The sequence below is a fragment of the Molossus molossus genome, unplaced genomic scaffold (genome assembly GCF_014108415.1).
Source record: "Molossus molossus isolate mMolMol1 unplaced genomic scaffold, mMolMol1.p scaffold_m16_p_3, whole genome shotgun sequence".
Lineage (NCBI taxonomy): Eukaryota > Metazoa > Chordata > Mammalia > Chiroptera > Molossidae > Molossus > Molossus molossus.
Window position 1 is genome coordinate 51,384,038 of NW_023425366.1, and position 576,716 is coordinate 51,960,753.

General features: G+C 42.5%; 6 protein-coding genes, 1 non-coding gene and 2 pseudogenes across 9 annotated transcripts; 6 read left to right on the forward strand and 3 right to left on the reverse strand.

Annotated features, from left to right (window-relative positions):
* The first annotated feature begins 50,875 nt into the window (after window positions 1-50,875).
* IQGAP2 (IQ motif containing GTPase activating protein 2) lies at window positions 50,876-354,444 on the forward strand. Of its 2 annotated transcripts, none has more exons than XM_036278805.1 (36): window positions 50,876-50,945; window positions 103,726-103,825; window positions 201,437-201,593; window positions 209,563-209,640; window positions 213,210-213,286; window positions 225,514-225,581; window positions 225,988-226,101; window positions 227,016-227,194; window positions 228,309-228,396; window positions 232,536-232,699; window positions 235,836-235,996; window positions 241,752-241,876; window positions 257,055-257,218; window positions 272,858-272,942; window positions 278,023-278,190; window positions 283,420-283,562; window positions 285,351-285,521; window positions 299,403-299,486; window positions 300,609-300,680; window positions 301,326-301,395; window positions 305,184-305,392; window positions 312,458-312,607; window positions 315,940-316,103; window positions 316,912-317,136; window positions 319,081-319,221; window positions 319,570-319,654; window positions 320,064-320,296; window positions 322,485-322,617; window positions 329,893-329,995; window positions 331,124-331,265; window positions 338,961-339,048; window positions 341,935-342,147; window positions 343,791-343,951; window positions 345,783-345,920; window positions 347,179-347,287; window positions 353,601-354,444. In XM_036278805.1, the coding sequence occupies exons 1-36, from the start codon at window positions 50,900-50,902 to the stop codon at window positions 353,712-353,714; spliced, it is 4,722 nt and encodes a 1,573-aa protein (XP_036134698.1). In that variant the 5' UTR covers window positions 50,876-50,899; the 3' UTR covers window positions 353,715-354,444. The 2 variants fall into 2 exon arrangements, with proteins under 2 accessions (XP_036134698.1, XP_036134699.1); XM_036278806.1 differs by lacking the exon at window positions 50,876-50,945 and adding an exon at window positions 77,936-78,144.
* LOC118643038 lies at window positions 242,102-242,230 on the forward strand. Its single transcript, XR_004961926.1, has one exon. It is a non-coding gene; the product is annotated as a small nucleolar RNA SNORA11 (small nucleolar RNA).
* F2RL2 (coagulation factor II thrombin receptor like 2) lies at window positions 263,328-269,090 on the reverse strand. Its single transcript, XM_036278807.1, has 2 exons — window positions 268,929-269,090; window positions 263,328-264,422 (listed from the first exon to the last, which is right to left on the reverse strand). The coding sequence occupies exons 1-2, from the start codon at window positions 268,990-268,992 to the stop codon at window positions 263,356-263,358; spliced, it is 1,131 nt and encodes a 376-aa protein (XP_036134700.1). The 5' UTR covers window positions 268,993-269,090; the 3' UTR covers window positions 263,328-263,355.
* A 9,806-nt stretch (window positions 354,445-364,250) lies between the features above and the next one.
* On the forward strand, window positions 364,251-381,539 carry F2R (coagulation factor II thrombin receptor). The gene is made up of 2 exons (XM_036280722.1): window positions 364,251-364,435; window positions 379,095-381,539. The coding sequence occupies exons 1-2, from the start codon at window positions 364,348-364,350 to the stop codon at window positions 380,282-380,284; spliced, it is 1,278 nt and encodes a 425-aa protein (XP_036136615.1). The 5' UTR covers window positions 364,251-364,347; the 3' UTR covers window positions 380,285-381,539.
* Window positions 381,540-444,213: 62,674 nt separating this feature from the next.
* Window positions 444,214-465,162, forward strand: F2RL1 (F2R like trypsin receptor 1). 2 transcript variants are annotated; one of them, XM_036280421.1, is made up of 2 exons: window positions 444,214-444,368; window positions 464,014-465,162. In XM_036280421.1, exons 1-2 carry the CDS (start codon window positions 444,287-444,289, stop codon window positions 465,123-465,125), a joined length of 1,194 nt encoding a protein of 397 aa, XP_036136314.1. In that variant the 5' UTR covers window positions 444,214-444,286; the 3' UTR covers window positions 465,126-465,162. The 2 variants fall into 2 exon arrangements, with proteins under 2 accessions (XP_036136314.1, XP_036136315.1); XM_036280422.1 differs by having other exon boundaries at window positions 444,287-444,368; window positions 464,017-465,162.
* On the reverse strand, window positions 449,269-450,036 carry LOC118641484 (annotated as a pseudogene).
* Window positions 465,163-492,429: 27,267 nt separating the features above from the next.
* S100Z (S100 calcium binding protein Z) lies at window positions 492,430-495,329 on the forward strand. The gene is given in 5 exon segments (XM_036279680.1): window positions 492,430-492,488; window positions 492,797-492,900; window positions 492,903-492,982; window positions 495,167-495,174; window positions 495,176-495,329. Coding segments are annotated over 5 exon segments (405 nt in total).
* Window positions 495,330-531,876: 36,547 nt separating this feature from the next.
* LOC118642203 (corticotropin releasing hormone binding protein) lies at window positions 531,877-543,993 on the forward strand. Its single transcript, XM_036279801.1, has 7 exons — window positions 531,877-532,220; window positions 532,529-532,622; window positions 532,969-533,126; window positions 534,404-534,614; window positions 536,481-536,629; window positions 539,530-539,647; window positions 543,281-543,993. Exons 1-7 carry the CDS (start codon window positions 532,080-532,082, stop codon window positions 543,436-543,438), a joined length of 1,029 nt encoding a protein of 342 aa, XP_036135694.1. The 5' UTR covers window positions 531,877-532,079; the 3' UTR covers window positions 543,439-543,993.
* A 30,058-nt stretch (window positions 543,994-574,051) lies between these two features.
* LOC118642884 lies at window positions 574,052-575,566 on the reverse strand (annotated as a pseudogene).
* Window positions 575,567-576,716: the final 1,150 nt, after the last annotated feature.

Sequence of the window (576,716 nt, forward strand, 5' to 3'; positions counted from 1 at the left end):
TGACAAGAAAAATAAAGGCTCTGCAGTGAGCAGCCAAGGTCTGAGTGAGCTGCCTGCCGGAAGGCCCAAGTAAACGGCTGAAAAATACGAGGAAATAGTGTCTGTGATTGTGGCATGTGGTTCAGAATGTTAGAAAATCCGAGATCAGAGCGAGATCTTTGCCTTCCATTCACCACCCCACCCCCTACCCCCAGCTGCCATTGATCATGCCAGAGAGCAGATTCGGGAAAAGAAAGCCACTTTCTGAAAATTGGGTCTGCTTACCTGATTCTGCCATTCATCCCACTGTCTCTAGTCTAGAGATTGTCAGGCATCTAAGTTGTAAATTGCAAATCAGGGAGACAGTCACAACTAAAGCTATTTGGAAATGCAAAATGGTACTTTGAGGGACAGTGACCCCAGTGTTTGACATTGGACTTTATAGCTGGCATCCCCAAAGCAGGTCCCATTCTCCCATTTCCCCCTGGGCCGGGGCACTGGTTGGGGTGTTCTGTGTGGAATCACAGCCCACTGTGCTCCAAGGGGCCCTGGCAGACAAGGAGCCTCTCCTGGTTGCTTCTGACTGCTCCTTTTCTCAGTGGAAGCTGCCTGGGCCTGGAACAGAGAGGTCAGCAGGACATTCCCACGGGCTGTCAGCCACGTGACCTGCTCACCCCTCAGGCCTGCCCTCCCGCACGCTCCTGCTTTTTACTCATCTTCTTTGAAATCTGAAGCCTTCTTGTAAACTCGCAGCAATGACCAGTAGCCAGAAATAAATCTCATATTAAAACAATATTCCTTTTTTAACTCTGTCTTGTGAGAGGGTTACCTCTCGCTTATTATAGGCATTTCCAGCAGGCTTCAGCCCCGGGCCTGGCTGAGGAGAGCCTTTGTTTCCAATAGTCATTACATTCAAAGCTGTCTTAACCCCGGAGGCCCCTCTGCTTCCCTCTCCCCTCCCTAATGATCCTGCGGGAGCTCCAGACTGCAGAGTTCAGGCTCTGTGAAAAGCTTCTTTCATTAACATAAGCCATTAATCGACTCCCGCTTGAAGTGATTCAGGTCTGGGGTGGGGGTAGGAGGGGCGGCCAGCCTGGGGTTGGGGGCTGTCAGGAAGAGGGTGGTTCCCTAGGGACCCAGGCTCAGGGTCAGAACATCAGGAAAATGCAAACCAAAAACTGCCAAGGTGGCAGGCAGAGGGAAAATCAATGAAGACTGGACGAGATCTGTTAGGCTGATACCAACACAGCAGGGAGAGAGGCAGGATGCAGCTCACTTCTGCCTGTTGTGATGGAGGAGAACAAAGACAGTAGTCAAAAACCAAGAGGGACTTCTTCCAGATGGACTTATCTCTCCTCCTCTCTACCGCTTCGTTTCTCTTCTTAAAAAAGACGTATTTGGGGACCTGAGCAGGGTTTTTTCAGTCGAATGTAGCATGTGCAGTAATAACTGCAAAAGTAAGACGTGTATTTCCATTGACCCATTCAAAAGAAAGAATAGAAGTGTGCATGGATGTCGCTCTCCTCTTCTGTGGTCGCTAATTTTGCTTGCTGGACTATCTTTCCTTTTAGAAAGGTCTCTGATGTCTGCTGTAGCTCGGAATGCATAAACCATCTCCCAAGCTGCAGAGCTCGGTTTATGTGGAATTTTATTTGAACACTGGATTGGGTCAGAATAGGGTGAACCAGCAGAACCCGACGTTGTGAGATCGGCCACCGCACATCCCCTTCCAAAGGGCCTTTCTTGGCCTTCTTGCCACCTAATCCAAGCCTCCCAGGTGGCCCAAGAAGGATCTATTCTAATCTCCTGGACAGTCTGTGGTCACAAACCTTCTTGGTCACCACCTTTTGTGCAGTTTTCTCTGCCTCCCTCCTGTCGTTCCCACCACCTGGATTTTCTGAGAGCTCAGGTTCTTCCCCAAGTATGTGGTGTGGCCTGTCTGGCTCCTTCTGGGGTTAGCTGGATTAAGATATAGCCATTCGATTACACAGAAACTCAGTTCTATCAGTGTTGGGAGCTGCTGGCACAGGGACATGCACCCAGCGTCTCATTTCAGCTACAGGAGAAGGAAAATGAGGGCGTAAAAGCGAGAGCCTAGGAAACCGTCCCACTTGCTCCCATATTTATAACTTCTTTTCTATCTAAGATTTCCTCATAGCTATTTGGAATCAATCCAGAATGTGCCTGAATCCCATTATTATTGCCAGGTCCTCTCAGCAGGAAAGAAAACCCAGCGGCTCCAAACTGTAAATCCTGTACCACGTTACACCCCAAGTACTGGTTCTTACAGCCTCAGCCCCATGCAGTCCTGTGCCTTGGAAGCCAAACCCAGCAGCCGGGGGACGTCTTAGACCCATTGCGCTGGCCCTGGGAGATAAGATAGATGGGTCCGAGCCCAAGCTCCACCACTAACCAGCAGTGAGACCCAGCTCTTGCTGGGGACAATGTCAGCCATTGAGCATCCCTAGTCCTCAGTTTTCCTGTCTATAAAGTAAAGAATTGGGACTAGTTGGCAATTGGGACTAGTTCAGGATTCTAGAAAATCTTCATGAGAGTAGCTTTATCTGATTATCTACCTTTCGATGCTAAACTCATCTTTATAAGCACCAAGTAGGTTCAGTTTTGAAACTGAAAAATTAGGAAACAGGCACTCTCATAAAGCGCTCGGGAAGCGGTTTGGGGAGCCCCTATGGGATGGCCAGAGAACACGGTTCTCAGGTTGTTTGTGTCCAGCTTCCTGGGATCTAGAGCATGACCTTGATTCAGTGCTGCTTGGACAGTTCTGACTGCCTGCAGGAAAGGGACCCGCCTGCCAGACAGAAGACCCTCTGATCACTCTGCTATGACAAGTACCCTATAGTCAGCTCTCCTGACTCTCTACCCCAGCTTATTCTTGAAACGTGGTCGTAAGTAGATCTAGGTCTTCGGAAGCAGAGGGTTTAAGTGATTTCACCTAAGTGGGCAAATGTACCTTCATTTACCGATCTCACCAAGTCAGAATTCAGGTTTACACCAAAAACTACTGAGCTGCTTTTATGGATGTCTTGAGATGTCAAGGGAGAGGTGGGAAAAGAAATGTAGTGACAGGAGGGAGCGTCCAAGATATCACCGAGGAGGTCCCAGTGAAGAGATGGGGCAGAGTGGAGACTTTCTGAACCCTGGGGTCATTTCAAAAGCATTCTGTGGGAATACCTTCTGATTCCCTCTGCCAACCAAAATAGAATATGATATTCTCCAGGTTTTTTCTGTTCAACCAAAATGGTCTTTACCTAGTTCTTCAATAAAACAACTCACTTGTTCATGCATTAAAGGCTCTGAAGTCAGGAAAGTCTGAATTTGGCCTTTACCTAGTATCATAGACAGCTAATTGGTTGTTTAGGTGCATATTGGCTATGTATTTGGTTTTCCTTTAACCCCCCTGTCATACTGAACTTGGTCCAGTTACCAAACCTACAGAAACACCAGTCATGCTGCAACAGCAAAACACCATCCACACAGTGGGGCACCGTGAAATGGAAAATGTATTTCTTACAGTTTTTGTTTCTGCCAAGAAAGTATGTTTTGAGTAAAGCTTCTCTCGTAATCTGTGTAACGTAGACAAAAGAAAAGTGTCAGTATCTCCCAGGTATTTTGTGTGTCCCTTCATTGTTTCAAGGGTGGAGTGACAGTTCTCCATGGAATGTCCTCTTGCTCTAAGTATTGACAGTGCCTCCCCTTCAGTCTTTCGCAAACAATACCTAGATCTAGTTTAGTAATCCCAGGATTCTGAGTGACAAGGACACAGCTCATGGCTAGCAGGGCTAGGTGAGGGGAGGGCGGACAGAGCATCCACTGACCTTGTCATCTCATGTGATTATTCCATAAATATTTATTCAGCAACACCCATCCCCCACACCGTGTGCTAGGTTGAGGCACTGTGCTGGTGCAGGTATTTAACCCTTTGCGAGACTTAAATGAGGCCAGAGGGAAAAGGGGGAGTAAAGAAAACATCTGTAACGGGGTCTCATATTGACCCCATTACATATTGGAACCCCCTTCCCATAAACACAAAGTGTCGTGTTTCCCACATTTAAAAGAAGTGATTGCCTATGGTGGACAGTGCGAGGAGTCTTGGAAACTGGGAGCATCTCTGCCAGGAGGAAAAAGCCTCTCAACTGCCTGGACTTTGTTTAAGGGGCTACCAACTAGTACTTGTGCTATTTCTTTAAATGTCTCAGCAGGAAATCGCACTAAGGTTTTATCCAAGGAAAAGAATCAGCAGCAAAGATCGCCCCATCTGTGTAATGATGTTCATTTTTCAAGTCCCAGTGTCTCCCAAGGTATTCTTTTCCTGGCCTGAAACTAGAGGTGGGCGCAGGGGAGTCTGTCTGGAGAGCAGACCGTGCAGGACTTTTCCCTGGGGGCTGTCGGCAAATCCCTCCGCTGCTGCCGGGAGCCCTGCCCTCGGTGCCCAGGGGGTTTCCTCTCTGATTTGAGGAGCTGTGACCTGCGTCTTCACGCCTGTGGCTGATAGATAGATGGGCACCACTGGCATGACAACTTGGAGAAATGCACTGACCCACCTCCATGCCTACAGAGGGTCTTACTTGGTGCAGGAGGCTGGGTGCTTTTCATTCAGATTTAAATGCTGAAATTGCAGAGGTTGCCCCTTCTCTGCCTACCCTACCACATTCAGGCTCCCCTCAGAGCCAAGGGGGCCCAGAACTGGGAGGAGGAGAAAGCAGCCCTCAGCACTCTGCTCAGACTCAGACCGGGTTGAACGTCAAGCTAGGAGCCTACCCTACGAGCAGGGGTGCAGAGTCCTAAGCAGCCCTCAGGTACTTGGAGAGCGACTGGCTGGGCCTGTTCCCAGGGTCCCAAGTCATGTGTGGCCTCCCACTGCATGGATCCAGGCCACACCAAATTGAGCCCCATGGGTTTGCAGGTCAGCATCGCCCAGAAGCCAGAGGGTAGGAAAGGCCCAAGCTCAGTCTCTCGTCAGTACACACAGGGTGTCTTTCTGCATTTGTATTGACCGAGAATAGGACCCACAGTACAGAGAATCCACCGCTTTCTAGGGGTATTGTTCCTCCAGGGAACATATAGAAAAATTAGCTCTTTTATTATGTGCAAACAAAAATAAACTTGTTTGAAATCTCTGTGTATCTCCCCTCTCATGCCCAAGTAAGCGTCCAAGAAGGAAACTCCTCCCTGCTTTTGACGTTTACCAGGCCTGACTAGACAGAATAGGACAGACAAATGGTTTAATCTCATTCCCACCACTGTTACACATTCTTTTGTACAGAATCCCTGTCCTAAATCAAATGGAAGAAAGAAAGAAACGTTCTCTCTTGATATGTGCTTTTACACCATCCAAAATGTGGCTGTGTGTCCTCGCTCTGACCTAGGACACATTGAACGGATTCTGCGTCCTTCACTGATGTCTAGATGCTGTAAATAAAGTCCTGGGAGGGCCTCTTCTTCCAGGTGAATCTCCACTTCCATAGGCTAACCCTACAGTCCGCTCTCCTTGCAGTGAGAACTTGGCAGGAGTCCTGTCCTTGGTTTTGGCGTTTGGGCGTCTTGTCTTGTCTTGTCTGGTCTTGTTTTTCTTCTGTTTTTATTGCTCTGTAAGATCTCCTGCTATGAGTGTTCCAGTTACCCCGATTGTACTATATATATGTGTGCTGCATGTGTGAACCCCAATAAATTCTGTTTCGGGTTTCTGGAGTCTTCATCTTAAGTACAGCTGGTCCCGTGGTGAACTCATCATTCTGGTATGCTCCTCTGTGTCTGATTCCTGATTGCCAAAATGTTTGACCAAGTGTGTTTTGACAAATGTCCCGAGACAGCCATGTGTATCCTTGTGAAAGGGCATGCTCCGTGGGGGATGACTCGTGTACAGCATAAATCTATCAAATGTGGAAGTGTGTACACATTTATATGCCAGATACTTAACATTCATGTAGCAGCTGCAAAGATATTTAATGTACATCAGATTAATAAAAGAGCATTTTTTGCTCCATTATATTCAAATAAAGATTGCCGTGTGACTGGCTTCCCTTTCAAGCATGAATTGACCCTTAAAAGAGAAGTACGTTTGAAAATGTCCTTGGACATCCTGAAAACCTGTTTCTCTTGGCTTAGGCGTATTTAAATTGTTTCTGTGGGTCGGTGTCCTGGGTATTGATGTATTGTTGATTTTACAGGAACACTTTCTGATTGTTAGCCAGGACCACTGGGAAGAAAATGTCTGTGGGGGAGTTTGTGGCAAAGCAGATGCTTGTGTTCTCTTGCCCTAAAGCAGGAATAGCAAACAGATTTGTAACTAGCATATGGGCTGCAATTGATTGGTAGTGGCCGCTTGGAACCCGAGTTTGAGAGGAATGTTGCGAAAAAGTGCTGTTGTGTAGGATTGGCACTGGAGGCAGAAACACGGACTGCCTGCCATGGATTTGCTAATCCCAAAAGAATACTTTTGACTGCATTGAAAAGAAGACCCCGCATCAAATATCTTTACTAATAAAGGGAATTGTTATTTCACATAACAAAGAAGGTAGGACAATCCCAAGATTGGCTGTCATGTGGCTGGGCAACACCATCGCAGACCCAGGCTCCTTCTGTCTTTTAGATCAGCCACCCTCAGCACTCTGCCTTTGTCCCTCCTGGGCATGTGATGGCTCCAGCAATCCTACGAATCATATCATCACACAAAATCTAAGGGCTAGAAGAGGGACCGTCCTCTCTTTATGACTCTTTTATAAGATCAAGGGGATCATTCTTAGAATACTCCAGCAGACTCCCCCTCCATCTTATTGGCTGAATTTGCATCATTTGCCTATTCCTAAATCAGTCACTAGCAAGGGGAATATAATAATCCCCATAATTGGCTTAAACCAATCAAGATTTCCCTCCCCCCAGAGAACTTGGAAGGAGCTCACTCTCCCCTGAAGCACACAGCTCCGACTGCCTGAACAGAACTGTGGGTTAGTGGTTCGGCGAGCAAGGAAGAAGGAAGGTAGCTCTTGAGTCGGTGAGCAGCGGTGGGCCCTGGGCTCCAGGACTGGGCTATCGCATGCAGTAGCCACAAGTCGCTATTTATAGTTAAACTTAAAATGACTAAAATTAATTCAGTTCCTCCGTTACACTTAGCCACATTTCAGGTGCTCAATTACCACGTGAATTGTGGCTACCATAGAACACTTTGTCATCACCGAGAATTCTGCTGGAGAACCCTACCCTGGAAGCTGTGTATTCACACCCTGTGCAGGCTGTTCCCTCTCCTGGGGCTGCTCTCACTTCCTGCAAGTTCTCTCCCCCAGGCTCCAGCCCTTCTTTCTGCCATAGCAACTCTGCTTCCCACTTCTTCCTACAGCAGACTGAAAATGCCCAGCTCATCACCCCATACACGTCTTTCCCCTTTTTCCAGGCCCCAGCCCACCATATCTAGGATCACTCAATATTCAGGAAGAGTTACCATCCGCCTCCCTTTTCTGCCTTTCCTGTTCCATGATTGAGGGCCTTACATGAAGGAGAAAAGAAGTCTGCGGAGGCTCCAGTCCCAGGAGTATCCAGGATGGTGGCTCACACAGGAACGCACCAGGAGCTGGTGTGCTTGGCAAGGATCACTGTGAAGTCAGAAGGAAGTGTCCACAGGCCTGGTCTGGACCGGTGGCTGCAGAATCCCAAATGTGAAATTCCTAGCAACCATTGTGTTAAACCAAGGCAACGTCAGTCTCAAAGGGACAGCTTTTTCTCCTTATTGATATCCCATGCCGTGAAGTCACTAATACAACTTAGTTTGCTAGGGCTGCTTTAACAAAGCACCAGTGACAGCCACAGGCTAACACAGCAGAAATTACTTTTCTCATAATTCTGGTGGCGAAAAGTCCAAGATCAAGGTGTAGGCGGGGTGGGTGTCTTCTGAGTCCTCTCACCTTGGCTTTATTTTAATTTTTATCCTTACCTGAGGACATTTTTGCATTTATCTTCAGATACAGTGGGAGGGAGAGAGGGGCTAAGAGAGAGAGAGAGAAACATTGACGTAAGAGAGAGACATCGAGTGGTTGCCACCCACACGACCCCAACCGGGGCCTGGGGCAAACTACAACTGAGGTACATGCCTTTAGCAGGAACCGAACCTGGGCCTCTCTGGTCCGTGGGCCAACACTCAAGCGCTGAGCCACACTGTCCAGGGCTCTCTCCTTGGCTTTAGATGACCATCTTCTCCCTGTGTGCTCACATGTCTTCTCTCAGTGCATGTCTGTGTCCTAATCTCCTCTTCTTTTTTTTTTTTTTTCCTCACCCGAGGACATTTTTCTATTTTTTGTTCAGGTAGAGTGGGAGGGAGAGAGAGGAACAGAGAGAGAAAGAGAAACATCGATGTGAAAGGAACACATCGAGTGGCTGCCACCCGCACAACCGACCAGGGCCGGGGACAAACTGCAACCAAGGTACGCGCCCTTAGCGGGAACCGAACCCGGGTCTCTCAGGACCGCAGGCCGACGCTCTAACCGCTGAGCCAAACCGGCCAGGGCTAATCTCCTCTTCTTATGAGAGCACCAGTCATGTTGGATTGGGACCCACTCTAATAACCTCTAGTAACCTAGTTATCTTTTTTTTTTTTTTTTTTATCCTCACCCGAGGACATTTTTCCATTTTTTGTACAGATAGAGTGGGAGGGAGAGAGAGGAAGGAGAGAGAGAAAAACATCGACATGAAGGGACACATCGAGTGGCTGCCACCCGCACGACCAACCAGGGCCGGGGACAAACTGCAACCGAAGTACGTGCCCTTAGCGGGAACCGAACCCAGGTCTCTCCGGACCGCAGGCTGACGCTTTAACCGCTGAGCCAAACTGGCCAGGGACCTAGTTATCTTTTTAAAGACCCTGTCACCAAATGCAGTTGCAGTCTGAGGTACTGGGGCTTAGGAGTCGAACATATGAAGTTGGCGGGCGGACGGACCATGTAGCCTATCACGTTATCCCAAATGCTGTGTATTTAATTGTGCATGTTGTGTGTAGAGAGTGTTGTGTGTATATACGCTGTGCATAGCTGTGAATATGCCCATGGTCACATGGAAGAGAAGTGCAGGCTGTGTGTGTGGTCAGCGTCAGAATGTCCAAACCTGTAGAAAAATGTTATAAGGGTTTATTAGAGCCAAACAGAGGACAGTCCTGGAAGCAAGATTTCAACAGGCTGAGAAAAACGCGTCTGAGAATGAGTTTGCAGGGGTTTTTTACATTTAGAATCAGGGAGGGAATGGAAGAAAGATTACAGGAAGGTGGGAGAAAGCAAGGCAGGGAAATCTTTATGATTGAATTACAGGATTTTATGCTCTCCTGAGGGTGCTTACACTTCCAAGGGATCTGGGGGGGAAAGGCATTTCAAAGGTGTGTACAAGCACAGTGGACAGGGCTTGAGTGAGGCAGATAAACCCTCACTAGGGCATTTCCAGGCCTGAGGCAGGCTGCCTACCTGCCGTGAGGAAGTTATATCAGCTCACCCTGTGCAGTGACTTCCGGTTAGAGTTATTACAGAGCCCCTCTTTCATCCACAGCATGTGTTCGTTCATGTGTGTGCCATTCACCCAGAGAGGGGTGGGAAGGGAGAGTTGAGGAAGGACTCGAGGGCCCTGCTCGCACAAGCCAGGAGGCTGGAGGACACCCCAGGGCAGGCTGGCGGGCTGTGAGGTCGGCAGGCCTGTTCTTTTTTGTTGTTGTTCAGATAGAGTGGGAGGGTGAGAGAGGAAGAGACAGAGAGAGAAACATCGACGTGAAAGGGACACATCGAGTGGCTGCCACCCGCACGACCAGCCAGGGCCGGGAACAAACTGCAGCCGAGGTACATGCCCTTAGTGGGAACCGAACCCGGGTCTCTCCAGACCTCAGGCCAACGCTCTAACCACCGAACCAAACTGGCCAGGGCTGCAGGCCTGTTCTTAGACCAGACCGGCCACTCTGCCTCCTCCTGCCTCTCTGCTTATCAGAATTCCAAATGAGACCTTGCTCTCTCTGTACAATACTTTTCTTTTATCCTGGAGTTGGTGAGTTCAGGGTTCCCGACCCTGCACCACAGCCTGTGAGCCTGACCCTGGTGAGGCTTCCTCCAGGACCGACCAGCTTGTGCCCTGGTTGGCTGAGGGCAGAGCCAGGAGGAGGTGCATTCCTGGAGCTTGGGCAGACAGTGTCAGCCAGTGTCAGCCAGTTACTTCCACCATCCCTTTGTTGAGGGGGAAGAACAACTGAACCGTCTCCTGCAATTTGCAGTCCAGACACCAGGGGGAGAAGTGAAAGTCACAAAGGAGACAAGTTCCTGAAGCCAAGGCAGGTTCCAGCCCTGCAGCCCCCTCTGCTCCCTGGGACCAGAATGAACGAGGTGGCGTGGTCTGGGATCACAGAGGACACAGTAAGTGCCAGCTCAAGTGCACCACTGACCACCTGCATTCAAGCCTGTTTCTGGGTCTGCTGCCATAGGCCCACAGGAGGAAAAGCAGACCATGAATGCAACAAATGCCCTTTGAACTGAGATGTCCAAGGAAATCTCAGCAAATTCCATTTTGGATGGACCTATAAGGAATGCTACTATACAGCACAAAAGGCTAAGCAACTTACAAGTTTTCCCCACCCCTCTCTTAGGTGTTGAAAACATTGGATGTATCTAACCACAGGTCCAAACGTTGCTGTGATATCACATCCTCTTCGGTGTCCTGCCTCCAAGAGAGGATGCCATAGCCTCCCCTCTACTTTACAGGAAACCTGGGGCACTTTCTACAGTGCAGGGAGCGCAGGCTTCTCCGGAGCTCTGTCCACACTGAGCACAGGCGAACCTTCCAGTGCAGGGGCCCAACGTCACCACTGCTCAGAGCATGGCTGTGGGCAGTCAGTTCCAGGTTGGGAGGGAAGGGGCTCTCTTTCAGAAAAATGATACAAAAGTGTCTATTTGGAATGAGAATAGAAGTCACAATTTATAAACTTTTAAAAACTGGCAAGTATCATAGACCATAACAAAATCCCAAAGAACAATATACCATTTTTTACTAAAGAGCTGCCTGACACATCTCGGTGACTTCTTTCCGAATCACACTCTTCAATCGCCTCGTCCTGTGACGACAGTTTTGTGATGCCGGGGTCATAGAATAGGAATATAAAGTTAGTTTTTCTTACTAATAGTGTTTTTTGACAGTTTCTTGTTTCTTTACTTGCCACATCCTTCTCATTCTCATTCCAAATAGACACATTTCATATTTGCAGTCCGACCTCTGACTCACTGAGACACAAGGCCAGGGGAGCGGGCAGCAGAGTGTCCCAGCAAGCCGTCCCTCAGTGGGGCAGCCCGCAGTAACTTCGCCATCACAGGAGGGGTTGGAGACCACACTGAAATAGCCCACCAACACACACTGAATACACCCCCGGCTCGGATCCTTCTTAGCCAGAACCCAGGACACCCAGCTCCACCCCATACCAGGCTAACTTTGCAGGAAGGAAGACAGAGTGGAAAGAACCGACAGTTTTAACTGACTAAGGAACAATCTATTAATTTGTTTTGTTTTTGTTTTTTTTTGGTTTGCAAAATTTTAAAGAACATAGGATCACGGGAATACATTGCAGGCCCTCCCAGTGCCTTGGAAGGAACCCGTGCGAACAGGGGACCCTGACTCTTAAGCTTCATTAGTTTCATGGTGAACAGTCCTCTGGATTTGGGAATCACTCAGATGTGAATTTGAATCCTGACTCTGCCACTTAGCAGCTGTGAGGGCATGGGGGAAGCTAAAATCAGTCTTTCTGAGTGTTCATTTCCACAATGATACATTAGAAAAGATGACAGTTTGTATTTCACTGAGGTTTGTGAGAAAATGTAAAGAAAAGGCAGAGCAAAGTGCCGTAAGACGTAAATGGTAGCCACTGTGATGAGCGTCACTGGCTCAGAGCTGCTCCTTCGCGTGAGGGTGTGGAGAGGTGGTCATCCCGGGGGCCAGAGCCCCTCGGAGTGCTCAAGTGGGTGGACTCCTGGCATCGTCTAACTCTCACAAGACTTCGGACAGTACCATGGAACTTGAGCTTCTATTGCCATCAGCATGCCTAGCAGGGACCTTGGCCTGTGATGACCCTGGCGACAACTCTAAGTGACTCACCCACATTCCCCAAACCCAGCTGCAGTTCCTCTTCTCACAAAGGCAGCCTCACAGTGCCCCAGCCCAGCTCCACGGGCGGGCCTCTGGCAGCGGGGGGAGAAGGAAGAACAAGCCTTGGCTCACACCGATCCCAGTCATCCAGGAGTTGACGGTGCAGGGCTTGGCGGACCTAGAAATGCCCATCAAGAGCTGCCTCCACCCCTGCTGCCTGGGGCTTTGCAATTCATCCTGCGGATCAGAGATGCTCGACAGAATGGTAGTCCAAGTCGTTCCCAGGTGCAGCTGTTGTGAATACACCCAGAGGAGTCTTGCTTCCTTGGGACTAAGAAAAAGACCAAACAGCAACTGTTTGCAGTAGGCCAAGCTTTCAGAACACTGGTGGAAGAAATGAATAATTTATAAGGAAGAACAAGGGCTGTGTTAAGTGATCCCTGAACACAGAAGCCACCATGGAAAGCCAATGGCAACACATGTCTGGAGCCCAACACTGTGCCGGGCCCATCGGGGACACTTTGGAGATAATAAAGGAGACGCAATGCCACCAGGAGTTAGGAGCGTGGTCCCTAGATTCAGTCAGACCTTAGTTCAAAGTTCAGCTTCTGCACTAGTAAGCTGTGTGGTCCAAGGCAAGTTCATTAACTTCTCTGAGCCTCAGTCCCCCATCTGTAACACAAGGATACCTATATCCCACTTGGAAAGGACTGAATGAGACAATGCAAGTGCTTAGCACACTCTCCTAATGGTGTCTTTTGTTGCACAGAAGTTCCTGATTTTAAAATAGTCTAATTGTCAACCTTTCCATATTAGGTTAGTGGATCATATAAAAGAAATCTTTGTCTACCCCACGGCCATGAAGACATTCTCCTCGCCTAGCTGCTTCATCATTTCTCGTTTAGATCTGCATTCCGCTGGCATTCTGTTTTGTGTGTCCCTCGTGCCTGCCAGAAGACGCCACTGCAGGACTGAAAGGGCAGCCACAGAGCTGGAGGAGATGTTGGCAATCTGAATAACCAACTAAGCACTTTTATCCAGAATAGAGGAAGAACTCCTACAAATCAATGCAAAAAAGACAGATAGCCCAATAGAGAAGGAGCAAAGACGTAAGTAGAAACTTCACAAAAGATGTCCAGAAGAATATGGCTATTAATCATAGGAAAACAGTTTCACAAGTCATCAGGGAAATGCAAATAAAACCCTATGATGATATCACCAAGTATGGGCAAGGAGCTCTCCTCAAGGAGCTCCCACTGCTGGTGGGAAGGTAAATTGGTATGACCGCTTTGGGAAGTGTTTGGAAATATCTGCTAAAGCTGAAGGTATGCATATCTTATGGTACAGAATTCCTCTCTTTGGTGAACGCCCAGTAGAAATGTTTGCATATGTGCACCAATGACATGTACAAGGATGTGTGCAGCAACCGATGCCGAATATGGGACATGCTAGGGAAATACTGCCTTCCCCAGATCACCCTGGACTCACCGATTGGTACTCACACCACTGATTATGTTCTTTCCCAGTCCACTTGCTGGCATTCACACATCCTTCTGAACTCCCTATGTACATTCTGACTTCTCCCTATTTTCCAGCACTTTTATGATTCCTTCTAAAGTAGATTTCATACCAGTTTTCTAAATAAGTATGATTTTAATGCCAATGTCACTAAAGATAATTCAGAAAAAGCCACTTGCCCTTAGTTGGTTACAAAGTAATTAATTTCTGTGGGAGGGACATTTTCTTCTCCAATACTTCCTTGTAATACAATGACTACCGGTGGTTGAGGCCCATATATAGGACTTAGTGCTTTATATACAGGATTTTTATTAATTTATTTTAGAATTATTTTAAATTTCTTATATTTTAAGTAGTTTAATTTATTTAATTAAAAATAAGTTATTTGTAACTCATGATTTATTTTTGTACCTTAAGTAATTTATAATAAATTATTTTGTAAAAGTATTTTATAATCTAATAGGTATATCATTATCCTCATTTTCCAGATGAGGAAACTGAGGCTCAGGGAAGGTAACTAACCTGGCAAAGGACACATGGCTAGTAAGTGACCAGTGGAATTCCAACCTAGGTCCATCTGATTCTAAAGCCCACACTCTTAAGGACTAGGCTATCTGCAGAATTTGCATGTTTAGGACTGGCCTAGTATCCATGTAACTCATCCACTAGCCTCACATTTGTCCTTTAGGCAGCAGAGAGAAAGGCAAGCAGTAAAAGGAGAAGGGAGCCCAGCCGGTGTGGCTCAGTGGATTGAGCATCGTCCCATGGACTGAGAGGTCCTGGTTCGATTCCCGGTCAGGGCGCACGCCCGGGTTGCGGGTTCGATCCCTAGTAGGAGGCGTGCAGGAGGCAGCCAATCAATATGTCTCTCTCACATTGATGTTTCTATCTCTCTCTCCCTTCCTCTGTCTGTAAAAAAATCAATAAAAATATATTTTAAAATAAAATGAGAAGAGAGAGTGTCAGCATTCTGGCTTGAAAGTACTAATTCATTGAAGGGTAAGGGTGTTTTCCATGTGTCTGCTCCCACACCGGCGCCAGACAAGGACGGGTGTTTCAGGAAGACAGACAGCCCTGCCCTCACAGAGCTTTACCCAGGACGGTCTCCAGACAGGCAAATAAGCATCGGTTTAGACATTCATTCAACAGTATTTCTTGAACAGCTGCCCTGTGCCTGGTACTGTGCTGGCTGCTGGGGACATACAGGTTGGACATAGAGGACAGACCCAGTTCCTCTTCCCCAGCCTCCAGTCCAGCTGGGGAAGACAGACAAGGAAACAGGCCAGGGTCATATGATATGAATTATTGCGGCAGACGTCCGGGGCATATGGGAGCTTCCGGAAGCAGAACCAGGCCCTGGCAGGAGGGCTGGGGGAAGGTTTGCCATCCTGGCCTGGCCGTACCCTTGGAGGAAGGCCTAGAGACAGCTGAGCTGTCATGACTTGTCCAGGCTGCCAGGTGACTTCCGAAGTGCTCTTTTATTGTCAGCCAACTCAGAGATAATAGCTAAAAATTATAGCGTACTTAACACATGCCACACACTGCTTTCATGCCTCACACTCACCTTCTTTACTCCTCACAGCAACCTCGTCTGGGAGCGTTTCTGTTTACAGACACCTGAAGCACTGTGAGATTAAGCCACCCACCCAGTCACAGAGCTGGGAAAGGGAAGAGCCCAGATGGGCTCCCGGGCACGAGGCTCACTCGCTGCACCCTGCGCCACCCTGACGTGCCTCTCTGTCTAGAAATCCCCAAACACCAGTGCTTAACATCGCTGCTCAGAACTGCAGCCGCCCATTGCTCACGTTCCAGTGGGCCCGGGGGGCGGGGGGGGGGCGAGTGTTGGTAAATAGTTAACATCCATCTCTCCAGATCTGTAGTGTTGGCAGATTTCCTGGGTGTAAATATTCCAATATTCCCACCATGGTTGATTTCAAGCTACAGTGTGATATCTCTGAGTGTGGGTTTGGGAACAGAGGCCCAATTCCATTCTATTTTTTTGGTTAATCCTCATGTGAGGATATTTTTCCATTATTTTTTTTTACTAGAGTGGAAGGAGGGAGGGACAGAGAGAGAGAGAAACATTGATGTGAGAGAAACACATTGATAGAGCATTGCCCCACCTCCTCCCTGGCCCCACTGCCTTTCCCAACCTGTCCCAGTGATTGTCCCGATCCCTTCTCGGTTCCCTTCTCTTCCTCTGCCTGCCCTTTTATTCATTTATTTTTTAATCCTCACCTGAGGATTTTCTATTTATCTTCAGATAGAATATGAATATTCTATTTATATATTTAGGAGAGAGGGAGAGAAAGAGAAACATTGATGCGAGAGGGACAAATTGATGGGTTGCCTTTTGAACGACCCAAACCAGAGCCAAGGATGAACCTCAACCAAGGTATGTGCCCTTGACCAGAATCAAACCCAAGACTCATTGGTCTGTGGGCCGACACTCTGCCGCTGAACCAAAGTGGCCAGGGCCTGCTGCCTGCCGTTTAAAATTGGTGTTTTCTAGGGACATTTGTAATTCATAGGGTTTTATCCAGACCTTTTTCTGGTGGTTGCCTCCCACATGACCCCAACCAGTGCCAGAGAAGGAAACTGCAACCCAGATACGTGCCCTTCACTGGGAATTGAACCCGTGACCATTTGGTCCGCAGGCTGATGCTCTAACTGTTGAGCCAAACCGGCCAGGGCCCAATTCCATTCTCAAATAGTATTTCTACGATACAAGTGCAACAGATGTGAATGACCTCAAAAGCATTGAAAATGGAAAATGCAATAAAATAATTAAGAAGTGATATGTTCTCAGTATTTATAACCTTTGTTTTTAATAGAATTTATTTAATTTTATGTCCATGTAATTTAACTTTTCACAAGGACTATGCTTAACAACAGCATGCAAAATTTATGAAAATTTAGCAATAGGCTTTAGCAAGCCCGTACAACACCCCCCAGCATTTCTCTGGATAAAGCACAGGTACTCTGTTTGACTTGATTCCTAACTCTAGTTTCCTACCTCTGCCTTCTGTGCCACCTTCAGTCCCCTACCAAGCGACCGCCAGAGGGAGAAGGGAGAAGCCGGAGACGTCAGCAAGCACAAGGCACCTGCGGCCACGACAGTCACTGAGGCCAGGGCTTCACGGATGTTGCTAACTTCCCCTCCCATTAACCTCCTGGGAAAGAGGAATAAATGTCCTCATCCGTTTCACTTTTTGCCACGGTACCCCCAGGGCCTTGGACCATGCCTTACACCCAGTAGGCACACCCTTAATATTAGTTAAGTGAATGAACGAACAACCTGAGGGTGCAGTCCGACTCCTGAGCCCCACATACAAGCTCTCTGTGATCCGGGCCCTGCCTCCCTCTCCAGCACCTTCCTCACCACAGCCAAGTGCTTACAGCTCACTGGCGCGTGGCATGCTGGGAGACGCTGCCGAGCCTGCTCATGCTGCCCGCGACCCAGAAGGCCCTGCCGCCTTGCTTGTTTTTTCAGGTCAGGCTTCCCCAGAAAGATGCTCTGGGAGGCAGATTCAGGTGAAGGACGTGTTGGTGAGTGCTCGTAGGAAGAACGCCATGGCGGAGGAAGGAAGGCAGGACGGGCAGTGGAGGTTGAACTGTGATGCGATTGCAACAGAGGCCTCATCTGATCCCATGGGAGGCTCTGCTTTTGGGTTGGCTTTCAGAATTGTCCCGAAATGAGACAAGGGGGTGCGTCTTTGTACCTCCAGCAACTAGTTCTTGGATGAGGGCGGGGTTAACCTTGAGTGAAGCAGCTCCCTGTGACCAGAGGTAGGCCCTGGAGGGATTCGGCTGTGAGCCATCAGCTAGGACATGAGTGCCCCACTCCTAAAGCAGGATCCGGGCTCTGCGTCACAGCACACACTGCACCTCCTCCCTTCTTACAGGTAAGAAATGATCCAGCTGCAGCCTAGCCTGCTCTAGGAAGCCTACCCTGACTTTCCCCACCTGTCCTCTCAGTGGCTGAGCTCCCCTGGCATCCAGGGCTCACCTCATTGTGTTAAATGACTGTGTACCTGTTTCCTCCATTAAACTGTAAGAGCTGGCGGGAGGAACTACATTTTATTTACCTGTGTCTCCCAACACACTTAACTTGATGCCTGGCTCCACCAGAGGAGGCCATACATTAGTAATTTGACTCTGCAGTCATCCACTGCTTAGTGACAGAGATATGTTCTGAGAAATGTGGTGTTTGGCAGCTTCGTTGTGGGAGCATCATGAAGTGTCCCCGTGCGAACCTAGATGGTAAAGCCTACTACACCCGGGACATATGGTATACCACCATCATATATGCAGTCCGTCATTGACTGAAACGTTGTTATATGGCACATAACTATAAAATAAAACTCAATTACAGGTGTCTTTATTTGAAAATATAGACATGTAGCAGTAATGGTTAAGAGCATGGGTGCTGCAGCTAAATGTTCTGGATCCATTTCCTGGCTGTATCACTTCTAGCTGTGTAACTGCTCTGTGCCTTTGTTGGTTCATCAATAAGAAAGAAAAAATAGTAACTACCGTTTAGGATTGTTGAGTTCATGTAAAACACTTAGAACAGTGCCAGGTATAATAAGCTTCCAATAAATGTGAGCAATTATTACCAAAGACATGCACATATTCAGCAATTCTGTTTAAATGGTCAGAAAAATTACTGACTAGAAAAAAGATCCTTGACATTCTTGACTCTCAGCAAATACACATAGGAAGAGACAGCTATGTAGCCTTCATTTCAAGCACCACATTTTCATCTTCACGCGCTGGGAGAGTTGTTAGGTATTCCAGAGCAATCACGGCAGGTAGTCAGTTGAAGGCTCTTTAGCACGTGCTCCTAAGTCAGCACTTCCTCGCCGCCCAACAGAAATCAGCTTCCAAATGATAATGACATCACTTCCTGTTGACGTTCATATGCTAAACTCCAGTTTTGTGAAATGAAGGAAGGATGTGTGTTATCTTCTTTGTCTTGAGCTATTTTGTAAGCTGTTTGTTTAAAATGATGCAAGAATTAACCACAAATCTGAATGTCCTGAGTGACCACTTACCTCATCCTACCCTCCATGCATTCAATTCTCCTCTCTTAGAGTCCTGCCGCGGCTGGAGAAAAATATGCGGAGACATTTTCTCCCTGTCCACCATCACTTACCTTACTGTAGCCTTCATTCTCCAGAAGAAGTATAGGGAAGGAAAGGAAGAAGGAGTGGGGATATGGGAAGAGAGGGAATTCCCCAGGGAGGGGAGGTGAAACAGGTTCCCTTTCTTCCCCAGAGTAACCCTTTTCCTGTGGCCTGAAATACTCCTGTTGAGAGTCTAATCAACCCAGCAGCCAGGTTCTGCTGTCTCACTCTCCAGCGGGAAATCCTTCATTCACATCCAGATGAGCTGCGGAGGTCCAGAGCCCCTGAATTGCTGATTGTTTCAAGTTTATTAATTGACTAAAAATAAATAAATACCAAGGAACTATTATGCACAAGAAGACATTGTAGGCATAAGTAGGAAACAAGACAGACACAGTTGTTCCCATCCTCAGGGAACCTACATGATAAAGAGGAAAGACAGGCAATCAACTAGCAAACAAACAAACAAGATTCTGTAGGATGGTGTGCAGGACTCATACACAGAACACAAAACAGGGCGCTGGTCCTCCACCACCAGGAGTTACTTCAGGTCTACTGGCCAGGGAAGCCCTCTCTGAAGAGATGACCATTGACCTGAATGACAAGACTATGTCTCAAAGCTCATTCTGGACTAGACAGTGTTTTGCTTTGGACTCTATAAGCCGGGGCACCCCCTCTTCCCACAAGGAGACAAAAACAAAATTAGATGGGGCTGCATCAGGAAGGGTGCGGCAAGTGTCACAGCAAAGGGAACCTTCTGCCCTTCTACACCCTGCCACAGTTGAAACTGCAGCTTACAGTCCAGCTGCCTGCACGCGAGCTGCCCTTAGTGTCCTGTCCCAGTCAATAAATCTGTCTGTAGTGCAGATGCTAAAACCATGACAGAGCATCTCGCTGTTTCGAAGCTCCAGGTGGGCACAAGCCTGACCATGCCCCCGTGGACCCCACTTGCACATTTCTCACTGTCGCATGGTGAGCCCGGTGCCTGCAGAACAGCTCAGTCCCACTCAGCAGTGTCATGAAGGAGTGGTACTTCACAGGTGGTAAACCTCAGCTTTCAACAAATCTGACATGTCAAGAACCATATGACTTCACTCCTATGTGGGATGTAAAAGTGAAAAGCAACAAATGAACAAATAAGTGAAACAAACAAACAAAAACTCATAAACAGGGACAACAGCATGGTGGTTACCAGAAGGGAAAGGAGGTGGGGGGTGGTCAAGGGTAAAGAATATGGTCTCAGAAGGCAAATTTTATCTTGGGTGATAAACAGCGCAATATACAAGTGATGTATCATAGAATTGTATACTTGAAACCTTTATAATTCTATTTTATTAACCAGTATCACCCCAATAAATTTAATTTTAAAAGTTAAAAAAAAATCTGACATGTAACCCAATAACAGATTAAAAATTAAAAAGCCATTATACTTCCCGGAGTCAGGTTGCTTGGGAATGCAGCCCAAAGCTGGTGGTAGACCCCATCGAAGGCTAAATGCCGGCATGAGACCGAGAGTCAACAAGTATCATCAGGGAAAGTTGAAAAGAATTTTGAAGAGAGAGTTCAGAAAAAAATTTTTTTAAATCCATTATGAATGTAAGCAACTCCACCCAAAAAGAGAAGAGACTACACAAGATTTTTTTGTATCCCTTCAAATTCTCTTTCGGTCTTTGTTAATGTGCAGCAATACCTTTTCTATAATTTTTTTTTTTTAATCCTCACCCAAGGACATTTTTGCATTTATCTTCAGATAAAGCGGGAGGGAGAGAGGAAGAAAGAGAGAGAGAAACATCGATGTAAGAGAGACACATCAAGTGGCTGCCACCCACCCGACCGCAACCGGGGCTGGGGACAAACTGCAACTGAGTTACATGCCCTTAGCGGGAACTGAACCCCAAGACTCTCCAGTCTGCTGGCCAATACTCCAACGGCTGAGCCAAACCGGTCAGGGCCCTTTTCTATCATTTTGATCAGCATAAACACACAGGTCTATGTCTTGTTTTTTGTTTCTTTAAATTTTTCATATAATACATTTCTCCTCATTCGTATTGTCTCCGTGGGTCATTTGAACAGGTTTGTTTTTTTTTAAAGACCCTAAGCATGTTGAAATGTTTTGTTTGTTTTTTATTATTTTTGTTCCATTTTGAGAATTCAGATTATTAAAAACTTTTCGCATGTATACTGCAAAGCTGCAACACCCTGCTGAAAACATTTTGGTAGACTGTCTATTTCCCCCCTCTTTTGCCTTGTAGATATATTTCACAAAGTGAAGTGACCACATCAACGGGTGTGAACAGTTTTATAGCTCTTGTTAAATTTACTAGTCAGCTCTCAGGAAAGACGGAGCCAGTTTATGGCACCAGTCAGTATTGGGTGTAGGCCTCTTTTCTTAGATCTGCTTCTAAGCTGGGCATATCGATATAAAGAGATAAAGTCATTGCATACAATTTGGAGGAATTCTTTGTCTCATAAAAAAAATTCTCAAAGCCTTCCTTTAAGCCACTAGTAGGTTTGTAACAATAACCTTAGCCCTGCTACTATACAAACAGACCACTTGATGCACCTGTCTTGACTTCACCCTTCTTCGAAATGCTCTTTCCAAATAATTGCAAGGCTTGCTTTCTGACTTTGGTCTCTATGCTGGTAAAATTTTAACAAATAGGCCTTTCCTCTTCCTCCTACAGAAAATGCACCCCCACCCCAGCTGTCACTCTCTTTCCTCTACGCTCACCTTGCCCTCGTCACCGCCTGACGTCACATGCACCTTTTTTTCTTTAATAGATATGATCTGTGTCCCTTCACTAGAATGTACATTTCATGAGAACAAGTGCTTTGTCTCTGGGTCGCTTCCCTATTCCCAGCGCCTCAGACACAGTGAGCATTCAGTAACTATTGTTGAATGGAAGTGAGTGAATGCCAAGTGTCTGGCGACGTCACCATTCCCTGCTTGGCCATCTGAAAAGTCAGTGCTGGAGCCAGTGCTCAGCTAACTGGAGAATCTTAAAAGTCTGCTGGTGATGGTTCTTAACTCTCAGGAAATATGAGTCCTCTCACCCCAACATGTACACTCACAAAAGTTGGTGTGTGGTTTCTGGGGGTTTGGACCTGCTGATGCTTGTGGTGGGCCCAGAAATCTCAACTCTAGAACTGCTACTCCAGTGACTACAGTGTATCCAGGAAATCATAAATAGGTGCCCCTGGAAAGCAAACTTGTTACAGTTTGGCCTCTACCAGATTGATTGGTAGAGGGCTTGTAAAAAGTTTGAGTTGGTTGTCGCCAAGTGCGAAAATCAGAATGTTTCAGGAGGGAAAAAAAAATCCATATTTCTTAATCCTCCTGAAAATTCGGAAGACCCGGCAGCACTGAGCCCACATTCCTGACTGAAGATGAGCAAGTGCAGCCCCACCCGGAGGGGCCTGTCCTCTCCAGGCTACCCCAGTCCTCACTGCTCCCTGTGGCTACTCTGGATTAGAAGTTGAGTGTTGGTGATCATTGATCAGTGGGCTCACACGGTTATTTTTCTTAAACCTGAGTTAAGAGTAAAGCAATGGACTTCTGCCTGTTTTTCTTAAGCCAGGTCCATTTCACTTATTGATGTTATATGCCTGGCCACTTTAGGAATTTGACTTTGAGACCCCTTATCTAACTCAACCATAAATCATGCAGTGGAGGAAGCCAGGGCCCAAAGCGGTTAGAAGGCGTGGCCGAGATTACTTGGGGCTGACATGAACTCAGGCCTCCTCGCTCAGTGCTCTTTCTACCACTGCCTTCCTCGTTGAATAAAAAGCCGAGAAACTTAGAGTGTCACTAGAGACCGTGGTCACCTGCACATCTGTCAGAACTGAGCAAGCTTTTCAAAGTCATCTCGGCATACCTGCCAAGTGCTCAGAGACATCCAAGCAATACTTGACTTAGTGAATGAATCCGTTTTCAAATGATAGCTTAAGCTGGGGGAAGGAAGCTTCATTGAAAAGCCACTTCTCACTGATAACTGAAGATGTAATTTTATTCCGACCCCTCCTCTTCATTTTCAGTGGAGTCAACTCTACCACGTGGGATGCACAGCTCTTGTTCACCACGTGAAGTTGGCACACAGCAAACTGAGTAGGGATCAGCCACTCGGTCCTCCGGAGAACACAAATGCGCTTCGTGACCCTGACATGTCCATTTGATTTTAAATACTGCAGGCTCCTTTAAATTCCCCCACAGCTCAAGTTTCAAGTCATCAAAACTCATGATTTGTCCTGATTCCAAGAGATAAGAAGCAGGTGACTGGGCTGCTGGGGCTGGGAACTGCTGCAGAGGTGACTGTTTCTCCTGATCACTGACGATACCGGGCTGGATATGGGCCCCAGTTCTGTTCTGAGAACCCATCCTGTCTGTCTCCAGCTAAGCATCGCCTCTCCTTGGGAAACTGTTGTCATTCTGCCCAGTGGCACTGTTGTGCCCTGGAGTAATAAATGAGAGCCACTTGACCTTTTTAGGAAAGTCATTATCATTATTATAGCATAATTTTAAAAAGCATTTCCTCCTGAATATTTACATCATCTAACTCCCGAGGACACTAACTGCCACTTCTAGGGATCCCTGTTTCTGTTTTCTTCCTTCTTTTTTTTTTTTTTTTAGCAATGGATGCTCTGTTTTTAGCTAGCTAGATAGCCATAGAATAAATATCGCATTTCCCAACTTCCCTTGTAGACAGAGTAGCCACATGTCTAAGTTCTAGCCAAGGGGATGTAAGTAGAAGTATCATGTATAACTTTCAGAAAGGTCAGGCTGCCTGGAATGTGGGCATCATAGCTGGATCTCAAGCAGTCATCTCAGACCATGGGCTGGGAGCCAACCTGAGGGTGGCAGAGCAAGGGGGTAGAGGGAGCTCGACTTGCTAATGAAGGGGTTTTCTGCCATTCTCAGCTGAGTCCAGTGCTAATTAAAGCCATTAAAAGTTGGTCAAGAAGACTGAAAGCCATTTTTGGTAAGTAGGCAGTTAACTCTGTTTCGCTGGGAAGCAGGAACCTAGCTGAAACTTTCTTGCTAGGGAAGAAGAAGAAATGGATGTAAGGGGAGAATTAGCAAGTTTCCACACCTTCTAATGGGTTACCCGCCTCCTACCGGGCCCATTCCAATTTGTTCTCTGTATTTTTCTAAAACACAACACAAGTGTTTCGTGTTTCTGAACGGTACTGATGGCCTTCAGGGCCAAGTTCAAGTGCTTTGCTGAGAGCACAAGCTCCTCCATGGCGGGCCTCTGCCTGCTGTTCAGCTACTCTCTACATTGGGACTGCTCTAGTTAAAAAATGAAAACATAAACACGAATTACATGTGCAGATATTATTCTCAAAAGTTATTCATTGTTTATCTGAAATTCTAATTAACTGGGTGTCCTGTATTTTTATCTGGGAACCCTACCCAACATTCATGGTTACCGCAGCCACAGTGAAAAGCACATGTCTTCGATCCCCGAGCAGGTCATGCCATCCCGGCCCTCGGTTGTTCCCTTGGCCTAAAAAGCCTTTCCTCTGCTCCTTACTCTGCTTAATCCCAAGGTGTTCTTCAAACTCAGGTCAAGGGTAATGTTTTCTAAGAAACTGTCCTTGACCATCACTAGGCAGTCCCTGAAATCTGACTCAGCTGCCCCTCCTCCGAGCTCTTATAAGACACACCTCTAGAATGGCACTTGTCACTCAGTTTCTTCACCATTAATGCTCTTGTCTGGGTCCTCCCCCTCAACTGCAAACCTCACGAGAACAATGTCAACTTTAGAACTGTATACCCCCACAAAGTAGGCACTATGTAATATGTATTTCACGAATGAACGAGGCAGCAGAGGATAGCAAAAATTATCAGGGAAACAGAAGAATGGCCTGGGTTTAGATGTTGATTCTGTCTTCTACCAGCTGTAAATTGAGGTCAATTATACTTTCCTCTCAAGGGTATTCTAAAAACAACTGATATTTTGCCAGCACATAGTGGATACTAAGCAGCATAAGTATCTTTCCTCCCTCCGTCTAGTGCTGAGTGTTTTTAGAGGACACAGAGCTGGTACTCATGTGAAACAGCAAGGCTACATTCCAAATAAGCATCACGATGACCTTTCTCTCTCAGCAGTAGGAATGCTGATAAGACACCCAGCCAGGCAAAGAAGATCCTGCATCTCAACGAGTAAAGGAGCGAACACTCACTGGAATCTTTCAAACACAGCTTTCTTTTCTGATTACTGAGCACATTATACTTGTTTAACCAGTGAGTTATTTTTTTCATGGTACTATTTAACTTCTTAAAAATGGAAATATAATTGACATATAACATTAGTTATATTAGTTATTAGTTTATATGTCTTAGTTTCAGGTATACAACATGATTTGATATATGTATATGTTGTGAAATAATCATCACAATAAATCTAGTTAACATCCATCGCCACACACAGTTTCAGATTTTTTTCTTGTGATGAGAACTTTTAATAGCTACTCTCTTAGTGACGTTCAACTATGCAATATAGTATTATTAACTATGTTTGCTATGCTTTACATTACATTCTCATGACTTATTTATTTTATAATTGACCCCCTTCACCCACTTTTCCACCCCCTGCCTCTGGTAACCACCAACTATTCTGTCTGTGAGTTCAGTTTTCTTTTTTTATGATTCCATATATAATTGAGATTATACAGTATTTGCCTTTCTCTGTCTTCCTTATTTTGCTTAGCACAATGCCCTCAAGGTCCATCCATGTTATTGAAAATAACAAGATGTCCTTCTTTTTATGGCTGAATAATACTTGTGTGTGTGTGTTGTACATTTTCTTTATGCATTCATCTGTCAATGAGCACTTAGGTTGTTTTCATGTCTTGGCTATTATAAATAATGCTTCAGTGAACATGCGAGAGCACAATATTTTTTTGAGTTAATGTTTTTGTTTCCTGTGGTTAAATACCTAGAAGTGGAGTTGCCAGATCATATGGTAATTCTGTTTTAACATTTTTGAAGAACCTACATACTGTTCTCCCTAATGGTTGTACCGATTTACATTCCCACCACTAGTGCACAAGGATCCTCTTTTTTCCACGTCCTTACCAACACTTACTTCTTGTCTTTTTTTTTTTATCCTCACCCGAGGACATTTTTCCATTTTTTGTTCAGATAGAGAGGGAGGGAGAGAGAGGAAGAGAGAGAGAGAGAGAGAAACATCGATGTGAAGGGACACATCGAGTGGCTGCCACCCGCAAGACCAGCTGTAAATTGAGGACAAACTGCAACCAAGGTACGTGCCCTTAGCGGGAACCGAACCCGAGTCTCTCTGTACCTCAGGCCGACGCTCCAACCGCTGAGCCAAACCGGCCAGGGCCTTCTTGTCTTTTTTATAACAGCCATTCTAACAGGTATGAGGTGATATATCACTGTGATTTTGTTTCTGCATTTCCTTAGTGATCAGTGATTTCACTTAAGAGAACTGAGTGTATCCCAGGGTTCTCAGTGCGGAGCACCTTTCCATGTCCAGTTAGCCATCTGTATGTTTTCTTCGGAAAAATGTCCTTTCAGATCCTCTGTTCAGTTTTCAATCAGATTGTTTGTTTGTTTTTGCTATTGAGTTGTATGAGTTTTCAATACTAAAAAATCTGAGTAAAACATTTTTTTAGAAACTGGTAGGAAATGGGCAAAGCCAGAAAAACTGATTGTAAGGCTGTGGCTTAAATAACTGGTGTAAAAGTGAAAAATTAGCCAGCTGATTCTCCCACATAACACAGCCCTCTCTACGGAGTCTGGCTCTCCACTGGTAAGAAGCAGTGTCCAGTGGATGAGTGAGGTTGTTGTAGGGGTACATGGAGAGATAAGAAGACAGGATCCTTGACCACATGGCCAGGCCTCAGAAAGATGGAACCCTGCTTTGGGGACTGGAAGACACTCAGTGTAGGCTTTGGGGGCTTCCTACTGAAGGATTTCATCATTATGTTGTCTGGGCAACTCTCTGCCTGTTTCTCCTGCTACTGCTGCTATTGACTGACATTGCTTCCCCACTTTTAAATACCCCAAGAGAGGCATGCTTTTTGGTTCACCCATCACCATGCAGCATAGGCTCCCTCTGTTTCATAAAGCTTTGTAATAGGTCATTTCATAGGTCACTGAACAGCCTATAGACTGGCTTCTATGGGGTCAAGTGTCCACACTGGACCAATCGACCGGGCCAGGGTAACAAGCTGTATGGCCAACTTGTAAATGGACTGTGGATATGAAAGACACTCAGAGTATGATTGTTTATCTCTTTGCTTATGAAGTGCTAAAATGATTTGTTATGCAGAATGGGGGGGGGTGATATCATGTATCTGTCAAACGATGGATTTTGGAGAGTGTGAAAAGCAAAGCCATTTTCTTTTCCCTCCAAACGTATTCGATGTCTCTCAGAGGTTCCGCCTCCCTCTCTTCAGTTCAGCCACACTGGACTTCAGTCTTTTTCCCAAACACCTTGCTCTCTCTCCCCCTCCCCCTACTCTCTCTCTCTCTCTTTCTTTCTCCCCCAGACTGACAAATATGCAGTTTCCTCTGCGTGGAACACTTTCCCCCCCCTCTCAGCCAGCTCCCACACCGATGCCTTCCTCAGAGAAGGCTTCAGACCCCCAGCTAGCGTTTCCTGTTATAAGCTCCAGCAGCGCCTTGTACGTCTTCTTCCTAGTAACTTACACTTACGTGTTTAATATCTGTCTTTCCTATAGACTGAAGTTCAACGACGGCAGGATTTTTTCTGGTCAATGCTTTTCCCTCAAAATCTGGTCTAGTTCCTAATGTTCAGTGGAACATAATTATTCATGGAATGAATGACCTTTTGTTATCATGCTATATGGACAGAATGTTGTTCATTTAAGAAAACTATATGCAGCCCAGCAAACTCAATGTGAGCAGAACCAAAATGAAATGGCTTAGAATTGCAACACTCTAGAAAAATTAATCTTATACCTGGACAGGTGCAAAGTTTTCCAGGTCAGTCCTTGGAAAATGACTCAGGACGGTAAGTGGCTGGCAGGCCGGGAGGGGCTGAGCTCTGCGGTGGATCGGGTAACAAGCGAGTGGGGGCCAGGGAGGCCGGTCCTCCACCTGCACGCCATCCACCCCTGACTTCCACCTCACCCACAGCTGCCTCAGAGGAGCCGCTCCAGGGCCACACCGGAACAGCAAACATGGGATTTTGTTTGCTGGCTTGACTAAGCAACAAGTCCTCTCCCTGACCTTTCCCCACTCAGTCATAAAGGGAAAGGATACCTTTATGTGTAATTGCACCAGCTTCCCACAAGTAATGCCACGCTTCAAAGGGAACACCTCAGCCATGGCTGGTTTGGCTCAGCAGTTAGGGCATCGGCCCACAGACCAAAGAGTCATGGGTTCGATTCTAGTCAAGGGCACGTACCTCAGTTGTGGTTCGGTCCCCGGCCCGGGTCAGGGTTGTGCAGGAGGCAACTAATCAATGTGTCTTTCTCACATCGATGTTTCTCTCTCTCTCTTTCTCTCACTCTATCTGAAGATAAATGGAAAAATATCCTTAGGTGAAGATTAAAAAAATGAAAAAAGTAAATAAAGGGAACACCTCAGCTGAGCATTGCTGTCTGGCATGAGCCAGGACCTCTACGCCAGCACCACCCTTAGCATCTACACACACACACACACACACACACACACACACACCCGCCCGCCCTGCACAGGCCCCCTGAGGGGAGGCAGGGCCAGCCCAGGCCAGTCCCTGAGAGCCCCTGCAGGGACCAAGGGCTAGGCTGGCACTTGTCTTCTGTTGTCCAGCACCTTTGTTGACGGGGCCAGAGAACCCTGAGTTATCTTAGCTGATGACAAGCTAAGACATGCAAACAACTCGGGAGGCAGGACTCAGCCACACAGCGGGCTTCCTGCCGCCCAGAGCATCGTCCGAGAGAGGAGCAGCTCTGACGGCCCCAGAGGCTCTCACTTCAACTGCAGTGCCTGGGCCTTCTCTGGGGTTGTCAGACCGCAGTTTCTCCTCCGTAAGATGACTCAGCTTTTCCCTATCTCCAGTTCCACGACTTCCTTCTCTGCTGACTAATTCTCTCCCCTACTGTCCTCTCTGCCTCCACTGTGTCCCTTTTCTTTAATCTCATCTGACTGTCTCACAACCTCCCCCACAGTGGGCCCAGTGGGCTCAGCCTGTGGCCACGACAAAGGTCCCATGTCAGACCCCCTGTAGGCTACTCCCCAAGCAATGGGAGGCCACCACTGGGTTGGGGGCCAATGCTTGACTTAATCAATTGTCACTGAATCCACATGTGCAGAGTCACGTGGTGTAAACCCCATCCGCAGGGCTCCGTCCTCACGGAGACAGCAGTGAATTGAAACAACACAAGCTCTGCCTTCATGGACCGTGCGTTCTACTGGCGGCTGAGAGCACTGACGGGAGACACACCGAAAAGGAAAACGGGACAGATGATCACTGAGATGGAGAAAAGCAAAGCCCGGCGGGTGTGTAGAGTCCCTGGAGCAGGGATGTGCGTGTCAATTTCAAACAAGGTGGTCAGGAGAGTCCACAAGAGAGGGTGACGTTTGTGCCAAGAAGGACATAATGAAGGTGAGAGGGAGCCCTCGCAGGGCTCTGGCATGGTAGACACGACACAGCTTCTGGACACATGGCCTTGTCACTTGGTACTGGCATGGTCAGCACCCGGAGTCATGAGGAAGCCCCGCCCTCTGGGCCTCGCGGAGAAAGAGAGATGCCTCCATAAGGAACAAGGTGCAGTGTGTGATGCTTGGTTAGGTCCGAGAAGGACCAGAGCCCAGGAGGCGTTTCGGAAGGGGACCAGAGTGCAGGCACCCACTCTGTCTGCACCTGTCCCTGCTGTCCCCTCCTTACAAGCAAGGCTGTGATCAGATCAGGAGTGATCAGATTCAGTGGCTGTGGCACATCAGAACCCCCGGGAGCTGGTGGAGCAGATTGCAGGGCCCATCCTCACAGCTCTGATTCAGAACCTCTGGGGCGGGGCCCGACCACGAGCATTCCCAAGGCTTTCCCAGGGGCTGCTGGTCCCCGCCTGCTCTCCTCGAGTCCTGCCTCCCCGGCCCCCCCATTTTGCTGGCTCTGCGTCTCTCCGAAACAGCCTGCTCCCTCTGCCACTTTCCCTCCAGAAACCGGCACTGACTGTCCAAGGCAAAATCCTCGGTGCCCTGAGTGTTTCCCCCTCAGATTGCCATCGCGTCCGCGTACGGAGCTCAGTCTGCTTTCTGGACTGTAAGCCCTAAAGGACACTTTCTCCAGTTCCTGCTATCTGGTACGTGTTAAACAAAACTTTCTGAGACCCTCACATTTTCCCTGCCGGTGGTGAGAGGAAGGCCCTTCTGGGAAGGAGTCCAACCTGCTCCTCCACAGGTTTTCCTCACCATCCAGCCCCATCCCACCCTGAGCTCCCTGGTTCCCCTGAACTTCCTGGTTTCAGCAGGTCCAGGCCTACTGTTGTGATGACATCTGGCCATCAACAAAGTTCAAATTCTTTCTCTGATAAAGCAATATGCAGTTTGAAGTTTTAAAAAGGGCTGTTTTACTAGGAGGCTCAAATAAGCAAAATCAAGCACCTGAATGGCCATGCATGTGTGGCAGGTCAGAGGTCAGGAGGCCAGCACTTTGATCCTGCCTCTGCCACTAGCTGAGTGGCCTTGGGCAAGTCACTGGTTCCTTCATGTGTCAAGGGAGGGAACTGGACTACATGATTTCTAGGGTCCTTTCCAGCTCTCCGATTCCAAGCTTACAGAATTTAAGTTCATCTAGATGCTAAGCTGAGGTACCCAGACTTCTAGCATAAGACTGCCAGGTCTGCCCTGGCCGGTTTGGCTCAGCAGTTAGAGCGTCGGGCCGCAGACCAGAGAGTCCTGGGATTCGCTTCCCGCTAAGGGCATGTACCTCGGTTGTAGTTTGTCCCCAGCCCGGTTGGGGTCATGTGGGTGGCAACCAGTCAATGTGTCTCTCTCACATTGATGTTTCTCTCTCTCTCTCTCTCTCCCCCCCCCCTCTCCCTCCTGCTCTGTCTGAAGGTAAATGCAAGTGTCCTTGGGTGAGGATAAAAAAAATTTAAAAAAAGACTGCCAGGTCTGATAAGAAATTTGCTCTTCTTATGAGCTGTTTTCTAGTTTATCTCAGCATGTGGAGTAGGGCAACTCCTTTAATATTCCAGGTGAGTCAAGTGATTGAGGGAGCTGCAGAAGGAAGTGGCCGAACTCAACGGTGACACAGAGGAAGGTGCGTAGACAAGGGTTTGAATCAGCCTCACCACTGGGTGGCTTCCCCAAAATTATTTAACTTCTCTGAGCCTCAGTGTTTTCACCTGTAAAATGAGAGCAATAAACAGTATCTACCTCATAGGATTACCATGAGAATGAACAGAAAGTAATGACCAGTACGTATCCGGCACAGCTCAGATACCAAGCAAGTGTCAGCTCTCAGGGACTCCCTCTGGACCCTTTCAGCCCATCTCTGCTGCCAGGCTGGCCCCTAAGTGAAGAAGATATTTTGAACTCTGAACCCTAAAGTCCTTCTGAGGAGCTTCTGGTCACTCATATGACCTTGCTGGTCACTCATTCATTCAACCTATGTTTATTGAGCTTTTACTCAGTGCCAGATATGATGAAAATAAGTACAGATAATTAAGATACAGTCCCTGTCCTCAAGAAACAGGAATTATGCTTTGGTTAGGGCTATAGACAGATCAAGAACTATAATATGGGGGGGATACATGCTACCAGGGGTAAGCATGGGGTCTCAGCACTCTGGAGAGGTCAGAGGAGACTTCTTGAGCCAAGTTGATTTTGTAAGGGTGAGGAGGATTGGTCTAGCTGGGTGGTGACAGGGAAGAGAATTCTGGGAAGAGAGAAAATGCATCTGGAGAGGTGACCAGGATCATATAACCAAAGGTCTATGTTCTGAAATATGGAGTTCAGTCTTTAACTCAGGAGCAATGCAGAGGCACTACAAGGTTTTATGCAGGGGAGTGGCAGGATCAGCTTTGTATTTATAAAGGCCACTCTTGCTGATGTACAGAGAGCTGCTCAATGGCAAGTAGGGCAGGCTGATAAAACTAGAAGATCGAGAGTAGTCCAGACAGCACTCAGCTGATCCAAAATGATGACAGTTGAACGTGGTGACAGTAGAGAGAAGTGGGAGAATTAGAGAGGCATGTACAAGATACCATCTACAAGACTCAGCAATGAATTGGATGACAAAGTGACAGAGAGGGGGGAATCAAGAATGATGAGATTTCTGGCCTGGTCACACAATAGATACTGATATCATTAACTGAGATGGAGAACACAGGAGGGAAGGGACAGACTTGGCGTGGGACTGTTTTTGCATTGACAGTATCAATTGTAGCTCTCAGGTTCTCCCTCAGCAGAAGGTCCAGCCACTCTGTCTTGTGTCTGTGTCATTTGCTCTAAGCCAGCAGTTCTATTGGTGACTGTTGCACCCAGTGCCCAGCGAGGCCCATGGAGGGTGGGCAGTTGAGGATGGAGGGGTCCTGGGAGCTCCAGGCCCTCAGTCCCATTATGGGCCTTCAGGAGCCAGTGGGAGGCAGGAAGTAGAAGAATGTTCCATTGGGGTGGTAAGAGCTTTCCTCATTTAATATTAGACTCTAAATTTAATAACTTTTCAAGTACTCATTTGCTAAGAGCCCATATTTTATCCAAGGGCAGCCACTGTAAACCTGGATCTTTGGTGGGTGATGAAATTGAAAGGCTCTGACCTCTCTGCACCCCGGCAAGTGGGGCAACCAGATAACGTCTTTCCTGGCTTAAAATGCCCCGTGGCTTCCCGGCTCCTTTAGAGGGAAATCCGTGCCAACCTGCCCTGCCTCCAGTGCCAGACGCGCTGCTTCGCGGCCTCCGGCCACACCCGCCTGAGGCTTCTGCCTTCTCGGTGGCCGCTGCCTGGGAAACCTCCCTTCTTGGGGAAAGTGTGTGTGAAACGGGGCATCCGACTGGTTCTGTTTCTCTGGACAACCCCCCAAAATACATTTACCTTGCAGGATTTTATAAGATTCATTGTCACTGATAACCCCTGCTCTTTATTGATGCCACCCGCCTGGCTCAGGGTTTACCGTCCGTTCTTTCATTCAGTCCTCACGACTCAATGAGCTGGTCCTCTCAGTCATGCCCGTGTATGTGGCGAAGCAGACACTTAGACTGACATCACTCACAGTTAGCAAAGGTGGAACCACAATTTGAATTTTATCCACCACCTTCACTCACGCCCCACTGAGTGCCTAACTAAGGGATGTTTTTCTCCCAAGAAATATTCTGTTCCACCCACCCCCAAATAACTGAAGCATGTCCATTCATTTAATTTGGGTATTTGATTTTTAAGCAGTTTTTTTCTTTTTTATCATCTGGTTCCATGTCACCCAGGAGCTTCCAGGGGAGGGACTGGGGACAGGAGGGTGTGACTGCATTCCTCAGACCACCGCACACAGACTCCCCCAGACACAAGCCTGCCTGCCCTTGGCTCCTGCCCCCTCTGCAAGGCTATGAGGCAGCCCTGCCGCCCAGGCTGGTGGAGCTTCCTGCAAATCACACTCCCTCGGTCCCCTCACGGGAGCATTGTCACGTTTTTGTTGCTGCAGAGTCTCTAGGTCCCCCAGCTTCACGGGGAAACACACAGGCTTGATGGTAGAGTTCATGGAGGAGAGAGATGTGTGTATGACCAATTACCTAGACTTTCACGGTCCCATTTCTAACCTGTCCACTTAAATCTTTTTCCTGATAAGCTCAGACACTAAGACAAGCTGCCCTGATGGCCTGCTTCCAGCGAGGCAGAAGGTGGGGGAGAGTTGGGCTGCAGGGCACTGTGGCTGGGGCAGGTGCCAGAGAAATGCCGCTCACCACTTGCCACACAATTCACCCTACCTGCCCCGGTGTCGCAGCGCCGTGGGTGCACTCGGCCTGCTCAGGGGAGCAAAAGCCCTTCCGTGCTGTTGTCCTGGTTCCGTGCTAGTGCATGTGTCCCCAGGAAGGGTCCTATATCCATGAGCAAACTCTTTTTTTACGTTAGAAAGAGGAAGACCAAATAGAGTTTTGTTTTGTTTTGTTTTTTAATTAAAAAAGCCTTTTAGGGCAGATAACTGTGCAATTTTCTTATATGCAAATTAGAATGAATTGTACAAAAGGCAGGTTCCATTGGCACTTGGTTAAGAACTTTGCCTCCATTGTCTCCTTTGACATCCCACAGCCCTACGAAGCAAGTATAGTTTGACAGATGATGGCACAATGGCTTGAGAGATTCAGGGACTGGCACCGGCAAAGGAAGGAGCCTTCCCCAGAGTGATGTCTTGGCAAATATGGGGCAGGCTTGTGACTCTGATCATCATCAGCTTCTGCCAGGAAGTGTGCCTAAAAGGAATGCTAAAAACTGAAAACTGCTTTCTTTATCCGAAGTCATTCATTCACTCACTCATTCATTCATTCAACAAGCCCATGCACTCACTGTGTCAGCATGTTCTGGATGCTAGAAAAAAGATATGGTTCTTGTCTGACCAAATAGTGGGCTGTCATTGTGTGGAAGGTAAAACATTGTAAACGCCAAATTCAGCAAAGCCTTCCCTGATAGAGCTAACTTCTTTGTCCTAATAATTCATAGCACTGATTTTTGCTTTAAAAATGTCTTTATTGCCCTGGCCAGTTTGGCTCAGCGGTTAGAGCGCCCGCCTGCGGTCCGGAGAGACCCGGGTTCGGTTCCCGCTAAGGGCATGTACCTTGGTTGCAGTTTGTCCCCGGCCCTGGTTGGTCGTGCGGGTGGCAGCCACTCAATGTGTCCCTTTCACATCGATGTTTCTCACTCTCTCTCTTCCTCTCTCTCCCTCCCACTCTGTCTGTACAAAAAATGGAAAAATGTCCTCGGGTGAGGATAAAAAAAAAAAAAAAAAAAAATGTAAAAAATATCCTCAAGTGAGGATTAAAAAAAAAAAAAAATGTCTTTATTGCTCTGGCTGTCTTTATTGTCAGCCTTTGGACCAAAGAGTCACAGGTTCGATTCCAGTCAAGGGCATGTACCTCAGTTGCAGTTTATCCCTGTCCCTGGTTGGGGTCATGCGGGAGGCAACCAGTCAATGTGTGTCTCTCTCACATGGATGTTTCTCTCTCTTCCTCCCTCCCTCTATCTGATGATAAATGGAAAAATGTCCTTGGGTGAGGATTAAAAAAAAAGTCTCTATTCCTAAGGCCTTCTGACTTTGATTGGCAAACATTTATTTTGTTAATAATCCTTTCCAGGCCTCCTTAACCCATAGAGACTGCGAACTTCTTGAGAGTAGAGGTTCTGCACTTACCAGTCAGTAAATATGCTCTGATGTCATGCAAATCATGTCTGATACCTAATAATTTCCCTGTAGAATCAAAGTGTTCACTCTTCAGCAAGTCATCAATTTCATTTTAAGCATTGAGTTGCATGCTCTGTTTTTCTATCCCTTTTTTTTCTCTTGGGTCTAAATCCAGCCTGTGAGTTTGTGTGTGTAGAGTGATAATATATAAGATAACTTGAAATTAAGCTCTTTAAGTCTCTTGTTCCTGCAAACCTAGGGAAATTAGACATGTTTTTCAGAGACACATTAGCTTTAAGAACTTGTTTCCAAACTCTATGTGTGTTCTCTCTCTGCACACCTCCACCCACTTCTTTCTCTTGCAGTCTCTCAGATCACAGTACGATTTTTCTAAATTCACACAGTCCCTTCTGGTGTGTGAACAAAAGCTAGGGGGCTGTGAGGGAGATTATGCCTTCTACCTATTTATTGTTCCTTAGGCCCTTGTCATGCTCTTGTTTAAACCCAAGACCTGTTAGGTACTTTCTAAAACTAGAGGTTTGAGAAGGAGAAGGAAAAGCTGTAGGAACTAAACCAGCCGGTCTGATCATCACAGAACAGAATCAATATCAGGTCACACCTGGGGGCGAGGAACGGCAGAGCTGAAACTGTGAGTAAAAGAGCTGCCTTCGCCCTGGGCTCCGGGAGCCACACCCCTTGGCAGCCCTGCCACCAGGTGTGACCTTGGAGCCCTAGCTGCGCAGCAAGGGAGGAGCGTGTTTCCCTGAGCAGTGCCGCCTGGTACCTGGCCCAGAGGCCCAGCACCTCACTGGCATCACAGGTGGCTCTGATGGGCTCCTCACGCACTTGACTCCTGGGCAAGACTGGTGTGGCCCCAGAAAGAGGCCCTGGGAGCAGTTCCGTGGAGGGAAGCTCTGGAGGTGGCTGTGGGGGTGGGGAGGCCTTTGCTCCTTTCCCAGGACGGCTCTCAGGAGAGGTGTACCTGCTCCACCACCCTCCACCTATTGCAGTGCTTGGTCAGTCCCCCTCTCAAAAAGGGCCAGTGTACCCCCAGGCTGGTGCCATAGGCAGTGCACCTACACCCAAGTCTCCCGCCATCTGTCCTTCTGCCTGGTGTAAAATTCATACCCCCATCCTCTTTCCAGCCCAGACAGCCCCTGTGAGGAGGAGCACGTGTCCTCTGAGAGGGTAAGATGTAAGCCTGTGACCGGCCAGTGTGTGATGCCACCTAGAAGACAGCAGGGCTTTGAGAAACAGCAGGGCTGGTAGGGTCAGCCTCAGGGCACAGGGGCTAGAACCTGCAGCACCAGGTGCTCCCCAGGCATCCAGGCCGTCAAAGTAGGGGAGGAAAAGGCCTGTGAGGCTGGAACAGGGAACAGGCAGGGCAGTAGCCCAGGGCAGCAGAGCCTGTGGGCAGGGCGGGCGCTGGCTGAACGGGGTGGGGGTGGGGCTTGTGGCCCCCGCCCAGCCCATTGTTGCTGCATGGGAACATGGGCGCTATCAGCCAGGTTTTTGCTGTGTTTTTTTAAAAATTGTTTTAGGAATGAAACCAATCAGCTTTTTAACATGTTGGCAACTAATTTAGTTTTTTTTAAAACACTGTGTGGTCCTGCAGAGGATACGCTAAGTGAAATAGCTGTGGGTTACTAGAGTATACTGGAGAAAGGGTCCACCCAAGGCCAGAGCTGCTTCCGGGGCAGCTGAAACACCACCCTTCCCGGTTCTAACACAACATAAAATCACTTAACCAGCAGGAGGTCCTTCAATCAATCAAGCCAAGAGCCAAGTGCCATATTTTCAGCCTCTTTATAGCTCAGATCCATACCTTGACTCTGAATACAATTTAATCCATTCTTTTCTCTTTTTCTAGTTCAAAAAAAAAAAACCAAAAAAACCATTAAAACTGCAAAGCTTTCCCCAGAAAGTTTCTCTGGAGAGGCAGCACTTAAGGCTAGAGGAGACCTTTGCTTCCAGGTCATTAGTCAGGAATGTTCCAGGTGGATCCCCAAGCCAGCTCTGTTTTGAACTTGGACAAAAGCCCTGAATAACCTTGGGCAAGGTGCTTAGCCTATCTGATTTCCTTCTGTTGCTCACTAAGAAAAAACGATTGCGGTGGGGGAAAGCACACAACCAGGGGTGCCCGTCCTTCCTCTTTCAGACCCTTTGGGCCTCACTCTCCTCCTACCAAAATATTCGTGGAACAGGACTAAGGCCTAGGGCCAAGGGTCTCTAACAGCCCTGGCTCAGAGCACTCCCCTCTGTGGAACTGAGGAATGCCCCCTGGTGAAGTGTGAAGTGGGCACGTTTGAATTCTTTCAGCTTCATCCCACCTCCTGTTACCTGCTGTCCTAGCAGAACTCCTGATGCCCCAGGGACCCCTGGTTGAATAAAAAACCTGGTTATTTTATGAAATAGCAAGGTGCATGCATACACACATATAATGAGAATGTTATGTACATATGAATATCACTTGTACCAAAAACGACATGGTGAGTTTGTGCTGCTTTTTTTAAAGGTTCAGAATGTACTAACGACGGGTTTTAGAGATCACATCCAGGGCTTGAATGCCATGAAGCGTTCAGTGTTTGCAACTATCTGCTCATCCTGACTTGGAAGCAAGTTTATTTATTCAGCCTAAAAGGAAGTATTTGAACTCACAGAGTGTGATTCTCTGCAACTTTTAAAAGTAGCAAGACTGGACAGACAACTTTTAGGACAATAAGACATATTTCTCTGTTCCGAATACCACCCTGCTATTGAAGGGAACTGACGTTTTGCCACCTTGAGGCTGCCTTTTGGGATATTGATTTTAAGCTGTTTATTAAGAAACAAAAGACCCAGAAAAACCTTTGACCCTCTTTCCTTTCCTGCCCCAGAGATTGAAATAGAAATAGCTGCTTCAGGAAGGCAACCTTAGAGTGTTCACCATAGCCTACTTTGAATTCAGTGTGGGAAGTTGGGAGACTTCAGGAAACAGCCTGTTAGTTGGATACCCCCAGTGTCCCATTGCTTCTAAGCCGCCCAGGAATTTGCCTGCCATGTGTGTTCCCCTCTTCTGTAAATTATCCATTCTGACTTCTGAAATCCCCCCTTTTCTCCTTTGTCCAAATGTTATATATACCCAATGCTGCCTTCCTGCCTTTGGAATTTTCATGCTCATGTGAATTCCCCATGTGTATGTATTGAACATTTTATTTTTTTTTCTGTTAATCTGTCTCTATTAATTTGATTGTTAGCCCAGCTAGAACTTAGAAGGTGGGAGAAAAGTATTCATGTTTTTAGCCCCCACGCTATCTTTTTTTAAAGCTTTATTTATTTGTTTATTTTATCCTCTCCTGAGGACATTTTTGCATTTATCTTCAGATAGAGGAGGAGGGAGAGAGGGAGGAAGAGAAAGAGACATATCTACTGGTTGCCACCCACATGACCCCAACAGTGGCCAGGGACAAACTGCAACTGAGGTATATGCCCTTAGCGGAAACCGAACCTGGGACTCGCTGGTTCACGGCTGACGCTCTAACCACTGAGCCAAACCAGCCAGGGCTCCCCCACACTATCTTAATGAGGTAATTATAGCTCTATAGAGATCAACATTAAAAAAGAATGTAAATTTTAGTTAATATGATAGTATATGTAAATGATAAAATGAACATTTTTCCCTAAAATTACCTTCTATTGCCTTCTTCGTCAGCTATTTAGTTTTGAACTATTCTTTCATGAAACCAAACATGTAAACAATATTTCTGTGAATATCACAATATTGCCTGGGTGAATAGAATGATGTTTCCCATCCCACTCTTATTACTTTGCCTAAGTTACATAGACCCAGCTGGCCTTTTGTAATGACATTTGTACACACACAAACGTTTGCATGGGATCCCCCCTAAAGGGGGTGTCAGAGAAATTGTTGAATCTGCGGAAGAGCTGAACAGAGAAGTCTAGCAAATGCTTGAGTACAGGGCGCATGACAATTAGAATCAAACAGTAGGCAGGTGGAAAGGTTGTCTGCAAGCTGAACCCCGCAGCTATTCCAGCTCTGGGCAGAGGGCGCAGCAAGTCCTTCCCACATCTCACCCAAGGTCACCGTTGTACTGGGGCTCCCTTCACAGATGCTCTTTGGAGGGCACAGTTTCACCATGGTTCCCAAATCAGCCCCTCTCTAAGAAGCTGAAAGACGGTCTGGAAGCCTCTCCTAGCTTCTTTTTCCCAAGCAGGTAATCATTGATCACTTCCCTCTTGATTCTTCCCTAATATGGCCTTACTCACTTAGAAGCTGCTCACGGAAGAAGGACACGGCAGAGTGACTTCCACTCAAGCTCTCTTCTTTTTTTTTTTTTTTTTTATCCTCACCTGAGGACATTTTTCCATTTTTTGTTCAGGTAGAGTGGGAGGGAGAGAGAGGAACAGAGAGAGAAAGAGAAACATCGATGTGAAAGGAACACATCGAGTGGCTGCCACCCGCACAACCGACCAGGGCCGGGGACAAACTGCAACTGAGGTACATGCCCTTAGTGGGAACCAAACCCGGGTCTCTCAGGACCGCAGGCCGACGCTCTAACCGCTGAGCCAAACCGGCCAGGGCTCAAGCTCTCTTCTAAGCTAGTGAATAGAAACTAGCACCACACTGCCCCAGACAGTGTTGTGTGGATGCTCAATGCCTCCCGTGACCCCTAGATTTTTCATTTTTTATTCTTAAGCGTAACCCATCATTCATCTACCTTTATTTATGCAGCTTGGGTTTTTCCTGACCCCCTTTGACAGTGGAGCAACTAGAACATGGTGATGTAACTTTCATCCCTGTTGTTCCTGGAGCTGGAGCCAGTGCGACCCACTGTTACCACAGGGTTTTTCTCCAGCTGGATGCATTCTCGCCATGTGGTCCTGTCTACAATGGGCAGTTCTGAGAAAAGACAATCCATACTTGTGTTTTGTTTCATAGGACTATTTCTGGAAGTGGAACTAGTTGGCTGGCTGGAGTGAACGATCTTGCATTGAAGCATGTAAGAGACTTTCCTTCACACTGTTTTTTCATCTCAGAGATGACACAGTTGCCATTCTCTCTCTCTGAACTCCATGCTAATATCACACATATATAATTCTGCTGTGCTGCTGCTCTGTTCTTTTAGGGTGGGAGATACTGCAATGCAGGTTCTTGTTAAATTACATAGGTCATCTGCCAAGGTTCAGCTGTCTGCTGCGACCAGATGCTGTTTGCATGTATGGTGACCTCACTAAATTCGGGATTTTACTGAACTTCTCCTTCATAACAGGGTTGTCAGCATCAAAGACCCAGGGAGAGGCAAGACTTGATTTCAGGAGCCCAGTTTGAAGAAGGCAGGTGATGGAGATGCACCACAAAATTGATTTGGAGAGAACTGAGATTGAAGTTTATCACTCATTGGTATGACAGATATTCGCTGGGTTCCTCCTATATGCAAGACATGGGGTATATAAGCAATGAATCAAACCAGACAGTGGTTGCACTAGAACAACAGAGGATTTAGTAAGAGCTCCAAGTCACGGAGACCCAGGAACTCTCTGAGGAAGAAGTGAAAATAAACTGAAAACAGAAATTTTATATATCAACTCTTCTCTTTCCTCCTCTCCCCCTCTTTCCTTTTTATGTTCTAAAATAGGATTCTTTCAGCAGAAACATCAGTGAACCCTGGCTGAGGCATCTTGGGAGAAGAGTCTGTGCTCCCCAGGTGTAAGATTACAAAGGAGACCTTGAGGAAGAGAGTGGCCCCTCCCCTGTGTGGCCCCTGGCCCCTGGATCCTGTTTTGTTTCATTTTGTTTGTTTGTTTTTTAAGGGGCTAAGCAACTATATTAAGGAAAGTCAATAGGATTGTGTTCAAACAAAACCTTATGTTTGAAGTCAAATACTACAAAACTGACTAAAATCCTGCCACAGAGTGAATACCCCATATTAGCTAAATTCTATTAAAATTTGTATTATTACAGAGAAGCACTAACTTAGGGGAACTAGAAAAAAAATCTGATAGTGTTAAAATGGAATGAAGAATGAGCAAGTCACTTAAGATTTAAAAGTGTTATTTGTAAATTTGGTTACAAACAAATTAGTGTAGAAATCAGAAGTAAACTAAAAATGAGCTCAGATCTTCTGGCCATGGGTGGTTTAGAATCCTAGGTTTATCCTTGATAATCTTGAAAAAAAAAATTGCATGTGAGTTGGGCCAGATTTTCAAAATTTTGATTAAAAGTTTTATGGCTTATTGAAAAGGACTTCCCACTAAATGGACTAAATCCTTTCTATAGCATCTCCAACTAAATGCTTGCTTTTTTTTTTTTTTTTTTAAAAAGCATCACATACAATTTCAAGGAAGCATTATTTTAAGGCTCAAGTTTATACCAATTAACAGATTTTCTGAGAAGATATAAACTCCAGACATTCAGAAGAGCTTAATTTAACCACATTATAAAGGACACTTAAAGTTAACATTATAGTTTACAAAAGATAAATTCCTAATTCTGTCCTATTTTGTTTAATTTTACCTCCTAGAATGTTTTCAACTATTTCAAGAGATTGTAGAATTCACTCTCAAAGTAAAAACAATTTAAATTCATTTAAAAATTATTTATTTATTTTTTGTTATTCCTCACCCGAGAAATTTTTCCATTGAGTTTTTAGAGTGGAAGGGGGTGTGGGGAGAAAGAGAGAGAGAGAGAGAGAGAGAGAGAGAGAGATATTTCGATGTGAGAGGGACATGTTGATTGGTTGCCTCTTGAACAACCCCAACCTGAGCCAGGGATCAAACCTGCAACCCAGGTATGTGCCCTTGACCAGGACTCAAACCCACAACCCTTCGATCTGAAGGCTAACACTCTAACTGCTGAACCAAACTGGCCAGGGCCATTTAAAAATAATTTAAGTAAACACTACTAGACAATATGTAACACTTGGAATGGGAAGAAGGGCTGAGGGTTTTGTGAACCCTAACAATAAACATTAAGGGTTTAAAATGACAGAACATGAAGCAGTGTTTTCCTGGTGCCTGTCATGCTTCCCATCCCCCACTCAGCGTTGTGGCTGATCAGCGGGAGTTTCCTGCCTTACACATCAACACCACCATTCTTACTCTGCATATGTGGTCTTTGTTCATAGTAAATTCTCACAAAAATATAGAACATGTGATATGGTAAGATAATAACTCTGACACTCCAACGTGCTTAGAATATAGAAATTTTAGAAAAATGAAGCTGCTGTGGACTGAATGTGTCCCCCCAACTTTACCCCCCCATACCAAAATTTATATTTTGAAGCCCAAATCCCCAGTGTGATGGTATTTGGAGGTGGGGCCTTTGCAAAGAAATTAAAGTTAAATTAGGTCCTATAGGTGGGGCTCTCATGATGGAATTAATGCTTTTATAAAAGACACAGGGGATCTGTCTCCCTCCCTGTAGGCATGCAAACATCCAGGTAAGGCCATGTGAGGGCCCAGTGAGAAGGTGGCCATCGGCAAACCAGGAAGAGGACCTCATCAGGACCAATCAGCTGGAACCATGATCTTGGACTTCCCAGCCTCCAGAATTGTGCCAAACAAATGTCTATTGTTTAAGCTACTGGTCTATGATATTTTGTTATCAGCCAGAACTGACTGAGACAGAGGCCTTCACAAACCAGCTGATTTTATTGAGCTGGCTTAGAAATTGTAGAGAGGAAATAATCGTTATATGTAGTAGGCAGACCCTATCTGTTAATGTCATTACTTACCCAGACCCAAATAGATCTCTGCTAAGATTGTCAAATCTTTATTGATCACCTACTCATTCTGGGCAAAGGTCAAATTCCAACTGCATAGAAGCTCTCAATTTTTAGACTCAAAGGCTCTAGAAAGAAAATCCGAGCATGGAATTCTTCACATGGAAGATCAGTGGGCTTTCAACAGCTGTAACTTGCCACACTGCTGTCTTGGACCCTCTGGGTTATTTGTTTTGTTTACTATTTGGGAAGTAACGGTGAAATCTGGGTCTCCAAGTGCTAACTTTTTGTTAAATTAAGAGGACAATGTAAATAGCAACTAAATTAGCATTTGCCAAAGTCTCAAAGGAGGGTACCAATAAAAATATTTGATACAGAAATTCAGAGGAGGAAAGAATCAAGTTAAATTGCAAAAGGGATAAAAACAAACAAACAAAAAACAGTATAAGAACAGCCATCGGAACAGCCCAGGTAAGAGCTTGAACCAAAGTAGTAGTGGTAATGATGAGAATGTGAAAAGTAATATAAACGGAGCCACTTCAAAGTGGAGTTGGAGCTGCCATCCCTGCAGAACTGCCCGTACATCTTACTCCTGAAACCTTTGGAATGTTAAAACTGGACAAAATAACCTTTAGACTGGGCCCAAAGCAGCTGTTTGCAAAGCCGTCAGGAAAGCAGACATTACGACTGCCTAACTGAAAATAAAGACATACTTAGAATTAGCATCACTATGTTAGCTTATTTGCATCTATAGAAATGTTTTCCTTAGCTTAACACCCATAGAAGTTCCTTCTATTCATGTATTTGTTCTCCCTTCCTTTCTCATAAATACCTCTTGCCTTCACCTCCTAATCAGAATACTACTTGGGTCTCTACCTGAATCAGTGCTTCCCAAATTGCTATTTAAAAAAAGAAAAATCTCAAACTCTTTTTGCTTCTCACTTTGGCTTTTTATTTTTAGGTTAATAAGAGCAAAGAAGGAAGAAGAGACATTAACAAATGAGAGAGAGATTCAAACAACCGCTGGATCTTAGTGACTGGCTGGATGCTAAGGAATAGTCCTGAAGGAATCCAAAAAGATTGAGGTTTTGAATCTAAGAGACTGAAATGTGCATATTAATAGGTATGGCAATCAGAGGAAAGATGCATTGGTAGATTGAGGAGTAGTGTGGAATTGGATGATTCTGACTTTTTTACCTGTTGAGTTTGAGGTGACAATTGTGTTTATAGTATGACAAAAGGCAGACATTGGCGATACCTCCGTCCTTGCTGTGGTGTTCCTTGGTTCACTATAGCCTTTTACACTTAGGCTGAGCAGATCCAGATAGAGTTAACTCTTGACTAACTGAGTAACTGAACTTTAGCAGCTGTTGAACTATAGAGAGGAAGGAAGGAAGGAAGGAAGGAAGGAAGGAAGGAAGGAAGGAAGGAAGGAAGGAAGGAAGGAAGGAAGGAAGGAAGGAAGGGAGGAAGGGAGATTTTAAATTAAAGGGAGTCCACACCAGAGTGTTTAAGCAGTACTTTGTGAAAGTGTGGCAATTTCTGCTGAGAGAATAGACCAGTCCTGTGGTCAACCTTCCACCCATTCCTTAAGTGAAGTGCTAGGAGAGTCCGGAGCAAATCCCCAAATGAAGAAGCCAGTTATTAGAAGTAGGTCTCAGCAGCCCCTTCGGAAGCTGCTGAGTTGTGGGGTAGACACCACAATTCCTTTACCAGATAATAAGTACCTTCCTAGAGAGATATGTATTTTTGCATATACAAATTACTACCATCAATATGTGTATTTCAACGAGACTTTGTTTTAAAATAATACAGATTTGCTTTAATAAAAAAAATTAAATGAATCTGAACTTTAAAAACTAGAAACCAACAACCTAAGACATTACTTCTATTTTGACTATATTAACAGGACGCATGTTTCTTTCTTTCTTTCTTTTTTTAAAATATTTGAGCCCTGGCTGTGTGGCTCAGTTGGCTGGAATGTCATCCTGTGCACCAGGGCACATACCTGGATTGCAGGTTTGGTCCACAGTCAGGGCGAGTATGGGAGGCAACTGATCAGTGTTTCTCTCTCTCTCTCTCTCTCACCCTTTCCCTTCTTCCCCCTTTCTTCCCTCAAGGTGTGTACGTACTTTTGCTTTCTCTCCTAAGCACCAAGGGCCCTTTTGTTGTCTCTGTAACTCGCTCCCTGAGCCCTGGCAGCCCAGCTGGCTCACTTTTTCCACAGCTCACTTCTTCTACCTCTGCGACTTTCTAAATAAACCAATAAACTATTGCTTGTATTTGAGTCTTGACTGAATTCTTTCTTAGCCAAAACTCAAGGACCCAGGTTTAATATCTGGTGCTGTTCACCATTAACATTTGTACATGTTTTCCTCTATGTGGGTGCTTTTCTAGAGGATATTAGTAGATGTGGAATTGCTGGATTTCAGGAAATGTACACCTTTACCTTAACTAGAGATAGCCAACTTATTCCTCCAAATGACTGCTCAAAGTAGTCACCTCCTGTATAAGAGCTCCTGACTGCCCGCATTTGTTAAACATTTAAATTTTTGTGAACATAATGGGTGTTTTAATTTTTATTCCCTGATAAATGGTGAAGCTTCTTTCAAAATATCCAAACTTCCCTGGGTCAGCTAGAAGTTTGTTTGCTTCTCATTAACTAAGAGAGAGTATTCCAGGAGGGCAATGTAAGAGTCGAGCAGAGGAAATTAAGCTAGGTTCAAGAGCTCCTGCCAAAGATAGAGCAATCTGAGATGAAGATACAGCATACTTGAAGTTAAAGTTAATGGAAAAGAATGAATGCTTTTTTTTTCTTTATTGATTTTAGAGAGATAGGAAGTGAGAGGGAGACAGAAACATCGGTGAGAGGGAACATTGATTGGCTGCCTCCTGCATGCCCCACACTGGGGACGTGTGCCCTGACCAAGAATTGAACCAGTGATCTCTTGGTGCATGGGTTGACGCTCAACCACTGAGCCACACTGGCCAGACAAGAATGAATGATTTTTAAAAATTGATTCAGACCCTGGGCGATTTGGTTCAGCAGTTAGAGCGTTGGCCCGTGGACCAGAGAATCCTGGGTTCCGTTCCCGCAAAGGGCACGTACCTTGGTTGCAGTTTGTCCCCAGCCCTGGTTGGGGTTGTGTGGGTGGCAACCACTCGATGTGTCTCTCTCACATCGGTGTTTCTCTCTCTCTCTTCGCCCTCTCTCCCTCCTACTTTATCTGAAGATAAAAGAAAAAAAAAAAATGTCCTTGGGTGAGGATAAAAAAAAAATGGATTCAGAACAACTTTATAGGTATGTGGTAGAACTCTTCATTGTGCACCTTCCAGATCTTATTGCGTTAATACATATGAGACCTACAAGAAACTGCAAGGAATTACCAGTAGACCTGTCATCAGAGCTAGTGTCTGGACATGAACTGGATGTGTCCCTAGACTTTGTGATGACAAACAGATGATGGTAACCTGGGGTGGGACAGGGAAGGGGTCATATATAGTAGGTCCTTACCTGGGAAAAGAGAACATATTTAATAGCAGGTGAACGTGTTGAAATTTGTAGTTCAGTTTATCAGTCTAAAGAACAGGAGATTGGTTTCCGTGCTGAGGCAAAAGTTTGGACTCAGATAAACCCAGCACTTGCTTTTCCTACTTATGAGATTCTGAGTCTGTTTCTTCACTGTTAAATAAGGATGATATCTTCTTCACAGAGTTGTTACAGGGTTGAAAGTAACAACTGTTCCTAGTATCGTGTTTGGTATATTTAGTATTTAGTAAATTCATAATTGTAACAAAATAATTGAGCAGCTACTACGTTCCAGGCATTGCAGCAAGTCCTAGGCACACAGCAGTGAAGAATTAGACCAAGTCTCGGCTGTCAAGAAGCTCACATTCTAGAAGGAGGTGGCAAACAATAAACACATAAATGCAATTGAGAAAAGGCAGGGTAAAGGGGCTAAAATGTGAAGGGGGCCACCTCGAGTCAATGCTGCTTTCTCCTGTTCATTTCCAGGAGACCCTGAGGATCATTTTCTGAGTCACTGGAGTTCTAACTTTCTTAAGCTGTGACATGGGAAGAATAATAATGGAATTGTGCATGGTTTTACTTATTTGTGTGCTAAAAATGAAAGTTTAAACAGTCTTTCCAAATTTTGATTTTTTTAGAACGTTAAAGCAGAGAAAAAGGCAAGATTGCTGGAAGACTTGCTGATTTAACATTGACAAAATATTTGAAAGTTGTCCAAAATCATAGGCTTTAGTGAAGTGAAAAGGACTTCATTGGATACACACACACACACACACACACACACACACACACAAATATGTACAATAGAAAAAGCAAAGGACAGAGACTCTCAGGAGGTCTATTCATCCATAGCTGTGGAAATCATGCAATGTCTGTTTTCCCGTCCATCACATAATGTTAGGAGGCCATCAGTTCTACTTTTTGTCTCCCCAGACACTGCTACTCCCACTTTTGTTTTTGAGAATTGAAACACTGACTGTTGATTATATTTCTGTTCTGATTCTTCTTTTTTTTAAATCATCACTTGAGGATATGTTTCTTTATTAATTTTAGAGAGGGGGGAGGGAAAGAGACAGAGAAAACAAAAACACATCCATGTGAGAGAGAAACATTGATTATTTGCCTCCCGTATGGGCTCTGATTGGGGATCAAACCGGCAGCCTTTTGGTATATGGGATGATGCTCCAACCAACTGAACTACCTGGGCCAGGGCTCGCTCTTTCTTTCTTTCTTTCTTTCTTTCTTTCTTTCTTTCTTTCTTTCTTTCTTTCTTTCTTTCTTTCTTTCTTTCTTTCTTTTAATGATGTCGGACTGTAACAATTTCCTTTTTAGATATAGAAATCTCCTTTGCAATAAAGTGCAGTTCCTGCTCCTGCTCAGTGTCTCTCTAATCTGGGACAGGGAAAGAGAAAATCTTGACAACCCAAGGGCTCCCAGGACTTTTGAAAAAACTCTGCTTCATTTCTTTCCTGTCGTTTCTTCATGCCTCACTTCTGGCGATGCTTTGAAAGCACACTGGTCACTATTCTGGTAAATATGTTAAAATGATCAATAACGGGATATTATTGGAAAATCACCAAGTCATTTCAAAGGTAAATGGAATGTTCAAGTTGCATGCCAAGATTTTTATTCAAGCATACCTTTTTAATCCTGTTTGAACCTCTTGATATAAATAATCTGTTATTGTTATACAAACAAAACTGCATTTTTTCAAACACCTTCATGCTTATTTATAAAAAGGAGAGAGATGGGATTTAGAAAACAATCATTTAAAAAATATTAAAAATGTTTTACCATATCTAGTAGTTTTCCAATGTCATCTTTTATTTTACATTAAAAAATGTTTTATTTTATTAGAAAAACATTTTTTCAGTAGATGGCCTCAGTTTTTGTTTTTAATATTCTCGCAATCCCAGTGAGATGGCAAAGTAAACTGGCACATTGCCTCATATTTATTTGAATCACCCTCTAATATCAAACCTTAAGAGAAAATAGCCCAGAATTCTGCAGACAAGTTTCTTTTTTGAGATCCTGTGAAGAAGTGATCTGTTATGCAGTGAATGCAGACTGAATTCTGAAAGATTAATTTCAGCACTTGCAAAATGATCAGGAACATTTGCTTTTACTTACAATTTCTTCTTAGTGTTAATTTCTCCATAGAAACATTAGTCATGATAGAGCCTTGAACTCTCCCCAGAGCCTTCAGAGACGAGCTGATCAGCAATGAACTTAGAACTACTCTCCTGAAGATCACCTATTTATGCTTTAACCTTCATTTTCTACTATGAACAGATATTTGCTCTGTTTATTACAATTTTATACAATGCTTATTACAATGTGATATCTGTGTGTTGATGACACCAACTTATTTGTACTAAAACTCCCCTTCATCATTCTTTCTGGTGTCAACTTCACTGAAGCTCTCCTTTACTTTTCTCCTCTACCTCTGCTACAGCCCTTCACCAGGTATTCACACCTCCAAGCTGCCTCACTCTAATCCATCCTATAGCCTCCCACAAGACTCACCTTCCTTAAACTCCTTGCATCATGCCGTATCCATGCCCTAACCTGTAAGAACTCTCACACGATCCTCTGATAATGTCCAGTCTTCTTAGCCTGATGTTCGTGCCCTCCATGATCTGATACCAATTTCAAAGCCTCTACCCTCTTCCACCCTCATGCCCCACCCCATTGTCCCTTGTCCATGCCTGTCTTCCAGGAGTGGACATTCTCCATCCAACTCATCCATTTTTCAACGTCCACCTCAAGCCACACTTTCAAATTCTATCACCTTCCTTGACCATTCTAGTTCACAGTGATTTCCCCCTGTCTCTATAAAACATCGACTATCCATTGATTTGGGCCATAAATCATCCACCATACTGAAAATTGGTATGTATAAGTAAGAGTGTAATTGTTAGTACTTAATACATGGAATCGAATCATGGAGATGGAATGAACTTTAGGTATCATTCAAGTGAATTCAGCATCTCCTGAGACACAGGAAATTCTCCCCCTCTGGGTGAACACTGGCTGGCTAGGTGCTGTGCCTCAAAATGTGGACTTTTAACCTTTGATTTGCTCTTAAAATTAGAGGCAACTGCTTTTTAAGGAAGAGAAATCCCACTCATCTCATTCCAACCAAGTGAGAATCTAAGGCCTACAGAGGGGAAATGAGGGGGGAGTGAGAATCCGCTTACTATCCATCTGAATGAACTTTCCAAGTCCAACTCAAATCCCTTGTGCCTATTTTTAAATAACTACTCTAAACATGGTTTGCAGATCTTCGGTGTCAGCATCATATGACAGCTTATTAGAAATGTAAATTCATGGTCCCCAGACCCAGTGAACTGGAAACTCTGAGGGTGGAGCCCAAGAATCTGAGTTTAACAAGTTTGAGAAGGACTACATCTCCCATATGAAATGGAAAACAGCTGCCCACTTTCTGTATCTTTGCATACTTAAAAACCAAGCCACTATCTCATCTCTTCTTCAACTAAATCTTTTATAACTCTACGTCAATAATTTTATTTGGCCATGCGTCGGATCACCCACACATTGCACATTTGACAAGCAGCTGAGGACACAGGTATAGAAGAGTTCCACATTCCTCCAGATCTTATCACTATGAGGCACAAAGAGAAAAACAGCTCCAAGGGACCGCATGGAAACTCTCCTTGAAGCGGCCACATGTGGTTTAATTTCCTTAAAGCCTAGCCGGAAAAGGTTTTTGTGTGTGCGACCCCAGCTGGGCCATAGGCAGTTTTTACCGCGCGGGAGGGAGGCAGGGCGGGCCGAAGGTGAGCAGGACTCGTAGTTGTGTTTTGAATGGTTGCTTAAGTGTTTATCTCGCTCCACCAGCAAACACGCCTGCACACACTCTCAGTTTCTTGTCATGAAAGGGGAACCCTCTATTTGGTAGACAAGGAGGCACATCGAAGGGGGTAAAAAAGACAAGAGATCAACGCTCAATCTCCCCAGAGGAAAAGGAACCGCGCTGTTTGTCCTTCAGTAACTGAGCAACACCCTGGGCGACTGGGGCTGCCTGTGTCTTCTGCGGTTTTTCTCGCTCTTGCGCGCGTAGGTTCACTTCCACCCTCTAAACGCTCCAGAAGTGAAACATCAGGCAGGGTGGCCGCAGTCCCCGGGCCGCCAGCTTTGCGCGGGCCCCAGCTGCAGGGGGCCCGGCCCGGCGACTCGCTCAGCCCCTTTCTCCCACTCCTGGGCCGGTAGGGGCGGGTCCACGCGGCCCGGGCGCTGCGCCCCGCACGCGGTAGGGGTCGCTGCGCTGCGGCGCGCTCCCAGCGCGTTGGATAACGGGGCCCGGTTGGAAGAGAAAGGAAACCTGCCGAGGGAGGCGGCGGCGGCGGCGGCGGCCGGGAGGGAGCGAGGGAGGAGAGTTCACTTGGGCTCGGGTGTCAGCGCGGGACGGCTGCAGCGGGCGCTGACGAGGGAGACCCGAGGGAGCCGGTCGCCCATCCCGGGGCGACCAGGGGAGGGCAGCGAGCAGCCGGATACGAGCGCGCCGGTAGGGCGCGGAGCCGGCGAGCCTGGCCAGCGAGGGAAGCCGCGGGGGGCGCGCCCGGGGCGGGCCCCCGGAGCCGCGCAGGATGCCCCACGAGGAGCTGCCGTCCTTGCAGAGACCCCGCTATGGCTGTAAGTGCGCCGGACGTGCTGGGTCCCCCCCGCCGTTGGGGAGCCCTCTCCCCAGTGAACGCGTTGGAGAAGCCGAGGGAGCCGGGTGCGCGCCGCGGAGAGAACGGGAGGTCAGCAGCTGTGTGGCTGCTAAGTTGGGAGCTGGGGAGCTGGAGTTGCAAAGGGCTGTAGTGAGCGACGTCCCCCCGCCCTCCCCACAAATTTCTGATCCCCAGCTGGCAACACCTACTCTCTACCCCGCAAACCTCATCCCGGCGCGCCAGCCGCGCTGGGACGGACCAGGTTGGGGGTTTAGGGGTATCAGGTGAGGAGCCCGCGGAGCTCCAGGCCGCTGCCGGTTTGGGCCAGGGGGTGGCGTAAGGGGCTGGATTCGTCCAACTCTGAAGGAAGGAAAGTTTGTTTGCTGTGGCTACAGGTGGGCGCCGTAAGTTGTGTGCCCGCGCACTCGGTTAGTGGCCACGACGGTTTTCCTGGAAGGACAGGCATTTCCTCCTACCCCGCTCCCTCGGACTTCACCTGATCCGAAAAAACCAGTTTGGGCCCCAAAGATGTGAATCCTTTCCTGCTGCTGCCGAAGGGAACACCTCCGGCCCCAGCCTCTCCTCTCCGCCCCCCTCTAGCCCTGCCAGGACAGTGCCGCGCACGCGGGAGGGCTGCCGCGGGGAGAGGAGCCCGCGTGACCAGACCGAGATGGTGTCGATTACCCCAGGGACTGCCTTCGGAAAGAGTTTGCTTTAAAGGCAGATCGGTAGTGGATGGAGCCAGATTAGCACCAACCACGTGGCTTCGTGTGCAGAGTTCAGAGTCTTTGCTAAACATGTGCCAGGAAGTATTTCCTCTAAAACAAACAGAAAGTTGGCGCTCTCTCACCCTCTCTCTTTCTCTCTCTCTCCCCCTCCCGGACTGGTCCTGTTAGTGAGCCTTGGCCAAGGACCACAGGTTAATCTTTTGCGGAGGCTGCCCTTGGTGGCAAAGGTACCAGGTTTTGGTTATGGTGGTGATAACTGTTGCAGGGTTTGTTTTTGGTTGTGTGTGTGTGTGTGTGTGTGATTCTGGCTGGTTGGGAAGGCCAGACACTTGCCTAATAAAACAGGGAATATTCAGCTTGTGTCAGTTCACCCTCCACTTCCTCCCCTCCAGTCTTGGAATGGAGTGTCAGAGATAGCAAGTTAGTTTTCCAGTGTGACCCTGTTGTGAGGAGGAGGCCTGAGGAGTCAGCTGAAGCCTCTGTACTGCAGGGAAATGCATTCACCAGTTAACCAAGACTCAGCTCTTTGCAGCCTTAGTTTGCACTTTGGTAAACCACACAGACAGCAGAGCTCTTTGGGTGCAAGGAGGCATGCTGTGCTCATCCAGGGTGGTGAAAGTTCTTTATATATCTAACAAACTCCCAGAGAATGTAGTAGCATCACTGTGCAAATTATAAGACGTCCACAAAGCCTGGAAACTGGGAGAATATATTACTTTTTTTTTTTATCTTCACCCGAGGACATTTTTTGATATTTTGTTCAGACAGAGTGAGAGGGAGAGACAGAGAGAAACATCGATGTGAAAGGGACACATCCAGTGGTTGCCACCCGCACGACCCAACCAGGGCCAGGGACAAACTGCAACCGAGGTACGTGCCCTTAGCGGGAACCGAACCCCGGTCTCTCTGGACCGCAGGCCAACGCTCTAACCACTGACCCAAACCGGCCAGGGCACATTTTAAACCATGATCTGTTCTGTGTGCCATCACTAGTTCATTGTGCTGTGAAAAGTTGCAGTGAGTGTAGTGCATTAATGCAGCATTTCCATCTGTCTCTGTATGTGCATCTGTGACATTGCTTAATTTTCACTAACTGTACCACTCAGAAGCAGCAGTAGAAGTAGTCCAGATCCCGCAAGCATGAGGAACACGGCCACTTTCTTTGGAAATCACTGTCCAGTTTTTCTCACGATTCTGGTCTAATATGCCACCTTGTTGGAATCATACCCATTTACCTTCCCCCGGGTCATGAAGTGCTGGCATTCTTTGGTCACTGAATGTAGTAATAAATGGAAAACATTTGCCAGTTTCCAGACTTTATGACCTCCCTGAAATGTTAAGGCTTTAATACAATAGCCTGCTATGTCCTAAAATGAATATTTCCATCATTTTGATGCCAGTTGCATGAGTGGCATATGTTCGTAATTTATTTCTTAAATGTTATCTGGTGGTATATACCTTAGTGTTAATAAGTACTACCTAACACTGACTACTCATGCAGAAGGGGACGATATGACGTATTAGAATATGTAATTTCTGGTGGTTGTTGGCTTTCCGGGCTTCTGTCAAAGTGAGGATAATGCAGGATTCTCCTTGCTGTATTGCATGACAGGGCTTCACTCTTTATTGTTTTTGTGGGTTTGGTAAAACCTAAACTGTATCAAACGGTTTATCCCCGACATTTAAAAATAAGCAAAGTCCCAATACACTCCCTATACATTGTTGTAATTTCAGTTCCAGTGCTGTACAGTCTGACTAAAATGTGCTTGAGACTGGGCTTTAAAAACAGCGTTTTGGTAGTTTGAATTAAGCTGTTACACTTGTGTCAGGTCTGGTCTTCTGTTTGCCATCTCTCCTTCTCCCCTTGAAATGTCACTTAATTTAGTAATTCTTGTGCAGAGTAAATAAGCTCAGCTCAGGGCTGTTATAGTATCTTTCCTCTCCACCAGACTGTGTCTGTAAAATAACCATGGAGTAAGCTATACTTGAGTTCTCCATGAAGATGCCCATGTCAGATTTCTCTCTCTCATTTTCTCTCTTTCTCTCTCTCTCTCTCTCTCTCCCTCCCTCCCTCCCTCCCTCCCTCCCTCCCTCCCTCCCTCCCTCCCTCCCTCCCTTCCTTCCTTCCTTCCTTCCTTCCTTCCTTCCTTCCTTCCTTCCTTCTTTTTCTCACATGAGAGATTGCTGAAGTCTTCTTGATTTGCACATTGGTGCAGTGAATTAAAGTGAAAGAGACCGCTTTCTATTTAATCCCTGCTGCTTTCATGTTGGCCACATCCTCCTGCAACCTGTGAAGTTACTCTGTGTGATGTTACTACAGAACAAAATGGCAATATCAGCTTTTCACTAAATGCATTTCTGTAGGAGAAGGTGGAATCTGTTACACTAATGTAGACAAAATCAGAGTAGTAGATATTATAACCAGAATCTTCTTCTACACTCAAAACCAAAATTAAGTGACACTTACGCTTAAGTATATATGACTCAGAAATAACTTTTGTGCTGTTGTAATGAATTATGATGCATTTTTCAAAGTAATTCTGAAAACGCATTTCCACTATGATCTCTCAAAAGTTTTGTTCCAGTTAATTGGGAGTTAAAAAGACCACTAAGAACAAAAGAGGGGCTTTGTGACTAGACTTATCAGTGATAATTCAATCAACATTTAAGTACCTACTGTGGGTCTGTAATCTACGTTCATGAGACACTGTAAAACTAATAGTGATAAATGTTTCACTCTTGGTTTCTTTAAAAAAGTGCAACATAAACCCAGTGTGTGTGTGTGTGTGTGTGTGTGTGTGTGTGTGGCAGAGGAAGGTTCTGGCTGATGCTGTGAGCTTTTGAATAAATGCTTTTGCCTGAATGGTGGGGTTTCTAGATCATCTGGTAACTGGAATATTGGAGTGGGCAACATAAGTAAACTTCTTATCTCTTTCCCAACATCAGCCTGAGATGAAGAGATTTAAGTTCTGAACTAGTTAAACGTGAGTGTGTGAGGCAGGACTCAGTACATCTGTGCTCACCACAGCTTGTCTCCAGCATTCTGTCAGTGCCTTCATCTGAACCGCAGAAGGTTTGAGATGCAGCCCTGTTGCCATGTGCCGTCTTTGGTAGACAAAAAGTCAAGTCACTCCTTCACATGTTAACGTTTCGGTTGAGCATTGCCCGGGCGCTTTAAGGTCAACAGCTAAAGTGTTGTTTTAGTATGCTTTTAACTTTAATTACACATGTTGTTAGCCAAAATGACTTGTTTGGGAGAGTTTAAGCTTGTAATGCAGAGTTTGTCTTAGAATTTAGTGTTATTTAGGGCATTAGCTCCTCCACAACGTTTTGACAGCTTGCTTTATTTACAAGCTTAGTATCCACACATATCCAGTACATCAGACCTTCATGGAACCGGAAGAGAAGCAAAGGACATTCAACTTCTGATTTTTGTAAGTCAAGTAAGTCCTACAGGGTAGGCAGGCAGTTCGGCATGGTGTGTGAGCTTACTGAGAGCTGGGTGCTTTTCCTGTGCTGCTGTTATCAGGGCTCATCGTTATCCTTGAGAGGGCCACTGGCTTCCCCATTTCAGAAAGAAGCTGACGTCCGTGATGTTGTGTCAAGGCCACACAGCTGGCAGGTGACGCTGGGGACTTGAAAGCCAGTGTTGTCAGAACCTGAAGGCTTTTCTCACTGGCTTTTGCCAGTTCACCTCCCTGGTGTTTCATTCTTCTTTCTGTTTCAGGGGTTTGTCATGTTTGATCAAACTTCAGAAACCTATAGCCTATTTGGATAGTGTGTTCTTAAAAGGCGATGCATGGTATTCTCTAAAGTTGCTCTCCCCACCCCAAGGAAAAGCATAGAATACATGGGCTTTTTATAGAGCTCATCCAAAATTCATCAAAGGATTATATATATGTAGAGACATCCTGTCTCACTGGGGGGGCACTGAAATCAAAGAAAGGCTTTTCCGTAATATAGCGTCATGCTCCAATGATTCCAAATAGGATAATTTGTAAAACACACTTTATTACATATCCTGGCCACGGGTTAAAGTCTGAGGTTGATAGAAATCAGACAGAAGCTCGCTGTGAGCTGACTGACCGATAGTTTTTCACCATACTATTCTATTTTAGTTTTCTCCCTTGAAAGGCATGATGGTGTTGATGACATGGCCAAAGCTTTGGCATTGAGTAGATGTGAGTTTGAATTTAGACATGGCCACTGACTGCCCTTATAGCCTTGGGGGTTTTCCTTTACTTTGAAAGGTGGCGTTTTATGTTCCTATAACAGTAGCTGATGAGGGTTCTTGGCACATAGTGTGAAACAAATTGTAGTTACTTCAATTAATTGAGCACCTAATATGTACAACATACTGTAGCTGAAGGAAAAATGAGTAAGATGGTTACAGGTAATAAGAGAATCTGGAAGATGAAGAGTAGTGCTTACACTTCTATTTGTGCACATTCAAGATCTGGGGCAGTGACGACATGGGTGTAATTGATGGATTTGAATGGGGCAATGGGAAATTGCCACAAAGGTTGTGAGTTTGAACATGACCTTGGGGGAAGGTCAGAGTAAACACTGAAAGGCATTTCAGTGTCTTTGTTGTGTGGGTAGTTTGGTGGGGTTGACCTTGGGGTGTATGGATGACGCTGTGGAAGAGTTGTCGCTGGCATAGGTCTGTCATGGAACCCTTTATTTGTAGTCAACTAGGGCAAGTAGAGCTGTTTGAGGAGAGTAGCTTGATCCAGACTCTCACTGAAGCAAATTGTTCCTTTTTTTTTCCCTTTTTAAACTTTTAATTAGACTTCCATTGATGAGTGGCCCAGTGAAATGGGGAATGGTGGGAAGGTGAGGCGTGGTTGGAGGCGTGGTGTGGGGAATTGCGGGAGGATGGGTGAGGCTTGGGGATGGTGCCTTTGGTGCCTTTGCTGCCCTGTCTCCCCGCTGCTTCCTTTCACCCTGCGTCTGGTTTTGGGAATTCTTTTTTTTTTTTATCCTCACCCGAGGACATTTTTCCATTTTTGTTCAGGTAGAGTGGGAGGGAGAGAGAGGAACAGAGAGAGAGAGAGAAACATCGATGTGAAAGGAACACATCGAGTGGCTGCCACCCGCACGACCGACCAGGGCCGGGGACAAACTGCAACCGAGGTACGCGCCCTTAGCGGGAACCGAACCCGGGTCTCTCTGGACCACAGGCCGACACTCTAACCGCTGAGCCAAACCGGCCAGGGCTGTTTTGGGAATTCTTTTGGATGAGCTGGTTTGTCAGAAATTTTTGCTCAGAATAGACCAGCAGTTACTGAAGGATGATTATGCTTTTGGAACTGACGGCATTCAACAGTACGAAGAGAGGTAGGCGTGGACCCTCCCCGAGCCTAACAGACCCCAGCCTGGGAGACAGACAGCTAACTCTAAACTATGCCAGAGTCAATTCTCTAAGAACAGGTAAGAAAAAAAGGGGTACTTATAGCAGGGCAAGCATCTTGACAAATAAGTTATCTAGGGGGCAGGGTTTCTCTCTCCTTTTCTCCTGATTCTGTCCATTACTTGTGGCAATTTTGACATATCAGATTTCACTGGAGATTTAGTGCCCTCAAATGACCACCATCCTAGCTTTGTTGAAAAATGGCCGGTGCCACGATTCCAGGTCATTACAAGTTCCCAGATCTGACTAAACTCTAACTGCACTCTCATTTTACAATCCTGGGGTACGTGTGGCCCTTGCCAGTGTGCCTAAAGGAGCTGACGACCGTGTCTCCGGTCTTGCAGCAATTTTCAAGGAGCAGGTCCTGCAGCTCCAGCAGCAGAACATCACCTGAGAACTTGTTGGAAGGGTGAATGCCCAGCCCCACCCAGACCTCCTGAATCAGAAACTCTGGGGGTGGGGCAGGGCTCTCGTGCAAGAGGGAAAAGACACTTCTATATGATGACCTCTTCACTGTGCTTGCAGGTTTTTGTCAAGGAAGCATAAACACATGGGCATGTGCCTGCATGCTTATTTACCATGTTCATTGTGTTTTTTATTTGAGCACACACATGTACCACATACAGACCCAGGCATTGATTTCTATACGGCTTTGTGTTTATTTTATAAGATTTAATTTAGTATGGCCTTAAGATTGCTTTTCTCCCTTCCAGGAAACAAATGTGATTTGGAAGGTCAAGTCCAACATCTCCAGTGACTGAGGGATTAAGTGAGGTCAGCTCCCCAAGGATTTCTAGGTGGAGGTGGTGCTCTTAGGGACCCCTGGGAAGGCTGAGTGAACTGGAGAGACTTTGTGGAAAAGGGAGGTCCCAAGCCTGGCGATTCTGGGCTCTAATCCTTATAGGGGTGCCTGAACAGTAGGGTTGAATGATGTCCTCTTCCTCCATTTTTCCCTCCAGGACCATTTAAAGCATGTTTTTCATTCATTAGCTTATTCACAGTTTTTAGAACAGCTGAATGTGTTAGCAGAAATAATATTTGATTGGCATAAGTACACCCAGGTCTTCTCCACCTTGCAGGGAAACTACAGATCTGTTTATTTTGCTATTGATTAAAGATAGAAGGAAATTCCTCTGATATTTTTGCTTGGGATCCCCAAAGAAGATGACTTTTAATTATTCTCTTTTCCCCATTATCAAACCTCTATAGAGAGACATTTTTATATTATAATTTTTTAAAGTAAGGTATGCCCTGGCTGGTGTGGCTTGGTGGTTAGAGCATCAGCCTGCACACTGAGGGGTCATGGGTTTGATTCTTAGTCAAGGGTATGTACCTGGGTTGCAGGTTCAATCCCCAGCCCCAATCAGGTACTTGTGGGAGGCAATCAACCTATATGTCTCTCTCACATTGATGTTTCTCTCTCTTTCTCTGTTTTCTGTCTGTACCCTCCTTTCCTCCCTTCCACTCTCTCTAAAAAAAAATCAATGGAAAAAATATCCTCAGGTTAGGATTAATTAACTAACTAAATAAATACATAAATAAATAAAGTTAGATTAGTTTCTGATAATTTTGGCTCAATTCTCATATTTTACTGCCAATATGAATTCAATCTTTTTTTTTCTTTTTTTAAAATCTTTATTGTTGAATGTAGAATGTATTACAGATGTTCCACATTTTTCCCCCATTGACTCCCCCCCCCACTCCCGCCACCCCCCCCCCCCCCCGCCTTTTCCCACACTATTGTCTGTGTCCATTGGTTATGCATATAAGTTCTTTGGTTTATCTCTTCCCACCCACCCCCAACCCCTTTCCCTTTGAGGTTCGTCAGTCTAGCAATGAATTTGTACTTCTTAATCCCTTCACCTTTTTCACCCATTCCCCCAACCCCCATCCCATCTGGCAACCAACAAAATGTTCTCTGTATCTATGAGAATGTTTCTGTTCTACCTGTTCATTTTGTTTGTAGATTCCATTGTTGATAGATATGTAGTCATTGCCATTTTGTTTGTTCATATATTTTATCTTTTTCTTCAAAAAGACCCTTCATCATTTCATATAATAATGGTTTGGTGGTGATGAACTCCTTTAACTTTTTCTTGTCTGGGAAAGTCTTTATATGGCCATCGATTCTAAATGACAGCTTTGCAGGATAGAGTAATCTTGGTTGTAGGTTCTTGGTTTTCATCACTGTGAATATTTCTTGCCACTCCCTTCTGGCCTGCAAAGTTTCTTTTGAGAAATCAGCTGACAGCCTTATGGGAACTCCCTTGTAGGTAACTAGCTGCCTTTCTCTTGCTGCTTTTAAGATTCTCTCTTTGTCTTGAATCTTTTGCATTTTGATGATGATGTGTCTTGGTGTGGGCCTCTTGGGGTTCATCTTGTTTGGGACTCTCTGTGCTTCCTGGACTTGTATGTCTGTTTCCTTCACCAAGTTAGGAAAGTTTTCTGCCAATATTGTTTCAAACAGGTTTTCGATTTCTTGTTCTCGCTCTTCTCCTTCTGGTACCCCCAAGATGCGAATGTTGGCATGCTTGAAGTTGTCCCAGAGGCTCCTTACACTATCCTCATTTTTTTTTTTTATTCTTTTTTCTTTTTGCTGTTCTGATTGGGCATTTTTTGCTTCCTTATATTACAAATCGATGGTTTGCTCCTTGGATTTACGTACTCTATTATTGAAGCTGTGTAAATTATTTATTTCAGTTAATGCCTCCTTCAATTCTAACTGTGCATCTATGATTCTGACTGGTCCTTTTGTATGCTCTTGAGGTCCTCACTAAGTTCACTGAGGTTCTCACTAAGTTCTTTGAGCATCCTTATAAGCAGTATTTTGAACTCAGCATCTGCTAGGTTGCTTATCTCCCTTTCGCTTAGTTCTTTTCTTGGGGTTTTGTTCTGTTCTTTCATTTGGGACCTGTTTCTTTGTCTCCTCATTTTGGCTGCCTCCCTGTGTTTGTTTCAGTGTATTACTTAATGAGAGGTATGGGGCTCGCTGAGACCAGATGCTGCTCGTTTGAAAGAATTTAGGAAAAACCTGAAGCAGAGTCCAAGACAGGCCAATCCTATGGTTAAGCAAGTGGCAACAGCTTGGGTGGGCCTGAAAGTTGTGTGGGGCGGGGCGGAGCCTCAGGGAGTCAGCAGGGCGGGGCTACCAATGAGCGAGGTTGCTGGAGTCCCAGATATGGCTGCTGTCTGCCGCCCCAGGGAAGGGCTCTCCAAAGGAACAAAGGCCTCTGACAGCACGTTTGTCCTCAAGAAAGACCCCTCTCCAGCCCTCGCTCCAGTGCTAAACAGCTCAGTTCTTCCCTGTATGTCTCTGGTGCCCCTCGAGCTGCCTCCCCTCCAAGCTTAGAGGGAGAGAGTCCAATAAGTCCGTGCGCGGGCCCTTTAAGGAGCTGCCTGGGGCTCCAGCCACTTCAGCTTCCTTGAGCCTCAGTTCCCGCTGGTTTTTCCAGCCAGAAGTGATGGGGACTTCTCTTCCTGGCACTGGAACCCTGAGCGGGGCACCTGGTGTGGGACGGGGACCCCTCAGTCCTCAGGAAAAACCTTCCTAGCCGAGGTGTCCTCCTGATTTTTATCCGCCACACGTGGGTGTGGGACCAGCCGGTCTCGCCTCCGCCCCTCCTACCAGGCTGGATGTGGCTGCTGCTTTGATTCCGTAGTTGTAGGACTTCCATTCAGCTTAATTTCAGGTGGTTTTGAATGATGGTTGTTCTGTAGTTTAGTTGTAACTTTGATGTGGTTGTGGGAGGACGCGATACCGCATTTACCTACCCGCCATCTTGACCGGAAATCTTCTGAATTCAATCTTAAACAATGTTAACAAATTTCCTTAGCTCCATATAAAAAAGACTTGATTTGAATGTGATTGAAGCAACATTTTTTCAAATACTTAAGTAATGTTGTGCAAGTAGCTGGTAGCCTGATAACCAGGCACCTAGAAGAGGCTTGGGAGCTTAATAAATATTTACTGTTATTACAGGTTTTCCTTAAAATGTCTATACTATACTGTTTGTCTAAATGAGGAACTTCTTTTTATTTTCTGTCAAATAAAGATAATCTCAGTAGTTTTCAGGTGCCAGGCAAATATGTAATGTTGAGTTTAGGTTTACTTTCACTCTCTGTGGAACCTATACAAGTTATTTTGGTTTCTCTGTGTCTCAGTTGTTGGTTTTTAACCTTTAAAATGCAGGTGAGAAAAGCATGCTCAGAGGGTTAAATGATTTAATGCACGAAAACATTGAGATGTACAAATTGCCTGTTATAAAAACAGTCATGGGGATGTAAAGTACTGCATAGGGAATATAGTCAATAATATTGTAATAACTATATATGGTGTCAGATGGCTATTCTGCTTATCAGGACGATCACTTCATAAGTTATGTAAATGTTTAATCATTATGTTGTATACATGAAGCTAATATAATGTGTGTCAACTGTAATTGAAAAATTAAAGAATTATCTTTTTTTTATAGAAAAAACATTACTGTTGAGAATGTGACTCCATAGAGTCAGCACTTAGAGATAAGGGTGGTGATAGCAATACCATCCTTACCACTACAGCTTCTTACCTGTCTCCTCACTTCCTGGCTCTTTCTCACTTTAACAGAAAGTGATTTAAAATCCTAGCCCCGTCCAGCTGGTGTGCCTCAGTGGATGAGCGTCGACCCATGCATCAAGAGGTCGCCAGTTCGATTCCTGGTCAGGACACATGCACATGTTGTGGGCCTCATCCCCAGTGTTGGGCATGCAGGAGGCGGCCAATCGATGTTCTCTCTCATCGATGTTTCTATATCTCTCTCCTTCTCCCTTCCTCTCTAAAATCAATAAAGGAAAAAAATTAAAAAAACTAAAAATACAAATAAAATCCTGACCCCATGCTCCCTTGAAAACATATACGCATAGGAAAATTCTTTATCTATATGGAAATAGAGTCCATGTCAATTTGGGTGGAGATCAGATTCATTCTTGCTTATATATACTTAAAAAAATCCCTACTGTATCTATTGTTGACTGTTTCCAAATAAAACTGGAGGGGGCGGGGGATTGAGTTCCTAATACTTTTTTTTATCATCTTAGAAATGATGTGGTAGGTTGTGGGTTTGATCCCCAGTCGATGTTTCCCTCCCTCCCTCCCACCCTCCTCCCTCCCTCCCTCCCTCCCTCCCTCCCACCCTCCTCCCTCCCTCCCTCCCTCCCTCCCTTCCTCTCTTGCTGGAATCAATGAAAAATATATTCTTGGAGAGGATTAAAAAAGGAGAAATGATCCTGGTAGTTTTCACTACCTGAGTGAGGAATTGTCACTCTGCAGTTACTAGCCCTCTGGTTGCCTCCTTCAGGGTTAAGTTGGTCGTTGCTGCTACTGGTTTGAAAGCCCCAGGGTTCATGATGCTGTCAAAATGGGAAGGAGCTACTTGGATAAGTGCTAATCTTTGTGCCTGGTTCAGATTGTAGAGTTTGACTTGGCTACCAGGGTCAGCCAACCTTCCGGTCAGCCTGGTGGTGTGGATGTATAAAAGGGAGGCGAGGAAGAGGAGGATGAAGTACAGTGTTCATCAGACATCCCTTAGGCTTTACTGCCTCTAGAAAGTTAGTGAAGTTTTAGGTTCATGGACCCAGTGAAGCTCAACTACAGGAATAACTGGAATGTTGGAACCATGGGAAATAGGGAATCCGGACTGCTTTTGCTTGCCTACTTTCAGGTTACTCATTCATTCTGCCTCCCTCCCCTTTCTACCAAGTTGTGCCTGTTTGTTTTAATTCTGGCAGGTTTCATATAAATATTTTCTATTGACCTCTCTACTCCTCACTGCCCCCAGTTGAGAACATTGGGATCAGCCAAGCCAAGCCTGGTTCCTCCCTGGGTCCTCGGATACGTCCGTCACTTGGGAGTTCTTTGCACAAGCCCTGGGCTGATCAAGAGGGCTTCACAGTGTTGGGGTAAGAGCCTGGCGAGATGTCAGACAGACAGTCAGCCTCACGGAGCATGAGTTCGCCCTCTACCCACCCCCTACATTTTGTTCCCCCCACATACGATCCAGTAAGGTGTTTGTCCAGAGTCTTGCTCGTATTGAACTCCTAGGAAGTTTGTCTGAGAAATGGCCGAATGCAAACACGTTCTTACTTTGATTCTATATCTACTAATGAATTTTATTTTCCAAAAAAAGAAAATACTCATTAAAACAGATAGATAGACAATAGATAGACAGAGGATAGAGACAGCTCTCTCTCCATGAGAACCAGGGTCACCGGAGTCCGTTCCTTGCTCAGCCCTGGCCATGGATGTCTCAGAGCGCTCCCTCAGCTCCCCTTTGCTGGGATACTTGCTGCTGTCGGTTTGCATTACCAGCGGTTTGGAGGGTTGTGCTTGCATGTTCCTCTACAACGTGGGCTCTGCCTGTAACTTTTCACGTTCAATTAGGTGAACTCTGAGAAAGAAATGACACTTTTAGTGGGCTTCTGTGTAGTAGTTTTGAAATCTCTGAAAATCTTTGATCTGTTAAGTAGGACAAACAACATTTAGCAACCAAACAGGGAAGGTACACTTAATCTGTGTACCGGTGAATATCTCTAGAAGGTTATGCAAACAGCTTTTTAGAGGTTGCCTTTGGGTGGGGAGACTGAGGGCAAGGGTAGGAATACTATTTGAAATTGTTTTTCCCATCTGTTAGCTTTAAAAATAAAAATCAAATGTGTTTAGAAAAATGTGTTTTGATTACCCTGAGAAAAACATGGATAAAGTAGAGCAGCAGTAAAATCCCTGAGGGTTGGGGCCATGTCTTTGGGTCACTGCTGTACCCCACTGTCTGGTACATAAGTCAGTCAACATGTCAGTAGTGATTCTTCCTAGACCAGCGATCTTCAACCTTTTTCATCTTGTAGCACACATAAACTAATTACTAAAAGTTAAAACAGTTACCCTTTGCTGCTCAAGCTACAAACTGTGCCTTGGGAAAATTAGTGTTTGAAAACAGGTCTGTTATTATTGGAAAGAGATGTGTGTGTGTGTGTGTGTGTGTGTGTGCATGCACGTGAGAGAGACTGAGAAACAGATGGAAAGACTGAAGTGTTGAGTGTGCAGGACTCTAGTTGTTAAGCTGTATAGAGATGATGAGAGGTTGGATTGAAAACATGAGGGTCAACATAATGAAGTTACCAATGGTGACAGAAAAGGCTGTAGCTCTTCAAGGCTTTTAAAATTGTGGAGGAAAAGTCTGTAGGAAGCTGACCTGTAAAAGGCAACGAGGAATCAAGAAGTACAGTAGTGTCCACATGGAATTAAGATTGCTGACGTAAAAGGAGGAGTTTCTTCCCTGGACTTCAAAGGAGAACCTCAAGAGCCTGGCGAGACATAGAGCACTCATGGCTGTTCTTTCATTCAGCAGGAGGTGTGAGTGATGGAACTAACACAGGGTGTGCAGACCCAGTGCCTTCAGGGGTCGAGTGTGATTGGAGCTTTATAGAAACATGATAAGTAGCTTTGGAGTGTCTTTCCACTGGAGAGTGCCTTTGCTACCTTAGTCACTCAACCTGGGAGGAAAACATTTGTGAACAGTGCACAATCAAAACAAGATCAGTGTTTGGGTTTATTGGCTGCTTGGAAGCTGCCGTTGTCCCCTGCATCACTTTGTAAAACTTCGGTAGCTGTGATGAAGGGTTGTCACCCTAGAATGATGACAGACAGACATGAAGCACTGTGATGGCAAGGTCAGCATCTAGCACCTGAAGGCTTAGATTGAGGTGTCCCTTTGTGACATTGGGTATGCTTTTTCTGAGCTTCTGTCTACATCTGAAAAAAATGAGTTTATTTTTATCTCAAAAGGGTATGAGGTATGAGGGATTGGTCTGAAAACTAGTCAGTATGTCTGTGTGGTGGTGGTGGGTGGGTAATTTAGCCACTTATTTAAATAACCATTTGGTGTAGTCTTATTAGTGCTAAAAAGGGTTTATCACTTAATTGTCAATCTCAATCAAAGCAGTACCACTTCAGTTTTTGTGACATATGCTGTTTGAAATGAGACTTTTTCCCTCCTCCAGCATGAAAGGCAAATTCTTGGCTTTTGGTAGCCATATGTTTGATATATCAATTTTCTAAATCCTAATATATAAACATTTGTTTTGGGGTAGGACTCTGGCATAGGTATTTATTGTTTTGTGTTTCTGTTACACTTTTTTTTTATCCTCACCTGAGGACATTTTTTTCGATATTTTGTTCAGATAGAGTGGGAGGGGGAGAAAGAGCGAGAAACATCGACATGAGAGAGAGACACATCAAGTGGTTGCCACCCACACGACCCAACCAGGGCCGGGGACAAACTGCAACTGAGGTAAGTGTCCTTAGCGGGAACCGACCGGGTCTCTCCAGACTGCAGGCCAGTGCTCTAACCGCTGAGCCAAACCGGCCAGGGTTCTGTTACACTTTTTTTGAACTCTTAATACCTCAAAGAACAATACAGTGAACATCCATTCCTTTCCCTTAGCTTCACCAACTGTTAGCATCTCGTCACACCGTTCTACGTGCTCACCCCCAGACACGTCAGCACCTTCTCATGTGCTGACAAAGACAGTCTCCTTTAAAACCACATCCTCCGGAGGAGGGGAGTTGGGGGAGGGGAGATAAACCACAGAACTTACATGCATGTATGCATGACCAATGAACATAGACAACAAAGCTGGGGATGGGGCAGGGGGAAGGGCAGTAGGGTGCCAATGGTGGAAAAATGAGAAACATCTTCGACAAAAACAAATTAATAAATAAACAAACTAAAACCTACTGTACTTGATTTGGATCCAGGGTCCAGTCAACTTTCTCACATCGCCTTTGACTGTTAGGCCCCTTTGGTCTTCCCCCGGCTGGAACAGTGCTCCAGTGTCCCCTGTCCATTCAATGACATTGAATGTCCTGAGGGATCCAGGCCTGCTTCCCGGCATGAGTGGCTCTGGAGTGGTGCTGTCTCCTCCGGCTGCACCACGTCAGGGGACCACCAAGTCCATCCTCCCACTACTGGAGATAAATAAATATGTAAAAAAAATTCCCTAGGAGATTCTAATGTATAGACAAGGCTTGTAATCACTGAATCAATCCAAATCCCGCACTCTGTGTGTGTATTTACTGTCATAAAATATACAGCATAAAACTTGCCATCTTAACTCTTTTAAGTGTACAGTTCTGTGGCATTAAGTACATTCACACTGTTGTGCAACCATCACCATTTTTTCTTCTCGAACTGAGAGTCATAACTCATTAAACAATAACTCCCCATCCCCCTTCCTCCAGCCCCTGGCAGCCACCCTTCAACTTTCTGTTTCTATGATTTTGATTACTGGAGATCCCTTATATACGTGAAATCATACAGTGTTTGTCTTTTTGCAACTGGTTTCTTTCACTTAGTGTAATGTCCTCACAGTTTACCCAAGTTGCAGCACGTGTCAAAATTTCCTTCCTTTTCAAGACCCAAGAATGATCCATTGCATGTATATATCACATTTTGTTTATGTATTCATCTGACAGTGGACACTTGGATTGCTTCTTCCTTTTGGCTATTGTGAATAACACTGCTGTGAACACTGGTGTACAGATAAATATTTGAGTTTCTGCTTTCACTTCTTTTGGTATATACCCAGAAATGAGATTGCTGGATCATATAGTAATTCTATGTTTAATTTATGAGGAAGTGCCACACCCTCTTTTTTTTTTTTTTTTTTTTTACCGGTGAAAATGACAACTCTATCATTCTTATACACAGTGCACTCTAGGGCTAGATGGGTGGGTGTGGCCAGAGGCTGGCATCCTCACTAGTAGGGGCCTGGACGGGTGATGAGTGGGGCCCAGGGTGGGTGGGGGCAAAAGACACGGCCCTAGGCCACACACCTCTTATTTTTCAGTTGAGTGAATTGAAGCAGCCTCAGAAGGGTGAAATAAATTTGAGTTTGAGGAAGAGCTCAGTTAGAATGCAGGCCCCTAGGCTCCTGTTCATATTACCTCCCCAGGGGCATGTGTAGAGCCATTCTTCTTCATAAGGGACAACAGTCAAGGGTATAAAAGTCTAGCTATTGCAGGATTTACTTCTTTGCAACCTCAGGTGATATGTAGCACAAAGATTAGCGTATAGTAGTTCATTTACATTATGTACAACTTTTTATATTTTTACATATGTACAACTTTTAAAGATTTTAGTTTTAGGTTGATAATTTAAATAGTATTAGAACATGGACAATAAGTTGCCTTTGGTCTCTATAAATAGTGCAAAGGGAGGTAACAGGTTGCCTGTCTGGGGTGTATAGGATTTTAAAAATAGAATATTGTTTTAGTTGTACACCTAACTCCTTTAAATACTAGCTGTGTGACCTTGGGCAAAGCCTTAACTTCCCTGGTGTGTGTTGTTCAACTGTAAAATGGGGGTACTAATAGTAATCAGAATCAAATGAATTAGTCTACGTGAAGTCCTTGGTTCCTGGTACAGAGAAGGCACTCATTCAGTGCAAGGTATTAATATATTTCCCATCAATTTCAAAGATGTTCCTTAGATAATCCCAGTTGCCCTCAGAAGCATTATTTGGAATGCAGGTATTTTTAACTGAGTTATTACTGTTTTACTGGACTTGGCATCTCCATTGGACTGTCTTGTGACTGCCTGGAAGCCTGAGGCCTAGATGGGGATTGTTAACCAGAGCCGCGGCTCAAGAACGGCCATGGGCTGAAAGGAAGGGGAAACTCTGCTAGGGGTGAGTGTTGGTCATTTGTGTTCTGCTGAAGCCATGGAGTCCACATTAACAAAGTGTGTTTGGAGGATCCCGGCTTCAATGTGCCCAGCTAAGAGGGACTTGAGACTGGGCGGCCTGCTGTTTTAGAAGGTTGGTTATTCTTCCATTCTGGTTGGAAATGAGCCGAGAATTATTATAGTCTAACTCCGTGTAACCAAGTTGTTGTCTCTTAATGATTAGTTTGGGAGTGTGCTAAGTGTAGTTTATGGAGTTTCCAGGATTAACAAGAGAAAACGTTGTCTCTGCAGAATACCTAGGAATTACTAGAACTTGGACAACGTTATGTCAGTGGAAGATACTGACCTTGGGCCAGTCTCTGGTTACTTGTCCATCCCTGGGAGAGACATCTCAGAGTACTTTATGCCTGGGAGGAGGGGCCAGGACCCCGAGAGGTAGATGTTGTGTACACAGTTCTAAGAAGAGGGGACTGGTTTCTACCTTTTCTGTCAGTTTAACCTCTAATGCTGATAATAACAAATACATATAGTGTTTATATATGCCATATATATGTTCTAAGTACTTTACATGAATCGCTCGATTTAATCCTCACAATAACACTTGAGGCTGGTAATATTGTCCCCATTTGGTAGGTGAGAAAACTGACATACAGAGAAATTAAATAACTTGCCTAAGATGCCACAGCCAGTTAGTGGCAGATTTGAACCCAGGCAGTATGACTCCAGGCTTAGTGCCCACCATACTTGTTGGATACAAGTAGAAAGTCAGTTTTTGGTACTTGGTACTCTGTCTTCTGGGTAAAGCATTTAGCCATTATGTTAGTTTCCTGTTTGTAGCAAATTAACACAAACTGTGTGGCTTTACTACAATAGAAATTTATTCTCTCATAGTTCTGGAGGCTAGAAGTCCAAAATCCAGGTGGCTGGGCCGTGCTCCCTCTGAAGGCTCTGCTGGAGGATCCTTCTCGGCCTCTCCCCAGCTTCTGGTTGTTACAGGCAATCCTTAGAGTTCCTTGGCAAGCATACATGCATTCATTCATTCATTCAATCCTCACCCAAGGATATTTTTCCATTGATTTTTAGATAGAGTGACAGGGACGGAGGGAGGGAGGGAGGGGAGAGAGAAAGAGAGAGAAACATCGATGTGAGAGAGACACATCAATTGGTTGCCTATTGGACTGGGACAGGGATCGAACCTGCAATCCAGGTACATGCCCTTGAGTGGGAATCGAACCTGCTACCCTTCAGTCCTTGGGCTGATGCTCTAACCACTGAGCCAAATCTGCCAGGGCAATTCCTTGGCTTTTAGATGCATCATTCCAGTCTCTTCCTCCATGGTTCCATGGCATGCTCCTTAGATGTATAGTTCTTCTTCTAAAACTAATTGGATTAGGATCCACCTTAATGCAGTGTGACCTCATTTTAATTTATTGCATCTGCAAAGACCCCATGTCCAAATAAGTTCACATTCTGAATTCCCGGGCACACATGAATTTGGGGGAATAGTATTTAACTCATTATAGCCACTAAATTTGCAAAAAGGAAGAATTTTTTATCCAGTGACGTTGGCTGATCATGAGCAGTGATTTGTTGTATACTCATCAGCGAGTTAGTGAGTTAATGGAGTTGACTGGTGCCTGTTATTAAGTCAAGTGCTTGGCTATTGCCAAGGCTGAAACGTCATCACAAAAACAGATGAAAGAAGGAAGGGGGGTAGTGCAGAGCAGCAAATATCAAAGAGAGGCTTTGGAAGCATCAGGATAGTGTGAGCTGAGGCCCGAGTTGTGAATGTGCACGTGCCAGGCGTGCGGGGTTGGGAGCGGGGAGGACCGCAGAGTGCGTGGAGGACCCTGGCTGCAGCGAGGGCAGGCACTCAGACGCTGAGGAGCCTGGCCAGGCCTGCCTGCCTGCCTCGCTGTTTCTCCCTGTGTGGATTTGCTTGTTCCATCAGGAGCCAGCCCGGTTGAGGCAGGAGCTGCGCTCCGCAGCGATCCCAGCAGACTCACAACGCTGGTGACCAGGACTATTTTGGGAGATGGATTCTTCATTAACACTTTATTGCTTTCGTTTCCCTTTTCTTCCCCATCCTCCTTATTTACTGCCTTATGTTACACATAAACTTTTGAAGTTTGAATAGCAGACAGCTGCTAATGTTGCCATTGGAGAACCACAGACATGGCTTAAAATGAACCGATTGGTTTCTAATGATGTGGAGAAATGCTTATATAATAAAGTGAAAAGGCAGGATACCCGTGGGGAAGTTAGGACTTCAGTCCTATGGGGGAGACTGGAAAGAAATGCATCAGATTGTTAACAGTTGTTTTAGAGAGAACCATGCTTCCTGTTCTGTGTCTTCATCTTTCCTGAAGACACTCACCCACACTTGTTTTCATACTTTTCCTGCTGATTGTGAGGAGTCAAATGTTTCCCCATCTGGACTTGATCGACTTGGGCTAATATAATCTCAGGTAGAAGTTGTTGGTGTGAGTTGCAGTGACTCAGCTTGCCAGTTCTGCTTTTCTCCGGTCCTTTCCCTGAGCCTCTGAGCTCCATAAACCCTCCTGGGCCTCATGGGCCACACGGAAATAGGAGTTTTGTGTGTGTGTGCGCTGGTGTTCCAAGTTGGGGGATGGACTGAATTTGAATTGGAAATTGTTGTGTAACTAACTTCATGGGTCAGGTTGGGAGCAGGTTTTCCCATGGTCTGTGCCAATAACCTCTCTCTCGACACCCTCAAGTCACAAGATGAGAGTGCGAGCGCTCGGCTCTGGGTTTCCCTTCATCGGTGTCCGGTCGCTGGCAGTGATCAGAATTTTGGTCAGCTGGCACGTCCCCAGCAAGAGCCAAATTAGACATAATTGCACATGGGCTCAGCGTTCACGTCGTGGCTGACTGCTCGGCAGGAGCACGCCAGGCCTGGAGCTTTGTTCTCCTTGGGAATAGCATGTCCCAGAAGAAAGGCAGCTGTATAATCCATCGTGCAGACCTAGACACCTTGTGGAAACAGGGGGTGCTATGCCTTAGGTCAAGGCGACGGTGTCAGCTGGGCCATTTCTGGACAAACTGGGTTGTATGGTCTCTCCTCTTAGGATGGGTCTTTGTTCTGTGAAATGAGCGTCACTTTCCTAGACAGACTTGATAGCAAACTTTGGAGGGGAGGGGAAGCCAGAACTGTTGGGGAGGATACTGGGCATTGGGGAAAAGAGGAAGCAGGGTGCCTTTTCAGGAAAGTTGAGCTAAAAATAGAGCAGTGCCATTCAACAGCTGCTGGGCTGCTTGGAATGCTGGGGTTCGTGTGATCGTTCCTTTCTGTGCATTCCTGTGCGCCCCGCTCCCTTTGCTCTGTTATAAAGGAACCAGTCTGTGGGCCGAGTTGGCAGGCTGAGATGTAGCCCCTTCATACGCCTCCGAGGGAGCTGTACTGGGGGATCACTGAGGCCCCTTCCAGCCCCTGGTTTTATAACAGGTAACCTAAGGCCGGCGCTGCGTGGATGATGAGGACGGACAAGCGGGGGCCCTTCCTGCTGAAAGGACAGGGCCCTGGCTCCTCTGTCCCTGGCTGTCACACACCCAATAACAGGCTCTTTTCTGAGCCACGGTAGGAACCACTGAGCAACGGGAGTGCCGGCTCTTTACTGGAGGGTGGGTTTCTTGGTAGAGGGAGCGTAGGTGATGGGGGACACTGAGAGGGAAGAAGAGTAAATGACACTGTAGTTAATTCTGAAAGTCAAGGTTTCTCAGCCTCAGCACAAGTCACATTTTAGACTGGACAATTCTTGGTTGTGGGGGGCTGTGCATTGTAGGGTGTTCTGCAGCATCCCTGATACACCAAATGCCAGCCCCTCCCACCCCAGTTGTGACAACCCAGAATGTCTCTAGATGCTGCCAAGTGTCCCTGGTTAAGAATCATTACTATAGGTAAAGAAACAAAATCACTTTCTGGATATTTCTTTTTGTGTTGCTGTGTTTTGTTCTGGCCAAGCTCCCACCTTAAGCTTTTATAATACCATTTACTGGACCAATTAGTGTTTGTGATGGTGGGTGGTGATTTAAAATGAAATAGCCTCACTTTCATGCTCTTGGATTTGGCTCTGAAATCAAGTGAGCTGAGCACCGCCTCCTCCCCTTTCCAGAGTGCATGAATAATGAGGTCTTTCTGCTGGGAATGCGATTATGATGTTTCCCACCATTTTAAACTATTTTCTCAAAATTTCTACCGTGACAAGCGTAACAGGGTTTATGCTAACACACATTGCATTTTAGATGAGGGCTCCCTCGGCCAGTGCTTCTCACACTGTCACGTGCCCGTACATCATCTGAGGACCTGGGGAGTCTGCAGGTGCAGGAGCTCTGGGCTGGGCCTGAGACTGCGTGGTACAAGCTCCCAGGTGGTGTCCACGCTGCTGGTCCATACACCACACTTCCAGTCGTGAGACTCCAATAAGGACCAACTCTTGAAGTTAAAGAGAAACTGGCGAGTATGTCCAGGAGGATGCTGGAGCACCCTGAGTGGGGCAGCATAAGGCTTTGGCAATCTGGTGAGGGGCTGCCCACCGACTGTGTGTGGGAGGGATGTGAGGTTTGAGCCTTGCAGGCTGCAGTAGCAGCAGGACCAATGCTTGCAGCCACTCACCTGGCGCTGTGAGGAGCAGTTTAATAGGACATTCTGAGACAGATGGCTGCACCCCCTGAATGGGTATTGAAGGGGTAAACTGGCTCCAGAAAGGCAGCAGATTGGACCATTTTAGACTCTGAGCTGTTTGCTGGCTCTCTGGGTTCTGTTTGAGCAGAGAGAGTCACACAGGAGAACCAGCCCCTCAGAACGGCTTTGGCACAACTTTATAATCGCTCAGCTCTATAGGGATGCCAAGCAGCCAGGCCCTCGCTCTCCTGGCATGGGACGCTCTCCAGGGTATTGGGCAACATGAAGAGCAGTTGCTACCCCTCTGGTTGCCCTGAAGCCTTTGTGTCTGCAGGGCTGCTGGTACCAGGGAAGGGAGTGGGAGTGGGAGGTGGTATTGGGCACTGTGGGAAGTCAGTGTGTGAAACATGTCAAACTGGTGATGCAAAGGAAGTTACAGAGCCCAGGCCACCCACTGTTTTGTGCCAGCGTTCAGTTTGGATGTTAATCTGCAAGGATAGCCATATCTTTACATTGTTTATTAAGCTGACTTAGTGAAAACTTAAAATAATCTTTAATCTCATTACCCACTATAACCATTGTGAGCATTTAGGCATATTTCTTTCTTGTTTTTATTCCCTTCTGTATCTGTTCTTTTAATTTTTTTATCTATCTATATTAAAATTATTTAATATTCCTATCACCCTGATGAGGGTGTTAAAGTAAATTTTCACTGTTCATAACTTTTCAAAACTAGAAGAGTGCCCATCTATGAAAGTCTTTGTGGGAGAATTGAAATAAATGAAATTCTTATACTCTCCATCTAGAAGTCCAGAGATCCTGACTCAATCTTAAACCCCAAGTTCACTGGGGATTTGCATTTGAATAGCTTTGCTCCAGCTGAATGAAAAGTAACACACACACACACACACACAATTCTGTTTGTATAGGATTTTAGCACATTTTTTAGTTCCCTTACAGCATCCTTTTATTAGAGAAAGTAGATATCTCTAGTTGATAGGTAAGGACAAGAGAGTGTACAGTGGTTTAAAGACTACTTTGAAGTCCTGATCCAGACCTCAAAGTGTTTAGACTTGTCTTTACAGGAAGAAATAATATAAATTATAAGATTTGGGATGAGAAAAATGTCACCTGCTTGAGTTAGGCATGCCAGACCTATGTACTGCTGATTCTCTTATATAGTGTTATATAACAAATTACCCCAAAACTGAGTGAATAAAACCAGGCATTTTATTGTGTTTACAGATTCTCTGGGCTGGGAATTCAGACAGGGCAGAGTGGGAATGGCTTGTCTTTTCTCCATTTACTGCAACCAATTCATGAGCTGAAAAGACCCAAACTTCTGAGGGAGCTGGAATCATCTGGAAACTTCTTCATTCATTTGCCCAGTACCTGAAGTGGGATGGCTTGAAGGTTGGACTCACCTGGGGCTGTTTACCTGAGTACCCTCAGGTAGATGGTCCACATGGCCCTCCCAGCATGAGGACTGGCTTCCAAGAGACCAAGAGGGAACTGCATGGACTTTTATAATCTAGCCTCAGAAGTTAGATAAAGTTGTTTCTGCCACCCTCTGTTGGTTGAAGCCATTTGTGTTGTTTGCCCAGATTCATGGGGATGGGGCATAGATCCCACCTCTTTTTTATTTATTGAATTTGAGAGAGGGAGGGAGGGAGGGAGGGAGGAAAAAAGAGAGAGAGAGAGAGAGAGATGTGTTGGTTAGCTTATTTATGCATTTATTGGTTAATTCTTGTATGTGCTCTGACTGGGGATCAAACCCACAACCTTGGCATATTGAGATGACGCTCTAACCAACTGAGTGAGCTACCTGGCCAGGGTAGATCCCACCTCTTAATAGAAGGAATCAAAGAATTTGTAACCACTTAAGAAAAGTCAAACTATTTCGTCTATACTATACTACAACATGGATTCAATAGAAAATTAGTGTGAGTAGAAATCAGCAAAGCTATATCAAGAATGAGTTCATTCAGAAAGAATGTATGTACCCCTATGTTTATAGAAGCGCTATTTACAGTTGCTAAGATCTAGAAACAGCCCAAGTGTCCATCAATAGATGAGTGGATAAAAAAGCTATGGTACATATACACCACGGAATACTGTGCAGCTTTAAGAAAGATCTCTTATCCTTTGAGACGTCATGGAGGGACCTGGAGAGTATTAGCCTAAGCGAAACAAGCCAATCAGAGAAAAAGACAAATATCACATGATCTCACTTATTTGTAGAATATAACAAACAAACCAAGCTGATGAACAAAACAGACCTAGAGACATAGAAGTAGGGTACAGACTGACAAACCTCAGAAGAGCGGATCAGGGTGAGGGAAGAGGTAAAGCACAGAACTTATATTCATGTATGCGTAACCATGGACATAGACAACAATGCTGGGGACCGGGCGGGGGTGGGGGATTGGGAGGAGGATGTTAATGGGGGAGAAAGGAGAAACATCTGTAACAAAATAAATTAATAAAAAAAGTAAAAATTAAAACAGAATGAGTTTATTATAAACGGATAAATAAAAGATGAGCTGTGTACATTGTAAAAAATTAATGAAAGTAAGTAAGGTGAAGTTAACCTAAGTGCCTGGCAGTTGGGGAATGGTTTAAATAAATTGAATTATGTATGTTAGAAATACTATGCAGCCTTTAAACAGAATGACATAGCTCTATATGTACTGACATGGCAATATATTCTTGTATTAAGTGATAATATTATTTACAGTAAAACATGTACCCAATGATCCATTAATATTTTAATAATAAACATATATATATAAATTTGGGAAACAATTTGAAAGGAATCACACCAACCTGTTAATGGGGGCTCTTAGTGGGGATGAGAGTTGAATTTGGGTGGACATTAGGTATGAAGGAGAATTCACTTGTTACTCCTTATAGTTCTATGTTGTATAAGTTTTTTTAACGAATTAAGTACTCCTGTATTGCTCTTATGAGTTGCTATGTGAGATTTTAAGTTTTAAAATATGTTCAAGTTGGTTTGGCAAACATCTAAAAGTTGGGATGTTATTACACCTTCCTTGTATATTATTATATGAACAGTTTCCATCGGTGTAATATTTGCCCAAGTAGGCACTAGTCTGCTTAGCATGCACTGTAGTTGTCAGAGAGCTTTGAGAAAACTCGTCTTTTTGTTGGTTTGGTTTGGTTTCTCCTCTCTGCTTCACTGAGAGGTCTCCTTGGGCATCATGGCTCCTGAGGTGCGTGCTGATTCCAAGTGACCTTCGTACAATGGCTTCGCATTTACCAAGAGTAGACATACTCGTGTTGGGCTGAAACATTTAAGCGTGTATTATCTTCCAAATGGAATTAACTGTATTCATATAATCAAATTGGGGAAATTCTGCAGCATTAGAAAAGATTTATGGCTTTAATAAGATTTAACCTGGTTATTTCTGAGCTAATATTCTGGGGTGGGTTTTTTGAGCATCACGCACCCCTCAAACTAATAGAACAGGGTAGAAGCAAGAATGGAGATCTGGATCTGTGTTTTAAAGGCCTGAGCCCTTTGCTTATTTTCTGTGTTGTATAGCAAACCAATCATTTCTCAAACAATAATATTATTTCAAATAGTATCCTCATGAGAGCTCGTGAGAGTGACTTACTCTATGTCAGGGACTGAGCCGTGACCTGGCCGGGTGGTACATTAGGTTGATACTTCCTGCCCACATGGCATCTACCTTTGAGTAGAATAGACAGAGACATCAAATAAGTGATTATGAGAGGACTGGCTCACAACTTTGTGAGATGCCAGGCTGGATGTCCCCTGCTTGCCCCTTCAGTCCACCGTGCCATGTTCCAGGAGGCGGGCCGTGATACGTATGGGTTTCCTTGCCCTCCAGCTTTTGGGAGACAAGTTAGGGTGTTTATTTTCCTTGCTCCCTCCTTATGCAGGCGGGGGGTTGGAGGTGATGTGGGTTCTTCTGCTGGAAGTCATAACTCCTCTGGTGGCCCTCTCCTGCTAAATTCTTGCTGCAAATACACCCTCTTCTTGTCCCTTCAGAACTGGGGAGGTGATGGCTCTCTGCTGTTGCTAGCTTCTGGGTATGCCACAGTCCCTGCTCATTTTCCTGAACTTGTTTTTGCCTTTGTAAATAGTGCTTTCCTTAAACTCTTTTCAATTACTCTGTTTGAGTACATTTCTTTCCTGCCTGTACCCTAATTAGATCTTATCCTATTTTGCAAACAAAGAAATTGAGGTTTAAAAATCAGTGAATATTAGAACTGGGATTAGAATCCAGGCTATTTTACTTCAAACCGATTCTTTTAAAAAATATATATTTTTATTGACTTTTTAGAGAGCAAGGAAGTGGATAGAGATAGAAACATCAATGTCAATTGGCTGCCTCCTGCACAGCCCCTACTGGAGATCCAACTGGGGCATGTGCCCTGACAGAGAATTGAACCGGGACCTCTCAGTCCATGGGAGAAAGCTCAATCCACTGAGCCACACCGGCCGGGCTCAAACCTGATTCTTAAATCCAGTGCTTTATTGCTTGCCTAAAGTGACTAGGAGGTTCTCATTGTCCTCAAACTGAGGAGAAACTCGAGGGGAGAGTGTCTTACCTGTTAACTATGAAGTTATGAGGCTAAACAACAAACTAGCTCTTACACATTGAAATAAGCAGTATCTTTCAAATCAGCTTCTGTAGTTCAGATTTTGCTATTTTATCTTGAAATTGTCATCAGAATCATGTATCAGCCAGGATGGAAAAAATAATCTGAAGTAATGAGTCCTTTATTTTGCCACCTTATTTTCTAGGCTGGGTTCAAGTTGACTGCTGGTTGTTTGCAAACATCTGATCCATCTCTGAAAACCAAGTTTCGGTATATTTAAAAGAAATACATAATTGAGTTGAAAGACATTCCAAAAGAGGCATCTAAAAATGTGCTCAGTAGTGGCAGCCAAGTTGGAATGAACATAGAGCTTCTCAGATGGCTATTTTGAAGGCTAGAATACTTATTTCTCTGTGCAGTCTCTTGACTTATAAATACCAGACTCGGGTTACCTGAGTCTCATCTCACTGCCTCCAGGCTCTGTATTCATTTCCTTGACCTGCAGAGGAACCCGGGGCCAACTGGGATGGCAGTGAGGACATGCTGCCCATGGTTACCTTACAGGCAGAGCTGTCTCTGCAGCGACATAGCCTGTTGGTGACGAGCTGGGTCCTTGAGACAGAACACTGTTTCCAACCCAGGCTCACAAATGACCTCTCCTCATTTGATGGGTGAAATAATAATACCTGCCTCACACAGTTTTTGTGAGGATTAAAATAATTATGTCAAGGATTTAGGGTAACCAGCACAACTCTAAGTGCTCAGTAGGTTAGCATGTTGTTTTTTAAATCGCTGTCCATCATCATCGTCATCATTCATCGTCACGGTCTGACACTCCCATGGAGTCTTCCCCCCCTTGTGTGATCACATCCCTCCGTGCGTCACATTTCAGTGAACTCTGTTTTTCCTGGATAGAATACAGAAATGAACTCCCTAAAGTACCTACTTTTGCTGAGGTGTGTCTAAATGATGGAATATGAGAAAAAGAATCGAAGAAGCAGGGATTAAGAGCCTGCTGGGAAAGTCAGCTTCTTGGGAAGAGAAGGTGCGAGTCGAAGAATCCTTGCAGAACGAGTAGTGAGGGTCCGGTGAGTCTCAGCCACATGTTTGGGCTGGTTTCTAGTCTTCTGTTGTGAGTGTGACAGGTACCCTGGCAGTCTCTACCTTTTGTGCCTTTGTGTCTTCAGCTCATGAAGTATTAATCCTGTTACTTCCCTACCTTCTGGGGAATTTGGTAGACCAAACTGTTTCAGACAAGCATCCCTCTTACATCAGACTTGTAAAAGATATTAAAATGAAATAAATTATGCTTTACTTAAGGAAGCAACTCCTCATGGGCCCTAAAGAGGGCATTTGAAGCCGGAGTGATGGGCAGGAACCTCGGCTGGACAGCACACGTGGAACGCAGTCAGGTCTGTGGGGAGCAGGGATGTGGTGGTACCCAGCTCTCTCCACATCCGCTCCAGGAACCATGGAGAGTTATTCTACCCAATGTGGGGAGCAGAAAAATACCTACCCGGTGGCTAGGAAATGGCCATGGGAAAAAAGAAAGGAACTGGCAAAAAGCAAAACAAAACAAAACAAAAACCCGGGACCCAAAGCCCGCATCACTTGGACATGAGGTGTTTGACCTCTCATCTGCATGATCTGAGCTTCTCCAGCTGAGACATTAACACAGAGTTTTCTAAAGCCAGTGGAGAAGGTTAATGGAGCTATAAAAAGGGATTGGAGTACAAGGCACTCATATTATATCTACTCTATTTCTCAAATTTTCTGTAGGAGATGTTGTAATTCACTTCTTCCCACCCTTCCAATTAAAGTAAAACCCTATGGTATATTTATTACAAGAAACCTTTCTTAACTCCCAATAGTCTGATCTTATTTCCTTGAATGAAAATAGTATCAAGATCAACTGAGTTATAACATGTATAGTCTGTCATTATTAAGACCTACGGATTGACTTCACCCACTGAGTAGCTCTAGTGATGAGTAAGTAAGCTGTGTGTATTGTGTGTGTGTGTGTGTGTGTGTGTGTGTGTGTGTGTTTTGGGGAGAGGAAGGAATGGGAGTCCTTTCTGACAAATTAAACTGACCGCATGTAGATTTGTAGAGCCACAGGGCAGATATGAAAACACACCTGGCCACGTATGCCACCTTCTCTTGGGACAGAGAGTTTAATGTTGAGTGTGTAAACATTTCACCTTGTCTGAGTCACTACTCAGTTGTAGGCCCAATTCCTTCTCTTTTCTCTTAAGTTGAAAACTGTTTAACAATATAATACCAAAATAAATCTAAAATTCATTTTGTTTGAATCTAAAGAGATATGCAACAGAAGTTTAAATTACCACATTCTGGCTGAAAATAGTTTTCCGGAAGGAGCTGTTTAATGGGAGTGCTGTAATTCATAGTGAGAAAACATGTACGAGTTAATAATTTTCAGAGTTTTAAATCATCTCATTGTAAAACATTTTAATATAATAGTTATCTGACACATAAAGTGGATGGAAGCAAAGGGCATGGTAGATGTACAAACTTTAAAGTTCGACATTGTTCCATATTATATATACAAGGGGGCAGCCGTATGCGGAAAGCGTGGGTTCTAGAACCCGCCCACCTGAATCTGGCCTGCCTGACACTGAGGCCGTGGGCGAGTCCCTAGCTCTGTGAGCCATATTTTCCTCCTCTGTAAATTAGGGTTGTCTGTCAGCAGGGTTGTTGGGAAGATTAGTAGTTACATGTCAGGCTGCTAGCACAAAGCCTTGTAAATTAACGAATGGCAGCTGCTAAGGGACATGGCATTTTATGTCTGAAATACACCCAGGATTTGGTCATAGAGCATGTCTTCAGCTGCAGACTTTATGGCTGAAGATTAAGCACATTTATGGGCAAACTCTAGATTAGTTTAGTATACATTTTTTTAAAATATTTTTTTCTTTATTCATTTTATTTTATTATTTTATTTAGTTAATTTATTTATTTTTGTTACAGATGTTTCTCTTTTTCCCCCCACTGATTCCTCCCTCCGCCTCCCTCCCCGCCCTGTCCCCAGCTTTGTTGTCCATGTCCATTGTTCATGCACACATGCATATAAGTTCTGTGGTTTATCTCTCCCCCACCACTCCCGCTTCTGGGGATTGTCAATCTGTACCCCACTTCCACGTCTCTGGGACTACCCCATTCCTCAGACTATTATGTTCATTATATTCCACAAATAAGTGAGATCATATGATACATGTTTTTCTCTATTTGGCTTGTTTTGCTTAGGATAATACTTTCCAGGTTCCTCCATGTCATCTCAAAGGATAAGAGATCTTTCTTATAGCTGCATAGTGTTCCATTGTGTATATGTACCACTGCTTTTTTATCCATTCGTCTACTGATGGACATTTGGGCTGTTTCCAGATTATAGCTATTGTAAATAGTGCTGCTATGAACATGGGGGTACATATATTCTTTCTGATTGGTGTTTCAGGCTTCTTAGGGTATATTCCTAGAAGTGGGATCACTGGATTAAATGGAAGTTCAATTTTTAATTTTTTGAGGTAACACCATATTGTTTTCCATAGTGGCTGCACCAGTCTGCATTCCCACCAGCAGCGTACTAGAGTCCCATTTGCTCCACACCCTCGCCAACACTTGTTTGATGATTTGTTGATGGTGGCCATTCTGACAGGTGTGAGGTGATACCACATTGTTGTTTTAATTTGCATCTTTCTGATGATTAGTAATGTTGAGCATTTCTTTATATGTCTCTTAGCCATTTGTATGTCCTGTTTGGAGAGGTAGAGGTGTCTATTTAGTTCTTCTGCCCATTTTTCAATTGGGTTTTTTTGTCTTCCTTTTGTTGAGCTGTATGAGCACTCTCTCTATATTGGAAATTAACCCCTTATCTGATATATCATTGGCAATGATGCTCTCCCATACAGTGGGTTGCCTTTTCATTTTGATGATTGTATCTTTTTCTGTGCAGAAGCTTTTGAGTTTGATGTAGTCCATGTGTTCATTTTCTCCTTTGTTTGTGTTGCCTTAGTTGATGTATCAGTGAAAATTCTGCTGCGTAGCATGTCTGAAATTTTGTTGACTACATTTTCTTCTAGGATTTTTATGGATTTATGAGTCACATTTAAGTCTTTTATCCATTTTGAGTTTATTCTTGTGTATGGTGTAAGTTGATGGTCTAGTATCATTTTTTTACATGTAGCTGTCCAATTTTCCCAACACCATTTATTAAAGAGGCTGTCTTTACTCTACTGTATGCTCTTGCCACCTTTGTCAAATATTAATTAGCATATTGCCTTGGGTCCATTTCTGGGTTCTCTGTTCTGTTCCACTGGTCTATATACCTGTTCTTGTGCCAGTACCAGGCTGTTTTGATTACGGTGGCTTTGTAGTATAACCTGAAATCTGGTAATGTTATCCCTCCAACTTTGTTCTTTTTTTTCAAGATTGCTGTGGCTATTCGAGATCTTTTTCGGTTCCATATGAACTTTTGAAGTATTTGTTCTGGTTCTGTGAAGTATGTTGTTGGTATTTTGCTGGGGACTGCATTGAATCTATAGATTGCTTTGGGTAATATGGACATTTTAATGATGTTAATTCTTCCAATCCATGAACAGGGTTTGTGCTTCCACTTTTTTATATCTTCCTTTATTTCTTTTTTCAATGACCTGTAGTTTTCTGTGAATAGGTCCTTTATTTCTTTGGTTAAGTTTATTCCTAGGTATCTTAATTTTTTTGCCTCAGTGGTAAATGGGATTGTTTTCTTAGTTTCTCTTTCTGTGAGTTCATCATTGGTGTTTAAGAATGCCATCAATTTCTTGATATTAATTTTGTATCCTGCTACTTTGCCAAATTCATTTATTAAGTCTAGTAAATTTTTTGATGGAGTCTTAGGGTTTTCTGTGTATAGTATCATGTCATCTGTGAATAATGTCAGTTTTACTTCCTTCTTTGCAATTTGAATCCCTTTTATTTTTTCTTCCTGTCTGATTGCTGAGGCTAAGACTTCTAGTACTATGTTAAATAAGAGTGGCAAAAGTGGGCATCCTTGTCTTGTTCCTGTTCTGAAGGGAAATGTTTTTAATTTTTGCCCATTGAATGTGATGTTGGCTATAGGTCTTTCATATATGGCCTTTATTATGTCGAGATATGATCCCTCTATTCCCACATTGCTGAGCATTTTTATCAGAAATGGATGCTGGATTTTGTCGAAGGCTTTTTTGACATCTATTGATATGATCATGTGATTTTGATCTTTCATTTTGTTTATGTGGTGTATCACATTTATTGATTTGTGAATATTGTACCAGCCTTGCATCCCTGGGATGAATCCCACTTGGTCATGGTGAAAATTTTTTTGATGTATTGCTGGATCCAATTTGCTAGTTTTTTGTTCAGGATTTTGGTGTCTGTGTTCACCAGGGATATTGGCCTGTAGTTTTCTTTCTTTGTTGTGTTTTTTTCTGGTTTTGGAATTAGAATTATGCTGGCCTCATAAAACAAGTTTGGAAGTCTTCCTTCTTCTTGACTTTTTTGAAATAGTTTGAGGAGAATGGGTGTTAGTTCTTTTTTGAATGTTCGGTAAAACTCCCCCGTGAAGCCATCTGGGCCTGGGCTTTTGTTTGCTGGGAGAGTCTTGATTATATATTAAATTTCTTCTGTTGTTATTGGTCTGTTCAAGTTTTCTATCTCTTCCCGGTTCAGTTTTGGGAGACTATATGTTTCTAGGAGTTTGTCCATTTTGGTTAGATTGTCGAATTGGTTTCCATATAATTTTTCATAGTAGTTGTTAATGATCTTTTGTATTTCTGTGGTATCACTTGTTACTTCTCCTCTTTCATTTCTGATTTTGTGTATTTGGGTTCTCTGTCTTTGTTTCTTGGTGAGTCTAGCTAAACTCCATCAATCTTGTTTATCTTTTCGAAAAACCAGCTCTTTGTTTCATTGATCCTTTGAATTGTTTTTTTTTTTTTTGGACTCTATGTCATTTATTTCTGCTCTGATCTTTACAATTCCCTTCCTTATACTTGCTCTGGGGTTATCTTTTTGTTTGCTTACTGGTTCTTTAAGTTGTGAGGTTAGATAGTCTATTAAAGAGATTTTTTTTGTTTCTTGACGTAGGCCTGTAGTGCTATGAACTTCCCTCTCAGAACTGCTTTTGCTGCATCCCATAGATTTTGTGTTGTTGTGTGTTCATTTTCATTGGTTTCCAGGAATTTTTTCATTTCTTCCTTGATCTCCTCAGTAACCCATTCATTGTTTAATAACATGCTATTTAGCCTCCATTGTTCAAATGTCTTTGCATGTTCTTGTTGCAATTGATTTCTAGTTTCATGCCATTGTGATCTGAGAAGATGCTTGATATGATTTTAATCTTCTTGAACTTGTAGAGACTTAGTTTGTGTCCTAACATATGGTCTATCTTTGAGAATGTCCATGTGCACTTGAGAAGAATGTGAATTCTGTAGTTTGGGGGTGTAATTCTTTTAGATATCTTTTAAATCCATTTGGTCTAGTGCTTCATTTAGAGTCTCTGTTTCCTTGCTAATTTTTTGCCTAGAGGATCTATCCAGTGCTGTCAACGGGGTTTTGAAGTCCCCTGCTATGATTGTATTGTTGTTGATTTCTCCTTGGAAGTCCTCCAGAAGATTTTTAATATATTTTGGTGCTCCTATATTGGGTGCATATATGTTTATCAAGGTTATATTTTCCTGTTGGATAGATCCTTTCAATATTATGTAGTGGCCTTCTTTGTCTCTAGTTATGGCCTTCATTTTGAAATCTATTGTATCAGATATGAGTATTGCTATCCCAGGTTTATTTTCCTTTCTGTTTGCTTAGATTTTTTTCCATCCCTTCACTTGCAACCTATGTGAGTCTTTTGTTGTGAGTTGGGTCTCTTGTAAACAACATATAGATGAGTCATGCTTTCTTATCCAATCAGCTACTCTGTGTCTTTTTATGGGAGCATTCAATCCATTTACTTTTAAGGTGATTATTGATATGTACTTATTTATTGCCATTTTTGTTTAGTGTGGTTCTATTTTTCTTCCTATTTCTCCTACTAATTTCAGCAGTCCTCTTAACATTTCTTGCAGTGGTGGTTTGGTGCTAATTCCCTTAGCCTTTTTTTGTCTGGGAAGCTCTTTATTTGACCTTCTATTTTGAATGATAGCCTTGCTGGGTAGAGTAGTCTCGGATTCAGATTCTTGTTTTTCATGACCTTGATTACCTCATGCCATTCCCTTCTGGCCTGTAGTGTTTCTTGTGAGAAGTCAGCTGAGAGCCTTATGGGGTTTCCTTTGTAGGTGACCTGTTGCTTATCTCTTGCTGCTTTTAGGATTCTCTCTTTGTCTTTAATTTTTGGCATTTTGATTACCATGTGTCTTAGTGTGTGCCTGTTTGGGTTCTTCTTACTTGGGGCTCTCTGTGCTTCTTGAACTTGAATGCCTTCTTCCTTCGCCTAATTAGGGAAGTTTTCTGTCACTATTTCTTCAAATATATTCTCTAACCCTTGCTCATTTTCTTCTTCTTCTGGGACTCCTATGATGCGAATATTATTACATTTCCAGTTGTCCCACAGTTCTCTTAAGCTGTCTTCCTGTTTTTTAATTGTTTTTTCCTTTTGGTTTTCTGATTCGTTGATTTTTTTCTACCCTGTCTTCTAATTCACTGATCCAGTCCTTAGCTTCCTCTACTCTACTTTTTGGACCTTCCAATGTGTTCTTCATTTCTGATATGTCATTTTTTATCTCTTCTTGGCAGTTTTTAATTTCCAACTGGTTGATTTTCAGCATTTTTATGTTTTTACTCCTGGTGCTAATGTCCTTACACATACTATTGAGCTTCCTCCAGAACATGGCTCTGAATTCTAGTTCTGTTAACTTGCTTAACTGCACCTCAGTTAGCTCATCTTCGGTTGAGGTCTCTTGTTCTTTCATTTGGCTTTTGTTTCTTTGTTCACCATTTTGGCTATCACAGTGGGCTTTGGAGCCTGCCAAGTTTTCCCTGTGGGTGCTGGTGTTCTGCTGTTTGTGGCACCCTCTACTGGGTTTGGATGAGCGTGGGAGGATCTATGTTAAACACCACTGTCAAGTCTTACCTTCTTGGGCAGAGTTGCAAGCCCAGGAAAGGTTCAGTTATTCTCTAGCTTTTTGCATGGAGGCTATTAATTGCAGTTACTTGAAGAGCCTTGGCTTCTCAGTTGAATGAAAAACTCCCTCAGGTGTTCAGGGTAAGGGGATTTCCCAAGGGTGGGGCAGATGCTGGTTGTTAGTGAGCCTCAATTTGCATTTCAGTGGCCACAGGGTGAGGTTGAATCTCTGAGGGAGGGGCCCCCACCTCTTCCCAGAGCCTTGGGAAGGAGTAAGATGATCACTGTCCTGTGTGGCTGCAACTCAGCCAAAACTCTGAGTGCCCTCCAAATCTTGAGTATCCCCACACAGTTCCAGTCCAGTCTTCCCTCCCTCTGCCAGAGCCCAAGGTGAGTGGCTGTGGCTATTTTAGCATCTGTCCTGGCTTTGCCCTGTGGAGCCGCTTGGGAGTTTAACCCGAAGGTGTTGCTCATAGCTAAGGCCACTGCCCACCGTGGGCTCCCAGCACCCCCTTTCCCGCCTCCGCAATTCTACCAGAATTGAGTCAGTGTCCCTGCTTTTATGGTGCTCCAAGCTGCTTTTTTGTTGCTTTTTCCTGACGATTTGTCTTTATTTTTGTTGTAATTCCAGTTTGGTCCTGGGAGATGGTCTGTGTAGCTTCCATTCACTCCGTCGTCATCTTCTTTATTCATTTATTCATTTTAGAGAGAGAGGAAGGAAGAGAAAGAAACATCGATGAGAGAGGCACATCAATCAGCTGCCTCCTGCCCACCCACCCCCCTCCTCCCTGGGGATTTGACCCACAACTTGAGCATGTGCCCTGACCAGGAATCAAACTGGTGAGCCACACTGGCCAGGCTGTGTACCATTTTAACCCTTTCTTGACATCTAGAACTTTTTTTCTATCCAAAGTTCCTTGGGTGCATTTTTCCTTACATGTCAATTTTTCAAATATAGGTGTGGGATTGATTATAAAATCCACAAACTGATATAAATAAATAAATTAGGAGAAGGGAGGCTCTTCTTTATTGTAAATGGCCTTCCAAATGTAGAAAGAATAATGGGGTTAGAAAATCCTCAATAGATGCTAACATTAGTGGATGACAGTTTTACGAGGGCAAAGATATGTATATAGCCTCAAAGTGTCTCCCTGCTAATTATTTATTACAAAGAGAAAAATAGTAAATGTGGAGTGGAGAATCCCAGCACATCTCCCCTTAGCCAAGTGATTAAAGTTCAAGTTACATAATGTCACATGCTGAAACAAACCATCAGGTGCCTCCTGCTTGGAATTTGGGGTTGTGTTAAGTGCCAACAGTGCGTAAATAGCGTCGAATGATGAGGAAACATCAGATAAATCTAAACTGGTGGACATTCTACAGAATTAATGGTCTGTAATCTTCTAAATCATTAGCTCCACAAAGACAAGGGCTGATAACAGTTTGAGGTTAAAGGAGGCTGGAAAGACATGGCCACAAAAAGCGCAGGACGAAAGAAAGCTGCCAAGGAGATTATCAGGACAAGTGATGAGACTGGAACATGGATTGTGAATTGGATAATAGCATTGTATCCATTTTAAATTTCCTGATTTGGATAATTGTAGTGAGGTCATAACATAGAATGCCCTTATTCTTAAGAAAAACACACAATAAAGTAAAATATATTGGTAAATATAGGGAAATTGCAGCCTTGGGTTAGAGGGGCTCACATTTGTCGTCATGTCCTTAGCTACTGGTCTCCTTTACCCTTGTCCCAGCATGACCTTGGGAGGGGCGTGTAGAATGCTAACAATAGGGACAAGCATTTTCTTTTAGCAGAAGTGGAATGCTATGAATGAGTAACAATGCGTGAGGAAATGATGAGAATCCTGGAACAGTGTTTGAGACCTGAATTTGATGTTTCTTGACCTGTCTGTGGAGTATTTTATTCAGAGTATTATTTTCTAACAACCTCCAAGTGAATGGAATTATGAGAATAGCATTTTAATGTTTTGAAAGTATTTTTCTCTAATTAAGCTAATCTTAAGCCATTAATGTTGTTAAAGAGGAAATAGATTTAAAAGTATTCCCAGAGCCCTGGCCTCTTTGGCTCAGTGGTTGGAGTGTCAGCCTGCGGACAGAGAGTCCCGGGTTCAGTTCCTGCTAGGGTCATGTTACCCTCCCCCCCCCCAAAAAAAAGTATTCCCAGAGAGGGTGAGTGACTTGCTCTAGATGGTACCTCCCAGACCTAGAACATTCATCCCATGGCATTCTGGGGTTGGGTTCTTTCATAGACCATTCGTTCTATGTATTTTTTAAAGACACTTAAGAAAATATAAGAAAACAAACATACCTTCTCTAGTACAGATTAGCAGTAGCTCTTGTCATGAAAAGAGGATTAGACCAGAAAGATGCTTTTTTTAATTTGAAACTCTTTGGGTCTATGAAATTGGTTAACAAGGCTAATTGGTTAACAAGGTCTATGTAATGAGCCCTCTGGGTATTCCTAAATTCATCACTGTAAGGCTTGAGTGGTCTGGTGTCCTTAGGACCCACCCAATGGTATGTGAGCAACATGATCTGTTATTCTGTTTCTACGTGAGTTCATTGGTGAGACCCTCAGGCCGGCTGTCGCACTTGCAGGGAACAACTGTACAGGGTGGCGAAGGGCGAGGTGATAGGGCTGCAACACCAGCCTGTGCATCTTGGCTGTGCCACTTGTCAGCTCTGGGTGAGAATAATAATGAGGATGACCATAATAATAGTAGAACCTGCCTCGTAAGGTTGTAGCAAAGATTAAATGAGTAAATATTTGCAACAAAGCTAAAATAATACCTGGCATATAGAAAGTGCTGTATAAGCATTTTTTAAAATTGTGAAATATGCATAATTTTACTATTTTAACCTTCTTTAACTGTGCAGTTCTTTGGAATTAAGTACTCACATTGATGTTCAATCATCACCATCCATCTCCAGAATCTTCATCTTTCCAAACTAACACTTTGTGCCCATTGAACACAAACTCCCCATTTCGATCTCCCTGCAGCATCTGGCGACTACCCCTCTATTTTAGGTTTCTATGAACTTGAAATACTATTCCAGTCTGAGTACCTCATGTTAGTGGAGTCAGGTAATATTTGTTCTTTCATGACTGGCTTATTTCACTTAACACAATGTCCGCAAGGTTCATTCATGTTGTAGCATGTGTCAGCATTTCCTTCCTTTTAAAGGCTGAATAATAATCCATTGTATGTATTGTTAACTAATGGTCATTGGCATCAACAAGAACCCCCAATTTGGGGTACTGTGACAAAGGAAACTTCAGTGCAAACAGCTCAACAATGATACAGCATGGCTGTGAGGCGGCTGGGGGAGGCCCCTCTGGGGCCAGGCCCCTCCCAGGCTATGCAGCTGTGCTGTGCTCTGGTCTGGTTCGCTCCACTCTGCCCTGTGCTGGTCTGCTCTGCCTGGTGAGACATCTTTGTGCTTCAGCTGCAGCCAGGGAAACAGTCTTCACTCTTTGGTGGAAAGGAAAAGTGCACTCTCCAACCCAGAGGACAGAAGTCCCCTCTCCTGGTCCCTGATTGGTCCATCCTCATGCAGATGAGCACTCCAAATCCTCACAGTTTGGTTCAAAAGGCACTATCCTGATTGGCAGAACGGAGCTGCTCTGATTGGTCGATGAAGAAGCTGATGGGGATATAGCTGCACAGCTCCAATTGGCTGGGGAAAGCCTTAGTCCTATTGGTGGAAATGCTACTATTTCATTAATTTCTTTATGAGAACTGGCTCAGGGGCAGGCAGTTTGGTGTCTGAGGCAGCAGCTTAGTGCAGGCTTTCCCCTGAAGTATGGTTTGTGTGAGGCTCCTGTTTGGAGAAGGCTGCTGGGCTCTGCTTTCACATTTGAGCCCAGTTAATCACCAGGAGTCCTTCTTGATAAGTATCTTCTTTCTCAGGGTCCACGGTGTATTCCATATTTTATCTATTTATCTGTTGATGGGTACTTGGGTTACTTCCACCTTTTGACTATTATGAATAATGCTTCTATGAGCCTGGGTGGACAAATATCTGTTCAAGTCCCTGCTTTCGCTTCTTGTGGATATAGACCCAGAAGTGGAATTGTTGAATCATATGGTAATTCTGTTTTATTTTTTGAGGAATCACCATACTGTTTTCCACAGGGTTGCACCATTTTACATTTCTACCAGCAATTCACACAGGCTCCAGTTTTTCCACATTCTCACTGACACTTGTATTTTATTTTTTAGTATAAGCATTTTTATATATAAAAGTATTGGAATTTAGTTAACAATCAGTAGTCTGATATTCAGTGTCTGTTAAGTTGTCCTCATTTTTTTTAAAGAGAGAGAGGCATGAATAAATATTCTGACTAGAGAAGATTTGGGAAATTTGGTTTATCAGATACTAGTTCAAATGTTTACCAGCAAAACTACCAGAACCCTTCTTTTGTGTTTCTCGCCACTCCCCTCCAGCCCCTGCGTATGCGCACTGCACTGTACTTTTCAGGAGAAAGGCAATTCATAACAAATAAGCTCAAGCCAATAACTTATTTAGAACCAGAGAGCTTTTTGGTTTAGGTGCTGGAGTCTGTAGAGAGTGGATTTACTCAGCTTTATCTACAAGATTGGAATAAACAAACCTACCTTCCAAGAGTTTTGTACAACTTGAATGAAGAACAGATTTGGAGCATGCAGCATAAAAGCAGTCCATCCCTGAAAAAAGATGTGGGAAAACATGGGATAAACAAGTTTTCTCTTTGACCCACATTTCTTCCTCTTGACACGCTTCCCTACAGTGTGAACACAGTGTCAGTGGGTGCTGCGAGCACCATTGTGTTAAAAGGGTTGTGTCCATTCCCAGTTCCAGAGAGCCCGGTGGATCACAGTGAGGGTGGTTGATATGGGCATAGCCAGACCCTCGAGGGCTGCTGGAGTAAGTGGGTGGAGGGCCTCCGATGCGATGCTTCCAGAGTGACACCTCCCAGCTGCTTCACCAGGCGGCCTACACACACACACAGCCAACTGAGAGCTAAGCTGGCGTCGGAGCCGAGACCTCCGCACTGCTAAATTGGGCACTAGTGGTGCGCAGGCTGTGCAACCCGCAGGGTACCCATGGGCATCTGCTTAGAATGCCAATTCTACTAAGTTTGGAGGTGGGAACTCCTTATATTTTAAATATTCAGCCACAGCTCACTTGTGGAGTAGAGTGCAAACTGCATGATTTTTTTTTTTAAGTGTAAGACTGAAATTAGACACTTCATGCTTATTAGGCATTGAGTTATGTCCCTAGAGACTTCTCTTCACCCCCACTTCTTTCAGTGTGTTTACTCTCTTCTGCATTATTTTTCTCTGGAAAAATTCACTGATGCACAGCTTGGGAAGCCTGGTGGTGTGTGGAGATAAAGGGAGGGCCTAGAAAGGCTGGTTTGCATCTCCTGGAGGCAGAGTAGAGTGCTGGTTAGGAATTGGACCGATGCACGATCATGTTTTCTTCTTTTTTAATTTATTGATTTGTAAGTGTGTGTGTGAACGAGAGAGAGGGAGATTTGTTGTTCCATTTATTTATGCATTCACTGGTTGATGATTGTATGTGCCCTGACCGGGGGTTGAATCTGAAACCTTAGTGTATCAGGATGATGCTCTCACGAACTGAGCTACTTGGCCAAGGCCACAGGACCATGGTTTCTACGTGTGCTCTGTGACTTGGACAAATGATTTAGCTATCCCAACTCTGTTTCCACATCTCCAAAATGGGAATAATACTAGTGTCGCAGGATTGTTGTGAGTTAAACGTGGTCATACCAGTACTGGGCAAAGCTGTGTGGTGAAGATGCTCTGAGCTGTGCTGACTGTGTCTGGAAGTGTGGGGTGTTAAGGAGACAGTGCCTCCCCAGCCCTCTACTGGCTCCTCTCCTAACTCATTTGAGTAGCAAGCCTTCTTTCTCTTCTTTCTGGACCTCTTCTCTCAGCCCTCATCTCCCTCTAGGTAGCTCCGATTCCTCCCGACATGATGTTAAGAGGGAGGGAAGGCTGGGTTAAGGGAGGGTTTGGAGCAGCCCAGGACCATTCCTAAGGAATCCACCTAAGCGACACATTTGGTGTGCTGCTCAGGCTCTCGGGCGAGTGGTGGCATCGGATGGCAGTGGATGGAACCCTAGGAGAGAGGATCGAGAATTAAGGCCTTTGAGGAGCAGATCTAGGGCTGCTTCTTTAATCTTCATCCCCACTTCACGTGATGCAACTCTGAAGATGTTCTGAGGGGAAGCAACTCCTTGAGAACTCTGCAAACTGGTGACCTGGCAAAAGGAAGAACTTGATCTGAGTATTTAGATTAATAGTTATTACAGCAATTTATGGCACTGATTTAACAACTCATGTCCAATGAACTCTACTTGGTTCTGTAGCAATTATGTGTGTTATTAGATGTACCAGGTAACTTTGTTGAATGAGCTTTTAGTAATAAAAGGAACTCTGCCCAGCTTGGTGATTATGAGCTGTCATCTGGTCTGTGCATTGTCATCAGACGACCTATAGTCCTTGCAACTGGACTGCTGAGAAACAGCTGTGACCTGCATGGGCAGCCTGTCTGGTCCTCTCCTCAAAAGTTTAGAGACCTTTGGAAGGGTGTGGAGGGGAAGAGTGGAGACTTTGAGGGCTGAGGGATGGGACAGGAGACAAAGCACAAAATGCATCTTGATGTGAGTCTGCAGGTTCCACATTCCTGTCTCTGCTTCTTTTGGTGTGTTACCCAACTTTCTCTCCCTTCCTTCAACCCCCACTTCAAACTCTGTTAATCTAGAAAACTAGCTCTGATTAATCCCATCGTGGAATAATCTTTCTTCTCATTGGCTCTTCTGTTCTTTGTCCTATAATTAGTTTGTCTAAAAGGGGCTTTATAACCTTTCTCCAGTGCTGAATGTGTGTTGTGTTAGCTGGTAAACTAATAGGGGCACAGAGGCGCTTCTCCGACCCCATCTCATCCCTTCTCTCTACCCCTGACCTGCACTGCAACTATGTAGCCATCAATTAGAGACTTTGCCACATACCAAAAGAAACACATTCTGTTGTTGTTGTATCTATTGGTTTTAATTACAAGGCATTTGGAAGGCATTTTAGGACTCTGCATCTCCATAATTCTCTGCCAGCATTTTGCACCTAGTGGACCAATAATAAGAATACATTTCCTTCCTCACTTGGTTTTCTAATTGTGGATACTTTTGCTGCACAAATGCTAGCAGGGCCCACGTGGCTGGAGTAGAAACAATGACTTCATTCTGAGATTGTGTTCAAATCCTCTAAGGAACCAGTGGCTGATGTGCACATTGGCACCTCCTCTGACCTACAGCGCCAGGGGATTCACATGCAAACCTGTGGGCCAGGCCCGGCCAGAAAGGAAATGCCTCAAGGAGATCAGTTACTCGTTTAAATCCAAAGCAGAAGAAAATGAATTATATTTAAGGTGGTTGCTGTCCTGGCTGTTGTATAAAATTTGAGCTTCGGACTAAAGAAAACCTTGGCGTCTTCCATTGTGTGTACAAGAACATCCATTTTTCTAAACTTGGTACCATGTACTTTCTAAGAGCAGTGGTACTTTGTGTTAGAACAAAAAGCATACAACAAACTGGAACCAAATTGTGTCTGGCTCTGTTGCCCAGATGGGGTAAATTTTTCTCCACAATAGAGCGATTCCCAGGGAATTCTATACACTTTGCAAGCAGTTTACAAAATCATGGTTTGTGTACATTCTCTTCAGCTGCAGGCTTGATGTTAGCGTCACCCACTCTTGCCAACTCGACTCCCTTCCCACATCAGCCATTCCATTTCCTCCTACCGCTCCCTGTACTGTTGACATAAAAGAATAAAAGTATGTTTGCTCTAATGTAATAGGGGACCTCCAAAAGTTTGGTACAAACTAAACAAACACCAAGAGTTGGTTTTAAATACAAACCAGCTCTGTACCCTAGTTCTGGGCCCTTGAGCAAAGCACTTACCCTGTTTTAGCCTTAGTCGAGCGGCAGTAATAATACTTGTCCATCTATCTGATGGAGCTGTTGTACTCATATGAGATCATTTACATGGTAGCACTTTATAAATGTGTGTGTATGACTTCTATGAAACAGGAGATCCCAGCATTTTTGGTTCAAGTCCTGCTGCTTGATGTTGGCACCATATGTGGTGTTTTATGATTTCTTACAAGTCCCAGTTCTCGCAAACCCGAAACGTGTGAGCTGATGCCTGTCCTACTTAAAACCCGAGGAGCTTTTCTGCTCGTGAGAACCAGCCTGCACTGCTTGAGTCCAAAGTCAAGTTGAAATGTAGTCTTGATCCATGACTATTGTCAACATATCTCTATTTGCATAGCATGATCCACTTGAGAACTGAGTTTTTGGCATATTTTAAAAATTGACTGCCCTGAATCATGTGTTAATTCACATTCACTAACAAACAGCATATGCTCGCATTTGATAGTATCCTTCTGTTCTACATCACAGCCTTCTAATTGAGCCTGTTATATTAGTCGAACTTCTCTTCTAAATGTAAGTTTAATTTTAAATCAGCTCCCAAGTATATCCTTATAACATGGGATGCTTCCATGTGTTTTTCTCTTGAATTATATACACTTGTCTCCATGAAAATTGGCATATTGGAGTGACTTTCTGGTGCTGAACCATGTGCAGTTTCCACCTCTGACTTCTGAAGTCACAAAATGAGTTGGCTGCTATTTGTTGATTCCTTTTTCTTCCCCCGTACCATGCTTTTCATCATCCCGTTCAGTCTGTTGCCAGTCTGCCCTTGCAAAGCATCATCACGTTTTCTGTCTTCTCCCTAATTCAGACTGGTAAGGGTTCATGTCGTAAAGGCGTCTTGCAGCCTTCTCTTCTTTCTCCATTTCAGGTTCTGTACCTTCGTTCCATCTCAGTTATATCTTCCTCTACCTGCTGTCTCTCATTAGATTATCATACCCAAGCTCGGTACCCCGTGAAGGCCTTCCAACAGAGTATCATGGCATTAATCATATTTCTTGCCGCTGTCTTTGAACTTCTGTGTGTGTTTTGTTTTTTACATAGTAAAACTGACTAAATATGCATTGTAAATCCTGAATGATTGTGATCCTTTTCTTAGAAGTTCAACTGGATCTATTAAGTGTATGAAAGGCATAATTTGCAAACTAAGGTTTATTCCTTATCATACATATATATCTATATATGTTTAATGTCAGTTACAGAAAAATAAAATATTTTAATTTTTATTTATGTAACTGACATAAAACACATTTAATGTTCTGTTACTTCTGATATACGTATACCATGGTATAGAGTATTTAGAAAATGTGTGAGAATAAAAACTGCTAAGGGAAAAACCTCAGAGTCCTCCTTTTGGAAACAAGTGCTTAAATATTTTGCTCTTCTCTTTTAGGCTCCCCTCCCCCTGAATTATAGTGCACATAATAACAAGCCCTTATATAATTATAATTAATTCAATATGTGTATATGTGTGTGGAATTGAAATTGTGGTGCTTTTTTCAATTTATTTAATTCAGATACATTCAGTTTGCAAGTTACATGGAAGATAGGTGCTAAAGCCACTAAAATTGAGTATAATCAATTTTAGCTGATTATCTGTTGTCTTTATTATATATACATTTTATATTTTATAACATTTAATAATCGATTTAATTTAAGTAATTTTAAATATATATGATTTTGAAATACGGTTTTGAAAAATACACAACAGCTTCCTGGAGTGGGTAGCATTATTCCCATTTTACAGATGAGGAAATAATGTCTAGTTAACTCATCTGTGACCGTGACACTAATTACAGCCACTGCCCTTTCCACTCAGCCACAACTCTTTCTTATCAGGTATTTTTGTCAGTTTAGGCAGAAATTTGTCTTTTCGAGGGAAAGAGAAAGGTGAATCAGATAACAAATGTTAATTTTTCTCAGATGCGTTTGCAACATTTATGATGTACCATGTAAGTAGCAGCATTTAGTTTTGGGGTTTTTTTGTTTGTTTGTTTTGGTCTTGTTACAATCCTTGATATAATCTAACTTGTAATACTGACTATCACCTTAATATTTTTTCCTTTGTTGGACTATATTTGAGATTTCTACATCTCTGAGGAACAAGCCTATAATTTTACCTTTTTTTTAAAAACCTAACCTGAGGATACTTTTTCATTAATTTTTAGATAGAGTGGGAGGGACAGAGGGAGCGAAGGAGGGAGGGGAGACGAGAGAGAGAGAGAAACATTGATGTGAGAGAGACTCACTGTTTGGTCACCTCCCACATAACCCTAACCTAGGCCAGGGATCAGACCGCACCAAGGTACGTGCCCTTGACTGGAAATGAACCCACAACTCTTTGGTCCGCAGACCATCGCTATAACCACTGAGCCAAACTGACCAGGGCTAATTTTACTTTCTGTATTTCCTCAGGATAGTAGCATGAATTTATATGGTTTCCAGCAGGAAAAACCCAAGTCACATAAATCTGCCTGCTGATTACCGAGACATCAGTAATACCATTAATGTTGCCCTCAGAGGAGCCTGATTGTGGCGGGGCCGGTCATCCAACACTTACAAGCAGGGAGGCTGTGGCACTTTGGTAGAGTAGAAAGATCAGAACCATGAAATCAGAGTTGTTTCCTACCCCAGCTCTACCATGTAGGTTTAGTTTTTATGATCTTAGAATCACCTAAACCTAAACTAGCTAACCTCTCTGAAATTGTTTCCCACCAGAAAAGTGGACATTGAAATTCCTATCTTAAAGGGGTTATAGGTTGCATATAAACTATCTGGCCCATAGTAAGTGCTTATTAAATGTAAATCCCTTCTGTCTGCTGTTTTTCATGCATGCATCACAAGGAGTTTACATTAATTAGAGAAATACAATGTAAGTGCATGAAACATATACAGAAAAAAAGCCCTACTCATAACCAAGAGGTTGTTTTGTATTCTTGCACTTACCTTTGGACTATTTTGGATTATATATTGGTGATTTATTGTTTGGGTTTTTTTTGTTTTTTTTTTGTCCTCCTAATGGTCAATGAAGTATTAGTCCAAGACTCAACTCGCCTATTGTCTTTTATGGCTCCCAATTTTGTAGAAATAACCTTTGATATTCTGAGTTATTTGGGGTAGTTTTTGAGAGCTTAGGTACAGTGTTAGCAGTGACTTGCTGCTCCTTGAGCATAGCCCTGGGGACTGTCATTATATAAACCTGCTAAGTCTGTTTAACAGTTGTAAAATATCATCAATCCCATTGGGTGTTAAAGTTTAGGTAAACATCTCTGTGTCTTTAAAATATTTATTATCTATAGAGAGCAGGGAGAATCATTTTAGAAATGGTTCTAAATCATTTGAAGTCTTTTGCACTGAGCATCTTAAGCAAAAAGTTCATACCCAAGTAGAGGTGATTTGAATTGAGTTTCTTTCCTTCTTTTAAAAATAGTAGGAGCTCATCCTGACTACAGATTTTACAATTGCCTTCTGTAGTTTTAACTTTTGGAATTAATATTTTAAACTGGTCTTGGAAACTTGATGCTCCATTCTTCCTTACTGAGGCCTGGGTGGGGATGCCGAAGTGTGTAGGAGCAGGCAGTGAGCAAATGGAATTTCCCCGTGTCTATGTTAGCAAAGACATGAGTTTTATCCCTGAAGTGTTTTCTGAAATTATAATTGTCTAAAAAATCCCAAATCTAGAGAAATACCTTTAATTCTTCATTGCCTTTAATTCTTCTCCCAAATTGAGCAAAATCCTAGATAGACCCTTCTTCCCATTCTAGTCTACAGGCTGGCCCACCACTGTATATGGGCCTTAACATCTTATGGTCTGCTTTGAGTTTCTAGGGGAGGAAAAAAAAAATATATATATATGTGTGTGTGTGTGCACACATGCTAGACATTGTTCAAATTTGCACAGTAGACCAAAATTAATTTACTCTCATGTGTGCAATTAAGCAATGAAATCCTGTCCTGAAAAGGTGTCCTGGGTTTTCTAACAGCTTGGTAGAAACAGATGACATCTTAGGAGCTCAAGGATGATCACACTGAAGGAGATAGCCATAGTCTCTTACAACTGTGCATAACCTGAATATCCTCTGAGGTGTGCATTGATGTGTAACTTTGGAGAGTTCTTAGAAATGTGTGATGGGGAGAACTTCCAGGAAAGGTGTGGAGGGCAGGCTGCAAGTACAGTTCACTTTCCCCTAGGATCAGGACGGCATGGCCGTGTTACCATCAGGGCACTGGACTCGGTAGGACTCAACCCGTGAAAGACACATCTCTGCCTTTCAGGCACCAAGCTGAGCACACCATTCAGCTGCCTTTACTGAGTACCTGCCATGACCTGGCACTTGTTAAAGATGTAGATAGAGATGGATGGGATTGAGCCCCTGGACAGAGTGTCTCATCATTTTGGTGACTTGATGAAGCCTCCCCTATTTTTAACACGTGAAGGAGCAGTCTGTTGTTTCAGATTTTTTTCAGTGCCTGTGAATATTTATCTGGTTGCTAAAAAATTTCATGTTTGCCTATTTAAAAAGAAAAATGAGTTTAGAGAAGTTTGATCATGTGGTTCTTTAAAGCTTAAGTACCTGTGAAATGCTTTGGGAGGCTAGTGCAAAGCCAGAATTTGTCACGGGGCAAGTTTACTGAGTGTATCAGCTTACTGGAAATTTTGGAATTTGGATTCTCTCATCTTTATATTCCAATCCCATCTCCTGTCCCAGTTTTAGGGTCTTGGATATTTTTTTTTTTTTAGTGCCTTCCTTGGAGTATACGAGTACACATACCATCTCTGGTATCCATTCTTTAACTACTGAGCGTAGGGAGGTTTTCATTTAGATATTCTCTCCCAGGTAAAAGCTGGTCCCAACTCTTAGCTAGTTCAATACATGTTTGAATTGAATTACGTACCTGAGGATATTCAGGGTTCTTGACAGAAATTTTGAGTCGCACAAAATAACAATGTGTACATAAAATGCTAAATTGTGGCATGTTCCCATAAGTTAGTGATTCATATCCTATTCCTACTCTGCTTTTCCTTAAAGGGACATGCCTCAAATACTGTTTTATAAAACAGAGATTCCCACTCCTCGTTTTTGTGATTCTTGTCGACTCTTCCTCCAGTATACCCCCACCTACCTGAGCATCCTGTAATTATGTCAAACTTTCCATCGTTTATAATAAAAACTTCATGAGGGACCTTGCATTCCATACCTGTCTGTCAGTTTGTCTCAAGTCTCTAGGACAGGTTAGCCCAAAGCAGCCACTCAAATATTTGTTGAATGAACAAATGAGTTAGAATAAAAAGGATATGGTGGCCTTGGTGTCTCTGTGTGTGAAGGGAACAGGTAGAGTGGCTGAAATGAACAAGTAACCAAGCCAACTCCTTAATGAATGAGGCAGGTCTTAGGCTATTTTTACACTGGATTTTATGTGTGTTCTTTGGGAGATGGACTTCTTAATGTTTATTCTTCTCTAACTTATAGTTCTATTTCAATTCCTTCTCTGCCAACTTACTCTTATTCTGCTCCTTAAACCCTGCATAGTCCCTATATTGTGATTTCCATCGAAAGTTATTGCTTTAAAATACTGTCTTTTAGCCAACATTAGTTAACATTGCAAATGGAATTTTCTGAGTTGCTAATACTTCAGGCAGTTGTGTTCTTTACAATGTCCCCGTGTTTCTTAGGATTCAAAGCAGCCAATAAACATGAACTTTTAGAGGAAATTGCAGCTAATTAAGTTGCTTTAAAATAAAAGCAATTCTGAGGACACTAAATCATCTTGCCCTTAAGTTTGGCCTTGATGAACACGTTCCCCTGCTCACTCAGATCTGGTAGTAGCATGGCACTGGGCAAAGAGCCGGGCAGTGGTGCTGAGGGACCTCCATTCCAGCCCTGGCTCTGTCTCTGACCCAGCAGGGCGAATATCCGCAGGTGGTCCTTCTCCCTTGTATGGCCCCAGTTTCCTTGTTTGCAAGAAAGAGATAATGTCTGTCTCTCAGGGTGATTATGAGAACTACACAATAACATGAAAAAGTGCTTTATAGATACAGTAATGCTTAAGTGAATTCTCTTATCAGCTCCCTTGTGGCTCTTTAAATGGCAGGGTTATTATCCATCCCTTGGCTCTTATCAGAAGTTGCTACTTAGTAACTGTTGAGTAATGCAGAAATATTTGCAGGCAATCTCTGTGGCCCAGAAGGATCTGCTTTTGCTATGATGAAGACTTTATCAATTCATAACGTTGGCCTCCACTTTGAGAACAGGTCATGAATGAAGGAAGGCGAGGCTGAAGTGTATGTGGTTGGAAGGTCAGTGGGCCTAGTATGTGATCCAGTGGGCCAGGTCAGAAGGGAAGGGTGAGATGGGTAAAAGGAAGCCTCACGAGGGCAAACGTGTTTGGTTTGGTTGGTTCACTGCCCTGTCCCTCATGCCTGGCCCATGGAATCTATGGATTAAACATTGAGTGAAGTCTGTATAATGGTACGATATTTGCTCGGTCGGTATCAATGACCACACCCTTATTTTATTCAGTATAGATAGGCAAATAAAACTTCCCCGCATAGATATTTGAGAACCCTTTTATTACTCTTTTCTAATAAGGAGTTATTTGGTCATTAAATATTTTAATGGAGCATGTAGCTTGTGCTGGACATCATGAGGACACAAATTTGTTTTCTAGGAGTTTACTATTAAACAAGACAATAAAGGAGGTATCAGGAGAACGGCATTTTGAGCAGGGACGATCAGGAAGGAATTTGGGAAGGAATAGCCCTTGTGTTGAGCCATAAATATAGGTAGAATTCTATCAGCTGTGGCCAATAAGTTGCAAGTTAAAGCTTTGTGGGTGCTTTAATTCAAACATTAAATCAAGTCTTCTCCGTGGACAGGGTGCTATCAGAGTGTGAGAGCCTCCTCAGTGCTCTTGTGGGCTAGTAGAGTCTCGCATAGGTTTGTGGAATCTTTAGTCCAGGGCAGAGGCCTAGGGGCCGCTGGGGCTTCTGCCTGCTCCCGGGTGGGGTGGTTGAGGCTGGAAGGAAGCAGCAGCTAAGGGGAAGGTACTTGCGAAACTGCCTCCTTTTGCCCACATTTAACACTTGGGGAGAGTAGACTGATCATGTGGACTCCCACTTAGGGGTTTATATTGTTTTCAAACTGTGATGTGTCAGAAGGTACTGTAAAGTGAAAACATCCTGTTAAAAATGGGAGACAGCCCGGCCTGTGTGGCTCAGTAGATTGAGCATTGTCCCAATGAAAAAGAGGTTTCCATGTGATTCCCGGTCAGGGCACATGCCTGGCTTTTGAGCTCAATCCCCAGTAGGGGGTGTGCAGGAGGTGACCAATCGATGTTTCTCTCACATTGATGTTTCTATCTCTCTCTCTTCCTCTCTCTCTAAGAAAAATCAATGAAAACATATTTAAAAAATGGGAGACAGATTTGAGACTAAAATTAAAATGAGAAACTGGAAGTCATAGGGTATCCTGGGGTTAAGTGTCAGGAACAGTGGAGATGGAGGATTAGGTGATGCTGTGTGGGCATGCTGGGCATCTTCTGAGAAAACAGGATGAGAAAAATCATAATTTACCAAGTAGACTCATTAGCCGGTGATGTTAACTCACTCAGTGAGGATTCACTGGAACATGATATTTGAGTCCTCTCTCTGTGCAAGGAACCATGATTGGTGTGAGAAGGAGGTAAAGGTGAATCTAAGGATTCCCCACTTTGGAGAGGCAGACCTGATGGAGTTGTAATGGGGGCTTCCGTGATGAGTGAGGTAATAAAAATGCAAACCAAAGTGCTGAGGAGAGTGCACGGATTCTGACGTTGAGATCCTCTGAATTTTGCTTCAAAGATGTCACACACAGAAGGTGGGGCGCTGTCTGTCCAGGCAGAGAGAAGGTGGAGAGCGGGAGCACTCAAACCCAGCAGGTTGTGGTGTGCTGAAAGCTGGCACTGCCCGGAAGCCGTGGCTGAAATGTCACCTTCGGTGGGGGAGGGGGATAAGTGCGCTAGAACTTTGTTCTGTCGGAAATGGGGATCCATCGAAGGTTTGAGGCTGAGAATAACATCAGCTGGACCGTGTGTTAGAAAGATGTTTGTGGCAGCCCCGAGGAGAGTGGGCAGAGGAGACGGCTGGAATGCTACCCGACGGTGTAAGGGTCCAGGGGAGGAGGCTGCAGCCTTGGGGTGGGGTGGGGCTGCTGGAGAGCGAGTGTACTTTTCCAAAACCTGAGCGCTCTCTTCTAAAAATAAATCAGATTCCATTTATTAAGAAAAAGAAGATGCTTGTCCAGCCGGTGTGGCTCAGTGGTTGAGCATGGACCCATGCACCAAGAGGTCGCCAGTTTGATTCCCGGTTAGGACACATGCCCAGGTTGTGGGCCCGATCCCCAGTGGGGGGCATGCAGGAGGCGGCCATCGATGTCCTCTCTCATCGATGTTTCTTTTTTTTCTTTATTTATTTTTTTATCCTCACCCGAGGACAATTTTCCATTTTTTGTTCAGACAGAGTGGGAAGGAGAGAGAGGAAGTGGAGAGAGAGAGAGAGAGAGAGAAACATCGAGAGTTTCTATCTCTCTCTTCCTCTCACTTCCTCTCTCTCTAAAATCAATAAAGGAAAAAAAAAGTTTTTAAAAAAAGAAAGAAAAGGAAAAGGAAGTTGCTTTTGATAACTTCAAATTTTTGTACTGGTACCAGTGGTCTGGACGAGGGCTCCCTGTGTAAGGAGTGGAGCCGCCGTGGGCAGTGGGCTGGTAGGAACCATGCCTGGGTGGCGACACAGGGGAAGCTCCTGCTCTGGGGCCTGCCTGTGTTATCCACCAGCCCATCCTGCTGCTCTGCCAGAGCTCACCTCCCTCTCCTTCCACTGGTTTCTTTTCCTCCTCATCCGCAGACAGAGGCTTTCCCCAAGTTCTTCCATGCTTTTTTGTTTGTTTTCTTTCTCCCATCCAAATATTTCTAGCCCTGATGTTTCTGCCTTTCGCTTGGGCAGATGATCTCTCGACCTGTTGGCTCAAGGGTAGGGTCGGATGAATTACCTGCCTCACAGAATCATGAGGCTTAACTGAGGAACTGCATAGAAAACACTTTGCTTAAGGCCTTGAAACAAAGTACGTTCTCAACAAATAATCATCTAAGACATATATGAGTTATTTTAGGGTTTGGTATTATTTTTAGATCTTACGTGTTTAGCATTGTACTTGCTCCAGTTAGAGTTCAGAATTTGATCTAAATTTCTCTTGACTGCCAAGATCATGTTTCGGAGCCCCCATCAGTAGGGCATAGGATTGGCCTTTCTTAGAGATGGATGGGTGACCTTCATGTTCTTATCTCTTCTGCTTGGGGCCAGAGGTCCCGCTTGTAAAAATGGGTGACTGGAGCTAGCAGCTGGGGAACAAATAAAGCAAACACTGCCCTTCCTGCCCTGTGTGACCATCCCTGCTGTATGCGCACGTTGCCTTCATTAGATGAGTAATTGAACAAACAAGAAGCCAAATTTGTTTCATAGCCATCAGAATCCAAGCTCAGGGTTGAAGAGGGCAAAGGGGTCCTCTTTACGAGAAAGGAGTGCTGTCGTGTAAACGGAGAGCTGAGTTGGCTCTGTGGCAGTTGGCTGCTGTGGGTGCTGTGGGGACTGAGGCCAGAGGAAGTGCGGCCAGGAAGCGGGGAGGCCGTTTTCTCGACAGAAAAGCAAAGCCGAAGCATGGACGTTTGTAAACTGGGCTTGTGTTGGAATAAAGAGTGTGGGCTTAAAAACTCTGTCCATTGCTGTATCCACTGCTTTTTACTTCTGGATAGCTGTTGACCAGGAATATTAGTCTCATAAAGGTGAAGAAATAAGTGAGGGAGGAATTTTAGAGACTTTGGCATCTGTAAAATAGGATTTGGGTTGGATGAGAAGCCTTAATTGCCTCTAGGAATAAGAAAACACAGGTCTTTGGAGATTCTTTGTTCAACCCCAGAATTTCCAGGATGGTCCCAGCTGAGCCCCTGGACCAATTCCACAAGCTTGTGAATGGAAGTTGTTGCAAGGAGACCATGCTCTAATGGATTTGAGTCTGTCTAACTCCTATGACATCATGTTTGTGAAATCTGATTGCTGTTCTCATTCTACTATTTAGTAATTTCAACACATACTTTGCTATTGCATTTTTTTTGGTTAGAAATAATATTAAGTTATCCGGCCGGTATGGCTCAGTGGTTGAGCGTCGACCCATGCACCACGAGGTCGCCAGTTCAATTCCCGGTCAGGGCACATTGCCCAGGTTGTGGACCCAATCCCCAGTGGGGGCATGCAGGAGGCAGCCAGTCGATGTTCTCTTTCATCAGTGTTTCTGTCTCTCTCTTTCTCTCATTTCCTCTCTCTGTAAAATCAATAAAGAAAAAAAAGAAAGAAAAAATATAATGTAAAAATCAAAGCAAATCTCTTTCTGTGCTTGGAGTTTTAGTACCCTGTGTCTCAGCGCTCCATGTTGAACTGCATGTGAGTTTTCTAGTTGATCGTCTCAGGTGTTTAGTTGATGAACGCTGCCCGTAGAGTAATGTGATGTTATCCTCTGTTTCCAGCTATTGTGGATGATGAAAGGCTCTCTGCGGAGGAGATGGATGAGAGGCGGCGGCAGAACATCGCTTATGAATATTTATGCCACCTGGAGGAAGCCAAAAGGTGAGACTGAGGGCTATTTGCATACCTTCTCTTGGACATAAGCTTTGGGGCACTGTACTTTAAGAACTCATTTGCACTCTTGTGGATAGCAGGCAGGGTAAAGGGAGAAGAACCACCTGTGCTTTGTAAACGATCAAGCAGAATTGAGAAAAAGTTACTACCACAGCCAAGGTCAAGGCACTAGCTCCTTCTTCAGAGCCTCCCAGGAAATCTTTGGGCAAATTGCAGATTTTTTTCAAATTTTTCATCTCACTGGCTTGGATGGGGGGGAGCAGCAAAGACGTAAATCAACTTCCTTTTCTCCCAGAGCTTCCTCAGATCTTTCCCCCACACTCACCCCAATGACTATAAATGCCCAGTAGGACAATAGCATTTTGGACTGAAGTCCATTGGTCACTAAGCTAGAGGGTAGGTTTATGACAGCAATCTCCTTTTTAATTCATGGGTGTGACTACTTAGGATATGTTCTCTAAACTCACATTGACTTCTCAGATGATAAGTAAATGTTGGGCTTTCCAAGGAGAAAGTGAAGATAAAGAAGGTATTTGTACTTAGGCTTCTGTGCCAGAGGGATCCGAAGAACTTTGTCCTTTGCCCATGTGCCCTGAGTTAGGTTCTGGTTATTGCTTTGTGCTGTAATGGAGCGACAAGTCTTGTTCCACGGACAGATGGTATATTCCAGCTCTCTTAATCTATAGTGAAAATAAACATTTAGTTAATGGTCATTGGTGTTAATCACCTCTGATCACTAATATGTAGCTATCTACAAAGCTAGAAGAATGAGGGTTTTTAGTCAATGTTGTGTGGAACATTTAGTGACACATGCTGATTTGTCCTTAAAATTGCTTAAAAGCGCATTTCCCAGGGTTTTTTCATATTTAACACTGTCTTGTAACTCTAAGTTCTAAAGACTAAGTTTTAAAGGTTATTTAACATGTCTTTGAAGTCTACAGTTAGGTTGCAGGTCACTGAAGACTCATTATCAGTCTGAGATTATTAAAAACATGCTCTTAGTCAAGTTGCTAAAAAGTTAGATAAGGAGAGTGATTCATAGACATTTAAAATCAGCATGCTTTCAATGAAAAAGTTTAAGGAGAGTTAGTGGGAACTTCCTCCTGACACATGGTTTGCTTTCTAAGTTTGCCCCTTGTTTGTGGTGAGTGGAAAGCAGTGTCAGAGAAGGTGTGTGGGAGTCAGCAGACTGAATTTCCTGGTCCCAGCTTCGACATCAAGAGCTGTGAGACCTTGGGTGGGCTGTCTACTCTGTGGGAACTTCAGTTTTGTCTCTTCTGTGATGGGATGATAAAGATGATACCACCACCTGGCCTACTTACTTTATGGACCTTTTCCCTAAAAATCAAGTAAAATCAAGAAGGTATAAATATTCTGCAAACTGTAGTGCCGGTCAGCTGTATATAACAGAAGCATAATTTACTCCTGAATGTATCAAAGTTGTATCAGTACAGCTTGAAAGTTGCCATATTCTGTAGTGTTTTCAAAATTCTATAGTTGAATTTTGTTTTAGAAAAGTCAACAGAACAATTAGCCTAGGTTCTCTGAAGAAAGCTTCCTTAGGAATAGTTTCATTAAAAGAAAAGACTATACAATATACAGTTCTTCCTCTAAGATGGTTTTCATAAATGTGTTTTACAAGGATACTTTTGTTACATGTACTTATGAATCTTTTATTAAGACCTGAACACTTTTTGTGACTTTCGGGAAAGCTGATTTTTGGTCATGGAGTATGTGAAAATTAAGTGGCTATGAATAGATACATTAATATGTATGCCATGATTTCAGAAAGCATAGTATACAGAATTCTGACAAATGTTAATGCCTTTGGAATTTGTCATGCTGAGTTTATTACAGTGTATGCATGTATCTGTGTCCGTGTGAGTATAGCTGGCTTAGCCTATTGAGTTTGTACTAAATGATACACTTTGAATGTGCCAGTTTAGCCAGGAACTGTTTCTTGTTTCTTATTTCAGTTGAAGTGACTTAGGTGTATTTAACTAGAAATGTATTGGTTCTGTCTTTTCTTCCTTTCCATAAGTGAGAACTGGAAGAATTTATAGTTTGTATGTATTAAAAATTCAGAACTGTAATAGTTCAATATATCTTTAACTTTGATTTTATTGATTTCAAGGTTCTGTGATAATATCACACAATTTAAGAGCTCCTTCATTCAGGCAGGTATATCACTACCAACATTACAGAAATAAAGAGGACAATGAGGGAATACTATGAATAATTATATGCCAACAAGTTACAGAACCTAGGTGAAATGGACAAATTCCTAGAAAGACACAAACTACCAAAACTGACTCAAGAAGAAATAAAAACAAAACACTAAATAGACTTATAGCAAGTAGAAAGATTGAGTTAGTAATAAAAAAAAAAAACTTCCTATTCTTACAAATGTAACTCCAAAAAAATGAAAGAGGGAAGACTTTCCAACTCATTCTATTGAGACCAGATACCAATATCTTTGTCTAGTTTTTATATCTGATACCAAAACAAGACAAACATACCTCAGGAAAACTATAGATCAATATTCCCTATCAATATGAATACAACAATTCTCAACCAGACACTAGTAGACTGAGTTCAGTGGCATAAAAAAGGGATTGTACACCACCATATGGGATTTGTCCCAGGAATGAAAGCCTAGTTTAACCCCAAAGTCAATCGATCAGGATGATTCAATGAAGAAAAAAAATCTCTTCAAGAAATGATGCGGAGGCAACTGTATATACACAAGCATAAAAATGAATTTGGATTCCTACCTCACACCATATACAAATATTATCTTAAAATGAATTGTTAACCTAAATGTGAGAACCACAACTATACATTTCTTTCTAAGAAAACACAGGAGTAAATCTTTATGACCTTGGGTTAGGCAATGGTTTCTGAGACTTGACACCAGAAACATGAGCACAAAAAGAAAAGTAAATTAGACATTATAAAAAAATAAACCTTTTGATTCTAAGGATACCATCAAGAAAGTGAAAAGGCAACCCATGGAATGGGAGAAAATATTTACAAATCATATATTTGATAAGAGACTTTTTTCCAGAATATGAAAAGAGCTCTTACAGCTCAACATAAAAAGTGAATAGTCTAATTTTAAAATGGGCAAAAGTTCTGAATAGACATTTCTCCAAATAAGATATACAGATGGACAATAAGAATGGGACAGGGTGCTTAACACCAGTCTTTAGGGAAATGCAAATCAAAAGTACGATGATGGCCCAGCCGGTGTGGTTCAGCGGTTCAGCATTGACCTATGGACCAAGAGGTCACTGGTTTGATTTTCAGTCAGGGCACATGTCTGGGTTGTGGGCTCAATCCCCAGTAGGGGCATGTAAGAGGCAGCCAATAAATGTTTCTCTCTAATCAATGTTTCTATCTCTCCTTCTCCCTTTCTAAAAATTAATAAAAAAAATTTTTTTAAAAGTACAATGATGCCCTGGCCAGTTTGGCTCAGTGGTTAGTGTGTCAGCCCATTGACCAAAGGGTCTCGGGTTTGATTCTGACCAAGGGCATGTACCTGGGTTGCAAGTTCGAGTCAAGGCCTAGTCAGAGTTGTGTGGGAGGCAACCTTTCAATGTATGTCTCTCACATTGATATTTCTCTCTCTCTCTCCCTCTCCCTCTCTTTCTTCTTCCCTCCTCCCTCCCTCTCTTCTACTCTATCTAAAAATCAGTGGAAAAATATCCTCAAGTGAGGATTAACCAAAAGAAAAAAAGAAAAGTACAATGAAATACCACTTCAAACTAGGATAGCTATAATGAAAAAGGCTGACAATAACAAGTGATCACAAGGATGGAGAGAAATTGGAACTCTCATACATTGCTGGTTGGGTTGTAAAATGGGCTGTAAAACAGTCTAGCTGCTCCTTAAAAAAATTAAATATTGAGTTACCATATGATCCAGCAAATCCATCACCAGGTATATACCCCCCAAAATTGAAAATCTATGTCTATGTCCATACAAAAACTTGCACACAAATGCTCGTTGAAGCAATGAGCAAAAAGTAAACACAACTCAAAATGTCCATCTACTGATGAATGGATAAACAAAATGTGGTTTATTTATACAATGAAACATTATTCAGCTATAAAAAATAATGTTATCAAATAAAATCGATCAATGTATGAGAACTATATAAATCACAAGTGAGATTTATCCCAAGTATGCAAGGCTGATTCAGCATCTGAAAATCAATTAATGTGATTTATCACATCGACAGGCTAAATAAGAAAAACAATATAATCATATCAATAGATGAAGAAAAAGCATTTGAGAAAATCTAACATCTATTTTTGATAAAAATGCTTAGTAAACTAGGAATAGAGAGGAATAGCCTCAACTTGAGAAAGACTGTTTACAGGAGACGTACAGCTAACATCATACTTAATGTTGAGAAGCTCAAAGCTTCCCCACTAAGGTCAGGTACAAGGCAAAGATGTCTCCTCTCACCAGTTCTTTCCAACATTGTACTGAAAGTTTTAGCTAATTCAGTAAAATAAGAAAAGGCAACTAAAGGTATACTTATTGGAAAGAAATATAAAAAACTATTTGTGTTCACAAGTGACATGGTTAACTATGCAGGAAACCTGAAAGAATAAAAAACAAACAAAAATCTCCTAGAACTAATTAATTATAGCAAGGTTGCAGGATACAAGGTTAATATACCAGCAAAGAATAGGTGGGATTTGAAATTAAAAACACAGTGACATTTACATAGCACTCAAAAAATGAATTCCTTAAGCATAAATTTAATAAATTATGTACAAGATCTATATGAGGAAAACAACAGAACTCGGGTTAACTAAATCAAAGAAGAACAAAATAAAAGGAAAGATATTCCATGTTCATGGATAGGAAGACTCAATATTGTCAAGATGTCAATTCTTCCCAACTTGATCCATAGACCTAGCCTAATCAAAATACCAGCAAGTTATTTTGTGGATATTGACAACCTGATTGTAAAGTATATATGGAGAAGCAAAAGACCCAGAATAGCCAACACAATATTGAAGGAGAACAGAATTGGAGGACTGATACTGCCCAATTTCAAACGTATTATAAAACTACAGTAACCAAAAGAGTGTGACATTGGTGGAAGAATAGATAAATAGATCAATGGAACAGAATACAGAGTCCAAATATAGTCTCCCGTACATATAGTACTTTGATTTTTTTTAAAGGAGCAAAGCAGTACAATGGAGCAAAGATGGTTTTTTCAACAAATGGTACAGGAACAACTGGGCATCCACGTATGAAAAGTGAATCTAGACATTGACCTTATACCCTTCACAAAAGTTCACTCTAATAGATCAGACCTATGTGTAAAATACAAAACTATGAGACTCTTGAAAGGTAACAAAAAAGAAAACCCAAATGAACTTAACTATGGCAGTGGCTTTTAAGATATAGCACCAATGGCATGATTCATGAGAGAAAGAATTGATAAGTTGGGCTTCAACAAAACTAAAATTTTCTGTTCTACAAAAGACAGTGTCAAGAGAATAAAAAAACAAGGCACAGACTGGGAGAAAATATTTGCAAAAGATACACTGATAAAGGACTATTATCTCACACATATAAGAACTCTTAAAAGTCAACAATAAGAAAACAACCCAATTAAAAAATGGGCCAAAGACCTTAACAGACACCTCATCAAAAAAGACATATAGAGGGACAAATAAGCATAGTAAAAAGTCCTCCACAGCCTCTGTCATCAGGGAAATGCAAAATGAAATAACAATGAGATATCACTAAACACCTGTAAGAATAGCCAAAATCTGGAACACTGATAACATCAGCTGCTGGCAAGGATGTGGAGCAGCAAGAACTCTCATTCATGGCTCATGGAAATGCAAAATGGTGTAGCCACTTTGGAAGACAGTTTCACAGTTTTTTTACAAAACTAAACATACTCTTACCATATGATCAAGCAATTGTACTTCTTCTGTTTACTCAATAGAGCGAAGGCTTATGTTCATACAAAAAAACTACACATGGATGTTTATAGAAGCTTTTTTCATAGTAGCCAAAACTTGAAAGCAACCAAGATATACTCAGTAGGTGAATGGATAAATAAACTATGGTACATCTAGAAAATGAAATACTATTTAGCACTAAAAAAGAAATGAGCAAGCCATGCAAAAAGAAAAGACAAGGAGGAACCTTAAATGCATATTATAAAGTGAAAGAATCCCATCCTGAAAAGGCTACATATTATATAATTCCAACTATATGACAGTCTTGAAAGAGGCAAAACTATGGACACAGTAAAAATATCAGTGGTTGGGGGAAGGAAGCTGAATAATCAGAACACAGAGGTTTATTAGGGCAGTGAAAAAACTCTGTATGATACCATGATAGGTAAATATTATTATGTATTTGTCCAAACCCATATAATGTATAACACCAAGATAAACTGTATTGTAAACTGTGGACTTTGAGAGATTATGATATGTTAATATAGGTTCATCAGTTATAACAAATATTCCACTCTGGTGGAGGATGTTGATAATGGGAGAGACTATGCATATGTGGGGACAGGGGCATATGGGAAATCCATTTATATGAAATGTCCAGAATAGGCAAACCCACAGATATAAAAAGTAGACAGTTGCTACCTAGAGCTAGGCGATAGGTAGATTGGGGAGGGATTCCTAATGGGTATGCATTTCTTTTGCAGAGACAAAAATGTTCTAAAATTGACTGGATGATGGTTGCATGACTCTGAGTGTACTAAAAACTACTGAATTACACACTTTAAAAGGGTGAATTGTATAGTATATGTATTCTATCTGATTAAAGCTGTTATTAAAGTTCCTTTGACCAGACTGGCTTGGAGAGGTCCTTAGTAAAGCTGTGAAATAAGGTCAATGATATTTGGCAGATAAAATGTGTATAGATGGTACTCATAAGATATGTGAGGTATCTAAACACTATTTTATAGATTTTTTTGAGCATCCATTTTAGGGTCATCTTGGTAACTGAAGATCAAGCAACAACAAGCTCACTATTTGGTTAAAGCCTTTACTCACGAGTTTCAAATTCTTTCCTTCACCTTTGTTTGCTCTGTTAATCTCTCATGCATGAGTATCTCCCTGTTTCCAGCCCATCCTCCTCCCAATATCTCTCAGATGTTCACCTCTCCATCCTCCCCCCAGCTCACTGAAGGCTAGGTTGCTGCAGTGGTCTCTAAATGGTTTCTGCACTCCTCTGGTCCTCTTTGTTCTTTTATCTATATCATCTTCAGTTGAATCTTTTCAGAACCCTCATCTATTGTGGCCAATTCTGTTCAAAACTTCCAGTTGTTTCTTAATACTCTTAGGATAAAGACCAAGCGCCTTTTTAGGACCTCATAGGCTTTGGATAATCCAGTCCTTACAGTCTCTCCAGTTTCTTGTTGTGCCCTGTCCCCTGTTCTATATTCCAGCCACACTGACCCCTTTTCATTTCCCTGTTCCCTCCTACACAGGACCTTTTCCTGTTCTTTATCTAGTCAGACTCTACTCAGTGTTCAGATTGCAGCTCCCTTTTTCAGGGAGTCCTTTTCTCCCTGACATCCCCATCTGGGTCAAAGACCCTGTTATACGGTATCATGACATCAGATCCTTCCCATATTTGAATGACTTATTTAATGCTCAGCAATGACTTATCATTTGTTACTGATGAGAATTTATTGTACTCTGTTTCTCATGTTTTGGTTCTCCTGAAGGTAATAAATTAGATTCATAGTAAACAGGATTCTGGATGGTTTGACTACACTACCAGCCTAGAGGTAAAATTTAATCTTTGTCTCAATGGAAAATTCTATATTGCAGTTAGATGATATGAGTTCTTCCTGCCATATATGTAACAACGGATTATGAGGCTGAGAACTCTAGATAATTTAATGATACCACAGTGAATTGGAAGATATCCAGAGAAGGGCATAGAATATTTTCCAGTGAATGAATGAATGAATGAATAAAGAGAGGAAGAGATAACCTCTCTATTACTATCATTTATGGCTGAAATTATTGCTCACAGTTTATAAAATGATGAAGTCTGTGCATATCGATTAAGTATCAAAGTATTACTATTAGTGGCAAGGAAAGGGAAGTGAGAAAGGAATATTTTTAGGACCAAAAAAGAGAGAGAATTGGTTTTTAAAATGACTCTTCATCCTAGGGGCATGTTTCTCCACAGGCTAGAGGGTTCTAGATGATGTCATGAAGAGCTCGTCACACCAAGTTGAGAGGCAGAGGATGTCTGGCATATGTATTAATTATCCTTGTGTAACAAATTACTCTAATAAAACTTAGGGGCTTAAAACAATAAATATTTATCTCATGATTTTTGAGGGTCAGGAATCTGAGCTTAGCCAAGTGGGTCCTCTGGCTGTCAGGCTCACACAAAGCTGTGTCAACATAAGCTTCAGGCAGGGCAGATGGGCTTCCAAGCCCACTTATGGTGTTGGCAGGATTCAGTTCCTGATGGGCGTGTGGACCGGGGACTTCATTCCTCGCTGCTCTTGGCCAGAGGCTTCCCTCAGTTCCTCGACGTATGGGTCTCTGTAGGGCAGCTCCCAACATGGCAGCTGGCCTCCGTCAGAGTGAGTGAACGAGAGAGCGAGAAAGGGCAAGTGAGGCAGAAGCCAGAGTCCTTTTGTAACCTAGTCTCAGAAGTGGCATTCCATAGTTTGCTGAATTTTATTCATTGGAACCAAATGACTCAATCCAGTTTATGCTCAAGGGGAGATTACTCAGGCCATGAATTCAAGAAGGCTGGGGCCACGGGATATGTACATGGTCTGTACATATCCTTTAGAAATTGACCCTGGAAAAGGTACTTGAAGGGGGGAAATCATTTTGTTACTGTCAGAAACCAATCAGGAATTGAATGATGTCTTGGTCTAAATGATTGTGGTACTAAGGTTATTTATGCTGTGATGTTTTTGAATTGTGAATTTTTTGTTTTACTTATTTTTCTTTTTTTAAGGAATTTCTTTTTTTTTAATGTTTTTATTTCTTTTTAGAGAGAGAGGAAGGGAGAGGGAAAGAGAGAGAATGAGAAACATCAGTGTGAGATAGAAACATCAGTCAGTTGCCTCCCATGCCCACCCTGACTGGAGATGGAGCCCATGACCTGGACATGTGCCCTTACTGGTAATCGAACCAGTGACCTTTTAGTGCTTAGAATGATGCTCAACCAACTGAGCCACACTGGCCAGGGCTGAATGGTGCGTTTTTTAAACTAAGTTTTTCATTCCTCTAGCATTTTATTATTTGTTTGTTTATTCATTCATTCATTCATTCATTCATTCATTTTTTGTTCAGCTAGAGTGGGAGGGAGAGAGAGGGAGAGAGGAGAGAGAGAGAGAAACATCGATGTGAAAGGTATACATCGAGTGGTTGCCGCCCACATGACCCAACCAGGGCCGGGGACAAACTGCAACTGAGGTACATGCCCTTAGCGGGAACCGAACCCGGGTCACTCTGGACCGCAGGCTGATGCTCTAACCGCTGAACCAAACCGGCCAGGGCTCCTCTAGCATTTTAGATAACACTAAGCGGGCTTTTAAGTTCTCTGTTTGGGGAGGCCCTTAAAGCTAAGTTGATAGTTTCTTTGCTGTGGTAATTTTGCTGAAAGGAGGCTGTGTAGACAAGTTTGCAACTCATAAGGGCTTTGAAACTTTCTCTCTGATGCCAGAGATTCCTCTGTTTAAAATACAGGAGTTAATTTTCTAAAGGAATTAGTACTGCTGAGTAGATTTTATGTTAACTCTGCAAAATGTATTTGAATAATGAAAATGAATCTATTTTATGAACTTCCGTTCTTGAGATTTTTAGGACACGTGTGTAATTTTAAGATAGAGAGTCCTCTTTGGGAAAACTCTGGGTTGAGGAAGGAAATCCAACTGGAGCTATTACGAAGGTCAGGGAACGGGAGAGGGGATCTTGGCAAGAAACGGAGAGGGATTTGTAAATCACATTTGAGCGAATAGTTATGAATGAGGCTGCTATTGTGTTTCCCAAGGAAAGTTCCTGAAATATTATATTCCTTTTTTAAGGAAAGAGAAAATGCATACAAATCTTTTGCTGTGCTTACTTTTTCTGTCCTACCTCTGAAAATAAACAAAGTGAAAAAACCTTCCCTTGGTGATGGGCTTGTTTGGAAATATTATCTTCAAAGGGCCCTTTATGTGAGCCAAGCTGTTCTTTGTATTAGTGAGTCTGGGACAGCTTTGTATGTGCTCTGGAAAGGAAACAAAACATGGGTGTGATTCCTTTTGTTTCAGTGCTTATAACTCAGATACCAAAAGGACACCTCATTGATTAGATCAAACCTCAAGCTCTGGCCTTACCTAGTAAAGTCATGTGCCATGTAACAGCGTTTTGGTCAATGATGGACCTTACATACAGTGGTGGCCCCATAAGATTATGCATAGTGGAGCTGAAAGATTCCTATCACTGAGTGCGGAGTGGCATCATAGGCTTGGGGATATCTTAGAGCAATGAATCACTGTTGTGTGCAGGTCTCACTCTATCAGCAGCAATGCTATGAGCTAAACGTGCCTGGTGCGCTCACCTGTGCTGTTCCTACAGCTCCCCTTTCCAAACCAGTGTTAACACTGGACTGACCCTTGAGGTTTTGATTATGATTGCAAGATGCCCTTTAGTGATAACCATTAGGAAGCTCTGAAGAAAAACAGTAAGAGTTTACTACTTACAGGCCTTAGAGCTTACAAGGCACTCCAGGGTGGCACATGTCAAGGTCAAGGGCAAAGAGAGAGAGCGTGGAGGGGCCTGGAGTTCTGATTTTAATTCGGTTGGGGAGCGAGCTGGGAATTCATGGGCTCTTATTGGTGAATTTAAAACATAAGAGTGGAATTTAAAGCATGGGAAGAGATAAAAACTTAGTAGCCCAAATGGTCAGTTATCAAAATCAACCATGATCTTTTAAAACAAAGGTGGCTCAATGGGGGAGGGGACACATGACTACCACTGCCTGCTTCTTTATCTAGTCGTGTGGCTGGCAACGTGTTTATTCTAGATAGTCTGCCTTGAAGTGGATGTCTTGCCAATCAAGACTAAAGTCAAGCACTTGCTGTACAAAAAGAAAAGCCAGCTGTCAGGGCTGGTGTACCGAACCTAGCGCAGCCCGTCTGACAGAGTGCAGCGGATACAGTGACGGCAGCAGGCTGTACCTCCTAGGTAGTGTAAGGGTGCTCCTGATGTTCCCACAACAATGAGGTTTTTCTCAGGACATCTCCCCTCCTTAAGTGGGTCTGGGACTGTAATGAATTCGAGAATTAGATTTGAAAGAAATGCTTCAGGTGTTTAAGCAAGTGAGACCCATTGAGTGTGGATTTGCTGAACCCTGAATATTTGTGATTACGAAAAAGAATCTTATGAGTGGGAAATTCTTTAGAGAATCCACTAGATTTCCTCTGTGTACCGGGACTTCCTGTCCTTAGTTCTAAGTGTGCTGCCCATGGCTGTGCTCATAAGCTTAGAATTTGGAGGAAAATATCTTTCTTAGTAATCAACTCATGAAGACATGCCATTGCTCTATACAAAACATTAATGAAATTTTAAGGAATTCTTAACTGCATTTTCAAAGCTTAAATAGTTTTGCTGTTTCTATGGTGACTGCATTTTCTGCTGCTTCTCTCCCTGCTGCTGACCTCACCTCTGCTGTCCAGGGGAATAAGATGAAGTGTGGGGTTGATCTGTGCGGCGGCTGGCAGGCTGCTGGTGCAGGGAGCACAGCTGAGTTGAGAGCAGGGGCCCTTCTCAGGGTCTGGCTCCTGGGTGAGCTTGCCCTGGGAGCCCTATGCTAGGGAGGCCCAGGATGGCACTTCAGGGTGGCACTTTTTGGCAGGCCAGGGCCTATCACCACAGGGCACATCCCACTAGAAGGGAGAGGGAGTAACCTTCAAGGAGAATGGGGTCCTCAGGTATAGCCTGGGAGAGGGTGAGATGTGGCTTTCAGGGGTGTCTCCATGGCACAAAGGAGACATGGTGTTACTGGCCAGGCTGTGGTGCTTGCGGTCTGGGCCTTGGGAAACATCGGTGCTGAGGTCCAGCTGGGTAGTGACCGGGATTGTGCCATGGAGCTGGAGTAGAAGGGACAGACATCATGGAGGTCAAGGGAGAAGCCACAGGGTTTGGCAGGGGACGAGGTTGAAGAACAGACACTGGGAGGTCAGATGCTTTGGGGCAGATCCAGGCCTTGCTTGTCTGACTCAGTGGCACACATGATGTGGTCTCTACCAGCTGAGTCTGCGGTCGGGACACAGAGCTGGGGGACTCTTTGCTCTTAGTTTCACATGTTTTGTTCCTAGCCTTGGGTATGTGTGGGATACGTACCAGTCAGGTGTGATCTGACCGATAAAAGCTTAATTTCTCAGAATGCTGGTATTTTACAATAATTGATATTAATCATCTCCAGCCAAAAGAGTTTTTATTTGTTTCTCAGGCTCTTCGAAGTTGGAGAGCTGGGGGAGATTTGGAGTTTTCCGTGATTTCAAGTGTACTTTACTGCAAGGGTTATCACATGCCTGTCCATTCACCAGGCATGGTACCCAAGCACCAACCTACACGGGGTTGTCCCCATTGTACAGATGGAGAAACCAAGTTCTGGAAAAATCTATGTGTAATCCAAGGTCATAGCAAACGGGCAACTTAGACAGTATTCCAACCTGAGTGTGCCTGACGTCAAAGCCTGTGCGCTTCAGAACTGACAGTCTTTCAAGGTGTTCGGATCATGTCTGTATCGTTTAAGTTCAAAACTTTGGTTTTGGTGGTCTTGGTGTTTAGATTCTATATGGACTAGCTTCGTTGTGGCTCTTGATCAGTTCTCACTACTTGAATTTTGGTGGAATTAGCACAGTATAACCACCTATTGTCTTTCTGTTCTGTTTTCCTCTCTCTACCCCCTTTTCTGTTGCTTGCTTGTTTGTTTTAACTGGCACTATAACTGGTAGTTTGTTCTGGAAAGAATTTACCTTATGGTCTCCCTCCCTCCCTTTCTTCTCCATCTTTTTTCTATTAATCTTTTAATTTTCAGTAGAAATTTGCCCTTTTCAGTGATGTAGACTTTATTCTCTTCCCACTCAAATACTTTTGGTGCATCTTCTTGATGAGGTCTGATTTCTACCTTCAGTCGCTCCATTGTTGTTTTGGTTCTGCCACAAGTGTGACTAGTTTGAAAGAATGCTTTGCTTTTTGTTGAGACATCAAAAGGTATGAATAGCAAACACCACCGAGGTCTCTTCCTTCCTGTATGAACCTCACTACCAGATGCTGCTTCATGCTGAGATGCTTAAAAGTCATGAAACAGTGTCATTATTCAAGGCCTAGAGGGACTGGAAGGAGGGCTGGTGGGGGGAACATTTGCAGAAGGTTGCCACAGAATGATACATATATTTCTTATCTTCCATTTGTAGAATACGGAATGGTCTCCCACCGCTTTTTTGGTCTGGACACTTGTCTCCTCTAAGAGAGTGCAAATCCCCATTTCGTGTATGGGAACATTGAGGCTCAGAGTTCATCAGCGCATTCTCCGTGGCAGAGTGAGGGGCAGAGTTGGGATTAGAAGGAAGGTCTCCTGACGGAAATTGCTCTTTCCTCTAGTGATCCTCTCTAAGGCATGTTGATTAGAAAAAGTCTTAGAAACAAGATCAATGGTGAAAGTATACAAAAATAAAAATGAATATTAAACTTATGTTGTTTGGTACATTCAGTTTAAGTTTGCTTTTAGTTAAATTGAATTCATAGTGTGGGAGGAGTTATTCACTCCTTTTGTCATCCATCTTTTATTTTTTTGTTAAGAAACTTGAATCCATTTAGGTGCTAGAACAGGAATTCAAGAACGAACAGTTCTAGTAATCTTCATAGTCTCCTCATTCAGTCTCGCTCAACTTAAAAGTTTGGTATTTTTGCATCGGTAACTGTGACGTACATCCGTTTCTGCCCCTGGCGTTTCACAGGGCAGAGGTTGAGGCAGCTACATCATCCGAGCGAGAGAGTGACTTTGGACAGTGATTCTTAAATTAATTTACCACCTGCATTGGGGTCACAGAGGTGTTTGTGCAAATGCACGTTTCCTGTGTTCACGCCAGTTCCTACGGATCCATCTCTGTGAAGTGGGGCTCTGGGGTCCGCATTGCAGCAGATCACTCGGGTCAGCGTCGGCGCGCACTGAGGTTCATGCGTTCTGCTCTCAAGGGGGAAGAGACCAGTGTCTGACCGATGCTGTGTCAGCGCTCCAGCTTTTCCCCCTCAGCTCAGATGCAAAGGGCGTGAGGGGGGAGAGGAAGGGTCCTGAGGATTGTCCTCTGCTGATGTGAGGAGGATCGGAGGGTGGAGGAATGAAAACAGCTGCTGTAACGAAAGGGCTAGTGCCTCGGCCAGGGGTGGATAGAAAGCCTGGGCAGTTTTTTTGTTTGTTTTCATTTTTATTTCATTTTTTAGATTTCTCTTTTTAAGTATAGTTGGTATACAGTCCTATATTGGTTATATTACTTTCAGGCATACAATGTAGTTCTTATATTGGTTATATTACTTTCAGGCATACAATGTAGTTCCTATATTGGTTATATTACTTTCAGGCATACAATATAGTTTCGGCATTTTTATACCTTACTATGTGATCACCTCATTTGTTGTGTTAATCGTCTGTCACAGTGTAACCTTATCACAAGATTGTTGACTACATTTTCCCTTCTGTTTTCTACCCATCCCTTCACCCCCAAGCCTGGGCAATTTTGAAGATTTTCCTTGTGGAGCCAATCAGCATGTTCATGTGAATTTTTCCAAATAGATGAGACAAAGGAGGTGGGATAACTGAGCTAAGCAATTGGCTGTTGGCTCTGAGAAAGTCATGGAATCAGGGCGCCTGTGGTGTTCATGTGAACGTCACTCACATGTGGTGGCCTTGAGGTCCCACCTGGATAAGGACGCTTGTGAAGCCAGATGAGTAAGACGGAGTAGGGCAGTGGGTGGAGAGTCAGGGAACCTCCTATGATGAGGGTGAAGGGCAGAATCTATAAGAATAAGGAAGTAGAGAAGTGAGTAAATAGAAGGCAACAGAGATTTGGCAGCCTAGATCTTAAAGGTGGAGTGTTTCTGGGTAGTGATAAAGGTCCAAGGTGTGGCGGGGCTTGTGTGTGGCTGAAGTGGTAAAACCTTCAAATAGAGGAGGAGTTCTTTAAGCTGCACTTTTGGGTGTTCCCAAGGTCATCCACATTCTTGAAGCCTCCAAGCAGAGGTGGGTCTGGGTGGAACACAGTGATTATGGCAAGAAAGGAGAAACCTGGAGGTCAGAAAGAGAGGGACAAGGTTGGAGTGGGGCAGGACAGAGGTGAGGGGAGAGGTCTTGGGACAGAGGTGATAGGACGCGGCCTAGAAGAAAGTTAGTTCAACTGGAATGGTCATGACCCTCCCTTCTTCGGTCTGTGAGTCAAGAAAATGTGGGGAATGACCGCCCCTGGTTTATGAGAGGTGGTGTTCTGAAGGAAAAGGCAGATTCCCATGAAGACAACTAGGTGGGGAAAGTGTAAACAGAAAGGTGAGAATATAGGGGAATTACACTTTCACAGCAGGTCAGGAGCTCCAGAGGCGTGTCGGAAGGAACTGGAGGGTCTCTAAAGAGCAGTGGGACCGTGACCGGGTCTAAGCGTGTTCATGGGTCGGCACTTCTATCAGAGCTAAGTAGGGGGCTGAAACCACTGCAACAACAAGTTTAGATTTATTTGGCCAAGGTAGGGGCCCATTGGCGATCTTCTGCTACTCCTTTATTATAACCCATTAGCTGTGCTGTACACTGTAAGCCCTTGTGACCCAGAGTAAACAGTTTTCTAGCATGTTCCCAGCTATCTATGTGATGATATGTATAAATGTGCATGGGTGTCTTACTCAACAACAGAGATTCACTGTTACTGAAGGCAGTATGCTCTGATGTTGACTGCTTTGCTCTAATGCATTTTTTCAAAAAATGCTGGTCGTGATCCGGGCTATTGATTTCATGAAGCATGCAGGGTTCATGAACAAACGTGCTTACACTGTTTTGAGCCTGCCTTGGTGATACACTAGGTGCTGTTTCCTGGTCATCTGTTGGATGAAGAACATTCATTTCCTGTATCTAGATCATACTTAGGGGTTATTGTATGGCCAGGCAGAAGCTGGGAAGTCAAGTCTTTCCTGCTTAAAGATCCCGTTGACTGGCTCCACGTTGCCAGTAGGATCGAATGGCTCCCCCTGAGCCGGGAACAGCTGCCACACTTGTCTTATTCTTTGGAAGTCTTCCTGTGGTTCATCATTCCCTTCCCCATTGTGCCCCGGTCCTTGTCCTGCTCCCATTGCACTTAATCCCATTTGTGGTAACTTTTACTACACGTTGTCCTTTCCTAGCTATCGGGGAGCTCCTTGCGGGAGACGGCTGAGTCTCAGAACCCCCAGAGCCTGGCACGGAGTGGGAGTAGGTTGATTTTCCTGAGTGAGTGATGTAGAGATCTCAGAAGTCCTGCCTTAGGTTTCTTGTCCAGTGTGGATTGGCCTAGATGGGCCTTGTGAGGGGCACTGATTCTCTCCTTTGAATCACTCTTGCTGATAATTGATGATTTTTACTTCTGAATTGCATGGGTCCTTTTGGTGGGCACAGACCAGCTGACAGTATTTGGGCATTTCATTGTGGAAATGGTGGTCCCCAAATGGTGGACCTGCATTTCACAGATGTTCAGTGGGGCCCGTGCCACGCCCCTCAGTTTGCGATATCATGGATCTGGGGCTGTTCACCTTTCCAGTACAGTGGGGTGGTTCGCCTCGTGGCTTCTCCATGTGCATGGCATTATGAAATGGGAATTTTAAAGGACCTCTATGTAAATGGCGTGCCCCCACCCCAACGATATGTTCTGCACAAGTAGATTTAAATAGGCTTTTTGTGGGTCAGAATTGCCTGCAGTCTGAAACACACAACAAGACAGACTCAGGGATGAATTAGCAAAGTTTCAGCAAACTTCAGTGATAAATGGGAATGGTCAGAAGTCCAGCGGCTAAGCCAGACAGTAAAATGAATCCATTTATGTAGTGTAACCTATGTGTTCGCTTTGAGAAACTGAGAGACAGAAGAAGGAGCCATTATTTCTCGCTCCTGATGTGCCTCCCAGGCTGGATACCACCGAGAACAAAGAGGAAGCAGCCAGGCTCATCAGGGAGGGCAGGAGTGACGTGGTTTCCAGTAGCAACGTTAACAAATAGAAACAGGTGAAAGTAATTTCAGTATATTTTATTTAACCCAGTACAGTCATCCCTCGCCACTCGTTTTTCGACTTTCACGGCTTCACACTATCACGGTTTTTTCAAATATATTCATTAAAAAGTTGATCGAGACAGTGAAAATGATACAGCGCGTGCTCGGTTGTCTGAGTCAATTATACACCCCTGTATTACAATTAAAATGAAAATGACTGTATGTATGGACTGTAGACCTATGTATTCGAGCACCCCAGGTATCCTTCAACGTTAGGTGCAACCGCTAGAGTCTGGAATGGATTAACTGCGACAAACGAGAGATGATTGTATAGCCAAAATATCATTTCAGTATATAATCAACGCACAAAACTCAAATGAGATGCGCCACTGTCTTTTGACCCCCAGTACATCACTATTCAGAAGCTGAGGATCAAGCGTTCAGTAGCCACCTGGGACCAGGGGCTGCTGCACTGGACAGGACAGGCCTTCCACGCTTGATCCTTTAGTCTGTGGGGGCCTCCGAAGGAGCTTGTGACTGTGCCAGGCAACGACAAGAAAGCTCCAGGGATAGCTGTGTTTTGTGTCCACTGGAAGCAAAGAAACTTTAAGAGAGTCAAAGTGGGGAATTCATCATTGAGGTGAACTTGACATTTTCCTCCCTTGATTTCCTTCCCATATTCCCATTTGGAACAGAAATGAACTCGCTAAGATACTTAAAAGTGATATGCAACGTACTCTCCTTTTCTTCTGTTTTTGTTGTTGTTAATCTTTACCCAAGGATATTTTTTTCCATTGACTTTTAGAGAGAGTGGAAGAGGGGGAGAGAGAGAGAAACACTGATTTGTTGTTCCATGTATTTATGCATTCATTGGCTGCTTCTAACATGTGCCCTGACCAGGGATCGAACCACAACCTTGGCATGTCGGGAGGATGCTCTAACCACCGGAGCTTCTGCGCCAGGGCCGCCTCTGTTTTTAGCTGTGCACACCCGCCTCACCTTCTCTCAGCGTGAGTGGATCATACCACAGCATCTTTGCCAGGAGAGCTTGCAGAGGAGGAATGGGGATACCAGCCGTCATCCTCTGCCTCTGATCTCTTGCTTTGTCCGTGAAGTTAAGTAACCAGAAAGGATGCTGATAAAGTGTGATCAGAAAGTCACCTGTTGGTCAGCAGGCCTTTCTGTGGGCAGCAAATCCACTTTGCTTTTATGCTTTTCTCCTACTTAATAAAAGACTTAATGATGGACTGTGACAAAATTGGCTATCTTAATTTTAGACTCAATGGAGTTAAATTAAGACCTGTCCGCAATGCTTAATTTTACGAGGGTGGTGCTGAAGGGAGGAGGAGGTGGGTGGTACAAACAGAGAAGATGGAAGTAGGCCCAATATCGACATTTTCATACCCGGGACTAAAAACAATGTGTCTACTGTTACAAAGGCCAGGAAGGATGCTCTCTTTCTACCCAGGCAAGCATTTTCTAAATTTTATCCACAGGAAGATTCATTGTGGGCAGCTGCAGAAACAAGAGAAAATCCAGTGTCTTGGTTATCAGAGCAGCCTTATCTAAATAAAATGAGCAGGCTTGGTGTTTTGATTTGGCGTGGACTGAAAGTTAGCTGTGGAGGTGACATGCTGATTTTGTTCTTCTCGGTGTGTGAACCACAGTTGATTTTTTTTTTTTTTTAACTTGACCTGGCTCTACTAGTACCTGAGTGACCTTGAGCAAAACACAGTCTCAATGTCTTGGCCTCCGTATTTGTGAAACTGGTCCAGGAATACCTTTCACACCTACATCACAGCCTGATGATGTGAAAAGCAGGCAGAATCAAGCACTGTATTGGTGTAAATTATAAAGTGGTGAAACATGGAACCGAATACCTCTGAAACGCCATTGTTTATTACAAAAACATTTTCAGTAGTAGGAACAGCTGTGAATCGGGCACCCCAACTTAATTAGAGTCAAAGAATGTGTGCCTTCAGCAGCTTTGTATTGACACTGTTTGCGAATTTGCTTCCTTTCTGGCCTTGACAGAGGTGGAGTAGGTTTATGCAGGAACAATGAGTGCATGAACCTCTTCTGGGTACAAAGCATGATATTGCAACTGCTACATGAGGCCTGTGCTTTTACTCAGAGGTACAGATTTAGGTCCGTATTTGTTAAAAGGAAAACAAGTATTTTTATATTTGTCACACAATAAAAATATATACACTCCCAGCACCCCCCCCAAAAAGAATGGGTACATATGCACAACCTTCTTCTCTCTGGAAACAGTATTTTCAATTTCAAATACAGTCCCTCTTTTATAGCATAAGGAGAGTAGGAAATTGCTTTTTAAACCTGGATACACATGTTGGTTAGTTATACCTTTTTTTAGGGTATCCGTCGAGGAAATACTTTGACCACTGTTGGCTTAGCAAATCCAGGTTTTAAATATAATTCTTACTGGAAACCTCATCATCTCCTTCAGGAAGAAAAATGCAGTTAAAAAGTGTTGACCCTGCCCTGATTGGTTTGGCTCAGTGATTAGAGCATCGGCCTTTGAACCAAAGAGTCATGGGTTCGATTCTGGTCAAGGACATGTACCTCAGTTGGTGGTTTGGTCCCCAGTCCTGGTCGGGGTTGTGCGGGAGGCAGCCACTCAATGTGTCTCTCTCACATCAATATTTCTTTCTATCTCTCCCTCCCATTCTGGCTGAAAATAAATGAAAAAATATCCTTCCATTGGGTGAGGATTAAAAAAACAAAAACAAGTGTTGACCCTTTGACCTGCCACCTTGGGCAGGGCTAGACGTCGGTCACTGCTGTTAGAAGTGACTTGGGCGGTAGGTAAACTGGGCTTCCCTAGGTCAGCATAGAGCTGTAGGTTCTCCTGGCCACGTGGAGCACTGGAGCAGGACGGCACCTGTTCTAAATCAAGCTCCTTGAGGCTCACCTCAGCTCCCCCTCCCCCGTAGGTCGAGTGTAGGTGTGCGCCTGCTCTTAAAATCCTGTCTCCTTGTGTGAGTCCTGATGCCTCTTCTCTCCCCGACCCCCACGTCCATCCCCCCATGCCAGTCAAGCAGAATTGGGGTGGTTGGGAGATGACTGCAAATAACAACTTAGCCCCTGGAGGCTAGCCAGGAGGAGCTACAGCATGGGCAAGGGCCAAGGGAATAATAACAAAGCTTTTCTATCCTCCTGCGAATCCTTCTTGAATTAGGAGTTATGATTATTCTATTTAAGTAACAGGCCTGCAGTGTGGGTAGAAGGGAGAAGCCTGCCTGACTTCAAGGTGTCAGGAGTGCACGTTTTTTGAGGGCAGGGACTGTCTCATTAATTATAGTTTCTTCTGTTGTTTTACAGGACATGTTTTCTAACAGGTTCTTGTCAAAGGTGTGGTGGTTAAAATGGGTTCCAGCTTGGGCCCAGATGTTCCATTGGATGGGTCCTGGCTTTAAAAGTTTAAGTCCAGCCTCAAGAAAAGAGTAAAGTCAAACTTCAAAGAACCCAAAAGAGAGGATATGATTTCATGTGCTATAAAGGCTATGGGGGCTGCTTCCCCCAGGTGCCAACATTGTCTCTGGTTTACAGGAATAATCTAATCCAGCTGCTATTGCAAATGTGGGCAGGGCAGGTTGTGACAAGTGGCTCTGGAAAGCCCCTCAGGTAGGGTGCAGTGTCTAGAGTGCAGACTGGTCTCTCTCCACCTGCCTGATGCTCTTCCCACTGTGACACCGCGTGCTCATTCCTTTCTGGGTGTTCTCCCAGCTTATTGGTAGGCACCAGAATGTGGAGGGCGTTTTCTTCTGCTCCACCCATGAAGCAGTGGCTACATGCATCAGGCTTAATTTTTAAAAACTGTTTTCATCTCTTTAGCACTCTAATGTAAGATGCTGATGGGCAAAGAGGCAAGGAAACTGAAGTTATTTTTAGAGCCTAGGCCAGAATAGTTTTTCAGATGATAATGCTTCCCGTGTAAGTATCTTTTCATGGAATATTTTGAGCCTTTTTGATATGTAAAGATTTATTACACAGCACGCATGCACATAGACATGTACGACCAAACACTCTATAGCTCTGAAATATTTTTACATCAGTTCTAGGTTCTGAATCTCTATGGTGTAAGGAAAGAATTTTTCTATTGCTACATTTTAATTGCAATAGTGAGTAAACAATATCTTACATTTTATTTATTTATTTATTTATTTATTTTTAGTGAAAACTACCTAGTATTAACATTTGCATTGGTTAGCTTGTGAAGCCCTAAGTGTGGGATCCCTAGTGAGTGGTTTTTAATAGACAGGTGTCTGTGTAGTCATAGGAGAAATGGCCAGAGTAACGGGTCAGAGCATCTCTGGGCAGGTCTCTGAGCATCATTCTGTCTTCCGCCAGGTGCCCCTTCTCTTCGGTGCCCTCGAGGTGGCTCCAGCAAGGTAGCAGGGGTGTACCATCAGGACACCCTCTTCCCTGTGGCTTCTGGATTGGAAGTTGGGGGTGTGATCTTTTCCAATTGTATTTTAGACCTTGAGTCTTAATTTTGCGTTTCTTACAGCCTAGTAGGAGAATTTTCAAAGACTTCCCCAGGGCATAAACTTTTTCTGGTTTTAATCTTTGGTGGTATAATATTTTTGTCAAAACTTGGTTCTTAATGTTTAGATTTACCTTTCTCTTTCCTTAAAAATCCAGGCGAGGACAAATTTGTGGCAGTTGCTATGGTAACTTTGGAGAACTTGAGAGTGGATACTAATGCCAAGACCAAGATGCTTGAATAGTAGATTGCAGTTCATGTAGAGAAAGAATTAGCTTTGATATAAAAATATTCAGCTGAATCTTTATGGAAAAAGTTGACAAGGACAACAGTACAAAAGGTTTATAGCTTGAATAGTTTATCATGGGAATTTTTAGCCATCTTTTAAGTAAAATAAATCTCATTTGGTTACAAGTTCAGCCCCTTCTGGAATAGTATCAGTTTAGATTCTGCTCAGATTTACAAAACATGGATTTAAAATTCTACCCAATTTATCTTCTTCCCCTAACATGATTTTACCCATAGAAGATGAGCTTACAATGTGAATTGTATTTTAGGCTTATATTAATAATAGTGCTTTATGTTGAAATAAACTCACATTTTCTGCTGAAACATATATGTCATCACTTCATGGCCTGTGGAACAATTATCAGCACCTTAGATGATTCTCTTTGTCTTTGACTAAGTATTGCTGAACACCCATCAGTTAATTAGATGGAAATTTCCTAAATGAATATTTTACCAATTATCTGAAATCTTATTGGTCTTTGCAGCACAGAGGGATGTTTCAATTCAGTGATTATTTTTTTTAAGGCATTCTTAAGTAGAATGAATGTTATCACTCTCTCAAAAGTGACAAACACCAATTTGTCACCATCCAATTTGGCCTAGCGGTTAGAGTGTTGGCCTGTGGACCAAAGAGTCACAGGTTCAAGACCCAGTCAAGGGCATACACCTCAGTTGCGAGTTCAATTCCCAGTCCTGGTTGGGGTTGTATGGGAGGCAGCCAGTCAATGTGTCTCTCTCACAGTGATGTTTCTCTTCCCTCTCCCTCCCTCCCTCCCGCCCACTGTATCTGAAAAAAAAAAAAAAAATTGATGGAAAAATATCCTTGGGGAGGATTAAAAAAATAAAAAATAAAATAAAAGAAGCTGATGATATATTTGAGTATGATATAAAAGACTGAATTTAAACTTCCTTCAAAGTAATTTTCTATTTTAACACTGTAGTCACCATTATGAACTCAGTGGTAAGTAACAAGTTCTCTTCTGTTTATTGTTTTTCCTTCTTACATCTGTTCCAAGCACATTTGCTCACCCGTCAGGTTAGTAGAAATCATTTAACCTGGCAACTATCTGAAATACATGTGTTTAATTTTTGTTTAGTCTCCAGCATTTTTCCTAACTGAGGGCCCGCTCCTTGTCCAACACTGTTCTAGGCACCAAGAACACGTAGAGCCATTTTTACTTGCTGTGAGCTGCGGTGTGCCTGTGGCTGTCTTTGTTGGTATTTAGTATTGTCAGTTTGAAGGTGGGCAGTTAGTATCTCTCCAAGACAAAAGTTTAGCTTTTTAATGTCATGTATTAATTGAGGTTGGTTTTTACTTACACACAGGTATGTAAACTGGAATTGGAGGTGGTTGTGAACTGGTGGTAGAAGGATTCGAATGGCTGGGCTCCACTGCATGGCAGCTTCTGCCACATCGAGACACGACGCAAGCCCTCCCCACAGCTCCAAGTGGGGCACTTTCTGTGCCGAGGGGTTGGAGCGGGGTGGGCGGGGTCTTTTCCTCTATAGTGTCAGAAATCTCATATTCTTAAGCTGTACTCTATGTAAGACTGTGGACTAGTAGGAGGGAAATTAAGTGAAAAATACTCATTTCCTCCTCTTTGTGATTTTTGTTGAGGTACAAGCTGGGAGATAAGGAAGCAACTTAAAATGGACCTGGTGGTGAGGATATCTTTACAATAGTGGGCACTATGCAAATGTACAGTGCACTAACCTGTGATGGCTGGAAGGTTAACAGCTATTTTGCCTAGAAAATGTAGTCTTTATTCTGAGTGACATCATGATCATCTAAAAAATATAGTGCTGTTACTGAAGAAGGAGATCAATGGGTATTGGGTAGACAGGTAGCAGCCCTGCCTCAGCCACACTGTACCACCACCAGGTCAGATGCTGGGCTTCTGCTATGAACAGCCCACCCATGTGGATCTCTCAACAAACAGTTGACCAGATTACTCAAATGAAGGGAAGGTTGAGGGTGCTAAATTAGCATATAAGAGGGAGACCTACAGTAGCTTGAAGGCTAACAAGAACAGGAAGCTTTTATTAAAAAGTATGTGTTTTTAAAATCTGACTACTAGTTGGGGGTTTAAAAACTAGTTGGGCCTGGCTGGTGTGGTTCAGTGGTTGAGCATCCACCCATGCACCAAGAGGTCACCAGTTCAATTCCTGGTCAGGGCACATGTCCAGGTTGTGAGCCAGATCCCCAGTGGGGGCCATGCAGGAGGCAGCCAATCATTGTTCTCTCTCATCGATGTTTCTATCTCTCTTCCTCTTCCTTCCTCTCTCTCTAAAATCAATAAAGAAAAAAAAAATCAATGATTGGGAAAGGTGGGTTGCAAAGGATACAAGCCAGTGAGATACTTGTTAACCAGCTGACCTGCAAGGTTGCAGTCTCCCTCGCAGCTGATTTCTGAACATGGAAAAGCAGAGTGAGCCTGGTCATTGTATGTATGTATGTAATAACTGTATGTATGTATGTATGTATGTAATAGCTGTATGTATGTAATAACTGCTGGTTGTCAAGTGCCGATGGTTCCTTTATTCCTCAGAGAACCCTGTGAGGTGATACAACTGATTCTTCAGTTTATGTTTCTACAAGAAAAGAGAGATCTTCTCCCCAATGTTGGTTTATAGGCCTGATTTTGTTGTCTCTTGAAGTATTACCAATCCAGCTGTTTTGTATTTCAGTCAAATAATGTCAGTTGAAAAGTGGCCAGCTGAACGTATAGACATAAAGGCTGTCTTTTGCTCTCCCTGAGTCTTCAACATTCGCGCTGTGGCTGGTCCATGAAGTGAACATAAAATTTGCCTTCATAGAAATGTTGGGAAGAGAAAGTGAAGAATTTTGGGAAAATGTGTGTTTGATATGAGAATATGGTTTTAAACCAGTTCTTAATTTGTACTGTGTATCTTTTGGAAAAATTTTACTTTTAACTGTTAAAATATTTTTTGAATAGTTCTAAATCATTGATCAGTGTGCCTGTGCAGCCGGCTGAATAATGGCTCCCAGAGATACTGGGTCCTAATCCCTGGAACCTTATTCAGAAAAGAAATCTTTGCAAATGTGATTCAATTAAGGGTCTTGACTCCTAGATACAGAGAACAGATTGATGGTTGCCAGAGGGGAGGGGCATTGGGAGACTGGGGGGAAAAGGTGAAAGGATTAAGAAGTACATATTGGTAGTTACAGAATAGCCATGGGGACGTAAAGTTAAGCATAGGGAATATGCAATAATATTGTAATAACTGTGTATGGTGCCAGGTGGGTACTAGAAATATCGGGCTGGGGGGCGCTTTGTAAAGTATATCATTATCTACCAACTGTGCTGTACATTTGAAACTAATACAAAATAATATCAAATGTAAACTGTAATTGAAAAAAATTTAAATTAAAAAACATTTTAGTTAAGGGTGTTGAGATGGGAGATTTTCTTGAATTATCTGAGTGGGTCTGCCTACAGCCACAGGTATCCTATAAAAGGAGAAGGCAGCCATGCACAGAGGAAGGGACTCAAGTGATGTCTTAAGAATCTTAGTTAATCATAGTTCCCTACCTCCCAGAAATTAAATTTCTTGGCTTTCAGTTCTCAGAAAGCTCAGGATTATTCCTTGTGTACGAGGGCTGGGAATGGGAACACCTGGGTTGGAGTTGGGGACATATTTGCCAGGCACTGTGTGTGTCTGTTCTCCACTCTGTCCTGGTAGGAGGCTGTAGGGTGTGGCTCCCTTCGAGAGCCGAAAACCCAAAGCTACACTGAAGTAATGCTTTAGAAAACACATTCCAACACTCAAACACATGGGATGTGTCCATTGCTTTCAAAATTCAGAATTATGGTACCATACTGGGAAGTCCCAAGAGAAGAGGCAGGGAGGCTGTAGCAGGCCCAAGCTGGCAAGGAGGCCAGGGCTCTGTGGAGGTGCAAGCCGGTAGGAGCCTCGTCTCACCTCTGGGAGTCACCTTTTTCTAGCCGCGTGACCTTCAGTGATTACCAAACCTCTTAGCTCTGGTATCCTAGCAGAAGGGTGAATAATGCCTACATCATAGGACTGCTGTGGGGACTTGGAAGTGACAGTGGATATAAAAACGACCGCAGCAGTTTGCACACGGTTTCTTTAGGGACCGGGTGTCCCGTGTTTGTCAGTTTCTAATCCCGTTTAAAATCTTGTAAGTGTGAGGTGAAAGGAAGGAGAAATTCCTATAGTGAAGTAAATTACTTTATTCTTCAACATCAAACTATCCATGGCATTTGCTTCTTGTGTCTATTAATTACAGCTAAGGCCAAACCTTTATTCTTTTGTAGACTACGTGTTCTCTTTTTAAGAATTATCAATTGAGCCCGGCTGGTGTGGCTCAGTGACTGAGCATCGACCCATGCACCAGGAGGTCACCAGTTTGATTCCCGGTCAGGGCACATGCCCAGGTTGTGGACCCAATCCCCAGTGGGGGGCATGCAGGAGGCGGCCAATCGATGTTCTCTCTCATCGATGTTTCTCTCTCTCTCTCTCTCTCTCTCTCTCTCTCTCTCTTTCCTCCTTCATCTCTAAGAATTAATAAAGAAAATAATTAAAAACAAAAAAATTATCAATTGATAACCTTAGAGGGAAAAACAATCTATAATCATTGTAAGATTGGTGTAGATATTAGGGTAGGATCTAACTTAATAATTGCCCTATAAAGGTCTCTTTGGTTCTGGATGACAAATAAAATTATTCTGGTCTGCAAACTTCCCAATTTAGGAAAAGGGAAGAGAAACTGAGATTCAGTAATACATGTTTCTGGAATTTATCCTGCTTGCGTAAAAACTATTTCGGGGGACAGTTTAAAGTGTTGCTTCAATAGGGCAGCGTGAAGGTACAAAGTACGCATTGCCTCAGAGGAAGAGGTGGTAGGTTTGCCCTTTCCCGTAAGGCTGTTCAAACCCACCAGCCGGTGTTCCAAGATTAGCCATCTGTTAGCTTCAAAGTGAGAGGCAGAGTCTCTGTTCTAGACTCTCCTGGTGTGTGGGTCTGGGCAGGACCGACAGGCGGTAATAAATATCGCTTACCCTGAACGGCAAGCGCCCGGCGAGGTTTGTGTTTATCTGTTATATCCAGCCCCCAGCAGCCCTATGACGTAGGTGTTATTCCCGACCTGTTAGGAAACCAACGATGACAGGTTCAATACTCACTCCAGGTCATGTGGCTGGGAAAGTGTGACCCCCAGATGTGAGGCCAGGCTTCCATCCTTGAGCTCGTCTACCGTGTTCTACACTCCTTTCCAGCTGGGGCCTGATGCAGCTCCATTCCTCCCTCCCTCTTGGCTTCTTAGTGGCAGGCTGGCAGGAAACCCCATTTTCACAGTTTGGCCTGGGAATAAGCTGCTGCCGAGCTGGGGCGCCTGGTGGGCGCAGGAAGGGTGCTTTCCTGACACCGCACACAGGCATGGTGTCTGTTCTCTTTCCTGGTTTCAACCCAGCAGCTTTGTCTCCTAGGCCTCGCTGCTTCCTTTTCTGCCACTTCCCAGGGCAAGAAAGAACTTTTTGTAGGAAAACATCTTTTGCCAATTAAGATGTCCTTTTATCTTTCTCTCTGACCTCTTCCACATACACTTTTTGAAAATAATACTTGATCTTGATAAAATTCAGTTGAGCCCATTGGAGGTTGAATTAAGCTATTGTGTTCATGAGAATTATTTCTGACTCCTATTTCTAATGCCCCTTGTCACACCCACTCCCATTCACACACATTCCTACCACGCATGCACACCCCATGTACACATACTGCACACACCCACCACCCATCTTCAAGGTGACTCTTTTTTCATCCTCACCTGAGGACATTTTTCCATTTTTTTGTTCGGATAGAGTGGAAGAGAAAGAGAGGAAGAGAGAGAGAAACATCAATGTGAAAGGGACACAACGAGTGGCTGCCACCTGCACGACCCAACCAGGGCCAGGGACAAATTGTAACTGAGGTACATGCCCTAAGCAGGAACCGAACCTGGGTCTCTCTGGACCAAAGGCCAATGCTCTAACCGCTGAGCCAAACCAGCCAGGGCATGGGCGACTCTTTTTGAAATGAGACTCTGTTAACCTGGCCACAGGGAAATGTCTTAGCTCTTCACATGCCCTGTGAAGAGAGGGCTTTTGGCAGGCCACCCTGGTATTTCAAACGTATACCTCAGACTTGAGTGTGCTGGTTGGAAGTCACAATTCACTCTGAGCAGTATTTTTCATTGAAATGTAAATTGACTATACCCATTCTCATTCTTGTAGAATTCCCAAGAAGAAAACAAGTTTTAGGTTACAAGCCTTGAAGGGAAAAACATTATCCTCTCCTCTCTTTTTAAAATACAAGGTCGAAGGTGATTCATTTAGACAGCTTTGATCTACTATATAGATTTGTATATCTAACAACAGAAAATATTCACAGGAATTTTACTGTTATGGGATTGTTAGTATTTTAAGGGAGGAAGGATGACTGTACCTGGATTTAATTCCTGAATTAATAAGCTGCCATCACCCTAGAACGCCAATTTTCTTTTCAGTTTCTTTACCCACCTGTCAACTACATTAAGGTATTTGTCAAACAGTGGTTTAAATCTAAAAATAAAATAAATGCCGCAGGACTTCAATGTTCCATGTCTGGAGTGCTTTTAGAGTATATTAGGACTTGTAAGCAGTGAGGTGGTCATGAAGGGAATGAAAGATTCAACAATAATGCCGTAAGACCTCGAAGTACCACTCGAGTGGCCAAACCTGTGGCCTAAAGCATAAAAGACACTGTTGGAGAAAAGCTATTTGGTTATTGTTGTAATAGCCAGCAGGCACTGAATATATTGTAGGTCCTTTTGAAACTTTCCTACTGAATGCTACTTGATTCCTATTCTAACTTCCAAACATGACCATTCCATTTGTAAAATACTATGGAATCTGTGAGGCAGAATATATTTAAGATGCGCAGACTGTATTAAAAGGCTCTGGGACCAAAGGGCTGAACCACCTGAAATCATTTTTCTTTAAATATACATGCTTAGGAGTATATTCCTTAGCATCCCTGGAAGAAAAGCCTGGTAAAATGAATATGACATTTAGAATACATAGCATTTGAGATTTGTATACCTTATTATTATTTTTTTCTTTATTGATTTTAGAGAGAGAAAAGGAGAGGGAGAGAGAGATAGAAACGTCGGTGAGCAAGAACATCAATTGGCCACTTCCTGTATGCCCCACTCTGGGGATTGGGCCCACAACCTGGGCACGTGCCCTGACCAGGAATCGACCTGGCGACCTCTTGGTGCATGGGTTGACCCTCAACCACTGAGCCACACCGGCCAGGCTGTATCCCTTATTTTTTAAGACCTGGGTTTGTCAGTTGGAAACTTTAGTGGCATCACATGTTTATGTGGTAGTGAGTGTGGTGTAATTAGTATGCTCTTTGAGATGGCCTCACTTCCTCTACTTCTGCTAAGTTTGTGTTCTCTCTTGTGTGTTATCCTTGCTGTGTTTTATCTGATGCATGTATGGATATGAGGAGACCATTCATGTTAGTTAGTTTTCCCGATAGTCAGCACTGACTCTTTATGTGTGCTGTAATTATTTGCTGAACCTTGAAAATTTTCTTGGGTGGGATATAATGGGAGAGACTGGGAAGATGCATTTTTCCCCCTCATACTTCCTTTGTGAAAAAAATGGAAATAATCTAATGTGATAAGCATTTCCGTGATTTGTGCTAAATTGAGTTGCTAACATTGTTATAGTTCTATAGAGCTTTTCATCTGTTTGTGAAGATATTCAAGATCCTATCTTATAATGTTTCTTATCTTTCCATAACTTAGTTCTTCGTATTCTGACATGTACTTGGGTCTTGACAGTCCACAACAAGTACCTGGCCCCCATCGGTGGTTCCATCCCCCTGTTCTACTCCCCCACGTCCTTCCTGCCTTAAGGCAGAGTGAGCTCCTTGTGGTTCTCTGCCGACTCTGTGGGTCTCTGAACACACTGTCCCCTCTGCTTTCAATGTCCCTCCTCTTCTTGCATGACTAACTCTGACATGTCCCTTAGGATGTTTGAGTTGGGCTTTCGCCTCCAGAAGTTTACCCTGGTAAACTTCCTGCCTCCCACAGCTCCACACACACTATTTCGTCTTTGCTTCCTCTTAGATTCCTGTAACGCCTGATACAGCTTTCTTATCCCATTCTGCACTGGGCCTGCCACCTTCCCCACCTCTGTGGTCCCCTCGAACACCCACATAGTAAAGACCGCAGTAAGTCCTGTTTATTACCTTGAAATAACCTCGCAAGAGCAGGTCGTCAGTAAATACCACCAGCTGTGTGAATCTGTTGAGGCTGTGCAAAGGGATCCAGAGACATACGAGATGCCTGTGGCCCCAACAGTTCTTACTCGGATTGGGGAAAAGAAGGTGCATCCGCAAGGGAAGGTGCTGTGCTGGGGCCGAGGGACTAAAGGAGACAGCAGCATAGGCCTGTGGATGTGTTCAGGTCTGCTCTCACCGGAGAGGGCGGCGTGGGGTGGTTCATGCCTCCTGCTCCAGAGGGCAGGGTGGAAGCACTCACCTTAGTGGCGAGGCCAGAGAGATACAGTAGTCCCCCCTGACCCATGGGAAACACCTTTCGAGACCCCCAGTGGATGTCTGAAATTGAGGATAGTACCAAACTTGATATATACTATGTTTTCTCCTATTTACATATACCTTTGATAAAGTTTAATTTGTAAATTAGGTTGTTTCATGGATAGATTTATTTTTACCATAGATCTTAGCAACCTCAGCATATGATTTTTTTCCTTTTCTCATTAAGTCAAGAACGTCCACCTTTTCACTTAAAGAAAGTACTTCACTGATTCTCTTTGGCATATCCGAACAGCCAGCATCACTACTCTTATCCTTTGAGGATATTATTTATTAAAATAAGGTTATTTGAACACAAGCACTGTGATACCAAACAGTCCATCTGCTAACTGAGTGGGACCAACGGTCCAGGAGCGTGTACAAATGTACATCATGGAGACACTGGACAGAGGGATGGAGCATGTCCTGGGTGGATGGAGCAGGGTGGGTTCAGATCTCATCGTGATACTGACAATAGTGTGCAGTTTAAAACTTAATAATTGTTTATTTCTGACATTTTCCATTTAATATGTTTGGACCACAGTTGACCATGGAAACTGAGACCATGGAAAGCAAAATCGTGGATAAGGGGGGACTACTGTATTGCTTGGGATGAATAGGATTTCTACAAGCTGTGGGAGAGGAGAGGGAGGAGCACAGGGAAAAGACTCCCATTGAGAAAGGACAAAGTATTTGGGCAAAAGGTTGGGGCAGAGATTTCCTGTACTGGAATTGGCAGTGGGAGGGAAGGTGGCGAGATATTCGAGAAGCTGGTTCTACAGCACCTTGACGCTGGGCTAAGACCCCTGGGCGTTACCCTGAGATGCAGAGGAGCGTTCAAAGATTTCAGAGCAGCCTAGTGATGGAAGAAGAGTTCTAGTGATGAGAGGGGAGGGAGACTGTGCTCGGGGAACAAGGCTCTTGAATAGTCTAAGCAGGAAGCATCCAACCCAAGAAAACATGAGGCCACTATTTACTCAGCCAATAAAACTGAGTCCTGGGTTTCAGGCAACAGGGATTCAAAGGTGAGTAAAGTGGGGTCTCTTCACAACAAAGAGCTGTGAGAACAAAACCACCTCAGTTATGTCAGTTCTGAGAAAATTGCAGCCTAAAGGAAAATGCACGGCCAGTGAGGGTATTAGTTAACTGATAGGAGCCATGGCAGGGTTGCAGGATGCTAAGATCACAAATTGCAGATTTGGCCTTTGTTCACAATGAAATGAATAATAGCATCTGTAAACTACCGCAGTCGCTTCTGCCAGGAGTCTTCCTGATGTTATCAGCTTCGGTCCCTTTTAACTGGTCTTCCTGCTTCTTCCCTTGTCCCCCACCGTACTCTGTTCCCAACACGGCAGCCAGGATGATCCTTTTCAATCACAAGTCAGATAATATCACTTCTGTTCCCCCAACCCCACAATGGCTTCATCTCACCCAGGATAAAAGCCAGAGTCCTTCCAGTGGTCCATAGGCACCCCCACCATTGCCTCTCTGGTCTCATCTCCTCCTGCTCTGCTCTTACCACTCTGGACATGCTGGCCTCCTTGCTGGCTCTCAGATCTGCCTGGGATGCTCGCCCTCGAGTCTGACCTCTCACCTTCTCAAAGTCTACTCTCATGTCACCCACCACCCTATTTAAAATGGCAGCCTGTCTTCGGACCCCACCCTTGGCCTTCCTGTCCCTCTGATACTACTCTACCAGTTTTGTTCATGACAGTAATTGCCTTCAAACACGACGCATCATTTATTTTTATTACTCTTATTATTTTTTTCTTTTTGGACCCCTCCACATGCCACCACTGCCCCCATAAGTGGGCTCTCTAAAGGCAAGAATCTTCATATACCTTGTTCACTGATGCATCACAAATGCTTAGAATAGGGACTGGTATAAAATAGGAGCTTTTTGAAAGTATTTGATTTATGGATTGTGATTTATCTGCTATTAATAAGACCTAGTTAACTTTCTTCCCCTCTCTAAAAAAAATGGGTTTTGGCAAAGAACAGTTGATCCTGTCACATCTAAATCCTCTGTATTTTATCCAATTGTTGTTTGTTTGGTTCAAATGAACTATTTTCCCTCTGAGATTTTTAGAGCCAAGTTTTATGAAATATGTACAATAATTAGAGAAGAAAATTTGAAGGCAGCTTTTCAAATAAAAGAAACTTACTTGGCAAAAGGGCCCAACCACATTATATCATTGAGGATTTATGATTTGCAAGACTGCAATGGACTTCACTATAAAAATCCAGCAATGCTGGAGAATAGGGCCCTCTGCTTCTCTGGCGTCTCTCTCAGTGCCTTTCAGTTACTTCTGACAACAGTGATGAGTTCTCCCCCATAACTGTCTTGGGAACTACTTCAATTAGCCCTGCAATTATATATTCCCTTTTCTGTTTCATTACCGCTTAATTCCGGAACGTAACACACACACACCACCACCACCACCATCCAAAAGTCCTCAACTAAATAACAAACAAAGACTACAAGATGGAGAAAGAAAAACTGCAAAAAAGGACACAAGTTTGAAGGGTTTGTTTTTGTTCTTTTTGGATCACCTAACCTGTTTTTCTGCTATGCACACAAACATTGACACACTCACTTCTCTTCATCAAAAAAAGCTGTTGAAGAAAATTCAGGAAATCATAAAATAGAGAACTTGGAGATTTTCAAGCTATGAGGAACTTTTAATTAGGTAGCCTGTCCTCGTACAAAGTAACTTCCAGAGGTGAGTTGTCACCTCTCTGGATTCCCAGCTGGAAGGGTTCTATGTAGATACTTTTTTTTCTCTAAGTGGGAATTTTTTTTAAGAGCTATTTTTATTGCACAGCTAGCTCATTTTGCAATGAGAACGCTATCTCCCCAATGGGGGACAACCTTTTTATGTATAAAGCACATACATATACATACATGAATAAATAAATACACAATATCTATGGTACTAAAAATCTCATGGGAAGGCAATTAAGAAAAAAAGTCTCAAAAACTCCTAAGGGTGGGGGCAATACTAAAAAGATTGTTACACAGCCCTGGCCAGTTTGGCTCAGCAGTTGGATTATCGGCCCACAGACCGGAGAGACCCGGGTTCGGTTCCTGCTAAGGGCACATACCTCAGTTGCAGTTTGTCCCCGGCCCCGGTTGGGGTCATGTGGGTGGCAGCCACTCGATGTGTTTCTCTCTCTCTCTCCTTCCCACTCTATCTGAAGATAAATGCAAAAATGTCCTCAGGTGAGGATTAAAAAAAAAAAAAAGATGGTTGCACAGCCCTGGTCTAACCTCAGAGAGGCACCAGCCTCACGCAAACATGTTCTGTTCTGAACTTCTGTGCTTTTGTGTGGGGGAAAAGGTTATTTTCATAGTTTAGTAGTAAACTACGTCTAAGGGCATGAGTCCATTAGGAGCACAGACTCATCGCAATCCACTGGATCTGTCAGGCTCATTTTGGTGGGGAGGACAGCATGGCTGAGGTTGCCTTGGATCCTGGAGGGCTGAGTGAAGGACCAGCAGGCAGCAGCAGAGTTTGGGGGTGTGAGCGGCATTTGAAATGTCCAGCGTAAGTTTTCGTCCCTAGAAGCATGTCCGTTATTCTTGACACCTCTGCCGTTAATGCGATTCCCTTTGATACCTTGTGATTCTTTCTACTTTAGTCCCTTCTTGTAACTCACCCACCCAGCCTCTCCTCTTTTCTGTTACAAAGTCCTAGGAGAGGCCTGGCCAGCTCAGTCCTGCCGTCCTCATCTGAGCAGAGCTGAGTGTAGTGGCCAGTGTTGCAGACCTCTGGCCACCGAAGACGGGCCGCCCTGGCTCAGCGGCTGTGTCCGCCTCCTGAGCGTAGGCGCGGGCCACAGTGAGTGGCATGCAGCTGCCCGTGCCCGAGGGACTTTATGAGGCCACTTCCCTAGGTTTGTGGGAGGATTCCCTGTGACACAGCGTCTGGGGTGAGGTAGACGTCCAGAGGCTCCGCCCCTGCCTGCTCTGAGGCTTAAATTATGAGTGTGAGTGTTTGACATAGGAAAGCGCTGAAGATTTTGCACTGGAGTTTCCTGCAGCATCTACTTGCACAAACAATTTCAAGTGTTGTTCAGGCTTCTTCAAGCTTATCTAACGACTTACCATCAGGAAGGGGAAAGTTGGTGTAAACTTTCTGTGTATCTCGGAGATCCTCTTACAGCACGGATGTCTCCTGCTGAGACTGTGAGAAGCTTGAGGGTAGGACTCTATCATCCTCACCTCTGGTTCTTCAGCACCTAGTACTGTATCAGAACCATGGAACTACTTCAGCAGATTTTGTGACCCAATAGCGGTCCTGCGCATGGCGGGAGTGATTAGTAGTTCTGAAAATTTGAACATTATCAAAGGACAGTTGACACATCTCTAGTCAGGCTGTGGAAAGTCCTTACTTTATACTTTAGTTCTGCACCTTAATATTTATTAGGTTGCTTTTAAAGAAAATTTTCACTAAAAATTTTTGAGCATCAATTACAAAAAAAAAGATTCAAGGGGAAAAATGTACCGTGTAAGACAAAGATGAGTCTCCTTAACACATGAAGAGCCTCTTTCCAATGAGTAAATAAGGAAACGTTCAGTTTGGGGCCTACTTTAATAGACAATCCACATGAAAAAACGAAGTATGTGAAACATGTTTGAACTCACTAATCCAAGAAAGGCAAGTTCTAAAAGCATCCCATTCTACCTACCAAACTGACAAGGATGAAGATACGATCGCACCATTAGGGTTAAGAGAACAGGCATCCGTGCCTCTCATGTGGGAGTGTAAGTAACACGCAGTCTTTTGGGAGGATGATTGGGCAACAGATATATTTATGACACAGCAAATTCTTCCACAAGGGTGTTTATTGCCACATTATTTACAAAAGTGAGAAATCATAAGCCACCTGCATGTCTAGGGGTAAATGACTGGTTAATTAAATGTTGTAAATGCAAATGATAGATTTGGGCCATTTAAAATTAAATGTGTGAAGTCTAATGATATGGTAACTAAAACAGAATTAGACAAGGTAATATGTAAAGTATATGTTATATGAATAACAATGTATGAATTTTCTTCATGTTAGTTTTATTTATTGCTGGAACAAACATGGTTCTTTCTGATACTTTTCAAAATTTTTATCAGGAAAAAATATTTAATAAAACATAACACAGTATGTGGAAATGAGAGTACGTCTTAGCTATGTGTGTCATGTGCTGCTGCGTTGGCTCTGATTTCTGGCAACCGTATGAATGAGTGATTTCCACAGCATCTTTTCCTCAGCAGCCCTGCAGGCTCATGCTTCTGTTATATAGTCAGTCCAGCTCACATTTAATCTTCTCCTGTTCCTGCCGCCTTAATGTTTTTTTTCCCCAGCATTATTGTCTTTTCCAAAGACCGCTGCCTTCTCTTGATGTGCCCGGAGTAAGACAGCTTTGTTTTGTCATTGTTGCCTCCAGCAATGCTTTAGGCTTAATTTACTCTAGGACCACTTACTTGTCTTTCTGGAGGTCCACGGTATCCATAGAGCTCCCCTCCACCACATTCCAAACGATTCCATTGTTTTTCCTATCAGCCTTCTTCTCTGTCCAACTTTTGCCTCTGTACATAGTAATTGGGAATATGGGAGAGCTGATGACCTTGGTCGCTCATGACACATCTTTGCTCTTTACTTACTAAAATGCCATAATGATTACTTTTTTTCCCCCAAAGGTCCTTCCCCAGTGATTAAACAAGGAGAAGTAGTTTGATAAAAAGCCCTAAATGCTTATGGTACTATTCTAGAGGTTATTGAAAGAGAGAAACAAATAGAGGCAGCATGGAATAGCAGGAGTGAGGACTTCTCAGTTAGATGGTCCTAGGTTGGGATCATTGCTGTAGCTGTGAGAGCTTGGGCATTGGACCTGCAGTCTTCCCATCTATGAAATGGGTGTATTAACTGTCTCTATCTTCACAGGGCTGTTGGAGAGTAATGAGGTAGTGTGTGTGAAGCACTTTCGCACAGAGTGTGACTCACTGAGCAGGTGGCTTCTGTGAGGCAAAACCTCTCAGGAGGAGCATAGCATTTCCTTTAAGAAAATCGAACTTGAAAACCGTGAATGAGGAAGTGATTACTCACTCTACAGAGAATCACTATTGTAATGGTATAGTCATTTTCTATTACTTAAACTTAGCAGCTTAAAACAACACGCTTATCATCCAATGGTTTCTATGGGTCAGAAGTGCAGCCATAGCCTAACTGGGTCCCCTACTTGGGGTCTCTGGAGGCTGCCCTCAAGATGATGGCTGGTGCTGGGTTCTCATCTATAGGCTCAACTAGGGAAGCAGCTACTTCCCTGCTCATGTGCTTGTTGGCATCGTTCCGTTTCCTAGGGTTGTAGGTCTGGTCACAGTTTGCCGGTTCGTGGGCAGAAAGAAAAAGATAACCACAAATTTGCTAACAAGACGAAGTCTTCTATAACAGTGCAATCATGAGGGTGACGCTCTGTCACCTTCGCAAACCACAGATCCTGCTTGCACTCAAGGAGTTTATGCAAAGGTGTGAGCGCCACAATGGGGCTCGTGTCAGAGGGGTCTGTTTGCTACAAGTGGTGTTCACAGTCACAAGTTTCAAACACAGTAGTAGCCAGTGCACTATTTTAGAAAGTGGTTTGGTTTGGGAACATTTTGGCTTACGTATGAATAAAACTGATTGGAAAGCAAGATGAAGCCACACTGTGCTGGCCTAATCCAAACTGTTTAAGGCTGATAATGCTGCCTTCTGCAGTGTGGAGCTTGAGCACGTAGCACTCTTCCTTAAAGAAGGTGATGATCTGAGATCTTCCCACCCAGGCCGTGCTCTGGGGACTGAAGAGTTACTATTTTGCAAGTAATCGTAATATCACTTCAGAGGTTATTTTTTTTTTCATCTTCTCTAAAATGTGAGAGTATTTTCATTATGTGCAATCTTTTTAAGTATTGACTTCATTGAAAATAAACATTGCTTTGACTTACCCAGATTCACTATTTTAAAACTTTCATTTGTTCTCTAGATTTTTTTTTTTAAAAGCCATTTGTTTTGTTTGTTTTTCACTTGGCATTCTCAAATAAGAAGTATGGCACTCAGTGTTCTCTGTGGGGCTCCCCTTCCTTACACGAGTTGTTAGGGTTAATCAGCTGTCCTCTGGAGAGGAAGGTGTTGATGAATCTTGCTAAGAATTTTATGGTTATCATAAAAACCCAAATGAAATTGCTATATGAGACAAGTGCACTGAAATGCAAAACAATAATGGTTGTTTTTGTCCTCACCCGAGGACATTTTTCCATTTTTGTTCAGATAGAGTGGGAGGGAGAGAGGAGGGGAGAGAGAGAGAGAGAGAGAGAGAGAGACAGACAGACAGACAGACAGACAGACAGACATTGACCTGAAAGGGACACATTGAGTGTCTGCCTCCAGCACAACCCCAACCGAGGCCGGGGACAAACTGCAACTGAGGTATATGCCCTTAGCAGGAACCGAACCCAGGTTAGAGCGGGCCGACGCTCTAACCACTGAGCAAAACTGACCAGGGGCAAAACAATAATGTTTTTGAGGTGCATCTGTAATCCAGAAGACAAGGAAGGGTGGTTGATCACACACCCTTAGAGGCCCTGATTAACACTGGGACTTTTTTCCTGCTGGGAAGAGATGAGCTTGCCACCATGTTATGGCGCTTCCATGGCTGTAGGTTGGGGGATCCTGGTGATTCAGCTGTGCAATATTTTATCATTTCCACTCAGCATCTCCTAAGGTCTGGCTGAGAGATCAAACTCAGCAAGGTGGTGTTAAGTCATCTTACACGGTGGAACAAGAGTTTCACCAAACCTCCCAACTTTCTGACCAAAGCGCCTGTCTGGTCCTCACCATACACCTTCTGACTGTGTGTGGTGTGCCTATTAGAATGCAGAACGGAGAGATGCTTCAGCATTCTCTTGGGCCAATTGTTTGCCAGAATACAGTGCTTAACTTTCTGGAACACTTTTATGTCTCTTCTTGATAGGATGAATTCATCCAAAGTGTGGAGGTGTGGCAGATGGTATTTATCCATTTGACGGATGACGAAACTAAGGCTCAACCACTTGACTTGCTCAGGATCATGTCACACTTTTGTAGCAGAGACAGAAATAGAGCCAAGGCTTCCTCCTTATTCCAAACTTCAGACACCTTTGTTGTGCTGGTTTTCTACTTCTTTTCCCCATTAAACAATGAAGCATCTCTGAGAAGAGAGATTCCTCCGCCTTCCTACATGAGGTCTGTGCTTTCTGTGTCGTGTTTCAAAGCGTGGTATCATCACACACATGCCCAACAGCATTTGATGAAAGGCTACATTTTCAAGGTAACATAGTATCAAGGTATATAAACAAAACAGTCTGCTTTCTAACCTAACTTAACTCTTGGATAAGTTGCCTACACTATCTAAGTTACCTGTGAAATGAGAGTAAGAAGAGGTGCCTCACAGAATTGTTACTGAGCTCATAGTAAAAACCTCAGTGTTAATTTCCTTTTAAAAAGGAAAAAACCCAGAAGTACTTGTTTCACTTGCTTCAGTTGCATGACCCCACATCCTGAGTGTGGACACTTCCTGAGTGTGGACTTCTCCCCATTGACGAGAGGCAAACGCAGATGCCGGTCCCAGTGGCTGCATTTGCTCCCGGGGGTGGTGGCCTGCAAGTGGCGCCTTCTTCCCCTAGCAGGACTGTGTCTCTAGCTAAGGACTTGTCATGGGAGCACTGTCATCACTAAATTCTTTTTCTTATTGTAGAAAGCTTAGAAAATACAGACATGCATAAAAAATAAATTTTAGCCTGGCCGGTGTAGCTCAGTGGATTAAGCATTGTCCCATGGACTGAGAGAGGTCTCCATTCCATTCTGGGTCAGGGCACATGCCCGGTTGCAAGTTCGATCCCCAGTAGGGGGCGTGCAGGAGGCAGCCTATGGATGTTTCTATATGTCTCTCCCTTCCTCTCTCTCTAAAAAAGTCAATAAAAACATATTACAAATTTTTTTATTTACAACCTTACCTTACAGAAATAATGAAACATTCTGGTGTTTTTGTTCCCTCTTTCTTTTTCTAACTTGAAATATTTTTGGGTGAGAAATACACCATACCTATAGAAGTACATAGAGCATATATGCACAGTTTAAGGAATGCCACTACATATGTGGGTACCTGTCATCCAGCTGAAGACCTAGAACACCGCCAGTGTCTGTGAGCCCCTATGTGCCTGACTCATTTATTCTACTTTCTAAAACCCAACTTAAGTTTTATTTATGCAGTTTCATATTGTGTTCTTTTCCTTACTTTATCATGATTATTTTTCCTACATTGTCATCATTTGACGTTGCTTTCTTATCTTTGGGGCTTAAAGTAATCACAGATCACGGCCTAGCCTTATCCTAATGATAGTTGCTACTGGTAACCTAATGCATGCCAGAGACTCTGCCTTAAACATCTGTCTTATTTAAATTTACAGCACCCTATGAGACTGAGTTTCAGAAAGTTTAAATTGCCAAGGTGATATAATAAGCAACAGAACTGAAATTGGAGCCCAAACCAGTCTGTTTCCAAATTCCTTGCCCTTTCTACCCCCCGCAGGCTGCTTTATGCGTATGTGTTGAAAGCACAACATACATTTATGGAATTGGCCATTAAAAGTAGCATTTCTGCCGAATTCTAAGCAAGAGTAACACACATGACTATGCTCTAGTTTTTAGATGGTGCCGGTGCCAGAAAAATGCAAACAAGAAATGTGGGGGAAAATTAGGATAATTTCTTGATAATCGGAGAGTATTGCATGTAAACGGTCTGCTTTTATTTGAAGGGTCTATCTTGTGGGGTTGTCTGGTCCCCCCTCGCCCATCCCCAACCCCCAAAGATGTGGAGGGGAGCCTGAGCTCTTCTGTTCCAAGCAGCCCTCCTGCTGCGTTTTCTACAGTTGTGCATCTGTAATTACGGTGCAGCCTGGGAGGGAGCGTCTCCTTTGCTTTGCCCATGGAGACATTGCCCTGGCAGTGGAGTCTAGAAGAATGAGATGGTTGCTATGGTTGCTGCGGCAGCGACAATGTCAAGCTCTAAGTCGTACTGCTTCTGTGTGGAAAGAACAGGGAAATAGTTTGGCACAGATACAGTTGCTCATTATATTCTGCAGGTAGAATCACTGCAGCATCCCTGATTATATTCCATAAACTCTACAATGTGTATAGAAACAGAATGTGGATGAAAAGCTGTTTATTTAGGTAAAAAAGCATCTCTCCTGGAACAGTTTTTAGTTCTTGGATGGTGCTGTGTAGTTCTTATTAAATTTAGTGAGGCAGCGTGGTTCAGCCCATCAACGTGTTCATTTACATAAGCAACACCTTCAGCTTTCCTCCCGCTTCTTTTTGAGGTATGGAAATTCACTGCCTGGGATGGTGAATAGCGAAACACTGTTAGGCTTTTTTCAAATGGCCATTAAATGCCAACAGCCACCACCACTTGCTGAGGACAATGAAAGGAGGGGAGGAAGGCAGTCACCACTTGTATATGTGTTTGAATTCTTACACTGCAGGTGTCCGACCTAAGTAATGCTGGAATCAGTTTTAGTTCAGTTAATCATCCTTGAATTAAAATAGGTGTTTCAAAACTTTGTGGGAATAATGCAACATAAAAATAGTTTGTGCCCTGACATCTGAAGTATGAAATAATTTGTTTTATTTTTAAAAGTTGAACTTCAGAACATCTTATGAGAGGTCATGCCTAAATATAATAAACCTAATATGAAGTTTACATTGACTTTATTTTTTAATTATATTGTTCAATTTTTTATTTTCTTATTAAAATTTAAATTTGTTTTATTGTGGTATAGATTGACTTTTTTTTTTGGCTATTCACAAAAATGTCACTATCTTATTTTATAATTATCACTGTTATTATTTTTGTCTACAAATATACTTTAATTCTCCCTTAGTCAGGGGAAAATTGTTTTTCAAAGATTTATTGAGAGCTATTAACTCACATGCACATATATGAAATGAGATAAGAATACAATAATCAACTTATCGGATATTTATTTAAAATACTGGATAGACAGAGCTTTCTAATAGGCTATAATTCTTATTAAAAACACTCCAGAGCATTCACCATATCTGGTATTTGATGTCTACAATTGTTATGTTTTTTTCCCCACTTATGAGGCTGAAAAATCCTGATGACCACGGTTATCTTTGATGTTTTTGTAAAGCCGACAAAATCCAGAACAATGTTTTGTATATTCTAACCCTGTCTAGGGTCCACTTATGGAAAAAAGATAATAAACGAGGGCTCCAAAATAAGTATTAATTCAAATGCTTGTTTTGTAATGAGTTAATGTGAGGTCATATTTTGCTGCTCCAAAGGTTGATGTAATCACCTGTAATTTACTGCCTTTTTAAATTACTGCTTCTCAAAGTACTCAGTAACACTAACTGTTTGATTAGTGACAAGATAGGGAACTTGCCCAAAGATGTAAATTAAGTCACTTTCTCAGAAAAACAACCAAAAACCTTATGCCAGAGGGAGATCAACTGGACTAAACAGTGTGATGAATGATAGGTATTCTGGCATAGGTTCCATAACCCATTGTTGACCAGCAGTGAATAGTTTGCAGATGGCACAGGCACATGGACCATACTTGAAGTACCATTGCCCTCAGCTCTTTTTTCTTAAATTAAATTATTTTTTATTTTTATTTTTTGGTATGTGCCCCTAGTGGGAACCAAGCCCGAGACTCGCTGGTCTGCAGGCCGACGCTCCAACCGCTGAGCCAAACCGGCCAGGGCTAAATTAAATTTATTGAGGTGACATTGGTTAATAAGATCATATAGGTTTCCAGTGTACATTTCTGTGCTACGTGATCTATATATTGCCTATGTGTCCACCACCCAAGGTCAAACCATCTTCCATCACCATATATTTGGTCCCTTTTCCCCCCACCCCTTCCTTACCACCTTCCTTTTGGCAACCACCATCTGTTGTCTGTGTCAATGAGTTTCAGTTTTATATCCCACATAAGAGTGAAATCATATGGTTCTTAGCTTTTTCTGACTGATTTCCCTTTGCATAATATTCTCATGGTCCCATGTTGTTGCAGATGGCAGTATTTCATCTTTTCTTACGGCTTAGTAGTAGTCCATTGTGTATGTGTACCATGTCTTCTTTATATGGCTTTAAAGGGCCAGAGTGACTTTTGATGTCATGCCTTCCTATGTTGCTGTGGGGTCTTAGTAAGAAAGGAAGTCTCATCAGTGCTTTCCTTTCAAGCTAGACTGGTATTTTCCTGTTGGTCAGGCATTCTCCTGTTGGTTGGTGCTGTTTGGAGAGGTCTTCCTAGAATCTTGCATTTCATAAGACTTTATCCGATGGCTGGGTCCTTTCCAAATGCTCCCCTAAGGCCGCTGCATCCCTGAATGATCAGAGCTGACACTGACTTCAGCAGTGGCCCTGACTTTCAGAGCATCGTGTGCTGACACAGGAGCGTGCCTCACCAAAACAGGATCGTGTTCAGGCCTCAGGGCTGTGAGTGTGTTGCTCCCACCCAGTCCTCCCCACTTCGCCTTCCATCAGCCTTCTGCCACTGACTTCTGTTTGACAGTTCTTTTCCTGGTGATGGAGGCAGGCAAAATAGTTGGATACAGCTCTGCTGAGAGCCTTCCAAGTTGAGTGAGAGCAAGGGAACCTGATACTATCTCTCCACCACTTGGATTATCACCTGTCTCATTCATGTCATTGCAACTATTCTGCCTCTGTCCCCCAGTGTGTGCTACCTGTGTAATCAGCATTTAAGTGTGGCTGTTCCTCCAGACCCAGCCCCAGGCTCGCTTCTCTCCTCGGCCTGTACTTGCTCTTTGTGCCGTAGATGTGATGGAGGTAGGTGAGATTTCCTGATGACCCCCAGATGTGCATCTCCAGCCCAGGTCCCTTCTCGGAGCCCCAGATCTGTCATTGCAAACTCAACATCCTCCACCTGTGTCCTGTTTCACACTTTAAATGTTCAGATCTAAACTCATGACATTGTAAGCCCCACCACACTGTAATCCTTCCCCCAACAACAAAATCACAGATTTGGTCTCTTCTGAGTCCTCTTCATGTGAAAAGGACTATCATCCACTCAATTTTGCAGCCTGGGAGTCCACCCCCATCTCTCCCTCACCCTCTATACTCAAGAGTGCCCACATTATATCAGTTTTGACTCTTAAATCTCTCTCCTTAATATGGCTTTAAAGGCCCAGCGTAATCTGGTCCTGCCTCACTCTCCCATCTCCAGCCATGGCCGCCATCTGCCTAACCCCCAGACACGTGGTCACCTCGCTGCCTCTTAGGCGGACCCTTCCACATTAAAGCCCTCACCTAAGACCCAGTTACTAAGGTGCCCTCTTCCAGGCTACTGCCCACCATCCTTCTGATTTCATGTTAAGGCTCATGTCCGTAGAGGAGCTTTCCCACGATGTTCAGATGAGGTCAGTCTCCATGGTGTAAGCTTTTAGGGGCTACATGGCTCCCTCAGAAGAGCTTTAGTCCCATAAGAATAGGATTGTGGCCCAGACGGTGTGGCTCAGTGGTTGAGCGTCAACCCATGCACCAAGAGTCACTGGTTTGGTTCGGCCAGTCAATATTCTCTCTCATAGATGTTTCTGTCTCTCTCTCTCTCTCTCTAAAAATCAATAAAGAGAAAAAAAAAATAAGATTGTGTCTTTGCTTACAGCATGTGCTCAGGGCCAGGACAAGGTACACCCTTGATAATTATTTGTCTAGTGAATAAATGATACCCAGCACTGTGACAAGCAAATTACATAAATTATCTCATTTTATCCTCAAAACAGTCCTCAAATTGCTTAAGGAGCTTGCCACTCTGGAGGCAAGACACAGTGGGGAGTCACCCAACTTCCAAGCCTAGTGGAATGTCTGTTACATAAAAAGTGTTCAGTTAATGTTTAACTAAATAATAATAATCTCACCCAGCCAGTGTGCCTCAGTTGGTTGAGGGCCGATCCCCAGTAGGGGGCACGCAGGAGGCAGCCAATCGATGTGCTCTCTCATCAATGTTTCTCTCTCTCTCCCTTGCCCTTCCTTTCTCACTCAAACCAATAAAAACATATTAAAGAAAACAATAAGGGTCTGCACATTTGTGTAGTCAAGACCTCATTATGTAACTAATGATGGCTCCTGTTGAAAGTACTGGTGTTGCTGAGCAGAGGGGCAGTGATGGGGAAATGTTGACAAGAGGCAGGAAAATAGTTGGAGCCCCGCAAGGCTCTTTCTGCTCCCATCACTGGCTTTCTGGAGGAAGAAATGATTGCTGCCGTTTAGTTTTATTAATAATAAATTTGTGATGATAAAAAGAGAAAGACACAGGGCTTCTGCTCATAAGGGAGATTCACAGAGTGTTTGAAGAGACTTGCATTTTATGGGTGCTAATTTCCTTAGGGTGGTTTCTTTAAAAATAAATTATCATAAATAATAAGCTTGGGGAACTGTAGAATTGGATCAGCAGATTTTGCTGCCAAACCTCTAGGTGACATTCCAAGTTCACTTTCCACTGCTTCCTGAGATGGTCTGCCCTCCAGAGCCGCAGTAGTTTATTCTTGATCTTGGGGCTTGTAGCTTTTTAAAAACTTTTTTTTTTTCTTTATTGAGTTTTTAGAGAGAGAGAAAGGGAGAGGGAGAGAGAGAGAGAGAGAAAGAAACATCGATGAGAGAGAACATTGATTAGCCGTCTCCTGCATGTCCCACACTGGGGATCGGGCCCACATCCTGGGCATGTGCCCTGACCAGGAATCGAACTGGTGACCTCTTGTTGCATGAGTCATCACTCAACCACTGAGCCACACCAGCCGGGCAGGGCTGGTAGCTTTTAATCAAACCGCTTTCAGCTCCTTTTTAATCCTTATCTGTTTAGACCCCATTTAGTCACTCAAGAAACATTTATTGAGTACCCAGTATGTTCCAAGAAAACTTTACAATGTAGTATTGATAACAACAATAAAGAAATGTCTTCCTTATAGAGATGATTGACATATGTTCCTTTTATAGAAATATTTAGGGCAGGAACATACCAACATTTCAGATCGTCTCTAGGGGGCTTTGGAGAGATGGACTCTTCTCATTCTCATTTTCATTGTCTGTCAGAGTTAGAAAGATAAACTATTTGAAGACAAATTTTAGTAGAACTTGACCATTAGCCAAAAGATAGAATTTTCTATTACAGGAGAAGGTCCTGAATCCTATCCCAAGGTAGTTGCTGGATATCCAAGCACCGAGGGTGTAAGAAACGAGGAGCTGACTCATGCTAACCTTGCTGCTTTCGTAGCTAACTTTCCATTCCATGAAATCGAAACCTTTTAATTGCTTTCTTTATTGGTAACCTTTAAGAGATAACTTGGGCTTCTGGGTGTCAGTCTCTAAGGAAGCCAAACTCTAATATGTGATATCATCTATTGAGTTAGACAAGGAAAAGCTAATTAGAACTGCAGTGAGACTGGAGTGATTCTCAAATGTTACCTAGCCTTGAGTGGGGTGTGGATATTCAGATTATTAGACTCCGCAAGAATCTATATCATACTTTTCATTGAAAAAGTTTTGCCTAACAATGGCAGTATTTTGCCTCTACAAACTATTTGCTACACAGATGAGTCTTGTAAAATGTCACCTTGGAACAATGATAGCCTTGGCTAGTTGTAATGCTTCCTTGCTGGTAGAAAACTTGAGAGATCATGAAACAATTAATAGTTGCTACTTCCTGAGTGTGTTCTCTGCCAGGCACTGTTAAATACTTTAAGCATATTATCTTAGTTAGTCCTTAGAGCACTCTGTTGAGGAACATGGTATTGTTCTTGAAATGTATTTTTAAAAAACCTTTGAGTTTTCAGAGATTAATTTACTCAGGGTCAGGGCAGGAAGGGAAAACTCTGGACTTGAACCAGGTCTTTATTATTCTTTATAGGGATGATGGTCTGGAACAGTGGTAAAATCTTGCATATTAAAACACTCATATGGGTTTGTGAGTATGTTTAAAATGGCTAGAATTTCTTATAAAAACATATTTATGACACTGAAGTTCACTAACGTCTCATCTTTCAAATAAGCCGCATAAGTATTGATCTGACACAATCAAAGAGTTAGTGGAAACTGTTGGGCCAGCTGGCATCTAAAAGACTGAAGCCTGAAAAGGCTGCATATTCCAACTGTATGACATTCTGGAAAAGGCAGAACTATGGAGACAGCAAAGAGATCAGCGGTTGCCAGGGACTCGGGGGAGGGACAGAGAAATGAGTAGGTGGAACACGGGATTGTTAGGGCAGTGACACTATCTGTGTGATACTGACAATAGTGGACAGATGTCCTTATACACATGTCAAAACAAAACCATAGAATATACAACAGCAAGAGTGAATCCTAATGTCAACTATGGATTTCAGTTAATAATAATGCCTCAATATTGGCTCATCATTTATCACAGATGTACCACCCTAATCAAAGATGTTAATAATAGGGGAGACTGGGAAGTGGGAGTGGGGGATTTACAGGAAATATCTGTACTTTTCCCTTAATTTTTCTGTATACCTAAAACTGCTCCAAAAAAAAAAGTCTTTTTTTTTTTTTTAAGGCAATTCTCTTGCCTTCCCCTCCAATTTCAAGATTTCCTTCACTTTTAAAATTATCGATGCCAGGTCCGAAAACATCAATCACATTTAAAACTTCACCGTTCCTTCACTCCACACCTGACCTTTGCTATCTCTGTTGATGACCTTTTCCATGTCTACTTTTCTCTTTCCACCTGCCACCCGTGTGCCGGCTGCTCCCCTGTGGTCAGCCACCCCCAGCCTGTCCCCCGCTGCCATCCCCTTACTCGTATCACTCCCCCTGGCCAAAAACCTTTGTCTGCACCCCTGCCCCACCTCAGTTTCTCTGTCATATGCATCAGGGGCCTGTCCTTCATGAAACCTTATGAGAAGCAATTATTCCTTGAAATCAGGAGTGATCCCTGTCAGCACTGTTCATAACTCTGCTGGAATTTGTCCTAATGGCCTTGTGTTGCTGTCCTTGCCTCTCCCCTCTCCACCCAATTGGACTGTGTTATTTGATGGCAAAGACTGTATTTTTCCCTCCACCGCTGTGTGTGAGCCGCTGGAGTGCCCCGAAGTAGTAGACCCTCCGAGAATGCATTCAGCTGAACTCATTGTGTCTGTGTTCCCAGTCTCTTTATCTAGAGCTCTGCTGTTCGGTGAACTGAAAGAGAAACCCATTGCCCACAGGACGGGCATTGTGAGACACAGCACAATAGCTGAGATGGTGCTGACATAGAGTGTTATAATTTATTGGTGTTTGATTGCTGACACATTTATTGGGGGTCTGTAGCCACTACGTTAGCTGCCGTACTGTGTCTTGAATTAAGAGCTTCAATCAGCTTTTAGCAGTTTTAACCAGTGCATTTTGAGTCAGTCAAACATCTATCCACATGCCTTTCCAAAAGAAATCCTTGTTGCATAATAAATGGGTGCCTCTGCTACCTTTCCTGTGAGAAGATTTAAAAGGATATATAAATGATGCAGTTGCATTGATCACTGTTGACATTCTTTGAAGATAGAGGATCTTGTGATTGTTTTGTCAAGTAATTCTTCTGAAAAAATATATTTGTTTTACCTTTTGTGGCTTAATTCCAGTAAAAGATGTTCAACTGAATGAAAATGGATTGCGTATATCTCCTAGGTCTTTTTGTGGGATGAAAGAAACACTTAGTAGCTCAATCTATTGCCTCCAACATTTAAGAGTTCAGCTTGAAGAAAAGTAGTTGACTGGAAAGATTATAGCTTGAGGGAAGAGGTAAAGAAGTATGCATCTATAGAACCAAATTTGTTTCTTATTTTCTTTCAAAATTGTTTAAGCAAAGCATATTTCACCAAGTTGAATTTCAACTTGAGAGATGTCCAGATGTTAAATGGCAGGACTCCAAATATGTATGTGCTGTGCTTTGAGAAAAAGTCTTTTTGTGTTGTTTTGTTTTGTTTCTTTAAAAATTTAAAGATCAGCAGGAAAGTTAGCACAGAAGTAGATTTATAGATATAAATATTCTCATTGAGGAACGGGGGGTAATCATTTAAAAAGGAGAATTTAATAATAGTATGTAGGAAATGGGCTTAAGATTTTAGTTTAGTTGATTTTAGTTCAATATAAATCAATAATGCAATTTGGCTGCCAAAGAAGTTACTAAAATATAGGTTGTTTTAATGTTTTGAGGAAAGATAAACATCCTATTAGAGTTTTGGGAGCTACATATTTTTTAAGCTGTTATATTTGCTTGACTTACAAAAAGCTATAACAAAACTTAAGTTAACTCATAATATTTGTCTCATGAAATCTGATGTCTCTCATCAAATTGCAGGATTCTGTTTGAATTAAAACTATTTGTAAATTCTCCAGGATGATAGATATATTATTAATTGGTTGAAAAGCCCAAAATATATTGAGAATTGTGGACAAGGTGTTGCGGTGTGGAGAGGGAGGTGATATGTGAGATGCTAAGTTGCCCAAAGCTTCCTTAGTGCTTTAAAATAGAGCAGAAAGTAGCTATAGAAGATGTCGAGTGACTATTTGACGTCTGTGAATTAGCTCTCAGAACAGTTACAAATGGATTTCCTTTGCAAGTGGCAGTGCTCCATAGAGCAGAAAATTGTGTGGTCACCTTTGTTTGTCTGGTTGTTTTCCCAAGAAGAATTGCTGTCTTACCTTGAAATTTTATTTCCAGTGCCAATTAAAAAAAAAAAAATCTACTTCTGTTCTGACGTTCTTGCTGATCTCTCTCTTGACCTTTATTTTTAAAGAAAAAAGATGCTTCCATTTGTAAATGCTTGTTTGTTGTTTTTTTCTGATACACTCGGAAGGCAAGATAGTGACCCCCTTCTCTGTGAATGTGGCATTTCTAAGCAGCCGACGAGGGAACGCTTGGTAAGACGCCAGTGAGGAAAATGGTCTGTTTAATCTACCAAGCAAGATAAAATAAGTATTTCCCCTAAGGCAGATTAACACTGAAAGTATAAAGGAAATACGTTAGGGGTCTCATATGTCTTTAGTCCAGAACCCTTTTTGACCTTGTATATATCTCTGGGTGAATACACCAATATGTATCACCTGTGTGGTGGGATTTCAGGAGGTGAATACACATACTCACTGTTATCCCAGGTTTCCTTCCCTCTAGCTGGAGTCAATTCTTGATTACATAATTAGAAGCATAATTAGAAGATATAATATGCAAGACCAAAACAACAGGAATGTTTTTACTTGGATTTATATTTCAATCTGTTCTAGTTCTGGGACAATTTAAAATATCAGGCATATAAGAAAGACTACTTAAAGGAGAGATTTTTCTTGTTTTTTTTTACTTTAGTGGAGGAGTTGGGGATTGGGGAAAAGATTGGGTAGCAATCATTTGAAGTTAGATCTATCACTTACAGGATCCTGTGGTCATGGAATTGTTTCCTGAACTGGAAAATGAGCTATTGTAGGGTTAAATGAAAACCTATCTGAAGCATCTAGTTTATAGTGGGAACTCAGCAAAATAGTAATTAAGTGGAAGAAAAGATATCAGTAGGGAGAATGTAGGATTTCAGCTTTGACATACATTCACACGTGGTGGTTCTGCCTACTGATGCTTAGTAATAATCGGACAGAGGTTATTTGCCCAAAGTCACCTTGAATTTATCAGCTATCTACTAAAAACTATTGATGGGGTTTGTGGAACCACAGAAAAGATTCATTTAGAGTATTCATCTGATTCTCAATTTTTAAGAGAATAACAAACGTTTTGGGAGAGCTTTAAAATTGTCATTTAGATCTAGTGTTAATTTTTGTATATTAAAGAGGTTTAATTTCAAGTTTTTGGTTTATACATGTTGAAAAATTTGTGAGTCGGGAAATTCCTGCTAGAAATTTAGCATTTTAAAACGAAGGTCTACTCACACACAGAGGCCATAAGACAATGACTCTACTATTCCAAGAAATCCATTTTTATTATATTTTAAATTTATATACACTACAATTTTTGGTGTAAGTTCTACAAATTTTAACAGTTGTATATAACCACCACCATAGTAATGTTACAGACAGTTAATCACCCCAACAATCTCCCTTATGCTTCTCGTTTGTAATCAAATCCTCTCCTTACTCTAACCCTTGGCAAACAGCTCCTTTTAAAAAAATGTTTTTATTGATTTTTTAGAGAGAGAGATAGAAACAACAGTGTGAGAGAGAAACATCAATCGGCTGCCTCCTGCACGCCCCCTACTGGGAATCGAACCTGCAACCCAGGCATGGCCCTGACTGGGAATCGAATTGGGACCTCTCAGTCGGTGGGACGACACTCAATCCACGGAGCCACACCGGCTGGTCCAAGCACCATTTATTGAAAAGACTGCCCTTTCCCATCAAATGGCCTTTGTGCTTTTGTCAAAAATCAGTTGATTGTATTTGTGTGCTTCTGTTTCTAGATTATTCAGTTCATCTATCTGTGAGTCTGCCCTTTTGTCAATATTACAGTGAGTCTTAACATTGGGTAGTGTGAGCCCCCTAGCTTTCTTTTCTTATCACAATTGTTTTCAGTATTTAAACTACTTTCACTTTTTATATAAAACTTACATAAACGTGTCTGTACTTCAAAAAATCTGCTGAGATTTTAAAAAGATAATTCATTGTATTTTTCAATTATAGTTTAGATTTAATTTCATTTTGTATTCGTTTCGGATGTCCTGCATGGTGTTAGACAGTCATATCCTTTACACAGCGTTCCCCTCGCTATTTCCAGTGCCCACCTGGCACCACACGTAGTCGTTGCAATATTGTTGACTCTGCTTCTTATGTTGTACTTTACTCTGCTGGGATATTGATTGGGATCGTGTTAAATCAGTAGATCAGTTTGAGAATTGACATCTTAACTACAGTAAGCCTTCCAGTCCATGAACATCACAGGTCTCTCCATTGATCTAGGTTATCTTAGGGTTCGTTCATCAGTGTTTTGTAGTTCTTATTTAGTTTTAAAATAAAAGCATTCATTGATTCTGATGCTTTGGCATTTTTCACCTTTCTTCTTAACAAAAAATGTTTTAAAAGCCCGATTTAAGTTTCCTTTATTGCATTAGGAACACCAGGAAACTCAGCCGTTCGTCCAGCTTTCCATCTTATTCAGTGCTGGCCCCTGGCCCCTAATGATAGAATGTCCCCCTCGCGAGGGCAGTGACCGATTCCACGGATCAAGCCAACTTCTTGCACGTTACAACAGAGCAGAGTGGGTCCCCTTGTCACTATTTCCTATTTCTCTCCTCTTTGTTAAGTTAAAGTTTCTGTCTTTGGGGGAAAGCAGGCGAAATCTAATTTGTAATGGAGAACCAGTTGTCCATTAAACAATAGAAAACTGAGTCATAAAATCTGTCTTCATAAAACTCCTCCATACTTTTGGAAAATGACTCATTTTTAGGCAGCGTCTGCCGGAGAGAGTTGCCAGAAAGTGATCTAACTTGGATGAGCTTGACGCTTTGTACAGGTTTCAGGGCCCCCGTAGAGAGAGCATTGAGAACCAGAGACCATTATACGCATGTCTGTGTGCCAGGGTTATCAGTCCATCACCAGAAGTCAGTGTGGCCTTTGGAATGTTCTAGTTCAGCTTTTCTCAAACCTTTGCTTACGTCAGGATCACCTGGAGAGCTTGTTAAAACACAGGTTGCTGTGCCCCATCCCCAGAGTTTCTGATGCCGCGGGCCTCGGATGGGCCCAAGAATCTACATTTCTAACAAGTTCCAGGAGTTGTTAAGGCTGCTGGTTTGGACACAACTCTGAGATCCATTCCTCTGGTTTATCTGTCTGAGTAAATTGATAATTTTAAAATGCAGCCAACTGAATCTCCCTAAGATCTTACATGTTTCCAGTGAAATCATTCTCACAAGTGATGGCATGGGTTTATTCTCAGTAACCTTGAGGTATTGAATGGAAACAGGAGCTCCTGCACTCAGGAGCCCTGTTTATTACAAGCAGCAAGTGTGGTTAAAAAAAAAAAAAAGCTGTGTCGCATTGTTTTCGGCCCTCTTCTTTAGTCAAACCAGGATGGGCGGATCCCTAGAAATGTAACAGATTAATAGCTTAAGATTGGATCACAGGTGCTCTTACCTGTAGGAGCTGTAAGGTGTTTGAATGTCTTTCATTTAGTCAAAGATTTTCATGCTAAAATTTGTAGGTTGAATGCAGACTTAACCTGGATGGATGCAGATAGAGAAGTAATACGTATTCAAAAAGAATTTGCAAGGTGACTCAGCACTGACTGACTCTTGATAGAACATAGATAGAACGGTAGAGTGGAAATCATTAACTAGGGAGCTCTGTGTTATGTTCCTTAGACATTAATGCGGTGGCCTTGGGTAATTCATGTATTGAGTCTCGATTGGTCAAGAAACAAGAGTTTTTGGAATAATTGATCTTTTAAGTTTCTTACTGGCCTTGAGATTTTGTTTATGTTTCTATTTACTTCCAACTAAGTAAATGATGCCCTTTCTTCCCTCCCCCCTTCACCACTGTCCATCCTCATTCTAAATTGAATGCCTTTCCAAGATCTGATAGCAGGGGGAGAAAATGTAATTAGCAAACTCGTAAATTTCCTCTCAGGATTATTTTTCAAAAGAAGAGATATTTCAACCATACTCCTGTTCATTAAAGATCTTGCCAATCAAATTCTTGCTACCCGTGTTGAAACAGGGAATTTGCACATCTTCCTAAAAAGCACACACTTACTTTTGCCCACTGATGTCAAGTACACATGGCACAGCCGAGTAACATAAAAATGTAGCTTGTCGCAAGTATGACAGTGGGGGTGGGGTGCCTGCTCACAACTGCTCAGCTTTCCTCATCTAGCCCTGAACAGAATGGGAGAGTCATCAGCAGTCTGTTCTGGAGCCCACTTTTCTAAAGTGCTTCGAAGAGAAAGCTTTTTGTCTAGTAAGTAGTAATGAGTTCCTGATTAATAATCACATTTATTTATTTATTTTCAAACAGAGTAGGAGAGAGAGAGAGAGAGAAACATTGGTGTGAGAGAGATGCATCGATTGGTTGCCTCCTGCACGACTCCAACCAGGGCTGGGGACTGAACTGCAGCCAATGCCCTTGACTGGAATTGAACCTGAACCCATGACTCTTTGGTCTTCATGCTGACGCTCTAACAGCTGAGCCGCACCAGCCAGGGCTAACAATCACATTTATTTTAATTAGCTTAAATTGAGATGATTAGGAGAAAGCAAAGGTAGGGTGAACGTTCAAGATTTTAGAGACTTGTTACATCCTGATTCAGGTGGTTATTCACACCTTGGACTAAGGACACACTGTGAGCTTTATTTACCTGTTCTTTGAGGCAGACACAATTAGATCCCAAGTGCCCTTTGCCCAATGATCTTTTACTTATAGATTTAAGAAATCTTATACTCAAGCAGGGACCTGCACACAATATCTCTTTAGGCATCTGTAAATCTGAGGCATCTGCTCTGAGATGGGTCCCTTTGATGAGGCCCCCCTGTAAGGCATAGGTCAGACAGTCCACTCTCAAATTCACCTTGATGTCCAGCAGAATTCTGGTCTGGAGAATGTAGGAATCAAACGGCCTGTGGAGTTGAATGAAGTGCAATACCCTGGCTGAAAACCTGACTCCCAACCTGTGTCTGACTTCCTGTGTCCTGGGATTTTATTATCTATGCTATGTGCCCTAAACATTTTCTTTTTTTAACTCATGATAGCTGGACTAATTGTTGTACCTGGTAAAACCATTTGACAGTCTTTTAATAACAAAGCTAGAGGCCCTGCGAGGGCCTTCTGTGTTGCTGTTCTCCAAAGCCACCCTGTGTTTGAGAATCAGCTAATACTAATCCAGTGACGCACCAACCAACCCTCCGTGACGATGAAAAAACAGCGCTGAAGGCAGTGTGACCAGTCGAGCCTTGTGTCCGGGCATAATGGAGGCCACAATTTCTCACTTTGCTTTTCACATGGAACCACAAAGAATTTCTTTGTTAAGAATCAAAAAACAGAGCTGAGCAAGCCAGAGGAAGAAATGATATCATGGCCCAGTTTGAATCAACTAAAAGTTATTTGTATATTGAAGAAATTCTTTAACCTTGTAACCACGGCATTCACATTCTTGTGTGTATTGAATGGAAGATTCATTTGAAAAGAAAGTTAGCATCAATGGCCTCTTTAAAAGATTTAGGGAAAAAAAATTTTTTTTTTATCCTCACCCGAGGTCATTTTTCCATTTTTTATTCAGGTAGAGTAGGAGGGAGAGAAAGGAACAGAGAGACAGAGGGAGAAACATCGACCTGAAAGGGACACATTAAGTGGCTGCCACCCGCACGATCAACCAGGGCCAGGGACAAACTGCAACCAAGGTACGCACTCCTAGGGGGAACCGAACCCGCATCTCCCTAGACCTTAGTTTGACGCTCCAACCGCTGAGCCAAACCAGTCAGGGCCAGGGAAAATTTTTAATGGAAGACTCACTATTAAAAATCTGAAATATTCTTTTTCCCCTACTATACTTCTGGAAGCCCGTGGTAACATCAGGACAATGATACCTGCGATTGCACTATAACCCATCACAAATGTGTGCCTTGTACCAACATATTCAGCAAGGGAGCTCTTGTTTTCTGTCCTGTTTTGATTGAGGAAACCCATGCCTGTCCATTATGCAAGTGTGTCTGGTATGTTGTTTAAGTCACTCTCATGAGACTGCCCTTCAGTCTGGACAGGGGGAGAGCTATGTCTTTACATTTTCAAATATGAGAGAGAGAGGTTACCTGATACTCAGAGAATCTTGGCTGCAATTTAGCAGCCGTCTCTGGATTAGTTTACTGTTGTTTTAGAATACTCCTTTTTTGTTTTAACCAGTTGTGCCATTGTTTGCTGATGGAAATTATTCCATGCTGGCAGGCAATCGTTCGGCAGTCTAGAATTTCCCATAAATGGAATACCCATGTCTTTCCTTGCATCAGCAAAATAAGTTGGGGTTTTTGTTTTGTTTTTAATTCTCATCCCCCATCGCCTCCCCTTTGGCAACCATAAGTTTGTTCTCTGTATCTATGGTGTGTTACTGTTTTGTCTGTTCGTTTATGGTTTTTTGTTGATTTCACATATAAGTTAGATCAGACAGTATTTGTCTTTCTATGTCTGACTTATTTCACTTAGCATAATACCCCCCAGGTCCATCCATGTTGTCACAAATGGCAAGATTTCATTCTTTTTTATAGCTGTGTAATATTCCACTGCGGATATGTACACACCTCCTCTCATTTATCTGTTCATCCACTGATGGACATCTAGGCTGCTTCCATATCCTGGATGTTATTAGTAATGCAGCAGTGAACGTAGGGGTGCATATATCTTTTTGAATTAGTGTTTGGTTATTGGGTTTTTGACCAACATACTTAAAGGTAATTTGAGACTAAAAATCTAGAGCCATGCAAATTTATAAATATAAATACTACTTAATAGGAAATAGTGCATTTGTTGATTTAGCCATAGAAACTTCAATGATTGCTGCTGCTGCTTCTGCTTTGTGTTTTTTGTAAATTCTATGTGAGGAACCATTTCAAAATAGTTTGGGAAAGGACAGAAGCAGGGAGGACAAGAGTGTGAGAGCTGGGTAGGGAAATGTAGAGGTGCAGGTGTACTTTCCGCCTGCCGGGAGCTCCGTTAGCAGGCCGAGAAGTCCACGGAGCTCCTCTCAGCATTATGTTTTGAATGCACAGAATAAGATAAATAGGACTGCAAAGGAAGCCAGTTATATTGAGAAAGTTATCCAGATATCTAAAAAAACAAATTTATGATAGAGTAGTATATGTTTCTGTCCTAATGCACGAATACCAAGGTCTGGTGGTGGGTCTAAAAACTACTACGATTTCTAAGTAGTGATGAACACAAACAATATTTTGAAATCAACAGTAACTATAAAGTGATATGAAAAAATATATATTCCTATTAGCGACGTCTTAGGTACTGCTAATACCTACTGTGGTTGGTTGCCTGTATTCATAATTTAAAGAAAATGCTATATTTAAGGTACAGGTTATTAAAAAGTAAAATGTAATCATTTTCCTGCCCTCGTCCCCAGACCAAGAACCCATGGATCTCAGATTAAGATTCCCCTGGGTTGGAGGAATTTGGCTCAAACATTAATTTGGATATTTACTGGCTGTCTGAACTTGGCCAAGTTAACCTAGCCAAGTTAACCTCACATGCTCTGTTTTCTCATTTGTGAAAACTACTGTATAGAGTCCTTGGAAGGCTTGAGAAAAGCAAGACTAGCCTAACTCCTATGCAAAGACCGAGTTAGGCATGTTAGTTCCCCTACTGGCTTTCTTTTAGCAGTTACATTATAAAATGACACTTGCTATACTTGCTGACAGGCTGGGAAGACTTTCTAACAGGTAGGAAGCCAAAAACACCGTTTATACTGAGAGCAGAAAACTTTTACCTTCAGATTTTCTTAATGGCTATTGACTCTTAAGGGGTAGGGGTAGGGTATAATACGAAGGTGAGAAAGCATTATAAAACACGTGCAAAGGACTCTATTAGGAAATCTCCTTCTTGCCTTGTTGATCCAAAGCCTTCTTTTAAAATAGTTTTTTATTTTTTATTTACAGGTGACATACAATATCATATTAATTTCATGTGTACGACATAGTGATTAGACATTTATATCACTTATGAAGTGATCACCCCAATAAATATAGTACCCATCTGACACCATACATAGTTATTACAATATTATTGACTATATTCCCTATGCTGTACTGTACATCCTTGTGACTGTTTTAAAATGGACAGTTTGCCTATTTAATTCCCTCTGCCTTTTTCACCCATCCTCCCAACCCCCATTCCATTTGGCAACCATCAAAAGGTTCTCTGTCTCTATGAGTTTATTTCTGTTTTGTTTGTTCATTTATTTTGCTTCTTAGATTCTAAAAATAAGTGAAATCATACGATCATTGTCTTTCTCTGATTGACTTACCTCACTTGGCAGAATACCCTCTAGGTTCATCCATGTTGTCGCAAAGAGCAAGATTTCATTCTTTTTTTTTTTTATCCTCACCCGAGGACATTTTTCCATTTTTTTTTTGTTCAGGTAGAGTGGGAGGGAGAGAGAGGAAGGGAGAGAGAGAGAGAAACATCGACGTGAAAGGAACACATCGAGTGGCTGCCACCCGCACAACCGACCAGGGCCGGGGACAAACTGCAACCGAGGTACGCGCCCTTAGCGGGAACCGAACCCGGGTCTCTCAGGACCGCAGGTGGACGCTCTAACCGCTGAGCCAAACAGGCCAGGGCAAGATTTCATTCTTTTTATAACTGAGTAGTATTCCATTGTATGTAAGTACTACCTCTCCTTTATCCATTTGTTTATTGATGGACACTTAGGTTGCTTTCATGTCTTGGCTATTGTAAATAACACTGCAATGAACATAGGAATGCATATGTCTTTTCAAGTTAGTGTTTTGGATTTCTTTGGATAAATGCCCAGAATTAGAATTGCCATGTCCTTCTTTGTCTCATTATAGCCTTTGTTTTAAAGTCTATTTTTTCTGATATAAATATTGCTACCCGAGGTATTTTTTTCAATTTGCATGAAATATCTCTTTTCATCCATATATTTTCAGTCTGTGTGTGTCTTTCTATCTGAAGTGGATCTCTTGTAGACAGAATATGTATGAGTCTTGTTTTATTATCCATCTAGCCACCCTATGTCTTTTGATTGAAACATTTATTCCATTTATATTTAAAGTACTTATTTATAAATATATAGTTATTGCCATTTTATTATATATTTTTCTTTTCCCTCCCTCCCCCTTCCCTCCCCTTCCCCTCCCCCTTTCCTTCCTTCCTTCCTTCCTTCCTTCCTTCCTTCCTTCCTTCCTTCCTTCCTTCCTTCCTTCCTTCCTTCCTTCCTTCCTTCCTTCCTTCCTTCCTTTCCTCCTTCTTAAAGAAGACCCTTTTAGCCCTGGCCAGTTTGGCTCAGCGGTTAGAGCGTCGGCCTGCGGTCCGGAGAGACCCGGGTTCGGTTCCCGCTAAGGGCACGTTCTTCGGTTGTAGTTTGTCCCCGGCCCTGGTTGGTCGTGCGGGTGGCAGCCACTCGATGTGTCCCTTCATGTCGATATTTCTCTCTCTCTCTCCCTTCCTCTCTCTCACTCCCTCTCTATCTGTACAAAAAATGGAAAAATATCCTCGGGTGAGGATAAAAAAAAAAAAAAAAAAAGAAGACCCTTTTAGCCCTGGCCGGTTCAGTTCAGCAGTTAGAGCATCAGCCTGTGGTCCAGAGAGACAGACCTGGGTTCGATTCCTGCTAAGGGCATGTACCTCGGTTGCAGTTTGTCCCCAGCCCTGGTTGGGTTGTGTGGGTGGCGACCACTTGATGTGTCCCTTTCACATCGATGTTTCTCTCTCTATCTCTCTCTCTCCCTCCCTCCCTCCCTCCCACTCTATCTGAACAAAAATGGAAAAATGTCCTTGGGTGAGGATAAAAAAAGAAGAAGACCCTTTTACATTTCATCAAAGAACAAACTGGCAGAGAGCCTCCCCTCCAGCCCTCGCCCTGAAGGCAGACAATTCCAAGCTCCTCCCCATCTGCCTCAGGCACTTTTCCAGCTGCTGCCCTAGCGCTGGAGCCCAGAGTGAGTGAGCCCGTCAGCGGGTAACTCCCTGGGCAGGCCCTTTGAGGGGAACCCCTGGATGCCAGCGGCTCCATCTCACGCGGTCACAGTCCCCACTGGTTTTCACAGCCAGAAGTTATGGGGATTTTTCTTCCTGGCACTGAGCCCTGGCCTTGGAGACCTGGTGTGTGGGGTTGGGACCCCTTGATCCGCAGGGGGGGAACCTCCACAGCCAAGATATGCCTCCCAGTTTTTTGTTTTGTTTTTAGTCCTCACCTGAGGATATTTTTCTATTGATTTTTCAGAGAGTTGGAAAGGAGGGAGGGAAAGAGAGAGAGAGAAACAGCAGTGTGTGAGAGACGCATCAATTGGTTGCCCACATGACCCTGACCAGGGCTGGGGTTCGAACCTGCTGAGCTAAACCGGCAGGACTGTCTCCCAGTTTTTAACAGCCACATGTGGTGTGGGGCCTGCCCATTCCATAGCACCACCCCTCCTACCAGTCTTGAAGTGGCTTTTGTTCTGCTGTCTTCATGCAGTTCTCAGTGATGGCTGTTCTGTAGTTTAATTGTAATTTTGATGTGGTTGTGGGAGGAGGTGAGCACAGCGGATACCTACTCTGCCATCTTGACCAGAAGATCCAAAGCCTTTACTTGCAAAAAAATAGTCTTTTGCTTGTTATATGGGTTTTAACAGTAAGCAGGAGTGGCATTGTCCACTTGGGCATGAGCTTTTTCACTCGTCCAGTAGGTCTCCTGATAACTTATTTGCCTGCAGAGTGTGAGCATGTCTTGGCTCCTTCTAAAAGAGTCAGGACCACTGCCTTCTCGGATCACACCTTCCATACCTGCAATCACACTTTCCACACCTGTAGAGTACCTCAAAGTCTGGTTATTCTATTAGTTTCTGGTTTAACGTGTAAATTGTAGTCTAGGTTTATTACTCGATTTAGGAGAAACTCAGAAGGGTGCATACCCTGGTTTTGTATGCATGGATTTTTAAGCAAACGTACCTGTGGGGCACGAGGGTGTGCTGTCTTTCTGGCTGGCCACATGAGCAGGTCTGTGACAGTCCTGGACAATCCTTTCTTCTCTGCTGGCTTTGAAAAGCCTGATACTGGAGTGTTTGATCCATCCCTTTGGCGGGGGTGTGAAGTCTGTGAGGCAATGGAGTTTCAGAGTTTCTGTGTCCCCTGGGTAATACTAACACCCCATTTAATGTCTCCTTTTCATCAAAACCAGATTTGTCGTCTCACTTATTTCCCAGTGTCTGGCCAAGATAGTGATCTTTATGAAAACAAACTGGCAGTAACTCAAGCCAGATAACATGGGAGCCCTTCGCCTCGGCAGAAGGAAACTGTTAAGGGGAACAGATGGAGACAGTGTCTGAACATCTTGAAGAAGGTGTGTGCTTGCTCGATTCAGAGGTGCTTCCAAGGACTGTTTGAATCAGGAGAGCTGGTGGGGACCTGAAGGCCTTCCCGAACCCTGCCGGGGACCCTCGCTCAGCTCGGCTCTTCTGACCACACTTGATGCCCAAATCAAGTGACACTTCTGAATATAGAAACAGAAGTGGCTATAAAGGGCAAATATAATAAACTCTTACCTGGTATGATTAGAAAAGCAAGTGTCGACATGAGAATGTCCAAACCTGTGAAGAACATTTGTAGGAGTTTGAGCCAAAACTGATGACAAATGCTGGGAAGCAAGATCTCAGATGCTCTGGAGAGTGGCGGTTGTGCAGTTTCTTTTATGCATTTGAAATTAAGAAGGGAGCTAAGGAAGGCTACATGGAGGTGGGAGAAAGCAAGGTGGCAATTGGATTACCGGACGGTAAAGAAGATTATGTGCTCTCTTGAGGGTGGTTATGCTTTTTTCAAAGGTGTGTTCACCTTGATGCACAAACACAATGGACAGGGTTTTAACTGCTTAAAACCAAGTTAAGCCTTTTACTAATAAAACGTTACATGCCTGGGATGTGACTACCCATTATGACCTGCCCAGTTGGGAATTTATGATCAGATCACCCCGTGAGGTTAATTTCCATAGAGCGCCTCTTCTTCCACACAAGGTGTTGCATTTTATAGAGAATTGCCAAATACACTGTGTATAGATTACTAATATTCTATATGTAAAAATTTATTAAGTTATCAAGTGTGAAGACTATAATTGTCATATTAATCTTAGAAGGTATAAAAAGGACTTTAGGAGATTCCTGTGCATTGGCCATTATTGTGATTATTTATTATTGCAAACCGGTTTCCTGTGTATGGATGGTGCAAGGGAAGGGAAGAAACCACCTATTTGCCTTTACCAGAGCTCATGTCTTGGATGTTGGTGATTTCTTCTCCTTAATACAAACATTAGTGTATCTAAGCTTATGGTCTATCATGTAATAACTTGCTAACTCACCTCCTTGTCTCATGGTTTTCTTTCTTCTGATTCAACTTGTACAATCAGAAGAAAGATCGTATATTCTGCGGATGTTACTTTCTTGATGTCATCCTCGTCAGAGCCGTCCCTTTGCATCCCTCTCCAGGCTTAACTCTCTGGCCATCAAGCCCTCAGGTGATGTTCTTTGATCTTAGTCAGGGGTCACTTGGTTCTCTGATCACCACTATGGATCTTTTGCTCCTTAAGGTGGCTTGTTTATTGTCAGATACCCCTTGTTCCTTCATATCTTTTCATTTGTGGGATTTTCTCTCAGCCAAATTCTATTCATTCTCCCAGAATCAACTCTAATTTTTTTTTCTTACATCCTGGAGCTGTTATATCTTGGCCCACACTGCCCACCAGCATCCTTGTATCTCTCACTGTGCCTCACACATATTTTGGTCATTTGGTAGATTGGGTTTGTTTTTTATTTTAAATTTTTTATTAAAAAATTTTTTTTCTTTATTGATTTTTAAAGAGAGAGGAAGGGAGAGGGAGAGAGAGAACATCGATTGGCCGCCTCCTGCATGCCCCCCTCTGGGGATTTGGCCCACAACCTGGGCATGTGCCCTGACCGGGAGTCAAACTGGTGACCTCTTGGTACATAGGTCGACACTCAACCACTGAGCCACACCAGCCGGGCCTTAATTTTAATTTTTAATTTAATTTAATTTTTATGTTTTTTAGGGGGTAGATTTGGTTTTATATTGGTCTTTTGTTATTTCATATATAACTTGTTTATCCAGCAAGTTAAAGCTCGTCAGTAGAGTGGACTCTGCTCTATTTATTTTATAACATATTACAGTTCCTAGCCAGCACGCAATGTGTTCAGTAAATATTTAGAGGAAGCAGGTAAAATGTGCCACGAGTTAATTTTATAGAAGGAGATGGAGGCTTGTTGTGGTCGCCAGTATTAAGTGTGTCTGTTTTACAAAACCAGAAACTCCGGTTTCTTCTCCTGTATTCACAGTTGATCCAGGCTGAGGGACCTGATTCATAAAAACAGAGCTCGAGTTAGTGATTGCCTGTTTGCTCACAATGAGAAATCTAACTTCTGGGCAACCGGATGGTCTGTGTCAGCTGCTCAGGGCAAACTTTTCCTTTTGGCAGAGTTTCCAGAAGGTTGCTCTAGAGCCATGGATGGCCGAGATGACTTGTTTGAAGCAGCTCCAAAATCCTAGTGTGTGATCTCTGGACTCCAGGACACAGTGCCAAGTTCTTGCTCTTCAGTTTCAGATCTTCCTCATAGACGATTCTGCTTTTACAAAGTAAAGGGCTGATTTATGGACTTGGGAGTAAAAGCTGTTCAATGATGTTCTGAAGGCCAGATCTGATTTGCTTGAGAAGCAAAGGGAAAGTCATTTACATAAGAGCAAAAGCACAATCAAGAGGCTCTGGGACAGAATTGCCCAAGATATGTTGGGTATGTGACTAGCTGAGTTTTGTGGATCCAATAAACAGTGAGCTGAGAGAATGGGTGATTCTGAGTACAGGCATACCTCATTTTATTGCACTTCGCTTTATTGCGCTGCACAGATGTATTTGTTACAAATGGAGGGCGAGACCTTCCACCAGCAAAAAGGCTAGGACTCACTTTATTGCGGTGGTCTGGAACCAAACCCACAATACCTATCTCTGAGGTATGACTATACAGCTGTACAAGAGAGAGAAGTTTTGAAGGGGCAGGTGGGAGTGTTGAGTGATGCTCAGGGGCAATCAGAACAGTGAAAGAGAAGTAGGATTGATGTCTGGTTAGTTTCTTTATTTTGTTTTTCTGAAGTTGATTTGCTGATATTTTATATATGAATAAGGAATGTTATGAATAAGTTATCTTCTAACTAAATTAACTCAATAATTTTATATGGAACTTCAGACTATACAGAATAACCCATCAACCCATCTGTGGCCTTACTTTTCTCAGCTTCAGTTACTTATCTTAGCCATGCTCTAAAAATATTAAATGGAAAATTCTAGAATAAACATAAGTTTTAAATGTTACATGATTCTGAGTAGGATGATTAAATCTCGCACTTACCCATTCTGTCCTGCCCGGGACGTGAATTACCCCTCTGTCCAGGCAACCACACTGTACACGCTCCCCGCCTGTTAATCACTTAGTAAGCATCTTGGTTATCAGATCAACTGTCAAGGTACGGCAGTGCCTGTGTTCGAGTAGCCCTTATTTTACCTAACAGCAACCCCAAAGCACAAGAGCAATGATGCTGGCAATTCGGATATGCCAAGTAGGAGACGGGAGGTGCTTCCCTTAGCGAAAGGGTATGTATGTATGGGAAAAAACAGTGTATATAAGGCTCAGTAGTATCCACAGTTTGAGGCATCCATGGAGGTCTTAGAACATATCCCCTACAGGTAAGGGGGACTACTGTATACAGACATATTTTTAAAATATGGCTTAATGTGAGTCATAATGAGATTTCTTATACTCAAAAGGGGCAAAAACTGAATGGGTATGGGGATAATTCCTGGGCTACTTTCTTGTTTTGTACTTTTACAATCTTAGAGCTACATTTTATTAAGACCTTCTTTGTCCCATGGATAGTGGTTTTTTTTGTTTGTTTGTTTTTTTTTATCCTCACCTGAGGATATTTTTCCATTTTTTGTCCAGATAGAGTAGGAGGGAGAGAGAGGAAGAGAGGGAGAGAGAGAAACATCGACGTGAAAGGGACACATTGAGTGGTTGCCACCTGCATGACCCAACCAGGGCCAGGGACAAACTGCAACTGAGGTACATGCCCTTATTGGGAACCGAACCCAGGTCTCTCTGGACCGCAGGCCGATGCTCTAACCGCTAAGCTAAACTGACAAGGACCACGGATAGTGTTTTAAAGTGTCTTGAGCCCAGGAAGTCTGGTTGAATACACACGGATCAATGAGCTGAGGTAGGAGTTTACCATCTCTGAGCAACTGATAATCAGTCAAACGTATGTTAAGAAGCTGAATGATAGCGTTTTGCAACTATCAATAATGATGTTCGCCCAGTGCAAATGGGAGAAAAGAGGGTCCGTTGGTCTAAAACAGGGTTGGCTCATTTTATTTCTGTAAAGGGTTAGAAGATTTGGAGGTCCAAGGTGTCTTTGTTGTAGCTACTCAACTCTGCCTTTGTATCATCAAAGCAGCCGGAGACAATACAAAAACAAATTCATGTGGTAGAGTTCCAACACAACTTTATTTATGAACTTGAAATGTTTGTGTATTGAAATACTGTGTTTTCAGTGTTTTTCAACCATTAGAAAATACCCTTGACCCACGGGTTGTAATGCGCCGATTTCTGGCGATAACAGAACTGGGATGGGTTTCGGGGCAGAAATGGTGCAACGACCTTAGCAATAGTGCACGAGGGCACGTCAGGGTTTTCCTAGCAACTGATAGTTTTTACACCATCCATTTTCAAAGCTCATGATTATCTTGGCTCTTTTTTTTTTTTCCAGACTAATTATTAGCTCTTCTAAGATAATTGGTTTATGACCAAAGTAATGTTTTTGACTGGGAATTTTACAAACTAGTGTATTCCTAGATTTCTTCTGTTGCCAACCAAATTGTGTATGTACACAAATGTATGTACACACACACACACACACACACACGCACACAGGCTCTTTACCTTAACTTCAAGTTCTCCTAGCCTCCTTTTTTATTTACCACTCAGTGGTTCTTCGTTCTGCACATGTCAGTATTTCTGGATGGTCGTTTTCTTTTGATAGAGTCCTGTTCTTCCTACTCTCTCTGGTAGAGGAAACCACAAGAAGAACTTCTTAAAATTAAGAAAACAATGTAACTCCAGCTGTGAATCTTGTCTATTTGGAGGAGAACCAGTCTGGGGTTCATGGTTGATATCCAAGCCCCAGAAGCAGAATTTACTTGGGCAGGTGTTGTAGGGAAAGCCAAAAAATGTCAGGTGGACATTTATAAAACGGCCCAAAGGTGTGCCCATCTCCTGATAGTGAGAACCTTTGCTGAGCTGTGGTTAGTAGATTAAGACTGACAGATGAAATCTGTTCCTGGGAAAGTGTCTTTTTTTTTTTTAATGCATTTAATTATTTAAAGAATACAAAATATGTTCTTGTCTTTTTAAAATATGAGCAGATTAAATTTCCTGTTTGACACTGCCCCCCAGTAGTATTCCCTTTACAGAGACAACCATTCCTATAAGTTCTTGTGTCTTTCTAGACCATTTTATGTACATAAATGTTCATGAAGTGTATTTCTTAATATAAAGTGAATCATACCATATGGATTGTAATAAAAGTTGTTTTTTAAATTAATGCATCTTGGAAAACACAGGTTGGCATCATTCATTTGCAGTGCTTTCCTGAGGAGGGGAGAGGGAGGATGGCAGAGGGGACAGGAAAACCTCTGTGACCCATGCTGTTCTCTAGGCCCGGCAGAGTGTTAAAGCTGACCCTCACGGGGTGCTCTTCAAAGGCTCCAGCCCTTACTCCTCCTCAGCCCCTGAGAGCCCAGTGGTCCACCTCCCATTCTGCCTGCTGAGGTCATACTGCCCTCTGCAAACAGAGCCACAGGTCTAGACATAAGACCAGCCCAGGACGGGCTCATTTTTGCCTGCGGACCACGCCCAGCCCATGGAGACATCTTGAACTCTTTGCTCCACAGACTCTGTTCAGGATGAGCCAGTTCCAATGCAGCCACAACTTACCTGCACTCCCTGGTCACCAGGGCAGCCCGCCAGCCTGCCTGTGTTCTGGATTCCCCGGGGAAGAGTCGGACACCTGCTCTCTCTGCTTCCTTCGCAGTGGAGGACTTCTGTGAAACTCCCCACCGGTCTCACCAGAAACCTCTTGTGAGGCAGGAATGTCCAGTCCTACCCTTCACCCAAATGGGAGAGGGGGCTGTGTGGGGCCTCACAGCAGCTCTTTCCAGAGAAATCCTTCCTCAGATCTTTCTCTCGACTCTCACTGTGGGAGAGAGACTCAGGTCTGGTTTTTTGTTATCTCCCTTTGGCGGGTTTTCCAGAGTGGACTGTTTTAGAACTCACTTTGATATCTGATATTGCTAGTGTTATAACAAGAGTGTTACAGCCAGAACTTCCAGGGTAGCATCCTGAATACATGTGAGGGCAGGTTTTTCTCTTCTCTAGAGACAAACAGAATTGTTAGACTGGAGGGGTGTGTAATAGACACAGTCTGTCAAATTGTTCACCAGCAGGTCTCTGGTATCTGCCACATACTTGCAACACTTTATAAAATTGATCTTTAAATTAGTTGCCAATCTATTAAAGAAAATGTCTTACTACTTTCTTTTTTTTTTCCCTTTACTAGGCAACTCCTCATACGTTTGTTAGGCATTTTGATTCTCTTCTGTAAATTGTCTAGTACTATCCTTTGCTCAATTTTTTTTAAGTCTTTTCTTTATTGATTTATAGTTACTTTTTCTTTTTTTCTTTTAAGACTAATCCTTTATTCTGTGGCAAATATTTTCTCTAAGCCTGGCCTTGTCTTTTAACTTTGGGCAACTGGGCGACATCAAAGGCATCATACATAATTTTTCTCTGTGTGACTTTTCTGTTGTGTCTGACTTAAGAAAGCCTTCTTTCTCCAAGGCTATAAACATGTCCCCTATATATTTTTCTACTGCTCTCATAATTGACATTTTTAAATGTTTAGAGCCTTAATTCATCGGGAATGTTCTTGCGAACAGTGGGACTCGAACTCACTATCCTCCCCAGTGGAGAGCCAGCTCTCTCAACTATGAAAAGCCGGCAGCATGTTCTGTGGCCACTGGCACAGAATTGGTCAGAGTCTGTGAAAGAGGATGGCTGGGGAGAGACAGCCTTGCTGCGCTTCCTCAATGTCAGGATGAGGTGACCTCTCAGTGCAGAAGATACTACTCTTCTGGAAAAGCTCCCTGTGGCAGCGGACACCTGCCCCTTGCCTCGTGCTGTCCGAGCATTCGGCAGAGGCAGAACTAAACCTGTGAGTAAACCACTGAGAGCTCACGAGCAAACAGTCACAGGTGACTTGTTCATAATTGTCCATTTCTTTCCAAGCTAGAAAATGTTTACTTAAACATTTTCTGTATGAACATTTTATCAGCTCTAACAGTTAAATTCCTTGAAGGAATGTATGTGAGATAGTCTTTTTTTTTTTTTTTTTTTTAAGTGAACCCTTAATCCATCCCCTTAATTTTTAAAATTAAGAGCAGTTTATTTTATTTTTTTAAGAGCAGTTTAAGGTTCACAGCAAAATTAATCCAAAGACAGAGAGATTTCCCATAGATCCCTGCCCCCCACAAGCTCAGCTTCCCCTTTATCAACAGCCCCCACCAGCAATTGGTGAGCCCATGCTGATACATCATAATCTCCCCAAGTCCATAGTTTACATTAAGGTTCAGTCTTGGTATTGGACGTTCTCCGCATTTGGACAATCCCTATGGTGTTACGCAGAGTAGTTCCACTGCCTTGAACACCCTCTGTGCTCCATCGATTCGTACCCCACCCTCTTCCCCCCTGTCTTACCCAGTCCCTGGCAACCACTGATCTTTTTACCTTCTCTTTAGCTGTTTGCCTTTTCCAGACTGTCATAGGGGTGGAATCATACAGTATGTAGCCTTTTCAGATTGGCTTCTTTCACTTAGTAATATGCATTTAAGGTTCTTCCGTTTCTTTTTCATGGCTTGAGAGCTCATTTCTTCTTAGCGCTGAATAATATTCCATTGTCTGGATGTACCATAGTTTATTTATTCACCCACTTAAAGGACATCGTGGTTGCTTCTGAGTTTTGGCAATCATGAATAAAGTTGCTATGGGCATACCTAGGAGATAGTGGAGCTTGGGTTCCAGACCATTGTGGTAAAATGAATCATAATCTTTTTGCTGGTGGAGGGTCTTGCCTTTAATTTGTGAAAACAAAACAAAGCAAAACAAAAAAAAAAATCCACATCTGTGAAATGCAATAAAGCAAAGCGTACTAAAACGAGGTACGCCTGTATCAACTTCCATGTGCAGGTTTGTGTATGGACATGTTTTCAACACCTTTGGTAAATAACAAAGGGTACGATTGCTGGGTTGTATGGTAAAAGGATGTTTAGTTTTGTGTGAAACTACCCAGTTGTCTCCCAAAGTGCCTGTACTTTTGCACTCCTGGCAAAGAGAGTTCCTTTTGCTCCATGAACTCACTACAATTTGGCATTGTGGGTGTCCAAGATTTTGGGCATTGTAATAGCTGTGTAATGGTGTCTCAGTGTTGTTTTCATTTGGGTTTCCTTGATGGCCCAGGATGTGGAGCATCTTTGCACATGTTTATGTCCATCTGTGTACCTTCTTTGGTGAGAGGTCCCATTCATATTTTTCAGTTTGTTTTCCCAAAAGCCTTCCAAATTGTTTGAGAACATGGTGTTTAGGAGGCCAGGGATGATCATAAAGATGCTTTTAAGGACCAATATCCTGATCTGAAAAACTTTAAAAGGGACCTTTCTTAGATCTCCCATCATCATCTTGGGCTTCATAGTTGGATTGAGGCTCATTGTCTTCCCCATTGGGAACATAGCCCAGTGCAGGGTGTGAGCAAAAAACATGGACTAAAAAGTCTAAGCCTATGTAAACCCCTCTTGTGTTTCTTTCATGATAGTAAAGCCAGTAATGATTGTTGGTTTGAATCCGGGATTTTTGCTCGATTTTCTCTAAATCCTTGGGCATACATAGATTGAAATATTTGTCCGTAGGGCAGAGAGGACAGCAGGTGCAAAGGCTATGAGAAGGGATGGTGAGTGATACATTCTAGAAACTGAGGGAAGGCCCATGACGCAGGAGGCAAGGAACGGGTGAGGCCACACAGCAGGCAAGGGCTGCAGCTCAGGGCGGCAGGCAAAGACTTTGGGTCTGTGGATGCTGCTGAAGGATTTTAAGCAGAATGACAAGATCAGTTTTATACAAGACCAAACTTGGGCTGTATGAAGACAGATTGGTAGTGGCCAAAAGTGGATCCAAAAAAACCACAGTTTAGAAACCTTTTGCAGTGATCCAAGGGGAGGACTTTAGTACGTTACCTTTATTGGATTTGAAAATATAAAAATAATGGCATCTGTGTTTTTTTTTTTAAGTACAATAAAATCCCTGTTCGTGATAACTCTTGTATAAAATAAAACTTTTTTATAAAACCACAATGCCATTTTTTAGAAATTAGATCTGCAACTATTGATAAGATCATATGATCTTTATACTTTGTTTTGTCAGTGTGGAGTGTTGCATTGATTGATTTGCATATGTGGAATCATCCTTGTGCCCCTGGAATGAACCGCACTTGATCGTGATGTATTTTTTTTTTAATCTATTGTTGTATTCAATCGTGATGTATTTTTTTTTAATCTATTGTTGTATTCAATTTGCTTAGTATTTTGTTTAGAATTTTTGCATCTCTATTCATCAGAGATATCGGGCTGTAGTTTTATTTTCTTGTGTGATCTTTGCCAGGTTTTGGTATCAGGGTTATGTTGGCCTCATAAAATGTGTTAGAAAATATGATCTCTTCTTCAATTTTTGTGGAAGAGTTCGAGAAGGATAGGTATCAAATCTTTGAATGTTTGGTAGAATTCACTAGTGAAGCCATCTGGTCCTGGGCTTTCATTTTTTGGGAGATTTTTTAAATTTTTTTTTTATGGTTGTTTCAGTTTTCTCACTGCTGATCGGTATATTCAGATTTTCCAATTCTTCATGATTCAGTCTAAAAAGATTATATATTTTTAGGAACTGACCCGTTTCTTCTAGGTTACTGAATTTGGTGGAATATAGTATTTGATAGTATTTTTGTATGATCCTTTGTATATCTATGATATCTGTGGTAACTTCTCCTTTATTTCTGATTTTGTTTATATGAGTCTTTTCTCTTTTTTCCATAGTGAGTCTAGCCACTAATCATATTTTATTTTATTTTTTTAATCCTCATCTGAGGACATTTTTCCATATTTTGTTCAGATAGAGTGGGGGGGGTGGGGAAACATCGACGTGAAAGGGACACATCGAGTGGTTGCCACTCACACAACCCAACCAGTGCTGGGGACAAACTGCAACCAAGGTACGTGCCCTTTAGCGGGAGCCAAACCGGCCAGGGCTAGCCACTAATCTTTCAAAGAACCAGCTCTTTGTTGTATTAACTTTTTGTATAGTTTTTTTGTTCTCTCATTTATCCTGCTCTAATTTTTATTTTCTTTCTTCTGCTGGCTTTGAGTTGTTTTTGTTCTACTTTTTCTAGTTCTTTAAGATGTCATGTTAGGTTGTTTACTTGGGATTTCTCTTGTTTCTTGAGATAGGCCTGTAATGACATAAACTTCCCTCTTATTTCTGCTTTCACTGCATCCCAGAAGTTTGATATGTAGCATTGTCCTTCTTGTTTGTCTCTATATATCTTTGTTTTTTAAATATGTTTTTATTGATTGTTTTAGAGAGAGAGGAAGGTAAAGAGATAGAAACCTTGATGTGAGAGATAAACATTGTTCAGCCGCCTCCTGCACACCCCCACTGGGGTTCAAGCCTGAAACCCCTGGCATGTGCCCTGACGGGGAATCAAGCCAGGACCTCTCAGTCCACAGGACGATGCTCAATCCACTGAGCCACACCAGCCAGGCTCTCTATATCTTTTGATCTCACCTTTTATTTCTTCTTTGATCCAGTCATTTTTTTTAGTAGTATGTTATTTAATCACCACATATTTGTGGGTTTCTTTACTTCCTTTTTGCAGTTGGTCTTTAATTTCAAAGTATTGTGGTCAGAGAATATGCTTGGTATACTTTAAGTCTTCCTGAATTTGTTGAGGCTAGTTTTGTGACCCAACATGTGGTCTTTCCTTGAGAATGTTTAATGTGCACTGGAGAAGAATGGATAATCTGATATTCTGGGATGAAAGGCTCTGTAAATGACAATTATGTCCATTTGGTCTAATGTGTCATTTAAGACTGATATTTCTTGATTAATTTTCTGTTTGGATGATCTGTCTAGATCTGTCAATGGAGTAATAAGGTTCCCAACTATGATTGTTTTTGTCTGTTTCTCCCTTTAGTTCTGTTAGTATATCTGCTTTATATATTTTGGTTCTCCCTGATTGGGTGCATATATATTAGGAAGTGTTATGTCTTCTTGATGTAGTGTCCCCTTTATCATTGTTAAATGTTCATTGGGGGTATATGGTGACAGAAGATGACTTGGTTTTGGGTAATGTGCACACAATGCAATATACTAGATCATGTATTACAGAGATGTACACCTGAAACCTACCTGATCCTATTAACCAATATCACCTCAATAAATTTAATTTGAAAAAGAGAGACAAAAGAAATCAGATCTGTGCAGAACCAATCACAAAACTCACAGGGCCCGCTGCAAAATGGAAATGTGGGACCCCTTGTTCAAAAATTAAGAATTTCAAGATGGTGACAGCAGAGCATTAAACCAGATGTGGGGTCTGTGTGACTGTCATAAAGCTCGCCTGGGTCTGTGCGATGGAATGACTTGAGTCAGTTCCTAAGAAGCGTCTCTCTGCCTGTTCCAGAATAAGCTGGTGACTCCTCTGATGTGGGCAGCGGGGCAGAGACTAAAGCAAGCTCCTCCTGCTCTTAGCTCAAAGCCTCATTAGCCTTTCCGGTGGCGATTGATGAATTACAGAGATGCTCAGAAGTCAAATTGAAAACAAGTATTAAGACTAGGTGAGATAATATAAGGATGATGGTGGGAATTAAGGGAGAATCTCCGTTTTATTATTTCTTGTTTTTATTGGCTGTGGTTGAGGAAAATAAAAGAAAAGGGAATACTGTTAACTTGAAATATGTTCCTTAGAACTATTCTTTACCAATATGTACTCTTAGTACATGAATCCAGAGCAGATTCTTTTTATTTTTATTTTATTTTATTTTTTTATCCTCACCCGAGGATATTTTTTCTTTTTTTTTGTACAGATAGAGTGGGAGGGAGAGAAAGGAAGGGAGAGAGAGACAGAAACATCGACGTGAAGGGACACATCGAGTGGCTGCCACCCGCACGACCAACCAGGGCCAGGGACAAACTGCAACCGAAGTACGTGCCCTTAGCGGGAACCGAACCCGGGTCTCTCCGGACCACAGGCCAACGCAGAGCAGATTCTTTAATAGTTTTGGGGGAACACTGGTTTAGACAAAACATTTTCTGTCAAATTCTATGCTATTAATGTATGTATGTATGTATGTATGTATGTATTTAAGGAATTGGTGAGACACAGCTTCTCATCTCAATTTTAAATGTTAGGACTCTTCCCTTCTCCATTTATTTTGTGCCTCTAGAAAATGGCTCCAAAAACTTTCTGAGCTTTTCATAGGAGGTATCAAAAATTTAAAGGTCTTCTTCAGCTCTGAAAATTTAAAGCATTGTGTGTGTGTGTGTGTGTGTGTGTGTGTGTGTACACGCGCGCACATGTGTATTTTTATCTGCAGTAGGTTTATTTGGTGAGCTCTGTACTGGAGATATCTTGAGACCAATGTTTGAAAACACCTTTTAAAGGATAGCTTACTTTTCTAGGAAAAGATCTTGTGCTTTCTAAACCAAATCTCTTTCAACAATTTTCAGTGACCCAGAGCTCTGATATTTACATAGTGATTCAACCAGCAATGGACTGGCTGCTGAGATAGTTTGGTTAAGGTAAGTCTTCTGGTCAAAGTGTTTGAACGGGTAATAAAGGCCTTTCCCGAACAGCACACTGTGCAGTGGTTCTCAGGAACTTTTTGACTGTCTAAAATGCTACCTGTAGAGCTGGGTAGTAATGGTGGTATTAAAAGTATTTTTTCAGAGAGACCCGCAAGTCCAGTTCTGGACTGTTGACATTAAACACTGCAAAATTCCAAAGTGCAGACAGCTTGGCAAGTTTGAGTTCTGTTCAGAACTAGTGCATTCTGTTCAGAACTAGTTTTTGTTTTTTATTTTTCAATAGTGCTTTTGTCTTTCTGCTAAAGGTCAGACTGCAGTTGTCCAGTACTGGTGGTGTTCCTTTGTGAGAGTTACTAGGGAAGGGGCAGAACATATTATTGACTTAGTTTTTATGTTTATAATAACCTATCACAACATCGGATTTTATAGATTTGAAAATATAAATAAAATGGTGTGCATTTTTAAGCTGCTGGTGAGCAGCTGCCAATTTTAAATTCACTTTGGACCCGTGAGCTCTCCTTTGGACTCATTTCACCCTCCTCCCCACCTTTGCTCTGCAGCGTAGTGGGATGGAACCAGCGTGGATTTGGTTCAGATTTGGACTTAGTTGGAATGTCATCGTTCGGATCGTCGAAGTGACACTTAGATGAAGTAATCCCTGTAAGGTGGAGGTTCCACCGCTACCTAGCAGAGCTTTTAGGTAAAGCAGCCGGTGTATTGCCTGCTACAGAGTAGGGGTGACATACATGGTAATTTACCTGATACAACACCTGGGGAGAAGATGAAGTTCAAGTGCAGACCTCTGTCCCTTTGTTTTCTAGGAGCATGGGGGTTGGCAGAGGCCTTGAGCTAAAGCCTGTTCCTTGGAGAGTGACAGGAGGGGCCTGCAGCTGTCCCTGGCCTGCCTCAAGCTGGAGTACAGTCTGCTGGACTGTTCTTCAACCGCACACAGTTTATTTAGGGGGAGTTTGTAACTTATGTGTACTTAGCCCTACTGTTAGTGTGGCTGATTTCTTGAGGATCCTAACTCAGTTCGTTGGGGGTAACAGCATGAAATGACTTTAATATTCTCCAGGCACTGATTACAGCTGGGCTCTATCAAATCCCCCTTCCAGCCACTGGACATTGGGTACATTCTGTAATCCCTTTCCAAAACTCCTAAGCTTATATCCAACTCAAGCACCTCCCCTAGTCTCTCTCTGGGCTCCAGCTCCTCCCAGTATGACAGCAAACAGGAAGCACAGCTCCAGGAGTTATTGAATTTGGCAAGTCATAGTTGATGGTGAGAAGGTGCGTCCATCTGGTTCATTCTGGTGCTGGTGATCTCTTCCCAGATAGTGTGTGTGGTTCTCCTGGGGCTGTGTTAGCTTCATCACCGGGCGCAGTGTCTCTCCCTTTGGCACTGCTAGGTCTTCATGCCCCGTTCACACCCCTGACTCCTCCTTGGGCTCTCAAGTGGCCTGCTGCCTGGCCCAGCAGCTGCCTGGCAGCCCTGGGGCTCCTGCCCCACTAACCTCAACACTCCTGCAAAAGGAACTACATAACTACTGGGGTCCCCTCTCCATCTGTCCAGGGGTTGTAAAGACTGGCATGGAGCGGGAATGCTCCCATCTTCTCTCCTGGGGAACTACCTGGCTCACTTTAAGGTCTGCTTGCAGAGGGCCCTTTCAGGATCTTCCCACCTTCCAAATCTCTAGCGCAGAAATGGTGTCCCCCGAGTCCCACTGATGGATGCCAAGTTCTCCCAGCTCCCTAACGTGCTCCATTCTGCTACAGTGTCGGCCCAGGTGGGCCTGTGGGTTCTGCAGCTCAGCCAGCAGCCAGACAAGGAACAGGGTGCCCATCTCTACTTCTTGCAGGTGTGCCAGTCTCTCCTCGAGATTCTCTTAGAAACCCTCCCATGCTCTTCACTTGGGGAAGCAGGTAGTAACTGGCACTGGACAGCTGCCCTCCCCGAAAAGCCAACATCAACCATTCTCCCTTTCCTTGGGGGCTGGGTGGAGGGAGGAGCTGCGATCAGGTAGTAGGACTGGTCCTGTGATCTCTTGGCAGCAGTAAAGGGCAGTCGGCTCTTACGTGTATATGGTTTTTTAAGGAGGATCCTTGGCCCCATTGTCCTCATCAATGGGTCTTGGCTATAATTCTCAGAATAAGAAAAAAATCCCACTCAACTGTGGCTTCTTTATATTAGTAATGTTTTTTAAATCCTTACCTTGCAGTGCCTCAGATGTTCTTCCCATGCACCCTTTCCTGCTTGCTGAACCAGAGGGCAGGCCCAGGTGAATGCCTATTGGTACTTGTGTAGGATTTGAGCTGCAGGCTTAAAATATATCTCACTTTAGAAAGGTGCTGTTGGGGCCTCCACGGACAGTGCTGGATATTTGTGTCCCCTTAAAATTCATTCATATGTTGAAACCCTAATGCCTGATGTTATAGTATTAGGAGACAAATGTGGGAGACGATTAGTTCATGAGGGCTGGGATTAGTGTTCTTAGGAAGGAGACCCCAGAGAGATCACTAGCCCCTTCCACCACATGAGGATACGGCAAGAAGTTGCCAACTATGAAGCCAACAAGAGGGCTCCTTCCTGACCAGCCCTGATTTAGGAGTTTCCAGCCTCCAGAACTGTGAGTTATTTTAATTAGCTATAGGGATAGGAAGTTCAAGGTTCTCCAAGTTTTCTTCAATTTCCATCTACTGACTCCTTGCCAGCAACGTGGAACTATAAAGGTGTGTTCTGCTGGAAAGAGTGTTTGAATTGCTGCTGTTTCTTCACACTCACCTAAGAAAGGGACAATCAAAATAAATTGAGGATCAGCCCTGGCCAGTGTTGCTCAGTGGTTAGAGTGCTGGCCCTCGCACCAAAGGGTTGCACGTTTGATCCATGGCCCTGGTTGATGTGTCTCTCTCACATCAATGTTTCTCTCTCTCTCCCCGCCCCCCTCCCCCCCACTCTCTCTAAAAACCAATGGAAAAAATATCCTTGGATGAGAATTAACAAAAAAATAAAATAAACCAAGGGTTGTACTTTAGGTAGTAGAGTTGATAATTAAGTGTGAGTAAGCTATTTTATTGTTCTTTTTTTTTAACATACAAGAGAAGAAGGGAAATCACTGAAGGTATGCAAGTGAAATGGTGAGCTGGGTGGGGAAACTGAGCCATGTGGCAGGGGGCACTGGCTGGAATGGAGCACTAGGTCAGAGGTGAAAGGTCAGACTAGAGATCAGAGGGCCTCAACAGATAAGTGGCAGTGGGTGTGGACAAGAGGAATGAAGTACGACAGAAGCAGAGCTGATAAAAGCCAGTAGCTGACTGGAATGAGAACAGGAAGGGATGCTGCAGTTTCAGTCTGGGATCAAGGAGAAGAAAGGGTACCATGAACAGAAATAGGGAGTTAGAAGTAAAACCAATATGAGGGTAGGGAAGATCAGGGCCACCTCTCGTCTATAGGACCTTTGTGGCAAAGGCAAGGCGTCCGCTCCTCCAGACACACAGCCTGGCCAGTGGAACGCAGGCTGGTGCCTGGGCCTGGATGCTGTGCAGTGTGCCACCTGTGTGGCCACACACGATGGCCCTATGGAAGGTTTCTGTAGGGCAACAAGATCCCTATAGTCACAGCAGTTCATCTGGCCCATAGCCAGGCTGCAATCGCTAAGGGTTTGGGGTGGGAGGTCAGGAGCTCGTTGTCCCTGAATTAGTTCCTGAGAAAGCCAGCAAGTAATAAAGGTCCCTCCTCTCAACTACCTTCTCCATCTATATCCATATTGTTTCTTTCCTTTTGGTATTGTGGTGTGTGTGTGTGTGTGTGTGTGTGTGTGTGTGTGTATTACTGTTTTAGGCATTTTTAAATGTACTTAAATACATTTATAGTGTTGTACAACTATCAACACTATCTATCTCCAGAACTTTTTTTCCTGCAAAACTGAAACTGTACCCATTAAACACTAATACTTCATTCCTGTTCCCCCAGGCCCTGGAAACAACCATTGTACTTTCTGTCTCTATGAAATTGGCTATTTAAGGACCTCCTGTAAATGGAATCACACAGTGTTTGTCCTTTTATGTCTGGCTTATTTAACTTAGCATAAGGACTTCAAGGTTCACCCATGTTGTGGCATATATAAGAATTTTATTTTAAAGGCTGAATAGCAATCTGTTGTATAGATAACACCACATTTTGTTTATCTGTTGGACATTTGAGTTGTTGCTGTCTTTCGGCTGTTGTGAATAATGCCGCTGTGACTTCGGTGCACAAATATCTGAGTCCTCCTTTCAGTTCTTTGGGGTGTATACCCTAAAGTGAAATTGTTGAGTCATATGTAATTTTATGTTTAGCTTTTTTTCACAGTGGCTGCACCATTTTACATTCCACCTAATAATAAATACATGAGGGTTTCAGTTTATATCGTCCCCAACATTTGTTATTTTCTGTGTGTTTTGTTTAAAATAGCCATCCTAATAGGTGGAAAGATTTTTTTATTTGCTTTTCCCCAATTCCCCTATTTTATGCAGCTTCTCATGTATTTATTATCATACATTTAACAATTATGTAAATATAGTGCCTTGTATTTTTTTAAAGCTCTGCTTTTTGAGAATGTGCTGAGAAAGAGCAGCGGCTAACCCTGCAACTTCATGGCCAACTTTACCCATCTGAAAACATATTCACGGGGCATATTTTCACTTCCCTTTGAAATGTTATAAAAGTTTAAGATGTGTTTCATTCAACATGTAGAGTGTTTAACTATTTTTAAATTAGTTCTGAGCCTTTAAAAATCTCAAGTGCTCGTAAAAAAACTCTGGATTTCTCTCTTCTGAGGAAATTGTGAAGACAGGGCCCCAGTGGTCCATGTTCACACAAGACACAGTGGGGCTGGAACCGGACAGCACACGACCCCATCACAGCCAGCTTCGCCCTTTGCCAGTATCTGTTTGCAACCCCGGCTAGAGTACATTTTCTGAGGCTAAAGTTAGTCTGGATTTATTCCAATTCATATTAATAATTTAGGCGATTAGAAGTGACTAATACTTCTGCTCTGCCTAGCTACTTAATACCTCCACTCACACTCTCTCTACCGATAAAATCTGAAATCTCCTTGTTATCTACCCTTGCATGCCTCGAACCCCTTGGGGATGGGTCTTGCCAACAGATTGGTCTCTACTGGTTAAAAGTCCCTTTGAATTTGAGTTTCCTCTTAGCTGGAACCTTTTAAAATCGTTTTCCTAGGTGTGTCAGGCGCATGCGCGCTCTTCCAGCTCTCCTAGGCGGGCTCCGCGACGCTTCGGTGCGTTGCCACCCAGTCCCGAGTCCCTGCTGCTTGTTCTTGTCCAGCAGGGATCGATCATATCAATACATCTGCTTTTCACATAGGTCGCTTTATGTTTATGGACGTGACTGTGTGCCCATTTATTTAATATTCTGAGTATGTGCTACAATTATTAAAACTTTGTTGTGGTCTGGAAATACAGTTAGCAGCGTCCATAGATGTTTAGATTGTAGAGATGATAATGGGTCGGCTTCAGATCCTGTGTCTTACAGATAATCAGTCCTGGAAGGTGTTAGGTGAGGCCGCCTGGCAGCCCTGCAATGGAGGCACTGTGAAACCCAAGCCGGCCCAGAACCCCCGGCTGTATGATTTGTTATTGCACAGAGCTGGCTGCACTGTCGGTCAAGCCACATTTCCTGAAACCCAAGAACACCAGGGTGTAATAGTGTTCTCCTGTAACAGCTCCTGTTCCCTAAAACCTCCGTGTGACTCTCCTGTGGTTTGCAGCCTGTCTCTCTCTGTGTGGTCGCCAATGACTTCACAGAAGGTGAAACGTTTAGGTGATCGTGGTGGTGGCCGCAGAGGACGTGATGGTGCGCGTGGGTGCTTCGGGCCACTCGCCTCCCCTGCTTCCCGCCCCTCCAGCAGGTCTCCTCGCCGAAGCTCCCTCGGTGGTTCGTCCCGGCGGCAGGAAACCTTGTCAGTCACTAAGTCCGGATGATTTGTGCTTCCTGTCGTGGGGAAACGTAGAGTGTGCGTCTCAGCGGTGTGTTTTTGTCTCCTGCTTTTCAGCCAGTTTCTTTTTGTGTCCATCACTCTTTTCCTGTCTTCTCTTTCCAACTGGACGTAATCTTCAGCTCTGGAGTTTGAATTCTGATGTTCACACTACATAGAAGTTTAGTTTCTGGCTTCTCCTTGCACTTCCCCCCCTAAAAGCTCCACTTGTCAATTGCTTTTTCCCCAAGATGGGTGGGACAAGATGCTTTTTATTTGTGTGGACATTCACTTTTCCCCTCTGTAAGGGTTTGTCATGGAAAAAAGTTTTCTCTATTTCTGATGTCTATTTCAGTATAGAACAACGATGAAATTGTTAGACAAGTGAAATAATACTTAATTATCTGTCTGGAAATTCTTACTCATCCCAAAGGCTTTCTGAGTGAGAAATTACCGTGGATGACAGTTAGGGTTCCCAGTTCCCAAACATGCTCTGGGGCTCCGCAGGCACCACTCTCCCAAATGGGGGCCTCCCTCCTCCCTCCTCTTGCTTGGATGGCCACTCACCCCTGGTAGCTGCTGTTCTGGCCTAAGAGCTAGCAGATGGTTGAGAAACTGACTGCTAAGAAAAGGGCCTTATTTTTAAAAACGTCTTAGCTTGCCTTCTTTCCTAAGGTGTAAGGACTCTGAAGCACCCAGGGGCTCCTGCTTTCAGATAGATCACAGGGGCTCAGGCACACAGGGGCGGCTATGCTTCTCAGAGCCAGGAACTGTTGAGACTCACATGTGGGGACATTTGACAGAGACAGAAGTCCCCAGTTGCCTTTGATGCTGGGAAGATATTCTGGGTGGCAGGGCTCTAATTAATTATTAATCTACATATGAAATCAGGGAAGTACAAGTAAGCACAGCTGCAGATACTGCCCCCTGGTGGGATGCTTCTGGTTGAGCTGGGAGCCAAGGTGTCTAGCTAAGGGTATAGCTTTGAGTGGAGGGCTCGTTGGATTCCTACTGGTTCTGGTATAATTGGAACATTTTACTTTGTGTGCTTATTTTGTAATAATACGTGATTGCTTAATGAAGTGCCTTAACATTAGTATTTGGTCATATATGCACATGGTACAACATTTAAAGGAAGAGTATACTGGAATTTGTCTTCTTTCTACCCAGTCCTCCCCAGAGATAGCTACTTTTGCAAACTTCTTTTGTAGCTTTCAAAGGATGTCTGAATAGTTATATTCCTGTAACTATATAATATAACTGTACACACAAATATATACACATATTACTATATAGTTGTTTAATTGTGTAACACAATAGAATATATGATTAGCAACATAACTAAATGTTTTTCGGTAATGATAGTTTCCTGTAGTCTTTTAATCTTGTTTTAAACAGAGGAAAATTAGAACCTGGTACTGAAAAGAAGTCGTTCTTGTATGAAGCAACTACTGTTCGGGAGCATGGCACACGTGATGGAGAGGAAATGTCTAGCTGTCTGAAATTGTAGCATTCGACTCCAAATCTTAAAACCCCAACTTGCCCTATTTGAGGACCTCGGGTGCAAAAGTTGAGTCAATCACACTCCCAAGGGTATGACTCACGGTTTCACTGGTCCCATAGGGTGGTCACTGGTTTCAGCTGGGTCCCCTAAAAGTTACTTCATTTTATCTCTAGTCCACTCCCTCCCACAGGCAACCATTCAGATATATACAAAGTATATCATTTATGTCTGTATGTAGTCTTCCAGTGTTAGTATTTAAAATTTATGCAAGTGCTATGGTTATCTCATTCTGTTGCTTAGCTTTTTCACTAGGCTCTGACTGTTCCATCTTTGTTGTTAGGTGTGCATCTAATCTAGTTTGTTGCTACCTGTCCTTGTGTGGCAGAACGGAGATTTTAAAAATAGAAGCATTTCGGTGACCTTTACCCCAATTTTTCTTTTATCTTAATTTCTGCTTTTCACAAACAATACTTCAAAACAAATTTAGGAAACCCTAGAATTCCACCAACCTAATATATCAGTTTTCCTAATTTTTTCATGCATGGGCTCACCTGATGTCGTTATAACAGAAAATCATGGTCTTTTGTATTATTGTTTCATTCACTTTATTACATCAGTGTTACTATATTTTGCTAAGTTGTCTTCATAAATTTTAATGGTTGCATATTTCATCTATACTATGCACCCAGCTTAACAATTTTTTCTGTGAAACAACTTCTACATTGTTCTTTTTTTTATATATCACAATGATTTAATACCCTCATGCATATAGTTTTTTGTTGTTGTTTTCTCATATCATTTAGCCAGAATAGATGTGCATAGGGGAATCATGGAGTTAAAGATAGAAATAATTCTATGGCTTATGATGCAACTTGCCTCTCACTGTATTCCCAGAAACGAATGCAAGTGTTTTTCACTTAAAACATCCTTCTTTTATTTTTAGAATGCTATACTTAGCGCTGTTGCCATAGGAATTGATTTATCAGTTGTCGCAGTGGTCAGCAGAGAAACAGGAACTCCAGGTTCTCCGTCTTCAGAAGGAGTTGCAGAGCGCACCATCTGCTACCTGGATCGTGCCTCCTTTCTATGCCGCATCCCTCCTGGCACGAGCGCAGCGTTGGTTTAATCACCCGTCCTTCCGCGCTCTGGTCAGGATTTTCAGGAGCCAGTTGGTGTGCAGCCCTGCTTCGGTCTGACCCGGGGCGCATGTGAACTGTGAACCGTGAATGTGGACACGTATGGGAAAGAATGGTGCTTGGGCTGCCTCTCCTCTCTGCTCAGCATCCATGTCCACTGAAGGGCTATTGAAGAGTGCTCGCTGCGTGTGGAGACTGTGTGCTGGAGAGGAGGAGTGGGCGTGGAGCGGGGGAGGCGTTTGCAAGAACATATGTTGGGTCCTTTTCATTCTGCTCTTGGTGACGATGATTGATGGCATCTAGTGAGTCTCTGTCACTTTCTTGGTACAGCTGGTAGTAGGGGTGGGGGAAGTCTATAAGGGCTGGGCAGAGGACGTAGGTAGAGAAGGACGGGGCTCTTGATATGATACTGAAGTGACATTTCTCACAGTTCAACTTTTCAGTAGTGTCCGCTTGTGCTGTTACTTCACTACTACCTGCTGAGAGCTACTCTTCTTTGATCTTTTAGACTAGAAAAGTCCATCTTCATATCTCTTTGTTATTCCCATCTCCAGGAAAGGGTTACCTTCGAGCTCAAGATACCTGTGGTTTAAGGGGAGGAAAAGAAGGACTCCATCCTGGATGCAGCTTGTGCCAATTAGATTGTTATATTTTGAAATATGGCCTGGCTTAAGCTATCACATTCTCTTGCTGTTCTAGCATGTCCATTATTTAACAATTGCTTATTGGATGTTTGGTTAAAACGGAGGAAGGGGCTGTAAAAAGAGAGTTGAGAGCAGAAAGGAGTTGTTGGCAAATGGGGTAAGTTTACAATGGAATTATTAAGCTTGCTGTTTTTGTTCTCCTGCCTATGTTGGGGCAAATAAATGTGTAAAAGTGCAAGAACAGTGATTATTTTTTGGTTAGATCATGTGCACAATGCAGACAAACCCAGGAAGGAGAATCTGCTTCATCAAGCCTTCAGTTGTTATTTAGGTCAGAATTTATGCGGAAGCCTCAGATGAGGACTGATTTGCCAGGAAATTGCGGCCAACGACTTTCAGTTCATTCTTCTTTACTTTTTTTCTACACCCCAGCTCATGGTAACCTTGCAAAACAGAAAGTGCTTTGCACTGCAAGTGAACATTACAGCATCTTTCCGCCTGTGGCAAGTTCTAGGGAAGCAGGTAGACAGAGCTCAATTTTGAGTTCAGTTCTCCAAGGCACTTGGAACTGCTGGTTGTCCGGCACGGTGTCCTGTGCTCCACAGTCTCCACCCAGAGGACCTTGTCCATGTTCATGTCAGTGTGGCCCTGCTTCTTCGGGGCCTAGTGAAGATGGGGAAGACCGTTGAGGAGAACGTGCATTGTCTGATGGATCGATTGGAGCATTACTCTTTAAACTGAGGCTCCCTGCCTAATTCCTTTTTCTTCCTTTTTGTGAACAGTTGTTTCTTGGACACCTGTTGCATGTAGGGGACTTTTTAACCAGATGACTCCATATATGGTATCTGTCTTCATTCTCATGACATGGCATCTCTGTAAGGTAGCTGGTATTGTACTCAATTTTATTTCTTTTGTTTATTGATTGATTGATTGATTTTAGAGAGAAAGAGAGAGGGGGAAGAGAGATAGAGGAGAAAGAAAAACATCGATTTGTTGTTCCACTTATTTATGCATTCATCAGTTGATTCTTTTTTTTTTTTATCCTCACCCGAGGACATTTTTCCATTTTGTGTACAGATAGAATGGGAGGGAGAGAGAGGAAGGGAGCGAGAGTGAGAAACATCGACGTGAAAGGGACACATCGAGTGGCTGCCACCCGCACGACCAACCAGGGCCGGGGACAAACTGCAACCGAAGTACATGCCCTTAGTGGGAACCGAACCCGGGTCTCTCCGGGCCGCAGGCCGACGCTCTAACCGCTGAGCCAAACCGGCTAGGGCTATTGATTCTTGTATGTGGCCTAACTGGGGATAAACCTGCAACCTGGGCCTATAAGGACAACATTCTAACCAACTGAGCTACCTGGGCAAAGCCCCAGTTTTCTGAAAGGGGGAAATTGTGGCCCAGGTTGATGGTTGCATGCCACAATAATCACAACTAAAAAGCCACAGAACCAAGTTTGAAGCCAGGTGTTTGGGAACCTGCAGTCCAGTGCTCAGCTGCACCCCACAGACACTCTGAAAGGAACAGCAGCCTCTTCTGCCAGCCCCACGGAGGACGTTTGCCTCATCTTGCATTTAAAGTGCAGGCACACCTCGCTTTGGGAAAGCAGAGTCTAAGACCAGACTGGCTTATTCTAGTTTCAGAGACGGCTTCACTGTGAGTTTCTGCTTAAGAAGTGAACATCCCTAGGAAGCGAGCTTAGCCCTGTTCATCACCTTCACCTTGCAGTATTTGTCTGAGCACAGTGGCGTGTGGGGAACAGGTGTGCTGCGAAGGTGACAACCCGCATTGAAATCTCAGCTTACTAGCTGTGTAACCTTGAGATACTTACCTGACTCTCTGAGCCTCTTTCCTCCTCTGTTTAAGGGGAAAAATACCCATCTCATCAGGGTAGTGTGACAATATACTGTTCATGTAAGTGCCAGGTACCCGCTACGTGCTCAGCATGCGTGAGCTGCAGTGGTTTGTTGTTGGCATTGTCAATATCACGGGAGCCTCTCACAGTGGAAACCTGGTTCCTGGTCACATATACATATCTGTACAGCCCCTGCTAAATACCAGTGCAGTCTATAGACAGGCAAAGTCCTGGGTAGGGTGGGAGATGGGTGGAGGCGGGCAAATGGGGAGAAATGGGGGACATCTGTAATATTCACAACAATAAAATACATTTTAAAAACTCTATAACTTGTATAAGGCAATAGTGTGTATGTGTTTGTTGGCAGGAGGTGGGGGTGGGCACTGAGGATGGCTTGGCTGGGCTAAGGGGATGCTGCAGACTGTGGTGAGAGGAGAGGAGAAGGCATGTTTGACGTGGTAAAATGCTGGTTCCACTGCCACCCGATAGGAGTCACTGTGGCAGGCCGCACCGTGGTGCAGAAGGACTGGAGGCGAACAGTGAATTACGTTGGCAGTTGGGCAGAGAGCGGGCCCGGGGCGTGGTGGTGAGCCAGAAGAGCTACGCTGGCCGTCACTGAAGGTGCTTATGGTGTGCCAGGCACTGTTCCCGTGATTGTCCTCCGTTAACTCACAGCAGCTCTCTGAAGCAGGACTGGTATCATCCACCCCCAATTTACAGAGGAGGAAACCGAGACACAGCCGAGTTAAATCAGTTCCCAAAGGCACACAGCTGGCAAGAGGCAGAGCGTGGGTCCGACCTCGGACGGCTGGCTCTGGAGTTTGTGCCTTTAACTATTGTGCTGTGTGCCTCTGAAGACAGACAGGGTTCTTGCTCTTACAGTTTCCATTCTATGTAGGTGAATCGGTCAAACAAACAAATATGATATAATCTGCCAGGAAGTTGGAAATGCAGTGAAGAGAAATAAAATTGGGTAAGGGGTTGAAGAGAGAAGGATGGAGATTGAGGTTTTAGCTAGTGAATTACTTGCCTGAGCTGCCATAACAAAATACCACAGACCGAGTAGCTTAAACAGTACCATTGTATTTTCTCATGGTTCTGGAGGCTGGAAGTCCAAGATAAGGGTATCAGTGGGCTTCGTTTCTTTTGAGGCCTCTCTCCTTGACTAGCCAGATGGCTGCCTTCTCCCGGTGTCCTCAGCAGTTTTCCCTCCATGGATAGCCCCGGCGCCTCTTTCTGTCTGTCTGTCCTCATTTCCAGTACACCAGTCACTGGGTTAGGACCTACCCAAAAGGCCTCACTTTAACGTAATCACCTCTTTTTTTTTTTTTTTTATCCTCACCCGAGGACATTTTTCCATCTTTTGTTCAGGTAGAGTGGGAGGGAGAGAGAAGAACAGAGAGAGAAACATCGATGTGAAAGGGACACATCGAGTGGCTGCCACCCGCACAACCGACCAGGGCCGGGGACAAACTGCAACCGAGGTACATGCCCTTAGCGGGAACCGTACCCGGGTCTCTCAGGACCACAGGCCGATGCTCCAACCGCTGAGCCAAACCGGCCAGGACTGTAATCACCTCTTAAAGGCCCTTCTCCAAGTATAGCCACATTCTGAGGTACTGGGGTTAGGACTTCAACATATGAATTTGGAGGGGACACAATTATGCCCATGACACTCCACCCTCGGACCACCAAACTGTGTGTCCCTCTCATATACAAAATGTATTCCTCTACATCCCAGACGCCCCCAATCTTAACCCATTCTAGCGTCAACTCTAAGTCCCAATTCTCGCCTAAATATCATCGGGATTGAGTGTGGGTGAACCTTAAAGTATCATTCGTGCTGAGGCAAAAAGTCCTCTCTAGCTGTGAGCCTGTGAAACCAGGCAAGTTTCAAAACACACTGATGGGACAAGCATTGAGAGACATTCCCATACTAAAAGGGAGAAAGTGGGAAGAAGAAAGGGGCCATGGATCTACGCAAGTCCAAACATCTAGCAGGGCAGATTCCATTCGATCTTAAGTCTGGAGAGTGATCCCCTTGGATGCTCTGTCCCGTAGGCCTCCCAGGGTGGTGGACCTGCCTTCCTGATGCACTGGGGCTGCACCCTGGCCCACCAGCACCAAGGGGGGACAAAATCCAGGCCTGTGCTGGGAATGGCACCCCTTTTAACCTGTGAATCCCCTTCAGGGTCATTCTTCCCTTATCTTGATAGATAACCAGGTAGTTCAATTGACCCATCCCGTAGAATCCCAGAAATCGGAAGGCACACCTTCATTTTTCCCCCTGTCTCTGTTCCCTTTAGTCTAAGCTGGTAATATTTCTGCCGACATAACCCCACCTCCGTTCCTGGCTTTTGCCGAGATGGGTGATTAAATCGATGAGTCACATTCTTTATGCTGTGATTGTCCAGCTGTACCTTTTATGTTCTCCCCCTTTTTTATTTTTTTGCCATATTAGTAGGTTGAGAATTCTCCACATCTTCAAGTTCTGATTTCTTTTTGCATACAATTTCTTCTTCAATTTCTTTGTCTGCTCTTGCATTTACTATGAGCAGCAAAGATGATCCAGGTTTTGCTCTTGATTTGTTTCACTTACTTATTTGTTTTTATCCTCACCTGAGAACATTTTTCCATTTTTTGTTCAGATAAAGTAGGAGGGAGAGAGAGGAAGAGAGAAAGAGAGAGAAACATTGAGTGGCTGCCACCCACACAACCCAACCAGGGCTGGGGACAAACTGCAACCGAGGTACGTGCCCCTAGCAGGAACCGAACCTGGGTCTCTCTCCACCACAGGCTGATGCTCTAACTGCTGAGCCAAACTGGCCAGGGCTGTTTCACTTATTTTATGTATTCATCAGTGACATTCCTCCTTTACTTTCTAAGCCGTGAAACCAGGCTGTTGACATGGTTAGAGGTACATGAAAAGGTATATGTCCTTAATGTTTTCCTTAAGGGGGAGTTCTGTTGGGTAGGTGTCTCTACCAACATGCTTTAAAAACAAAAAGAAAAGTTTACAGTGTTTTCTTTTTGTCTTCTCCTTCTTCCATCCGTCATCACAAACTAGATTAATTCACAAACCGTCATTTTTCCCTCCACCACAACAAGGCTCCCTTTGGGCTCAGCAAACAAGCTCTTGCTTTTTATATGTTGGAAAGAGCCAGGAACTTTAGAATATGCTGTATTTTATTATTTTCTATTATTGAAAATAATATGTGCTTATGATAAAAAATTAAGAATACAGGACAAAATGAAGAATTTCACTGATAATATGATTGCACAGGGAAACCACTGTTGACATTGTGCTATGTGTTTTTCAGTCTGTGTATATGACGTTTTATCCAATGGATACACATGAGTGTTTTAGACACTCAGGTGGTTTTTAGTGTTTGTGTTACACAAAAATTTTGAGCCATAGCTGTGTTTATTAAGCTATATTCACAAAGTAAATGATCTGGCTTGTATTTTAATTTTTCTGATGTATTTGGGTTCAAATTATGTTGTTATTTTTTTTTGTTTTGTTTTGTTTTATCCTCACCCAAGGACATTTTTTCATTTTTTTGTTAAGATAGAGCGGAAGGGAGAGAGAGGAAGAGAGAGAGAGAGACATCGACGTGAAAGGGACACATCAAGTGGCTACCACCCGCACGACCCAACCTGGGCTAGGGACAAACTGCAACTAAGGTACATACCCTTAGCGTGAACCAAACTGGGTCTCTCTGGACTGCAGGCCGACACTTTAACCACTGAGCCAAACTGGCCAGGGCTATGTTGTTGTTTTTTTCATTTATATATGAGCTTGGACAAAATATATCATCTTTCTTTGTATCTGGCTCTGTATTTGTCTAAAGGAAGATGCTCACTCATTGGGTTATGGGAAGAGTAAATGGAACTTTATAGAATACCATGCCCTAAACTTAATAGGTGTACAGTAATTATTTACTATTATATCATCAGTTTCTTTTCCAGGAAGTTTGTACCAACAGTTTGTAACTGTTCAAATATACTGGGGATGCTGTGTTGCTGAGAACCTATAGACACATATATAATATGCCAGTAGAGGACAGAAAACAGTGGAGATTCCAGGGAGCTGTGGCTTGTGGCTCCTCTCATTCTCACCCCAGACCCCTGGATACCAAAGGCTCCAAGACTTTGTTTTTCTGTGTGAGCATTTCTCGTCAGGCGTATATATTTCCTTAATCATCACCTAGGTGTTGACTATCCTGTATACACTTAGCTTTTTGTTTTTTCCAGTATATGAGTATTATTTCGGAAAAAGTTTAGGTATTATTAAAGCACTATTAAATATTTAACACTTGAACCAAATTATCTAAGCTATCAGCCATGATATGGAACATATTGGGTATTGTCTCTCCTCTCCTCCCAACCAAATGTTGAGGCTTAAGACCAGCCTTTTGCTTAATTATGAACAGTAACATAAAAAAACAAGTATGTTTTAGGTTTTTTAAAAAATTCTACAGGCTCATTGCTTTATGCACATGTAAATGTCATTTTTTGTGTTTGCATATTTGTGTATATTAAGCCAGTCGTCTCTCCAAGCATGTTGAATAGTGTAATACATCCTATGTAGATGATTCCTTGGGCCAAACCTAATTAGAAGTATAGTACATATCTGATTGGTTCCTGGTGTTAGGAAGAATTATGAATAGAGTGTGTATTTGAGCAACAGTATATTCTGTGAAATAATTTTCAATTTTTTTCAAAACTTATTTCAAAATTTTCAAAAATTAATCAGCCCTATTACAAATTGGGCTACAAAGTTTGCAGGCTTTCTTATATTTTAGTGTCTCAGGCCATTCGGCTTATTTCTCTTTTTTTCCTCATCCCTTTGGCTAAGGGAACATAGAGAAAGAAGGGGAACATTAATGCACTAAATATCCTTCCCTAAGGAATTGTTCATCCAAAAAGATTCTTGGAAAAATTGTTCATTAAAGTTCTGATTTCTATTTGAGTGACAGCAGGGTGCGAGCTCTCTGCTGGGTTCTGCACTGGTGCCGGTTCATTGAATCATCAGAACCACTTTGAACTAGTAGGGCTCTAACACCGACGAGAATCCGAGACTTGCTGCTCAGGGAATGGGGGGCTCTGCCTGAGGCAGCACCTGGAACAGCGTCTGGAAAGTATGCGGTGCTCGAAAGTATGAATTGGATTAGCTGATGAGTGTCACGGTTGCACATCTGGTGAGGGAATAGGCCAGCTTCAGACTCGGGGACATGCTAATTAATAATCGTGGCTCGTGTTTACTGGGTTCTTACTTGGTGCCCGGGACAGTGCTAGATATTTTACACAGATTCTCATTTACTCCTTCCCAAAACCCTCTAAGGGTACATTCTTTAAATAACCTTATTTTACAGAGGAATCGCTGGTATTGTGCTCGACCTACAATTTGAACCCGGGAAGTGTAACCCCAGACACTGTGGTTTCAGCCACCAAATTGGACTACTTCTGTCATTTGCCTGCCATTTGGTTATACGAAACGTTACCAACCAGGTGTTCTAGGGGAATGGAGTTCTGTGGTCAAAAAACTGGGGAAACATTGGGTTAAAAGAACTTAAACTTGGTTCCCTGCTTCAGGAACTCCCTGAGCTTTTAGCATGCTAATACAACTTACGCATCCTCAGAGAGGACATAGAAGGCAACATTTTTTAAACTTATTTTGGCCTCCTTCCCCCCACCTTTCCCCAGGACACTATTAGCATCTCACGGAGCCAGCATTCTGTGAACACAGTTTGGGACATGCTTTGCAAACTCAACATATTCTGCTGTATCATCCCCTCCTAAAGAGGAGCATGAGAAACAAGGCTCCAGCAGCCTGCTCCGTTCCTGGGAGGTCTTAGAGTCCTATATTGATTCTTTTCATGGTATTATGTGTCCGTGTTTTAAAGAAAATAATCAGTATCATTTTAATATCTCGTGTCATTTTCTTATACTGAACCCAGTAAGTTTTGTGTGGGAGAAGGACGGGACCCAGGGCGCCCCCCTCGGCTGGGCAGCGCGCGTTCCCCTGAGCCGAGGAGGCCGACGCAATCGGGTGGCAGTTCCGGAGCAGCCTCCAGGGCACGAAAAGTTTTACCGTGAGAACCAACTCTAGTCCTCCTGGCTTTTGTCTGTTGGCACAGAAGGTGACCATGACATCGTACACGTAAAAATATCTGGTCTTTGTTTTTATTCTTTTGTAAAATATTTTATATGCTGATTTCAAAACATTTAGGGAGAGAAGTTGACTTGTAACACTCGAAAGTTCATGGAACAGGGCACTGCATTAAAACGGTTTTGTGCAGGAAAAAAACACACTTTCTGGGTTTTGGCCAACAGTTCTACTTTCGGGACATTTATTCCATACGGCGCTGTATGATAGAGCCCAAGATTTATAGCTGGCGATTTCCTGAATAACAACTCAGATAGCAAATGCCTCAGTGAGACAACTTTCATGTGCTCTGCGAGGCCAAAGTAGCATACTGGACTGGATTGCTTGTCTCGGGACTTGCATGAGTTTGTTTTTTTCATCTCTTGCAAGGCAAAATGACATTAATTATTTTTCTTTTTGGCCTAAAGCTAAAATTGGAAAAATGTCACCTTTCCCCTTCATCCTTCTCCCGGCATCTCCCCTCCCCCGCTCCCAGTCTCACTTGGATCACACCTTGGACTTTTGCACATCGGGCTGTTTACAGAAGCCACCTCAACTGAAAGAAAGGGAGGCAGGGATTGAAGACAGAGTGCTTGAATGATAAAAAGGACATTTCTTTTACTTCCATTGTATTTCTCTGTGCCTTGTAAGTGATCCAGTTATTTCATGCAGAAAGAAGAGAAAACAAGCAATACTAATAGGAAAAGAGCCCCTGTACATGGAAAGAAAGGTGTTCTACAGCAACCTTTAAGATGCTCATAAGAAATGGCTTTTACACCTTGGCCGGTTTGGCTCAGTGGTTAGAGTGTCAACCCACAGACCAATGAGATGCGGGTTCAATTCTGGTCAAGAGCATGTGCCTTGGTTGCGGTTTGTCCCGGCCCTGGTCAGGTCACACAGGAGGCAGCCAGTCGATGTGGCTCTATCACATTGCTGTTTCTGTCTCTTTCTCTCTCCTTTCCTCCCACCCTCGCTAATGATAAGTAGAAAATATCTTCAGGTGAGGAATAAAAAAAAGGAGGGGAAAAAAGAAGAAATGGCTTTTACTTCTGTTTGGGGCTGAGACAGTCATATGTTGGTGTCGTGGCTTAGTAGGAATAATCCACAAAAGGAACGGGGAAGAAGCAGCAACCGCAAGGTCAGCAGGAGGACACAGCCAATTCTGGTTTTCATTTGTGGATTTTTGGGTCAGATCTGAAGATAGGCTTTTGATGACATATGAAGTCTTTCTAGCTTGATTTTATGTATTCATACTTTATGTACTATCATATATAAATCATAGACATATAGATCATTGGAATAAAATTGGGGGTCTCGAAATATCTTTTCACATTTGCAGTCCATTGATTTGCAACAAGGGTGCCAAGACAATTTCGTGGGGTGAGGTATACTCTTGACAAATAGGGCTGTGCTGGGACAACTGGACATCCACATGCAGCCAAATGAATTTGCACTCTTACCTCTCACCACATACAAAACATAACTCAAAATGGATCAGAGGCTTAAATATAAGCATTAACACTAAAGCTCTTAGAAGAAAACAGGTAAATATGTGTGACCTTCAGTTATGCAATGGGTTCTTAATATGACACCAAAAGTACAAACAACAGAAGAACAAGTAAATCGGGCTTTGTCAGATTAAAACTTTTTTATAGTTCAAAAGAAAGTGATAAGCCAACACACATTAATGGAGAAATATTTTCAAATTATATATCTGATAAGGGGTTATATATCAAATATATAAAGAGCTCTCATAACTCAATTATAGGAATACAACCCAACTAAAACATGAGCAATGGATTTGAATAGACATTACTTTGTAGAAGATATTCAAAAGGGCCACAGCACATGAAAAGATACCCAGTATCATTAGCTGTCAGGGAAATGAACATCAACACCCTAATGAGATGCCACTTTGCATCTGCTAGGATGGCTATAATAAAAAAGACAGCTAAGTATTGGCAAGGAGGTGGGGGAATTAGAATCCTCATACACGACTGGTGAGAATAGAAAATATTGCAGCTGCTTTGGGAAACAGTCTGAAAGTTCCTAAAAAGATTACACATTCTACTTGTAGGTATATACCCAAGAGAAATTAGAACATATGTCCATGCAAAACTTCTATATTAATGTTTAAGCAGTATTATTCATAGCAGCCAAAAAGTGGGGAGGAAAAAAAAGATATTGATTTAAAAAATGGATAAATAAAATGGGATATACTCGTACAGTGAAATATTATTCAGCAGTAAAAAGGAATGCAGTACTAATACATCCTATTCCAAAAACAAACTTGAAAACATTATGTTAAGTAAAAGACACTAGTCACAAAAGGCCACATAGTGCCTGATTCCACTTATATGAAACACCCGGAACAGGCAATTCGCAGAGAGAAAGCAGATTTAGTGGATTGGGAATCTGGGTTAATGAGTGACTGCTAACAAGTAAAGGGTTTCTTTTTGCAGTGATGAAAAGGTTCTGAAATTGGTAACGGTGATTGTCTCCCAACCCTGTGAATATGCTAAAAATCATTGCATTGTATACCTTAAATGGGTGAGTGTGTGGTGTGTGGATTATTTCTCAATGAAAATGTTAATAAAATAAAATCATGTTACATAATTACAGTGTCATATTGAATTCCATTATAATTTTAGACTCATGGGCAGAAACTGTGAGTGCCCAGGGTTTGAAGTGACCCGTTCCAGTATCTCCAGCTGGTTACTACAGAGCCAGACTTCTGTAACGTCGGGCCAGTTGTTTCTACACTGTGATTGTTGTAGGAAGTTTGACCCCAACAGACCATAAAAGTCACACGGAAGAGGTTTTATTGGTTTGACCAGATAATGCTAGTTTGTGTGACCAGATAAGCTACTGAGGTTGAGACTGGCAGTAGTATAGTTCTTTCTTGTGTAACCTTATTGAGAAGACCCTTTGTGATCCTGTCTTGGTCCCTGGGAGTTCTTGAGCAGGTAACTTGAGTTGGATAGGCTGTACGCTTTCCATGTCTAACTACTGCTTGCAACAGCACCCACAGAGACAGCCCAGGCCATTTACTCTTGCAGGGTAGATGACAAAGAAGTGACGAGGAGGAAGTTCTGGAAAGAAAAGAAAAGAAACCACAGGAAATGTTCTAAACTCTGACAATGACTATTCTACCCTCTGACCTTCTACTCTGGAAGCAGCTTGGCGTGTTTTGTTATCACTTTTATTTTACATAGGGCTGTAGGACTGGGCTGGAGGATTCATTCTTCTGTTTTGTGAGTTTGGAGAAGTTAAAAATTGAACTAGAAGGAGCAGAAGCCCCTGGCAGTTTTTTGATGTTTTTCAATAATTAGGTGTGTGGCCTTGTGATTTTTCTGAGCCTCAGATGATCTGCAAATGGTGATCCTGATAACACCTCTTCCTTATGGGTTGATCTTGAAGATTAAATGATAACTCCCATAAAACATTAAATCTGGGTTCTAGCACAAAATAGTACTTAATAAATACTAGTTATCATTGATAATAATAGCATCATGTTTTGACTTTCAAGGCAGTGAAAAGGTGTCTCCATTGATGCCTCAAGTTGCAAAAATGTTACATTTACAAGTCTTTGGGCGCATCCTAAAAGATTTTAACTGCTGCTTGGAAATTTTTCTTAAGCAGGCAGAATCTTTCATTTAATAACAATTTATTGGATACCCGCTATATATAAACATGTTGGCAGGCACAAGGGATTATAAAGAGGAAAACAAGAAGGCTTTTGCCTTTGAGCAGTTCCTGTTGTCATAAACATTAGCAATGAATACATTTTAAATAGGCTGCAGCTAACCTAAGTTTTTGGTGTCATTAGTGTTTTAAGCCAACTGCAAATATATCCTAAGAAGCCTGAAATACCGATGAGAAAGAATGTATGTGCCCCTATGTTCATAGCAGCACTATTTACAGTTGCTAAGATCTGGAAACAGCCTAAATGCCCATCAATAGATGAGTGGATAAAAAAGCTGTGGTACATATACACAATGGAATACTATGCAGCTGTAAGAAAGGAAGATCTCTTATCCATTGAGACAACATGGAGGGACCTGGAGAGTATTATGCTAAGTGAAGTAAGCCAATCAGAGAAAGACAAATATCATATGATCTCACTCATTTGTGGAATATAATGAACAAAATAGGCCCAGAGACATAGAAGTAGGGTACAGACTGACAAACCTCAGAAGAGGGGGAGGATGGGAGGGAAGAGATAAATCACAGAACTTGTATGCATGTATGCATAGTCAGTGGACATAGACAACAGTGCTGGGGGTGGGGATCAGGAGGAGGGTGTCAATGGGGGAAAAAGGAGAAACATCTGTAACAAAAATAAATTAATAAAAATTGCAACAAAAAAAAGTTCTATATCACAACAATAAATGTGATTATTATTTTTTTTTTTTTGACAAACCCAGATCTAAAACACTGGACTTCAGAGTTATTGGTATTTTAGCTTCCAGCCCATCTCCCACCTGCTAGCTTACGTCCCCCTGCTGCTGCTATCATTGTCCACTTACCTCTCCCCGCTCCTCACACGTGCACCCCAGTCACAGGATTATTATGAAGCAATTACATACTGCTGTGTGCAAAGCAATTTCCTAACATTTTTAAGATAACTACTTGAAAATAGATTGTGTTTTAATGTGAAATAGCATAATTAATGCTGTAATCCGTAGTTGAGTTAGATTAGAAATTCGGTCTACTGCGATGGCTTTTAACTTGGCCAGATTTTTATTAAAAAGGCAACATTATTGATTTCTTAATTGCCTTTAAATTTTTCAAGTCTATGGTACTCTTCTTTCCGTTTATTTGAAACAAGGCTCAGATAAACCAAACATCCCTTATTTCCTCTGCATGTGATACGTGAAAGCCAAGTTCCTCATCTCCTTTGACCTGTCCCTGTTCTCCCAGTCTCGTGGTCCTGCTAGCATGTTAGCGCTGGGGTATCATCCCATCCCTCTCTCTCCCCCTTTAGCAGAGGAGAAAACTGAGGCCCCAAGAGGTTAGGGAACGTGCTTGGGTCTCCCGGTGGATGGAGACCCTGGTGCAGAGAGCTCCCTTCACACCAGGCCCCTTTCCCTGGCCGGTAATGTTTCTTTCCTTCTACCCCTTTCTAAGCTGCCACCAAGTCTTGTTACTGTTTTCTTGAAGTGTTTCCTCCCTTCCCATTCCTTCCTGTCTAACCTCGTCCCTCGGTTTCTCACAAAGGGAAAAGCCTGACAGAGCGCTTTGTCTCCGGGACATCCATCATACGAGATTAATTTTCTGCAATTACCATGTCATCACGTCGCTCCTCGATCGCTCCCTGCTTCCTGTGGCAGCAAATAGCAACCCTTCCCTCTGTGCTAGGTCAGCCGGAGCCCGGCTTCCCTGTGTATGCTCGGCTTCCTTTCCTTTCTCCTCTTGAACCCCAGCGGCCCAGGTCTTCTCTGGGTTCTCTCATGAGTTGGCCATGTGTCCTTTATGCCTTTGTCTGTCCTGCTACCTGGATCTGCTATTCCTTCTGCTTTTCCAAATATTTATTTTTCAAGACCAAATCCAGGTCCCACTACCTTTGCGATATTTTCCCTATTATTCCAGTGATAAACCCCCCCCCCCCACATTATGTTTCCCACCTTTTTCTTCTTATGCACCAGCCCATAGCATTGGGCATAGTTGCCTCTTGCATATGGTCTCGGGTTTTTCCTTGTAGCTGCATTGCCTTCTCAATTATATTTAATGCTCTTTGAAGGCAGGGCTTATGTTGATATTTTTCTCATATATTCCATGTTTTACAGTGCCTCATAACTGGTTAGTAAATACTCCTTGCTTATTAGGGGCTCTTTGAGCTTTTAAAAGATGTTGTCCAGAGCTACAAGCAGTTCAGACGTGTTACAGTGTCCGCTGCTTGGATCGGGATCAGTTGTTAGTATTGCAGAACAGTGCTCCAGTGTCCGCCAAATGTTGATAGGATCAGCCGCCGTTGTGTTAACGATCCTCTGGGGGCACTAGCTAGAAGGTATGGTGCTCACACTAACAGTTTATGATTTGTTTGTGGATCGGTTGCAGGGAAGTGGGGACTCCCCCACTGAGAGCCTGCACACCTGCCTCCTGGATCTTATAGTAGGGAATAGTTCCTTGGGCATGGACAGGAAGGGCATTATCCTCATAACTGGCAGATTCTCGGCACGCCAGTGTGAAATGGGAACTGGCCCGGCTCCCCTCCCTCTGTGTGTCCTTGAGCCAGTAATGACCTTGGTGCTCTCTTTTCTACAATACTGGCACAATGTTCTAAGATTTAATCTGATCTTGTTTTGAAATATTTTTTCAGAACCCAGTAAATACGTACCTTTCCAAAAAGGTAAGCATGTTGTAGTAAGTGCCTGGTGTCGGAAGAAGGAATGTGTATTATTTAAAGAAGACCACGTCTGCTTTCTGAGTTTTGATGTTCTTCATGCCTTCCTACCTTTCCGGGTAGTCGTGTGGCCTGAGGCAATGTGGGTTTTACCTTGAATTATGCTTTCCCAAGGGCACAGCCCTGACAAGAATCTCCTCTGGGTGCATACAGTGGAATTATTTTTTTCTGTAAAGTCAGCAGGCCTAATTCCACCCATACAAAATGGTTTGACCTTTTTCCTCTTTGGTACAAAAGAGAATCGGCAAAGACTCAGCTAAAGGTGAAGTTGACAAGCTCTGGCATGGGAGTGAGTTCAGTGCCTCTGGGCTTGTACCCCTTGTGCATCCTGTGTCCTGAATCCTTGTCCCACCCACAAGTCCTCACTTTCCATCTGTGACACCTAAAGGCGCTCCCAACCCCGCTCCTTCCTTCTGTCACCATCACACAGAGCAAGATGCCTTATCTCTTCATGTCTAGAAGGTCATCTGCTGGAGTCACTTAACACTGTTTGTTTGTTTAATCGCCTTAGGTGGATGGAAGTCTGCTTAGTTGAAGAGTTGCCACCAACCACTGAACTGGAAGAAGGGCTCCGGAATGGAGTTTACCTTGCAAAGTTAGCCAAGTTCTTTGCCCCGAAAATGGTATCGGAGAAAAAGATCTATGATGTGGAACAAACACGTTACAAGGTAACTGAGATCTAATTGGTTTTGGCTTCCAGCTAAAAGTGAAAGTACGGTATTTCATTTCCTTTCCCTTCGTTTAGTGTTTCTGCAAGAATTTCGAGGGAGGCAGGATGTCCTTGGTCTTTGAAGCCTGTTAATAATCATTCCTGAGGCAACAGCAATTTTAAAAGCAAAGTGTTTCTGTTTCTGGGCTGAGGCTGTGAGACCTCTGATTTGTGGAGCTCCCCTCATCATTCCTTCGTGGAGGTCATTTTTATTAGCGCCAGTAAATGTAAAAGTGGGGGCACTCTGCCCCTCCTCTTTTTCACTTCCACACAGTTTTATTACTCCCCTTATTCTCGTCAAGGAATAAAGTACCCAGCTGGGACTTGAACTTGTGGCCCCAAAGAGTTAGGGCCAGTGTGATAAATGAGTAGTAATGTTGACTACGAGGTAGGAATTCCTTTCCATTTGATGTTTAAAACAAAATAAGACTAACTTTTTCTTATGCAACTAATTTTAAGAATTATTTCACAGCTAATTTGAGAAGATACATGGAGGAGAATACAATACCAAAATAATCATCAATCTTGTGTCAATAAAAAAATTTGCATATTTTAGAGAACTTGTCTAAGTATTTATAGATACAGTAATATATCTAGGATTTGCTTCAAAATTATTGGGAGGAGCTTAGATAGATGATACAAGACTGGCCATGGGTTCATAACTGTTGAGGTTGGATGATGGGTGCATAGGAATTCATTACACTATTCTGTCTACATTTTTATGCTTGAACTTTTCCATTATAAGGTGAAGGAGGAAAAAGTAAACGCTGACCTAAAAGACCCCTTCATTAGATGTGTCTTCAAAAAGGAGTTTTAATTTTTTTCCCCTTTATTTATTTTAGAGAGAGAGGGAGAGAGAGATAGAAACATCAATGAGAGAGAAGATCGATTGGCTGCCTCCTGCATGCCCCCACTGTAGATTGAGCCCACAAGCTGGGCATGTGTCCTGACCAGGAATCGAACCAGCAACCTCGTGGTGCATGGATTGACACTCAACCACTGAGCGATACTGGCTGACACTGGCTGAGTGAAACTTGATTATTTTCTTAATAAGTTATTTCTATCAGTATTTTTTATTTTGCAGATTTTCAAGTATGCTTTAAAATTTATTTCTCTTACAGTTGCAAGGACAACATTAAATATAGTTGAAATTGGAATGAGTTCCCATTTATTACATGATTCACAGTAGCCTTCAGTTGTTACTGAGATAAAATTCATTTTAAAAATATGTATGTTGAATTCAGAGCAAATGTTTGAATAATCATATAGGCTAACAGTAGACAAGATGAATTGACATCTTTTTGGACAAGTCTGTTTTCATGGTGTAGTCTGAAAGGTAACTGAGCAAAATTTTCTGCCTTGAAGGATGTTATGAATAAGTATTTGTATTTGTTAAAATGAGTTTGAGTTTATTCAGTCATATGTCTCACCCTAGAGTTTTCAGCTCCTTCTAGCCTTTTACAAGACTTTAATGAAACAGTGACTTAGCCAGCCAAAATTAAAGTTGTTTTTTAATTGTGAAAAATATTTTTAAAAGTTCAGAAAAGCACAGAAAAAATGATTTATATACCCACATCACAAAGTAAATTCATATTTGTCCACATTTTAGAGCATGCATTTTTTTCTTTTTTTCATTGTTTCTACAATGGTCAAGGCCTATTAGTACTAGTTGTCATGTAGATTTGATGACAGAGTTAAGCTGTAGTTGGGCTGGGCTCCAGCCCATCCTGAAAGGGGATTGTGGATATTTTGTTTTGATGTTGTGGATGGTGAGAATCAGGGAAAGAAAGACAGGCCTTCAGTGGAGGCGAGCCCCAGAGAAGACAATAGGCTAGTTCTTCCTCCTCTTGGGACATTGCACACCTTGAATGTAGGGGTCTCTTCCAGTTCAGTCCCAACAACTGAACAGGGTTCTATTTCCTGCTGGCTTTAGAGACCCTACTATTTGAATAAGTAGTTACTTATCTTTGGGATGAAGATGGGAAATTTTTCCAATCTTTTGCTATAAAATAAAATCTCTCTTGAGCCTAGGCAGGTGAATACTCCCCAAGTTGAACATGGTGACAGAGGGGAGTGCTGTGTTGTGCCATCCCCTCCCCCTTCAGGCCTCTGGAAGGCTGGGGTGCCCAGAAGAAGAGATGCTAGGAGAAGGGCAGAAAGAAAGGAAGTGGCAGAAGGAGGGGGTTGATGCCAGCTGTGATGTAGAAGAAAACACATCCCTGGAGAAGAAAGGTGTTTCTCTTTTTCCTTTCATTAAATTCCTGAAGGTGCTTAATGTCCCTCAGTGGGAATGCTTCATGATTTGCCATGTAATCATAAAACGTTGTTTTAAGGCCATTTTATTTCTTTTACAAAAATGAAAGGAGACAAATATTAGTCAACAGGAGATTTAATAAACTTCCGGTTCCTGTGTTCTTCGGGACTGAAGCCCTTCACGTGGTCCTTTCCCAGGAACACTAAATCATGGGGCTGTGGCAAAGCTGTGGAAAGCTACGGGCCCAGCCCTTGATGTGCCGTCTGGAAGCCACGAGCTCAGCGAGCGTGGGCTCTCCCTGCAGGATCTGCCTCGACGGCAGCCAGAAAATACAGCCTGCCGGTCAGTGTGTCCCCAGGCACGGGCTTCATCCCCAAGCTCCAACGTCTTCAGCTTGGGCACTGACGCCCTTGAGGGGGGCTGATGAGCATTCATGCTGCCCCTGCCTCTCTCCCGGCTTATGTACCATGTTGGCTACTTTTAGTTTAGGGTTAGAAAGATGTCCTGGGTTTAGAGCTAAACCACCCAATGATGAGCATTATTTCCCTGTCCACCTCTACCCCCCACTCCAGGTCGCAGTTATATAACCATGCCATGTTTGCAGTGGCACCTGATACTGTCCCTCTTGGATACACCATGGTATACTGTAATGACTATCTTGTCACGAAGGCAAAAACCATGTGTGTCTTCTCTACCATATCCTTGGTGAATGGTGCAGGGTCTGGCCATGATCGTTGCTAGAGAGACAGCTGTTGGGTGAAAAAAATGAATGACAGTAGTTTCAGATAACCACAGGACTCCATTTCTTTTCTTGTCTTCTATGCTTTGTTTGATACTTAACCAAGTGTTTCGAGTTTGACACCCTTCCTTGAAGTGTGATGCTCATACCTCCTGCAGAACCATCCCATGGGTGTATTTAAAATTATGGATCTTGAACCCCAACCCAGCCTACTGAGTCAGGCAGAATCTCTTGAACAGAGACCCAGCAAATGCACTCTTAATAATCACCCCGGTTGGTTCTTTTCTTAAGTACTACTAAGGTTTGAGAACCCCTGCTCTCATGGCAGATAACATGCCTGTAATAAATTTTAATAAAGTAACAGGGAAAGAAGATAAAGTTGTACTGAGATAGACATGCATACAGCATAGAACGTATCCATCCATACAATACGTTTCAATACCTACCATGTGCCAGGCACTCAAGACAGAGTGAAGAGCAAGACAGAAATGGTTTCATGGTGCTTACAATTGGAAAGACAGACTGTGGGTGAATATACTTGGTAATGTGGTAAGTGCGTGGAGGAAGAACTTGACAGAGTGGACAGATGCGCTTCTCTGAGAAGCTGTTTCCTCGATCTGGAAGAACGAGAAGGAAATCATCACGGGCAGAGTTTGGGGTAGGGAGTAGGGAGAACAGTCCAAAGAGGGGGGACCCATTTGTGAAAGGCTTCTCAAGGGAGATTAGAGCTTGGCCAGACTGAGTGGCTGTGAGGCTGCAGTGATGGATCGTGGTGGGAAATGGACCAGGAGGGAAGCAAAGACAGATCAGGAAGTCACACGTGGAGGATCTATGATTTCATCCTAGGAACAGGATTGGGGGTGGGAGGAAGCCTTTGAAATATCAGAGGCATCATGGTACAGTGTGTGCTTTAGAAAGGCCTGCCTGCTACTCCGTGTGGTTCAGAATAAATAGGGAGGATACGGGTGGAGGCAGGAAGGGGATTATTCAGTCCAGGTGACAATGGCCTGCATAGCCAAGAAGTAAATGGATTCAAGACTGAAAACGAAGGGTGAATCCTGGAAAGAGATTGGAAGTGGGTGGAGGGCAGTGAAGACAGCTGGGTGGACAGTGGCAGACAACTGAAGAGAGTTGAGTTCTAAAGGGGGACGGGGTGGTGAAGAAGCCAGGTTTCTGTGGTGAAGGCCTGAAAAATGAGGATGATCCAGCAGACGAGGATGGGCGAGGGAAAGAAGAGGAGGAGGAAGGCGCTCCTTGGAGAGGACTCAGCCTGACAAAGCTCAAAGACCAAAAAAGGTGTTGTTCTGACACTGCACAGATCACTGCAGACTTCCAGTATGTGATTGGTGACTATTTTGGTGAGCCTTCGATAGGGAAAGCATATACCCAGCAGTTAGTAGTATGAGCTGTGAATCAAAATATTTTGTTGGCCCTCACCACTAAATTCGCCTCTGTGAGCCTCGGCTTCCTCTCCTGTAAAGTGAGAAGAAGAATCATAATAGCATCAACCTTTGTGGAGATACTTGAGGAACACATGTGATCGTCCATGCAAAGCACTCGGCACAGTGCCTGGTAGAGGTGAGCACACTAGGAATGTTTGAGGCGAATGTTTGAGGTTCTGAGGCTGTGAGCAGTTAACTGAACAGAATATTTGGACTTGGAGTCGGGAGTCTTGCAAACTAGTCTTGGCCCTGAGTTTAATAAGTTGGGTCAACCTGCATGTGTCTTAAACACCTGGGCCCTCAGTTTGCTCATCTGTAAGCACATTTAGAATGCTCGTTGGTTTCTAAGCTCCCTCATAGTTCTAAAATGCTTTGATTCTGCTATGTAAGAAGTTACCATCCAAAGAAGACTTACGTAATTCCTGATCTACTCGAGTTAAGCAAGAATAGCCCTGCCCTTTCAGCAGAAGACACAATCCCCGAATGAAGTATCTATTAATTATGTAATGAATATTTATGACCTCAGACATAATAAAACCTATTATTTTAAAAGATTTAAAAAATAATAGCCTTGCTTGCTGGTGTTGTAATAGCTCAGCCGTGGAAAAGCAGCATTTATTTTCTACTCCAGTACCTGAAAAATATTAGTTGGCTGGCCAGTAACAAACCTTGGCTTGCGTATGACCACAGACATGCCACCAAGACTAGTATTAATATGTAGGATGGGTGAAAAGAAATGGACAAGCTAAAAATGGTGATAATAGACTGAGATTATTTTGAGCCTGTTCAGGAGACCATTTTCGTTCTAATTAAAGTAAATCTGTAGATCAAAAGTGTGTAATGCAGCTGTTCCACTGAGGCTCACTTCTTAAGTACGCAGCCGCGGGTCAGAGGTTCTGAGGGCAGTGTTCCGGGCGTTCAGAGTGGATGAAGGAAAAGGTCTAACCACTGTGCTGTACACCTGAGACTAATAGAATATTGCATGTCAGCTGTAATGGAACATTTTTTAAAAAGAAGATAAAATGGGTGAAGGGTTTGAAATCTGCCATTTTATTTACTGTAGGACTATTACCAAGATAACTACCCTTTCTTTCAGAGCCTGTGACATGAAGGGCTAAACCTTTCTCTGACCTTAAAGGTGAATGAGTTTCAAGCCCAGTGTTGTAGAATAATAATGACAATAGCTAACATTTATTGCATTCTTAAGTGCACTTTGCAACAAAGTGCTTTGTAAATATTCTCATTTAATCTCTCTAACTCTTAGAAGCAATCCTACTTTCATATAATGGCTGAGGAACCAAGGGTCAGAGAAACTGATAACTTTTCTGAGGTTACCTAGCTAATAAGACCACTAAATGGATGGACTACCTTTGTTACATGGTTTGAAATTATTGAAGCCCGTCGGCCAAAGACTCCCAGAAATCCACCTGGGATCAAACAAAATTAGTTTTATTTCACTCATCGTAACAAGGAAAAATACATACCCGTGGAGTCAGGAGGAGGAGAAATGGGCTGAGTGTGGATCTGGGCTTGTGCTGGGTCGTGCTAATAAGGATTTAGGGAAGCAAGGACTCTCCTTATCTTTTGTGTGTTATCAGGAAGAGGGATCCTTATCTAGGATGCGAGAAGATTGACTAGAGACTAGACGAACATGAGACAAGAAGCAAGTTGTTCATCTTCATTGAAAGAAGGGGGATGTTTAATTATTTTTTGTGGTGCCAAAGGGCCTTTTCTCTGCCTTGACTGATTGTGGATTGTTTCCAAATTGTCCCTCCATGGCCACAGCGTACCCATGTGTGAGAATTGTTTGTGTTCTGCCCAAGTTGTGTATGCTGAGTTACAAACCCTCAGACACTGCAGCCCAGCTGGTAACTGGCTGCTCTCTCTTCCTCTCTGGTTGCTTTCTGCTCACCCTCCTTCTCCCTGCCTCGGGTATTTCATAGTAACTACCTAATTTCTTTCCTCTGAAGAATATTCCCGCCACCGTTAAGACCTGTGTTCTCTGGGGGTTTTAGCACAGGGCAGGTCTTCAGATCTGGAGAGACCTCATCTTGAATCCTAAATCAACCACATACTTGCTTTTTGACTTTAGGCAAATCACTTCATCTTTCTGGCCTATGTTTCTTCGTCTGTCAAATAAAGGAATGATAATTACCTTGCCATGTGTTTTGAAAATTAGACATAATTTGCATAAAGTGTTTGACACACACAGTTCAATCTCAGTAAATAGTGACCAGTATTAAAAAGGCATAAACATTTGACAAATGTTAATTTGCTGTATTTCTTAATTTCTAACAGCAACAAGTATATTTTTTGTTAAATAAACTATTAGATTGTAGGTCACAGAAGATGGAAAGGAGCAGACTTTCTGAATGTAATTGTTGTATGTTAGTCCTATGACACGGTGCTCACTTTACTTTTTTGTTTTCTTTTTTTTTTTTTATCCTCACCCGAGGACATTTTTCCATTTTTTTGTACAGATAGAGAGGGAAGGAGAGAGAGGAAGGGAGAGAGAGAGAAAAACATCGACGTGAAGGGACACATCGAGTGGCTGCCACCTGCACGACCAACCAGGGCCGGGGACAAACTGCAGCCAAGGTACGTGCCCTTAGCGGGAACCGAACCCGGGTCTCTCCGAACCGCAGGCCAACGCTCTAACCGCTGAGCCAAACCGGCCAGGGCTACTTTTTTGTTTTCTAATGGATAATATTGTGCTAATCCATTTAACTAATCATACAAGACCATTTTAAGCTCTCAATGGTTCATTACCTGATACAACTTGATGAGATAGAGGCAAGTATGCTATATTTATAGAATATGCAGAAAAATGCTGGCTGATTAGGACTGCAGAGAAGAATGGAAGATATAGAAAGACTGTTTTTAGTATATGGGTAGAACAGGTTTTATAGACATTTCCACCGAAGGTTTACTTACTGTATAAGGCCAAGGTTAGGGTTAAATTGCAGAAGGAATAGTTACTCAAATTAGCTCAGTGTTGTGGGTGTGGTTCTTCATCTTTGTATTTTTCTATGTTTTCCAGGTTTTCTACAGAACATTGCATTAACCATTAGAAAAAAATGATTTCGCAGAACCAGAAACCACACACGGGAAAAGCATTTTATTTAGTCTTCTAAAACCCTGTCTGTTTTTCCTGCAGTTACTAGGCTTCTCAGCTGTTGTTGCCAAAATCTTGACACCGTGTATGTGTACATATGTCTCATAAAATATCCTTAGGCATGTGCTAGACATTAAATGGTCTTTGAGATTCTACTTCAGAGTTATCCCAAATGTGTGAATAATGGAAACTAGAATGGTCTCTTACGGATGGTTGGCATGTTATTGAATAGTGTAGTTCCCTTACTGTGTCTTTAGTTATTTTATGTGGGCTCTGATAACTTTATTCTAGGAGAAATACAATTGAAAAGCATCCTACTAATGAAAAAAATTATTACAAAGGACTCATTTTGGTGTGTTTCCTCCTTCCCTCTATTAGAAGTCCGGCCTTCATTTTCGACACACAGATAATACTGTCCAGTGGTTAAGAGCCATGGAGTCTATTGGTCTACCCAAGGTAAGCCTTCAAATACTGTGGAAACTGAACTGGGAAGCCAAAAGGGGTAATGTATGAATCCTCGTTCTAAAAGGTGGTTTGGTAGACTGGGTATGTTAAGGCAGTAGGTTGCCTCGCTGCCCCCGGAAAGGCCTATGTGAAGTAACAAATGGCAAGAACTCAGAATGAAGTAGGTGTACAGATCAAGAGCAGTCATGCAGAAGTGTATATAATTAAACAAGGTCAGAACAAGCTGTAGCTGGTAGAGAGTTGATTGATTGATTTTTTATTTTATTTTTCTTTTACTGACTTGAGAGAGAGAGAAAGAGAAAGGGAGAGGGAGAGAGAAATATCAAGGGGAGAGAACATCAGTTGGCCACCTCCTGCACACCCCCCACTGGGGATTGGGCCCACAGCCTGGGCATGTGCCCTGAATGGGATGTTCAACCACTGAGCCATGCCAGCTGGGCTAGGAAGTTGATTTAAAATAGCTACCTCCCTTTTTTGTATGACTATTTATACTTAAGATTCCTAATCTCATTGTATCACTATAAATTATTATTATAAATTTATTTTTTATAAATTATTACTATAAAGCATTGTATTACTGTAAACTTTAAAGGCTAGGGAGGTTATAGCTCTTACTTCTGAAATAGATCTTCTAAATCTTTCAGCAAATATTCAGAGCTTGTTAAATTCAAAGACCCGGCACCCTTCAGCCTGTGCAACCCACAGGCAAGTAAGGGAAATGAGGAAACAATTACATTTGATAGAAATTGTAGAGCTATTTCTTAAACGTCTTATTTTGAAATAATTATAGAATTATGGGAAGTTGCAAAAATAGTACATCTACGTGTCCTCTTCATTCAGTTTCCTTCAGTGGTGACATCTCATAACTGTAGTACAATCATAGATTGACATTGATTTGTTAATGTTAACTTGACTATAGACTATATTCAGAGCACACCATTTTATACACATTCATTTGTATGTACGTGGGGGGTTTCGTTCAGTCCATGACAGATTTGTGTGACCATCACCACAACCAAGGTACAGACACTGCTAGTTTGTGATTTAGCAAGTACTAACCAGGGACTAGGTGGTAAACAGATTAATAAAGAAGGAAATTCCAATAGGATTTTTCTGTCTGGGGCAACATACTTTAGATTAGGGTAATCTTATTATGTTCTATAGATTTAAACCTTTTCCAGCGGTGTGTATGTAGGGCCAGGTTTCCCTTGACTTTAAGTTGAACAAGTGATCCACATAGCAGATTCTATTTTAACACTGAATTTTACTGTGAAGTCATTGATACATGACATTGCAGGATGAGTAACCAACAGTGTACTGAATTGGCTAATATATTTGCTACCAACAGTGTACTGAATTGGCTAATATATTTGCTATTAATTCTTCATTATCAGAATTAAGTGCTTACTCTGTGCTCAGCATCAGGCTGGGTGCCAGGGACACGGTGCTGAATAAAACATTCTGGTGAACCATAAATTGATCCCATCTCCTTGCTAAAAGAAGACCCATTCATAATGATTTTCCAGGAGAAATAGAAATAGAAAGGGTCTTTGTTTAAAGAAAAGGTAGGGGGTAGTGGTTGTCCTCTGCTTACTTCTAGAACTTTAAACCTGGTACGTGGCTCTGAATTGGGAGTCCTCTTCTACTGATGCTTTAACAGCAAATGTGTTAAAAGATAGTTGTAAAGACCTTTGAAGTTTCCTAGGCTACAGACATTTCTTTAAGTGCTCAGTGACTATACATTTGTATCTCAAGAAACTTTGCTTTCTTTTCTCAGCTTTTTTCTTTTCTTTTTTTTTTGTCATCCTCACCCAAGGACATTTTTCCATTCTTTGTTCAGGTAGAGTGGGAGGGAGAGAGGGGAACAAAGAGAGAGAGAAACATCGATGTAAAAGGGACACATCGAGTGGTCGCCACCCGCACAACCAACCAGGGCTGGGGACAAACTGCAACCGAGGTACGTGCCCTTAGCAGGAACCAAACCCCGGTCTCTCCGGACCGCAGGCCGATGCTCTAACCGCTGAGCCAAACCGGCCAGGGCTTCTCAGCTTTTTTCAATGTCCAACACAAAATTCCATTTCATTATCAAATGCCACCTTATGGTACATGATTTAATTTTTATTTCAAATTTTATAAAATGTTTACTGGAAGCAAGTAATACCAATATGCTTATCTTAGAAGCTTTGAGACTCATTATTCATTTTTTTGGTGCTTAGCAACAGGTAAGTTGGGTGCCCCATTCTGAAATGTTTCTTATTAGCCTTTTAATTTCAAGTTTAAGGAGAATATAAATAGATTTTAAAGGCCTTAATGTTCTGATGTTTCAATCTAGTAACTTTATATTTAGATATCTATCCCAAAGAACTAATCAGGTGTTCAGAAAATACAGGATGTTCACTGCAGTAACTTATAATAGAGGGGAAAATTGGGGACAAAAAATGTTCAACCATGGGGAACTGGTAAATTATGGTTTAAAAAAAATGAAAGAATTATGTATGCATTAGAAATAATATTCTTACAGAATAAAAAAAGGGATCATGTGCTATTAAGTGTTTTAAACAAGTTTACAATATGTACAGTTTTATTTTCAAATGCATACATGCAAAACATCAGATAATTAGAGACATATACAGAAAAAAGACTGGAAGAAAATATCCCAAAATGCTAATAGTGACAATCTGAAGGTGGGATTATAGGTATTTTTTCTTCGTACTTTGTCTATTTTCCACATTTTTTCAGTGAAATGTATTACTTTAAGCAGAAGAAAATATCCATGTATGGGTATACATACATGTTGACAGAACTTGTTAGCCAAGTTCTTAGTAATAAAATGCTGAAGAAGAACAGCCTTCTCAAGCCATTGGGCCTCTGGACAGTCACAGGAGTGACTCCGTTACAGAAAGCAGAGTCTGCACTGGCTCAAGCCTTGTGGAGTGAAACTGCTACCTACCTAACTAACCCTGTGGACACAGCCTTGGAGTGGTGGGCTGTGAACCCCACCCTCCAACAGACACACACACACACATTCATTCATTCATTCTCTCTCTCTGTCTCTCCCCCCTCTCCCCCTTCTCCTTCCCCTCCCCCTCCCTCTCTCTCTGTCTCTCTCTCTCTCTCCCCCTCCTCCATCCCCTCCCCCCTCCCTCTCTCTGTCTCTCCCTCTCTCCCCCTCCCTCTCTCACCACTAGGTGGCGCACTATCAAGCAGGGGACCAGATGCCTTGTGTTTATATCACTAGAAGTCATTTTCCTGGCAGAATCTTCTGCCTAGAGGTTTACATTAACTTCTTCCTGGCTCTTTCCCTCTCCAAAGGAAATGGTTTCTATAATAATTCATTGCAATTCTGGCCTACGAGAGAAGAAGTTTGATTATGTCATATAATTTGACTTTTCCCCGATCAATACTTATGTAGAGCAAGATGAAGCAGTAGCTGAGAGAGTCCTCAACCTTTAAATAAATACAGAACAGTAAGGACAATCAAAGTAGGATCATTTGGGAGACTTACAATAATTTTGTGAAAAGCAAAACATAATAAAAATATTGTTTCTTTTGTTTTCCAGATATTTTATCCAGAAACAACAGATGTCTATGACCGGAAAAACATACCAAGAATGATCTATTGTATTCACGCACTGAGGTGGGAAAATACAACTAAAAGTCTAGAAAGTAAACTTAAATAAAATAAAATTTTTAATTTTAAAAAAGATCTTAAATTATTTTAATAACTCGAGAACTTTTTATTAGATTGAGTTATTTTGAATTTGTTGGTACAAAATTAAAGTAATTGTCACATGAAAACAATCCTTGAACTTGAAAAATATCTTTCTGATTTTTTTCATCTAAATCAAAATAGAAAACCAGAAAATGAATGAAAGGCCTATAAATATAATAAGGAAAAAATTGAAGTTGAAACTTCTGGAGAATCTCATAGTGCTGTAATATTACTGAGATATAATGAAGTTTACATAGATAGCCAAAATATATCAAATGAGCAGTTTTACAGGGCATAATTTTGGTTTCGATACTCTTAAAATTATCAATTTGGTTCAATTCTTATCGTAGATTAATAACATTCAGTATAATTTTTGTTTGTTCAATAGAAGACACTTAGAAGTTGCTTTAAATTAGTCAAAACAAAATGCATTCATTGTTTAAAAGCAAGTATTTGATAAGTTAATTTTTTCAAATGTTGAAATTCTTATAGTTCACAGATCACGTTTTTATATTAATGACCTGGAAGAAATGTGATTTTTAGATGGTAAGAAAGATTATTTTAAAAATCCAGTTTCTGGCTGTTGCCTTGTGTGAACACAGGTAATGGCTGGAAGGCTTCATGTCTAATTAAGTTTTAAATTTCTTTTAGAACATCTGCCTTGTGTTTATATCACTAGAAGTCATTTTCCTGGCAGAATCTTCTGCCTAGAGGTTTATATTAACTTCTTCCTGGCTCTTTCCCTCTCCAAAGGAAACGGTTTCTATAATAATTCATTGCAATTCTGGCCTACGAGAGAAGAATTTTGATTATGTCTTATATTTTGACTTTTCCCCGATCAGTACTTATGAGATTTCTTTGGAAGATGACAGTTGCTAGAAATATAGACCAAATGTAGGTGCCTTTTCTATGATTTCTTTCTCTAATAATTTAGAACTGGGGGAAAAACACTTCTATGCCTGCCTCCTTGCATGTGGCCCGTGTATCAATAGGCCAGCAGGTTTTCTAAAAGCTGTTTGTGCAAAAGTGCTTATTTTGAGGAATATTTTCAAATGTGTTGTCCAACATTTTTTGTCAAATATTTTTCAGCGCTTAGAATGATTACTTGTCACCATGGTTAGTACTATTTTTGTGACCTTTTAGGCCAGCCGGCATCAGTTAATGTCATTATCATATCCATGCATCATAGTGCTAGTGTTCGAACCTGTAGCATGCGTGTGGGGTGTCTTGTAGAAGCTTACGTGGATGTCCTGAATGGACACCCAGGGCAGTACTGGTAAGCAGTTTGTAAAGAGATGTGTGCTAAGTTCCTGTCCCATGGTGCCACCGTTCAGAAGTCACGCAGACCTGCCCTGAGGTCGGCAGCGTGTTTGCCGTAGTCTCAACAATGGCTGGAACAGTTTGGGAAACAAAAACAGAAGAGCAGCTCCTCCTCCTTCTTACTGCCAGTGGTATGTGACATACCATTGTTCAATGTTCTAGGACAGTTTTTCTCAGTTCTTTGGTTACTGATCATGGAGTCTCCGTACCTTACTTACCCCGGGCGGATTTCGTTGAGCCTGTCATTCGCCAGATCTGACCTTCAGGAGGATCTTTTACAGCAGTATTTACTTGATCAACAGCATTCCCTGGGAGAATCTCCTTTGCTTTTCTCTGCTCTAAACTTAATGTATGGCTGCTTCTTGACACAGAACTCAGGAGTCTCAAGTATATCTAAAGTTTTTTCTATCAAAACTTTTTCCTGCGATGGTTGAGAATGCAGGCATTTGCTCAGATGAGGCTGACATTCTGCTCTGTTGGGCAAGACTCTTTTAGAGGCTGGACAGCAGAGCCCTTTAGTGAGGGCAGTGGTTTTGCCCTCACAGTATGATTAGAAGTGATGCTGAGAATAAACTGTTATGTCTTCAGCCTTTATACTCTGGTTGCAGATATAGCAACATTGCTGGTATAGAGCATTGTCATGACCTGATAGGGAATCAGGCAGGTCAGAGGTTCTGATTATAGATCAGGAGCCAGGCAGGAGGAGCCCCCCAGGTACCCACTGTCTTTCTCCTGCTCCAGCCTGTGGGCCTGTTGTGATCTGCAAAGTTAGCTCTTGCCCCTGCAGACTTGTCTTCTGTTCCCTGTCTTTTGGATTATTGAGGCCCCCTGGGTTCTTGTCCTAGCTTCCTGTTTGTATCTGCCTGCCCCTTACCTTTTTAATTTACTTCTGACCCCAGGCTCCTTGCCTGCCACTCATTGCTCCCTTCGTCTCTCAGCTTGGTGTTCTGAGTCCAGATACCGGTGATTCAGCACAGCCGCCCCAGAGGAAATCCTCAATCTTTGCCTAATCTAGAGACCTCAGGGATGTGTGGCTTCATTCTTTTTTCAAAGAAATGCTTATTATTATTTTCTTATTTAAAATAAAATCTGCTCATTGTGGAAAAATTAGAAAATTTAGAAAGAGCACCAAAGGAAAACCTTTAAAGTACCCACTGTTTCAACATCAAATGAAAACCAGGATTGTGATGGGGTATCTTTTGGACTTAAGAAGTGTATATGGGCATGTTTCTCTTGCAGGGTTTCATTTGGAATGCTTTAAAGTCTGTGCAATGAGAAGGAGCCAGTTCAAGAAGTGAGGCCTTGCTAAGGAGTTAATACTACTGATTTTTTAAAAATGTATTTCTTCTTTATTGATTCTAGAGAGAGGGAAAGGGAAAGGGAGAGAGAGATAGAAAGGTCGATGGGAGAGAACATTGATTGGCCGCCTCCTGCACACCCCCCCAGTGGGGTTCAGGCTGACATCCTGGGCATATGCCCTGTCCAGGAATCGAATAGGCAACCTCTTGATGCATGGGTCAACGCTCAACCACTGAGCCACATCGGTCAGGCAATACTACTGATTTTTTTTAACTGTCTGGAGGCTGTTTATACCTGGAGAAGAACACGTTTGCATGTTGTTTATTTCTCAGTATATTAAACAACTGTCAAATGTTTAAACACTAGTTTTAAAATTGAATTTCTTTAAACAATTAAATTTAGTAGGCCTGAGTTTTTGAACACTTCAGATATCTAAAAGTGCAGGAGAAATGGCCAGATACGTTATTACAGACTTACCACACTTAACCCTATTCTAAAAGATCCACTCTATAACTTTCATCCATTTCGTCATTTGTATACTACTTTCAACTCATCCTAGGACTATAATATTTTGATACCCACTCAGAGTTGGCATGATCTTATGAGCACCAGAAACAAGGAATACCCCTGCAGGTTACAGGTCTGCTTTCTGCCCAATCAGTTGTGGGTCAGAACATGGCACCAGTTTGAGTTCTCCCCCGGCGAGTCAGACCCTGGCTACCAGACATCAGGCTGAACTTGACTTGTGAAATCAGTCAGACCTTCTTCTTTACTTTTCAGTATATGGCTTTCAGGTAGGTTCTTGTTTCTAATCTGGTCCCCACCCCCACCCCGTCACCCAGAAATGATTTACTTCCAGGTCTCGTTTGGCCAGTGTTACACAACCCGTTGTCCTGTCATAATGATGCATTGGCCTGATCTGTTAACATTATTAAAAGCTTATGTATGCCTTTTGAATATTTTCTTGAAATTAGCTGGGCTTTCTAGAGGTTTCCCCCTGAGGAGATGAGGGATTGACTCTACCTAGTGCAGTTTGGGTCATTTGGCTGATTTATCATCTCAGGTCGTGTTTCTCTGCTAAACTATTGAGTGTGACTATCAATGCTAGACTTCTTTCCACCGGACTATTTTGTCACCACCTGTACTCCTCAGTCCTTTCTTATTTGGAGACACTTCTGTGGCTTTTTAGGACTATTTGGCTGCCCCAGAGTTCCTGGTGTTTATTCTTTTTGTAGCATATATGTAATGTATACAGTATGGAAACAAGTATGTATCTGTACTCCACAGACAGTTACAGAAAAAAAAACACTCATATTTTAATAACATTTTCCAACTTGTGAACATCAATACAAATAATTATGCATGTCTTATTTAATTTATTACAACTTCCTTTTTGTATGCTTTATACCATTCTCTGTTGATTGTTGTTTTCGAACCGGCCTTTCACAGACTTCACCGAGATGGTTCTTCTTTTCTGAGGGACCAGACTAATTCAGTTTGGCCACCCTTTGTCCTTGGAGCACTGTCCCTCACATTCCTTGCAATATCCTTGCGTTCTGGTCACGACAGGCTGTGTCTGTCCTATCCTAAGTGCTCCTGCTTTATGACATGGAAGCAACTACCCTGCAAGGAATCCTTTTCGATTCCTCTCTTCTCACTGCATGCAGTTGATTTGAGCGTTTAGATTCTACTCCACTGACAACGACAGGTGGTCAGTGTGCGCCCCCTGTGTGAGGAGGCTGCTCCTCTGCAGCCGGGAGCTGCTGTCCCAGCAGTCAGTCGTGTTTTCACATCAGCCAGAGGCCAAAGCAGCCCCTTCGTGCGGGCCTTGCATTTCTGAAAGGCTGCGCAGCCCCACTTCTGGCCGGCCAGCTCTTCTGAATCCGACTGCTCGGGGAAGGGCTCCTCTGCCTCCTCGCTCGCAGGCAGGTGCTGCCTTGATTCCCAGCTTCCTTTGGAAGCGGTTCCTCGGGAATGAATGCATGACTTGCCTGTCTCATCCTCCCTTCCCTCACCCACCCTTTTCCTGTTAAGAAACTGATGGTTGCCTTTTGCCAGACTGATTGTATCTCTGACAGAGAACACATTTGCTCTGATAAATAAGTGTCCTACAGGTAGTTCCTTAACCCAAAGAACAGACTGTAATCCTATGCTCTCGGGAGAGACACTGGAGATGGCAGTGTTTGGGATTCGGGTGAGGAGGCCAGTTGCACCTTCCATGTTCTCAAGTCACTCCTTGTTCATACTTCTCTTCGCATTTTGAACTGTCGTCTTGTCTCTTTCTGTCTGGAGTTAGACTGTCTCTCTGTCCTACTGAATTCTAGGCTCTGTGGGGCTGTGAACCAGGTCTCGACCCAACACAGCACATGCACCACTGGCTCCAACTTGAAGCCTCTGGTATTTGTACTTATAACTTGCCAGTTGGTTTAACTGCTTTCCCAATGATCAGACTGCCTCAGGGTTCCTTTGATTTTTTTTGACTAAAAATTGGGTACAGAACACTGGATTTGGACATGATACTGACAGCGATGTATGTGACTAAGATGGGAAAATAATTTGTTTCAGTAGATAAAACCATTTCGCCCATGGAGTCAGTGAGGGGAAATAGTACAAGGTTCTTAGTGTTGAAAGTGGGAAAACCACTGTGGTGGGTTATTAAATGTATAGGAAGGACACATGTATTGAACAGGGGATAGCAGTGGTAATAAAAACAAAGGCTAACGCTTACTGAGCTTTTAATTATATGCCTGACAGTGTTCAAAGTACTTGACAGGTATAATCTCATTTAATCCTTCTAACACACCTATGAGGTACATACTGTTATTAGTCCCGTTTTATAACCGTGGCAACCAAAGCACAGAGAGGCCACCCAAGGTCGCACAGCAGTGAAGGCCAGAGTCGAGCCCGCAGGCTGTGACCCGGGAACCTGCACTGCTCCTGACTCAGCCAGTCGTTGGCTTCAGAAGGGAGTCACATGTTTCCTTACTCAGAAGATGAAAAGAATAGTGGCACCAGACTGGAACTTCAGCAAGGCCTCTAAACTGTTATATTTAGGATAGTTTAAAATGAAGAGTCGTGGAACTTAGAACTGGGAAGACTTTAGGGAGCTATTTTAGCCCAGATCCTTCGTTTCCTAAATCGAAGGCTGAAAGCTTGGGTTATGGACTTGCTGAGAGTCACATCTAAATATTGCATCTTGGGGCCAGGATCCAGGACTCCTGATCCCAAGTCTGTGCTCTTTCTAGGCAACCATGAGGCTTTCATTTACGAAGTCATCTCACACAGTATAGCATTAAATGAACTGCACATGGTGTGATCCAGAAAAGCTGAAATAAATCCAGCTCTTGCCTTTTAACTTTGCATTTTATTACAATAGAACCTTTTAATGTATATATTGAAAGTACCAGGAAAAAAACCCTAATAGTACTTTATAAAAACATCCTTGCTTCCGGGACTTAAACTGATATTATCTGTGCCAATAGGAGCACATGGACCAGTGAGGCGTTAGTCGCCTTGGGCAGCCCCTCTGCCCCTGGCCTCTGTCGGAGGCAGCACAGGTGCACCGCACCTTGTCCTGTGATCGAAAATCTATTTCACACCACATGTTTTCTTATATGAGGCAAGCAATGGAGACATTCATTCCACAGCTTTCTTTGGAATGCCCTCAACCTGTTGTGTCAGCTATTAGGTCCTAACAGTGCTTAGTCAGTTCAGTGTTGAAGAGCTGTAAGAAATTGGTGTTTTTTATATTGGATGGGCTGGGTTTTCTTTAAGATTAAGACTCTGGATTTTCTATCTGCTTCAGGTAATGAAGGGCTCATTTGAATGTGAATGCTTGGGATGTAGCCAGCTGCCCTTGCTGATTCTTTTCAGCTTGGGAACAGTGGATAAGTACAAGCTTCGTAGTAAACCTTGGCCTCTTTGAGTAATCTGCTCGAAAGCCCTCCCACACAGAGATTTGGTATAAAACTCCCACGCTGTGAACAGCAATCTTTTTTAAAGAATAGTTTAAACCTCAACATCAGAGACAATGTTGAAAACTGAAGCCAAATAAAATAAATACCTTAACATTTTTAAAAAGTTTTAGTGGAAGTATGTACATGCAAATGAAATTTCTACCTTATCCAGTCTACTTTAAGAAAATCTGATTTAAAATAAATTTATTTATTTATTTTGCTTTTGTGCATACTTGAGTTTTTGTTTTTTTTTTATCCTCACCTGAGGATGCTTTTTTTTTTTTAATTTTATTTTTGTTACAGATGTTTCTCCTTTTTTACCCCATTGACACCCTTCTCCCCATCCCCCCCACCTCGTCCCCGGCTTTGTTGTCCATGTCCATTGATTATGCATACATGCTATAAGTTCTGTGGTTTATCTCTTTCCACCCCCCCACCAAGATTTAAAATAAATTTAAAAGCAAAGATTCTTTCATCCCAAAGTGGTAACTTCTCAGCACCACCTAGTGGTAACTTTTAAAATAAAGCCTAAATACCTTTGTTTTAGGACAGCGTGGTAGAGAACATTTTTTTTATATAGTAGATATTCCATAAATAGTAATTAAATGAATGACTGGATAAACGAAGGAGATAATGTGAAAACAGTTGTGTCAAGATCATTGAGCATAGTTGTGTTATTCTCTTTCCAAAACTGATATGAAATTATTAAAGTAGTAATTTAAAAAAATAATAATTTGCAATAAGAAAGAATGCCATCCATTGACCAGAAATTTAAACAACTCCCTACGAAAGCAAACAGATAGGATTGGATTGACGGAGAAACGAGACAGGGGAAGACCGCGGCCCAGAATCCACTGGGGGGGGGGGGGTGCAGCAGAGCTAGGAACTGTCATGGGGCTTGCTCCAAGCAGAGAGAAAGGAGGTCTCAAAGCCAGCACAGTCAGGCTAGAGCAGCTGAGCCTTCCCCAAGGCAGCAAGTGTAGATGGTGATGGCAGGGTAGCAAAGCAGTACCCAAGATAACCGATGACCCCAGTAAGGAACAGGGAGCCCCAATCTAGGAAGGCAAGATACTGGGCGCCCTCCTGGCATCAGCCCTGTGACTCTCTAAGGCGGGGTATTGTTGTGAGGAACTGTGATCAGCATTGACAAAGAACAAATCTGAAATTCCAAGATGAGCCAACATCCGGAAATGCCAAACATTTGAGGGAAACCAACACTATGAAAAAGCATGCAATTCAGTGAACAGAAACAACACCCAAGAAACAAATGAAAAGATTAAAAGATGTGCAATTAGTCCAACCCAAGTGACTCAGTTGGTTGAGCATTGTCCTGTGCACCAAAAGGTTGCCGGTTCAATTCCCAGTCAGGGCACATACCTGAGTGGTGGGTTCCATCCCTGGTCAGGGCACGTACAGAGGGCAACTGATCAATGTTTGTCTCTCACATCAATGTTTCTCTCTCTGTCTCCCTTCCCTGCTCTAAACATGTCCTTGGGTGAGGATAAATAAATGAATTATTTAAAAAAATAAAATAGCCCAGCTGGTGTGGCTCAGTGGTTGAGTGTCAACCCACGCACTAAGAGGTTGTCAGTTTGATTCCCAGTCAGGGCACATGCCCAGGTGTGGGCTCGATCCCTGGTGGGGGGCATGCAGGAGGCAGTCAATTGATGTTCTCTCTCATTGATATCTCTTATCTCTCTCCCTCTCCCTTCCTCTCTCTCTCTAAAATCGATAAAGAAAAATTACTTAAAATAATAATAAAAAATAAAATAAAATATGTGCAATTAGTGATTTGTTCAATGTATGCATTTAATTAATAGTGAGCATTTCTACACAACAAAACCAAAGGTAAAGCTAAGAAAGGAAAACTGGACATAGATGAAATTGGAAAAATAAATAAAATGTATGGTTATCTAAATTTTCAGTATACAATATGAAACTAAAGTCATGTATCTAAAATTCTAGGTGGTATCAACATTACATAGGTGGGGAGTAGAAGTGGAAATATATTAAGGATAATAGATATTCATTGGCTTAGGCTTTGATATAAGAATATAAGTTTAGCCCAGCTGGTGTGGCTCAGTGGTTGAGTGTTGACCCATGCAGCAAGAGGTCACCGGTTTGATTCCCGGTCAGGGCACATGCCCAGGTTGTTGACCAAATCCCCAGTGAGGGGCATGCAGGAGGCAACCAATCGATGTTCTCTCTTATTGATGTTTCTCTCTTTCTCTCTCTCTAAGATAATAAAAAAAGAATATAAGTTTAACATTTGTTAAAACATTAGCAGAATATTAATATAACACATTACTTGAGGCCCTGACTGGGTAGCTTAGTTGGTTAGAGCATTGTCCTGATTTGCCAAAGTTGTGTGTTCGATCCTGGGTCAGGGCACGTACAAGAATCCACCATGGCTATATGAATGGGTGGAGCAACAAATAGATGTTTCTCTCTCTCAAATCAATAAATTAAGAAAAAATAACACATTATTTTTTTTGTTAAAGACATTTTATGGGTGTCTGCTACTTAAATTTTACCGTCACATTTTCAACATTTCTCCCATTGAATTATTTTATAGTTCTCTGTAGATGAGTTCAGGTGTATTTTGTAATTTAGTTGTAAAAAGGGAAAAGGAAAATGCAAATCAGGTACTGTGAAATTGAAATGACACAGTAATACATTTTTTATTTATGGATCTGTTTTCATTTCTTAAGGTCTGTATGGCTTGATTTTATTTTCTTAGAATTCTTTTGCAGCTTTATCATACCTATCTGTTGAATCCCGTTGAAATTTTTAGTTTCCTTTACTAGAAAGGAAAAGTAAAGAGGTTGACATTTCATTTGTTCCACATGATATGAGCTCCCTTTTAACTGGAATATTTTCCCATGTAATAATGAGTTGAGAAGAGGCTCATGAAACACGATGGTTTCGGAACTGTCAGTATACTCACTTTAATTATAACTTGTTCAGCACTAACCTTGGATAGTAAAGTCTTTAGAGGCTGTGTAAATAGTTTTATATCCCTGATAATCTCTAAAGATACAGAATTTAAACTAAGGAATGTGTCCTGTCTTTCTAGCTTTGAATTTGAATATATAATGCCTATTTCACATTGAAGAATGTCCAGAGTCTAATATGTTTTTCCTCTGTGGGTAACACACGAATATCATGTTGGAATTTAATATTAAAATTACTATAGGGTTGAAATGTCATTTGTCTTTGTCCTTTGGTTGTGGTTTTGAAGGGAAAGTGGAAAAACCAGAGAAAAGTAAATACCCCAAAAACAATCTTTAAAATTCCAAAATTCATTAATAGGTATTTCCCGAATAAATGGAAATGGCCAATACAGTAGGTGCATGAAAAAAAAAAGTTTATCCTCACAACTAATAAAGGGAAATGGAGACTTAAATTACAGTTTTTGGCTATCAGATTGTCAAGGTTTTCATTGACAGTATCCTGTGGTGAGAAGGGGACAAAGAAATGGCATTCTCATGTATTGGTGCTAGAGGGAGGCCATGCCCCTCAGTGGGCTTAACTAAACTTCTAGGCTCTGATGACTGCCATATGCCACATCTGTGACCGGTTGCTTCGAAGGATAGAGACAGCCAGGAAGGCCAGCCTGCGGGCAGGGCAGCACCAGGTGTTTGCTCTCCGGTGGTGCCTTCGCAGCACTCCGTATAGCTGTCCGCTGAGCCTTCTGGAAGCTGTTCTCTCTAGTGCCCTCGGTGACAGCTTTGGGTGAGACTCGTATTGATGGGTACAGGAGCCGCCCTAGCTTAGAGCCTCAGCCCCCAGGAGCCAGTGTCTAATGTAACCACTTCACAGCACGGCTTTCTCGTTGCCTGCAAAGAGTGTGCAAGTTATAAGAGTCGCTGAACTCAGGAACACCTAAAAATACCGTGCCTATTAGGTATTTATCAGTCCTTTGAGTCAGGATGCAATTTATCAGTCAGGGGTTATTTTCCTCCTGAGCAATGATGCTTAGTAATAGGGTTGTCAGTATGACTAGGGGAACAGAGCTAGAAAGTTAACTCAATGTCAGATTCTCTCCTAAAAGGGACAGGGGTTTGGTTAACCCTTTACTCACCATAATTAAGAGCACAATCTCTTTTTAAGAATCAAATTTCATTATATAGTGAAAGCTTTGATTGTGTGTATACCTTTCAATCTGGCAGTTTTGTTTTTGGGGATTTATAGCAACAAATAAGATATGTGCACAAAGTTGTATCTGTATCTGTAGGTTCACTGCCATAGTGAATAATTAGTGACCATCTAAATGCTCAGCAACTGGTTAAGTAAGTACAGTAAGTTCATATTATAGAAGGCTATGTGAGTTTATGGAATAGATATTTACAGAAACAGCATTAAAAAGATTTATATCAAAATATTTAGTGTTTAACTCTGGGTAGTGATTTTCAATGTAATTTTTAAAAAATCATTTATTACTAGTCTTTAACTTTGACCATGTATTACTGTTCTAAATGATTATTTTTTTACAGAAGTGATAAAAAAAGTTAATTTCAATGCATGCTATTTAATTGATAGTCAGACATTTCAGAGTTTAATACCATTAAGAAAGCTTGATCTTGAGCTTTAATGCCATTTTATATATTTTATAAACTACTCAAATCCATCTCACAGCTACGTGGGAGGGGATAACATTGAAAGAGTTAAAGCCATCAAAATCATTCTCGGCTCCTTTTCCCATATGTGTTATTGTGTGATTTCCAACTTCTAATTACAATCTCATAAATTATAAACCCATCAAATTTGATAATAAAGTGAACACAGAATTTTTAGTTGATCTGTAGAATTAATCTTGGGGGCTGGGAAGGTTAAGAAAAATATGAAACAGGAACTACGGCTGGGTGATTGGGTGGGAAAAGCCACAGAACCATATATTTTCATCGTTGGTAGAATTTCGATACCAGCCCTCAGCTCCTTTTGTCAGGTTATGGGTAGGTTAGTGAGTGCCATCATTACTTCCTAAGAGATTTTTAAAGAAATATATAGTTTACTCTCCATCTTTCACTTGGTTAATTAAACTTAGTTAATTAAACTTAATATTATCTTTAACATTACCCCATCTATTGATAGTCTCGCCACTCTATCTGTAGGTTTAGAACATGTAAAACAAATACTCCCTCAAGGGGTGTATGGTACTTGGACAAATATTGGAAAGGAAATATATAATAATTTGAGCTATACTTTCAACAAAATAAGAATCATGTAGGGAAATATCCAAGGAAATGTTTATTGCATTTATTACCTGCCTTTTTTTTATTAGTTGTGTTTCTTATTCTGCCTACACACGGATGATAAAGAGTTAGTTGGCCCTTCACAAGTGCCGTGCCCTACAGAAGACCAGTCTTTGGGATTTAAATTGAGGTCTAGTCTCAGTCCCACAAGGGACTGTGTGACCTTGGGACTCAGTTTCCTCATCTATACAATGAATGGATTAGATGAGATAATCTCTTGGGACTTTCTCAACTAAAATAAAAACCCTTAAGATTTAAGCAATTTCTAGCTCTCAAATTTATAATAGTAATGTTTCTTATAGTTTTATGTTTTCTCTTTCAGTTTATATCTGTTCAAACTAGGAATAGCACCCCAGATCCAGGATTTGTTGGGCAAAGTAGACTTCACAGGTACTACTCTTTATAATTGTTACAATGTAATTACTAAGAAGATGAACCAGTACTTTTTTTTTTATTGTGATATCATTGCCTTCCTTTTTTCCACTATATTGGTCAGAGGGAGAAACTTATTATTTTGTACTTAACCAGGTTTCCTTTTCTCCACATTTGGAAAATGAGACACTGAGGCTGGCTTTTTCTTAAGGTTCCTGTTTGGAAATGACCCACCTTCTTGATAAAGACATTTCTTTTTCTTTTTTTTAATAATGGCATGCACTTTTAATTTTTTTTAATCATAAAACTAAGCCCTGCATATCTGGGAAGGGGACCTTCAGATGAAAACATTTTTTGATATAAATATACTCATTCCTGCCTCCATCTTCGTGGCTCTCTCTAATTTGTTTCCGTTCTTTTTCAGAGGAGGAAATCAGTAATATGAGAAAGGAACTCGAGAAATATGGAATCCAGATGCCATCTTTCAGCAAAATAGGTGGTATTCTGGCTAATGAACTGTCTGTGGATGAAGCTGCATGTAAGATTCTTTAAAATCCGAACTTGCCATTGACGTCAGACTGACCTATACCTTATTTGTTGATTTTGCTTACAGGAAACAGAATATTTAGAAGATACTTTAAACTACTCTGAAAGCTTTTATTGTATGTATTGTAGATAGTTAATTTGAACATATAGGAATATAACTAAGTAATCGTTTTGGGACTTTATTTACTTATTTTATCCACACATGAGGACATTTTTGCATTTATCTTCAGATAGAGCGGGAGGGGGCGAGGGGGAAAGTGAGAGAAACATCGACGTGAGAGAGACACATCGACTGGTTGCCACCCACACGACCCCAACCAGGGCCGTGGATAAACGGCAACCGAGGTACGTGCCCTTAGCGGGAACCGAACCCGGGACTCTCTGGTCCGCCGGCCGACACTCTAACTGCTGAGCCAAACTGGCCAGTGCTTGATTTGGTACTTTAAACAGCCACTCGTGCAATGTGAATTAGGGGGTTCTGGAGATATCTTCCTTCTTCAAAATATTACTGTTTTCTTTGTCCTTAGATTTTAGTGGTAGGGCACAGCGCTACATTGTCTTTTCGTTTTGCAAATTAAATTGCAGGCATCTCTTGGAATCAACCTGCTACTTTAAAAGTGTTCGTGTTACCCTTTGAAGGCCCAGGTGGTTGACATAGTGCTTGGTTCATTTTAGCCATTCAGTGCAGGTTGAATAAATGAATAGGGATTATGTAACAGGTGCTGAGACAGGCCCTGAGATAGATGGGCAGGTAGAGAGGTTTTCAGAGGGGTTGCTCTATGATGTGGCCAAGTCCATTTTTTTTTGTATGCTTGCTGGGAGCCGAAGAAGAAAGTAAACCTACTTAAATGTGTGCAGTGTCAGTGTTATCTTTTGCTAATAAAAATCTTTTTTCTCTCTTCTCAGTGCATGCTGCTGTCATAGCCATTAATGAAGCTATTGAAAAAGGAATAGCGGAGCAGACCATTGTAACACTAAGAAACCCAAATGCAGTTTTAACTTTAGTGGATGAGAACCTTGCACAGGAATATCAAAAGGAACTCTGGGAAGCCAAAAAGGGAAAAGAGGAAAATGCAAGACTGAAGGTATTTAATTAGGTCTTCAGTAATAAATAAGGTTATGAGAAGCTAGTTTGAAAAACAAGTTATGTTTTTAATTAACCTGGCTGCGGTCTCTATAGCCACAGGCAACTGGTTTGGATGAAATGTGAGGGTCAAAGAAGACCTTGCACTATGGAAGGAAATTAGGTTTTCTTTTATGATAAATATTATACGTTGCAAGGTGTTTCAGGTCATGCTGTAAATGTAATACTTACCTGAAAAGTATAAAAGTGGCAGCTAAAGATCTTTTCTCGTTAGGCACCACCAGCAAACCTTGTAAGGGCTAAGTTACCTTTAGATTTATTCGTAGAGGTTAGTAATTCACGTGGTGAAGTTTAGTGGGGTTGTTTTGAATCCGCTCTGCGTATTTTCCCAATATTCACCCTCATATGCGAGGAAGAGGTTTTCCTCCTCAGCCAGGCAGCCTGCTCCTGACCCTAACTCTGCACCCCTTGCCTGTCTTGTGTTATTGAAGACTTTGTCCGCACTCAGCTTCCAATTCCTCACTCTCCTCCCCTTATGCTCCTGCCTGTCAGCTTCAGCTCCATTACCAAACATGACCACTTTATCTTACAGCCTTTTCTCAACTGGTGGTTTCTGCCAGCAGCCGGCATGCTTGCCCCACCTGCGCCTGCCTTGGGATCGTCTGCTCCCCTACCTGTGTGCTTCTTTCTCCTCTGCATCAGTTAGTGTCTCTTCCTCCTCCTCCCTCTAAATATGGGGACTGACATTGGCACTGAGTCACTCCTGTCTCTGTTCTTCCTCAAGTAAGCTCATCCACTTGTTGAAGAAATTGCTCTCAGCTTCATAACTGGGTTTGATATTCGAAAAAATGGCATGATCGAGGGGTCCAAAGAATGTTTACATAAGAAAATTAGGCCTTTTCAGAAACGCACAGGGCCTGTTGTTCATCTTTGTGTTCATCTTTGCTGGACACATCTGACCCAGTGCCCTGCACAAAGCAAGTGCTCTTAGATGCTTATATCGTGTCCAGATGAGTGTTAGCGAATGGTTTTTATCGCTCCTTACATTTTTGCTTTTGAATATCAAGCATTGGACACATTTAACCTCAGGAATCAGTGAAGACTTTGTTTTGCAGAATAACTGTATTTCAGAAGAAGAAAGAGATGCATATGAAGAGCTGCTGACGCAAGCAGAAATCCAAGGCAATATCAATAAAGTCAACAGTAAGTAATGGATTCGATGAAGGAAATGGATACTTCTATAAGATATGAATTTTCCTCGTCAGAGTCTCAGCAAAACTCTCAGTGTGTACTTTACATGATGAAAAATCCACTAAATTTCAAAATTGCTCTTAATTATGGTGCATCATCTGACAGTTTCCTGTCGAGCAGTTTCTGGTGCTCCTGCTCCGTTCATGCAAAGTAGCGCGAGGCATCGCGAAGCTAGTGGGACTGTAACTCCCTGTTTCATCATAGGTACTGTGTGCGTCATATTTTTGAACCTATCCCTTATTTGGATAATATTGATAGTTATTTAGCAAAATATTATGACTTAAAGACTATCATTCCTTGCCCATGATTATGTGATGGCATTTGGTTGAAACTGTAAAAGGTATTCTTGACAGCTCTATTCTTTATTACTTGCCAAATATTAGTCTAATGTTTGTAAGAATTATATTCTTATGGCTTGTGTAGCTTTTGTGCAAGTGAATGAGACTTGACAGGACAATGAATTTAAACAGTGACAGTTAAAATCCTCGTCCCTGAGACTCTGTGGAGTTGTACTATTCCACTCTTCTTGGTACCCAGTTCAGTTGTATGACATAAAGAACAGAAAACTCAGGTAATTAAAATAAGCATATGTAGGTTTAGATTCATTAATCTCTTTGTTAGGCTTTTGCCCTTTCTAATAAAATTTTGTTTTACTTGAAGCAGTAAGGAATTCTATTTGAAATTTATTTCTCGTAGATCAACCTAAATAACCCATATATATCCCCAAAATGAATACATGAAAAGCCATTTAGAACATTTAATAAGTCATGTGAACTGTTTGCCAAATATAAACTAATTATAACAGTCCTAGACCTTGTCCTTGATTTAACACCCTCTATGAGCTTTGGATGTTCTTTATCACTCTTAACACCTTCAAAACAGTGCAGACCCGTAGGTGTAACTCAGAAGTTTACTCCTAAGTTGCTGGTAAAAACATATCTAAAAGGCTTTAAACAGTAATTCAAGAGGCCCAGAGAACACTGATGTAAATATCTAGGCTCGTAGATGCTTATATTAACAACTGAGTAGGTTTAAAAAATTATCTCACATAGTCTGGCCACTGTGGCTCAGTGGTTGAGCGTCGACCCTTGCAGCAAGAAGTCACTGGTTCGATTCCTGGTCAGGGCACATGCCCAGGGTGTGGGCCCAATCCCCAGTGGGGGGCATGCAGGAGGTGGCTATTCGATGTTCTCTTTCACCAATGTTTCTATCTCTCTCTCCCTCTCACTTCCTCTCTCTAAAATCAATAAAAGGGGGGAAAAGTTTTTTTTAAAAGAAATTATCTCTCACATACACTGCTAAGAGCTCTACAGTAACTTTTTTAAGGGAACACCTTAACCATTTGGGATGCGTATTCCTCTTCTTTTATTCTTATTAAATTGTGAAGATATTAGTGATGATACATGAAGCACAATTTCAAGTTTCTCTTTCTGCTCTGTTTAAAAGCTGAGGATTTCATTATGCCTGACAGAAATGAATTACAGGAAGAAATTAATATTGCCAGTAAGACATCTGAGGTCAATAAACTTAGCGAGGAAATAGTTTCATAACCGTTTGCCATCTTTTGTTTTGAAATGTTTTATCCACTAAAGCAGATTTCTTTTTCATGTTAAATAAAATGCCTTATGTAAATGTTTTACTACTTTACTCCATGACAAATTTAATGCCAAATTAGCTATACTTATTTTTCCCCATTTTTAAGTAAAAGGCCTGAGATAATTAGTACTGATGCATACCCAGGTGAAATTGTGAAGGACGTTCAATGTTTGATGGTTTTAACGGTGTAGAACATGGTTATTCTGAAGTTTTTGATCTCTCCCCGTCTGAAAATTTATAGTCCAGGAGAACTAAAAGGAGTCTTTAAAAACCCTCAAAGCATGTTTTAGTCAGTGGCATGACAATGAGACAGTTGTATGCTTTAAAATATGTACATATAGCTACTTGACAAGCTTTTCCCCAACCCTGTAGGTTGTTATATTAAAGTATCAAGGTGTCCATATTCGCAGCAGCCATCGCTATGGCATCAGTGACAGATGATAATGTCACCGGCTGTGTCGTCAGAGCCTTCGACTTTGTTATTTAACTTGGGGTTTGGCATGTGCGTTCTATTCATTACATGACCTATTCTGTTAAGGTCGGGGCTGGAAATTTTGTCGTATGCACAGTATAACAGTGGTTAAGCTTACTTTATTTTCTTTTTAGAAGAAATGGTGCATTAGGAGTGTTTTAAGGATGTGATTTTTCCTGGTAAGATTTTACCCTCCCCTAGTGTAAACTCACATAATAGAGTTTTCAGAGGTGATGCAGGATCCCATCCAAAGTAATCAGAGACACGGCAGAAAGGTCTCGGATAAGGTGAGCGGAACAGCATATACCACAGCCAACCGCTGCCGTTCCTTTCTGGAATTCTTTCGTTTGTCTTGTTAATTCTAAGAATAGCAAAAAGTGTTTGGGTTCTTAAGACACTTTAGAATACATGTATGTTTTCTGGGAGTGTGGCATGAAAGATTGCATTAGTTGTGAGTATTTCCTGCTATTGAATAATGTCTCTTAGTAGAAAGGTTATTGAGGGTAGCTCCTTGAAAATGTAGAAAAGATAAATTGTCGTGTTAGAAAGGGTTAGAATAATCATAGCTGCAATATCGTCATGTGTTAGGGAGACAGACTAACCCTTGAAAAGCTCTAGAAATCTGTGGGTCTGTGTTATTTCAACTACACTGAAGCCTTCTTTACAGGGCAAAATCCTACTGGTTCTGTCTGGTTTGCCGTTGCCTGGGGGCAGTTCATCACTCAGTCTTTCATTTGGTCAGCAATTTCATTTTTGTTTTCTGAAAACTGCTGAATCTACTGTTTTAAGCACCCTCTGTTTGGTCACTAAAATGCAGGTCTTGTAATCTGAACATTTCAGCTGGTAGTGACATCACAGAGCTTATGATTCAGTCAGATCATGTCAACCAAGGCACTTCTGTAATCAGGACTTTCTTTTTTAAAGCTAACTGGTACTAGCACAGACTTATTCAATCATATGGATTTTTATTGATTTTTTTAGAGAGAAAGGAAAGGAGAGAGAGAGGAATATTGATTGGCTGCCTCCTGCACACCCCCTACTGGGGATCAAGCCTGCAACCCCAGCATGTGCCCTGACCGGGAATCGAACCAGGACTTCTCAGTCCATGGGATGACGCTCAATCCACTGACCAGACTTGGTTGTAATATTTTTAAAAACATACCTGAGTTACTTTTTCTTAAAAAATCGCAATTCAGCTCAGCTCTGTGTGGCTCAGCTGGTTGAGCATCCTCCCATGCACCAAAAGGTCATTGATTCAATTCCTGGTCAGGGCGTGTACGTGGGCTTCAGGTTTGATCCCTGTTCGGGACACATATGGGAGGCAACCGATCGATGTTTCTCTCTCACATCGATGTTCCTCTCTCTCTCTCTCTCTCTCTCTACCTCTCTCCCTTCTTCTCTCTAAGCATGCCCTTGGGTGAAGATTTTTTAAAAAGAATCACAATTCCTAGAACACAGAGTTGGAGAAGAGAACGTGCTGAGAACCAGTGCCATCGATCTCCAGCAGCAGTGTGTCCTAGAGCCTGCTGTGGGTTCCGTGGCTCAGGTTCAGAGGGAGGATGCAGCAGTAGGCAAGGCTTCACAGAGCGTCCGTCTCCTTAGGGAGACAATACTCACACAGGGGCGTTAGAGAGCGGTGCCTGCAGGATCTGGATGGCCCGGCTCCAGATACTGGTGGATTCCCACGGTGTGAAATCCTCAGGGGCTGGAACCATGTGAAGGCTTCATCTAAGAATCGCGACCAGAGCTAGTCCTGAAAGGGAGGATTTTGTAAGGAAGTCCTGCTAGGCAGGAATGATCTCGTAACTCCAGCTCTGTCAATGCGGAGGTTCTTTTAGGGACTGCAAGGATTGGGCTGACTTCCAATCAACTACCTTCCAAGGTTCTGCCTGCCCTCCCACTGCAGCTCTTAGAGCTCACGGACAGTGACTCCTAGGTCTGACCCTTGGACAGCGGGGCTGGATGGGTCTGGCTGCAGTGGGGAAAGTGGACATTCTGACAGAGTGTGACTCCCCACCCTCAGGACTGACTGCAGTGGACCACATCAATGCTGTCATCCGGGAAGGCGACCCCGAGACCACACTGCTTGCACTAAAGAAACCGGAGGCCCAGCTGCCTGCTGTGTATCCTTTTGCTGCTGTGATGTATCAGAACGAACTTTTCAACCTCCAGAAACAGAGCGCCACGGTGAGTCAGAGGAGACTGCAGTTACGGAGATGAGGAAGGCTGTTTAGGAGGTGGAGGGCGGCGTTTAGTCTTCGACTTGTACCCATGCCCGGTCTCGTAGGCTTCCCTGTACCAATTTTCATGGCTGCCTCCTCCTCCTGCTCTTCATCTGTGTAAAGAATCTGAGAGCATAGTTAGGAAATGCAGACAGGGCTGTGCACCAAGCATGTCGAAAACAGGTAGTATTCTCTGCGCGATTTTTAAAAAACATGTTTTTGATATAGAAAAATAAGCTCTAAATCAGCGTTTCTAGAAATCTGCAAGCAAGAACATTAGCACCATGGCTTTAATTTTTGTAAATTTATGCTCCTTAGTATGCTAATAGTATTAAGCAGCAACATTCATGTAAGGTTGGAGTAATGAAGAGCATGTGTACTAGAAGTTAAGCCCAACAGTGGGACAGAATGAGAAGTACTGGAACTGTGCCAAGCATTGAATATATGAGAGAGCTTGTATTTCAGAAAGGAGTGAAATTCGTAACAAGTAGTTCACCAGTTGGGAAAGAAAACATTACCTCACTATACATATCAGAATAAATTTCCAATATAAAAGGTTAAATGTAAAAAAAAAAAAAAAAAAAAAAATTTAATCCAAGTTGTAAGGAAATATAGAAGGACTTTGGCTCTTAAAAATCAGAAACAATACTGATCCACCAAAAAAGGGGGGAGGGTAGGCAAAAGCATAAAAAGGAAGTTCACAAAATATCTAATATTCATAATGACAAACAAAAAAGGTTCAAGCTCAGTCGGAAGCTCAAACACAATTGCTTTTAGAAGTCAGATTGGTGCAGAGTTTCGAGCTCCGACCTAGCGTTGGCACAGGTTTGGGGTGGCAGGCGTCTCCTGCTCAGCTGATGGGACCACGAGCGCCGCAGCCTTTCTGGAGGGTGGTCGGGGTGGTATGTATCAAAGGCTGGTACCCATTTTCCTGATAGTTGTATTCCTAGGAAGACAAAATGAATCAAAAAGTTGTAGCCACGAGAATGTTTCACATCATCGTCTCTAATACTGAGAAACAGGAGACAAATCATATGTTTAAATAACAACAGATTGTTCACACTAATATTAAGTAGAAAAAATTAGATTAAAATATACAGCATTATCTATATAGCATAAAACAGTTTAAACTGTTTTAACAAGTCAGTTTAAAAACCTCTATAAATGTTTGCGAGAATTAACAATAAATAGAAGGATACATACTAAAAGGCTGGGGTGATAAGACATGTTTTCTTATTCTTGCTTATCAAGACTTCCTATGTTTTCTAAACAGAAAGATTGCTCTTTTATAATGAAAGAAAAATAGGTTATTCCCTTACATTGCATTTAGGTTCTCTCATTAATATTTCCTCCCACTCCTCTGGCTGTGAAGCCCAAGGCTACTGGAACTCTACCTCAGTCATCCATCCCTAGCTGGTCAGTAGTCAGCTGTGGCTGTCCAGACCTATTTCTTCTTTACTTTTCCTTATCATTTTTGCTGTATACCACTTTAGATAGTTGTGGACAGTTCACTGAAAGAGTAAAAGAGGTGACTCGCAAATGATACCATTTTTCCCTTTACTTGTAATTTTATAGTTTCCCTACATGTTAAACTTGTAGTTAATATATTTGGATAAAGTTTACTTACATGTTTCCTTCTTACTATTTGCTTTGGAGGGGGAAATTATGCTTATGTTACTCTAAAATCGTTTCGCTGCAAGGTTTCTGTGGAGATCCAGAAATCTATAATGCATTTTAGTATAAATATTACATTGTATATATTAAATACATATAATATCCTTGATGTAAAGATATGTAACAGCTTTTTAAAAAATTCATATTCATGCTCCCTTTGTGCTTCTTCAATATCTAGAAGAAATAACCTTTGGAAGTTAAGCCAAATTAGTATAAAATGGTTAAATAGCCTGGCCGGTGTGGCTTCGTGGTTGAGCATCGACCCATGCACCAAGAGGAGGTCACCAGTTCAACTCCCTGTCAGGACACATGCCCAGGTTGTGGACCGATCCCCAGTAGGGGGCACGCAGGAGGCAGCCACTCGATGTTCTCTCTCATCGATGTTTCCATTTCTCTCTCCCTCTCCCTTCCTCTCTCTCTAAAATCAATAAAGAGCCCTGGCCAGTTTGGCTCAGCGGTTAGAGCGTCCGCCTGCGGTCCGGAGAGACCCGGGTTCGGTTCCCGTAAGGGCATGTACCTCGGTTGCAGTTTGTCCCCGGCCCTGGTTGGTCGTGCGGGTGGCAGCCACTCGATGTGTCCCTTTCACATCGATGTTTCCCCCTCTCTCTCTTCCTCTCTCTCCCTCCCACTCTATCTGTACAAAAAATGGAAAAATGTCCTCGGGCGAGGATTAAAAAAATAAAAAAAATAAAAAATAAAAAAAAAATAAAATAAAATCAATAAAGAAAAAAATTTTTTTTTGAAGGTTAAATGAAGAGAACATTGAAAGAGGAAGGTGTTCTGAAATCTAAAATGCATGTTTTAAATAAGCCAAATTCACATTTATAAATCATATAAATCTGTAGATTCTTGCTTTATAAAAGATGTACTTCACATTTCTTCAAACATCTAGACCTTATAGTACATTTTAAAATTTCAACCCAATTATAAAAATTTGACTAATTTTTTTGAAACTAGAATCAATATTCTTGGCTTAAAGATTTTTATTTACTTTTCTGGGGCTATAACTTTTGGGTGAAATTCTTTCCTCTCTTACCCTTAATTCAAACTGAAAATTATTAGTTATGCTAAAATCTTATCTCACATTACCAGACAGTGACAATGTTATCTAATCCTTGGCTTAATTATTTGATAAGGCTGAGCCTGTGAACAGCTAATAGAGCTGGGAAGTAGGAATCAACTATAGAAATGCACATGTTTGTAGAATCATAAATATTGCTTGTAATTAACTCAGTCCCCAAAACCATCTAAGAAAATACCAGAAATCATTTATCCGTTCTTGAAAGCCAATGAAGAATAGATGGCCAAAAAGCCCCTTTCCTCCTGGGTTCTCAAAATCTTTGACTTCCTTTGTTCTTTGACATGTGCATTCTAAACCCCCATCACATCCCCGAGGTGTGTGAACTTACTGCCACGTTTCCCAACAGAACTACTTGGCCCACGAGGAGCTCTTGATTGCGGTGGAAATGCTGTCTGCTGTTGCTTTACTAAACCAGGCCTTGGACAGCAACGATCTCGTGTCTGTGCAGAATCAACTCAGAAGCCCCGCAATAGGCTTCAACAATCTGGACGAGACATATGTGGAACGGTAAGAGGTTTCCCAAACCTCTTTTCAATGCAGAAGTATGTGTTTGGCAGATCTCACCAATAAAGGATGTGCTGTTTACTGAAGAAATCCATATATCCATGCTCATTTTCTTGAAAGCTAGTCTACTTTGCTTTAAGAGTCTTTCTAATGTTACAGTTCCTTCTTTACAGTATTCCTTTTAGGGAAGCAAAGAGTGTAAAAATGATCATCCTGTGGCAACTACTGGCTGATTTTGTCATTAGCAAAAATTACTTGATAGGCTAAAAATAAAAGACGTGAAACCATACCTTCCCCTTATTTTCCTTTGCCTACTTTTGGAGACGACAAAATGTAGAAAAGCTAGAAGCAACTTTAGTAATCATCCAGTCTAATTCTCTTATATAACTGATAAGGAAACTGAATTCGGATTTATGGACTCAAAGTTTGGCAGTTGGGTCCAAAACCCCATTTTTCTGATTATTAAACAAAAGTAATCTTAAAACCACAGTGGATCATGGCAGTGGGTAACAATCTCAGTTTAGTATTTTTCATTTTGTGCTCCTTAAATATACTACTAGATGGTACAGTTGATAGTATTATAAAACACTAGAGCAGATCTAGAGAGAAAATCAAGGGGCTGGAAATAAGGAGCCCAATGAAAAATTCAGGAAGACAAAAGCCCAAGTCAAAAACTGAGTGATTTTCTGTCCTTGTGACCACCAGGGGGAGACGTCTGCTTAGATCTTGACAAAAACTTCAAATGATTCTAGAACTGCTCAAATAGGTAGGTTGAGTAATTCTCCAGAGTGACGTAAAGTGCATGAAAAAAAAAATTATTTTAACTTCTTAGAGGTTTAAAAATGGTGTTTGATCACTTGTGTATGTACAGAATGGCCCAAAAGTAGTAGGTCAGTGGATTTTCCTTGTTTTTAGTCTTTTTTGGAGAGAAATTGATGTTCGTCTACCATATAAATTTGGCCACCTCTTTTATGTTATGCTTCAGCGTCTCTTTTCAAGGTAATTTATTTCCACTACCACCTTCCCCTCCGCTTGAGGTTCCCTCTGCCCTCCGCCAGGCACCCCGGGCTGTACACAGCCAGCTCACTTCTCTCCTCAGGAGCTGATCTGTGTGCATATTTCTCTGCAAATGTTTCCACCTCCCAGCGACCACCTCCTTCAGACTCTTCACCTTTGCTTCTGTGATAACCTCCAGGCCGGTCCCCACATCTTTCCCGTCCTCGTTCTTACCTAACCAGGCTTTGCTCTGCTCTGGGCTGGAGTGGAAGACTGAGCTGGTCCCTCCCCGGCGAAACCTAGCCGTCTCCTGGGCACGCATGGGGAATCTTGATGAGACAGTTGTCAAGGTGGCTCCACAGATTGAGCACCCCTGGCCACTAACCTCTAAGTGACAGTACCCCCTCCCTCCAAATCACCCATTTTGATGATCAGAAGTCCTCTCCTTCCCCCATCTCAATTTACAAATAATCCATTAAGGAAATGGTCCCACATCCCCTGTGAGAACCACTTCTATACCTGGGGTCTACAGATGCCTCGGCCTCAGAGTTCAAATATTCTCTACGAGAAACTCAAAAGTTGTGTTTGTTTTAACCATCTTGCAAGGGCCCAGAGCCAACCCTGATGTGTGGCGTCACGTGACAGGTTGTACCCCCAGCTCACGCACTTTCGTATATCCCAGGAGGCCGCCCAGCCTGCGGTGGTGTGGAGCCTGCGGAGGGCCCCAGCAGGGCTGCGGGGTCCAGGAAGGGGAGGGCGGGGCTGCAGCCAGCACCTGGTCCAGTGGAGGATGCTCCGCCAAGGGCCGTGGCACGGCCCTCGTGGAACTCCTGGCAGGTGATGAGCAATCCGCACAGATGGCTGCAAGTTGGGAAGATGACAAAGTGACAGAAGCATCTTCCAGCACTTGTGTTGTTTTTAAAATGGATCCCCAAAGTGAAGCCTGCTGACAGTTTTCACAGATCTATCCTGTAGTGTGTGTTCTCCCAGTTTCTGTAATGAAGACAGTGGAATTCCCCTGGAAGTAATAGGAAGAAGTGTTTTTGCAGATGAGCTTATTACAATTCACTGCGCCCGGCAGACGCACTCAGAAAAGGTGAAACTTCAGTGGCGAATGGCAACAGGAGGAGAAAGATCAGGCCCTGCCGCTCATCTCAGGAGCCTCGAGGGTGTTCAAATCGGAGACCTGTGGAGGACCTCGCTGCCAGAGTGCAGTGACTGCCCAAAAACCTTGAAGAAAGGAGAGGAGAGAAAAGGAAAATCAGAGAGAAATTAAGAAGGAAAAGGGAAGGAGAAAAACTGGAAAAGAAGTGTTGGATTATAAAAGAAAGCAAGAAGAGGAATTAACGAAAAGAAACAGAAAAGGCAGGAGACAGAGCAGCTCGAGAGCGCGTAAAACAGCAGATTGCGCTGGACCGTGCAGAGGGAGCTCGTTTCTGCAAAGACAAGAGAAGAGATAGAAGCTGCTAAAGCTACTGCCTTGCTGGCTAGACAGGCAGAAATAGAGGGATGCTTCTGCAAGAGAAAAAAGCACAGTTGCAAGAATTCAGTTCCCTCTTCCTGATGGTTTTTTCTTTACCAATCAGTTCCCTTCCGATGCTCCTCTAGAAGAGGCAGGGCAGTTTGCTGCACAGACTGACGATAACACTTACGATCATTTTTCTTTAGCAACTGTGTTTCCCAGGAAAGAATTTACCAAAGAAGATTATAAAAACACATTATTGGATTTGTAACTCGCCTCAAATGCTTCAGTGGTACTGTTGGCAGCAGGAAGACCAGCTGCATCCATGGTACATTCTTCCAGTGCAGACTTTTGGACATTGTTGGGGACAGTACTTTACCATTCCTTGCCATCTGGAGCTCTATTAGCAGCTTCTTATTTAGTAGCCCTCCCGCACAGACCTCAGTGAGAGCAGCATCTTCGGAACCCTCAGGGCTGGCATCATGTAGTCTCAGAAAAAAAGGAGAACCCGTCAGAGGAAGAATGATGGAGAAATGGGGGGAAGAAGAGGAAAATATATAGATTGAGGACTCAAGGGGATGGTGAAGATGAAAACACTTGGAATGGAAATTCTACTCAACAGATGTAGTGTGACAAGTACATTGTGTGCAATAATCATTGTTTCTCTTATGATGTAACTCAGCTAAAATTCTCCTGGAGAGATGGGACTACTTTATGTTTTCTAACCTGTCGAGAAGGTGTCTCTTTATTCCTGCTTAGTGCGTTGAAGTTGTTTAACTCTGACAAGTCAAGAGATAAAAGAACTCACTGCTAGGTGCTTGCAGATGGTAACCAACTGCTGGAAGTCTAAAAGGATCAAAAGATCTGCCACAACCTCCCTTTATCAACTTTCTTAGTATTTCATATTCCCATTAGCCATGTGTTCTCAGATAGTACCTTTTGTTTAGAGCGATTTTGCTCCAGAACTCCTATGCCCACATAAAGTAACTGGTATGTCACTGAGTAATTTGACTCAGAGCATTTTAACTAGCCAATCAGATTATCTATGATTTATTTTCTCTACGCTCTTGAGCTGCAAGCAAAATCTTATAGTTTTTCCATCTTAAACACAGAATAAAAACTCCTTTCAAAAAACTGATTTAAGCATTTTCAGGGTCCCCTTTGGTTCCTGTGTTGATAGTTGGCCTTGAGTGATCTGTCATAGCCTCAGCATTTCACTTTTAGTGTCAGCTTTTAACCCAGGTTGTTGGAAGCCCAAGTTTACAGGTTTTCAAGTTTAAGAAACACTGCTGGATCTGGGCCACTCCCGACAGTTGTGCAAGTTCATAGCACAAGAGTGTGGCGTGGCCACCTTGATGAATTCTTACAAGTCTACTGTTTATCATGGTTTCCACCCTTGGGACTGTGTTTCCCCTGAAAGGTTCTTTTGTCTAATTCTCATGAAAGTGATGTAGGGTTGGCATTGGCTCTAGTTACGTGCTGTTCCCAGATAAATTGTTCTAAAATGTAGCTGTGTTTATAATGCTCCTCTATTTAAATGTTCCCGTCTGAATTAGACTCAATTTAAACGTGTTCCTCTGCCCTTAGCTGCAGCTGCATCTTCCCTGTAGTTTGCCCTTCTGCCAAGCTGAGTCCAAGCACACTGTGACTGTCTAGCCTGTCTGCTGCTCACTACCAGGACTGGGATACCTGTCACCCTCTCTGCCTGGCACAGTATCGGAGCTTCCAGGCCCTGCCTACCATGGATTACACTTACCTGGATTATGTCCATGCTTCTCTCCACCCCAGCTAATGTCATGTCTTCTTCGAATTATCATAGTGTAGTTAGAGGAACCCAGTCTTAGAACCAAAAATATCATTTTGATTCTAGTGAAGCCCTTTTCATCTGTAAAGCATGAAAACAAAACAAAAACATCTACTCAGCATTAGCAGGACATTTTGAGGATTAAGTGCTTGGGTCTGTGCCTGTCCCAGGCAAGGTGCTCCACCACTGGGGTCACCTGCCACTTCTTCCTGGGAACCCCGTTATTTCTGCTCCTGCAGCTTTTCCTGGGCTCCGCTGTTATACCTTTTTGGAGTATCTCCTAGACTGAAAACTCCTTAAAGTATAAAGTCTGCCTCTTGTTCATTTTAATATCTCTGTGGTACCTGCCGCAGGTTTTGTATATAGTAAGTGCTTAAACATCTGCTGAACTGAATTGGAAGTTTAATCTCAAACTTGCCAAGTCTGTTAGAAATATCATCTTACTAGTCTGCCCATAGCAGGTGGTGAAGAGAGCTCCGAGCGTCGGGGAGGAAGCGAATGTGGAGCTTTTGGGTGAACTACAGAGTACTTTCCAAAGTTGATGCCTTTAGTACTCAGATGGAAATGCCTGTGGAGCTCTGTGCGTTACCCCTAAAATCTGTTCCTTTTGACTAGTGTTTGTTCATGTCTAAAGAAATGATGGGTGATTGTGGGGGTTTTTTGTGTGTGTTTATCCTTAAGCTTTCTCTTTTTATTCCGTAAAATTTCTCCAGGCAAGTAAAATAATTGGAGTGATTGACCAAATTCTATTTTCCAGGGTGCTGTGCAGAATGAGGAGGGTCACAGGTGGGAATGAGGTGTGAGGGCGCTGTGGCAGGGAGGGCGCACAAGAGAGGTTTTTAAATAGCTGCTCTGTAGCCTTAAGAGAAATGGATAGGTGAAGCGGAATTATAAGGTACTCTGGTTCAACTCATGCACCACCTCTTCAAGAAACACACAGTGAAGATGTGTGTTCTTTAGCAAGGTTTCTGGAACTTCATTTGCATTTTATTTGATTCCTCATTGGGCATATTAGATCGCAGGGTAATCCAGCTATGTTAGGGGTACAGTAAAAAGGTCTCTTACAGCTCACATTCGGGGAGGAACCAGACTAATAAAAAGAGAATCCTTGATGGAAGGGTTGAGAGCCATGGTTATTCAGAGCCAAGACATGCAAAAGGGAGGAAAATTAGTAATTAGACAAAAAGCAAAATCACAAAGTTGAGAATGTCTAAGTTTGTTTTTGTTTTGTTTTGCTTGAGTTAGGTACGAAGTTGGATTTTGAGGAAGTTTCATTAAACCACATTTGTACATAAAGTATTTTTAAGAAAAAGAGACCATTAGTATAAGTGAGCTTGCTGTATGTTGACAAAGCTGCATGAGATAATTTTACTTGTCTTTCTACTCTTTGACCTCATAACAACTACTTTTGGCTACTTCTGTCGAATTTAAGATATGTGACATGAACAAAGAATGAATGTCTCTGATTGATGTCATGATTGTTTTCTCTTTCACAGTTATGCAAATGAACTACTCTCCATCAAACTGGAAGTTTTGTCCCAAGGGCAAGAGAACCTAAGCTGGAATGAAATTCAAAATTGTATCGATATGGTTAATATTCAGATTCAAGAAGAAAATGACCGTAAGTATGGAACACTTATTTTCTCTAGCATAATGGGAGACTAAGGTGTCTGGACAACGTCATTGTCTAGATTAGGGCTACAAATTGTTGCTCATGGAGCCCTGTGAAAACACTCCTAATATGTGTGTATGTATTTATATGTAATGCCTGTACTACTGTACCAACATATTATAAACCTCACAAAGCGCACATAAAAGACATGAAAGGACAGACTCAAACATGAATGGGGTGTGATGAGAGCAGGGCGCCTGAAGCATGGCTCCTCTGTGTATAACACATCCAACAGGAACTTGGGTTTCCTTCTCACAGGTGGCAGGATGCTGTGACCTTCCTGTGACATTGTACCCCATACATGGAGAAAAAGTACATAAGATTGTAATCATTTTTATTTATTGGTACTTGTGATATGACTACTCTATGTAACTCATTTTTTTAGGCACTCAACTTTATTTTGACCTTTCATTTGGGCATTTTAAATACGATACATGTTTCTGCTCTAGGAAGTAATTGGAATGTAATCCAACTGTCACTTTATAATAAGAAGTCAGAGTGATTTGTTGTGTTTCTAGAAATTAGGAACTACTAGCATGAAAGTGGACAATCCCAAGAAGATAAGCCCTGAAACACGCTTTCTTGAATGTCAACTTGCTTCCTTATCATTTGCCTCTTGCATATGAAAACAGTGAGGAATGAGGAGCTGTGTAACTTCAGCAATCAGTTTTTCACTGCTTTTCTATAGCATTACCAAATTCCAGCTTTAAGCTGGTTTTTTCCCATCATATAAACAAACAGCCTTGGCCAGTGTGGTTCAGTTGGTTGGGCGTCGTCCCATGCACCAAAAGGTTGCTGGTTCGATTCCTGGCCAGGGCACGTGCCTAGGTTTCGGGCTCAGTGGGCATGCAGGAGGCAGCCAATCAGTGTCTCACTCTCACATTGATGTTTCTCTCTCTCTCTTCTTCTCCCTTCCTCTCTCTCTAAAAATCAATAAAAGAAATAAAAATTTAAAATAAGAACAAACCAGTACCGTCATCTTTGGCTTTCTCCAAGCTCTTTGACTTGTCAGCAATATTGGATTAGGATTGCTAATGTTGTTGATCTCCCTTCTACCCTGTGGCTTTGATTTATTTTTCTAACTCATTATTCTAAGTCGGCTGCTAAAGTAGGCAGATACTTCTCTTACAGGTTTAGGGTGTTTTGTTGTAGTGTGTTTTGGTAAGGTCTTAGGTCTGGTCTTCCAATGCTTTAATTTTAGGATAGTAAAATTACTCAAGATAAAATGGATCACTTTGGCCCTGGCTGGTTTGGCTGAGCGGTTAGAGCATCAGCCTGTGGGCCAAAGGGTCATGGGTTTGATTTCTAGTCAAGGGCATGTGCCTGAGTTGCAGGTTCGATTCCTGGTCGGGAGTCAGGCAGGAGGCAACCAATCGATGTGTCTTTCTCATGTCAATGTTTCTCTCTCTCTCTCTCTCTGTCTCTCCCTCCCTTCCACTCTATCTAAAAAAAAAAAAATCAATAGAAAAATATCCTCAAGTGAGGATTAACAAAAAAGGGGGAGGGGTCACTTTCTTAATTGCATTTCCATAGTTTTCTTCTCTTTTTACTATTTCCTGTGAGCACTGTGCCCAACAGCAAGGCTGGGTTTGATTTTTTGTTAACCACCGCACTCTAAGTCCCAAATAGAAAACAGGGTCCGGGAATGCTGCCTTGACGTCATGTACCATGAATGTACCACTGTTACCCTGATCCCTGGACACTCTCTTCCTTTTATCCCCCTCACGTTGTGTACAAATCTAAATTTACTTTCACAATCACATAGTTTTCTGCTGCCTCCACATTTTCTTTCAGTGAGACATTTCGGAATCCCTCTAGTCATGTGGCTTATGTATGGCCCACTTAGCTCTTGCCCAATACATTGGCTTGGGAGTTGGCGGTTCTTGACAGATGGTAGTCGAGCGGGAAGCACTGGTTTGAGCAGATGTTCGACATCTACTGGTGGGGAAAGACAACACTGGTGTCTGTGTCCTGTTACAAAGCTCAGTGCTCCCGCCCACGGCCTTACTGCCTTCCTCCTCAACTGCCAGCTCCACACTTGGAGTCTCCTGCAGCGATGGTTTGGGTGCTTCGACTAGTGCCACCCAAGGGTAGGACTCCTCTCTTTGGGTAGGCAAAATGAAGAATCATGTCTCTTCTTTGTTTTCTAGCTTTTTCCCAATTTTTTTTCATTAAAAAGATTTTTATTGAATTTATTGGGGTGACATTGGTTAATAAAATTATAGGTTTCAAGTGTACAATTCTATAATACATCATCTCTATATTGTATTGTGTGTTTACCACCCAAAGTCAAGTCTTCTTCTGTTATAATTGATCTCCCTCTTAACCTCTTCTACCTCCCCTCACCCCCTTCGCTCTGGAAATCGCCATTCTATTGTCTATTTGAGGCTGTTGTTTCTTTGTTCTCTGTTTTTAGCTTAATCCCTTCACCTTTTTCACCTCCTCAACCCCCTCACCTCTGATAGCTATCAGTTTGCTCTGTATCTATGAGTCTGTTTCTGTTATGTTTGTTAGTTTATTTTGTTCATTATATTCTACATATAAGTGAAATCATATGCTATTTGTCTTTCTCTGGCTGGCTTATTTCGCTTAATATAATACTCTTCAGGTCCATCCATGCTGTCACAAAGGGTAAGATTTCCTTCTTTTTTACAGCCGAGTAGTAGTCCATGACTGTCCCCCAGTTTTTTCTGACAGGACCACAGTCCAGGACTGCTTTGGTGAGTTTGGTATGTGCTGCTTATGCAGGCGAAGGTGCCTGAGTTCTCAGTGCTGAACAATTGTACTTTTACCCTCATTCTTGACTTTGATTTTTAAAAGGGATGGGGGAGCACCATTTTTGTGCCGGACTATCTAATAGAGCCTTTGCTTTTACAAGAAAAGAAAAAGTAACATTTGTATAATTTAAAAAGAAAGTGGTTTTTGGTATGCGGTTATCATTTTTAAAGAAAAATCTCTTTAGATTGGCATGGCATTTATCTAGGTAACTGGGGTACTATTATTCTCCACAGGATGTATCACATGGCTACTATCACACTTATTTTAAAAATCTTGTCATGAAGGACATATGCAATAACCAGAAGAGTTATTTCAGATACTCTATATCATATTTCCCTTCTAATATTTGGGGAATTTAATATAATCTATTAAAGAATACATAATTTCTTTCTTTTGTTATTCTGTCAAAATGAGGCGTTTTTGTTTAAAGTTCTTCCTGTATTGAGTTTGATATCATATATTTAGGTGATTGCTAAAAAAGCTAAATGTTAGCCAGACCAGTAGATTGAGTGTCGTCACATGAACTGTGAGGTCCTGGTTTGATTCCTGGTCAGGGCACATGCCCGGGTTTCAGGCTCAATCCTCAGTGGGCAGCCGATCGATAGTTCTCACATCGATGATTCTATCTCTCCCTTCGTCTCTCTCTAAAAAAAAATCATTAAGAAAATTATTTTATTTTATTTTTTTAAATCCTCACCCGAGGATATTCTTCCTTTATCTTCAGATAGAGAGGGAGGGAAGGAGCGTGAGAGAAAGAGAGAGAGAGAGAGGGAGGGAGGAAGGGAGAGAGGGAGGGAGGGAGGGAGGGAGGGAGGGAAGGAGGGAGGGAGGGAGAAAGGAAGGAAGGAAGGAACGAACGAACGAATGAACGAACGAATGAACACATCAATTGGTTGCCTCCCACACGACCCCAACACGTGCTAGGGACCAAATTACAACTGAGGTATATGCCCTTAACTGGAATCAAACCTGAGATTCTTTGGTCCATGGGCCCATGCTCTAACTGCTGATCCAAACCGGCCAGGGCTAAAAAAAATATTTTTTAAAAAGCTAAATTTTAAAACTACAGTTTGTGAACAGGCATGAATTATACAATATGGTAATTAAATCATCTGAAAAGCACTGAAAATTTTTCGTGGACATCTTGAAAATGCATTACTCCCCCCACCCACCCCTGCCACGTGCTCCCAGGTCTGCTCCTCTGTCTGATTTGTGATGTGGATAAGGTATGCAGCTAATGGGAAGTAGTAAATGTAGAAGGCGAATTTAATGGAGAAGCTGCTAAATGCATTTTCTTGACTTGAATACCCTCTTGATTTCATACTGGAAATTTCACTTTTCCCAGTGCAGCCATAGAGGAGCATTATTTTAGCCATGTAGCCTAAACAAGGAAGTTTTCTTCCTTTGAATTTCTTTCTACATTTAGTAGGTACTATTCTTTGTAGGGTACCTCCTCTGCTTCCTCAAATACCCAGCCTCTAAGAGGATGCCCATTCTCTCATTGGACTATAACATTTTAGTGTTAGAGTCTCACATGATGACTTAAGGAAGTGGGCCATGAACTGAGGCTCAGCAATCTTTGTAAAAATGGGATTTCCTCTTGACTTATAAACAGAGGAAGTGTTGCAGATGTGCTCAGGGGGCTCCTGAGTAGGTCTTTCAGCTCCTGTGAGGTCATTTACTATGACCTCAGAAGCTTGTGTCTTAGAAACTCACCAGCAAAACTTAAACAAGTGATTTCAATCGAGTCAGCTGGAATGCACTCAGTCCCAGGTGAGCAGCCAACGGGAACACACATTTGTTATAGTTTTGTTAAGATTATTTTTGGATGGGGTGCTTAAAAGTGTTTAGAACAGTCTACCCAAGGTGGATAGAGAGTGAAATGAAGTATTCTGTGCTGTCCGTTTTATAACTACTACAGGATGAAATGATGATACCTTGCTCTGGCCAGGTGGCTTAGTTTGTTGGAGCATCGTCCCATACACCAAAAGGTGGGGGGTTCAATTCCTGGTCAGGGCGCATACCTAGGCTGTGGGTTTGATCCCCAGTCGGGGCACATAAGGAAGGCAATTGATTGATGTTTCTCTCTCATATTGATGTTTCTTTCTCTCTCCCCCGCTCCTCTTCCTCACTCTCTAAAATCAATTAAAACAAACACACACATATCTGCCCTGGCTGGCTTGGCTCAGCAGTTAGAGCATCAGCCCGAAGACCAAAGACTCATGGCTTCAATGGTTCATTTCCTGGTCAAGGGAACATACTTCAGTTGCGGTTTGATCCCCAGCCCCAGTCATCTTGACATTGGTTTTGGGAGGCAACCAATCAATGTCTCTCTCTGACATCAATGTTTCTCTCTTTCTCCCCCTCCCCCCCTCCCTCCCACTCTACCAATGGACAAATATCCTTAAGTAAGGATTAAATATATATATATATATCTCCATCCATCCATTCTCAGGTGAGGTTTGTCAGTCTGAACCATCCTCCTTTCTATGTCTCTGGGTCTATTTTGTTCATCAGCTTATTTGTTCATTATATTCTACAGGTAAGTGAGATCACGTGGTATTTTCTTTCTCTGATTGGCTTATTTCACTTAGCATAATACTTTCCTGGTCCCTCCATGTTATCTCAGAGGATAAAAGATATTTCTTTCTTATAGCTGCATAGTATTCCATTGTGTATATGTACCACAGCTTTTTTATCCACTCATCTATTGATGGACACTTGGGCTATTTCCAGATCTTAGCGATTATAAATAGTGCTACTATGAACATAGGCGTACATATATTCTTTCTTATTGGTGCTTCAGTCTTCTTAGGATATATGCCCAGAAGTGGGATCACAAGGTCAAATGGCAGATCAATTATAATTTTTTGAAGAAACACCATATTGTTTTCCATAGTGGCTGCACCAGTCTGCATTCCCATCAGCAGTGTACTAGAGTCCCCTTTTCTCCACACCCTCACCAGCACTTCTTGTTTGATGATTTGTTGATGGCGGCCATTCTGGCAGGTGTGAGGTGATACCTCATTGTTGTTTTAATTTGCATCTCTCTGATGATTAGTGATGTTGAGCATTTTTCACATGTCTCTTGGCCATTTGTATGTCCTGTTTGGAGAGGTGTCTATTTATGTCCTCTGCCCATTTTTTAATTGGGTTCTTTGTCTTTCTTTTGTTGAGCTGTATGAGTACTCTATGTATTTTGGATATTAACCCCTTATCTGATTTATTGTTGGCAATTATGCTTTCCTATATAATGGGTTCCCTTTCCATTTGGATGCTTGTTTCTTTTCCTGTGCAGAAGGTTTTTAGTTAGATAGTCCCATATATTTTTTCCTTTGTTTCTCTTGCCTTAGACATCGTATCAGTGAAAACTCTGCTGCATGTAATATCTGAAATTTTGTTGCCTATATTTTCCCTTTTTTTTGTATCCTCACCCGAGGACATTTTTTCTATTTTTTGTTCAGACAGAGTGGGAGGGAGAGGGAGAGGGAGAGAGCGAGAGAGCGAGAGAATGAGAGAGAGAGAGAGAGAGAGAGAGAGAGAAAGAGAAACACCAACGTGAAAGGGACATCAAGTGATTGCCACCCACACGACCCAACCAGGGCCAGGGACAAACTGCAACCAAGGTTCATGCCCCTAATGGGAACCAAACCCGGGTCTCTCTGGACCGCAGGCCGACGCTCTAACCACTGAACCAAATCGGCCAGGGCTGTTGCCTACATCTTCTTTTAGGATTTTTATGGATTCACGAGTCATGTTTAAGTCTTTTATCCATTTTGAGTTTATTCTTTTGTATGGTATAAGTTGGTAGTTGTTTCCTTTTTTTGCAATTTAGCTGACCAATTTTCCCAACACCATTTATTAAAGAGGCTGTTTTTATTCCATTGTAAGCTCTTGCCACTTTTGTCAAATATTAATTGAGCATAATATTTTGGTTCAATTTCTGGGTTCTCTGTTCTGTTCCATTGATTTATATGCCTGTTCTTGTGCCAGTACCAGGCTATTGTGATTACAATGGCTTTGTAGTATAACCTAATATCTGGTATTGGGATTCCTCCTACTTTGTTCTTCTTTTTCAAGATTGCTGTGGCTATTCGAGGTCTTTCTTGGTTTTGAAGTATTTGCTCTAGTTCTGTGATATATGTTGTTTGTATTTTAATGGGGATTGCATTGAATCTATAGATTGCTTTGGATAGTATGGACATTTTAATGATGTTAATTCTTCTAATCAATGAACAAGGTATATGCTTCCACTTTTTTATATATGCCTCTATTTCTTTTTTCAATGTCCTGAAGTTTTCTGTGAATAGGTCCTTTACTTCTTTGGTTAAGTTGATTCCTAGGTATCTTAATTTTTTGCCATGATGGTAAATGGGATTGTTTTTTAGTTTCTCTTTCTTTTAGTTCATTGTTGGTGTATAAGAATGCCTTTTATTTCTTGATGTTAATTTTGTATCCTGCTACTTTGCCAAATTCATTTATTAACTCTAGTAGATGTTTTATGAAGTCTTAAGGGTTTTCTTTGTACAATATCATATCATCTGCAAATAGTGTCAGTTTCACTTCCTCCTTTCCAGTTTGTATCCCTTTTATTTTTCTTCATGTCTAATTGCTGTGGTTAAGACTTCCAGTACTATGTTAAATAAGAGTGGCGAAAGTGGGCATCCCTGTCTTATTCCTGTTCTTAAGGGAAATGCTTTTAGGTTTTGCTCATTGAGTAGGATGGTGGCTGTCAGTTTTTCATATATGGCCTTTATTATGTTGAAATATGATCTCCCTATTCTCACATTGCTGAGTGTTTTTATCAGAAATGGGTGCTGGATTTTGTCGAATGTTTTCTCAGCATCTATTAATGTGATCATGTGGTTTTTATCTTTCATTTTGTTTATGTGGTGTATCACATTTATTGATTTGTAAATATTGTACCAGCCTTGCATCCCTGGGATGAATCCCACTTGGTCATGCTGAATAATTTTTTAATGTATTGCTGGATCCGATTTACTAATATTTTGCTAAAGATTTTGGCATCTATGTTCATCAGGGATATTGGTCTGTAGTTTTCTTTCTTTGTAGTGTCTTCATCTGGTTTTAAAATTAGAATCATGCTAGCCTCATAAAACAAGTTTGGAAGTCTTCCTTCCTCTTGAATTTTTTGGAATAGTTTGAGAATGGGTGTTCTTCTTTGAGTTTTTGGTAAAATTCCCCCGTGAAGCTGTGCAGGCCCGGGCTTTTGTTTACTGGGAGTGTCTTGATTACATCTTCAAGATCCTTAGTTGTTATTGGTCTGTCCAAGTTTTCTATCTCTTCCTGGTTCAGTGTTGGGAGACCATGTGATTCTAGAAATTTGTTCATTTTGCCAATCTGTTGGCATATAATTCTTTGTAGTATTTTGTAACAATCCTTTGTATTTCTGTGGTGTCAATTGTTACTTCTCCTCTTTCATTTCTGATTTTGTTTATTTCGGTCTTCTCTCTTTGTTTCTTGGTAAGTCTGGCTAAGGGTCTATCGATCTTGTTTATCTTTTCAAAGAACCGGCTCTTTGTTTCTTTGATCTTTTGAATTGTTATTTTAGTCTCCATGTCATTTATTTCTGCTCCGACTTAGTATTTCTTTCCTTCTACTTACTCTGGGTTTTTCTTTTTGTTTACTTTCTAGTTCTTTAAGTTGTGAGGTTAGATATTCAATTAGAGATTTATCTTGTTTCTTGTTTTCTTGTTTCTTGTTTCTACATTCAGGTAGGCCTGAAGTGCTATGTAGTGCTATGAACTTCCCTCTCAGGACTGCTTTCGCTGCATCCCACAGATTTTGTGTTGTTGTGTGTTCATTTTCATTGGTTTCCAGGAAGTACTTAATTTCTTCCTTGATCTCTTCGGTAACCCACTTATTGTTTAAGAACATGCTATTTAGCCCTGGCCGGTTTGGCTCAGCGGTGAGAGCGTCGGCCTGTGGTCCTGAGAGACCCGGGTTCGGTTCCCGCTAAGGGCGCGTACCTCGGTTGCAGTTTGTCCCCAGCCCTGGTCGGTTGTGCGGGTGGCAGCCACTCGATGTGTCCCTTCACGTCGATGTTTCTCTCTCTCTCTCTGTTCCTCTCTCTCCCTCCCACTCTACCTGAACAAAAAATGGAAAAATGTCCTCCGGTGAGGATAAAAAAAAAAAAAAAAAGAACATGCTATTTAGCCTCCATGTGTTTGACCATGTAATTGATTTCTGGTTTCATGCCATTGTGATCTGAGAAGATGCTTGACATAGTTTCAATCTTTTTGAACTTGTAGAGACTTTGTGTCCTAACATGTGGTCTATCTTTGAGAATGTCCCATGTGCACTTGAGAAGAATGTGGATTCTGCAGTTTTTGGATGTAAATCTCTGTAGATATCTATTAAATCCATTTGATCTAGTGTATCATTTAGGGTCTCTGTTTCTTTGCTAATTTTTTGTCTAGAGGATCTATCCCGTGATGTCAGCGGGGTGTTGAAGTCCCCTGCTATGATTGTATTGCTGTCAATTTCTCCTTTGAAGTCCCCCAGAAATTTTTAATGTATTTTGGTGCTCCTATATTGGATGTATATATGTTTACCAAGATTATATCTTCCTGTTGGATAGATCCTTTCAGTATTATGTATTGGCCTTCTTTGTCTCTAGTTATTTATGGCCTTCATTTTGAAGTCTATTTTATCAGATATGAATATTGCTACCCCAGCTTTTTTTTTTTCCTTTCTGTTTGCTTGGAAGATTTTTTTTATCCCTTCACCTTCAACCTATGTGAGTCTTTTGTGATGTGGGTCTCTTGTAAACAACATATATATGAGTCGTGCTTTCTTATCCAATCAACTGCTCTGTGTCTTTTGATCGGAGTGTTTAATCCATTTACATTTAAGGTGATTTTTTTTTTTAATCCTCACCCGAGGACATTTTTTATGTATCTTCAGATAGAGTGGGAAGGAGGGGGGCAGGGGGAGAGAAACATTGATGTGAGACAGACACATCGAGTGGTTGCCACCCACACGACCCAAACCGGATCCGGGGACAAACTGCAACCAAGGTACGTGCCCTTAGCGGGAACCGAACCCAGGACTCTTCCGGGACTCTTCGGTCCGTGGGCCTACGCTCTAACCACTGAGCCAAACCAACCAGGGCTTAAAATGATTATTGATACAAACTTATTTATTGCCACTTTTATGTATTATGGTTATATTTTCTTTCTATTTCTTCTGCTAATTAAAGTAGTCCTTTTAACATTACTTGCAGTGCTGGTTTGGTGCTTTTATATTCCTTTAGCCGCTTTTTGTTTGGGAAGCTCTTTATTTGACCTTCTATTTTGAATGATAGCCTTGCTGGATAGAGTAGTCTTGGATTCAGATTCTTGTTTTTCATGACCTTGATTACTTCATGCCAATCCCTTCTGGCCTGTAGTGTTTCTGTCGAGAAGTCAGTTGAGAACCTTATGGGGTTCCTTTTGTAGGTAACCTGTTGCTTATCTCTTGCTGCTGTTAGGATTCTCTCTTTGTCTTTAATTTTTGGCATTTTAATTATGATGTGTCTTGGTGTGGGCCTGTTTGGTTATTCTTACTTGGGGCTTTCTATGCTTCCTGAACTTGTATGGCTTTTTCCTTCACCAAGCTAGGGAAGTTTTCTGTCACTATTTCTTCAAATGTATTCTCTAACCCTTGCTCATATTCTTCTTCTTATGGCACTCCTGTGATGCAGATGTTGTTATGTCCCACAGTTGTCTTAAGCTGTCTTCCTGTTTTCTAATTGTTTTTTCTTTTTGGTTCTCTGATTGGGAACCAAATCTTATTTTCTAGCCTGTCTTCTAATTCACTGATCCAGGTCTCAGCTTTCTCTACTCTACTGGTTATTGCTTCCAATGTGTTCTTAATTTCTGCTATGTCATTCTTCATTTCTAATTGGTTGGTTTTCAATGTTTCTATATCTTTACTCATGCTGTTGAGCTTCCTCATTATTATTACTTTAAACTCTCCCTCTGATATGTTGTTCAATTCCCTTTCATGTATTTAATCTTCTATCGAATTATGTTGTTCTTTTGGGATTTCTTTGTTTCACTTTTTGGCTGTCTCAGTGGGTTTTGGAGCCTGCCAAAGTTTCCCTGTGGGTGTTGGTATTCCACTGATTGTGGCTCCTTGTACTAGATTTGAATGAGTGTGGGAGGACCCTCGTTCAACACCACTGTCAAGTCTTACTTTCTGGGTAGATTTGCAAGCCAATCAAATGTTCAGTTTTCCTATAGCTTTTGCCCGCTAGCTTTTAGTCTCAGTTACTTGATGAGCCTTGGATTGTAGCCCTCAACTGAATGAAAAACTCCCTAAGGTGTTCAGGGTAACAGGATCTCCAGTGAGCAGGGCAGATGCTTGCTGGCTGTTAATGAGCCTCAATGTGCATTTCTCCAGCCTGGCTTAGTGGTGTTAAGTTCCGGGGGGGGGGGGGGGGGGTGTGTGCTGTTGCTTCTTCCCAGGGTTTTGGGAAGAGGCTCTCTTTGAGTAAGATGGCTTCTGTCCTGTGAGGGGGTGATTCAGCACAAAACTCTCATTGCCCTCTCACCTCTCCAAGCTCCCAAGTCTCTGCACAGTTGAAATCCACTCTACCCTCCCTGTCCCAGAGCCTAAGGTTAGTGTCTGTAGCTAATTTAGTGCTGTGTCCCAGACCTCTGCACTGTGGAGCCAGCTTGGGATTTTAACCCTGAGGTAACTGCTCACAGCTAAAACAGCTGCTGTCTGTGGGATCCCAGCCTGCCCTCTCACACCTCTGCAGTTCCTACCAGGCTCAATTTAGTGTCCTTTTCATCCCTGGTTATATGGGTTCTCTCCAGCTGCTTTTCTGTTGGTCTTTCCTGACGATTTGTCTTTATTTTTGTTGTAATTCCAGTTTGGTCCTGTGAGATGGTCTGTGTAGCTTCCATTCGCTCCACGGCCATTTTAGAAATCTTTTCACTGGTATTTAGAGAGAGGGGATGAGAGAGGGAGATAGAAACATCAATGAGAGAGAAACATCTATCAGCTGCCTTCTGTGTGCCCCTATTGGGGATTGAGCCCTCAACCCAGGCATGTGCCCTGACCGGGAATTGAACTGGCAACCTCTTGGTGCATGGGCCAACACTCAACCACTGAACCACACTGGCCGGGCACATGTCACATTTTTAAAGTGACTTCTGATTGTTCTTGATGAAGTAGTAAGTTTGACTTTAAGAACGTTTGTTTTCTAAGCTTATTGCATATTTATGTTTAAGTTTTTTAGTAGTTCTTGTCCATCAACACCAAGCTGGAAATCAAAAGCCCCCTATTAGTATGTATGTATGTATGTGTGTGCAATGTTTTTATACATATATCTATGTGTATACACATACTTGTACATACACTATAGTTTTATGACTGGTTGATAGTTTATTTTTAAAATTAAGGTAGTATTGAGAAGTGACCTCCAAATGGATTCTTTTTGCTAGAGTTTTTTAAAAGTTTTCAGATCCCATAATTTGGTTTCTGTGCTTTCCATTCCTGGACCTAATAGTCTATGTCCTAAGATCCTGCAGTATGGTAGAGATGGTAGAAGGTTAAACTTGTGGATATGCTTATTTTTCCCTTGGTACCTCCATGATTTAGGGCTGCAGGTGTTATCAGATAGTATTACAGAAACAAGTAATGATATTAAAACCGTACTTGAACCTTAAAAATATTCCAAAACATGCATAACTATGTTCATTTCTATACTTCTTATACTTCTCAGAAACGTGGTTATTTTAAGTAAAATTAAATAAAATTTCAAATTGTTTTTTACTTATACTAGCCACATTTTAATTGCTCAGTAGTTACATGCAGCTAATGGCTACTGTATTGGAAAGCCCAGATACAGGACATTTCTATTATCACAGAACATTCCAATGGACATCGTTGAACTATATTGACCTGGAAATTCTAACACTGTAGGGAATTGTTTGGTTTTTGAGCTCGCTCTGTTTTGGCATTTTTTACAGAGTAGTGAAGTAGAGTAATCCAAAGAATAAAATGTATATCCAAATCTTTTTGCCTTTCACTGTTGTCGTTTTTTCCTGTATGTCTCTACATTAAATTTTTCCAACTCTGGTATTCTTTTGTTCCATCATTCAATATCTAAGTGAGGGTTTCATTAGAAATTCGCATCCCTGCTGCTACTTATATGTATAGTGATCCCCCTTTTTATAGCAGCTTCATTGAGATATAATTCATATACCATAAAAATTACTTTTTTATTGTTTTTTATGGTGTGTTTGTGTATTTAAAAGTTGTACCACAGTTATAAGACTTCTGTCCAGCTAGTCTTCAGATAGTTATTCAGGTTGATTTTTCTGTGCCTTAGCTGCAACTCTGATATGGTGCTGGGAGGAGGTGAGTGTGAACTTCCACCAACTTCGCCACCATCTTGCTGCCTCATCACTGTCTAAATTCATAGTATTTTCATCCTCCCAAAAAGAAACTTCATACCAATTAGTAGTCACTCCTATTTTTCCCTCCTCCCATCCCCTGTCAACCACCAATCTACTTTGTTTCTGTAGATTTTCCTGATCTTGACATTTCACAGAAATAGAATCATGTTATATGTGGCCTTCTGTGTCTGGCTTTATTCACTTAGCATAATGTTTTCAAGGTTCATCCATGTTGTATCACAATTCAGTATATTTCATATTCCTTTCTTGGTTAAGTAATATTTCCTTCTTGGGGTATACATTTTGTTTATTCATTTATCAGTTGATGGATAGTTGGGTTGTTTCTACTTTTAGCTATTATGAATATTCCTTCTGTAAACATTTGTGTGTAAGTTTTTGTTGGACATATGGTTTCAGTTCCCTTGAGTACAAACTGCTGAATCATATGGTAATCTGTGTTTAATGTTTTAAGGAACGGCCTGTTTACCGAGGTGAGTGTACCATTTTCCATTTCACCAGCAATGTATGTTTCCATTCCACCACATTTTCACACCACTTGTTATTGTTTGTCTTTTTTGTTATAGCCCTGCTAGTGGGTATGAAGTGGTATCTCATTGGGATTGGGATTTGCATTTCCTAATAACTAATAATACCGGGCACCTTTTTATGTGCTAATTAGCCATTTGTATACCTTCTTTAAAGAAATGCCCATTCAAGTCCTTTACACATTTTAAATTGGATTTTCTTTTTCACTTTTGAATAGTAAGAGTTACTCATGTACTTGACATACTTGCATACAAGGTATGCAAGTTCTTTATCAGATACAGGACTTGCAAGTATTTTCTCTACTTCTGTAGGTTGTCTTCATTACCTTGACAGTGTCCTTTACAGCACAAAAGGTTTAATTTTTGCAACATCCCATGTATTTAATTTTTTCTTCTGTTATTTGTGGTTTTGGTGTCATAGCTAAGAAGTAGCCTTATCCATGGCCACAAAGATTTATTCCTGTGTTTTCTTCCAAGAGTTTCATAGTTTGTGCTTTTACTTCTAGGTCTGTGATCCATGTGAGTTATTTTTTGTGCACGGAGTGATATAGGCAATTCAACTTTATTCTAATGCATGTGGATAGCCAGTTGTCCCCATGCCATTTGTTATAAAGACTATTATTTACCTGCTGAATTGTCTTGGCATCCTTGTCAAAAATCAATTGACCATAACTCTAAGGGTTTATTTCTGGATTTTAAATTATGTTCCATTGATGTCTATATCTATACTTATGCAAATACAATGCAGTATTAACTGTAACTTTGTAGTAAATTTCAAAATTGGGAAGAGTCCTTCAACTTTGTTCTTCTTTTTTCAACATTGCATTTTTTATTCTTGGTCTCTTGCATTTTCATATATGTTTTAGAATCAGCTTGGCAGTGTCTGTTAAATATATATATATATATATCTGGGATTTTATTGGGGGTTACCTTGAATCTGTAAATCCATGCCAAGAGTAGTTCCATCTGAACAATATTAAGTCTTTAGATCCATAAATGTGAGATCATTTTTCCATTTATTTAAGTCATCTTTAATTTTTTGCAATGGGATTTCATAATTCTTAGAGTATATACCTAAGCTTTTGTTAAATTTATTCCTACTTATTCTTTTTGTAATTATAATGTATTTATAATTGGAACCTACTATGTGTGGATTTTCTTTCCCTTTAATTTCATTTCAGACTGCACATTGCAAATGTGTAGAGGGATACAATTGATTTTTGTACATCGATCTTATCTCTTGCAGCCTTAGCTGTACTTGTTTATTACAGTTTTTTTTTGGTGCAGACCCGTTCCCCCCCCCCCCCATTCCTAAGTCAGTCTTTGCAGTCACTGATTCTAAAAAACGTATAAAGCACTGTGACTTAGAAGGAAACTTTCTTCCTTTTCCAGGAATTGTGGCAGTAGGGCGCATCAATGAAGCTATTGATGAAGGGGATCCTTCAAAGACACTAGCAAGTCTTCAGTTACCTACAGCTAAGATTAAAGAAGTGGACCCAGACTATGCCCAGCACTACCAGGATGTTTTATACTATGCTAAATCACAGAAACAGAAGGTAAGTCCTAGTAAGTTTGTTTCACATTTACAGACTAGGTGAGGGAAAAGATGGAAGGGAGGATTTTTTTTAACCCTGTTTTTCCTAAAGCTTATGAGCTTCTTGTTCCAGCAATTGCCTGTGAATCTGAATAGAAGTGATAGGGCTGTTTGGCCTTAGACATTAGGGGGAAGCTGGTTCCAGAGCTGATTACTGCTTCCAGTCTTTCACTAAAAACTCAGTTGTGAGTGAGTTTTTGTTCAGAGTCCAAGTTGTTGGCTATTTTCTGAGCACTGTGTGCACAGTGCACTGTATAGGATCAGTAGGGGGCAGGGGGCCCAAGGAACACGGGACACCATTTGAATGTTCTCTGTCCTTATCCTCAGTACTTAAAAATGTATCGAGGCAGTAGGCATTCTCCTACAGAACAGTTAAATAATAGTAGAGATAGAGGTATGTGGCAAGGCGTCAAAATGAAGAGTGCACAGAGTGATTCAGAGATGGTTGGATTGTTGCGGACTCAAATCCTGAGAGCAGTTGGAGTGGAGCTAGAGTAGGAGCTGTGCCTGAAAGGTAAGGAAGAGTTGGTTAGGTGGGTGGAAAGCAGGATGATGTAGGCACACACCAGCATGGTTTGTTCTGGACATGGGAGAAGACTGGCCTGGCCAGAGTTCCCATGAAGAGCAGAGGGTTTTGTCTGGCTGTGGAGCTTGTACAGATATTATGAGAAGTCCAACGGATACTGGCCACTATTGGAAGGGTACTGGGCTAAGTAGTCAGCCCTGTATGACCTGTCACCCAAGAGTGAGAGTAATGCTACCTGGATCTAATCACTCATAGCTTTCATGTCCCCACGTGCTAGCCAAACCCAAAAGAGGTGAGCATATCCTCTGTGTGGGTCCTTAGAACCCTTGAAGTGCCTCATCTGAGACAGAAAATACATCATTGGTTAGCGCAAACATTTATTGATCACCTGATATTGGCAGGGCTTAATATTAGGTACTTTGTGCATATTCTCATGTAATCCTCATAACAGCTCTATGAACTGTCGTTATCATCTTACAGATAATAAAGCTAAGGCCAAGTTGTCCAAACTTACCCAAAAAAAGTAATTATTTCTGGAACTATACCCCAGTCTGTGTGACTCAGAAACATATATTATTGTGCATTAAGGCAGATGGAAAAGAGTATGTATTACATACAGCATTGTTAGCAAAAGACCAAAAACAACTGAAATGCCCATCAAGAGTGGTTGGTTACATAGCAGTATGTCCATACAGTGAAATACATCAAAAAGAATGAATGGTTATATATTGGATGATATTTAATATGTATGTTAAGTGTATGTGTGCTTCCACATGCATACACAAATGGGGTACACATCCATATATATGTGTGCTTTTAGGTGCATAAAATATTTATGAAAAAGGACACTGTCTGGAAGTTGAACTAGGTAGAAAGTGTGAGACTTCTTTTTTTCTGTTTTTGTACCCTTTGGATTTTTAAATTTTTGCATAGTGCATATATTACTCAATGTTTCTAAACTTTCAAAAAACAAGATAACTCACAAAGGGCCAATTCCCCCAGTACTTAGTCTAGTTTCTAGAACAGGACTGCTCCAATTCAGGTGTTCCCTTCAAAGTAACTAACTTGATCTCAAATCATGAGAAATATTTTGCCATCATCTAGTCTCCAACAGCATGCAGAGTGGTTGCCCCTGGGGGAGAGCATTGAGTGGCTAGGGAGGAAGAAGAAATATTTCTTAATTTTGTGCCATGCATTACTTATGCAAAAAAAAATGTAATAAAGAAAAATTTACTAAAAGTAAAAAAAAGATGATGACGATGTAAATTCTGTTCACTCCACACGACTAAACTGCCTCATTCAGGGTGAAGACAGCTGTTCCCTGGAGTGGGGGCCTTCTGTGCTGTCAGCCTCTGCCTGGCATGGCCACAGCGTGGCTTCGCCCCTCCCTGCGCAGGCGCCCTCATGCAGATCTGCATTGGAGCCTCCCAGCAACTGTGGGGGATGGGTGCTCTCTTAGCTGATGTAAATGGACCTGAGGCTTGTGTTGAAGGCCAGTCCAGTGAGAGGGAGAATGAGACCCAAATCCAAGCCTTGGGTTCCCACATCTCAGGGGAAAGAGAGTAGATCCTGTCAACCAGAAAGTGTGGGCTGCCTCCTGCTGTTTCCACTGATGTAGCTGTGTCCCTGGCCCAGGGCACACTTACCCCCGTTTTAAGATAAAAGTTGTTCCCTTTGGAAACAGAAGGCACCATTCAAATGTTGGCTTTGCCAAAAATTAGCTAGGGATTTTAGTCAAGTCACCAAAATCCTCTCTGCTTCAGTTTACACATGTGTGAAATGAGAATAGTAGAACCTGCCTCTCAGGGTTAGAAGATAATCCCCTGCCCACAGCCCCGTGGGGTTTGTCCTTGTGAGCCTGACTCCGCAAACGTTTCATAGGTGGGCAGTGCGGTCCCCCCCGAACATTCCACTGAGATGGCTCTAAATCAAGACAGGACCCCACAGCCCCTCTCCAGGGCACCCAGAAGCCTCCCGCGAGTGATCATGAGGTGCCAGCTCTTTGGGGCATCCTTCCTAAGTGTGCAAGCAGTAGCTTTAATGGTGTAATTAGAGCGTTAAATGTGAGCCTGGGGAACCGGGTTCTAGCTCAGGCACTAGAGTACTTCTGGACAGTGAAAGTAGGGGTTTGAACTGGATTGACAACAGCTAACAGATTTAAAACAATTCCAAGCAGTGAATCCGATTTGGTTAAATTGCTATTTTTAAGCAGTTTTCTTTCTCTTTAGTTTTGAAACTTTCTTTTCTCAGCCTGTCACTTTCTGGGGAAGGAGGGAGATCAATTTCTGTTTATTTGGTGGGGTCTCTATATTTCTTTTTCAACCACTGTTGTTTTGGTAGCCAGAAGTTTCTAGTTGTGTTTTATGGTGGTGTTTCTGTGCCTTACCTTCCCGAGGTCCAACCATGGAAAAAAATAGAAGAAAATTATATTACTGCTATTGACAGTATAAAATAAAGCTTATAAAGTATATATTGTTAAAGGTCTCAATGATAACGTCTTCAAAGAATGGATGCTGAGTTTTATCAAAGATTGAGGACAGTGATGGAAGCTGGTGAGGACTCTTGGTCTTTGTTACCAGTATTTCAAGTACAATCTTGCATAGGCATCAGATTCCTGTGGTCTCTCGGGGGAAATCTGGGCAATGGGCATGTTGGCAAACACCTAGCAGAGGACACACTTTGTTCACTGGAGACAGTGAATTTTGAGCTATTTTAATATTTATTTTATTTTTTAAATATTTTTCTTTATTGATTTTAGAGAGAGAGGAAGGGAGAAGGAAAGAGAGAGAAAAACGTCGATGAGAGAGAACACTGATTGGCTGCCTCCTGCATGCCCCACACGGGATCGGGCCCACAACCTGGGCATGTGCCCTGACTGGAAATCGAACCAGTGACCTCTTTGTGCATGGGTCAATGCTCAACCACTGAGCCACACTGGACAGGCTTTTGAGCTATTTTTAAATTGAGGGCTTTGCTTGAGAACATATGAATTATACCCCCACCAAAAGTTGTTTTGCTACATGTAATTTACTGCATAAAAAGTAAGTGTGCTTTTAACAAGGGGATATTACTGCATGTTTTCCATAGATAAAACTGTATTACAGTTGATGACTTTATTTGCAAAACTCAGTTCCATCCATTTAAATTTTGTCATCTTGAAACTTATATTAGATTTGTTTTACTTGCTTGCTTGAAGTATTTACCTGATTTTTATTCTTCACATGACCACACATGCTGTAAAGGGTCTTCATGGGCATGTTTTGTTTGTTTTGATGGTTACTACAAAGTGTATAGGCCAGTGCACATTCTTACGGACATGAAAACTCATGTCAGCAATCTTTCATGCCCTTAAATACTAATATCCTACCTTCTGCCTAATTCCTAAAGTAAGGGAAATGTAGTCATTTACCTACAGGAAGATACTGGGCATTTATAACAAAATATCATTTTCCCATTAAAAATGCTGGCCAGGTTGACTGAGCGGTTAGAGCGTTGACCCTTGGATGGAAGGGTTTCAGGTTTGATTCCTGGTCAAGGGCACATACCTGGGTTGCAGGTTTGATTTCCCAGCTGCAGTCAGGGTTGTGCAGGAAGCAACCAGTCCATGTGTCTCTCACATCGATGTTGGTGTCTCTCTCTCCCCCTCCGTCCCTTCTACTCTAAGAAAAATCAATGGAAAAATATCCTCGGGTGAGGATTAACAACAACAACAAAAAAATCTGTGCTTAAGGAACAAAAATAATGGAGGCATTTGAAACTTCTAAATGACTGAGTATATTCATAGCTTAGCTTTCTTACTTTTTTTTTTAACATGTCCAGACCAAAATGGTGTTGTCCCATGTCATACAGAATACCTTGCTTTCTCAGTCAGAATTCAACGGGCTTTCATACTGTTAAGATACTTTGGGATTTTATTCTTTCATTCAGCCATTGATATGTAAAGCACGGAGCTGGGCCCCACAGACCCTGAAAATACCTGGGCCAGGATTGCCACAAAAAGCACAAAGAAGGGAGAGAACAATCCCTTCTCTACTATACATGGTGCCTAAGAGTTTATGGAATTACTACTTCTATATAAATGAACTATATAAGTACCATACTGAAGATACAATAAAATGCTTTGAAAGTTCAGATGAGAAAGATGAACTTCTAGCTGGAGAATCAGGGAAGAATGATCCTCTGAGAACTTCCGGAGATAGAAATAATTAAGGCACGTGTGTTAGAAAATGGCTCTCCAGTTACAAGACGGGGGCAAAAAGAGGAGAAATCACATCACATCTAAGCAGGAAGATTGACTAATGTCTACGTCACCAGCAAGGTTTATTGGGAAATAAAATTAAAAAGGTAGCCCTGAATGCCAAACTGAAGATTTATAATTTATTCCAAAGCATTGGAGAGGCTGTAGACTAGAGGCTTTTGAGCTATGTTGTTGTTGTTGTTGTTCTGGGTTTTTTTTTTTTATTGGTTTTGGATGTGTTGCTTACTGGTTAGACAATCACACTTTACAAAGTACTCCCCCTGATATTTCCAGTACCCCCTGGCACCATACATAGTTATTACAACATTATTGACTATATTCCCTATGCTGTACTTTACATTCCCGTGACTATTCTGTAACTACCAAAGTGTGGTTCTTAGTCCCTTCCCCTCTTTCATCTAGTGCCCCAATCTCCCCTTCCATCTGGCAACCACCAGTTCTTTCTCTGTATCTATGAGTCTGTTTCCATTTTATTTGTTCATTTATTTTATTCTTTAGATTCCACATATAAGAGAAATCATATGGTATTTATCTTTCTCTGACTTCTCTGAACATAATACCCTCTGGGTCCATGCTGTTGCAAACAGTAAGATTTTGTTCTTTTTCATAGCCAAGTAATATTCCATTGTATATATGTACCACAGCTTTTTCATCCACTCATTTATTGAGGGACACTTCAGTTACTTTCATAGCTTGACTGTTGCAAATAATGCTGCAGTGAGCTGGGGGTGGGGGTGGGGGGGTTGAGTGAGGTATTGAAACTGATATTTGAGGAAGAAAAATCTGGCAGTAGCCCTGTGAAGTGGAGGATAGGCTGGGAGTGAAGAGAATGGTTGGAAGGCAAAGATAATGGATCCTAGTAAGAGATATTTAGAAAGCTCGAATCAGCTAATGAGGCAGCCACCAGAATGAAAGTGGAAAGAGACAAAAGAATAAAAAATGACATCATGTACAAAAAACTGAGATAGTAGCTTCTCCCCATGCTGAGTTATTGTCCCTTGTCTTGTTCTCCTTCAAGTCATCTAGAGTGGAAAGCTCATAGAGTAGGGAAGATGGAGCGATAAAGAGCTTGAAGTGCCAGTCAGACAAATGTGTCCAGTTCCCATAAAGGGAGTGATGATAACTTTTCTCCTGCATTGATGTTCTTAAAATACGATAGCAGGGTTTTTTAGAGCTAGTATTTTTGTACTATTTTATTTTGAAGCACTATCTCTTAGGAGTTCCAAAAATGGAGCTAGAGAATCGGGCTCCTTGCACTTACGCACATGTATTCCCAAGAATGTATGTTTTCACAAATAGCTTTCCATGTTGTTCTCTACAATGATCTCACTATTGTAATATAAGCCTTGGAATGATCTGTGACTTTTGACATGAGAAAATAAAGGAATGGATCTAAGCAACTATTCAGACTACCAAGGCACAGAGCTATGAGATAGATAAAGTATAAGCCATCGGTGTTGTAGTAGTGATTGGCATTGTGAATAATGAGTATAATATTGCTTGGAGCAAAGCAAATGGTAAAAATCACCAGAATGAGGAGACTCATCTTCACATACCACAGCCACCTCTGATCGTATGCATTAAGTGTCCGAATGATGGCTGTGTAGCAGTAAATGATGACCACAAATGGAATTAGGAATCCAAAGAACGCCAAGGAAATGAAGTAGTAGAGTTGGAAAGGAGATGAAGACTCGCATGTGTTGTAGACATCGTGGCAGGTGGTGATGTCTCTGTGCACAAGGTAATACTCCTGCTTCAGGATGAACAATGGCAGCATGTATAGGAAAACCATTGCCCACACCAACCCACATGTTATCGAGGCATAGGTACGCTTGGGCAGCCTCCGATAAGTAAAAGGGTGGACAACGGCTAGGTAGCGGCTGATGCTGATGCAGGCAATAATCAGAATGGAGCAGTACATGTTGCCATAAAAGATGACTGTGGTGGCCCGGCACATGACCTCTCCAAATACCCAGTTGTTCCCATTGAGATGGTAAGCTATTTTAAAGGGCAGCGTGGCACAAAAAAGTAAGTCTGCAGTGGCCAGGTTGATATTGAAGATGGTCATACAGATGGATCTGGTCCCGAAGAAGAGTTTCCACAAGGTCACTGCGTTGGCTGGCACACCCACTGCAAACACCAGGATGTAGATGGCAGGTATAAATTTGGTACTTAAGGAGCTGCTCAGATACCCCATGGTAGCATTATTCACGAGGAGATTTGAACCACTTTCTTCAGGGCACTTAATTTTTACAGTTGTGGCTCCTGTCCAGCCTTCTATGGCAGAGACGGGGATCACTTCAAAAGAATTTGAAGGAGCTCCACGAAAGGTCTTAATAGTCATTGTTGGCCCTGCCAAGTTGTCTGCATCATTTCCCATGCCTGTAATTGAAAAGAAGTATTAACATATGATATTTTGTTGAGCCATAGCTATGGTTCAGAAAATAATAAAACTAAATGTATTATGCTACACAATTTCTGTGGTTGTAAAATTTAGGGTCATGTTTGTTTCCACAAAATCATTATAGAGCAGGCGATCAAAAGGCATATCAGACGCCCCAGCACCATTCTAGCCAATGCAGGAGCAAAAAGTAGATGACAACTTCTTGCATGTAAGGAATTTATAATACTGTTGGAGGAAACAAAATAGCACATTAGACCACTGTAGACCAATGTCATATTAACTATAAACTTTATAGGTATTCAGACAATAGTTGACAGATTTAGGTGTTTGAGCAAAATGTCAAGGAAAAGATGAAGGTAAGCAAAGATAAACAAGGTTCACAAAGAGATGGAATTTAACAGGAATAAAATTCTGATAGATGATGAATAGGAAGAGGCATGGTGTGGGCTATCATGGGATCTAGAAATGTCAGATAAGTTAATTCAACAAATGTTCATTACATAGTTTTAAATAAACTTTATTCCTATCTTCAACTCTCAGACAAGTGGGAAAGTTACACAAAAATGCATTGTTTTATGCTAATAAAGTTCATCTGAGAGATGAAGTTGAAAGAGTAGGTTACAGCCAGATCTTTGAAGGGCCCCTAAACTGTCCTAAGGAATCATGTGCCTATTGATTGATCCTGGAACTGTACACATACAAATTATGAACAGGGGGATGACTGTTGTGGTAGACATCATAGTAGCAGCACCCCAAAGATTCTGCCTCCTAATGCCTGGAGCCTGTGAGTGTGTTACCTCACATGGCAGAAGGGACTTTGCAGATGTGATTAAGGATCTTGAGATGGGGAGAGGATCCTGGATTGTCTGGGTGGCCCACTGTAGCCATTAGAGTCCTTATAATAGGGAGACAAGAGAGTCACAGTCAGAGAGAGAGAGCTTTGAAGATGCTGTGCTACTGGCTTTGAAGACGGAAGAAGGAGCCACAAACCAAAGAATATAAACAGCTTCTAGAAAAAGGCAAGAAAGCGGATTCTCCTCTAGAGCCTCCAGAATGAACACAGCCCTACTATCACCTTGACTTTAGGACTTGTGAGCTCCAGAAACATAAGATAATAAATGTTTTATTTTAAGCCACTAATTTCTGGTGACTTGTTATAGCAGCAATAGGAGACTAATATAACCATGATTTGTCTTCTGTTTAAGATGACCTTGGTGACACTAGAGAATAGACTGAAGAGGTAAGAAATTGGAGGCAAAGGGAGGCTGATTTGGAGTCTATTGTAATCATTTAAACTCAAGACGGCGAGTTACAGAACTAGAGCAGTGGCCGTGGAAAGGTGGAGGTGAACACGCGCCTGTGACGGAGGATCACAGGGACTTGGCATCTGGCTCTGGAGGCAGGCGGGAGAGGCAGGAGGTGAACATGACTTGTGTGTTTCTGCTCTAGATGACTGGGAGGAGGAGGACAGTGCAGCGGACCAGGGACAGCACAAAGAGAAGCTAAGCTCTGTTTTGAGTACTCCTGAGTTGGAGTTGCTGGTGGGATATCAGAGTGTAAAATGTCCCAGGACAGGCAGGAGGACTTAGTTGTGGAGTCCTAAATTTCAGGAATCCAGATGAGGGGAATGGATTTTTTAGTATGCATAGAGGCTGTAGTTTAATTTACTAGGAGTGGTTGAACAGCCTAGGGAGAGATGTGAGAAAAACAAACAAACATCCAAAGGCAGACTTTAGGGGAAATGCCAGATTTTAAGGGGGGAGGAGACAAAGGAAGAAACATCAGAAGATGAAATCAATATAGTGATCTGAGAAGTTCGAAATGGGGGGGAGTATAGAAACACAACTACATATTATAAATATTTGGCATTACATGTCATGTTGCTATTAATAATCCTAATTCTCAGAAGAGCATTTTCAAAAACAAAATAAACCTGTTTATTTATACTCAGACCTATTTATCATTATATAATTTTCCATAAATTAATCTTTGACATGTATAGGAAGTAGATTCTCTCAAATTTCTATTATCTTAAAGACAAACTTTTAGGCTGAATTTAAACTCCATACTTACCTATTTAAAATGCCGTTTCTCTGCCAGTTCCTTCTCACAAGACTCTCAATCCCTACATGTTGAGTATCTGAAGTTAGTGTTCAAATCCTGATTTGACCTGGTTCAAATCCAAAGCCAGATTCTCTTCCTGTTTTCATCTCTACCAGATCGCCCCAGGAGAAGCTGGAGCCTCCCTCATGACCCTGAGGTTGCACAAACCGAATTCAGTGTGTAACAAAAAGGGAGAGTTTTGCCTGACAAACGAGGGCAGGGAGGTGCTTGGGTGCTATTGAGGGGAAGATGGATTAAAGAAAAGGAAAGAAAAATCTGGAAGTAGTGATGGTTTGAGCCTGTGTTCAGATGTGAATCTGAGGCGTGTTGAAACATGTCGTGTGACACGGGTTTAGCCACGCAAATCCTTTTGCTCAGTTTTGCATTTTGGAAAATGCTGGGACCTGACGTCACCCAAACAGAAGTGCCTTTCTGCATCCGCACGGAGCTGGCGAATGGTGGCTGAAGAACAGGCCATACGAATTCTTTCCTTTCGGATCTGATAAGGGAGCTATTGAAACCAAGTGTTTGTCAGTTTTCAGAAAATTCCTGTGATTGAGCAAGACATCATGCGAAAAAAACATGCTTAACACTGACTCTGAAAAAGTCCTGATTCCATTTTCCATGAGAATTCCAGCAGATCTGATTCAGTTTGAATAAGTCTTTTAGTCTCTAGAGCCAGGCTTTTCTTAAGAATAGTACTATTAATTTTGTTTTTATTGATTGTAAAGAGAAGGAGGAAGAGGTGGGGTGGGGAGAGAGGGAGAAACATTTATTTGTCATTCTGCTTATTTATGCGTTCATTGGTTCATTCTTGCCTGTGCCCTGACCTGGCATCAAACCCGCAATCTTGGCATATCGGGATGACACGCCAACCAACAGAGCTACTGGACCAGGGCCAATATTTTTTAAATTTATTGAGTTCTTTATACAGGTTTCCATTTAGCATAATGAATCTAAAATGTTTTCCAGCCCAGGAAAATGCCTTAGGGAGGCACTGGTCCAAAGGAGGCGGACCTGCGCCACCCGATTGAAGAACGCAAATTCACTGCCTTTTACTTTGCCGCCTCTGAATCCTTCCCCTCTTCACATCCTCCGAACCCCACCAGCATCTGGAAGGAACCACCTCTACAAGCCTCATTTCTTTTACTATTCCACTGCATTTTGGTTCATCCACTCCCAGAAATAGCAGTTACTTAATCCTGTTCATAAGTCCCACCCGCTGGTTCTCAGTGCTCCCCACAACCACCTCAGTGCTCCCAGCTCTGAATTTTAGCACCGCTTCTTTACAGAGGCTTGGGGATTTTGTTTAATTTTGGATCCCTCCCACCCCTGTGTTGTTGTCCCTTTGCCCAGCCCTCCCACTCCTAACAATGAAATTTTAACTGGAGTGGGACCTAACGGTAAGAGTTGGAGATTGTAGATCGATCCCAAATTGGTTAATTTGGGAGCAAGCAGGAAGTTTCAGGCTAACGCTGTGTTGTGTAGAATAGGAAAACATTAAGAGCTGAGTAATTGTATTTGGGAGTATTTTCATTTCAGAAATTTAAAAATCATACATGAGGGTAGGGAAAACTAATTCTTTCGTACCATTGAAAGTAAAAAAAAAAAAAGGTATTCTATTAAGAATACCTTTTTATTAGTGTCAATGAATTAATACTAATTTATTAGCATCATTGATTATTGAAACAGACCTCTTGATCTCTCTGAGAATATTCTTGTTTTCTCCCTTTATGCCTCACCAGCAGATATAAACATAGGATTTTTTTTTTTTTTTTTTTATCCTCACCCGAGGACATTTTTCCATTTTTTGTTCAGGTAGAGTGGGGGGGAGAGAGAGGAAGAGAGAGAGAAACATCGATGTGAAAGGGACACATCGAGTGGCTGCCACCCGCACAACCGACCAGGGCCGGGGACAAACTGCAACCGAGGTACATGCCCTTAGCGGGAACCGAACCCGGGTCTCTCAGGACCGCAGGCCGACGCTCTAACCGCTGAGCCAAACCGGCCAGGGCTAAACATAGGATTTTTAAAAATCTCTTTAAAAAGTACTATCTTTGCTGAATCAGAAGAAATGCTTAGAAAATCAGAAACCTCTCACAAAAAAAAAATTGACTCTTGAATTAATTATAAAGATCTAAAAATCTTGACTATGCCACAGTTTGTTTAAACCCAAGTAGAGAACATGTAAGTCTTTGACAGGGTTTGAATAGAGAGAAGGAACTATTGCCTTTCCTTTCCAGGACGCCACCTTTTAATAGCTAAGATCAAACTCTGCCCTTTGGGATGCAGTCTGTATGAAATACAAAGAAAATTTAATTCTGTTGATTCTCATAACACTACCCAGCACCCCCATCCTGCCCCGTAAGAAAAGAACTTACCACTTTGACAAAAAGTGGGCGACAGAAGCATGACTCCAACAGCTGCAAAGATGAGAGCTTTCATGGTGATGACCGGAGTCCCGTTTCTCAAATGTTACCAAATATATAAATTTAGGGAGCCCGTTTTCACTGCCGCCCCATGTGTTAACAGCAGACAGAAGCCTCGTCCTCCATGGAGCTGTGCTCTGCAGGCAGGAAGCTGCCCAGGTCCTCTTCAGGGAAAGGGCGTGACGGCACTCGTGTTTCAGCGTGCATGACTCAGACGGGGCCTCTGAGCACATTGCATTATCCCCGGAAAAAGTCACTTAACTCTTACCCACCCCTGACAGTCCCTTCTGAATAGGAGCTATCAATCCCTCTCACATACTCATGTGCGTTGAAAGAATGCAGATAGTGTACAGTCCTTTACAGAAGTTAGCTGGAAATACATGCTGACCAGCAGTTAGTTTTGACTCCGTCCCATATCTCATTTTATCCAGTATAAGAATGGGGTCCCAGAGTGTGCTTTCTACTTAATAATTAGCTATCAGAAAGTATTCTTGTCTTCATCTTCCCACCTATTTCAAATCTTAATTCGTAAACTCATTACATAACTACAAATTAAATTAATTATGGAAAGCAAGCTTTTTTTTAAATCCTCACCAGTGGATATGTTTACATTTATCTTCAGACAGAGTGGGAGGGAGAGAGAGAGAGAAACATCGATGTGAGAGAGACACATCGATTGATTGCCACCCACATGACCTCAACTGGGGCTGGGGATGAACAACAATCGAGGTACATGCCCTTGGCTGGAATCGAACCCGGGACTCTTTGGTTTGCAGGCCGACACTCTAACCGCCACTCAGCCAGGGCGGAAAGCAAACATATTTTATGAAGTTAAAACTGATTAAGTGCTTGATTATTCTGAAATTTTTTTATCAATGTCACATTGGCCTGAATTTGTCATCAGTGCTTGGCCACAACTTTTGCCATAGCTCATCATGTTCTGAGCCATTCAATAGGGTTGAATAATGCAGAAGGGAGGCTGGGGGTCAAACAGCACTATTTGATTAAACTAAAATCATAATTCAACATTGAAATGCAGAGAACTCCCTTTATTCCATGGGTGTTGGTGAGCTAGTCTACAATAAGCTTTTTTTAAAATTGTAATAAAATATACATAACATAAAATTTACCATCTTAACCATTATTTAAGTGTCAACACACTATTAATACAACTCAGTAAAGTACATTCACATTGTTGTATAACATATACGCTTTTTTTAAAAATATGTTATATGTTTTATATATGGAGGATATGATTTAATATGTAGAAAAAATACTGCCTTATAACATTTTCCTATAATTAACAAAAATTAAGGTTAAATGCTAAGCCAGACAGCCCAACAGCTGTTGCCTATATAATATAGCAAGAATCCTAAAGTGCAAATTTCACATGAGACTTAAAGGCTTGAAGGATAAGCTAGAAAGAAATTGATCTGTACAAACTTTTCACATCTTTAAAGTTTTTTTAAAATTGATTTTGAGAGAGAGAGAAAGGGAAAGGGAGAGAGAGAGAAACATCAATGTGAGAGGGAAACATCAATCGGTTGCCTCCTGCATGCCCCCTACAATGGATTAAGCCCACAAATCAGGCATGTGCCCTGACCAGGAATTGAACCAGCAACCTTTCGGTGCATGACTAACTGAGCCACCAGGCTAGGACCAAACTTTTCACATCTTGATTAAATTTCACCACACCAAGTTTAACAATCAAAAGTCAGTCTTTAATACTTCAACTACATAGCATATGGTAACACATGCTGAGTGCTATTTTATTGTAGAAATAATAAACAAAAACCCCACAAAATACTGAAGAGAGAGTACTTTTTTGTTTAAAATTTTCTGGGAGTCACCTAAAGTCAGGAATTTATGACTTGATTTGCAAGTGGTCTAGTTTCCGTTCACTTAATTTATTTGTGACTCCTGTGTGGAACCTGGCTGTTTAGCTGGAGGTAGAGCCATGACCATCCTGTAATTATATTTCCAGTCTTCAAAAGAGCAATTGAAAAGGGGACGTTACATTGGTAGGATTTGGTTTTTACTCTTGGTTTTGCATTTAACTCTAGCAACCTTTACTTCAAGGAGTCCCGATTTCAACTGCTGACTTGAATTCACTTCACTTCCAAAGTCTCTCTTCTATATAGCTGTTTACAATAAATACCATCAGCTTTGAAGTGGGATTGTAATTTCCTTTTCATCTGGGTAAAAGTTTGTATGGTGCATCTGTTACAGTGATAACTTATGAAGGAATCTGGTAGATACCCACAAAGAGCTGAGACATACATCAGTGAATTTGTACCTAGCTTTGTTTTTAGTCTGTACCTTGTGGCTGTGGGTTCTCTTTGGTCTTGGAAACAGAAAAACAAAATTGTTCTTGTTCCCCTGTCTCTTTATTCCTCCTTTAGTCTTCACTTTCCAACCTTATTTCATGTTTGAATCTTCTCCATTCATTCTGCCAAGAAGGGGAAAATCTCACTGATAGCTGACAGTTGTCACATGGCAGATCTAGCTGGAGATGACGGGGTGAGCAGGCACCCTCCCTCCCGCAGTGGTCTCCGTTAGCCCAGATATTACAGGATTAGATTAAAATATTTTGTTTCGTTTTCAGAATCTCTCCCACATCCATTATCTATGTTAGTGTCTGGGGGAAGCAGGGTTGAAGTCTGCCAGAGGAGCTGGTGAATGTTATTTCTCCTTCCTCCTTCCCATCCATTTCGAGTCCTAATTGAAGAAGCTTGTTCTCCATGGCTCCAGTAAGCTACCGTCTCTTCATCAGTGTTGTTTTAGGATTTAGTACATGACGCCTGTTTCTACACATAGTCAAAGGTTCCCATTATTTTAAATGGAATATCTCATCCTCCCCAAAAATATTTCATTTCTATTGATCAAAAAAATTTACTTGTAATCCTGAACAAGTTTATATAAAATGCAGTTGCTGTCTACATTTGTAGCAAGATTATAAGAATCAACCCTACACATTAAAAAATACTGAAGATAATTCATACCTTTCATTGCTGCTATCACTTCCTTTTTGAAACTATTCTTAGTCTTTTCTCCCCGAGTAACTCAACCCCCCGACTGACTATAAGTTAATCCCATCTTGGTTATTTCTAGATTGTGTTACTACAGCTAATGCCCTAATCACATTGCATTATATATTTTTTTATATCTGTCTCTTCTACTAAACTTAGCTCCTTGAGGACAATCACTATGTTTTTTATTTTTTGTTTTTATTTTTGTCTTTATCTGATAAATGTTGGTGTCATTGAGTTTCCCTCAAATTTAAAGTATCTCAGGCACTCTGGGCCACCTTGGGAACCACAGTTACTGAGCAACTGGAAGAGAGAGTATTTGGCAAGGGTAGCCAGAGACGTCTTTTTTGGAGGAGGTGGCAGTTGAATTAAGGCCTGATGATCTACAGGGCGTAGAGCAGTGTGAGGGGAGGCCAGATCATTAGATCCCCACAGTCCATAGGAAGGGAGTTTTGTTTCTTCCCAACTTCAGGGGAAAGTCTTTGGAGATGTTTAAGCCAAAGAGTGGGGTAATGAGATGTCCATTTTGAAGAGATGATCTGGTTCTCTGAAAAGACACTGTGATAGACAGCAAACCTGAAAGCAACAAAAGCAAGTAGACCACCAGTGCAGCTGTTCCCCGAGAGTTGCTGGTGGGCTGGACTAAAGGGACGGCAGGGGAGAAGGGAGAAGTGGTTGTATGGGGGCGGGGGGGTCTATTTCATTAGTAGCTTTTGGAGGATACAGCAGAACTTGGTAGTTGGTAAATAAGAGCTTATGGAAATTATAATAAAATGGCTCCTTAAAAGCAGTTATTAATTCTATTTAATCATCATTCACTGTTCTTTCTTTTATCTCTGACAATATTCCCAGGACCCTGCTTCTAAAATTCTTTGGCTGGATGAGATACAGCAGGCTGTCTACGATGCCAACGTGGACGAGGACAAAGCAAAACAATGTAAGTCCTCACCTCCTTGTGCTGGCCCAGCTTGCCTTGATTGTATCTGCTTATGCTTATTTTAATTCATCATTTTTTAAAAAAATATGTAATTTTTAATTTCTGAAAAGATTTGGATTCGCCTACCAATTTGAGTTCTTACATGCATATTTATACAACATTAGGGTTCGTTGGTTGCACTATTTTCAACGACTAGGTGCTGTCTCCAGCAAAATCTGAGAATGTGGCTGAACAAAACCCAGGAAGCAAAAAAAAAAAAAAAAAAATGGTTTCTAAACTCTCAGATTTATAGTTTCATCAAGTCCTTTTTTATCTTAATTCTTAGAAAACTAGACCATTTTTGCTTAATAAATGTCCATCCTCCCTTCTATGCTTTTCTTGTATTAGGGTTTTCCAGAGAAGGAACTACATAAATATTTTCCTCTGGAGCAAACAGAACTATAAAGTTAGATAGATAGATAGATAGATAGATAGATAGATAGATAGATAGATAGATCTGTTTCTCTGGAAAGTGTATTATATATATCTATCTATGCTACATATACAGAGAGAGAAAGATGGAAATTTATTTTTAGGAATTGGCTTATGCAATTATGGAGAGGCTGGCGGATCCCAAATCTGTAGGGAGGCCAGCAGAGGCTGGGCGGCAGCACTTAATTACCATAAGGCACCGGATGTAATTAGTATAATGGACTGCAGAGTCAAAGCAGTAATCAGAATAGTCTGACCCACAGAGACCTGTGGAATTGGCGAATTGAACATGGTGCTCCTGGAAGTGCAATAGCCAGTCTACTAAGTTCTTACCTGTACAAGCAGAAAAAGAGTTCTAGGTCAAGTGAATAGAAGTGTAACTTGAATCATAAAAACAGAAAGTGGTGGCCCCTTAATCAGTTCCCAGACTTGAGCCACTTTAAAGACCCAGAGCCCCTTGAGAAAAGGGAAGGCAGGGTCCCCTTGAGAAAGGGCTCTGCTACACTAACAGATTTTTATAATGTCCATCTTTCTCCCAGGCTTTCCCCAAAGAGATCTATGGTCTTTTATTACGGTGACTGCACTGGGGGAAAGAGCATAATCAGACTTTTTGGGGATTGCTGAACCCTGGCTCTGAAATGACACTGATTCCAGGAGACCTAAAATGTCACAGTGGACCAAGCAGTCAGAGTATGGTGTGTGTGTGGGGGGGGGGGGGGAGCAGGTGTTCAGTGGTTTCTGCTCAGGTCTCACAGTGGGCCTAGTGGGTCCACAAACCCATCCTGGGATCCACGCCCCTCCGGTCCAGGATGTATAATTGGAATAGACATACTCAGCAACTGGCAGAATCCCCACATTGGTTCAAATGAAAACATTCTTTTTTAAAATTTTATTCTAAGCTCTTTTCATAGAGTAGTATGAAAATTCACATGGCAATCTTAAATAGCTTCAAGATTGATATACTAACACTCTACATGTATGAATAACCTACATAAATTAAAGTAAGATTTCTAAAAGTCTAGTTCATTAAGCTGTCCATTCATGGCATAACTAGAATCTATCCTGTTCTATCAGGTCTTAGATTGCTGCTGAGATGCTTTACTCTGCTCCAGACATATGCTTTTAAACTCGGGAAGCATCTAAGAGGAACATCTGGTTTTTATTTCCTTAGCCAGGAAAAATATGTGTATTTCTCCAACTTGAACTTTTATACCCTAAGGATCTTTGAAGTCTTTTCATTCTAGCACACTAATCCTTAAGAAAAATAAAATAAAATTGAGATGTGTACATAAGTGATTTAAATTTAAATATAAAACTGAAGACAATGCAGTTTGAAGAAAGACTTTCAAGAAATTAGATTATAATACAGGCACTCAAGTAGCCTGAAAGGGTTACAGTTTTTCTCTTTTATTCCTTTTATATTCTGTGTTCTTACATTTGGCCTGCAAATGTTGATTCTGTTTTTCACGTGAGATTCATGGTTCTATTTATTGACTATGAGAGGGAGAGTTTTCCTCAAATGTGTGATTTTGTACTCTGCGCATTTAAAATCCTGCCTTCTACTCTGTCCTCTCCCTCGGATGAGTTGATATAGTTTCTTCTATACTGTATAGCAACAAAGAAATGTTCTGAAGATAAAACCCATGTGTATTCTGACACTGAGATGAGAATTTACCAGCTTCTTAGCAGGAATTTAATCTTCCTTTTAAAAGCATTGCTCATCCTTTGTGTGAAGACTTGAAGCAGAGTCTGGTCACATGTTGTAAGCATCAAAGATCACTGCATCAAAGAACATGCGTTGACTCTTCTATTTTACCACAGGCAAGATTTGAAAGGGCAGAGGAACTCAAGTCTCCTTTTGGCCCAGTGTTCATTTTCACTGGAGCATCTTACTTTCTTAAAGTAGGCTTGTCTCTGCTCTTGACTCCTTGGGGCAGTGTTTCTCAACCTTTCTCATCGTTGCACCATGAGGAATCTTTCTAGACATTTTCTCTAAATGGTCCTCACCATGAAATTAATACCACAGATATATTGTGTATATACCATATGTAAATCTGTGCTGTATACATAAAAGTATTTTTTAACTCCCTTTCCCCAAAAAACAATTTTTGTCCTGCTGGGGGTTAAATCACATCTCTTTTGAGAATGCATGCCTGATAGAGAGCCTGCTGGTATATGGCTTAAGATGGGGAGCAGAACTGTTTTTGGATCTCTTAGGTGATTTGTGGGAGGTTTCTTAACTGTCTCTTAGCAGAAACATACCTGATTTAGTGGAGATCATTTACCTGGCATCCTCAGCTATCTGGAACTTAACCACAACCCACAGATTAAGCCAAAAAGCAATCAAAATAGATGTCAAGAAGCCTGTGCACTGAAACTGGTTTTCTCTACTCGTTGGGGGCCTCTTGGACAGACACTTTGAGCCCTTTCATTCTTATCTCAGGCACAATGCTAATGTGCTTGGTTGTTTCTCTTCCCAACTCAGAGCCCGTGGGAAGCCATGCCTTCGTTACCAAGCGGTGAGGTGTTGGGGCTGCCCTCTGCGCACAGGGCAGCGAGCAGGGACAGAAGGGAGGAGCTAAAAGCCTGGGAATTTGAGACCACTTAGTGCAGGAGCATAGGAGTCCCAAACCTCTGTAGTCCTTGAACGTGCCATTCACTGTTTTATAGTACAGTACAGTTTTAATGACATGAGGGACTCTTCTGGCAGTGCTCAGCAAACATTAAGCACCTTCTGTGTACCAGGGACTGAGGGTAAAATGATGAGCAGGGTAGAGACTGTTCTGTTAGGGTTTTCTCCAGGGCTTTAGATTTTCATGGAAAGTGGTTCTGTTACGATGAGAAGTAGGCTTCGGTTAGCTGGGAAGTTAACCTGCGGACCCACTCCTTGAACATGAACACTCAGTGATAAAGCACGTTACTAGACGCAAGAAACGTGTGGCTTTGACACCCATCTTTCAAGGTAAATGGCATTTTACTGGATTCGATGAAGCTCTTAGATGTAATATAAAAATTCTTTGTCATTGACTTGTTCCCTCTGCTCCTCTCTGACTACAAACTTCTCACACTTCTGCATCTTCCTCGGCCTTCAAGGATTTTCTGGGGGAGAGGCGAGGGTGCCAGTTCGCCCATTCCTGTTCATGTCAGCACTAGAACATACTGCTTTACCTTTCGTTTGGGAACAGCTGGAGTTGGCCACAGAAGCTCTCCTGTATTCCTTACAAGGCCCTCCAGATCGGCGTGGCTTTGACGCCAGGATGCCGGAAGTCAAACTGTTTTGCTTGCCCTTCAGCCTTTATAGTTCTGTGCACATATGGACATAATTTGATAACAATGTACCATTTAGCATTTGTATGGTAGAGTTTGACGTGTGTGTGTCTTTAAAAAATAAAACATATCCATCTCTCCCTTCTCTTTTTATCAGGATCACTTTTTTTTATCTAAAAAGTATTTTAAACCAGTTTCTTTCATTTTTCTTGTTCTCCATTTCTAACTCACTGCATTTATAGGTTGTAAAAACAATAGTCCATTTGAGGGGCAGAATATTCTTATCTGGAACTAACGTGGATAATAATGAATTCACCATGTTGCTCTGGCTGGGTTGCTCATTTGGTTACAGTGTTGTCCCGATATGCTAAGGTTGCAGGTTCGATCTCCGGTTAGGGCACATACAAGAAGCAACCAATGAATACATCAATAAGTGGAACAACAAATCAGTCTCTCTCCCTTCCTCTAAAATCAATAAATATTTTTAAAAAGAGAAGACTTCACCCTTTTAACTCTCTTCAGAGTTCAGTGTGGTTTTATTTAGGGGAGAGGCAGACATTTGAAATAGAACAAAATGCTTTATAGATCTAAATTGGTTCCAGAATTAAGTTTCTGGACTCCATTGCACATATTCACTAGTTGTGCCTCTTGCCTTACTAGAACATTCATTTTGGTTGCTAATGACAATCTTGGAAGTACACTTGCACTATGCAGGAGATTATCAGGATTTTCATAGCTTTTTAGCATTTTACTTGTTCTAAAATAATGTCTTGGTAGAGCTAGTTCTCAGCACTGATTGAGGCCCGTGTAGGGCGGCCTGTACATTGCTGGTGTGCATTCACCCACCGCACAGGTTGTCACCCTGAGCAAAATGAGGGTGTTGCTCCCCCCCAGGAAATACTATGATTTTTAATAAACCATGCTCCTGTGGGATCTTTTTTTTTTAATCCTCACCCAGGACATGTCCATTGATTTTTTTAGAGAGAGGGAAAGGAAATAGAGAGAAACATTAATGTGAGAGAAACATGGATCGATGGGAAGCGAATCCACAACCTAGGTATGTGCCCTGACCAGGATCAAACCCAAGACCTCTCTCGGTGTACGGGATGATGCTCCAGCCAACTGAACCAGCCGGTCAGGGCTGTGGGATCTATTCTTACAGCCTAAACTGGTAGGTGAGTTGGTGACTGTCGCTTGGGCATATGTGGTACATACTCTCAAAGGGGGGTAATACGTTTTGATACCAGTGCATTCCTAAAAGGTTGAATTATATCTTTACATGCCTCCAGGATAAGTAGAAGGTAACTGTTAACAGAAACATTTTTTTATTATTATTATCCAGGGGTTACACTTGTCGTTGATGTTAATCAGTGTTTGGAGAATAAAAAGTCAAGTGATATTTTGTCTGTTCTGAAGACTTCTGTTTGTAATACAAATGATGTAATCCCTGAATGTGCTGACAAGTACTACGATACCCTTTCGAAGGCAAAAGAGCAAAAATCTGACACTGGTAAGCATTTTTGTCAATTAGCACAAACTGAATATCATTTTGAATATGATAGTTTCTGTGGTATTGTATTTTCTTAATTTTAAGACAAATCCTGCTTTCAAATTAACATTTCTAAAATGATTTTCATCATGTACGGCAAAGGAAATTATTTAGATGTTTTTGAGTGTGCGCGTTTTAGAAAATGGTGATGAACGTGGTGGCTGTGTGTGGTGGCAGTATAGCCTGGAGAAAATGCAGTTCTTCAAGGTCTCGCTTGTCGATCCATGCCTCCAGTGATGAAACCGATTTTCACACTGATGTTTCTCTCTATCCTTTTTGAAACAACTACTACAAGATTGTACAATATTTAGTAGGTGTGAAGACTAGTTTTGAAAATATGGAATGAAGTGCAGGGAAATGGGCTCTCAGGGATTAGATCAATAACCTTGGCTAATATTTTTGCCTGTTCAATCCAGTGGCAGATCATGAAAGGTTAGCTGTGGAAAGTATGAGTTTAATACACATATTTCAGGTTTAGGCACTCATATTCATGACGTTTTGGACAGAAGGAGAAAATGACAAACCCCAGGAGATAAATTTCTGGCAGAGTTCACCTACCATTTTTCCGGTAGATTTTTACTGAGCCCCTTCTGAGGATCCAGGTGTCTCCTGACTCTGAGGTCAGTGTTCATTTGCACCACATCCTAGGTAATGCACATAGTACTTTTCACCTGTAGGAAACTTCTGTGACCATCTGTGGCCTTAGAAGTGGAACTTGAGGGGGAAACAATGTTTTTAGTTCAGTCGTACCCTATAGACTTACTTTTTAAAGTTTGATGCTGTTTCCAACTTGGAGATTATTCCCTCCAAGTCAGCAAGTTTCCTACTAATGAAACGTGAGGCGGGCTACTAGCCACTCTCAGGGCATCGAGTCACTTTGAGCCCCTCTCTGCCTTTCACATCGCTTCATCCGGAGCTACCCTGTGCCCCCTGCCTCATCCTTCCTGGGGAGGAATTGCCCACCAGTGCCAATTCAAGGACTGAGTTCCTAGAGATGACCCATCGTAATTTCAAATCCGTCCTGGCCCCAAATTAGTTTATCTTCTCCCTTAAACGTGCCTCCTCTTTCTGTGTGCTGTTTTGGTGAATGAAGTCAAAATATCCCCAGGAATCCAGTTCAAAAACTTAGGATGTACCTTGGATTTTTTTTTTTCCCCAAAAAAAATTTTTAAGAAAAGGACAGCGGGGACTTTATTAGGAATTGTGTTGAATCTGTGGATCAACTTGAGGAGCATTACCATCTTAACAATACGAAGTCTTCTGCTCCGTGTGCACACCCTATCTTTTCCTTAGGTCTTCTTTAATGTTTACTACAATGTTTTGTAGTTTTCAGTGTATAAAGCTTGCATTTCTTTTGTTAAATGTATTCCTATGCAGGCAAAAGTAGGTTTACAGTTGAGAGTATGCAAAACACAGTTCTTATATTATGTATTAATTATTGTATTATTTGTTTGTATTACAACTGTAAACTCACTTTTGCCCTTTCCTGTATATTTATTTATTTTTTATTATTATTATTTTTTTATCCTCACCCAAGGACATTTTTCCATTTTTTGTTCAGGTAGAGTGGGAGAGAGAGAGAGGAACAGAGAGAGAGAGAGAAACATCGATGTGAAAGGAACACATCGAGTGGCTGCCACCCGCACAACCGACCAGGGCCGGGGACAGACTGCAACCGAAATACGTGCCCTTAGCCGGAACCGAACCCGGGTCTCTCAGGACCACAGGCCGACGCTCTAACCACTGAGCCAAACCGGCCAGGGCTCCTGTATATTTATTTTGATGCTATTATAAATGTTTTCTTAATTTTATTTTGGGGTTGCTTATTGCTAATATATAGAAATACAGAGATTTTTTTATTGCCATATAATTTACATACTGTAAAATTCACTTTTTTAACATGTGCAGTTCAGAGGTTTTTATATTCACAGACTTGTATAGCCAACACCACTGGTTAATTCCAGAACATTTTCATTACACCAAACAAAACCCCTGTATCTGTTAGCCATTGACGCCTAACCCCCACCCTCAGCCCGACAACCACTAGACTACTTTTTGTCTCTCTGGTTTTGCCTGTCTGGAAATTTCATATAAATGGAATCATACTGTGTCTGGTTTCTTTCACTGAGCATAATGTTTTCAAAGTTTATCCATGTTGTAACATATATCAGTTCCTCATTTCTTTCTTGTGGCTGATAATATTCCATTTGTATGGATGTGCCACATTTTACATATTCATCCATCAATTAATGGAATTTGGATCCCCCCACATTTTTGGCTATTCTGAATAATGCTTCTGTGAACACTTGTGTACTAGTTTTTGCATGGACACATTTGTTTTTTTGTTTTTTTTTTTAATATGAATTTTTATTTATTTTTTTGTTACAGATATTTTACCTTTTTACCCCATTGGCACCCCCCACCCCACCCCCTCTCCACCCCGTCCCCAGCTTAGTTGTCCATGTCCATTGGTCATGCATACATGCATATAAGTTCTGTAGTTTATCTCTTCCCACCCCCCCACCCCCCATCCCCTCTTCTGAGGGATGTCAGTCTGTGCCCTACTTCCATGTTTCTGGGTCTACTGTATTCCTCAGACTGTTATGTTCATTATATTCCATATATAAGTGAGATCATGTGGTATTTGTCTTTTTCTGCTTGGCTTCTTTCACTTAGGATAATACTTTCCAGGTCCCTCCATGTTGTCTCAAAGAATAAGAGATCTTTCTTTCTTACCGCTGCATAGTACTGCATGGACACATTTGTATCAGAGACCTAAAACCCAGAAAGCTGAAAATATTTACTGTTTGGCCCTTCATAGAAAAAAACATGCCAACCTCTGTTCTGGAAAGAAGAGGAGATGCTTTCTAGGCAATTAAAGACTGACTTTCACCCTGACCGGTTTGGCTCAGTGGTTAAAGCATCAGCCCTGAGACCAAAGGATCACAGGTTCAATTCCCAGTCAAGGGCACATACCTAGGTTGCAGGTTCAATCCCTCAGGGCTATGCGGGAGGCAACCGGTTGATGTGTCTCTGTCACATCAATATCTCTCTCTCTCCCCCCCCCTTCCACTTTATCTAAAAATCAATGGAAAAATATCCATGAGTGAGGATTAAAAAAATAAAATAAAGAACTGACTTTCAACCCCAGATAAAGCCAAGAACATTGTTTTGGGAGGTGAACAGGATGCTTCTTCCTCTCTCACCTCTGGTTCTTTCCCAACCTGAAGTGTCCGCTCTTAGGCGGACCACTGACTCTAATAGCTCAGTTTAGCTCTTACATATAGGTATAATTTTGTCTAGAAGGCATCTAGAAAGTATGCCTCCTTTCAGAATGCTGACCACCTCTTAACTAACTGGAATCTTTCTCTTCTATAGTTTTCTCAAAGGTCCATAATTAGTCTTTTCTCTAAGTAACAAACCAACTACATCTCTTAGGTAAAAATTCTTGGACCCTGGGCTGGAGACATCTTCCCCAGCCTCTCTGACTGTAAATTCAAACTTGACTTGAAAATGATAACAATTATCTTTTCCTATTATCCACAGACATCATTTCAACCCAAGTAAAGCCTTCTAATGCCAACGAAGACCTTTTTATTTTTCAGTTTTCATGCAAATAAGAGAATATATTTGTGTGTGTTTTACCACTTTTGTTTGCCTTCTTTCCTTCCCAGTGAGAGAATTGCCTTAAAAAGGGTGTTTATTCTTCTGAAAGCATTTGTGAATCTGACAACTACTGGTAATTGAAACAATGATTACTTGTGATCATCCTATTTTGACTGTACAATATACTTTTGAGGATACCAGCACTTTTAAACAGATAACAGTTGTCTGACTGCCCATTTGAAAAGAGATACATCTCTCTTCAAATAGAAGAGCATTGGGCATTGGCAAATAGAACAGTTGAGGGCCACTTAAAGCCAAATAAAGAATCAATATATAATAAAGGGCTTAAGCCCAGGCCAGTGTGGCTCAGTTAGGTGGGCATTATCCAGTGTACCAAAAGGTTGTGGTTAGATGCCCAGCCAGGGCACATGTCCTGGTTGCTGTCTCGATCCACTCTCACTCACATTGATGTTTCTCTCTCTCTCTCTCTCTCTCTCTCTCTCTCTCTCCCCCCTCCCCTTCTCCCTCTCCCTCTCCCTCTCCCTCTCCTTCTCCTTCTCCCTTCCTCTCTCTTTAAAAATCTATTTTTAAATCTTTTAAAAATAAAGAAATAAATAAATGGCCTTAAAGATATCTCTGCTTAATTATTTGAATCCATGTAAATATCATATGTGAAAATTCACTTGAACTTTGATTTACCTTTAAAGGCAATTAGTCTAATGCTCACTTGGCAGCAGTTGGCTTAGCTTGGTCTAAGTCAAAGCCTTTTAATTTTAATTTTTATTGTTGTTTTTAGCTCTCTGGTCTGGGACAGGAAGCAAGACTATCCCATAAAATAAACAGATTTCTAAATAGGAAGTGTAGCCCATGAATTGGTGTAAGAGATATTCTTCTTGGCCAGTTTAAGCCATGACTGCCATAGGTTTTTTTTTTTTCTAGTATACTTCTACCCCCAAATTAAGTCCTTCCAACATTTTCCCCCTCATTTTGTGGGGTTGTGTAGAGGAAGAGGAGTCCAAGGAACCAGAGTTTTCCTTCTCCCCACTTGGTGACTTTAGTGTCTGCATAGGCCATTTTGTGCCTTGGATGAAGTTGTCAGCAAAGATGAGTCACTGCTGCTTGGGTTTAATGTGGATCACTGGCCCTCCTTAAATAGTGGGCTCCAGTCCCTGCAGCAGGCCACTTCTCAGAGAAGTTGCTGGAAGGCTTTCTAAACCAAGAGGATTCTTGCTCATGGGTCTCCTCTGTCTCCTATGGTGCTGTTCACATTTACCTGTGATGTGCATTCCTTGTTTGCTTGTCTTCTTGTTGGCCATCGGTGACTCCTGTCATCCTCATGAAAAGCATGGGATCCAAAGTTAAACATCAGTCTTTTCACCTTCATCTCTGGCTCAGCAGAGAGCTGCCATTGAATACACAGCATTCATTCTATTTTAGGGAGTTGTTTCTAATCACTTTAACTTAGGCTCTTTGAATGCTTGGTGAAAAGCATCTTCATTTGATTATTTTACACATTGAAGAAACCACATTCATGTCGAAGTGTTCAGTGTTCCTTTCTAGAATGTAACACTCTTTTTTCTTTAGTGTCTACTGAAGGTCCATGGCTCAAACTCACCCTGCAGGAGAAATATGATTACTACTACAATGTCGATTCAAAAGAGAATTCCTGGGTCACACCTGAATCTTTCTTGCGTAAAGAATCCTGGCTCATGGAAAAAGAAATCGAGGTAGGAGGTTGGCGTTTGAAGAACTACTATATTATAAAGATAAGTGTGATTGTTTTCCTATTTTTGAATCGTGGACATGATGGGAGGAACTAGTGCATTGTGTGAAGGCTGGATGTGGCGCAGTCTTCATAAGCTGCAGGTGGATTGGCTGCGTGGTTCTAGCTTTCAGAATTTTTCCCAAGAGGAAAAAGCGTTTGCAGCTTTGTAAGGAGTCATTCTTCAGGGGTTCCTGGACACAAGCTCAAGCAGTGATCATTCCTTGGTTGTCAGTATTCAGTCTTATTTCTTTCTCCCTCTCATCCTACAAACACAGATGTTAGAACCTTCAGAAAGCGAGTAGTGCGTCCCAGAGGGGAACGCTCTTGAAGGAATGTTTACCAAGATTACCTTGGACTTGAGACCAAAAGTTCGACCTCAAAGGTGTGAAAATTGCTGTTTGATCCAGGCATTGTAGTATATTTAAAGAGAAAATGCTGAGAGTCAGTGAGTTCCTTTTTTGAAAAATCATAACTGGAACTCACAAATGTAGATCTCACAGCCTTGTTCCAAGTCACCAGCATCAGAGGGGTTGCAGCAGAGCAGTGCTGTGGACAGAGCCACTGGTCCTGTACTCACTAAAACTCAGGAGGAACAGTGGCCCGGGACTGGCAAGGCCACCCGAAATCCTGCCTGACAAGAAGACAGTGAAGAACATAGTTTATTTACTAAGTTCAGATGTCCAGAATTCCCACAATTTACAGGAAAATGGCAACGAGGTACGAGTGCTACTTTGTTGGGAGGAAAATGTAATTGTGGGCAATATTTTAAAAACCATATGCTATCATTGAGAAGATGTTTCAAACCGTGAAGAAATAGAATCGAAGGGCTATAATCCAGAGCCCCAAACTACACATGGGAAACGGAGCATCAGTCTGTTAGGGTTACTGAAAAGGAGAGGGCCTACGCTATAAGCTGTATTTCTTCTAAACAATCTAAAATTACCAGTTTTATTCAGTAAATGTACATATGTCATCTCTTAAAGGTATTTATGCAGCTTTCATATGATTTCGCTTTTAATTTTTTTTTTAATTAACCACCCATTGATTTCAGTCACACTGAATGAGAGGCATTGGCCATAGAAGTGAGTTCAGTCTTTGCTTGCATCTCTCAAAGAACATAAAAGTACCGCCAGTCACAATCCACATTAAGACTTCTCACAGTTCTCTCCTTTCTTTTTTCCCATTCATCTAGGTTTTCCCTATCTGCCCGTGATAGGGTTTGTCTTTCCTCCCCCACTCCTTTTCCTTCTGCCCCCAGTCTTTTCTTTTCCCCCAAATTTGAGATTCCCTCGGGTCACTGCAGGGGTCTGCCTTCATTATCCTGGGAAAGAAAGGCAGCAGAGAAGCCTGAGGGCCTCACAGGCATTGCAGTCTTCTTGGCAGACCGAGGGAGAGAGGAGATGGTACATGTTACTGTAAGCATCATGGTCCCTCTTGTACTCTGGAGCTCAGGCCTCACACCTGGCTAGGGCCAGCATCGTCCGCACGTCTCCGCCTCCGCCTCCAAATCCTACGATCATTCGGCCTCGTTCTCATACCAACTCAACACAATGTTTAGAGGATTCCAAAATCATGTCTCTAGAAAGAAGCTAAGACAGTTCATTCCTCAGCTCTGGTCAAATCTGTTTGTAAACCAAGCCAGAAAGAGCTATCCGTATCATTTTCTGAAACATAAAATTTCCAGAAGCTATTCTATGTGCTTCTTTCATCTGATGTGTGAAGTGTAACCATAAGAAATGTCTCTTGCCAGGACATTGTTGAGGAAGTCACAGCAGGTTACATTCGTGAGAAGATATGGTCTGCTTCTGAAGATGTGCTTCTTCGCTTTGATTCCACAACCTCAGGACCCTTCATTAGGAAAGAGTATGAAGCTAGGAAATCATTTTTGTATGATCAAGAAGATAATGTGGTCAAAATACAGGTACGTGACTCACCTACCACTGTTACAACAAACTGTCATATCCCGAGAAAGGTTTTATTTGTTAATAGCACAGTCAGCTACCAGCAGTACCCTCGAGTCTGCTTTATTAAGGCTCCAAGATGAGAAGGATGTTGAGTGATTTTTCACCTGTGGTTTTCTAGAGAGTATTCAGGTCACTGTGGATCCCACAGGTCCACCTGCCACCAACCTAGTCGGAGCCAGCGGAACCTCAGATCAGGTTTGGAATCGTGTTTCTCTAAAGAGCTGATCTCCTTGTGTCACCTACTTTCTGGCTCGGATTTTTTATCAATTGTTTTTTTTAGTGGTTAGTGGATGTTGAGTGGCATCTGAAAGAACAGAAGAGCTAATGAAATAGATTTAGCATCTCCAAGCATGTCCTCTCTCTTATGCGATCCGTCACTCTTCATTTAGGTCTTCAAGAAAATCCTTAGTCCTGCCTTTTTGTTGTGAGTTGTTCTTAACACTTGCATGACTTCAGAACTTTCTGGTTGCCCGGTAAGACCTTGCCAGATTGAGATGTTTCTCCTCTGTGTTCCCTTAGCACCTTCTGCGGCCACCATGCTGGCTTCCAAAAGGCTGTGTGTGTGTCCTGTGCTGCTGCATCCAAAGTAATACTGTTACTGATGGCCAGAGTTTGATGAGTTTTTGTGTTGGCCAATAACAGATTTCCTAACTTGAAAGTTTTTAAGTTGAAGAGCTTCTCGTTTGTGATCACTGGTGTACTTCTCTGCCTCCCCCAGCTAACTGTAGTATCATTCAGGACAGAAAATGAGTTTTTAAAACTTTTGTATTCTGGTGTCTTGCATATGCTAGGTGCTCAAATGTGTGAATTTGTCAGAGCTTAAGATGTTAGGAGGCAGAAATGATTAATTTTTTCAAAGAAATTTCTCCTATAAAGCTGATACTTAAAAGGATTTTTCTTATTTTTCAATAAGTTCTCCAGTTCATTCCTTCTTTAAACAGATGGTAGGCAAAACACACAGGAAGTGAGCAAAAGCATAAAAACAGGATCATCTACACTGATGCTAAGGCTCTGGTTTTGTATAAACTTCAAAGAGTGTCAGCTGATGTGACACAATTTGGAGCAGCCCTAAGCTCTGCAGTCCTGGGACATGAGGCAGTGTTGCAGCTGGAAGAGATTCTGAAGAGCCCACTATGTAAAATCCATGTGCTATTAGGACCCAGCCTAAAGTCATGAGGGGACTAGGAACAATCCTTTGGAGCCTTTTTTCTCCACCTCAGCTGAGGCAGCAGGATTGAAGCAGAAGTCATCGAACTGTGACATCACCTACCATACCTTCTTTTCACCCTTCTGACAATGTTCTTACAAGAAAGAGATGAGGTCTAAAGGCAAGCTATAGACTGGAGATGAATAGGTAGTCAGTAGAAACCTGACTGACGCACAAAACCAAAGGACCATGAACCAAAGAGGATCGTGCTAATCTCATTTCTTGCCAAAGTGGCTGATTGACCCTGCATTGGGGAAAATTATCTGAAATCTGAATTCCAGCATTCCTAGCTGGCTGAATCAGCCCCAGACGCAGTAGTCTTAGCAAATTCAAGGAGAAAGCTCCCAGGCTGAGCTAAAGGATACTCCATCCAGCTCCACCACCCTCCCACCTCAGACTCCTTCCAAGGAACTGCTGATGGTACAGAGAATACATGTCTTAAGTGACGAATCCTTTATCTCAAGTGCCTGTGGAACTAATCAGAAGGTGTCCAAGTATAAACATGAAAAGTCAAGAAGAATCTATATAACCATTTTGGGTTTTTTTATTTTCTTCTTTTTTTATTTTTTAAATAATGGACATCCTTGTCTTGTTCTGATTTAAAGGGAATGATTCATTTCACTATTAGATATAATATTATGATTTGTGAGATCTTTTTCTAAAGATTAAGTTTAGGGTTCAGAGTATCCATTTATTTTAGTTTGCTGAATTTATTTTTAAGTTGAAAAAGGAATATGAATTGTATCAAAAATGTTTTACACCTATTGAGATGATTTGTTTTTTATTTTAATTGATTAATGTATGACTAGGCTTTTCATGTTAAATCTGTGTGCAAACACAGCTTTCTGTGTGTGTGTGTGTGTGTGTGTGTATACACATTCAAACCATGTGTGTATAAATAAAAGTACATAGAGCTTATATAATACTTTATAATGTTTTATTTAAGATTTCTGTTTCTATATACATTGGTAAGATTGGTTATGATTTTACTCTCGTGTCTTTTTGTCTTTGTCACTCTTATAAGAGGTTTGTCAAATTTATAGATATTTTAATTGATATTCCTTATTTTGCTGTTTTCAATGTCACTGATTTCTGCTATTGTTCTTATTCTTTTTATTTTATCTATTTGATTTGGGTTTATTTTGCTCCTGTTTCTAGTTCTTGAGGTAGAACCTGAGATTAGTGATTTGAAATTTCCCCCTTTTTCTAATGTATGCATTACTGTTCAGGCTTTTTTTTTCTGTTTTCTTTTTCCTGCCTTCCTGTGGGTTACCAAGTTTAAACTTTTTTTTTTTCTTTATTGATTTTTAGAGCGAGAGGAAGGGAGAGGGAGAAAGAGATAGAAACATTGTAAGAGAGAACATCAACTGGCCGCCTCCTGCATGCCCCCCACTGGGGATCGGGCCCACAACCTGGGCATGTGCCCTGACTGGGAATCAAGCCAGTAACCTCTTGGTGCATGGGTCAATGCTCAACCACTGAGCCACACCAGCCAGGCTAAACTTATTTTTTTTTGTTTGTTTGTTTGTTTTTTTTATCCTCACCCGAGGACATTTTTCCATTTTTTGTACAGATAGAGTGGGAGGGAGAGAGAGGAAGGGAGAGAGAGAGAGAAACATCGACGTGAAGGGACACATCGAGTGGCTGCCACCCGCACGACCAACCAGGGCCGGGGACAAACTGCAACCGAAGCACGTGCCCTTAGCGGGAACCGAACCCGGGTCTCTCTGAACCGCAGGCCGACGCTCTAACCGCTGAGCCAAACTGGCCAGGGCCTTATTTTTAAATTCCACTCTAAGTTAGTTATAATGTTTTTTAGTGTGTTTTTTACATAGCTTTCATAATGGTTGTTGTAGGTACTATGATAGAATATATATATATAAAATCCCAGTCTACTGGGGTCATTATTTTATCATCTTGAGTGAGTGCAGAAATCTTACCTTTCTTACTTATATCTCATTGCTCCTCTCTCCTCCCTTCTTTGTAATAGAATTGTGTTATATATTTCCTGTGTATTTATTTAGAACCACATCACACAATTTTATAATTTTTGCATCAGCAATCAAATATAACATAGAAAACCCAAGAGGAAAAGGAAAGTCTGTTGTGTTCACCAGTATATTTTGCTTCCTGTGTTTTCTTCTTCCTCCCTGATGTTCCAAAACTCCTTCCTTTATCATCTACTTTGCTTAGAGAACATTCTTTGAAGGTAAGTCTGCTGGGGACACATTCCGCTGGATTGTGAGTTGACAGGTCTTTTCTAGCATTTGAGAAATGTGCCACTTCTTGCGTCTTAAGGTGTCTAATGAGAAATGGTTTTTCCCTTATAGGTAAGGGGTCACTTCTCTCTCACTGCAGAGTATCTGGAGAGCAGTGAGAGAGAAATAACCATATATTTTTAAACATTAAGAAAACTCTGATAAAATTGCCTACATTTTAAGAATGAATAGACTCCATCAAAAATGTACTAGACTTAATAAATGAATTTGGCAAAGTAGCAGGATACAAAATTAACATCAAGAAATTGACAGCATTCTTATACACCAACAATGAACTCACAGAAGGAGAAACTAAAAAAAAAATCCCATTTACCATCACGTCAAAAATAATTAAGATACCTAGGAATCAACTTAACCAAAGAAGTAAAGGATCTCTTCACAGAAAACTACAGGCCATTGAAAAAAGAAATAGAGGAAGATATAAAAAAGTGGAAGCATATACCTTGTTCATGGATTGGAAGAATTAACATCATTAAAATGTCCATACTACCCAAAAGTATATATAGATTCAATGCAATCCCCATCAAAATACAAATAATATACTTCACAGAACTAGAACAAATACTCCAAAAGTATATATGGAACCAAAAAAAGCTTCAAATAGCCAGAGCAATCTTGAAAAAGAAGAACAAAGTAGGAGGGATCACATCACCAGACATCAGGTTATACTACAAAGTTACTGTAATCAAAACAGCCTGGTACTGGCATAAGAACAGGCACATAGATTAATGGGACAGAACAGAGAACCCAGAAATTGACCCAAGACAATATGCTCAATTAATATTTGACAAAGGTGGCAAGAACATACAGTGGAGTCAAGACAGCCTCTTCAATAAATGGTGTTGGGAAAATTGGACAGCTACATGCAAAAAAATGAAGCTAGACCACCAACTTACACCATACACAAGAATAAACTCAAAATGGATAAAATACTTAAATGTGACTAGTGATTCCATAAAAATCCTAGAAGAAAATCCAGGCAACAAAATTTCAGACATTATACGCGGCAGAATTTTCACTGATACATCACCTAAGGCAAGAGAAACAAAGGAAAAAGTGAACACATGGGACTACATCAAACTAAAAAGCTCTGTACAGCAAAAGAAACAAGCATCCAAATGGAAAGGGAACACACCATATAGGAGACCATAATTGCCAACAATACTTCAGATAAGGGGTTAATTTCCAAATGTATAGAGTACTCACACAACTCAACTAAAGGAAGACAAAGAACCCAATTACAAAATGGGCAGAGGACCTAAATAGACACCTCTCCAAAACAGGACAAACGGCTAAGAGACATATGAAGAAATGCTCAATGTCACTAATCATCACAGAGATGCAAATTAAAATGACTATGAGGTATCACTTCACACCTGTCAGAATGGCCGCCATCAACAAACCATCAAACAAGTGCTGGCGAGGATGTGGAGAAAAGGGGACCCTAGCACACTACTGGTGGGAATTCAGACTGGTGCAGCCATATGGAAAACACTATGATGTTACCTCAAAAAATTAGAAATTGAATTGCCATTTGACCCAGTGAACCCATGTCTAAGAATATACCCTAAGAAGCCTGAAACACCAATCAGAAAGAATATATGTACCCTTATGTTCATAGCAGCACTATTTACGATAGCTAAGATCTGGAAACAGCCCAAGTGTCCATCAGTAGATGAGTAAATAAAAAATAAAAACTGTGGTACATATACACAGTGGAGTACTATGCAGCTATAAGAAAGAAAGATCTCTTATCCTTTGAGACGACATGGAGGGACCTGGAAAGTATTATCCTAAGCAAAACAAGCCAAGCAGAAAAAGATAAATATCACATGATCTCACTTATTTCTGGAATATAATGAACTAAACAAACTGATGAACAAAATAGACCCAGAGTCATAGAAGTAGGGTACAGACTGACAATCCTCAGAAGGGGGGGCAGGAGGGAGGGAATAAACCACAGAACTTATATGCATGTACGCATAACCGATGGACATGGACAACAAAGCTGGGGATGGGATGGGGGGATGGGGAGGAGGGTGTCAATGGGGGGAAAAGGAGAAACATCTGTAACAAAAATAAATTTAAAAAAAAGAAGTGGAAAGTGAAAAAAAAGGATTAATAGCCCTGACCGGTTTGGTTCAGTGGTTAGAGCGTCGTCCCTAGGACCAATGAGTCCCAGGTTCAGTTCCAGTCAAGGGCATGTACCTTGGTTGTGATTCGTCCCTGGCCCTGGTCGGGGTCCTGCTGGGGGCAACCAGTCAATGTGTGTCTCTCACATTGATGTTTTTCTCTCTCTCTCTCCCCCTTCTTCCCACTCTGTCTGACAATAAATGGAAAAATATCCTCAGGTGAGGATTAATAAAAAAAAGAATGAATAAATCTGGAAAAAAATTTTTAAAAGAAAATTTTATGTCAAAAAAAGAAAAATTTATAAGTTGTAAAATATAAATGAAGTAAATATTTAAGAATATTCTTATTCCAAGAGACAGAAGAAATTTTTACACTGATACTGCTTTGTGCTTTCAACAAATATAATAGGACATGGACTTAGTGAAACAAGACTCCACAATAAAATGAAAAGACAACTGATAGCTACAGAGAGGAAGAGAAACAACCACCTCATAGACTGTAAGTGAGCTTATAACTGCAGGCGAAGACCTGACACTGGAAATGATGGAAACTCGTGGCGAACCTGAGTAAAATCACATAAAAAGCTGAGGAAAGAATATGTGATTTAAAATACATGTTCACAGCCCTGGCCGGTTTGCTCAGTGGTTAGAGCATTGGCCTGTGGACCGGAGAGTCCCTGGTTCAGTTCCCACTAAGGGCATGTACCTCGGTTGCAGTTTGTCCCCCGCCCCAGTTGGGGTCATGTGGGTGGCAGCCACTCAATGTGTCCCTCTCACATCAATGTTTCTCTCTCCCTCCCTCCCTTCTTCCCACTCTATCTGAAGATAAATACAAAAGTGTCCTCGGATGAGGATTTAAAAAAATAAAAAAATAAAGTACATTTTCACATCTGAAAATGATAACACCCATCATATTTGCAAGGTTGTGAGAAGTAAATGGGATAATTTGCATAACAGACTTGGCCCCATATGTCCTCTTAAGTGCTCAATAAGTGTTAGAAATGATGAGGTGACAGAGGTGATGACTCAGAACGACACCGGAGAGGCAGCGTTGCCATGGTTGGTCTGCCATTGGAAGGATCAGAAAACCCCAGATGGGCAAAATAGATAGCTACAGTTTGTGTGTGTGTTTTCTTGAACTGAAGAAAGCCAGAATACCACTCTTTAGCAGGGGGAAACCGTAATAGTGACAAATACCAAAACTTATTAAATTATTGAACTTCGGGTCAGAGAGTGCCACAAGCATCCAGGCAAAGAAAAAGAAACAAGCTTCCCTGAAGCATCTTTAGATTGCCAGGGGCAGTAGCAGAGTCCTCGGACTTGAAGGAAGAGGGTGACGTCCTTCACCACATCGTTTTAATGTAACTAACTACTCTCGTAGATTGCTGGATTTTAACCTTTAAGCTGAGAGGGGAAAAGGGGTGAATGTTTAGGGCTTTCTTGGCTAACAGAGAGATCACACAAGAATTTGTGCTTCAAAAGTCTGAGTTGGTAATTTGAATATTACTGTCCTATTACCAAGCAAGGTAGCCAGTTTTTAGCAAGCCAGATTTTCTGAAGGTTGACAATTACAGTCTATAAAACGAGTAACCTCTGAGGGATAGATATTTTGAAAAACTCCTTTGTTATGGATTCATTACACATAAAATATATTCATAGTAACTAAAAAAAGATTGCTATTATAAATTTTCCTACAAGTTCTCATACCCATCAAGAAAAGACAGATATTTTTGTAAATGCCTTCTGTCCCTAATTGTCTAGAAACAGTTGCTTCTAAATGGCTTTATGGTTGATAATTTTGTCTCCTTTTGCATTTTCATCAATAGTGCCTTCCTTCCAACTTTACACTCATAATTATTATTAGTAAACAGCCTGTAATTAGAAGAACCACAGTCTCATGGCCTTGCACAGAAATTTTGTTAGCACAGTTAAGCAAAGCCAGCCCTGACAGAATCAAAACTTAGAAACTGAAAAAGGAGACCAGAATTTTAACAAACCAGAGACATGTAGTGTTCTGCATGTATAGACCAAAAATTCTATATCCAGCCAAGTTGCTTTGGTTTGGAAAGGCAATAATAAAACATTCACAAATATAGAAGAATTTCATAAAAATATACGTAATCAATGAAGAGATGAAACCTCAAGGAAAATACTGTTGGCAAGCCTTGGATTCTTAGTAGGTTTTCAAATAGAACAGATGAACTTGGGTGCTCAACCCACCAGTGCAGGCTTGCTTTGCTATCAGCTCATCTGTCACTGTGACAGAGTGCTAATCCAGAGTGTTTGCGAGTCTGAGCTAGCAGAGATTAATAGTGTTGCTGAAGTTTGCACAGTTTTAGAAAGGCAGGGTAAGAACGTGAAATAATCCTAGTATCTTGTTTGCCTTTCAGTTTGGATCAAGGAACAGGATGTGTAATATATGTTTGCGCATTTGTACTTCTGTGCCTTTAAACATTGTTACCCACAAAAACATTTGAGTCACCCTTGAGACCCATCACAACAAATGTCACCAGGTTGCCATGGAATCCAGTGGCCCACAAATTGTTTGTAACATCAGAGAGCAGTTTCTCCTGTCATCTCGAGAATGCCACACTGACAGATCCCATGGTGGCATTTTCTAAATGAGTGATCAATGGAAACATTTCTGTTACTCAGTATGGAACACATACCAGCACCGTCACTGCCTGGAAGGCCCGCCCAGACCTACTAAATCTTAATCTGCATTTTAAAAAGATCCTCAGGTGATTTTGTAACACATTAAAGTTTGAGAAATACTGTGAACTTCAGCTCACTTCAGTTTTAAGCCCTTGGATAATGTATTTTCCTGTATAATTCTTTATTACCATAATAGCATAAAGAAGAAAAACCCTGTGCTCATTTCAATAGCTAGTGCAAAGGCATTTGATAAAGTTCTAAACCCATTTCTGAATTTTCTGTTATGATTGTGGTAAAATAATAGTTTATTTAAGGAGATATGCACCTTTTCAATAATGAATTTTTCAGATCAGACACCAATATATCTCTCCATTTATTAATCCGTCCTACACTATAGTATTAGAAATTTTTTTCCTTCATATTTCTTGTTAAGACTACTCCATGTACTTAAAATTTTTGGTTATTATGAATGCCATCTTCATTCTCTTATGTTGTTTAATTTTGTCATATAGAAAACATCATTTGTATATTCATTGTATAACTGGTCACCTTGAAGAACTCTAGTTTTAATAGTTTTTAAGGTGGACTTCTTGAATCATAACTACTTTTTACACTTCTGATCTTTTAAAATCTTGTAATCTGTCAAGGGATAAATGTATATGTCCTTATTCCATGGAAAACTATAAGATGGTAGGGACTTAAAAATAATTTGGGGCTTAATTTCTACTTCTGGGAAGACAAAATATAGGCACTTTCCCTCTTGCTCCAAGTACACCAAAAAGCCCTGGACATTTTATCTGAACAAACATAGAACTCTTAAGGGGAATGAAAAAAGGCAGACTGGCTGGGGAAGCTTGGTACCCAAAAATGACATACAATGACAGGTGGCCTGGTTTTCTTTTAGCCTTAGATATCTCAGACTTATTACAAAAGAGGCTGACAACTCAGAAATGCCAATATGTGCAGGCAGGGAAAAAAGTCTCCAACAAAACCTGCTCTCTAGCCAAAGGACCAGGAAAGGGACAGTCCATCCAACAAGAGAGAAAACTTTTAGATAGTAATCACTCTGCTCTAGCAAAACACCACACACACACGCACACACACACACACACACGCACGCACACGCGCACACACAGCTGTGGCTCCACACCACTCCTACCAACAAAGGCCGTGTAGGAAGAAGTCTGGGCTTGCATTCTTTAGATTATTGCAAGGTTTCTAGACATCTGCAGAGCCTAGATTTCCATGCCCCCAAACAGGCAACCCTCTCCCTGCTGGGTTGTGTTGAAGGAGGCATGGTAGAGAGTCAGGACTTTGATCACCATTCGGTAGTCATGAGGGGACACACATACCCCACCACTACCACTACCACCTCCTGGTGTCAGTTGCAGTGTGTGGGAAGTAATAAAGGGGCACTCCTACCCTCTCAGCCAGGGTCTAATGGGCAGTTGAAGCTCCCACTCCCCCACCTCAGGTATCAATAGAGATCAGATGAAAAAACTAGATTTTTTTTTTTTTTTGCCAGTATTGAGGCAGCACCCCCGCCCCTTCCCTTGCCCAAACAATGTCAAGAAAAGCCACCTAAAACAGAAAGATGAAATAAGATCCAGAGTCTCATCCCATAATATTCAAGTTATCTAAGTTTCAATCAACAATCAACATTTTAAGCACCAAGCAAATCACAACTTTAATTTACAAAGATAATCAATAGATGCCAACACAGTCATGAGAGAGATGTTACAATTATCTAAAAAGTATTTAAAGCAGCTATCATAAAGTGTTACAATAAGCAATTCCAAACACACTTGAAACAAAGGAAAAATTTTAAAGTCTCAGTTAAGAAAAAGAGATAAAGAAAAACCAAACAGATTTTAGAATCGAAAGAATGTGTCAAAATCTCAGTGGATGGGCTCAACAGCAAAATGGAGGGAACATAGGACTGAACCAGTGAACTGGAGAATAGAATACGAGGAATGACTAGATATGAATAACTAAGAGAAGAGACTGAAAAAACAATGAACAGAGCTTCAAGGGATCTGTGGGACTGACAAAAGATTAAACATTTGTGTCACCAGTTCCCAGAGGAGAAGAGAAAGGGGCAGCACAGAAAAAGCACTAGAAGAAATAATGGCTAAAGAATTCCAAAGTGTGGCCAAGCACATGAAACCACAGATTCAAAAAGCTGCACACATCCCAGTTAGGATAAACTCAAAGAAATGTACACAAAAACACATTTCAGTCAAAACTTCTGAAAACAAAAAACAAAAAAATTCTTGAAATCAATTAAATAGAAGTTGACAGCTTCTGTATTGGGGGAAACAGTTCTCATGACAGATTTTTTTAATAACAATCTATGGGGACCAGGAGGGAGAATCACAACACATTGCAAGTGCTGAAAGGAAAGAGCTGTCAACAGAGAATTCTTAATCCAGCAAAAATATGCTGTAGGAATGAAGGGGAAATCAAGGTTTTTTCAGATGAAGGAAATCCACGAGAACTTTTCCCTGGCATACCTGCTCTATGAGAATGTTCTATAAGAAAGTTCTCTGAACAAAAAAAGGAAATGATAAGCAATGAAGTTTTGGAACACCAGGAAGGAAAAAAGAACAACCAAAAGAGAAAAGTATGAGAAATACATTTTCCTTTTGTTCTTGAATTTTTAAATTATGTTTGACAATTGAAGCAAAAATTATACCACTGTCGAATATGATTCTAAATGAATGTGGAGGAAATATTTAAGGCAATGGTATTATAAATGGGGTCAAGTGGAGGTATGTGAAGGCAGGTAAGCTTTCCACACTTTGCTGGAGGTTGAGATATAAATAAAAAGGAGGCAGCAGTTTTCATCCATTTGTTTGGATATCATCAATCTCTCTTTAACCTGTTCAGTGAGACCTTTGAGAAAGAGGTCTCTGTCATACATTCTTTGTAGGGCAACCTGACAGTAACTATCGATTTTAAATATCAACGACCAGCCCAGTAATCCTCTATGTATTACTCTATCTTGATGGAAACATTTATAAAAAAAATACATAATAGTGTGTGTGCAAGGTTATTAACGACAAAAAATGATAACAACTTAATACCTACCAGCAGAGGGATTAAGTCATGATAAATCTACACTGCAGAATACTGTGTGATCATTAAAAAACAATGGGGAGGATCTGTGGTTTTTATATGAAATAATATCAATGCTATATATAATTTAATGGGAAAATAAAACCTTGGCATAAGGTTGGATCGCATGTTGTCAAAATAAAGGATACATAAACACATATACATATTTGTATGTTTTTATTTTTGTGTACAAAAATAGCGTGTATATTATATTCATATATATTTTACCTATTTCAACGGGTATGTAAAAACTTAAGAATTCTTTGGAGAATAGCTGGGTCAAAGTAAGGATAGGTCTATAGGCACATTTAATTTATATGCTTTCTCTATGTTGTATATCCTAAGAGATCTTCTCGGTACTGAGTACAGATTGTTTGCATGGAAATAGAAATATGTGTTATTGTTTTTGGTGTGTTTTGTTTGTCAATATGCTGTATAATAATATGTATGGTAAGATACAGCTTTCTCTTTCTCTTAGTATATTTTGGAGATTTTCCTATTCCTCAAGAGACAGAACATTTCCACAGTCAATATATTTGACTGTCCCTCATTCTTCTTAACTGTCACAGCATCCCTCAGTATGAGCGCATCACAGTTTATCTAACTGTTCCCCTATTTGTAAACATTCTGCTCTATACATACATGTGTTTTAACAGACAATGCAACAAAAATATTTACACTTTTTCTGCACAGGTGCTTGTATTTCCTTAGGCTAGATATATTGAAAATTAGAAAAACTAGCTAAAAGGCTAAATAACTTTAAATTTGGATTGTTCCATTCTTTCCAAAGAGGCTGTGTACGCTTTTGTACTTTTCCTAACTCCACCCTCCCACCTAGGCTTTCGTGTCCGCTGCTTGGCAAGCAGATATGGTGATGGCTTCCCCAAAATTACTCTGTCTGCTGGCCAACGCTCCCTCAAGCTTAGTACCATCCAACATTTTTGTAAATGTTTCCACGTTTTTGTAGAATTTTGTTCTGTGGTTTCTCCTTTCAGTCCGAGTCCAGTTGCCATCTGTGTTGCGGGATCCTCCATAGTTTTTGACCCACAGGCCTTCTCATTTTCTAGCACTGTAGAGTTCTCAAAAGGCTGTTTATGGGTGTTACCATTGAGGGGAGCTGGGTGAAGGGACTCACGGTACATAGAACTCACCGTATTATTTTTGCAGCTTCCCGTGAGTCCGTAATTATTTCAAAATTAAGGTGTTTATTTTAAAGGCATGTTTGTCATTTCTAGGGATTTGCATTGAGAGAAGTCTGGAGCTAGTGCTCAGTTGATCATTTTTATTCCATCCTATTTCATTTTGAATTATTACAAAAAGTATATTATTTTTAAAATGATAATAAAATTCCACATTTTTTTAAAGAATGAGATAGGTTGATATATGCAGAAATAAAAATAAATTTATAAAAATAATATAATTTTATTTTTTCCTGGCCAGTTTGGCTTAGCAGTTAGAGCATAGGCTCTTGGACCAGAGGGTTGTGGATTGGATTCCCAGTCAAGGGCACCTACCTGGGTTATAGGTTCAATCCCCAGCCCTGGTCAGAGTCGTGCAGGAGGCAACTAATTGATGTGTCTCTCTCATCAATGTCTCTCTCTCTCTCTCTCTCTCCCCCCCTCCCTCCCTCCCTTCCACTCTATCTAAAAATCAATAGAAAAATATCTTCGGGTGAGGATTAAAACAAATAATAATAATATAATTTTTCTATTTGTCATTTTTAAGAAGAAACTTGTATTTTATTTCTAATTTGGAAAATGAGAGAATTGGAGTGAGTTTCAAAGATATGTAAAAGATACTCATAAGTAAACTAAAATAACCTTATAAAGCTGTGGATTTAATCCTTCTAAAGATCCCAGTTTGTGTCCAGTTTTTGTAAATGTTTCCTATAGAAATTCTCTTTAATGATGACAACCTAGTAAAGCTCTACTGACAGGGGCATCATTAAACTCACTGTAGAAATAGGTGAAATAATAAATGTTCCATCACAGCACTCCTGCTTTCAAGGATCCAGAGTCACACGTTAGTAGAGCATCTTCCTTTCCAGTCGGGGCCACAGTGGTCTACTTGCTGGAGTCAAGATGTTACTTATTAGTCATTGTTTTGAAACATCTATGTTGTTACCAAAAAATACCAGCACCCAATTAATCTGTGTGAATGTTCTGGGGCAAGTCCATTTTATTATTACTTCTTGTCACCCAGGGCCTTGGTAAAATAAAGCTTTTGGATGGGAAACTGGGCTTCTCGAGCTTGGGACAAGCCTCCCTGTGAGCTGCCGCTCTCTGCTCGGTTTCGTGTCCATCTCCAGAGTGTCCAGATGAGAGTCGGGGGGAGCGTCCCTGGCACCACACCAGCTCAGCGTCTTGAGAAATCCTGTTCTTGTGCTTTCTGAAATAAACTGGAAAACTGTTGCACATAATTAATTCTGTAGCTCACTATTTTCCACAGGCTTTTTGGAAGGGACATAAACAACGGATGTCATATCTCGGCAGACGGCAAACATTCATTGATCATATCCCTTCTATTGTGAAGGTAAACATCCTTTCCCACCCATCAAGTACTTGACTTAAACTTTTCCCTCTGTTTAGTTTTGCTTCTGGAAAAGAGACTATGCAAAGAGTATGTGTGAGCCTTGACGTCAAAAGCAAGTCCTGGCCCCACCTCCACTGCTCACTTAGCTGATCATCTTACGAGCAAGTCCGTTAGACACTGTGGCTGGCTCGAGCCCTTTATATGGTCATGAGAATCAAATGCGAAGGTGCTTTGTAACCAGTAGACGCTCTTTCTCTAGAAAGTCCAAATTGATTATTTAAAACCTGGCAGAAATCCAACTTTATTATATTTGCTAATGATATTTAGAATACTCCAAGTTAATAATACAAAACCTTAATGGGAAGGCAAATGCAAAAGTTAGGATCTGAATTTGGGTGGTGAGATGGTCCCACCCAGCTTCCCACCAGCGTGGCTGCTCTGACCTCAGGGAAAGTAACAGTACCGTGATGACTGTTCTCAGAGCTGGAAAGCAGAGGGCTACGCAGAAGCGAACTGATCGACAGCGTGGGAATCCTGAGGAAAGTCAGGATGGCGGGGCTGGAGAGAGACTGCAATCAGAGGAGACTAATTTAAAAGACCTTTTAAACTGTGAAGACAGAATGATATTTGCTAGATCCACGATGCATTTGCTCCTTACCGTTGTCCTGTGCTTACCGTGGAGCACAGACCTTTTAAAGCTCTTGTTCACAGTTGGTCCCCCATTAAATGTTTTTCTGTAAAGACCTCAGGTATATTGGATACATTTAAGAAATGTTGGAAAAAAATCCTGGGCTTAGTTTAATTTGATTCCCTGACCCATTGCAACTTTGAGCAAAACGCTTTGCCCTTCTGGCTTTCATTTATGGGGATAAAAGCAAAATAGCACAAAGCTCCATTACCTTCCCCATTAGAAAGTGTAAAATGTTTTGAACCGCTTAAGAGAAAAAGCAGTGAAAGAAGTAGGAGATGCAGACCAGGCTTTAGATGTTTCTTATTTGGCAGGCTGCTAATTTTTACTCTTTTATCAAATAAAATATCAATATTATTTTTAGAAAGACTGCATAAAAAGATATTAAAGTTCCCTGGTAATACCTTGATTTCTCTATTTAACTTCTTTTTTAGATTCAGGCCTGGTTCCGGATGATACAGGCACGGAGGAATTACCTTGCACGACTACAGTTCTTCAGAGATCATGTAAGAGACGCATGTGTATTTTTATCCTGGCTGAGAATGAACTAAATATGCTTTGTGTAGTGTTAGCCTTGAATGATTTTTATTAAATGATGGAAAAACTAGGTCCTAGAATGCAGTGTGATAATATTTGGAGACTTTACGGTTTCTATTCAGAAGTCATGCTCAGAGTGAGATTTCACCCAGTCAGGACTGGCTGGGAAAATGGGTAAGAGCACACTGATGTGGGCCAGTCGTGCCGAAGGGAAGAGACCCCAAGGGAGTACTTTCCAACATTATTTGTACAGTTTTTCAAACCGGTAGCTGATTAGTTTAAATAGAAGCCCACAGGAAAAATTTTTTCAAGATCTTTAAAGAAGCGGTTTGTGAACATGGATGGGATCATTAAGTTTGGTGGTAACATTTTTTTCCCTTTTTAGATCTCTTTTGTTGAACAGTTCCCGTACAATCTTGTTGATACTTTTAGCTAACGTATCTGACCCTTTCTTCAAAAAATGGAAAAATAAACATTGAATCCACATCTAAATACTGTCATTTCTAAATAATGTTCATTCTTAAATACTACCAGCTCTTAAATAGTTTTAAATGCTAAAATAGTGGCGTACATGAAACTCTGGAAGGTCATGACTGGTCTCATTTCTTTTGCAGAAAAATGAAATTGTGAAAATACAGTCACTATTGAGAGCAAGCAAAGCTCGAGATGACTACAAAACACTGGGTGAGTGGGAGTATTTAGAAACAAAGTAGAGATCCCTTATAAACCAGGCAAGGACAAACTGTTTCCAACTTAGTCACGTCAGTGACTGCTCCAAGAACAGAGATGCCCACTGTGTCCAGTAGATTGGGTTCATCCCTGGCCTTAACTCTGAACTGGTACACAAGAGAACATGGGACGACAGGAAAAGGGGTTTCCTATTATAAGTGGAAGGGGTAAGTAGAGAGGATATCATTTCTTCTTCAAAAAGAATGGGTTTGGCATAAATGCTGATATTTTTATATTAAATTCTAGCTAGAATCCAGAATACAATGCAAAAGAGTTAGCCAGAAGATAAACTTACATTTCAACTGTTTAATTTATTAACTGGCCTATGATTTCCACCCCCTCACTATAAAACATGTTCCTATAAGAAATTTTAGAAATGTAAATAAGAAGGAAAGCCCAGCTGGTGTAACTCAGTGGATTGAGTATTGTCCCATGGACTGAGTGAGAGGTCCCGGTTCTATTCCCAGTCAGGGCACTTGCCCACATTCCCCAGTAGGGGGTGTGCAGGAGGCAGCTGATCAATGTTTCTCTCTCACATCGATGGTTCTCTCTCTCCCTCTCTCTCTAAAAAAATCAATAAAAATATTTTTAAAAGTGTAAATAGGAAGGAAAAAGACATGTACTCATCTCCCAAAGATAACTACAAATATCTTTCTGTAATTTTGTTCTGGTAGCTTTGGTTTTTAAAATATTTTTTCTTATAATATTATAAAGCATTTGTAGAAAATTTGAAAAAGCAAAATAAAATAAAAATCACCAGGAATAGCAATCACATTTTATGCTGCCTCTTTACAGTCCCAACTCTGTACATGTTTTTTACATAGTGAAAATCATTCTTTACATGCTGAATTTTTAACGGTCTAAGTATTGCAAGAACACATGATGGAATAAGGACACTAGAGTAAGTTGAGTAGACCTTGCTATAAATTTATGAAGACTGCCCAGATTCATTTTTACTTGAGTATCTTAGTAATAAAACTGGCCATTGTATTGTCTCTAGCTCTGAATTGTTTTTCATTTTTGATTTTTTGAGAAAATAACAAACTGTTTAGTAATTTTCCTAGCACCTAGTAGGTAGTTTAGCCAACACCCTTTATTGTCTAAAGTGTGTCTGAATTATGAGGTGAGTACATGGCTCAAGAAAGATCTTCCCTGGCACTTGTTGAGGAAAAGCCTTGGGAAGCGTCAGAGGCCAGGCTCCGCCCCCAGCATGTGAAATCTACTGGATAACTCCTCATCCCACCAGGTTCCAGAACTCAGCGTGCAAGTGGAGTCAGGGTAGGTCGGCCAGCCTTTGCAGGGCCACACTTCAGGTTGAATCCATGAGATTCAGCTCTCAGTTTGGTAGGTATCTAAGGGTTTTTTTTACAAGAAGTCTGAGTAGAGAGTGTTGGTTTTCCGAGCCCTTACACACTAAAATGGGCTTGCTTTTGCCTTTGCACATGAAAGATAATTTAATGATAAAGTCTCCAAATGAACACAGATTGATTTTCATTTCATTCTAGGTAACATGTTTTTGTAGGTATTTATGGTGATGCTTTTCATTTACTTAAATATTTTTTAATTACAAAGACAAAAGTAATTCCAATTTAAAAATCTAGGTAATTTTATGTTAATATGTAGAAGGTAGATAAAAACTATGTTAGTGAATAAGTTAGATCTGAGCTTCTCTGGACTTTGACAAATAGAATGGTAACTGAACTTTGACAAATAGGGTGGTTTTATGGTAACTGAAATGTGAATTGTCATTTCTTTCTCAATCATCTTAAAAAAAACTAAGGGATTGTATTAAACTGAAAAAGATCGCTTTTCTTAATCATTGTGTATGATTTTCTAAAATTAAAATACCACAGGGTGATATGAAGATGCCAGAAAACTATTGTTGATAGGAGAAATACTAAATTTGAATCATCATAATTAGTAAAGCTAAAATATTTGTTTCTAACTGGCATGTTCGAACATAGAAAGATACACAGTCCTTAGGAAGCAGGGAGAGGGAGTTCGAGGCACGAACGAGACCCACGTTCTCTAAATTTACCTACGTGAGTGAGCTCTGGTGATTCACTCTGCTTTTTCTGAAATGGTCATGTCATCAGCACCGTCTTTGCTAGAATGAGACAAAAATAAATTCACATCTGCTTCAGTGATCAGGAAACCAAGGTCACTTCTCCAGAAAAGACCATGCCATGTGGCATAATGGAAATCCAGATGTCTCTAGATGTGGTTGTTCATACTGTGCGTTGTTTGTGTTGCTGGTTGAACTCCTTATTTTTCTGAGTGTCAAAACACCACAGAACCAAACTGGAAGTAAACGAAAGACTGACTAGGGCCGCGGTTCTCAACCTGTGGGTTACGCCCCTTTGGGGGTCGAACGACCCTTTCACAGGGGTCGCCTAAGACATAACAGGAGCAAAATTACAGTTATGAAATAGCAACAAAAATAATTTTATGGTTGGGGGTCACCACAACATGAGGAACTGTATTAAAGGGTTGCAGCATTAGGACGGTTGAGAACCACTGGACTAGGATAAAAAAAAAAATCAATAAAAAAGCCCTGGCCGGTTTGGCTCAGCGGTTAGAGCATCAGCCTGCGGTCCTGAGAGATCCGGGTTCGGTTCCCGCTAAGGGCACGTACCTCGGTTGCAGTTTGTCCCCGGCCCTGGTTGGTCGTGCGGGTGGCAGCCACTCAATGTGTTCCTTTCACATCGATGTTTCTCTCTCTCTCTCTGTTTCTCTCTCTCCCTCCCACTCTACCTGAACAAAAAATGGAAAAATGTCCTCGGGTGAGGATAAAAAAAAAAAAAATCAATAAAAAATGAGAACCACTGGACTAGGACCTTAGATGTAAAGGACAGGGAGGCAATTGAGGTCGCCACAGTCAGGCTGGGCTCTTTGAATCATGCTTGTCTCTCTGTGGTAATCATTCATCATTGAAGGCCCAGGGTTTATTCTCACGGTTTACCCAGAATGGATCTTATTGAACACCTTAAAAAATACACTTTTTCAATAGTCGGTGCCAGAGAATTAAAGATAATTAATGTTCAAAGCATGAAGGGAAAGCCCCTTTCGAATTTATCTAGAGGCCTCTGTCAGCGAGAGGCTGGTCTCCTGGGCTCTGAACGTCCTCCCTTGGTCCTTGGGGAAAGAACAAGGCCCAGATTTCAACTGTTAAAACCTTGTTATTTCTGCCAAGTAGAACATGTATTCCATTTGCATTGCATTGGCCCCTGTTTGGCCTTACAGTTAGTTCTCCCTTCATCAGTCTTTTCTAATTCACCTATGACCTAGTTCTTGCTCCTTCCCAAAGGTCTTTTGGGCTGAGAGAAAGCACTTTCTGCTTCCTGTGGCAAGAACACAAATCTCTTATCTGGCTCGGCCGCAGGCTGTCAGAACCGAGGTAGCGTAAACATTAACGCTCTTTCCCAGGTTCCTCATCAGTAAGACACTATCTTCTCAGTCAGTGAATGAGTCCTGGGAACAGTGTGAGGAAGGGCTGATAAATGAGTGCTAGATAACTAGAAAATAGTGAGGCCAGACACTATCAGTGGTTGGCATTTATTTACGTGATAAGTTGTCTTGTCCAGATTTTACATGGGGAAGAATGATTCATTCCAAAGACCAAGAAATTCCATTGCTATATTTTTCCGGTGATGTTTTATTTAAAGACCTGGTTTCTTTCCTATTGATGATAATTCCAAGCATGCCTAATTGAAATATGTCTATGTCTGTTTCTTTCCCTGCAGTTGGCTCTGAAAACCCACCCTTATCAGTAATCCGCAAATTTGTGCACCTGTTGGACCAAAGTGACTTGGATTTCCAGGAGGAGCTGGAGGTCGCACGAATAAGGGGAGAAGTGGTGACCAAAATCAGGGGCAATCAACAGCTGGAGAAAGACCTGAACCTGATGGATATCAAGATTGGGCTCCTGGTGAAGAACAGGATCACACTGGAGGTCAGTGGGGGTTGTAGGACTGTTGGCATATGTATTTGTCCACAGCACTTTGGTCCAGCTAAGTTCATTTGGGATCCTGAGTGAGTAGTTCAATTTACTATTTACTATTTCATTTACTATTTTTTACAAAATAGTGGTTCTCAGACTGCAAGAGAGTCTGCCCCCCCCCCCTTTTATAACATTTTGTAAGTCTTCTTTACCAGTCGGCAATGAAATTTGTATGAAATAATACCTACTCACATAAGTACCTTCATAAGATTAATATAATATAATACTATATGTTATATATTATTACATATTATATCATATATACATATAATGTATCAGTGTATATATATATACACTTAATATATAAGTGTAAAAGAGAAATAAAAGGAAAGTAATTTATAATAAAACACATATTTCAAAATGAACATGCACAGGCCCAATGCTCTTAGAAGACGTGATCCAGTTGCCCGGAGGCTGGGCCTCTTCCCAGAGTAACCACAGACTGAGAGAGCTGTAGCTGAGACTCACCCAGGAGGCGACAGAGCTGTCAAACTTTCATTTTCCACAATGGACATCAACTCTGTTCAGAATAGGCAGAGTGTGGTCCCCCGCCCCCCTGTATACAAAGAATTGTGGTCCTAGAAAATTAAGGGTATATTAAAATTGTGGAGGATATGCCTTGTGCTTATATGAGACAAAGTTAGATTCTGGGCTCAAATAATTACACAAAGAATTGTCACCTATACGAATGGCCAGCAGGACAGCAGAGCACCTGTCCCTGACCCCACCCACCAGAAGCCGCCGTGCGCTCCAGTCCTGAGGATGCTAGAAGGAATGTTTGCACCCGAACGGCCCCTGCGCGGACTGCCCAGTCCCAGGCTCTCGCTAGAGAATGCTGTGCTTTGGGGTCTGTGTGAAATCTGACAAAGCCAGAGCTCCCTGGACACATGTGAAAAGTTAATTTTAACCAAGAAAGGAGACCTTCAGGGTAAGGCCTGTCTCTGTGTCCCTGCTTCGGAGCCACATCAGTTCTCAGAGCTGGTCGGGCAGGTGGAGGAGCGGGGCTTCTGGAAACTCGGAGGAGGGCCCATGGTCGCAGGTGGAGACCGGCCGCGGGGAGAACCTGTGGCTCTGGACACCGAGGCGACAGCCTCACAGACAGGACAGCAAGATGAGTCGCTGAGGAGAAAATAAAGCAGCTGGAGCAAGTCGTAATCCAGGAAAGGATTGTTTCTTTTCTTAAATATTAAGGAATAAAACTACAATTTTAATGTTCTTCATTGAACTCTATTTTCATCATTTTATCCAGAAAAACAATAGTACTTACTTTTTTTTATATATATAAAATAATTAGTATTGTTTGACACATATGAGAACTTTTCAAGCATAATGTGATCCAGAGGTCTGTCAGAGAATGCCTTTTACAGCCTTAGCCGCTGGTACCCAGTTCCCATAAAGCTGTAAACAGGAAATGCTTTGACTTACCAAGGTCTCAATTACAAAACAGTAAACAGTAGAAACAGTACGCAGCTTGTGGAAATCCAGTCATGGCAGATTTTCATATCTTTGTGAATGTTTAAGATGTTTTTTTAACTATTCCTAATTGATAAACAATGTTAATTTTTCAGCTTACATTTTCAAATGCTAAGTATTTATCAAACACTTATTAGAAGTTAAATAATGATTATTAAATATGTAGTCATTAGTCTTTTCACTGATAGTAACATTTTTAGTGTAATGATAAGGATAGTGCAGTTGGAACTTTATTTATAGTGGGGAAAACAGCCCAACAAAAGCCATAAACAGAGGACAATAGAATTAGTTTAACATGTACTAAAAATAATTTTTTTGAAGAACATTTAAGGGCAGGTGAAACATTTTGCAGTATAACAGGGAAAAATGGTACCTAAAACAGTACAATTTCATTGATCGTTTTATACACACACACACACACACACATATATATACACACACATAATGTATGTGTATATATTATTTTATATATAGAAATATACATAAATATTTATATATGTATATGTAGAAGAAAAACAAAGAATAAAAGTTAAGTTCTTTTTTTTGGCTGGTAGAACTAAATTTATCTTTATTTTTTTATAACTCTGAGCATGTGTTTAGTGAGAAGAAAAGATTTTAAAGGAAAGTAGGTTAGTTTTTTTTGTTTGTTTGTTTTTTTCTTTTTTTTTTTTATTTATCCTCACCCGAGGACATTTTTCCATTTTTTGTACAGATAGAGTGGGAGGGAGAGAGAGGAAGAGAGAGAGAGAGGGAAACATCGATGTGAAAGGGACACATCGAGTGGCTGCCACCCGCACGACCAACCAGGGCCGGGGACAAACTGCAACTGAGGTACATGCCCTTAGCGGGAACCGAACCCCGGTCTCTCCGGACCACAGGCGGACGCTCTAACCGCTGAGCCAAACTGGCCAGGGCAAGGAAAGTAGGTTAGTTTTTATAGAGCCGCTAGCTCTCTCTAGTAGCCATGTGTCTGACAATTCTTATAAATTTGCATTCCTCCTAGAAATCTGAGAAACAGTGGGCGAGTGAAGTGGTCAGTAGGCAAAAAGCAGAGTATGGAGCAAGGCAGCCGGGTGGGAGTTTCCTAGAGGCGCAGGGAGGAGGAAGAGTGTAGACTGCAGCTGCAGGAAAGTCTGACGAGAAACTAAAAGCAGTGAGAGTCACTGAAGTCCCGAGGCGTGCAGGCCAGGGCTGCCTGAAACCCAGGATGGACATTGATCTCATGGCTTAATTTTATCACTTCACTGAGCTTCGTTTTCCTCAGGAAAATATGACACATATGTAAATTATGTTTTATTTTCACAACAACTCAGTGAGATTGTCGTATTATTAAGCCCCCTGAATAATTTCATAATGGGCTTAATAAGTGAGGCTTAGAAGCTAACTAACCTGTGCAGAGTCACAACGCTAACCATGCTTCGCAGATACCCATATTTTTATGACTTTAAAGCCCACGCCCCTTGTGCTAGTCCACACCTTCTGCAAAAATGTGCATATTACCTGTATGCACATATCCTGTTATCTGGGGAAGGGAAAGATGGTGCCATTTGGGGCAACACGGAGATGTGGGAATATCGTGAGCAAGTTAAATACTGTTGCTCCTTTAAACCGATATCCCTCAAGTTTTCAATATTTAATGAGAATGGAGGAACTTAGGTGTCTGTTAATAAAAAGCATGTGCCTCTGTCTGTAATCCCTGTCTAGATTGGCCTTTGTCCCCTTCTTCAAGCTTCCCAAAGCAAACCTCCATGCACCCAAGAGCAGCTGTGAGCAAGGTGTACCTTCACAGGGAAGAAGAAAGGGCTCGTAGCCTCTCTTTGCCCTTGGGTCTCCACAGACAGACTCGGTCCCCTCTCTCTTCCCTCCAGGGCTCAGCATTCCACTCTACTGTTTCCTTTCCCACATTACTCTTCCTGTCCTGTCTTCACCAAATCCATTTCTATGGAAAGGAATTTAGTTCTGCCCCAGATTTGCTTACCACCCCCGCCCTCTCTTCTCTTCTGTATATGTCAGTAAATATTACTCCAAAGATGAAGTCCGGAAGAAAGCCAATGAAATGCCTGCAGTTTCCAAGCTACCTCCAATGAAAGTAATTGGGACAGGTTATAAGTACCAAGTTTTTCCTTCCACCATCTATATTTAACATCAGTATAATTGATGTATTCCACATATTTGAGGGACTTCAGTGATCTTCACATCACCTGTTACTTGAAGAGGACAGACCTGGGTTAAATGGAAATATAAGCCAGAGTTAGTCTACTGAAGTCTTAGGACTTCTGATAGATAAGGATAGGTATTGGCAGCCCCTGCCTAGACTTCCCAGTAACCTCCGCTTTCTCTCTTTATTTTAATGTATTTTATATATTTGTAAAATAAGGGGGGAAATGTTGCCTTTTTGAAAGTTTTATGGACATGCAAATCCAAGTCCCCTCTTTTTCCATAGAAGCAATTAGGGGGACAGGAGTAAGTGGTATGAGAGTGAGAGAGAGAGTGAAATCATAGACCTGGACGGCAGTGGACATAACCACATAGAACTCTTTTACCCCAGAGCTTCAACAGCTCTTGTCCACCTGTGGGCTAGGAGGTGTGCAGATTTAGAGCTTATCCCGTATGCAAAAGCTGACCTTGGTTCTTATCCCCAGAAATAGCTGGAAATAGGGACAGGCACGTTTGTGGTTGTCATAATGACTCTGGGTTTCCACTGGCATTTGGAGGACGAGCTGGGGGTGCCAGAACGCCGGCAGTGCTGGCACAGCCAAGTCGAATTGCCCCAAATGCCCAGAGTGCCCCCCTCAGGACTGGTGGCCAAGCATCCTGATAGTGGCTGCAAATAGTCCTCATGCAGAGGCTGGGTTGAGAGCTCAGGGAAGCAGATGGAGAGTTCTAGGACAGACAACTTGTTTGCCCCTGCTCTGTGGGACAGCAACCCAGTGTTGAGTGGCAGAGGAGTTCCAGATCAGTGGCTCTCCTGTGAGTTGTACCATTAGCGGGTCATGAAATAAATCAGTGTGTCACACTGGCAATCTTTAAAAATGGAATAGAGTAAATGCAAATTGAAAATGTCAGTGTGTCCCAGTAGTAAGAATAAGTAGTGTGTGTGTGTGTGTGTGTTTGTGCACGCGCCAACAAAAGATGTACGATATATTTTTTACTGTGAGTCTCTGTAAAATGTTTGGTAGAACCTTATCTAAAGGACCTACTCTTATTCATGGCCCTTTGAGCTCCTGAAGGGGACACAATGAATGGCCTGAGGTGACCACTTGGCAATGTCATCAGCCATACATTTTTCAAGATGGTTAAAGGAACATGATTGGGGGGAACCCTAATTTTGTTAGGTACTGAGAGGATTTCTTTTCCTTTCATCTTTTTTTTTTTTTTTTTTATCCTCACCCGAGGATATTTTTCCATTTTTTGTACAGATAGAGTGGGCGGGAGAGAGAGGAAGGGAGAGAGAGAGAGAAACATCGACGTGAAGGGACACATCGAGTGGCTGCCACCCGCAAGACCAACCAGGGCCGGGGACTGCAACCGAAGTACGTGCCCTTAGCGGGAACCGAACCCGGGTCTCTCCAGACCGCAGGCCGACGCTCTAACCGCTGAGCCAAACTGGCCAGGGCTCATCTTTACCTAATTTATAAGTTACATGTTTTTGCAAGTGCTATTATAGATTGAGAAGATATAATCCACTCTTTTAAAATGTACAATTCATTGATGTTTAATATTATCACAAAATTGTGTAATTGGTCACTTCTATCTAATGCTAGAACGTTTTTGTCACCCCACAAAGAAACCCCAAAGAAAATGTTCTGGAATTAGATAGTGGTGATGGTTCCACAACCTTGTGAGTGTACCAAACACCACTGAATTGTACACTTGGAAAGGATGAAGTTATAAGGTATTTGAATAATATTTCAATTAGAAAAATGAAAGAGAGTATACCCATATTCATTAACAGTCACTACCTCTTCTTCCCTACCCCCAGCCACAGTAACCATTAGTATGTTTTTTGTCTGTCTAAATTTGCCTGTCATGGATATTTCATATTAATGGAATCACAACATGTGGTCCATTGTGACCAGCTCTTTCACTTAGCACAGTGTTCTGAAAGTTCACCTCTGTTGGAGCATGAGTCAGTACTTCATTTCTCTTTCTTTATGAATAACATTCCATTGTGTGGATAGACCACATTTTGTTTATTCATTTGAGTTGTTTCCTCTTTTTGACTGTTATGAGTAATTCTGCCGCGAGCATTCATGTACATGTGGACACATGTTTTCAGTTCTTTTGCACATATACCAGTGATTTTCAACCTTTTTCAGATCATGGCACACATAAAATAATTACTAAAATTCTGCAGCACACACACACAAAAAATATTTTTTGCCCATCTGACAAAAAAATAAGTATGGAAAAAAAATAATAAGTATGATTTTGATTCATTCACACCAGATGACTATTGTTGTGTTGGCTGTTATCATTTTTTATTTGTCAATCTAAGGAAAAAGAGGTCAGTGCCCCTGACTAAATAGTCAGGTGCTGCATGTTTTAAAAATTCTTGTGGCGCACCAGGTGAAAATCACTGGTATATACCTAGAGTGGAATTTGTGGGTCATATAATCACTCTGTGTTTAACTTTGAGGAACTGCCAAAATGTTTTTCTAAGTGGCTGTACATTTTACAGTTTCCCCAGCAAGGTATGAAGTTTCCAACTGTATCCACATACTCACCAACATCTGTTACTATCTTTTTCATTATAGCCGTCCTCATTCGTATGAAGTGTATCATGTTGTAGTATTGATTTTGCATTTCCATAATAAGCATTAATATGGAGCATCTCCTCATATGTAGATATTTCTTGTGAAAATGTCTGTTCACATCCTTTGCCCAGTTTTGACTAGGTTATGCCTTTCTATTTTTGAGATATAAGAATTCTTTGTATATTATGGATCAAGTCCCTTATTCAATATATGATTTGCAAGTGTTTTCTCCCATTCTGTGCATTGTTTTTTACTTTCTTGATAGTGTCCTTTGAAAGAACAAAGGTTTTAGTTTTCATGAAATCTATTTTTTTTTCTTTTGTCACTAGTGCTTTTGGTGTTATATCTAAGAAACTATTGCCTAATCCAGAGTAACAAAGATCTATACCTAGGTTTTCTTTCAAGAGTTTTATAGTTTCATCTCTTACGCTCAGTTATTTATCTTTTTGGAGCTAGTTTTTACTTATGGTGTGAGGTAGGGGTCTGTCTTCTTTCTTTTGAATGTGGCAATCCAGTTGTCCTAGCATCATTTTTTCAAAAGACAGTTGTTTTTTCTTATAAAATTGTCTTGGTGCCTACATTACAACTTAAGAGCAAATAAGTGAAGCCTTGGAGAATAACTATTACAAAAGCCAAACTCACCTGCAAATTGGAAAGCCTTTGTTACTTCAGGAGCAAAATTTGGAAAATTAATCTTCTTAATTGTGCATGTCTCAGGGTGTATGTGACCGTAGGAGGTAAAGAATACCAAAGTAAAAAGTAGTAATTTCATAAACATTTTTTTCAGGATGTGATTTCACACAGAACGAAGCTGAATAAGAAAAAAGGTGGAGAAATGCAAATACTGAATAATACTGACAACCAAGGAATCAAAAGTTTGAGTAAGGAGAGGAGAAAAACACTAGAAACATATCAGCAGCTGTTTTATCTATTACAGGTGAGAATGATTGATTTCACATGAGTGTTGGGTAAACACTGTGTCCCATGTTTGTGGTTTACAATGGATCTTTCCCCATGCTAAAACTGTAATGGCTTACCTGTTTTGAACACCTACATACCAAGTACTATTCTACGTTCTAGGTCCTTTATATACATTATCTTATTTATTTCTTACTGCAACCCTGGAAACCATCAGAAAAAATTGTTATTGTTTTTTTCCATATGATGTATCAGAAAACTGAGACACAGCCAGTAAATGATGAAACAGTGGCATTGGGACCCAAGTAGTTTGACTTCTGAGCCTGTTAACTTCATGACTATACATATTATACTACAGTTATCTGCAGAAATTGAATAAATCTAATAATAACATAAGCAGTTGCTGTTAACCATGAAAAAGTTAAAGTAACTATGTGAAAAAGAGGTGTTTACCAGAATCAGCCTGCCCTTCTTTTGAGGAAAGAGACCGAGAGTTTGGAAAGGGGAGTCTCTTTATTTCATTGTTTTCATGCCTTCCTGTGACTTAGGTGAACAGTAAGTTTCCATTGCGTCCAGGGTGCAAGTGAGAACTGATAAGCTGAACTGGTTATGTTTGGGCTCTGGTGGACCAGTTACTGTTTTATTGAGCATTGATTCCGCTTATCTGCCCCACCACAAGGTCCTGAAGGAAACAGTAAGTGGTAGTGATAGATATAAACAAAGCCGCCTCTTCAGCAGGAAAACTTTCCCACAAGACTTGCATCAACAGTTCTTCCTGGAGAGCCAGGTGCCCTCTGTGTGGGGCAGCTGCTGTCAGTGGCGATGCTGAATCTACACGAGGAGGTCACTGGCATGAGGTGTACTAAGTATATATTAGCCAAACCATAATGAGGTGTAGCTAGGCCCATGGAGAGAAGAGACGGTAATTTTGGTAGAGTTGAGAATTCTCTATTTGGAGAAACGGATTGGAAAAGAGGTGTAGTGCCACAGAGGGCCACCATGTGGCAGCATAGAAGAAAAAAAGGTTAAAACAGAATTGTCCGTGGAATCCAGTGCTTAATACCAGCAGCCTTTACAGAAAGAAAGGGGCTCACACTAGGCAGGGAAGGCTTTTTGGCTGTCCAAATTAGATTAGTTGTTATCCACCAGATGGGAATTTAACCCTAGACATTTATCATTTTTGACATCTACAAACTTCTAAGTGTATGAAGCTGCTTTCGTAGAATGTGTGTCATAAGGAAAGTGAAAATTTAGTCATTGCCTAAGACTTGTATTGTTTACCCTGTTATGTAAGTGAAGGCTCATGAATAGAAAAGAGAAAAGGCACAGGAACATGAGGTTTAGAATAATTCCACCAAGTTTCATTCCCAAAAAATCCAAAACTGATCGTCCTAGGGTACAACCTTTCGGTTATACCAGGTGAAGTGTCTCTTCTAATCATGTATTTTCTTCACCTTTTATTTCTCTCTTTCGGAGACATTATCCCAGGATCAATGAAGAAATTATAGAATAGCAAATGGTCTGGATTCCTTTGGCCTTGGATTGATGCCTTGGCAAGAATTCTTCAAAGTAGCCAATCAGCTAGTATAGGTTGGGTTTGTCTCTGCAGTATGAGCCTAAATTTAAAATTTTTAGGGCATCTGAGAGCAATGAGGAGCTTCTTTAGTTTTAGGGTAACTTTTCTTTCTCATAATCCCATATGCTTTGTGTGGGAAAAGAATCACTATATAGCTATAAAGAAACAGTTGTCCTGAACTGCTTATTCATAAAGTTTTAGCCAATCACAGGCTTGAAAGTAAATCTAAGTAGTAAAGTAAACTAGAATTTGGATTTTCTTTAAAACACGAAAACCAAACTGCTTGAGTAGAGTTGTCCCTTGGTGTCTGTAGGGGATTGGTTCCAGGACCCCCAAGGGTACGGAAATTCACAGATGCTCAAGTCCCTTATATATGACCAATGCATATTCTCCCATATACTTTACATCATCCCTAGATTACTTATAATACCTAATACAGTGTAAATAGTTGTTATACTATAGTGTTTAGGGAATAATGACAAGAAAAGAAGTTTGCACATGTTCAGATACAGCCATTGTAGACCTAACTATAGAGTAACATCAACAACAATGTAACCTTTTTTCTGAATGTTTTTGATCTGTGCTTTATTGAATCCATTGATGCGGAACCCACAGCTATGGATGGCTGACTGTATATAAGATGAAAACTAGTTTCTGTGTATGTAAAATTTCCCTTTCTCATCAGAAGGAAGATGAAAAGTAGGAGTATTTCTCTATAACTTAAATACTATTTTTTTCTCTGCTAACCTCCATCTGGCTGGTGTAGCTACTGGACAAACACCATGTTACTGGTGCTACATCTCATGGACTCCATCCTCAGCCCAGCCCTCAGGGCTACATTTCAGTGTTTTTTTAAATTCTTGTCAATTTTTAAGTTTTTGTTTTTTGTTTTTCTTGTCAGCTTCTTCTGGCATCTCCCGCATCAACTGTGCTAACCTTCACCTCTCTCTGTAGCCTCCCGACTTCACTCCTAAGTTCTCACTCCTTGTAAAACATTATGGCCATCTCACTGTCTTCATGGGCAAGTGTATCCTTTTTTTTCTTTTTAGTCTCAAAATATGGGATGTTTTCTTCTATTCATTCATTACTTCTTCTAGGACAGTCTATTTAGTTGGGCCCTTGGTCCATGCTTACCTATCTCTTCAGATACCAACTTCTTTTGGCCACCCCTCTCTCTTCTGTCTGGAAAATAAACATTAACATGTGGCTTAAAATGGTTAACAGTGTAAAATATATGTAATACAATTAATTCATTAAATGTATCACATAGTATATAAAATTTAAATTCTATTGTAACTTTCTACTATAGTTTCCTATAATATTACTATAATTACTATTAAGATTGGCTAATACCTTTTTTTTAATCCTCAGCCAAGGATATTTTTTTATTTATCTTCAGATAGAGTGGCAGGGAGGGAGAGGGAGAGAAAGAGAGAAAGAGGGAGAAACATCCATGTGAGAAGGACACATCAACTGGCTGCCTCCCGCACGACCCCGACCCCAGCCAGGGACAAACTGCAACCAAGGTATGTGCCCTTGACCGGAATCAAACTTGAGACTCTTTGGTTCATGGGCTGACGTTCTAACTGCAGAGCCAACTGACGGGAGCTAGATTAGCTAATACCTTTTAAAGTCTTATTTTGTGCCAGACACTCTTCTGTTTGCTGTGTACATATTAAATCTATTGACAGGGAACTGGGTATTCTTCTCTGATTTCATAAGATACTAACAAAGAGTTTGAGGTTTGTTTTTTCTTCTTCCCTCTTTTGTTTTAGACCAATCCCTCATACCTCGCTAAGCTGATTTTCCAGATGCCACAGAACAAGTCTACTAAATTTATGGATACTGTTATTTTCACACTATACAATTATGCTTCCAATCAGCGAGAAGAATATCTACTTCTCAAGCTATTTAAAACTGCTCTGGAGGAAGAAGTAAAGTATGTATATAAATATATATGTAAGCATACCAATGAACAAATTCTTTTGCTAGTGGTGGCCTTCTCTGAGTTACTAAAATAATTTCAAATGATTCTTGTAGGTTATTTATATCTATTAAAATATGTCCAATTTCTTGAGAAATTGTTACATCAATAAAGATATACTCAGATACCACTCCCCCTCCCCCCCACCAGTGATACCTTTTCTAATGCTAAATTACCTTTGGATTTTGCAACTGTACAACAACTGAAAGTCAAAAGCTTTTTGAAAATCAGTAAGAAAATTTATCTTAATTAATATTTTGTGAGTAATAAAGTCGTAAATGGATGAGGATAAGGATCTCTGCTAAATAGTCTTTCCTTCTTACTTGAAATTAAGTTTATTTTTGCTTATTTGTTTTCTGACTCAGTTAATGTAAATAAATGTGTAGGTAGCTATAATGAATGAGGAAAAAAACAAACAAACAAACCCCCATGAGAATTGCCCTTAGCCAACTGGATGGACCTTAAGTGCCTTCCTGACTTCTTGACACCTGGAGCTGTACTAGTGCCTGTGTGTCCCTGAAGCATGTTAACCAGACACCTCTGCCCTCAGGGCATCTGTAAAGCAGCATGAGAAGAGTTCATGAGAAATAGTGACACTGTGGAGCAATAAGGTAAAAACTAATGAATGAAATGCACGGTGTGATAGATCTGAGGGATGGTAAATGGCCCCACAAAGCCTTCGCCTGCCACAGAGAATGAATATGCACTGTTTAAAACTATCCACAGAAGCAAACCATTTTGTTTTGGGTTGGGCTTTATTTAGATCAAAAGTGGACCAGGTACAGGATATCGTCACTGGGAACCCTACAGTCATCAAGATGGTCGTCAGCTTCAACAGAGGTGCCCGTGGACAGAACACACTGCGCCAGCTCCTGGCTCCAGTGGTGAGAGAGATCATCGAAGACAAGTCCCTGGTCATCAACACAAACCCTGTGGAGGTGTATAAGGCTTGGGTGAACCAGCTAGAAACACAGACTGGAGAAGCCAGGTAACAAAGCCGGGAAGATGTTGGTTTTCAGTCTTGTTTTGTGATCGTTTTTACATGTGTATTTACATATACTTAAACTCTGTGAAGCTCTGTTAAAAGAACAAAATTTGCCCTGGCCGGTTTGGCTCAGTGGTTAGAGCGTTGACCTGCAGTCTGGAGAGACCCGGGTTTGGTTCCCGCTAAGGACATGTACCTCGGTTGCGGTTTGTCCCCGGCCCTGGTTGGGGTCATGCGGGTGGCAGCCACTCGATGTGTCCCTTTCACGTCGATGTTTCTCTCTGTCTCTTCCTCTCTCTCCCTCCCACTCTATCTGAACGAAAAATGAAAAAATGTCCTCAGGTGAGGATCAAAAAAAAACAACAACAAAATTTACTATACAGATTCCATTCAATCCAAGATGTTACCTCCCTTTAACCTATCATGCAGGTCACATTCTTGGACTGCTGCTCATCTCCATAGGACATGATATTGTCAAATTTCAGTACCAGTTGATCCCCAAAGCTACAACTTCTGTAGTTCTCTTCCATTGGTTATTTTGTGTGTGTTTCTAAATGAGACCTAGAAATGGTACACATGTTCTCTTCACTTAACAAGGCATACTTTTTTAGATTTTCCAAGTAACTTTAACATGCAGGCATAACAAGTCAGGTGGGATTGGCTTGCTCTGGGTGGGGGTTTGCAATCCCAGTTTTTATTTCCTGCAGAAGGATGCTTTGTGAAATCATGAAGCTACGCACAGAGAACTATGGCTGTCGCAGCACTGTGCGTGACAGCAAAAGTTGGGCAAAGTCAAACTATTTAGCTTTGGGAATTTGTTAAATAAATGTTTGTGTAACATAATGGGGTGGTCAGTAACTATTTAGAATCATGGTATAGAAATATATTTATTTGCATGGGAAAATGTTCACAATTTAGTTTTCAGTTGCAGTTAAGTACCCATTTTCTTTTTTTTTTATCCTCACCCGAGGACACATTTTTTCATTTTTTGTTCAGGTAGAGTGGGAGGGAGAGAGAGGAACAGAGGGAGAGAGAGAGAAACATCAATGTGAAGGGACACATCGAGTGGCTGCCACCCGCACGACCGACCAGGGCCGTGGACAAACTGCAACCGAGGTACATGCCCTTAGCAGGAACCGAACCCGGGTCTCTCAGGACCACAGGCCAACGCTCTAACCGCTGAGCCAAACCGGCCAGGGCCCCATTTTCTTTCTAAAGAAATGCTTATACACACACACAAACACACACATACACGTAGGATCTCTATGGGGTGTGCATATACAGGAACTGCATTATACCCATGAGTATATGAGGCCCATATACACACATGCATAGAAAGAGGACCCAGAAAGCTATGGAGTAAGATAGGAAAAGTGGTTGTCTGCAAATTGGTATTTTTTCTTGTTGGCTTATATGCCATTTTTTCTGTAAAGAACATACTACTTTTTATAATTATTTTAAAAAGAGGAAAAAGAGTCCTGGCCAGTTCAATTTCTCGTTGAGGGCACGTGCCTATGTTACAAGTTTGGTCCCTGGCCCTGGTGGGTGTCATGTGGTAGGCAACCAAATGATGTGTCTCTCTTACATCACTGTCTGTCTCTCTGTCTCTCTCTCTCTCTCTCCTTCTCTCTCTCTCCTTCTCTCTCTCTCCTTCTCTCTCTCTCCTTCTCTCTCCTTCCCTCTCCTTTCCATTCTATCTAAAAAGCAATGGAAAAATATCTTCGGGTGAAGATTAAAAAAGAAAAAGAAAGTTAGGTGGGTCTGCCATTTACTTTGCCAGCAGAGCTCAGAGAGAGAGCCTGGAGTCCCCACACTTAGCAAACCTTCGGTCATTGGGGTCAGTGGGCCAAGTCCAGTTCACTGTACAAAGCTTGACTGTAGAACCAACTTGGCAAGGATACAGATATCTAAGCTCCGTGAAGTGGCAAGCCCTTGTTGTGTTTTCAGCAACCTGCCTTACGATGTGACCACAGAACAAGCTCTGACATACCCCGAAGTGAAGAGTAAGCTGGAGGCGTCCAGCGAGAGCCTGCAAAGGGTCACCGACAAAGTCCTGAATTCCATCATCTCCTCCCTTGATCTACTGCCGTAAGTTCTGTCCCTGGCAACTTGAACATTCTTTGCTGAAAGTTCTTGAAATAGTATGTAAAATAAACCTGGGTAGTGGAGATGGGAATTTTCTTTCATATTGTATTTATTATTTTAAACATTTGCCTACATTTGCATTTTAAATTCATAGCTATTCTCCAAAGAGGAAATTATACAAACTGGTACTCAGTTCTGGTCATCTGTGGAAGTCCTGGGATTTCGTTACTCTCTCATTTTATGTTTAATTTTAGGGAAATGCTCAGCTTTAGTTGACTGGAACAATGCTGGGTGTTTCTTTCTCACTTAAGTGTGTTTCCATTAATCTCTTGTCATCTGTTTTACATGTAGTTATGGATTGCGGTATATAGCCAAAGTACTGAAGAATTCGATCCATGAGAAATTTCCCGAAGCAGCAGAAGATGAGCTATTAAAGGTAGACTTTCGGGGGTGGTCTCACCATAGCTTCTCTTGGGGGCAGGAGCCAAAATTACCAACAAACTATTTTATAAGATTTTCTTTCACCTTCTATGACTATTTATAATAAGCTACAGGTTTATGTCTAATGGCTTTCAAGATTATTGATTATGCTGAGGTTAATTTGAAGGTTTTGCACATTATTGAGGTTCTTTATATTAGATAATTTGGGGAGCAATAGCATATTTTTCACCAAAAACAATTTTGTTAACTATATTAATGTGTGATTATATTCACTACCTTTATTTAACTGCTCGTATAAGAAAAGAATTTGCTTTCTTAGGAAATGTCAGTCAGTATTTACTTTAGAAAAAAAAACCAAAGCCTTGAGTTTTCTCTCTTAAAAATAGTCTTCTGCCTCACTCCAGATTGTTGGAAACCTCCTGTACTACCGGTACATGAACCCAGCCATTGTAGCCCCGGATGGCTTCGATATCATCGACATGACCGCCGGGGGTCAGATCAATTCCGACCAGAGGAGGAACTTGGGTACGGTGGCCAAGGTCCTTCAGCATGCGGCCTCCAACAAGCTGTTTGAAGGAGAAAATGAGCATCTCGCATCTACAAACAGTTATTTATCAGACACATATCAGAAGTTCAGGTGAGAGGAGTCATTTCGGAGAAACTTGCATAGTGGTAGAGGAAAACAATGTGTGTTCTGTGCTCAGAGCTGGAGTTGGGGGACAGGAACCTCAGGGTGCTGCGTGTATTTCTTCTATGAGTGGGCACGGGGGGAGAGAGGAAGGAGGGACATGCAGGCTGGGTCACTTCTATCCGGTGTTCCCCATCCCACCCCCAGAGTCCTTGTTACGTTGAATTGTCCCCATATGTATGATTTCTGCTGTTGATAAAATGCCATATTTGCTGTTGGTGGTATGCTACAGGCTTATAGTACTTAGAAATAAAAATCAAAATAGCTGATTTTTGCATTTTTGAACTTAAAAGGATTTTGTTTGTTTTTAAGAACTTGTCCAGTCAGGAAGAAGTTGCCTTGTCTGCATCAAACAATCGGTAGGAAACAGTAGTTGGTTTTGAAAGGGTGGGCAGATCTAGCTGTGACGTGTTGAGGATCGCGTGTGTGGATAGGTTCTGTTCTAGTCTCCAGCCTTCCTAACTCTACATGTAAGAGCTAAGTCTGTTGACTTCCAGAGCATTTCCAAAGTACATCACGAGTTACTCCACAGGGACAGGAAGGGGTGAGTCTAGCGGAGATTCGCCCCCTGGAGCTCTGAGGAGGCAGGTCCTCTAGGCCTTCGTTTTTCCCTTCGCAGCCGTCACAGAAGTGTAGCATTAATGTGGCCTCCCTCACTCCTCACTTGGAAAACAATGTCTCATTCCTCGGTTGTATTCTGAGTTAGTGATGTATCTTCTGACAAAGATCATCTGTGATTATTGATCTCTATTTGGAATTTATAGCCTCTTGTGAAAACAATTCCCCAAATCCTCTCACTGCAGTAAGTTTCGATTTCTCAGGCTGCTAATTTTAGGTCTTCTTGCTGACGAAAAAAGTAACATCCCTTTCCCTGCACACCCGGATCTGCGACCACAGCCTCCCTTTCTTCTTCTTTTCTCGGATTATTCTCATTCACTATCTGCGTTCCAGACTCTTCTTCATTTAAAAGAAACAAAACCAAAAGTCTCACCCCCTTATATTCATCTTTTTTTTCCTCTTCCACTAATATTTGTCCTTTGTGTACTTCAGCATCTTATGAAAAATTATAGGCAAAAAAGTACGGAAGCCCAGTTGTCACATGGGAGCATGCTCCTCCCCCACCCCGGCCTGGCTGCCAGCCATTGACCTCCCCAAGCCTTCGGGTGGGAAGGTAGAGGTCAGTTCCTTGTATAAAAGCCTTGGGTACCCTTAGGATATATACCAAGGATGGTTCGAGGCATATGAAACATTCACAACTTCATAGACTAGAGTACCTACTCTGCCTGTGCAGAGGGTCCCTTCTAAACTGTGATCCCAGCAGACCTGGCTTTCTTGAGCTCTGTGCCTAAACTTACTAGAGCTTAAAATAACAGACACTTCGGTCTGAGTTCTGGAGGAATGGGCATTGTACACAGTTGTGTGTATATCCTTAATAGCATTTCTATCGGCCACAGCTGTTGTTTGGATCAACTAAGAGTAGAGTAGGCTTAACTCAAATTTTGGTCAGATTGGTAACAGAAGGTCTGAAGGTTGTTGGGGTGCGGAAGGCCCAGGAGCTTGTGCCCTCTAAGGTAGCGGATTTGATGTTTTTTTTAAAATTGTTTTCTCTAAAGAGTCTTGATTCTTGGATCAAGTCTTGACATTTTTGTTTAAATTTCAGGGGCCATTTTGAAAATTTTTTTTTTCTTTTTTTAAATCCTCACCTGAGAGAGAGAGAGAGAAACATTGATTGGTTGCCTCCTGCATGCCCCCCACTGGGGATTTGGCCCACAACCTGGGCATGTGCCCTGACCGAGAATCGAACCTGTGACCCCTTGGTGCATGGGTTGATGCCCAACCACTGAGCAATACCAGCCCGGCTAAAAATAACATATTTTTTAAATGACCTGCCCATACTTGAATTATACTGAGTCGCTAACAGGGCCCTTACTGCTCTGCACTCCTGAGGAGCTGGGTCCCACATCCAGAAGCATGGACTCGGCTTCCGGTCAGGAGCCAGCCTGGCAGATGCTGTGACAACCCCCGCAAGGCTTGGGGTAGAGAACAAAGAATGAGCCATCCGTCAAGATTTTCTCATTATTTATGAAGCTGTTTAACTCACAGATTTGACTATCTTAAGACTTTTTTCCTCTTTCAGGAAATATTTCAAAGAAGCATGTGATGTCCCTGAGCCAGAAGAAAAGTTTAATATGGATAAATACACAGATGTGGTGACAGTCAGCAAACCAGTCATTTTTATTTCAATTGAAGAAATCATCAGCACACATTCAGTAAGTGGGGTCAGAAAGGCTCTGAAGGGTGGGCCAATAGTTCAGATGACTGTTTCTTGAAAACACTTAGTCTCTCTGCAGGACTTCCTGTAAGCGTGGTGCGAATACACATATTCTTTTTTTTTTTTTAAGTCAGAGTGGGAGGGAGGGAGAGAGAAACATCAACGTGAAAGAGACACATCTAGTGGCTGCCACCTGCATGACCCAACCAGGGCCAGGGACAAACTGCAACCGAGGTACATGCCCTTAGCGGGAACCGAAACGGGGTCTCTCTGGACTGACCGTAGGCCGACGCTCTAGCCACCGAGCCAAACGGGCCAGGGTGAATACACATATTCTTAATTCTAAGAAACCTTTGACTGTTTATTCCCTGACTCTTAGGAGTTATTAAAACTCCTTCTCCCAAACAAGAGAAGTTTACTTTCTTCACGATCCGTTTGCAAAGTCGCACTGTGATGGCGCAGTTTGAGCCCTGAGCAGGGCAGACTCTGGTCTTTTCCCACCCACCAGGGCCACACTGTCTCCCCCTTCCAGGAATCCTCCCAGCTTTTCCAGTAATTCCCTGGCAAAGTGAGAATGTTTTCTCTATTCTAATGTTTGGATGTAAAGAGAGAGGAGACAGACTGTTCAAGGTTAGGGAAGAGAAGACACACACTCACACCCACAATAGCCTCCTACAAAGAATCACTTCTACTGTTCTGGAAACCCTCATTTCTTAGACAGGGCGGTTTCAGTCTGTGCATGTCATAATGTCTTCATCTGGTTCTCATGCAAATGTCACCACCGTGGGCCATTAGCATGTATTAAGCGCCTGTTGGGGGCAGGGCAGTTTGCTTGGCATTGGGAAGCCTTAGATGGCTTTTCAAGTAAAAAGAGAGACTAAGCATTGCGAGGGTTTGGGGGAGGGGTTGTTTTGTCCTTTTAAAGACCAGTTGGAACTATTTTCTGAAAAATCTAGGTTCTTCAAAGGTAACCTTTTCGAGACTAGTTTTAGACCTTGCCACTCCGAGCTAAGTCCTGGAGATGTGTTTGAAATGTACCCCAGACCTTCCAAGTCAGAACCTGCATTCTAACAAGACCCCGGGTGATTCAGGTACACACTCCAGGTCAAGAAGCCCTGGTTAAGGACACATCCAACTTTGGGTGCTACACACAACTAGGAAGAAAGCATAATGAATACACTGTTCTCAGAGGTCCTGCCCCTCCCCCCATCAAACGAGCTATAACAACAAGTAGCAACATGGGCTGCTCAAAATTTTAGTCTTTATTGTTAAGTACTTCTAAGAAACTGAAGCTTGACTACAGGTTTGGAAGAAAGATCGGAACTACTTTTGATTCCCTCTTTTACGTTTAGAACAGGGAACCTCCTCAGCATTTTGACAAGCTCTCGGCAAGTATTGTGAGTGACACCAAATCAAGCCAGGTCTGAATGACCAGCTGCAGGAGTGAGTTGGTTAATTAAAGGAAGAAGCTGTACTTCTTTCCTCTATACACAAACACCCAAAAACACAAACATGTCCATATCCAGCAATGTATCATTTGCAAAAGTAACTTTCTAATGTGCAAGTGGACTCACTCATACTTGCGCCTTGTCCCATCTGTCTGTGTCTGTGGTTGATCATCCATCTCAAAGAAAAGGTCCACATGGTGGCTGCACTTTGCTGGGGGCAGTGCCCTCATGCAGGAAAAATGTCGGGAGGTCTCTTTTAGAAGGAGACATTCTTTCCCAAGGACAGCAGAGAGAAAATGTCATTGTATTAATTTAGACTGTTACTGTTTAAGGAGAAATAGTCTGTTCCTTATGTGACCAGAAATTGAAAACAGAGTCCGGCCCTGGGAAGCACAGCTTGTGACTGCTTTGGAGTCCCTCCATGTGTTCGGTTGGAAGCAGACATAATAACGTGGGAGTGATGCCGCTTCAGGGACTGACCTGTTTACGGTCTGTCTCAGTGAGGCGGTGTCCACATGCAGACAGGCACGCAGCAGGCCCTGTGCAAGCCCGTGGTCACAGGCCTGCCCCTTGTTCTCTAAGGAACATGTAGAACGTCAAAAGAAGCTCTTTAATGAGACATTTTCAGGCAGTTTTTATGTTCTGTAAATGTCAGAAGAGAGATAGAACTGGTCATCCCTTTTCAGAGACAGCAGCCAAAATACCTGTCCTGTCTCATCAGAGAACAAGAACACAAATTTCGCCATCTTATTTATTTTGTTCTTGTCTCTTAACTTATCCTCCCCCAAAACTATCCTATGTGCAACCCTTACGGATTTCACTGTGTCTTTATATTACCTTTATTATTTATATAATGTCTTTCTTTAAATCAACTCACCTTTAAAAAGGAATTACGTATCTTTGCTTTAAAACAAAATACCTCTAACAGTAGTGGAAAAACTAGCATGCCTTACAATAAACGGAAACTTTAAAAGTAAATAAGTACAGCCCTGGCCGGTTTGGCTCAGTGGTTAGAGCATCGGCCCACAGACCAAAGGAGTCCCGGGTTTGATTCCGGCCAAGGGCACGTGCCTTGGTTGCGGTTCATCCCTGGCCCTGGTTGGGGTCGTGTAGGAGTCAACCAATCAATGTGTCTCTCTCACGTCAGTGTTTCTCTCTCTCTCTCTCTCTCTCTCTCTCTTCCTCCCTCCCGCTCTATCTGAAAATAATTGGAAAAATATCCTCAATGAGGATTTAAAAAAAAGGAAATAAGTATAATGAAAATTGAAGGGTTGGATATAGTTGCTTCCTTGAAGCTCTGCATCCGGAGACTGCCTCTCCCTTTCTTAGAAACCCAGTTAGCACCTGACTGGTGTGGCTCAGTGGATTACGCATCATCCCATGGACTGAGAGGTCCCGGTTCGGTTCCTGGTCAGGGCACATGCCCGGTTGCAGGCTTGATCCCCAGTATGGGTCATGAGGAGGCAGCCGATCAATGTTTCTCTCTCATACCAATGTTTCTATCTCTCCCTTCCTCTGTCTCTAAAAAATCAATAAAAACATATTTTAAGAAAAAAACCCATCCCTGGTTTGGTCCCAAGTTTCAGCACCAAAAAGAAAGAAAGAAAACCCAATTAGCAAGTGTCCGGAAATGTTAAGGAAAACCTCAGCATTAAACAGGTCCTCTCTCCGTCATTCATCCTCAAGCTTAGAACAGATCAAGTGTTTCTCTCAAGGCGGTGTGGAACTGGCGTAAGGACAGACCTACCAGTCAGTGGGATAGAGCTGAGGGCCTAGAAATAAACCTTCAGATTTATAGTTAATTCTGTTTTCAACAAGAGACTAAAACAGTTTAGTGGGAAAATAATAGTCTCTTCAACAAATGGTGCTGGGGCAACTGGAAATCTACATACCAAGAATGAAGTCGAACCCCTTCCCTCAGCCCTGCTCAAAAATGAACCCAAAACGGATCAGAGACCTAAATATAAGAACTAAAAGTATAAAATTCTTACAAACGTTTTGTGACCTTGAATTAGACAGTGGTTTCTTAGCTATGACACCAAATGCACAAGCAGCAAAAGAAAACAAAAGAGGTAAATTGGACCTCATCAAAATTAAAAACTTTTGTGCTAAAAACAGTGCCAGCAAGAGATTGAAAAGAGAGCCAAGGAAGTAAGAAAATAATTGCAAATAATGTAGCTGAGAAAGGACTTGTATTCAGAATATACAAAGAAAACCTACAACTCAGTGATAAGCTAAAAACCCAATTTAAAAATGGACCATCGCGCATCAAAGGACAATCAATAGAATGAAAAGGCAACCTGCAGAATGGAGAAAATATCGGCAAATCATATATAAGAATATGTGTTTAAAAACTCATACCAGAGTTTTTAATATCCAGAATATATTTTTAAAAACAAACACCCAGAGACATAGAAAGGAATACAGTTCAGACTGACAAACCTCAGAGGAGGGGGCAGTGGGGATGGATGAGATGAGCCAAAAAACTTACATGCGTGTATGCAGAACCGGTGCACAAAGACCACAGTGCTGGGCGGGGAGGGACGGGGATTGGAGCAGGGTGTCTATGGGGGAGAAAGGAGAAATATTTGTAACAAAAACAATTCCTACCACTTAACAAAAAACAGCCTAGTTCAAGAATGAGCTAAGGCAGTGATGTTCAACCAGTGTGCTACAATGATTTTTAAAACATGCACTGACCTCTTTTCCCTTAAATTGTCAAATAAAAAATAATAATAACAACAGCCAACATAACAAAAGCCATCTGATGTGAATAAATGAAAATTATACCTGTTTTTTGGTTAGATCAGCAAAAATACATTTTTTTGGTGTGCCACAGAATTTTAGTAATTGGTTTATGTGTGCCATGAGATGAAAAAGGTTGAAAATTACTGAGCTAAAAACAGGAATAGACATTTCTCCAAAAAAGATATACAAATGGCTGATGAGCACGTAAAAGATGCTCAGTATCACTAATGACTAGGGAAATCCAATGAAAACCACAATGATTTTGCCTTTACTGTGTTCACAGAGAAAGCCAAAAAAATCTACCATTTGATTTGGGGGGGTAAGGGACTTACAATTAGATACCACCTCACACCCATTATGATGCCTACTATCAAAAAAATAGGAAATTAGTGTTGGCAAAAATGTGGAGAAATTGGAACCCTTTTACACTATTGGTGGGAACGTAAAATAGTACAGCTGCTATGGGAAACAGCATGGTAGTGCCTCCAAAAATTAAAAATAGAATTACCATATGACCCAGCAATTCCATTTCTTGGTATATACTCAAAAGAACAGAGTCGAAGAGATGTTTGTACACACAAATTCACAGTAGCATTACAGTAGCCAAAAAGTGGAAACATCCAAGTGTCCATCGATGGATGAAGAGATGAACAAAATATGATATATATATGCTGATACTTGCTACAACATGGAAGAACCTTGAGGACATTATGCTAAGTAAAATAAACCAGTCACAAAAAGACAAATGCTGTGTGATTCCAGTTACATGAGGCACCTAAAATAGTCAAATCCAGAGAGAGAGAAAAGAGAATGGTAGAATAGGGAGTTGTTTAATGTATATTGAGCTTCAATTTTGCAAGATGAAAGCATTAAGGAAATCCGTTGCACAACAATGTGAATGTTCTTAACACTACTGAACTGTACACTTAAAAATAGTTAAGATGAAAACGAAAAAAATAGTTAAGATGAGTTCAGCTGGTGATAGCTTAGTGGATTGAGTGTCGCCCCATGGACTGAGAGGTCCCAGTTTGATTCCTGGTCAGGGCACATGCCCAGGTTGCGGGCTCGATCCCTAGTAGGGGGCGTGCAGGAGGCAGCCAATTGATGTTTCTGTCTTTTAAAAAAAAAGTCAATAAAAATATATTTTTAAAAATAGTTAAGATATTAGATTTTATGTGTATTTTACTACAATTAAAAATAAAATTTTTAATTTGTATTTTACTACAATTAAAAATAAAAATTTTAATTTGAACAGATTTTTCCAAGAAAGCTATTACCTTGCATTATTGCACTTCACAGATATTGCTTTTTTTTTTTTTTTAATACAAATTGAAAGCAATGCCCTCCACCAGCAAAAGGATTATGATTCGCTTTATTATAACACTCTCTTTATTTCGGTGGTCTGGCACTGAACCAAAATAAATCTGAGGTATGCCTACAGTAATGGCTAATAAGCACCTAAAAAGATGCTCAACATCATTAGTCATCAGAGAATGTGAATCAAAACCACAGTGAGCTAGACATCACCTTCACAACCACTGGGTTGGCTAGAATAAAAACAAATGTTGGCAAGGATATGGAACAATTGGAATTCTCATGATTGGTAGAAATGTAAAACAGTATTGTCACTTTGGAATCAGATTGGCAATTCCCAAATGTTAAACATGGAGTCACTATATGATGCAGCAATTCCACTCATAGGTATGAACTCAAGAACACTGAAAACATATGTTCACACAAATACTTATACATGAATGCTCATAGAATCATTATTCATAATAGCCAAAAAGTGGAAACAAATGACAACAGGTGAACGCATAAAGTGTGATATTTCTGTATAATGGAATACTATTTATTCAGCAATAAAGAGGATGAAGTACTAATTTATGCTACAACATGGATGAACCTTGAAATCATCATGCTCAATGAAAAGAAGCCAATACGAAGAACTGCGGATTGTATGATTCCATTCTCATAAAGCATCCAGAACAGCCAAATCTATAGAGGCAGACAGTAGATTAAAGGTCTCCCGGGACTAAAAGGAAGAGAGTGACTGCCCCTGGGTACAGTTTCTTTTAGAGAGAGGAACTCAGATAGTGGTGATGGTTGCACAATTCTTTGAATATGCTAAAAGTCATTACATCAGACATTTGAAATGAGTGGAATTGATATTAATTATAAATAAAGCTTTAAAAAAAAGACATTGAAAATGGAAAAGATGATTTTATCATCATGATTCAGAGTTTTGTAAGATAGTTATGCAAAACTACTAAAATTATATTTTCTATCACCAGGGGTGTAAGTCCCACACTTTGGAAACATTGTTTTAATTTAATTCTAAATGCTAACAAAAACAGCTGTGCTGCTCTTCACAGCTTTCCCTCCAGTGCTGCTCCTCCAACTTAAGAACGTTTCCTCTATGACCTGGCAAAACACCCCGACAGTGTTACTCACCTTTGACCTTTTGGGGGGGCCTGGGGGAGTGATGAAAGGGAGAACCAGGTGGTACATCTAGGTCTCAGGCCAAAGAACCATATGGACATTTCTGCCATCCCTACCCATGAAAGATCTTCGGTGCCATTCAGATTAAAATAGCTAATAGTGATGATTTTTTTTTAATTAGCTATAGTGTTTGATTACATTATTTTTCTCTAAAGAAATATGGAAATGCCCTTCCAGTCGGCTACACTTGTTAACCAGCTTGGCTCGTTTTAGAATGTTTTCCCCAACTCTGCCTTTCCCTGTGAAGGTGGAGTGGAGCACGAGCATCAGGCGGAGGAAGGCTCGGCAGATCTTGCTGAAAGGGGGTTTCTGAGCACCTTTCACAAAGCTGCAGTTTCTTGACAAAAAGTAGGCACTTCCCTCGAAGATAAAGTAAAAACTGCATCTCTGTGGTCTCTAATTTTAATAAATGTCAGCCTTGTATTTAAGATTCAAACAATATCAGAATAAAAGTATCATGAAAAATTAGAAACTGTAAATATGGTATCAGTTGAGAATTTACCGGTGTGTGTGTGTGTGTGTGCGCGTGTGTGTGTGTGTGTGTGTGTGTTGTTGTTGTTGTTGTCTATATACAGCTCCTGCTGGAACACCAGGATGCCATTGCACCCGAAAAAAATGACTTACTGAATGAACTGTTGGAATTGCTGGGAGAAGTACCTAATGTGGAATCTTTCCTTGGTGAGAACTTATTCCTTCTACTTATACTCTGGCTTATATTTTAGTGGTTGATTGGTTGGTTGGTTGGTTGGTTGGTTGGTTGGTTTTCCTAACCTAGATCAAAAAAATTTTGGAATTGTCCGGCCAGTGTGTCTCAGTGGTTGAGCGTTCAACCATGCAGCAAGGGGTTGCTGGTTCGATTCCTGGTCAGGACACATCCCCAGGTTGTAGGCCTGATACCCAGTGGGGGGCATGCAGGAGGCGGCCAATCAATGTTCTCTCTCATCGATGTTTCTCTCTCTCTCCCTCTCACTTTCTCTCTCTCAAGTCAATAAAGGAAAAAAAAATTTTGGAATTTAATACCTAAGCTTATTTAAAGGATAATAAGTACACTAGCTGCTTTCTACATTAAAGGTTCTATAATTTGTAGTGTCCTGAATTATAAAATACTTTGATATTCTTGAAGGTAAGATCTAGATACATCATAAAAAGGATTTGTCAACTGATATCATAAAGAAAAGAGTCGAGTTTATTGGAAACTTCTTTCTGTGTTATCTAGGAATTTTATTAACAGTTATCCCTTTTAGTAATTTTTTTCTTATGTTGAATATCGATGTCCCGTGTTATTTTAACTTAAAATCAAAGATTAATTTTGTGTGTGTGTGTGTGGTACATGCCCCTAGCAGGAACCGAACCTGGGACTCTCTGGTCCACAGGCTAATGCTCAACCGCCGAGCCAAACTGGCTAGGGTTCAAAGATTAATTTTAATACTTACTCGAAGATATATTTAGAGAGGAAGGGAGAGAGAATGAGAGAAAAACATTAGTGTGAGAAACATCGATTGGTTACCTCCCGTCTGCACCCTGACCAGGGATCAAACCCCAAAACCTAGTTATGTGTCCTCACCGGGAATCAAACCCGCAACCTTTTGGTGCATGGGAGGATGCTCCAACCAACTGAGCCACCTAGCCAGGGCAAAAGTAAAAGATTTTTAACAGCCACTTGAAGTGTATTGGAATATGTTTTTTTATGAAGACCATGATCTCCTAACTACTGAGCCTACCTTTCCCATAGAACCTTTATCTTACATTGTTAATGTACCATCACAATGAGTGAACTGGGAAAATAACAGTGTTTTTTTCCTGCAGGGGAAGGAGCCGTTGACCCCAATGACCCTAACAAGGCAAATACACTAAATCAGCTCGCAAAGACTGAGATTTCCCTTTCCTTGACAAGCAAGTACAGCTTAGGGGATGGTGAAGGTATAGATGGCCAGAGCCTCATGATAAAGTAAGTTTTGGGCATAAAGGACACATGTCTGCAATTATGTATCGTAAAGCGTGCTAATTCAAATAAGGCTGAATCCCCAAATAACTCATTTTAAAATGTCTACATATTGAAATACATTATGTTTACCTGTCAAACAACTAACCAAACAAAGACAATAGACTCTATAATTTAAGAGGGAATTAAATATTAGTGTATAAAGCCTGTGATGTTTTTAGTTTTTCTTGTTGTAATGTGATTCCTTTTCTTGAAGAAATGATGTGATTAGCTCAGACTGTAAAAGTCTTTGGATAACCCAAGGGGAAAATAACTGTTTCAGAACGGTCAAAAGATTAGTAAGGAAATACCTTGAACCAAATTTAATTTGTGGTTTAAAATGGTAATGTAAAAGGCACACACATGATAAGACATAATGCTGTCATCTGATTTATTAGCCTTATTTCCTGTTAAACTAAGCCTGGACAAGTTTATCAGCTTTGAGTTTATTTATGCCTTATTTCCAACCCCCAAAGATTTCAAATGAAGCATTCACATTTGTAAGGAATAGGATATTCCACAGCAGTTCTTTATACACAGAGTAAGAAAGATCTGTGATAATAGCATAAATTCAAATAGTGTAAACCAAGAACACTTGTTCACCAAACAATATAATTTTTAAGAACTTCCATAAACAAAAGGATACATATTTGCACATTAGAACAGTTATGTATTGGAATGAGATGGAAAATGGAATTGGGAAATAGAGACAAAAGGAATAAATGTCTTTAAATAATACTTCCCACACTACTTCCAAGCTACATGTCCTGAGTTCTGAGGTTGTTTTCATTTGTGACAAGAGCCTCCGTTCTGCCGCTGACCTGCTTCAGACAGCGTTCATTTCCAGTTGACTTTTTTCCAGATACTCAGAACATGGCCAAAAAAAGAGTCCTCGGTGTGATATGTGCTGCTTCCATTAGGCTTACTTATCTTATCTTCATATCACCTGAGGCTCTATTCGTTCATGTAGCAAATATTCAAGTGCCTACTCTGAGTCCATGGCACTGGGCGTGGTGCAGAGGAACAGCAGTGAGCAAGCCAAGACCGGACCCTGCCTTCCAGAGGTCTGAAGTCTGGTGACCTCTCAGGACAGAGGACACGATGCAGGACCTGTACACAGCCTTGGCCTCACCGAGTTGAGGGCAGTTCCTTTTAAACGACTGATGAGCAGGTCAGATTAAGTGTGTGGAGCAAGAACACAGGGCAGGCAACAAAGCAAGGAGGGAATTTGTGCAGTCTGCTCCCTGACTTCCTCTGAGCAAGGCCAGTTATAAAGGGAACTGGAAGTACAGAGCGTGGGCTTCCGCCCTGCAAATTCAATCAGGTCAGATAGCCTGTGATCTCACAGCTTTGTGCTTAGAAGTAATGGGAAGACATGTTTTTTCATAATTGGTTTTGTGTGCTATTTAGCATCATTTTCTAAATGTGCTCACTCAAATGTCTGCTTTAATGAATGAAAATCACAATTTGGGCCCTGGCCAGTTTGGCTCAGCGGTTAGAGCGTCGGCCTGCGGTCTGGAGAGACCCGGGTTCGGTTCCCGCTAAGGGCACGTACTTCGGTTGCAGTTTGTCCCCGGCCCTGGTTGGTCGTGCGGGTGGCAGCCACTCGATGTGTCCCTTCACGTCGATGTTTCTGTCTGTCTCTCCCTTCCTCTCTCTCCCTCCCACTCTATCTGTACAAAAAATGGAAAAATATCCTCGGGTGAGGATAAAAAAAAAAAAAAAAGAAAATCACAATTTGGGTAAAGTAGTAAATAATTTGAACATCATAGGTACTTATGCTTATTTCTGAATGTGAGTCTCCATGGTCGTGCGGATTTTTGGAATTCACATTAAAAGGAAAACTAGAAAAATCAGGCACCTGGGGCAGGGATGTCTTAGCCAGGGAGGGATGTCTTAGCCAGGGAACCCTGGGCATTGTCCTGCTGGCCCAGCCTTGTGTGGTTCCCTCTCAGCTCCCCACTGTGTGCTGGAAACAGTCTACCCCTTCAATCTCCATACTAAGTAGAGCCAGCCAGTGGTTTTATTTCAAGATTCTTTGGGCTACTTATGGTTCCTTGCAATTCCATTTGAATTGTAGAATTTGTCCATTTATACACACACACACTCAAAAAGGCTGTTGGGCCATTGTCTTAATAGACTTGATAATTCACTGCTTTTATAGACCTCTGGGGGCCAACGAGCCTTCCTTTGGGCACACTTCAAGATCCTGCGGTTGGGCAGACTTCACTAAGTAGCCCAGTGATCAATGTGAATTGATCAGCTTGAAGTGAAGAGGAGCCATCCCTGAAAGTGGAATTTGGATATTTCCCAAAAGATTCAACAGAGTTAGCTCCTATGTTAGGCAAGCCTTACTTCCAAATACATTATGCTTTTAGTATATATTTTACAATCTTGAAACTAACATAATTATAAACTGTGTCATTGATAGGGAGCTTGGAGACTGTCTAGTCTGAGTCTTTATCTTTGAGGTGAGAAAATTAAAGTTTAAAATTAAAGAAGCGAGTAGCTCTAGTCACTGACGTGCTTTAAATTCATATCCTGTATCATCAATGTTCCATTAATATACACCTTGAAATGCTGATTTATGGGGATGACTGTTTTCCAAGCTAATAAACCAAATCCCTAACTCAAACATACAATGTAGTTTTTGAGACTCTTTGGTAGCGAACCAAATTTAACTAGAATCTGACAATGCCTTTCAGAAGTTACTATGAAGTAGATAATCATGTAATGCAGAGTAGTTGGAACATGAAAATACTTGGCTTTTCTCTATCAAAAAAACTATTTTGCTTCCTTGTTAAATAGGTTGTATTTTTAACTTTCAGAAATGCCTCCTTATGATTAATTACAAAATCACTAGCTTTTAGTGATGAGTAACTCATATTCTTGGGGTCTCTACAGTAGCAGAATGTAGGGCGTTGTTAATCCTCATGCTTGTAAATTTAATTCCACGCTAACTTCATAAATCTTACTAATTAGATGAGGATGAAAATGATAATGATAGCAAATACCTGTGTAGGGCTTATTATGTTCCAGGAACTGTCCTATAGATATACATGCACATACAGGTTTATAATATAGTAACAAATATAATGACATTTATGCCATGCAATACTCTCAACAACTCCAAGCAGCAGATGCTATTACCTGTATTTTATATATGAGGTAATTAGGCACAGAACAGACAAAAACCCTCTCTAGCTAGCGTGGCTAGTAAGTGGAACATAGATTCAAACTCAGATGATTTGAAATCTTCCAGGGCCCACACTCTTTTTTTTTTTTTTTTGGAAGTTCAATTTTTAATTTTTTGAGGTAGCACCATAGTGTTTTCCACAGTGGCTGCACCAGTCTGCATTCCCACCAGCAGTGTACTAGAGTCCCCTTTTCTCCACACCCTCACCAACATTTGTTTGATGATTTGTTGATGGCGGCCATTCTGACAGGTGTGAGGTGATACCTCATTGTTGTTTTAATTTGCATCTCTCTGATGATTAGTGATGTGGAGCATTTCTTCATATGTCTTTTGGCAGGGCCCACACTCTTTTTTTTTTTTTTTTTTTTTTTTTTTTTTATCCTCACCCGAGGATATTTTTCCATTTTTTGTACAGATAGAGTGGGAGGGAGAGAGAGGAAGAGAGAGAGAGGGAAACATCGATGTGAAAGGGACACATCGAGTGGCTGCCACCCGCACGACCAACCAGGGCCGGGGACAAACTGCAACCAAAGTACGTGCCCTTAGCGGGAACCGAACCCGGGTCTCTCCAGACCGCAGGCCGACGCTCTAACCGCTGAGCCAAACTGGCCAGGGCAGGGCCCACACTCTTGATCGTGAGGTTTTACAGCTTGCAGAGGGCAAGGTCACTCTCTTCGTACTCTCCGCAATCTTGGAATAAGTAATGAGAATGATAGCAGAGCAGTTATTGCACACCTGATGCTGGGCCATCCTTCCAGGCCAAGGGGAGGAGTGACTGACTGATGTGAGGGACATCAGGGCACATCATTGGAGTAGGAAGAAACGTTTTATGTCTGTTTTCCTTCTGTATGTCTACGGAGTAGGCAGCCTCAGTTTGGGTGATTGCCATTTTGTCAGTACTACCAAGCATGGTGATAGTAAAAGAATAAGGAAAAAAAAAAAAAAAAAGCCTGGTTGAGGAGTCCTAGGAAAACCTGAAATTACAGCCTCAATCTGTCACGTATTAGCACAGGACTCAGAGCAAGTCAGCTGACCATCAGTTTCCTCATCCATCCATCAGGAAGCGCTCCGATGAGCCAATGAAGTCATGCATTAACACATTATAAATTAGAGCTGTATAGTTGTAAATCTCATTATAACTTATGATTCAACTTAAAATATGTGATCCTTTTGGCCTTTATTAAGCTTATTTTTCTGCAAAAGTATGTGTGTTGAAATAGAAGGCAGTATTTGTGGTTTTTTAATCATACTTAGCTGCCTATGTACTTAAGTTGTCATCTCTTAAGAATTTTAAACTGGTATGAGAACTAAATAGCTAAAGTGATATTTGAGGTAGGGTGATTAAAATGTGTAATCATGTTACTAGAATTTTAAACAACTGGAAATATCCCTTAGCTCCCACAGACACAATTTCTTTTCAGCTGAGGGTACACAGTGAGGCAGACCATGGGGGCGCTCAGGAACGGCACCGATCAGAGTGTAGTAACAGATGCTGTATGAGTGGAACCCTAAGTGTGAGCCAACCCTAAGGGCGCACTTACCGTCAGTGGGATTTGAGCACAGCTATGAGGAGTTAACTCCCTGGTGTGTTCCTTTCTCTCCACCCTCTTTTTTACGTTTTTTCCTAATTCTTCGTCAGAGTGAGATACCTTTCCATGCAGAGAGGGCTGTGGAGCCCTCGGTTTTGTCAGCCTGTCTTACATGTTGTTTGAAGTTAAGGGGCCCAATACTCTAACCAGTTGATTTATGCTGGTCAGACCATATCTAGAAGATCTACATTGGGGTGGGGAGGGGGACATGTCTTCAGGTCACTGGCAAACTGAAATGTGAGCAAAACGATGAACTCTATTCCAATTCAATTGGGACAAGATTAAGGAACTGGGGATTCGACTTGGGAAAGAAAAGTGGTAGAAGAGGGCATGGGGACACCATCCTGGCACCTTCTGCAGGTTGGTGAGGCTGAAGACCTGGAAAGGGAGTTCAGCTAGTTTTCTGCAGCTCTAAAACACAGTGACCTTTGTAACCATCGATCCTCTTAGGTCTGAGTCACCTCGTTTGTCAAGTCAGGAATTAGAATGTTTCCCATATGTGTTCCCTCGGTGCTGACATCCTGCGGCTGACCAGGTCCATGTGAGTGGACATCACTGGAAGGCAGGCCTCTCAGTGAGCTTCCCATTTAAGAATGGAATGTTCCAATGCTGCACTTGCCAAAGAAATTTAATGTGAGCCACACGAAATTCTAAATTTTCTAGAAGCCATATTTTAGGGAAAAAAACAGGTAAAATTAACTCTACTTTATTTAACCCACCATATCCAAAATGTTAATAAGATATGGTGCGTTCTTTTTTCATACTGAGTCTTCAAAGCCCAGTGTGTTTCACACTTGTGCACGTCCCGGTGTGGACGGGCCACGGGTCAAGGGCTCAGTGGCCACCTGCGGCCGGTGGCTGCCGTTTTGGGCAGCCCAGTTTTCGTGCTTATGTGAGTGCTTGTCACATGTCAGACCCCAGTGAAAGGCTTTCCATACATCTTTTCATTCAATCCTTGCATCAGTTCTCAGGGAGATTCCCATTATATCAATTTTTAAAAACACAGGGATTATGTAATTTGCACAAGCACATACAACTCGTGAGCCACAGGAGCCCCAATTTGACCTCAGATCCATCCGATCCCAACGTTCTTAGCCATCAGGCGTACTGCAAGGGAGCAGTGAGTTCCCCGTCGGGAAGCCGATGGCTACTTACATGTAAGATGTCTGGGGTAGAACTTGGACAGTGGATTCCACAGGCCTGACGTAAAGCAGCATTCCCAGGAAAGAGAAGGCTGTATGGGCAGCTTATCTTCCAGCAACTCCTGACCAAATAAACATTGGTTGACTCTGGCGGGGCATGCTTGAGTGGCCCCAGTCATTTTGGGCATAGATAGCTTCTCTAAAGGGGTGAGCTGGGAGTTTCCTGGAAGCATGTATCATGAGCAGTTCCTAGAATATTATTTCAAATAAGAAATGTCACTGTTTGTGTTTTTAAAATCATCCAAAGCTTTTATTTTTAACTCGATGTTCCTGTTTAATACGTTTATGATGTGGGGAGGAAACGATCCTTGGCTCGCGAAGACACAGCAGCCTTAGGAACATCTCCCACGTGGCTGAGGTTAGCTGGGTGCCCACCTTTGACTCTTGCTGCGTTTATCTGCACGTTCCCAGACAGCACATACATCCCAGCAGGGAAGGGTCATGGGCCAGAGCAAACGGCTGTGATCATTCTTCTCCGACAGACTTACAATAAGTAAGAAAAGAGAAAAATGATGTTTACAGATGGTCTGTTGGATTCCATTCTATTTTCAAAAACAACATGTTTGGAATCAACTTGGAGGGTTTCCTCTCTCGCTTGGGAGCAGTTGCCCTGATGCTTCAGAACGTGCACATTGTTGTGTGTGCGTTTTCTAATTTCCACGCTTGTGAACGTTTCCTGCTGCAGTTGAAAAAGAAAGTCATCATCCAGTGAGACCATGTAATGCCTTTGGAAGAACCGAGGTTAAGTGCAACAACCGGACTTCGATAAAAGTGAAACTTCAGGCAGTGATTAGGCCGGTTTGTAACTTCAGGCAACTTCTGTTTGTTTCCTTTTTTGGGAAGGAAAGCTAAACCCAGTTATACTGTTTCCACTTACGTAAAACTGAGCAAACTTGACCATTTGCCTTGTATGTTAAAATCTCTTTACACAGCTACATAACCTGGTCTTGAATTAGGAAGAGGTGGCTGAGTACATGAAGAGCACATATGGAAAAATGCATGGTTTTAGCACTTCCAGAGGAATTTTCCAGCTCTTCACTTTTTACTGAGCAGTTCTTCCATTCTCTAGCACCTGAAGACAAGGGCCCAAGCCGGTCTGTTAGTTCCTCCACCAGACTGGAGGTTCTTAAACACCCAACTGCTGTGTGGACCAGCAGCCAGGCCTCCCCGGCCCACACAGGACGTCCGCTCACACCCGCCTTCACACGGTTTCAGAACTGCCTCAGAGCAGGAGATAACACTTGGCCTGTCCTCTAAAGTCTTGTGATGTATTAAACAAGCTCAGAAGTTTGAATGTTATTAAGTCAGGAAAGGGGGATATTAGATAGCATTCCTGCACCCTCTCTAGGCACCAAATCAGCAGCACTTTTTCCTCCTGCTCAACAAAAAGTAGTCTCAGTGTACAAAGTAGGAAAAGTATTTAGATAAGGAATCTCATGGCATTCTTGTACCCGTGTTGCTGATCAAGTATACCCAGACTTCCACTGCCAAGCATTCACGAACTTTCCGGAACCTTTGCGTAGATGCGGTGAATTTCTGCAAGACTGTGTTATTTTAAGGGATTATCCTCGAAGCTTTATTTCTGTATATGTTGTGCACTCCCTTAGGAGAAGCAGATTTCTGTACATTAGGAATGCTGTCTGAAAGTCTGTCTCTTCTTTCTCTCTTTTGAAAGGACAAAGAAACTGATCATCGATGTGATCCGGAACCAACCAGGCAACACGTTGACAGAAATCTTAGAGACGCCAGCAACTACACAACAGGTAATTGGCCTTTGAGTATAAAATAGTAAGTACCATAGATATGAGTTGATTTTATTAATCTTTGTGCAAATGTTTACTGTTAGAGCAACTATATCTGACATGGTTTGGAAATAAATAATTTTATCTATTACTCTGGCCAACTGAGTTCAGCTATATATAAAATCCATATAGAGTATCAATAGGAATGAAATAGGAAATGCCATGCTGAATTTAGGCTGAATGTGGCTTTGCCCTGGACTAGGAAGAGAGCTCTGGGTCTTTCAAAGCTTCTGAATGTTCATCATAAACTAGCAGTCCGTGGATGCCGTCTCTCTTGGCCTGCCGGGGGTCGGCGCAATGCAATGAACCACAAGCACACGCTGGTGGGAGTGAGGGGGGGTCATCGCAAGGGAGCAAAATGCTCCAGATCTCTGGATGCAGCCCAATTTATTTGCGAAGTGGTTCCCAGGTTATATGTTGATTTAGGTAATTATTTCCTTGAGATGGCACCTCTGCTGGCCATACAGCCAAGCCCAGTCTCTAGCTTTTTACAGCAAAGGGACATCAAAGATATAAAATGAAGAGAGATCAAAGATATAAAATAACAAACCATTCACCAACCACGCCTGGGCTTCCACAGCCCGTTATCCTCTCAGGGCCAGCTTCCAACCCTTTGACATGCAAATCTACAAACAAAACATTCAGTTCCAAACAGGGTGGTCTCCCTGCCCTCCAGGCAAACCTGTCTGTCCACGCACACTTTGATCCTAGGCTGGCCAGGTCGAGAATGCATATCACAAGGGTACATTTTGTTCATCCACCAAACCCCCATCCCTACAGTGGATGGGCAGATAAGTCAGTTAAGAGGTAGCTGTAGTCAACAGGGTGTAGAAAAATACCTTTCATATTTTATATTTGCTAACTTGAAGAAGTGTCTCACATTAAAACTTTTTCAAATGCTTCAGAAGCGAATGTCTTGAGTCTGTTGGGTCAGAGCACCATTATCCTGGTGTAAATAATGACGTGTCATAACAATCTTACATTGAACTCTTTATCGGCATCTTTTAAAATGCATTATTGTTTAGTTCTGAATTAATTACAGTGTTATTGCTTTAGTATCAATAATTGCCACTCCCTAAGCAAACGTTAACAAAATTATCTAATTAGTTACTTCTTAGAAGAACTACACATAATTTTCCTGAATCATTCTTAACTACATTGGTTGCCAAGAAATCATTCTGTCACGGTTTTTAATTTTTAAAATATAAAATAAAATTAAGTTATCCGATGTTTGTTAAAGTGTACATCTTTTTTTAAACAATGTAGGTAGAATATCCTACTAATTTGCTGTGAGAATTTTAGTCCTTATTGATATTTCATTTTTTCCCAAATGTAGCATAGTCGCTAAGAATACTAACTTTCAAGGTCAAGTATATCCCTGTACCCTCCTAACTATGTAACCCTTGGCACATGGAAATATTTCCGTGCCTCAGTTTCCTCAACTGTAAAATAGGAAGAAGAATAACTTTACCCAATTCACAGACAACAATAAATGACTTAAAACATGTTTAAATGCCCTGGCCGGTTTGGCTCAGCGGTTAGAGCGTCGGCCTGCGGTCTGGAGAGACCCGGGTTCGGTTCCCGCTAAGGGCACGTACTTCGGTTGCAGTTTGTCCCCGGCCCTGGTTGATCGTGCGGGTGGCAGCCACTCGATGTGTCCCTTCACATCAATGTTTTTCTCTCTCTCTCCCTTCCTCTCTCTCCCTCCCACTCTATCTGTACAAAAAATGGAAAAATATCCTCAGGTGAGGATAAAAAAAAAAAAAAACATGTTTAAAAGGGTAGAATAATATCTGGCACATATTAAGTGCTCAATTACATTGGTTGCCACTGCTCCTATTGTTGGTTACTGCTGACCTAGTAAACTGTTCCTGTGTCCATAAAGTTGACCTGTCCTTTGGGTGTCTAATACCATGTGTATCCTTTGGCTGTATCTATTATGTCAATCAGTTGTCTAGTACAATGAAATAGGAAGATCACCAGTCCCTTTTATTTATTTCTGTTTTTTTTAACAGACTATCCAAATTGCATTCATTCATTTACTTGTCATTTATTTGGGAACTTACTACGTGCTAGAATAATTTCATTCTCTTTAGTTCAAAGAAACCCTGTAGGTTTTTCAGAGATAGACGTTTGAGGTTGATTCTCTTTTTCTGATTGCCTTCTTGGCTTATGAATCTCCACAGATAGGGTGATATGTGAGAATTTAGCTTAATTCTGCACGTTCAGGGTTTTCCCAGCCATGTTTTGTTTGTTTGTTAAAATATTTTTTCTTTATTGATTTTAGAGAGAAAGGAAGGGGGAGAGAGAGACAGAAACATCAATGGGAGAGAACATTGATTAGCCACCTCCTGCATGCCCCCCACTGGGGGTCGGGCCCACAACCTGGGCATGTGCCCTGACCAGGAATCAAATTGGCGACCTCTTGGTGCATGGGTCGACCCTCAACCACTGAGCCATACCAGCCGGGCGGCCATGTTTTTTTAATGGATAATCTAGTTTTAATTTCCTCAACTGGACTATCCAGGAATTGAAATTCTTCCATCCAGGGAATTACAAATATCAGTCATCTGTTGTACAGTGTCCATTACTAGGGTGATCGGTCACCTTAGCAGTCAAGTAGTTATTGGAATTTTGCCCCCAGAAGGCCTGCCACCACTGCTGTTTCTCAAAAAGATGAGTCATTCCTTCCCAAAGACCGACTTCAAAACCCATGAAGAACACATTCTGGTCTTTGGACTTTGGCTTGAGAACTTCTTTCATTTTGATGTTCACTTGCCTTGTGCAGGTTCTAAATCTGTGAGATTAGGCTATCAGAGAAAAAACATCTTGATGCTCCCTTTTCAGGAAAGGGATCATGCCTCGGACATGGAGAGCCGGGCGATGAAAGATTCCAAGACTCCAGAAGAAATGAAGGAGAGTCAGGCTGTGGCCGAAGACGCTCAGCTGCCCCTGGAGCAGAAGAAGAGGAAAGTCCAGAGGAATCTTCGGACATTGGAACAGATGGGACACGTGTCATCCAAAAATAAATACCAAGACATTCTCAATGAGATCGCCAAGGTTTTTGGAAATAATATTCTTTCTTTACTTAGCAGACATTTGTTGATCATTGGTCACAATCTGTGAGGTGATGTGGCGTTAGGGATTCATATTTGTATATGCCATGGTCAGGACTACAGATTGTCAAAGGTTTCAGAGCAGTTGATGACTTTTAATAGAGAATGATCACAATTCCCCCAAGTCATTAGAGGAGGTGGCGCACACCAGAAATAAGTGATCAGGAAATATAATAGACAAGTTTCATCTATACCTTTAAGCAGTACCTACTGGTTTTACAAATGATACTTTTAGGTGAGTTCTTTCTTGAGTTGTTAGTTGTCCAATTGCCCACTTGCTCCCCAGACCTGCTGCTGAGATGGTAACTCTGTGTCACTGAGAATTTGCCTCTAAGTGCAGTTCTAACTTACAGGTTAGTTTCTGTCTTCCCCATATTTTTACAGTTGAGAAACTTCCTGAGAAAGGCTCTCAAATAATGCAAGGAAACGTCACAGGAACTGGCTGAGGTCTGTTTGCCAAGGATAAGGAGTATTTGGTTTCAAAGGATATTCGTGTTCAAGGAACACTTCATTCTTTTTATCCAAACACAATCATTAAAATGGGTCTGGAGGGTAAAGGCAGTTACGTGATCAGAAAAAAAAAATTAATTTTTTACCTCCGGGAGGGGAGTGCTGTCATGCTGTCATGGAACGTCATGGTCATTTCCAGAGGAGGCCATTCTCCCTCGCCCGAATGACTCGAGGGAAGCAGCATTTCTTTCTGCAGCGCTGGGCTGGAAAATACTTCTCTTTGGGAATATGTATTAGAGAAATTGAAATGTTTACCTTAAAAAAAAAGCTATCTTGAAGACAGCCACCAAAAGATTCTATTGAGTGAAGAATTCTTACTTAAGAAGGGTGTGTCTTTGGATTACTAGGAGAATGTTTTTCATTTGTCCACAACAGAAAAAAAAAGTATTAAACAGGCACCATTTTCTTAAATAAAGCATTTTCACTATTGACCAACTAGAATAACAAAAAAGCTTGAAGAAGCTTATGTCTGTAAATTTAAATGTAGCATAGCTCTCTGGGAGTTGTGAGTAGCTTGGACAACTTTATATTCTAGGAACTCGACTGAAATCCAAGTAAGAGTTCGGTAGTTATCAATGTTGAATGTTTTCAGTCTTGAGAGGCCAGTAGTTTTTGCAAACCTTGAGAGAAGTTCCCAAATTTAAAATTTTTACTTATTTCTAAAATGAATACAGTGATTACATATAAACCTTTCCCGCGTCAAGTATCCTTCCAAGTGGAATATTTGAAATATCCCGAAGAAATTGCTTGTCTCCTGCTAAAGTCCTACTTGTGCCCTTTTTACAACACTATTTTTCCTTAAATTAATTGTATGGTTATTCTGAAATTGCTTCTTTGCTTTTCCACCAAGAAAAAATAAATGAAGTTTAGCAACCCTCTTAAAGTGAAATGTGGGCACTTGCCAGTTCTGCAGTGAAGAGGAGAGGGGGTGAGGGATTAGAACAAGGTGACTGAGATGCACAAGTTAAGTCACAAATAGTGATCTGATACTTGATATTCTTCTTGTCTCAAATTGGCAAGATTGTAGATCACACGCCTGCTTCAGCCTCGGATCATAGCCTTGACTTGTTGTTTCAGGATATTCGGAATCAAAGAATCTATCGTAAGCTTCGAAAAGCTGAACTGGCAAAACTTCAGCAGACCTTGAAAGCACTGAACGAGAAGGCAGCGTTTTACGAAGAGCAAGTTAACTATTATGACACCTACATAAAGACTTGCTTAGACAACTTAAAAATAAAGTAAGTCAAAATAATCTATTCATATGCAATGTCATGATTTATATGGGGTATTAATTCTTTGACAATCCTGGGCTGTTGGGTTGGGTTTGGAAGCAACTCTTTGCTTTGCTTTATAACCAGAAACTAGAGTTTGAATTTTATGATTTGCCACTGTGAACTAAGAAGTCAGGGCTGCATTTAGAAACACTGTAATTCCCCATCAGCATAATTTCAAACCTGAAATTAAAGTAGCTTAGCTTTAACACTTGGGGAAGAACTTTCATCATTTCTTTTGTCTTTTTTAGTCAAAGATGTCTTTTAAGCTCTATTATTTAAAAAAAAAAACAGGCTAATCTAGTTTTTAGAATGTTTCCAATAAATAGTATTTTATATTCTTGATGATATTAGATAACGCCAGATATTTGCTAACTGAACAGCAACTTAATGATTTTAAATTGCTTAGTGATTTAAAAAATTATTATTGAGCACTGGCCAGTTTGGCTCAGAGGTTAGAGCGTCGGCCCCCATACCAAAGAGTCTCAGGCTTGATTCTGGTCAAGGGCACGTACTTTGGTTGCAGTTCAGTCCCTGGCCCTGGTCAGGGTCGTGTGGGAGGCAACAAATCCATATGTCTCTCTTATATCTATGTTTCTCTCCCTCTCCCTCTCTCTCTCCCTGTCCCTCTCTCCCTCACACTCTATCTGAAGATAAATGGAAAAATATCCTCGGATGAGGATTAAAAAAAAAATTTATTGACACAAAAGACAAAATTTGGCAGCTCTCTCTTACCCATTAGCATGCATAGTATAGATTTTTCGATATGCAGTCTAGCCACTTTTAATGAGTATTATTTGTTCATAATTATCTTATCATTAGACTGAGGTCAATACTAATCAAATTTTAATTACCCTTTTAAATAGGTAATACAATATTTTTATGTAATGCTTGTTGTCAGCTCGACAGAAGGAAATGGTGCTATAGGGGAAACTCTATTGCATTAATCTTAGATTTGATTAAGGGAAATAACCAAATATCAACATTTGTCTGGGCCCCACTAGTTCTGAATTTTAATTCATTTGCTTGTGGCCTCTAAATTACTTTTACTCTATTCCTGGAAGGAAAGAGTTGGTCAAACTGATATTCGGTGGAAACAATGAAGGTTTTGGAAATGTTAGAGGTTTTGTGTGTTCGTTGCACACTATTTGAGACTTCAGTTTGAATTACAGCCTAAACTACTCGAAGACATTTACAGGCTCCGCAGTCAAGTGAGCTGGCGTTGAGTCCTGGTTCTCTTCCGCTGTGACCCAGAGCCTGTCCCATGGGCTTCCGGAGCCTCAGTGTCACGTCGGAAGGCGAGCTAAGGAGTGCCAGCCGCCAGCACTGTGATGAGAGCAAAACGAAATAACACAAAGAAAGGAATCTTGTTTCAAAGCACTGTGGAAATGTTAATTTTGTAAATGTGAGGCCATATTTATAAAGTGCTGCGAACAGTGGCTACATAGAATTTGTTCAACGAACTAAAGCAGCCCTCGTGACCCCTGCACTCGGAGCACGCAGCCTGACTGCACCAGAGCTGCTTGCAAAGGACTTGCCATGGCACCGAGTTCGACGTGGCTGAAAAAATAGAGTGCACGTTTTACGAAAAATATTAGTCTGTAATTCAAACTTCAGTGACTTTGAAAACAGCTTTCCCTTAAGCAGTTCATAGCGAGGTTTCCTGCAGGGGGGAAATTGTCACCTACTGTCAGGGGGACCAGGTCTGCACAGTGGTGTACACCCTGCGCGTGGTTATTGCACTAACAGCAACATCTGAGTTTGCCATCGTGACGACAGTTTGTTCTTATTGTGCTAGAAATTGCCGGAGATCGATTAAATTAGACGGGAAAGGAGAAAGCAAGGGGATGAAGAGAGCGAAGCCGGTGAAGTACACCGCTGCAAAGCTGCATGAGAAGGGCGTGCTGCTGAGCATTGACGACCTGCAGACAAACCAGTGAGTGTGACCTGAAATCGGCACAGAATGCACGCCCTCTGATTGCTCCCACCGCATCTCACTCGCATGCCTGTTTCCCGTGGCCTTTGAAGAGAGCTTCGTTCGGCCTGTCAAGGCTTACCCTTGATTACAGATGCCGGGGACATACGTGTGTGTGGTCGTCTCTAGTGTTCCCATCAGGCCTTGAGCACCTGGTGGGTCGTATGAAGGGCTGATCGAGTGGTTGAGTTTCCCGTGGCCTGAACCAGTGCGTCTGGATTTGCCAGCCTCCCTGTTCCCTCCGAAAGAATGGAGTCATAGCAGTGAGAATAAGGCTGCCTTTTGGTCTTGATAGATGAGATTATTAACAACTGAAAAATAGTACATTTCTAATTTCAAAGCCTGGGTCGGGCGGTCCAGCCTGTGCTGTTAGGGTGTACATTTAGGGTGAAAACCACACCCTCCCCTGCAGCCCCAGGCCAGGTGCCATTGGGTTCTCCATTCTAAAGGGACCTGAAAAGCAACAAATGAACAAACAAGACAAACAAAAACTCACAGACACAGATAATAGTCACACTGTGTTTCAGAAGGGAAAGGGGGTGGGAGGGGTCAAACGTGGTGAGGGAAGGGGAGTTGACTTTGGGTGGTGAACACAATGCAATATGCAGATCATGTATTATAGACTAGTACACTTATAATTTCATTAACCAATGTCACCCCAATAAACTTAATTTAAAAATATAAATAAATAAAGGGACCACAAGCCCGGTGCCCCATCACTCCTTGTCCTTTGTCTGGGGGAAGCCAGATCCACTATTGTCTGACTCCTCCCACCGTCCTTCAGGACCTGCCTTCTGTTGTTTCTCCCATCAAACCTACTCCTGACTACACCAACTCAGAGAAAATGCTTCTTCCTCTTTCGAATTCCTATAAAACTTACCTGGCCTGTTGGTGGTAGAAATCAATATTTAATTTTCATATTCTGTGAATCTCACGTATTTACAACTATATTTTATCCTCTTTAAGAGCAAGGACCACATTTTGCACATCTTTTGTCATAAAGCACCTACTTCAGGGCTCTGTGAGTCACAGAACTCAACAGGCGCTATCAACTGTTGTTTTAGTGAGCAGAGTCGGGGAGAGGACGGGAGGTTTTGGGTGATGTTCCTTAGGGTTAGACCCTTCACTAAGGATGGCAACTTAGGATTCCATTCGTCTGTTTCGGCTTTAACGTGTATACTTGTGGTTCCACATGTGTGAATGTCCCTTTCTTCACTAGGTTTAAAAATGTTACATTTGATATCATATCTACTGAAGATGTGGGCATCTTTGATGTCAAATCCAAATTCCTGGGTGTGGAGATGGAGAAGGTGCAGCTCAATATTCAGGTAAGCAGGGATTTCTGCAAACAGGGTGAGTTTTATAGTGTGGGTCCTTTGTGGCTTCTTGGCTTGCACCCTCCGTGACGGCAAGTTCAACGAAGAAAGCCAATGTAAGTCTTATTTGCCAATAGTAGCTCTTGATGCATTGATTATTTTTTAAAAGCTATGATTTTTCAAATTATTGGAACTTACAATGCTTTTAGATGGAAAAGCTATAGCAGTTAGTTTTTCTTAGCCATGTTTCCATTTTGAAGCTTAGAGAAAAGAATAATATGAAATTATTCAGAGCTACTAGGTAGAGGCGGGGAATTTCCTTGTATTAGGAACTTGTATTTCTTTCTAAGACTGTGTATGCCCGAGATTGGAGCTTTCCCAATTGCATGTATCCTCTTTCCTCCTTCCTGGAGTGTTATTTACATGTTTCTCAAATCTATTTGTTAAGTGTTTAGGATCATATTATCGAAAGACATTGTGTAAAACAGATAACTGTAAATAGAAAAAAATGGAGTTTGCAGTCTGAATTATTGCTATTTTCTCATAAGAACTACATTTAAGCCAAATATACTTGAACAGAAACTGAGAAACCCACTTTTTGTGCCCCCCCATCAAAAAAAAAAAAAAAATGACAGGAGAGTACAATCAAATGTTTAAGTTCATTACTCCCAACTTCTTAATCCTTAGCACCCAATCAATTTAGAGAAGTAATTGAGTTTTTCTTCTTTTGTAAGAGTTTTTAAATGTCAGCAACAACTACTGCCTGGGTCCCAAACTACTTGTAAAATGGTTTCAGGTATTCTGCACAAAGCATCTCAACAAGCCACTGGGCATGACGTAAGTTCCAGCCTCGCCGCCCGCTCAGCCCGTCGCTGAGAGCCCAGAAATTATCTCCTCTCCCGGGAGCGGATGCAGGGCCCTTCTTTTCTATCTAGCCCTCCTTGTAACTTAAAACGAAAATGGCAGCTAAATGGGCATGATAAAAACATGGAGATAATGGAGTAAATTAGAATCTAGAGAGAAAAATCAAACATATTATGTAATTATGAAAAGTATACTTAAATAAACAGTATTGTTTCCTAACTGAATTTAAATATCACTACATGTATCCATCTAACAATTTAACTGAAAGCCTTGAGTTACTGTATGTAACACTTTGACAAATATAGGAAAAGAAAAGAACGTGCTTTTGGCGATGCACCTTGGTTAGTGATTCTTCTCCAGAGGTGGCAGACGTACCATGTGATTGCCAGGAAGGAAATGACCCAAGACCAGTCAATATCAACTGGACAGATGAATGCCACGTGAACAGGAGACACCTGTTTAGAGAGGCCTCAGAAATTCCATGCGACTTCCTTTCAATATTGGTGCAAATATCAAGCTTCACTTGCTCCTTTGTTAAGGATTTGGTATGCAGTGGGATTAGCTGTTCATACCATATGTTTATACACATAATTGATTGTGAAATGTTACTCCTTCACTGTATGCAGATGGCTAATAAGCCCAAGTTTCTTAACATCATTACCATGTCATCAAGACCAGCTACAGGATTTGCAGGGCTCAATGGCAAAATGAAAATGCAGAGCCCCTTATTCATTGAGATCATTGAGAATGTCAAGATGATGACAGCAGAGCATTAAACTAAGTGCAGGGCCCTTCTGATGATGAGACCTGCACAGGTTGAATGCCCAAGGAGCTGGCTTTGCATATAAAAACTGTCAGGCATAAAGTCAGACTTCAATTTATATATATCTTTCAGACAATTACATTATCAAGTGAATTACCAAAGAGCAACATGCAACATGATGGCCAGGTCTTTAGTGTGAGTCAAGGACTGGAAACAGGACAGAAGTTTCTAAGAGATCTAAGGAAGATGCCTTCTAGCATTGTATCTAGGTTTTCTTCAACCCACTCTTCCCTTAGTTCCTAAAGATTACATCCTAATTATATCCTGTAGCTGTAGGCCAAGTACATAACAGGAGGATACGACTGACTCACATGAAGATGTTCTGCTTGCACAAATAATGCCCTGTGCTTATTGAGGACTGCAGGGTTGACATTCTACCTTTCCCAGTTGAAGAACGAGGTTTGGAGAGCTGGTTATGGAAGGGGCAGCTGGAGTCCATGTCTTCATAGCTCTGCCCCACTGCCTCTGTCACAGGTTCCAGCCGGTCCTGACACGGCAAGGATGGCTTACAAAGGGTTTGCAGATACCTTGATCAGATGCCCAGCAATACTGCTGTGAGGTTAACAGTGTTATCCTCAATTTACACACAAGGAAACAGAACTTCGGAGAGGTTAGGTGATGCTGCAAGATCACAAGAGAGCAAATGTTGGAGCTAAGACTACAATCTGGCCTTCCAGTCGCAACTGTGGTTATATTTTCTCTATTCCCCACCTGGGGGCCCAGCTAATAATGCATATGCCATTCCTTCTCAACTTAACTATATTGGTTTCTTTTCTAAGAGACTTGGATTAACAGACATTGCCTTTCCTAAAGGAAAAGTGAATCTCCAGTACTCTTTAATAGATAAAAGCATTCTTGATGAAAGAACTTCAATTCCCTATGGCATTTCTGTCCCAGAAGCATGTCTAAATAATGTAAGGGTTTAGTTGAGTGCGGTTGTAGGTAATTGAGGAAGTAGAAGAAGAATTAGCAAGAGCCAGGTTCTCTCAAAAAATGATTTCGACTTCAGCAGATGGTCTTCCTTAATATAGATATAAGGCATTATCACTAAGAACCAAGAAATTTCCAGAGCTAGAAATAAGAAAACAAGACCTGGATATTAGTCTAGGGCAGTTCAGGAATGATATCTTCTATTTGGGAAAGGTCTCTTGTCCTGTGTTGTTGTGAAATGTTACTGCTTAGTCTCGTGCATATGGCTGGTGTGACTCAGTTATGAATTTTAGCAGATGAGTTTATTTTCTTTGTTATCTGGTGGCAAGAGAACACGGAAAGATGGACTGACTTGGGAATGAGGGCTGCTTCTCAGTATAGGAACAGAAGTAGGCTAGGTCAGAAGGAGTTGCTTTGTACAGTGGTTCCAAATTCAGCACACAACTTCACCCCATTTGTACATATTTTTTTATAAGGTATACTTGTTCCTATCACTATACTCAAAACATACTTTATAAAATATACAAAATTTAAATGTTTCAAAGGTGAGAAAAATTGCCCTGGCCGGTTTTGTTCAGTGGTTAGGGCATTGGCCCTCGGACCAGAGTTGCAGGTTTGATTTCAGTCAAGGGCATGTATCTCAGTTTTGGTTCGGTCCTCGGCCCTAGTCAGGGTCCTACGGGAGGCAACCAATCAATGTGTCTCTCTCACATTGATTCTCTCTCTCTCTCTCTCTCTCTCTCTTTCTCCCTCCCTCCCACCCTCCCACTGTATCTGAAAATCAATGGAAAAATATCCTCAGGTGAGGATTAAAAACAGGTGAGAAAAATAAAAATAAATAGTTATAATAGTCTTTTTGCTCCCCAACAGATTGTCTTGCTCATTTCACTTTTTTAATTAATTTATTTTTGTTACAGATGGTTCTCCTTTTTCCCCCATTGACACCCTCCTCCCGATCCTGCCCCCTGCACTTTTTTTAATTAATGAATTAATTAATTTATTTTGTTACAGATATCCCTCCTTTTTCCCCCATTGACAACCTCCTGCCCACTCCCATCCCGCCCCCACCTTCACAGTATTGTTGTCTGCGTCCATTGGTCGCACGAATGTGCATATAAGTTCTTTGGTTTGCCTCTTCCCACCGTCCCATGCCCCTAACCCCCGTCCCTCTGAGGTTTGTCAGTCTGTTCCCTACTTCCATGTCTCTTCTGGATCTATTTTGTTAATCAGCTTATTTTGTTCACTATATTCCACAAATAGGTGAAATCACGTGGTACTTGTCTTTCTCTGACTGGCTTATTTCGCTTAGCATAATGTTCTCCAGGTCCCTCCATGTTGTCCCAAAGGGTAAGAGATCTTTCTTACAGCTGCATAGTATTCTATTGTGTAAATGTACTACAGCTTTTTTTTAAATCCTCACTCGAGGATATTTTTTCATTCATCTTCAGATAGAGTGGGAGAGAGGGAAAGAGAGAGAAAGAAACATCAACCTGAGAGAGACACATGAATTGGCTGCCTACCGAACGACCCTGACCGAGGCCAGGGACTGAACCGCAATCGAGGTACGTGCCCTTGACCGGAGTCGAACCTGGGCTGACACTCTAATCACTGAGCCAAACTGGCCAGGGCTGTACTACAGCTATTTTATCTACTGATGGACACTTGGACTGTTTCTAGATTTTGGCTATTGTAAATATTACTGCTGTGAACATAGGGGTGCATATATTCTTTCTGATCAATGTTTCAGGCTTCTTAGGATATATTCTTAGCAATGGAATCACTGGGTCAAATGGTAGTTCCATTTTTAATTTTTTGAGGGAACTCCATAGTGTTTTCCATAATGGCTGCACCAGTCTGCATTCCCACCAGCAGTGTACTAGAGTCCCCTTTTCTCCACACCCTCGCCAACACTTGTTGTTTGATGATTTGTTGATGGCGGCCATTCTGACAGGTGTGATGTGATACCTCATTGTTGTTTTAATTTGCATCTCTCTGATGATTAGTGATGTTGAGCATTTCTTCATATGTCTCTTGGCCATTTGTATGTCCTGTTTGGAGAGGTGTCTATTTATGTCCTCTGCCCATTTTTTAATTGGATTTTTTGTCTTCCTTTTGTTGAGTTGTTTAAGTACTCTATATATTTTGGGTATTAACCCCTTATCTGATGTATCATTGGCAAATATGTTCTCCCAGGGAGTGGGTTCCCTTTTCATTTTGATGCTGGTTTCTTTGCTGTGCAGAAGCTTTTTAAGTTTGATGTAGTCCCATTTATTAATTTTTTTCTTTGTTTCTCTTGCCTGAGGCAATGTATTCGTGAAAATTCTGTCCACGTGTAATGTCTAAGATTTTGCTGCCTGCATTTTTTTCTAGATTTTTTATAGTTTCATGAGTGACATTTAAGTCTTTTTTCCATTTTGAGTTTATTCTTGTTTATGGTGTAAGTTGGTGGTCTAGCTCCATTTTTTTTTTACATGTAGCTATCCAATTTTCCCAACACCATTTATTAAAGAGGCTGTCTCTACTCCATTGTATGCTCTTGCCACCTTTGTCAAATATTAATTGAGCATAATGTCTTGGGTCAATTTCTGGGTTCTCTGTTCTGTTCCATTGATCTCTATGCCTGGTTTTGTGCTAGTACCTGGCTGTTTTGATTATAATGGCTTTGTAGTATAACCTGATAACCAGAATTGTGGTCCCTCTAACTTAGTTCTTTTTCAAGATTGCTGTGGCTATTCAAGGTCTTTTTTGGTTTCCATATAAACTCTTGGAGTGTTTGTTCTAGATCTGTGAAGTATGTCATTGGTATTTTAATGGGTATTGCATTGAATCTATAGATTGCTTTGGGTAGTATGGACATTTTAATGATGTTAATTCTTCCAGTCCATGAACATGGTATATGCTTTTACTTTCTAATATATTCCTCTAGTTCTTTTTTTGATGTCCTAAAGTTTTCTGACAATAGGTCTTTTACCTCCTTGGTTAAGTTTATTCCTAGGTAATTGGGATAATTGCAATGGTAAATGGGATTATTTTTTTTAGTTTCTCTTTCTATGTGTTCACTATTAGTGTATAAAAATGCCAATGATTTTTGGATGTTGATTTTTCTATCCCTGCTACTTTGCCAAATTCATTGATTAAATCTTGTAGTTTTTTAGTCGATTCTTTAGGGTTTTCTATGTACAATATCATATCATCTGCAAATAATGACAGTTTCACTTCTTTCCTATTTGGATGCCTTTTTCTTCTACTTGTCTGATTGCTGGCTTACTTCAGAAAATACTGCGTTCTAAAGGATATACCCAATCTTGCTGGAACATTTGTTTCAAATTTTGCAATTAAAAATTTAAAATGATAATGATATAGCTGAATTAACTTAATCATAATATTTTGTTTCAGTGGTCTTTATCTATTCTAAAAATCAATTTTATTTCATTTAGGTAAGTAATTCTCAAAGTATGGCACCCAGGCTAACAATATTATCATCATATAGGCACTTGTTAAAATGCAAATTTGGGGGACCCAACAATCTGTGTTCTAACTAGTCTCCATTTTTAACCAGATCATTCTGATACACATTAAAGTATATGAACCCCCACCTAGGTCATTAGGTCACTTGAGTCTCATTTTTGTCAATAAATTCTTCTAGAATGTTTTCTAAATGTGCTAAGTATCAAGTTTGAGATTTAATGGTGTTTCTTATAATTTCAGGATCTACTTGAGATGCAGTATGAAGGAGTAGCTGTAATGAAAATGTTTGATAAGGTTAAAGTGAATGTAAACCTTCTCATATACCTGCTGAATAAGAAATTCTATGGAAAGTGAAGTGCCTGCAGAAATTTCGTGGATTCTCTATCTCCTGGATTGGGAAAAGAATCTGTTTCATATTTTTGTTTTTAAACATGATTGAAATCACTGCTCATAAACGTGTGATTTTTTTTTAAGACCAAAACTGTTCCGAAGAATGTACCCATTGTGCCTTTTTGATAATTTGATACTATAGTAGAATGATACACAAAATGAATTAATGTAAACACTTCCACATGATACTGTGGAATAGGTACTCAGATTTAAAACTTTGAACATTCTGTGATTTGTTTTAAAGTAGGGAGAAAATGAATTTAGCTGACTAGGGACAAATGTATAAACCTATTTTCCTATGAAAAAATTTTAAGTGTCCCATTTGAATAATGTTATTCTTCATAGATTTTATTTAATCTGTGGAGAAATGGAAACCTAATTATTTGTAATGAATTATTTAGACAGGTGCTTAGTTCTAAGTTCTGTCTTCTGGGAGTTATCAATGTTAAAGAGAACTTTTGTGCAATTTAAAATGAAGTTTTTATAAGTAATTGAAAGTGACAGTACAATAATACTTTCTGTATAAAAGTATATATTTTATGTGATTTATTCCTACTAAATGAAGTGCACTAGTGCCTCATGGTAAAGACTCTTGTACCCAGAGCCTTTAAGTGACTAAGAACAACATGAATAGCTATTGTAGGCCCCCACCTCCACCCCTCACAATTTATTTGAATATTTCAATTGTGCCTCTCAATTTTTGTAATGCAATAAAATCAGTATCTAGATGGTTTTTAAATGTATTCTTTGAAAATTGTTTCATGTAAAATAAATGTTATGGAATTACATTAATTTAGCTTTTTAGTTGTCTCAATAAATCCAAACCATTTAGTGGAGAAGATTCTTGGTGTGGCTTATCAGGAAGAGAAATAATACGCCTGTAGATGTACGCATTAGGGTGCAGAGTAAGCTGCTGTGACCAGGAAATCCAAAACCCTGTGGCTGAGACAAGATAGACATTTTTCTCAAATTCAGTAGCTCCAAGGTAAGTGAGCAGGCCGCCAGATTATCCAGGGACCCAGCTCTGTCCTTGTCCCTGATTCCTGGCAGCAGGAAGAGGGAAGGAAGCCCAGCACTTTGTTTCAAGTTACACGTCACACTTCTGTTTACATCCCATTGACCAAATGAAACTTAGTCACGTGGCCACAGCTAGGAGAGGCTGGGAAATAGGGTCTTTACTTGGTAGCCATGTCCCCAATTAAAACCTGTTGTAGAGAGGGCAGTGGTTCTTTATTCAAAGGGAGAATGATTCCTGGGTTGGGGGGGTGGCAGGTCTGTTTGTTTGCTTTTTTTGCTTCTAAAACACTTAGCAATTGAAACAATAACTTGATTTTTATAGAGCTTACTCCTGTATTTTGATATATAGTTGATCATGTTTCCACTGTTACAAAAATGGTCTTTGGTCTGGAAGGTTTCGAGGGTCCATGCTCCCCTGAACTCCACTTTTTAGCAGCTGGAATGTAAAAAGGCAAAACAGACGTTGGGAGCACTCTAGCTACTATGAGGGAAGAAAAATAATTTTCCTTTGGAGGTTCCCTGAGAATATGGGACCACAGGGCAAATTGGGCAGTTGAGGCTTAGATGCTATTCTGGACTAAGGAGGCGGAGGCAGGAGTCTGGGACTTCAAAGGGAAAGTAGACAATTCACAGAGAGATGAGAAAGAGCAAATACTTGGGAAACAGATTCTTGCTGGGGCCACCAGAAACAGTGTGTGTGTGTGGGGGGGGGGCTTGTCACACAGTTGCTAGATTCCTTCACCATTTAGTTCATGTTATGCTAAGGGGATAGCTCCCCTCCTGTGAGGGGGTTTTTCCATCTGAATTCCTTTAGGCAGGTAAGAGGGAAGGTCAAAATGTCTTTTTGAGTCTTTTATTTCTTAAAAATAACCAGCTTAAAATAATCAATGTCATAAAAGGCATATTGCACCGGGTTGGCAGCGGAAACGGCACTGGTGTCTGGTGGAGTCAGGTTAGACCTCGGTCCAGCAACCTTAGTACTTGAGTTCTGGCTAAGAAATAATTCAGAGCCAAGACTCAAAATATAAGAGAAAACTTATTTAGAAAGTCACAGAGATAGAAGTGAGCTGTAGAAGAAATGGCCTCAGGAAACGTTACAGAGGCAAAAGGGCCTTGGAACTTAGGAAAGAGGCAAGGGAGACACCAGGGGGCAGGGGGCGGCCAAAGCCATAGGTGTGCTCCATAGAGACAGCCGCGCTGGGTCCTCAGTCTTGAGGGTGCTTATCTGGAGGTCTCAGGGAAAGGTTCCAATAGAGTAGTCATCAGTCTTCAGGTGTGTCCTTTCAGGGCTGTGGTCTCCACCGATTGGTGCGCCAGAGCAGAGAGTCATCAGTCTCTGCAGCTGGTCCTGAGGCCAGCCATGGTGTTGCTTCTCTGGTTTTGCTACTGGTAGGGCCTGGGAACCTGGCCTGTTGATGATAAAGGCCAGGGTTCAGGACATGACCCTGGAACACGCTACCGTCCCATAAGCATGACACAGCAAAAGCTTAGGCCACCTGCGCCGCGCACCCTGCACACGAGTCCATGGACGCCGCTAGCTGCACGGAATAGAGCTGCTGACCCCTCCTGGTGTCGGCTCCACGTGCTTTCTTGGTATCTCAAGGCCCAGAGCCCCGGTCTCTGACACTTGGCGTAGTCGGCAGGATGAGGTGAGTACCCAAACAACCCTCAGGAACAGCAGGTGGAGGCATGTGCCCCTCCGACCCCCGTCCCCCTGGTAGCCTGTGGCCGGCACCCGATGGCCTGGACGCCACGGAAGATTGGGACGCTGTACGTCCCGGCCTGGCCGAGTGTGGAAGGCTTCGGAGTCCTGGAGCCCAGTGTTCCCAGGCGCACCGCGAGGCTGCGGGGCGGGTCGCCTGGATGTTCCTGTCTGGCGACATGCCAGCCGACATGCCAGCCGAGACATCCAGGACCTTACAAACCCAGTGCAGCAGCTACAGCGGAAGGAGGAGGACTTGGAGCAGTGCCAGGAGGCAGCTGAACGCATGCTCCTTGGTCCACAGAGTCGGGAGAGACAGAGGAACTTTTAGCACCCGGAGGGGTTGGCGGGACCCCCCACACTAGATGTATTTGATGCAGGTCAGAACTTCATTGTCCCAGGGGCTTAGTGCTTAAGGGTTGTTCTCTGCCCCTCCCCTGTGTGTCCCCCTCTAAGAGGTCTAAACCACGTGACTATAAACATGCCACCAGAGGAAAAGTCGGGAGCGTCCTAACCGCATGACCAGTGAAATGCCAGGGAGGAAGGGTTACCTTGGGGGGCAGGTCCTTGTTTTCCCAGTTTTACCCAGTGTTAGGCACCTGGGGCTTTCTGCCCTGGTGACCTTCTGCACCGGGCCCATCATCCTTACTCTGCTCATGTCTGTCTGCCTCCCACACCCTCAGTACTCTCAAGGATATGCTCTAGTGATTTTCAAGAGAGGGAAAACCTGTGCATAGTGGAATAAGAGAACCACTCAGTGTGATTGTTTTCTGACATGACACTTCTCCCTTATGTCACTGAAAGACCAGAACCATAATGTATGTGTGGTTGGGTACTAATCAGAGATGCTATTCATGATGTGAGTTTTATGACTTGGACTGTGGTCAAGTAGGGATCTGTGGTACTCTTCAAACATTCTAAGTGGCAAACCACAGAACTCTGAATGGGGAAAGTTGTCTAGCCCAGCTGGTGTGGCTCAGTGGATTGAGCATCATCCCATGGACTGAGAGGTCCCAGTTTGATTCCCCGTCAGGGTACGTGCCAGGGTTTTGGGCTCAATCCCCGCCCAGTAGGGGATGTGCAGGAGGCAGCCTATAGATGTTTCTCTCTCTCCCTTCCTCTCTCTCTCTCAAAAAATCAATAAAAATATTTTTTAAAAAGAAAACTGTCTATATTTTGAAAGACCATAGTGAGCATTGGATGGTCTTACTGCTGACCAGCACTTTGAAAAATCGATTGCCTCTGTTACTGAAATCAGGACGTAGTAACAGGTTAAGATAGAGCCCTCTTAACTTGTCTCTAAGTTCCAGAGGACAGAAATTGTTTCAGTCACTTCTGTGAGTCCAGCGCCTTGGCAGTGCCTTGGAAATGGCAGAGGTGGGGTCCCAGAGGCAGGTTGAGAAGGAAACAGACCCCACCACCCCACCGCCACTCAGGAGTTCTAGAATTGCTTTAGGTTGGTCCTGATACAAATGGGGCAGTTACTGATTATCTCGATCTAACAGTGCATATGCTCTCAACTCAGTCTCCACATAGTATAGCTTATACAGACTTTCTAGGTGGTCTCTCTGTCATTTTCCTTAGCACACACAATCTCTTCGTTAAAATTCATTGGAAGATATGATGGTTAATCTGTGTTGACTTGGGCAGGCTAAGGGATGCCTGGCTAGTTGGGAAAACATTACTTCTGGGTGTGTGTGAGGGTGTTTCCAGAATAGATTACATTTGAGTCCGTAGACTGAGTAGAGAGATCGCCCTTACCAGTGTGGGCAGGCATCATCCAATCTACTGAGAGCCCAACTAGAATGAAAAGGTACAGGCAGGGCCAGTTCTCTCTCTGCTTGAGCTGGGACATTCATCTTTCTCCTGCCCCTGGACATCGGAGCTCCTGGTTCTCAGGCCTTCGGAGTCTGGGAGTTAAGACTATCAGCTGCCCTGGCTTTCAGGGCTTTGCACTCACACTGAAATACGTCACCAGCTTTCTATTCTCCTGCTTGCAGACAGCAGATGGTGGGACTTCTCAGCCTCCATAACCATGTGAGCCAATTCCTATCATCTTTTCACATACATCTACATATCCTATTGGTTCTGTTTCTCTGAAGAACCCTCACTAACACAGAAGGAACATGGCCCTGGCCAGTTTCGCTCAGCAATTGGAGCATCAGCCCATGGACCAGAGAGTCCCGGGTTCAGTCCCACTAAGGTCACGTATCTCGATTGCAGTTTGGCTCTGGCCCCGGTTGGCGTTGTGTGGGTGGCAACTGGTTGATGTGTCTCTCTCACATCGATGTTTCTCTCTCTCTCTCTCTTCCTTTCTCTCTCCCTCCCACTCTGTCTGAAGATGAATGCAAAAATGTCTTCAGGTGAGGATATACATACACACACACACATATATATATATACACACACACAGAAAGAAAATGAACAGAAGTGATAAGTAAAAGACACCAAGCTCACTTTATATAACTCAAAAGTTCTTGAATTTGACCTTTACTTTGTACCCTAACCATAGGGATAATTTACCTTTTTTTTTTTTTTCAGCCTCATCTGAAGACATTTTTCCATTTTTTTGGTTCAGATAGAGTGAGAGGAAAAGAGAGAGAAACATCGACGTGAACGGGACACATCGAATGGCTGCCTCCCGCATGACCCAACCAGGGCCGGGGACAAACTGCAACTGAGGTACGTGCCCTTAGTGGGAACCAAACCTGGTGTCTCTGGACCACAGGCCGACGCTCTAACCGCTGAGCCAAACCTGCCAGGGGCGATAGTTTACCATTCTATCCATAGTATGTTATTAGTAGAAATACTGTTATTGACCCATTATGAGATTAACTTGACTTCTTTTTTTTTTTTTATCCTCACCCGAGGACATTTTTGCATTTTTTGTTCAGACAGAGCGGGAGGGAGAGAGAGGAAGAGAGAGAGAGAGAAACATCGATGTGAAGGGACACATCGAGTGGCTGCCACGACCAACCAGGGCCGGGGACAAACTGCAACCGAGGTACGTGCCCTTAGCGGGAACCGAACCCGGGTCTCTCTGTACCACAGGCCGACGCTCTAACCGCTGAGCCAAACCGGCCAGGGCTTAACTTGACTTCTAATCCCAAAATACCACTGCAGGTTTGTAACAGCAAAAAGTCTCGTGCTGGGTAGCTTGTAATTTCATTACAGACTTACTGTTTGCTTGCACAACGAGTGTGAAAATAGCTGCACAGAATCTGGGGTCTCTCACAGCCACTTTGAACACAACTTGATTTCATTTTATTTGAGTCCTGGTATCACCACCATCAGCTTCCAAAAGGAAATCACTAGGCAAGTTCTTGGGATAGTCTGTTGTCTTTGCAGGGCACGGAATAGAGGGGTGGTAACCAGAATACCCTGGAGCAAGTAGATCATCAAAGCAAGGTTTAAAAGAAACTGCTTTCATGACATCTTGGGATTAGAACTTTCACAATTGTGATGTCATGTTCATTCAGAAACACTACTCGATGCCACAAACACTAAGAGAGGGTTAATGACATATTATTTAGTGCTAGGCAAGTTGAAACAGAAAAAAACAAAAACTGAGAACTGCTATCAAGTGGCTCCAATACAACGATGCTGCAATGCTGAGATTTTGTTTCTGAGGAGTGTCAACACGTGAGGAAACCGTCTCTGGCCAGGCAGATTGTCTACCCTGGGAAACTGTACAGATTTGCTCTAAAACTGGCAACAAAGAGGTTTTGGTGTGGATGACCTGGAACAAATGAGGTAGAGAGATTGAAAACTTTTTCAAGAAGCTCTAAAAACATACAAATATTTTAAGAACTTTGTAGAGCCTTAGGAAAAAACAGAAAACAGAAATCACCAACAGACCATAACAAAAAATTAGAAATCAGTCACAAAAAGGCCAGTCAAAACTTCCAATAATTTGTGGATTGAAGAAATTATAATAAAATCGACAAAATATTTAGACCTGAATTGCATATATGTACACATCAAAACAAGCAAAATGCAGCTGAAGTGGTCATTTGAGGTAGGAGTGAAAATTAATAAGCTAAGTTACCAGTGCAAAAAATTAGGAGATTAAAGGGTAAATCCAAAAGAAGAAAGAAGGAATAAAAAGCCTGTGTGAAAATTAGTGACATTGAAAAGCATAAAAAGAACAAAAGGACGAGCACTGGGAAATGGCCATTTTTCAACCTCTGGCCAGATTAGTCAAGGGAAAAAAGCCAACATATGCTATGTTAGGTACAAAATTGGGAACTAAACTGCGGATAAAATCGATAGCTTTAGAAGAATAAAATGTGGTATATAATACAAGAGAATACTATAAAGAGTTTAAAAAGAATTGAATATACATGTATCAAACAGATATATCTAGAAAATGCAAATAGCAGAAGTAGTCCTAGAGTATGTTACTCTTTGTGTAAATATTTAAAACATACTAAGCAATACTTGTTTGGGGGGTGGAGGAAATGTTCTAAAAGTACAAAATCATGGAGAGAAAGTTACTCTCCTGGACAAGAAAAATAATGGAATCAGAAAAGGGTACAAAGAAGCTTAACTGGTATAAGATGTATATGATATATTTACATGTATCTGTTAATGCTGGGTTAGGCCCCTGAGTGAGATACTAGGCCCTGTACTTTCCTGTGCTTGAAAATATTGTGTAATTTCAAGAAAGTCACACAAACTATATGAAATCCTACTCGGTTCCTTTTACCTCTCAAAGCAGTAGTTTTCAAAGTGTGTCCCTCCCACACATCACCAACCCCCTCTTCTTGCCCCCCAGATTCAGCATCTGCATCACCCAGGAACTTGTTTAACACAGAAATTTTCAAACCACAGCCTACACCTACTGAATCTGAAACTCTGGCCAGGGGGTCCAGCAGTACGGACTAACAAATTTTCCAAAGGATTCTGATCCATGCTTAAATCTGAGAGAACCACAGCTGGTTTAGAATAATGTTTCTTTAAACTTTGGTCTGGCATCAGACATCATCATGAGATGGCTTGGGGGGTGGGGGGTGGGGCTTGTCAAAAATGTAGAATTTGATTCCATAGGTACAGGATGGGGTCCAGGAATCTACACTTGTGCGTGACAGGGTTAAGGCCACTGATTTTGAAGGTAGTTTTAATTTTAATTTTTGGTGGCCGCTCAGTGAGTAAACCACCTCCTTCTGTACCACTCTCCCTCCTTGTTCACTGTATTGCAGCCCCAGTCTAAAGGATACTTTAATCTAGAAAAATGGTTAAAAGTATTTTCCACCAATGAAACATAAAATTTGTGTTGTAGACAGAGTATAATTCCATTCTTATTTTAAGGATATTCATACTTATATACCTACACCTGTATGTGATTACAATTTCTTGAATGATGGAAAGAAATTTTATTAACAGTGATCATCATGGATGATGTATGTGGTTCTTAGGAGGAAAGGTGAAAGGTGGAAATACTTTTTTTTTTTTTTTCTATTTATCATCAGATAAAGTGGGAGGGAAGGAGGGAGAGAGACAGACAGAAACATCAATGTGATAGAGCTATATTGACTGTCTGCCTCCCACCCGGCATGACCTGACCAGGGCCCGGAAGGAACTGCAATTGTACCTTTGATGGAATCGAACCCGCAACTCATTGCTCTGGGGACCTACGCTCTAACCACTTAGCAAACCAGCCAGGGTGGTGGAATTACTTTTGACTTTTCATTTTGTAACCTTGAGCTGTTAAAATCTCTTGCCACGTGTTTTGATTACTTTTATATTTTACACCGTGTTGCATTAATTCTGAGATGCCCTTTTTCCTGTTTAAACAATACTGAAATTGAGTCATTTACAATCCATTTATCACAGTTTAAGTGGCAGCAATTTTTTCTTGTTTGTGCTACATAAAAGAAAAGGGTGGGTCTTTAAATTAATGGCATATTTTTCTAAATTAATGGTGTCTTAAGACTGATGAACATAGTATCCATTAATAGGGACTGGAGAAATGTAACTTTTTAATGATTTAGATCTACTCGGTATGTTTTCCTCAGAGAGTTGAGTAAGGAACTTTTTTTTTATCCTCACCCCAGTATTTTCCATTTTTTGTTCAGATAGAGTGGGAGAGAGAGAGAAACATCAACGTGAAAGGGACACATCTAGTGGTTGCCACCTGAACGACCCAACCGGGGCCAGGGCCAAACTGCAACCGAGGTACATGCCCTGCGGAACCGAACCCGTGTCTCTCTGAACCGCAGGCTAACGCTCTAACCGCTGAGCCAAACCTGCCAGAGGGAGTAAAGAACATTTTGAAACAGTGTTATTTAATTACGTTATTCAGTCATTTATTGAGCTACTTCTATACACAACAAGTCTCTGTGCTCTGATGGGAGACATAGGAAAGAATGAGCAGTTTTTATCTTATTTTCGACCGGTTTCAGGGTTCGTGGGGAATGACACACCCAATGCGAAATTCTCTCTATAAAACGCTTAGAAGTCTATCCAGTGCCTCTGGGGCAGTGTTCCAGCCACGGGGTGCACAGCTCGCCGCGCTCACGAGAGGGCCGAGCTGCGGTGACCGCCCCTGGAACCGCGGGGAGGGCACGGCTTTGCGCCGCGCTCTGAGAGGGCGCCCCCGGGTGCGCTCTCCGAGCGAGACCAGCCGCGCGCTCCGGCCGGGACCTGGGCCGCGGCGTCCTCCGGGCCCCTTGCGGAGCGACGCGAGGGTCCCCGCCTGTAACCCGAATTTGACCCAACTCTATTAAACCCATGAAATATGGTTCAAGAAGGTGTAAGCACCCCGTCCCCGGGGCACTTCGCCCTCTGGCCGTCCGTCTCGCAGGCGGTGCCCAGTGCTGCCCGGGGCACCGGGTGCCCCGCCGGCTCTCCCCCCGAAAAGGCAGCGCAGACGATTCTAACGGGCGCTGTGGTTAGGGGACCAAAAGCCACGGCGGTGCGAGCGGGAGGCAGGAGAGGCTGCACCCGGAGTCACGGGGTCGCTGAAATAAGTGCCCCACGAATGAAACGTCACCTTCACGAAATAGAGAGAAACGACTACGAAATGTCAAGAATTCTGTCCAAACATGGGCCTTTTCTCTTGAGGGGGCAACCTTGTCATCACAGTATAAACGTCTAAATTCCCTACCCCAAATTACAAAATACGAGTCACTTTCAAACTTTCAGCCAACTCCCGCATTTCCAAGGGCCACGCGCTGGCCTGCGGTCCGCGCTGCACGGGCCGGGGAGGTCCCGGCTGGGCCGCGGGGCGCGCGCCTGTGTCGTGGGGTCCAGTGCACAGGTCTCGGCTCTCTGCGAGGATAATGAGAGAGCAGAGGGCAGCCGCCCAGGCCGAGGGCCGGGTTTCAAGACCCTCGCCAGACGGAGTCACAAATATTTCGTGAGTCAAAGCGCCCAAAGGAAAAAGTGTCTCGTTTGGTTTTCCCCGCCGGGCAGTAGCCCGCAGCCCGGGGAGGGGAGGGCGGGGGCCCGGCTCGCGGCACTGCGCGGCGGGGCGCGGGGAAGGGGTGGGGCAGGCCGGCGCGCGAGCGGGGCTCAGGGTCGCCCGGCCCCAGGGGCACTTAAGCCGCCGCAGAGGGGCCCGCGGGGAGCAGTCCGACGACGAGTCGAGGCGCACACTCGGCGCCGGGGGGCGCCCTTCCCCGCTGGCGCCGCTCCGCGCCCGCGCGCCCCGCCCCTCCGCGCCCGCGCCCTCTTAGTGCCACCAGACACGCTGACCGGCCGGCGGGGCAACGCCGAGCTCCTCCGTCTGCCCGCGGGCGGCGAGCGTTCTGAGGCCCCCGCTCCTCCGGGCGGCTGGGCCGGCGGGAGGAGGAAGAGAGTACGGGACCCGAGCCCCCGGGGGCGGAGACCGTCTCCCGGAGCAAAGCCGCGCGGTCCGCGCCGAGCCTCGGGACAATGGGGCCGCGGCAGCTGCTGCTCGTCGCCGCGGGCCTGAGTCTGTGCAACCCTTTGCTGTCGGCCCGCACTCGAGGCCGCAAGCCAGGTGAGAGCTGCCCCGGGTGTTTCCCCCTGCCCACCTCCGGCCTCGCAGCCGGGGGCCTCCTTGGCCTTGGAGAGGGCGGGAGGAGCAGGGACGCTGCTGAGGGACTAAGTGGGTACAAGTTGTGCCTTCTCCTAGAGGAGTGCATCCCCGAGCGCACCCTCTGCCTCAGTTTCCTTCAGAAGCCAAACAGGCGTTTGGGCTGGGGTCCAGATTCTCCCCCAGTCATATCCAGGCGGGGTGTGCCCTTCCACCCACCCCGCTTCTCGGGCTTTGCACTCGAGTTTGAAGGGTGCACCGGCCTGCGACCGGGGTGTTGGATATGGAGGAGGACGGAGTCTGATTTTCCTAGAGGAAACCTGTGGTGGTGCCTCATTGTAATTCTTGTCACCGTTTCTCCCAGGACCACAACCCCAAAAAGAGCCTCACATTGCTCCACCGATGAACTTTCTGGCCTTTTCAATATAAAGTGGAGACCTGGCCCTGCCGGTGTGGCTCAGTGGTTGGGCATTGACCCATCCACCAAGAGGTCACTGGTTCGATTCCCTGTCAGGGCACATGCCCAGGTTGTGGACCAAATCCCAAGTGGGGGGCATGCAGGAGACGGCCAGTTGATGATCTCTTTCATGGATGTTTCCATCTTTTTCATGGATTTTCCATCTCTCCCTCCCCCTTCCTCTCTCTCTCTCAAATCAATAAAGAAAAAAAAATTAAGTGGAGATCTGCTCCCGCTTAAGTTTTGTTTCGTTTGAATTGTTTTCTTAGCATTTTACAAGCGAGAAAAGTGATGTAGAGAAAATCTTAGTCCCTTCTCACGTGTAGTGGAAAATCAGTACCAGCAGTCTCTGGCACAGGCCTGTGTACTGGAGGAGCTTGAGGTGTGCATGTCCGGTGATGACAGGATAGCCACAGGGCTGTAGTGGTTGTTAGGAGGTTGGTTACCTAGAACCCAGTTTCAGGAGTGAGTTGAGGAAAGCGATCTCTCCCCAAAACCCAGCTGGATCAGACTCCGTGGAAGGTCAGTATTTCAGTGACTGATCTGCTACAAGGTGGGAGTTTGTTCACTAGAATACATTTACCACAAGTAGTGTATTTTTAAGTATCTGGCTACTTGACCAAATAAATGTATTTTCCAACGTCTCCTCCCTAAAAAAGCAGGGCAGAGAAGTTGTTTTTAGCCTGCAAAGACACTAGTTATAGAGTGAGAAGAAATATTGTAATGTCTTTATAGCAATAATTACTTTATAAGCTTTCAGAGACTTTATGCAGAAACAAATTCTAGCTGGTTTATTTGTTGTCTGTGAAAGATTGTGTTCTCTTATTGTTTCACACTGGAAATCATGTAGACGTGTCAAGATTAAGAGGTGACATCGTTTTCTCTGCTCTCCACCTCTGCTCAGGGTAGTTTTGAGGTGATGCTTTTAGGAAAAGTAAGAGTCACAGACAGGTCCCCAAAGTTTTGCAGCAACCAGCCGACCTGCCTGTATTGATAACATGAGCATAATTTCTTGGAGTGTTTGGGGAAATGGGGAGATCTGAAAAATTGTGTGTGGTGATATGTGATAGCACTCTGTAATTTTATTTTGGGACCAGGTCTTAAGAATACAAATTTTTGCTGGAGATTTGGATAGTGGGATGGAGAACAGATGTTTACAAACGCTGCATCCACCTTAGTCCCCTTTCCTCAAGTGGAAGGTGTTTGGCCTGTTAGGGAGTGAAGTTAAGGCTGGTGTTCCTGCCACACCTCATACTTTCTCATCAACTTAGATAGTGCATGCTAAGATGCGTGGTGCCGGTGTAGACAGAAAGATAGCAACAATCATTGGCTATGTTATCTACACTGGATTCTGGAACCACTTTGGGAGGGAAAGAAGAAAGGAAGACGAGAAAAGAAAAGGAACACGTGTTCAGTGCCATATTCTGTGTCAAACCCTGGACAGAAGGCATTTTTACTTCAAATTATCTCATTTCACCCTCTCAAAATACGCTGTTAGGTGGGAGCCTTTTGTCAATTCTGAAACTAAGGCTCAGAGACAGTGTACCAAAACCCCAAATGGAGGAGGGAGCCCTGGGTGCAGGCAGTAAGTGGGGCCCTGTCGATAGAGAGTTTGAAATCATGGAAGCTCTGTTTTTTGTTCTCTCTGGCAATCCTAAACCGTATCTGTCATAACCGGCTCCATGTGATTATGAGGGTCTGTGAGACCAGTCTGGGCCTTGCCGAAGCAGTGTCGTACTTTTTTGTCCCCACTCCCTTTGGCATTTCCTGCACCATCACTTTGTGGGTAAGTCATCTCCCTGGCTAAGATTATAAACTGCCATTTCTCCGCCTGGAGCTTATGACAGATGTTCACTCAGCAAATATTTACTAAGAAATCCTTAAGTTCATTAACCAGTTTACATTCCTTTTTCCAGGCAACTTAAGTGAGATGATTTGCCTTCATCATAGAGGACCAGTGTCCAAGAGATGATGTTTATAAATTTTATAAAGACCGGGAGGGTGAAAAGTTTCAAGAATAATGGATGGTCACTGTAGCGGAGGGATTGGGTGGGAGATTCCACGTGCTGTCCTCCTGCCCACAGGGTCAAACCCAATTTCTTAGCCCAGAATGAGGTCCCCGTGCCCTAGCAGGATGGGTCCCCAGGATCTGTCCAGCCTCTCTTACAGATCATCTCCTATTACATAACCTGTTATATTACCCACATTTCACCCAGCCCCCAAGAGCTATGCTTTCTCTGGCTTCTGTCCCCTGCCACTCCCTCTGGCCAGAATGCCCTCCTCATACACCACATGTTCATATTTAATTAAAAACAGCTACCTTATATCAAGAACCTATTACAGCCAACACTTGTTTCTTGTTTAGGTACATTACATATCCTATCTTGTTTATTCCTCGTAACAACCCTTTGAGTATGTGTCATTCCCATTCTACAGGTAAAGAAACAGACCCAGAATGGTTAAGTCACAAGTCTAGTTAGAAGCGGAACTGGGATTTGACTACAGGCCTGTCTTTCCTAAGTGCAAGCTTCTCTACCGTCCCCAATAGAGAGGAAGCCTTCTTGCAGTAGAGCAGTAACTTCACTGTGCTACCCAGTCTCCCTAGAAGGCAAAGTCTGTGCCCCATTGACTTGGTAGCTCAGCCCTAGCACATGGAGGTGTTTAGTAAACATTTATGCATGGATTGCAGTATCCTGCCATTTGTTTTAGATGATTAAACAGATGATTAAACATAGATATGCTGATTAATTGACTGTTACTGAGAGATTGTAGTCTTAAGCCCATACAAAAGACACACAACTGGGCCTTGCTGGTGTGGCTTGGTTGGGTGTTGTCCTCTGCACCAAAAGGTTGCACATGTCCAAGTTTTAGGCTGGATATCCAATAAGGGGGTGTGCAGGAGGCAGCAGATGCTCTCTCTCTCTCTTGTCCCCACCCCCTTCCTCTCTCTCAAAAACCAGATTTTTTAAAAAGACACAAAACTGGATAGTGATTCTGCTTTAAGTACACCAGAAACCTCTGAAAGTCAAATTTCTTGTTAACCAGCAAATAATTGTCTACTCTAATATCTATCTAAATTCTTCCTTCCCTCTCTCCCTTTTTTTCTTTCCTTCTCCCTCAATTCAATTAATTAATTCATTCATCCATTCCTTAGTGGTTTTGACTTTATTTTTATAGGGCATATTAAGATAATAGGTTCTGCCTAATTTGTCCATTCTTCCTTTGTGTGAGAGCATTTTTGAGGCTTTCTCATCCCTTTGTCAGGAATATTTTCATGTCATCTCAGCTGGACATCTTTCTACCCCTCCGTCTTTCTACTCCAGTATCTCTCAGTTCTTTATGTCTAAAAGGAGTGGTGTGCAGTGAACCCTGACTTGCAGTTTCTCAGCAGCTCTGAATTTGCTCCTTTTCCAACGTGCTTCTGGCCAGTATCCTTCCCTGTGCCCCTTCCCTCCTCTCTGGGTCAACTCACCTCTGTCCTTGTCACCCTCACAAGCTGGAACTCAGTCCAAGCCTTGAGCTGGAGTTCCACTGAGACAGTGGAGTCATCGGGACCCTGGATTCCTAATCTTCCTACTTTCTTCATTTTGGACACACATTCCTCTTTTCCTTTGAAATTCTACTCTATTTCTCTCTTTCTCGTTTTCTTTCTTTTTAAAATCAAAGTAAAATTTACATAGCATAAAATTAAACATTTTAAAGTATACAATTTAATGGTATTTAGTACATTTGCAGTGTTATCTCTGGGTTTTCCTCTGCTCTGTATTTCATATCAATAGAATCATACAATACGAGGCCTTCTGTGTCTGGGGAACTACCCTTTATCTAGTTTTCTTGAGTGCCTGGGCTCCCCCTCTGCTGCGGGATACTCACAAAAACTCCCCAAAAGTCATTAAGAACACGTCTTGGTTTATGTTTGACCATGATGCTAGTGTTGAGGACTCCACAATTTCAAAATTCAGAATTTTCTGTTTGTTTTTCTATTCTGTGGTTTCTTTCATTTTGCCTTTTGCCCTGTCTTCTTAGGCCTAGACTATCAGAGTACATTGTTCTCTCTATAGACTAAGATTATTATTTCTGGATTTGAGCTTCTACTTCCCCCAAATACCCTCTCCCATTACCTTCTCCCACATTGGCCTTGTGATGATACTTGGAGAAACCCGCTGAAGTTACCCTCCTTCCCCTCCATCCCCAGGAAGTTTACCCCTTTAGAGCTCATCACAAGCCTTTATACATTCTTTATTTGCTTTCAAAAGAATTTGCCTTTTGAAATAACAGGAAAAATCTGTAATTTGCACTTGAAAACAAATTTATTTAACTGTAGGAAAGGTCACAATATAATCTATTTATATTTCAAGTTTGTGATGAATTAGAGTCAGATATTAAATTATTGTAGAAAAGTGTTTTCCAGTACTTTCTTTTTTGCTAATCAAGAGTAAAACTGTAAGAAATACACTTTTTAATGTGACACAGTAAATATGCATGGACCATAGTGTATAAATAAATATGGAACAAATATTTTACCAAAAAATACTAAAATTTACCACATGCAATGCATTCCGATATTTTCTACACTATTCTGTTTTTCAGAAATGTCTGTTACAACCCTGTAAGTTGATTTTGTAACCACTGTGACATTTGTATCATCTTAAAACCTAGGAGGCCCGTACAGTGAATTGTCCCCGGTTGTTCGAATTAAAGTCCTTGTTTGCTTTGAGAGGAGAGTTCTGTTTTCTAGGGAGTGTCCTTAATGATTATTTCTATCATATCTAGCACCTAATTTGTTTGAGTTCAGGTTTACAAACTGCAATAGGACTTGGGCGGGCTTGGAGATGGAGACAGCTTGTGTCAGGAGGAAGTGGTGATTATGACCAGCCTTTACTGTGAATTCGTTTTTATTTGAGCCCCCAACATCGTGCAGAGTAAGAGCAGCGCTCCCAGGACCCTGAGCTCAGGCCTGTGACTTTGAGTGAACACAGGCTTGGAGGGATCAGAGTGGTTCCCAGAGAGGCCAGATAGTGTCGTGGTCCCACGTGTCAGGCCCTGGCCTTCAGGAGGCTCCAGACGAGGGCCCCACGCTTCCCTCTTCTTTGCGCCTGCTCTGGCCGTGGGTACACTGGCATTTACATTTGTTTTTATGTTGCACTCCCCTGTGACCTCCTCTGTCCCCGCTGAGTGAGGTGTGGGATGGGAAGGGTGCAGCCCCTGATAATGGCAGCCTCTTAACTCTGCAGTCAGCATTTGTTTACCCTCTTCTTCCTTCAATTCTGGCTTTTCCGCAGCAGAGATTTTTCATTCACTTACTGCTCTTGCTTCTGTTCCATCTTGAACAATATTTTATTTATTATTTTTTATTTTTGTGTAAATCCTCACCGGAGGATTTTTTTTTTCTTTTTAGAAAGAGTGGAAGGGAGGGAGAGAGAGAAGGAAAGAAAGAGAAACATAGATGTGAGAAACACTTCTTGTTCTTAGAGAAACACTCGTCGATTCGTTGGCTCCAGCGCGAGCCGGAACCAGAGCTAGGCATTGAACCTGCAATCCAGGTAGATGCCCTTGACCAGAATTGCACAGGACGACATTCTAACCACTGAGTCACACCGCCTGGGGCTTGAACATTTTGAAGATTTTTCTGTTTTGTTTTTTAATACCTCATTACTACATCTATCCTATCTGTGAGGGCCGGGCTGTTGGTATTTGGTTGGTGGGCAGCAAAGGTCAGCAGGACTCCTGAATTTCCAAGCAATAACTGTGGGCATCATCAACTTCAGTTATACGTTCACATGGCCATGTACTCCCTGCTGAGTTAAAAGGATGGGCTGGTTCATTTGTTTGGTGAAATGCTTAAAAACAATAGTACTCTTTTAGGAGGAAGTCCTGAATTCGAAAGTTTGTTTTTTCTTTTTTTTTTTTGGTATGTGCCCCTAGGGGCCTGGACTCTCTGGTCCCCAGGCCACTGCTCCAACCACCGAGCCAAACCAGCCAGAGTTGTTTTTTCTTTAAAGAGACAGGATAGTGTGATGTGCTTCAAAGAATATGACTTTGGAGCTAGGCAGATCTATGTTAAAATCCTGGCTTCTCCAGTTATTCGCTGTGTGACTTTGGATGAGTTACTTAGCCTCTCTGTGCCTCCATGTTGTCCATAGAATGGGGGTTATAATGCTTATGTAAAAATGTTAGTGCCTTGGCCGGTTAGGCTCAGCAGTTAGAGCATCAGTCTGCGGTCCACAGAGACCCGGGTTCGGTTGCCGCTAAGGGCATGTACCTTAGCTGCAGTTTGTCCCAAGCCCTGGTTGGGTCATGCGGGTGACAGCCACTCGATGTGTCCCTTTCATATCGATGTTTCTCTCTTTCTCTTCCTCTCTCTCCCTCCCGCTCTATCTGAATAAAAAATGGAAAAATGTCCTCAAGTGAGGATAAAAAAAAAAGTTAGTTACATGAGGTAAGGTAAGTGAAGTAACAGGCACATAGTAGGTGCTCAACAAATGTTAAGTGTTTTTCATACACAAATCCCTTCATATTCCAGAAAAGCCTTAGGATTTGGTATCAAATTCTCTAAATGTAAAACTGTGTTCATACATTAAGAACTTCTCCCCCTTCAAAACTAAGAAAAATGAAAGCAAAATTCCTTGTTCTTAGAGTCTACTGGTAAGTAAATATGCAAAAAAAAAAAAAAGTTTGGGTTTTATTTTTACTTTTTATTATGAAAATTTTCAGACATACCCAAAAATGAGCAGTATAATTACCCTCCATATCTTATTCTATCAATATTCTCTTTTCTCCTCCACAAACTGGACATCTTTTTAAGCAAATGCCAGACATTGTATAATTTCATGTATAAATATATCAGTATATATTCTTTTTTTATTTTTCTCCTCACTCAAGGACATTTTTGCATTTATCTTCAGATAGAGCGGGAGGGAGAGAGAGAGAAACATCGACGTGAGAGACACATTGACTGGTTGCCACCCACATGACCCCAACCGGGGTGGGAACAGACTGCAATCGAGGTACGTGCCCTTAGCAGGAACCAAATCCGGGTCTCTCTGGTCCACGGGTTGACGCTCTAACTGCTGAGCCAAACCTGCCAGGTCTCAGTATATATTCTTAAAGATACAACCTCCCTTTTTTATATAACCACAATACTATAATAACACCTACAAAACTGAACAGTTTCTTAATAGCATGTACTATTCAGTCAATGTTCAAATCTTGCTGATTGTTTCATAAATGATTTTTACTTTTGGTTTATTTGAATCAGGATCCAACAAGGCCCACCATTGCATTTGGTCGATAGGTTGCTTCAGATAGAGTGGGAAGGGGAGAAAGAGAGAGAAATATTGATGTAAGAGAGACACATCAATTGGTTGCCTCCCGCATAACTCTACCAGAGCCGAGTATGGACCGCAACCGAGGTACATGCCCTTGACCAGAATCGAACCCATGACTCATTGGTCCATGGGCTGACGTGCTAACCGCTGAGCCAAACTGGCCAGGGCGCTTAAATTTCTTTTAATCTGTGACTGCTTCCCCTCTCCTCCTTTTTTATTGCTGTTATCAAATAACTGGGTCATGTTTTATGTAGATTCTCCTACAAACTGGATCTGGCCAGCTGTATCTTGGAGGGTTGCTCAATAGGCTTGTATGTCTCCTGCATTTTTTGTAATTTGGTAGGTTTGGTTTATGCAAGCCTACCTACCTCAACAGTGGTGCTCTGTGCTTTCCATTGCATCACCTCCTATCCTCTCTCTTCTTGAGATATTAACATTACTCAGTGGATTCAGGTGTTGTCAGCTTGATCCAGCCAAAAGTTCCCCATCACCCTTTCGCGTACCAGTTTTAGCAACCACCGATGATCTTTGAACTAAATTCGTTATTTCACTAAGAGCTTCAAAATGATGCTTTTCAAAATGTTATTGCATCACCCTGGCCAGTTTGGCTCAGCAGTTAGAGCATGGGCCTTTGGACCAGAGAGTCCCAGGTTCGGTTCCCGCTAAGGTCACATACCTCAGTTGCAGTTCGTCCCCGGCCCCAGTTGGGGTAGTGTGGGTGACAGCCAGTCAATGTGTCTCTCTCACATAGATGTTTCTCTCTCTCTCTACCTCCCTCCCACTCTATCTGAAGGGAAATGCAAAAATGTCCTAGGGTGAGGACAAAAAATAATAATAAATGTTATTGCATTGCTGTTTATGAACTGGCATTATTATATACAGAACTTTCAGTGAGTATTTGGTTTCCCTGAAATATTATTTAGATAGAAAAGGCAGGATAAATGCTTGAATCTTGTCTTTATTTACCAGATTTAAGACTAGGTCCTCTAATTTTCTCCAGAGGTGACCAAAAAGACTTTATTTTCCTTTTAGTATCATTATGAACTCCTGAATCTCAACACATTTAACATGTTTTAAATGTTTCAATGCATTTCTGTTATTATTCTTTTGATAGTCAATTGTCACACCTTGGCCAGTGGGAGCCCTATCAGATTGACTCCAGAGTCTTTCTGACCTAATCCTAATATTCTTGTAGAATGTTCAAGGCTCATCCTGTGTATTTCCTACTCCAGATCTGGAGCCAACCATTTCTTTAAGGAGCACTGGCCCTGTTCATCGGAAAATGGTGTATATTTGCATTTGAGATAGTGGGGCATTCTAATAATGCTGCTGTTTTTCCCTGATGGAGCTAGTATGTTTTTTTTTTCTTTTCATCATCCTCTGTTTTATTCCTCTTTAGCTTGTAGTGTTGATTCACTTGTGGCGAAGCACAGGGTACAATTTTCCTGCTCAGTGTGAGAATGTGGGCAAGGTCCTGGAACTTCTGCTTTGTTAATTCCCAAAAAGCCTACCTGGCAGAACTCTGAGTCAGAACCAAGGCTGGCATGTCACGGGAGGCTGGCATGGTGTAAATCCACGGGCCCTGAACGAGCATTTCATCGCCACTCTGCTTCTAGGCCGAATCTCGTCCAAGGTGGAGAAGGCATTGCCGGGTCTGCTAATTTTCTCAATTCTCTAGAGTTAGAGAGTCCATCTTTCAGCTACTTAGCAATATGCTATATTCAATAACAAAACTACTTGAGAGTCGTTAGAGAAACCTAAATTTACCAAGAAGTATGAGAATTGATTCTAGGGCCTGAGCTGCTTTTTGTGAGAAACCGTAGCTTAACAACAAAGGCACAGATGAGTTACAGAGCTTTGGCTCACCGACAGGCACTTTCTTCTTGACCTGTAAGCTGTGCTGGGATTGGAGGAAAAGCGATACTCAAACTTGAATTTCAGCCTAAGGGCCTTAAGCTGGTTGGACATATCTAGTGACTTGCGATTGATTTTGTTCTTTTTTAAAGAGAAAGTTTATTTAGAAAGTCACAGAGGTCGGGAAAGTGAGCCAGCTGGGTGTGGGTTTAGGAAACAAGTTACAGCAGCCAAAGCAGGGCCCTTGGAGTTTAGGAAAGAGGGAGGTAAAGGTAGCGCCCTGGCGGGGAGAACAGGGGAAGGGAGAGCCACCTGGGTTATTTTTTATGCTGGTACATACTTAAGAAAAAAATTTTGCTGACATTCTTTAATTTCACAACAGCCTTCAGAATATCAAACCTATAGTGTCAAGAAAAGGTGACACCTTAGGCAATAATATTAATCAACAGATTATGTGTTCTCACGGGGCTGCGGCCCAGTGATTTTGTGTTTCAGTGGGGATTAATGATTTTCTCATAAACACCATAGTGCCCAAGATGGCCTAGCCAGGGAAGGAATTTTTGAAAACAAATACTTATTGCCAAAGTACTAGAGTAACCTAATGACAGTTTTATTTTCAGACCAAGTAATGGTATCTAAGAAGCTTAATTATGAGTATTCAGTACTTTTCAAATTTATCACTCCACTAGATGGTGTCTTGATTCATGTGTGCACACACGCACTTCTTTTTTTTATCTTCACCCAAGGACATTTCTCCATTTTTTGTTCAGGTAGAGTGGGAGGGAGAGAGAGAGAGAGAGAGAGAGAGAAACATCGATGCGAAAGGGACACATCGAGTGGCTGCCACCCACATGACCAACCAGGGCCGGGGACAAACTGCAACCGAGGTACGTGCCCTTAGCGGGAACCAAACCCGGGTCTCTCTGGACCTCAGGCCAATGCTCTAACCACTGAGAAAACCAGCCAGGGCCACACGCACTTCTTTAACCTGCACGTATGATGAAAGTCCTTAATCTGGCCAGGCTCCCAAAACTGCACAGGAGAACTGTGTTATTTTAAGGTTCCTCTGGGTTAGCATTTTTAAGAACACATATCTTTGTGGTACTAAAATGCTAGAACCCATTTATTCTTTTCTTTCAATTCCCACACATTCATCATGACCTTGAGGACAGCCTCCCATTCCATGGGGGCTGTCAGCACCAGTGTCCGACCTCCATGAGGGGTCAAGAATGAGTTAGTTACATCATGGAGGGAGAAGGTGATGCTTCTGGAAAAGGCTGTGAATTTGAAATTTGATGTATGTGTGACTTGACAACCTGTTCGTGTCCCTTATCATACCAAAAAACTGGACACTGTATATAGGAGAGAAGATGACCTAGATTCCATTGTCATTTAAAATATTTGAGAGTGAGCACATCATTGAGTCTAAAAGCAAACTACATTGAAGTGAGTGGGGCAAGATAATAATTTCTTACACTGATTAATTTTTATAGTTTACAAAGTGAACGCATGTCCCATTTCAGGTTTGTAGGCCGAACAATTCTTAGAATCATTTAATGTTTCTGAGACTGAATTCCGAAGGATTAGGTGACTCCTGAAAGAGCCGATATGAGAATGCAAATCTGTGATTAAAAGCTAATTTGAGGAGCACTTACCATGTACAGGGTGCTGGAGATTCAGAGATGAATAGGACTAGTTTCTTACCCTTGGGGAATAATCTGGATGTGTACTCAGAGGTTCTCACTAGAGACCTTTATCCTTTCCCTGTGATAAATCTGCCAGGCCACGCCTTCGCTCGCAGGGGCCCACTCCTGACCTTGCTGAGGTAGTTTAACCTCCGCCCCTCACTGCCAGGCCCGTTCTGCCTCTGTCTCTCAGTTGCTACTACTCTAGAGTTACTCTTTATTTTGGAAATAGATGCCAACTTATTGTATTTTATTTTCTGGTTCTAGAATTTTCATTGATTAGTTTCTTTCCTAGTTTTTTATTTATTTCAATGAAATATTTTTCTTTACTGTATTGAGCATCGTTGCAATACATCCTTTAAAATCCTTATCTGCCGATTTCAACATCTGGATCATCTTGGGATTGGTTTGCATTGATTATCTTTTTTAAATTTTTGTTTATTGATTTGAGAGAGGAAGGGAGAGGGAGAGAGAGAGAGAGAGACATCAATGAGAGAGAACATCGATTGGCTGCCTCCATGCCCCACACTGGGGATTGGGCCCACAACCTGGGCATATGTCCTGACCGGGAATTGAACCAGTGACCTCTTGGTGCACGGGTCGACATTCAACCACTGGATCATACTTGCTGATTTTTAAAAATATCAAATGAGCCCTGGCCGGTTTGGCTCAGCGGTTAGAGCGTCCACCTGCGGTCCAGAGAGACCCGGGTTCGGTTCCCGCTAAGGGCATGTACCTCGGTTGCAGTTTGTCCCCGGCCCTGGTTGGTCGTGCGGGTGGCAGCCACTCGATGTGTCCCTTTCATGTCGGTGTTTCCCTCTCTCTCTCTTCCTCTCTCTTCTTCCCACTCTGTCTGTACAAAAAATGGAAAAATGTCCTCGGGTGAGGATAAAAAACAAACAAACAAACAAACAAAAAATATCAAATGATTTTAGATTGTGTGCTGGACATTATCAAATTATAAAGACTCTGAATTTGTTTTATTCTCCCAAAAATTTGTGTTGTTTTTGCTTTTGCAGACGATTAAATTTTTTGGACTCAAACTACAGACTCTTCCTCAAAAACAAAAAGCACTTACTGTTTTCTTATCTTTAGCAGAGTTGCTTTGCATCTTTCCTACACATGCATGGTTCATTTAAGAATCACCCAAAGCCTAAGCAGAAATCACATTGGAATTTAAGGCTCCCCTCTCTGGGATTCTCTTTCTCACTTTTCAGTTTCTGTGCATGTCCTGAACTCTGTCCTTTGGTTCTTCAGGCCAGAAGGACTGTGGGCTTCCAATCTGAGCCTTAGCATCCTAGCCATCCTTCATGTCACTGACTTTAACCTTCTCTCAAGTTAAAAGCCAGTGAAAACAAGAAACCCACCTGGTATCATTCTTTCAATAAGATTCATTCCTCTCCTCCCCAACCACCACCCTATGAACCTAAATGCCTTCAAGTCATTGATTTGGGGGAGGAAGAGGTTTGTAACTTTATTCTAAGGGATGGTTGGGTCTAGTAGGACCTCACAGAGCGAGCAGAAGCAGAACTATCTGTTATAGCATTATGCCTCTGTGCAAGTTTCTGTTTGCAGGAATGTTCCAGTACTGAAAAACAAAACCAAAGGTTTCACAATCCACTGTATGTATTCCATTTCAAGTCGGTTTTTAAATTCTCTAACATCATTAATAAGTGACCCACATATTAGCCCTCAATGCAAACACTCCCAGTAATGAAGACCTCGCCCTTTTTCTTCTGTGGTTTCTCTCCCCACTCCTCAGCTTCCCAAGACCAACAAAGGCTCTTTGTCTGACTTTCCTTAATGGCAGAATTTTAGCAAAGCTCCTTGGAGAGAAAAGCTGGTTGAATTCCAGAAGCTAAGTGTTGCATTTCTTTGATGAACATTTCAAATGGATGATTTTGGTGGAAGAAAGTGATAAAAGGAATACGTATGCAACCAAGCCTTTATTTTGACTTCTGGTTGATGCTCAAAAGAGCCGGGTTGGCCTGGTATCAGCTTCAATGCATATAGCATTCCGGAACTAAGCTGAGGAAGGCCATCAGCCTAGACCATCTGCTACTCCACTAACCTACTGAGGAAGGAGACAGGAAGATAACTGGGGTACCTTGTGGTTGTATTAGAAGATAAGCCAAGGGACTGTGGTTTGGACCCAAATATGATGAGAGATTCGGGACATTTTACTGTGTAGTCAAACTAAAGATAGTAGAGGAAAACTACTGTCACATGGATAATGGTCATGGCAATTGGAGCCCTTGGTCCTGCTCTGAATTTGCCTGTCACTCCATAACCTTTAAGAAGTCTCAGTTTTCTATGCAGTTTTCCTTTGTTGATGGGTTTCAAGGAATGCTCCAAACTAAATGGAGAAAATGTACAAGTGAAGGCACGTGGAGGTAAGAGAAGCCATGGAGTCTGGAAGTGACTTGTTTAGATGGACAATGGCTAATATAGTAAGTATAGTCACTGTTTTTTCCTTTATGTCAGGTACTCAGCCATCCTGAGGTCTGCTGGCAGATCTTGAAGAGTGTATCATTCACCTCTGTTTTTCTGAGGAGTAGAGTTTTAAGTGTTTTCTTGGCCCAGCTGGTGTGGCTCAGTGGACTGAGCATCTTCATGTACTAAGAGGTCACTGGTTCGATTTCTGGTCAGGGCACATGCCCAGGTTACAGGATCGATTGATTCCCTGTAGGGGGCATGCAGGAGGCAGACAATCAGTGTCTCTCTCTCATTGATGTTTCTATCTCTCTCTCTCCCTCTCCCTTCCTCTCTAAAAATTAATTTTAAAAAACATATTAAAAAAATAAAAAGTAAATAAATGTGTCTGCTTATGTCAAAACATAATATATTGCCCTGACCATTGTGTCTCAGTGGTTGTAGAGTTGGCCCAAGGCCCGAAGGGTCACTGGTTTGATTCCTGGTCAAGGGCACATACCTGAGTTGCAGGTTTGAACCCCAACCCTGGTCAGGCACACGTGGAGGCAACCAATCAGTGTCTCTCTCTCACACCGATGTTTCTCTCCCTCCCTCTCTCCCTCCTGCTTTCCCTCCCCCCTTGCCACTCTCTCTGAAAATCAGTGGAAAGGATACCCTCTGGTGAGGATTAACCACAACAACAAAAAAACATAATATGTTTTGAATTAGCTAATTCTCTGATAAAGTCTGTACCCCACCTGGGCATCGCCTCCTTTTTACCACCACTCTCCTAGGAAGCAAAAGTAAAATGTGCTCTCTTTTTGTCTTTGGCTTTTTAATTCCTTCTCTTTTTAAATTTATTTTTTTATTTAAATTTTTTTTTTCAGAGTTAAAAGCAACAAACGCTTCTGTGGATCCCCGGTCATTTTTTCTCAGGAATTCCGATGATAAATTTGAACCCATCCCAGACATGGACTCTGAGGAGAAAAATGAAAGTGGGCTACCTGGAGACAGATTGAGCCCCATCAATGCCAGCCGTCCTCTTCAGAATCGGCCCCCTGTGTACATCTCGGAAGATGCCTCTGGATACCTGACCAGCGCCTGGTTGACTCTCTTTGTCCCCTCCGTCTACACTGGCGTGTGTGCAATAAGCCTCCCTCTGAATATCATGGCCATCGTTGTGTTCATCTTGAAGATGAAGATCAAGAAGCCGGCCGTGGTGTACATGCTACACCTGGCCTTGGCCGATGTGCTCTTCGTGTCCGTGCTCCCGTTTAAGATCAGCTATTACTTTTCTGGAAGCGACTGGAAATTTGGGTCTGAGATGTGTCGCTTTGTCACTGCGGCCTTTTACTGTAACATGTATGCTTCCATCATGCTCATGACAGCCATCAGCATTGACCGGTTTCTGGCTGTGGTGTATCCCATGCAGTCTCTCTCCTGGCGTACGATGAGGCGGGCGTCCTTCACCTGTATAGTCATCTGGGCTCTGGCCATCGCGGGGGTGGTGCCTCTTCTCCTCAAGGAGCAAACCACCCAGGTGCCGGGGCTCAACATAACCACCTGCCATGACGTGCTCAATGAAACCCTGCTCGAGGGCTATTACGCGTATTACTTCTCGGCCTTCTCTGCTGTCTTCTTTTTTGTGCCGTTGATCATTTCCACAATCTGTTATGTGTCTATCATTCAGTGTCTTAGCTCTTCCACAGTCGCCAACCGGAGCAAGAAATCCCGGGCTTTGTTCTTGTCCGCTGCTGTTTTCTGCATCTTCATCATTTGCTTTGGACCCACAAACATCCTCCTGATTCTGCATTACGCGTTCCTTTCTCCTGACCCCACCACAGAGGCCGCCTACTTTGCCTACCTCCTCTGTGTCTGTGTCAGCAGCATCAGCTGTTGCATTGATCCCCTGATTTACTATTATGCTTCCTCTGAGTGCCAGAGGTACCTCTACAGCATCTTATGCTGCAAAGAAAGTTCTGATCCCAGTAGCAGCAGCGGTCAGTTGATGGCAAGTAAAATGGATACCTGCTCTAGCAACCTGAATAACAGCATATACAAAAAGCTGTTAACTTAGGAAAGGGCTGCTGGAGGGTTACAAAGAAAAGTTTTAAAAAGCAAAGAACCTGAGGATGCTATTAGTCCTGCCCCAAAAGTATTTACTTTACCATCCTAAACGACGAATGTGTGATTTGCATGCCTCCTTCTTAAGAGGGCCATTAAGGACATATATTTGTTAGTTACAGAAAAAGATATCATGAATAGAAAACAGTGTTATTCCAAGGCAATATTGCCAGTGCTACAATAATAACTGAATGTTACTTGTCGATACATTTAGGTGACTTGCATACATATGTTGTATATATACTCACACACTTGTCTCAGTTGCCATGCAGTATGGAACAGGCACTTGGAAGCCCTCTTTTTACCCCAAGAGATTAGGAAAATAAACTCTGATTCTCTGATTTAATATGCAAATTTCCGGTTGGCAGAGTTTAGCCCTGAATATCTGAAGATGTCCATCAGTAGTGAGGGATTCTGTAGTTTGGACTTACACAGCTTTTGCAAATAAGTTTATTTTGAAATTGTTCAACAGCTTGAGGTTATTGAGAGATAAGAGTGCTATTTGTGTGTGAAAAAAACGTTCTACTGTTTTTCATTTTAAACATATCAAAGTTTGCATTCTTGATATGAGTAGCATGTTTGATGTTTTACACACTGTATATGTAAACCAGAAATGAGCATAGGTCCCACCAGTGACCTGAGGTTGCCTTTCAAAGTAACCTGCCCTGGATGGAGGACGCCAAGCAGTACTTACAAGGCAGGGTTGGTCCAGACACCCTCCAGCTGTGCCTCCCAGAGAGTGGAGGGATCGGGACACACTTGCTCTCTCTCCTGGGGTCCCTTTGGGGGTTTGCTCTGAGTGGATCATGTTTAGTAGAAACTGGCAGAGGAGGATGTGCTATCCCAGGAGATAATGACTATGAAAGACTTCTCTGCCCGTTCATTTTAAGAACAGAGAAAGCATGTTCACTTCCAGCAGTTATCCTGCAAGGTCCATTCTCAGACGGAAGCACCCATTCAGCAAGCATGAATACCCATTATGTGCTTCGGGCACTCTGATGGTGCTGGGCAATAGCGTTGGATAAGGCTAGGACCTGCCCTCAAGGCTTATTGATGAAAATATACTTCCTATATTATATTGTGATATATAGGACCTGTCCTCAAGAATAACAAAGTAGCCCTGGCTGGTTTGGCTCAGGGCTAGAGCATCAGCCTGCGGTCCAGAGAGACCCGGGTTTGGTTCCCGCTAAGGGCACGTACCTCGGTTGCAGTTTGCCCCCGGCCCCAGTTGGGGTCGGGTGGGTGGCATCCAGTCGATGTGTCTCTCTCACTTCGGTGTTTCTCTCTCTCTCCCTCTGACTCTCCCTCTCACTCGATGCAAAAATGTTTTCGGGTGAGGGGGAAAAAAAAGAATAACAAAGTAGACTAGACATAGAGTATGATATGTGCATAATAAATATGTCATTATATAAAGAAGTATTTTTAGCCAAATGTCACCAAACAAGTGTCTCATATCCTGTCAATTGAAAAACTTTGAACATTTGGATTATTGCTTCCTGTGGTTATCACTTGAGATGAAAACACAATATAATATAGGAAGTACATTTTTATAAATAAATCTTTCAGTCTACATTAATTGGATACTTTATTTACAAATGTTTTAAATAAAACCAGGTTTTATTTTTTTATTATTATTTTTTTTATCCTCACCCAAGGACATTTTTCCATTTTTTGTTCAGGTAGAGTGGGAGGAAGAGAGAGAGAGAGAGAGAGAGAGAGAAACATCGACATGAAAGGGACACATCAAGTGGCTGCCACCCGCACAACCAACCAGGGCCGGGGACAAACTGCAACTGAGGTACGTGCCCTTAGCAGGAACCAAACCCAGGTCTCTCTGGACCGCAGGGCTAAAACCAGGTTTTAAAGAAAGAATGAATTATGTTAGTCTGATTAGAAATAACAGAAGAAAATTAAATTGACTTTGAATTCTAGCAAAATTATTCTATATTTTCCATTCACTTTTCTTAATAGCTAATGAGATGGTTTTAAAAGCTTTTTTTTTTTTAACCCCAAGATAAGTATCAAGTGCAGAAAGTCCTTATGGATTTGACGAAATAGGTTGAAGTGTATCTTTTTTCCATATGAAAAAAAATATTGGCATCTTAAACCAAAAAAAAAGAAAGTTCCAAGCAAATGCTTACCTATTTAAAAGAACAAACTACTTCCAAATGCCATAGAATAATTTACATTAAAGTGTATATTGTAAGTAGAAGCTAACATTGATTGTATTAATTTAGTTGCTATACTCCTTTTCTCTAACTCAGTGGAGATTTACTGTCATTGTTTATTCAGTCTGTGTGTGTGTGTGTATTCATATACCTCTGACTTAATATGACCATCATTATTATATTATCAGCCTGTACTTATAAAATATCATGTCACTGTTTTTATGTTCTCTCTTTTTTAAAAATATGTGTAACCTATATTAATAAACATGAAAGTTTGCTTGCTATCTGTTTGGAACAGATTTGTATTGTACCTTTCAGGGCCCTCGCAGGAAGGCCAGTCGAAAGGTTTAGCTGAAGCACATTTAATGAAGAGGTGATCTGCAGAGGTGTGGACAGGGTTAAGGTAACCCGAGGGTTAGTGAAGCTGTTACCACCCCAGGACCACAGGAGGACGGAATACCCTGACCCCCAGTCTCTGGTTTTCCACTGATGCCTCCCATTGCTCCTGATCTTAACCCAAACCGAGAGGTCGAGAGAACCTTGGTGACGCAGTCCAGGAAGGTCAGCTCGGAGCATGGAGAAGGGCTGAGATCGGGGAGCACAACTGCTACCGAAGGCACCGGGTGATTAGCTCTCTGGCTCTTTTTGTTTTTTTAATCCCTTCTTAGGAAAATTCAAGGTTACATCATTGAAAATATGTTCAGATTCTTAGGTTACAGGCACAGAGGATAGAGTCTGCAGTTCCTTCCTAGAGAGATTAAATGTCAGAGCCAGGATGACGTGTTGAAACCCAAAGAAGGGCTGCCTTTGAGTGACAGTCCTTTGCCATCTAACACCCTCGGGTAGAAGGGAAATTTAAAGGAAAATGAGAGTTGAAAATCAATAAAAACTTCTGATAATGTATGTCTAGATTCATAGTCAACAGGAAAATTATTTCAACTACATAAGAATTCTGTTAACACCGAATTTTTAAGTTAACACACAAGCCTAGGTTTCTGGGGCCTGGGCCTTCGGAAGTGCTTCGGGAACAGACACACTGAGCGAGGTTGGCCCCGCTCCACCTGAAGTAGGAGCCCGCTCTGACCAGAACGGGACCTTTAAACCCCGATAGTGTTATTTTTAAAAATATGTTTGAATTCAAAAAACACACTCGGATTTTCTTAACAGGAAAATATTTGTTTTTCCCACCGAGTCAAAAATAGGATTTTTAAGGAAATGGAAGATTTGCTTGTTGAATCTACAAGTGGAACATTTTAGGTTATACTACTGAATTACTTAAAAAAAATGTTGTCATGTCCTTCAGGAAGTCTAAGTTCCGAGAGCAAGTGGCAGAAGTTAAGCAGTGTTTGTGACCAAGTTTTTTAACTTTCTGAGGCCTGGGCTCTCCACTAGTAGCTTATCTTCACCTGGAATCAGTACAAATTAAGGGGAAAACAGTCACCAGCAGTAAGTTCCCGGCAGAAATGGCAGAGCTGTGTGGCGATTCCTTTCCAAATGACCAGACCTGGGGATAGCCCAGACCGTGTTTTATGAAGGAGCTGCAGTTAGGTGAGCTGCGGTCTCGGCAGAGAGGAGAAATGTTCCCTCAATGACCGTGAGTCCTGGAGACCCTGTTAGAACATGTACAAGGTCAGAACTATCTTAAAACACTGAGGTAGCTTTGCCCCTTTTTGGTCGGATTCTCTCACAAGTATACTGGTGAGTTTTCCAGAGGCTACATGATAGGTGATAGTGTAACAGATTGAATGATGAAGCAGATAGGAAAATCCGACTCTCTTCTCTGCAGCCAGCCATTAAAGAGATGAGCAAAAAATACAAAACAGTGCAACCCTCCTCATTAATTATTATTTGGGGAAAAAAAGACTCTTGTGGAAAATATATTTTTGTTAACACATAATGAGTTTATTATTTGTTTTTTGGGGTTTTTTTTACATCTTTTTAAATTCAAATACCATTCCGATCTCTCATGGTCTAAGAACATTCAAATAATAAACTAAAAAGAAACAGATGTTAAAGATTGGTCTTTAAACATTAGAGCCAATGATGCCACACTTGCCTGTGATCTCGCAGACATAAAACCTCAGTGGCCACCAGACCACTCTGCAGAGCTTCCTTAACTGAGATTTTTGAAGCTACCAGTTTGAGCACTACAGACTCCCCCCACCCCCTCAAGCTCTGAATAGCTGTAGGGATCTCAGCAGGGGCTGGAAGAATCAGCTCAACCTTGGCTTAGTGCCAAAAAGTGGCCAATTGAGGCTTCAGATAAGTCATAGCAGAGTGGACCAGAGTACGGGTGGGCCTTCTTCCTGAGGTTACAGACAACTGGGCCATGGAGCAAGGACGGAAATCGGTTTTTTGGTATTTTTTTAAAAAATAGATATTTTCAAAAGTTCTTATTTTAATGTCTAATGTGGTAACTATTGGTAGATATAATCAGTGGTTTGCTGTTAAACCACATCTCCAGAAAAAGAAAAAGCCCCTAATTTGTAGCATGAGCCAATTTCCATGGTGTATATATATTCCCTCTATTGCCAATTTCAAGCTTCCAGTGATGTTGGCTTGAAAATTCCTTTACTTCTCAAGAGCTGGTACAACAACTGGATATAACCTACAGACACGAAAACTTTATGGGATTTTAAAGAATGTTTAAGTGTATTAAGGTGTCCTGTGAGAACCCTGCTGTTTTGGGAGATTTCCCAACTGTATCACCTTGAAGAAGACATAGAAACCGGTGGTGATTATGAAGCACAGAGGATGGGCAGCTGGCTCACAGCTGCAGGCCAGCGCGGTGGGTCGGGAACTTGCAGCAGTGGAAGCTGATTCAAGGCAGCAGGCCCCGCGTGGCCTGGGGTTGGAAAGCTTCGCGTGAGGCCTGTTTCCATCCCACGGCTGTGAGCACCGTGGGGCCGTCACCATCAAGTGAGCATGAGGCTGCACGCTTCTTGTGGTGGGCACTGTTGTGACTGCACGTCGCTCTTCGGGAAAACAGAAACCAGAGGTCACAGCCAGCAACATCTTGGGATCCAGATAACACGGTATGTTTCTACCCAGCTGTCTGTGTGTTCATCACTTCAGGAAATGACTCAAGCCCCAAGGAGGTTAGCTTTGAAAGCTGCATTTACAGTAGCCTGGAGACCGGGTGGCGGCAGGGCCGGTCTGGCTGTTTGGCTCTTAGTAACCCCTTTCGTGTGCTGCGGTGTGGCCCCTCCAGAGACGGAGGACATGACTAAAGCCGGATTGCCAATACTAAGATGCATTTAAGGGCAGGCCCTCAATTGTTTTTCGTTTGTTTTTGTTGTTCTGTTTCTTATCCTGAGATACCTAGTTGCTTTAGAAACTGGCGGACATATAAAAAAAAAATTTTTTTTAAATATCTCCCTGTCCTCCAGGAGCTGTTTTTTGGATTTAATCATAATATATCATACTTAGTTAAGAATCATGGAATTTGAACACCTTAGATTTTAGAGTTTTATCAACTCTGCCTTGTGAGAAGGAAGTTTTAGACACTTTGTAAGTCACTTCTCTTATCGGGCTGCAGGTGGACTCACTGGAGAGCTTCTAAACAATTCCGGTGCCCAGTCCTTCTAACCAATAGGAAGCTGAGTCTTTGGGGGCGGGGCCTGGGCATGTTTACAAGCCCCTCAGGGTCTAGACGTATAAGCCAGAGTTGATACCTACCACTGCTTTAAGAGAATGCTTCTCACATTTAACATGCATTCATATTATCTGAGGATCTTGTTCAACTGCAGACTGATAGAGAGGTATCTGGGGTGGGGTCTGCATGGCTAACAAATTCCCAGACGATGTTGACATTGCAGTTCCTTGGGTCACACTTTGCATAGCAGGGCCCTAAGATATGGATCTTAGGCAAAATTTGGCCAGGTTGGAGGTCCAAGCACTGAGAAAATTCAACTCTCCTTAAAGTCATTTTCTGGGACAGTTTTTTAAGTTATGGTAAAATTGGGGCAATATTAATGTAGCAGTATTATAGGTTCTTAATCAAAACATGTTTTAGGTGATATCTATTTTGTTGTATATTTCCTCCCCTCTTAGGTTCTTTTCTAGAGGGAAAGATAGCTTAAAAGGTTCTAATCTCACACATAAAACCTTTTCAAAAGAGGCTGGGGGTTTAGAATGGCGACTCCACTCCAGTTTGTGCAGATAGTGCCTGGCTACCAGAAAGCAGATGTGAATGTGTTTCTTGTCTCTGGGTTTAGCTGAAAGATGGTGACCTCAGGGACATGTTGGGGTGTAAGTCAGCATCAGGAGCTTCAATCTGGCTGGTGCTGGAATGAGTGGCTTTGGAAACCCAGTCACTTTGGAAAGTGAGTCAGCCCAGAGGTCATCCCGAGGGGCCCATGACTCCACTGTGCCGAGGGGAAAAGAAAGATTTAGGAAGTGCACTCTGGGAACACGTAGTAGCAGTGTGTACAATAAACCCAGGGTAAATTCTTCATTACAGAACCCCTCTTACAAACTGATTAAAAAACTACTAAATGGTGAATGAGGAACTAAAATGTACGGGGAAAACATGTTGCATCTCAGCAATAATCAAATAGCTGCTAGCACTCTCCTACCTAATTAGCAGTGCCATTTTTCTATGCTGGTTAGAAATGGTCTCTAAAGAAGGGAGGAAATAAACATACCAACAAGGGGAGGAGAATGCTGGCGGACATGCTTGAGGAAAGCAATTTGACAAAATGTCATCACCCTTAAAATGCTCATAACCTTGGACCCCTTGTATGACTCCCTGGGAATCTATCCTCAAGAAATAATTATAGCCCAGCAGAGCGACTCAGATGGTTGAACTTTGTCCCATGCACCAGGAGGTCGCCAGTTTGATTCCCCATCAGGACACATGCCCAGGTTGCAGGCTCCGTCCTCAGTAGGTGGTGCAGGAGGCAATTAATGTTTCTCTTTCATCGATGTTTCTCTCTCTCCCTCTCCCTTCCTCTCTCTGAAATCAATAGAATAATAATAATAATAAAGAAAAGAAATAATTATAAACTACAAAAAAAACCAACAGACTCCTAGTTTTTCTTTTTCTTTCTTTTTTTTTTTTTTTTTGATATTTTGTACAGATAGAGTGGGAGAGAGAGAGAGAGAAACATTGATGTGAAAGGGACACATCATGTGGTTTCCACCCCCATGACCCAACCAGGGCCAGGGACAAACCGCAACCAAGGTACGTGCCCTTAGCGGGAACCGAACCCGAGTCTCTCTGGACCACAGGCTGACGCTCTAACCGCTGGGCCAAACCGGCCAGGGCCAGACTCCTAGTTTTTAATAGCATCCTTATTTGTTTATTAGCAAAAGACTGGAAACCATGTAGATGTGCAAGCCTAGAGGACTGGTTCTCCAAACACTGTTACACCCATTTTAACTGATATGTATTAGTGTCTCTAACATCACTGAGAAGTGCTTGTAATTCTCAATTTTTTAAAGATGCAATGATGTTTACAAGGTATGGTATTAACAATATCAAAGAGAAAAAAAAATGGATCCCTGTGGGGTCTATTAGCAAAGGATAATGGGAAGTATACCAAAACATTTCAATGTGTTTGGAGAGTAGGGCTACTTTTTTCCTTTTATATATTTCCTTTCTCTTTTCCAAGGATGTACTACTTCTCTAATGAAAAAAGAATCCACATTAAAACCAAACAAAACTCATACTAACAGAAAAAAAGGGACAGGCTGTTACCACCTTCTTTTCTTCCCAAGATATAAAGGTATACATGTTACCTGTGCTATAATTTTTTTTTTTTTGATGGTACGTGCCCCTAACTGGAACCGAACCCGGGACTCTCTGGTCCACAGGCCGACACTCAACCACTGAGCCAAACTGGCCAGGGCATGTGCTATAATTTTTTAACAGATACTCTTGAGCATCTCCTGACCACAAGTAGCATTTCATACCTCAATGTGTTATTTAAGCAGGGGATAAAAGTCTTAGAAAATTCTGATTCTATGCCCACATTTGACATTTTCAAGACTTTTCCCAAATTATCTTGTGGAATACTGGAGTTTTCTAAAACTTGACAACATAAAAATGTCTTTAGCCAGACTCTGAAGCCAGAGATGTCTCTATTTGTCCCCTATAACTACCAGAACATTCAGCAGAATGTCCTGTCAACATACATGACCACAGCTGGGCCTCTTCCTTGTAGGCTTTATGCTTACACCAAAAGGGCTGCTCATTCATTTTCCTCTGGAATTCATTTTTCCTCATCAAGTAGCAAACATTATTTGCTCAAAACAAAAACTTGATCATGACTGATTTCATTCCATAATTACGTTAGTCCTCTTATTCTTAAAATTAATCTATATATGTAACCCACATATTATTTATCATCTAGTATTTAAACAATCTGATTAATTCTTTCATAAGCTCCTTTAAAAAATACTGGAGTTTCATTTCTTTAATTTCTGCCTTCCTTGGCCCATATTGTTGGGTCCTTAATTTAACTTACTCCTTTTTAAAAAATCATAATTAAATTAAATTATCTACTTGGTGTGAATAAATCAGGTACCCACGGCCCATTATTTCTGTTCAAAGAAGGCAGTGTGAGTACTTGATAGAACCATATTTTTTTTGTCAGCAAGAAGGAAACCATGCTTTATCTGAGATGCAAAAGTTTCTCAGGATGTTCTACAGATTATCATGTCTATCTGCAAAGTAATTAGGTATTTCCCTTAAATATTGGCCCTAAATATTGGACTGTATCCATTGAAAGGTTTAGCCTAACAAATAATTGCCTGTCATTTATTTTGCCTTGTATGTATAGAATTGGGGACTTTTTTTTCCCTAGAGATACAATTCAATGCTCTCTATTCATGTAGGATTTTAAATGTATTTTTAATAGGTAATACTCATATGATTCAAATTTCAAAACAACAAAAGAAAGTATAATGAAAACTTCCCCTCACACCCGTCATCCCTCAGCGGTAACCACGGTTAATGGCTTCTTTACGGTGTTGGATGTATTTAAAAAACAATCACTTTTAGGGGGCAATAGGAGAGTATAATAGGCCCTTTTATTGTTTAATTATGTTTGACTTTTTTTTTTAATTGATTTTTTTTTAAATCCTCAACCGGGGATATTTTTCCGTTTATCTTCAAATAGAGTGGGAAGGAGAGAGAGAGAGAGAAACATCGATGTGAGAGAAACACATCAACTGGTTGCCTCCCGCATGACCCTGACCAGAGCCAGGGACCAAACCACAACCGAGGTACATGCCCTTGACCGGAATCAAACCCACAACTCTATGGACCATGGGCCAAAGGTCTAACCATTGAGCCAGGGCTCTTTATTAATTTTAGAGAGAGAGAAAGGGAGAAGGAGAGAGAGAGAGAACATTGATTGGCTGCCTCCTGCATGCCCCTCACTGGGCATTTGGCCCACAACCGGGCACGTGCCCTGACTGGGAATCAAACCGACGACCTCTTGATGCATGAGTGGATGCTCAACCACTGAGCCACACCAGCCAGGCATATGTTTGACTTTTAAAAACTTCCGCTGGTGCCCTGGCCGGTTTGGCTCAGCGGTTAGAGCGTCCACCTGCGGTCCGGAGAGACCCGGGTTCGGTTCCCGCTAAGGGCATGTACCTCGGTTGCAGTTTGTCCCCGGCCCTGGTTGGTCGTGGGGGTGGCAGCCACTCGATGTGTCCCTTTCACATCGATGTTTCCCTCTCTCTCTCTCTTCCTCTCTCTCCCTCCCACTCTGTCTGTACAAAAAATGGAAAAATGTCCTCGGATGAGGATAAAATAAATAAATAAATAAAAATAAAAACTTCCACTGGCATGGAGATATCAGTCAGGTATTGCTACATAACAAACCACACAAAACCCAGAAGCATATAATAATAAACATTCATTGCTTGTGCTCTGGGGTTCTGCTGGCCTATCAGAATCATTTCACTGATTTAGAAAGCTCTCAACTGGGATGACGCGGTGACTTAGCTGTGCTCTGTAGGTCTCCCGTCTCAAGCTCGCTAACCTTGGCCCGGTCTCATGGCAACAGCAGAGGAGCAAGAGAGGAGAGGAAACACGAAGGACGTCCTGAGGTCTCAAACTGGAGTGGCACATCCTCACTACAGTCACATTCTCTTGGCCAAAGCAAGACCCAAGGCCCTCCCAGATTCAAGGGGATGGAGAACAGACACTGTCTCTTTAGTGAAAGGAATGTCAGTCACATGGCCAGGCGTGGCCACAGGAAGCCAAGAAGAAGCCAGGCCATCCTTGCAATCTACTGAACATAACGTCTGAAAGCATAGGAATCATCGTTAAAGGAGTGGCTTAGCACCCAAGAATTGTACTTGTGCAACACGTGGCCATGATTTCTGAGACTCTTTTAGTTGTTTAAATAGTTTTTAATATTAATGATTATAGAAACATCTCAAGGCCTGGGTCCTGACTCACTCAGGCAGCACATGCCTTACCATTGTCAGGTGGGAAGAGGGAAGATAACTGACCCAGGACCGTATTCGAGGAAACATGAAATATGATGCCCTACCAAAGAAGAGTGGCATTTTATTTTATTTTTAATCCTCACCCGAGGATATTTTTCCATTTATTTTCAGACAGAGTGGGAGGGAAAAATAGAGAGAGAGAGAGAAACATAGATGCGAGAGAAATACATCAACTGGTTGCCTCCTGCACAACCCCGACCAGGGCCAGGGACTGGAACTGCAACCAAGGTACGTGCTCTTGACCAGAAGTGAGCCCAAGACTCTTTGGTCTGAGAACTGACGCCTAACCGCTGCGCCAAATCAGCCAAGGCAGAAGCATGGTATTTTAATTAAAGATTTGTTCTTAGCCCTGGCTGGTGTGACTCAGTTATCTGGGCATTGTCCTGTGCACCACAATGCTGCCAGTTCAATTCCTGGTCAGCACACATGCCCCGATTTCGGGCTCATTCCCCAGTAGGGGACATGGAGGAGGCAGCCAATAGATGTGGGGCTCTCACATCCATGTTTCTCTCTCTCCCTCTAAAGAAAAAAAATCAATTAAAATATAATATTTAAAAAATAGATTTGCACCCTGTCTGGGTAGCTCAGTTGGTTAGAGCATCATCCCGTTGTGCCAAGGTTGCAGGTTCAGTTTCTGGTCATGGCACATACAAGAATCTACCAGTGAATGCACAAATACGTGGAGCAACAAATTGATATTTCTCTCCCTAAAATCAATTCATTAAAAAAATTTTTTTTATGATTTGCTCTTAAATATCTGACTTCCTTGGGGTACAGACTGACAATCCCCTGAAGTGGGGGTGGGGAAGAGAGATAAACCACAGAACTTACATGCATGTATGTATGAACAATGGACATGGACAACAAAGGTGGGGACAGGGTGGGGAGGGAGGGGGAGGGGGAATCAGTGGGGTAAAAAGGAGAAATATCTATAACAAAAATAAATTAATTTTTTTAAAAATGAAAAAAAAAGTATTAATAAAGCTAAGATCACTCAGCTTAAATACAGCAGGAGAAAAGAATATATCTATATCTATATATCTATATCTATATATATATATCTCTCTGATTTCCTCTGACAAGAGTGCTGACATACTGACAAGCCACTTGGGGAAAAGCAGTGTGATCAAGTCCAATTTTCACCCTTCTGTATCAACATGCTTTTTTGAGATTAATGTTTCAGCCCTGGCTGGTGTGACTTGGTTGGGCATCATCCAGTGCACCAAAAGGTTGCCAGTTCAATTCCCAGTCAGGGCACATGCCCCAGGTGGGGGCATGCAGGAGGTGGCCAATTGATGTTCTCTCTCATCAATGTTTCTCTCTCTCCCTCTCTCTTCCTCTCTGTCTCTCAAATCAATAAAGAAAAAAATTTTTAATAAATAAAAATAGTTAAGCTTGCAAAGTGACCCTTAAGAAGGGCTTATGAAACAAATGTCAGAAGTGATACTGGTTTCTGCTTCCTATTTAACTTAATTTTAATTCCTATTTTGCTTATTTTAACAGATAAATTTTGTTTCTTTTTTTTTTTAATTATTATTATTTTTATTTATTTTTTTTATCCTCACCCGAGGATATTTTTTCATTTTTTATACAGATAGAGTGGGAGGGAAAGAGAGGAAGGGAGAGAGAGAGAGAAACATCGACGTGAAGGGACACATCGAGTGGCTGCCACCCGCACGACCAACCAGGGCCGGGGACAAACTGCAACCGAAGTACGTGCCCTTAGCAGGAACCGAACCCGGGTCTCTCCGGACCGCAGGCCGACGCTCTAACCGCTGAGCCAAACTGGCCAAGGCTAAACTTTGTTTCTTGAGATAACACTGCCTCAGAAGCTATCAGTAGCCTTATCCAGATTTTTTTAAACTAACCTTTTTTTAAATCCTCACCCGAGGATATTTTTCTATTTATCATCAGATAGAGTGGGAGGGAGGAAGAGAGAAAAACCTCAATGTGAGAGAGACACTTGGATTGGCTGCCTCCTGCACGACCAAACCAGGGCCAGGGAGGAACCACAACTGAGGTACGTACCCTTGACCGGAGTTGAACCCAAGACTCAGTGGTCCACAGGCCAACGCTCTAACCACTGAGACAAATTGGCCAGGATTTAAAACTAACCTTTTTAACTAGAATTTATAAATACTTTCATATGACTGTGGAATAACTTAGACTAACATTTTCTGACCCAACCACATGTAGTCCTACTGACTGGTTTGAGGTAACTAGAATAACTAAGAACTCTCTGAAGGAGGTGAGAGGTAGGAATTTGACACTGAGTAATCAAGTCACAGTTCAGTAAGTCTAGAGATGAACTTAACAGGTTGAAAACTGTTTTCTAGGTTTGGAGGCAGGATTTGGACCTATCCTAGCACTTGATGGAACAGATACTTCCTTCATAAACTGTTGTCAGCTGACATCAGGTTGGGGTGACCAGCACTCTCCGTATTCTTAGATACATACCCACTATAGTATTATCTGTGTAAGGTCATGCTGTATAATTTTTTTTCTTCTCCACTTTGCCCTTCCCCTTTGTATTTGCCACTGGTGCCCACAGGCATAGTTTAGGACCCATCACTGGTGACCCTCTGAGCTCAGCCAGAGGAAGTCAGATTTACTGATGGGAGAATGCCCTGACCAGGATGTGAAGCAACTGACACTCTCCTACGTTGCTGATGGTACGTAGGTATAAAGTGGCACAACTTTGCCCAGCCAGTGTGGCTCAGTGGTTGAATGTCGACCCATGGACCAAGAGGTTGCTGGTTTGATTCCTGGTCAGCACACATGCGTGGGCTGCAAGCTTGATCCCCAGGGGGTGGGTGCAGGAAGCAGCCAATAGATGTTTCTATCTATCCCTCCCTCTCCTTTCCCCTCTCTAAAACTCAATAAAATAATATTACAATACAACAAAATAAAATGGCACGGCTTCTTTGGGGAAAAGCTTGGCAGTTTATTCTTATAAAGTTAAACATACACTTACCGTATGACCTTGCAATTCTACTCCTAGGTATTTGCTCAAGAAAAATAAAAACATATTTCACATAAAGAATTATTCAAGAATGTTTATAATAGCTTATATTCCTAATAGCCTTAATAAAGGAAACAACCCAAAGGTCTATCAATAGATAAACGGATAAGCAAATTGTGAAGTATCCATATAATGGACTTCTACTTGTCAATAAACAGGAGCAAACAAATTAAAAGGAGCAACACGGATGACCCTTAGACATATATCCAGTGCAGACAGCAAGGGGCAAGGAGCTGCGGTGGAGGCTGCGGCCGGGTCCCAGAGGGTGAGCTGCAGGAGGTCCCTGCTCTTCCAGAGCTTCCCCAGTCAATCTGACCGTACTTCTTGGTTCAACCCAGTCCACCTACAGACATTTTACACTTATAGCCCATTTTGAGAAACATTAAAACTTCACACTTAAAATGTTAAAATTTTTAACATTTCAGAAATTTCAAAATAAATTACCTTTGACTAAAAACAAATTAAAGCATTCCTAATGAAGAACATTTTTTTAACTCCACCCTTTCAGGCTGTAGGGTTGAGGGTTTGGTGGATGAACAAAATGTAACCTTGAGGTATGCATGCTCATGGCCTGGCCAGCCAAGGATCAAAGTATTCATGTGAATAGATAAGGTATGCACGATGGGCTGGACTGGCCCTGAAAGCGCCCAAGAGGCTTAGCACCCAATAGGCTTAGTGCCCATATGTGAATGTATTTGTTATGTATCTCCAGTGAAAACAGGGAGAGACAGGAAGTATGCTGGGTTCAGCTGTAAGGTCGAGACAGGAAGTATGCTGAGCTCAGCTGTAAGGTCAGCAGAGACTTGAGCTCAAGGACTTAATTACCTAAAACACCATGTAACTTACGGAACCACTTTGCAAATAAATTGGGCTGCATCCAGAGATCTGGAGCATTTGCTCTCTTCCAATGCTCCCCCTCACTCTAGGCAGTGTCTGCTTGTAGTTCATTGCATTGCAATGACCCCTGGCTGGCCGAGAGAGTCTCTTCGTCCTGTCTCCTACTCCCTAATCAGCTGGGATCGTTGTTCTACAGCAAACATAAAAAGTGCCACGTATAAGGTCAGCCTGGGCTATGAGGGACACGTTAAATAAGTCTTATTTGGAATAGAGTTTCCTTGAGTTCTCAGAACTGTCGCAGGCCCCAGTAGGCCCCTGTGCCAGGAATGACTTCCTTTCCTTGGATGTGAGGGGTATCAGCATGAGGGAGTATACCTCTGTCTGCTCTGTCTACTTTAAAGATGCTTCTGCCTCATCCTTTCCCTGGTGTTTCAGCTCCTAAGAATCACCTGGGCGCTGGTGAAACATCTCAGACCTCTCTCTGGAGATGCTGGTTCAGCAGTGTACCAAGTGATTCTGATAACCAGGCCAGTTTGAGAGACACCATGAAGATTGCCTGCTCTGCTGGTAGCTGTGGCTGCCACCCTAAGAGGGAGAAGGGGTTCCCAGTGCAGCAAATGCCAAACCTCCGTAAGAGACAGTGATGATGGTCCTCACTCAGCTGCTCGTCCCCAGACAGGACAAGTGGACTCACCGAGGCTTCCGCAGCGCCGCAGGGAGTGAACGCAAACAGTCCTCACCCACAGCAGCCTCCTGTTGCCCAACTTCCCTGAGGGGACTGGGCAGCGGGCAGCTCAGCCACCAGAGCCACGGGGCCTCCGACCTCCTCCGGCACCCCGCGGACACCTGAAAACCGAGATCCAAACAGCCAAGCGGAGGAAAGCCCGCCCTGGTAAGGTTTGCTCAGCCTTTCTTGTAAAAAGAGCTAAGGGTTTTAGGCCATTTTGCTAAGCCTTAGGAGACACTTAAATACTATGAACCTGGCTGTTTTTTAAGACAGTTCAATTCTGGGCCTGGGAGAAATCTATGAACTGTCCCTAAGAAATCTATGAACTGACTTGCTGGAAGACAGAGGGAGGAAGGGAGGGCAGGGGAATTTATATTTACATATAAATATATAAATTTATACATCTCCATAATTCATATATCTCAGAGTGGGGGAGAGAGACCACACCCGGGGAAAAGGTGGGCAGTAGGAAAAGTATTCTGTTTTGTTTTTTTTTATGAACACCTCATTTTTGTACAACACTGGAGAAAAAGTCTTGTTTTAAATACATGAACGTTTGCGTAACTGCAGCTTACTTTGCTACCGTAGTGTAGGTTTTTCCAGAGGCAGATCCTGAGACAGGATGTGAGTACAAATAGTTTATCTGGGAAGCACAGGGAAATGAGACAGGCTGAGACACCAGCCACCAAAGAGTACACTAACTTTGAGTTACCACAGAGGGTAACTGGAGATGAACCCAGGTGGGGAACTCTGGGAGACTGTGTCAGCCCCCCTCACCCCCCGAGACAGTGAGCTGATGTGTTTCTACACCAACACAGTCACTGGTAGACTGCCGCCCCCTGAGCAGGGGTCTTAGTTCCCTGGCGCTTGCATACCTCTGAGCAGGACCACATTTGAACGTGGCCTTCTGGTTTCAGAAACCTCAGTGCTGACGTGGACGGTCAGACATCAGCCAGAGGAGAGTGAATCCGAGAGGTCCAAGCACTGTGAACAGGGCACCGACAGCCTGTTGCCTTTTATCGATCCCCAGACGCACTTTGGCCCTCCTGAAATTGTTCCACGCAGCACACGAACATAACGTCATTCTCGCTTCAGGGTTCAGCAGCATCATAAAGAGCAGAGAGCATTCGCTATCCAACCTTCTCTGTTATCGCTGCTGCTGAGGTGGAGAGTGATTTGCTGTCAACAACGGGGTTGTCAGCCTCTTGAAACTTCTGAACTCTGTGTTTTTTAGTTCTTCTGTCTCTTCCTCCATCACCTGTGGTTGCGAGCAGGTTGCCTGCCGCCCCGGCTGCACCCCTCTCGCCGGCCGCCTGCGGGGGGAGGGTGCAGATAGAGCACCACGCTTGTTGGAACTGGGAACTAAGAGAAAGAAGATGGCAGGACAACCAGGAGCCCCCTGCAGGCTTTCTGGACAGGTTTTGTGTCACCTAGCTCCCATTTCTGTCTCCTTCTTGAAACTTGGCCGTTCACTGTGTTGAAGAGGTAACTTTGAGACAAGTATGGAGTCTAAACAGGTTTATGAAAAGAAAAGGAATGAAGACCTGGGAAGGGAGGGGACATTGAAAGTGGGAGAAAATCAGGAGGAGGAAAGAGAAACACGAAGAAAATCCAGAATGGACCTGAGGAGGGCTTCTGCCCGTATTTGGGGCTCCTGCCCTTAACTGAACCTGCCGGGGCCCTGGAATTCCCCACTCTGTTTCCAAGTTCCCCTGGGCCTCCACCACCTCACCCTTTCCTGTCCTCCTCACTTCGGCTCTTCTGGTGGTGTGACCTCTCCCAGGGCCCCATTTTGGCTCCGGGCCTCAGCCTTCACCATCGGCCCAGTCACAGATGTTGCTGACTTAATGTAGGAGTTGCTCTCCTGGTTTTTGGTTTTTGTTTTCATCTTCACCAGAGGACACTTGTCCATGATTTTTTATTTTTTATTTTTTATATAGAATGGAAGCAAGAGAGCTAGAGAGCAAGAGAAAGGAACATCAATGTGAGCGAGACACATCAATTGGTTGCCTCCTGCATGACCTCAACGTGGCCGGGGATTAAACCTGCAACTGAGGTATGTGCCTTTGACTGGGAATTGAACCCGTGACTCTTTGGTCCACGGGCCGATGCTCTAACCACTGAGCAAAATGGGCCTGGGCATTCTCCTGGTTTTCACTTTTGTCATTTCTCCTGGTTATTCCACCTCACTACACCTTAGAATCTGTTTGCCACCTTCCTAAGTGGGCAATACCCAGCATCGCATCAGGCCTCTCCTTAGTCAAGCCGGGCTCCTGCCTGGTGAGGTGGGGGCAGGGGGTGCATTGGCTCAGTGGTGAGTTCGCCCCTGAGGGACCCAGTTGTCATCGATGTGCTGGGAGGGACAGCAGTAGGGGTGAGGCTGGTGGAGAGCCTCATGGCCGGGGGCCATTGACAAAGAGCCCCAAGAACCAAGCCGGGGCTGAAAACAGTAATTGTCACTTTTCTCCCAATGCATTAAGAAACTCCAGGGCAGGAGCCTGGGGTAAGATGGATTCCGGAAGGGAATTGGCAAGGCCAGGGCCCTGTGGGGAACAGTGTGAGGACATGGAGGGGTCAACGAGAAAGTCAGTGAAATGGTAGCCATGGAGTCCAAGCAAGTTAGAGAAGGAAAAGGCTGAAAGGTTAGGATGGTGGGCAGGAGACAAGGAACATGGGGGTCAATGAAGAGTCTTGATGGAGAAGCAGGAAAGGAAAAAGCAAAATACCTGGAGGTGTGGACAAAGGAAGCAAAAGTGAGAGTTCCAAGTTTCAGAGGTGGAACTCTTCGAGAACCTGACAAGGTGTCCCTGTGGGTGCAGGACTGTGTCATTGAGGGGAGCTGAGGTAGCTCACTGAGCTCTGAGGCTCGGTCTGGGTGCTGGGTGCACAGGGGCAGCAGTACGGGTAGTGGCTAAACCTTCTTCATACCCACAGGGCCCACTCTTTGAATTTCATTTTCATCTTGATAGTCCTGTGTCCTTATACAAGTCCCCAAAGTCCACTGAGCCTTGGATTTCTAATTTATAAAATGGGGATCACAATACCTGCACTCACCACGCTATGTTAAAGATTTAAATGGAAAGATGTCTGTAAAACACAGCAGCTGGCAGACATTAACATACAACACATTCTTATTAGTGGTACTGTTAGTGCCCAATAGAAAAATAAACACCAGATAAAACTTTCTGAAAGGAATCTAAGAAAAGTACAACAGATATTTTTGGTCACCAGCCCAACATCCATTCAGTTCAAGCCAAGAGACAGGGTAAAGGGAGGGCCAATACTGGGTCTGGATTCAGCTCCGTGGGTGTCTAGAAGTGAGCACCACACCCTCCCTCTCTCTGCCTTCTCCAGCCCAGCCCAGAGCAGTAGAGGAATTACAGAGTCTCCACCAGATGGCAGACACTCAGCCTCTCCCAGAACCCCGCCCCTTACACTTACAGGACAGAGAGGAGTGGCCTGGGCCACTGCCAGGGGCAGAGTCCTCTTTCCCTGGGAGGTCAGACAACTCAAGGTGATCTGACGGCAGTGTCAGGTCTGCGGGCTCTGGGGCTAGTGTTCAGTCCTGTAAACAAAACTGGGCCTGTTCTCAAAGTAGCAGAGGTTTCCCACTCACCGCAGAAGCACCCCCAGAATTGCTTTTTCAAAGCCTTTCTAAAAAATGATATTTTAATAATAGACTTTCCATTTTTTTAAGTGAAAAGTAAACAATTTGAGCAAATAGAATAATCCTGGGGTTGCATGCTTTTATGTTTTCAGAGTACTTCTGAGTGATTTGACTTTGGGGGCGGGGCTCACTAATCAGAGGAGCATCCCTCTGCCTGGAGAACCAGAGACCACTCAGTGTGCACATGTGTGTGCATGCTAAATTAGGGTGTCTGCCTGAGGGTCTCGGGAAAGGCCCACGATTAGGTTGAGGTGACCTAGAGGTCAGCAGCATCTCATTCCAGTTCAGAGGCAAAAGATGAAGAGACAGACCAAGAATCACCCATTAAAGAATGTAATTTACTTAGCCATCCTTCTTCCTTCCTCTAAGACTTAGTAAAACCACTTGAAAGCAGGGAGGAAGAAGGGGGTGGGGGGAGGAGGCAGAGGATAGCAACTTTTGGTAGGTGAGGCTTGTAAACTCTTAACAGCTTAAGACCTGGGTCTGTGGGTTTGTTTCCTCTAACACGTCACAGGCTTCACAATTGGTAAACTCTCCAAGTATGTGTTCCCCTGCAAAACAAATGACAGCATCCAAAGGACCTGAGCTCAGATATACTCTGTGACATCCACGGAGACCTACATCCAGCTATTGTGAGCTATTACTGAAACTGATCACCTGCCTGGGCTCTTAGTCACTCTGCACCTGATCTGTGGCAGGATAAGGACAGTGCTTCAAGCCGCACATCAGACAGACACGGCCAAAGGGAAACAGTGCCAGCAAGAAGGTCTAGCGAGATTTGTTTTTAAGGCAAAGAGTTTCTACCCCACAAACCGCATGTTATTCCAAAGGTCATCCATTCAAGTTAGTTCACTTGGCTGTCTCTAAATTACTTTGCAGATTATTTAATTTAGGAAAGAATCTCATGTCTGGAGTCAATTTCTTTTAGGGAACATTTGCTAAACATTTGAACAAGCTGGCCTTTCTGGAGGGCTGGTGGTCTGACCTTGGCCCCTGGTCTGGCACGGACGTTCAGATTGTTCAGGGTGTCAGTCTAGCCTTTGCAGCCTTCTGTCGGTCTCAGGAGTGTGGGCGGAGCCCTGGGCCTCTATCTCCCTGCACACTCTGGCTGTCGAAAGCTACTCGGGTGCAGGCAGCATGCAAACACATTGCACCCCAACCCCCCCCACACACACACACCACCAGATGAAATGACAGGAAATGACATTTATGGTAAAAGACTCTGGACTGTGAAATTTGCAATCATTGGCAACTAGCCAAAACCTGGGTTTATTCGTTCTGTGGGTTGCAGTGGTTCTCAATCTTTCTGTGGGTTGCAGTGGTTCTCAACCTTCCTAATGTCGTGACCCTTTAATACAGTTCCTCATGTTGTGGTGACCCCCAACCATAAAATTATTTTCGTTGCTACTTCATAACTGTAATTTTGCTACTGTTATGTCTTAGGCGACCCCTGTGAAAGGGTTGTTTGACCCCCCAAAGGGATGGCGACTCACAGGTTGAGAACCGCTGGTCTGGGTGAGGGTGAGACTTATGTTCATGTACTTAGTTTTCATTCTACACACAAAGCACCTTCCCAGCGTTGGCCTGGAGCCAGACTGGGTGTTTGTAGAGGGATGAGTCTTGTTTGAGGGCTGCCGTAGGGAACATGGGTTTTAAAATATGCCACTCAAAGAAAAAAAATGCGCCCTGGTGGGTTTGGCTCGGTGGTTAGAGCTTTGGCCCGCGAACCAGAGGCCCAGTTCGGCTCCCGCTAAGGGCATGTACCTCGGTTGCAGTTTGTCCCCAGCTCTGGTTGGGGTTGTGTGGGTGGCAGCCACTCGATGCGTCTCTCTCACGTTGATGTTTCTCTCTCTCTCTAACTCTTCTTCCCTCTCCCTCAAGATAAAGGAAAAAAAAAAAATGCTACTCATTCCAGTATTAAGACCTAAGCAGTACCCCAAACTCCACACAAATGACCCAAATAGCAGAGTGACGAGCCTAGGAGCAGCTTTGCTGTTCCACAGAGCAGAATTCTCCAGGTGGAGGCGGAGCGAGCATCAGGGGTTCTGCCACCTGAGGAGCGGCAGGTCATTTTCAGGTTTTCGGTTTTCCCTGCGGAAGCTGACATCTATCTGACGGGCTTGTACCTTTCACTGATAAACAGGAGTCTTCCCACCAGACAATTCCAAGAATTTCCTCTTTGTGTAACCCTGTTTTGCTTTTCTCTCTGGACACTGCATAGTTCACATTCCTAAAGAAGTGACATGCTTTTCCACTCCGCCATCGCCTCCCTGTGGGTACCAGTCCCAATTTCTTCTTAATTTACGGGTGAGCTGACAAAGGTCAGGAGAGTCTGACGAGCAGAAGTGGGGCTCCCCCGCGGTTCCCAGGGGCAGGGCAGGGCGGAGTGCGCTGTGCGCGGGGTCCCAGCTGCAGCTGTGGTCGCCCACGTCAGCCTCCAGACAGCGCCCTTTCCTTTCTCCAACTCAGCTCTCTGGGGAAGGGAAGGAATCAACAGCCAAGTTAGGGGCCACATAGTTTCTGTCCCATTTCACTCTATTTGTTCAATATTTAAATTAATACGACCTGGTGACCACACCCTACTTGCAGTGAGAAAGTGTTTTTCCTCCCCAGATCCCTTTCCTGGATGGGTCCAGGAATCCCAGGGGCGCCGCGTGGTCTTAAGGGGTCAGCCCCAGACACCGTTGGTGCAGAGTCCGGTTTTCTACCCAGGGCCCCAGTCTTCTCTGCTCCCCCTGCTCCCCACTGTGTGCTCCCAGGGGCAGGATGGGAGGAGCTCCAAGCGCCAGCCACGGGCCATGCGCAGAACAGCGCTCCACTCTGGTTCCCCCTAAGCAAGCTCGCGGTTCGCTCCCTCCAAGAACAACCCTACAATGGCTAATTCCTTGCTAAAACATCTTGAAAGGAAAAGAGTAATAAAGTCGTTTCTCCTACAAAACATATTATAGAGACCAGGGTTTCGAGAAAATCTTGAGTAAGGCATGCACCTAAAACAATGACTGGGATTATTTTTATTATATTTGTCCTCTTACAAAAATAAGCGTAAATACCTTATGCTTGTCCAGCCCAGGCCAATGTGGTTCAGTTGGATGAGTGTCATCCCCTGCACCTCGAGGTTCGATTTCCAGTCAGGGCACATACCTAGGCTATGGGTTCTGTCCCTGGTCGGGGTGTGTGCAAGAGGCAACCAATCAATGTTTCTCACATTGATGTTTCTCTCTCTCTCCCTCTCTCTAAAATCAATGGAAAAAAATATAACATTTAAAAATAAATAAGTACCTTATGCTAGTCCAAATATAAAAACAAATGCAGAAATTAAACACAAACAAACCTCAATTAAATAACCAAATTAATTTAACAACATTGGTGTACCACATCAGATTATATTGAACTGAAGCTAATTTCCAATTCTAGCAGTAATTATAATAGCTAATATTTTTTGAGCAAGTACTATGTTCCTGGCCAAAGTACTTTATTATTTTTTTCTTTATTGATTTTAGAGAGAGAGAAAGGGAAAGGGAGAGAGAGAGAAACATCAATGAGAGAGAACATTGACTAGCTACCTCCTGCGTGCCCCTCACTGGGGATTTGGCCCACAACCTGGGCATGTGCCCTGACCAGGGATTGAACTGGCGACCTCTTGGTGCATGGGTCGATGCTCAACCACTGAGCCACACCAGCTGGGCTGGCCAAAGTACTTTAAATAACTTTATTCATTCAACCCACAAAACTACAGAATAAGTATGATTGTTATTTCCTTATTACTGAGAAAGAAAATGGGTCCAGAGAGAATAATTCTCAGAAGAGGTACATCTAAGAGGTGACAGAACCAGGCTTGGAGCCCAGGGAATCTGAGCCAGGGCCTCTACTCTTGACAAACTGTTGTGCTCTAAGTCATGGTGTGGGTTCTCGTTTGAATTTGGCATATCTGAACCACCGTGGGCCATGTAATGACTCGATTCTCTCACCTCTTTCCTCCGTTGGAACTACATCTAAGCCTTCATCCAGGCAACTTGCCCTGGCATTGGTTGGTATAAGTTCATCATTTACATATTAAGTTTCCCTTAGCTCTGCTCTCATTTACTCCAAGTGCGGTTTGGAGCCCAAGAAATCAAAACACAGAGAAATGTGGTTCCCAGTAGACTCTGGGCAGAGTCCAATTCAAATGTGGTCATTCCAACCATCCACATTATGCATATATTATTTTATTTTATTTTTCTTATCCTCACCCGAAGACATTTTTGCATTTATTTTCAGATACAGCAGAAGGGAAAAAAGGGTGAAGAGAGAGAGAAAAACATCGATGTGAGAGAGACACATCGACTGGCTGCCACCCACATGACCCCAACCGGGGCTGGGAACAAACTGCAACCGAGGTACGTGCCCTTAGCGGAAACCGAACCCGGGACTCTCCGGTCCACGGGCTGACGCTCTAACCGCTGAGCCAAACTGGCTAGGGCTGCATGTATTATTTTTAAAGATTGTTATCAACACGAAAACACAATATTCAGACATTCTTACAGAAAATTAGCAAACCTCTGCCAGTTACCTGTGGACCACTGCTATAATTAAGGAGATCAAAGTACAGTAGGTTCTTGAACAATGTTGTTTTGTTATAAGGTTGATGAGAGAAAAAAAACTGATTCCAGCTACGGCCACTGTCTGCGTGGAGTTTGCAGGTTCTCCCCATGTCTGTATGTTTTCTCCGGGGACTGCGGTTTCCTCCTACACCCCAAAGCTGTGCTCTCAGATGTACTGGTGTATCCACGGTGTCCCAGGCTGAGCAAGTGTGGGTGGGGGTGTGAGTGGCCCTGCAATGGAAGGGCGTTCTGTCCTTGAGAGAGGCTCTGGCCACCTGTGACCCTGAACCGGAATACGCAGGTTGGAAAATCATGATCTTACTTGCTGTTATTAATCTTTCTTAAGTGTGTATATATGTATTGCTCACATTTATGTCAATGTTTAATAGTAGATTAGAAATTTGGCAATGGTTTTGTGACCAGAGATATGCTATGAGAACTTAACTCTTATTTATATCAATTAGCTAGGGTAAAGTTGGTTTTATTATATGTCATTTCCCTAAAAGTTGTAGTTTCTAAGAACCTGAAAACATTAAGTGAAGACTTACTGTACTATTATTCTGTAGCTCTTATAATAATTCCAGTTCTTATACTATTATTTGTAGCTGTTATATGAAGGTCAACTATCATCTATTTCAAGTAAGATTCCAAGGCTGAATAATATGAAAATTCAGATTGATCCTCAGTCCTTGCAAGAAAGATAAGATCCATAAAATTTACACAGATGGCGTGGGAGACTAAACATTGCGATTCTTTTAGAGTCACGATTACCTTAAGACAGACTTTTGTTCAAACAAACAAATTATTAGAAATGACAACAAAAGGGTCCTGTGAATTATAATAACTTCTAATTGGAATGATTAATCCTCAGTGGGTTTTCCTTTTAGTTGATGGTATCAGTTTTGCTCTTGGAAGTTATAAACTTATTAGGAATGGAACAATGGTTTTTCTATATAGAGTACAGTTCCAGGAAGGAATTAACAAATGTTTTTCCTGGTAAATAATCAGGGCTGTATCCTCCAACTTACAGGAGGAACATACTCCTTGTGTACTTTTTCAGCCTTGACCATCAGTTATTATGTCAGTAATTCCTAAACATGCAAAGAACCTAGTCAAGTTTGCAAAACTGCTATGTAAACATGGTAGCAATAGCTTCTGTGTAATGAACAAATTAGAGTTAAACACAGCCCTCGTGTTTATAAAAACAAACAAGTAAACAGACAAGCAAGAAAAAATTACTTTAGCCCCGGCCAGTTTGGCTCAGCGGTTATAGCGTCAGCCCAAGGACCAAAGTGTCTTAGTTTCAGTCAAGGGCACGTACCTCCATTCCATTTCGGTCCCCGGCCCTGGTTGGGGTCATGCGGGAGGGAACTTGTTGATCTCCCCCGACCCCTACCCCAGTCTCTATCCCTCACACTCTATCTGAAGTAAAAAAAAAAAAAAGGAAGAAAGAAAAAACGAATTTATGTGAACCAGGCTCTGACTCCAGAGGTGAGATTGAGCATGTAGCTTTGTCTCTCCTCTTTCCCAAGATCGTAGTGAAGGGATAATGCGTTTAAAAGAGAATAAGCCCATAATCACACAGATGGCGAGGAATGGGCTGGGCACTGGCATTGGAGCCATTTCAGCACATTTCTGGGAGATGGAAGAGGACGTGAAGGTGTAACAGAGGGAGCAGAGAAGGGGTTTAACGCAGAGGGGCTCCAGGGCAGTGGAGCTTCTCTGCCTGACAGATGCCCAGACAGGGTTTGGACTGGAGTTTGCATGTAAGAAAGAAAAAAAGCCCTGGCCGGTTTGGCTCAGCGGTTAGAGCGCTGGCCTGCGGCCCAGAGAAACCTGGGTTCAGTTCCCGCTAAGGGCACGTACCTCGGTTGCAGTTTGTCCCCAGCCCTGGTTGGTCGTGCGGGTGGCAACCGCTCGATGTGTCCCTTTCACATCGATGTTTCTCTCTCTCTCTCTTCCTTTCTCTCCCTCCTACTCTACCTGAACAAAAAATGGAAAAATGTCCTCAGGTGAGGATTAAAAAAAAAATAAGAGGCTGAACACAGAATGCTAAAAGGTCAGATTTTTTTGTGTGTGTGTGTGTTTTTTTTTTATCCTCACCTGAGGACATTTTTCCATTTTTTGTTCAGATAGAGCGGGAGGGAGAGAGAGGAAGAGAGAGGGAGAGAAACATCGACGTGAAGGGACACATCGAGTGGCTGCCACCCGCACGACCAACCAGGGCCGGGGACAAACTGCAACCGAGGTACGTGCCCTTAGCGGGAACCGAACCCGGGTCTCTCTGTACCGCAGGCCCATGCTCCAACCGCTGAGCCAAACCAGCCAGGGCTAAAAGGTCAGATTTTTAAAATGCTGTGAGAAAATGATTTATGACCTAGAATTCTGTATCATCCAAAACATCTGTCAAAAATAAGGCAGATGAAGACATTTTCAGAAGGCAGGTAAAGTTTACTTGCTATACACCTTTTCTTAAGAGGTTACTTGAGGATGTACTTCAGTAAACAAGATATGAGGGAGAACTGGTGGCAAAGGTATATTTCTTCTACATCAAACTAAAAAGTTTTGCACAATAAAGGAAACCATGAAGAAAAGGAGAAAACAACATACCGAATGGGAGAACATATTCACCAATGATCCAATTCGAAGTTAATATTCAAAATGTATAAAGAATTCATACAACTCAACACCAGAAAAATAAACAATCCAGTTAAAAAATGAGCAGAGGACCTGAAGAGATACTTCTCCAAAGAGGACAGGCAGATGGCCAACGAACCTGTGAAAAGATGCTCAATGTCACTAATCATCAGAGCAATGCAAATTAAAATCACAATGGGCTATCACCTCACACCTGTCAGAATGGGTATCATCAATAAACAAATAAGTGTTGGCAAGAATGTGGAGAAGAGAACGCTCGTGCACTGCTGGTGGAAATACAGATTGCTGCAGCCACTGTGGCAAACAGTGTGGAGTTTCCTCAAAAAGTTAAAACTGGAACTGCCTTATGTCCCAGTAATTCCACTTCTGGGAATATAGCTGAAGAAACACAAATTCAGAAGAATATATGCACCCCTATGTTCATTGCAGTGTTATTTAGAGTAGCCAAGATATGGAAGCCAGCCAAGTGCCCATCAATAGATGAGTGGATTAAAAAGCCGTGGTACATATATACAATGAATAGTACTTGGCCATAAAAAAAGAATGGAATCATAGCATTGGTGGCAGTATGGGTGAACCTAAAGGGTATTATGCTAAGTGAAATAAGTCAGTCAGGCCCAGCGGGTGTGGCTTAGTGGTTGAGCATCGACCCATGCACCAAGAGGTCTCCGGTTAAACTCCCGGTCAGGGCACATGCCCAGGTTGTGGGCCAAATCCCCAGTGGGGGGCATACAGGAGGCGGCTAATCAATGTTCTCTCTTATCAGTGTTTCTCTCTCTCTCTCCCTCTCCCTTCCTCTCTCTCTAAAATCAAAAAAGAAAAATATATCATTAAAAAAGAAGTTGGATAAAGACAAATATTATATAATTTCACTTATATGTGGAATCTAAAGAACAAAATAAATAAGACTGAAACAGACTCATAGATACAGAGAACAGACTGATGACTGCCAGAGAGGAGGGGGTTTGTGGGACCAGAAGAAAAAGGTGAAGGGATTGAGAAGTACAAATTGGCAGTTACAAAAATAGTCCCCGGGATGTAAAGTACAGCATTGGGAATATAGTCAATAATATTGTAACAACTATGTATGGTGCCAGGTGGGTTCTGGAAATATTAGGGGAATACTTTGTAAAGTATATGATTATCTCTAACCACTATACCATACACCAGAAACTAAAACAAAATAATATTGAATGTAAGCTGTGATTGAAAAAAAGAAACGCAGTTAGATGTGCTCACTTTGGCAGCACATATACTAAAGAAAGGCTGTCTGTGCAAGAAATTCGTAATCCTAATATGAAACATATAAACTGTAGCATGATTGTGAGTAATTGATGAATTACGAGAAAAGAGCATCTTGATGCCTTAATGCTAGACAGATCCCCTCACAGTGGTGTAGGAAATATGGCATTGTGTCTAAGGAGAAGAAATCATAATCATTGCTCAAAGCAAAGAAAGTAGGCTTTTCTGTGAACAATATTTAACATTGTCATAATGATGTCATGCTTTACCGAATCTTGACTTTTAGATCCTATCCAACAGGGAGAACTTGATGATTACAGAACAGAAGGGAAATGTCAGCTTTGATCATTTAAGGCGAAGGAAGGAGGGAGGGTGGGAGAGGGAAGATGGAGATGCTAGTATCTCATTCTACACTGTGCGGAGGCTGCAGATTGTGTCTAAAGCAGACGGAATAACAAATAGACATCGAAGCATATTTTTTAGAATTATGAAGACTGCCAGTTAAAATAATTTTTGACAATCATATAGCTATCAACAAAATTGTGGGGCAAGGGAGAGGAAGGGTGAATTTTTGTGTTAGTGAATAAAATTGTAATCTCATTGGTAGAAGTCAATAGAGACTTTCAAAAGGTAAGAATCAGGAACTAGAACTAGACACTTTGTGGTGGTAACATCCAGAAGAACTAAGACCAGATACAGTATTGTTAAAAACTGATTTTGTCTGACAAGTAGGAAGAAATGGAAAAGAGAAAACAATTTTTATTTCTTAAAATCTAACTCATTGGGTTATTTTTTCTTTTAACCATGTCCATTCATACTTTGATATTTTAAATTTTTGTGTGTCATGTTTAAATTATGGCTACCTATAGGCAATAGTAAAACCATCTTTGAAATTGTTACAATTCTTTTTTTTTTTTATCCTCACCCGAGGACATTTTTTCATTTTTTGTTCAGGTAGAGTGGGAGGGAGAGAGAGGAACAGAGAGAGAGAGAAAAACATTGATGTGAAAGGAACACATCAAGTGTCTGCCACCCACACGACCAACCAGGGCCGGGGACAAACTGCAACCGAGGTACACGCCCTTAGCTGGAACCGAACCCTTAGCTGGAACCGAACCCGGGTCTCTCAGGACCGCAGGCCGACGCTCTAACTGCTGAGCCAAACCGGCCAGGGCACGTTTCTTGATTTTAAGTAGTTAGCTCAATGAATTATAGCTTTTTGTTTATTTGTTTTCACAGCACAATATGGAAAATTAACCAGAAAAAGTGATGCATGGCTTGAGCTGGTTTTTCAATGAAATAAAATTAAAAACTTCTTTGAAGTCTTTGTAACTTCCCATAAAGTTACTGTTGACATTGTGGGGTCCTGAGGGCACCCTGAAATCACAGGTGCACATTGAGACAGTGGGAATTACCCTAACACCTAGGGAAATCACCAGCTCTGGGGAACAGCAGAATGGACTTGTGGGGACCCCTACTGTACTGCTGGCAAACTGCATCTTCCTGGTCAGTATTCCAAGGTGAAATTGAAAAAAAAAAGGGTGGGGGAGCTCCTTTGAACTTGGAGAGAGACTGTATGAAGGTAGTGGCAGAAAAAAAATGGGATTCGACTTGGACCACCAGGTGGATTTATTTATTTATTATTTTGATTTTTTAAAATCTTTACCGGAGACTGTTTTTCAGTTGCTTTTTAGACAGTGGAAGGGAGGGAGGGAGGGAAGAAGAGGGAGAGAGAGAGAGAGAAACATTGATGTGAGAGAGACACATTGATCAGCTGCCTCAACACAAGCTCACTGGGGCGGGGGATCAACCCTGCAACCCAGGTATGTGCCCAAGACCCTTAGATCCATAGGTCGATGCTCTAACCACTGAGCAAACTGGCAAGGGTTACATTGTTTTTTTGCTTTGTTTTGTTTTTGTTTTTTTATTTATTGCTATTAGAGAGAGAGGAAGGGAGAGGGAGAAAGAGATAGAAACATCCACGAGAGAGAACATCGATTGGCCGCCTCCTGCATGCCCATCACTGGGGATCAGGCCCACATCCTGGGCATGTGCCCTGACCGGGAATCGAACCGGCAACCTCTTGGTTCATGGGTCGATGCTCAACCACTGAGCCATACTGGCCGGGCCACATTGTTTATTAAATATGATTTCCAAAATTATTTACATAACAATTTAGGAAATTTGAACATGGACTGAAATTTAAATGATATTTGAGTTATTGTTAATGTTCTAATAATGATACTGTGGTTATGTAGTATCTATTTTAGGAGATGCATACTGAAGTATTTACGGGTGAAATATAATGTCTGCAGTGGACTCTCAATGGCTTCTCTTCTTATTCAGAGTTAAAGCCCAACCTCTACAAGGCCATTTTCCTATCGAAATCCATTCTCACCTTCTGTGATCATTGATGTGTAGTTGGGAAGCAGCTGCTCAGCCCAGGACTACATTTTCCAGACTCCTTGCAATTAAATGGCACAAAGCGACCGCTTCTCCCCAAACGATGTATATGCCACGTTCATGGCAAGGCCTAGAAGCCGGTGTACACTTGACACACCTTTACCCCCTCTGCAGACTGGACGCCCTGTTAGCAGGAGTGCAAACCAGAACAGCAGTCTGGAAAGCAGTCTGGTTGCACTTAGTGCAATTGGCGATAGGCATGCCCCATGGCCCAGAGACCTACTTCTCAGTAGTATATATTCTAGAGAATTGATTACACAAAACTATATGAACACAAAAACAGGAATGTTTGTGCATCATTCCTGGTCATAGTAAGAGTCAGAAGTAACTTAGGTGACCATCACCATGGAACAGAGAGTAAAATGTGGGGCACACACCACATACACTATTAAACACTGTGCAGGTCTTAGAATTCCCAAATCATTTGTATGTAGAACAATATGGAGAAAACTTAAAAATTTGGTGATGAGTGAGTGCTGATAAAGGGGAGAAAACACAAGATCTGAGCAGGACCTGTAACTGATTCCGTCTCCCCCGGGAAACAGATCAGGACACTACTTTGGGAATCTCCCCTGACTCCTGTAGTCTGAGTGGGGTGTGTCCTCCCATCCCCCCACCCACACCGACCCCCAGAGTTCTCACCCCATCCTTTACATAAATCCATCCCAGCATTTAATCTCCCGGACTCCAGCTGTGCACTGGCTGGTGTCCTCCTCCTAGGACAGTGAGCTTCTTGAGTGCATCTCATCTCATTCACCTTTAGGTCTAACCTAGTGTTTGGCAAATAGTAAGTTCTTCATGTTACAATGAAAAAGAAATAAAACTTTCGTAGGTACCTTCCTTACCACCAGGATATTTACAGACTGGACTTCAGAAAAAATCTGCTTTATATTTGGAATAATTCTGTCGCCATCCTGCTACCATTCTGGGCAAAACTGTCTAGAGAGCGAGCAGCAGATGGGTGTAAGCAATACTTATAGCAAACTCAACCTGAAAATTGGACGAGATGGGTAACATTTAGTGTGCTGCCTAGTGTGTAGGTAGGCATAATAATCAGGTGGGAGGTAACAGAACCAAACCCCACCCACTCCACAGCTTTAATGAGTGTGTTTGTTTGCTTTGCCAACTTAGCCTCTAATATTGAGTCCCAGAGTCGCTGTAAGTTCATGTCAGGTTTTGACTAACAGAGAGCCATTTTAAAAGTATTGTCTTCTTTTTGTTACCTTTGTCAGTTTTTTTTTTTTTTTCTTATCCTCACCCGAGGATATTTTTCCATTTTTTGTACAGATAGAGTGGGAGGGAGAGAGAGGAAGGGAGAGAGAGAGAGAGAAACATTGACGTGAAGGAACACATCGAGTGGCTGCCACCCGCACGACCAACCAGGGCCGGGGACAAACTGCAACCGAGGTACGTGCCCTTAGCGGGAACCGAACCCGGGTCTCTCCGGACCGCAGGTCGACGCTCTAACCGCTGAGCCAAACTGACTGTAAAACATCAGAGAATTCTAAGATGAAAATAAAAATTACCCATAATTCCATAAACCTGATAAAAACATTAACATTCATATCCTTCCAGATCTTTCCTTTTTATATATCCATAGAAATATGTATTATAAAAATACTGCATACAATGGAGTTATGGAGTTTTGTATTTTGTATTTAATATTTTGTGAGTACATATACATATTCGTAGCTACACATCTTTAAAAAGTATTTATTCTTTGTGGATTCCACCTCCCCTATCCAAGCCATATTGATATTATTGATTGCACACTGGTGGGAGCAATAGAAAACAAACCCAACCAAAGTGACAAAGGCCTAGAAGAGCAAAGTAACATTTAACCAGAAAGAAACTATCCCAAATGCAAGGACTCAGAAAAGTAAAGCAACCAGCATCATGTTGCAAAATAACAATGAAGCAGTAAGGTAACAGCAGCACGTGGCCTGGTAAAACAAACACAGAGAACGCCTGAGGCTGAAGACGTGGTTCTAGGTCATCATTTAGCTCAGGCTGCGGCTCCAGGTGTGATCTCGAGCACTTCAGCGGTCTGGTTCTCAGCTTCCCGAGCTGTGAGCTGAGGGTTGGGCTAGATTCAGCCTTAGGCCCCTCCAGCTCAACCTTTCTGTTTCCTCTGGAACCAGATCTTTTCTGGCCCGTGAAGGAAAGGTCAGAACACCGGCTATCATTTGGTAGAACATTAAATGAACTGGCTGACCATCCACCCATCTCTTAGTCTCAAATAACAATAAATCCATTACAGAGCTCCCTAAATGGGTTGATTTGGATGCCCAGCAGGTGCTTTGAAAAGCTACTGATTTTGGCAAATGAACAGGATGGGCAAGGAGTTATCTTAGAGAAGCAAATAGTGGTGGCAGGCAGGACTGTCAATCACGTTCTGCTCTGGACTCCCTTCCATCATGGCTTCCAACCCTAAGAGCCATCTTCAGGGTGAGCAGAGGAATCTGTAGAATGTTTACATGTTTCTGTTATTTGCCACAGCAATCTTTTTTTTTTTTAACTTGAATATCTAACATTCCCTCTTAAAATCAGACTCAGTATAAAAACTGTTTCACACTATTTGCAATATCTCAAAACTAGAAACTCAAATGCCCATTAAGAATTGGATGAAGCCCTGGCCAGTTTGCTCCGTGGTTAGAGCGTTGGCCTGCAGACCAAAGAGTCTCGGGTTCAATTCCGGTCAAGGGCACATACCTCGGTTGCGGTTCGGTCCCCAGCCCTGGTCGGAGTTGTGCGGGAGGCAACCAATTCATGTGTCTCTCTCACATCGATGTTTCTTTCTCTCTCTCTCCCTCCCTCCCTCCCGCTCTATCTGAGGTCCTCGGGTGAGGATTAAAAAAAAAAAAAAAAAGAATTGAGCGCTGTCCTGTACACGAAAAGGCCTCCAGTTTGATTCCCAGTCAGGGCACAGACCTGGGTTGCAGGTTCCATCCCCAGTTGGTGCGCTTATGAGAGGCAACCAATTGATGCTTCTCTCTCACATTGATGTTTCTCTCTCTCCCTTCCTTGCTTTCTAAAAATAAAAGCATCCTCAGGTGAAGAAAAAAATCGATGGATAAATAAGTGGTGGTATAGCCACATAATGGAATTGTACTCGGCAGTGGAAACAGAAACTGTAACGGCAAACACGTGAGTCACAGACAAAAGGAGGAGCAGAAGCAGCCAGAGAATACAATTCCACTTCTGTAAAATTCACATTTACAAAACAGACAAACCTGATTTATTCTTCCAGAAGTTGAGCAGTGGCTACCCTGCTCATCGTGGGGACTGATGACTAGAGAGTATGCGGGGTGTTCTAGTGTGCTTGTACCACCTGCTGGTTAATGTGGGCTTTGGGTCACACTGCAGAAATGCATGACGCTGCGCACTTATGTGCACTTTCTGCAGGTATGGAACATGAGAAGAACAACTTGTCATACATTAAAAAAATTAGCTATGTATATTTTAAAGCTGGAATTTATTCAGTGGGGGAGTATTACATCACATAGAACTTCATAAAAGCTTTCCAAAGTTCAGGAAAACACACACACACACACACACACACACACACACGGGTGGGGGAGGGTAGGAGATCTTGGTAGTATATTAGAAAAAAGGCTCCCATTTATGGAGTATGATTCTTGGAACAAAACAACAAAAAACACCCTCCGGAGATAGGAAGGAAGTAAGTCTGAGGAGGAAGAGGAATTTTTAAGCAATAAAGTCTGACTCACCCAAGGTCACTGATAATCCAACACCGTCCCATGTCATTTGGACTCTGAACAAAAGTTTGTGAACTTGTTATGAGGTGGAGGTGAGGGGTGTGCCCTGGGGCATTATTTACTCAGCTTGGTTTCTGCCCTGTGGTGGAGCAACACTGATATCCCACCCGAACTTCTCCCTTTCCACTTGCAAATGGCCCATTTGCCACCAGAAGAAGACCTCAGCCATGTCCATGATTATAATTATGATTCTAACATCCTTCAGAATGGCTGCTAAATCCTCATTGCCAAATCTTGTCGGATTCTAAAGCAAAGCAGCAGTACTTTGGCAAGAAGACTTTGGGGAGCTTTTCAAACACAGATTTCTCTGAGACGGTTCCAATTCAGGAGGTTATAGGCAGAGCCTCAGAATCCTCATTTGAACAAACTTTCCCCACCTCCCCCATCTGCTATTAAGATTCTGGATTGTATCAAGGACATTGATATGAAGGTTGATTTTATACGTCAGCTTGACTGGGTCACAGGGTGCCAGATATTTGCTTAAACATTATCCTGGGTGTGTCTGTGTTTCTGGAAGACAGTAACATTTGAACCTACAGACTCAGCAAAGCAGATTGCTCTGGCCAGTGTAGGTGGGCCTCATCTCGGCTGCCGAAGGCCTGAACACAACGCAAAGATCAAGACTGCTCCCTCTGTGACTGACTTGGAGCCGCACCATCCGTCTTTTTCTGCTCTGGACTCTGACTCAGACTAGAATTTACACTGTTGGCTCTCCGGAGTCTCCAGCTCCCTGGCTGCAGAGCGTGGGACTTCTCAGCCACACAACTGTGTGAGTCATCTCCTTATCATATACCCTCTTGCTTCTGTTTCCCTGGAGAACCCAGATTAATACAACTGTAGTTGTAAAGTTTATGGAACTCTGTTATGCTCCTCTGAAGATTCCTGATTTTTTATTTAACAGGCAGTTAACTTGGCTGAACTTCAACTCCAAGATTTGTCTTCCTCGTGGTGGGAAGCAGCTGACATCTCTGTTCAGCTTTTAAATTTGTGTCTTGATATACATTATTTTATTACTCTTAACAAATGCTATAAGGTGAATAAATTATTATTCTCATTTTACAGATAAGGAAAGGAAAGTTCATAGAATATGTGTTAATTTGCAGAGCAGAAATTTAAATCCAATGCTGTGTCCAAAGCTTTTGGACTTAGGTGAGCAAAGAGGTGTTCTATTCAGTTTTGTAGTCAATGAAGTTCAGCTGAATAAACTGAAGAATAAAGGCCCTCCGGGTGTTTGGCACCAGAATTACAGAGAGCTCTGGTGATGGGGTCAGGACAACTTAGACACTGACTGTTGGTGTCAGCCACCAGCTCCACAGGTTAGGGCTTCACCCAGGTGAGCAGTAATAGTAACAAACAACACTGTGATGCTATAAATAAGGGAGCGCCATCGCCTCTGGTGAGGGCACTTGGCAGGCGACTTTCCTAAAGATCAAGCAGGTACTATTAACCAAGTTTATTCTAATGACGACGACAGAAAACAATGCTGTCTCCTCCCTGGAGCTGTAGAGTCTCAACAGCAAACTAGCCCAGCCCTTTCCTTCTTCACCTTTTCTCATCTGGCTCCTCCTCACCCAGCTTGTGGTACACAAAGCCTCTCTGATCACTTTCTTTCCCTCCTTGTATGTGGTTTATTATAAAAGTAACACATTAGTTTTACTAAAGATACAAAAAGACAGAAAACAATATGTGAAAGTCCTTCTTCTTTCCTCCTCATCGTGCCCCCAGCACTTCCTCCATCAGAGGTCACTTCAGCCAGCAATTCGTCCTGGTTTGCCTTTCTGTACGCAGGTGCGCATGCACACGTAGCTTCTGTGGTTCGAAGGCACTGTATCGTACTCTATGCCAGGTTCTGTGGTCTGCGTTTTTCTTCCAGTGGGGCATAGTTCTCAATGTTACAAATTTGCATGGTTATAAATTTGCCGAGTCCTCTAATGTAGCAATATGTATGCATTTATATGTGGAGGTGCTTATTTTTATATACAAAATATGTCCTTTAATAATTTGTCATTATTTTATACATAAATATTATTTATATACAATTTTTTTCCTTTATATTGTGTTAACCTTTCAAAATCATAGAAAGAGTTAATGTATTATTTATAAATTTCATTTCGGGGTAATAAAGAGGGCATGAAAACTTGTTTTAAGGATACATAGGTCTGATAGCTGAGACCCATTATAAGTTTCCTTCTTTTCAAGTTCTGCACAGTAATTCATAACATGAAACCACTATTTTAAAAATCACAGACATTTGCCCTGGCCAGTTTGGCTCAGCGGTTAGAGCGTCGGCCTGCGGTCCAGAGAGACCCAGATTCGGTTCCCGCTAAGGGCACGTACCTCGGTTGCAGTTTGTCCCCGGCCCTGGTTGGGTCGTGCGGGTGGCAGCCACTCGATGTGTCCCTTCACGTCGATGTTTCTCCCTTTCTCTCTCCCTTTCTTTCTCTCCCTCCCACTCTATCTGTACAAAAAATGGAAAAATATCCTCGGGTGAGGATAAAAATCACAGACATTTTGTGTTTCCCGCAGACATAGCGGAACCCGTCCTGCGTTGCCTGTGCCTGGTGAGGGCCCTCCCCCTGAGAGAAGGCTGCTGCTAAGCTCTGTGAAGCACAGCTTTGGACCTGGCCATTTCCAAGTCAGGTAAGGTTCCTGGGTAAGACAACAGAGACCAACAGGCCAAGTTCAGCAGAAGGGGGTGTTCTGGCAGGATGGGTAGAAATGTTGGAGAACCATGGTGGAGAAGTGGGCTGGAGCCTGGGGAGATGAAAAAGCAGAGCAAGAATTTAGCCTGATCCTGTTAGAGCAGGAGTCCAGCGGGGAGCCCCGGCCAGTGGCGCTGGCTTGTGCTGCTCCTGGCCCTTGACATTGCTGCCCTGGACATAATCTCCGGTTCCCAGACATCAGTGTACCACGTCCTTGAATCAAAATGCCTGGATGAGAGCATCTGATTGGTTGAGCCTATGTCATATGTCAGGCCCTGCGGCTTGCCGAGTGGGGTACCTCCCACCACCCCATATTTCCTCAGGAAGCAGGAACAGGTGTCAGGAGGGCCACCATACTGCCAGAAGGAATTAATAAAAAAGGAAAGACTTCCTGACTATTTCTGCTTCCTATTGATTTGTTTTCTTTTCTTATCCTCCACCAACATTTTCACGTTGATACAAAATATTCTGTGCATTGCAGGGAGCAGGGAATGGAACGTGTAGTTGCCTGAAACCTGTAAATGTTACTCTATAAGGAGAAAGAATCTCTGCCGGTGTGATTAAGTAAAGATCTTAGCCCTGGCCGGTTTGGCTCAGCGGTTAGAGCGTCCGCCTGCGGTCCGGAGAGACCCGGGTTCGGTTCCCGCTAAGGGCACGTACCTCGGTTGCAGTTTGTCCCCGGCCCTGGTTGGTTGTGCGGGTGGCAGCCACTCGATGCGTCCCTTTGACATTGATGTTTCCCTCTCTCTTTCTTCCTCTCTCTTCCTCCCACTCTGTCTACAAAAAATGGAAAAATGTCCTCGAATGAGGATAAAAAACAAACAAACAAACAAAAAAGAAGATCTTGCTGTGAAGAAATTATCCTGGATTATCCAGGTGGGGCCTAAATGCCATTACGAATGTCCTTACACAAGCGAGGCAAAGGGAAGTTGGACTCAGACCAAAGAGGAGAAGGCAATGTGACCACGGAAGCAGAGACTGGGGTGACAAGGCCACAGGTCCAGGAATGCCAGCAGCCACCAGAAGCTGGAAGAGTCAAGGAACGAATTCTTCCCTAAGGGACAGCTTGGTGATTTCCACCAGCCACACCGATGCAGACTTCTGCCCTCCAGAACTCTGAGAGAATATATTTCTGTTGATTTCAGCCAGCAAGTTTGTGGAAATTTGTTATAGCAGCCACAGAAAACTCACACAGAACACGAAGAAGATAGGAAAGTATTTGTATCTTTAAAACAAAATGGAAAGCAGGAAGGGAGTCGGGGGCAGGGGAGAGAAAGAAAGAAAGAAACCAAGCCAAGCAGTTGCTGAGCTAATGAATACGATATTAGTCATCCACCACACAAAGGAGTGGAAGGCAAAGAAATTAATTCTGAACACATTTGTCTTTTGAAAATAAATCCAGGATTAGAATAGGACAGACTGAGTAACACAAGCAAATTAAGAACTCTGTCAATCCCTCTAAACCAGATACATAATCTCCCGACGAATACCACTGGAGGCCCTATAGGACGTGTGGATTTCTTTCCTGTTGAGATGATTTTTTAAAAAGAGAAAGAGAGGGACACAGGCTATGGATGACTCAGGAAATGAATTTGTTTTCAGATAATTGCTTCCTAATGTATTAGTGATGTGAGCATTAGTCATCCCAATAGCATTTCCATGTTAGAGAACAAATAAGCCAAATAAGCGAGAACAAAGTCAGCCCAACCGCAGTAACTCGATGGGAAAAAGTTGGAGTCAAGAGCATGGTATTGACTGGGAGCCGCTCTTGTGTCATAGGGCGACGCTATGAGAAACCCCGAACTGCAGCGGATGCAACAGCTCTAGACGTTTGCTTCCTGTTGTGTCTTGTTGCTGTTGGGAAATGGGGCACTAAGACAAACAGCAGACACATCTGGGGAGGAAGTGCTCCAGAAGTGTGACGTCACTGGCAGCAAATCAGAACTCCTCTTTCATCCTCGCAGGACTTGAAAGGCTGTGCCTCAGAGCAATAGGCCTTTATCTCTCATCACAGTCAGGAGGCCACTGGCAGGCTCATGCAGAACTTCTGAGAGATAAATAAAGGCCGTGCAGAGCTGGAGGCCCCGTGCCTCCTGGGTAGTGCTGGTTAATCACTGAAGGGAGAAAGTTACTGAACAGAGTCCGTCCACCTGGTGCTGGCAGAACCCAACACTAGACACAGAGAATTGCAGTGGAGAAACATTGGCTATTTTATTGATGAATGGTGCCACCCAGGAGAATGGGAAGCTAATGCTCAAAAACTCAAAGTCTCCAAAGCCCTGTAGGTTACAGATTTTATAGGGCAAAAATCACAAGATACCTGTAGGCTAGAGGTTCAGGGCTGTGTTGGAGGTGAAGTAAGGGTCATAAATCATTTCTTCAGGTCTTGAGGACAACTCTGAGGTCTGTTCCTGTATTCCTCTGTCTGGTTTCATGGGAAAGTAGTCAGGGGGGTTGTTCCACCTTAGGGCTGAGGAACTGAAACAAAACTTAGGTCAGGATGTTATCTTTAGTCTGCCAGAGGTCCGGGCCCTGTGATCTTCAGTCAGGTCTGGGCTACTATCTTCTGTGCCTCGGGGGTTTCTGATTATGGGGGAAAGCTAGTCTCTGAAGGGCATAGAGAGAGGAATGATTTCTAGAGCTAGGATTTAAAGTAAAATTTAATCAGTTACTAGGACCCTCAGTTTCAAAAGGAGGGGAATAAGACGCAGACAAAGGGAATAAGATGCTGCTCACAACCCAGATCTATAGCTAAGACATACCCAATTAAAGACTGCGGAGAATAAAACATGGAAAGTATTACACTGACGTGCTATAGAACTCAAGCTGAAGTGCTTAAAAATCAGTGGGTAGGAATGAATATATATTTTTTCTTGAGTTAGCATGTAGTTGCTAAGATTTGAGAGGGTGGCTTTAGCCTGGGCTTGTTCTGCTGTGGGATGTGGCTGTTGAGTGAGTGAATACATCACCTGGACACAAAGATTCATGCCAAAATCACAGAGGAATACCAAAGCGCAGGATCCCTGATCCTTTATTTTTGCAGTTCAGCCAGGAAAATTAGATGGTCAGAAAACATCAGTCAGCATGCCATGCGATAAAAGCTAACTGTGTGCTCCTGCCTGTCACGGCCCTAGGAATTCATTGGACTAATAGTCATCGGGTGCCCGCTTGGCACCAAGCATTCCTCCGGGCACTGGGATTCAGCAGTGAACAAACCAGACTAAGTTCCCTGCCTTGTAAAGCTTATGTCTAATGTATGGTTTAGAAAAGTCACATACATGTGAGACACTACTTGACACTACTTGACACTGATGGGGAGATCAGATTTATGGGTCTGGAGCTCAGGGAAGAGACCTGGTCCAGAGTTCAGGGTTCAAAGAAGGGTGACTTCAGTGTGGGCTGGGTGTGCTTCAGGGAGCAGCAGAGGCTCGCATGGGGCCTGGAAGGTTGGTCAGATTTGGAAGGAGCAGAGGAACTGGGGGCTTTTGGGAAGGAGGCAGGAAAGGCAGACACAGATTGACTGAGTTGGAATCAGGGAGGTGAAGGTGGGAGAGGTGGGTTGATGGAGGTCTGAAGTCAGGAGAGTTTGAGTTATTGGAACTGGCTTAGTACGGGGGTAGACAGTGCAGGTATGGGCAGCGAGGAACCAAGCACACCAAGTATGTGGAACCACTTTGGCTAGACCTGCCTACAGCTCAGCCCTCCCCACTCTGTTCTCTGCCTCTTCACCCCACTTCTCCCCTCCTCATCTGTTTCCTCTTTCTGATTTATTCTTTATTCCTGTCTTCTTCAAAGCTCTTTCCTATCTGCCCTCTTCATTCCTTCCTTTGATGATTCCTTTCCTGCCCCCTTTATGTTAATCTCATCTCCCTCTGTCCCACAATGAATGAGAAAAATCAAGAAAGCTAAAAATTATTCCGACCAAAGATGACTGGAAGGAAAGGGTTCTTAGAGATCAGTCCTTCACGGGGAACTAGCTTGTGTTAACTCTCTCAGACTGGATACGTTCTCCCAGGCCCCTGAGCTTGCCGCTCTGTGCCACGTGACCATATCCCATAACAACCTTGGAAACAGCTGCTCTTTCAAAACACTTATATGCCAAGGCAATGGAGATGTTAGCTTCATTGTTAACTGTGCAGAAAGAGCACTATGAGAGACAGTGCATGGGAATCAGCATACTTGTGGGTTTTTACAAATTATTTTTTTCTTTATTGACGTTAGAGAGAAAGGAAGGGAAAGATAAAAACATCAATGAGAGAGAGCATTGATTGGCTGCCTCCTGCATGCCCCCCACTGAGATTTGGCCCACAACCTGGGCATGTGCCCTGACGTGGAATTAAACCAGTGACCTCATGGTTCATGGGTTGATGCTCAACCACTGAGCCACACCGGCTGGGTGGTTTTTTAAATAATATTTTTTAAGTATGTTTTTATTGATTTGAGAGAGAGAGGAAAGGGAGAGAAAGAGATACATCAATATGAGAGACAAACATCTATTTGCTGCCTCCTGCACGCCCCCTACTGGGGATCGAGCCCTAAATCTGGGTGTGTGTCCTGACTGGGAATGGAACACTGAACCAGCTGAGCCACACCAGCCAGGCATACCTGAGTTTTCAAAGACTGCCTTTTAGCAGTCTTACAAATTAAGCACTTTGCGTGTACAGTTCAGATAGGTTTGATCTTGTATCATAATAGTGAAGGACCTAGTAGCAAATTTATGTTTCTTCATGTTTCATTTACTCTTTTCTTCTAAAAGTAAAGCAAGCTCACTTAAGTGCACTTGAAAATGCAGAAAATAATAAGGAAGAAAATAAAAATCAACTATTTCATCATTCAGAGATGATCACACCGAATCAGTTTTTGCTACATAACCAACTTCACGATCTCAACAGCTTACAACAACAAACATTTCTTTTTCTCTTTCCTGGATCCACTGAGGCTCTGAGTACTCAGCTGGACTGGGCCGGGCTTGGGTTCAGGCTGAACTGGGTTAGTTCTGCTCTACCTGCATGTGTGTTTTCCTTTGCTCAGACCAGCAGCCACCAGGAGACATTTCTTCTCATTAAGATCACAAGAATGCACAAGGGTGAGCAGAAAAACATGATGCCTCTGAAGGTCACTCTCCTGCAAGGACAGACCTGAGGGTAAATGGATAATAGTAAACCAAAGATAAATAAGGAGAAAGCAATGATAGCAGCTTAGCAAAGCTGAGTGAACAGACCAGATTTCAGCTGTTTTAGAAACAACAATGTTCCACTAGACAGAGTAAATACATATAAAATAAATAATAGGAAACACTAATAAAATTTCTCTCATAAGCTTGGAAAGCAACCACTCTGGCAAATGGACTCATTCTAAATATGATAGTTCTAAAAAACGAAAGCAGTCCCTCCAGCTCCAAACCAGAAGGACAGTTTCTGGACAGCGTTTGTGCATACAAGATCTTATAAAGATGCAATCAGAGGAGACTGCATGCAAGTGCCCACAGGTGGGTAACACTCATATGTGGGCACCGTAGGCGAATTACTCAACCAGTCTGAGCATCAATTTCTTCATCTATAAAATGAGAAGTTTGGATAAAGTTATTGGTTTGTTGTCATTGAGCATATTGTGTAAAGCAATGTGCCCATCCTGTGTGTGCCACAGAGAATGAGCAGGAAATAGTCTTGGACCGTGTTCATTTATTCATTCAGTCAATCGGTCCTTTATTATGTGACTCTTATGAATGACAGTCATTGACTATACAACAGTAAACATAAATACAGTCCCTGATTTCACAGTTCCCATTCTGATGACGGCCAACCAGGCAATTATAAGACACAAAGATGCATGTTATAAAAGAGAAATTGAAGGGTGTTATGGAAAAAAAAGCCTAATTACTCTTTAACGGGCGCTGTGTGAAGATACCAGTTTCCCTTTCACTGTTTACCCAGTCTTCCAGATGGGAAGCGTGAGGGGGTCAGGTGAAGTGCTATGAACCACCTTGAGGATCTTGCTAAAATCCAGATCCCGGTGCAGTAGGTCTGGGGGTGGGGCCTGAGATTCTGCATGTCTAACAAGCTCCCACCCTGAGCAGCAGGAGCCAGAATGCTTGAGTCATGGCCCTGGTCACCCGCTGGTGAGGGTCCTCTCCAGGCTCCACCTAGCTTCAGTCTGACCCAAAGCCTGTGCCCTCGTCACCTCTCAGAGATACTGCCCCAAGAGCTCTTGCTACTCTAAAATTCCAGTTTCCATGCCAGGTTAATTTCAGAAATGCAAATAAAATAATAGCAACAAGAAGTTGGGCTGTTTCCTGGCACCCCAGATATTCCCTCATGGAGGAGTATGTAGGGTGTCTGGGTACTCTCTCCGGGCAGAGGAGGCTCCTCCTAGGGCAAGGCAGGGGCAAGCTTCTGTAGTAATAAAACTCCTGTGTGACACTCCAAATTGTCCCTTCTGTGGCCTGGAGTGTTAAAACAGATCCAGTGGTGGCCCTACTCTAAGATGTGCCCAGAAATGGAGCAAATAAATAAAGAAGTTCTCATAAGAATAATAACCATAGCCCGGTCTGTGTGGCTCAGTGCATTGAGCATCATCCCATCGACTGAGAGGTCCCAGTTCAATCCCCGGTCAGGTCACATGCCTGGGTTGAGGGCTCGATCCCCAGTAGGGGGCATGCAGGAGGCAGCCACTTGATGTGTCTCTCTCATATTGATGTTTCTATCTCTCCCTTCCACTCTTTCTAAAAAATCAATAAAAACATAATAATAATAATAATGATAATAATAACCACCACCACCATAAATTGGGCCCTTAACTGTGTTCCTGGCACTTAACACTTAATTCTTATGATAACCCTACAAGATAGGACTGTTATATAACCTTTACTCTGCAAATTAAGAAGCAGAGTTCAGATAACTTACCTGAAGTAACACAGCTGGACAAAGGCATAACCAGCATGAGGGCCGAGGCTTTGTGTAGGCTTACGAGCTGTGTAGCGTTGCTTTCTATTAGTCATTCCAACTGATCAGGAAAAAGAATGGCAGCTCTGGGCCAAAGGTCCCTGCACCCTCCCCCACCCAACACCTTCCTGGTGACTTCACATATGCAATCGTTTATATATCCATCTGTGAGATGCCTGCCCCTCCGCCCTAGCCCAAGTCCAAGAGAAAGGTCTGCCCAGGGAATTACCTCATATCTTTGGAACAATTCTTCTTTGTGTATTCTAGACCTATTAGTTGTTCATGAACCATGCCTTCCAGGAACTTGAACTTAAGTCACTTAAGCAATAATTGACATATATGAGAATTAGAAAAATCGTAATAAATCACATCAAAGGCTTAAACTGTAAGATAATAACAATTTTTTATTGATCATAATCTATGTGCTTTGATGTAGTATTCCATTTACTCTTCCCAACAGTCCTCTGAAGGAAGCTATTTCTAGTACTCTTTTATAGATGAAACGGATGCTCAAATAGGATGTAACTTGGCCAAGGCCAGGCAGCTGGTAAGTAGGAAAACCTGGGTTTGAACCAGGTAGTCTGGCTCCAGTGCACACACATCACAGTTATAACCACACACAGTGCCTTGCTGCCTTTCTCTATACCAACCCTCCACGCTGCGTACCCTCTGGCTGGGGGAGATGTGAATTGCTTGGAATTATAAAGAAAGGCCTAATGAAGAAAATGGTATTTGATAAAATTTGAGCCAGTGAATCAACTACCAACCCATCTTTATCAATTTATTGGGTACAGTACTAGAACATTGTAAATAGACAAATGCTTTTGCGCTGAAATATTTTGCGTAGTTAAGAGTTAGCTATTTGAAGGTAGGGCGTGTGTGTGTGTGTGTGTGTGCGCGCGCGCGCGCGCGTGTAGAAATGAGGGTATAGGGAATGTAGGTTGGAGGGTATGGCATGAGCAATGCTTTGCCAAGAATAAGCTCAGCTTGTCTTAGGGAAATTGTGAAAAAGTCAACCTGTTGAAAATGGAGAGTTCATTCAGTCATTCAGCAAACATTTCTTGAGTACCTACGATGTGCCAGGCACTGTGTTAGGGGTTAGGGATATGAAGTTGAATAAGACACAATCCCAGACTTCAAATGCCTCCTTCTTGAGGGGAGCTTGGTTGGGAGGGGCAGACAGGCACAGATGGGACACAGACCTATGCTGCGCAAGCTTATAAATGGCTTAAGAAGAGTCTAGAGCCCTGGCCGGTTTGGCTCAGCGGTTAGAGTGTCGGCCTGCGGTCCCGAGAGACCCGGGTTCGGTTCCCGCTAAGGGCACGTACTTCGGTTGCAGTTTGTCCCCGGCCCTGGTTGGTCGTGCGGGTGGCAGCCACTCGATGTGTCCCTTCACATCGATGTTTCTCTCTCTCTCTGTTCCTCTCTCTCCCTCCCGCTCCATAGGAACAAAAAATGGAAAAATGTCCTCGGGTGAGGATAAAAAAAAAAAAAAAAACAAGAGTCTAGAGAGCCCTGCCTGGAGACCAAAGGGTTGCAAGTTTGATTCCTGATCAGGGCACATACCTAGGTAACAGGTTCAATCCCTGGTCGGGGCACACACTGGAGGCAACCGATTGATGTTTCTCTCTCCCTTTCTCTTTCTCTAAAATCAATAAACATATCTTCGGATGAAGATTTAAAAAAGAGTCCGTAGAAAGAGCCAAGGGGGCACAGAGGGAGGGCCGATAGGAATAGGACAGAGAAGTTGATTGAACAGGAGGGTCAGGCCCCCTAGACAGTGAGACAAAGAGGGCAGGGTGGGGATGGAGGTTGGCAGGGAGAATAGGGACATCCTTGGCAGAAGAGGCCAGCGGGGTCACTTCAATGACCCAGGGAAGCCTGGCCGGACTCCTCGGTGGCTCGAGCACACTCAGGCCATGAACAGAGGCCTTCGGACACGTCCCCTTGCAGGATCAACAAGGCAGCTGTTCTCTGTGCTTTCAGGCCAGGAAACACTTAAGCACAGGCCTTTCTTTAAACTCCCAGAGACCTCGTTGTAAAAAGGACTAGGAAAAATGGTCCTAGCATTTCTTAACAAAGAAAGTTTTCTCCAACATCAGAAGTCTTCCCATAAATCTTCGCGGAGTACCTTCCACGTGCCAGGTCGTGTTGAAGGTGCTGAGGACACAGCAGTGAGCAGAATCCCTGATGTCACGGAGCTTACGTGCAAGTGGGGGCCACAGACTCGGCCTAAAAATCAGACCTACAATACAATCGTCCCCCGACCATGGTTTTGCTTGCTGTCTGTGGTGTCAGTTACCTAAGGTCAGCCATGGTCCTAAAATATTAAATGGAAAATTACAAACATAAACAATTCAGAAGTTTTAAATTGCATGCCATTTTGAATAGCATGATGAAATGTTGTGCCATCCTGCTTGGTCCCCTGGCGATATGAATCACCACTTGGTCCAGAGTACCCACGCGAGGCTGCTCGCCCGTTAGTCACTTAGTAGCCGGCATCTTGGTTACCAGATAGACTGTTGAGGTGTGCGATCTAGTAGCCCTTATTTTACTTGGTGGCCCCAAAGCACAAGAGTAGTGATGCTGGCAGTTCGGATATGCCCAAGACAGCTGGGAAATGCTTTCTTTAAGTGAAAATGTGGAAGTTCTTAATAAGAAAAGGGGGGAAAATCATATGTTGGGGCTGCTAAAATCCACAATAAGAATACATTTTCTATTCATGAAATTGTTAAGAAGGAACAAGACATTCACGCTAGCTTTGCTGTCACATCTCAGACCGCAGAAGTTACAGCCACAGTGCATGCTAAGTGCTTAGTTAAGATGGAAAGGCATCCGTTTGTGGGTGGACGACATGAACAGAAAACGTGTTCTGGTTGATGGCAACGCATTACGCCAGAAAGCACTGCGCCTGAATGAAGACTTCGGCAAGGGATCCCCGAAACGAGGGACATCGGGCCACTTGTGCAAGTAAATGACCCTCCTCCTGACATACCATCGAAAGGGCAACAGTGGCCTAAAGCTAAGTCACAACGCCTATGCCATTCACCTCGCTTCATCTCCTCATGTAGGTATTTTATCACCTCACATCACAGGAAGGGGGAGTCCAGTACAATAAGATATTTTGAGAGAGAGATGACATTCACATTATTTTTATTACAGTATATTGTTATAATAGTTCTGTTATTAGTTATTGTTAATCTCTTACTGTGACTAACTGATAAATTAAACTTTATCGTAGGTATTAGGTACAGGAAAAAGCATAGTATACTCAGGGTTTGGTACTGCCTGTGGTTTCAGGCTTCCACTGGGGATCTTGGAACATATTCCCTATGGATGGTGGGGGCTAGTGTATGTGAGGACGTGACATGCAAAAGACAAGAGAGCAAGGCAAAGGGAGGGCACTGGGTCGGGGAGGGCTATTCTGTGGGGTCACAGTGGAGCCAAGATGGGAAGGGGGTGGAGGGGCTGAGTCGAGGGCTGAGGGAGGTAGACATTGAAGTGAAGAGTGCTCAGAGTCTTCTAGAAACAGCAAGGAGGCAGAGCAAGCACGGGAAGAGTAGGGAGAGGGAGCCACAGGGACCTGGGGTAGACCCTGCAGGGAGCTCTGGATTTTCCTCTACATGAGATGGGAGCCTCGGAGAGGCTGAGCAGAGATGCCAGGGTCTCATGGGACCTCTGCTTGGGGGCTAGAAGGCTGGAGACCCGGTGGATGGCGGGAACCATTAGGAAGCTATTGTAAGACACAGTCTTACTTAGAGATATTTTGAAATCCAAAAGGACTTGCTGATAGATTGGATGTGAGAAAAAGTGAGCCATTGTGGATGATTCAGATTCCAAAGTTTTGGACCAAAATAACTGGAAAAATTGCCATTTATTAAGTCGGGGAAGACTACTTGGGGTTGAAATTTGAAAGTGGCCCTGGCTGGTTTGGTTCAGCAGTTGGAGCGTTGGCCTGAGGACTGAAGGGTCATGGGTTTGATTTCTGGTCAGGGGCATGTGCCCAGGTTGGGGTCATACAGAGCAGCCAATCAATGTGTCTCTCTCACATGGATGTTTTTCTCCCTCCCTTCCTCCCTCTCTCCCTCCCTCCCTCCCTCCCATTCTCCCTCCCTCCCTTCCACTCAGTTTAAAAACATCAATAGAAAAATATCCTCGGGTGAGGGTAAACAAAACAAAACAAACAAAAAGTTCAGTTTGGTACATATTAATTTGAGATGCCTATCAGAATGGGCAAGCCCTGAGTTCTGGTGAGAGGACAGAGCTGGGGACAGTAGTTATTAAAGTAAAGATGGTCATTAAAGCCACAGGACTAGCAGGACAGGCAGAGAAGGGGTCTGGTCCTTGGGTCTCACTAATGTGTGAAGGGGGAGCCAAGGAGGGAGCAGAACCAGGGGGGAGGCATTTGAAAGCCAATTGCTGTTGAGAGGGGAGGAAGCTAAGGACTAGGATCGATCATGGGGTTCGGCATGACGGAGACCTGTTTAGATGAAGTAGCAGGGACAGGAGGAAGAACACGGGAGGACAGGATGAGAAGACAACGAGGGCAGACATCTCTTGAGAAATCTCGTGTAAAATGGAATTGAAAGGGACCAAGAAGGAAGACACTATTTCCTAGTTTTAGGCAGTGAAAATGAACCAGACCAGAGGAGAAAATGAACCAGGCAGAGGAGAGGAGTGCACGTTGCTGGTCCTTTCGTTGCTGAGAGGGTGGGACCCGGTGCGCATGTGTGGGGCTGAGGTAGCTAGGAGCCTGTGTGGTTCACCCATTGTCAGAAGGGGGAGGGCAGAGATATGCTGGGTGCATTTGTTGATGAAACGAGAACATTCTCTTCTGATTACCTTTCCCTTCTTCCTGCTGTCTGTATGTGGTAATGATACCCAATTTTCACCAATCCTAAGATGTATCTTCGTATTTTAGCATCTATGAAATTGGAGTAAATCTTTTTTTTTTTAAATCCTCACCAGAGGATATTTTTGCACTTATCTTCAGATAGAGCGGGAGGGAGAGAGGGAGGAAGAGAAAAACATCGACGTGAAAGAGACACATCAAGTGCTTGCCACCCACATGACCTCAACCAGCAGGGCGGAGAACAAACTGCAACCGAGGTACATGCCCTTAGCGGGAACTGAACCCGGGACTCTCTGGTCTGCAGGCTGCCACTCTAACCACTGAGCCAAACCAGCCAGGGCTGGAATAAATCTTAAAATCAGTGCAGTTTTTGTCAGTACTTATTCTTTCTCCATGCTACATACAATATCATGCTACACACAATTACATCAAAGTTGACTTTGATTCAGTGAACTATGGGATGTCACTTTACTTTGATCCCAACTACAGTTTTCCATTGGAGGGCCAAGCAGGACCCTGAAAACACTGTTTGCCTAATGAGCTGAGGGGCCAATGTCAACATTTTTGTTAGAAACTTGAAGCTGGGGCTGTCTCTCTGTTATAGATGCAGCCAGCCCAAACCTCTATAGAAGGATCCAGGGGCCTAGAAAGCAGGGCAGGGGGGCTGGCCCTCCACCCACAAGCCTAGTAGACCAAGGACAGGGAAACAAACACTTGGCCCTCACTTGAACCTGAGTAGACACTCCTGACTCAGAGATCAAGCACTTCCTGTGTACCAAAGACAAGGAGAAGTCAGAGGGTCTGGGAACAGGGAACTGTGTCATAACAAGCTCTTGGGGCTCCTCCTTTAGCTTTGTGGACTGCTAGCAGGTGTGTCTTTTATCTTTTGGATGGGTAGACCTGGAGTTCCAGTCCTCCTTTTATGGAGCCAAGTCTAGGAATGGTTTGGGAGGTTCCCTTTGTCCAAACAAAGAGCTGAGTGCTTATCATATGCTGTGCTAAGCACTAGAGGTACAATTATAAGCCAAGCCATACAGGGCCCTTGCTCTTAGGAAGATGCATTATTACACACACACACACACACACACACGCGCGCACGCGTGCGCGCATGCACGCACGCACACAAGCTGTAAAGAAACTATGTGCCAGGACCTATTCTAAGCACTCTACAAAGATTAACAGCTGTAGTTTGTACAATAATCTAAGAATCATGTGTTATTACTATTACCTCTGCTTGACAGATAAGAAAATTTCAGGCACAGAGAAGTTAATTATCTTGCCCAAGTTCAAACAGCTCATAAATGGTGAAGTCAAGATGTTACCCTCATAATTAGCTAGTTGTTAATATTAATAATGGGAAAGGAGCAAAGGGAAGGCCAGGCATTATAAGTATGATCATGCTCTGGCCGGTTTAGAGCGTCGGCCTGCGGTCCAGAGAGGCCCGGGTTCGGTTCCCGCTAAGGGCACGTACCTCGGTTGCAGTTTGTCCCCGGCCCTGGTTGGGTCATGCGGGTGGCAACCATTTGATGTGTCCCTTTCACATCAATGTTTCTCTCTCCCTCCCATTCTATCTGAACAAAAAAATGGAAAAGTGTCCTCGGGTGAGGATAAATAAATAAATAAATATGATCATCTGGGCAGCTTCACCAGGAAGCTGCAACTTCACACTCCACAGGGACCAGGGGTTCATTCCCTGCAATTCATTGGGGGAAGGGGTCCAACAAAGGGGAAGGTGGACACGTTGGCAGTAAAGTCGGGGTGAAGTAGAGAAAATACTCCTCTGTTGGTCTAACCTGGGAAAACAATAATTGGCTAGAGGGGGTGGAGCCACTGCAAACACACTACATCTCAGGTTAAAATTTGCAGACAAAGGAATTCTCTCTCTCTTGTCCCTCTTGCTCCACTCCTGCTTCCTTGCACTCGCCTGTGCTCCTCCATAGCCATGTGGCCCTAGAAGCTGCCTGGCCCGCGGGCATATGGACCCCACGAGCCATGGCTGCAGCTGGAAATGCGAGCTAAACTAGTTGGACTTCACTGTGCCTCAGTTTGGAACGGAGGCTCTGGGTAATGGCTTTAATCCTGGCTCTGCTGAAGATGAAATGGGACTTTTTCTTTGGTGGGACAGAGGGCGATGGGACCTTGGGAATCCAGGGGTTTAATTCCATAGAAATAAAGCTTTCCATGATATCTCATCCTCCCAAGGAGGCCTTGGGAAATTCTTGTTCCCACAGCACCCCAAAAAGCTCACTTCCACCAGCAACAAAGATTCTAACCCAAACAGTATGGCCCAGGAGTCCTCCTTCTTGAACAATGATGCCAGTTATTCAGAAATAAAACTCCCTTTGGAAATGGAAATGACTCATCATAGAAGGAGAGATTTTAGCATCTGATAAGCCAGTGGTAGTTTTGAGGGCTATTTGGAGAACCAACTGGGCACTGAGCAGTAAATACTTTGAATCAGGCATATCTGTGATATATTGAACTTTGGGCTTCTCTTCCTATCCTGCTCTTTACAGCTCCCTCTTCTGTAAACTCTGTTTCTATTGGGATGTCTCAGGCTTTGCTGTTGGGGGGAGGGTTGCGATCTATTTTCTCTCTGACATTGCTGCAGCAGTATCCTTGACCAAACTCAACCCAACACAGAACCACATCCAAGAGAGGGCCCAGTCAGTGTGGTGGGTAGCCGGGGGAGAAAGGTAGAGAGAGAATGGAAGTCAGATTTTAAGAATAGAAACAGCTCTAGACCAAGACTCTGTCTACCCTGGCTGATGGAATAGAGTCATTGCAAAATCTTGTCTTATCCGCTGGTGAGTTCAACAGGCTGCAAGTTATTCGGAACACAGCACTTTCATTCTAAACTGAATGTTCTTTTATTACTTTACATGCTACCAAGCCTGTTTCCCATCCTGACCTCCTTTGGCTCCGACCGCAACCCAGGAGGTTTTCCTGGTTGAACACAGCCGGCTCCCACAAGGTCTTCAAAGCCACATTTCACTTGCCAGACGCTGAAATCCCTTACTCCTGGGTGAGTCATTTGCATTTCTAAAGTGAGTTTCATTTCAGGAGGAGTGGGCTGAACCTTGGGTGTGTCCAACTGGGCTGTAGAGCGGGAGACAGAGCCGGCCTTCATTGTGCTTGAAACACCAGTCTTCCCCTACATCTTCTTTCCTCCCTTAGGAGGATGGCAAGACAGTTTTATATGCAGTGCCAGGCTGCCATTCTTCAAGAACTGAAGTCCATCCTCAGCTCCAAAGCCAAAATTGGCTTGATAGTTTTTTTCCCTAAGAAATAAATCCGTAATTTCTAATAAGGGTGCAAAAAAGTTGGGGAAGCATCTGGTAGCAAGCTTTTACTGTTACTAGGAACACCTCCACTCTAAGGATATGAGTTAGGCATCTGTTTCTGAAACTGCTTCTGAAACGTGTTATTTCTAACAAGGAGGCGATACTTGTGTCTATTTCATAAGATATAGTGAAGGTGAAGTGAGTTTATAATTCAACATGTTACCTATTCCTATTATAATTGTTTTTCTTTCCAAAATTGCTACGCTTTCTACATTGGTCCAATGACAGAGGTCGCTGAGAACTTGGAAAGTTCTGTAAATAGAACGAATTTGGGCTTTAGGCGGGGGTGAAGCACCTCAGTCCCTTCTTGTAGAGCCCAGTAGTTGTGGTGGATCTGAATCTGGGGAATCAGGCCGAGGCCTGAGCCATAACACTCCCATCCCCCATCTTCCCTATCCACCCCCAGGAACACTGCCCGCTCTCAATGCTCTGTGGGTGTTCTGCAGGCACTTCCTTCAAATGCTAATGAGAAGCTCACAAATGCTAAATAGCAGGACCAAACTAGTTTCTGCTGCCCAGAGCAGCTGGGAATTATCGCCCTATTCTTCCTCCCTACGATTCCCAGACCCTCCTTCCTCCACATTCCCACCAGCTGTGCTTAAATGGCCAAGAACATGCCCACTGCTGTAACTCTTCTCTCTGGCCTGTGTAGCCCCCACTTGCCTTTCACATCAAATCCACACCCCCACCCCACCCCCCGCCTCTCCAAGCCGCTTCTTCTTGCCAGCTTCTCACAGGCCTTTGTCATTCTCTGCAGTTTCAGCCGGCATTCCAGGCAAAACCAGCTTTCTGCCAGTCCCTGCCAAGTGCAGAGCACCCTGGAGGGGGTCCTATTGGCCACACCCTTTAGTTCTTCGAATACTCACCTCGCTTTGTAAGGTAAGTAGTACTGTCCCATTTCATAGATGAGGAAACAGAGGCCCAGGGTGAACAAGTGACAGAGCCAAGGTTTAACCCAGGGCTGTTGGACTCCCTGTCCAACCCCCGTAACAGAGTGAAAAGCTGGGTCTCTCTGACTCCTCTGGCTCAGGCCTGCTTTGTTCCCATAGCTTCTGCTTAGTCTTGCATATAGACATGCTAATCATTAGAGAAATTCTGCCAGTTGGTTGAGATGAGTGAAGTGTGTATTCTTTTTTTTTTTTTTTTTATCCTCACCCGAGGTCATTTTTTCATTTTTGTTTTAGATAGAGTGGGAGGGGGAGAGAGGAAGAGAGACAGAGAGAAACATCAACTTGGAAGCAATACATCGAGTGGCCGCCTCCTGCACAACCCCAACCGGGGCCAGGGACAAACTGCAGCCGAGGTACGTGCCCTTAGTGGGAACTGAACCGGGGTCTCTCGGGACTGTGGGCCGATGCTCTAACCGCTGAGCCAAACTGGCCAGGGCAAAGTGTGTATTCTTTATTGAAGATTTGTAGGGACCTTCCGACAGGACTCAGCAACTAGTGTTATCAGTGGGGAGCTCTCCCTTGTCCCCACCTGTTGCTGGTGCAAGTGGGCTTCTTGAGATGCCACAAGAAAAGGAATTTTTGAGACTTGCATGGGAGGATGAGATATTGTAGAAAGCATTATTTCTGTGGAACTAAGCCCCTGAGTTTTCAAGGTCCCTTCTTCCTTCGCCCCACCAAGGAAAAAGTCGCATTTTGTTTTCAGTTTAGCTAAGATTAAAGCCAGTGTCTAGAGTTTCTGTTCCATGTTGGAGCACAGTCCGGTCCGGCCTCAGGCTAGCTTAGCTTGTGTTCCCAGCTGCAGTCCATCAGTTCATCGTGTATAGGGTCTGCATGGCCCATGGAACATGAACGAATACAAGGAAGCAGGAACAAAACCAGAGGAACAAGAGAGCAAGAATTCCTTTGTCTGGGGATTTTAATCTAAGATTTCACATACTTTCAGTGGTCCCATCTTTTCTTGCCAATGATCTCTGTTCAGGTTTGACTAACAGGCACCTTTCCCAGATCACCCCAACTTTACTGAGTATACATCCATCTCCCCTTTGTTGGACCCCCCCAGTGATTTGCAGGGAACAGACCATGGTTCCCTGGAGAGTGTAAAGTTGCGGCTTCCTGGTGAAGCCACCCAGATGGCCGTGTTTATGATGTCTGGCCTTCTCTTTGCTCCTTTATTATTAATAACTAGATAATTACAATGGTAACACTAGCACAGTCTTCCTCAAACCCCTGCTGGTACCCAGAGGTCTGTAGTGGTCAATCACCTCTTGCCCCTCCCATTTCCCTTCCCTTGACATAAAAGAAGCCTAACTCTGTGCTTTCTTAACATGGATTTGAGACACCAGTAAGGCTCCCCTCTTCTTGGTTGGAGCCTTCTTGATCAATAAACTGTTCCTACTTCAAACTCTGAAGTTTTGAGTTCTGGCATTTTGAAGTGTCAAGCACACACACTTTGGAATGCTAACAGCCCTTTTCTTCTTACTTTGTCTCCTTTCTCCAGAAGGGTTGGGGCCACTGAGTCTGGATGAGAACAGGGTCCATGAAGGCTTCAGGAGTTACTTGAGGGATACCTCAAATCTGGCCCTGCTTGAGGACCACAGGTTCTTCCCCAGCCCCTCTCTTTCCCAAGACCTTGTTGGGGCTTGTGCCCTGGAGCTAACTATAAATAACTTTCCACCCAGGAGTGAGAGCACACATCAGTCTCATGCACCCGGAGTTGCCTTGTGAAGCTGTAAGATCCTGGGCTGTTAGGAAGTGGCTCTGAGTTCTTTCCCTCTCATCCAGTCGTCAGACCTGCAGGATGCTGGTCTAACCCTGCAGGGTGGGTTGCAGAAGGAAGACCTTTAGCTGACCAGGCATTATGGGGTGATTTGTCTAAAAACAATGTAATATATTTAAGATCAGCTATAATACGACCTTTCACTGTGGTTAGTGACAGCAACAGTAAGAGTGCCCTGCATCTGTATAGTGCTTTTATGGTTTCCAAAGGATATTTATGCACCCTTCCTTATTTCATTGTCACAACCATCCTGTGGGTTGAACAGCTTGAATGTTAATATGGTCATTTCACAGAAGAGAAATCTGAGACTGAGAGGTCGTCATTTGCTTGCTTTCCTGTAGTTAGTAAGTACAAAGAGCTCTGAGGCAGGTCCACTCCAGTGATATCCACATACTAAAATAACTGCTAGAAAAGATCGACATAGTGCTTGTGCAGGTATTTACTGATATGTGCTTAAATTATGTTTTAAAATCACAACTCTCCATCTCTTAGGTTCTTCTCACCTCCATGAAAAGTTCTTTTTCCTACTCCAATGCTTGAGTAAGTAAGAGTAAGATTAGGGCAGCATTATCAAATCACTAAAGAATTCTAAAAGTAGTAACACTGCTGGTGAAGGTGTGAGGAGACAGACACACTCATACACTGCGGATGGGCTAGAAACTAGTGCACTGTTTCTGAAAGGCAATTTGATAATTATTAAAAGCTTTTAAGCCCTGGCCGGTTTGGCTCAGCGGTTAGAGCGTCTGCCTGCGGTCCGGAGAGACCCGGGTTCGGTTCCCGCTAAGGGCACGTACCTCGGTTGCAGTTTGTCCCCGGCCCTGGTTGGTCGCGCGGGTGGCAGCCACTCGATGTGTCCCTTTCACGTCAATGTTTCCCTCTCTCTCTCTTCCTCTCTCTCCCTCCCACTCTGTCTGTACAAAAAATGGAAAAGTGTCCTCGGATGAGGATAAAAAAAAAAAAAAGCTTTTAAAATAAAGAGAGATTTTTTGTTGTTTTTTTAATCCTCACCTAAGGACATTTTTGCTTATCTTCAGATACAGCGGGAGGGAAAGAGGGAGAAGAGTGAGAGACATATTGACTGGTTGCCACCCACACAACCCTAACCAGGGCTGGGGACAAACTGCAACCGAGGTACGTGCCCTTAGTGGGAACCGAACTTGTGTCTTTCTGGACAGCAGGCCGATGCTCTAACCGCTGAGCCAAACCAGCCAGGGCTAAACAGAGTTTCTGACGTAACCAATCGGCTGTCTCTAAATATATTTTTCCTAAAGAAATAGTTTGAGACTACAGAAAGAAATGTGTGTGCCAGGATGTGTTTATTTCTGTTATCTAAGACAACAACAAAAACCTGAAATAGTCTGGATATCCCATAAATTCAATAAATTAAGACCTACTCAGAAGAGGAAATATTCCGCAGTAGTTTAAAAAGGTACTATGGAGAATATTTAAGAATTTGAGGAATGCTCACTATGCTGCTGATTGGGGGAAACTAAGTAACAAAACAGTTATGCAGCCCTGGCCGGTTTGGCTCAGCGGTTAGAGCGTCGGTCTGCGGTCCAAAGAGACCCGGGTTCGGTTCCCGCTGAGGGCACGTACCTCGGTTGCAGTTTGTCCCCGGCCCTGGTTGGTCATGCGGGTGGCAGCCACTAGATGTGTCCCTTTCACATTTATGTTTCTCCCCCACCACACACACACACACACTCTATCTGAACAAAAAAAAAAAACAGTTATGCAATGTAATCTCAATTTTATTTTTGAAAAGATACCTCTAACTAGAAGGAATAGTTATCTCTGGACTCCTTTTTTCTCCTCCTTCCTCTCTCCCTTTGCCTTCTTTTTTGCATTTTCCAGTCTTTTTTACATTAAACTTAATTGCCATGTGTTGGATTTGTAATAAAAAGGGAGAAATCTTTCTTTCGATAAGATTCTAAGACTGCACCACTCAGGAACCATTGCGAGTAGCTCATGGTAGAGACTGGAGGCAGAGAAGATAGAACAGCTAGTCTGTAGGCTCCCAAATGAACAAAACTGTATTCTGGGATCAAAATGTCTTTTTTTTTTTTTTTTTTTTTTGGTGCCACTGTCTAAAGAGCATATTGTCCGTGATTTTACAAGAAAAGTTAGCAATTAGACTTCTTGGAAATGGACTGGTGGTGGTTAGACTGGATGAGTTCTGGCTTTCTTCTCCTGCAGAAGCTCTGGGAGGAGCAAGGTGGCAGTCTGTTTGGCACCCCTTCCTGTCCCACAGTAAGCCTGGGGGGGCCCCTACCCTGCTGGACTCTCTCCCAGAAGGCCTTGTTCCCCATGCTCTCAACTCATCTCTCTGAGGTGTTAGTTTACTTCACTGATTTAGAAACAAGAGCTGGAGGGGACCTTAGAAGCCCTCTGGTGTGAGAAAGGGGAGTCCTGAGGCAGTGGTGCCTCATTCTCTCATCTTGTCAGCAGGGGAGCAGACGGGGAGCCAAAGATTGGACCAGGAATGGAGGCCTTCCAAAGAAATAATTTTGAATGATAATTGATCATCGTTTCAGGCATTAGTGACCAACTACTATCTAGGCTTGCAATCCTTCTTTGGCTTGTGTTCATGAGTCTGTGTGTGTGTGTGTGTGTGTTTTGTTTTATTTCACTTTTAAGATTTTTTGTTTCTGCCAGTCAAGTGATTGGGGAAACTGTTTTAAAGGAAAGGAGTTATAAAAACCTTCAAGTTGGGTTGGAACTGGGGTTGGGGATTGCATCACTGAGCGGAGTATAGAGTTGGTCATGATGTCATGTGAAATTCAGCCATGATCTCACCTTTCTGAAAAGGTGAGGGGAGCAGAACCGACACCCCACACCTCATGAAAAGTCAGGTGATGGCATCTGTGCCAGTGATTACCTCATGAAACAAGCACATGACGGGAGCGAGGTGTGGAGAGTAGTCATTATGCCAGATGGTGATTAAAAAGAGGTGGGAATGGCTGATCGGTGGGGCTCACACACTCAGGCAGCACTTGTAGGAGTCTATCCCTCTTCTCTTCCATTTTCCTCTCTCCGTATCTTCCACCTACAATTCCTACCTGATTTACTCCCTTTTTTTCGGTCCCAGAAAGACTTTCCTGCCAATATCAGTGTTGTAAAGATAGGGTCCAGAATTGGTGGTTCAACCTTCAATGCCCTCAGGATTAGAGTTCAAAGTGTCTTTCATGGTAAACAAGCCCTTCACAGATAAGTTCTGCCTATCTTTCTAGCTTTTTCCGTAGCCACTCTCCTTCATATGGTCTGGGTTTCCAGCACAGTGCTGCCCAAACACACCTCACTTTCATACTGTTCTTTCTCCTGGGGGGCTGTCCCCATCCCCTTGTACCTGGAATCACAGAGACTGGTTAGCTGGCCACTGAACTTTCCTCTTCCTTCTGGGCACACGGCCTCCCCTGCAGTGAGCTGTGTCCACGTGACTGGGCTCTGGTCAATGGAATACAGAGGTGATTGCCGCTTCTTTCAGGCTAGGGCTGTGGAAACATCATACGCACAATCCTTCCTGCTCTGTTACTGCTGCCACAAGTTGAAGATGGCAGAGTCCTAAGATGGGAGAAGCCCGGCTCATTTATCCCCGCATGGAGAAGAGCCTCCCAACAAACATAACCTTGGTGTTTGGCTTCAAGAGAGTAAGAAATAAGCATCGATTTCAGTGAACTACTAAGATTTGAAGATTTACCTGTTATGGCAGCTGGTCTTTCCTTAAATAATATAACTGATGAATTATTCATCCTCCAAGGCCCTCTTCAGATGCTCCTGCTTTAGGAAGCCATTCCTTAAATTTTTTTTTTTTTTTTTTTTTATCCTCACCCGAGGACATTTTTCCATTTTTTGTTCAGATAGAGCGGGAGGGAGAGAGAGAGAGAAACATCGACCTGAAGGGACACATCGAGTGGCTGCCACCCGCACGACCAACCAGGGCCGGGGACAAACTGCAACCGAGGTACATGCCCTTAGCGGGAACCGAACCCGGGTCTCTCTGTACCGCAGGCCGACGCTCCAACCGCTGAGCCAAACCGGCCAGGGCCATTCCTTAAATTTTTAAAAAATTGTTTTTATTGATTTTTTTTTTTTTTTTTTGGTACATGCTCCTAGCGGGAACCGAACCCAGGACTCTCTGGTCCACAGGCCAACGCTCCAACCGCTGGGTCAAACCGCTCCAACCGCTGGGTCAAACCGGCTAGGGCTGTTTTTATTGATTTTTTTTTTTTAGAGAGAGAGGAAGGGAGAGGGAGATAGAACCGTGGATGTGAGAGAGACACACATCCATTGGCTGACTCCCGCACGCCCCCTACTGGGGTCAAGCCTGCAACCCAGCATGCGTCCTGACTGGGAATCCAACCGGGACCTCTCAGTCCATGGGACGATGCTCAATCCACTGAGCCACACTGGCTGGGCAGAAGGCCATTTCTGACTTCTCTAGGCAGGAGTGATTTTTTTTTCTGTGTGTCCATAGCCTTTCAAAGGTGCACCACTTACTGACCCCCACCCCTACCCATCCAGCGCTTGTCGCTTTTCACATCTCTATGTTTGACCATCAACTTAGTGAAGGCAGAGATACTGATCTTTACAGTTCTAGCAGAATGAGTAAAAGATGGTAGATGTACAATATATGAAAATTCACTCACTCACTCACAAGTATTTGTTGAGTTGATTCTATGTGCCAGACACTTCTAGAATTGGGAATACATCAGTGAACAAAACAGATTTTAAAAATCCCTGTCCTCTACATTTTAAAGGTTAACTTTTGCAGTGTTTTAGAAACTTACCTTCCTGTATTTAAAAAAAAATTTTTTCTTTATTGATATTAGAGAGAGAGAGGAAGGGAGAGGGACAGAGAGAGAGAAACATCAGTGAAAGAGAACCTCGATTGACCGCCTCCTGCATGCCCCACACTGGGGATCAGGCCCACAACCTGGGCATGTGCTCTGACCGGGAATCGAACTGGTGACCTCTTAGTGCATTGGTCAACGCCCAACCACTGAGCCACACTGGCCAGGCTACCTTCCTGTATTTTAAGAAAAATGATTTAGCCCTGGCCGGTGTGGCTCAGCGGTTGGAGCGTCGGCCTGTGGATGAGAGAGTCCCGGGTTCAGTTCCTGCTAGGGGCACATACCAAAAAAAAAAGAAAAGTGATTTAAACTGGATTTAAATAACATAACACTACAGGAGTGGGCAAAAGTAGGTTTATAGTTGTTTGTATAGAAAATAACACAATCATCAATAAGTAATAATACAAAAATAAACTCTGTGCTTGCATACTCACAACTGTAATCTATTTTTGCCCATCCTGTATAGAGATGTGTGTGTCAGAGACAGTTGCCAGCTTCAGATGGTGTTACTTCATAAATCCTTAAAAAAAATGCTGCAGTCTAAAACAAACAAATAGGTTAAAAACACTCTGTTCTCATGGAGCTTACAGTGCAGTGGCGGGACTAGCTAATCAATAAATACATGAAGGCTATCAATACTACTGATACATGCCACAGAGGAAAATAAAGCATGGAGGGAGGACATGGAGGGTAGTGTGGGTGTAATTTTAAATAAGACATTCTTAGAAGGCGCCCTGAGAACACTGAGAAGATAGAGTTTTAGCAAATGCCCAGCGGAAGTGAGGGCTAAAGCTGTACAGGTGTTTGAGGGAAAGACATTCCGGGCAAAGGATCCCAAGTGCAAAGCACTGGCAAGGGGATGTGCATGGCTGGAGCAGAATGAGTGAGGGGGAGTGAGGAGATGAAGTCAAGGAGGGTGTGTGTGTGTGTGTGTGTGTATGTGTATGGGGGGGGAGTAAAGGATGTAGAAATCTTTGATAGACTTTGGTTTGAACTAAGAGGGAAGTGGGGAGCTACTTTAGTCTTTTAAGTAAGGAAGTGATTTAATCCATAGGTTCTCTCTGACCTCTATGTTAAGAAAAGACAATCTAAACATTATGGGCAAAATGAGGGCAACAAGTTACAAGCCTATTGCAATAATCTAGGCAAAAGATAATAGTCACTTGGACCAAGGTAGTATTTGGGATGCATTTTTAAGGTAGGATTTGCTGATGAATCAGATGTGGAATGTAAGTCAAGGGTGACTCCAAGACTTTTGATTTGAGTAACTGGAAGGATTGAGTTGCAATTTAAGAAGATGAGAAGACCAAGAGAGGAGTGGCGTGGGTCATAAATTTAGTTTCGGACTTAAGCTTCATATGTTTACGGTCATGTCCAAGTGGAGATATTGAGTGGATATGTTATATGTCTGGAATGGAGAAATATGGGCTAGAAATACAAATTTGGGAGTTGTCTGCATATAGATTTATTTAAAATCACAGAAAATGAGTGTCCATTAAAAATAAAAGAAATTCAAGAACAAACCCAGGGGGCACTCCAGAGTGTGGACTTCAGGAAGTGAGTGAGAACGAGAAAAGAACCCCTTCTGAGTTGCCAGTGAGGAAGGAGGACCTCACAAGAGTGGTCCAGGAAGCCAAGTGACTATAGCATCCAGGAGAGATCAGTTGTGTCAAATTCCACAGCCCAGCTGAGTAACATGAAGACTGAGAATGGACCAAAGGATTTACCATGTAAACGTCATGGCTAACCTTGTCCAGAAGGTTTGTTCAATGAGTTGGTGAGTGAACAAATGAAACTTTTTCTCCATCTATATTTGACTGGAACCCAAGAGTGCAGGGACCATATCTTTGTTTCTCCAGAAGAGTTTGATAAATGATTGTAGAATTGATGGAATAACATGGCTTTTCCCTCAGTGTCTGGCCTACCTCAGTTCCTAATTAATTTTCCTTAGACTTGTAGATTGTGGGGAGCTACACAAAGTGGAAGCCAGGATATCTGGAACTGCCTGTGGTTATTTTGCTGTATCATTCAACAGAGGCAAACAAAACCCCAAACCCTATAAAGAATACATTTGTAGTCCCAAAGTCACACCTGCAAACTAACTCAAATGGATATAGTCTGGCTGCTGGGTTACAGTCATTCTTGAGATAATTAACTCATAGCACTGTTCAAAAAATATTTTCTTGGGAACTTTGATGATTCAGAGCATATAATATACCAGTGAAAATTTCAGCCCAAAACAGCTGGGTCTTGATGGATTGTTCTTTAAAAGAATAAGATTTCCCCTTGAGGAAATTATTTTATAGTAGGTACCATTTCTTGAGTGTTTACTTATGTACCACGAATTGCTCTAAAAAGCACTTTATGGACATTTAGAAAACATGAATCCTCACAACCACCCTACAGGAAAAGTATTGTGACTATCCCCCGATTTTAGATATAATTATAATAGATCACAGATGATGAAATGGAGGCTTAGAGAGATTGAGGCAACATCATAGGGATTATCTGCCCCAGTGTGGGACCCTCAGGAGTAAACTGATCCACATCAGAAATGTCCCCTGGACAGGATGAGGAAGTCGCTGGTGCTGCTTTCAGAAGTAAACTTTTCCTTGGAGGAAAAGCAGGCATAAGCTGATGCAAAACTCCATTTGTAGGTAAGGAACCTAAAGCATAGAGAGGTTAAGAAATTTCTCCAAGGTCACACAGATGTTAGTAAGGGGAGACACCAGAATTTGCCAGGGTTACATGATTTGAATGGCTAACCTCATCCCACATTCCCAAAAGAACTCACCTGAGGTATAGCAATGAGAGCTTCCTAAGAGTTGGGACTACTGAAAGGCAGCTACTAATAGAATTGTCTCGTTCACTGAAGAGCTTTCCCTGCCGTTCTCATCTCTGTGTGTTGGGAGGCAGTCTATTTCTGTCATTCAGAGAGCAATTATTCCACTCATGGCATGTTCAAGGCCATGTGCTTCTCTTCATTTTCACCTATTTATTTAGCTCTTCTTGTGAGCTCCTCTGTCAGGGCAGAGGAAAGGGGTAGAATGCTAAACATCCATAGGTAACTTTGGGGAAATGTATTATTGGGGATATGGTTAAACAATGGGCAAACATGACTTTTTGTGTGTGTGTATGGTACGTGCCCCTAGTGGGAACTGAACTCTGGACTCTCTGGTCCGCAGGCCGACACTCAACCGCTGAGCCAAACTGACCAGGGCTAACATGACATTTTATACCATTTTGTCTGTCTGAATTTTCTGGAACCCACATTAGTTTTATTAATTGGCCCCATGGTGGTTTTAGTGAGAGGTCACACACAGGGCACAGGGCCTTTATCAGATATAAGCTGTATCCTAGAAATTCACAGTGCTAAGATTGTGGCCATTCAGTTAATGGTTGTTCAAAAATTAACGATGGCCACAGGCAACTGAGTCATCAAACTTTGGTCTTCTAGGGAGGATCATGGACTCTCAAGTTTCAAGCTCCTCATGAGGCCATTTGGACTCACCCAATCTGGCTCCTGAGCCAGGGAGGGATCTCCTCCACAGGCTGCACTGAGCTCTGGTCCTTTGCTGCAAGCCATGCAGTGATGTGACCCTCAGCTTCACCAGGCAGCCCTCACGACTGGGACCAGCCGGATTTGTTGGAATCTTTCTCCGTTGAGCCAAATATCAGCCGCCCACTGCGGCTTCCACCTTTCTCTTCTCTGCTCCTCCACTACCCACTAATTTAATTGGATAACAGTAAACTTTATTTCTTAAAGCAAATAAAAAGTGAGACATTACCAATAAAATGAAAGCCCTGAGCACCCATCACCAATCTCATACTCCTCTATCTGCTTATATATTTGTTTAGACTATGGGATCCTAATGTGAAAGGGCTTGGTGGAAGCATTTATAGTGCAGTGATTAACAGAAGACAGTGGCGGGCACACACTCGAGTTTAAATGTGGTGGACGATTACAACCTGTGTCTATAGACGGCATAACTGGGCAACTTTATCCAACCTTTCTAAGCTCCATTTCCTGGTCTGTAAAATGGGAATAGTAATCACATTTATTACGTGGGTTGTTATGGGGATTAAATTACATAGTGCTGTGAAATCATTAGCACTTGGCATTTAAAGTAGCTGTTGCAAGTGTTTTCTCTTCTTCCACCTCCTGGATGAGGAAATGGGCGTTGACCGTGGGGAAGAGGTTTGTCGGAGGTCACAGCTAGTTAATAGCAGAGCGGAAACCTCATCCCAGATCTCTGACCCCTCGGCTGGGAACCCTTCTCGCTCCCCAACGCTCGTGTTGGTGTCCGCAGCGGTGCGTCTTGCCTCTGCAGATTAAAAACTCACCCCTCCTCCAAAGCGCCCACTCCACGGGGAAGCCTCCACCAATTACCATCAGTGCAGTGAGCTGGAGTCTGGGCTTCTTGCCATTTAGGAAAGTGAAGAGAGGGAAGGGGACGGAAGACACTGGCTCCTCCGGAGTAATTAAAGGTTAGAGGTGGTTCTAGGCGTTGCCCAAGCCTGGAGGAACCCTCGGTCCAGGCGTTCCTGCCATTTGCATTCCAATAAGGCTACTTGACTCGGCCAACCCGGCCTGCGGGCGCCTCCGGCAGTCCCTGCACTGCGGCTCCTGCCCCCGGAGCCCGGAGCGCGCGGGGGTGTGGGCAGGTGGGGGATAAGCGGAGCCAGGTGTGTGGGAGCCGGCCTCGGCGCCGGACGACCGAAGGGGCGGGGCCAGGGGGCGGGGCCTCCCGCAGGTGCGTCGAGCGGCTTAGGTTTCACTGAAACTTAGCCGGCCTAGGGAGGGGCGCAGAGGCTTCACGCGGGGCAGGTGCGAGGGAGGGAGGCATTTTCTCCGAGCGGCAAGCGGAGGTCAGTTTCGAATCAGTGGCGGCGGATTCCCTCTCGGCCCCGCAACGGGACTGCTGGAAGGATGCGAAGCCCGAGCCCGGTGTGGCTGCTGGGGGGCACCATCCTGCTGGTGGCCTCTGCCTCCTGCAATCACACCGTCCGAGGTGAGAAACTTGGCGGCGGAGGGCTCGTGCCGCTAAGCAGTCGGGTCCGGGGCAACAGGGGCAGATGGTGGAAGCGGGGCAGGTGCGCGAAGGGTGTTCTGCTTCCTCCAACCACTTCCCTTCCGCCCCGCAGCCTCCTCTCGGCGGCCTTGATGGGGAATCCCGGCGCCCGGAGAGGCTGAAGTCGGCTGTGGAGCCGGGGAGGGGACGGGTGCTCGAGTCAAAGGGGTACCCAGAGACTCAAACTCCCTTCCCACGGGTTGGTTTCTGTGCAAACACTAAGTCATTAAGGAGCTTTTCGCACACGCTGGCCCCGTCCTTCGGGTTGGTCCCAGGGGACCTCTGGAGTCAGGGAGCTGGTGGCTCCGGGTGGGGCGGACTGCGTGGGAGCCCGCGGCCCGGAACCTTCTACTTCTCTTTGCAACCCCCTCAGCCTTTGGACTCCCTGTTTGGGATCGGCCCGTGGCGTTCAGACCCACCGGGGCCCGCCGCGGCTCCGGCATGGTGGATGGCCCGGATATGAAAGCCGGGCTCAACGGGGCTCCCGAGGTAACCAGCGCTCAGCTTCAAGTTTGTTAGGCCAGCTGGGCGTCACGCAGATTTACGAACAGGACTCCTTGAACCCCGCCTTTATTGGACCAGGTGACCTTAGGGCCTTGGCTTTCGGGGCCCTTCGTGCCACACCAAGCATACACTGGCTGCCACTCAGGTCGAAGGCTGCCAGCCTCGGGAACTGAACAGCTCGAGCGCCGACTGGGGTGGTGCTCAGGTGCCAAATTGTTCTTGGCTACCCGGTTCCGCAGGTGTGCTGCCCTGGGTGTGCTCCAATTGTCTTGTTGGGCTGAAATCTCCCGGGCTGAGCGGCCTCTGAGGGCCTCTGAGGGCGTGGGGGTGGAGGATGCTTGGCCTGAGATCCCGCTACTGGATGCTAACCCACCCCCGCTGTCTGAGGCTGCCAGGGTAAACTTCAGTGGGACGTGTTTATTTCAATGGGAAATGTGTAGGTCTGCTGTAAAAGACAGTTTCTCACTTTTATCCTTTTCATAAAGACATTGTAAAAGAGCAAATCACTGTGAATTTGAATTAGATTGAAGAAGGTGATTGTTTTGCCTCTGGAGTCACAGAAAAGCATATTATGGTACCCTGGCCAGTTTGGCTCAGCGGTTGAGCGTAGGCCTGTGGACCAGAAAGTCCTGGGTTTAGTTCCCGCTAGGGGCACGTACCACACACAAAGAAATAGAAGCATATTATGGTGTATCCTTGAAAAGTTCACCACTGCATACATTTTGTCAGCATTTATTCATTTCTAGAAAGTATTGAAAATGATTAATATTTCACCATTTATTTTTGTCCTTTACAGTTAGAAATTTAAAATTCAGGAGCTAAACTTAGAATGTGCAAACATTTTGGAAAATATGTGTCGTCATGCATGTGATTCAGACTTTTATGATTCAGACAGTTGCTATAGGAAGCTTGTTCTGAGCATTGGTTTGTTCTTGTTTACAGCATGAGGGGTTTGGCCCAGGCCAGTGTGTCTCAGTGGATTGAGCCTCATCCCGTGGACTGAGAGGTCCCCATTCATTCCCAGTCAGGGAACATGTCTAGGCTGCAGGCTCAGTGCCTTTTGGGGGGCGTGCAGCAGGCAGTAATTGATGTTTCTGTCTCCCTCTCCCTTCCTCTCTCTCTAAAAAAAATCAATAAAAACATATTAAAAAACAAAAACAAAGTGACTGGTCAGGGATGGGGGATTCTTTGGAGTATAAGGTGAACTTAATTTAACAACAACAAAAATCTGGTTACTTGTTAACCAGAACTGTTTAATATTGCACTTTGGGTGTTTTCTTTTTCCTCTGCCTATTTTTATTCACTGCAGGGTAACTTTCCTCCCAACTTGAAACCAATTTGAATTTTTTTTTTCTTTATTGATTCTTTTTTTTTTTTTTTTTTTTAGAGAGAGAGAGGGAGAGATAAAAATATCAATAAGAGAGAACACTAATTGGTCACCTCCTGCATGTCCCCCACTGGGGATTTGGCTCACAACCTGGTCATGTGCCCTGACCTCTTTCCACTGACTACACCGGCCAAGCCAAATTGATTTTGATTAAGAAATAGAGCATCACCAATGTTTTTTGGCTCTCGGCCCATGCCTTTGCTCATTCCCTTTTAGTTGACCCTTATGCCTGCTCCTCAGTTTGCTACAAGACAAAGGCCTTATCCCAAAAGACTGCCTCATGGAAGGAATCTCAGCCTAGAGTACAACCATTTGATTTCATTTTACAGATGCAGGCCACAGAATAGGGGGTGGGAGTGAGCAAGGAAAATACTCCATCAGTCTTCCCTTTCTTTCCCATCACAACAGTCATTGATAATTACTTGTGTAAATATGTTTAATCTGTCTCCCCACTGGATGGTGAACTCTTGGAGGGACCCTCTCATTGTCTCCATTGCCATGGTCCAGCACGGTCACTACCTAAAGAAACTTAGTAAATAGAAAATGAAGAATGAAGTGAGGGGACTTGCCCAGAGTCACCTGGTGGGTTGATGGCAGTTGGGCATATTTAAATCTGTTTCTTTCAGGCACTTATTACTTTCTACCATATCACAAGTGTGGGAGGTACCCTATGATACAGTCATTCTATTTTTCTTTTGGAGACTGAAACTTCTGTTCTCTTTGTTATTGGTTTTTGATGATGCAAGTAATTAATAATGTGATCACTGTAGAGCAAAAATGGGAGGGGGGAAAAAGGAGAAGTTCAATTAAGTCACCCTCAGTATCCAAATAACCGCTGCTCACATTTGGATATATATCCTTTCCCATGCTTGCATGCATCTGTGCATAAAATATGTGTTCATAAATATCAAAAATCTTTTTTGTACAAATCTGGGATTATATAAACATCAGTAGTATGTCAGTAACTATAAAACTTTTTTTTATCCTCACCCGAGGACATTTTTGCATTTATCTTCAGATAGAGCCGGAGGGAGAGAGGGAGGCAGAGAGAGAGAGAGAGAGAAACATCGACGTGAGAGAGACACATTGACTGGTTACCACCCACACGGCTCCATCGGGGACAAATTGCAACCGAGGTACATGCCCATAGCGGGAACCAAACCCAGGACTCTGGTCCACCAGCCGATGCTCTAACCACTGAGCCAAATCGGCCAGGGCTATAAAACATTTTAAATCACTCTAAAATATGTTATAGAAGAATGTATCATACTTTTAAAATTGGTCCTCTGTTGCTAGTCACATAGGTATTTCCAAGGTGCTGTAGTAAGAGAGAACACTATAATGAGCATGGAGATGGGGTTTTAAATATGCATTGGTTCCCTAGCTTGCCTTGTAGTTACTAATTAAACTTGATAGGTGATGTTTTAGTGAAATCTGTGTTTGACTTTCTCATGGTTTTATTAGCTGGGCAAGTGTTGAGAGGAAAACAGTTTAATTTGGACCAACACATAAGAATTTACTAAAGCGTACTCAGCAACTGAAGCTTCTTTTACAGTCTCTAATCTTAAAGGTTGGGAACACAAGATTTGGAGGTCGGAGATAGTAAGAAAAGGGGTACAAGAGGAGAGTTAACACCAATAAAGTACTTGCTTTATACTTGGTTCAGTGGGGAGTACTTAAAATAACAAAAAATGAGTGCTTTGAAAGTTAAAAGTTTTATATATAATTTTTTTCAAAATTGTTTGTTTTGCTTTTATCTTCAGAGAGAGGGGCAGGGAGAGAGGGGGAAGAGAGAGAAAGAGAGACATCGACGTGAGAGAGACACATCAAGTGGTTGCCACCCACACGACTCCAACTCAGGCCAGGGACAAACTGCAACCGAGGTACGTGCCTGAACCCGGGACTCTGGTCCGCGGGCTGACTCCCTAACCTCTGAGCCAAACTGGCCAGGGCAGTTTTTTTCAAAATTGTACAAATCAGAAGAGTTAATAAAAGAGAAAGTCCCTGATTCTCTCCCCTTTCCACAGACTTCTCATATATATTTTGTAACAATAGAAAGATCATACTATACATGCCATCCTATAATTTATTTAACCCAGTAAATCTATTCATAGTCAGTGTAGAAATATGTTCTACTTTTTTTTTTTTAATCAAGTTTTTAATATATAAATCTGAATTCTGTCAGTAATACCTAGATCGATTTCTTAGGTCAAAGTTGAGGCTAAATTCACTTTTAAATTCAAGGTTCCAAGCAGCTGCACCAACTAGCTCTCTGTATCCTGACAGCCTTTCCTCCCAGTGAGATGAGTCTATACTATAACAACCTTTGCCAATTTTATCATAATATTTATCACATTGTACTTTATTTTATTTTTTTATCCTCACCCAAGTACATTTTTCCACTTTTGTTCAGATAGAGTGGGAGAGAGAGAGAGAGAAAGAAACATCAACATGAAAGGCACACATCGAGTGGCTGCCTTTCACAAGATCTCAACCAGAGCCGGGGACAAATCATAACCGAGGTATGTCCCTTGACCAGAATGGAACCTACGACTCATTGGTCCACAGGCTGACGCTCTAACTGCTGAGCCAAACCTGCCAGGGCTATCACATTGTATTTTAATAACCAGTTTATCAGTGTCCCATTAGATTGAGGTTCCTTAAGAGCAGAGATTTTCATGTTTACTTTGCCTTGAAGTAGGTTCCAAATTATTTGCTAAATGAATAATGAACAATATTTCTATTCAAATGATATGATTTTATTCATAATTATTGAGCATTAATCTCTAAATATTCTATAATCTGATTTAAAATCCTAAAATTTAAACAAGAAACTTTTACCACGGCTTTGATTTAGTTTGTACTGACTTATTTTTTAAATTTCTAGCTTTGAGGCATTTTATTATAAAAAGTTGGTACTCATTCATTAAACTAATAACTTAAAATTCATCATACATTTACTTCATTATTTTTTGTTTGATCTAATAAATCTTGAGCTTCATTGATTTTGGCTGCTATATAAGAAGATTCTCCTTTGTCTTGGTGATTTAAAAGCATAATTTGTTATTGGTCCTAGCTAGGTAGCTCAGTTGGTTGTAATGTCATCCCGATATGCCAAGGCTGTGGGTTCAATCTCCGGTCAGGGTTCATATAAGAAGCAATCAATGAACCCGGCTGGTGTGGCTCAGTGCTTGAGCGTTGACCCATGCACCAAGATATCGCCAGTTCAATTCCCGGTCAGGGCACATGTCCAGGTTGTGGGCCCAATCCCCAGTGGGGGGCATGCAGGAGGTGGCCAAATGATATCTCTCCCCTTCTCTCTCTCTCTCTCAAATCAATAGAGAAATATTTTTAAAAAATGTTTAAAAGCAACCAATGAATGCATAAATAAGTGGAACAACAAATACATATTTCACATTCTCCCTTCTCCTCTTTTTAAATAAATAAATAGATAGATAAATAAATAAATAAAATTTATTGTTGAACATCTCTTATTTTTCCTTTATTGACAGTAGGGCTTGCTTACATCTAGTATTAATGCTGCTTCCCGTTTTCTCATTGTGGATTCAAACCCACCTCTGTAGTAGCCACCAGGGAAGGCAGACTTGGTACACTTTGGAAAACTAGTTTGACTTGAGGCTCCATATGCTTCATGGCTCACAGCACACAAGGGCTTGCAAATCCTGCGGCGCCAACTGCTACCCTTGTACTGGCCATGGCTCCGCCTTTGTTCAGCTCCCCTACCTCCTCGGAGAGTGTGGGTCATCCCAGCCCTGAGGCTGAAGCCACAAATGTCGCACCTCTACCAGAAAGCACAGCCACCACTAGCAGGACAAACGTCCAGACACAGGTGTCTCAGAGAACACAGCAGTGGTGGCCTGTTCATGCTTTTATAGGGGGAGTATTACTCATAGTGTAAATGTCATAAGTTATTGAACCACTTAATGATGGGGTACTTCCTGAGAAATTTGTCGCCATGCCATTATGTTGTTCGAACATCATAGAGGACACTTACACAAACCTAGATTGCGTACCACTGCACACCTAGGCTATCTGATGTAGACTGTTCTAGGCCACAAGCCCATGTAGCGTGTTACTGTACAAAACAACACAAGATTAAATCAAGTGCAAGAGAAAATGGTGTAAGCAAGGGTCATAGTAAACACGAAATGTATCAGGCTGCCGCTGGTGAGATGCAGCATATTGTTTCACAGTAGACTTATAAGTGGAGCGTGCTCTCAAATAACAAAAAGTGTAGGATAGTGAATACATAAACTGGTAACATTCATTTATTATCATTATCAAGTATTATGTACTGGACATAATTGTATGTGCTATACATTTTTGTTAATCTTCAACCAAGGCTATTTTTTCCATGGGTTTTTAGAGAGAGTAGAAGGAAGGGAGGGAGAGAGAAACACATCCATGTGTATCTCTTGCATTGATTGGTTGTCTCCTGCACACACCCCAGCCAGGGCCAGGAATCCAACCTGCAGCTCAGGTACGTGCCCTTGCCTGGAACCTGAGACCTCCGGTGTGCAGGCCGATGCTCTAACCACTGAACAACACTGACCAGGGCTGTATGTGCTATACTTCTATATGACAGGCAGCACAGTAGGTTTGTTTACACCAGTGTCACCACAAACACACGAGCAATGTGTTGCGCTTTTGTCATTAGGTGATAGGAATTTATCAGCTCTATTAAATGTTATGGGACCACTGTCATTTTTTAAAAAATATGTTTTTCATTTTTTAGAGGGAGAGAGAGAAAAACATTGATTGGCTGCTTCCTACACTCCCCCCTATTGGGGATTGAGCCCAAAATCCAGGCATGTGCCTGACCAGAATCGAACTGGGGCCCTCTCAGTATATGGGACAACACTCAAGCAACTGAGCCACATCAGCTAGGGCTTTCTTGGGGAGGAGGGGGGCATCCACCATCTTTTATGTGGTTGTCTTTGAACTGTCCTTATACAGCGCATGACTGTAGTCCCTTTTTTGATGGATGTCAAGACTAACATTTTTGTTTTAGCATGATAAACAATATTCTAGTAAATATTCTTGTACATACAGTATTATTGTACACTTAAGCTAGTATGCATGGAGGACAAATTCCTAGAAATAAATTGATAGATGATCATAGGGCGAGCACACTTTAAATTTTGACATGTTTTGCCAAATTGACCTCCAAAAAGATTTTTACCAATTTATACTACTTTGAAAAATAAACCTGACTTGCCAGGCCAGTGTGGCTCAGTGGTTGAGCGTTGACCCATGCACCAAGAGGTCACTCATTCGTGATTCCTGGTCAGGACACATGCCCAGGTTGAGGGCCAAGCCCCAGGGGGGCATGCAGGAGGCGACTGATCGATGTTCTCTCTCATAGATGTTTCTATCTCTCCCTGTCCTCTCTAAAATCAGTCAATCAATAAAAAATAAATAAACCCAACAGTATGGAGAGGTATAAAGTAAAAAAAAAAAAGAATTTGCCCTGGCCAGTTTGGCTCAGCAGTTAGAGCGTCGGCCTGCGGTCCGGAGAGACCCGGGTTCGGTTCCTGCTAAGGGCACGTACTTCGATTGCAGTTTGTCCCCGGCCCTGGTTGGTCGTGCGGGTGGCAGCCACTCGATGTGTCCCTTCACGTCGATGTTTCTCTCTCTCTCTCCCTTACTCTCTCTCCCTCCCACTCTATCTATACAAAAAGTGGAAAAATATCCTTGGGTGAGGATAAAAAAAAAAAAAAAAAAAAATTCTGCCTTCCCCAGCCACTTTATTTCACAGACACAATTTGAGTACCCTTCCAGACTTCAGATTTGGCAAATAGGTTATAATTTTGTTATATAGATGGGAGCATGTTCTGCCAGTGCTTTTTTCAATTGACAGTACTATGGTGGCTGTCTTTTCATTTCAATATTTATTGAATAGCATAGTGTCTACTATTAAAGCTAGGGACTCGGTAAAGCTAGGGATATGGTAAGTCGGGAATGAGGGCTGATGAGCATTGCTTGTTTCCTGTGTGCAGTTGGGGTGGAGGGGCTGCCTTGGGCATCGGTGGAAAGGTGGTTTACATACTTGGGCAAGTATGGTTGATTACAGCCCCCAAATGAGGGGGCTCTTGTAGCCAAGTACTTTGTGTGTGTTTAAACTTCATGTGTGCATTTAATTTCTTTTCCACTCTCTGAATTGTGATTTTACTTGGTTTACAGGTGGGTTATGCAGTTGGGAGCTGGGATAGTGTCAGTTCTAGACAAGAGTTTGGTGGATGGTATAGGACACTGTACAGGTTAAATCTGCGCACTTTGCTGAAAGGGCTTCAGGGACCTTTGAGCAGCATCTCAATATTTACCAGTTCTGTTGGCATTGGTGATACAGTCGTGAGCATAGCTGCCTTCCAAACATAAGTAGCGTCCTGCTTGTGTGCTCTGCACCTGGAACGATGAACAGGTAACGTGAACAACATGGACAGTATTTTTTATTGAGATCATTCAGGATTGTACATTAGAATATTCTCAGAATTAGTTCCTCCCTCCCTTCCTCCCTCCTTCCTTCCCTCCCTCCCTCTCTCTCTCTCTCCCATCCTCTCTTTCTCTATCTCTGCCTCCCTTCCATTTTTTTTTTTAGTATTTCTTACTCTTTTTTCCCCCCTCTTTTATTTTTTTTTCCATTGTTATTAATTTATTTTTGTTATAGATGTTTCCCCCTTTTCCCCCCTAGACACCCTCCTCCCGATCCCTCACCTTCCCCTGCCCCCTGTTGTCTATGTCCATTGGTTACACATACATGCATATAAGTTCTTTGGTTTATCTTATCCATCCCCTCATCCCCCCTCCCCTGAGGTTTGTCAGTCTGAATAATACCCCTTTCTATGTCTCTGGGTCTATTTTGTTCATTATATTCCACAAATAAGTGAGATCCTGCGGGATTTGTCTTTCTCTGATTGGCTTATTTTGCTTAGTATAATGATCTCCAGGTTCCTCCATGTCATCTCAAAGGATAAGAGATCTTTCTTTCTTACACCTGCATGGTGTTCCATTGTGTACATGTACCACAGATTTTTAAAAAATTTATCTTTATTGCTGACTGTATAACAGATGTTCCTCTCCCTGCCCCTTGACCCCTTTCTACTGCCTTCCCCACACTATTGTCTGTGTCTATTCATTATGCATATATGTTCTTTGGTTTCTCTTCCCACTCCACCTCCCCCCTTCCCTTTGAGGTTCATCAGTCTAACAACCAATTTGTGCTTCTTAATCCCTTCATCTTTTTTACCCAACTCCCCTCCCATCTGGCAGCCAACAAAAAGATCTCTGTATCTGAGTCTGTTTCTATTCTGCTGCTCATTTTGTTTGTAGATTCAATTGTTAATAGAAATGTATTTATTGCCATTTTATTCATATATATATTTTAATATTTTTTCTTTATTGATTTTTAGAGAGAGAGGACGGGAGAGGGAGAGATAGAAACATCAATAAGAAAGAACATCAATTGGCCGCCTGCTGCATGCCCCCCACTGGGGATCGGGCCCACAACCTGGGCATGTGCCCTGACCGGAAATCAAACTGGTGACTTCTTGGTGCATGGGTTGATGCTCAAACACTGAGCCGCACCAGTCAGGCTATTGTTCATTTTTTAAAATCTTTAAGAAGACCTGTCAACATTTCATATAATGCTGGTTTGGTGGTGATGAACTCCTTTAGCTTTTTCTTGTCTGGGAAACTCTTTATATGGCCGTTGATTCTAAATGATAGCTTTGCAGGATAGAGTGATCTTGGTTGTAGGTCCTTACTTTTCAACACTTTAAGTATTTCTTGCTACTCCCTCCTGGCCTGCAAAGTTTCTTTTGAGAAAACGGCTGATAGACTTATGGGAGCTCCGTTGTAGGTAACTGCCTTTCTCTTGCTGCTTTTAAGATTCTCCCTTTGTCTTTAACCTTTGGCATTTTGGTGATGATGTGTCTTGGTGTGGATCACTTTGCTTTCATCTTGTTTGGGACTTTCTCTGTGCTTCCTGGACTTGTATGTCTGTTTCCTTCACCAAGTTAGGGAAGTTTCCTGTCATTATTTTTCAAATAGATTTTCAGTTTCTTGCTCTCTCTCTTCTCCTTTTGGCACCCTGCTGATGCGAATGTTGGCATGCTTGAAGTTGTCCCAGAGGCTCCTTATACTAGCCTCATTTTTTTTTGGATTCTTTTTTTTGCTGTTCTGATTGGGTGTTTTTTGCTTCCTTATATTCCAAATTGATGGATGCTTCTTGACTTTACCTACTGTACTATTTCTTCCCTATAAATTCTTCTTCTTTTTATCTTCACTCAGACATTTTTGCATGTATCTTCAGATAGAGCAGGAGGGAGAGAGAGAGGAAAAGAGAGAGAGAAACATAGATGTGAGAGAGACACATCGACTGTTACCACCCACACAACCCCAACTGGAGCTGAGGACACAGTGCAACTGGGGTACGTGCCCTTACTGGGAACCAAACCCGGGACTCTCTGGTCCACAGGCCAATGCTCTAACTGCTGAGCCACACTGGTCAGGGCTTGTAAATTATTCTTTATTTCAGTTAATACATCCTTCATTTCTGACTGGTGCTTTATTATGCTATTGAGACCCTCACTAAGTTCATTGAGTGTTCTTGTAAGAAGTGTTTTTGAACTCTGCATCTTTTAGGTTGCTTATCTCCATTTTGCTTAGTTCTTTTCCTGGAGTTTTGTTCTATTCTTTCATTTGGGACCTGTTTCTTTGACTCTTCATTTTGGCTACCTCCCTGTGTTTGTTTCTATGTATTACTTAACAAGAGGTATGGGGCTAGCTGAGACCAGATGCTGCTTATTTGAAAGAATTTAGGAAAACTTGAAGCAGGATCCAAGACAGGCCAATCCTATGGTTAAGCAACTGACAACAGCTTGGGTGGGCCTGAAAGTTGGGTGGGACGGGGCCTCAGGGAATCACCAGGGCGGGGCAACCAGTGTGAGCCAGGTTGCTGGAGTCCCAGATATGGCGACTGTCTGCCGGCCCAGGGAAGGGCTCACCAAAGGAACAAAGGCCTCTGACAGCACGTTTGTCTCGGAGAAAGCCCCCTCTCCAGCCCTTGCATCAATGCCAAACAGCTCAGTTCTTCCCTGTATGTCTCTGGCGTACCTCAAGCTGTTTCCCCTCTGAGCTTAGAGGGAGCAAGTCTGAGTAAATCTGTGCACAGGCCCTTTAAGAGGAGCTGCCTGGGGCTCCAGCTGCCTCAGCCTCCCTGAGCCTCAGTTTCTGCTGGTTTTTCCAGCCAGAAGTTATGGGGATTCTCTTCCTGGTACTGGAACCCTGAGCGGGGCGCCTGGTGTGGGACGGGGACCCCTCAGTCCTCAGGGAGGACCTTCCCAGCCGAAGTATCCTCTTAATTTTTATCCAACACATGTGGGTGTGGGACCAGCCTGTCGTGCCTCCACCCCTCCTACCAGTCTCGATGCGGCTTGTTTAATTTTGTAGTTGTAGGACTTCCATTCAGTTTAATTTCAGGTGGCTTTGAATGATGGTTGTTCTGTAGTTTAGTTGTAACTTTGATGTGGTTGTGGGAGGACGCAATACTACATTTACCTACGCTGTCATCTTGACCGGAAGTCGTTAAGCATTTTTTCATATGTCTCTTGGTTATTTGTTTGTCCTGTTTGGAAAGGTGTCTATTTAGGTCCTCTGCCCATTTTTTAACTGGCTTCTTTGTTTTCCTTTTGTTGAGTTGTATGAATACTCTATATATTTTGGAAATTGATGCATTGTTGGCAATTATGGTCTCCCATATAATGTGTTCCCTTTCCATTTTGATGGTTGTTTCTTTTGCATTGCAGAAGCTTTTCAGTTTGATGTAGCCCCATGTATTAATTTTTTCCTGTGTTTCTCTTGCCTTAGGCATTGTATCAGTGAAAATTATGCTATGTGTGATGTCTGAAATTTTGTTGCCTACATTTTCTTTCAGGATTTTTATGGATTCATGAGTTACATTTAAGTCTTTTATCCATTTTGAGTTTATTCTTGTGTAGGATGTAAGTTGGTGGTCTAGTTTCATTTTTTTGCATGTAGCTGTCCAATTTTCCCAACATCATTTATTTAAGAGGCCGTCTTTACTCCATTGTATGCTCTTCCCACCTTTGTCAAATATTAGTTGAACATAATGTCTTGAGCCCATTTCTCGGTTCGTTCTTCTCTTTCATCGATCTATATGTCTGTTCTTGTACCAGTACCAGGCTGTTTTGATTACAATGGCTTTGTAGTATAACCTGATATCTGGTAGTGTGATCCCTTTTTCTTTTTCTTTTTCAAAATTGCTGTGGCACTTCGGGGTCTTTTTTGGTTCCATATGAACTTTTGAAGTACTTGTTCTAGTTCTGTGAAATAATGTCGGTATTTTGATGGGGATTGCATTGAATCTATAGATTGCTTTGGGTAGTATGGACATTTTAATGATGTTAATTCTTCCAATCCATGAACAAGGTATGTGCTTCCACTTTTTAATATTTTCCTCTATTTCCTTTTTCAATGTCCTATAGTTTTCTAAAAATAGGACCTTTACTTCTTTGGTTAAGTTTATTCCTAGTTATCTTAATTTTTTTGCCACAATGGCGAATGGGATTGTTTTTTTAGTTTCTCTGTGAGTTCATTATTGGTGTATAAGAATGCTGTCAATTTCTTGATGTTAATTTTGTATCCTGCTACTTTGCCAAATTCGTTTATTAAATCTAGTAGATTTTTTTTTTTAATCCTAAACTGAGGACATTTTTCCATTTTAGTTCAGATGAGTGGGAGGAAAAGAGAGGGCTAGAGAGAGAGAGACAAACATCGACGTGAAAGGGACACATTAAGTGGCTGCTTCCCATATGACTCCAGCCAGAGCTGGGGGTGAACCACAACAGAGATACATGCCCTTGACGAAAATCAAACCCGGGACTCATTGGTCCACAGGCCGACACTCTAACCACTGAGCCAAACTGGCCAGGGAAAATCTAGTAGATTTTTGATGGGGTCTTTAGGGTTTTCAATGTACTATATCATGTCATCTGCAAATAATGACAGTTTCATTTCCTCCTTTCCAATTTAGATCCCTTTTATTTTTTCTTCACGTCTAATTGCTGTGGCTAAGACTTCCAGTACTATGTTAAATAAGAGTGGCAAATGTGGGCATCCCTGTCTTGTTCTTGTTCTTAAGGGAAACTCTTTTAGTTTTTGCCCATTGAGTAGGATGTTGGCTATAGGTTTTTCGTATATGGCCTTTATAATGTCGAGATATGATCCCTCTATTCCCACATTACTGAGTTTTTATCAGAAATGGGTGCTGGATTTTGTCGAATGCTTTTTCAGCATCTATTTATATGATCATATGATTTTTATCTTTTATGTTGTTTATGTGGTGTATCACATTTATTGATTTGTGAATATTGTACCAGCCTTGCATCCCTGGGATAAATCCCACTTGGTCATGGTGAATAATTTTTTTAATGTATTACTGGATCCAGTTTCCTAATATTTTGTTAAGGATTTTGGCATCTATGTTTATCAGGGATATTGGCCTGTAGTTTCTTTCTTTGTAGTGTCTTGCTGGCCTCATAAAATGAGTTTGGAAGACTTCCTTCTTCTTGAATTTTTTGGAATAGTTTGAGGAGAATGGGTGTTAGTTCTTTCAATGTTCAGTAAAACTCCCCTGTGTGTAGCCGTCCAGGATCAGGCTTTTGTTTACTGGGAAAGTCTTGATTACATCTTCTGTTTCCTTAGTTGTTCAAGTTTTCTATCTCTTCCTGGTTCAGTTTTTGGAGACTATGTGTGTCTAGAAATTTGTCCATTTCACTTAGATTGTCCAATTTGTTGCCGTATAATTGTTCATAGTATTTGTTAACCATCCTTTGTATTTCTGTGGTGTCAGTTGTTACTTCTCCTCTTTCGTTTCTGACTTTGTGTATTTGGATTCTCTCTCCTTGTTTCTTGGTGAGTCTAGCTAAGAGTCCATCAATCTTGTTTATCTTTTCAATGAACCAGCTCTTTGTTTCATTGATCTTTTGAATTTTTTTTTTTAGTGTCTATGTTGTTTATTTCTGCTCTGATCTTTACTATTTCTTTCTTTCTTTCCTTATACTTGCTCTGAATTTTTTTGTTGTTGTTGCTTTCTATTTCATTAAGTTGTGAGGGTAGATAGTCAATTAGAAATTATTCTTGTTTCTTGCAGTAGGCCTATAGTGCTATAAACTTCCCTCTTAGGCCTGCTTCTGCTGCATTCCATAGATTTTGTGTTGTGTGTTCATTTTCACTGGTTTCCAGGAAGGCTTAAATTTCTTCCTTGATCTCCTTGATAACCCATTCATTGTTTAAGAACATGCTATTTAGCCTCCATGCGTTTAAATGTCTTTGCATGTTTTTGTTGTAATTGATTTTCTAGTTTCATGCCATTGTGATCTGAGAAGATGCTTGAAATGATTTCAATCTTTTTGAACTTCTAGAGACTTAGTTTTTGTCCTAACATGTGGTCTACCTTTGAAAGTGTCCCATGTGCACTTGAGAGGAATGTGAATTCTGCAGTTTTGCGGTATAATTTTCTGTAGATATCTATTAAATCCATTTGATCTAGTGCATCATTTAGAGTCTCTGTTTCCTTGTTAATTTTTTGTCTAGAGGATCTATCCAGTGAAGTCAGTGGAGTGTTGAAGTTCCTTGCTATGATTGTATTGCTGTCAATTTCTCCTTTGAAGTCCTCCGGAAGTTTTAAAATACATTTTGGTGCTACTATATTTGGGTGCATATATGTTTAACAAGGTTATATCTTCCTGTTGGGTAGATCCATTCAATATTATGTAGTGTCCTTCTTTGTCTCTAGTTATGACCTTCATTTTGAAGTCTATTATATCAGATATGAGTATTGCTACCCCAGCTCTTTTTTCCCTTTCTATTTGCTTGGAAGATTTTTTTTCATTACTTCACTTTCAACCTATGTGAGTCTTTTGTTGTGAGGTGGTTCTCTTGTAAACAACATATATATGAGTCATGCTTTCTTATCCAATCAACTACTCTGTGTCTTTTGATCAGAGTTCATTCTATTTACATTTAAGGTTACTATTGATATGTACTTATTTATTGTCACTTTTGTTTACTGTGGTTATATTTTTATTCCTATTTCTTCTGCTAATTACAGCAGTCCTTTTAACATTTGTTGCAGTGCTGATTTGGTGCTTATGTATTCCCTTAGCCTTTTTTTTTTTTTTGCCTGGGAAGCACTTTATTTCACCTTCTGTTTTGAATGATAGCCTTGCTGGATACAGTAGTCTTGGATTCAGATCCTTGTTTTTCATGTACCTTGATTACTTCATACCATTTCCTTCTGGCCTGTAGTGTTTCTGTTCAGAAGTCAGCTGTTAGCCTTATGGGGGTTCCTTTGTAGGTAACCTGTTGCTTATCTTTTGCTGCCTTTAGGATTCTCTCTTTGTCTAATTTTTGGCATTTTAGTTATTGTGTCTTAGTGTGTGCCGGTTCAGGTTTTTCTTACTTGGGGTTCCCTGTGCTTCTTGAATTTGAATGCCTTTTTCCTTCATCAAGTTAGGGAAGTTTTCTGTCACTATTTCTGCAAATATATTCTCTAACCCTTGCTCATTTTCTTCTTCTTCTGGAAGACCTATGATGCAGATGTTGCTATGTTTCATATTGTCCCACAGTTCTCTTAAGCTGTCTCCCTGTTTCTTATTTTTATTACTTTTAATCCTCACGTGAGGATATTTTTACATTTATTTTCAGTCAGAGTAAGAGGGAGAGAGAGAGACAGAGAGAGAGAAAAACATCGATGTGAGAGAGACACATTGACTAGTTGCCACTTGCACGACCCCAACAGAGGCTGGGGACGAATTGCAACCGAGGTACTTGCCCCTGGCCAGAATTGAACCTGGGACTCTTTGGTTCGCAGTCCGACGCTCTAACCACTGAGCAAACAGGCCAGGGCTGTATTCCTGTTTTTCAATTGTTTTTTCTTTTTGGTTTTCTGATTGGGTGATTTTTTTTCTACCCTGTCTTCTAATTCACTGATCTGGGCCTCTGCTTCCTCTACTCTGCTGGTTATTCCTTCCAAAGTGTTCTTTATTTCTGCTATGTCATTCTTCATTTCCAATTGGTTGGTTTTCAATGTTTCTATGTCTTTACTCATGCAGTTGAGATCTTTATTTATGCTGTTGAGCTTTCTCATTATCATCACTCAGAACTCTACCTCTGATAACTTGCTTAACTGCATTTCATTTATTTCTTCTTTGGTAGAGTTCTCTTGTTCATTCATTTGGTATTGTTTCTTTGTTTCACCATTTTGGCTTTCTCAGTTGGTTTGGAGCCTGCCAAATTTTCCCTGTGGGTGTTGGTGTTCCACTGATTTTGGCTCCCTCTTCTGGATTTGGATGAGTAAGGGAGGATTCTCATTAAACACCATTGTCAAGTCTTACTTTCCTGGGTTAATTTGAAGCCCGGAAAGGTTCAGTTATCCTCCAGCTGTTTGCCTGCAGGCTATTAGTCTCAGTTACTTGATGAGCCTTGGGTTGAAGTCCTCAGCTGAATGAAAAACTCCCTCAGGTGTTCAGGGTAAGAGGATTTCCAGAGGGTTGGACAGATGCTTGCTGGGTGTTAATAAGCCTCAATTTGCATTTCTCGGGCCTGGCTGTGTGGTGTTCAATTCCTGAGGGAGGGGCTGTTGGTTCTTCCTGGGGCTCTGGGAAGGGGCTCTTTGACTAAGATGGCTACTGTCCAGTGAGGGAGTGATTCAGCAAAAACTTCCCATCGTCCTTCCAGCTCTCCAAGCTCCTGAGTCTCCACATAGTTCCAGTCCAGTTTGCCCTCCCTCTGCTGGAGCCCATGGTGAGTGGATGTAGCTAATTTAGTGCTCTAACCCAGCCCTCTGTGCTGTGGAGCCAGCTTGGGATGTTAACCCCAAGGGAGCTGCTTACAGCTAAAACAGCTGCTCTCTGTGGGCTCCCAGTTCACCCTCTCGCACCTCTGCTGTTCCTACCAGTCTTGATTTAGTGTCTTTTTGTTTTATCCCTGATTATATGGGTCCTCTCCAGCTGCTTTTCTGTTGCTTTTCTCTAATGATTTGTCTTTATTTTTTTTTCTAAGGGAAAGAGAGATAGAAACATCAATGAGAGAGAACATCGATTGTCTGCCTTCTGCATGCCCCCCACTGGGGATTGGGCCCACAACCTAGGCATGTACCCTGACCGGGAATCAAACCAGTGACCTCTTGGTGCATGGGTCGATGCACAACCACTGAACTACACTGGCCAGACTGTCTTTATTTTAGTTGTAATTCCAGTTTCATTCTGGGAGATGGTCTGTGTAGCTTCCATTCACTCTACCACCATTTTGGAACTCCCCCTCTTTATTTTAGTATTCTTATTTAAAACATATTTTTATCTCTTTTAACATGAACCTTTCTGACCTGGTATGTGCTTATTTTCATGAAAAATTTTAAATATAAAAATAGAATATTGTAGTGAATCCCTCCCTCAGCTTTAATAATTATGCCCCAGTCTACTTCCTGCCCTCTTCCCATATTACTTTTTTAACAGCTTTATTAATAAGTTGAAGTATTCCCAGCCTGTGTGGCTCAGTGGTTGTGCATTGACCCATGCACCAAGAGGTCAGAGGTTCGATTCCTGGTCAGGGCACATGCCTGGTTGCAGGCTCTGTCCCCAGTGAGGGGCATGCAGGAGGCAGCTGATCAATCGTTCTCTCTCACACTGATGTTTTCCTCTTTCTCCTTCTTCCTTCCTCTCTCTCTAAAAAGCAATAATAATATATTAAAACAAAAAATATATATTGAAATCTGTAATTCAATAGCTTTTAGAATATTCAGAGTTGTATGTTTATTACCTCAGTCAACTTAAGGACACTTATATTATCCCCAGAGAACACCTCGCCCCACTCTTTAGCACCCGAAGCCTCTCATTTCCCAGCCCCTGGCAACCACTAATCTACTTTTTATCTATGGAGTGGCTTATTTAGGACATTTAATACAAATGAAATTATGCAGTACATGTTGCTTTGTAACTGACTGTTTTCACTTCTCAAAATCTTTTCAAGTTTCCTCCATGAGGTAGCATGTATCAGTACTTCACTTTATATCTTTATCTATATATCTATATATAGATATCTCTATGTGTGTGTGTGTGTGTGTGTGTGTGTGTGTGTGTATGTGTGTGTGTGTGTGTGTGTGTATTTTTTTTTTTTTTTTTTTAAGAGAGAGAGACTCTTAACATTAGGGGCCTGGGGCCAGGTTCCACAGAGACCTCACCCATCTCTAAATACTTTGGTACTGTTCTCTTAAAGTGAATCACAGGTGATCACTGTTCACTGGTTTTGAAAAGCATGTAAGTGGTTCATGACGTCAATGTAGATGGTGGAAGCCAGCTTTTGATAAGAATGGACCAGAACACAATAGAAAGTGTCAGAATGTTCCCTCCGAAATAAGGGTAATTATCATTGTGTGAAACTTTTCTTTCTATTATGGGTATCAGATAAACTAGGGAGTAAGTTTAACATCCTCCTGGCATACTGTGGTGTACTTTGTGGTTTTCTCTGCCGATGGAAGGCCTGCTCTTCTCCAGAACTAAAGATTCTTCAGTGTCCTCAGATTGTCCCTCATTTTCTTCTGTGGGTCCATGAACACTTGATTAGGGCAGGTTGTAGGGTGAATATATCATTCATATGTGGTTTCTAAAGTTCAATTCATAATCTGGGGATGAGAGCATAAGTTGCAAGCTTGCAAGTGAGAACACAAATTTATCTTTGGTGCATCCAGCCGTCAGTCATCTTGAAGCCAGAAAACTTGCCTGCCCGCTGGCCTCCATGGGCAGGTCTCCAGGAGGCCCACACAGAAGCTGGGGGAATCCCTGCCGTGATTGAGGCTGGCCCTGTGGGTGGAGAGGGAATGTCCATGTGCTCCTGGGAATCTCCCTGTGTTGGGATTTGGGATAAGGAATGACTGATAGGCCAGGCTGGATCCTGTCTTAGTCATAGTGAGATAGCCATTATAAAAACAGTGTGGACAGTTTGTAAAATTAAATTGAATACTGTCAGTTTTATCAAGATTCATAAAAATCAATGTTATATTCGATATAAAGCATAAACAAAGCAAGGAAACAAAAACCAGGCAACATTCCAGGAAACACTAATCTTACAGAAAAGGCATGTGATCAGGGAATTTGGGGCAATAATAATGGTTACAGAGGTTTTTAAAATCGAAATAATCCCATTTTGGTTAATGTTGTTTAAAATGTTAAGAAATTTTATATAAAAATTCACATTTATGCTTCTCTTAAAATGTTAAAGATATGATAATACAGTTAATATATGCTCACACAGAAATGATTTCTTGTAGCTTTTCATTAGGCAGAAAATGAGCTCGCCATTCATCACGTGACCACCCAACATGCCTGAATTCCAGAAGAGTTTTACTTGGCGCCCCTGTTCTAGCCTTTCTTGAAGACACACAGTCTTTTGGTGTAGTAAAGGCTCTGAAAATTTCCTCAGTTAAAAAAGAACAGGCAACAGAAACCCCACTAATCTAATCACCCAAAGAAAGCCCCTTAAGCATCTTGTGTACTCCTGTCTTTATTTAAAGTGCTTTTACTTGAGCATACTAACATTACTGCTGAAACATTGATTTCTGAACTGACCCTTGTCTGCCTCGCCTTTCTTGTACAGGAGTCAACAAATCCTCTAAAGGAAGAAGTCTAATTGGTATAAATGATGACTCATCTCGAATCGCTGGAAAAGGAGTTACAGTGGAACCAGGCTTTTCTGTGGATGAGTTTTCTGCCTCCCTCCTGACTGGAAAACTTACTACTGTCTTTCTTCCAACTGTGTACACGATTGTATTTGTGGTTGGTTTGCCAAGTAATGGCATGGCCCTGTGGGTCTTTCTTTTCCGAACAAAGAAGAAGCACCCTGCTGTGGTTTATATGGCCAATCTGGCCTTGGCAGACCTCCTCTCTATCATCTGGTTCCCTTTGAAGATTGCCTATCATGTACATGGCAACAACTGGGTTTATGGGGAATCTCTTTGCAAGGTACTTGTTGGTTTTTTCTATGGCAACATGTACTGCTCCATTCTCTTTATAACCTGCCTCAGCGTGCAGAGGTATTGGGTTATCGTGAACCCCATGGTGCACACCAGGAAGAACTCGAATATTGCCATCGGTATCTCCCTGGGAATATGGGTGCTGATTCTGCTGGTTACCATCCCCTTGTATGTTGTGAAGCAGACCAGTTACATTCCAGTCCTGAACATCACAACCTGTCATGATGTTTTACCCAAGGAGGTGTTGGTGGGGGACATGTTCAATTATTTCCTTTCTCTGGCCATTGGAGTCTTCCTGTTCCCAGCCGTCCTCATGGCTTCTGCCTATGTGCTGATGATCAGAACACTTCAATCTTCTGCCATCGATGAAAACTCAGGAAAGAAGAGGAAGAGAGCCATCAAACTTATTGTCACTGTCCTGGTCATGTACCTTATCTGCTTCACTCCTAGCAACATTCTGCTTGTAGTGCATTATTTCATGATTAAACAATGGGGCCAGAGCCACGTCTACAGACTGTACATCTTGGCCCTCTGCCTTGCAACCCTCAACAGCTGCATCGACCCCTTTGTCTATTACTTTGTCTCAGAAGACTTTAGGAATCATGCAAAGAACGCTCTTCTTTGTCGGAGTGTCCGGACGGTAAAGCGGATGCAAGTATCCCTCACATCGAAGAAATCTTCCAGGAAATCCAGCTCTTACTCTTCAAGTTCAACCACCATTAAAACCTCCTATTGAGTATTCCAGCTCCACCGATGAGAATTTTACAGGAGGATTTGGGGCTTGCCTAATGCTCTGGCAATATTTCTGTCACTTCCTAACCAAGGGGGTCTTATCGTATATCATGTATATGCAGCACCTCTCAGGATTGCTGGAAGCTTCCCTCTTTGCATGAAGAAAATCAACTAAATTTGCATAAATGTCAGTTTCAGAATTCTTCTACTCAGATGCTCCCAGAAATGGAACTTATAAAAGCAGACTTTTTAGAGGGTGGCAAAGAAACAGAAACCCAGTGACTTGCAAAAATTGATTTTAGCATGAAGACTAAGTTCCTCACTGAAACTACATTTCTTGTACATCTAGGGTCAATCACAGTCTTGTTAGGGCTTAAGCACCCTCAGAGATGATCAGTCCAATTGACTGACTTGACAGATAAGGATATTAAAGAGGTGAAGGAGCTGCCTAGAGTCAGGCTTCTAACCAGAGGCAGCAGGGTTCTTGTACCACCTCATCAAATCATCAAGCATCTTGTTTAAATGCAGGTTCAGCCCTGACTGGATTGGCTCAGCGGTTGGAGCATTGGCTTATGGATCAAAGTGTCTCAGGTTTGATTTCGGTCAAGGGCACGTACCTCAGTTGTGGTTCGGTCACTGGCTCAGGTCGGGGTCGTGGGAGAGGCAGCAATCAGTGTGTCTCTCACATCAATGCTTCCCTCCCTCCATTCCTCCCTCCATCCCTCCCACAGTGTCTGAAAATAAATAGAAAAATATCCTCTATTGAGGATTTTTTTTTTTTTAAATGTAGGTTTGTTAGACTCAGGAATGAGAGCTCAGAGTCTCCAGGGCCCAGGGACCTGTATTTAAGAAGCCTCTGCATGATGCTCATGCACACCAGGTTTGCGAACCAGTGGTCTGGTTGCTGCTTCCACTTGACAAAGTGCCCTGGTAGTTTCTAAAAAGAGAAGCAAACAGAGTGCTTTGTGTCTCTTATATGTTCTGCTTAAAATGAAATCGGTTTGTTGACTTACTTGGTCTTTCAATTTTTCTTTTAATCTTAACTTTTTTTTTAAATATGCTTTTTAAAAATTGATTTTAGAGAAAGAGAAAGGGAGAGGGAGAGAGAAACATCTATGTGAGAGAATAACATCTATCTGTTGCCTCCCTTACACACTCTGACTGGGAATAGAACCCGAACCCCGGGTACGTGCCCTGACAGTGAATCGAACCAGAGATCTTTTGGTGCATGGGCCGATGCTCAACCAACTGGGCCACACGAGCCAAGGCTAATCTTGAGCTTTTATAAGTATCATCACTTTGAGAAAAATACAATGAGGATTTTGAACATGATAATACAAAATTTGTAACTTTTTACTGACTTCAGTGAAATCTTCAGGTAGCCTGAGTTTTGCATCTAGGAACAGAATTTACCACTTAGTATTTTGAGAAATTATTGTTGGACTATTTATTGTCAGTTTTGTTCCCTTGTTATCAAATATGAAATTATAAAACCTTCACTGGGTTTGAACAACATCTGTTTGGAGAGAACATGAAAATAGATGTTACTTGCAATAATATATCTAAGAGGTACTGGACTCCAAACTAACTTTATACAACTTGTATTTGTGACTTTTTGAAATAAGTATTTTATTATATGATTTATACATAACATGACTATTTTTTACAGTGTCTTTCTGAATTTTTTTTTTTGTGTGTGTAAAAGAATGTAAAAGGAAAGTAACGTCATTCTTCTCAGAAGAAATGATGTGACGCTCACACCATATTTTTATATAATTAGGGCCATACTGTACATATTGCTCTGTGATAATTGTTGTTCACTTACTTATATTTCAGAATTCTTTCCATGTCTGTATCCATAGGTTGACCTTTATTTTTAGGGGACACAGACTATTTAATATTTTGAATATATTGTGATGTATTTAGTAATTTCCCTACCTATGGCTCCCACCCCTCATTAAAATATGCTGCATTGACATCTTGTGTTGCTCTAGGATGAGTTCCTGGAAGTAGAATGGCCAGGTCAAAAGTTAGACACCTGTTTTAAATTTTGGTGACTCTTGCCAGATGGCCTTTATTTATACTTCTACCAAAAAGTTCATTTGTACCTGTTTCCTGAAATGCTCATTCCCACTTGATCCATCAATATTTTGAAATTTTACCAATCTGGGGGAAAAACAATATCATTCTTTTCATTTGTTTTGAAGCAGCACAGCCTAGTGGCTGAGGGTGCAGATCCCGAGTGGCTGAATTCTGACTCCATTATGCCTTTGTTTTGTTACTTTAGGGAAGACACTTCTCCGTGCCTCAGTTTCCTCATTTGTAAATTGAGGATAGTATCTTTCTCATTGAGTTATCAGGATTAAACATTTGGCACATTTAGGCACTCATTCCTATTAGGTAGCATTATAACCGTTATTCCTCTGTCTGCTAATGAGATCTCACTTCTGGTCTGTCCCCTTTCTGTGCCCGTTGCATCCTGCCTGCCTGCTTGCTTTCTCTGCTTTGAGTCTCCTAGCAGGCGTGTGGGTTGTCCCCATTTCACAGGTAAGAAAGCAAAATATGGTGGAAACAGGATTAAAAGGGGCAGAAACACCCTGCAGATGTTCTATGGGGTGATCCAGTGGAAAAAAATATTTCTTAGTCATTTTCATAGTACATGCCAAAAAAAAAAAAAAAACCAACTGAACAAAAATATATAAGTAATAAAGTTTATTCTTTGCTACCTATGCCCATTCTCATCTCCCAGAAGGTTAATTTTTATAATAATTTGTTTGTACACAATGTATGTATATTAACCCTTCAAATAAGAATGAATATACTAAAATACAAATATCTGTATGTAAATATATATATATCAATTTTTATCAGTTCATATGGATCTTCCCCATTTTTAAAAAATGTGTTTGTTTTTGTTGATTTTAGAGAGAGGAAGGGAGAGAGAGAGAGAGATAGAAACATCAATGAGAGACATAGAAACATCAATGAGAGACATCAACATTGATTGGCTACCTCCTGTATGCCCTCTGCTGGGGATCAAGCCCAAAACATGGGCATGTGCCCTGAACGGGAATTGAACCAGGAACCTCTTGGTGAATGGGTCGAAGCTCAACCACCGAGCCATGCCAACTGGGTGATCTTCCTCATTTTTAATGACCAGGTGGTATTCCATTTATGGATAATCATAATTTAATCATTACCCTAGTGAAGATGAAGTATTTTTCTTGGTTCATTTTTTTTCAATAGTTTTTTTTCCTTTATTGATTTTAGAGAGGAAAGGAGAGGGAGAGAGAAAAACACCAATGAGAGAGAACATCAGTTGGTTGCCTCCTGCATGTCCCCCACTGGGGATTTGGCCCACAACCTGGGCCTGTGCCCTGACTGGAAATTGAATTGGCAACATCTTGGTGCACGGGTCGACGCTCAACCACTGAGTCACACTGGCCAGGCTTCTTGGTTCATTTTTATCAATTCTTTGGATCTACCTTAAGAAGTATAAAATAAATGATTTGAGAAATACAATCATAAGAATGTACTTTGTTGAAGCAAAAGCTTTTCAAATTACATTTGTTTCTTGTGCCCCTGGTCTACCTGAATTACACCCCACAGTTCGCATGAACCTCGGTTCCGAGCGGAGAAGTGTCCTGGGAGTGGTTGCCTTTGCTCTGGTGTTAGCAGTCTTGTGGTCTGATTTTTCCAAACCATCTTAGTTTGGATATTTTGCATTCCACAAGCTCCATTTACTAAAAGGGTTCTCTCAATTTGAAAGTGATGTGGATTTGCCTTCCACTTTGCAGGACACAGGCTAAAGTGACTTGATTGGAATTGGTTTACTGGGCATGTCCTTGAATGTTATGGTGGTTTGCAGCAGGAGTTTCAGAAGTCATTAATTTTCTGGTTATCTCAATTTCATAAATCCTGGGGCTATAATCTCATCAGTATGCATAGTTTAGTGATTACATCTTTGTTCCTGAAACTTGGAGCCCTTGGAGGCCCATGAGGGGAATGGAATGACTGTATCACCAAATCAAAGGTACAGTTTGTCACTGCTGACCCCTGGTTTCATTGATTTAAATGACCAATTTGTGCTGCAGAGATTGGATTTCTTAAGAGAAATTTCTTTCCTGGCCGGTTTGGCTCAGCGGTTAGAGCGTCGGCCTGCGGTCCTGAGACCCGGGTTCGGTTCCCGCAAGGGCACGTACCTCGGTTGCAGTTTGTCCCTGGCCCCGGTTGGGTCGTGTGGGTGGCGACCACTTGATGTGTCCCTTTCATATCGATGTTTCTCTCTCTTTCTCTCCCTCCCACTCTATCTGAACAACAACAACAACAAAAAGTCCTCAGGTGAGGATTAAAAAAAAGAGAAATTTCTGATTCCACACTAGTCAAAAGCATGTGTCTAGTCCATCCCCAACCCCAATTCTGAAATTCAAAAAGAAAACAAAACCTGGGAATGGAGTCCTCCATTTTATTCAGGCCTTGGAACTTCACTGAGTTCTATTTAAATGTAAATAATGGAGTCACTCTTTGGAAATGTCTTCATTTGAGGGACAGCATGAAGGATTCTGTGATTTGGGTATGAGTCGCCCTTGCCTCTACCACTTGGTCAATCTATGGAATATTTCCCAGCATCTGTTTTTACTGTTGAGAAATTAGGCACAACTGGATTTATGGGTCACCTACTTCTGCAGAAACCACAGCCCCAGCCTGTGGGCTCCCTCACGAACTTAAGTGAACCACCAGCATCTAGCATAGTGAGTGGTTCATTGTTCATCCCACAGAGTAACTGCAACATTATTGCCTTATTAAATGCAAATAATTAGATCAGGATTCCTGCCTTAGCAGTAGTCCATGGGGTTGATATTCTTGTATCAACATTAAAAACAAAAACAACCAATCCTCCAGTATTTGGCTTACTCAAAAGCCTTTAAAGAATAGCCTGTCTCAAAACTAGGTCTTGCAAGTGGGAGAAAGTCCAGGAAAACAAAGGACAAGAAAGCTTAGGAAGGGCCATATGGTGGCTTGTCTGCTTATCGCTGTTTTTGCTTAAACCTTTTAAAAAAATAAACATTTTAAAATTATAAAAATAATGTCCTTTGTTGTAAATCTGAGAATATAAGAGCATATAGTAAGAAGTGAATATATCCCCTCCATCCCCACCATGTCAGAATCCAGTTACTCCCTTTGTGTAGCCTGTGAGGTATTTCTATGCATGTATTTGCCTGTGTACTTACATGCTTTTTTTAATAAAAGAAGAGTTATATGTATTATATTTATACATAAACAATGACCTCAAAATGTAGTAGCTTAAAACAACAATAAACATTTACTAACTTGTACAATTTCTATGGGTCGTGAATTCATGAACAGATCATCCAGATGGTCCTGGCTTGGGGATCTCAGGAAGTTGCAGTCATTTTTTTTTTTTTTTTTATCCTCACCTGAGGATATTTTTCCATATTTTGTACAGATAGAGTGGGAGGGAGAGAGAGGAAGGGAGAGAGAGAAACATCGACGTGAAGGGACACATCGAGTGGCTGCCACCCGCACGACCAACCAGGGCCGGGGACAAACTGCAACCGAAGTACGTGCCCTTAGCGGGAACCGAACCCGGGTCTCTCCAGACCGCAGGCCGATGCTCTAACCGCTGAGCCAAACCGGCCAGGGCGAAGTTGCAGTCATTTGAAGGCTTGGTTTGGTCTGAAGGATCCATGACCAGTGTGGCTCCCTCAAGGGGCTGGGAAGTTGGTGCTGGCTGGTGGCAGAAGGTCTTCGTCTCCACGTGGACTTCTCCACAGGGCTGTTCAAGTGACCTCATAACATGAAGGTTGGCTTCCCCGCAAAAAAATTCTCCAAGAGAATAAGGGGGAAGCTGCAGTGCTTGCAGAGCCTCACCTAGAAGTCCTGCAACGTCATTTCCAGTACTCGTTGTCACACAGTCTAGCTTCAAGTCAATTTGGGAGATGACTACATAAGAGCATTAGGAGGCAAGGACCATTGCGGGTCATTTTAGAAGCTGGCTACCACAACATGTATTGTCAAAACAAAATTAAGTGGAGCCAGGCTGGAGGAACTGCCTTGCACGTCTTATGCCTCAAATATTTGGAATGTTAAAATGGCAAAATAAACTTGTATGGCCTAAAACAACCTTGTGTTTGCAGAGAAAGTAAAGCAAATATGCCTACTCCACTGAGACAGGCTGAAAATTAAAGTCACTTTAGAATTAACATCACTGTCATGTTATCTGCACCAATAGAAACGCCTTCCTCCTATTGGTGTAATTGTTTTCCTTCCCTTTCTCATAAATACTCATTGCCTTTGTCTCCTAATCTGAACACTATTTAGGCTACTATCTGAATCTTTTGATCTCAAATCAATGCTTGTGTCTCTCACTTTGAAAGGCCCTTTCATTTTTAGGTTAATAATATAAACACATCTTAGACATTATTTCCATATCAGCATTTATAATTGACCTCATTATTTTTTTTATCCTCACCCGAGGACATTTTTCCATTTTTTGTTCAGATAGAGTGGGAGGGAGAGAGAGAAACATTGACTTGAAAGGGACACATCGAGTGCCCACCACCCACATGACCCAACCAGGGCCGGGGACAAACTGCAACCGAGGTACGTGTCCTTAGTGGGAACCGAACCCGTGTCTCTCTGGACCGCAGGCCGATGCTCTAACCGCTGAGCCAAACCGGCCAGGGCTGACCTCATTATTTTAAATAAATGAATCCATTGTATAGATATACTATCATTTAAGGAATCCTCTAACTTTTAGGTATTTCCTGTTTTTGTTTTTTTGTTGTTGTTTTGCTATACTTTTATTGCCACACAAGCAGTATTTTAGTGAATATCTTTTTGTATCTTTACATAGTTGTTCATTCACTATTCTTCCACCATGAACTATGTGCCAAGTCATATTCAATAAAATAGACAAGAACCCTGTTCTCATGGAGTCTACTTCCTAATTGGAAAGACTGACTAGAAGAAAAATATCCAGTAGTAGTAAATTCTAAGGAAGGATACAGGTTAAGAGTATTTTCTATTAGGCGATCAGGGAAGGTTTCTAAGGAGGTGAAATTTAAGTTGCAATATAAAGGATAAAAGAGCCAGCCATGGGAGGATCCCAAGCAAGGGCTTTATGGGAATGAGTGGGGGAGAGTGAACAAGGAGTTTGGACAGGCAGGTGCTAGATAATGCGGGGGGGGGGGGGGGAGTAAGGAGCTTGACTTTCATTCTAGGTGGGATGCCATAGAATTGTTTTACTGGTAATTTAGTCACTGGCTACTGTGAAGTATGGATGGATTATAGAAAGAAAGGCAAGAGGAGAAGCAAGAACAGGAGGAAATCCCACCAATCTAAGCAAGAGATGAGACTGGCTTGAATTGGGGTGATGATAGAGAAGGATAGAAGGGAACTAATTTGGGCAATATTTTGGAGGTAAGGTTTGCAAGTGTGAGGAAAAGGAATCAAAGATCATGCATAGATTGTTTGGGGGGTCTGTTTGATGGCAATGGTGAAATAATGAGTGAGCAAGTTTTGGGGTTGAAAGTCGAGTTCTATTTTGGGCATGGCATCTAGAGTTTGAGATGCCCATTTGACATTCAACTAGCACTGTTGAGTAGGGCACTTGAATATCTGAATCTGGATTTTTAAAATAGAGCTGAAAATACAGATTTTGCTACATCATTAGCACTTTTATATAAAAGGACTTGGTGAGGTGCCCTCGGGAATAGAATATAGATGAAAAGGAGGAGGTCTAGGTCAGAGGCCTTAGGCGTTTACAACCTTTTGAGAAGAAAAGCAACCAGTGAAAGAGATTAAGAAGGCCCTGGCCGCTTTGGCTCAGCGGTTGGAGCATTGGCCTGTGGACCAGAGAGTCCTGGGTTCAGTTCCTGCTAGGGGTGCATACAAAAAAAGAAAAAGAAAAAAGAAAAAGACTAAGAAGGACTGGCCCCTGGGGCAGGAAGGAAGTACAGAGAATATGCTGTCAGGGAAGCTGAGTGTAAAGGAGAGAGCGGTCAATCATGGAATATTCTTGAGGGTTCCAGTGAGATAGAACAGAAGTGACCGCTGGGTCCTACTGTTTGGAAGACACTGGTAACTTTGACCAGACCACCAGTGTCAGTGGTGTGGTGGGGATAGGAAGCCAGAATGGGGTGTGTTCACAAAAGAACGAGAAGGACGCAGTGATGGTAGGTGATCTGATACAGTGTGATTGTGAAAGGGAGTGGAGGAATGTGGGGCAAGAGAGGTAAAGAGTGATTGTTATCTTAAGACTATGCAGATAGGAGAGATTCCGCAGAGAGGGAGCTATTGGTGGTGGGAGTGTCTTTGGATATACTGTTTCTAGAAGTAGAATTTCTGGGTAAAATGGTATGTGTGATTTTGGTTATTGCCCTCTTGAGATAACACACCAATGTACACACCTGTCAGTGTGTGTCTGTTTACCCCTCATCACTGTAAACACTGAGTTTTCATGGTCTTAAATACTTGCCCAACGGAACTTTGCCATTTCTGAGTGTAATGATCATGCAGAGCTATGAGCATCTTGGAAGAAATGGAAATATGTCTTTTCTCTTTCATTTACTTTTGTACTCGGGGTATATTTTTCTCCTGCACCTGCTCACCACTGAGGCAGTGACATTTGAAAGGTGCTGGCTTTGGGGAAATCCAGTCCCCTTTTTCTCTGTATTATGTCTGAAAGGAAACCTAAGTTATTCTTCTGGGTGGGTTGTAGAAAATTTCTGTACCATTTGGAACATCCCTTGTTCTAGAAAGTTTTCTGTCATTCCTTCGTGGAGAATTTAAGGGCATGGTTTTAACTACTACAGCTGATACCTAAGAGCTTGGAGTCTGAGCAGCTCTGGAGATGGGAGATTAACTCTCCACACGGCCAGCTCTGAGCTCAGGTCCAGGCTCCTCGCAGCAGCTTCACTATGCAGCCTGGAGCGAATGAAAGACCCAATTTCATAAAAGGCTTTATTTTATCTTCTATGTAGCACTGAGCAGACGTACTTAGTCCCGAGAAAGCAGTTTTAGCCAAGCCTTGTGTTCTGAGCTCTTTCAGACACCGCCTGGGCTCTCAGAGGGGACTGTGTCTAGTTCCTATTGGTGACAGATTTCTCCTCAAACTAAAGAGTTTTGTAAAATAGAGACTTTGTTAAATATATAACTGGCTTATCAGAATGTGTGGTTTAAAATACTGTAGAGCAAGGAAGGAAATGATGGTGTTTATTCTAATGATAGTTTGTGTTAATTACAACGGGAATTCTTGTTTTTTATTTAACTTTTAAAAAATATCCTGGAAAACTTTGTCAACAGAAGTCAACAGAATCACATAAGGAAGCTCACGTCCCTATCACTCAGTCCCAACAATCATCAGCTCGTTCAGTTCTAACCCACCCACCTTTCCATCCTGTGTGTTTTGAAGCAAATCCCAGAAATCACGGTATTTCACTTGTAAATGTTTCAGTGGCTCTAAAAGATAAGGAATTTAAAAATCATACCTTTAAAAAATAAATTTCTTAATATAAAATATTCTGTCAGTGTTCAAATCTCCACTTACCTCCAAGGTCATAATTGGTTTTATTTTTTAGTTAAAAAAAAAAAATCAGAATCCAAATAAAACATATATTGCTGTTGGTCAATGCTTTTATGTCTCCTAATTCATGTTTTTTTTTTTTTCTTCTTGCAATTTATTTGTTGAAGAAACCAGGTTGTTTGTAGATTTCCCTACACTTTAGATTTTGCTAATTGCACTCCACTGACAATTAAAAAACCATATTATTGCCCAGCTGGTGTGGTTCAGTGGTTGGGCATCAACCCATGCACCAAGAGGTCTCTGGTTCGGTTCCTAGTTGGGGCACATGCCCAGGTAGTGGGCCTGGTCCCCAGTGGGGGGCATGCAGGAGTCGGCCAATGTTCTTTCTCATCGATGTTTCGATCTCTCCCTCTTCCTTCCTCTCTTTCTCTAAAATCAATGAAGAAAAAGAAATTAAAAAAATAAAATAAAACTATACTATTGCTCAGCCAGTGTGGCTCAGTGGATTGAGTGTTGCCCCATGGACAGAGAGGTCCTGGGGTCCTGGTTCTATTCCTGGTCAGGGCACATGCCCGAGTTGCAGGCTCGATCCCCAGTAGGGGGCATGCAGGAGGCAGCCAATCAATGTTTCTCACATCCATATTTCTCTCTTGCCCTTCCTCTCTCTCTCTCTAAAAAAAATCAATAAACACATTTTAATAATAATAAAACATACTACAGCTTTCAATGCTAAAGATAAATTTAAAAAACACACACCCATACTGCAGAAGTCTTGCCAAGAACTTTGATTACTATCTTTTAGTACTATCATTTTGCACTTATAGGAAGCAACTAGGAATACTAAAATTTTTATCATTTTGCTCTGCTACGTGGTGGGTGCCTCACAGTGATCTTAGTAAGCTCATAAGGATACAGAAGAACAGGACGCCAGGCCACCACCTGGATCTGTCGGCTGTGCCTGGGGACTTCACTCTGACAGGATTTGTCATTAGCCAGCAATGCAGACATTTCATCATTGCCTTCTGCTCCCGCAGATGCATTCTGATGTTTCCAGAATGCCCATCATTCTAAAATACAAAGTTTGGATCCTCTTAATTTTCGATTTTAGGGGATGAAATAGTTATTTTAGAAAGAGCTGTTTTAGTCTTCAGAATCTATCCAGGAGTTCCTTCTTTCAAGATACTGTTTTGTGGCTCTCCCTTCTTGTTTCCCTTCCTCCCTCTCTCTTTCCCTCTCTGTCCCTCTTCCTCCCTCTTTGTCGCTCTCCCTCCCTCCCCCTCTTCTCTCTCTCAAGCTCCTCCAGGCCTTTCCCCAACCCCAAATTAAAAACACACACACACACAAAACCCAAAACAAACAAACAAAAAGATGTTGTTGTGTGTATTGGATGTTTCCTGCCCTACTCTGTCCATCTCTCTATTTGATTGGCAGTTCTCTAGGCCGAGAGTGATCTAGGCCCAGGGCTGATGGTCCAGTCCCACCCTGCGCTGGCCGCTCCGAGGAGAGACCTGAGTGGCTGCGGAGTCTTCGTGGGAGTGGTCTTAAACTGGCGTCTGGGACGACATGAACAAAACTAAGTTAAATCTCCTGAGATATCTAGGGACAAGCCACATCTTGAAAATTCTTCCAGATCCTGGAGAGGAACTTGAACCTGAATTTCGCAAGGTGAAGTCAGGCAGGAGGCCAGGATGGTCACAGGAGCCAGAAAGAAATGAGTTTTGTAGGGCAAAGGGCTCGCAGAACCTGCCAGGGCTCTGAGCTATCATCGGCCTATTGGCGTACTCTCTGTCGCTGTCTTTCTCCTTTGTGGCCAAAGTAAGGACACTTTTTATTTATTATTATTATTTTTTAATCTTTACCCAAGGACATTTTTTCATTTTTTGTTCAGATAGAGTGGGAGGGAGAGACAGGGGGGGGGGGGGGGAGAGAGAGAGAGAGAGAGAGAGAGAGAGAAACATCGACGTGAAAGGGACACATCGAGTGGCTGCCTCCCACATGACCCAACCAGGGCCGGGGACAAACTGCAACCGAGGTACATGCCCTTAGCGGGAACCAAACCCGGGTCTCTCCAGACCGCTGAGCCAAACCGGCCAGGGTGAAAGTAAGGACACTTTTTAGAGAGGCAACCACCCTCTGCCCTGTTTGCCCTCCCCAACCGCTACCCTGTGGCCCAGAACTCTCCCACCTCAAACTTCAACTACTGTAGTAGATTTAGAAACAGTCTCCCACCTTTGTGGTATATAATCCTTACAGGGGCATTCTGGGGAGATAAGGTAAAGAGAATGCTTTTATCTTGATTTGAGGGTGATAAGCAATCTTTCTCCCGAGAGCAAGGGCAGTGAGGAGCCCTGACTGGGAACCATACAGGTCTTAGGAAGGAGCCTTTGTGGCAGGCATGTTGGCCCTTATCGGAAGAGAAAGCAGGAAGAGCTGTAATTTATAACTTAGAGCCCATCAATCTCTGAGTAAACAGAATGGTAAGGCTCAGTTTCTCAACAAACTTCTTGAGATAGACACTCCCACCAGCGCCTCCTAGTGGTGAAGAGCATGTGCTCTAAGGCCAGATGCCCTGGGATCAAATCCTCACTTCATCACTGGGGTGACTTTGGGAAAGCTATGTAACCCCTCTGTGTCTCAATTAATGAGCTATAAGACAGGGCAAGTAATTCCTCCTGAGATTCCTGAGGATGAAATGAATGACTACATTTAAACTGCCTAGAACATTGCTTGGTCAGAGTATGCGCTAATTCACGTTAGTTCCTGTGCAAGCATAGTAGAAAGCATAAGGTGATATGGGAGCACGGGAGGGCTTGTGGAACATTTCAGGGAGCTGAGGGGCGTCGGGGTTTCCTTGCAGGACTGATGCCTGAACTCGCCAAGTGAGCTTCCAGGGAGCAGAGTGTTAAGTGGGAAGCGGGTAGAGCAGGTGACATGGGGGATCACGTCCCTGAATTAAATTGAACCTAGAGATGGTGGGGAATCCCTGAGAGGTTGAGGAAGGCAGGAGGTCGGCTGTGCGTCCCGGCAGCTGGAAGAGGCTGATCTTGAAGGGCGAAGTGGGTGCAGGAGGTGAGTCGGGTCTCTAACAGCAACAAAGGCCAGACCCGGCAAGGCCCTGAACCACTGTGCTTAGGGGTGGGGAGGAGCAAATGGGAGACTAAGGAGGTACAGGCTGGCAACTGGTTGACAGGGAGGGGCCAGAAGGAGCCTGGCACTCAGGTTCCTAGTTTATGGCACCTGTGAGTGGGGGTACTTCTGTTGATTGAAATGGAAATAAAGGAAGGTTCCCTCTGGACTAGAGGAGGTAGGGGGCAAAGGGGTGAAAATGATCCAGCTGGTATGACTTGGGAGTTTGAGATGCTGATGAGTTATCTAAGGGGAGATGTCCTGTCCTCAGTTTATTTACACTCCACTGTCCCAGGTAGGATTTAAAGTGATATGTAAGGATGCACAAAATAGAGTGAGATGCTATAGGTTGAGTAGGAGAGAAAGAAACAAGGAGAACAAGGATGGGACGTCCAATGGAGGCGTGAAGTCCATACGCAATACACGGCAGAAGGCAGAGTCACAAGCCACGGGTGTAGCTGAACTCTAGTTAGGATTGGCCTGCAGTTTTATATTTGTTTATTTATTTTTGGTTGGGTGCTATGTTTCGAGTTGTAGTCTTAAAATCCCGTGTCCTCTAAAATGAGGATTTCTGGCTTTTAAAAAAAAAATATTAGAAGTTCTAGGAGCTTTGAGCCATATTCTATCTAATGTGGCAGCAATTGCCTGGGTCTGAGAAGCACACAGCGTTCTTAAGATGGCATGGCTCTGCCGTTGCCCACGGTGCCCTCGGCCTCCCGTTGCACCCAACGCTGAGGCAGAGTGTCAGTCCATTTATCAACCATCGTGGACTATTTCTCAGAACTTATATCTCAATCAAATGTGAACAGAACAAACACAAGTCGAGATTTTTTTCCTTCTTCTCACTCTTTGCCTGTCCACCAGTGGCCTGGCCACAGAGGCTGGCTGAGGCTCACTCCTGACAGCTGGTGCCCGTGTGGATGGATCCTGTGTGTTGGCGGTGGAATGGTTTGCACATAACCACTGTTGTAGGTGTTCGAGTTTATGACAGGTGGTGAAATCAAGTATCTGCTCGAGGTGATCCTCAGACTTCACCCCAGGCCTTCAGACTTCACCCCAGGCCTTCTAGCAGCCGAAGAGAGGACACAGTATCAGACACGCAATTCATAGTATCTGTAAGATGATTGCTCAGGCCAGTCAGGGCTCTGTCCACACAAAGACCACACAGAAGTTTCTCCCGAGACTCTTCATAAAGAGGGAATGATATATTCAAACAGCAGCCATCCCCAGAGAAGATACACATCTAAGACTGATTCTCAAGCGTCATTTCCCCAGAGAACAACTGCGTAAGTAATTCTTGGGGAGGCCAGTGTGATCCATAACCTAATTCTCCCCTGAACTAATACAGGGATAATTTTAAATAATTTAGACTATCTGGAGAAATTGACAGACTCCAAAAGTCTGCCATAGATGCTCCGGGAATGTGGTGCCTGGACTCGCAGCAGCCGCCCTGTGACAGTCAGGGGCCAGTCGGCTGAGAGCCAGCCCAAAGGTCATGGCGACGAGAAAAGACAAAAGGCATGATGACATTGCTGGAACACAAACAACGAACCCTCATGGTATAAGATAACGTGTCCTTAATAAGATTAGACTTTTTATTTAGTTATTCTAATGCTTGCTGACAAACGCATCGTAATGTGTATAGTCCATAATCAGTTCAAGTCCAAAGGAAGGACAGTTCAAGCCACAGAAAGCTAATTTTTCCTCCTGGGGATGTGAGTATGAAAGTAAGAGGCTAGTAATGGGGCCATGAAAAACATGGGCAGGTCACAGCCGTGTGTCCATATTCTAGGTGAGTGGAAGAAAACCGTACTGATAGGAATCTGGGGGTCTCAAGTCGGGGTTTGGGGAACAGACATGGGAGTGGGAATCATGGTTTGGAGGTAAAACCATCACAGTAGATGAGATTGTCTAGCATGACCACAGGGAGCAGTGGAGAAGACCCACAGTCAAAGGGCAGGCACTGGAAGGCCAGTTCCCGCCGAGGAAAGAACAGAGGACGAAGAGTTAGAGGGGCTGGAGGGAAACTCGCACAGGCGAGGTCAGGGGCGCCAAGAGACGCTGAGGAAGACAGGACCGGAAGCAGTGTCAGAGGCAGCCCACTAATCTAAGGACTTGCATATGTCACAATCTGGCGTTCCATACATACTCCCTTAGAGACGTTCTGTAGATAAAATTTCCCTGATCTACCCCATTCTTACTTTTAGCAACCTAGAGCGTTCCACAGGAGCTTTTTTACCTGAGATTCTTAGAAATAACAAAAAGCAGTTTATAATAAAATTCCACTCTAGGAACTTCTTATTTAGTTTTTGCCTCCATTTTCCCAGCCAGGTTTTCAAAATGCTTCCTGGAAGTTCCTATCTAACCAGAACTTGAAGAAATAACACCTTTGCAAAAAGATGTATCTGCCAGGACCTATTTCAACTGGTCAGTTATCTTTCGATAAGTCCAAAGGGTGAAGCCTGTCTTGAGGCAATGAAAATGGCGTTTCAGAAGTATGTGCAATCCCAGGGAATATTCCTTCTGGGTCTTCCGCCACCTACTCTGGCCAGTGCAGTCATGGCACAGCTGGCTCAGGAAGCATCATGCCAGGAGCAGGTGAGGGGAAATGGCTGATCCAGCTGAGATCCAGTGTGTCCATCATCCAAGCACAATGATAAGCAGGGTGGGGGCTAATTGTTATAAAGTCTGAAACAAAAATTCTTCAGAAGTAACCTCTGAACTCTCATTTCACAGTTTTTTATTTTTATTCTCACCCAAGGACATTTTTTTTTCTCCGTTTTTTATTCAGATAGAGTGGGAGGGAGAGAGAGGAAGAGAGAGAGAGAGAAACATCGATGTGAAAGGGACACATAGAGTGGCTGCCACCCACATGACCAACCAGGGCCGGGGACAAACTGCAACCGAGGTACGTGCCCTTAGCGGGAATCGAACCTGGGTCTCTCTGGACTGCAGGCCAATGCTCTAAGCGCTGAGCCAAACCGGGCAGGGCCACAGTTTTTTATTTATTTTTTTCTTTATTGATGTTAGAGAGAGGAAGGGAGAGGGAGAGAGAGATAGAGATATCACAGAGAGAGAACATTGATTGGCCACCTCCTGCATGCTCCCCACTGGGGATCAGGCCCACCTGGGCATGTGCCTTGACCAGGGATCAAACTGGTGACCTCTTGGTACATGGGTCAAAGCTCAACCACTGAGCCACACCGGCCGGGCTCATTTCACAGTTTTAAATAGTGTTTATAAATGAGTAAGCATGGGATTTTTTTCAGCCCTCGTTCCCATAGAGCAGCGGTTCTCAACCTGTGGGTCACGACCCCTTTGGGGGTCAAACGACCCTTTCACAGGGGTCGCCTAATACCATCGGAAAACACATATTTCCAATGGCGATTCATAACAGTAGCAAAATCACAGTTATGAAGTAGCAACAAAAATAATTTTATGTTTGGGGGTCACCACAAATGAGGAACTGTATTACAGGGTCGCGGCATTAGGAAGGTTGAGAACCCCTGCCTTGGAGAGATGATACATACGAAACAATCCTCCTGGTAAGAGGGTAACCTGTAAAGAGAAATGTCTCAGTCTGGTGATACATAGACTATAACAAATCTAAGAGATTATTCAATTGTAATAAAATTGTTTTGGCTGGAGAAAGGCAAACATTAAAGCATATGATGTTATATAATTAGGAGAAAAATCAAGATAGGAGAAATATATTATTATTATTATTGTTATATGAACTTTGGAACTCAGAGTTGATCAAGATTAGGATATTTTTGCCCTTTTTACCACGATTAATCTATTTCTGAAGTGCTGGGGGAAAAAAGAGTTAGCAGCTGAAAACAAGCAAATACTTTTTCTGAAATCCAGCTCTTTCGTACGTATCTAGTATTAAGGCCCTGCAATCCCAAAGCAAAGAACAGCAGGATCTCATACCCAGGACCCCCCAGCTCTGCCGGAAAGCCTTAGTCATGGGATGGCAAGGGCCACACTCCAGGGCATCTAGTGGTCTGGAAAGATGCAACCACAATTAGCCTCTGGGACTTCGGTTAAGTTTGTAATTTAATCCCAAACTGGCAAATCCGGCCTGTCAAGACCCCTTCTTTGTGGAGAGAGACTCTGCTGCTTTCTGGACCGAGGGCCGGGCTCCCTGGAGATTCGACCAGCCTAGCAGAGCCGCTGTTGAACAGGCGAGTGAGTCAGGGTGCGTAAGGGCAGGCAGTGGAAGCCGACTCCAGCTGCTGAGGCAGAAAAGGAGCTCCATGAAACGAACACGAGTGGCTGACAAAACTTGTGAGAGCTGTGAAGGACAATGCTCAAGGCGGATCTTCAGGAAGGATGTCCAAACCACACTGCGGAAATGGCTGGATGGGAGCTCGGTCCTTCCGCAGCCACCAAGCCCCGAGGTGCCCGCTTCAGGGTGCAGCCAGCCCAGGCGCGTGCCTCTGCAGGACTTCGAGCCACATTGTGGGACGCTGGCCACACCTCTGAGCCAAGTTCACAGGCAGAAAACGTTTAGGGTTGTCTTTGTTGGAGCAGACTAGAGTGGAGTAAGGAGAAACCTTTCTCCCTGGAGACGGGGAAGGGCCCTGCCTGCTCAGCTGCTCACTGTGGGAAGCCGGGAGGGGCTGGTGGAAGGCGCTGGAATTCTGGGTTGCATATCAGGCAAACAGACTCATAACAAATATGAACTCTGGAAATAGTCCGAGATGCTCTAATAAAGCAGATATTGCTAGGGGACAGACACTAAGCAGTGACAAAACGATGCTACTTTGTGGTCTGAGGCGATGCTTTCAGAAGCAGAAACAGTGATTTTGGTTAAACTGATTTTTTTTAAGCCCTATATTAATTCTTCTTATTTTATATATATATAATTTTTAATTTTATCCTCACCCGAGGACTTTTGTTGTTGTTGTTGCATTTATCTTCATATAGAGCATCAGGGAGAGAGGGAGGGAGAGAGAGAGAGAAACATCGATGTGAGAGAGACACATCAACTGGTTGCCACCCATACAACCCCAACCAGGGCCAGGGACAAACTGCAACTGAGGTATGTGCCCTTAGCTGAACCGAACTGGGACTCTGGTCCGTGGGGCAACGCTCTAACCGCTGAGCCAAACTGGCCAGGACTAAAGCCCTATGTTAATTCCATGAAGATATTCAAGCATGGCAGAGAAGCCATTGCTGCTCCCCTACATTTCACTCCTCTGTGGAGAAAGGTGCTCGGGGAAAGGAGGAAACGGTGCCCTCTTCTGGAAGAGCTGGGCATGTGTGTCCGGAGACCACACAGGAGAATTGCATCCCTCACATTTTTATTTCTGAGAACTGCTAGTGGAAGAAACATGTTTATTTACATTGTACCATTTTATAGTCATGTTAAAAAGACTGACCTCTCAACAAACAAATTATATTCTTTAAATTATCTAATGTTACATAACAGTTTATTCTAAATTTAGCTTGAAACACCTATTATCTTACAGTTTCTGTAGGACAGGAATTGGGAGCTGTGCAGCTGTGGTTGTGGCTGGGGTTTTCCAGGGGCCAGGCTGCAGTCGCCTGAAGGCTTGACTGTGGCTGCAGGATCCGCTTCTAAGGGGCTCATCATATTTTTGGCAGGTTGGTGCTGGTTGCTGGCCAGAGGCCTAAGTTCTTTGCCACATGGATCTCTCCCAATGGCTTCTTGGTGTCCTCATAACATGACAGCTGACTTCCCCCAGAGTGTGTGGTCCAAGAGGAAGCAAAGCAGAAGCCACGATGTCTTTTATGCCCTAGTCTCGCAAGTCACACACGCTATCCTATTGGTAACACAGGCCAGCTCTGTTCGGTAGGAGACTACGCAGAGGTGTGGATACTGGGAGACAAGGATCCCTGGGGGCTGTTCTGAAGGTTGGCTACCGCTGGAACCTGTTTCAGCATGACTGCAGAGAGCGGCTGTGGTCTCAGCAGACAATGGACGGACACTTGTTGGAGTTGCTAAGAGCTAGTCCTGACAGTGGATGTAAGCTGTAGTTAAGACCTGTGGCATAGATGTGCCACTTGCCCAAAGACATTCCCCCTGCTTATTTGCAGTCTAGTCAATGTGACTGGCTAAGGTTCAGATCAAGATTCACTCACCTCCCTTGGCCCAAGAATAAGTCTGGGCAATTAATAAGCATTAATGTTTTACTGCTTGGTCATCAGTATAAATAACTCAGTTTCACTCTCTATTTTCAGCTAAAAAATGTGTTTGGCTATCTTCTAGTGATTGATTTCAGGGTTGAACACTCTTCATGATTAGGGAATACTTTTATTCCTTTATTATTAAGTTATTTTTTATCTGATTTTAGCAGTGACAAAAAGCAAGTGGTTGCTTCTCCTCTGTACAACCCTTCATATACTCAATACCATGAAGTGACTTCTACTCTCCAGTAAAATAATTCCAGTTTCCTTAATGTTTTTCTCATCCTGACAGGGATGAGCATTGTATGTATGTGTAAACACATTTTATTAAGAAAAATTGTAGCCCTGGCCAGTTTGGCTCAGCAGTTAGAGTATCAGCCCGAGGATCAAAGAGTCAAGGGTTCGAATCCAGTCAAGAGCACATACGTTGGTTGCACTTCGATCCCTGGCCCTGGTTGGGTTGTGTGGGAGGCAACCAATTAATATGTCTCTCTCACATCGAGGTTTCTCCCCCACCCCTTCTCTCCCTCCCTCCCACTCTCTCTGAAAATCAATGGAAAAATATCCTTGGATGAGGATAAAAAAAAAGTAAACTTATAGAAAATAGAAAAGTAGAATAGTCTAAAGAACTCCCATGGACCCAGCACCCAGCATCAGCAGTAAAATGACTCACGGTCAATCCGGTGTATTGTTCTCTCTGCCCCCTCCCCATCCATCCACCTACCTCCACACGCTGGATTATTTTGAAGCAAATTGCAGAAATCTTCTCATTTCACCCAGGGGAAGAAATGTTTGACTTGTGAAAGAAAAATTAATATTCAAACTCTTGCCTTTGTAATTCCTCTTCTTTTTGCCTTGCCTTTCAGCCTCAGTGTGCAGGTAAAGGGAACAATAAAATGCCTTTAATTCAGCAAAGAAGACATCATTCAACGGACAGAGAAAGGGACACTCCTTTCTGTTGTTCCTGGAGTAGGGATAGCTGACCTTCCTGGCAGAAAGGTGTGACAAATTCTCTAAACCTGTTTTTCTGGACCACAGGTTGAGGAGAAAAGTTGCAGTCATGGTTCCCTTTTGAAGTTCCTTGGGGGACCTCTGCCCTTCACTATCTAATTGCTTTCTGGGGGATGAAAACCCACACACCAGCCCGCTCTCACATACAAACACACACGCCGATCCTTAAACTAATTTTGGAATAAAAAAAAGAAAATTAAAGGAAGGAATTTCAAGGGTATTAGCTCAAGGTTGCTATTTTCCTTTTGTGAAAAAGGAAGTCCAGTTATGTCATATACCTATCTATGACTGGTTTATTATTTAATAATACTCTGTAATGTATTTTTCAGCACTATTTTGAGCATCTGTCTTGATAATCTCTTACAGACTATATCCAGAACTGGGCAAGTGCTTGCGCCTTAATAGTGTGTGTGAAAAAGCTTTGTTACCCAGAAAGTGCCTTAGGGAGGTCTGTGGGTATCACAACCACATCAACATTTGCTTAGAGCAAATGCTTCTTGTCGACTTTATAGCTTTTAAACACTTAATTTTTTGTTATAAAAGGAAAATGTAGTCATTGCTAAAGATTTAACTTTACCCAAACAAAGAATAACATGAAAAGAAAAAAAAAATTACCCTTAAAAAGCATCTAATGCCCTGGCCAGCTTGGCTCAGTAGCTAGAGCATCCTCCTGCGGACCAGAGTCCTGGGTTCGGTTCCTGCTAAGGGCACGTACCTCGGTTGCAGTTTGTCTCTGCACCAGTTGGGGTCATGTGGGTGGCAACCAGTTGATATGTCTCTTTCACATCGATGTCCCCCCTCCCCCCTTGCTCTATCTGAAGATAAATGCAAAAATGTCCTCAGGTGAGGAAAAAATAAATAAATTAAAAAAAAATCTAATAACATTTTAGTCTATTTTTTTATCTTATGACTACATAAAAATATGGTCATTTTGAATCTAGAATTTTAATTGTTAAGTTTTAAAACTCAGTTTTATACCTTAAAAGACTTGCCTAATAATAAAGATAGATTAGAATTTTAAATGCTGTACAATTACAATTGATGTTGTAATTGAAAAATGCAATATAACAGCAGCATTAAATCATTTAAAAATCATCCATAATTGTATTAAATAACTATCAAAACTATTTGTAGTTTTCATCTTTTCTATATGTACACATGTTTCCATTACAGCACACGTATGATTTTAATTCAGCTATTTTCACTTATTTGGCTGAAAAAATTTTTTTGCATTTCTGTGTTCTTTATAATTCTACTTTTAAATGGCTGCATGGTGTTTGTTTTTTGTCAGACAAACATGGATTGAACCATACTACTATAATCTAGGCGTGAGGTTCTGGGAGAGTTTCTTTGAATAGTTTTAATAGTTGTAACTGATTACAATAAATTACACAGATTTCAGATGCACACTTTAAAATTCTGGCGTTTGAAGTGTACACCTGTGAGACCACCAGCACGATCAAGATAATGAACATCTCCATTACTCCCAAAATTTCCTCCTGCCCTTTTGTAACCCCCCCAACCCATGTAATTGTTTTAGATTCATCCATGGCATTGATAGGAAGAGGACAGAACATTGGAGTCAGGCGACATAAAAAGACGAAAGCTGGAAACTTGGCCTCCCGTAGGACCCTGGCCTTGGCCCCAAGGCAGCCAGTCACTGCTGGGAGTTCATGGCAGGCTCAGGCACCCTGGGGAGTCCTCAGCGAGGAGGGTGGCAGTCATGTCCCTTGATAGGATGGCCCATCGTTCAGGCCCGTGGTCAAAGCCGCGCCGTCAATCAAACAGCCCCACTCTTGGCTCCCACCTGTGGATCTGTGCTAGCTTTTCTTCTCTAAAGTAACCCTGACTTTCAAACTCCCCAAATCTGATTATTTCTGTTTCTCTCATTCTTTGCACACTATGTTGAGTGTTAAGTTGTACCTTTTAGCCCTAAAGGTTATGGCTCATGTCAGGAATTAAAAAGTAAAACTATGATAATTAACAGAACAAGTAAAGTGCTACTGGAGAACCCTTCTGTGCTACAAACAGACGTGTCTCTCATGCCTGCCCGGGGATTTCATCACCTGTAAATATGTGTCCCTAGCCTGACAGAGTCATATAGAGCCTTTTGATATTATCTTTGTTTCTTTTTATTTTTTTATTTTTATCCTCACTCGAGGACACTTTTGCATTTATCTTCAGATAGAGCAGGAGGGAGAGAGGGGGAAGAGAGAGAGAGAAACATCGATGTGAGAGATACATTGAGTAGTTGCCACCCACACAACCCCAAACAGGGCTGGGGACAAACTGCAACCAAGGTACATGATCTTAGCGGGAACCGAACCGGGGACTCTCTGGTCTGCGGGCCGATGCTCTAACCGCTGAGCCAAACTGGCGGCTTATCTTTGTTTCTGAAAGGCTCCTGAAGGACAGAGGTTGGGGCTGGCTCACATCACAGATAAGCCCTTGCACTAGGGTCACTCAAACACTTTCAGGCATGTTCGGGGAATTAGAGGGCTTCCAGATGCACTCCCACAGCTGGACAGTAGGGGGCAACATGTACAAAGGAAATAGCTACCTGTTTTTATTTTTATTTATTTATTAAAAAATTTTTTCTTTTTTGAATTTAGAGAGAGAGGAAAGGAGAGGGAAAGAGAGAGATAGAACCATCGATGAGAGAGAACATCGACTGGCCACCTCCTGCATGCGCCCCACTGGGGATCGAGCCCTCAACCGGGCATGTACCCTGACCAGGAATTGAACTGGTGACGTCTTGGTGCATGGGTCAACGCTCAACCACTGAGCCGCTCCAGCAGGACCTCTAGCTATTTTTTTTTTATTTTTGCATTTATCTTCAGATAGAGCGGGAGGGAGAGAGGGAGGAAGAGAGAAAGAGACACACATCAACTGGCTGCCACTCACACCCCAAACTGGGGCCGGGGACAAACTGCAACCCAGGTACGTGCCCGTAGTGGGAACCGAAGGCTGGACTCCCTGGTGCACCGGCTGGCGCTCTAACCGCTGAGCCAAACCAGCCGGAGCCCTAGGTCTGTTTTTAAAACCAAGATTTAACCAAGTAAAACAAAGGCTATAGAAGCCGTATTCTCATCTCTCGCATCATATTACAATTACCATTTCAATTTGTTTTTATTGATGTACAATTGATTTATATTATTTTCAGGTGTACAATATAGTGATTTGATATCTATATACATTATGAAATTATCACTACCGTAAGTCTTAGTTACCTTCTGTCACCATACAAAGTTATTAGAGCATTATCAACTACATTTTCTATGCTCTTCTTTACCTCCCTGTGCTTATTTATTTTATAACTGGAAGTTTGTATCTCTTAATACCCATCACCCTTTTCGCTCATTCCCCCCACTCCCATCCCTTTGGCAGCCTCCTAGTTTGTTCTCTGTATCTATGAATCTGTTTCTGCTTTGTTTTGTTTTGTAAATTCCACATGTAAATGAGAGCATATGGAATTTGTCTTTGTTTGACTAATTTTATTTAGCATAATATTTTCCATGTCCATCCATATTGTCACAAATGGCAAGATTTAATTCTTTTTTATGACTGAGTAACATTCCATTTTAAATATATATAAATATCACATCTTTATCAATTCATCATTTGATGGACACTAGGTTGCTACTTTATCTTGGCTATTGTAAATAATGCAATGAACATAGGGGTGCATATGCATACATTACAACTTTAAATATCTATTCTATTAAGAGTTTTACTTGCCAATTGAATTCTCCAAATAAATTAATTTATGGTTGAATATCACTTAAATGTAATACTGCTGAGACCTGCGGACTCTGTACTACTTACCCATTGTAGTGCATATTTATAACGTCAGCAGCTTAACCTGGTAATATTTAGTTCCAAATTCAAACTTTATAGTTTTTAAAATGACTTTTTTTTTCTCTCTCTCTGTCTTTGTCTTGGTTTGTTTCTGTCCCTTTGATGAACACAACTTTTTATTTGGAATAAAGGCAATCAGATAATTTTTTAGACAGTTAAACTAGACAAAGCTTAACTCTTTGGAGATCTTAGTTTCCCTCTCCAAGTCATTTGCTTATCACTCCATCCATCAGCAAAGATTTCTGAGCATTTCCATCATATGCTTGATCCTGTGTTAATGTTGGGGAATGCAAAGATGAACCAGATATCAGTTCTGCCATCAAGGGATTCCCTCAAAGTCTGGAGAGTAAAGAGTGTATGGGCAGAAAAAAATGATTACAGGAATGTGTGATAAATGCAATTACAAAAAAGAGAAGGAGATGCTCTGAGCAATAAGAGAGGACAAGGGTGGAGTTTGGGGAGTTAGCAAGAGTACAGGCAAACTTCCAAGAGGAGACATTTGAACTGAGCCTTAAGGAGTGAACAGAATTAACATTTCAGGTAGTGAGCCCAGAACAAAGGCAGAAGAAGGAGAGAACCTAACATTTCGGTCAGTTTGTAGCCAGGGTCAGACGTTTGAATGCCTAGGAGTAGGGACCTTGATATGTGTTTTATGCAAACTGCTCTGACAGGGGATGCAGGTCAGAATGGAGGGAATAGACAGAAAGCAGCAAAAGCAGTAATAGAGCCAAGATTTATGAAGTACAGAAGGTGGTAAAGAATGGAAAGAAATGGCCCTGGCCAGTTTGGCTCAGCGGTTAGAGCATCGGCCTGCGGTCCGGAGAGACCCGGGTTCGGTTCCCGCTAAGGGCACATACTTCGGTTGCAGTTTGTCCCTGGCCCTGGTTGGTCGTGCGGGTGGCAGCCACTCGATGTGTCCCTTTCACGTCGATGTTTCTCACTCTCTCTCCCTTCCTCTCTCTCCCTCCCACTCTATCTGTACAAAAAATGGAAAAATATCCTCGGGTGAGGATAAAAAACAAACAAACAAAAAAAAAAGAATGGAAAGAAATGGATGAGTTCAACTGATATTTAAAAATAGTACCAGAATCTGGGTGGAATTAATTGGATAACATGCTTTGGTCATAATTGAATTTGAGAAGCTCGTGGGACACTCAGGTAGGAAGGGGGTCCTGCAGACAATTGGTATAGGTGGTTCTGGAGCTGAGCAGAGATCTGGGCCAGAATACATGTTTTGGGGAGTGATTAAAATTTTAGGAGTAGCTGAAATCTCTGGGGGGAACAATGTTTAAGAGTTGGAAAGGGGCCCTGCCCGGTTTTGCTCAGTGGTTAGAGCGCCCGCCTGCGGTCCGGAGAGACCTGGGTTCGGTTCCCGCTAAGGGCATGTACCTTGGTTGCAGTTTGTCCCTGGCCCTGGTTGGTCGTGCGGGTGGCAGCCACTCGATGTGTCCCTTTCACATCGATGTTTCTCTCTCTCTCTCTTCCTCTCTCTCCCTCCCACTCTGTCTGTACAAAAAATGGAAAAATGTCCTCAGGTGAGGATAAAAAAAAAAAAAAAAGAGTTGGAAAGGGGAGCCCTGGCTGGGTGGCTCAGGTGATTGGAACGTCATCCTATATACCAAAAGGCACATAGTTAGGTTGCAGGTTCAATCCCCAGTTGGTGTATGTACAGGAGACAAGCAATCAACGTTTCTTTCTCGCATCTCTCTCTCATTCTCTCTCTCTCTCTCTCTCTCTTTCTCTCTCTCTCTCTCCCCCTTCCTCTCTCTAAACGTATATCCTTGGGTGAGGATTAAAAAAAAAGTTGGAGAGGGGAAAGTGCATTCAGAGTTGAGGAGACCCAGAAGAGTGTGGTCATGAAGCCATAGGGCTGTTCTTGGATAGGAAGACCCAACATAAAAAGATGTCGTCACTGTTCCCTGCATCCTATATATTTAGCACTACCCCAATAAAAATAGCAACAACATTTGCTCCAAGGGCAAGTTTCTTCTGTCAGGTTTACAAAGGGCCTGGCATAATGTAAGTGCCTGATAAATATTTCTTGACTCTCTAGGTACATTCATCCAGTGGAATATTATGCAACTCTAATGAAGAATGGTGTCGATCTACATGTGTATACACAGCGAGATTTCTAAGGTACATATTAAATGGAAAAAAGACAAGGTGCACACATGTTGACTCTGAGTATGTACATGTATGCTTAAGGATACATATGAAATATATATAATTTTAAAAGTTATATGCATATATACTTTTTGTAAGGATAATAGTGGACATATATATAGCACTTACTATGTTCATATTTTAACTCATTTAACCTGCTCTGTTGGGTAGGTACTACTGTTATCCCATGTAGTTACAGATTAGGAAACTGAGATACAGTGTGGTAAATGACTAGCCCAGGATCTCACAACTCGTTAGTGGCAGAGGTGAGAGTGGAAGCCAGGCAGTCTGTGCTTTTCACCAGAAAGGGTTCACCTACGGGGACTATGGTGGGGAATGGTGGAGGGAGAATTGTACTTTTATTTCATACTCTTGAGTATTTAACATATTATTATTGCTTTACCATTATCACTTTAATAATAAAAAATAACAAAAATATTTGGTGAAGTGTTCAGGTGGTAAGAAGGAGGAGGATGGGCTGGTCGAGGCTCTATACCAACAGGCTTGTTGAAAGGAAGTAAAAAGGAGATGCTGGTTTGCTTTTTATGTAAATAAATTTCAGTTCTGAGAGGACAGGCACAGTGGTCAATTTCTAGCTTTGGTATTTTTGTTTGTTTGTTTGTTTGTAATATATATTTATTGATTTTGTTTAAAGAAAGAGAGGAAGGGAGAGATAGAAACATTGATCGGCTGCCTCCTGCACGCCCCCTACTGGGGGACCAACATGTGCCCAGACTGGGAATCGAACCCGCAACCTCTTGGTTTATGGGGTGATGCTCAGTCCACTGAGCCACACCAGCTGGGCCTGGCTTTATTTTTCTAGTGAAATTTTTTCTTTAAGTTGCTGTCACTTGGAAATCCCTCCCTGCCTTGCACTGTGGATTCCAGTATACACAGCTGCTCTGGGCTTTCTTTTATTTTCATTTTTTACTAGACTATACATCCCCTATAACTGAACAAATGAAAACCAGTGAAATGCTATAAATGAGGACTCTCGCTCCCAACCCCTCTGTCCCACCCTCTGTCCCACCCCTCAGAGCGACCACTTTTATTACTTTCTTCCGTGTCCTCTCAGTGACTCCTTGCTCAAATGCCAGTATATACGCATTTATATTGTCATTTTTATTTCCTTCTTACACAGCCGGGATCCTGCTTTGTACCTTTCTAAATCGGTGCACTACGCGCTTCCTCATTCTTTTTTTTATAGCTGCACAACTGCCGGGTGGTTAGTTTCACCAGTCTGCTCTGAGTTTATTCTCTTGACCTTGCCATTGGCTTTGCTGAGCTGTCTCCAGGTTTAAACCAGTGATTTTTTTTCTTTGCTCCTCTATTTTTAGTTCCCCCCCTCATCAACTTCCTAGCAACTGACTGCATTTCTACTCCTGATAATGAGGGCTCTCTAAAGGCTTCCTTTCCCCTTCTGTTTACCTCTCCTCTGATGCTCACAATGGGCACCGACCCCTCCTTGATGGCGCTGGGGACAGCAGCTCACACCTGTTCCACCTGGTGAATAAAACAGGCACAGGGGCACTTCCATCTGAATCTCTTGCCTCCAGTAATTTTCATCTTCCTGGGAACAGGTGTGCCAAGGTGGGGCCCTTGGTATAAATCCGTATAATTTAATTGTGAACACCTTTTGACAGAGCTGTGTCTTGGCCAAATCGGTACCAAGTTAGGTGTTTTCTTCCTCTTTTTATTTTTAGCCTGTGTTTTAATCTGACTTGGAATTTGTCATCTGATTGCTAACTTATGAACATGAGATGTTCTGTTTTCATGAAAGAGCCAATGTTTCCCCACCTGCCTATTTTGAACAGGTCCCTGAGTTTGGTGGCCTGCCCCTGGGATGCCAGTCTGCTGCCAAGGTGCCCACCAAGCTGGGTGGCCATGGACACCATGATTAGAATCTTCCACCGGGACTCTTGAAGGAAGGGAACAGGTTCAAACTCAACAAGGGGGAACTGAAGATGCTCCTGCAGAGAGAGCTCATGGAATTCCTCTCGGTGAGCCCCAGCTTTTCTGCCCCATTGGGCCGAAGGTGGATGAGGTGCACGTCCAGGGACAGCCTCTGTGCACCGTCTCCTGGGATTCTGCCACAGACAGTAGAATTCATTTGGAGATTCAAAACACAGGGGTGCAAATATGAGACACCTTTGTTCTGTGTACATCCCTCTGTACGCGCCCTTTTCTGTATTACCTGTGGTTAGGGCTTCAAAGTGCTGTGAATTATATTTGAGGTTCTCATCAATTCTTCAAATCCTGGTGCAGCAAAGATACAGCTAGTTATAGTTAAATAGCTAGTAACTATAACTAATGCTAGTTATACCTGGAGATTTGTCCAGCTGTCTGTAAATTAATATTGTTTACTGGGCCAGAAATGAAGTCTGGGGTACTTTATGCTGTGGTGGCAAATTTTCTAACGAATGACAAATACTTAGAGAGCTTTGTCAGCCAAGCACAAGCTGATAGGGGCTTATGGGAAGGGTGTGTCTAGCCAGTGACCAGTTGGGTAGCAAACTGATTCACATCTCAAGATGGCCAGGAGTTTAACACAGCCACACACGGAACCTCACCGCGGAGTGCATGGGCCGCCTCGTTCCCGTTCACGGAGCCAGCGCATCCTTAGCACAGTGTACTGCCCTTGAACGACGACATTCTGTCCGAACGCTGTATTAGGACGATGGTGGCTGTGATGGCAACACTCTTCTTCCCACCCTCTCTAGGAAAAACTTAAAGTAACGACATTTGTTTTTCCTTTTCCTTTTTCCTTCCCCCGTCTCTTCAGAACAGCGCTGGCCCATCCCTCAGGACCCACCGACCCATGTTCAAGTGCTAAAATTAACAGGTTTTTAACAGTAATTTTTTGAAGAACTTCTCTTTTTTTGTAATCCCCAAATAATGTTACTTTATTACATTGATAGAGCAAATGGTAATTTATACTTTTTCTAGAATTTTTTTATTGAGGTATACTTGACATATAACGTTATATTAGTTTTAGGTGTACAACATAATGATTTGATATTTGTACGCATTGTGAAATGATCACCAAAATAAGTCTAGTTACCATCTGTCACCATACATAGTTACAAAAATGTTTTTTTCTTGTTATGAGAACTTTTAAGAGCCACTCTCTTAGCAACTCACAAATATGCACTGTGGTATTATTAACGATAGTCACATACTGTATGTTAATATAGTAATTCTTCACAACCCTTTTTTAGTGATTTTAGGAGTCCCCAGGAATTGTTTGTTTGTTTGTTTGTTTGTTTCAAATTCAGTCTGGCTACTGTATTATATAACATTTAAAATAAAAGGCTCAGTTGGTCAAACTTGGCACCTTGATTTATTCAAGTTAAATTTATAATTGTTTTTGATCAAGTTGGTTTTGATCAATTCAGTTTACATTTCCAACAGATAATGGCTGGCAGCTAATGAGAGGGCGGCCGGGAATTTCTGGAGGAAATGAGCTACTTCTGGAATCATTTTCGTCCACCACCTGTCATAGGAAGGGCGGGTGCCTCACAGCCTTCCCCTCTCTGAACCCTGATCCCCTTTGTGGGCTCCTTGCTGTACTTCCCACCCATTCCTGCAGTCGTCCTGTAAAGTCTGCCCTTTGTCGGGGCCTCTTTTTGGTGCCAGGCATTATGCTCAGTAAGGCTGCCAGATAAAATATTGTATGTCCCATGCAACATACTAAAAAAGTATTCGTTGTTCATCGGAAATTCAGTTAACTAAGTGTCCTGTATTTTTTATTTGCTAAATATAGCAATCTGGTGCTAAACACATTTAAAAGTATGTTGAAGTATCCCTCAAATTTGTGGGGAGATATTATTCTCCCCGTTTTATATATAAGAACATATAAAAATGTTAAGTGATTTGCTCAAAGTCCCATTGTTGGTAAATGGTAGAGCCACTCACACTGTCCCCTTTTGACTGTAGAAAACCTCTTTCCATGTTCCTGCCTGCCTCCTTGGACCTGGGGTGTCCTGTAGCAAATACATTTTCAGCATCAGCAGTTCATGAAGACTCATTCAGAATCTGCCTGGTTCAAACCTTCCTGCAAGTAGGCTTTGGGAATTGTCCTTAGATGCTAAAAATGAAAATAAAAACTTTAATATAGATAAAAGGAAGATACGATTCTAGTTGTCTCAAAGCCTGAGAATTAGAAATTTTCTTTTTCCTTTTAGTGCCAAAAACCCCCAGCTTGTTGACAAGCTGATGTAGGATGTGGACGCCAATAAGGACAATGAAGTGGATTTTAATTAATTTGTGGTCATGGTGGCAGCCCTGGCAGTTGCTTGTAATGATTACTTTGTAGAACAATTGAAGAAGAAAGGAAAGGGAAGATAAGTAGCAACCTAATTTAAAGGCAGAAATATATTCAAAGTTAATTACTTATTATTCATTTATACCTTCCAGAGCTATAGTTACTGTAATGCCATTTATAGATGTACATATAATTAAATTGCTAGTATTATTAAACAATGTATACCTTGTTTGTGTATATTGACTTTAAATAAATGTCCCAAATCTCATATGCCCTAATCGACATTTTCCTCTTTTTTATTTTTTGCAAACTACAACCCCTAATAGACCCTCAGCTGTTTTTGTTCCTCTACCAGCTGTTACTCTAGGGCTTATGGGATTTGTAGTTTTTTTAAAATATGTTTTTGTTGACTTTTTTTTCCAGAGACAGAGGAAGGAAGAGAGAGATAGAAACATTGGCTGGCTGCCTCCTCCATGCCTCCTACTGGGGATAAAGTCTGAATCTCGAGCATGCGCCCTCCCTAGGAATTGAACTGGGACCTCTCAGTCCATGGGACGTTGCTCAATCCACTGAGCCACACCGACTGGGCAGGTTTTCCTCTTACTAAAACCGTTATATGCTTTTTTTTTTTTTTTGATCAGAGAGTATCACAAAAACCTAGCTACTTTCAAATGAGACTAAAACTTAGCAAACTTCTAAGACAGGTGCTCATCATTCTTAAATTACATTTTGAGCTTTTTTCCTATTAAAGAAATTAAGTGGCTGTTTCATCCTCTTCTGATTCTGCTTCAAATGAAAGAATCTATAAGCAGAAAGGCTGATAAATACAAGAAATGCTGGCTTCTTCTGTGAGCTTGGTCAGGGAAGGGGTAGATGCAGGATTAGGTGCTCAAGCCGAGAGAGCTGACGCCAGTGACTCTTGGGGGCTGGAGTATAAGTACCTTCCCTTGCCTGTTGGCTCACATCATTCCAAGGCAAGTGTTTTAAAGCATGCCCCAGCCCCTCCCCTGGAGCAAGCTTCTGTCTCCCCTGGGGAGGCTGGCTTGATATCCCACCCTCTCTGGGCTACCTTCCCTTCCTCGTCTCACCACTGTTCTCCCCACCCCATGTGCCCTGCCCCTCTCAAATAAAGGAGTTGCATGCAAATGCTTATCTCAGGGTCTCCTAAAGGGGAAAGCCAAACTGTGACAGACCCTCTGTAGAAGTTAAGAAGGGAACGCTATGATTTATATTTGTATTTTAAAGCAGTTACCTCGGTCCGGCCAGTGTGGATAGTGGTTGAGCATCAACCCGTGCACCAAGAGGTCGCTGGTTCGATTCCCGGTCAGGGCACGTGCCTGGGTTGTGGGTCAGATCCCCAGTGGGGGGCATGCTGGAGGCGGCCAGTCGATGTTCTCTCTCAACCATGTTTCTGTCTCTCTCTCCCTCTCACTTCCTCTCTCTCTCATATCAATAAAGGAGAAAAAATATAATAAAACAGTTACCTCAGCTACTGTGTGAAGAAAAGAGTATAGACAAGACAAGTGTGGAAGAGGGAGACCAGTCAGGAGGCTGTTGCTGTGATATGGGTGAGAGGTGATGGTCTTTCAAGTGAGGATTTGGAGAAATGAAGAGAAGCAATTGAACCTGTTAAGTATTTTGGGACTGATCGTACTTGCTGACGGATTGTTAGTAAAGTGTAGGAAAAGAGACAAGTCTGGGTGATAGAGTAGTCACTGCTGTTGCCTGTCTGATATCCTCTCTACCTGTCCTCATACGTCAGAACCCCGATTCGTGTAGGGTACCAATGTGCCCAGTTAAAGAGCTGTATTTTCCAGCCTCTCTGGCAGCTGAGGTGGGGCTTGAAACACAATTCTGGACAATGAGAGATAAGCAGAAGTCTATTGGGAATTTCTGGGGTATTTTGCTAATTCCATATAGGCTCTATTTCTTCCACCTTATTAATTCCTTCCTTTTCTTTCCATTGGAATGTGATGCTAGGCTGGAGGAAGAGCTGCTATCTTGCAACCATCAGGACAGTGAAGGAAAAGATAGAAAGAGCCCAGGATATTGTTATCATTAAGCAGCCACCACACAGCCCTGGTCTGTCTGCCTCTGGTCCTCTAATTATGTGAAAAAAAAATAACTGCTCTCTCATTCAGTTAGATTCTGTTACATAAAGCTAAACACAGTTGCTAATGTTTAGATTTTTGCTCAAGCAAATGATGCAATTTACTAAATGGAAAGACTGGAGGAAGGACAGCTTTTGTGTGGGGACAGTGGGGGAAAGTTAATAGCTCTGAGATGGCTGCTGGACACCCAGCTGGAGCTATCACACGGGCACTTGGGTATGATCCAGTGAAGAGCTCAGGATCAAGAGGGGACTAGAGATGTAGATTTGGGGTCATTAGCATCTAGATGGTACTAGGTCACACGACTGGAGATCACTTAGGACAAGAATGTATGTAGAGAAGAAAGGTCCGGAGCCAGCAGGTGGTACAGCAAAGGTATAGCCAGGGAGATGAAAGGAAAAGCGGGAGCTAACAGCATCTCAGGAGACTAGAGAAGAAAGTATTTGAAGAAGGAAAGAGGGTGAAATCTACTGAGAGGGGGAGTAAATTAAGAACAGATCATTGACCATTAGATTTGCCAAGACAGAGATCATCAGTTACATCAATGACCCTAAGCAGGGTGATTTTGCTTACAAAGTGCTTGCTCCGTAATTGGCTGATAGCAGGTGCTCAATAAATATTTGTTTAATAACCAAATGAAAGAACCTACTAATTGCTAAATATTTTTTCTTTTAAATTTTTTTACTGTTTGATTACAGTTGATGTACAATATTATATTAGTTTCAGGTATACAACCCAGTGATTAGACATTTATATAACTTATGAAGTGATCGCCCCAATAAGTCTAGTACCCATCTGACATCACACATAGTTATTACAATATTATTGACTATATTTCCTATATTGTACTTTACATCCCTGGGACTATTTTGTAGCTACCAATTTGTACTTCTTAATCCCTTCACCCATCACCCCAACTTCCCTCCCATCTGGCAACCATCAAATGTTCTCTGTAACTATGAGTCTGTTTCTGTACTGCTTGTTTGTTGATTTTGTTTTTTAGATTCCACATATAAGTGAAATCATATGATATTTGTCTTTCTCTGAGTTCTTTTACTAAGCACAATACCCTCTAGGTCCATCAATGTTGCCATGAACATGGCAATATTTCATTCTTTTTATGTGTGAGTCATATTCCATTGTATATCTGCACCACTTCTTTATCCATTCTATCTAATCTATTGATGGACACTTAGGTTGCTTCCATATCTTGGCTATTATAAATAATGCTTCAGTGAACATATGGATGCATAGTCTTTTCAATTTAGTGTTTTGGGTTTCTTGGGATAAATACCCAGAAGTGGAATTACAAGGTCCTTCTTTGATTGTTTCAAAGACTATTTTTTCTGGTATAGGTATTGCTACCTCAGCTTTTTTTTGTTTCCATTTTCATGAAATGTTTTTTTCCATCCCCTTACTTTTAGTCTCTGTGTGTATTTTGATCTGAAGTGAGTCTCTTGTAGACAGCATATGTAAGGGTCCTATTTTGTGATCTGTTTAGCCACCATATATCTTTTGATTGGAGCATTTAATCCATTTGCATTTAAAATAATTGTTGATAGATATGTATTTATTGCCATTTTATTATTTATATTTTGAATCTTTTTCTTCTTATTCTTAAAGAAGACCCTTTAACATTTTTTATAATACTGGTTTGGTGGAGATGAACTCCTTTAGCTTTTTCTTGTCTGGGAAGCTCTTTATCTGTCCTTTGATTCTAGATCATAGCTTTACTGGGTAGCATAATCTTGGTTGTAGGTTCTTGTTTTTCACCACTTTAAATATTTTGTGCCAATCCTTCTGCCCTGCAAAGTTTCTGCTGAGAAATTAGTTGACAGTCTTATGGGAGCAACTTGCAGGTAAATAACTGATTTTCTCTTGCTGTTTTTAAGATTCTCTCTTGGGCCCTGGCCTGTGTGACTCAGTTGGTTGAGCATTGTCCCATGCACCAAGAGGTAGCTGGTTCAATTCCCGGTCAGGGCACATGCCTGGGTTGTGGGCTCAATCCCCAGTGGGGGCCGTGTAGGAGGCAGCCAATCGATGGTTCTCTCTCATCGATGTTTCTCTCTCTCTCTCCCTCTTCCATCCTCTCTCACTAAAAAAGTCAATAAAAACATATTTAAAAAAATATGTCTTTGTCTTTCAGTTTTGGCATTTTAACTATATGTGCCTTGGTGTGGGCCTCTTTGGATTCATCTTGTTTGGAACTTTCTACGCTTCCTGGACTTGTAAGTTTATTTCCTTCACAAGGTTAAGGAAGTTTCCAGTCATTATTTTTTTTACATAGTTTTTCAATTCCTTGTTCTGTCTCTGTTCTGCTTCTAGTATCCCCTCCTTCTAGCATGATGTGAATATTGGAATCTTGAAGTTGTCCCAGAAGCTCCTTAAACTATCCTCATTTTCTTGGATTCTTTTTTCTTTTTGCTCTTCTGATTGGTTATTTCCTGCTTCCTTATCTTCCAAATTGTTCTTTTGATCCTCTTCTTCATCTGCACTACTGTTGATTCCCTGTAATGTATTCTTTGTTTCAGTTATTGTATCCTTCATTTCTGACTGATTTTCTTTCATGTTTTCTATCTTCACTTTTTTTAAGCTTTACTGAAGATATGTTTTTGCTGATTTTAAAGAGAGAGGGGATGGGAGAAAGAGAGAAAGAAACATTGATGCGTCAGAGAAACATCAATCAGCTGCCTACCACGTGTGCCCCAACTGGGGATCAAACCCGCAATCCAGACATGTTCCCCGACCAAGAATGGAACATTCGACCTTTCTGGTGTATGAGACAATGCTCCAACCAAGTGAGCCACTCAGCCAGAGCTTTATCTCCATTTTATTTTTTTGGTGAAAGTATTACAGATGTCCTCCTATTTTCCCCCATTGACCCCATCCTTCTTACTCCCACCCCTCTCCTGCCTTCCCCAGCCTAGTATCTATGTTGATTGGTTGTGTATATATATGCCTACAAATTCTTTGGTTTATCTCTTCCACTCCTCCCTCAGAGGGACCCCCCCATCCCTCTGAGGTTTGTCAATTTGTTCCCTACTTCCATGATTCTGGATCTCTTTTGGTTGACAGCTTATTTTGTTCATTATTTGTTCATTCTACAAATAAGTGAGATCATGTGGTACTTGTCTTTCTGCAACTGGCTTATTTTGCTCAGTATAATACTCACCAGATTCCTCCATGTCATCTCTTTCTTACAGCTGCATAGTATTCCGTTGTGTAAATGTACCACATCTTTTTTATCCACTGATGGGCACTTGGGCTGTTTCCAGATCTTAGCTTGTAAATAGTGCTGCTATGATCATAGGGGTGCGTATATTCTTCCTGATTGGTGTTTCAGGCTTCTTAGGATATATTCCAAGAAGTGGGATCACTGGGTCAAATGGTAGTTTCATTTTTAATTTTTGGAGGGAACATCATATTGTTTTCCCTAGTGGCCACACCAGTCTGCATTCCCACCAGCAGTGTGCTAGAGTCCCCTTTTCTCCACACCCTTGCCAGCATTTGTTGTTTGAGGATTTGTTGATGGCCACCATTCTGGCAGGTATGAGGTGATATCTCATAGTCATTTAAAATTTTTCTTTATTGATTTTTAGAGGGAAAGGAAGGGAGAAAGAGAGAGATAGAAACATCAATGCGAGAGAACACTGATTGGCCACCTCCTGTATGCCCCCCACTGGGGATCGGGCCCACAACCTGGGCATGTGCCCTGACCAGGAATCGAACTGGCGACCTCTTGGTTCATGGGTTGATGCTCAACCACTGAGCCACACTGGCCGGGCTCTCATAGTCATTCTAATTTGCATCTCTCTGATGATTAGAGATGTTGAGCATCTTTTCATATGTCTCCTGGCCATTTGTATGTCCTGTTTGGAGAGGTGTCTATTCAGGTCTTCTGTCCATTTTTTAATTGGATTGTTTGTCTTCCTTTTGTTGAGTTGTATGAGTACTCTATATATTTCTATCTCTATTTTTATATTTTTCTCTTTGTTGAAGTTCTCAGTAAGTTTGTTGAGCATCCTTATAACCAGTGTTTTAAACTCTGCATCTGATAGATTGCTTGTCTCCATTTTGTTAGTTATTTTAATCGATTTCTCTTGTTCTTTCATTTGAGACCTGTTTTTTTTTTCTTCCTTCTCATTTTGGCTGCCTTTCTTTGTTTTATTCTATGTATTAGGTAGAGTTGCTATGTTTCCTGGGTTGGTAGAGTGGCCTTATATAGTAGGAATTCTGTAGGGCCCCGTGGTGCAGCCTCTGTGGTCACTTGAGCTGGGCATTTTAGGTGTACCCCCCATGTAGACAGTGTGCACTCTCCTGCTGTAGTTGAGCCTTGATTGCTGTTGGCACATTAATGGGAGGGACTGATCCCCAGGCCAATTGACTGTGAGGACTGGCAGTGACTACAGTGGAAGATCTGCTGCGCAGGGACTGACCGCGCAGAGTAGGACACCCTTCAGTGGGTCTCTGGTGCCCACTGAGTCTTCTCCTTGAGTGTATTGATTATGGAGTGGTTGGGTGGTGCTTTGATGTGGTCTGAAGCTGTCCATCAGGTGCATTGACCCTGGCACCTCCCAGGAGGTGCAGGCCAGGTCAGTTGCTGCCTGTGCCCTGCTTGGGGTCACCCAGCATGAGCTACAAAGCAATCTGGTGATGGCTGCTAATTGTGCTGGTTTTGGAAGTTACCTGGAGAGACCAACTGTGAACAAAAGCCAGCTGCCACTAGTGGCCAGCCTGGGGCAACTTAGCAAGAGTTATGGGGCATGTGAAGACAAGATGCTGCTTGTTTGAGAGATTTTAGGAAAGTCAGTTGCATGAGCCATGACTGGCCGACTGGCTGTTTGAATGGAAAAGCCACTAGAAAGGGCTTGGGTGGGCCCGAGAGTTGGATGAGGTTGGGTCTCATGGAATCATCAGGGTGAGGCAACAGTGTGTTAGCCAGGTTGATGGAGACTCAGATATGACATCTGACTGCGAGGTCTGTGGGTGTCAGTTCAGCAAAGGAACAATGGCCTCTGCCAGCACTTGGGTCTGAGAGAAAGCTGCCCTCTAGCCTTCATCCCGAAGCCAAACAATTCATTTCCTTCCCATATATTTCTGGTGCCTTTCAAGCTGCTGCCCCAGTGCTGGCGCTCAGAGCAAGTGAGTCCCAGTAAGTTCACACACAGGCCCTTTAAGAGGAACTGCCTGGGACTCCAGAGCGCTTTGCCTCACTCAGCCACAATCTCTGCTGGTTTTCACAGCCCGAAGTAATGGGGTCTTCTCTTCCTGGCACCAAACCCTAGGCCGAGGGGACTGATATGGCGCTGGGACCCCTCCATCCTCCGGGGGACTTCCACAGCCGAGTTTTCCCTCCCTCCTTTTATATGCTACACGTGGGTGTGGAACAAGCCTCTTCTGAGTCTCCACCCCTCCTACCAGTCTCAATGTGGCTTCTTTTTAAATTCTGTAGTTGTAGGATTTTCATTCAGCTCAATTTCAGGCAGTTCTGAAGGATGTTCGTTCTGTAGTTTAGTTGTAATTTTGATGAGGTTGTGGGAGGCGGTGAGGACTGCATTTACCCACTCTGCCTGGAAGCCTCCCGATTGTTAATTTTTTTCTTTAAATAAAATAATATTTCTTGTCTCCCTCAAACCAATTCTGAGCAGATAGAATAGGGAAAATTTAGAGAAGAAATGTATATACTGGGTATTTCTCCTGTCTCTTGAAAGATTAGAAGAAAAAAATTAGAAAAAAAATTAAACACATATTTCAGAGGTATTTAGATTTTTTTTCTTATAAGAAATCATACTACTTTTGCAAGAAAAAGTCTAAATATTTCTCAGGGACCTTTAAACTTTCATTCAATTTGAACCAAAGTTTACATATTCTAAAATGAGTCACCAAATCATGACATATAAATCCAAAATTTTCCTCATATTCTATTTGAGGAAGGACATTCTCAACATAGAGAAATAAATGCAAAAACAATGTTCATTTTATGCTACTTCTAAAAATCTATCAAAACTGAGAAAAAGCAATTTATGTGTCAAATGACATTTTAAATGTGTAAGAATTACATGATGTGCCAAAAGCTCTTTTCTAGTAAAAAAGAGATTTCTGTGTATTAGGTATATACAACAAGTTTGTAAGAGGCAAGATTGGTTATTTCTCCTGCCCAGAGGCACTGGCCTTTGCATTTGTTGGGGTATAAATCAACTTTAAACAACATTCAAGCCCAGCCGGTGTGGCTCAGTGGTTGAGCGTCAACACATGCACCAAGAGGTTGTGGGTTTGATTCCTGATCAGGGCACATGCCCAGGTCATGGGCCAAATCCCCAGTGGGAGGCATGCAGAAGGCGGCCAATTGATATTCTCTCTCATTGATGTTTCTTTTTTTTTTATCCTTACCCGAGGACATTTTTCATTTTTTGTTCAGATAGAGTGGGAGGGAAAGAGAGGAAGAGAGAGAAACATCGATGTGAAAGGGACACATCGAGTGGTTGCCACCCACACGACCAACCAGGGCCAGGGACAAACTGCAACTGAGGTACGCGCCCTCAGTCTCTCTGGACCACAGAACCTGGGTCTCTCTGGACCACAGGCCGACGCTCTAACCGCTGAGACCAACCGGCCAGGGCTCATCGATGTTTCTATCTCTTTCTCCCTCACCCTTCTTCTCTCTCTAAAAACAAACAAAAACAAACAAAAAACAACAACATTCAAGGGTCACCTCTTAATGAACACATTCTGATGTGTAACATTTTTCCACTGTGGTTATTGGAAGACAAGGCTTATGGGAGACAACAGCCCAGGTCTGCATGGGGCCCTGGATTTGAAATAAGGCTGACAATACTAATAATTAGAAAGCATTAAACAAAAACAAAAATCTTGTTTTAATTTTAAAAACAAAATTTCCCCCAGGAACAGTGGGTTCGTGGAAGTCTTTCCAGGAGCAGGAGCCTGGAGTCAAGCCTTTGACAAGGCAAAGCAACGAAGGAAGATAGAGCTTGAGCAAAGTCACGCATGTATGAAGCAGCGGGACGTGTTGTTTGGGGGAATGCCAGTGGTTTGGGGTACCCCAAAAGTGTGGGGTGTGGGAGAGCAGGAGATAGGGCTGGAGATATAGACAGGACTCAAAAATCAGAAGGGGCGCCCTGGCCGATTTGGCTCAGCGGTTAGAGCGTCGGCCTGCGGTCCTGAGAGGCCCGGGTTCGGTTCCCGCTAAGGGCACGTACCCCGGTTGCAGTTTGTCCCCGGCCCTGGTCGGTCGTGCGGGTGGCAGCCACTCGATGTGTCCCTTCACATCGATGTTTCTCTCTCTCTCTCTTCCTCTCTCTCCCTCTCTCTCCCTCCCGCTCTACCTGAACAAAAAACAAAAAAATGTCCTCGGGTGAGGATTAAAAAAAAAAAAAAATCAGAAGGGGCTTTCCTTGAATGCTAATGTGAAATATTTGAAATTTATCCTGAATGTTATGAGAAACCAATGTGGAATTTAATGTATTTTATCTTCTTAGAGCAGTTTTATGTTTCTAAATATCCCCCTAAATTTTTAAAATCTTTAAAGCAGTGGTTCTGAACCCTAACTTCACATTACACTCACCCGAGGTATTTCTAAAAATGTAGATAAATAAGCTCCAGCCCCACAAAGATTCTGATCCAATTGGTCTGGGATGGGCCCAGGGATCAGGCGATTCTAAATGTAACCAGGGTTGAAAATTACTGCTTTTATGGCTAATCACTTAATCAAATAATCAGATCAACATCTGGCTGAGAACTGGCCTTCCCTTTATTGTTGAAAGTATTATAGATGTCCCCCATTTCTCCCCATTGATACCCCTCCTTCCCGCTCCCACCCCCCTCCTGCCTTCCCCAGCCTCATGTCTGTGTCAACTGGTTGTGCATATATGCATATAAGTTTCTTGGTTTATCTCTTCCCACCCCTCCCACCCCCCATTCCTCTGTTCCCTATTTCCGTGATTCTGGATCTATTTTGATCGATGGCTTATATTGTTCATTTTACTGTGTATTTAAATCTCCGGGGGATCTGATTCGGCATCAGTCGGTCTGGGCTGGGGCCTGAGATTCTGCATTTCTAACAAACTCCCAGGGGATGCCAACAGCGCTGATAGAAATGATCTAGATGCCAGGGAAAGGATTTGGGGAAAGTATGGAGGTGTCATTTTGGAAGCAGTCATCTGTAGAATAGTTGTTACTGAGGTACGCGCCCTTTGGAAGAATGTAAGACCACACAAAACCTTAGGCACAGAGAGGGCCAGGGGGACGGGGAGAGGGGTGGCAGACACCAGGAAGGAACGTCGCCCAGGGCCCTGGAGGGAAGAATTGCCACCAGGCTGCCTCCGGTTAAAGGTCTTGGGTAGTTAACTTCTCTAAGCCGCAGGTTTTGGCAGGTCTCAGCCAGGGGCACTTACTGACATTGGGATTCCCAGGCCCCACCCCCGTCCAAATGAATCAGAATGGAGAAGGGGTAGGTGAGAATCCGTATGGACAGCATGCACTCTAGGAAATTATTATGCAGCCGTAGGGTACAGAACTAGAACTCTGATCATTAAAATAAGATAGCAAGTGCCTGGAACATAGTAAGTGCTCAGTACGTGGTAATCACGGACATGAAAATGGTGTAATGGTGCTAGGGTGAACACGACCGGTCCAGCCTGGATTCCACAGCACCTGGGCTTTATTCAACCTACACTCTCAAGTTGGTACCTGGCAGAGATGTCAGGGAATGGCTGTTTTCCTGTTATAGGGAATGGCTGTTTTCCCCCTTGACTTCAGCTTTCTCAAAGAGTTGTTTTTTGTTTTGTTTTTTTTCAAGAGCTGAAAGACTGTGCAGTCATTACACATATGTTTTTGAAGAACATTTACTATAATGTCTATGATATAATACTAACTTAACAGGATGTTTTTTTTTTTCTTAAAAAAAAAGTGCTGCAGCATGAGTTTTTAAGATAGTCCTTTGTTTCTACTTGCAATTTTTCATTTTCTCGACCCCGATCGAGAAGAAAAGGGTCCTTACCAAGGGAAGGCCTGTGCTGGGTGGAAGGCGAAAGTTGCCTGGAATCCACTCCTCTTTCTAGCTTTTGTTTTCAGGGGTAAGCCACTGAGACACTTCTGTGAGAAGCCTCCAAGGAATATGTCAGAAGAAAGGGAATTATCCCTGAGAAAGGGGTTTCCTCTGAGCCCTGGAGGAAGGGGCGGTGTGGTCCTGGGGGGGGGGGGGGCACAGCATGCCTGTGCCGCCCCGGAGAATCCTCTTCTAACCTCGAACTTCTCCTCGGCCTCCCATCTGCTGGGATTTTTATCACCCACTGGAGGTGGGCGGTCTGCGCAGGGGGCATCTGGGTTTCCACCACCTCCTTCTAGAAGTCTTGCATTGTGCTCTCCAACTTCCCTTTGAGTTTGAGGCCTCAGCCCAAATTCTAACATCTGGGTACAAACATCCTGAAAAAGACTGGAAGGAAGATGTTAATCAAGGATGGTGACATTATAGGCAATTTTAATGTTTTTTTTTATACTTTTATATAATTTTGCTGTTTCCACAGTAATAAAAAATGTGCTTATTTATTTTTATTAGAGAATTCCCACTACTCTACTTGTGTTCATTCCTCCCTTATGCCACCTTACCAGCTGAAATGCGTTTTTCTCTGAAACCGCTTCCCCTACCACGCTTGGCTCTTACCACACCCCCTCTGCGCTGATTTGCCTTTTTTCTAACCCTGGGACCTAGCACAGCACCAACAAATCACATGCGCTTTGAAGTGAACCGATCTTGAGCATGCCGAGGATTTCCTTTGTTCACATCATGGCCATTAGAAAGCTTTTCCACTGGGCCGTTATAGTGCCAACCGAATACCAGCCGTCTGCCCTTCACAGAGAGAGCAAATTATGGAGCGTTGGCCCCTGGAGTTCCACAGGGATAAACGAGAAATAATCTTTTTAAAGGGGCTATTTTCAAACATCCCTACATAAAATCCCCAAATGACAGAAATATGGTCAGCAAATATTATCTAGTACTGTGGTGGGCAGTGATAAGAAGGGCTAGTAAGCCAGGACAAGTGGAATAGGGAAACAGATAGTTAAACAGCAGTTTGCAGCCGCCTAGTAAATTCTATCTTCCCCAAACCAAAGACACTTAAGAGCAAATGGTTTGCATTTCTCCTCCCCAACCAGGGGGTAAATAGCTTAAATCACCCTATTCAGGGAGATAGCAGAAATCCAGTTAGTGCCTTTTGCCAACTACATCCAAGGACAGAGGAAGTTAAGGGAATAAATCTCATTTTGGCCATCAGCATAAAACTGATGAATCTTCTATTGAGATTCTCCCCTAAGACCTTCCCTAATCTTCCAGCTTGGCTCTTCCTCCCAGGAGCATGCCTGCTCCTTTCCCTTCTCCCCACTTCTTCTTCTCCCCCACTGGCACAAATCCCCTGAGCTGTAAGGGACCCCATGGGGCTTGCAACCCGAGGAGCAATGGGCAGCAGCAGTTTGTCGCAGGCAAACCCCCTGAACCTGTCCCCAAGGCCCCTTTTCCCCTCACTTCTTAGTGAGACAACGTAGACCAGCCTAGGCTCATTTCTCCAGCCCTTCCTGCTGTATTGTCCCCCGCTTTGAGAAATGCCCTCTGAAATTCACCTGGACTCGTTTTGGGAATTTTTTCCTGCATGAAGTCAAGAACCCACACACTACTGGCTGGGCCTAGGCAGACCCGCTGAGAGCCAGGTCCCCTTTCCAGTAACAGTTAGACAGACACGAGCAGAGCAAGGACCACAGGCCAGGTACAGAAGGTCACCAGAGCAGAAAGCCCCAAGTGCCTAGCAACAAGCAATTGTAGGGTGGGACCTCAGCCCCAGGGTGATCTTTCCTCTCCTAGCATATGCTGGTCATGGGTTTGGGCCCGCTGACCTTTCTGCCCTAGAGATAACATCTAGGCTCCAGGCCCAGAAAAACAGCAAAATCAGACAACACCAGGGCTGACCTCAGGACCAGCTACATTGAATAATGACCCCCTGCCCTGGTTCTGACCTAGAACCTGAAAGGTCACATCTCCCCCTAAAATCTCTCCTAACATCTCCACCCTTAAAACCCTTAGGACGAGGAGGACCCACCTCGCCTGCCCCAGGGCCATGCCAGTGTGCCTGCCTTCCCACTCCCTCGCCTCCCCTCCCCTCCCCCAGGCGCCTCACCTTTACCCTCTTCACTTCTAAGTTCCAAGAGCCCTTCCTTTGCCTCTTCAATTTATTTCCTAAGCCCGTTTCTTATACGAATTACTTCTACCTCGGTGATTTTTCTAAATAAATGTTCTCTTCCAGTTTGTCTTGGCTCTGAATTCTTTCCGAGACAGAACTCAAGTACCAAGATTGCTGGTCCCAGGTCCCGTCGGACCTCGCTGGTCTAACACCTGGTGCCATTCCCTCTGCTGCCAACAGTACCATTGAAGAACAATGAAAGTTAAGGCCCAAGCATATTGAAAAACCCCTGGTGTCCACCTAAGCAGTTTCAATTTCAGAGGCTCATTTCCACACAATATCAACATACACTTCCTGCCTTCGGAAATGAATGCGTTTTGCAAATCCTGTGAGTGCGTTGACATTGGCCACAGACGCATCGGACATTTTGTGTATTAGGTTGAATTGGAGAGACGTTTTTCAGGAAGATACGTAATTTAGAAACAAACAAAAAACATCCTGAGATTTTTCTTTTTAAAAAAAATGGCTTCTCACGCCCACTCCCCCAATCCCTCCCAAATCCTGGCTGAGAAATCTATGGCTGTTCCGATCTCTTACCTAAAGGGCTTCTTCTCAATCACTCCTGGTCCTGTTTCCTTGCTTTATCTCCACCACACTTCTAGTATCAGACATTGTCTGGTTTATGTGTGATCACTGTGTCTGCTATGGGCTAAATATTTGTGTCCCCCCCCAATTCATATGTTGAAGCCCTACTCCCCAAGGGGATGGTATTTGAGGTTGGGCCTTGGGGAGGTAATTAGGTCGAGAAGGGGGAGCCCTCATGGATGGGATTAGGTCCTGAAGGGGGAGCCCTCATGGATGGGATTAGGTCCTGAAGGGGGAGCCCTCATGGATGGGATTAGGTCCTGAAGGGGGAGCCCTCATGGATGGGATTAGGTCCTGATGGGGGAGCCCTCATGGATGGGATTAGTGCTCTTACAAGAAGAGGCAGGAGAGAGTTGATCTTGCTCAGCTATCTGAGGACACAGCAAGAAGGTGGCTGTCTATAAGTCAGAAAGAGGTCCCTCACCAGAACCCAACATGCTGGGACCCTGATCTTGAACTTCCAGCTTCAAGAACTGTTAGTTAAAAATATCTGTTGTCTAACCCACCCAGTGTGTGGTATTTGCTACAGCAGCCTCCCTAGGAGGTTCTGTCCTCACCAGACTGTGCACTCCAGGAGAGCAGACCTGAGTCGACCTTGTTTACCGCTGTTTCCTCAGCATCTAAAACAATGCCTTGTGCATGGTAAATGCTCAGAAATGATTTACTGAATGCACTGTGAATGTGAGAGGTTCAAGTCTCCAAAGGTCAGCTGCCCCCATCGTTCCGTTTTCATTAAGTCCCTTCTTGGTAACAAGTTAGGCTCTTATGAGCACTCCCAGACACAGCCCACCTGCACTGTAAAACCGCTGCCCTCAAAGGCGCTGGGGAAGTTAATGACCCTCTCAGTGGTAGCTTGGGCTCTTGAAGAAAACTGTTGGAAAATTACTTTATTTTTTAAAAAAGCAAAGATCATTTTGGAGAAGAAAGAAATGAGACAAGGATTTGAATTTCGACAAATGAAATGACCGGTGTAGAAGTGGGGGATTTAGGGGGATGAAAACTGACATTTATTAAGTTCAGGCCTTGTCCCTATGTTTTACCCATGTTATGCCACTGAGTTCTCTCAAGCAGCCTGTGAAGTAAGAAACAGTAGCCCCATTTCACAGATAAGAAAACTAAAGCTCAAAGTGGTAAAGCAAATTACTCAGGAATTTTAATGTGTGGTGAAACCAGGGTTCAAGCTGAGGTCTGGCTGACTCCAAGCCCGTGTGTGTGTGTGTGTGTGTGTCCCACCCCACAGCCCTGCCCTCTCTGCTCTGAGGACACAGTGGAGGGTAAGCAGAGAGGGTGCTGACATTACACAGATGTTAAAAGACCACTGGGAACTGGATTGAAGAGCACCTCCCACACTCTCACCACCTATATTGATTTCAAATATCCTTTAGAAGCACCTGAGTTGCAACTGCTTCCTCGGTTTTGAAACAAAGGGTCTAATTCACTGTCATTTTTACATGGCAGAAACCTTTATAAATTATAGTGGTCTGGTCCTCCAATTGCAAAGGAAACAAGGACTATAACAGGCCCATCAATAATCTCCCCAGTGCAGAGGAGGTGAATGTACGAGCAGCAAAAAGATGCTGAAACTGTGGAGTTTGATTGCTTCCCAGTAATCTTTTACTCGGCAGAATTAAATGTAAGTGTTGTGCTTGTGGCTTCAGAGCCCATTTTGAAAATGAGATCATGCATCTCCGGGGTGGGAGAGAGACTCCTGTGTCCCTCCTGACATATTGCACATAATAACAGAGGCTCTATGGAGAAAGGTTGAGCCTGGGGAGTGGGGGGGCTACTTCGAGTCGCTGCTCTTTTTATGAATTATGGTGCACACTACAGCAAACTGTCAAAGCCACACACGCTTCCATTTCCTCTTCAAGACGATAGCAGATGAGTTGAGGCAGGAGCAGCTGAGGTTCAGTTGCATACGAGAGCTCTTTCCACCTCCAAATGGGGCATATAAGCTTGTGCAAACTCCCAGCATTGTTTACTGGGCCAGAAGTTCACTACTGGGCTGGCTCGTGTGTTACCTGGCCAGTTAGAGTCTGAGCCCAGGAGGAGGAACGTAACAACCTTCATGGATGCTACAGAAAGAAATGACAGGGCCTTGGAGGTGGAATGAAACCTCCTAGCTCAACAATGCTCCCCACACATGATGTATATCCTTTGAGGTGTATATCCCCCCCAGATTTTTACATGGCAGGGAGACGACAGATGCATATTTTACTCTTTTTTTTTTGGCTGGAAAAAAAGTTCACAAGCGGGGCTTTGACTTGTGCGTGTCTCTTCACCTGGAAACCCCGTTACTAGTTTAGGAGAAGAGGTGCCAGCTCCTTCCCGCTAAGGAGAAGAGGCGAAATGAACAGGAGCTACCAGAAACAGACAGGGAAGGAGACGGGTGTAGACTGTTTTGTCAAGGGGTGAGTGGTAATACGAACGCCTTGGGCATCCTAAGATGCTGCTGAGACGCCCCGCTGGCCTGCTTTCCCTGGAGCGTGGCAAGGCATTTGCAGGAAAGACATCTTCTAGCCCCACGGAGATTATTTTTTTAAATCCTCGCCTGAAGATATTTTTCCATTTATCTCCAGGTAGAGAGAAAGGGAGAGAAAAGGAGAGAGAGAGAAACATTGATGTGAGAGGGACACATTGACTGCTTGCCTCCCACACAACCCCGACCAGGGCCAGGGACGAATCGCAACCCAGGTACGGGCCCTTGGCTGGAATTGAACCGGGGACTCATTGGTCCACAGGCCGACACTCTACTGCTGAACCAAACCAGCCAGGGCCGTTTTTTTTTCTTCTTTGAATCAAAGAAATCTGAGAGCTGGAAGAGGCCCAGCGAGCTCCAAGTCCAGTGTTTCCAGAGACATCTGTGGGGTCCACCCTGGCCACTGCCGGCGTCTCCGGAGCAGTGGCTGGGATCTCCCTCAACCACCTCCCTGCTGGCTCTCGAGCTTGGACCTGACTAGTGCAAGTCTGAATGGACAAAGGAGAAAACTGAGGTTCGAGGAAGTGACACACCCAAGGCCCTGGGGCACAGCTGAGCCAGAGCTGGACTCGGCTCTGAAGCACGTCAACACCTGGTCTGACGAACCCCACGGGAAGTAGGCACTAGTCTCCGTGAGGGTGCCAGGGTCACAGAGCTGAAGACTTGGTCGCTTAGGGCAGGAGGCGATTTGGATCCCCCTCCTGTCCAATCTGCAGCAGGAAGTTCTTAACTGAGCTTCTGACACCCCAGAAAAGATTCTACCACCAGCTTTGAAGATTAGTGATTAGCACGTCTGCTGGGGCTACTTTAACTTTGCCTTTAGACCATCACTATTTTAATACCACAGAGCTCTGTTCTTGATGGCTGGGTCTGACTCATCACTGATATTTTTGAGCAATTGTCTGAAAATCACTGCAGGTACAGGGGCATCCAGGGAGAAGAAGGTGTTTGTGGTTCTACAATTTCCTGGCATACTACCCATCCGGGAGATGGTTTAGGAGTTCACTGCAGGAGACAAAATGTAGCCTGGCAGACTTTGTGGAAATTGGCACCTAAGTTAATTCGGGACCAGCCCAGAAGAGATAGCATTGGGATGGCAAAGCCAGGAGCGTGCTTGCCTGAGGTGGAGGCAGTGGGGTGCCGGGGTGGTTGGCGCACTTACAGAAACTGCTAAAGAGCAAAGAAAGTCTGATCTAGGCTTCATTTGGCCTTTGGGTCCTCTCAGTGAGCATTTGCTACCTGTGTTGGAAAAACAGTTATAGACTCAGTTCTATTAATGTGTTTGCTGCCTAATAGGGTGTTAATTTAAGGTAGAAACATTCATTCTCTCTCTTTTGGTATAAACCTGTGGCTTCTGCATTTATCCTGAGTCATAAAAGAATCCTCAAATTTATAAAACACAATTGGTGTTAATTTATAAAGAGTAGGACAATGGAGATAAGAACACCCCCAGTTTACAGGGTACTTCGCTTCTTCTTGTCGAGACAGTGGCAGCTCATGAGGAGTGACTTCAGGGAAGCCCTCCAAACACACTGCTACCTTAACCTCACACAAGTGAATCAGTATCTTCATGGTTAAGCACTCACAGTGCTTCCTTGTCAATTCAATTAACCCCTGAGAGAGGGAACACAATCTTCAACTACACTGAGTCTGTTTCTCTAGGGTCTAGGCAGACGAGGAATGGAGGCAGGAATTAGCTTTTGTTGACTTCTGTTTTGTACCTAGTAGATATATAAAGCTTCTGGCATATTATCTCATTTAATCCTCTCAACAACTTAAATATGGAAGCAGGATTATTATCAATTCATAGATGATCCCCAGGCACAGGGAGGTAAATACGTGTCCTGAGTTGCACAGCTAGAAAACGGAGGCGTCTAGTCAGCTTGGGCTGCTATAACAAAATACCATGGTCTGGTTGGCTTAAACAACAGACATGTGTTTCTTACATCCTGGAGCCTGGGAATTCCAAGAGCAAGGTGGCTCCAGGTGCAGGTCTACCTCCTGATTCATAGACAGCTGTCTTCTGCCAGTCCTCACATGGCTGGAGAGAATCACTCTGGTCTCTCTTACTGTGGTTATAAGGACACTAATCCCACCGTGGGGGCCTCACCCTCATGACCTTATCTAAATCCAATTACCTCCTAAAGATCCCACCTCCAACTGCCATCACATTAAGGATTGTGGCTTCAACATGTGAATTTTTTTTTTTAATTTTAAATTTTAATTGTTGAATGTAGAATGTATTACAGATGTTCCTCATTTTTCCCCCATTGACCCGCTCCTCCCCACACCCACCCCCCTCCCACTGTTTCCCACACTATTGTCTGTGTCCATTGGTTATGCATATCAGTTCTTTGGTTTATTTCTTCCCACCCCCCAACCCCTTTCCCTTTGAGGTTGTCAGTCTAGCAATAAATTTGTACTTCTTAATCTCTTCACCTTTTTCACCCATTCCCCCAACCCCCCTCCCATCTGGCAACCAACAAAATGTTCTCTGTATCTATGAGAATGTTTCTGTTCTACCTGTTCATTTTGTTTGTAGATTCCATTGTTGATAGATATGTATTCATTGCCATTTTGTTTGTTCATATATTTTATCTTTTTCTTCAAAAAGACCCTTCAACATTTCATATAATAACGGTTTGGTGGTGATGAACTTCTTTAACTTTTTCTTGTCTGGGAAAGTCTTTATATGGCCATCGATTCTAAATGACAGCTTTGCAGGATAGAGTAATCTTGGTTGTAGGCTCTTGCTTTTCATCACTCTGATAATTTCTTGCCACTCCCTTCTGGCCTGCAAAGCTTCTTTTGAGAAATCAGCTGACAGCCTTATGGGTACTCCCTTGTAGGTAACTAGCTGCCTTTCTCTTGCTGCTTTTAAGATTCTCCCTTGGTCTTGAACCTTTTGCATTTTGATGATGATGTGTCTTGGTGTGGGCCTCTTGGGGTTCATCTTGTTTGGGACTCTCTGTGCTTCCTGGACTTGTATGTCTGTTTCCTTCACCAAGTTAGGAAAGTTTTCTGCCATTATTGTTTCAAACAGGTTTTCGATTTCTTGTTCTCTCTCTTCTCCTTCGGGCACCCCCAAGATGCGAATGTTGGCACGCTTGAAGTTGTCCCAGAGGCTCCTTACACTCTCCTCATTTTTTTGATTCTTTTTTCTTTTTGCTGTTCTGATTGGGCATTTTTTGCTTCCTTATATTTCAAATCGATGGTTTGCTCCTTGGATTTACATACTCTATTATTGAAGCTGTGTAAATTATTCTTTATTTCAGTTAATGCCTCCTTCAATTCTGACTGTGCATCCATAATTTCTGACTGGTCCTTTTTTATGCTCTTGAGGCCCTCACTAAGTTCATTGAGTATCCTTATAAGCAGTATTTTGAACTCAGCATCTGTTAGGTTGCTTATCTCCATTTCGCTTAGTTCTTTTATTGGGGTTTTGTTCTGTTCTTTCATTTGGGACCTGTTTCTTTGTCTCCTCATTTTGGCTGCCTCCCTGTGTTTGTTTCAGTGTATTACTTAACGAGAGGTATGGGGCTCGCTGAGACCAGATGCTGCTTGTTTGAAAGAATTTAGGAAAACCTGAAGCAGGATCCAATCCTATGGTTAAGCAAGTGGCAACAGCTTGGGTGGGCCTGAAAGTTGTGTGGGGCAGAGCGGGGCCTCAGGGAGTCACCAGGGCGGGGCTACCAGTGTGAGCCAGGTTACTGGAGTCCCAGATATGGCTTCTGTCTGCCGCCCCAGGGAAGGACTCAGCAAAGGAACAAAGGCCTCTGACAGCACGTTTGTCCTGGAGAAAGCCCCCTCTCCAGCCCTCGCTCCAGTGCCAAACAGCTCAGTTCTTCCCTGTGTGTCTCTGGTGCCCCTTGAGCTGCCTCCCCTCCAAGCTTAGAGGGAGAGAGTCCGATAAGTCCGTGCGGGCCCGTTAAGGAGCTGCCTGGGGCTCCAGCCGCATCAGCTTCCCTGAGCCTCAGTTCCCGCTGGTTTTTCCAGCCAGAAGTTATGGGGATTCCCTTCCTGGCACTGGAACCCTGAGCGGGGCACCTGGTGTGAGACCGGGACCCCTCAGTCCTCAGGGAGGACCTTCCTAGCCGAGGTGTCCTCCTGATTTTTATCCGCCACACGTGGGTGTGGGCCCAGCCCCTCATGCTTCTGCCCCTCCTACCAGTCTCATGTGGCTGCTGCTTTAATTCCGTAGTTGTAGGACTTCCATTCGGCTTGATTTCAGGCTGTTTTGAATGATGGTTGTTCTGTAGTTTAGTTGTAACTTTAATGTGGTTGTGGGAGGACGCAATACCTCATTTACCTACACTGCCATCTTGACCGGAATTTCCTCAACATGTGAATTTCAAGGTGGCACAAACATTCATGCAAGTGAGGACACCATGACAAGGTGTCCTCACTTGCAGCCCCTGGTGTGGTTGAACTTTGGCAGGGAAGGAGCAGTGCTCCAGAAAGGACCAGGTGGGTGGGGATCCGAGAACACTAGTGTTGCCGTTAAGAGGCTACTGATTATGGGAACCTAGTAATCAGAGGCAAGGCACCTTCTAGAGAACAAGATGAGATTATTCACAGAGAAGAAACAAAGGTTTTTTTCATTCTATTTATTTTTTGTACATCTAAGTCATAGTGTAAAATTCAACATCAGCATGTACACATACTCACATTCACATACATGTATATATGAAGAGAGAGGCAGAGGAATAAAACAGGATTAGAGTCTATTCTAGATGGTGAAATTGTGAGTTATTTCATCTTTATTCATTCCTCTGTAATGTTTATTTTTCTAAGATGGCCTGCGTATTATTTATGTACTTAATTTATATCCCAAATCCTCTCAAGCTATCTTTTCACCAGCTGCCAGTTGTTTCTCAAAGGTCACTCGTGCTGTGTCTGCTTATTTCAAAACAACAGGTTGTAAATTCAAGCATTTAATGTTAACTCTCGTTGTTTTTCTCCCACTAAATCGACGTGAGCTTTGTTGTTGTTGTTCACTTGGTTTTGGCTCAGGACTGACTAGTCCTTCCAATGTTCTCCAGGCTCAGCCTCAGTAATATGACATGGTTAGGTTGGAACATACATGTTTTTCTGAGCTTTCCCTTCGGCTTTCCACATGAGACGTTCATGCCTTTATAGTGACAGGACAGAAGTGAAGACATTTACAAAACCCCGATTAGGAAAACGAAGCCCCACTGAACTGCCCACCCATCCCATCCCACAGATGAGTGACTTCATCATGGTCATTTTCAAAGAAAAAACATGTATTTATTCATCAACATTTTAAAGATGAAAATTAAATGAGGCTACACTTAATTTTTGCTCCTGGGGTTTGGGAAGAAAGATTAAGAAAAACAGGAGAAGAAAAGCCTTTAATGAGTCTTTGTAACATTTAAAGCAGCTTAGTACCAGTGGGAGCTAAAACTAATTAGAAATCAAAATCATATTCACTTCATCAATGTTAAAATAAATCCAAGGGAAAAACAAAGAGGTGCTTTTGTAATTAAATTTAATGTTGTGTAATCATCTCAGGTTCTGCTATTTGCAATGGTGGGCGTTTTCTTTAAAAGGGGCTATGTGTGACTGACAACCCTCAGAAGAGGGGGTGGTGGGGGAGGGAAGAGATAAACCTCAGAACTTACATGCATGTATGCCTAACCAATGGACATGGACAACAAAGCCGGGGACAGGGTGGGGGGGATGGGGAAGAGGATGTCAATGGGTAAAAAAAGGAGAAACATCTGTAACAAAAATAAAATAATACAAAAAAAAGAGAGAGAAATATATATAATTCAAAAAAATAAATAAACAGGCTATGTGTTGTAGAGTCAGCAATCTGCTAAGTTCTGTGTAGACTGGAGATGATTCAGAGGAGAGGGCATGTGGTGAGGTGAGATGGGAGCAGCAACTCCAGACCTGTGTGGTTGGTGGGTGACTCAGTGGAGCCAGGCAGGAGCCCCCTGTCAGCTGGGTCCTCAGGAGGAGAGGAGACTCCCCCTTGGAGTCTCTGTTTTGGGGTGGAGTTCTCACCTGCCCCAGGGACAGCGTGGAGAGGGGCCATTGTCCTCGCCGCCCGTTTCTTCTGACAGCAGTGGAAGAGTGAGGCAGCCTCTTCTAGAAGTAGCTGTAGAACTAGGGTCACCCCCTGGCCAGTTTGAATGCACCTCAGGAACTGAGAAGCCACTGATCTGATCAAGTCTGGGCACTTGTGGTATGCAATGACTCACCCTCTCGCACAGCCTGTGACATGTGCCACGTACATGAAGGAGCTGTTGCCTGTCACTCACGAGGTCCTCCCGATACTGAACCTTTGCTACATGCCAGGCCCTGTATTAAATGAGCTCTATTCATATATTATCTCACTCAAAAATTCACAACATGCTCTGGCTGGTGTGTCTCAGTTGGTTGGACATTGTCCAGTGCACCAGGAGGTTGCTGGTTTGATTCCCCGTCAAGGGCACATGCCTGGGCTGCTGACCCTATTGCTGGTGGGAGCTCAAGGGGGCAGCCGATGGATGCTGTGCTCCCACATCAATGTTTCTCTCTCCCTCTCCCTTCCTTTCTCTAAAAATCAGTAAACTATTCTTTAAAGAAAATTCACAACAACCTTAGGGAGTAGGAATTTTTAACCCCATTTTGAAACATTATAATTTTTTTTTTTTTTTTTAATCCTCACCTGAGGACATTTTTCCATTTTTTGTTCAGATAGAGCGGGAGGGAGAGAGAGAGAGAGAGAAACATCGACGTGAAAGGGACACATCGAGTGGTTGCCACCCGCACGACCAACCAGGGCCGGGGACAAACTGCAACCGAGGTACGTGCCCTTAGCGGGAACCAAACCTGGGTCTCTCTGGACCGCAGGCCAACGCTCTAACCGCTGAGCCAAACCGGCCAGGGCTGAAACATTATAATTTATCAATTTATTTTTCATTTCTTTATGGCCATACCTTTTTATTGTGGTAAAATATACATATCATGAAATTTACCATTTTAAACTATTTTTAATTGTACAATTTAGTAGCATCACCTACATTCACACTGTTGTGCAACCATCTACCACCATCCATTTCCAGAAAATTTTTATCTTCCCAAACAGAAAGGCTTTACCCATTAAATAAAACTCCCCTTCCCCCAGTTCCTGGTAACCTATTCTGCTTTCTGTCTCTATGATTTACCTATTATAAAAAACTTATATAAGTGGAATCATATAATACTTGTCTTTTTGTGTGGTTTATTGCACATAGCAGTGTTTTCAAGGCTTATCCATGTTGTAGTATCCCCATTCTGTTTTCTTTTTTTTCACTATTTTTTATTGCAATATTATTGACATGTAACATGTGCGAGTTTAAGGTGTACCGTGTGCTGCATAGCATCTATTTTAAAGCCTAGGAAACTGAGACTTACATGAAATAACTTGCCCAGGGCCGTAGTGGGAATAGGTGGCAGAGTAAGAATTCAAATCTGGAGATGTCACACTCTTAAAACCCATGCTCTTAACCATCCTGGACACAATTGTTCCTCCCAGCGAAGACCATAGACCACTACAACAGCATCACCTCGAGTACTTCACAATGTGGATCCTAGCTTCCACCCCAGTCCTACTAAATGATCATCTTTGTATTTTTAACAAGCTCCCAAGTTGATTCTTCTATAAAACTAAAGTTACTAGACTATTACTTCATTCTTCTTTATTGAAAATTCAACTGTCAACTGATGGTTGTGGATAAAATGAAGGCATTTTAAGAAACTCAAGGGTAGTGATCTCACTAAAAGGGAGAAAAGAGTAAACAAGTCTCTAGGAGTTCTCAAAGCCTAAATATTCTGTGGGCCCCCCTGGAATGATTTCCAGTGTGTCCACCATATCTTCTTTGTGGTCTCATGACTTATTCTTTTATGAAGTGAAAGAGAAATCTCTTATAGCTTTGTCATATGTTTTTTGGTGTTTTTTTTTTGGTACATGCCCCTAGTGAGAACCAAACCAGGATTCTATGATTTGCAGGCTGACGCTCCAACCACTGAACCACACTGGCCAGGGCCGCCATATTTTTTATTCTGATTTTTATGGATCACATCAATGTGTATTATGTATGAAAAACAAACTAACTTATTGTTAGTGCTACGAAATGGTGGCATCCTGACGTGTGGCATAAGAAAAAAGGATACCAATGCTGAGTTTAGATGCTTTGCAAACCAATGCACAATGTAGCCAAAAGGCATTATATTTAGTGGGACTGAAAACTCACCTTCAGGAAGACTTTCACCTTGAAATATGGTGATATGTGGAACAGATGTTTTAATTTGCCTAAGATAATTTGCATAATCAATTTAACATGTGGCTTATTAAACCTGCCAAAGAGCAGGTGACAATATGGAATTAATATGATTACTAATTTGACACATCATTGAGATTAATTTGACCCTCCTTGCTCTCAGAATACCCAGAGGTCTATACAGACAGGAAGCGTGTGCTATGATACCATATGTAACCATCCAAAATCCACCATAAATGAAGCAACTACTTGCTCAGACAGGTCTCATGCATCTACTCCTTTCAAGCTCTCCTCTTAATGGAAAAGAAGGCAGTGACTGAATGTCGAAGGAGGCATCTGATTCTGAGTGTTCAAGATGTTATGAAAAGTAATTGATCTATCTCTTTTCTACTACAATAAATAGCACTGCCTTCTCAGCGGTCTGCTGATTTATCCTTGATCCCAGACCCAAAGAAATCGTCACTTTTTTATAATCCGTGGTGAGAATCCATTAAAGTCTTTAGGTTTAAGTCAATAGAATCAAAATAAGAGATTTAAAATTATACACAAGTTTGATTACAATAGTTAATTATTGAAAACAATAGAAATGTTCAATAGATCTGTTAAATAAAATATGTCAATAAAATGCTATTTTAATAGCATTTAAATGATGTTCAGAAAGTACACTTAATAACATAAATCATGTTTGTGATATATGACACAAAAAAATCATATTGCAAAATAGTCTATGCACTGTAATTTCGTTTTTGTAAGGAGAATCTTGGGATATGCATCTTTGTCTCCCACAAACTGCTGCCTCCCTAAAACATAGCAAATAACTTTAAGTGCAAATTATGTCCTCCAAACTATTAGAAATGACTTGCTATTTTAGAATTGTGTATTTTAGATTTAGAGAGAAAAAAATTTTGAAAGAAAAAAAATTGTCTAGCTTTTATTCAACTTCCAAATCAATTGTTGAATATGGAGCTGCAAGCTTATATGTATAATATAAAGGGTGAAATAATATGTAATAACACTGGTGTTTAAGTCACTTTTCCAGTGTTTTCAAATTTAGTGTGTCCATCTCTTAAAAAAATCAAGTTTACTTAAAACCAATGAACAAGTTCTGAAAAGAAGAAAGACGGAAAGTGTCAAATAATGTAGAGAAGTCACGAAACAATGGAAGTGATCAGTAGCTATAAAAATTGGGAGCGACCTAAGTGAGGGGTGTTTCTATAGCATGGCGGAGGCGGAAGGCAGAGGAGCAAAGGAGACTGGAAAAAAATGAGGTGTAACCAGCTACGAATAGAATTGAGAGAGAATTTTTTTAAGGAACAAAAGGGAATGCCTGAGGATTTCTGGAGCCAAAACGTCTTTTTATTTATTTATTTATTTTTATTAATTCATTTTTGTTACAGATGTTTCTCCTTTTTTCCCCATTGACACCCTCCTCCCCATCTCCCCACCCCGTCTCCAGCTTTGTTGTCCGTGGTCTTGCCTGGAAAATACCGAATACACTCTGATGCTGGAAAGCCCATATATGAGTGCTTATTTATTTATTTTTATCCTCACTTGAGGACATTTTTGCATTTATCTTCAGACAGAGCGGGAGGAAGAGAGAGAGAAATATCGATGTGAGAGAGACACCTCGACTGGTCGCCACCCACACGACCCCAACCAGGGCTGGGGACAAACTGCAACTGAGGTATGTGCCCTTAGCAGGAACTAAACCCAGGACTCTCTGGGCTGTGGTCCGATGCTCTAACTGCTGAGCCAAACCAGCCAGGGCAATTTTTTTCTTTTTTAAGAGACTTTATTTTACTAATATATTTTTAAGAAAAGAACATTTGGATTTACAGAACAATTGAACAGATAGTATAGAGTTTCTATATACCCCACATGGTTTCTTTTATTACCATCTTACATTAGTATAGTACCTTGGATCAGTATTGATGCATTATTATTAACTGAAGTCCATAGTTTATTCAGATTTCCTTAGTTTTTACCTGATGTCCTTTTTCTGTTTCAGGATCCCATCCAAGATACCACGTTATATTTAGTCATCATTTCTCCTTTGGCTCCTACTAGCTCTGACAGTTTCTCAGACTTTCTTTGTTTTTGATGACCTTGACAGTTTTGAGGAGTACTGGTCATGTATATCATAGGATGCCCCTCTACTGGAATTTGTCTGATATTTTACTTATGATCAGACTAGGTAATGTGTTCATACAAGAAAGATCACAGAGGCAAAATGCCATTTTCTTTTTTTAAAAAAAAATTTCTTTATTGATTTTAGAGAGAGAGAAAGGGAGAGGGAGAGGGAGAGAGAAACATCAATGAGAGAGAACATCAATTGGCCACCTCCAGCATGCTCTCCCTGGGGATTTGGTCCACAACCTGGGCATGTGTGCTGACCATAAATCAAACCGGCAACCTCTTGGTACACAGGTCGACGCTCAATCACTGAGCCACACCAGCCGGGCCAAAGTGCCATTTTCATCACATTATATTAAGGGTACATAGTAGCAGTGTGATTTGTAACTGTTGATGTCGACCTTGAATTAGCTAAGGTGGTGCGTGTCAGGTTTCTCCACTGTCAAATTACTCTCGCTCCTCTCCCTCCCCACACTGTAGCCTCTGGAAGGGTCACTCTGCGCGCCCACTCTTCAGGAGTGGGGTGTCATGCTCCCTCCTTCATAGTAGCCTAGCTCCATAACTATTCGGGATTCTCCTGTGTGGGAGGTCAGTCTCTTCTCCCCACTAATTAATGTATTCAATTATTTACTTGTATGAATAGGGTCTCATGGTAATTTATTTTATGTGCCAGGTTATAATTTAATAATACTTTATTTTGTTGCTCAAATGGTCCCAGTTTAAGCCACCGAAAGCTCTTCCAGTGGCTCTGGATGTTTATTTTTAAACTCGACAGTTGTTTAGTGTTCAGTTTGGTTTTTATACCACTAGATTTTAAAACATGAACGGGACCTACCATATAATTATTATATTGGCAAAAAACCAGATTTCTTCAATATTAGATGGTCTTTCTCTCTTTAAATGCCTTAGAGAAATCTTGTTGTGTTTGCACAGTAGTAATAATTAAAAATGGCAAATGTCATTCAAAAGGGAGCAGTGTATATCGATCTTTCCTACGTAATTCCAGCCACCAGCTGGTGAGGGCACGCTGGTTCGGGCTGAGGCACAGGGCTCACCTTCACCAGGGCTGATTAGTGTCTGCTCTACAGCTGCTAACTGTGCCCCACAGCTGAGGCTGGCACCAGCCGACTTGGTTTTAAGATGTTGACTCAGTCTAGAAGGTGCAGTTCTGGCACAAGGGCACATCTTGAAGATGGTGACTTAGCTCAGGGGCTTCACAGACAAAGATTGTCACACAGGTGGGGACCTGGAGACCCTAAGTCGAAGTCCTAGAAATGTAGATTAGAAATGGAAAAGGCCTTGCTATAGACTGAATGTTTGTGCCTCCCCCCAATATATTTGCTAAAATCTAATCCCCAATGTGATGGTATTTGGAGGTGGGGCCCATGGGAAGTGGTGAGGTCGTGAGAGTAAAGCCCTCATAGATGATTATGAGAGAGACCCCAGAGAGCTCCCCAGTCCCTTCCACCATGTGAGGACACAGGAAGTGGGATTTGACCAAATGTTGAGTCTGCCTTGATCTTAGACTTCCAGACTCTAGAACTGTGAGAAACAAATCTCTGTTGTTTATAAGTCACCCTGCCTATGGCATTCTAGCATAATAGCCCAGACAGGCAGGCCTATATTAGTTACTTATTCCTGTATAACACAGCACTCCAAAACTTAGTGACTTAAAACAACCGTCATTTATTATCTGTCATGGTTCCTATGAGTTGATGCTCATCGGGGTGGTTCTGGCTTGGTGTCTCTCATGATGTTGCCATCAGCTGGTGGCTGGGAATTGGGGTCACTGCAAGGGCTTCTTTACTTACGTGTCTGGTACCTGAGCTGGGATGATCAAAACATCTGGGGACTGAAACAGCTGGGGCTCCCAGGCACCTCCCTCTATGTCCATGTGGTCTCCAGCATGGCAGCTTCATGGTAGCTGGACTCCTTACATGGTGGCTCAGGCCTTTTTCTAACTTAGCCTCAGAAATCACAGCATCACTTGGCCAATTTATTAGAAGCATGTCACTAAATATTCTAGGGAAATGGGATGAGGCTCCACCCTTTTGTGAGAAGGGTGTCAAAGAATTTGCAGACCAGTATTAAAACCACCATAGAACCTTAGAGCCCCAAGAGCCCCAGGGCTGGACAGCTTGCATTGACCCCTCCTGGTCATCTCTCACCCTCCTTTTCCTGTCCTGTGGCCCAGGAGGCTGGGTGACATTTTCTCTCTGCTCTTAGTCCTAGGACACTGCACTTGCCCTTGCGGTTTTTCTGCATGCTGCCCACATCTCTATTGAGTCTGGTTTTTTTTTAATCCTCACTGGAGGGTATTTCTCCATTTATCTTCAGATAGAGTGGGAGGGAGGAAGGGAAGAAGAGAGGGAAACATCAGTGTGAGAGAAACACATCAACTGATTGCCTCCTGTTCGACCCTGACCAGGGCTGGGGACCAAACCACAACCGAGCTATGTGTCCTTGACTGGAATCAAACCTGTGACTCTTTGGTCCAAGGGCTGATGCTCTAACCACTGGGCAAAACCAGCCAGGGCTCTATCGAGCCTTTTTATTAAACAGTCCACCATCTGTTTCCTGTTGTGGTCTTGACAGCTACTCACCTCTCTCATCTTACAAATGACGCAAATGACTTACCCAAGCTCTCAGTCAGTGATCCAGGGCTCGGGATACCTAATCCAGAGCCCTTTTGTTTTCACTCATGGAAACCAGGATGAAAGCCCTAGAACTCTTAATCACTCCTACAGGGAGTACTTGTGCTGCCTGCACAGTGCTGTGCTGAGCCAGAATGAAGCTTGAGGCAACAGGAGACATCGCTAGGAGACATGATGTCTTGGTCACAAACTTTGATATTTTGTTCATCATGGGTTTTTTTGTTTGTTTTGTTGTTGTTGTTTTTTTTTGCATTCATTATCCTCTTATAACACATTCCATTATAATATTATAGCCCTGGCCGGTTTTGCTCAGTGGTTAGAGCATTGGCCCACAGACCAAAGGGTCTTGGGTTCAATTCCAGGTCAAGGGCAGGTATAGTCGTCCCTTACCACTTCACGCTTCGATTGTCACCATAGAGTGAAGCCGTGATAGTTGAAGTGCGAAGTGGTTAGAACGACTATATATAAATAAAGAATCCAACTTCGGGGAAATTAATTTATTGTGTTAGAGTCTGGAACTGATTAACTGAGATAAATGAGGGTCGACTGTACCTGGGTTTCAGGTTTGATCCCCAGCCCCAAATGGGATCATTCGGGAGGCAACCAATGGATGTGTCTCTCTCACATCAATGTTTCTCTCTCTCTTTCTTCCTCCCTCCCTTCCGATCTATCTAAAAATCAATGGAAAAATATCCTCAGGTGAGGATTAACAAAAACCATATATATAAAATTTATCATGATGGCTGAGTTTTTGTGCCCCAGGCAAGTGCCCTAAGTGCCCCACCCGAGTCCCAGCCCTGTCCCTCCAGCTCCCTCTTACCTTTCTCACGACCACCACAGTTGGCTGCGATCATCCAGAGCTGGCTCCAGGAACTGCTTCAGCACCCTACTTCTCCCTTTCCTCAGGGTTTACCACTCAAATCCCATCACCTGGCTGGTGACAATTCTCATAATAGTATCTCTTTTTTTAATCCTCACCCGAGGATATGTTTTTATTGATTTTAGAGAGAGAAGAAGGAGGAGAGAGAGAGGGAGACAGAAACATTGATATGAGAGAGAAACAAAACATCGATCAATTGCCTCCCATACATGCCCTGACCGGGATCAAACCTTTTGGTGTATGGGATGACTCCTACCAGCTGAGCTACCTGGCCAGGCCCAATTCTCTAATGTATAACTAGGTGGGAGGAGCAGAAGCCCCTCTATTCAATTTGCTTTTAGGTACCACCTAGCAGTGCCAGTTGCATATATGGGCATGCTAGATGCTGAGGATAGAGGCGGGTGAGCTGCAAGGCCAGACTTCCATGTGTTTACATTTAGGGTTGAGGACAGACATATTAAAAATTATAATAGACACATCATCATCAAAATGCAAAAGGTTCAAGACAAAGAGAGAATCTTAAAAGCAGCAAGAGAAAAGCAGTTAGTTACCTACAAGGGAGTATCCATAAGACTGTCAGCTGATTTCTCAAAAGAAATTTTGTAGGCCAGAAGGGAGTGGCAAGAAATATTCAGAGTGATGAAAAGCAAGAACCTACAACCAAGATTACTCTATCCTGCAAAGCTGTCATTTAGAATCGATGGCCATATAAAGAGTTTCCCAGACAAGAAAAAGCTACAGGAGTTCATCACCACCAAACCATTATTATATGAAATGTTGAAGGGCCTTTTTGAAGAAAAAGATAAAAAACATGAATAAACAAAATGGCAGTGAATACATATCTATCGACAATTGAATCTGCAAACAAAATGAACAGGCAGAACAGAAACATTCTCATAGATACAGAGGACATTTTGTTGGTTGCCAGATGGGAGAGGGGTTGGGAGAATGGGTGAAAAAGGAGAAGGGATTAAGAAGTACAAATTGGTTGTTAGGCTGACAAACCTCAAAGGGAAGGGGACTGAGGGGTGGGAAGAAATAAACCAAAGAACCTATATGTATATATGCATGACCAATGGACACAGACAACAGGGTGGGGAAAGGCAGGAGGGGGCCGGGAGTGGGGAGGAGGGGGTCAATGGGGGAAAAATGAGAAACATCTGGAATACATTCAACAATAAAGATAAGTTTTAAAAAAGTTATAATAAAATATATTAAAGGCTGTTCAGGTATACATATAAAATACTGTGAGTATAGGGCAGCTAAATCTCTAAATCTATTGCTCAGAGATTGTGGAAGAAAAGAAGGAAGGAAAGACAGAAGAGAGGAAGGAAGCGGGAGGAAGGGAGGAAAGACTGACGGAGGGGAAGCAGGCTGGCCTCTGGCAGGGGTTCCACAGAAGTGAGCTAAAAAGCCACCGTAGATAGCTAACCGCTGCCTAGCTTACAGTTGTTCCTATTGCTTTCCTTATTTAGCGCTTCTTGTGTCCCTCCACATAACTGTCAGGCTTTTCTCCTTTGGATCTATTCTAAGACACTAAGAAATGAGACTCTTCACACTTCATTTCTCTTCCGTCAGAGGAGAGGCTGATGTTATGTGCCGATGCTCGTCACCACTACCCAGTGACAAACACACCAGCTCTGCCCCGGCTGTACTTTTCCCCTTGATGCAGGCAGTGAGGGATTATTAAATGGCATTTCATTATGACCTGCTGGCTAGATGTTAGTCATGGCATATTTTAGAGTAAGCCTGAAGGGAGTTGAGATAACAATGTCACTCCAAAGTCAAGGAAGCCATTGCACAAACATGAACAACCCCCAATCTCCTTTGCAGCTACCGACGCGCCCTGCTCTGGACAGCGCCAACTCGCTTTTTGCTCCTGGTTTGGTAATTTTTGAAACCTAAAACATAATTATATGGTATTAATTTCCAGGGCTGTTGTCTTTGAGGAAGGATTGATTACCTGGCTGGATATAGAGGGATCTTTTTAGTCTAGACTTTGTTTCTGACTCATTGTAATAACCTGGGCAGATCTTTTACTCTCTTGTCTTTCCTCTCATCATCAGTTAGTTTGGAAGCCTTCTTGTCCAGTCATTGCTTTCTCATTCCCAGTGTCCCCAAGCCTTAACAGATGATGTCATTCAACAGTCCTTGATATAGAATCAAAATGCTGTTCTCTTTGGGCAGTTCCTAACTATCTTCTGTTTCTGCTTTATAACTTCAACTTTCCCCTTTCCTCAATCTTCTCGATTCCACTCTCTACACTCATCTTCTCGCTCTGTGCAGCTAAGCCACTATCCATTAAGGCACATAATTTTTAATGGAATCCATTGCTAGCTAGTCTTTTGAAATGCAGTTCTGTAATTATATTTTAACTTAGTTCTCTTTTTTTCTGACTATGGTTTTTAAAGTCTGTTAATGTTCGAATAGGAAGCCATTCATTTTATTTTAATAATAATATGAAAAAACATATGCTATGCCTACACTCTTATAAAAGCATCATTAGAAGGAAAGCCCTGGTGATAAAGACATAATATGATTGGTATAATTTAATAATAGCTACCATTTAAGACAGTGGTTCTCAACCTTCCTAATGTCATGACCCTTTAATACAGTTCCTCATGTTGTGGTGATCCCCAACCATAAAATTATTTTTGTTGGTACTTCATAACTGTAATTTTGCTACTGTTATGAATTGCCATCAGAAATGTGTGTTTTCCGATGGTCTTAGGCGACCCCTGTGAAAGGGTCGTTTGACCCCCCAAGGGGGCCGCGACCCACAGGTTGGGAACTGCTGATTTAAGGCTATCTTCTATGCAGGACATGTAATATTTAATTCCCAGTGAGAAAAATAATTTTATAGGTGAGAAAACTTATGATCAAAGAGGACACTAAACCAGGGCACTTTTATTTTATTTTTTTACTCTTTTAAAGAGACCCATTATTTTGTGAATCTAGCCTCCCTTCTTCTGGAAATTGCTTCTCTTTTCTCCATCCATATGGCTGACATGGGAACAATCATGTTATCAGGATTCTATCCCCTGGCCTTGGAACCTTTACTCACAAAGTTTTGTGGACTTTGGGTTGTGAGAACATTGGCTCAGGGTATTTTTATTAGTCAAGTGGTAACATAAAGCTTAGGAATTGTTGGTGGCAGACTTACAGCCATAGAGACTGCAGTTGTGGGGTGAAGGCGGCCTGAGACAGGGGGACTGGGAAGTAGGATTCAGGCCCCTGCTTCCTGTTTTCTATCCACGTATTCCTGAAGATGTCCCTGTGTCCTGATAAATAATTCCCCTTTTTCCTTCAAATCTACTATCAGTCACTTGCAACCCCTAAAGGCCCAATGCTGGTTGTCTTAACCATAGCAAAAGAAGATAAGGAATTTGGGTTGAAAATCACTGACATCTGAGGGTTCAGTTAAAAGGCTGGTTTATATTGGTTCCCCAAGTGTATTTAGTTTCTTCCTTCTTGATCTCAAACTCATGTTAAAAATAAATTATATCTATTAAAAATGGTTGCATTAAAAAATAGTCAAATTCATTGAAAGAGCAAGTCTTCTTGAAAACAACTGAACATTAGTTGTTGTTGGCTAACTACAATGAGTTTTATTCAATTATCTTTCTTTCTTTCTTTTTTTATTTTTGGTACGTGCCCCTAGCAGGAACCGAACCCGGAACTCTCTGGTCTGCAGGCTGATGCTCCAACCACTGAGCCAAACTGGCCAGGGCTTTATTTATTTCTTAAGGAACTCAATCATAGGTCCCATTCCCCAACATTTCAACGTATCAGGCAGGAAATGGAAAAGGAAAGTTTTCTAAAGCATGAGTTGGCAGTGTTCTCTTTTGAAATGATTATGAAAGAAAACATTTACTACACAGATAGAGAGTACTTGACGGGGTCTTGGCCCCAACCCCAAAATAGAAAGAGATTTGGGATTATGTAATTCCAGTTGCTGCTTCTGACACCTCCGTCCATACACTTACACTTGGCTGTCAGTCACATCACAGGTCATGTGGGTGACCACTAAGTCCCTCTGTGTGCTGCTTAGACACTCTCCGTCTGTGCCTCTTCTGTCACAGTCCAATTTAAAAAGCTGCTCCCCTCCTGTGTTCATGGGTTTATATGGATCTATATTGTGTGACCTCCTCCACCTTCAGGTCTCACACAGGTAAAAATTTGTTCTGGGCTTTATAAAAGAAAAAATGTCTTCATCTTATCCGACAGAAAGAATGTCTTAACCCTGCCTAACAATAGTTTAAGACCTAAAAGACAAAAAAAACCACACAAAAAAACAAGAAACAAACCACTGATCTGGGACTGGATTAAAGCAGGATTGGAGAGGTTGTCTCAAAAATACGAGGAGAAACTAAAAGGTGTGCAGGGAATGGAGGTGAACATCCAGGTCATTCCAACAGCAGACTGAGGACTGAGTTTACCAACAATGTATTTCAAAATAACCAGTCAATTTGATTTAAGAAAAAAAAAAATCTGTCAAATACTAAGCTAGTTGTTTGAATGACTAAATCAGTAGACAAAAACAATTTATCTTTAGTCCTCAGATATAAACCTACTTATTATCCAGAAACTTTTCCTTCTGCCTAATCTAAATTATTCTTCAATTGTTCTCACCCATTTTTAATATCTTTGCTCATAGAGAATGGCTACCTGGCTTGTTTTCGTCTTCCAATTCTATTTGCTTAGTTTCTCCCATCGGTTCTATTTTTCATCCTTTAGTTACTCTTCAAAACCAACCAACCAACCAAACAAACAAACAAAAAAACAGATAAAAGCCACAATGCAGTTTCCGCCGGCTTAGAAGATATTTGCCAAGCTAGCGAAAATTACACATTAATTTCCCCACATAGGGTTTGGTGGGAATAAAGTACATCTGTTGCTATGATTTGTATGGGTTGTTGGTATGTGGGGTGAGTGTGCCTGAGCCTCCCTTTGGGCAGAAACTGGTGAGAGACAGACCGAAGCTGACCTGGCATGTTGGGGTTAAACCAGTTATTTTTCTTCTCTTTTATTCCTCTCAGGTTTCTTTATACCCTCTCTAAAATTTAGACATCTATACAACCCCAAGATGGGGAGAAAGACATGGTGGCCTGTGTTCATGACCTTCCGTCTCATGCTGTCTGTGGGCTAAGGACTGTTTACAAAGTTGGGCTATGGTAGGAAGGCCTCCTGTTTAAATAACTAAAGGGCAGCTCCTTCAGAGCTCAGAATTGTCTTAAATATGAAAATACCAAGTTCTGACACCACTGGGTAAATTGCTGCTTAATTTTGAGTGTTTATAAACTAAAAATAGAACAATTTCCTTGAGTTAAAACCCTGTTTATGGCCTCATTATTTGTAATAATTTGCATAACAATGACAGCTATGGTGATACTGAGTTTTCTGTCAGGCAGTGGTAAAACAACATGAAGTTTTTAGGATTTTTAGTTACCTTGCTTAGCACATACACTGAAAAGGGGTGGGAAAGCCCAGTGTAGACTGTCCTCACACTTCCCACAGTTTTGGATGTAAAGGAGAACCAATTCTCTTTGTATCTAATTAACAAATAAGCTTATTTATGATTTATTTCTGGATCTCTAAGTCATCTGTTTAGCCCTGTAAATGGGCTAATGAACACTTGTAATTAAGCTCTGGGTAGTTCTTCCTACATGAGGATTAAAGTAATTCAGGTATTTGAAGGTGTGAAATGGAATGACTTCATCTCTCAGTGGTTCAGAGGGATGCTGTGGTCATGGATGCCGTTAGCTGGCCCAGGAACGTGTCTGTCATGCATACGTTCAAGCTAAGTAATAGAGTTCAGCTAGAATCCAGAAGCGCACAGATGCCAGAGTTAGCTTTCCATCAAGAAAATGCTTATAAGAAACTGGACCAGGATAAAGCAAAGACTAAAGGACAGAAAGAAAGCTTGAATTACATTATTGCAATATTCCGCCAAGTCAGATTTCAGCTTCTGTTCAGTTTCTCTTTGGAGATGAAAATGCTTCAAGTTTCTTCCTGAGAGGAATGAGCATGAGTCTGTCCAAGGTTATGCGACAAGGCTGCACGATGAGGTTATTATGTGTTTGGGTATTTTATGCATGAGTGTAACCTTGTCACTTGGCTTTGCAAAACCCCAAATCCCCTGAATATCCACAGGAGAGGATAATTCAGCATTTACCAGGCCAAGGAAAATGCCCTCCCTTATTCTTTTCCCTGCCTCATTGTGTCTCCCACACTTTGGTTCAGTAAGTGGTAAGAGCCTGAAATCATTTTTAGTGAATAATGCTAGATCACTCCAAAAATTTGGGACGAAAGCTGGACCCTCGTCATCACCACGCACTGTGTCACTGAGACAGAGTAACCCATGGTTACTGAGCTCAGATCAGTTAAGGAGCAGACCGCCTTCTCTCCTCACTGCTCTATAAAAGAGACCCAGCCAAGGGACCCTACCAGCTCCCAGCTCTGAGCTGGACAAGGTATGCAAGCAAAGCCCCAGACCTTCCGAGTGGAGCACACCAGCTGCAGGGGCAAGGCCAGCATGTCTCCTTCCTTCAAACTTCAATGTCACCTCATCCTGATCTTCCTGGTGGCTCTAAGAGGGGAGAGCCGATACCTAGAGGTGAGGGATCCCCGGACTGACCCATCACACCTCCTGTGCGTGAGTGTCCAGCCTTGGGGGACCAGCAAGCTGCCTGAACTCTTGTGTTGGGGTTAGCTCTTTCTTCCCTATTTTTTGTGCCGGTCTTTCGCAGAGGGGTCTTTCTTCCTACCTCTTCCTCCTTCCCTCTGGCCCCTGAGGATTCCCTGGTTTGATGGAAAGGATCCTGTTACTTTATTCTCTTTGCTGTAAGGCAGGGAGGGTGCCCTGCTCCTGGTCCCCTTTCCCACCCTTTGAACTTTTCCCAACTGACCCATTTTCCTTGCCAGCTGCGGGAAAAGGGGGACCCCGACCCTTTCCTGCTCTTCAGCGCCAATCTGAAGCGGGAGCTGGCGGGGGAGCAGCTATACCACCGCGCGCTGCGTAAGTTGGGGCTGCCCGGCTGGGTTCACCGGCAGCGGGGATGTGTGGATGTTTGGGCTCTGCGCCCAAAGCAGGAGGCTCCCGGGCATCGCTGAGAAGGGGCTACCCTGGACGGCCCGGGCATGCTTCCCATCGCTGAGGGTCAGTCCCACAAGGAGCGCAGGGGGAGAAGGGGTGCGGCGCCCTGGGGCATGGGAGCTGCGCAGCCGAGGCTGGGAGTGCGGCTGGGAGTCGGGCACCCCGCGCTGCAAACCCAGAAATAGGGGCGCCGAGAGGGCAGCCCCGGGCGGGCGCTGCGGTGGCTGCAGCCGGAGACGCCTGGCCCCGCTGCACCGCCCTCCCTCAGGGTGCCTGGACATGCTGAGCCTCCAGGGCCAGTTCACCTTCACCGCGGACCAGCCGCAGCTGCACTGCGCTGCCTTCTTCATCAGCGAGCCCGAGGAGTTCATCACCATTTACTACGACCTGGTCTCCATCGACTGTCAGGGCGGGGATTTCCTGAAGGTGAGGTGTCCCCACCGAGCAGCCCCACCAAGTGCGGGGGACTGGGCGGGGTGCTGCGCCCAGCGCGGGGAAGCAAGCTTGGGGAGCCGGTGAAACTCTTGATTAGACGCTCGGCTGGTGCCCCGGTGGCAGAGGCATGCTCCGTGACCCCCATGCGACAGGAACTTCCCCTCTACCTCAAGACCTGGCCCCACGCCAGGAAGGGCCGGTGCACGGGACGTGGTGGTTTTTAATGCCCCTGTGCGCTCTCGGGGGGTACGCGGCTGCAGACGTGGTCTGGGGCAGATGGAAATAGATAAACTAGCTCAAGTGCTCAAGTCCACCAAGCGGGCGGGTGCTGGTGGAAGGCCGGTCCCACCAGTCAGATCTGAGCCTGCTCTGCTCCTGCCGGTCCCTCTCTCTGGAGATATTCCAGGCTCTTAAAGGTTGTCTTCAGCGCCTGGGTGACCCGATTTTGGAGCCGTGGGGCGCAGGCTGTTGGGAGGGATGCTAAGAGGGAATCTCATCTGAGGCACAACCTCCGCTCTCCCAGTCTTTGTAAGTCAAACCGGTCAGCTGGCCACGGCTGATGGGGTCCAGCAGTCCAATGAAAAAGATCATGATTAAAACCTGCACGGTGGAATTATTTTTGAACCGGTGCCTCGGTTCAAAATGCTTTAGAAGAGGACTAGTCTGGTGAAGTAATTTGCATGCAGCTGGTGCTGCTAATGTGAACTAGGTTGGACTCATTAAAAAGGAGACCTGTGGCGATGTTAAGAGTAAAGTCAATAGACTCTGACCTTTTGTTCAACTGCAAACCCTAACAAGTAAAACGGGGGAAAGTCTTAAGCAATACATCAGCCATTGTCGTCCCAGTGTTGAAGCAGTTCTCGGTATTTTAATAGCTGATAAGAGTAAAAAATGGGGGTGGGGGAGTGGGCACATATAACCATTGGCAGGTAGGGCACGTTGCAGCTTCAGTTCTTTCTTTTTCTTCTGTAGAAGTCTTCTGAAATTGAGATTTGTGGCAAATATGACCAGAATAAAAATATATACTGTCTGTAGTTTGATTTATGAAGATGGTTGAAGTATAATAAAGTTTACTTATTTTGGAAACTTTAAGGTTTATAAAGAAAAAAACAATAATTAATTAATAATACTACTTGCAAATAACCCTCACAATCAAAGTATATTCAAATGGAAAGCAAGTGGGCAGAGGAGTGCAGGCTGTCAGTTCCACACCTGGGACTTAAGGAGTTGATGGAAGTGATCACTTACGTCTGTATTTTTGTTGGAAGGTATTTGATGGTTGGATTCTCAAGGGGGAGAAGTTCCCCAGTTCCCAGGACCATCCTCTGCCCACGACTGAGCGATACATAGATTTCTGTGAGAGTGGTCTTAGCAGAAGGAGCATCAGATCCTCCCAGAATGTGGCCATGATCTTCTTCCGGGTCCATGAACCAGGAAATGGATTCACCTTAACCATCAGGAGAGATCCTAACCTCTTCCGTAAGTGGGCTCTCTGTCTTCCCCAGTGGGAAGCACAGGGGAGTTGTGTGTGTGTCAAATCTGCACAGACTTAAGAAATTTGAAGTGAGGAATGATTTAAATGGAAATTCTTTTATAATTAGAAATGGCCAAAAAGAATATTTTCTATGTATTATTATAAGAATCAAATCACAGTTTTTAATTTATTTCCCAGTCTAAATAGGATACTATTTTATGATGAATAGAATTCTATTTTTTTCCTTAATGTCTTATTCTAATCTCCTACAGTACAATTCATTCAGTGACAAACTCTAATCCCTCCAAGTCATTCCACTCATCTGGGATAAGCTTGAGGGCTCAGATACGAAACTGCAGTTTTAGATACGTAGGCAAAGGCTGAAAGACTGCATATCTAGCATGTGCCGGATGGATTTCATGCCTGGGCAGAAGCCTGGGTCAGGACCCCAAAGTTGCCTTCTGATTCAGAGCCCTTACTGTAATTTAGCTCATTGCTGATAGATATGCATATAGATGCTAAAAAGATGAACAGCCCAGGCCTGAAATATATTATCTTAATCAAAATTTTACTCATCTGCTTATTTTTTCTCCATTAAAAGAAAAAAATTAACTGGATGAAAGAAGGTGAAGGGACTAGCCGAATAATATATATGCATAACCCATAGATACAGATAACAGTGTGATAATGGGCAGGGGCTGGGTAGAGGTGGGTAAAAGGGGGAAAATGGGGACATCCATAATCGTGTCAACAATAAAAATTAAAAAAATTCAAGTAAAGAAAACTTATCAGTCATTTTTGGTTACATACAATAGTATTAATAGTAACACTTCACGTGGTCAAAGAATGGGGCCTAATCTGCCCAAGATTAATGTCCTGACTGATCTTTTGATTTTTGCGTTGTTGTTTTGTTTGTTTGTTTCTTTTTAATTTTTGAAAGAAGCCCCCAAAGGAACCTGTTTCTGAGGACTGGAGCAGAATATCCTAGAAAAAAAAAAAAAAAAAGAAAGAAATGCTTCTCCTCTATTTTGTTTGGTTATAGATCAGAAACCTTCCAGAATCATCAAGGAATTTCAGTTCTGTTTTGAAATTAAGGGGAATTAAAAATGTGGAAGGAGGCAAGAGGTAGTTCTGGCCTTTTCTGATCAACCAGAAACTTTTGTTTAAAAAAAAGGTACAGACCCTGATGCTTCTAGTTTCATCACCAGAAGGATAAATCTATAAGTCTATACTTGAGATACAAAACAAAAAATTTTAGAAATTCTTGGGAGTATATTAAACATTAAAATTTATCTTTTAGTCAACTTACCACTTAATGACCAGCAAATATTTATTCAGATGTAAGTCTGATTTCTTTCTATTTTTTTTCCTCAGGCTATTTTGTAACTGTTTCATTGTTTATTTATTTTATTATTTAAAAAATAACATATGGCCAAGTTCAATGAATGAAGGATTCAGACAGATAGAGTTTGAGTTCTAGCCTCAGCTTTAAAGCCTTGATTCTTCCAGACTCCTAGCTTGAACTTGTACCCTAGTTAACTGAGGTGTTCCTAAAACTTCTACCAGCTGCTATTGTTAGGTTGGTTATGAATTTATGGTCTTGTGATTACTATAAACAAGACAACCACCTGGGATGAAGACCAGAAGCCCCCTGGTAGCCCAGAGCCTCCTGACAATGTGCATATATCAATCGTGATTTTCATTCCCCAACTCTCCCACCTCCAGACTGCCTTGGTGAGATGTACTCTCTTCTGAGCCACAGGGCCCTAGACCGTGAATAGGAGCCTAAAACAAGGATAGGGTAAATGTCCATAAAAGCCAGGATACCAAGTAGTGAAAATGCAATTAAAAAATTTTTTTTTCCTACGAAGCCTGCAATGTCATTTCCCAGACCCCCAATGGAAAGTTCACCTTGGTAGTTCCACATCAGCATCGAAACTGCAGCTTCTCCATAATTTATCCTGTGGTGATCAAAATATCTGATCTCACCCTGGGACACTTGAATGGCCTGCAGTTAAAGGTGAGTGCTTACTTGCTTTCAAATCGTTGACTAAAGCCACACCTTTATCAGAGCCAAAGTAACCATACAGGGCAAACACAGACGTTAGCGAACTGGAGTGGTATGTCCTGTTTGACTGGCGTCTCACATGCCCTGGCTGCTTTAACTAAACCCCCTTCTATTTCCGTACGCTGCCAGTTGCATACTCAGGTGTCCCCTGCGCCTACTTAAATACTTTTCTTGTGACGCAGGAGATGTTTTCAATTGGTAAATGTGTGGTGTATAATTACAATTGAACTCTCTTGTACTTGCCTCCTTTTAAAAAATTCTCTCCCAGCAGAACCTAGTGTGAGTCATCTACACAGCTGTTTTCCTGATTATTGGAGTTTTCTTTTGACATGAAGGAAGTATCTCATTGAGTGTGTTATGAAGAAATGCTAAGTGTAGCATAAAATATGAAATTGGATTCTTCTGTTGAAAAATACAGTAAAGTTTTGAAGAGTTTTTTTTTTTTTTCATTACATTTAATTCATACATTCTGCAACAAATATTAGCTGAGATTCTCCATCAGCTTGTTTTCTCATGAACTTCTGTATGGATCTTAAAATTAATGCTGAGCTTGCATTAATTTACTTACTCTGTAGCTCCTTCCTCTGCTTCATCCTCATTTCCTTTCACTGTCTCGTGTGCTGAGGTTAAGATAGCTCACGTATTTGCTGGCATCAAGGACAGTCATAGTTCATAATGAAACAGATTTTAGGGAAAGCAAAATAGGACCAGGACTAATAAAAGGAGTATATCTAATTTCCTTTAAGCCCTAAATTTGTGTGCCAGTGCTTTTTTGCTTGTTGTTTTGGTTTTTGTTGTTGGTAGTGGTGGTGTTTTTTTTTCTTTTTTTTTGGACCTTAGTGGAAGAATATTTCTTTGATAAAGACGGGAATGAGTGGGTGTCTCTCGCATAGCCCTATTGGCTTGGGTTTGTTTGTATGAGATTCCTGATACACAGGCAGTGTGATAACAGATTGGGAGATATGCACTTTAGTTATTCTTGGCTATGAGGAGTAATCTTGGTGTTTCCCCTTTAAAAAATGTAAAGTCTGCCTTCTTCTAGGCATCTTTTTCTATGCAAATTATTTTTTGGAGTGCTTGCCATATGCAAGGCACCGTTCTAGATGCTGGAAATTAGCAATGAATTAAACAGATCTTGCTCCCTTGAAACCTGCATTCTAATGGCACGAGCCAGGAGAAAGTGTAATGTATTTCAGCCAGTGGTGAGTGGCCTACAGAAAATGAAGCAGAGTGCTGTGATAGACAGTGTCCGGGGACAAGGGAGCAGGAGGGCCGGGAGCGCCTTCAGATGAGGTGGTCAGGAAAGAAACCTGAGGAGAGTTGTTTTTTCTTTTCTTTTGTTATCTTTGTTGTTGAAAATATTACAGATGTCCCCACCTTTCCCCCCCTAACCCTTCACCCTGCCCCCCCCCCGAAGGAGACATTTAAAGTGAGACTTTAGGCCCAGCCCGTGTGCCTCAGTGGACTGAGTGTCATCCATGGACTGAGAATTCCTGGTTCCATTCCCAGTCAGGGCACATGCCTGGGCTGCATGCTCGATCCCCAGTAGGGGGTGTGCAGGAGACAGCCAATCAATATTGCTATCTCACATCAATGCTTCTATCTCTCCCTTCCTCTCTCTATAAAATTCAATAAAACCATATATAGATATATGATATGTAACCACCTGCTTTCATTCATTAGCCCAACAGCTGCTGTTATATTTTCTAATTTGTTGTTTAGTTCCAGTTGCATTTCAGTGTCTTCGAACTATTTAAATGTGTATCGTTATGTGTGTGTGTTTAACGATCTAATTTAGATCTGGGTCCCTATGTGTCAGGGTTTATCTGGTTAACTTCCGAGCACACTCCACTAGGTCTCTTGATGAGTATGCCTTAGTTAAGAAGAGGACCACAGGCAAAACCAGCTACATCATTTGTAGGGAACAGTACAAAGTAAAAATGCAGGGCCCTTACTTAAAAATTATGAAGAGTTTCAAGATGGTGACAGAAGAGCATTTAACCAAGCAGGGGGCCCTTGTGAACATGGGCCCTGTGTGGCATCGTAGGCAGCATGCACACGAGGCCAGTCTTGATCAAAGGAGATGGGCGGTCCATGTTTGGGGCTTCTTCGTGTGAAAACGTGAAGCATGGGAATTGCTGTGGATGAGACAGTGTGGAAAGGATGAAGGGCAGCGAAAAAAGGTGGTTACAGCGGGTCACACAAAGCCTTAGACTAGAGTCTTATTTTGAGTAGCTTGAAATAAATTTGTTATAATTGGAAGAAGAGACAATGGTAACTCTAGGTAACTTGAAACCCAAGTTAGGATTCTCATCTTTCTTTAATATTCTTATAACTAATCTAAATCCTTATCAGTTGAAATGATGGGGATTGTCCCAATAGCAGAAAAAGTCCTTTATACAGCAGAGGAAAAGAGGTGAATTGAAGGAAAAACTAATATGAAAGCCCTTTTTATAAAAACTCTCTGACTGCATACACTAATTCAAATACTTCAGCTTGTATGTGCAAATGGCTTAAAAAGCAAAGCATTTTTAGATTTCATTTTCTATACATCTTATATGGAGTTTACAGATTCCCATTTCATTATTCTAGTACTTGAGCTTATTTTAAAAATGCACACACAGTTTTAAAAAATGATTGCTCAAGTGATTTAGAAAAGGAATTCTTATAGTTTTTGTTTCTTTTAAATGTCTTTTATTTAAAAAGACATATTGGAGTCCTGGATGTTGAATTAAATGGCACTGTCAGGATGTCTAGGGCTGATTGAGTGAATTTACCAACTTGCCACTGGTCAAATGGTTTGACTTCCATAGTGGGTTTAAACATGTCTTTCCCTGTCTCTGTTCTCTCAGAAACCCTCAGCAGGTTGTGGGGGGAAAGGAGACTTTGTGGAGCTGCTGGGAGGAACTGGATTGGACCCTTCCAAGATGATGCCTTTAGCTGACCTCTGCTATCCCTTTCAGGGCCCTGGTGAGATGTTTCTTTGATCATTATTTATGTGCCTAGCAGGACTATTTCCTTATGTAAAACACCTCAAATTGTTTATACATGGGAAGGCACTTCCCACCAAAAGACTTCAATTTTGCACTTTGAGCCAGTGTGAGGATTTTGCACTTAAGACTATACACACCATCAAGAATGCATTCTCCAGACATCTGACACTGGGAGAGAAACCTGTGGAGTAACAAGGATGGGTGTTTAAGGTTGGCCCTAAGTAAAACTGGGAAGGAATCGAAGATTATCTTTCAAGAGACAAAAGTAAAACAGGAGAGCAACAACAATAGTCTTTAATCTCATGGCAAGATCTTATCACAGCCCCCTTCTTCTCTTGTAACCACAGATCAGAACCAGCTAGGTATAAAGCTGCAAATCGGACATCCTTTGATCAGCCCAGGTCTGCCCACTAGTATTTTCTCTCTCTGAGCTAATATTAGGACCGTAATAAACAAAACATCTCTGAAACAGAAATAATATGCACAGTAAACGCTGAGGCCCAGCATGTGGTATTCCAGCCCCCACACCAGCCACGCTGGTATAAAAGAGCTTCAGATGAGATGTAAGGCAGGACTGGGTTGAGGGCAAGCTTTCTAATCAAGGTAAAGGCAAGAAGTTTCTAAGAACTCACTTTGCTGAAAACATGGGGATTATTTTATGCCCTTTTACGTCGAGCCCTGGTTTAAACCGTCAGTGCAGGTCCCTTCTCTTGCCTCTTGCAAGTGTTCTCTGAAGCACTGGGTCCTCCCGTGCCAACGGCACCTGTGCGGATATGCATTTGAGTTGGGTAAGCAGATTAGATGAAAGACTAAAGGACACCCCTGCCTTAAAATTGAGACAATTGAAGCCAGAGTAATTTTGGTGCTTGAATTATATGACCTGAATTAGGTAAAAGGAGAAGACTAATGCCAAGACACCACTTTTGCCTAAATTATCCAGACGATTGAAACTAGTCTTAAAATAATTTGGAGGCTTGGATTCTGCGACTCATTGGTTCATTTCAATGTCACTTTTTTCTTTCATTCACCATGTTTCCACGAGCCCCTCCCAAGCTGTTTAGACAATGAAGAACTACTAAAGACTCTGCTCTTTAAATTGGATTTTCTTTGTGATCATGTCAAATGACAAATAAATAATATGCACATTAACCAAAAAAAATAGGACATGTTATGTAGAGCAAGATCAGAAAATGAATGACCTTCCAAGTCATTTAAGGAAAATTAAATTTGGACCTCCTCATAGAAGCATAGCACAGACTCCCTGGTTCTTATATTAAAATAATTACGGGTTTATATCTATTATGTCTCCAAATTGAATTTTACCTCAATATGTAACTCTATCTGGCTGTTTTACTTCATTTAAACCCAGGCACACGTTTGTAAAGTACCAGCTACACTATAATGCTAGTGTATATCAGAGACAAAGCAACAGAAAGGACTGTAGGGCAGATAAATCTTGTTCAGGAGCCAGCCTGAGGCTGGAGGAATAAAATAAATGTAACTTTTAATAAAAATAATGAGTTTCTGCACAGCAAAAGTTACCAGCATCAAAATGAAAAGGGAACCCACTCTCTGGGAGAACATATTTGCCAATAATACATCGGAAAAGGGGTTAATATCCAACATATATAGAGTACTCATACAGCTCAACAAAAGGAGGGCAAACAATTCAATTAAAAAATGGGCAGAGGACCTGAATAGACACTTCTCCAAATAGGACATACAAATGGCCAAGAGACATATGAAAAAATGCTGAACATCACTAATCATCAGAGAGATGCAAATTAAAACGACTATGAGGTATCACCTCACACCTGTCAGAATGGCTGCCATCAACAAATCATCAAACAACAAGTGCTGGTGAGGGTGTGGAGAAAAGGGGTCTCTAGTACACTGCTGGTGGGAATGCAGACTGGTGCAGCCACTATGAAAAACAGTATGGTGTTTCCTCAAAAAATTAAAAATGGAGATGCCATTTGACCCAATGATTCTACTTCTAGGAATATATCTTAAGAAGCCTGAAACACCAATCAGAAAGAATATATGCACCTCTATGATCATAGCAGTGCTATTTACAATAGCGAAGATCTGGAAACACCCAAATGTCCACCAGTAGATGAGTGGACAAAAAGGCTGTGGTACATTTACACAATGGAATACTATGCAGCTGTAAGAAAGAAAGATCTCTTATCCTTTGAGAGGACATGGAGGGACCTGGAGAGTATTATGCTAAGCAAAATAAGCCCATCACAAAAAGACAAATATCACATGATCTCACTTTTTTATGGAATATCATGAACAAAATAAGCTGTCGATCAAAATAGATCCAGAGACATAGAAGTAGGAAACAGACTGACAAATCTCAGACAGATGGGGGATGGGGAGGGGTGGGAAGAGATAAACCAAAGAACTTATATAGATATATGCACAACCAATGGACATAAACATCAGTTTGGGGAAAGCAGGAAGGGGAGGTGGGAGCAGGGAGGAGGGATCAATGGGGGAAAATGGGGGGACATCTATAATACTTTCAACAATATATAAATAATGAGTTTTTTGTTTTTTTTTTAATCCTCACCCGAGGACATTTTTTCCATTTTTTGTACAGATAGAGTGGGAGGGAGAGAGAGGAAGAGAGAGAGAAACATCGATGTGAAAGGGACACATCGAGTGGCTGCCACCCGCACGACCAACCAGGGCCAGGGACAAACTGCAACCGAAGTACATGCCCTTAGCGGGAACCGAACCCGGGTGTCTCCGGACCGCAGACCGATGCTCTAACCGCTGAGCAAAACTGGCCAGGGCTAAATAATGAGTTTTAATATATAACTGCTCAGGCACATCTGTACCAGGAGACACATAAATGCTGCCAGATGCTTATACAAAGAATGAAGACAATTGGATTTAAGAGAAGTAAGGATATCAAAAGTCATTCCTTATATGAAGCACAGGAAAAAATGAGAAAGAAACTATATACATAGGTGGACAATAGAACAAAGATGAATATATTCAGTGTGGCATCTTTAAATCAAGCAAAAGATTGTTTATATGTCAAAACGAATTATTATCTAGGCTCAGAAAAGAATAAATAGGTGATCTTTTTGGTCTACATAAGTGTTCAGCAGTAAAGTTTACCCTCTTGCCCTGCCCACTAAATGTCACTTGCACTCCCAGATGTTATGACAACCAAGAACTACCCCTGCACATTTCCAGCCTGTTCCTGGAGGGTGGTACTGTCCCCACTGGGAACACTGAACTAGAACGAAGGTGTGCGCATAGACCACTGCCTTCACCACCAGAGCCTTCCAGGGGGAGCATGGAAAGTGCAAGGAGGTCTCTTCTCATCTCTGCAGCCAGATTTATTTGGCTAACAGTGTTCTTGCACATAAGGCAAAAAGCTGAGTTTAGTTTCATTATTATTCAATTAATTATGTATTCTAATAAAAATAAAAACAATGTTTCAGCTGATGGCAGATGCATGATTTGAGTACTTGAGAGGAAGATACATCCTCTCGCTTTCTTTGTGTTTAAACGATCTTGTTGACAGAAATGGTTTTACTGTGTGGTTTCTAACTTGCTGGGAAACTTTTACCTTTTCCATGAATTACAGCCCAAATGAAAATTGGCTGTGACAACACGGTGGTACGCATGGTCTCCAGTGGAAAAAACATAAATCGTGTGACTTTTGAGTACCGCCAGCTGGAACCATATGAATTGGAAAATCCAAATGGGAACAGTATCCAGGAATTCTGCTTGTCTGGTCTTTGAATAACCAATCCAGTGATCTACATGCTGCTAGCTAAGTGAGTGTTTAATGGCTATTATATGTGATTTCGATGACTACTTAGTTCAAAGCCTTTCATACCTGTCAGTATTCACAGCCTTCAGCACATATTACACACACACACACACACACACACACACACGAGTTTTTGTACCTTGCTTCTTTTTCATTTGTAATATATAAATGATCACATGACCCTCACCTTGGTAGGAAAACCGTTTTCTGTAATTCTATGGTATGTTGCAAACTTGGACTGGTAAGAAAAGTTCAAAGCTATGAACAGTTTTTAAAAATGTATATCAATATTACAAAGAAATAAAAATGGTGGCATTTATATCCGTTTTATAACAGAAAACAATGGAATGTCTGTATATACCAAAGTAGCTGCATCTGTATTTATTTTCTGCTTATTATTCTGTTTATAATAGATAGTAGTTATAGTTATTACTTCCTGATTTGCAACAACTTGTTTTAACCTTTGTAGCAAGGAAAACTTTTTCCATCCATAAGTACAACAGTGAATAAATACATTCGGGATGTTGGCACCTTGATATTATGCTTTGTTTTCTGAGTCGTCTCCTTTTTTATTACCACCAGAAAATGATGTTTTATGTGGTGCAGAACCACATGCTGTACAAAATCATTTCAGACTCTTAGAGGTAGTGGAACCCTGGTCACTGGAGGAGAATTATTTAGAGTAGAAGGTAGATTATAGTGTTTGCACAAAAAACCACTAACCGATGGGTCCTGTCAGGGAAGCAGGATTCAGGGATCCCTTCTCCACTGTCCTCCAAGAAAACTGAGAACAAATGTCTTTGTCACAGTGGTGTACTTTTCAACAAGGACAGCAGGGCCATACAACTCTCATAGACACAATTTTCAGAAATCTGAGTACTTCTTTGATACTGAAGGCAGTTTACTGTTGACCAAGTTTGTCCATGTTGGTCCTGAGACTAAGCATGTGGTCTATAAGACACTTGGGCCCAAAATGAGGTCCTGAGCCATAAAGGAAATACTCCTAAGTGATATCCTTTTTACTTTGAATTAATAGATGGAAGCTATAAACTGTGCCATAGAAAAATAATGGCCTTATGAGTCCTGAACATATTTAATATAAAGTTCATTTTATAATGGAATGTACCGAAATCCCAACACTAGGCTTTTTAACAAAATCTGAAAACCAGGCAGAAAGAAAAATATTGATTGAAAGTGCTAAAAATACTCAAGTCTTAGCACAAATTTTGGCTCAGTAGATATTTTGTAATAAGTGAATACTTTAGCAAATGAATGAATAAATACCTGCATGGGTGGTTGGATGGATGGGTGGATGGATGAATAAAGCTGGATAAAGGTTGGGATGAATAAATAAATGCCTGGATGGATGGATAAATGCTGAGATAAAGCCTGGGGTGAAAGAATCAATGCCTGAGTGGATGGAAACATCATTCCTGATTAGTTATATAAGATTTGTTTCCATGCCCTGGCTGGTTTGGCTTAGCAGTTAGAGCATTGGCCTGCGATCCAGGGAGACCTGAGTTCGGTTCCCACTAGGGACGTGTACCTCAATTGCAGTTTGTCCCTGGCTCTGGTTAGGTTGTGTGGGTGGCAACCACTCGATGTGTCCCTTTCACATCGATGTTTCTCTCTCTCTCTCTTCCTCTCCCTCCCTCCCACTCTATCTGAACAACAACAACAACAAAAAAAATAGAAAAATGTCCTCAGGTGAGGATAAAAAAAAAATTTGTTTTCTTCATAGAAAACAAATTCTATGAAGTTGAACCCTTTTATCTATTTTACAGTCTCACTAGCAACTCAAGAGTCAATGCAGTCACTTATATCACTGGTAGAAGTTTCTGGCTTTAAACCTCACAATCCCTTTATGCTGGATAGAGAAAATGGTCTGAGGTAAAGAGGCCTATTTTCTGTGGGATGTGTTGGTCTTCCTATGACATTAGACTCTCGTCCAGTATCTAAAGCAGGATGTCTTTTTCACCTCCAAACTCTTCCTGGTACTGTTGCTTCATTTCAGAGGCTAGGGAAGAAATGCTATGTGTTCACCAAAAGTCATTTCTTTTACCTCCTGAAAATGCAGTTAAGCTACATTTCAATCTCCGTTACAGTTAGGTTTGGTCATGTGACTAAATTTTGATTGAAGGAATGTGGATAGAAATGATGTCCAACCCTCATGTAATCCTCCATACTTTCTCTTTCTTCCCCTATCTATTGGCAAGTTATTGAGGTTCTAACAGAACACTTCAAGGCTATACAAGAAGACAGAGCCATAGAATACAAGGAGCCTGGATCCCTGAATGACCACATGGAAGGCTGTCTATTGACTAGGAATTGGACTTCATGTGAATGAGCAGTAGACTTTTATTTTGTTAAGCTGCTGAGATGATGATGATGATGATGATGATGATGATGATATTTCACACAATTAAATTCCATTCTCAGCTATTCTCTAATTTCCCTGACTGGGTTCGCTATAACTATCTAGACAGGCTTGATCTGATTGTGTTCTAGAGAAAAATACTCCAAGTGTATATCTTTGATCTCATGAACACCAGGCTTTATCTGGTATCATTGTATCTAACTTTTCCATATTCCTTAAAGAATCTTCTAAGAATAGTGATTCTTAGAGTATATCCCTTTGAAAATTTGACAGCAACTATAGATCACCTTTCAGAAAAAAAAAAAGACCATGAAAAAAGAACACCCCCAAATTTCTGACCATTCATAGATCCCTGAAGCCCACCCAAGGTTTCAAGATCAGAATCTCTACTCAAAGAGTAAATAATCAATACAACTAAGTTTCAGCCCTGACCAGTTTGGCTCAGTGGTCAGAGCGTCGGCCTGTGGTCCAGAGAGACCCGGGTTCGGTTCCCGCTAAGGGCACGTACCTTGGTTGCAGTTTGTCCCCGGCCCTGGTTGGTCGTGTGGGTGGCAGCCTCTCCATGTGTTCCTTTCAGGTCGATGTTTCTCTCTCTCTCTCTTCCTCTCTCTCCCTCCCACTCTATCTGAACAAAAAATGAAAAAATGTCCTTGGGTGAGGATAAAAACAAACAAACAAAGTTTCGGTCTTCTCAAACTTGGCTGCCCTCCCTTCAGTATTGTTAAAAACATTCCCTGGTTAATTTGGCTGTAAAATAAGTCCATAATAACAACTTACTATTTCTGCTTTTATAGTTTATTATTTAATTTTATTTTCCATAATAACAACTTACTATTTCTGCTTTTATAGTTTATTATTTAATTTTATTTTTACTATATGGGTTTTTCTGACCTGCTATGTAGTTTTTGCTCAGGGAGGAAATATATTTGACACAGAACAAATTTTTGTAGCAAAGATTCTTACAGGTCTCTCCTAACTTAAAATTTTCCTTTTTTGCTATTTTAACAGGGAGGTAACATTGCCAGAGTTTGCCTGCAAAATAGAATCTTCATGAAATAAAAATAAAGATTTGATGGACAGGAATTACTTGGAGGCAGTTTGTTTCTGTGCTTAACAACACCTAATAGAGAGTTGTGGCTAGGAACTCCTATTATAGGGTAATCACATAAAATTATATCTGAATACACTCTTATTTGTGCAGTGGAGTATTTCAGAAGAAACACCTTCATATGTTCAAATAAGCAAATTGAATGGCCTCGATTCTAATGTTTTTATCCTCACCCAAGGACATTTTTTCATTTTTTGTTCAGATAGAGTGGGAGGGAGAGAGAGAGAGAGAAACATCGACGTGAAAGGAACACATGGAGAGGCTGCCATTCTAATTACATTTGTAATTACCATCCATTTTTCTCTTTGCACTTGAAAGTTTTTCTTCTTGTGTTAAGACACATTTTACAAGAGAGAAGCAGCAGAGAGGCGAGAGAGGAAATATGGGTAAGGGAAAGAAGGCTTGATCAGATGGTTTGAAAACATTATGAAAATCAAGGTCTCCAATTTGGACCCTGGGCTTTGCTCTTGGCAACAACAGTGTACTCGATCTCTGTGCAGGTGAAAAACGGAACATGAGAAGTGTTCTGTGCTTCCAGGAGAAGAGTGAATGTCAATATTAGGACATACAGCTGGGTGAGTTAGACAGAACCATGATTGTTGTGACTAGATGAGTTACCAGATATTGGGGTTTCCTAGTAAGAAGATGGTCTTCTCACTTCTAGGTTTCTAAAGTGTAAAATAGGTGTTCTATGCTATTAATGGTTCGGACATAGTGAAGTCAGCCAAATATATAAACAAAGTAGATGGCTACCTATATGGTGGGATTTGAGGGACAGCAAAGGACTCACTTAACTGAAAACAGGACCCAAGATTGAACTTTATAATCCTTTTCATTTTGTTCTTTAAAGTGTATTATTAATTAAGCAGGTAATTCATGGGTAATTTATTATTTTAAAAGAGTCAAACCATAAGGGATAATAAGTTAATGAAGTAATTTACAAATCAGTAATTAATTTGACATATAAGGTATTACTAATCATTAAAACGTGACAGAATTGGCAAGTAAGCTTTGAATTAAGAAGAGTATGGTGGGTGAAATTAGGAGTATGAGATGCTGAGAAGACAAACTCAGGTGAACATGCCATTAAGGTGACTGGAAAAGGCAGCAAGGAACTGATGAAACCACTAGCCGGCTGAAAGTTTGTAGAGTTAAACAAAAAGAAAGCTTGTTATGGAGTTGGGATGTAATCAAAGACAAACTTTGTGCAATTCCTTAGTTTTGCTTAGGACCAGCTTGGAATGCAATTTTACCAATGATACAGCTACAGAGACAAGATCTAGTCCTGTGAGTACAGGCATCTCAATGGAGGGAGAGGAAGCCAGACTTCGAAACCTGACACGGAGATGAGTTCTGATTCAACCTCTAATCACCTGTGTGCCCTTGAGCAAGTCACCCCATCTCTCTGAGCATCAGCTTCCTCACATGTAAAATGTCAACAGGAAGCACCTACCTCTTTGGTGTGATAGCTCCTTGAAGTGCCAAGCACCATTCTTAGCATGTGACAGACACTATAAGTAAGAGTGTCCTTTTGGGGGAAAAGTTGTTTATCAGTCCAGGCTCTGGTGATATAATTTCATCCTTAAATTCTGTATAGAAGGGTGTGAGTTAAAGGAAATAAGAAGTGGCTCTTTGATGAGAATTTATTTGGTTAAGATAAAATCGTTTATTGTTATTGCAACATCAAATTGTTATATATATATTTTTTCTTAGAATAGTCTTAGTGCCACAGTATTTACTCATCAATTCATTAAAATGGGGTGGTCCATTCGCAAGGCTCATAAAATGGTAGCTCCACCTTGCCATGTGAAAGCCCATCTTCCCCTCATCATGTTTGGGCTTATTAATAGGAGCCTCTACAGTTCTTCCTTCTCTGGCCTTTCTGGTGAAAAACAACTTGCTTATGTTGAGTACCCCTTAAAGAACACTGAGATGCCAACCCCTGGGTAAAGGTAGGAAGGGGTGAGGCTGGTGTAACTTTCTATAAAGCTAAAGGAATAAAACAAAACAAACCAAAAAACCTATCTCTGAGATGGACAAACATTAAGAAAATGTTTGGTTTTATTCTTAATTCAAGTGATAGTTAAAGCTAATCTTTACTGAATAGTTAATATGTTCCTAGTACTGTTCTACAGACTTCCCATGAGTAGAACATACAAACCTATCTCAGTTTCATAGATGGAGAAACCAAAGCAGAGAGAAATAAAAGTAGGTTTCCTCAAATTACACAGGAAGCAGTAGAGCCTGGATTCAGACTCCAGTGATTTGCCACCTGAGCTTGCCCCCATTGTCACTGTCCTACCCTGCTAGAGACTGTTACTAGAATGAAGTACAGAGTGCTGCTTTCATGGAGGGTTTATGCCAACATAGCAGTGACATTGAAAACTTTCTGGTCCTTATTCCTTTATTAAAATGCACCTTTTAAAGTGATTTCATGGCATTTATCTGAGCATCTTATAACAGATCAATCCCAATTCCAACTTCCAGAATGGTCTAATATGATAGTTAATTTGTGTGTCAAATTTTCTAGGCCATGGTACCCAGATATTTGGTCAAACAGTTGTCAGGGTGTAGCTGTGAAGGTATTTTTTTAAGACAAGATTAACAACAGTGAACTTTGAGTAAAGCAGATTGCTCTTCATAATGTGGGTGGGCCTCATCCAATCAGTTAAAGGTCATAAGAGAGAAAGAGAGGTCCTCTGAGGAAGCAGAAACACTTTATTGGCTTTGTTTTTCTTGAGAACCCTGACTAACACACTAAATGCTACTAACTTTTTTTTGTCCTGAAAATCTTTCCTATTATACCCAGCCATAATGCACTATCACAAAGTTCTTGCTAAATCCCTGTTTGCCAATGAAGGGGCTGAGGTGATTATGTCTTTTCTTTCTCCACATAGTCCCGTGTGACCTCCTGGTCACAATCAAACTGACTTTCATGTACAGGCACACAAAAGGGCAAAGAAATAAATGCTAACAGATTCATTAGCACCTTCCCACATCACCTCAGTCCATTTACCTGAGAACTGCATATTGAAGATAGTGAGGGCCAAAATAAAATCCAGTTCTCACCTAAAGATACTATCTTTGAAAAGAAAGTTCAAAATAAAAATGGTTGTGACATTCAACTGAGAACCCAAGGCTCTTTAAGTAACTGAGACTAATAGCCTCCAGGCAAAAAGCTAGAGGATAACTGAACAGATTCTGGGCTTGCAAATCTACCCAGGAAAGTAAGACTTGACAGTGGTGTTTAACATGGATCCTGCCGTGCTCATCCAAACCCAGTAGAGGGAGCCACAAACAGCAGAACACCAACACCCACAGGGAAAATTTGGCAGGCTCCAAAACCCACTGAGATAGTCAAAATGGTGAAACAAAGAAACAAATTCTAAATGAAAGAACAAGAGAACTCTACTGAAAAAGAGACAAATGAAATGCAGTTAAGCAAGTTATCAGGGGTAGAGTTCAGCACCATGATCTTGAGGAAGCTCAACACCATGAGTAAAGATATAGAAGCACTGAAAACTAACCAAGTGGAAATGAAGAATGGCACAGCAGAAATAAAGAACACATTGGAAGGACTAAACAGCAGAGTAGAGGAAACTGAGGACTGGCTCAGTGAATTAAAAGACAGGGTAGAAAAAAGTCAACCAATCAGAAAATCAAAAGGAAATAAATAAATAAATAACAAGAAGACAGCTTAAGAGAACTGTGGGGCAACTGGAAATGTAATAATATTCACATCATAGGAATCCCTGAAGAAGAAGAAAATGAGCAAGGGTTAGAGAATATATTCGAAGAAATAGTGAGAGAAAACTTCCCAAATTTGGTGAAGGAAGAAGGCATTCAAGTTCAAGACGCACAGAGAGGCCCAAGTAAGAAGAACCCAAACAGGCCCACACCAAGACACATAGTAATTAAAATGTCAAAAATTAAAGACAAAGAGAGAATCCTAAAGGCAGCAAGACATAAGCAACAGGTTACCTACAAAGGAAACCCCATAAGGCTCTCAGCTGACTTCTCTCAACAGAAACACTACAGGCCAGAAGGGAATGGCATGAGATAATCAAGGTCATGAAAAACAGGGATCTGAATCCAAGACTACTCTACCCAATAAAGCTATCATTCAAAATAGAAGGTCAAATAAAGAGCTTCCCAGACAAAAAAAGGCTAAGGGACTATATTAGCATCAAACCAGCACTGCAAGAAATGTTAAAAGGACTGCTGCAATTAGCAGAAGAAATAGGAAGGAAAATAGAACCACACTAAACAAAAAATGGCAATAAATAAGTACATATCAATAATCACCTTAAATGTAAATGGATTGAATGCTCCAATCAAAAGACAGGGAGTAGCTGATTGGATAAGAAAGCATGACTCATTTATATGTTGTTTACAAGAGACCCACCTCACAATAAATGACTCACGTAGGTTGAAAGTGAAGGGATGGAAAAATAATCTTCCAAGCAAATGGGGAAAAAAAAAGCTGGGGTAGCAATACTCATATCTGATAAAATAGATTTCAAAATGAAGGCCATAACTAGAGACAAAAAAGGGCACTACATAATATTGAAAGGATCTATCCAACAGCAAGATATACCTTGGTAAACATATATGCACCCAATATAGGAGTACCTATATATATTAAATATCTTCTGGAGGACTTCAAATGAGAAATCTACAGCAATACAATCATTGCAGGGAACTTCAACACCCTACCGACATCACTGGTAGATCCTCTAGACAAAAAATTAGCAAGGAAACAGAGACTCTTAATGAAGCACTAGACCAAATGGATTTAATAGATACCTACAGAGAATTACACCCCAAAACTAGAGAATTCACATTCTTCTCAAGTGCACATGGGACATTCTCAAAGATAGACCATATATTAGGACACAAACTAAGTCTCTACAAGTTCAAGAAGATTGAAATCATTTCAAGCACCTTCTCAGATCACAAAACTAAAAATCAATTGCAACAAGAACATGCGAAGACATTTGAACACATGAAGCCTAAATAGCATGCTATTAAATAATGAATGGGTTACTGAGGAGATCACATAGTCTTCCAAAACGGAACCAGGAAGAGACAGAAAACTTGAACAGACCAATAACAACTAAGGAAGTTGAAGAGGTAATCAAGACTCTCCCAGCAAACAAAAGCCCAGGCCCAGACAGCTTCATGAGGGAGTTTTACCAAACATTCAAAGAAGAACTAACACCTATTTTCCTCAAATTATTTTTTAAAATTCAAGAAGGAAGACTTCCAAACTCATTTTATGAGGCCAGAATAATTCTAATTCCAAAACCAGGAAAAGACACTACAAAGGAAGAAAATTACAGGCCAATATCCCTGATGAACATACATGCCAAAATCCTGAACAAAATACTAGCAAATCAGATCCAGCAATACATCAAAAAAATTATTCACCATGACCAAGTGGGATTCATCCCAGGGATACAAAGCTGGTACGATATTCACATGTCAATAAATGTCTACACCACATAAACAAAATGAAAGGTAAAATCCACATGATCATATCAATAGATGCTGAAAAAGCATTCGACAAAATCCAGCACCCATTTCTGATAAAAATGCATGACAATGTGGAAATAGAGGGATCATATCTCGACATAATAAAGGCCATATGTGAAAGACCTACAGCCAACATCATACTCAATAGACAAAAACCAAAAGCATTTTCCTTAAGAAGAGGAACAAGACAAGGATGCCCACTTTCACCACTCTTATTTAACATAGTACTGGAAGTCTTAGCCACAGCAATCAGACAGGAAGAAAAAATAAAAGGGATCCAAATTGGAAAGGAGGAAGTGAAACTGTCATTATTTGCGGGTGACATGATATTATACATAGAAAATCCTAAAGACCCCATCAAAAATCTACTAGACTTAATAAATGAATTTGGCGAAGAAGCAGGATACAAAATTAATGTCAAGAAATTGATGGCATTCTTATACATCAATGATGAAGTCACAGAAAGAGAAACAAAAAAAAAACAAGTCCATTTACCATCATGGCAAAAAATTAAGATACCTAGGAATCAACTTAACCAAAGAAGTAAAGGACCTATTTGCAGAAAACTACAGGACATTGAAAAAAGAAATAGAGGAAGATATAAAAAAGTAGAAGCACATACCTTGTTTATGGATTGGAAGAATTAACATCATTAAAATGTCTATATTACCCAAAGCAATCTATAGATTCAATGCAATCCCCATCAAAATACCAATGACGTATTTCACAGAACTAGAACAAAAACTTCAAAAGTTCATATAGAACCAAAAAAATCCTGAATAGCCCCAGCAATCTTGAAAAAGAAGGACAAAGTTGGTGGGATCACAATACCAAATATCAGGTTATACTACAAAGCGACTGTAATCAAAACAGCCTGGTACTGGCACAGGAACAGGCATATAGACCAGAACAGAGAGGCCAGAAATGGACACAAGATATTATGCTCAATTAATATTTGACAAAGGTGGCAAGAGCATAACAACGGAGTAAAGATAGCCTCTTTAATAAATGGTGTTGGGAAAATTGGACAGCTACATGTGAAAAAATGAAACTAGACCATCAACTTACACCATACACAAGAATAAACTCAAAATAGATAAAAGACTTAAATGTGACTCATAAATCCATAAAAATCCTAGAAGAAAATGTAGGCAACAAAATTTCAGACATCATACGCAGCAGAATTTTCACTGATACATCACCTAAGGCAACAGAAACAAAAGAAAAAAATGAACACATGCGACTACATCAAATTCAAAGCTTCTGCACAGCAAAAGAAACAACCATCAAAATGGAAGGAAACCCATTGTATGGGAGAGCATCATTGCCAATGATGCATCAGATAAGGGGTTAATTTCCAAAATATATAGAGTGCTCATACAACTAAAAAAAAAGGAGACAAAGAACCCAATTGAAAAATGGGCAGAGGAGCTAAATAGACACCTCTCCAAACAGGACATACAAATGGTCAAGAGACATATGAAAAAATGCTCAACATCACTTATCATCAGAAAGATGCAAATTAAAATGACTATGAGGAATCTCTTCACACCTGTCAGAATGGCCGCCATCAACAGATCATCAAACAACAAGTGCTGGTGAGGGTTTGGAGAAAAGGGTACTCTAGCACACTTCTGGTGGGAATGTAGACTGGTGCAGCCACTATGGAAAACACTATGGTGTTACCTCAAAAAAATTAAAAATTGAATTGCCATTTGACCCAGTGATCCCACTTCTAGGAATATACCCTAAGAAGCCTGAAACACCAATCAGAAAGAATATATGTACACTTGTGTTCATAGTAGTGATATTTACAATAGCTAAAATCTGGAAACAGCCCAAATGTTCATCAGTAGACGAATGGATAAAAAAGCAGTGGTACATATACACAATGGAGTACTATGTAGCTGTAAGAAAGAAAGATCTCTTATCCTTTGAGACGAATGGAGGGACCTGGAGAGTATTATCCTAAGTGAAACAAACCAAGCAGAGAAATACAAATATCACATTATCTCACTTATTTGTGGAATATAATGAACCTAACAGTCTGAGGAACAGGGTAGACCCAGAAAATTGGAAGTAGGGTACAGACTGACAACCCGAAGAGGGGGAGGGAAGAGATAAACACAGAACTTATATGCATGTATGCATAACCAATGGACATGGACAACAGAGCAGGGGACAGGGTGGGGGGGATGGGGAGGAGGGTGTCAATGGGGAAATAAAAGGAGGAATGAACATCTGTAACAAAAATAAATTTTAAAAAAGAAATTGTTGTGAGATGTCATTGTCCCATTATAGAAAAAATGCCAGTAATTACACTGAAACATAAGGAATGTGTCTATGTAAATTTCAAGCAATGTTCTATTTATAACCCATGCTAATTAAATGCTATCACTTAACATTCATGATTAACAAAGGTTTTCTGGCAGTTATCAAATCTCAAGTGAAAGGCTTTTAGCTTCCTTCATTTCTTCTCAATGACAACCCTTGGGAAGTCTCTTTCACAGCAGTCTTTACTTGTAAAACACTCCCTCACTCAGGCCATTGATAAAACGTGCTCTACCCAGGACAGCAGAAACACCTGGAACGTCACTATGCAACAAGAACAGAAAATTATGGGGGGGGGGGGGGACCCAGAAGAATCATTTTTTAAAAAAAATGTAGTAAATTTAAGAAATGAAGAAAAGAGCCAATAAAAGATAAAGCTCCATGGGTGGTTTCAGCAGTAAATTGGACAGCTGGGAAAATCGGTGCCGAAAGAAGTGAGGAGGTAGAGGGTGGGGTGAGATGCACTGACATACATCGGAGAGGGGAACTGGGTATTAGACATTTGTTTCTCCTTATTGTGAAAGATGAATATTTGCAAGTTTTAAAAATAGTTCTCTTGAAAATTACTATCTTAGAAAATGATGTCCATAAAGATGTTGTGAAGAACTGATCACTTTTATTAATTAAATGAACGTAGGTGAACAAAATTAGTAATTCAGGGTTGAGTGTTTGTATCTCCTCTGTCCCAAAGTCATATGTTGAAACCCTAGTCCCCAGAGTGGTGGTGCTCTAAGGTGTGGCCTTTGGGAAGTGCTTGGGATCAGTGCCTTGATGAAAGAGGCCGAGAAAGCTCCTTTACCCCTTCCGCCATTTGAGGTTACAGAGAAAAAACAGCCATGTAGGCAGTGGGCCCTCACCAGAGGCCACTGGTGCTGTGATCTTGGACTTCTCAGACTATGGAACCGTGAGAACAAATGTTTGTTGTTCATAAGCCACCTCATTATGTTATTTTATTATAGCAATCCCAACAGACTAAGACACTCTCGCAGGCCTGGTCCATCTGTTAATTCCCCTTGCAGTCATTTTTTTAAAAAATGATTTTAGAGAGGAAGGAAGGGAGAGACAGAAAAATATTCATGTGAGAAAGAAGCATCAATTGGTTGCCTAGACTGGGGATCAAACCGGCAACCTGGGTATGTGTCCTGACCGGGAATCGAACCCACAACCTTTTGGTGTATGGGGTGATGCTCCAACCATCTGAGCCACACCAGTTAGGGTTTGTTTGTTTATTCTTAAATAATCTGGCAAAGTACCTCAATTCCTCATTTCTCTTGTTTTTTTTTTTAAATACGTTTTTATTGATTTTTTTTTTTTTTTAAATCTTTAGGTAGAGAGAGAGGGAGAGACAGGGAAAGAGAGAAACATTGAAGTGAGAGAGACACATCACCTGGCTGTCCCCTGCACAGGGACAAATCGCAACCGATGTACAAACCTGGGACTCATTGGTCTGTAGGTCGATGTCCTGCCGCTGAGTCAAACTGGCCTGGGCTCATTTCTCTTGTTTTGTATATAGATTTTAATTTAATTGGTACTCACTCAGATTTTGGACTAACATGTTCCTTAAGTCTCAGAATTGACCTCATAATATAATAATAAATCTGACGTTTATTTGTTGTTTGTTATATACTAAACATTTTAAAATGGTTTACATGTATTATCTCATTTAGTCTTACAACAATCCAAACAAATAGATAGCATTATCCTCATTTTACAAATGAAGGAACTGAGGAAGCAAGAGGTCAAGACACTTACTCAAGGTTATACAGCTACTCATCCTTAATAGAAGACAATTCACATTCCTTTGTCAAGATTAGTTTATGGCAATAACAACTGGTCTCATTTATAATTATCAATATTCTTCCATACTACCTGTTTAACAGTCCTGTCTTGCCTCTTCCTTTACAACCCATCCGGTTCCATCTTCCTTTCTTCCAAATAAAAAATGTTCAAAGTCCAAAGAAATAATTTCTAAATAATTCAATGTGTTTGCTTTTATTATTTGCTTTTTTTATGGAAGTATCGGAGTCATTTTTCTCTGTTTTCCTTTCATTATAATCATAAGACCTGGCTTGTGATATTTCATACGTCTGCTAGGAAAGAAGGAACATCCTTCAGAACATTTTCATAATGTCCCTTAGGTCAAGGTTTAGATAAGAACCTTATTGCTATGACAAGTAAGAAGCAATGACATAACCCTGTTTTCTGGCTAGGAGAGACAAAGCTTGCTTTTGAGCTTTGGCTTGGCAGTTTCTAGCCTGTATTTCTAGAACAAAAACCTCCTCTGTTTAGTGCTGCTGGAACACGGTGCCTGATTCTCAGACTGGAAGCTCTGAGCTGAATGGGTGAGCTCAGAGACAGAGGGACAGGCCTCCTAAAATGGACGGGGAATAAGAAAAGCCTGGAGAGCAAATACCTGGTGCAGCCTGGAAACACTTTCTTATGATAAACTTAGCCTAAATTGCCAAGCCTCCTCTTACTGCATAAAACAATGGCCATTTTCTATTTTGGGGGGAAATCATAAGCCACCAAGGCTAATGAAAAAAAGTGGTGCCCCGGAAGAAAGACCCCTCGTAGGCAGCTGCTGGCAATGTTACCATTTAAACAGAAAACTGTATTTGGCATTGCTTCTTAAACTTTTTTAAAGTTTTTTTTTAAAGGATATTTTTTCCATTGATTTTTTAGAGAGAGTGGAAGTGAGGGAGGCAGTAGGGGGGAGAGAGAGAGAGAGAGAGAGAGAGAGAGATGTGAGAGAGACACTTTGATTGGTTGCCTCCTGCACACACCCCAACCAGGGCATGGATCAAATCTACAACCCAGGTTTGTGCCCTTGACTGGGAATCGAACCCGATACCCTTCCGTACGTGGGCCTACGCTCTAACTACTGAGCATACTGGCCAGGGGTGCTTCTTACACTTTAATGTCAATGTGAATTTCCCAGGGATCTTGGCAAGGGTCAGATTAGATTTTGGTGTGGGAACTGAGAGTCTGCATTTTTAACAGCTCCTGGGGGATGCTGATGCTACTGGTCTATGAACAGGAGGGTGTATAGACCTGTGTGGAGGAAGGAGATGACCTTTCAATGTAGCAAACCAAGGATTAGTTTGTTTTTGTTTTTCTTGAAGGCTTGTGATAAATAATAAAATCTCCAGCACTTTCTCTCTATCTTGTCACTTGTGTTTGGAGCAACACAATGGAAAGAGCAAGTTGTGAACAGCAGACACATTTATAAAAGAAAGGTCCAGAGGGAGAACCCAAGACCAGCCTGTTGCCATGACGCCGGGTTAATGACACTGGGCTGATAGAGCATGTTCCCTGGAGTAGGTATCAAGTGACACCATCTTAATTACCCATGGAAAAGACTTCGAATTTCCAGCAAACAGTTATTTCCTGATCAATCCCCCTGTCTTGTTAAGTACACTTTCTGGCCATTTATAACCAAATATCTGATATATCTTCTCTGACTAGGAGAATCCCTTTTCAGCCGTCACTACTCGGCAGCAGCCCTGACCCATACCACACACAAATGCTTCTACATTTGCCTATTGCAATTGTTTGAAAATCCTCATTATTTTTTATGCTTCAATAAATTTTGACTGTAGATGGAAAAATGAGAAGGGCACGCAACTTCTCTTCCAGCAACTTATATTATGCTTGTGGGAAAGACTTCGACTTAGGGGGAAAGAAGTGGGTTGTCTCATGCCCTCTCTAAGGCATCTTCGTGACCTTGGCTGCCTGCCACTCTCCACACCTCACAGGCCCTGCTCACTTCATTTTTGGTTGTGACCTGGAGAACTCATGGACTGCTGTCCCATCTGACATGGCACCAGATCTGGGTTAGGAGGGCAGTGCAGTTCTCACTTCTGCTCTTGGTTCTCTCTTTTACTTCCCACCACATTGAGTCGAAAATTTTTTTCATGAGTGCAGTAGGTTGAATAGTGTCCCCCCAAACGCGACTAAGAGTGGGACCTTATTTAGAAATAGAATCTTTGCAGATGTAATTAGTTAAGGTCACACTCAATTCAGATGATCCCTACACCCAATTATTAATGTCCTTATAAGATAAAGGGACATAAAAGAGAAAAGGATACACAGAAAAGACACACAGTGCAGAAAGCCATGTGACAATGGAGGCAGAGATTGGAGTGATAAGAAATGCCAAAGATTGCCCTGGCCAGTTTGGCTCAGCGGTTAGAGCGTCGGCCTGCGGTCCAAAGAGACCCGGGTTCGGTTCCTGCTAAGGGCGCGTACCTGGTTGCAGTTTGTCCCCGGCCCTGTTCGGTTGTGCAGGTGGCAGCCACTCGATGTGTCCCTTTCGCATCGATGTTTCTCTCTCTCTCTCTGTTCCTTCCCCCCCCACCCCCCCACCCCGGCTCTACCTGAACAAAAAATGGAAAACTGTCCTCGGGTGAGGATAAAAAAAAAAAAAAAAGAAATGCCAAAGATTGCCAGCACCAATAGAAGCTAAAAAAAGACAAGGAAGGACTCTCCCCTAGAGCCTTCTCTTCCACCACCAGCTGCCTGAAATTCCCAGGTTTTTTTTTCTAATTGATTTTAGAGAGAGAGGAAGGGAGAGGGAGAAAGATAGAAACATTGATGAGAGAGAACATCGATCGGTTGCCTCCTGCATGCCCCCCACCAGGGATTGGGCCCACAACCTGGGCATGTGCTCTGACAGGGAATCGACCGGTGACCTTTCGTTGCACGGGTTGATGCTCAACCACTTGTCACACCGGCCGGACATAAATTCTCAGTCTTAACTGTCAGTCCTTAAGGGTTCCTCTCTTAAGAAGTAGAGTATTTTCATTTGACTAAGGTGTTATGTTGCTTGGGAGGTTAACATATTAGTTATCTAGTTCCTTGCTATTCCAAGTGATGTTTTGGACCAGAACCCCAGAACCAACCCAGGCTTAATGAATCTAAATCTGCATTTAAATAAATTTTCCAGAGCATTCATATGCACATTAAAACTTGAGAAAGGCAAATCTACAGGAATTTGTCCACCAGGATGCAAGCTCCAGAAGGGCAAGGACTTTGTCTTTCTTGGCCACTGTTCTGCTGTCATAGGAAAGACTTGTAGTAATCCATGTTGAATGGTGAATTTGATTACTAAAGGAAGTTAAACATGTCATATAATATGAGTCATATAATAGGGTCAACAGGGCTTTCTTTGGGTGCCACTAAGGCAGAATCATACTGTGGACATATTTTGCTCAACGTGGTATTATATTAGTATGTGCTATATTAGTGTGACTTAGATTGCCTGGCACATGCTATGTTCTAATAGGTATAGTGATTTATTACTACTATTTGTATTTCTTTAACACTTTATAAAAGACTTTCTTGTATCGTACTACATTTAATCTGTACAATGTGCAAGGACTTGGCTATAAGTCAGAAGAACATGGGTATCTGCACTTAGTACATGGGCAAACACAAGATTGAAAGATTTGTGAAAAGATTGATAGTGAGGTAAATGCCAAACGAGAACGTGCACTCAGAATGCCCAAGTTTTTAGACCACTGGCTAGCCACCTGCCACTGAAGGCTTCTGTCCATAACTTAGCATTGTACAATGCTAATGATGTTCAAATTTCTGCAGGTGAACATGAAAGAAATTATAATTTTATAGTTAATAAAACTTTGTATTTAAAGGCCTTTCCCCTAGTTTTATATACTACTACTTTTGGTTTTGAGTAACTAATTAATGTCTACTGTAAAACCCCCAAATGAACATTGACAATATAGACCTGTAAAGATGTCATAAAATAAAATGTAAAATAAAATCATACAGGTATTCATCAGACAGCTAACACAAAATTGCTGTACCTTTTACAGCTCTGTGTCCTGGTGAGCTGGAGAGAGAACATATTCTATTTTATGGAACTGTCACTTTATTTTTGGATCAGAAAATAAACCTTCATTTCTTTTTGATGACACCCAGAATAATCTCTGATCATGTAATTTACTTCTCAGTTCACCAGAAGATATTTGTAGCAAAGTGAACCTCAGAGATGGATGTTTAGGATGTTATGACGTTATAAGCAAAGTAGATAAGAAGACTTTGAATGGAATTCATGACAATGTAATAAAGTTTTATAAATGAATTCTTCCTCATCTATTTTTATATAGGAATGCCATTAGATATATTCAAGTATCTTGTTTAATAGACTTTATTGTTCAAATCCAAGGACAGAACTGTTTCTTAGTTGTCTTTACGTCCCTCAGGATTCTGTGCATGACATTGCTTTGCATTTGATACGCGTTCCACAAATATTTGTTTACTCAACTGTATTGTGAGACCCTTTGTTTACATTCTCTAGATAACCCCCCTAAAAACCGAAAATGAGGAGGAAAAATGGCGGCGGAGTGAACGGAGCTACACAGACCGTCTCCCAGAACCAAACTGGAATTACAACTATAACACAGACAAATTGATGGGAAAAAGCAACAGAAAAGCAGCTTGCGAGGACCATACAACGAGGGACACTGACTCCATCCCGGTAGGCTTGCGAAGGCGCGAGACGGGGCTGGGAGCCCACGGTCGGCAGCTCGGCAGCGGCCTTAGCTGGGAGCAGTGCCCTCGGGTTACACTCCCAGGAGGCCCCACAGCGCAGCCGGGACAGAGGCTGAAACAGCCACAGCCACTCACCTTGGGCTCCAGCAGAGGGAGGGCAGACTGGACTGGAACTGTGTTGGGACACTCAGGATTTGGAGGGCACCCAGAGCGTTTGCTGAGTGCCAGCCACGCAGGATGGTGGCCACATTGCCCCTTCCCAGGGCTCTGGGGAGAGGCAGCAGCCCCTCCCTCCGAGATCCAACCCCACCCTGTGGGCCATTGAAGTGCTAATTGAGGCTCATTAACAACCAGCATCTGCCCCACCCTTGTGAAAACCCCTTGTGCTGAGCACCTGAGGGAGTTTTTCAATCAACTAACAACCCAAAACTCATCAAGTAACCTCGACTGCTAGCCTCTAGGCAAAAAGCTAGAGGATAACAGTACCTTTCCTGGGCTGGCAACTTTAACCAGGAAAGTAAGACTCGACAGTGGTGTTTAACGTGGGTCCTCCCTCGCTCATCTAAACATAGGAGAGGGAGCCACAAACAGCAGAACACCAACACCCACAGGGAAAACTTGACAGGCTCCAAAGCCCACAGTTATAGCCAAAATGGTGAAACACAGAAACAGAAGCCAAATGAAAGAACAAGAGACCTCCACCGAAGATGAGATCAATGTGGAGCAGTTAGGCATGTTAACAGAGCTAGAATTCAGAGCCATGATCTTGAGGAAGCTGAACAGCATGAGTAAGGACATAGAGACACTGAAAATAAGCCAACTGGAAATTAAAAACCATCAAGAAGAGATAAAAAATGACATATCAGAAATGAAAAACACATTGGAAGGTTTAAAAAGCAGAGTAGAGGAAGCTGAGGACCGGATCAGTGAATTAGAAGACAGGGTAGAAAAAAATCAACCAATCAGAAAAACAAAAGGAAAAAACTATTAAAAAACAGGAAGACAGCTTAAGAGAACTGTGGGACAACTGGAAACGTAATAATATTCGCATCATAGGAATCTCCGAAGAAGAAGAAAATGAGCAAGGGATAGAGAATATATTCAAAAAAATAGTGACAGAAAACGTCCCTAATTTGGTGAAGGAAGAAGGTATTCAAGTTCAAGAAGCACAGAGAGCCCCAAGTAAGAAGAACCCAAACAGGCCCACACCAAGACACATAGTAATTAAAATGCCAAAAATTAAAGACAAAGAGAGAATCCTAAAAGCAGCAAGAGATAAGCAACAGGTTACCTACAAGGAAACCCCATAAGGCTCTCAGCTGACTTCTCATAAGAAACACTACAGGCCAGAAGGGAATGGCATGAAGTAATCAAAGTCATGAAAAACAAGAATCTGAATCCAAGACTACTCTACCCAGTAAGGCTATCATTCAAAATAGAAGGTCAAATAAAGAGCTTCCCAGACAAAAAAAAGGCTAAGGGAATACATTAGCACCAAACCAGCACTGCAAGAAATGTTAAAAGGACTGCTGTAATTAGTAGTAGAAATGGGAAGAAAAATAGAACCACACTAAACAAAAATGGCAATAAATAAGTACATATCAATAATCACCTTAAATGTAAACAGATTGAATGCTCCCATAAAAAGACACAGAGTAGCTGATTGGATAAGGAAGCATGACTCATCTATATGTTGTTTACAAGAGACCCACCTCACAACAAAAGACACATAGGTTGAAAGTGAAGGGATGGAAAAAAATTTTCCAAGCAAATGGAAAGCAAAAAAAAGCTGGGGTAGCAATTCTCATATCTGATAAAATAGATTTCAAAATGAAGACCATAACTAGAGACAAAGACAGACACTACATAATATTGAAAGGATCTATCCAACAGGAAGATATAACCTTGATAAACATATATGCACCCAATATAGGAGCACCAAAATATATTAAAAATTTTCTGGAGGACTTCCAAGGAGAAATCGACAACAATACAATCATAGCAGGGGACTTCAACACCCCGTTGACAGCACTGGATAGATCTTCTAGACAAAAAATTAGCAAGGAAACAGAGACTCTAAATGAAGCACTAGACCAAATGGATTTAATAGATATCTACAGAGAATTACACCCCCAAACTACAAAATACACATTCTTCTCAAGTGCACATGGGACATTCTCAAAGATAGACCACATGATAGGACACAAACTAAATCTCTACAAGTTCAAGAAGATTGAAATCATATCAAGCACCTTCTCAGATCACAATGGCATGAAACTAGAAATCAATTGCAACATGAACATGCAAAGACATTTGAACACATGGAGGCTAACATGTTATTAAACAATGAATGGGTTACCAAGGAAATCAAGGAAGAAATTAAAAACTTCTTGGAAACCAATGAAAATGAAGACACAACAACACAAAATCTATGGGATGCAACGAAAGCATTTCTGAGAGGGAAGTTCATAGCACTACAGGCCTACCTCAAAAAACAAGAAAAATTTCTAATTGACTGTGTAACCTCACAACTTAAAGAATTAGAAAGCAAACAAAAAGAAAACCCCAGAGCAAGTAGAAGGAAGGAAATAGTAAAGATCAGAGCAGAAATAAATGACATAGAGACCAAAAAAACAATTCAAAGGATCAATGAAACAAAGAGCTGATGTTTCGAAAAGATAAACAAGATTGATGGACCCTTAGCTAGACTCACCAAGAAACAAAGAGAGAGAACCCAAATACACAAAACCGAAAATGATAATGATTAACACGAAACTTAATCAAGATTCTTGAAACTATCTTGATATAGATTAAAATAGGGGTGTTATTTATTAAACTTTATTTATTTATTTATTTATTTATTTATTTATTTATTTATTTCCTCACCCAAGGACATGTTTGCATTTATCTTCAGATAGAGCGGGAGGGAGAGAGGGGGGAAGAGAGAGAGAGCAACATCGATGTGAGAGAGACACATTGACTGGTCGCCACCCACACGACCCCAACCAGGGCCGGGGACAAACCACAACCGAGGTAAGTGCCCTTAGTGGGAACCGAACCCAGGGCTCTCTGATCTGCGGGCTGATGCTCTAACTGCTGAGCCAAACTGGCCAGGGCTAAACTTTAAATCTAACTTATACAAAGTCTGCCCTTTGAGTGAGCACCTTACATGGCATCCCAGCACCATTTCCCCCTGGAGTTTTCCTCATGCCTCCACTCTTTGTCAAAGTAGAAAGAATACATTCGAATGCGGTGAATGAATCAATGCACCACAGATCTGGGTGTGTGTTATTCTAGACACGAGTAACACATGTAAGCAAAGTTTTACCGGAAGACACCTAGAGAAAAAACAACAGCATCCATATACTGAGAACTTGTAAGTACCAGGTACTGTTCTGAATCCTTTATAAATTATAAATAACAAACGTCACTATCATTGCCTCCCATTTAGATAATGGGACAGATGGGAAAACTGAGACAAAGAACTGTTGAGTAACTCTCCCGAGCTAGTGAGTGGCAAAGCTGGGACTTGAACTCAGGTTGTCTGGCTGTGTGTTCAGTTTGGGAGCTTTCTTACTCCTAGGACAAAGTGGCCTAGAAATGTGGATTTTAGTTATTTATTTAAAAATATGTTTTGTCCAGACGGTGTTGCTCAGTGGTTGAGCATCGACCCACGCATCAAGAAGTCCCCAGTTCGATTCCCGGTAGAATACATGCCTGGGTTGTGGGCCAGATCCCCAGTGGGGAACATGCAGGAGGTGGCCAATTGATGTTCTCTTTTATCGATGTTCCTATCTCTCTCTCCCTCTCATTTCCTCTTTCTCTAAAATCAATAAGGAAAAGAAAATATATGTTTTTATTGATTTTTTTAGAGAGAGAGGAAGGAAAGGAGAGAAACATCAATTGGCTGCCTCCTGCATGCCCCCTACTGGGGATCGAACCTGAAACCTGAGCATGTGCCCTGACCAGGAATCAAACTGGGACTTCTCAGTCCATGGGACAATGCTCAATCCACTGAGCCACATGGGCTAGACAGAAATGTAGATTTTAAAAAATGGTTTAATATATCTTAAGTCCAGGTTAAAAAGCAAAACCCTAATTCACCTCAGCAGGTGGGAGCTGAAATTCCTCTTGGTTGTTGCTCTCCTGAAGGGATCGCATATCAGCTGTCTTCCCCAGAGCCATTACATTACTGCCCTGCCTGTATTCTGCATCCTCTTTTTTCCTTTCTACTGTTAAACAGACCTGAGTGTAATAGAATGTGCAGAGAATAAATAGCCCTCCAGACTCCCCAGCTGAAGAGTGGTGGTCAGTGGTGCAATGAAAAGGAAACACTCGCCCTGGCCGGTTTGGTTCAGCGGTTAGAGCGTCCGCCTGCGGTCCGGAGAGACCCGGGTTCGGTTCCCGCTAAGGGCATGTACCTCGGTTGCAGTTTGTCCCCGGCCCTGGTTGGTCGTGCGGGTGGCAGCCACTCGATGTGTCCCTTTCACATCGATGTTTCCCTCTCTCTCTCTCTCCCTCTCTCTCCCTCCCACTCTATCTGTGCAAAAAATGGAAAAAATGTCCTCGGGTGAGGATTAAAAAAAAAAAAAAAAAAAAAAGAAAAGGAAACACTCGATGGCAACAGCTGTTCAGACACACTGGCTAATTGTAACACGCATGGACCCTTCTCCTGCTACAGTGATGCTTGTCACTGCTCATGCTGGTCAGAGACTACAGTGTTGTTCTTGGAACCTGTGATCTCTCTGGTCTCACACTCCAGACTAGCAAGCTGGGACTGACCTCTTAAGCGTAGCTGAACTTGGAAGAAAACTTCTAGATGAAGTTTTCCTTTCTACTGTTCACAGGATATATAAAGAATAGAACTATGACGTTATTCTGTAAATTATATTTCCATTTTCCTGATACTGTCTTCTGGCCATCTGGACTGTCTTCTCCTCAGTCTCCAAGCTTGTGGCTCAGCTGACTCACTGTGGCCACCACCCCCATGGGAGTTAGACTCCCTGCTGCTTTCTTAGACAAGCTGGGAGCCTGTTTGTCTTTGCCAGGGAAAGAACTTCTCAAAGTGTGGTGCTTACCATTTTAAGATCTAGAAAATATGCACCCAGCAATTCTTTCACTTGCCTGTCCCCGACCCTAGGGCAGACAAAGAAGGTTGGAATGGAGGATTGGGCGTGGGAAAGGTCTTTTCCTTTAGCCACCAAGGAGCCATGCTCCCACTGAAGGCCCTACAGGATGACTTTGTGGAGGAAAATATAACACTTCCCTCCCATACTTCTCTCTCCACCTCTGTCTGCTGTTACCCAGGGCAATAGGCAGCACCATGGCTCCTGTTACCTCTGCTTCAATTCATCGTTTCAAGTTTCATTCCTTAGGACCCCCTTCTTGTGTGTGACTGTAGTGGATAGTAGGTCTTAGGTGGGTCACCTATGAATTAATTATGGGAGTAGGTATTAGCAAAACAGACAAAGGATTTGTACTTCTTTGCTCTTATTACTATTGAATTAGGATTCTGAGATGTAGACCACCATGCAGTAGTGGGTCAGAGGTTCCAAGCATGTCCCTGAAGAGTCTGCTATTTATTAGGTAGTCTGAAAAAATCTTGTAATGAGCTGTAAGGCCAGCCTGGATGCTTGCTTTTGAGAAAGAGGAACATCTGATATTATTCAGAGTAAAGCAAGTAAGTTTGTTTCTCTAACATCATGCCTCTGGTAATAGGAATTATGTAAGCCAGTTTCTCAGTTGTCTCTAAAGGTAGGTTCTGAGGTGTCCCCATAGAATATTTTGGTTCAGTAAGTCTGAGGTGGGACCTGGGAGTATGCATTTTTTTCACAAGCTTCCTGCCTCCCTTCTCCCGTACCAGAAGAAAAGTTACCATCAGAAAAGTGGGTAAAATATTGGTTTAAACCAATGGTTCTCAAACTATAGCTTGCATCAGAATGAGTTGGAACACTCCTTAAAACATCCCTTTCCTGGAAAATTTCGTAGGTCTGGGTGAGACCTGAGAATCTGCATTCCTAACAAGTTCCCAGGTGATGTTGAAGCTTCGGGTCCAGAAACCACACTTCAGAAGCACTGATTTTAACAGCCCTGTTTCTCCAGGCTGGTCGTTTGTGTTGACAATCCTTTTCTGCTCTCAGAGGCCTGAAGGTGGGTTGGACTGATTTGGAACAGGGGTTCAGGAGTTGTACTATCTTCCGAAGATGCACTCAGCCACATCTTCTGCACTTCAAAGCCCTCTCACCACAGCTCTTACCCCTGACGAGTTTGAGCCAAGCAACACCTGGCTGTAGCTTCCTGGAGCCAGGACAGGAGTGGGCACGTGGCTGCTGTGGCCTGAGCATTTCCTGCCTGTGCACTTCCTTTATTCTGCTCACCTCTTTGCCTGCCTGTTACCAACTTCATCGTATTTGTCTTACTTGCAGTTGTTGGTTGTTCTTAACAGTATCTCACTTGCAATATAAGAAAGATGGAAGGTCAGACAGATGCAATCTTGCAGTGTTGCTGGTTTTGAAGATGGAGGAACGGTCTCATAAGCCGAGGAATGGCAGGTGTCTACAAGCTGGAAAAGGCAAAGAAGCTGACTGTATTGTCAATATAAGAAATATTCAAACCTATGAAAAATTTTGTGAGTATATTTGAGCCAAAACTTTTGACGATTGCCGAAAAGCAAAACCTCAATGGATAATGCTCGGGAGAATGTCAGCTTTACACCTTATTTTCTACATTACATGAAGTCCATTGGTGATAGATTAGGGAGGTGGGAGAAAGCAAAGGTTGGGGGGACTTCTAGGACCGGATAAAAAGTAAAATGATAGGCACATGCTTCTTTTACATAGGTGGGTGTACAGGATAGTCAACAGTCAACAATTAACATCTCAGCCCTGGTGCATTGGTTGTGCCCTGAGGGGTCCAGAAAAAGGAAAGTTACCCTGACATTCCAAAGGTATGTTATCATAGATGCAAAAGATAATAGGCTCAATTAAGGTGGCAGCTGACCTTTGTGGGTGTATGTGTGTGTGTTGGGGGGGGGATACCAGCCCAGGACCTGACTACCCACCATAAACTGCTTTTAGTTAAAAAGTCTTAATTTCAGATCATCCTTTGTGGTTGTTTTAGGTCTCTGAGTTTGTAAGGATGCCATGCAGGCCTCTCCTGAGCTCGTTAGGTTTAGTAGGTGGTCGCTTTTTGTCCACAGTACTCTTGAGTCTCCAGAAAGGAACACAGCCCTGTTGACACTTTGATTTCAGTCCAGTGAGACCCACATTGGACTTCTAACTGGTGGAACTGTAAGATAGTACATCTGTGTTGTTTTAAGCAATTAAATTTGTGGTAATTTATTATAGCGGCAATAGAAAACTACTATATAGGATATATCACTGTATACATTATAAGGTATTTCTATTTGCCAAATATCCTCCCACCTCTCTATAAGTCAGATTCAGTAGTGACTACAGATATGTTACCAGGCTAGCCCACTGCCTAAATGCTTGCCCTGTCCCTTTCATTTAATTAAATACTCTGTCATTCAAATCCAGCTGGAGACCCATTTCTTTCAGATTACTCTAATCCCTTCCACTTCAAGTATTGTCTGCAATTAATTATTGCTTTCCTGCCTTGTGTATCAATTGTTTAAGGTTTCTATGTCTTACCTCTGCAATTAGATTTCAGGATATTGGAGAACAAGGAACATATTTTTACATTTTTTGTGTTCTTCCCAGTAACAAGAAAACTGCATATAGATATATGATCCACCCTTAATAAATAGTTTGTTAGAAAATTTCAAAGTTAAACATTTTTAAACCAAATTATTGTCAACTGAAAAGTAATCTTTGAACTTGTTGATAAAATGATAAGGCAATTTAGTGAGGAAACAATCCACTTGTCAAATGAGTTTCCCAAGAAAACACCCACTGCATAAAGAAAGGCGTATCCGTGCATATGTTACAGCTTGGAGGCAAGTTAATCTGAATAGAAATGGATGAGCTATCTCCAGCTGCAAGAGTTTTACTTGCTACAGATGCCCAGCAATGCAACACTCTCACCAGTCTAGGAAAAAGATCAGCCTACTTGCTAAGTATAACGGACAGGTTTATTGTTAGTGATGGAAAAGCACTCAACACTGTAATATAAACCCTACGTATGCTGCACTCACAACCTTTAGCCTCTCCTTTGTTCACACCATCATCAATTTAGCTTCATTCCTTGGAATGGGAAAACTGAACCTTTAATAAATTGCTACAGCTGACATTCTACTCAAGATTATGCATATCAGATAACAATCCCAGTCCTGATGCTTTGACACAAAGTATGTATGTCCACTTTTTTGAAAGTTCATTTTTAAGCCACTTTGCTTTTGCTAACTGAAAGAAATCCTCAAAGGATTTTTGCTGTTACCAAAAAAAAAGATGAAAATTGACTATATCTTTTGTTTTTCAGTTGCGTTATTGAGGCAATGAGCACCCCAGCACACCCAGCTCCTTCTCTGGGAACTATACTCAGTGTTTTAGCATCAAACCACCATAGCTTTGAACTGTGAGCATCTGTGCTCTATCTCGATTTATTTTGTGCATTGTTAGCAACATGTGTCCTAAAGTATTAGAAAAGCATAAAAGAGCTCATAAAGATGTATGCTTAGCATAAATCGGACAAAATTAAGCTTTTGATCATGGTGAATGAAATAATGACATTGTGCATGTGTTGAATTTGCCTGTGTCCACTCTTAATATTTACATGCAGAAAGAAAGAATCTTGAAAGCTGTTGAAGTTGCTATTGGTTCTGCTAGTAGCAAAGTGGTCTCTTTTAGTTGGCATCCAGTAATGAATAAAATGGAAAGTCTATTGCTTGAGTGGATTCATAGGTGTACAAAGCATGGTGTTTCGTTATCTTATACTTAAAGAAAAATTAGTCTTTTTAATAAGTGAAACTACACTGTACATATATTGTTTCTACTTTATATAGACTATGTATTTATCGTATCATTCCTGCTTTTACTATATGTTAGTGTTATTTTAGGTTATATGTGTTATTTGGTATTTGGTAGGTTATTCTTGGGGTCTTGAAAAACTAAAAAAAATTTTCATGTAAATTAATGGTAATGGTTGCTTCTATTCATACCATTTCAGTTTACAAAAAGTTTCATAGGCTTGCTCTACATTCAGTTGGGGAGAAAACCTATATACATTTGGCATTGGCAAAATGATAAAGACAGTTCTTGAGCCTCTTAATCAAGGAAAGCAGTATGAGCAATGAAGCAAGCAAATGTGGTGAGACAAGGATGAGACTGTCTGATGTACTTATGACATTGTTGATATTCTGATACACTCATCTGCTAATCCCTGTAGCTATTTGTAGCAGAATATTTGTTATTGCAATCTGGGGATTCGGATCATTTTGATAATTAACCATTCCATTTCCCTCCTCTTTTTCACCATGCAGTTGAGTTCCAAGGACAGAGGAACATTTGCAGCAGGGTCTGAAGTTGAGCAGAAAATGTTTATCTCCATCTGTAACACTTCGATAAGCAGGAGAGAATACAGAGTGCCACTAAATAACAACTGGCCCACTGATGGGATGTCAGTGGTGTGATTTGGTGCACAAACAGTCACAGCCATGACTTGCTCACTGTCACTGCCTCTTTCTCTTCGTCTCCTGGGCACCTAAACAGTTCAACCCAGATGGAGTCCCCAGAAAAATAAGGTTTATCTTCCTGCTTCCCCCAAATTAATGGCCAGGCTTTATCACCCCTAAATTAGCCTTCCATACATTTTTGCAGCTTGTCTTCTGGTCATCGTTCTACTGTTTATAAGTTTGAAACCTTGGTTCAAGTGATGAGAAATATATTTCACCCACTAATAGACAATAAATCCATATATTTCCTGATTAATGCATAACACCAGACATTAGTAACAGCTCTTGCTCATTTTGATAAGTTTACATCTAAAACTGTTCAGAAGCCTGAGCATAAAGTTGGCAAGTTGATATAAGTACAAGATGACTTAGCTCTGCCATCAGAGACCTCCAGTGTCTCCAAAGGTAAATGGCTCACCTTCTCATTCCAGTCCTCAGTGTCTCACCAGCAGTCACTGACTTCTTCCCACATTACCTCATTTATTCTTTGTCTGTGTTTTTCATTCTGACTTTGGGTTAATTTTGGTTATTTATATGGGTGCCTCTACTACTGGGATTAAGTCCTTGACAGTAGAGAAGCTGTTACTCTTATAATTCTGCCTCAGGACATAGCAAAGAATTTGACACATCGTAGATTGATAATAAACATTTGCTGAGTATTTTTTGAGTGAATGATGATAATTTAATTGTGTCAACTTTCAGATTTCTATAGTACCAGCTACTACTATAGGTTCTTTAATTTCATTTTGCTCTGTAAAGTTTTAATGAATATAAGCTAATTTTAAAACCTAGGAACTGTACCCAAGTAAAAATTAAAAGGAAAATTACCCATATCTCCCAACCAAATATAACACTCATATGTATTATAGCATTTATTTATCTAGGCTATTTTCTATGCTTATGTAAACATGTATAGAAATGAGATCAGCCCTGGCCGGTTTGGCTCAGCGGTTAGAGCGTCGGCCTGCGGTCCTGAGAGACCCAGGTTCGGTTCCCGCTAAGGGCACGTACCTCGGTTGCAGTTTGTCCCCGGCCCTGGTCGGTTGTGCGGGTGGCGGCCACTCGATGTGTTCCTTTCACATCGATGTTTCTCTCTCTCTCTCTATGTTCCTCTCTCTTCCTCCCACTCTACCTGAACAAAAAAAATGGAAAAATGTCCTCCGGTGAGGATAAAAAAAAAAAAAAAAGAAATGAGATCATAATACATATAGTGTTTTGTAATCTGATTTTTTAAATCAAAATATGCGATCTATGCACATTTCTATATAGTCAGTGTATCCATATAGTACCATTTTGGCAGCCAAAGTATTTCATTGTATGGATGTACTTTATAGTTCTACTTTTATATTACTTCTCATTTTTTGTCTTTACAAAGCCAGCTAAGATCTTGTTTCTTGGCCTCAGCTATCTTGTCGCTTGAGGCACACTTGTTAAAGGGACTCATCTGTGTGGTTGCAGCAACCCTAAACTCCACCATGACCTAGAAGAGTTACTTGTTGACTGCTTATGTAGGATCTTCTTTGTATCGTTAACCAAATTGTGTTAAATACAATAAAGAAAAATAAACTCATCATTAAATCTACTTTATTATTTTGATAAGAAAAATGTATTTGAGTATATATTAGAGACTTAAAATGACCAAGCACATCCTATGACACTAAATGTTTGAGTAGAATTCATTATCTAGTCTCTTGGTAACTTCAAACTCCAGGTTAACTGTGAAGAAACACTGATGAACTTGAAATTAGTCATAATGAGTAAAACAAAAAACGAAGATAACATTGTTACATGAGAGTTTATTTGAATGCTCAAAAATGTTAGCAGTTTTACACTAGCTTTTCTTTCCTTTTTTATCCCTGTTTAAAAGTGATGGTCAGTTAATTTGTGTAGCATTTTACATAGATAAATTTATTTATTTTTCCTTTTAAAAAATAGATAATTTATTTTTTTTAATTTTAATTTTTTTATTATATCAAAGTGTTCTAATGCTATTATATGAAGACAGATGCCTCAACCTGTATTAGATTATATTTTAATACAATTAAAGAGTATTTTTAACTTGTTTATAACCACAACCTGAAAACATGTCATGTGCTCATCTCTGATAAATTATGATACATAAAGGTCAGTAACAGAAGGCTTATTTCATGCAGATGGCATTGAATATATTAGTTTACAAATTAGAGATTTTAAGTTGTACATTCCCTAAAATATTTCCATAGATTCTAATGAATACATACAATTCAACTACATCTAAGTGAAGATCTGTTCTATTATCACACATCAATACCATGAGTGCATGAAAAGAAACCACTGATGGCTTGCCTTTCAGATTTAGAGTTAAGAGTCAAGGAAGCCTCTAAGAAGTCAAATCTACCCAACCTCCCTCACCCTTTCCTAGATGAGAAAACAAGTTCAGTGACCTGCCCAAGGATGTTCAGCAGTAACAGCCCAGTGATCATTAAAAACTTAAGTCATTTTTTACTTGTTTAGTTTAATCATTATGAGTTTTATAAAGATATTTGAAATAATGTGAACACCTGTTTCTCCTATACTTGAAGTAAAGAGTACAAAACATGGTTGAGTAAAACAAACCAAAAGGAGAGGATCTAGTCAAGAATGTTACGACAGAAAGCAAACTGTCAAGTATTTGGAAGACAGATATGCAGCAAGTGTTCTGAAGGCACTCTGGCTAGGCGGAGTACCTGTTCTAATAAGCATGTGCATCACTCAGAATACTCTGCAGCTCACTTTTGTGTGGCAAAATGACAGCTGGTAAAGGAAGTATGGACAGACCCAGATTCTAGATAAAGTTTTTAGTACAGAAGATCCACAGAAGCAAGTGCTGTCAGAAGTATACCAACCTTCCCCATCTTCTCCCCCCAACCACCACCACCAAATTCCTTCGCAGGACTTCACAGATACCTAAGATCAGGCTGAGAGATTCTGATTTACATGCATAATCTGAATAATTTAGGTGGAAAAAGCAACTTAAGGGTTGAATTGACTTTTGTCTTCAAATCTTGACTGTACCTTTCCTACAATGGCATCAATTAACACCTAAGGATTTTTGAAGAGAAAATTCCATTATTTTTTTTCTTTCTTTAGAGCTCTTTTTTTCCCTCCTTGTTTGGAAGATTTGCAGTACTTTGCTTCCATCTAAGCCAGAAAATTGTCCATTTCCTTTTGCCGATCCTTTTGTCTGCTCTGAATGAGTGCTTTTAAGTTATCTTCTTCACGTCCCAACTCCTTCCTGCTCAATTCCACTTCTTTACCTCTTCCTGAGCCTCCTTTTCCCAGCATTCATCTTTTGCTTCGATTCCTTGACAGAGATATTGTAGGATGGGACCTCTCCAGCATCAATGGCTTGCTCACTAATGTTCCTTATCCTGGGTTCCTCTGTGTACTGCACACACAGCACAGACTCCATGATCTGATCCATGTCCCCTTTAAAGTCCAGATAGGCCTGTTTAATATCAGCCAGCTCTTCTGCATGCCCCTCAGTGGGGATCGGGCCCACAACCTGGGCATGTGCCCTGACCCGGAATCAAACTGGCGACCTCTTGGCTCATGGATCGACACTCAACCACTGAGCCACACCAGCCAAACAGGGGCAATTTCTTTATATCTGTTAAATGATAGAATGTCTCTATAAGTCCCCACCCTGCTGGTGAGAGGGAGGATGAACTATATTTCAGTCTGAACTAATTTAAGTGGTAAAGAATTCAGCTTCGATAGAATGGTCAGTCTTTCAGATTTCCACCCACCTTCCCCAAAGATGGCATTTCCGCACATCGAAGAGGGGTATGGTTTATGTATGCTTGGTGTTGGAGAGGTGATGGCTCTTGGATGTACCTGTGGCTTGTCCATCTCTGCGAGTTTCTGCAGTGGAGCTGCTGGGTGGGCAGGGCTGCCCCCTGAATTGATGGGTGCTGAGGAGAGACGTGGCCTGCTCCTGGGCCTCCTGCTGGCCTTCCTAGCTGCTGTCTGCTTCTCTTCCTTTGCTTTCCTTCTTCCCATAATCCCTCCAATCTAGGGTCAGAAAAGGTGGACTTTGTCTTCTTTCTCTTCCTGTTAGATGTGCCTTGTGAGGAACTCTATGATAACACAGTCTCAATGCAGCTCCTTTAATTCTGTAGTTGTAGGACTTCCATTCAGCTTGATTTCAGGCGGTTTTGAATGATGGTTGTTCTGTAGTTTTGTTGTAACTTGGATGTGGTTGTGGGAGGACGCGACACTGCGTTTACCTACCTGCCATCTTGACCGGAAGTCTAGAGATACCTTTTTAAAGAGCCACCTCCAATACGTCTCCCAGTCCCGATCTTGGTTGAGCACATCCGAATCCTCGTCCACTGTTCCCTGCTCCTCGTCCACTGCTCTCTGTTCTTTGTCACTCAGAACAGAATAGATTTTCCCGAGGATCTGGAAGCGGCGGGTGGCATCCTCCTTGTCGTCCTCACCTACCGGGTCCGGGTGCACTTGCAGGGACACCTTGTGGTAGCCGCGTCGCACCTCGCCCTCCCAGGCCTTTCTCCGCACACCCAACACCCGGTCAAGGTCGGCAGTGCCGAGCTCTTCCTTGCACTGCTCCAGCAGCCCCATGGCCAGCGGAGGTGCGGAGTTGGCAGCAGACTCCTCGAAAACAGTGAGTCCGACAGCACTCCACTTCCGAACTCCATAATTTATTAATTTATTTTTGTTACAGATGTTTCTCCTTCTCCCCCCATTGACAACCTCCTCCCGAACCCCCCCCCCATACTCAGCATTGTTGTTTATGTCCATGGTAACACATACAAGCATATAAGTTCTGTGGTTTATCTCTTCTCTCCCCCGACCCCCTCTTCTGAGGTTTGTCAGTCTGTACCCTACTTCTATGTCTCTGGGTGTATTTTGTTCATCAGCTTGTTTTGTTCATTATATTCCACAAATATAATCATGTGAGATCATGTGATATTTGTCTTTCTCCGATTGGCGTGTTTCACTTAGGATAATACTCTCCAGGTCCCTCCATGTCGTCTCAAAGGATAAGAGATCTTTGTTTCTTATAGCTGCATAGTACTCCATTGTGTATATGTACCACAGCTTTTTTATCCATTCATCTACTGATGGACACTTGGGCTATTTCCAGATCTTAGCAATTGCAAATAGTGCTATGAACATGGGGGTACATATATTCTTTCTGATTGATGTTTCAGGCTTCTTAGGCTATTGCTAGAAGTGGGATCACTGGGTCAAATGGCAGTTCAATTTTTAACTTTTTGAGGTAACACTATATTGTTTTCCACAGTGGCTACACCAGTCTGCATTCTCACCAGCAGTGTACTAGAGTCCCCTTTTCTCCACACCCTCACCAGCACTTGTTGTTTGATGATTTGTTGATGGCAGCCATTCTGACAGGTGTGAGGTGATACCTCATAGTTGTTTTAATTTGCATCTCTCTGATGATTAGTGATGTTGAGCATTGTTTCATATGTCTCTTGGCCACTTGTATGTCCTGTTTAGAGAGGTGTCTCTTTAGGTCCTCTGTCCATTTTTAATTGGATTATTTGTCTTCCTTTTGTTGAGTTTTATGAGTACTATATATATTTTGGAAATTAACTCCTTATCTGATGTATTGTTGGCAATTATGCTCTCCCATATAGTGGGTTCCCTTTCCATTTTGATGGTTGTTTCTTTTGCTGTGCAGAAGCTTTTGAGTTTGATGTAGTCCCATGTGTTCATTTTTTTCTATGTTACTCTTTTCTTAGGTGTT

What these genes read in the sequence shown, in the direction of transcription:
- IQGAP2 (XM_036278805.1), top strand. Translation starts at nt 50,900, where the DNA reads ATGCCCCACGAGGAGCTGCCGTCCTTGCAGAGACCCCGCTATGGCT. An exon ending in GGGCAAAGTAGACTTCACAG is followed by an intron (nt 225,582 to 225,987) that starts GTACTACTCTTT and finishes GTTCTTTTTCAG; the next exon opens with AGGAGGAAATCAGTAATATG. An exon ending in GACGACCTGCAGACAAACCA is followed by an intron (nt 345,921 to 347,178) that starts GTGAGTGTGACC and finishes TTTCTTCACTAG; the next exon opens with GTTTAAAAATGTTACATTTG.
- F2RL2 (XM_036278807.1), bottom strand. Translation starts at nt 268,992, where the DNA reads ATGAAAGCTCTCATCTTTGCAGCTGTTGGAGTCATGCTTCTGTCGCCC. An exon ending in GCCCACTTTTTGTCAAAGTG is followed by an intron (nt 264,423 to 268,928) that starts GTAAGTTCTTTT and finishes TTTCAATTACAG; the next exon opens with GCATGGGAAATGATGCAGAC.
- F2R (XM_036280722.1), top strand. Translation starts at nt 364,348, where the DNA reads ATGGGGCCGCGGCAGCTGCTGCTCGTCGCCGCGGGCCTGAGTCTGTGC. An exon ending in CACTCGAGGCCGCAAGCCAG is followed by an intron (nt 364,436 to 379,094) that starts GTGAGAGCTGCC and finishes TTTTTTTTTCAG; the next exon opens with AGTTAAAAGCAACAAACGCT.
- F2RL1 (XM_036280421.1), top strand. Translation starts at nt 444,287, where the DNA reads ATGCGAAGCCCGAGCCCGGTGTGGCTGCTGGGGGGCACCATCCTGCTG. An exon ending in CTGCAATCACACCGTCCGAG is followed by an intron (nt 444,369 to 464,013) that starts GTGAGAAACTTG and finishes TTTCTTGTACAG; the next exon opens with GAGTCAACAAATCCTCTAAA.
- LOC118642203 (XM_036279801.1), top strand. Translation starts at nt 532,080, where the DNA reads ATGCAAGCAAAGCCCCAGACCTTCCGAGTGGAGCACACCAGCTGCAGG. An exon ending in GGGAGAGCCGATACCTAGAG is followed by an intron (nt 532,221 to 532,528) that starts GTGAGGGATCCC and finishes TTTCCTTGCCAG; the next exon opens with CTGCGGGAAAAGGGGGACCC. An exon ending in GAGAGATCCTAACCTCTTCC is followed by an intron (nt 534,615 to 536,480) that starts GTAAGTGGGCTC and finishes TTTCCTACGAAG; the next exon opens with CCTGCAATGTCATTTCCCAG.